At 40.8% G+C, this 502,963-nt stretch overlaps 3 protein-coding genes and 1 long non-coding RNA gene across 15 annotated transcripts; 2 read left to right on the top strand and 2 right to left on the bottom strand.

Annotated features, from left to right (window-relative positions):
- The first annotated feature begins 27,326 nt into the window (after positions 1 to 27,326).
- On the top strand, positions 27,327 to 31,165 carry ZFP36L1 (ZFP36 ring finger protein like 1). The gene is made up of 2 exons (XM_053981412.1): positions 27,327 to 27,800; positions 28,642 to 31,165. The coding sequence occupies exons 1-2, from the start codon at positions 27,744 to 27,746 to the stop codon at positions 29,590 to 29,592; spliced, it is 1,008 nt and encodes a 335-aa protein (XP_053837387.1). The 5' UTR covers positions 27,327 to 27,743; the 3' UTR covers positions 29,593 to 31,165.
- Positions 31,166 to 66,336: 35,171 nt separating this feature from the next.
- Positions 66,337 to 445,759, bottom strand: RAD51B (RAD51 paralog B). 11 transcript variants are annotated; one of them, XR_008437714.1, is made up of 13 exons: positions 445,646 to 445,759; positions 444,681 to 444,774; positions 443,765 to 443,878; positions 442,532 to 442,648; positions 436,970 to 437,106; positions 434,259 to 434,378; positions 432,825 to 433,008; positions 292,575 to 292,671; positions 235,468 to 235,586; positions 208,310 to 208,388; positions 194,161 to 194,311; positions 193,958 to 194,065; positions 83,455 to 83,542 (listed from the first exon to the last, which is right to left on the bottom strand). XR_008437714.1 is itself a non-coding variant. In XM_053981409.1 (11 exons), exons 2-11 carry the CDS (start codon positions 444,762 to 444,764, stop codon positions 66,841 to 66,843), a joined length of 1,146 nt encoding a protein of 381 aa, XP_053837384.1. In that variant the 5' UTR covers positions 444,765 to 444,774; positions 445,646 to 445,759; the 3' UTR covers positions 66,337 to 66,840. The 11 variants fall into 11 exon arrangements, 5 of the variants coding, with proteins under 5 accessions (XP_053837384.1, XP_053837381.1, XP_053837383.1 ...); XR_008437715.1 differs by having other exon boundaries at positions 193,963 to 194,065; XR_008437716.1 differs by lacking the exons at positions 193,958 to 194,065; positions 194,161 to 194,311 and adding an exon at positions 199,109 to 199,197.
- A 96-nt stretch (positions 445,760 to 445,855) lies between these two features.
- Positions 445,856 to 461,327, top strand: LOC128809230 (uncharacterized). The gene is made up of 3 exons (XR_008437658.1): positions 445,856 to 446,100; positions 453,847 to 453,963; positions 461,056 to 461,327. It is a non-coding gene; the product is annotated as an uncharacterized LOC128809230 (long non-coding RNA).
- Positions 461,328 to 461,580: 253 nt separating this feature from the next.
- On the bottom strand, positions 461,581 to 494,803 carry TMEM229B (transmembrane protein 229B). Of its 2 annotated transcripts, XM_053981040.1 has the most exons (3): positions 494,304 to 494,803; positions 483,684 to 483,853; positions 461,581 to 465,199 (listed from the first exon to the last, which is right to left on the bottom strand). In XM_053981040.1, the coding sequence occupies exon 3, from the start codon at positions 465,171 to 465,173 to the stop codon at positions 464,670 to 464,672; it is 504 nt and encodes a 167-aa protein (XP_053837015.1). In that variant the 5' UTR covers positions 465,174 to 465,199; positions 483,684 to 483,853; positions 494,304 to 494,803; the 3' UTR covers positions 461,581 to 464,669. The 2 variants fall into 2 exon arrangements, with proteins under 2 accessions (XP_053837015.1, XP_053837014.1); XM_053981039.1 differs by lacking the exon at positions 461,581 to 465,199 and having other exon boundaries at positions 483,690 to 483,853.
- Positions 494,804 to 502,963: the final 8,160 nt, after the last annotated feature.

The raw sequence follows: 502,963 nt of genomic DNA, 5'->3' as shown, positions 1-502,963 counted from the left end.
TTATGGCACTTTATTGCTAATTACATTTTTGTCAGTTTAACACATGACTTTTCATCCAAGGATATTCCAGTGGTTCCTAAGCATAAACTTTATTCTACTTGGCCGCATCACATCTCTGCTTTATTGATGAGAAGAGGAAAGCAAGTGCTATGCATGCTCACCTGTGGTTGCCAAACAAGGCGGGGGAGGAGGAGGAGGAGGAATATTCCCACCGGGAAGGCCAGGATTCCTCACTGAGCAGGTTTGGCTCCGGCTCGTGCCATCTACTGGCTGTCCTTATGCCATTGCTCCTGGAGCCGCAAAGGGGCTGAGAAGGGTGTGGGTTGTGTTCGAGGACGTTTCTCTTTCAAAACCACGGTGAAGGAGCAACGTGAGTCCGAGTAGGAGGAAGTGCCTGAAGATCTGCTGTACCCACAGCGCTCTGCCCCTGCTCCAGCAAAGGGTCAAGCACCTTGAGTGCGGGGGGTGGAATTTCTCTGCTCTGCCAGCTCCTGCTGCCACACCCCAATCTGAGAGCTAACTTGTACAGTTCCTAAGTGGAATTAGTCTTCTCACAGAGGTTTTGGAAGCATGTCATTTCCCATGTTTCCGTCATTTCCACTCCATAGTCATTCTTTGCTGGCAGACTAAATGCTTTATGCATCCAGTACCTGAGGGCACATTTCCCAGTTTCCAGCCCTGCAATCAGTTCCCCCTTCACCTCCTCTCTCTGCAAACCTGCTGGAGAGTTGTTAGCCTTTCACTCCGGGTGATTTACTAGGACAATAACGTTGATTAGCCAACTTTTGTACCTGGCAGAAGGCTCCATGCATGCCAGCCTAAAGGAGGGGATACAGCAGAAACATCAGGGAGCCATTCAGGCCTTAAAGTCAGCACCAAGAGGAAAGTGCAAGGGTTAACAGGCTGGGGTTAGGAACAAGGCCAGTTATATGCTGTTGTGAAATACCAGCTAATGGCAACTCTGTCTGGGTAGTCTTAAGATGTTCAAAGGATATTCACTACTATTAATTTGCTGGGCCTAAGACCATAAGGAAGGGACTAATGTATGGCAAAACTTGTTTTTCAAGATTAACGACTTAAAATAAGACAGACTTTCACTGGTAATAAATGCTATTTTTGTGTAGTGTGATGGCATTTTCCTGTAACTAGGGATGAATGTGGTCTTTCCCATTTCTCTCTCCTTTTCCACTCTAGAAATCTCTTGTGCTGTGTGGTTCTGGAAGGATTCAGATCCAGAGCAGATGTTTCAGTTCAGACTTAGAATTTCTCTCCATATGTCTGCATGTAGGTGTGATACATCACTGGAGACTCTGAGAACAGGCTCAGCAGGGTCCTACAGACATGCTGGATTTGTTTTACCCAACAGCCAGCTCGCTGGTGTTCTAAGGCAACTGATTTCTCCTCTATCAGAGTCCCGTGGATATCACTTCGTGGTTCATAGAAGTAGGATGCTCCAGGATACTCTCTTAAGGGAAGTAAGCACCCATTGGTATAGCTGAAATTAAAATCTGAAAAGGCTCTCAGTCTAGAGCCTTGAAAAGAAGAGGTACCCTAAACTGTTGTTAAAATTTGAGCCAGATGTTAGTTGGGGGACGGAGTAGCAGTGGTGCAGCATATGCTGGCACAGCAATGGCAAGAAGGAGACTTTAGGGAAACATACACAGTAAAAGAAAGGAAACTGGATGAAGTCTTTGCATTCACATCTACACCTAAAGTAATTAGTCCTCAAACTCGGTGAATGAGACTATGGATGTAAGCCCCATCTGTGACTTCTGGTTTTCCAAGTCAGGAATACCCCAAGACAACATCCACTTCCCTGGAGAAGGAGTTCAGGTCTTCTTCATCATCAGTCTTTCTACTTCAAGGGGACTCAGCTGGCTTTCTTGGATCACCCTTGATAGCTGGAAGCAAAATCAGGGTCTGTGAAGTGAGAATTGACGACACTCAGTATATTTTGAGACCCCTAATCTCACTGCAAACAGCTCAAAACCTGTGAGTGAATTTACTTAACTCTGCTAAGACATCATAAACCTGTGTTCTGCACTTTCCTACCCTTCTACAAGCGTCTCTGCTACCTGAACAACAGCAATCGCAGTGCGTGGAAGAGGAGTGTGCTCAGAGCGGGTTATGCGTGCGCTTACGGTGAAGTTGTGGTGTGACGTAGCACTTCAGGGCTGCCTTGGGCTGGGCTCTAGGGCTGCCTACGCGCTTCTTCACCGTGACGATGCTGTTTAGGTGACAGCGGGGTTTGCCCGGCACGTCAGCGGCGCGATCCCAGCGGGAAGTGCCATCACTGCTTCCCACGGGGCGGATCCCGGCAACCGAACGAGCCCCGCGCAGCCCCGGCCCGCCAGGTGGCGCTGTGGCACCGCCTCACGGAAACCGCGCTTCTAGAAACTCCAAAATCGCCTCAAAATCGCGCTGTGACCCAGAGCTCTGCCTTTGCGGAACCCCCGACACAGACAGGCAGACAGACACACACACACAGAGCTCTGTCCTCGGCCCTCCATGCGGTTTTTAGCACATTCACCTGCCGGGGAGCGGAAGGAAAAGGTGGAGGAGCAGAAAAGGTGGGGGGTGTGTGTGTGTGTCAAAAATCAACCATGGAGGTGAGCCATGTGCAGATCTCCTGGAGAACCTGTTTGTTGGAAGGCACGTCTGTGTGTGCAGATAATCTAGGTCACATCATTTTGACTCCCTGGCACTTCCTCGAGCCCTTGGAAGTCTCTTTGTCATGACAGCCACCGTGAGAAAAGCTCTGAAGGGCTGGGGACCTGTTTCTCCAGCCCAGTAGCGGTTGCAGGGTCGCTCCCCGATCCCCACAACATCTGAGCGACAGAGACTGACAGCTTCACCAAGGGTCCGGGCTGCCCACCTTTGTGAGCTCTGGCAGGGTGAGGGAGGGAGATGGAGAGCTTGAATTAAGATCCAGGTATTAAACTGCAGGCACCCAGGAAACCTACACAGGCTAATCTTGAGAGGAGAGTGGTTACAAAGGCTCAGAAGTAGCGAGAGTCAACAAATGCTTCTCTTCTGCACTAGACTGAGAAACAAAACTGTCTGCTGAGGAAGCTGCCACCCCCACCCCCATCCTCCTCCTTCCCCTTCACGTGTACCCACAAGAGCTGCCCAGAACTGGGGCTGCATCCTTCTGCCATGGCCTGTTTCTAGACAGTGTTAGGTATATGCTGAATATTGCCACTCCTCCAAAGGAGTCTGGTGACAAAGAGGCTTCAGGAAATAACTTCTGGCTTGGTCTGGAGAAAATGTCTTGCTGCCTAGGTGTGACTTCTGAGCAGAATGGTCTTCTGCTATGTTTTACCACCCAGTGCGTACAACAGGGCTGTTACTCCTGTAGGCTGTCCTGCAGGCTGGCTGGGGGCTCTTTCCCTGGGGTCACCCAAGACCTCTGGCCCTTACCAAGTCAATGCCTCTCCACATTCCAGTCCTCTTCCAAAGTCGGGGCTACCCCAACACAAGATCCACTGTCCATGGAGAAGGAATTCAGGTCTTCTTTATCATCAGTCTTTTTACTTCAAGGGGACTCAGCTGGCTTTCTTGGTTCACCCTTGATCCTGGAAGTAGAATCAGCATCTGTGAAGTTTCAAGACCCCGTCCCTCTGCTTGAGAACTTGAGGCCAGAACAGCCAGATTCGAAACTCATGGAGGAGTGAATCAGCTCCCGGACTTTCTGGACCCCTGCTCCAGCAGCATGGCAACAAGGTGGTTAGATGCTTAATCATCTTATGCTCCAGAGAGGAAGGCAGAGCTCTGGTCTTGGATTTCCCTGATCCCAGTTGTCTCTCAGGAATCCAGCATGTGATGCCTTGCCCTTTCTGGTACCCACTGGATTGAAAAGCAGGAAAACCAGAAATGTTAATGATCTTTCTGTTGGCCCAAATTCCCATGGGCATTACTTCCCCAGGATCTGGAAACCCTTGGGCAAACAACATGGGTAATTTTCAACAGTCTCCATTTCATCTGGCTTCACAGACTTTGTTGCTTTATCCTTAGCTGAACATTCTGAGTTCAACTCTCAGGAACAGCACCAGCAGAACTGGCAACACTCTTTCTCTTCCTATAGTACATTGCCAATGCACCTCCATCTTCCACGTATGTGGATGTGCTGTCATCCAGCATGCACACAGCATCACTGGCTGGCTAACAGCCACCTCCATGGCTCCAGGGATGGGGGCACCTGAGTCTCAGACCACGCAGAAGAGCTCCTCTTCACATCCCATCCTCTACTCTGGGTTCGCTTGTTTTCCTTTTTACTCCAAGAAGCAGGTTCAGGTCATTTTCAGCTCCAAGTTCTCCAAGAATAAGTACCACAGTCAAAAGGTAGCGTTTGGGAATATTAACCCAGAGTACACAAACAAACACTTTCCTCCATTTCATTCACTGAGAAAACCCTCCACTGTGGAAAGCTTTTCTGGTCTTCAGTATCTCTGGGACTTTTAGCATCCTCTTAGGGCAAGATTGTCACTGGGGCTTGCCCTACTTCTCCTTTGAGGGACAGGTAAAGAGGGCAGGGGAAGTGTTTGCTTGCAGCAGGGTGGGAAGGAGCTGCCTGCACTTCAAAGCTCCTGAGGCTGTCTGCAGGCAGGAAGGGCTGTTGGTGACGCTAGGGCGTGAGGCAAGCCCACCACAAGGAAATGGCGAGGCCAATGGGATGTGAAAGCTGTGACTGTGTCAAAGGCAGGATGGAAATGTAGGGGTAGCACTATTTTTAGTAGCTTCTGCAGAACTTTGCTAGATCTTCCTGGAGTCAGTGGCTGCTTCCTCTTTCCTTTATGTAAGCAGCACTGGTGAGGTTCAGATCTGTTTTTATTTAGCCACTCACACAACAGTATTGACAGAAATGTCCCTCCAGCTCCTTGGACATAAATCACCCATGGTCAGAGAGTCTTAGGTAAGGAGAAGAGAAAGGAATCATACATCCCTGTCTCCATTTCAGGGCTGTGAGAGGTGGAAACCAATGCTGAGGCCGCAGAACGTGACTCTTTGTCACATCAGCAGGGGATTTTGCAATGTGGAGGGTGCAGGGTGGAGGGCAGGCAGTGTGCAAGCAAAACTGAAGTGCTTTGTGAGGGCCTTTGGTTGAACTTCTCCAGCTACAAGACCAGGGTATCATTGCCCTGCAACCTTCACCTTCCTACTCCACTTCAACCTCCTTGTGTGCTCAAGGTGTGTGGAGGTGGCAGGGTTTAACACACCTCAAATTAGCATGGGGCACTCTGGAGAGCAGTAGGCTGCCATGAGAGTCCTCTGCCTGTTTCCCTTTAACATTTGTCAGTACTAAATGACTCCTATGCCTGCTGTAAGGGAAATGCATAGGGGAGAGGCCATTCCTAAGCCAGATGAGAGAGAAGATGAGGCAGGAAAGTAGAGAAGCAGCCATGGTAAAGAAGCAACAGCTAAGATACAACTTTTCTGAACAGGCTGTAACCACCAAGACATGTTACAGACTGGCTTCAGTTGCCAGGGGCTCAGATGAGTTTGATTTGCAGTGTTCAGTTTCGGAACAGATTGGGAAGGACAGTGTCCAGGCCTAGGCACCCAGAGCTTGCTCCTGGTCACAGAAAATCTGGCTCCTCACCTTATTGTCAGAGAGGAATGAGATCGCTGTAGGGATGGGAGAAAAGCACATTCTGAGCCAAACCAGATACAGTTCTGGGGCATTTCCAGAGCAAACTCTTCCAAAGCCTGGCAGTAGTAAGGCGTATCAATGGAATGAGCAAATGAAAATCGTGCTTACTCTGGCTATAGGGCTTGATGTGCCTACTAGGCAACACAAAGCCTGTCCCATGCTTGAGTCTTCCTGCTAATAATCTTTTAATACCACACATTTAACACCATTCCCAGAAACCTAGAGCTCCTCAGAGTCTCTCAAGTATTTCTGCTTTGTATCTCATATTTCATACTGTCTTTCATCCCCATGGCAGATGCATCAATTATCTATATAGGCTATTCTTAAGCTGGATTGATTAAGGCAGTATATGCAATCCTTGAATGAGAGATGTGGATGGAGAAATGCTCTGCAGTGTGGCAATTTTATTCAGAAATGGGGAATCCTTTATAGGTAGGTAGCGAGGAGAGCAGGTGACGGCCAGTGCACTGCTGTCCCAGGGAATGTGCTGGAAGGTCACTTTGGCCTCTAGATGGCAGCGCTATGGCTTCCCCCCAGCATGCCGAGAGACAGAAACGCCTTCCTTTCAAAACCGGGCATAAACACAGGCCTCACACTTTCTACCCAAAACCTAAGGGCAGTCAAGACTGCATTCTAACAAACTCTTTTGGCTTTTTTCTTTCTGGAAATCAGAGCATTAGCAGCTCCATTAGGCCTCACACAAGCTTTTAACATGCTCTGGCTGATGCACTGGCAGCTCTCCTGGGGGGAGAGCCATAGTCTCCTTAGCACATTGTACTTGACCTCTGGGGATATAGGGCTGTGAACCTAACAAGAATCTAAACTCTACTTTGCCAAAGCTACCTGTACAGTAAATTGCTTTAATAGTTTCAATTAAAAAAAAAAAAAAAATACAGCCAAGCATTTAATGGCTTACAGCTGCTGCAAATCTCTGTGACTCCATTTTAAGGTTTGAATGCTTCTAATATTTTTGAAGCACGGGGACAAAAAGGGAGAGTTAACATAGCTAACGTTGACAGATGTATCTTCATTCTCTCTCTATTTTAGATGAGATAAAACACAGCCTTCTGAAGGAGAAGGGTCATAATTATTTCCGTATTAGAGATGTTCGCAGTGGGAATCATGGGAATCTACAGAGCTGGCTATTAGCAGAAAATATTAATAAATTGTCTTTTATTAACTAAGTAAGTTACTTAGTTAACTTACTTGGAAGTATCCCAATTCTGTATTTCCTGAAAACTCATAATCATCACTTCTTGCATCCTCACAACACTGTGAGACCTACGTACTATATTCTAAGAGGTGAGCGAGACTGTTACCCAGACTTGAAAGGTGTTCAGTACCTAGAGATGGGGACTGGGGTGTAGCTGCCCAACCTGCACTGACATCAAAAGGCAGCAGGAGCAATGCCCTTTAGAAATCCAATTAGACACTATGACAGCATCTTCAAGTGCCTTGATACCTGCAGCACTACTCCTCAGACGATTCATGGGAAGTGTGTGTCAAAACCCTGCAAGAACAAACTGTGTAAACAAGGTAGATGACATCCACAGGGTACAGAAATCTGACATTTTTTAATTGATAGCTTGGGAAGGTGATAATAAGATAGGGAGAGTGTCCTCTTGGTGTGTAATTCTCTCGTGCCGGTGCCTGGTATGAGTGACAGGCCTGGAAGTGGAGCAGGACTAAGGCAGTTCTGTAGGGCCAACAAAGCTGGGGGGGCTCAGGAATGCGTTTCTCATGGTACGGGAAGTTCTTGGATCACGGGCTTGTCAGAGTGGATATACTTTGCTCAGTGCCAAGAAGCATAAAGGAGAATAAATATATAAGAAAAAAGGGAAACAACTTTTAAGATAGTTTTTTTAGTTTGGTTGTTTGGGGCTTTCTTCTGCTTTAATAAAGCAAAAGAAAATTTGCAAGAAATTTATGGTCTGATTTGAATCCTGCTAATGCTCATGGAAATCCCTTTAGTGAATACTGGACCAGGTCCAAGAAAAGCAGGTTATTATTCCCTTAACTTCTATTCATCCATAACGGTTCCTTTCTGCATGCAGTTTCGTTAAATCTTGCCAGTAGATTTAATGTGAGCCTCATCAGCAGTGGACCTGGATAAGACACTGGATCAGCTGCCTCTTAACTCTGAGTCAGACTTTCAAGGACAGTGGTGGTAAGGGAGGATGCCTTGACTACATGGCAGGCAGCTGTGACCTTGGCCGGAGCATCCTGGTAGGATCTCTTATGGTAACACCCAGCTGAGAGGTGTGACCTCTCTGTCTTGCACTGAACTGCTCTGGTGGGTGTGTGATTTTAGCACAGCAAAACCAGAGCAGCTCAATAAAATGGTTTGGTTGTAGTCAAAAAGTGCAAAATTGGACCCCTTTGGAATAGACAGATAATGGATCAGGAAATGGCCATATGTAGCCAGGACTAGAACATGGCCAGGCACCTGGAAACAATCTTTCCCCTAGACTGGGAGACTGGAAATGAGAGGAAGCAGGTTCCAGTCCCAGCTCTGCCAAAGACTGGGTACTCTTTTTAATGTGTCACTGCTACAGAAGAGTTCAATGAGAAAACTCAGCTCTTGTTTCATTGCCCTAGGGATAGAGGAGTGCTTTTGGGGAGTTTTGCACTTGCATCACTCTACACCTGTGCTGTCCTCAACAAACCAGTTTGAGTTTGCAAAGCCAAGAGGTTTGAGCCTGGAGTACTTGTGTTACTGGTAAGGACATAATTTCTACTTGGATTGGGATCTTTTCTGCTGTTTGGAGAGTAAGTCTGTGTATGGTGGTATGAACAGCGACTTTGGGCTTGAAACTAAGACTGAACCCTCAGTTGCCCATATAAATATCTACCAATACTTGGAAATTTACATTGAAGGTTGTACCTACACTACCTCCACTCACATTTAAGGGTTGGAAATATAACTTGGGATAATTTGCTAGCCTTTCTTTCTTTCCCTGTCCTGTTTCTCTGATCTATGACTGGGATTATCATAGGGAATGTAGGCTCAGCCTAGACTGAATACATTTTTGGGGGCGTGGTTTTACATTTTGAGTCACAGGGTAGCTATGACTGCTCCTGGTGAGGTGGAACAGCCCTCACACATCCCACCAGCTGTGATGCTGGGGTGCTTTACAAGGTGTAGACTGGGAGCCTCTCATGCATGAACACAGAGGTTCCTGTTGAGGCACAAGGCAAGGAAGCTGGTGGTGTGCCACCAAAAACAGGGAACAAGAGCTGCACCCTCCATCCTCTGGGTCTATAAACAAAAAAGCCCCACTTCTCAGGTCCCAGGAAGCTGAAAGCTGCTCCAGATCCACCCTTGTGTGAGAAGAAAACACACCCCATGCTTTTGCCAACATGTGGCTGCAGGTTCCTCACCGCAGCCTGAGCCAGCCCTCCCTGATGATGTGTGGTCCTAGGGTGGTGTGACACTGTGCCTCTTGGGAGCAGGGCTGTCCAGGCTGGTGCTGGAGTCGGCTTCCCCAGCTTCCCCTTCTGCTGGGTGCTGCCCCTGTGAAACAGCCTCCAGCCATCTGAAAATTCAGTATGGCCTTGTTAAGTAGTTTTCTTTTTCTAAACATTACAGAGCTCTGTTGTAAGTTTCTCAATGCCTGCCTCAAGCAGCTCATCTGAGCTGTTCCTCCCATGCTAATCTCTGTGATCTGTGGCATGCATACAGCATTGATGAGAACAGGACCTCCCCTCTGCTGCACCATATTTGCCAGAACAGGCATAACTCAAGATAACCAGATTTGAAACAATCAGAGCAGGAAGCAGCAATAACTGGCCTGGAGGAAAGGCAAGGGAGGGAGTTGTCTATATTTAGGGGGCAGTATTTAGGGGGGTGATTTGTGGTATCTGATGTCTTTTCACACTCTAGCCTCACCTACAAAGGCAGGATGTAAAGCTTGCAGGCTCATCCCTCATCTCCCTGGCTTGAGCACTTGAGTTTAGATCTGCACAATGTTTTGTTTAGTTGCAGTGTTTTGTGTGTGGGTATTGACCTATGCACATGCATGACAAAGAACTCCAGAGCTGCAACTGGTTCTGACACCAGTATCATCACTGAGGATGGACAAGGTGGCAGACATTCATGTTATTTTTTCTCTAGAGTACATGGTCCTGAAGGCTGGTGCTGGTGCAGCAGCTGATCCTTCCCAGAATTTGCACCTTGCAGTCTGTACACAGCAAACACAGCTAGTCTCCCAGCCAGGACCTACACACCGTGGGGGTCAGGACAGGCCAAGGCAGGTCTGCAAGCGCCTTCCCTGACGAGCTGACGGCTTAGTCACCAGGGCTCTCCACAAAACTCTGTAAACACCACCCACAGTTCCCTGCAGGAGCCCTTACCATCGGGCTCTGCCGGAGCCCTGTCCTGCTCCCCATGCCAAGGGTCACGAGCTGGACCAGCAGCTGGGTGCCAAATGTGGGCTGCAGCTCAGTGCAGCCGGTCTGCTAGAGGTCATCACACGCCTCCTTAAGCAAACAGGGATCCACGCCAGTTGATAAATCATTTACGAGAAGTCAGAAGCAAAGAACTAGATTAACCAGGTCACTGGGTGTCCTGGGGGAATGACGTGTCAGTGGAGCTGAAACAGCAGATCCCACAGTTGCAATCCGTTGCCTTCTTCTGTCCTGACAGCAATTCATGGAAATCCCTGGAACTAGACACCAGATATGGAAAAACCCATTAGCTCATCCCAGTCAGCTCACTAGTTAAAGCAGTCACTCCCACCATACATTTTCTGGCAAAGTTAAAAATGTCTCAAGAGAGGGGATTTCCACCAGCTTCTTCTCAAGGGGAAACTATTCCACCTATCAGGAAGGCTGCCCTATGGTGATATTTTTGTAAACCAGAAGTAACTCCAGAACCCAAGAGAGAAAAAAACACAAAAAAGGATTCTGCTGCAGGATGTGGGGCAGTGATGTTTTTCTGCCTGAACAGATACGTGCCACATGGAGCACGTCTCCAAATGGAAACTCTGTGGGTACACGTGTTTACACAAAGCCACCGAGGTGTGCTCATGTGTGTGTAAATACACCCGTGTCCTCCCTCCCCTTCCCAAGGGTGGGATGACCTTGTGCCTTCAGCACAGGCAGTGTGTTGTAGTGTGGTATCACACCTAGCTCACCTTTGTGCAGCTCCACTGACATAAAGGTACAGCACGTTGCTCTGAGGAGGGAAGACACACATGAAAGACAGGAGGCAATAGCTGATGGTGGTGCTCCAGCACCCAATTCCTCTATGAACAGGGAGAAGTTGCTTCTCCTCAGCTGAGCCAAGAGAAGAACAGCCCCCCTCCCCCCCACCGCTGGGGGCTCTGAGGCTTGGCGCATTAAGGGTTGAAACCCAACACGAATAGGAAAGATGGTGCAATGCAGAGCTGTCTTGCTGACGTTGACAACAAAGGCCTTGGAGATTTTGGCAGCTAAGCACCTGGGAAGCACTTTGGGACAGTGGGGAAATAAATTAGCTGTGTGATGGCATTTAAAGCCTTATCATTAGTTTCAGAACTAATTCTGCATTTAGATGAATGGGTGTAGCACACATTGGGTGTGCTGAGCTGGAACCTGCAAGAGATAGTGAGGATTGCTCCCTGTTCCCATGTAGAAGTTTTTTGGCCAGCAAAACTGTAACTTGCTGTCTTGGTGGATTAGGTCTGGGAGCAGGGGTCTGTGGCTGGGGTAGGCACGGCAGCTACACCAGCAGCAAACAAGCCCCATGCTGTTCAGGGCTCTGACTACCTGTGCCACTGGGTGTTGACTTATGCCACTTAGAAGAAGGTGGGGTATTACCTGGGTGTTTGCTCTATATTTGTGACTCCTCAGCTAGTCATTTTATTTGTCTCTTACAGTTGGCACAGCTGCCTTCCCTACTGGGGACCCCTGAAATTTAGGCACTGTGTTTTGCACTGTTCTAAGGACTGGAGTTTCCTTTCTCAGCAGTGGTGTTGACACTGTGCACTCCTACTGCAGGACAGCCGATGTGCCGACCATACCTAGCTTTGGCCTGGGCTTTCTTCTCTGCAGGGTTCTTACTTTGTTCTGTTTAGCACAAAACACACTGAAGCGTGAACAGGGGCTATAAAAGAACAACATGAACTGTGGAAATGGATCTAACCAAGGAGGCAGAGGTCACACTCTGGGCCTTGACTTGGTCCCTGCAGTTGCTGTCAGGTAATAGCCAGCTGACCTACTGAGCCCCTTGCCCCTTGCACTGTGGAAGGATAAGAGCAAGTAGAGCCCAGTAATATTTTAACTAAGAGATTAACTTTCTGCCAGTTCAACAACAATGAATCTTCTGTTTCTGTGGATGAACGGTGCTGACTTGAGGCTCTTCCACATGCCAGTCCAAGCTCTCCTGCCACTGGTTGCTCTACCCTCTGAGGAAAACCCACATTTAAGCCTCAGACAGAAAAAGAAACCTTAGCTCCAGAGATAACAGCCCAGAAGGGTGTTGTCCTGACTCTCTACAACTCCTGTCTCTGGCACAGTGTGAGTGGCACTTAGTTCCTAAAGGAGGGCCAGAGGAAGAACTACCCATCTGCCTTCTAGATGCTCAAGACTCACTCATTTCCCTACAAAGTCCCAGTGCACCTCGAACCCACACATGATGGTTGAAACAGATGTAGAGAGGCTTCTAAAGAGTCCTGGCACTCAAATGCATTCCCTTCCCACTCTGAAGTACTTTTGAGACCCTTTATCTCTCACACTTTGAAATCTGTGGACATTTTGCTATTGCTCTCAACAGGTACAGTACCAGCCCCTGAAAGACAGGTCCAAATCCCACAGATATCAAGATGGATCTTTCTGCAAACATCATCATGGCAATGTAAACAGGTTTTGCACGTGACAAGGCAAAAAGCAACACCAGATTCACTGAAATGACTTATTGCAAAGGTTATATTCCAAAGATGAAAATACCAAGTGTTTTATTTTAAAACAGAAGTTAAGATTCATGCAGGGAAAGCTGACCTTCCCTCCAGTAGCATGAAGCTGGGTGCAGCAGCATCTCGTGGGGCCCAAGTCCCAGCCAGCCAGATCAGCCAGTCTCAGAAAGGGGAGCTGACTAATCTGAGTCGTCTGCAATGAGCTGGGCATGAGTGAAATCATGCCCTGTGTAAACAGTGTGAAAAGCAAAGGAAGATGATAAGGAGCTGGGTTTTTTTATTATTGTTGTTCTTGATTCTGTGTGGGAGAGGGTAACAACATAGGAGAGGATTTTAAATAGCAAAGCAAAAGCAAACAGCAGTGGCAACATGTGGCCCTGGATATTGAGCTGTGATGAGACACTGAAGGTTCTGTTTCCCAATGCTTGAAGTGAACCACTTTTAGAAGGCTTAGTTTCCAGTAAGTGTTCAGCACTTAATAACAACTACCCTCACGAAGAACTGGGGCCATAATCTTTGTCTCCTGACCATGTGCTTTGACAGCCGTTTCCACTTGAGAGGCAAACATTTTCCTTCCATCTCCTCACAGAGCAATCTTTCCTCCCTCAGACATTTGCACCAGGACTGTATGGGCAGAAATTAACCCAGGCCCCAAAAGAGAAGGTGGGGAGACCTTGCCCAGCACGCAGATTGCTTGCAGATCCTTGCAGTGTGGTGGAATCAACCAACACCCTGGTACAGGGTGTGTGCCTGTGATGTGGTGGAGGAGCACATGGTCGCTGATTTTCAACTGCCTACCTCTGTTCTGTGCGTGGCCTTGTGTTAGTTTCAGGCCTAATAACATCGTGATATCATAATGATATATCGCGCTCTGATGACAACACCGCATGGAGTAAGCCGCAGCAATCTGATCTCATTCTGCAAACATGGAGATGAGTGTCACTGCTTCACAGGACAAGTGGGTGGCAGGTAGATGGAGCTGGCACTGCCTATATTGTCAGGCCTGGGTGGGAACGTGACCTGCTGGATTAAATTAGGTGGCTGGGAGCTTAACGCCTCAGCTCTAAATCAGCCTCAGCGGTTACGGGTGACTCACCAGACCCATCTGCATTCACTTCTTCCATCTGTGAAATGGTGACAATAATATTTCCTCACCTGATGGGGGAGGGAAGGGAGCATGTGTACAAGAATGAATAAATGTTTACAAAGCACCTTGTGAGCAGTGCACGGGCTCTGGATGTGCTTAGAAGGAACCTGCATTTTTCCCTCTGCTCTGGGTTGCACCATACTGTGAGGTATAAACACTCCCTTCAGAGTCTACAGTTTCAAATGAGAGCAAATGGGATAATTCCTCAGGAGAGAAACAGAGAGTGAGGACTTCATGTGTTACCAGCAATTTCAATAAATTCCATTCAAGGAAAAGCAAAATAACCTTTTAAAAGATAATAATAAAGCAGAAAAACAAATGAGCTGTGACCAGTATTTCTTTTGTGTTGGTACCATGACCTTAGGTTTCACTTCTCAAATGGGAATGAGAACAGAGAAGTGAATCCCCTTGAAATAAAAGTGAAGTTAATAACGGGACGCCTTTATCTCTTACCACATCCTGTGTATGCTGATCACTCTGCTTGTAGCTGGCAAGAGCACTTCTAGATTTTTCTTTACCATGTTAATTCTTTGCTGAGTCAAACCACGTTGTATAAACAACTGGGAAAAAGCCTTCTTGCATCTCCCCTCCAGCACTGTAGTGCCATGTGCCCGTCCTGCTCCCTTCCCGCTCCCTTCCCATGTGTGTGGGTGCCTGTGCCCACAGTACTGCTCCTCTGCCCTGCTGTCGGTACAGACCCACACTCCCCACGGCTGGCAAAACCACTCAGTGAGCTCTCACAGAATGAGCACTCACACAGCCCTGCTCTCCTTGCTCCCTGTCATAGATCACACTGTTTCTGCCACAGTTTCGAGCGCTCACTTGCAGATGTGTGACGGCCACTCGGTGTCTTGCTACGTGTTCACTAGCACTTGTTCTTAAGCACATACCCAATTCCTTAAGCCATCACAAGCACACACAAATATGCACACTCTTCTTAGTCTAATACATGCACAGAACCACTTACTGTTTACTTTTTCTGCTATAAAAGAGAGGATCTGCAGAGAGATCTGGACAGGCTGGATCATTGGCTGAGGCCAGTGGTATGAGGTTCATTAAGGCAAAGTGCTGGGTCCTGCACTTGGGTCACAACAACCCCATGGAGCTGGGGGAAGAGTGGCTGGAAAGCTGCTCAGCAGAACAGGACCTGGGGGTGCTGGTCAACACATGGCTGAACATGAGCCAGCGTGTGCCCAGGCAGCCAAGAAGGCCAATGGCATCCTGGCCTGTATCAGCAGTTGTGTGGCCAGCAGGAGCAGGGCAGTGATTGCGCCCCTGTACTCGGCACTGGTGAGGCCACACCTCGAAACCTGTGTTCTGCTCTGTGGCAGTGCAGCTGGTGAAGCGTCTGGAGAGTAAGTCTGATGACAAGCTGCTAAGGGAGCTGGGGGTGTTTAGCCTGGAGAAAAAGAAGCTCAGGGGAGACCATAATACTCTCTACAACCACCTGAAAGGACACTGAGGCCAGGTGGGGGTTGGTCTCTTCGCCCAGGTGACAAGTGACAGGACAGAGGAAATGGACTCAAGCTGCACCACAGGAGGTTCAGATTGGACATGAGGAAGAATTTCTTCACTGAAAGGGTTGTCAAGTATTGGAATGAACTGCTCAGGGAGGTTGTAGAGTCACCATCCCTGGAAGCATTCAAGAAATTACTGAATCTAGAACCTAATGCTATGGCTCAGTTGACATGGTAGTATTTGGTCAAAGGTTGGACTCAATAATCTTGGAGGCCTTTTCCAACCTTAATGATTCTATGATTCTGTGAAATGTATGCACTTCACAAATGCAAACTGGTCATACAGATACACAACTCAGGTATGGGACAGAGCTCCAGGCCTCTCCATAGCGTCAGCATTGCAACAACCTTCTTCCTGGGATGAGCTTTGGAGCTGAGGGTTCAGGAGATGTGGATTAGTTAGCATATTAATTCACCAGTACACCTAATTTATTGGTCTGGTTGGCTGAACACATCTTTTGGTGCATTACTGGCTTTTGCTGCTGCTGCTGCTTTTCATTCTGCTTATACTGTTGGAGGTGACTGTAGGATCCTCCCTTCATCAGCAGACTTCCTCTTATGAACAGTTTCACCTAAAAAGCCTTTACCATCTACCACCCAACACTTGCTCCTCAATGGGTCTTCAGCATTTTAGTGACACTTTGAAGTTCTGGTTTGCATTTTGGAACAGCTCCATTTGCAACAGACACAGTCACATCCACCACATCTTGAACCTGTAGGATTTTTATCCATTGACAATATTAGAGGTAACAGACTGGTCATCTTTGAGCTGCACATCTCAAAAACATCTGAACTTGGAAGGAGGGGGAGAAGTTTGCCCAGCATCCTGGCATTGTACTGGTAGGCCAACCAACTGCCCACTTCAGTAACAATTAGTGGGCATGATTTCTCAGGTCAGTGTACACAAACTGAAAGGCACTGAGCTTTGGAGTCAGAAGACTTCTTAAAAATTACTTTGATATGCCCAACAGTGCTTACTCTGTAGGCCTGGAGATAGCAAGTGTCCATCTACAGATAAATGAAGCAGCACTGGTTGAACTCTCAGATTTCACACAAGACATCAGGCAACCACTGAATGGGCAGAGTTTCCTGCTGCTATGAGTTACTGCTGGACCTATTATCCAGTTGGACCAGCCACATGCAGGAGACCTAAAGAGAAAAACGGATCTGTTTTCTCCTTGACCCTCTGAGGTGCTCCCAAATTTCTGATTAAGCTCTTGGTACTTGCCAAGTAACACCTCCCCCTGAAGAGCTGTGGGCTGGTATCTTGGCATTTCCCAAGTGGCACTAGAGGGCCCACATCTTTGCCCTTCCAAGAGAACTAATCCCAAATGCTTGACAGACAGGTTCCAAAATACTGTCAGTCACCTAAGGAACATAATTAAGAAAAAATAAAACCAGAAATGTTGAATTCTGTACATTTGCTTTTGAATTTAGTCTCTGACTCACACTTCAGAGTTTTCATGTTTTTCTCTGTGCTGGCTAACATGAACAGCATGCTTTTCTGAAAAATTAGATTATCTTATGACCACATGATGTATGGAACAAAGACTTATAGGAAAAAAAAGAATAGGAAAGTAGGAGGATTAGCCTTCCTCTTTTTTCAGCCCCAGTAGCCAGCAATCAATGTCTCATGTGTCTGCAACACCTTTTATCCCCTTACAGAAAGCAAAGGATTGGTAAGGAGATAAGGAGATAAGGAGGAAGCATCCTGCTGTGGATTTTTAAGGCTGCCTGGGCTGTACAACACCAAGGAAACTGCTGTGGAGCAGAGCATCACGTCATCCCCTCAGTGCTCACTGCCTGCACCTCACGGTAGCCCAGACACCAGGCCCAGTGTCTCTGCTCTTGTCAGATGCATGATTAGCTCTTCTTTGATGACAGTAATTCCATGCTTTGCTTTTGTTTCTCAGCCAAAAGCCCACCTCCCTGTGGATCCATGGCCCCAGCACAGCACTGGCAGATGGGGGCACCCAGAAACCCTGATTGAAATAGTGACAAACATCATCCAGCCAACGATTTTCCCTCCCTGGTCATCCACAGAGCATGTGGCAAATGCTCTCACCTTTCTGGTTCAGCCACCTGTAGAATATGTGGCATTTCTCCCTCTCTGGTTTCTCCATAAAGGTTTCTGTATGCAGGAAAATTTGGGCATTCAGAAGGCATCTGTCCCCTCCCAGCCTGGCTGCCTTGCCACACACTGGGGACAGATGCCTTTGTTCTATGTCACTTCCCTGGTCCCCCACATTTGTTTCAGAATCAACATGGTTCTTTAGTAACTTCAAAAAAACAAACAAGGGCCTGATAGCCAGGGCATACTAGTAAATCATTTACACACAGCCCCCCCTTCCATTTCTTATTGGATGGGTCTTGGTGTCACCACGCCCTGCCAGGGACCATTTAGCCCTGCAGTGTAGTCCCCACTCTGTGACAGCCGGGGACTGATGTGAGCAGGCTTTCAGTGCACAGGCAGGGCTTCACCAGCTGCTGCCCAGGGCTGGAGGCTGCCCACAAGGCAACTGCATCCAGTGGGTGTCGGCAACTGCTCCGGTGGCTTGGCACGCAGAGGCGGCTGACTTCAGGCCGGGTATAAGCTTATCAGCAGATCGCATCCAGCCGGGAACAGTACTGAGAGGCAGTGGCAAAGCACAAACTTCCTTGCAACTATTTTTAAAAGCACCTTTACAACTCCCTTTTCAACTTGCAGAGCACAAATAAACTGAAAGCATCAGCCAGTTGTTGCTAAAGGGAGCTATTGTTTTGTAGCCTTCCTCATCCCTGTTGCAAATGAAATAATATTATACTCCTCAACCTCCCTTCATAGAAGAAGTCCCCCATCTAGCTCTGCATTTTATCCTGATTCTATTCTTCCATGCTGCCTTTGATGGACTTTTGATCTTGACTCAGTGTGGTCCATCTTACAATGTTTCTTTAGGTCCTGCTTCACAGTGGGCAAGTGGGCATGGACTGTGGTGGGTACCCAGGTTACACGATGACATGTTTTTCATGCTGACCCACGGTGCAGGTGTCCTATGTGTGATGCTTGAACAGTTATTGCCTTGTCCACTGCTGACCCTCACAACACAACTTCTAATTCAGAGTAAGAGGCTTGCCCAATTTCTTCTAAAACAGTTTGCTTTGGCATTTGTGTGCACTGAACTTTCTCCGTCATGGTGGTTTGGTTTCCAAGTTTAGTTAGAATCTTCTGGAGTCCCTCCCAGTCCTGCCAAGACTTGCTTGCATTTATAATGCATGGTTCTTTGTTGGCAGCAAATGCTGTTGCCTTTTTATCCTTCTTCCCCCTGCACTGATTTTTGTAATAGTATTCAGAGGGCTGCTTTCATCTCTGCTAGGCATGGTCCCACCACCCCCTTCCACCCAGTAAACTTTTCTTCCCCAGCTGGAACACTGGCCTTTTACTTTTAATGGATTTTCCCCCCATTCTGCCAGTTCTGACTCAATTTTCAGTCCATGATGGAACTTTTCATACCATTGCTACCATGTTTGTTTCATTCTTGGAAAGGCCTTTATCAAAAGACCTTTTGAAAGCATAAATTACTATGGTCCCTACTTATTTCTGATGAACTTCTTCAGAAGCTCGCAGGAGTCAACAGACTAGTGGGTCTAGTGCTCTATCAGTGCTCCTTCCGCTGGGTGCTGGTCCACCAGGGTGACCGGCACGGTCCCCATTTTTCTGAAAGCCTCATATTATGCCCTGTCTGGCCTTTCTTTAAGAGGCAGCTGCTACCTGGGGCAGGGCAGGAGGGAGGAAGGAGACTGGGGTTCTGCCTGTTGTATTGTGGGGAGCAGCAGCAGGACCAGTGATGGACATGAGGGGTGCTGACTCCCAGGCTGTGCCACAATGCCTTGCGTTTTCCTAGGTAAACAAACCCCTTGAGCCCAGGTGTCACACAGAGCAATGTCACTGGTACTGGCAGCTGTGCCAGGTGCTGAGGATGCTACTCTGTGCACTACCATCCATCCCTGTGTGCTGTGCAGGGTCCACACAGGGTTAAGTCCAGCAGGAAACACCTCAGACTGGTGTAGGATTGCCCAGGTCTCCCTGGGGAAAGCAGATTATGGCAGCCAAAATGCCAGTTCACCAAGCCCCAGGGAATGGCATGTGGCAAAGCCATTCAAAAGAGCAGCAGCCCTGGTCCTCCCTCACCTTCCAGCCCAGCTCTTGTCCTTTAACACTGAGTGCTGGCAGCACCTGCTTGCCATGATGGGTGGCAGCATGGTCCCACCACTGCCCAACCCTACCCTCATACCAGGATGAGAACAGCACAGTTTAACTCTCCTGTGGCCAAATGTGCCAGTTAAGCTGAGGTGCCTTTTTCCAGGGAACTGGTGGGCACTGCCAGCCCATCCCATCCTCTGCCTTTTGCTGCTTTCCTCTGCAGTAACGCTGAGTTGATGTGTGCCAGGAGACACATCCAGAAGTGGGCTATGAACCAGGAGGTTCAGAAGTGGAGGGGCTAACATGCCCCCAGGATCAAGGGGTAGGTGCAATTGTCTGAGGTTAAGAGCCATGTCCAGCATATTTGGATCCGGGTCTTGCTCTAACATTAGTTTAGTTTCCCAGTTTACCTGTGAAGTGCTTCAAAGGTCACTGAAAGAGTCTGCGAAGGGCAGCAGGAGCATGAGCAACTGCTGAAGCCTGAGGGAAAGCTCTCATGCTGCCAGGGCAGGCCGCAGTGGGAATTTTATCTTTGACTCCTGATGAGCAGAACTAGGCGAGCACACAAAGCTTTCCCAATCTGAGTTCAAATGTATGAATTTACCATATCTAACGCCTCCCTGAAATCCAAATAGACTCAATTACATTCTCTTTCTGTAATGAATCAGTAATTATATTGAAGAACACTATTATTTGTTTGGCATGACCTATATAAACCCGACTTGGGGAGTGCATAGTTGGTGTGGTGCCAGTACCCTGCGTATTATTGCCTTATAAACACAACCATTGTTTGAATTTCAGATCAAAACAAACCGAGCCACGTCGCTTGTCAGTTATTAGATATCTTTTTCCCAAATGCTCACCCAGGCCATATTACAATAACAATAATTATTATTACATACTTCCTTATTGTATGTTTGTGCAGAGGTAGCACATTTGCCTTTTTCCCACACATTAGTTGCTTCTCCTGACTCTTATGATTCACTCCTGCCTATTTCCCAATGTCCATGAGGTCTTTCTGCATTCCCAGCTGCATTTTGTCAAGACCTGCAGATTGGCACACGGACTCATGGTGCTGTATTGCACCAGGCTGCAAAAGGTTGCAAACTAGCACAGGGGCTTTGCTTCTCTAGGGAATTTACAAACTGAAAAAAGATGTGGACCCTGCCCCCAGGTGCTTTATAAATATTTAACTTGGTCTGATAATGTGATATGGGCTGATAATGTGATTTGGGCAGACTAAAACCCAGCCCTGCTTGGGCAGGGTTGGAAATGGACCTTCTGTGGGAAACAGGGTGGGAGGGGGGCAAGCCAGAGCAGCCAAGTGATGATGCTTTCCACAGCCACTGCCACAGCTGGGAGTAGTACTCACCTTGCCCAGTTTGGGACACCCAAAATGTAGCTGTCAAATCCTCAGCAAGTTACTGATCTGCCTTTACAGTCACAGAAGAGAAGCGGGTGCTTGGCTGTTGTGTGAGTCAGCCCTTCTCAAGATAAACTTCAAGATATGTGAAATGAATCATACACTAGAGGTGCCTATTTGTCTCCATTGACTATGCAGGAAGCCTGTCCAACTAATTAGGTTTAGACACCTAACTTTTAAGCACTTAAAAACACATGAGAGGAATCCCATCGCCATTGACATTCCTCATTACTGGCCTGACAAGGGAGGCAGTGGGAGAGGCTCCCTGGAAATGCCCTACCAGATTTGGAGCTAACCAAACTCCTCTATCCTCTGTGCACGGGAATCTGCAAAGCCTCACCTCCATGTCCTCCCCCTTGGAGCTCCTACGGGCATAGGGTTCTCCAGCCATGCCCAGCTGGCAGAGATGAAAACATGTTCCCTGCTGAAGTCTGTATGAGGCAACGGTCTTGTGGGAAAAGATATAATAATGGAGCTGAAGTCTGTATTATAATGTATTCAGAGCAGGCAGGAGGAACAAAAAGAAAAAAAGAAAAGGAGACTTGACCTTGGCTTCCTGCCTGGTGCTAAAAGTGTGTTTTGATGGAACGGGATAGGCGGGAAAGCAAGGTGCCTCCCTAATGCAAATATCTCATGGAGCTGTAAGATGTGTGGAGTGCAACCCATGTGTTTGGAAATAAAGTTATGACAAGCTCCACTGTGAAAGGACAAAATGGTATTTTTCAGAGGGTTACAGCTGAGCCCCTTGGAGGTAAGTGGCCACCACCACAGCAAGCAGCACCTTCTGACATCAGCACTGCGTGTCACATAAATGTCATGATCCCAGAGGCTCCAAAGTTGTCTTAGACTTTCGCAAAAAAGAAAATAAAAAGATGAAAGTATTTTGTCCCAGCTCTCTTTTTTTGAGAAAAAAAATAATGGAAACATTCCACTGGTTAATGTCTGCTGAATAATCAGCAGCCAGGGCTGCTGTGGCTGGGAACAGGCAGAGGCCAATAGAAACCACTGTGCTGCATTATCATCTTGCTGTGTATCAGCTTGGGACCATGGATGCAGGATTTTAAAAAGCTGATTTTATCCTGGTTTCTGAGATCAATGCCTTTCCATGTCCCCAACCACTTGTTACATGCATTAACCATCTTATTGATACAAAGGCAATTGCTGTTTTGATGTGCAGCAGGTGTCACTTACTTCTTTTTTTCTGGAATCTGCCAACAGCCTCTTTAAAGCTTCTGGCACTTCGCTTAATCTGAACAACAATTTATTGAGGTGAGCTATATTTGACTTCCCTCTGCCCTGGCAGGCACAGAGCAGATTAGGCCAGGTTAAGGGCACTTATTTGAAGCTGTGCCCTTGCTGCACACAATAATCCGCTCCTGAGTTGGGCCCAGCAGGGATGCCAGGGACCTCAGGAGGACTGAGACCTGGAGGAAAGAGGATGCTGGCACCTGGCTGCACAGGCTGTCCCATGGATGTGGACTCTCCAGTGGGAGGGGATGGGGTGCTGCTCCAGGGACCTGCAGCAGGATAGAACACCAGCTTCCCCAACAGCAGCTTCATGGCTCTGCTCCACCACTGATGAGAAATACATCTTGCGCCATGCCTCGCCTTGCTGCAGCCAGGCTGGGCACTTCCTCAGCTCCCATTACCACACTGGCAGGATGGAAATCCCTTCTCTAGCTTCACGCACTTGCGGCATGTTCAGGGAGGAGACCAGACGAGTCTTGCGCCTTGCCCTAGAGGGTTTGTAACTTCACTGAGAACAGGCACACCCCTAAAGAGAGGGAGGTTTCTCTGCAGGAGGTGGTGGGTGCAGCAGCAAGTGGGCAGCAGGAAGATCTGTGATGCTGTGCGAGGGGGCTGTTGGGCTTTCCTGCTTGTCCTTATGTCCAGACAGGATGGGCAGACCTCAGCTGGGGATTGCACTGCCATCGAGCTGGGGTAAAGTAACAGCCCCACACCCAGGTAACAGGCAGCGAGAAAGATGTTCCTCGTCAGGCACCTTCACTTTCCACAACCACGCAGCAGCCAGTCCTCGTGATGGTCTTCTCCTCCAGCCCCTCAAACCTACTGCCACACTCGTGTGTGTCTCAGCCCTGCTCCCACGCTCAGCACAGGCTGCGTGTGTCTGGATGCAGCTGGACAGACCCCAGGATGTGGCTAGGCCAGCCTCCTGAGCAGTCATGACAAACAGCTAAACACTTGCATGGGCTTGCTGTCCTGCTGTGTGGAAATATATTAATTGCATTAGTATTTCCACTGGAAATTATAACTTAGATCCATTAACTTCAGCCAATTTCCTTACCCTGCGTCTGCTTAAAAGGACATCTCTGCTTTTTCCACTGCAGTGTCTTGTCAGTGCCACCGGTGCTAAATTTGTGGCAGGCTAGTCACATCCATGTGACACTTCAAAAGACACCACACATTACCTCCACCTCCTGCCTTCCCCTCACTTCCCCATAGGCAGTCCAACATCTGAGCTACTGAAAAACAGAAAGCCCTTTTTATGAACAACTAAATCAGATCCCAACCCCCATTACTAATTAGTAAAGATGTGCTGTAATTTAGATCACCTTGGATGATCTTCAGGTCATTCACAGGTGTAAAGTCAGGAGGATTAAGGGCTTATAGTATTTGTCTGGTACGGCTGCTACCAATTCCAGCAAAAATAATGGAGCTAGCTTCTTGGGTTTCCTGCCACCACAAAGTACACACATGCACACACTCTCTATTTTATTAATGTTTACATACCCGAGCTGCCAGGAATCTCACTCCCGTTGCTTCCCACCACCTTAACACACTTTCCTGTATCTCTGTGAATTTGTTTTCTCACGGAGCAGCTGGTAATATCCCTTTTGCTTGGGAGCAGGCAGAGACCTGACTTCCTCGGGTGCCAGAAAAGCCTGGCAGAGGGCGCACCTACAAGCTGTGGTTTCCATCTCAAGCCATTTACACCTCCCAGTGGCTACCCAGAGATGTTCCATGGAAGAAGCACAAGGCCAAAATAAAAAGAAGTATTAAAAAGTTACAGACAGGTGGGGAAAGGCCATGCTGACATCCGCCTACTCCCCCTGAAAGGCCACAGAGTCTGAGGAGGTGCCTGGAACAGAGGAAACATCTACACCCGCTTGCAGAGAGCAGCAGAAAGGCACTTCCACACCTACACCTCCAGGTCACAGCCAACAAAAATAGCATCAGACCCAGAAGATATGTATAGAATAGTGACTGCAGAAAGCCTTGGTTCATTTTGCACCCCAAGCAAAAATAAAGTCAGGAGGTTTGTCCTTCCTCTGTTCCCAGCCTCTGTACATCGGAGCAGCGCTGCAGACATGTCTGTTTACCTGAGGATTCCCATGGGAGCAAGGGAGTGAAATGCCCACCTCATCTGAAATGCACAGGGGAAAACGTTGCTTGTGATGAGAGCACTTCCCTTTCCTACCTTGAAACTTTGGGAACTGAGTGGTAGGAGGGGGAATAAACCAAAACACCCCACCCCCACCTTGTTTTCAATAATTCAGACTTTTTTGTACTCAAGTTCTTGCTCAGTAACTCTGACGCAAGCCGATCTACAGGCTTCCGACTGCCAAATGGCTCCAGGTGAGGGGAAGTGCAGGTGTCTTAAGATAGCAACCTTGTTCTTTTGCCACAGGAGCTGCACCATCATCAAATATATTTGTGGCAAAGCTGGCACTTGGATTCAGTTTACATTCAGTGCTCAAAGTAACCTCTTATTACCCTGGTAGGGAGTTAAACTGGGCAAAGAGTGCGGCCACCCCATGAGACTGTTCTCCAGTCTTTAGCAGAGGCCAGCGTGTGAACCCGTGCTCAGCAGCTTGGGGACAAGATAGTGCTGATTTGAACATCCCAGTGCCAAACTGGATCAGACCAAAGGTCTGTTATGGCTTTCCTCTTACCTCCAAGAGCAGTCAATGCTTATGGGGGAAAATGGGGATGAGAGAGTGATACTTTTGCTGTGCATTGTCCAGCAACATGTTGCAGAGGTCTGTCTTGGCCTTTAGTAAACCTCCAGGGACTTTTCCTCCATAAATTTGTCAAATTGCTTTTTTGACCTGGTTTACACTTTTGACCTCTACAGCATCATGTGCCAATGAGCCCACAGTTTTATAAACAGACGCAATTGGAAAAAGTAATCCTTTAAATCTCCTGCCTTTATCATTTCATTTGCTGCCCCCTTCTTCTTTCCCACCTTCTGGCCACTCTGGCCTGTTTCAGCTCTCGTGCAGGAAAGTGGTTCTTAATTCCTCTGCTAAATGTGTGCACAGTCTAATGGAGAATCTTATCTCTCTGTATTTTGTGACAAGTTTAGCATCTGCTTGCATTTGACCCAGAGAAGTAGAGGGCTCCAAACACGGCTCTTGTGCTGAGGACAAGTTTGAGAAGGGCTTGGGAGGTTCTGGACATTTATTCCTGCTTCCCAGGCCCAGCTGTAGTATCCCAACTGGAATGTGCTGGGCCTGGATGGACTGACTCACACAAGAAGGCTAGTGAACATGGCATTGCATTCATTCACTTTTTCAGTAATCTTCTTTAATAATTTACTTTCATTTATTCATTTACCTATCTTTATTCATTTGCATCTATCAAAGTCCTGGCACGGCTCTGGCAGGCAGTGTAAGGCTCCAATTTTTTCATTCCTCTGCTCGGTGTGAATTCATGCCCACACAAATTCCCACTCTGGCCCGGAGGGCTCTGACTTTTAGCCACGAGGTGGGGTGAGCAGCTAAATTCCTGAGCTGAGCATGTGTGCAGGCAATGCAAGGCAGACCACCATGGAGTCGGGGTTTGCCAAGCTAAATCATTGGAATAAATTCCTCTCGGCTTCAGCCTTTGCCACTTGATCCGCGGAAATGTGCAGCCTTAAAGCCCAAGTTTCCAAAACAAATGCACACGGGACAAGCGAATACCACAAAAGCAGCAGGGGCAGAGGGCTCTCCTGGCAGAGGGGCTGCTGGCCCTGGGCTGGCCACAATCCCACTCCAAGATCAACCCCATGCCATGGTTGGACAACAGGAAGAACGGGGCAAAAACCAGGCTGGGAGCGACTCGGTAGTGAAATGGTTATCTCGGCTCGCTTTCTCCGTAACTCTTGGAAAGTCCCCGAAATGACGTTTCTAACTAACAATTAAACTGCGTTTAATTATAGAGAGGCTTAGAGCCCTGGGAACAAGCACCATCTACAGAACGAGTAAACAACTGCAGAAAATAATGGGCTGTTCCCTCCCCTGTCTACTCCTCACTTCTGGCCAGGGCGAGGGGGAAAAAAAAAGAAACTATAAAGAGAAGGAAATTCGAAGAACCTGATTGCTCTCCTTAAGGAAATAATGATAATAATGATCATAAAAAAAAAAAAAATCTGGAATAGCCCTGTGGGCATTTCTCTCGGTTGGTTATTTTAGTTGTTCTTGAAGACCAGAGGAGGTGAAAAAATCAGCCGCCAGCGCAAAGTCCAGATGCCGCGACTCCAAAGCAAACAGAGGAGGAAGTGGATCATTTGTTTGAAGTTTTCGGTGCGATGGCCGCTCGGGTCAGCGCTCTGCAGCCCAAGCCAGGGGTTTCTGTTCTCCCAACCAAGCCGGAGTGCAGGGAAGGAGGAAGAGCCTGCAGTGCAGGGGCGGGGAAGAGGGCCCAGATGCCATTGCTCGGCCTTGGATGAAACACCCACTGAAGTTATAGCTGGGGCAAGCCTCGGCCCAGCCGGGGCTAAGGGGGATAACTGGGCAGAGACTGAGCGCTGGGGCGCCCTGGTATTGACAAGCTTTCAAGAGCTGGGCTCGTTTTTATTTTTATACAGAAACAGCCACCATTGCCCCCCTCGTCTCTGCCATGCCGATATCAGTATGAATCATTGAAGCACACTTTGTTTACTAAAACCTGGAACACGTTACTTGCTTAGAGACAGTTTCTTTAATATTTTTTTTTTCAGTTTTAGAGTGTTGAGTCCCGGGGACTGTGAGAAAAGGCAGGATTTATCAAACACCCTTTTAAAGGGCAGACACGCATCTTAACAACTTAAATTGCTGGGGATGTGAGCTATTTCCCCTTGCGGAGCCTGCCAGGTTTCAGTAAAAATTTGAAAGAACGAGTAAGGCTCCGAGGGAGGGGAGGAGGGCGGCGGGGGGTGCTGGGCACGAAGCCCTCCAGGGCGCAGAGCCGCGGCCGGACGCGGGTCCGGCCACTTGAAGTCCGAGCGCGCAGAGCCCGCTGGGTTTCCGCGGGAAATGTCCGCGAGCCGCGGAGCCGCCGCCCGGCGCGGCCGTTGGGCGCGCGGCCGCCGCTCCCCCCGCGCGGAGCGGAACGGGACGGCCGCGCGCGCGCCGGCGGAGGGGAGCTCGCGCGCGGGCGCGTGCCCAGTTAAACGCACGCGCGCAACGTGGACGCACGCGGACAAGCGCGCGGGCACGCGCGCACGGGGGCGCGCGCGCGGAGACGCGAGCAGAAACGGCCACGCGCGCACAGGCGCGCGGAGTCACTCGGTGCGGCCGCACAACCGCCCCCTCCGGCGCAGCGCAGCGCAGCGCGGGGCAGGGCGGGCCCGGCACGGCCGCCCGCCGGCCGCTTCGCGTTCTTTCCCCCCTCCCCCTTGTCCCTCCCCCTCTCCTTCCTCCCGAAAGTTTTTTTGGGCCTGCCCGCCCGGGTGATTCAGTCGCGGTGTCAATCACCCTGCCCTCCTCCTCCTCCCCTTTCCCGCCGCCGGCTCCTCCTCCCGGGGGTAAGTCACAAACTTTATAAGTTGAGCTTTCCCCGAGCCCCCTGGAAGCGGCGAGCGGGCGCGGCGGCCGGGCGGGCTGGTGGCTGTGTCGGCGGCGGGGGGAGGCTGCGAGCAGGGGCGCTGGAGGCTGTGCCTTACCCACGCCGTGACTCCTCGTGTCCGAGTGCCGCTGCCCCACTCGCTTCCCCCCTCGCTCGCCGAAGATGTCCACAGCCCTGGTGTCGCCCACCATCTTCGACTTGAGCGAAGTTTTATGCAAGGTAAGGGCGCCGGCGGGGGTTCCGCCGCCAACTTCGGGGCTTTTCAGCTTCGTTAGGGCTCGTGTTCGGGCTTTCCCCCTTCCCCTCCCCCCACTTCGTTTTCTGATCGTGAGCAAGTTCAGCGCCGGGACCGGAGGGCGCGGGGCGAGATCCGAGCGCGGCCGCCCCGTTTCGGGACTCCGGGGTCTCTCCCGCCCGCGTTTCCCGCCTCGGCCGCTCCGGAGGAGGAAGGGTGGGGGAGCCGCCCGCGCTCCCGGCGGGCTCGGCCGCGGCGCCGAGCGGGGGGGGGCCGGATCCTTCCCGTGCCCCCGGGGCCGCCGCGCTACAACACGCCCGGGCGCGGCGCGGAGGGCGGCGGCGCTGCCGCGGGGCCGGGCGGGGAAGGAGCGGGCGGACGGGCGGGCTCCTTCCCCGCGGGGCTCGGCCGCCCCTCGCCGGCCGCGCTGCGGGAGCGGTTGGGCGGGCGCCGCGCCGCGCGCTGCCCTTCCCGCGCGCCGCCGTCCCCGCGGGCGCTCCCGGGGAAGCGCTCCCGTCGCGCGGGGTTTTCGGGCGCCCCCCCGCGCCGGGCGCTCGGCTGGCCACGGGACCGCTCCGCGCCGCGGACGGGGAGGGGCGCGGCAGGGGGCCCGCGCGTGGGGCGGCGGAGGGGGGCTGCAGCAGACGTGGCCGCGGGGGAGATGTCGGGGCACGGCTGTCGGGGCAGGGCGGCCGCCGCCGTTCCCCGGGCCGCGACAGTGGCCGGCGGTGGGGTGCCGCGCCGCGCTCTCGGGGCTGCGTGGCGATGTCGGAGGAGGTGGTGGCAGTAGCATTGACGTGACCGGCTCTTGCTTTGTCCCCGCAGAGCAACAAGATGCTGAATTACGGCCCCTCGGGTGTCAGCGGGTGCCTGCTGGACAGGAAGGCGGTGGGCACCCCGGCGGGCGGGGGTTTCCCTAGGAGGCACTCTGTCACCCTGCCCAACTCCAAGTTTCACCAGAACCAGCTCCTCAGCAGCCTGAAAGGGGAGCCGGCTCCCATGCTGGGCCCCCGCGAAAGCCGCTTCCGGGACCGCTCCTTCTCCGAGGGTGGCGAGCGCCTACTGCAGCAAAAGCAGCCCGGGGGACAGGTCAACTCCAGCCGCTACAAAACGGAGCTGTGCCGCCCCTTCGAGGAGAACGGCGCCTGCAAGTATGGTGACAAGTGCCAGTTCGCCCACGGCATCCACGAGCTGCGGAGCCTAACCCGTCACCCCAAGTACAAGACCGAGCTGTGCCGCACTTTCCACACCATCGGCTTCTGTCCCTATGGGCCGCGCTGCCACTTCATCCACAACGCGGAGGAGCGCCGCGCCGTGGCGGGGAGCCGGGAGCCGGCCGTCACCGACAGACCCCGCCTGCAGCACAGCTTCAGCTTCGCCGGCTTCCCCAGCACTGCTGCCAGCGGGCTGCTGGACAGCCCCACCTCCATCACACCGCCGCCCATGCTGAGCGCCGACGACCTGCTGGGCTCCCCCACCTTGCCTGACTGCGCCAGCAACCCTTTCACCTTCTCCAGCCAGGAGCTGGTCAGTCTCTTTGCCCCCAGCATGGGGGTGCAGGTGCCCAGCGGGAGCTCCCCCACCACCTTCTTGTTCAGGCCCATGTCCGAGTCCCCCAACATGTTTGACTCGCCACCCAGTCCTCAGGACTCCCTCTCTGACCAGGAGGGCTATCTGAGCAGCTCCAGCAGCAGCCACAGCGGCTCAGATTCCCCTATCCTGGACACCTCAAGACGTCTTCCCATCTTCAGCAGACTCTCCATCTCCGACGACTAATCTGGGGTTTGCTCTTGCCCCTCCCCACCTCTATTACAATGTTAAGCTGAACTCCCCCCACCTTGTCCCCAGTAGTCCAAGCTGGATGTTAACATGTCCACCTGCCTGCCTGATACCCACTGGCTTAAACCTTAAGTGCCAAAATTACGATGAGAAGCAATAACGTTTACAAAATTAGTGCCTTTTAACACTTTTCACTGTGACTGTATTACCTCTCCAGCTGCAGAGGGCACCAGCAGCTCTGTGCACTTCCAGATGTGCAGGAAATGTCCGAATCCGGCTCCCTCCACTGGCCACGTACTGCATCGCCCTCTCCCAGTCCCTTCCCAACTGGCCAGTTTCTGCTAGGCTGCAGGCACGTGGGCGAGTGTTAACATCCAGTCCTCTTTCTCCCCTCCCCTTAAAAGACGAAATCTTGCCTGGATCTGCTCAGGTCTGTGGGAAGAAAAGCTGAGAACGGACAAAGATTGTAACATGAGTGGGACTTCGACTGGGAGGAAGAAAACAAAAGAAAAGCAAAAAACAGATGGACTATGAGAGACTTGATTTTGGTGCTAAAAGTTCCCCATGTATACATGTGACATCTTAAAACAAATAAAGAAATAGAGGGGTGGGGCTAACAGAAGTCATTCCACACACACAAGTTCGTGTAAACAAAGTTCCAGTAGACATAGCTTTAATGGTTTTGCTCTAGAGTACTTTAGACCTATCTTAGAGCACTCACGCCAAGCTTTTTATTATTTTTTCTGGGTTTTTAATTTTGTATAACTTTTCAGAAATTGGAGAGCAAATTTTGCTTGTCACTGCACAACAATATAAAAAGCTTATTTAACTTATCAAAACGTATTTATTGCCAAAACCTTTGCTTTTTAATTTTGTTCATATTTATCGGGATGATGAATCCATAGAATATATTCTTTTATGTTTAAATTATGATCTTCCATATTAATCTTAAGATTGTGAAGTGTCTTTTTTCCTTTTTTCCCCACAGTTTAATATATTATACTACAATGACATTTTTTGTAACTTTACACTTTTTTTGGTTATTTTATTTTAAAAAATGAAAAATTAATTTAAAAAAATGCAAAAACTGTGTTTGGATTATTTATTTTAGAACTCCCTTCCCCTTTTTTTTGTGTTGGACTGCAAATGGAGTTGTTGTGCATCTTTGCCTTTTCTCTTCTCCTTCTCTTCTCCTTTCCCGGGTCTTGCCTACCTGGGCTTTAGAATGTACATACCTGAGCTCTGTCGCGAGACAACGTGGAAGGAAGACCATTTTCTTCCTCTTATTGTATAGATTCTTCAAGGAGAAAAGCCTTGGGCTCAAAGTGCCTATCTGAAGACATTCCAAATACAGTTTGTCTTTGCATTTCTGTATTCCAAGTTTGGAGTTTTCCTTGCCAAGGTGAATGGGACTGGCACAAAGAGAATAATGAATGTAATTTTTTTTCCCCCTGTTACTGTTCGCTACACTGCTTTTTCTTCCTCTTTGTGTGAGTTTATTTAAAAGAGAATCTCTTTTGTAATGACTGTTTGCAGTTTAAATCAATAAACCCCAAGTTTTTTCAAGAAACTGACAGTGGAGCTGGTTTTACTTACAAAAATTGAGGGGCTGGTTTGAGACAACCCCACAAATGCAGGTGCTTCCCTTCTCTTGACCCTTGAAGTGCCCACAGTGTGCCCAGGCATCCCTCCATCGATCCTCACTGATTCAGCGGGTCAGCCATGCAAGTGCTTGGGAGCAGATCAGTGGCAGCAAATACCTGGTGGGACCTACCCTGGTGGCCTCTAACCTTCTCTGTCTCTTACGGGGTGCTTGAGTCACTCAGTCTGCTCCTGACAAGTTCTTTCTGATAAGCATGGCTTAAACCTGGGATTGGCTTTTGTTGCCTGTGTGTTTTGTGTGTTCCTGCATGGCTCCTTCCCCTTCAAGGAGGGCTTATGTGTGTTTTGAGTGAGGCTAAAGTGGGATGTCAAAGTGTTAAAGAAATAACTCCAAATCTCAGTCCTGGCTTCTTGGTGGTATAGGTCTACTTGCACAGAGGGGCTCTTTGGTGCTTTGGGGGGGAGAGAAACATGAATCCCCAGTGAAGGCTCAAGTGTATGCACACATCACCCTGCTATCGTATTTAAGCCCTTGTACATCTTGAAGTATCAGGAATCCCAGAAACTTTTCAGGTCATTGGTTTTGTTTAGGAACACAGCCTTGCCAGCACTGGTCATGGTGTTAAGTCTTGTGTTTTCACCTTTGAGCTCTTCTATGGAGCAAGCTTTTGCTTCCAAACTGAGGCTGAAATGCTGCTGAACCACCAATCCTTCAGCTGTCTTAACATGTCTCAATGTTTAGATTTCCTAATTCATGTTGGAGAAGTTCCTGCCAAACAAAAGCTGTAGGATACCTCAAGGCTTACACCGGTGAGCCAGCCCTCTCTGCTGTTAGCTCTGTGCACTTGTGTGGTCTGGCACTAAAGGTGAGCTGGGTGGAGGAAAGGTGGAGGAAGAAGAGCGTTGCTGATGGAAGCTGCTTCCTTTGAACACTGCAAAAGCTATGTGGGGAGTTTCTTTGGCTGATACTGATGTAAATTAGTGCACGATGTGGTCTGCATGCTGATCCCTGAGAGAAGAGCCTCAGGCACAGCTTCAGCATTGCTGGCCTTCAGCAGTACCTTTGACTGAAGCCTTGCTCCTGGGCACAAAGGCAACGAGCCCCATGTGAGGATGGGTTCTGCCTGGGAAACTTGTGCCCAGTTCCAGCAAGTGCCCAGGTGTGCCTCCTTTGCTGCTGGGAATCAAGCTGTCAGCCCCTGAAGAGTGAGAGTATCTGATCTGGAGGGGATCCCAAGCCTATTGCAGGGCACACGCATGGAGCTTGAAACCGCTTGCTTTCTTTCTGGACTTTCAGTGCAGCTCTTCAAACAAATAGTCTTTGACCAGTTAATAATTGATGAAGAAAATAGCTGTATCAGTTGCACAATGCTATTGGTATGACAAACAACCAGGAAGCTGTGCTAAAAGAAGGTCTTTGCCCATCGTACTTGGGTACTTCCCTTGCCCTTCAAGTGCACTGATTGCAGGAAGCCAGCACCGTTTTCTTCTGTGAGTTTGTTAATGATATATGCTCGGTCACTCTGTGTTCAGCTTTTCGAAACTAACCTTGAGCTGGTTCATGCAGGGGATAGAGAAGAGCAGAACAGGATGCAAGAGCCTTCAGCAGTGGAAGGATTTACCAGATGTAATACCATTAGGATTCATTGCAGCTTTGGTATGTGGCAGCAGACACCCTAGAGAGTGTCTCTCCTTCCTTGTATTTACCATGGATGAGTTGTCCATGCTCTTTCTCACAGGGTTAGCAAGTTCACCTAGTGGTTGTTTAGGTGAACCTACCATGGCTGGTAAGGCTAGGCAAGGCTCATAAAAGTATAAATAGCCTATTCTGACAGGATAGTTTTGAGACACACATTCCTCTGACTTGAGGACTCCACTCTGGCTTATTGATTTAGTGCATGGGACTTTCAGAGTGGCCATAAAGTAGGGCTGGGCCTGTGCATCAGAGCAGTCGGTCCTGGCGTGCCTGCTGTGGCAGGGCAGAGAAAAGCACCAACAAGAACAAGATGCCTGTAAAGTCCCATGGCAAAGTGTGCTTCTGTACACTGCACAGGTTGTGCTTACAGTTCTTACTGTGGGGCAGGGGGACACCTGTGGTGGCTGGAGCTTCTCTTTGCATACATTTTGTTGTAGTCATGGGTGCTTGCTGTGGGCTCCTTCTAAGAAGGGACTTGGTCCATGCCTCTGGACTACAAGCACTTGCTGGTTTTTGGCTTTGAGTCAGGTGTGTCTAGTGCTATCCACCCTCAATATTCTTGGAAATTAAAGCCATTATGTATGGCTGGCTGTGCCAGTTGCCTCTTGGTATGGAATAATGTGATGACTTTGATCTGCAGAGCTCCAGGTGGCTCAGATTCCCACCCTGGTACCTGCTCCTAATTCCTGCAACAGCTGTATGTGTCCCAGAGACGCTATTTACTATTCACTGCTTTGCTATGGACTAGCTGTGACTTTTGTGCCAAAACACCTTCAGTTCTGCAATTAGGGCCTGTAGAAGCAAAGACCATCTCATTTCCTGAACATCATAGGAGAAAGATGGAAAGTCAAATAGGGGCTCTTTCTTGTTACTGATGATTTTGTTTTTAAAGGCAGTTGGAAACTTAACTGTTTGATTTTGGCCAACCTTTGTTTAGTAACACTTGTACGTAGAAATGGTGTGCCAGATTGCGAGAGATGAAAAATACCATTTAAAAGGAACCCTGAAATTTTCCAAGTTCCTGGTCCTGACAGAGTTTGTCTTATCAGTATAGTCATGAAATTGTGAGGCAGAGAGGGAAAGAATTTGGAGAAGAAATACGCTTGGAGGACTGTTACAAGGTGGCTCAAATTTTCAGTCCATATGGTTCCTATGCAGTAAGTGCAGTGGTCTGTGGATGGGACTTTGGGCTGCTGATGCAAATCACCTCGGGAAGAATGGGCTCTGCCAGGCCTTTGCACAGCAGAAGGGACATGGCAGTGGGGCAGGAAACGATGGGGTCACATTGGAGATCAAGAGCCAGAGATTGAGCCCACACAGCGTGGGGATAGCATGGGTGAGAAAGAAGCCATGCTGCCTAGAGTCTGAAGACTACTCGTGTTCAAGTGCATAAAGGCCAATAATCTGGGTCTATCCATTGGGGCTCAAGAGCATCAAATTGAGGGGAAGGTCTGGATAATGTAGCCTGCTGGACACTATCTGATGACCATGCCCAAGGATATGAATGACTATTAAGATGCAGTAATACAGGCAAAAACCACAGTATGCCCTTTACACTTGCTAATTGCTGCAATTTGTGTGGTCTGTGTTGGGGAAAGCTAGCATGTGCTTGAGTCTGGAGAAAGAGGCTTTGGGAGAAGGTGCTGTGGTCAGTGTGTGAACAAAGAGGCTCCTCACTTCAGTGCTGGGGGTGTTGTGGGGGCTGGAGGCTGAAGACATGTCCAGAGCAGCACTGACACAAAAACACTACCTGGGAGGGAGAGACTTGTGCTTCAGGAAGGCTCCTCATGCCCTACATTCAACAAGCAGACATGAAGGTGTGAGGTCTGGTACCACGCAGTGGGGCTGGTGAGGCAGTTCTGCTGCAGAGGGGTGATGTGCTGAGTGACCAGATGCTCCAGCAACAAGCAAAAGTGTGGTGAGTGAAGTGAAAATAGGCAAAAAATTTAAGAGTGAAGAATGGTGCCTTTCTTACCTGGGCCCCACAGAAGAAGGGGCAGGAGGAGGTCATAGCAGAAGCAGTTTGAGGGGTATGAACCAGCCACAAACAGGAAGAAAGCAGCAAAACCAGTGTTAGGAAGGAGTTAGGTGGGCAGAAGGGGTTGAAGGAGTTGTAGAGGGTCTCTTGGGCTGGGAACACTGGGACAGATGGTGAGACTGGCTTGGTGGGGACACTTCAAGAGTCTGCTGGGAACTCACAGAACAGCTCTTCCCCTCGAGGCTGAGTTCAGTCCAAAATGTTAGAAGATGATTCTGCCTGGTGATGTAAAATGTTCTTTGTTTAGAGACTCTTTGGCCCATTCAGTAACGCCTTTTCCTCACAAAGCCGATGCTTATTCCCTAGAATACTTACAGAAAAAAAAAAAAAAAAAGGTTCCTCTAAGACACCCTAAACCAATACCTGCTGTGACTAAGCCCTGTGGGCAGCTCCGCAGCTGATTTATATCCTCCTCCTCCAAACTGAAGGGGTTAGAGTGGAAACAGACGCGGCGTTAAACATAGCCGAGGGCAGCGAGCGAGCGAGCCCTGCAATGGGGCGGGAGGAAGCGGGGCTGCGGGGCGGCTGCTGCCAGCCGTGACGCCGGTTCGGGTTTCCTCGTAGGCAGAACAGAGCTCCTTTTGGCTAGCGCAGCTTTATGGGCTCGCCTGGGTTTATTATACTGCAAATGTTTTGAATTCCACATGTTAATTTCCAGAGAGGCTTTGTTTCACTTTTGCTGCTTCCCCCCCTCCCCCCGCCCTGGTTTTCATTTCTTTTTTTTTTTCTTTTTTTTTTTTTTTTTATTACCACTGCCCTAACCTCTTCTTTTTGACTGGGTTTTGGTAATAGCTGCCGTTTTCTGAGCAAACAGAGGACTGGAATTCTCGCTGCCTGGGCTCCAGGTGCAAATTAATCTCTTTTCATAGTTTCGTTTTATGTCCGCCCACTATCCCCACCACATTAACTCAGTCAACACATGGAAGTGAAATTTTTCCGTCCAGGATCCTGCGGGTTGTAAGGCTGTTGTGGAGCACGTGACTGCCAGCTCCAGAGTTTTCTTGCACCTCTGGGTGGAAGGAAGTTTTCTCATCCCCCACATATGTGAGCAGTTGCCGGTGGGATGTGAAAGGTTTTAACAAGTGGAGTTGGTGGAAACATTTCAGGGTTCAGCAGCATTTGTGTGTGTATTTAAGGTCCCAGCGCAGCAGCCGGGTGGAGGCACAGTAGGTAGGGCACGTTTGCAGTACCTCCGGTGCTACCAGACCACTGCTCAGCAAGTGAGCCGGTCTGGGGGCTCTCCATGGAGCCCTGCTCTCCCCGCAGGGTTTATCTCCCTCCCAGGGAGGACAGAAAGTGCAAGAATGATGATATTGACAAAGACAGATGGGGTCTGCTTGGCCTATGCAGATGTATTTTGTAATTTCTCCATGATGCCTTTCACATGTGGGCCTGGGAGGACTTTACAGGTATTTTGGGCACTTGGCAAATATATCTGTACCTATTCCACAGGTTTTAAAACCCTGTTAGAGATACAACTGCCAGGTAAAGGGGATTGATACATCTGCACAGTATCGCAGAAAGAACTGCAAAAGTAATTCATGACTCCTGATACTTTTTCTCCTGTCATAGTCTCCAGGCAACAGCAAATATTTCTCCTGAATACTCTGGATGAGCAGATGCCAACGTTGATTCACAGGAAAAGGATGTAGCCACGCAAGCCATAGAAATGTTGTTTGGGATGGTAGCCACGGCCCCTAAGGACACATTAAGCAATATGGAACAAATGCCAATGAAGCTCTTAAAGCTCTTACTGTGTTTGCTATAAAGAGATTTCTTGAGCAGTGTTAGGTGGGAACCTTTGTGATTTGCCTTGATTACAGCTATGTGGAGGGTCTATACTATCTGGAGATGCTGCTAGGGCTTTTGAGCACTAGCAAAGTTCTGGTTCACTGAGAAGTTACAGTCACAAGATATGGGGAGAGCTTTTGTTAAAAAAGCTTTTGTTAAAGGCCCACAGGACAGCATAAAAGATGCACTTCTGCTTGGAAAAAGGATGGCAGTGAAAATGTGCAAAGAGGCTCCCTGTTTATTTTCTCTGCGACTCAGATATTCTGTGCCGTGTTCACAAATAACCCCGTTTCCCCCCATTATTATACTTACAAACTTATAATGAGATTGAAAATCTGAGAACAAACCTAATTCACCCCCTCTTCAGGGTGCCCAGCCGAAAGAGCTAGAAGAGCTGAAGAAAATAATTTTCCTCTTAGGTTCAGGTAATGTGGGCTTTGGATTCATTGACTGAACTTGCTGACCAAGATATTTTCTTTCTTCCAGCAGTTTTTCTGACCAGAAAAACACTTCCAGTGTGGATGAAAACAGAACTGGGGATGTTTTGAAAACATGCAAAAGTTTGTTTCAAAAGCAAGCGGTTGGTAAGAAATTGAGGGCAGACAGCTGGGGGAGGCCAGTGGTCCACGGCCTGGCCCGTGGGGTTATCAGTGTGTCATCCAGATTGGCAGGGACTTTTAGTGAATCATTCAGACCTTCTCTTTTAACTGTGACAGGACTGAACTCCCTATTCTCAAACCACCTCTCAGGCAGAGGGAGTTGACTATTGATAGCCTTGAATGTCTCCAGCACCAAGGTGTGCACAGCATTCCCTTGTCAGGGAGTTTCAAGGCTCAGGCAATTTTAACCTCTCTATATGTAACCTATACTGAACCTGAATGTCTCCTACAGAGGTTTGTGGGCACTAACTTTTTGTCCCTTTGCCTTTGATTAACAAGACTGGAGCCCAACTTCCGGACAAAGTCCCGCAAAATTGCGCACGTGGTTTTACCTTTCAGCTTTCCTGCCAGCTGTTCTCTTCTCCAGCCTCTTCCCAGGGAATGTGATTTTCAAAACATTTTCATGCTTCTCTCTGCATGCCTGCTGGAAATACAGGATGTCCTAGACCCACCCTGGACTTTCATTTCAGTCTGGCTCTGCACTTGGTGATGCTGTCCTGCCTTTGGTTCTTGAGGTGGTAAATTTAACCTTCCCAGCCTAATGTGGGGTGAGGTCAGGAGAAAAGCACATGTCAAACTATACTGGTTCTGCTAGGAATACAATGGGAATCAGAGTTCCACAGCATTGTGCTGCCAACCAGGGCCCTGCCCCATTACTGTGGGGCATCCTGGCTCCCCTCACACAGCCTAGCAGTGGTGGGTGCCTGATTATGCAGAGTTTATCCCCAGTGGGTTGCATGTATGATTAAGTGTGCATACCTAATAGCTAGTAACTAGCTCTGATATTAGCACTATGCTTCACAGCACCCAGGGTCCCTGGGCTGTCACCCCACTGTCAGGCTGGAGCAACCTGGGGCCCCCACCAGTGTGCTCAAAGAGAGCCATACTCCTGCCCTTTGGTTTTCCTCCCTGAAGGAGAGATGTTATTCCCTATCCCCAGGGAACATCAGCTTTGAAACATGCAGTTGATTTGTTTCCATTTACTATTATCTTGGTTTAAGTAAATTACAGCGCTTAACAGTGGTCATAAAATTATCTGGCTTCAAAAAATTCAGCTGTAGAGTTTGTGGCCTCCCTGTGGCCTCCCTGATCAGCTCATTTCCAAAGGGCAAACATGCACTGGGAAAAGATAGTGTCTCCTTGTTCATCACAAATGGTCATCTCCCCATTGTACCAGCAGCCACCTTGCCTAATGCTGGTCACTGCAGAAAAGTACAGCAAGCCTTTCACCATGCGCTGCTTCACCCTTCTGAATAACTCTGCCAAGGTATTTAAATCAACCAAGTCATCCACCATGCCTCACCAGTGGCCACCACATCACCAACATTTTAGAATCAAGTTCTGCCCTGGAGAGGAGGCTCCTTGACAAAGCAGTGATGATCCTCACTGAGGGATTTTGGATCACCTCTGGGTATACTGCAAGTAAAATATTTTCTCTTATCATCTGCCTCATCTGGAAGCTGATTGGCAGGCTGGCTGGTTTAAGGAATCACTCTTGACCTGTGTAAGGATTTCAGCAACAAGAATCTGGTTTCCAATTGTGGTATTGTAAGGAAGGAGGACAGACCAGATGCCTAGTGTATCCAAATAAAAAACCCAAACCAATAAAGTCTTATTTTAGTTGCTGAAACAGAAACTATGAATCTAAATACCCATAAGGAGTAAATGAGCTGGACAACCAGCAATATCAGACAGACATTGTTCTAGCAATGCACTTTATTTCTGTTAGTGAGTTTAGGTAGTGATGTGTGTCTTTCTTCATTTAAAAACTGGTAGATATAGCAAGGTCCAAGATGACAATTTATATAATTAGAATTTCAATAATATATTCAATAATATATTATGCCCCATTTTCTGATACATAGAGATTAACTGTGAAAAGACTGGAGCTGGCAGAAATGTGGATTTCTTCAATTTTTGCACATCTATCTTTGTGCTCCTGCTGGTAGGACTAGGACTGCCATGACTTTTTCCCACAGGTGGCAATAAAAATTGATCGGGGTCCATCCTGTTCCTCTGCTTCATCTAAGTAAAACACAAAAAGTGGACAAGAAACATGAATACTAAAAAAGTAAAATCCAGTCCAGCTCCAGGTAAAGGCAATGTACCAACTCCTTTTCAGTGCTCTCTGACACACGGAATTGGTCCTTGAACTGCTATCATTTGGTCTGCTAGTAAAACAAAACATAATGTTCAATATGAAGTAAACCAGGAAGAGAAGAAGAAACTGCAATTCAACAGTAAGCATCTGAGCAGCATGGAAGCAAGTGCTGGTGGGGGCTAGAGCCTGCAAATACAGCCAAGGGCCCCTAACTCACAGGCTGTGCTAGATTTCAGATGATTCCCAAATGCAGTGGGGAATGAGGGACAGGGAAAAAAAAAACCTGCTCTAGAAACTGACTGTATTTTGTCCAGCACTCAACAGCTGTTTTGGATCCTGCTTTGTAAAAGGTTAAATAAAATTTTAAAAAAAGAAGAAAAGAAAAAAAAAAGAAAAAGAAAAGAGTGAGTGAAATTGAGATTGGGAAAAGAAACAAAGAGTCCCAAATAAACATGTTTTTGATGGAGGAACTGGGTTTTTGCACCCTAGCACTGTTTGTTCTTTCAGATTGTCAGCAATCTGTAGCGTGCTGAGCAGAGGACAGTGTGGTGGAAATACCTATGAAGCAGTGAGAGCATTATCAAGGTACTGTACCAGGAAATACACCGCTTTCTTTCCTACTTCATGCACGATACTGTGATTAAACCCAACAGCACGCCTCACCATAACATGTGCCTTATCAGCCCCACTATCTGATGACAACAGCAGCCTTCGGGAGACCAGACTGACATCATCCAAAACCTCAGTAGTTCAAGACTGAAGAATGTAGCTCCGCTGCAAGCTGTGCTTGACTGTGTTGATCTGTTTGTACTAAACTTGCAGGTACTTTGCTAGAGGAAAAGGAATATAAAAATCAAGGCCAAACAATGTTTCTGAAAGTTCCTGACAGGCTCTCATGCTATTTAGCAAATGAATTCAGCAAGCAAAGGAGGTTTTTGTCCTCAGCAAGTACCACAAGTCTGCTCCACAGCTTTCTGTAGCTTTGAGAGAGGGAAGAAAAAAAGGTCAAACCCGAGACATTGTCACTGCCTTGAGGACGGTATGGAGCCCCACTCCCAAATTCGGTTGTGTGTGGCTGTGAGGTTTAGGTTCGTCCTGTACCACAAACAGGGGCGAGCTGTTGATCCAGGGGGAGTTCTGAATCTCCAGATACTAAACTTCATCATGGCTGGTTCATTGCCAGTCTTCTTGTTTGGTTACTGCTGGTTCACCGAGGCAAAGCATACTGGCCCTGGCCTTCTGGCCTCCTTTCTATAATTTAAAATGAGAATTTCTACAGTCACAAAAATAAGAAACAGAAAATAGAGTAGGCTTTTCTTGTGTAATATTCAGCAAACTTCTCTGGTTTTAATTTGTTCTCCCTGTCCTGGGTTCTTCAAAACACCTTCTCTCATTTACGTCAGCATAGATTTACCACACCCCAGTTATTTCAGACCTGGATAGCAGCATGGAAAAAGATTACCAGTCGTCTGGAGCTGCTTCCTTATGCCTTGGACAAAAGAAGATCATATGGGACCATATTCATTCAAGAACTGCCTTTGTATTTGTACAGAACCTAGCACTAGTGAGCCTACTCCTTCTTCAAGTTCCCTGTGCTACAGAATTGCTCTTAAAGACATCCCCTGCGTTTAATGTTTGGGTTTTGGTTGGTTTGTTTTTAGTTGCAATGCAAGCTTTCAGAGGGAAATCAAGCGAGATTTAAATGGTGAATGCATGCATAGCAACCAAAGTAGGGCCATCCAGCGCACGGATGCTAAGTGTCCCTTTACAGCCCCCATCACAGCCCCCGTGGAGCCCGGCAGCCGGCACCCCGGGCCATGCACGGCTCGGTGGGCCTTACTGCCTGCTGAGACCCCGGGGGAGGGAGGGCCCCTGGGCCCTGGAGGATTTTGAGATGACCCCGCACCTGCCACATGGATTTGGGGAGCTGCTTTGCAAAAGAGACCTTGTCTTCCAGGACATGCTCACTGCGCACTCGCTGCTGCCATAAAGTGCTGCTGGTTTCTTCCCCTCCCATCGCACCTGCCTGCCCCGGCAGCGCAGCATGAGTAACCAGTCAGGTTATGAGCGTCAGCTCCTTCAGCGATGTGCAAAGGACTGAAAACCAGCCAGCAAAAGCAAAATACAGATGATTTTTATTTTATTGTCTCAGTGAAGGCTTGGCTCAAGGAGTGGGCTGCAAAGACGTCTGGTGGAAATAAGACTTGCCTTTTAAGATAGAGCATTAGATAAATCCAGCTGTGTTGTGGGACTGCTGGAAGCCTCCCCGAACAAGTGTGGGGAACTTGTAGTGGTTTTTGAGGCATAGAGCTATTGTCTATTTTGCTGAACATATTTCTTTGTCTTGATGAACTTTAAGGAGCACTGAGAACACAATGTGCCATAGGGGGAAGACTTACAGAAGGACTTGATTAGAAGATGGAATAATTTAAAAATTTCTTCTCCTACAATACTTTCCAAAATATTCCTATTCTGAGGCACACTTGCCTTTTTTCTGCCTGATGTATACACCCCGGGCTCTTACCCGGCTCTGCTACATTGCTCAGTTAGTGCTTTAGTTAATTTACTCTCATCATTGCTAAAAATACTGTAAAAACCCACTTTTAAATAAATGACACAGTGAAAGGTTGTTGAGGTCCGGGGTTTAGTAAGAAATACAGGTGGGATTTTTCAGGTTTACAGACAGCTTCTGGTCCCAGTCCTGAGGAGGAAGCACTTTTGAATGGCTCTTGTGAAATATGCTGATGGTCTGAGCATCCACATCATCAACTCCCCATGACAATTGCCACTGATTGACCACTTGCTGGCTGTCTCCGCTGCAGCCCAGGAATGGATGAGTCATGGAAACAGAATTCCCCTTCACCCTGGCTGCCTCCCAGGCCCTCTGGGGGATTGCATTGACAACAGAGAAGGAAAGTCAGCACTGCTTTTTTTGACACTGTGAATCATTGATCAAACAAAACTCTTCTGCTTCTACGGACTTGATATCAAGGCAATGGTTTTCATTACATACTAAGAGAACAATCTCAAATAGTGCTGGGCACATTATTTTGTGTAGAAAATTGATTCTGTGCTACTTCAGGCCAGAAAAAAATGTATACCTACATGCTAGAAGCTTTATCAGAAGATGCTGAAAACGATTACCATGCTTAAGTGCAGCAGTATTTAAATGCTGGTTTTCATTTTCGAATGATTTTCTGACATAGGGTTTGGTTGCATTTTAATAATCTCTAAATGGAACAACCCTCTTGGGAAAAAAAAAAAAGACAATAAAAGAGAAGGAAATTAACAGATTAAGCCCTGGGTGCTTCCCTGAATAGAGAATTACTATTTAGGTGGGGAAGGAGGTTCTGTTCCATGAGGAAACTAAATTATTTTTATTTGAGTTCTGCCTGGAACATTACTCAATATTCACACAACTCTGCTACTGCAGCTCAGATATAAATACCAATGAACCCATACAGTGAGGTATTCAGAATTTCCCTCGAGGTATTCTCAAATGAGAAAAAAAAAAACACATTAAAAAAGTGTAAAGGGATTTTTGTCTTGACACCAGATGTATGGTGGGAGAAAGAAGTGCAAGTCCTGCCTTAATGCAAGCCCTTTGCCTTGAAAGGAGCTTTTCAGGTGTTGTCAGCCCTGCCCGCACAGCGCACACGGCCTGAGCGCAGCCGTCCCGAGGCAGGGCTGGTGACTGTGTGGGATCTGTGCAGGTGGGTCAGGCCAGCACCTTCCTCCTTCATTCCTTCCCTCCCCCCCTCCCTGTCTTTCCCTGTCCTTCCCTGCCCATGCCATCCATGCACACCAGGAAAAGTCCTGTCCTCCCCTCCTCCCCTCCAAGGTGCTTGCCAGGATGTTTCCTGCAAAATTTCCATGTCTCAGGGAGTAGCAGTGCAATGGGTGACTGTGTGTAATCCCTTCGGTGCTGGAGTTTGTCCTGGCTCTTGTGTGTCAGGATCCAGTGCTGCTGGGATCCAAAGCACCACTGAGATGCTGTCTGTGACTCAACACCAATTGGACGTTTTCAGCTCACGTGCCTGTGATGCATTGACACACTTGGATTAAACAACAGGGTATGGAAATGAGAGCTGTAATAGGAATTGTACCTTGTGATCAAAGTCATAAACAGAGCTTACTAGAGAACCCCCAGTGCAGACAACCCCACCTCATCACTCCTGCTTTTCAAATTGGGGGGTGGGAGTGTCATGGCCCCTGCCACTTTTCCCTTGTGGGAAATGTATCCTTACTTGCCCACTGGAGATAACTTTAGCTGCAGGTGCTGGGAGAAGTGTCAGTGCAGTGGTGCCATGCTTATGCCCATCAGCTGTAATGGGAGGGTCTGGTGACACCTCAGCCATTGCCCCACTTCTTCCTGAACTGGGGTTTTGGGAGCTGTGCCACTCCATGCACCGGGGCACAAAGAGGTCGGGAATGGGATGTCCTGGGTGTTGGTAACCACGCTGCCTCTCACCTCTTGTGATTTTGTGCTGCTGCAGAGGCTACGGCTGCTGGGACTGGGAGGTGGCATGGCACGGCTGTGGGGATGCCCTGGCTTTCATCAGGGTGAGCACTCTGATCTGCCTCAGCAGCCATATACATTCTGCCTTGCTTTTGCTTTCCAAAGCAATCATATCTAGGAGGAAAGTGGAGCTTCTGCTGCAGACATGGACAAGGATGTACTGGTTTAGACCAACAGGCCATCTAATCTGTGAATCTTCATTCAGCCAAGCTGGGTGCTTCTCAAAGAGACCTTAAGCTTCCCTGGAGCTGTGCTATGTTATCCCATGGAGAGTGCTGGGAAAACAGTGACTTAACCTGGAGGAGTTCAAGGAAGGGCAATGAAGAAGTAATGATGCACTGGGAACCCTTCTGGTGGAAAGGGCCACAGTTTTGCAACGCTGCCCTTTGACAGGGTGTTACCCACATTTCCCAGCCTGGCAGATTTAGATTGCTGCACTGGTCCTTCCTGAGGTCACATTTTAAACCCTCTCAGAGACTGCAACCACTGCAGAAGCCCAGTGCATTTGTTCAAGGGGTAATCTCCTTGGGGGCACACGATACCCATGTCCCTCAGGAAATAGTCCTATGGCTCATAGGTTTCTGGGTGCAGTTTTGGGTGTTGGTTGGTTCCCATAAAAAACTGAATGGCCCACAATTGGCTGTAATGAGCGTCTGACTCTCCCTGCTGCACTGTCACAACAACTGGCAGCAGGAATGTATGCTGGAACACCCTTAATGGAAAAGGGAATGTCTCTGCAGGGGCACCAGGACACACTGGGATACTGGAAACCTCTGCCAGGACTGATCTGAATTTGCTGGTTTTCCTGTGCTACTTCTAAAGCCAAATTTTGGAGATATTCAAGTTTTGTGGGAGGAAAAAGTCTGGTCCCCAGGATGAGGGAAACACTGAAAGGGATGTCTGGCTGTGCCACCTTACTGTTGTTCACTTGACTGGTGAGCCCAATATTTTCTTATTGCAGAAATTGAATTGATTTGTTAATTGCTTTTTGGGTTATCCAGAGCCTTAGAAAGGTTTTCCTTTACAAAAAAAAAAAAAAAAAAAAAAAAAAAAAAAAAAAAAAAAAAAAAAAAAAAAAAAAAATCTATACAATTCCTCTACAGCACTGACTAGCTAAGTGAGACAGGGCTAGAGTCAGGCTTTGCTCTACAAAGTAGTGGGGACCAGTCTGAAAAAAGGATCAAATAATACCCAATTCCACAAAGCATTTTGGAATAATGTTGTGGTTTTGATTTGGTTTGTAACTCTTAATATAAGCCAAACTTACAGAGAAACTTTAGAAAGATCTGCCAAGTGTTAAAAGAAAACTTTTTAATACAAAAGGGTACTCAAGTTCAAATTGGATCAAACTCTTGTTTCATTCTAGGAATCATTGTGATTAAGGAAGAAAAAAAAAACAACAAAGAAGAACCCAATGTGATGGTACTTTGCAGAATCCCAGAAGTAACAGAAAATGCATGCTAATATGTTGTGAAAAAAGCTGTTATACTTTCAGATAACTACAAGAAGATCTGAACATAGCTAGTAGCTGGTGGGTAGGTCTGTAACCTTCTGTGAATGGTAACCACATTAACTGCACTTAGAGTAACCGCCAGAGCTCCAGACCAGAGCTGAGGTACCCTTAATGCCCTATCTATACTTTATTTCAAGTGCAAGTGATGCTTGGCTGGGATTTGGTCTTGGTTGCTCCACAACAGAGGTGCAAATCTGTTTGGGCGCATTGCTTTGCATTTAGCAGTTTGGAAGTCACCAAAAGTGATTACAGCCGCCTGGTCTGCATGTGTGTAAGTTGCACACAAGCTGCGTTTTTGATGAGAGTACACATCTTGTTAAGATAGGCTTAAACTGAAAGTGTGCGGAGAAAATGAGCTCAAGAAGGTTCCCAGTCACGTTGCTGCAACTTGGCTGTTTGAATCAGCAGCTTGTGATGCTTAATGTAAATAAATAACAAAATGAAATATCCTTGATTTAAGGATTGAACTGGATACCTAAGATAGGAAGAAATGCCCAAGAGCCTCTGATGTTGCACCATTTTTCAGAAGCAGGAGGGTCATGCCTGCTTGTCATAGACTGATTGGCACAAAACAAGATCAAGCTGTTGGTGTGGGTGGCCTATGTGGAGCATGTGGCACCTGCCATGACCACGTGGCTGCACAGCCCTCACCCAGACCCACAGTATCTCCTGTAAATCAGATATTTGCTCCACTTGTCTCCACACCAGGAGAGATCTCCTTTCCCTGCAGTGCCCTTCTCTGCTTGCAGCTGGGACCCAAAGAGGCTGTGCTGGTGGTGGGATTCAAACCAGACCTTCCCGGTCTCTGTGTGTTCCTGTCCTGCCTCATGCTCCTTCAGAAACTGTTAATCATCCTGAACTACTTACTGGTTTTGTGATCCTAAACAGGGCTTGAACTCAGCTTTCTAGAGGTGAAAGCACAATGTCTTACTGTAACTCATTTTGCCAGCCAATCCTATCCTGAACCCAACAATATTTTAATCTCAAAATCCAACCTCAAAACCCACAGCATTTTCAGTTACTGTATTTCATCACCACACAGCTGAAAACAACTCTTTTTTTTTTTTTTTTTCAACCACCCTTGTTTTTCTAAAGTGAATCACAAACCCCGGAGCTTAACAGACAGAAAAGACCCAGAGACAAATCCTCTCTCACTATCCTCGTGTTTATAAAGAATAATATATTTAGAGTAAGAAATAATTTATCTACAGTCACATGGGTATAACAGAGTTAGAAGATTCAGCCACCCCATGGCTAAGCCAGATAGTTCATTTTAAAGAAGCAAAAAAGTACTGTTGCCTACAAAATATTTGTGGTGGTATACCTATTAGTCAGTAATTTTTTAATTGCCCATGGAAGTCCTTACCTTTTCCCTGGAAGGCAACTTCACACTCTTCTAGATTTGGCCCTGCTAAGTGGTCTGCTGTTCATTTTACTGTCGTTCTTGGCTGTGCCTTCTTGAATCACACCAAGGAATAATTAACAATAGCACAACTCTGGTTCTCAGTGGATTTCCCCACTAGAAAAATGTTAACCATCTGAGTGCTCAGTGCAGCACCCATGAATAGTGTGTAGCCCTTCCAGGGAAATCTGGTCTGTTTTAGTCACTTCAGTTAATTGGTGAGAAAACTGGGACATCTGAATTTATGGTCTCATAGAAAGGCTGCAGGATAGCCAAGGGAGAAAGCCGGATCTTCAGGCTGTCATTCCAAAGCAATAGCCACCTTTCTTCCCATGGTGTTTACACTTAGGGAAAATAAATGGGCATTTCACAACCTGAGGATGTGTTTACAGTTCCCAGCCTCTGCTTACAGATGTGTTGGGATAATGGCTCCTGGTATGTGTGTGGAACTTGTGCTGATGAAGGGGCTGGAAGGAAACCCTCAGTTCTGGAGGCCTGGTCTCATTGACCAGGTTTCACTGACACCCAAGGAAACCTGAAACCATTGAAACCCAAGGAAACCTATTCCAGATTTAAAAACATTTATCCAGCAGCAGAAGCCTGGCCCTCAAGACCAACTGATGCTTAGGTAATACATGAGCATAAGAGCAGATGTGTCAGAACTGTATAAAATTTTGGTCAGAGAAGAGTTGGAAAAAATTCCAGGTGGTCAGCAGTGTCCAAGGTGAGGCCAATACAGGCTGGTCCTTGCATCAGGCATTGCCCAAAGCTGGTATCAGTAGTATCCTGTGCCTGGGGCTACCGTGGTCAGCCCTGAACTTTCCCATTGCCCCTCTCCGGGGGTCTCTCGAGGGCAGGACACATACAGCACAGGACAAGTGTTGCAATCAAGCTCTCAATGGGAGCCGATTACCCTCAGTCATGTCTGGGAGGGAGGGAGGGAGGGAGGGATGAACTTTGTGTCTTGATCAACGTCATGCATCTTTCCATATGGGGGTTTGCAAAATTAGACTTCATAAGCCTTCCCCAGCCCCTTCCCTGAAAGCTACACCCACATTTTTCTCATGGATGACTCATTGTTAAAACAAGATATTTCTTCTGCTAGAGTTTTTCTATGCTATGAATTAGAAAGAGCTGAACATCTGCCCTGACATCAGGCTTCTCAGGTGACGGGGAGAGCACGCCTCAGTATGCCAGTGTACATGACTTTGCACACAAGTGTATACTTTATATATTTTTAAGTTTCTCTTTTGCCCTTTCCACTCCTTTTCCTTTCAGTTTCTTTTATTTGTTGCATTTGGTTTTGATTTTTCTTTTTTTTTTAATTTATGCCTCTTAACCTCTGTTCTACGTGTGTAGATTGCAGAGCCACGAACAATTGCCTTCTTCATTCCATACGACGGTATGGAGAGAAATATAAAATGACCTCATCCATTCCTTCATGGATAAACAGAAAAAGATGATGGAGTTCTTTCATAAGATACAAGAAAAGAGAGTTAAAACATATCAGTTTAAATTAAACAAAGGAAAACAGATGAAATAACAGGAAAAGCATTCTCAATCTGTCAGATTGAAGAATAATTTGTTTCTCAAGGGCAGTGGCTGAACTGGACATGATTTTTTTGGGAGTGATAATTCTTCTCTGTCCCTAGAGTGAGGTGTGTCTTCATCACTTTGATGTGTGCAACTCTGAAATCAGCAACATGGGAAACCACGGGGGCAGAGATGTCAGAAATGGTAAGAGGTTTCCTGAGGTGATAAAAAGGCCACCTGGGAGGTGGTTGTGAAGGAAAATTCCAATGACCATATGCAATATTTTGAAGAAACAAACAAAGAGGCTTGAGGTTAAGATGCGTTCACATGTGAAGATTGCTTGCCTTTAGGTTATCCCCCGCTGGAGGATTCTCTGTAGACGGGAGACTTTCGGACCCTTTACAAAAATTGCACTTTGGAGTTAAAATGAGGGCTATGAAAGTGGGAAAAAAAAACCCCTAACGCACATATTTAGGCACAAGTCCTGCAAGGAAATCCAAAGAGGTTGGGAAAGTGGTAAAGGTCAGGAGACTTGCTCTGAGGACCAAACTCACAGCCCAGCAGCTGTTTGGCCCGGAGGAGCACAGGCACCTGCCTTGCGACATGACGCTGACACGGAGCACGGATCCGTTCACCCCCTGCCGCCGCTGTCCCACGCTGCTGGCTGTCCTGGGGGGCAAGGCTCCGTGGGCACAGGTAGGGTGGACCTTCCACCACATCCCGACCCCAACTGTCCAGCCACCCTGCTCTTGTGCATGGTGGAGAAACAGCCTTAATAAGCTGGCTGGTTGGGAGTGCTTTGGCTGTGGGCTGTGCAGGGCAGGAGCAGCCCTTCTTCACCTCCTGATCAGCTGCAAACAACCGCTGAGGGCAATTAACAACTCGACAGGCTGAACAGGTAGGGCAGGGCGAGCATGGTGGCAGAGCAAGTTCCCCTCACACTCCACTACCCACAGTACCCCAGCTGAAGTCTCTACTTGAATCAGAGTGTGTTAGGTGTGGTATATGAGTTATGCTTGAAAAGTTTAATGAATTCAAGGGTACAGCCTCAACTAGCAGCTAACAGCTATAAATGAGCCTTGGGGCAAGCCAAGCCAACTTTCGCTCAAGTTGACGGAGGTACGGCCTTTTGGCTTCAGTGGGAACAGATGAGGTCCCTCATAGCCAGCCAAGGAGAGATTAATCTAATGATGTAATGGTGCTTGTAACTGCCTGCTCAGCCTTAATTCTGCTCTGACATTGTGAGCATGTATCACAGCACAGTCTGTAATTATGTGATCACATACTACTTGCTCTGTTTGAGGTGCAGGACGGGAGGTAAGGGCAGAAAAGTTCTCTCCAGCCCCTGTGACATTGTCCCATATCCCAGAGCACTGCTCTACAACAGGCTTCCTGCAGGGTCTTGGGCAAGAAAAGGCTGTAGCATGCATGTGCCAGGGACTGAGTTATGGTTTCACCAGCATCATAAGCCTGGCTTTTTCTAAATAGAGGAACTTGGATTTTCATTCTTATCGAGTTCTGAGTGTAGCTTTATGCTATGGGTAGTCAACAGCAGTAGTGGCTTTAGGTCTAAACTGTCTATACAGCCTATCCAGATCCTCACTGCAGAAAGTTTGAAAATCCCTTGGCTGAGGCATGGAGGCACACCTACCTTCTGCCAAGAGTAGACAGCATTGCTGTTGGCATCTGTACCACTTAAAGCCAAAGGTTTTATCTCCCTGATCTGACACCACAAGCTCACTCTGCTTCTGAACATCTTTCCAATCTCACCATCTCCATTTAATAAGTTTCAGAGGCTCTGCTGGCCTGGCTTCCAGCATCCCCATAACTGATAGCTAAAGGGTTGGCTGAAGATCCTTGTGCCCACTGACAAATGAGAGTGAATGGAATGAATGGAGAAAGGATATGGAAGGAAATCCTGGAGCAGTGAAAAATAGAAGACAAGAACTTAGTGAGTGAGCTTAGAAGCAAAAAGACACGTGTGACCTTGGTAATGTCAGGAAGCACAAGGAGAGATGCAGGGGAGAAAGGAGCTGCAAAGAATCTAAAGGGTCATAAGGAAAAAGGACATTCAGAGCAGAAAGAAAGGTCAGGGAATGAGAATAAACAAGGAGAAAAAACAGATGAAAGAAAACAAAACAGAGAAAACAAAGAAAATAGCTCAATCTGGAGGCAAAAACAGGAAGACCATACAATACAGCACTAACAAGCAAGCCTGTGGATGTTTCCCCTACTCTGCTTCATGTCTAGACCCCAGAGGCTCAGCCTTGTGGGACCTTGGCATTGTCCTGCAGGGACTGATCAAGAAGGGACAAAGTGTGATGGCCGCATGGTGCTACAGACAAGCCACTGTCCCTGCTCCTGGTGGGGCTCCCTGGTCTTTCTGGCATTCCCTTCTCACCCCAGCAGCCCTTAATTCAGTGCACTTTCACTGGTGTTCATGTCACGTAGGTACATCAGGCATTGCAACTCGGTCACCTGTTGACTGGGATCTCTCTGTAGGAGACACACACACTGAGGGGCAACATGCTGGCTTGGTGCTGACACCCCCTGAAAGACAAATACTTTGAGATATAAAAGGAACAAATGCAAAAGCCCCGAATTTTGTCTCCTGCAAGGGTGTCTGGGCAACAAAATGTTATAAGAGCATCTTCCTCTTCAGTGAATCTTCTTTATGCCCGAGTTTTACCTAATTCAGGGACGGAGTAATCCCACTGATGTCACTGGGCTGATGCCAGTGTAAAACTGGCGTGTGTGCCTGGTGAAATAGGTCAGAGCTGGGTACTAGGAGGCACAGCTGCTGAGTTCACTGATAAAAAGGAGGTTCTGCAGCTGAGCCACACTCCTCTCCAGGCATGGCTTGGGGCCAGGGGCTGGCTTGGTTTCCTCTAGCACCCCTCTCCATCCAAGCAAGCATTTTCTACAAGTCTTTGGCAGAAAAATACCGGTTTTGTTGAGGTTTCACATTTCCTATGGGTAAAAGCAAGATGAAGAACTATGTTCCTGGTGTTGTAAGGACTGCATAAATTTTTTTTAGTTTGTTGAATGGAATAAAGCAGCTAAGGTAAAAGTTGTGACCACTGATCAGCTGCTTGATTTCACACCCTATTTTTTGTACTGAAGTGCAAGAGATTATTATTATTCTAATCCCATGTGGGTACTTGACTTCTTACAAAAGCTTTCCGTCAGAGATGTGAAATGAAGTGTTGTCCTTGGAGCCATATTAATGCCCAAACTGGGTCTACTCTGCCATTACACGGAGTGTGTAGTCACTGTGCTGCTGGTGTCGAGCATATTGCTTTGGGATTTCTGGGGTCATGTGAGCTGCTAATAAACAACACATGTCTTTCCTATGGATGGATCCCTTTACTTCACACAACAGTACCGGTGCAATCCACCCCACACCCATCACACCTAATCTTTCATTGGAAGCAAATACTGAAAGAGAAAAAAACCCCAACACACGAACCATGAAATAAGGAAGAAAGAAAAGTGACGTCCATCCAAGGAACTTGGCAGAGCCCCGTGTGCCCCATGTGAGGAACTGGGCAGCTGACTTCCAGCATCCCAGGTGATGTAATGTTGGTTTAAGGGCGTACACGCCTCTGTGTGCTAATGAACAGAGCAGGCTGAGGCAAGTAACTGCACAGACAGCTCTGGAAGCCGCTAGCAAGAAATGCACCTTGGTGTGTGTGTGAAGTGGCCACCACACGCTCCCCGTGCCCTTTGATGCCGGGAAAGAATGCTCTGCTTTCCGATCCAAAGGCACTCGGTTTTGCCTGTGGGCTATGCGGAAATTTGAGAAGGTGGAAGCAAGAAGCAACTTGTTCTGTCAGGGAGGAAAAGCAGTCTGCAGCTATTTACACTGCACACTACAGCTTTTAAATGAGCTGGCAGGAGTGCCTGCAATGGTTAAAGCCCAAGGTACTTTCCGCAGGGCTGCTCCTTGCCCTGCTGTGCTGCCCACCGGCAGTTGGCTTTTGCCCCTATCCATTGCAACAGGTTGATACGAGGTGGTTTGGATTCGGTGATTCTTGCCTGAGATCCCGCTGTGGTTTTTTCAGTCTTGCAAGGCACTGTGCTTTTGTTCCAGCGGTCTGTGCGAGGCATGACGAGGGAAGCTGTTTCCTGTTTGTGTGTCTGTGATGGACGTAACAGCCACTTTTACTACACGTGAGGCATCGGGGGTTTTTGTTCCTTCTTTCTCCAACACTTTCTGGGTAACATTTTCCGCATTTGGTCTCAACCCACAATCCTTTTCTCAGAAAACTTAAGAGAGTCACCCCAGCTATATTTCCATGGGTGGGCGTTTGTGTTTATACACACACACACATGTGAGTTAAAAATATCCTGCTTAATTCAGGTACTATTAGAATATTCCATTATCTGGCAATAATCTAGTTGAGCCAAGCAGCAGTTTAAGCAGTGTAAAATGGTCTAAACCTTCTCTTTGTATTCTGTCTGGAAGGAATTTATCACTTTCATCCAGATCTGGCTGGCAGGTTCTGGTGGTCTAAGGGGAACCAACCTAAGGAGTTCCCTGAGGAGAGCCACAACGGGAGGCTGCTGCTCCCAGCCTGGTCCCCCTGCGGAGAGGGGCTCTGGGATGGGTGCCCCTTCAGCTGCAGGGCTGCTGCTGCCTGCAGCTGGGGCAGATGCTGGTCCAGCCCCGAGACAGAGAGAACACTGGCTATCGATTACTGCTCCCTCAGACAAATTTACATATAAAAGCCGAACGTGAGAGATAACTAACAGATAAGCCTGCCATTTTCCAGGTGCTGGAAAACCTGACTGCCTTCTTTTTACAAACACGGCTTTAAGTACTATTCACCTCGGGGTGTGGATGAGTTTATCTTGGTTGGGAATCCAAGGAAATGACTTTTAACCCCTAGCATTGTAATAAGTTGCCCAATGCATCCATATAAACACGATGCACACTTATAGTGTAATGATCCCTGGGGTTTATTAAATACCATAACAAGGCCTTTCGGAAGGCAGCCAGATAGCCTGTTCCTCCCAGCTATATTATTAAGAAAGGCCAAACTCTTGCAGCAAAATGCTTTAAAGGTGTGTTGTTTTTATTTTGTTGTGTTGGGTTTTGTTTTATTTTTAACTGGCCTTGAATTATTTAGCATGGTCTCTAAGGGATTATTGTTTCATGTCCCTTTTCAGCATTTGAGATCCAAAGAATCCCATGAAATAGTCCCTGCAGGAAGCAGCCAGTTAACCCTTCTGTGTTTCCATCGGTGACCTGCAGCTCTGGAGCGCTTCTTCCCTTCTCAAGCAGCAGAACATTGCAGGCAGTAGCAGATTTCAAGTACAGAACTGAGCTGAAAAATGATTATGTACAAATACATATGGCAAGGTCCTGCAAAATTTAAAAATATGAAATCAACAGCAGGCCAGGCAAATTTAATTGAAGTCCACAGAGATTAACTCTAAAAAGCAGTACACTTGAATAAAAAAAAAAAAAACAAACAAGTTTTATGAAGCTACAAAATAGTATATATGACTTACGGTGTGTTAGCAAAGCTAGGGTTGAACCAATATACAGTAAAAAAAAAAAAAGACATCACTTCTGGTTCTCAATAAAGAAAAGATTCTGCAGTTTATTACATGGCTTGTCTGTGTTGGTGCTGCAGGGCTAGAAGAAATAAAAAGTAATAAAATCCGACTTTGTTTCTAATACCAGCAGATCCAAAGCTAAATATGCAAAGGCACAATTCTGTTTTGAAAGACTGTACCATTTTTCCATAGCCTTTTCTCAGAGAAGATAACACACTCAGAATGAGGTGCAGAACTGTTACTGAAAAAAGAGTTCCCTTTTCAGATTATTTGGGGAGATTGCTGTATTGCTAAGCAGAAGTGGGAGAAAGCTAACTAGTCATCTAACCCTTCCCCAGGCCATGAACATGCTGTACCCAGCGTTGTGTCTGCATGGGACATGCTCTACATGGGATGTGGCATGTCCCAGGGGAGCGGTGGGGCCTAGGAACCCATGTGCCTGCTCTGTCCTCCCACAGGCTGTCAGGTGCCATGGCCATGCTGCCTGTTTCAGGCGCTGCATGCCAGGGAACACTATGTGGCTGCCTCCAGCCCCAGGGGCTTGGCAGGCCCTGCTGCGGGACAGGATCCTGAATGATGGACTGGCATTCCTTGTGTTTGATCAGGGAATAAAGCTCCTGGGCTTCAGATTCACCCACCTGGGAGGTTTTGTTGGCTTCTGGGAGGTGCTCTTTACAGGAGAAGCTGACTCAGCAGCCATGGCAAAGCTGGGCATTCATTCCCGATGGCCAGGATCCCCCTTTCCTGCCCGCCTGGCAGGGGCGTGGGGCCCCATCCCAGCCACCCTACTGGAATGCATGTGAGGACATACCTGTTCGGTTTGGATAAACCACCAAGCTGCAAAGATTTTAAAAACTTACCCAGATTGGCTAAGCCTTTGTGGATTAGCAAAACGGGCTGGAGAATTACCAGAAGTTGCTGCCCCGCATCGTGTCTGGTGCTTCCTGCTGGGGTCAGGATCACCAGCTGCCCTGCCCTGCTCACAGGAATATCAGCAGTTTCACTTCCACACCCAGCCCACGGCAAAACACCAGTAAGCAGCAACAAAAAGTAACAGTTCAAAAAAAAGGGAAAAAAAGAGACATAAGTGTTTCATAATTCAGAAAAGATTTACCAGCAGAGGCTACAGGTGACAGAAAATGAACAGGCCCTGGTGGGGATTCAGTGTGAAAGGAACCTGTAGCCTGATATTCCTGGGTATGGTTGGAAATGGTGGAGACGAGGAACATGCCAAGGTTTGGAGGGGACAGGAGGACTGCTCATGTTTCCTTACAAACCCCTGGAGGGTCCAGCCTGACTCCCCATGTGGCAGCCCTGCCTCCGACAGATTTGCAGACCTGCCTGACCTCCGTTGCTGAGTCACAGCCCTGTCTTGCACACTCCTGGGGGTCACAGCTTTGAGCCTACTGCTGCCACCCTCCCAAGTGCCCCGTGGAGCCTGGGGACAGCAATGTGGCACAGTGGACAGCAGTATGGCACACCAGCTGGTGCCTGAGGGATGGGCATAGCCTGGGGCATGCACATCCCACAGGGCCACACTTGGATCTGCCTCTCAAGAGTGACCAACTCTGCATGAGTCCCAGCAATGAGAGGAAGCTGGGTGCTTGAGGCAGGGGCAGCCATGGTTTGACTTCACTCTCATCTGTGTATTTCTGCATCAGGCTTGACTGCTGTCAGCCTTTTCCCATCCATACAAAACCTGTACGTACACAAAGTCTTATTAAGAAAGGATTGGCCTGAATATTGACACATGTTTTGGGGGAGGGAAACCTTCATTTAGCTGAACTCCTTCATCCACCTCTAGTGCCTCCTCTGCCCGAAAGAAAAGGCTGTTCTCATTCACTTCTTTCACTGCAGTTAATTAGTAAGTCCGAGCTGGCCTGTCCTCTGGAGCTGGTAGTGCCTTTAATCTCTCTGTTGCTAGGGCATGCTGACATGCACCACTGGTACCAGTTCCAGCGTGATGTGGGGGATTGTGGAAAGAAAGGGGAAAGGGCTGATCAAACAAAATCTGATTAAAAAAAAAAAAAAGAATAGGAAAAAAAGAGAAAAGAGCTCTTTTTGATGAGGCTGAGAAGTTTACAACGAGGGAAAGCACACTGTGAATGATAAGGCCTAAAGGAGCTCATTAAATTGAGGCAAGCTGAGCAGAGTTATCTTATTTCACTCTCTTTCTCCTGACACCCCCATGATGGGGAATTCTTTTATTGAAGTGGGGGCAGGAAGGATCATTTCCTTGCAAAATGTTTGATAGAAATCAATGTATAATTGTTTTCCTAGAAGTTTTTTTTTTTTTTTTATCAACCCTTTAAACATCTGTAAAGCAAACTGGAGCCTCAACAAAGGGCGCTGCTTGAGAGAAGTGTAGGCTTCAAGTGAAAGAGGTCCCACAGCCCATTATTGTTTCCTTCTCTGAGCTCATCCAGCCTTCTGAGAAATAGCAAGATAGAAGTTAAGTAAGACACATAGACCTCAGGGATATCAGACATCAAGTATGAATGTAAATGTGAAATGTTTGCCTTGGAAGTAGTTTTGCTTACTTCATTTGATCTGCCTTTACAAAACCAGAGCAAGCATGTGATTTGAGAAGATTCATGTATAGAAACAAAGTGCTGCCTAGCTAAACCTCACACAGTTATCTCCTTGGGATCTCTGGGAAGTGCCTTTCCTCTGGCTGTGGCCTGTGCTGGCTGCCCCAGGAGCAAAGAATCCCACCACAGCATGTCTCAGTGAGTGCAGATGAATTGAAGAGCTCCAGAATGCAGGAGGCTGCAGGCTCATAGGGGACCTTCCTAGGTCTGTGCTCAGCAGAGCAAACCAGGGTAGGGCTTAATCTCTTGCTGGCAACACAGTGGAGTGATGGACAGTGCATTCTTTCTTTCCATCTGAAAATTAGTCAGATTGCTAACCAGAGCTCCATTTTGAAAGTCTGAATAAATGATGGACCACAAAACTGAAGTGAGCACCTGCCCCATGCAGCTTTTTACTCACAGAGTAATGAGATGAGCACTCACTTTCTTGTGGGGACAGAAAGGGGTGGTGTGAGTGCAGCTGTGCCAGCCAGAACAGCTCTGGGCACTAGGGTGGGACAGCAGTGGCAAACGGCATGCTGTCTCTGCAAAACTCCACCAGACCTAGCAAAACATTTTATGGATTTTTGATGGCTTTACTTGATCCTTTCTTTCATGAACCCTAAAGGAGGCTTTGGAAAGCCACCTCACAGTTCTTAATTAAAAAGCAATCCATTGTTGTAAATAAATAATTTAGCCTCCCTCACCTAGAGGTCTTTCTCCCTACCTTTGTACTTCCCTCTGGCCAAGAATTCCACTCCTGCTATGCAGGTGATGACATGGACTGCTCACTTGTACTGGAAAGGATAAAGTTAGCTATTTCCAAAGATAAAAGCAGCCTTTAAATGTGCAAATATGTTTTTGTTAATCTCTCCTCCTACTTTCAAGAGTTTCCCCTCCCCTCCAGCCATAGGAGCACATAGAGAGCCTTGCTGCACTGGAAAGTGCTGGATTTTACACATGGCAGTTCAGCCTAAATAAAGCTTTACTGGCTTAATCTCCTTCAGGTATCAGCCCATCCTTCTTCTGCAGACTGTTTTAAGACAATCCTTTTTTTTTTTTTTTTCCTGAGGGATTTCTTCTTAAGAGGGATCAGGTGTTTGGCATCTAGCACATCCCCCACTCTCATTTCCCCATGTTTCAGTCTTTTTATCTCAATTTTTTTCAGCAGAACTGTACCCAAAAGTATGATGAGACATGGTGGAGTGGGATGTCAGTGTTATGCCTTATTTTGCCAGGCTGGCCCATGCTAGCAGACAGGCTCATTTTGCTAATATGGTCTGAATTAGTAAATGCATTCCTCACATAAACACAGGTTTAGCTAATGGGACATACTGGTAAGGAGAAACTTTTTAAGGACCTTTCATTAACCCTGGAGTCATATGTATGTATGGGCACACAAATTTTCATGCTGCTCCTTTATTCACCCCACACATCTCCACTCATTTGGGGTCTAATGCAGAACAGGCAAATGCAAGTGCAGAGAGGCTTTGTTTGCTCATTGGATTTGTAAAATAGAGATGGAAAGATAGGCCGTTGTAGTCTTCTGTCAGTCTCATCCATTACCCTATAGCACTGTCTGGTTTAATTCACTTTGTACTAACTTTGTAGCTGGTGTTAACAGTGGTAACATGTACAGGACAGTGGAAAACTTGTCTGTTGTTTGATTTACTTAATGCCTACCTTTGTCAGCTTGACAACAGTCTTCTCTCCCTTCTTTCCAAGCACGGTGTTTTTTTACTTGTTTCTTGACAAGTAGTCTCCAGCAATTCTTTATAAGAACTGGAATCATTGCTGTCACGCTCTCTTGCATTTTAGATGTGATACATTACGTGCCTCTGTGTATCAGGGTCTTTACACAAGAGTCATACATGATCTTTGGATATTGACATGAAGAAGAAGTAAGACAAGTCAAAACAAGATCCAGTGGCTGAAAGCACAACAAATTCACACCAGTAAGTGCATTAAGGGTGGCTGAGCAGGGAATATTGTGCTAATGGTGCAATTTGTCCAGGCTGAGAAGAAGAGGCAATTTTTCTGTCATGAAAAGTTGTCATAATAAGATTGGATAAGAACTCCATTAGAAGAGGGCAACACAGTCCTTATGGTTCTCTCCTTCTAGTGTTAAGCTGTAACAAACCATAAATATTGTGCAAGTTTCTGTATACTGCAGTTTATCAGTAGGGTGTTCTGTTACTTGATTTATGATCTAGGTTGCTTTGGTTTAACAGCAGTTGGTAGTAGAGAACATGTCCCGCCGTAGGATCTGGGTGGTGCCTGGGGTCTGAGGCATAACTAAAACCCATGTAAGGCTGTCTTCTCCTCTCTGGCAACTGGCTGACACTGCAAAACACACAGGAACCCTAAAAACAAAAGCAGCATAATGGGAAGGAAGGCGACTCACAGTTAGGCAAGGGGCCAGCTTTCTCTGCTTTTTCCTCTGAGTCTCCACTTGTGGAAGTCCCTGTTTGCATGGCCTTGCTATCAACTGATGTTTTAGCTGTTCATTTGTGGTGAATCATAACCGAAGGGAACTGAAGCACTATCTGAAATTTGCTTCCTCTTGGGCAACAGAAGGACCAGCTGAACTCCTTCCCCTTTTGGCTGCTCAGGCTACTCTTTTGTCAGAGCACCATTATAGCAGTGCAACACTGCTTTATTTACAGAATTGGTGGTACTGCTTCAGCTTCCTTGGGCAGGGACCTTTTGAGTGTCTTTACTGGTGGGAAGAATATGTGACAGTGGAAGGTAAGTTAGAGCTTCTGTGCAGGCATGACTTCAGAGCCGTTACATTACCAGTGAATTCTTAGCTTTTCATACGTATGAAAATAAAAACATATTCCCCTCTCCATCAGCCTAGTCTGTTCTGCCTTCAAGCTTGGCAGGCCAGCTGAAAGAAGCCAGCAAAAAAAAAGTACCCAAATGAGAAAAGATTATTTTCTAATGAGCAGCTGAGATGAAACTGAAGAATACTTCTGGCTGTAAACACTTCCAGCATTTGGGACTATGTAAAATTCTGATCTGGATTAAAAAAATACTATTATTTACACTTATCAGTTATGGTAAGGTCAGGAAGTTAAACAATATTTGACTAGCAGAGACTGAATGTTCCCAGGTACAGCTTAACAGTTGGTAAGAGATGGAAACAAAGATCAGGCTTCTGATCTTTCCTAGACCAAGAAAACCAGTAGTGATTCCATTAAAACCATTTGCTCAGTAACTAAAGGCACGTAATTTTGGACCCTGGGCAAGGGAAAAGCTCTAGTTATGTAAAAAGCAGCTTGGAGAGAACAGTAACAAGCATCAGCTATCTAGAGGAGATATAACAACAGATCCACTTTGAGAAATCATCAGCTCTGCTTTGATCTCAGCCTTGAGGAAATGAGCATACAGAAGCTGGGCTAGATATATGGCAACAAAATCACAAAGGTTATGCAGCAAAATGGAAGCCAATTAGCAAGAGACTTTAAATGACAATTAATTTTCCCATCACTACTTCAGCAGCACAAGGAAGACGTAGGTGACCAAAAACATGCTGCCCACTGAGGAAGAAAGGCTCCAGACAGTTCCTGGCTAGAGTGCCAGGGTGCTTCATACCCTTTTTGCATTTGTTATCACTTCAGATAAATACTGCAATCAATATCAATGACAGAGGGCGGTGAGATCACAAAACTATAACGAAGGCTAGATCAAAAGATACTTCAGATAGTGCTGAAGTTGGTTGGGCCAGATGAATTTCATCCTCGGGTAATTGCTACAGCCAGTTAGTTATTTGACCACAAAAGCTCTAAGTGTAACCTCGCCCAGCTCCTGGGATGTTTTATGGAGCCCAGAGATCATACTTGGAAGCCTGGAGAAGTGCAGACGACGTAGTTCCGGTCTTTAAAAGGGAAAAAAGGAGGAGCCAGGGATTACAGATTGTTCAGTTTGACTTCAATTCCCGGAAAAATATTGGAACAAACAATCAAACTTTGGTAAGCACCTAAAACAAAACAAAGCGATGAATAATGGCCAGCATAGATTTGTCAAAAACAAATTGTGTAAAATAGGTCAAATTTCCTTTCATGACAGAAATAAAGAACCCTCATTGATAAGGGACAAGGAATAGTATTCCTATATTTTGATGGTGGTGAGGCTTTTGTCACAGCGAAACATGATACTCCAAAGCAAATTTAATTAAGGGAGTCTGTGATAGATGGAACTGGTCTGGGATGATGGAATGCTGATTGGAAAACTGAAGAAAAGAGTTATTAGCTATACTTTTAAAAGGGAAAGATGGATCAAGAAGAGATGGTGGGAATCTATATTGGTTCAGTCTGATTTAAGGGGATTATGAACAGCTTGGACAATGGAATAGAAAATATTACATTCTTGGCTACCACAAATCTGGAAGGGTACTATGGGTAATCTGAAATATAAGGCAACAATTAAAAATATTTAGACAAATAGCCTTAAAAATAGGATTCATTTCAGTAAGGACAGTTCTCAGTTTCTACGCTTGGGCATTACCAAGAATAATTAATTCTATTTATATAGGGCAATAAATTTTTGAGTAAGTAGCAACACTGCATAAAAAGATCTGAGAGATGTTCGCAATCCAAATCTGAGTTAATTGCTAATGTAAAAAGGAAAAGTGCTTTACTAGGATTTTTGCTTAGAGATGAACTCCACAAATAATCTTTCTGCTCAGTTGTCTGTGAGCAGTTGGGAGTGTAATGTCCAGCTTTGGGTGCTGTGCTCAAGACAAGGTCCAGAGGACAACTGTGGGATAATCAGAGGTCTTGAAAAACACAGCTAGGAGGGAAGAATGAACAAATTGACTTTCTTAAGTCTAGAGAAGACTGGGGCAAGATAGGGTTACTGCTGTCAAATACGTGAAAGGTGGCTGGGAAGAAAAGGGGAATAAAATGTTCACCATATAGATGATGGATAGGACAAGTAATGAGCTTAAACTACAGAAAAGGAGATTGGGGTTGGATATTAGAAGACGGCAAGCAGTAAGGGTAATTATATACAGAAGTATTTGAGGAGGGTGTGGAATCACCATCCTGCTTTTAGGAAGAGGTTAGACAAGCACTTGCCAAGTGTGACATGAGTATAATGATCCTGCCTTGGGACATGAGTCTGGACTAAGTGATTTTCTGAGATTCCTCCCAGCCATATGAATCTCTGAGTCTCTCCTGGCTGCTGGAGGAAGCAAGGCTGATGTTGTGGAGCATTACAAGTGCTCCATGTTTGTGGTTTGCAGCGATCTCATTTGTGAGTGAGAACAAAGAGCAGGAGATATGTGTGCTGCTTTCTGGTTCAGAGAAAAACGGCTGCAGTGACAGGTGAAGTCACCAAAGACTCAGATGTCCTTGGATTGTGAGAATATAGTCCTGTATGTTTGATCTCTTATTTAAATGTCTCTGGTTCCCACATGGTGATGATGTGTGAGACTAACCTTGACTGATCAGTACAAAACAGTGTGTAAAGCTGAAACTTTGTTACTCTGATTGTTCCTAAGAATGCATGCTATTGCAGACTCCTGTAGAGCCAACCAGAGTAGCCTGTCCTTTATATAATTCAGGACTCTTGCTTCCATTTTGGTTGGAACCAGAGGCCAGTTCAGCCTGCAGCCCTGGCAGCAGTGACACAGGCTGGCACTTGGAGTCCTAAAGCTTCCACAGTGTCAGATGCTGGGGAACAGAAATGTGAGAAACTGTTTTTTTATCTGTAGTCCCTGTGGGCCATTAGGGACAGAGCTTGCTAAAGATTATTTTATGCAAGCACTTACAGAAGTTTGTGTTTCTTTAGGAACTCCATGGAAGATAAATGGAAAAGGATACAAGCAGGAAGGACAGAAATATTCTTCTTTTTTTTCCCAGCTTTTACAAACACTAGTATATAAATAGCACCAAAAAAAAAAAAAAAAAAAAAAAAAAAAAAAAAAAAAAAGAAAAAAAGGGCTTATTTTAAAGAGGTGGTCAACCCAAAGTCCCTTGAAAAAAATAGCAGAGAGCAAACACTGAAGTCCTTTAACTCTGTGTCATAATTTAATAATTTATAGCAGGTTTCCAATTGTGAAATCTCTCAGTGATGTGGGACAGATGTTATGGTAAGGAAAATAAAACAGACAACAGGATGGGAAATGCAGAGAAGATGAAATGACACTGTGTTGTAATCCTTATGGGAAATCTCTATATGGCTTTCCAAAATACTGTGCTGGTGAGCAATTAGGAAATAGATGAGCTATATAAACAGAGCCACTAGAGGTCTGTAACTGTTCCCATGCAGTTTCCACAGAAACTGTCAGTCTCAAGGGCAGCTTTGGGAGGGGACTATTCTGCCCACCATCTTCTAAATGATTATTTTAATAATCTGTCCAGACCTATTTGTGTAAGAAATGGACAAAAACGGAGGTTTTCCAGTGCTCGTTCCAGTTCCTATGGCAGTAGATCAAAGGCAATAACAATACAGATTTAATTAATTCAGGAGAAGGAATTCCCACTTGCAGCGGTCTTAACCCAGCAGTGGAGGAAAGCTGTCAATCATAAGGGCAAAGGTGCTGAAACTGGCATGGATTTGTGGTTTGGTTTGGTTTGGTTTTTTTTCCTTCACACTAAGCAGTTCAGGAGGAGAGTAAAACTGTAAATGTCACCTGAGCTTCAGCAAAAGTAGGACTTCACATATAATCAGTTTATGTTTAACATATATATAAACATATAACAATTTATGACTGTGCCTGAACCATCCATTTATAGGACATATGACCAATAACTGGGCCTGTCAAAAGAAACTTCTCTGAGGAAATCGTATTTCCTTGTCCAGGTTAAGTTTGGAGAACATCCCTATCAGCCTCACTCCAAGTGCCCATCTTCACACCAAAGACCAGCAGCATTCTTAAAGGCAGCAAAACCTGAAAACAAAAAGTTGGGGAGGAGCTCGCCTCCACCTTCCAGCTTGGTGTAAATCATAGGAGCAGAAGGGATTAAATTATTAGAAAGAACCAAGAATTACAGATTTAGCCAAAGAGGAGTGAAGGCAAAAATCTTTGCACAGATCTAACATCAAAAAATGAAGAAAGGCCTTTTGGGAGACTGAGCAGGGAGCTGGCCACCAGGGCACTTGGACTTTCTAGAATGCCTTAAAGACCAGAAGGAAAGATGAGAGAGGAAGTTTGTTGATTTTACTTGAGCTAGAAATTACCACAATAGTAATCTGATGCAAATCTACAATGGGAGATTTTAAGGAGGCCAGTAGAGAATGGAAAAGTAGAAGAATGACTACTTTCCCATCAAAAATATATTGTCTGAGTGAGAATAATATACGAGAAAGGAACACACAGGAAGGAAAATATTGTAGAATTCTGCTGATGTTAAATGAATTTATTTCTTAGAATAATATTTTCAAAAATACCTTTTTTCTTAAACAGAGGTTCTAAAATAAAATTTCACTCATAGCTGTGGCAAAGCTCCTCTTGCCTACTCCTTTAAACAACTGCAGAATATCAAAGGTGAAGTCAGTTCAAGAATCTGTTATCCCATTGCCCTGTATGCCCTCACTTTCCTTTCTATATGCAGCTCATCTAACCTGGCCTGAGTTTCTTTCCTAACATGAGGGAAGTGACCCACATGACCCATTGTGTGATTTCTGAAGTACTGAGCAACAGACAGCAGTGAGGCAGCACCAGAGCCCTGCTGCAGCTGATTTTAGACAAAAATCAGTTGAACCCTGTGGCCAGTGTGTAGTTTGGTGCAAGGTGCCAAATACTTCAAGGGTTGAATTTGCATACCTAAAATTGCAATTAGGACATTTTTGCCTTGGGCAAAACAGGGATAGGGGCTCATGCCCAACTAGGGCAATCTAGTGATTTGTCTACCACTCTTTCAAACAGGCATTAATTAGAAAAATCAGATAAATAAAGACTCAGATCCAATGGTTTGGCCTGCTGAAGATACTTTAATACTTTTCGCAGAAGTCCCCTGCACAAAATGATTTAGAAATTGTTTCCTACCTGCGGCCTGTTTCTTCTTTGAACTCCAGCTGACATCATCCCAATGGCACAAAACTTTAGGGGTCTGACATACAAGAGAGGATCTTTACATGACAACATCTTACAGCCAGTCTTGTGGGTTTACCTGGAACACTGCATGTGATTCCCAGCACTACACACAGTAAACATTCTTACTACACAGAGACCCCTGTGTGTCCATTCATTCAGACACACCATCTGTGCCCACACTGGGGCTCTCACCAACCCATATGTGTTTGCTTGTGGTTTCTCATCATGTGTGCTTTCACTGAAAGAGTCAAGTGAGGAAGAATGGGCCTTTCCATTTCTAGGAAGGCACTGAAAAATCATGTTGTATATGAATCTGGAAAAAGGAAGTACTGCCATTTGGAGGAGAATTTAGGTGCTGAGAAGAGAATGACCTCTTCATGCTGGCACTATTTAATTTATCTACTTACTGGATATAGCCCCATTAGACCACTTGCAGCATGGCCAAGGTTAGGCTATATAAGGCCTAATTGCACTCCGTTATGACACTTGGTAGAAAAATCCTTCACACCTTTAGACTTTTTTTTTCAGGCTTATATTATATATATTATATGTCCTTATGTTACCTTGGGACCTCTCAAGGTCTTTTGCAGAGTTCAGTCCCTTTGGTAAAACATTAGAAGAGCTTTCTCATACCCTATGGGATTAGACTCCAGAAGTGGTCAGTCTGGTCTTCCATGAAGCACTCCTTTGTGCTGCAGGGGTTGGCAGAAGACTTGTCAGAGATCATAATAGACTCAGTGGATCACACAGAGCCAGTGTGCATGAGAGGACAGCACAAAAGCTGCCATCAGGTAGGACCCATATGCTGTAACAAAGGGAAATGGGGCAAATCTCAAGCTCAAGGCATTTCCAGAAGGAGGTGAGGCGATGCCTGCTGGTGACATTACTTTTGATACAGGAGATCTTAAAATTACTTATTTTAAAAGTGTCATTTTTGATATTTTATAGCCAGCAGGTTCTTTTGGCACTGAGGAGCCTCATCGTTGCACTTCAGATGTTATTAAAATTTGCCACTAGAGTTCTAGGGAGAGTCCTTGGACTATTTGCTTCATAGCTGGAGTTTGGAGCCAAAATACTTACTGTAACCTGAGATTTAAAGGTTTTGCATGTTATTAAGAAAGCAAGCTGCAGCCTGCCCTCTTCCCCATCCTTTCTTCAGGGTGGCTAAAGTATTGCAAATACAACACATGTGTACTGCATTTTAGCTGACTTCACAAAAACGAATCTACAATAGTGTAATTTTTATGTCAGCAACACATGTGAAAAGAATGTGTGAAGTCCATGAAAGTATGTAAAGACTCATGCTAGTTCTGTGTTTAATGATAGTGAGATATGAGGCTGCCATATCACACTGAGGTGTGTAAAGTTCTGGCTCTCTGAACCAGCCTTTAAGAAGAAGGCTGGAAAGCATTTGCCTCCTCTGTGCCATTTGTGTTGTCAGGAATGTGCTAAAACCAAATCCCTGTATACTGGTAGTGACGACTGGAGTAGGCCCAGTCTCCACATGAGTAAGATGAAGACATTCTGCTTTTTGTGGTCCCTAATAATGTGGAAGTCTGTTATGGATGGCTTGGATTCTTCTCAGGGATATAATTGGGAAGAGCCAGCTGATACCTACATGTGAACTTCCCTGTACATTAAAACATTGGGAATTCTTTCGATTTTCCTTAAATTTGAATTTTCCGGGGGGAAAAAGAATAAAAGGTCCTGATATAATTTTATTTTTAATGAGTAAGTGCAGTGTTTCAAGAAGTATTTTTTCCTGTAAGACTAACTCTCAGGTAGAGAGTTCTTCGGCTTAGAATATCTTTTCTTGAAATCAGTGCTTTTCCTCTGCCCTTACCATCCTCTTTTGCAACCCCAGAAAATGAAGGGCTGGTACATTCCTGAAGACCGCTCCAAAATACACATCCAGCAATTGCCAACTTCTGCCTCAGCTGCATTAATGAACCTCCTTAAATCACCAGTGCAATGCAGTGGGTGCTTATGAGAACGATATTCAGCCACGGTCTGTGCTCCAGATACCAGGTTGGTTGTGAAGCAGGCAAGATTCCAAAGCTGGGATGGCTTTCCTGTTATCACTTTCCATGCCAGCTGTCTCAAGGAGTTGTTATAAGAGGTGCTAACCAGTTGCCTGAGAACAGCATTCTCACCTCCTTCCCCTTACCAAGCTCTGGACATTGCTCCCAGGGAGGAAAATGCTATTAGAGTATTAGGTCATCTCATCTCGGTGCTTCCTGTTTTCTTGACTGTTTCTCCTGTAGCTTGCTGTGCTGATTCTCAGGTCCCAGTGCACTGGGGTTATGGCTGTGTACAAAATAAAGGCGGAGAAATGAGTGGCTGCATCACAAAAACGTATGACTGGACATTTTGTTTTGCAAGGCTGGTGAGACAATATGAATCATACTGTTCCTCCCACACAGAAATCCCCTTCTGCTATAGTTATGCCTTGCATACCTAATAGCTTAGTAACTGGCATAAAGAAACTTCTCTGCAAAGCTGGGGAAAACTGTATCTCCCGAGCCAAATGCCACCCTCCTCATCTTTGGTCTAATACTGACATCTCAGATAATGACACTGTGATAATCATTATGAGAAGTGCCAGTGAAAAATGACTGGATGCAAAAAGCGCAATTACCTCTCCCTTAGGTAGCCAAGAATAACTGGAATGTCCTTTAATATTTTGGTTACTCCACATGCTTACATGTGAACCTTGCTGGGAGAATGACAGCAGCATAACAAAAGCAGAAGAGATTGTGGGATTATTCAAACCCCCCTGCTGCTCCTTATGGGCTTGTTTGATCAGAGGGGCTCAGCACAGCTCCACTGTGGCTCATGCCTGACATTCACATCTATCTTTGCAGGTGAGTGAAGGCTTTCTGAAGCAGCCCAGGTGCTGGGAGGCTCAGAGTCCTCATGTCTCCCCGAGTGGGTTCAAGGCATGCAAAACGAGCACCATTTTGTTTATTGCTTGGTGGAGGCTTTCCAGAGGCCACATGCCATTGGTCACATGTGGAACCCTGCCATGGGTCATCACTTTGGGCAAATGCCTGGCAGGGAACAGGAAGTGGAACTGAGGAGAAGTCAGTGGTATCAGATCGGTGAGCAGCCAGGAGCTGCCAGCCACTTTGTCCATGCACGTGTTGCAGTATGCAACACAAGTTTCAGGTGCTGATTAGCAGTGCAATATGGGATAGAGAAGGAAATTCTGGCAGCATATGGGAGAGATTTAGGCTGTGAGGAGGTGGGAAGACTGTCTCAGGAAGATGTCTAGAATGCAAGCTACTACAATGGGAAACTGCTACCCTTTCTCTTGTGTGTCTGGGAATACAGGGGCTGTGAGTCCTGTAGTTCAAGTTTACAAGTTTAAAATACTGAATTCAATGCATTTTCATAGGGCAAGTCTTGCCCAGCAACTTCCAGGATGGTTTCACTGGGTCCAAAGCACTCATGAAGAACAGGAGGAGTATTTCCATCAGCTCCTTTGGCAGGTAAAGCAGCGAGGTTGGTGTGGCCACAGCCTCAGGTACTGAACATGCTGGTGCCGCATGGGGACGGGTGGGAAGTGTGGCTGGTGGGGATGCTGGACACATCTGTCCAGACTCTGTGAATTTTCTTTCCCTGGCCCCTGGTACTGGCTCTGTTCTGCCATTGCCATGCTGGCTCACTGTCCCTGAACCGCAGGCCCCGCTGCCAGCCCACCCCATCCTGCTCTGAGAGCACTCGCCAAGCGCCCACCTCCCTGGTGCCCACCGCTCCCAGCACGCGCGCCAGCTGCGCCATTTGTTTTGGAGGCCCACAGCAATTCCCTCCGCCCTCACGCCCTCTGTTTACAGTATCACAGCCACTTCCAGCCTGCGATAGCGCAGTGGCCGCCAGGTGACCCTGGCTTAGTGTAAATATTTTGCTTTCACTGGAAGGAAATGTGACATACATTTGGGGTGGAAGTTATCCAGAGGCTGTGGCCTCGGGAGCTGAACTGCTGGGAAGCCCCTGCCACAGTGCTGTCAAGGTACCAGCACTATCAAACACATTAAGACACAGGGACTGTGCACCAGCAAAGGGCCAGATTTGCTTCTCAGTGACACAGCAAGGACATCTGGGGGTCAGTGAGGAGTGAGGGTGCCCATGCTGCCCAGGCACAGCACAGTAAGGAACAGCATGGCTGTCTGCCCTGGCACACCTCCCCCTGGGCAGCTGAGCCCTGGTATGAAAGAAGGTCATGGCAGAGACAGATGAGCAGAGGCACTTCCCAAACATCCATGTGAGTTTGGAGCAAAGACACCATTAAAAAAAAAATCACTACACAATGATTTGTGCTTCTTAAACCATGTGGCCATGTAAGCAGACATGGGTAATGTGGCAGGCCCCAGTCTCCTGCTAATGGGCTTTGTCCTGCACTAAGGACATCTGGTTTAAGGCCTGGATGGGTTTTAAAAGCTGCCTCCAGCTGAGCGGTGTTTGCTGTTGATGACACTTGCGATCGCCTGCCTCAGCCTGACTGACTAGATATGCTTAAAAAGGAATAGTAATACAATGCTTAAAGGCATATTGTACCAATTAGCTAGTGTCACATTTTACATCTGATAAATATTAATTAATGGTATTTCAAAGTACAAAAGGTGCTGGGAATTCATGCATTGACTGGAGAGAAATAGATCTCCCATATATAACCATGAGCTTGCTGAATTTGACTTGGCATAGCTGGTTACCCTGGAGTGGTGTCTGCTTTTTTGGCATCCTTCCCTGTCATACCAAGGTGCCGACTTCCCACAGGACAGCCCAGCAGCCTCCCCAGGGAATCAAAGAGCCAGATTATCCAGAATGGGCAAGCTGTGCCAAGTCAAGGGTTTGTTTTTGGTAAATATCCAGAAATTAAGGCTCTAACTTGTTGAGGTTTTAGGCCTTGCCTAGGCCCCGTCCTTATCAACTGCTGTGAGCTTAATTACCAACCTTTGTTTCTCCAGACAGTCAAATGTGTTATGGAGAAAATGCATGTGTGTTCGATTCACTTGTGAAAAAGGCTTGACAGTGGATAATTTAAAATCAAATTACAGTCTGCTGTTAAAACAAACCCAGAAAGTTCCATTTCACAGGACAATGCTCCTCATGCACTAAAATAAAAGCTGATACAACTGTGTGGTAATGCTCAGCCAGTTCATGAAACAGCAGGGAGGTTAATTGACTTTTTAGGAAGATCCCCAGTGAATATTAAACAGACCCTGACATTCCTAGCACCGCTGCCTGAGATCAGCACTTCACTATGTCCAGAGACATTTAAAGAACTCTTGCAGCAACCACTGACACCATCACACTGAATCCTGCCTGGGAGACCTTAGAAATGAGTCATGGAGGGGAGTTATCCTGTTCCTTAGAACACACTGCCAGTGTGCTTAGCTGAACAGGAAGGAAATGAAATAAAAATTTTCAGAATTGGAAATTTTCATTGCATCATTTCATAATTAGAAATGAACAAATACATATACGCACACATTTATGTATGTATGCATACAACTCCATATACATACAGGCCAAAGAAAGCACTAGGAAGCTGTTGCAACCAAAGCATGTGCCACACAATCCTAAGTAGGACGTTCTGTTCATAATAGAACATAATGTAGCTCATGGAAGCTCAAGGATGAAGCAATAAAAGTTGTGTACTAGCCAGTTCAAGGTTACACAAAAACATTAAGCTCCCACATGTTTAGAAGACACTGAAATGTGATACATGAACAAAAAAAGAAGTAATATCTTTAAATCTTAAAAAAGTATACCTGTTTTACTCTGTAGAGATCTATGGGATCCTCCATTCTGAGGAAGAAAAAAGTTCTTCTTTTTCCCAGCTGGAAGAAGGGATTCATTTTAGGTTGAAGCAATATGCATGTGATATTCCTTATGTGGTAAATTAAGCGTAGGCTGGCAAGTCTATGGGCCGCTCACCATCTCTATTTAACATTCAGAGCTGTGCTGTGGCACTGAGCCTGTGGGACATCATGGGGCCTCCTTAGTGCGGGTCAGGCTGCTCTTAGATCTCTGTATTCAGACTTAGAACTGAAAATCATGCCAAAGCTCTTGCCTCAGGACTTCAGTTGACCTGCTAGCTCTTTGAAATCACCACCAGCAGCAGGTTAGCCACCACCAGCGCCCTGCAAGGCCCTTCTGTGTTTGTGTGAAGCAGGAGAGTTATGGAGAGGGATTTTTGGCTGCCACAGCCTTCGGGTGTGCTGTGCTATGTAGTGCACGTGCTGTGAGCTGCTGCTTCTCCTCAGAGCAGCCACAACGAAGGGGTCCTGGCATCACAAGGCTGAGAGACGGTCCGTGCAAGGCCAGCAAGGTGCCAGTCCATGAACTCACTGCCACTACGGATATGAAATGCTGGGAAAGGGCAAAGGAGCTCCCAGCCATTTCAGGCAGGCTCAGTTCCCTGCCTGGACCATGACAGACCAGTCTCCCATCACAGACTCTGTTTAACAACAGATTAACTGAATTCTTTTGAGCTTTTCTTATGCTGAAAGGACATTGCCCAAAGCAGCTGAAAAGACAGCCCACGTATCCAATACTAGCAGCTCTTTTTGATCCGCTTTTTCTTTGACATTGCCTGGGGCACCCTCCCCCCACAGCCCTGCAATGTAAATTCACTTTTTAATGCTGTTGGGTTGGATTTGTCTTGTCAGGAGTGCAAAGTGCCAGCCACCAAAAGGTCCAGTCAGAAGAATTGTCATCTAAAAGACCAGCTGGCAGAGAATGATTTAACCTGACAAAAAAAAGGTGTTGAGACTAGTTTGATTATTTTGGGGGTGGAGGGTGAGGGCAGGTGGTAGTGTTGGCACAAAGAAAGAGCTCTGGACCCAGTAGAAACAGCTCATTCAGCCAAGCACCGAAATTGGTGCCAGCTCTAGATAAACTCTGCTGCTCCTCTTGCAGTTTTTATCCAGACTTGTCCCAGTCAGCACCAGGAACTGCCAACGGGTGCATCTCATCAATAAAAACAAGCTAGAAGAGACTTGTGATATGTTTCCTGTGTGTTTGCCTTGAATCAGGATGTATCTTGCACCCAGAGCCCCACTTAGCTGTGCCAGTTCCAAGAGCTGGCTTGGTATTTACACCATCCTGTATGGGAGCTGGGGCAGCCATCAGCCTGAGCAGCAGGAGGAAACCTCTCCCTTGTTCACAAGTGCTCACTTCTGGGGTTTTGACCCATTACAGATGGTGTAGTGGGGTGTGTGGGGTATGTGGTGTGCTGCGAATTGCAGCTCTGGATGCAGCTTTATCGGTCACAACCATCACTATGTAAACACCTGTGATGAAGCACATGGTTCACTTTCCAAGCACAAAGCTGTCCCATAGAGAGATGTATATTTCAAGAAGAGGAGAAAAAGAGACATGTGGCATTTGTTTCTGAGCTAGAAAACATGAAAATTATGCTCAACAAGAAAACGTAGCTGACAGGTAGCTGGGAGGGCTCTGTCCTTTCAATCTCTGTGTCTATCAACAGAAGATGTGCTTGAAAATTGCACTCATCATTTTCTTTTGCAGAGTAATAGGCAAATAGGTTTTAGCCTGTCGCCTGCAGGGAAATGGTTTTGTAATGGAAGGAGCACTCTGAACTAAATCAACAAACAAGAGAATGGCTGTGTTTGTTTTTCCATGTACTGGAGGTGAGGGCTCAACCATGCTGGGGTTTCTTTCACATCCTCTCGACACAGGGCAGGGGACAGGCAGAGACACAAGAAGAGCTGCACATCTACGTGGAGGGAGCACTGCAACAACAAAACTTTTGGTCTCTGCCTTCCCCCCACGTGTGCCGTGCCCTTCCTGTCAGTGGAGTGGGAGATGTGGGTCTCTTGGCATGCCTGATGCTCTCCCTCTGGCTGTATTTTCATGAATGTTTTAAGCCAGCACTTGTCACTGACATGGGAGTTGCCTGAGTGCCTCTCTGCCCCTGGCTTCTTGCTTCCTCCCCTCAGCTCTTGTGCAATCTTAGTTAAGTGCATCGGTGAGTGCAGCTGGACCACAACCAACCAAGGACTACAAAAAGGATGCATTTTTTAAAATCCAGTGGTTCCCCACTCCAGTTCACTCTCTTGCACTGGGAGTGAACCTCTTTTGGCAGTGATGATGACTTATTGGGAGAGACATTCATGGCCCTCTGGCCTGGGGCAAGGGATGACCTAGGTGGGGAGGGCCCTGCTGGCCTCAGGGCATTCCTGCCTGCCCGTGTGGGTGGCAGGAGAAAGCAGCAAGTAAACTGAATTAATTAGCCAGAAGCTTCGATACTGGTGGAAGTATCTAGCTCACATACATACATATACGTACAGAAATGCACTTCATTACAGCCAATTTCACACGAGGCAGGTGTTTTTGCTTATTGATTATGAATCCAGAACCACCAGTGTAGTTTTTTTCATCCTACATATGCTTTGTTGGTATGGAGGATGTGTGCCCAGCACAGGCTCAGGCTAAGTATTAAGTTGGGAAAAGAGAATTGCCTAGCCAGACAGAGGCATTTTGCCTCCTTTAAGCTGCATTCCAAAGACAGACAATTATTTGGAAGTATCTTGTGTGCTTAATCAATGCACAGGAAGCATTTGTAAAGGCAAGGGCAGCAGTGAGTGTATGCTTTAATCCTGTCTCAGACACAGCATTCCCCTTATTCATTTATTCCCTGCATTTGAACTGTTAGCTCAAAGGCAGGCCTACAGCTGGAATGAATAGCTTAAGATAGCCTTCTCCATGTCTAGGCCACTGGATGCCCATATGGGCTTATGTTTTTAATGTATATTCCCCATTGTCCCTCTTTTCTCCTAGCAGAAGGAGAGAGGTATTTCTGTGTGCTTCGGTGTGTCTTGTGTGTGCCAGGCCAGGCAGCCCTGTGCCTGTACAAGTGCTTGTGAGCACACGCAGATATAGCTGTGCCCATACAGACCCAGATGTGCCCAGACAGACCCACATTACTGGTCACGTTTACATCTGTCTATATGCATGCCTATTCTGCCCTGCAATCAACATATACAGAAGTCTGTTGAAACAAGCCAATTTTTTTCCTCTCCTGAATTGCCAAATGCTGGAAGCCGCAGGCTAGCTATTGTGGTTACCCTGATTCCCAGGTTTCTCCTGCAGTTGGCAAGTAAGCGGCACTGCGAGTTTCCTAACAACTGGGATGAAGTTTTGTGTAAATCACCTTCTAGGCGTTAGACTTTTCCCAGCAAAAGAGGGGGGTGGGTGTTTGGAGGAGGGAGAATTGCTCTCTTTGATGTGGGGATTAGTTCACATGTCAGCATTATCCCCCTTTTTTTAATATGCTGTGATTTATAGAAGGGCGGCTATGAGAGATAGCCAAGGGGACACCCCACGTGGGACTGACAGACACCACCTCCCAGAAAATACCTACAACTAAAGCAGCTGGCATCAACAGAAAGACTCCAACTGCAAAAAAATGAAAGCATTGTAAAAAAGCCCCGTTTTGCCTAACAAATGCTTTTTAAAAATTAGGATGTGCTTTACTGCTTATTGAGCAGAAACTGGTTTTCCCAGCAGCAGAGGGGGAATCTTTTTGCACATCCACACTAAAGAAATTATAAATGCTCTTTTTTTTTCCTTTAAAAAAAAAAGTTTGTTTTGTATTTTCCCCTTAGAGCACACATCACTAGTGAGAATGAGCATGGTTTCAAAAATGATTATGCTCGCTTGAGACATATTTAGCAATGGGACTGCTCCAGTCAGATTTTCCACATTCTCCTGCATGTATATTTTATCAGTGCTTTAGAAAAACTTCACTTTTTGGTCAAAAGTTATATGGTTGTTCCAATCCAATCTTATGTCTATTAGTGTTGAAGGAAACTTTCCTGATGTTTTTCATGGGAATGGGATAAGGCTCTGACTTATTAGCTAGAAGCCATATTCAGAGTAGCTTTGCTTAGCATATCTGAATTATTTGGGCTTACTGCTTTGTGGAGTGTATGGCTGAGAGGCTGGCAAAGGAGACAGTGATAGATACTGTAAGAGATTTAACTAACTTTTATAGTTTGTATCAGTATTTTCTCAAATTCTGTCTGTTTTGACCCTTTTCAGTTCCTAGTTTTTTATTTTTCCAGCTGTCTTTGAATGAAACTTTGAGACATTCTAGTAAAGCAAACTTTTATTTGGTAATTAAAAACACAGTTTAATTTCCAGACAGATCAGCTCTTTGAGTTGATTCCCTGTGTGTGCTCTTGTGTTGAAGGCAGTGGGGGAGACAAGGCTGCAGCAGCCCAGACTTTATAGTGAGCTGCTGTAAAACTCTATCCTAGACATGCAGTTTTATCATGTTTTTACCACAGAGATACCAGGGTCTTCCTTGGGTGTTTCTTCAAGTCCTCTCCCACCCAGCCACCCAAAGCCCTGCAATCACCCTTGATGCTGCTTTGCTTGTGCTCCTTCCAGCACAGCAGAGGCAGCTCAGCAACTGCCTGGGCACCTCACCTTGAGGGACAGACAAAAGCCAAACCACTTCTTTGCTGCAATGTTTCCAATGGTCTCCTGCAATTCCCCCCGCTATTCTTTTAAGCATAAAGAGGTTATTGTGTCACCCCCAGCAACCCATGGCTGCCACTGACAACCAAAGTGTGACGCACGACGGGACGTGCCCCACACAAGCAGGCTTTGTGCCCGGAGCGGTGCAGTAAAGTGGCCACGTTCAAGTGTGGCCTCGCAGTGTGACTTCTCCCACCCCAGCCGGGGCTGCTCCATGTGCTCTGACCCAAATGCTAATCGAACTACTTAAACCCGCAGTGAAAGCACAGACAAAAGCTCCTCTGGCACCTTCCCAAGCGCAGCGCCCTGGCCCAGGGCTCCTGTGAAGGTATGCTGCAGCACGCTCACAGACCTGCCTGGCTCTGCAGAGCAGCGTGGAGAGAGGGGCACCTTGGCTCTCAGGTGCCTGTGCATGCCCCACCTCGGCTTGCTACTCCTCTTTTGAGCCACTGTGAAGTGACTGCAATCACAATCCTTCTCAGAAACAGAAGTTTCAGTCTCAGTGCACAGAATAACGTGTTATGTTCACAGGCACCCTCTCTTCACGAACAGGCAATAGCAGAGCACTTCATAGTGATGCTTCCTTTCACCCCAGCCCGATGTGGGGTCGGGGATGGTGTGTGGAGAGAGAAGGGTGACTTGGTGGACTGGAAATGATAACTGTTTCCACAGCCTGGGAAACACACTGCATATGTTTCTGGCAAACCAGGGTATTTAAGAGACATGGCACATGCTGCGCTACTTATTCTTCTTCACAAATGGCCCACTGGAGCCAAAAATCAAAACCATTTCCTGCTTATTTGTTCAAATTGTCAAAATATTTGACGGAATGAATGTCAAGCAGTATCCTGAAGACAATACTTCATAGAAGGAAAGACAATTTGGAGATCACTGTGTTCCCCCATTTCACTGCACTTTCCAGAAATGGAAAATCCTCCTTGCTGGTCTCCTGGCTGTTGTGTGGCAGGGTGGACAATGCCAGCTGACTACAGCCACACACATCACTGACTTATCCTTTTTTCTACATACGTTACTATTTGGGTGCTCAGACCTGTCTCCATTGTCACTGGTAGCTTGAATCTCTCCCCAAGAGTTAAATAAGTTTTTCCTTTAAATAAAGAGACAGCACCAGCTGATTAAACCCCAGTACTTATGCATGTATTTTGTTTATGCTTTTGAGTGAGAAAAGTAATTCCTATATTATTCAGGTGTGCTCTCATCTGGGAGAAGCAAGATTTCTCATCTCCTGTTTGGATTGAGTCAGGAATACACAAGTTAAGCAAAGTTTGTTAAATGGCATATATACTAAGAAGTTAAACAAACCTTTTCAGCAGCTATGTTTGAGTGTAACTGAGACTAGAACTCAGATTTTATGCTTTTGATGGCTTACAGTTAAGAATGAAACAATGTAATATAATATAAAAAAATCATCAAACAGCCAGTCAGCCAAGCAGGACAGGCTTAGACTTTTGAATACACTACACTTTTGAAAATTTGTAGTACAGAATTTGAAAAACACTGTTTGGGGTCTTTTTTTGTTTGTTTTAAAAAGTTATGTTGATGCTGATAGAGCTTAAATCAGAACAATATGAACAGACTATAGCTTAAAAATTTACCTGGTCTTTTCATTTAAACCCACAAAAATGTAAGTAGAAGCCGGAGTTCATAACAAGCTTCCCCTTAAAAAAAAACCCAAAACAAAACAACAAAAAAACCCCAAAAAACCCACCAAACAAACAAACAAACAAACAAAAAAAAACCCACAAAACCCAAAAACAACCCAAAACTGAAATCAAATGCTCTGTTTGATTATCCAGCTGTTTGGCTCAAAGGTGCAACTTGCGTGTCTTTCTGTGGTCTGAATGAAACCCAGAGGAACATTAGGCCCTGACTGCTAGATACAGCTCCCATGCTTCCAAAAGCTGAGCATCAATCATACACCAGCATGTGTGAAATCCTACATGAAAACATCAGGTGGAGGAAAAAACTCTTCCTGCAGGAGATACCTGCCCTCCCTCACTTTCACTTAACACTGATAGCAGGAAACTACTGTACCTGCTGATACATCAGAAACAGCCCTTGAATATTTCTGCCTGTCATCCAGATTTATTAAAAGATCACTTCCATTTGAGAGTCTCCAAAAGCATGTGTTTTTTCTGATATGTCATATATGAGGGTGATGCAAAAGTAAATATGTTACCACTGTCACAAGTTGTGTGGTGAACTAAATACCTGCATCATCTGGAACTTGGTAATGGAAGGGCTGTATTTTCTTTTTGACTCCCTAGTAACAGACATATTGTCAATGTCCAGCGAAGGCTAAAATTCTACTGGACCATAGCTGTGTACCTTATATGCGCTATGTGATTTCCATACCAGCTGAAGCAATTAACCATTAGTGCAGCAGTTGGGATAAAGCAAGTGAGGCAACTGCAATGTGCCTTCAGTTAGAAAGCAGCTTCAGGTCTAAATGGCAGCCTTCAGACATTCACCTGGTTCCACTGCTTGTATTTACAGCTTGGGAGAGAGCTCAAAGACTCTGGAAATGCTGCAGCTAAATAGCCACCTTCTTAGCACCCTGCTCAGTGCAAAGCTTCCCTGGCACCTGATTAGGAAAACACTGCAGGGGATTCACAGGAACAGGGGCTGGGGTCAGGAGAAAGCATTAAACCTTCACATGTAACTTTTCATGTGACCAGGCTGGCGGGCCAGTGACTGTGGTCTCCATTGGCAGGCAGTGGCTTGTGGAGACCTGGGAATTATTATATAGGATTGGGAGAGAATTCCAGCAATGCACACAGAGCCCGGGGGGAGGATGAAAGGCAAACGCCATGCAATGAATGAATTCAGAAATATGCATGCAATTTCTGAATGAGTTCTTTCCCTTCGCTGAACCTGCACATCAGTTTCTGCAGCCACCAGTGAAAGCTCATGTCCCACGGTTGAGAAGATCCGTACCAACCCCCTCGGCTCTGCCAGCCCATGCGCTGCTCCCCAGCACCTGCCGCTGCATGGGCGCAGGCCACCTTTGCTGTCAGCAGCGGGAAGAGCACAGTGTTGGTGTGCCACAAACGAGGGTCTTTGCCAAGACACCAGTGAGCCCCTAAATGCAGCTGCCCTCAGGAGGAAAGCGGGGTGTGGCTCTTCTGAATGCGGCAGCTCCCACTGGTGGTGGCTATGCTGTGGGGCCGTGGTGAAACCCATAGCTGAGGGCAAGGGGAGAAAAATTCAGTGTTGCTGCTTCATCAGTCTGAACCAAGCAGTGCCAGAGCAGCCCACTGGCTGCGGGCAGAGCTCAGCTGGTGCCACCTCCATTGTCACCATGGTGGTTGGGGGGCCCAGCTGTCTTGTGGCTGGCCTTCCCAGGTGGCTGCAGTCAGATGGGGTGTGCAGGCATGGGCTTTGAAAGCACACTTAGGAACAGTAACTTGCTGCTTCCCCAGTGTATAATTTTGGAAAGATGGGAGGAGAGCCATCTAGAAACGGTGTCCCTGCAGCTCCTCACTTGGCATAGTAGAACCATCTTTTATTATCCTTTGGGGCTACAGCTGAAAACAAAAAATGCTTTCATTTCACTTTGGCAGCAGCTTTGGTTGTGTGTGCTCTGGCTGCTTCCTTAATTACAGTGGTTGTTGACAACTTCTGATAGAGACCCTCTCTTTGAGCAGTCCCCCCACTCCCCCACTCTTTTTGCACTCTGAACACATAACAAACTGGGACAACGTTCTGTAAAAATAAGCTCACTGTAACTCAGCGATTCCCATGCCACAGTTATGCTCTCTTCTGTCCTCACAGTTTGGGCTGCTGCTGTTTATTTCCTCTTTCTGGCTATAAGACATTTTATTTATTAGTGCTGGATTTCCTGTTGCCTGCAGCTGCCCGTTCTTTACTCTCCCCAGTGCATTTTGCTACGAGAGGCTGTCTGTAGGTTTGTTGTCCCACTGACTGAGATACTCTCATCAAGTTTGGTCGGTGGTTGTATTAAACAACACTTGACAAAGAGGGGGCTTCCACGGCAGCCTGGGCATACAAACCATACCCCCCTCAAATAAACCAAAGGCTGGCATGGTAAGCTCTCAGAGGCAGAGGAGGGGTCCTTCTTTTATGACTTACTGATGCAGAGATTATGCTTTTTCAGATGGCAGGAACACTTCTTGTTTTGCTTGCACACACTGCACCACACAGGGGAAGTCAGCTCTTTGACTGGACACGTCTGCAGGTCTGACTGACAAGGGGTTAGAGATTTGCAATTATTTATATTTCTGACTGTGGGCCTCATCATAGTAGAAACATCATGCAGACTTTACACACGTGAGGTTCACGAATGACTTCCCTGATCTTTTTTGGACATTCAACATCCTTGTAGTAAACAGAAAAATTGCTTAAACCGAAAGTGAGATCATGAAATGGAAAAAAATGTTTTGTTGCTTTGAACACAATTTCCCTGCTGGAAGGAAGAAGGTGGCAAAAGCTCTTCACGCTCTGTGTATTACCAGCAAGGCCAGTTGGAAAAAAGCTCACTCATCAACACTGGGGAAAAGTGCTTCATCTAAATTCTCTGTTGTCCAATAGCTAGCTGGTATTATCTCTAATGGCAGAGAATAAGCTTGAAGCAGCACCTAATGGTAATATTCTCTCTCTTGTGTTTTGTGTGTAAGGTGCTGCCCTAATTTTATCATCTTCTCTTTCTGTTTGGAAGGGATTTTATCTGAAAACTGAATAATGAGAGTTAGGGGTGAAGTGAACCCCAAGGCATGGAGGTGTGTTTTACAGTGGTGCAGCCATGGTCCTATCAGGATGTGATCTTTTCAGCTGTTGTTCATGGTGGGCAGTTGCTGGCAGAGAATCTCTGCAGGTGCAGCACCATTTAGACACTTCTTCCTTTGTGTCAGATGTTCGAGAGCTGCCCGTGACCATTAAATAGGGAACAGTCCTCTGACATCTTCCAGGTAAAATGGAAATGGGAGATCCTGAGCATCTGAATTATGAAAGATCCCAGTGTGTTACCTGCAAGCCAGTTTTTTAACCCCAGTGTCCTGGCCAAATTCCAGCTCTGCTAATTACATCCTGCCTATGTGAAAATTCCCCTGCATTTGTACACTGCTTTCTTCCTCGCTTGTTTTCAGCAGCTGTGTGGAGTTGCCAGGTGCGGCGAAGCGCTTGCCATGTTCCACCTCAGGCCTGGCTGCCTTTCAGCAGGGAATGAAATGAGCACTGTGCACAGCATTTGCACTGAGTCTGGATCCTCTGCAGGGAAGAGTGCTAGAAAAGCAGCCTACCCAAGGACCAGTGCTGGAGCCTTGTCACAAAAGGTAACAGCATAAAGAGGCCAAAGGTTCTAGCACTGGGATACATCGTAAGGTCACAGGAAAGACAGGAGGACTGATTTTCCTCCCAGTGTCTCTCATCTACAAGGGCTGGAACAGCTGGTACATACTGATCTGGTTTTGGTAGCTGACTGACTTCAGGTTTGTTTGCACAGTGCGAGAAGCTCTCAGTCCTGCTTACACTGGTCACTGTCAATATACATCTAGCTTTGCATGTCTGGTTACCTATCCGTGTGAGCGGGGGAAGCTAAGGGGAAAATAATTTAAGAGCTTTTAATCTATAGATTTGTTTCCTTGTCTTCCACTTCATCTCGTGCACATTGCTTTTTGCTTGGCCCTGTTGGGAACAACCTTCTTCAACTAACCATTAATCCCTCTGGTAAAAATCTCACTCATACCATGAAGAAGAACTAGCTGACAGATTATCCCTCTCTTCTGAAGAGGTGAAAGAGATGGCTGCGGCTGTAGTTGCAGGATGCTAATAATAAGAAGCAGTAAGTGCAGGTCACATTCAGAAGGATAATGAAATTACATCTATTCAATACAGGAGTGACTTATTGGCTCATCTGTCCAATTTTCTTGTCAGCCAAGCTTTCTTGTTAATGATGACATTTTTACCACTGTTCTGCCTGAATATTATATGGAAGTACATACAAACATGTTTGAGGTTGCTTCCAACAGAACATCAACTCCACTGGTAGCAATGGAGGCAAAACATGCCCAAGGCAGATAGAGCAGTGACTTGATTTTTTTTCCCCCACCTCACATCCCTCTTTGATCTTTTCAACATCTTAATTCCATGGGACAGCAGTTGTGAGCAAGGGGGAAAACCCAAGGTTGTTTCAAGGTGCGATACCAGCATGTTTTCACTATATCCTAGGAAGGGAAATACAGCAAGACTTGGAAAGGGAGGGAATGTGTGTTGTTTTTGGTGTAAGACAGAAAGCTGGGACTCAAAGACCCAAGTTCTGTTACCATGCTGCCCCTGTGACCTCAGCAAAGCACAACTATTTTAGTCTCATCAGCCCTGTCTTTAAACTGTACTTGCTTCATGGGGATGAGAAGAAGGGGATTAAGCTTTAATTCACTAATGTTTGTAAAACATTTTAAAACTTGATGGATATTTCCCAGGTAGTGCAGAGAGCGCTGAAAAGCTTATCTCCCTCTCCAACTGCAAATGGCTCTGCAATATGACAGAAAAGAGTGAAAACTGCTTGCATTCTGGTGTTTATAATAAGGAAACCCTCTAACTTCCCCTCTCAATCCTTCCATGTTTTTTTTTTTTTTTTTAATAGGGAGAGACAGCAATGAGAAATTTTAGTCTAAACAGAGTGCAGTTGCTCCCTGGAGACTTGAATGCATCTCACTGGAATTTTCCCTGCCTTCAGTCTATTGTACTTGTTAAAGGTCCTGGAACCAGGCATGTGACTGTAAGAGCAAAAAACACTTCTCTGTCTGAGTGCTCTACCAAATATTTACAAGATACTCAGATAAAATGGCTACAAGCAAGTTCAGCGGGTTTGAGAGGCTGGTAGTGCAGCACTGTCAAGAAGAAAATCTAAATCTTAGCTAAAACAAAATTAAAATTACATGTTACAAAGGTCTCCTCAAAGCACAAAACTGGTAACACTGAAGCTGGAAAATTGCTCTTCCCCAGGGTGAAATGTATTACTTTTAGAAGTAGCTTATTGAAATGCAGTAGCTTCCTTGTTGTGATGGAAACTTCCTTGTTAAAGGAGAGCCCAAAGCTGTGTGAGCAGGCGTGCAAGCCGATAGCTGCAGAGATGGTCTCTCCATGCCATCCTATCTGGTGGGTGGGAGTGATGCAACATCAGCTTCCACATCTGTGGCACTGCTAGCCTTAACAGTGTGCAGTACTTTTTAGTAGGGGCCACGTGCTCCCAGGAGCTCTGTCATCACCCCCAGACTAGCCAGCAAACAGCAGATGGCAACCTGCCTGCCTGGCTGCCTGAGGTGGCCTCACTGCAGCTCATTTCCTTGCCGGGTCACCTACAGCCACTTCGGCAGTACTTCAGACCTCTCATATTTCTGTACAGGCTACTCTGCTTCTCAAGAGGGTGCTCAGGGAGGCTTTCCCTGTGGCAGCAGAGGACAGAACCAGCCTCTCAGGCCAATGGTGACTGCAGCAGCAGCTGGCACTAACTGAACCCATGGCTTTCACCCATGGCTTTCCTGTAGGCTTGAGAGTCAGGAACAGATCCTGATCACAGCACAGCTGGTGATGCTTTTAGCAGCCTTGAGCAAGTCATACATTCTCTAAGTCTGTAAGGTGAGTAAACAGTTCTGTGGTTTGCAGTCATGCTGTGAATACTTCAAAAGTGCTTTGAAGACAGAGAAAGCTGAGCAGCTGTAATACACATTGATCTTCCCACCGTTTAGATTGCTACCTGTTCTTGTAACATTCTGAACAGTCAGAGTCAAGCTATTTGTAACTCTTACATCATCTCTGATGATTTCCAAGTGAGTTACAGGAGTAAGTACCTACTGTACTATTGCTTGGTAATCAAGCCACTGACTGGGCTTATCATTCTCTTGAAAAAAAGAAGTGAACATTTCACTGTGTTTTGGGCTGTGGACACTACTGTGCTTGGCCATTGGCTCCTCCAAATTGATGAGGTAGTGAGGTGAATTAGGAAGGCACATGTGGCCTACACTTCTTCAGTACCATGTATGTTGTTCAGAGGCTTTTATTATCAAGTCACTTAAATTAAGCTAAGCAAAAGACAGGTTTTTCAGAATTTCAGAGTTATGTATGGCCCCACATATACAAAGAACAGCACTTGGTTTTAAAGTTAGTCTTTGAAGAGACGAAAGAAGAAGAATGCTCACTCTGCTTCACCAGATTTTTGAAAACCAATGTCATCATTCATTCAAGTCTTTGGGGAGGTTTCATTTGTCCTTTCTATGGATTTGATGCATTTTTTCAAGTCTCACCAATAGCGCTGGGTAAAGCAGCATCATGTAAAGTATCTTTCAAGGCAGTGTTCCTCACTCGTATGGGCTGCAGGGCAGGATTGGTTCCTTCCCAAACTAAATTAGTTTGATCCTTTCGGTCTGAAACACACAATAAAGACAAGACACCTCAATCACAATATTTCTGAATGAGATTGCAAAGTTGCCATTTCCTCCAGCAAACAACCACTTGGACACCCATTTAGTACAAAAAACAAATCAAGGCAATAAGTTCACTATAAACCAATGTTACAGATTTGCTGAAAATGGATTGACATGCATGTAATGATCCTCTTTATTCTGCATCTCTGGTTGTCCTTCTAGTTACCAGTATCCAAACTCTCCTTCTCATTCTGGCTGGCAAACTTTCTAATGTGTTCTAAAGCCAAACTTTAGACTAGTCGAGGCCTCTTTACCATTCTTTGCCAGAGCTCTCCAAAGGCCAGCATGTATTTGCTGAGAATACTGTACTTGCTGGGATACTTTGCACCACCCTAATTTTCCAATAGAACTGATTTTTTTGTAGCCAGTGCCTATGAACAGAGAATGGGATGTGCAAGAAGATGGACATTGTCTAATACAGCTCATGTTTGACAGTTCAAATACATTTTCTAGAGTTTAACAGAGCACAGCTTATAGCAATATATTTTCTAACTAATAGCAAATTGCCTTGGATTCAGAGAGAATATTATGGCTCCACTTTATATGCTTTTTAATACCTAGGCTGAGATCACAGCCTGCTCCCAACCAGTATAAGCTGCTCCTCTTCTAGTCTTAGAGCTCTATCAATGCCAGGCTGTAAAGGACTTTGGCATGAAGCTCTCTATGTAAATAAAGGATATTATATTACTATGATTAGATACTTTATGTAGAAAACAGACTGTTGTTTGTGAGAGGAAATATTTAAAACCAAAATGAAAGCCTTCCTGAACAACCTGCAAGGTGATGAACACAAACTGAAGAAACACACACAGTTACCAGGACCAAAATATCCAAGGTACTAAGCATCAGTCAGATCACGTCATGTCCTCAGGTTTGCTGCTATTAACTGTGTTGCAAGGCATCTCAGGCCTATTCAAATACGTATTTTTTTTCCAGTCTCTGTAGCTGACCCACTGAGACAAACTCCATCATAGCACAGAGAGCCCTCAGGTGCCTGAAGGACTCTGCAAAATAGCCAGCTCATACCTGGGCTGATTCATACTGTGCTGCGCCAAAGCTTTAAAGAAAGTCAATAAACCTGAAAGGAGGAAAGTAAAAGGCAGGATATTTCACAGTAACAAGCCATGATTGACAGAGGTGATGTTGTAGAAGAAACACAAGGCTCTGAAAACACAGGTTGTCAAATTAAGCTGTGTCTCAGTTTTCCTCTTCCTCTTTAGCCCTGTTTGTTAACTATATGAAAAAGCAACTACACTAGAAAAGAGTTGGTCATATAGCTGTCCTGGGGTAACCATACTGACAATGATGATAACGCTCATTTCCCATATTCCTCAAGGGAAATATGCTACACTGACAAAAGCACCTCTAAGACTGTTTAAAACAGCTTTGGTATTTATTGCAAGGCACCTACAGCATTACTCAACTGTACTTCATGTTAATATACAGCTGGCTTGACAACCCAAAAAATGTACAGGAAGTCCTTCTGAGAATTTACTGGGAGAGAATAAGTGAAGTTGTCTACACTCCATCTAGCTTTGGGAGAGGGCTGACAGGAAATGTATCTGAGAACTTATTTCAATAAAAAGATAGGAAAGAGTAAGCAAGCAATTCTTTCCAAAGAAACAGCTCATAGTGAGCCTCTGAGAAGTCTAAATTCTCATCCTATTAAAACAATCAAACAAACAAATAAACAAATCCCCAAGCCCCACTCTCTAAACAAGGGAACAGAAAATACCACCTGTCTTCAAGAAGAATCCAAGCATTTCCACAGTCATGATATACTAGGCTTATGAACATTGTTATTCTTAGTATATATAAAATATATAAAATATAAAATATAAAATATAAAATATAAAATAAATATAGTTTTGTAGTGTCAGATTAGCCAACTACATTTTTGAGCTTTAGACAGCCCAGTAAATGTGCACTTTCAATATGCTGTCTCTTTTTGCTTACTTGTTTGTTTCTGTTAAACCATGATGTTTAAAACAAATCACAGGAATCTTGAAGTCTGTTTAACACCATTGCTTTTTGAGCGGCATCACTCAGGAATTACGGGCCAGATGAGTCTCAGGTTTTTTAAAGTGGATGACCATATTTTTAACTACAAGAATACCATAGCTTTTTTCTAGTTTTCAGTAAGGTCCATTTTCTACCAAACAGGCTTTGTAGAGGAAGATATGTATGATACCACCCATCCATAATCACAAATTATAAAACATAACACAGGGGGTTTTACAAATTGTTTTTCTGGAATAACTGCTGGTTACTAGCAGGTACTGAACAGTCCCCATTGATTTTGTATGAAATAGCAATACCCAGTTGTATCTGCAGGCCTATGTGCTACATAAAACTGCTTAGATTTCTACACAGGCTCTGATTTGATCTTTTGTTATCTTCTCCAAGTGATTCAACTTGGAGAACTGGCCTGATTGTATCATTATAAGCAAGTACATGTAACTCACAGGGCAAGAAGCCATTACAAAGTTATTTGTACGGAATGTATGCAAATCAGCTTCAGTTTGAGGTAGCTTGGGACAAGTCTGGGGGGATTTCCCTGCTTTATGTAATCATTGTTGCTTCTCAGCTTCCTCTATTCACATAACCAGGAGAAATAGGCTTGACACTGCTTGGTAGTTTCTCAAACTCAATTTGAAAGCAAACATAATGTGCTCAGTGACCTACAGCAGTCTTGTGGCTTTCAGTAAATCCACAGATGCTGGTGCAATGACATCTGGAATTAAGGAGGCCTGAAGGAGCAGTAGGAGAATAACATTACAGACTTCATTTGCTGGCACACTTTGACAATAGTCAGCAGCCAGGAGGATCTGTGTGCTATTCCTCAGCTCTAACTCTGGCCTACCCAGAGCCCTGATTTCTCAATTCTCAATCCACACAGAGTGATGCACCTCATATGTGGTGAGCACTGTCACCAGAGCGTGGGGCAGTTACGAGGCTCCTGCACACCAGACTGCAAGCACACAGAAGTGGCTGCCCTCACCTCCACGTGGGGAGGTGAGGAAGAACACTCATCTTACCATCTGCTCAGGTGTCTCCAGTCCCACCAAAAATATTCACTGAAATGACAGGCTGGACAGGTAGAAGCTTTAAGGCAAGTAAGAGAAACCCTCTATCTCTTAGCAGCCCACAGAGAGCTCTGTGCTGTTCAGGCCACACTGCTTCTGACAGCCAGGTGAGCCTGCTCAGGGCTTGGCTGAGTATCGCTCCCTACCCAGTGTATCGTGCCGTACACATTGTGGTGTTATGATTCCAAACTGGAAGATTTATAATTCAGCAACTATTCATATTCTGAGAAACACACTTACTGAAAACCACTAAGCTAAGGGAAATACGACAGGTAAAGTAAGCATGGTGGCACTGAGGAGGAAGGAAATCTCCCTGCAGTGTGCTGATAAGAGTGTGCTTGATATATACAGTGTTCAATCTGCACAATCTGCAACTGGGAAAACACAGGCTAGCTGAAGGAAATTCAGCTTGGGGGCCCTAGGGACTGAATTAGTCTGTTAAAATGCTTTGTTGGTTTTATTTGTCACTACTTAATTAGGATGCTTGACCAACACACTGGAAAGATAGTAACTGTTAAATATTCAACAAGCTGATCTTTCAGTTACAATATTGCAATTCTGAATAAAGTTCATGGAAAGTTTGTCCTTCCTAGGTACTCCAACAAAGCCAAAGGGAACTAGACTGGGACAAAAAAAAATAAAAAAGTAAGGAAAAAGTAGGGCAGTACTGTGGAGACCTGCTTAAAAATCCAAGTCTTGCTATGGGCTCATTGAATGATCTCAGACAAGTTGTTTCCTGCCCTGTGCTTCAATTTTTCCTATCTGTAAAAAGAGTACAACAATGTTGATCTTCCTTGTAAATCACTGAGATGAATGGCTAAAAAAGCAGTACTATATTATTAATTACTTATTATTATTTCTGAGGAAGAAAAAGCAAAGAGAAGAAGTCATCAATCTTTCAAGGTTTTCTCAATCCTCATGAAAAATAAAAAAGCACCACAGAATGTGAATTTCACACAACAGGAACTTTTGGCAAACTACCTTTAAGAAGAAATAGTGGGTACATAATTAAAAGAAAGTTTAAAGTGAGCAGACACTCAGGAAAATGCTCCAGATGGTGAAACAAGTTAGGCTGCAGAGCAGGCTCCCACAGGAAGCAATGAAACCCCCATTGTTTGAGACATGTGAAACTGAATTCCTCAAAGTGCTGGTATGTACAATACAAGGAATCATTCTATACTGTCTCAAAGTATAGCGGCACTGTGATCACCTGAGAGAACTGTGCCTTCCACTTCTTCAATTTTAAGAGAGAAATTACTCTCTCTGACTATGGAGAGCTGTAGACTCATTTATCAATATAGTACCTGAGGAACATCTGCTGGGGAGTAACTACATGTGTTTTTGCAGGAGATGGGTTCATCAACTCTTAACAGATCTTTCACATTCCTAATTCTGATGTCTGAACTTTGTATGTCGAAGAGGGGAAAGAAAGCCCCCCGCATTCTCTGGGAATTACAGTGTATATCCTACTATTTATTTCCTTTATTACAATCTAAAGAGAAACTGGGTGGCTTGATTTTTACAGGCAGTGGTTTGCAGAAGAAATACCATTATTTTAATGGGAACCAAATGAGCAATCATTACATAAATGGTATTATGAGACATGAAACTAATGCTGAAATGTTAAATGCTTGCGTGAAACTCATCAAGATGGGAACTGGCAGCAGCATGCTAGAACATTGGGGTTTCTCCACACTCAAAATACTACTGCAAACATTCTCCAGTGCTGTTAATGCTAGTTCAGCTCCTCTGGAGGTAGCTCTGGAGGGCATCTGACTGCTTCTGTTGTTACTGGCTTAAAATCTTAAGACCATCTCTGAAATCCAAATTCAGAGCTTTGGGCCAGTTTTATTGATAGAACTTGGTTAAGTGGCTGGAGCAGGTAGAGCAAGAAAACTTTTTAAAAGAAGCTGGAATTAGTGTTTTAATACCTTCATTTCCTCTTGGTCTCATACCTGCTGGTACACATAAACATGCTGTGAATTGATTCAGGTGGCAGAAGAGCACTAGTGATTCTGTTTTACTCTATTCACTTGGGCAGGACAGCCATGGAGTGCTCCTGATCCCTTCTCAGCTCCTTGGACAGGAGAGCTGGTGCCAGGAGCAGTGGGATGTGCAACCCAGCATGCCTTGCCTGCTGCCTCCACCGAGGAGGGCTGGCACTGCCTGCACTTCCCTCCGCCCTGTTCTTGGCCAGAGACTCAGCAATTTCCTCAGGAATGAATCATGAACAAAAAACCAAACAACAGCTATTTAAGAAGGTTTCATCTCCCTCCGGAACTGTCCTGAGCAGTATCATATTCCTGACAGTTTATTCTTCAAGAATTTAGTCATCTAAAGTTACAGTGACTCATGTGATGAACCTTCTGCCCATTTCCTGGAAAGAGTCTTGCATGGTCCTCTACACCTCCTGCCATTTTCCTTGAGGGTCTCAGTTCTCACTTCATTTTCATATAATTCAGCTTTCCTTCAATTTTGGTGTGGAGGAAGAAGGCAAAAATATCTGGAGTGTACCCAAATTTATAGTGTAACCAGAAAGCAGTGTGGTGAAAGAAACATCTGGAAAACAAAGATGGACACTGAACCAGAGAATCTCTTGTAGTTGCCTCTTGGGCTGAAATCTGGAAGTAGTTGCCTCTTGGACTGAAATCTGGTTAGAAGAAAAGGAGCTGCTCTATAAAGTGCTGTGTGGTCCAATATGATCATGAATTTACCAGGGCTGTACCCTGTAAAACGAAACTGAGGAAGATTTGAGGGCTCTCTCAGATTGTTCCTTGGGTAGGTGTGACTCACCCTGGGCAAATGCCACTGATGACAAGCACCCTGACACAAAATATTGAATGAATTGTGCTGGATGGAGACCAAAGTAACTGTTTTACATACTTGGGCCAATCTGAAAGAGACTTCTGTGCAGAAGTCCTTTCCTGCTTCCTTTCCCTGATGGAATTTCAAAAGCTGCTCACAAACAGCTTGAAGGATACTTCAGCAAACTCTGATCTAAGTGGGGTTGTGCTATGCCTACAGCAGACAGCTGCCTGGACATCAGTGATACCCAGACCATCCCTTATAACCCATACAGAAGTGATACTGCTGCATGCTTATGTTACAGTTAAAGCAGGGAGTGGGGGTTTAGTGTTCTTCTTAAAATATCCAGAAACCTGTGAGAGTGTGACAGCATCAACTTCACTTCCAAAGCGTGAAACAGCTCAGCAGCAGTGCTGGTGCACACTATAGATCAACTCCTTCTACACCTAAGTTGACAGAGAAAGCATCCTGACTTACAGTAACTTGCAGCAGAGGTAGTTAAGGAATTTGGAGATCTTACAGGATGATGTCTTACAGGATGATTTCAGTGCTCAGTTATACCAGTGTAAGTGGCACATACACTGGGGTATGTGTGTGTATGCATGTGTATGTACATATACACACACTCAGATACACGTCAGTACATATACACTGACACACATCAGAAGTCTGTCCCTCTAAAGGCATAAAGCTGGCCTGACATTCTTCTTTTTTTAAAAAAAGTAAACTTCTACAAGCCCTGATTCCAACAGAAATGTTTCCATGATTTATTTTAAGAAGAGAACATTCCCCTGTAGTGCTCACCACAACCCAAACATTGCAGCACTGTGCAAGAGCATGAGAATCAGAGAGGAAACTTAAGAATCTATTTTCACCACTTCAGAAGAGAAATAAAAACAGTAAGCAAACAGGAAAAGCAGTGAAGGATAAATTTTGTTTTAGTGGTGGCTGCAGTGTTATCTGCAATATAGCTAAGGAGAGTAGACTTGAAGCGTGCAGGCATTTCTAGTGATTTCTGCAAGACATGACTAAGTGTGTGATGGACACTTGTGGGAGACATCTACACTGTAAGAAGGAAATTTCTTTTTCTTTGGTTCACCCTTCCTTCTCTTCCATCTTACCTTTCACATCTGAGAAACTGAACAGTAGATTAGAAGAAATTGCCTCACTGTTTTCAAATACAGAAAATAATTTGAAGCATGGGCAAGCTATGCAGAGAACAAATTCCTCATTAGTGGGAGAGCACTTAGATCTTGAAAGTAATGGGAAGAGTCCTTCCTCTAAATATCTGGAGCCCTCTATTGTACAGAAAGAGGCACCAGCCCTCAGTGCTACTGTTTGTTTCTTTGCTCAAATTTGCAAAAACCAGCAAGCATTAGAAGGAAAAAAAGGGGCATATGTTAAGAGAAAGAACTAATGAGCAAGCACATGGTTTCCTGACATAACTACTGACTGCAAGCACACATGCATGCAGACATGCACACACAGAACACAGTGCCTCAGTCTGAAAGATCTGTGTACTGAAGACAGAGAAAAAAAGTGAGTGAAGCCTGCTCAAAAGGAACCATAAAGACTGATCTTGTGGCAGATTAGTGATTTCACCAGAAAGTTTCTGGAAGCTGTAAACAGGAAATGGTTAAGTGAAATCAGGTGGAGATGCTGATTGCAGGAACAATGCAGGAAATTGCTGAGTGTCTGAATGGATGAAAAAAAACCTGCTCTTTTGCTCGGACCTTGGCAGTCACTGTAGGCCCACTCCACCTTCTCCTGGTCCTCCCTCTCTACCTTTATCTTCCTAAGCTACAGTCTCGAAGTCTGCAAACACCTTTTGCTTGAGTTAACTGCTCTCCTTGAAAATTGGAACCAGTTCAGGAGAGTTGGGAGGTTCTGCTTGGATGGCAAGAAACAAGAAGGACTTACCTAGTTGGACAAGAATGAGTCAGAAGTACCCAGCAGTACCTACTGCCTGCCAGGAGTTTCAGGTGTGAGGAGCCAGAACAGCATCTCTGGCTACTGCCCCAAGTGCCAAATTCCCAAGTGTATTTAGTAGAACAGTCAATCAGAGAAACATTACTCCTATGGCCCCTTCCATTCAAGGGAGCTCCCAAAGCCCTAAGCTGTAGGGATCATTCTCCATCTCCACTGAATCACAGTCCCTTCTGGGAGAGAGCACTGCAGCTGTTTAATAGCTCACAGCAACAGCACACAAGCAGATGGAAAAGAAAGTGAAATGTGCAACAGGCATTTTTTCCACTTTCCTTCTAACCTTTCCTCTCTCCTCCTCGTCCACAGCCATTTGTGCCAATTCCAGACTACTCCAGATGTGTCACCAGTCTGCAGAGGCTTGGCTCAGGAGATAGGGATCTGCTTGCCAATGCGCAGCCTTCCCAGTGCTTTCAGACCCAAGGGTCAAGTTCCTGCTGCCACAGTCTCATCCCTGGCTGTGCTGCCAGATGCACTGCATGATGAAGGGCAGACATGCTGGTAAGGAACAATTCTGCTTTCTTCTAGATGAGTATGGTGTTGATATAAAATTGCTTAACATAGACAAGACACTCTTGCCTTCGAAGTATAGTAAAAGTCACATTAATGCTGTGAGAAAAGTTAAGAAGTACATGGATTAGTTTGAATCATTTTGACCTTGTCTACATCTTAAGTATTGGATGGTAAAGCTCTGTTGGCAAACACTCTCTTAGATATTTCTCCTCCTCTCCTACACATACAATAAAAAAAATCTGTTTAATTTTATATTCTGAGCAAAGAAAGGCAAATGAGCAATTATGGAGTTACAACTGCACAAACAAAAAGATTTTTCTGGCAGAGAAATCTTGCAAGGAAATCCTGCTCTTTTTTGACATTGTTATTTTGGCAAAATTTACCAGGTGTTACTGTGAGTTCAAACTTTTACTGCCTTTTCAGTATTTTTTAAAACAGAGAGTTACTGCTTACAACCTAACACTTTTTAAGTTCAAACTCTTAAATCATAGTCGGGACAGGACCTTTGAGAGTAAGGTTTAAACTTACCCTGAGCAATCTCCCATATCCCACACTTCTGCCCAGGCCATACCTTCCTGGAAATGTCCTGAGAACAGTTGTGATCAGAGACCAGCACTCCATACTGCTGCCCCCGTGGGAGGAAAGAGGAAGGAAAGGTTGGTATGACACCTTCTGCAAGTGCCACCACACCTGTCTAAGATGCCATGGGACATAAGTGGACAGAGAGGATGTGTGCTATCAGCTTCAGGTGGATGGCAGGCCAACTTCAGGTAGTTAAACCTTGGCACTGACTTCCAGGAAAAAACAGTCTGTGATTCATATAAATCTAAGAAACAGAGAGAAAATGGAGTGAGCGGAACAAAAAGAAACAGGTGCCTATTTCCTGCTCCTTTCACAGTTTCAGCTTTTCTGCACCCTTACTCACATATTTTTTGCACTTAAGTTGTTGAGAAAAATAGCAGGAATGAGGTTCCTGGTATAATTACAGTTTGCTGAGAAAATCACAGCCCGCAGCAGTGATTCCTTTAGTGCTAGAGACAGATGTTGCTGAAGTCTAATCACAGGCTTCCCACTAACCAGGCCCTGAGTCTCATCTGTCATCAGCTGAGAGGCTGCTGGCTCTTGCCATGCGTGTGAACCCAAGCTGCTTAGCTCGTTCCTCTCCCCTCATCCAGAGCCAGGCAGTGCCAGAAGGAGGGTATGTTTCCATTCACTCCTTGCCCTCAGTTACAGTGATACCACAACTTCAATGTGCTGCTTATCTCTCCTCCAGGCCTAGTATCAAAGCCTTGCTGGAAAGGGCTCAAGTGGTTGTTTTCAACTTACAGTGTGTAGTGACTGCAGTTCAAAAATACAATTTGAGATAAGTTGAAGGAGAGGCTTAGTAAGAATGGCCTGTAGCTAATTTGTCCTTCCAAAATGTATGGTATTTTCTGCCTCTTAAGAGGACAACGTGATGGGTCACATAACCTCCAGATGTTAACAAGACCCAAAAGGGGATGAGTGCTGATGAGCACAGAAATAGGAGGAAGAGAGCAAAGCAGAACTGGACATATGGAAAAAAGTCAGGAAAGAGCTTACAGGAGGAGATTGAACAAATCTCTCCCTTGTGTTACACACAGATGACATTGCCACTAAATGTTTTGTATTTGACATTCCAAGAGCATCGGGCCACTAAGAGCACCAGGCCATATCTTTGAACTTCTCTGTCCTGGTGAAAGAATCTCGAAAATCAACAGACCCCACCAATTCAGAAGTGCCCCAGTGCAGGCAAAAGTCACCATGGTACTGGATTAACATCTTTAGATTGGATTCTGATCATGGAAAGAAATTGGCTGAAGGAGACTATTTCAAAGGCACATTACTGCAGCATAAAGAACCAGTGAGAACTGGGAAAGTTCTTAAGCTAGTAAGGACTTTCAGCCTCTGTAAAGTTAACAAGTGCCCTGAAGTAACAGGGGAGATGGTAGGTGGGGAGGCATAGATTAAACACCTGTGTTTTGCATAAGGAGCTCTTAAGCAAGGCATAAGGGAACTGAGTTGGTCATCATCTCTGGTCAGAGGCAAAAGCGTATTAAACGAGCTGACTTTCTGAAACAGCCTGTGGCCAACTCAATTTCTTCGTGTTTAGCTTCTTCTGAATCTGCACACAGTAGCTGGGCACACACTATAATAATAATCACCAGATCTCTGCAGTAAAGGTGTGCAGGGCAGCATCTCAGCCACTGACAGATCAAGGGAAACCAAGTGTAGCATGATGTGTCAGAGAGGGGGAAGAAGTGACTCACACGGGAAGAAAAACAAAGCGAAGATGAACACAGAGCATAAGAGAAGTGGCAGACTGTTGGTTGCAAATCAGTTTTCTTGCACTCAGAAGAGTGGGTATTATGGTGAGAGAAGCTGTATTTGACAGTAATGGAGGTTCAAGGAAGTTTGATTATGATTAAATGGCAGTCACATGCCAACACAGAAAAGAGGCTTTAAGACTAAAATCAAAGACCGGAAGTGACTAAGTAGGTCAGAAGCTGTGGGTAGTGAGCTGCACAGATTAAGTGGGACTTGGAACAACTGAGTTAGCTCTGCTAAGTGATAACAACACAATGTCACCAAGTTTAAAAAATCTGACTCTGAGATCACCTTCAAGGCCTTGATAGCAAATCAGAGATTGCTGAGTCCTAGCTGTATCTACATCAGAGTAAATGCTGTATGTGTTTTAACAAGAGATCCATTTTACAGTCACTTTTTGACCCTGCCAAGCTTCCTGTAAATAGAGTGCTGTTTTGTCTGAACAGGATTTCTTCTTGAGGAGCTGGGAAAAATGAACTGACTAATAGAAACCGTGAGACCGAGAAGGGCTGCTACTGCAGGTTGAAAAGACAGATGCAATGGAGAAACTTCTTTCAACTCCTCAATTCAGTAAGTCTTTGATTCGAGAGCTTTGTTCACATCCAGGGCAGCCGGAAGAGAACAGTCACCTTGTATTTTTGTACCTGATGAGAAAACTCCAGATTGTATGTGTGCATTGGGACAGTTCAATGTGTGTCTATTCCAACTTCAAAGAGGCTTTCAGTGCTCTTTGAGATGTAGGGTGTGAGGAAGGGTGAGAACTGCTAATGCTAGCCCCATCCTCATTAAATCTTTGCCCTCTCCGGAGCAAGCATGCAAGTGGAGAGAATAGATGATATGCATGAGCAACTGAGCATCTGTGATCTCATGACCTTTGACTGTTGTATTATGGGAAATGTATTCTCTGGTTGCTATGCTTTTCTAATTCATTTGTATTTTCCTTCAGTGACTCCCTTGTATTTTCTTTGGTGCTCCTGCATAACGGTTTCAAGGAACCACAGATATCTCCAAGTTAAGCATGCATACAATAGCTTTAATTAAATGTTTGTGGGTATCCCACAGTAAAGCAAGGGAAAGAGAAAGCAAACAGCTCTGTACTTACTTGTACCTATCTCTTCTGAGCCCTGGCTTGGGTGGAGGCATCAGCACCACTGCCATTTGAGCCTATTTCTAAGCTATTGTGAAACAAAGGGCATCAGGTCCTGCTGCTCTGCATGCAAGCACTTCAGACATATTACTCTCATAAAAAAGCTACAGGTCACCTGTGAAAGGTACAAGGCTAAGATATTTTAGAGTAGGCTAGAGGAAATAAAAAATAAACTAAGGGAGACCCTTCTTTGCTCCACTTACAAAAACTGAAGACTAAGATTAAAAATATCCTTAACCATTCCTTAAAATACACTAAGATGCTATTTTAGTACATAGCATGAAAGCATAGATTTTGGTCTTCTTTGATATTCTGATATTAATATTTTCTGTTCTCTGTGCCATTGGCACAGTCTCACTCTTGATGCCACCCTCCAGAATCAAATGATGATTATTATTGTTATTATTTTCTATGGGAATCTTTGCTTCTTTTACAAGCAGTTAACTACATTTTTCTTATGTATAGAAGAAAGTTGTAAAGAAATTTGCTTCCATTTCAGGCATTTAAAGTAAATATACATGAGGCAAATGAAATTTGGAAGGGGAACGTTCATCACGCAAAGATGGAGGAATAAGAGAAATAAGAGGTTATTGGTTACAAAGGTTATTGGTTAGTTCTTGGAGTCAAATACAACACAATTTTACAGCAGATAAAGTGTTTAGAGGAAGAATCTTTCTTTCTCTTATATGATATATAATAGTTAGCAGTATCTGCAAAGATAATTAAGAGGCCTAACACTAACAATTATTGCTAATATTTAGTACTAGTATAAAGTTCTTGTCTTGAGTTTTTCAATGACTGATGTCACTACTAGTTCAGAGTTGATGCAAACTAACTTAAAAACACTTTGGCAGAGCTGTACATATTTTATTGCAAATCCATCCATTACTTTTTAGTGGCTCCCAGAGACAACATACATCAGAAAATTCAAGAATAATTGCAAGGCTAAAAAGAAAAAATAAAGGCCAGTTTGATGGAGCATAAAGAACCTGTGCTTCTAACACTGATTTTGGTTATTTCCCCACACTGAGCCCAGAGGCATTGCTAGTTTTTGCAGTCTGACATGCTGGATTTGGGCAGAAGTTGAGCAGAGCAGGGGCTGGGTTAGGTTTGCTGGAGCTAGAGCAGCAGTGACTTTTTAGGAGGGAACAGAAAGCACGGGTTGTTTCCCTCATGTAGCAAGGCACAAACAACAACAGGGTTATCTGAGAAGATTGAGAACTGCTGACATTAGAAACAGGAACTGGCATCTGCAAAGTTGAGTAGGAGTGGAATGAAAGCAGTCTTACAAAGCAAAGGAGGAAATGAGAAGGCCAGGGAAGATCTAAAATTGTGAGCAGCTAACAAATGCTGACAAATACTTCTTTCCTCAAGGGTATGATCCTGAGCACATTCAGGCCAACTTGAAGATTCCTACCAGGATTTTTGAGATACTATTAGTGAAGATTTCTACTCATTGCCCCTCTCTTAAGCTGTAGTCTGTTTCCACTGCATCTTCAGAAAATGCCCCATAGGGATGTTGGTGCAGTAATCTCGGGCAATTGTAAATACATTTAGTCTTCTCTGGTTCTTCAGGTTCCATTTCCCTTTAGAAAGTTGTATCTATGTTAATTCACCAAATATGTTAAGAACTTGAAGTTAAAGATCAAAGTTCAGTGCAATCCCTCTACTCTGTGACCTAAGCAGTGCTGTTTACTGACAAATGCTCCCCCAAATTATTTGTGATAAGGAGAGGGAATTGAAAAAGAAGAAAATAGTGATTGGTGATTTCTTTACAACTTCTTTTTATTAGTTTGTTCTAAAAGTAGTTTGGTTCCCCCAAACACACACAAAAAAAATCCCATTCCTGACATAAAAGCAGTTGCAAATGATTTAGCAGAGCTTTCTGTACACTGTGAATGCAGTGCTCACACTACCTGTCACCCCATCAGCACCCCAAACAGATGGGGAAAGAAGAAGAAGAAAGGTTGCAAAATGAGTATAAATACTCTGCATGGAGCCAGTAAGACAGCAAAGTCACAATGGTGGAAAGGGGAATGTCAAAAGTTAATCCTAGGTGTAACATCTCAGAAGTCAGATGCATGTTTTGAGAGGCGTTTTTCAGTTAATATTTATGTTTTGTTTTCACTCTGTGAACTTTAAGGCAGACCTTAGCCAGTGAAAGCTGAATTCTCTGTAGATGCCTTGCACTACCTGTTGTTGTGTTTCCAAGTTTCTTATTCAATAGAACATTTTTCCCCTTGTTTTCAAATGCTTGCTGGAGTCTTAAGACATTTTAAACCTAACAATAACAAAACACCTGCATTTTATTAAGACTTGAGACTTAAGTTCCACCTCCCTCAATTTTACTGAAATGTTGCCATTAATCAGGTTAACCCTTTCATAGCCAGTTTTGCTGTCAAAATGAAGTTACATGTCTGCTACATATAGCCAAATTCCACACTTTATACTGTATTTGGAGAAAAAGAAAAACAGCCCTGAGACACACCCAGAGAGCTCCATCCTGTGCTGACCGGCAAAGGGTGCAGAACCACAGCTGCAGAGGCTATCCTCTCCATAGAAGCACAACAGCCCTGGAATGGCATGTCTCCTGGTAAAACTTAAAACTAAAATGTTCTTACCAACCATTTTTCTTTCAAGAGATTTTTGAGTTGTGTCACAGAAACTTCATTCAACTAAATGGGAAAACTTACTCTTCTCCATGTCCCTTCCCTTTTCTCATTTCAATGTCTTAAATGAGAAACAGGATAGCACTATACAGTGATTTTTGTGCTTGTATGTCCAATAATGTTATTATTCCTATACTGAATTAGAAAAATGGCAGCACGTGAAGTAATTGCCCAAATTCATGCAGCAGTTTAGCAAAAGGGCTGATAAATTCAATTGTCAATGCACTAAGCAGCTGTGTTGTTACCCAATTAATTTAACTTCCTGATAAGCAGTTATTTCTAAGTCCACACACATCACAGAAGCACTGCACTGCAAAGAGCAACAACTGCTGGCTATTTTACTAAATATGATCAGTTCACTGAAGGCAGGAGAGAGAGTAACTTAATGCAACTAGACAGGGACTGAGGATCTGTACATCATGAGTTCTCATTCCATTTCTGTTGCTATTTATGTATTTATGGGCATGTAACTTTAGTTCTTTATGACTCAGCTTCCCATCTATGCAAGTGAGAGAGTAATTCTTCACAGCCAGCAGGTGAATCAAGAGGTCATAGACTTCTGAGATGATTCTGAGTCAGTCATTCATCTTAGGACTTTAGTGGCACACCTATACAGGGCTAATTGGACTAATATGCATCAGACCTGCATGGAGATCACAGATTCAAAGGTTTGGAGATACTCAAATACCATGGCTATAGAGCCATACAAATTCCTAGGATAACCAGGTAAGTAAAGAGAAAAGTATTAGTTGCTACCCTGTATATTTACCAGTATAATTCATTTAATTGGTGGTTATTATTTACACTGTCTGATGTATTAGACACTGTTCTGATTGATACATCTCTACAATACTGATATAGGAAATATTATCACATACCCTGGCAGTCATAAAGAGAAAAGTACAAAGTTTATGCTGACCTTGTACACAAATAATTTCCATTCATTCATACCTACCAGTATATGATTTCAAATCTGTGTAGGAATCAGTAATCATTGGAAATGGCCTTTATCCTCATGTAGGACATAAGCCTATTGCTATTGAATATAGTGTCATATGATGTGGGGATCCAGTAGACTGGCACATGCAGCAGTGAAAATCATGTGGTATGAGAATAGCAAACAGCCCCTGTACCCTCATGCTAGCTCTGACCACAGACCAGGAGTGTACACTTGTGTTCACATTGAGGAGCACACCTTGCCTTGCCTGCAATTAGGGAAGACAAAGGCTGAACATAAGTTATAAAGATAATCTAGGATGGAATTTTTCACATTTGAGTTATGACTCATAAGATTTTTACTTTTCCATTCAGTGTAAACATGCATAAATAATCATTCTAAATTGCTTTTACATGTAGAGGTAAACAGCCTTTCAAAGTCTCTCTTAAACCAAATTGGTGTAAATCTCACAGTTGTTTGAGTTTACACCCTTTAACTAGCATTAGGAAGCTGTGATTTATATTGCTGTATAAATCACATCTGCTCATAAGCTGTGGTTTAAAAACATTGCACATCTGGAGTATCAAATGTGTGCAAATTAGAGAATTATATGACATTACCAGCCACTTGCATGCAAATGTAAGCAATGCAAGCTTCATTTTTTGTGTAGTATTTGAAGTCGTGTTATTATGTAGTGTAAACTACAATCATCTACTCTCTACTTAGACAGCAATCCAAACAGAGATTTGCAATCCTTTTGCAATCGTTTTTACAGAGCCATATACTCAGGTACCCCATCAAGAATGTACAAACTGTTATGTGCCCTGAAGCATGCTCATGGCCCTTCTTTATAGGTGGCCTGGTCACCATACTCATTACTTTTGAGTAAATTAAGGGCAGGGTTTCATATTTTGTAGTTGTGCTTGTTGATAAAGGAATCAGCAATCTGGGAAAACAGAGGTTTTCCATCTTTACTTCCGTCATGTATCTGTGACTTCTTTTAGAAGTCAGTACCAGATTGACCACAGCCAGCACTTTCTAATCCAGGATCTAGAGGCAGGGGTGGGGAGCTGGTATAATCAATCTCTTTCAACACTGTGAAAGGGGCTGTCCCCTGTGCTGCATTTTTCTTCCTCCGAGTGTCTCAAAAGGCAGCGTCAGCAAGGCTTTCCTCCTTCTATTTCATAGAATTGCTCCTATTTTCACCTCTTTTTATGTAAGTACTTTTAAAATCTAGTAATAGCAATGTTCTGCTTTAAATTACAAGTTGATTTCTTTTCAGTCTTGACTGCGTTTTTCTTTAGACAAATGCTTGTACAGAACTTTCATCAGAGGACCTAACGTTACTTATAAGCACCATTAATGAAGCCCAACAAAACAAATATGCAAAAGCTGTTATCATATTTATGTTTCATAATAAATTATAGATAAATGAATACATGACTCAATTAAGGTTGTACTGTGAATCAATGATAGCAGTTGGAAATGTAGCCCAGGAACTTTGACACCCACACTTCTGCTGAAACTATATGCCCTGAAAACACCAGGAGGGTCTCACACCCATTGTGCCCTACCAACATTTCTCTCCTATCACTGAAGCCTTTTTAGGTTATGAAAATTAAAGAAAAGTAAAAAGAAGGCAAATCATTGTCTGACAGTACGTTGTTTTCCCCTCTGAAACTAAAAGACTTTTTCTTGGTTTATTTTTTTCTTGCAGTAGATATTGGCAGGCTGAAAGCTGAAATAAAATAGGAAAAAATAACAAGCATATTTTGAGTGATTACTCAACTGGGGTCCTTTGTGACAGGAAATGCAGCTGCATGACTAATGGGCCTGACTTTCTCTTGGCTTCCTTCCCCCTTCAAAGATCTTGTTTATTGCCCCAGCCAATTTTTTTTTTTAATTGCTAGAAGCTAGAATTTTCCAGGAAAAAAAAAAATCCTTGCAAGGGGCAAAGGCAGTAAATCTTAAAAAGATCAAGGGCTGCAGAGCTCTCCCTCATCTACTCCTTTTAGCCTTCCAGGCTCTTGAGTCACGTCATATCTTCCCCCATTCTGCTCCAAACATGTGTCTAGCAGATCTTTCTGCTTTGGTGAGGGGAGGGAGTATGCGAATCACATTTATAGCATTTAACCCTGGAATTCATAAAGGAAGGACTAATTCCATTAAGGAAACTAGGGGCCTCCTTAGCCTTTTGCATGTTGTTTTTTTTATTATTATTTTTCCTCGCTCTCTCCTTAGCAGTTGTGTGCCCATACCCCATAATGCCATGGCTGTTAAGTGTGGCTATTGAGACTTGACACAGCACAGTCCCATTAGTAAGGAGCCATGGAGTTTTAAACGTTGTTTGCCTTTGGCCTGCTTTGTAAGTCTGCTTTGTTGAGCTTTCTGGGTAACAGCAGATAGACCAGGACCTGAACCTCCCCTGAACTGGAAGAGGAACTGTGCATCCAAGCTCCATGGCAGGTCCTTAACCTTATAACTCAGTGCAAGAAACCCTGAGCTCCCTCTCAAATACTGAATGGTGTTGGGCATATGGTTGGAGAGAGTATCTATGGGAGCAGGGTCCTGTCACCCTTTGGAGGTGCCCACCCTGAAGAACAGTGGTGCTGAGCCCTGTGTGGGGGAACAGTGGGCTGACTGAGCTGTCTGAGCTGTGAAGTGTTCCCACAGTCTCAATAAAGCAAACATGGCATTTAGTGGCCCGAGGGTGGGCACTGGTGCAGGAGCCTGTGTGCTGGCAGCTGCAGTGCCAGCACCAGCCCTGCCACAGAGGCAACAGGTAAAACTTCAGACTAGTAGTGGTGGGTTTATTCCTGCAAGGAGGTTAAAGCTCAACCACACAGGTAAACAATAGCCTCAAAGAACATGATCTACAAGAAGTGGGAGCCATTCTTTAGCCTTTTGTAAAGACCCTTTCCTTTGGAAAGCTGGGGTATCAAGTCATTGAAGGAGAGTTTAAGGGCTACTCTGCAGTCTGCAATGCTGGCATGGTTTCCTGTGCCTCTACCAGAGCCTGAAAAAGGAGGTGAATATATTCATTACCATAAACTGCACAGAGGAACCATCAGAATATGGGTATGCTAAAAAAAGAGATGGAACCTTTGCTTATGAACAGACCTAAAATAATTGAATACATGTGTACAGAGAGATCATTTTCCACTACCTAGAAGAGGAAAAATCTCTGGGGAAGTAGCTGATGCCAAATATTTTCTTATGCTTCATGTGTCAGCAGGGTCTGGCAGAATCCCTTAAAAAACAGAGCATGCATTTTGTGCAAATTGAGAATCACAGTTCTAGTGATTTAGATTGCTTCACCAAACTAGAGACATTTCTCCAAAAATACAGCAGATGTTTGATGATGTACCAAGTTTTTGGCATTTACACAGATCAGATAATGTTAAGATCAGCAGAAAAAACCTAACAGAATTACACAGTAAAAGTCTTCAGATCTGTCCTGAAAAAAACTTCAACTGCGTTAGACAGAAAAAAAAGTTAATTTCTCACAACAGCTCTAAAATCCTGGCCAAGCTATACAGCAAAGTTACAGAGGAGCTAGACTGGGTGCAGAAGTGGTGGTCACCAGGATTTGTTGGAATGGGAGATGTGTGTGTAACCTGGCTGCATGACCTGAGACCACCGAGGCACCGCTGCAAAAATACTGGCAGTAGACTTTGACTACAAAGTTTGACAATTCCAGAGACCGAAGGATAAAGGGGATGCAGCACTGAGGTATCTTAAAACTACACGGGACAGAGCCATCCCCAAAAAAGAACTAGCCTAATCCTCTTGCAGCTATATGGTCAAAACTGGAGATCACTAATTTCTGTGCCACGAATGCTAACAAAAGCTGAGTGTTAGTACATTCTGATAAAAAAAGAAGGATTTGGCACTTGTCTGTAAATGTAAAAAGTTTCCTGTCCTCTTTTTTTTTTGTCTTTTATGAGAAGACTGTTTCAGAAAACTGACCATAACCCACTTACTGCAATTGCCAAAATGGCCTGGCAAAGCCCTCTCTCCTCATGCATACATGGATTTATTTGCTTCAGTTATAAATTTATGATTTGCAGATTGGGAGGGATTTGGTAGGTTCAAAACTAATCCCTTGAGCATTTTATGAAAAAGCAATGATGCAAAGTCCAAAGCTAGACTTTGTATGTGATGATTTGCTTAAAACTTTTTGCTTGTGATGGTGATAAGACCCAGTGGAAAGTATATGAGCCTGTCACTAAGAATATTCTCAGCCTTGTTGCTGACTTTGGATGAAGCATGACTACTGTTATCCTGACTAGGAAAAATTAAATAACCTCTCTTGATGCTTATTACCTGAGGTAATCTTACTACAAGGTAGTACAACTAAACAGGCAGCACAGTATATCAAGCTTATCACTGCTACACATCCTGCACCTGCTAAGGTAAATAAGATCTGACAATATAGCAGGAATAAGTGTAAAATGTCTTCACTAAAATAAGATTTAGCTTTACCACTCTAGTTCTATTACTCTTAATCAATGAGATAGTAGTGCCAAAAAAATTCATTACTACTCAAAACAATGTGGAATTAGGCTGTGATTTGATTTTAAGTCTATTATATCAACATATCAAGGTGGAACATATGAAGTCAGTCAACCACTGACATTTTGCTTGACAAAAAACCCCAAAACAAAAATGCAAACTATTTCCATTCTTGCAGTCTTTCAATTCCCTGACATCTTCAAGGGTGTCATCAAAATCACGGGGGTCTTGAAGAAGAGTAAAGAAACAGCCAAGGCACCAAAAATTTAAAATAATGTAACTTGCCTCCCTGACAACTGTAGCTATGATATTCCAGTCTCTGAGATGTAGGAACAACTGCCCAGTCCTCAGGATTCACCAAGCACAGTTTATGTGATGTTGGTTGTAACTACTTGCAGTTGCATATCAGCACAACTTGTCTGAATTTGGTCTTGGAAAATTCAGTGACTTTAGGACTTCTGACACTAACAACTGCCCCTTCCAGTCTGAGAATCTGACTGAGGTGCTACAAAGTTCTCATTTTATTATGAACAGCTGGATGAAACCAGATGTGTAATAAAGCCAATCTTTCATAGCCAGTCTAAGCACTGGATGGGCAATGATGCAACTGCATTTCAGCCCAGAGGTGGCTGCATTTGAGCCATAGGGAAGCAATTTATAAACAAATTTCTCAAGCACTTTGAGATGAAAACACTACACAGAATCAATTTCATTCACTCTACTTATGTGACAAACTCATGTTATTCATGTTATTGTTTTCCTGGTTTTGCTACGCCAATCACACTGCAATTCCAAATGTCATCACCCTGTGCCGGAACAGCAGTCTGACATGTTCAAAAAATCTTGCAGAATAAAAAAACTTGTGATGGAAATTGCTCTTGTGTGTGCAGCCTGCTCATACTCAGGAAGTGTTCATGTTCCATTTCTCTTTGTCAAGAGGCATGAGTATGGTTTTGAATTCTGGGTGTACTTTACCCACTAGTAGCCTGTCCTAGGCACTATGCTCTGGAGCATGACAGTTGCCTTGCATTCAGGCTCCTGGCTGCCTTCATTTTCTGCTCTGATGCTCTCCTGACTCTGGAAAATCTTACCTAGTCAGAAGAAACAACCAAACTATATCTCAACAGTTTCAAATTACGAGACAGTTTGGAGATGTTCTCTCCCCTTTTGTTGAATCCCGCAAAAACAACTAAAAGAAGTGTGTTACCTAGGCGATCAAAAGGACTGGGCTGTCTTTGACCTTTGATCTGAAACTAGATGTCAGATGAGGTCTAAATTAGGTATCTGCTAACTACATGATGTAGCTTCACCCAAAATGTAACTGTTGTTACACACCAGCCACATGGCCTCCTGTGCCTTTGTTTCTTCATCTGTAACATGCAGACAGAAACACTCAGTTGTGCAGCAAGGAGTATTTAGAGTTCATTGGCATTCCCGAAGACTGTAGAGATTCTTAGATAAACAGTGCAGTATGAACAGAAACCAGGTGATACTTTGTATCTTTCTCTTGGCGACACCTCAGCGCTGTTGGTATTGTGCTCTCGCATTCCCGAGTTAAGCTTGCTTGAGGGATTTGATTTTACTCCGGCTTAAAATCTTTGTTTCGTTCCTCAGAGAAGATGCTGAAATACATGGTAAAGCACAGAAAACCTCACATGCCCAGAAACTTCACTCTCGAGGCCCCTGCTAACCACCTGACCCTCCCCACCTTTTTTAATATACTCAGCCAAGAACAGTGAGAACAATTTAATTCATGCATGCTTTGCACACCCTACAACCCTTTGCATTTTGAAAGTCAGACAGAGTATTCTCTGACATAGCAAACAATTATGTGCAGATGAGAAGCTTTGCTTTATAGAAAAAAAACTGTTACTATGTACTCATGTGTTTGTAGACTTAGAAGAAAAAGCAGAATTTCCAAGCTCTTGATAGTGAGGTATAGTCCCAAGGCTGGATACACATTTTGCTTCAAGAACTGAGTTCTATGTCTATGTGCCTTCAAGATGCCTTGTAACTATAACATCATCTTTGTTTCCCCATCTCTAAAACTGAGATTATGATATTCTCCCATAATAGAGAGGTTTAGAAATGTTCATTTCTAGAAGTTTTAACAAATGTTGAATATCAGTTGTTTTGATCCTATTCCATTACAAAGAAGCCCTGCAATTCTTCCATCCTCTCCTGTTAAAAAGATTGTCTTCTCTTGGAGCCTTTAAATTATTTAATTGAATTGTACAGGCTAGTTGTATAAGCCAACCTCTTTTATATAACTCCTTTTTGCTGTTACAGAGTGGAGGAAGATGGGCATTTAGACAGCAAGTAACTGTTTTGTGAGTAAAAGGGAGGGACATACTGACAAAAGGTTTCTGTAAATAACTTTCCCCTCTGTGCTTCAGGAGCAGCTCTGACTGTGACAGCTCCTCTTCACAGTGTGTCTTGCATAGAACTACTCACAATCAAAAAGTATCAGCAGGTGTGAAAAGCACACCCACACAAGTGTCAGGTCCTCAAGCATCATTCATGTCGCTGTTGAATTTCCCACTTTGCAGCAATGACTCAGCTCGGTGATGGCAATGTGAGTGGCTCAGGAGAAGAATCACAGTAATATCAGTATTTGTAACAGCAGCTCATTAATGATGGCATTAATGAGAATTTGCAATAAGGCAGCATGTTTCAGGTCTAGCGGTGGTTTTGCATAAGGATCTCTGTGCTGGAGCACCTCCCACACAGGGCACAGAACCTGGGGCTGGAGGTTGGGGGTATTCCTTATGGAGCAGGGACTCACAACGAGGGCAATGTACACCAGGCAGTGTCGAGGAGCTGAGGGCAGCTGGGGAGCCCCACTGGCTGCTGTACAAGAACTGGGGTCTGAGCTTGCCTGAAGGGATGGGCTTGTCCTGCCAGCTCAGTCCTTCATCTGTCCCCTTGAAAGTCACGCTCGGCCCACACATCACAGCCACGCGGAGAGACAGCAGTTCCCTTCAACACACATAGCGAAAGGAACTGGAATTACTGCAGCAGTCTGGGAAAGGGAAAATGTATAATGCCAGGCTGGATAAGACATTTAGACACTGTCGGCTTGATGTGGGCAGAACTCCTGCCAGATGAAGCATTTGCACCTGGAAATCCGTGCGGCAGAAGACTGGCGCTGGAGCGTTTGCGTTGCCCTCAGCGAGGCAGCAGCTCACTCACACGTACTCCGACTCCCAGGAGGCCGGGGCTCAGGGCTCCTCAAGGAGGTCAGTTTTTTATATAGTAAAGCAAACAGTTGAGCTAATCAAGAATTTTTTTTTCTTTTCTTTCTGAGGCTCTTGGCATCCAGCCCTGTTACTTGCAATCCTTAATTTGTACTGTGGCTGCCTTTTCCCTGATGCCTTCTCACTCAGTCCAATTTTCCCACACACTTATTTCCTAACTCTACCTCTATTGAGGTCTTCATTTAGTTTGGATCCAAATTTATCTTAATCCTACACAAAGCTGATGTTACCTCATCATTTATGCCTGCAAATGACTGTCACCAGAAATTCATAAGCCTGAAAAGTTTATGAAAAAAAAAGCCATTTTCTGTGTTGTTACTTATAAAGTAACTTTATTCATATGCATTGATAGAAACGGACTGTGGATCAATTTAGACCTTCTTTTTGATTATACAGCTGCCTGAGTCTTAAAATTGGGGTTTTTTAAGTATTTATGTATGCCTGTTGTAGGGGTGGGCTGAAATTTACACACACTACTCACACACTGGCCATGAAAAAGCCTCTTATCATAGAGCTTCCACTATAAGGGAGCAGATTCTGATAAAACAAAAGTCACATTTTGACAGATTCTCCCTCCCACTTCCATAATACTATGTAAAGAATAAAAGAAAGGCATTTTTTCTGTTTAGCACAGCAACACAGTCCAGAACATGTTGTGTCGTTTGTGTAGAGAAACTGATGAAGGTGACATCATGCAAATAAACATCTCAAGTAAAACCATAGCAAAATCCCAGTAAAAATATACAGCTATCTAGTTCTTGATTGTCAACATGGCAGAGGCTATCTTACTCAACAGCTGATGAGAGATGTAGAAACATGAATAAGTGGCCCACCTGATCACTAAGTTCTATCTCATGAAATCACCTTTAAATGGTCTTTTCTGAAAAGCTGCACAGAACCCAATGTGTTCCTTCAGTCTGCACACACTCTAGGATCTGCAAAAGAGCACCATGTTGTAACAAATGCACAGCCTCCACCACACATGCAGATCCAGCTGATCTCATATCATTTGAGGTAAATACTTCTTCTCCTTCCCTATGGTCATTTTCAAACCCATTTCTACGGAACTCCTCTGCCTCTGAATGGAGCCCAAGTTGGCAGGACAGTACTTTCCAAGTCATGATGCAAGCTGCAAACAGCTAACAAAGCCTGATGCACATTCCCCATATTTTCACTGTAACTGCTCCTCACAGCCACTTCCACACGAGCACAGAAGGGTTTTTGAATGAATTACAGAGAAGAAGAAGCTAAAAGCACTGCAAGACACTGAGCTAGGAAGCAGTGGATGGGCTGTGTGTCCATCTTCTGCAAGGCAGTGGATCACAGGCCAGGGCCAGCAGAGAGGACACAACAGGCATCATTACTCATCGGCATCCCTCACAAAGAAGTCCCCTAGCCTGAGCAGAGCCACAGATTAGAAAGCAGATGCTGCCAAGTTGTGCACTGTGCACAGTCTGTGAGGCAGTTTGCTCAATGCTTCTCATTAATTTCAGAATCCACTACTGAAGAAAACACTTTATAAGGTGGGACATGTTTTAAAAGAACAGTTGGTGCAGATTCAACTTGTATAAAGCTGCATAGCTCTATTAAATACCAAGGGGTGTTGCTGATTTATACCAGCTGAGAAGTTGGCCAATATGCTTTTGAAACCATCAACTCTCCCATTGGTAATTGCCAGTAGAAACACTGGGAAATACAAGAAGAAATGAAAAAAATGGAGCACATTTATGTGAAAAACCTTCGATGCAAAACAAATGTCTGCTCACTGCACAAAAGCTGAAATAATACAGTTGTTATTGGAACTGTGCTACAATAAAACAAGCTGGATGAGTCAACCAGCAGTGCATCTAATCTCCACTGGCTGCCTTTCTGGTCCCCAAGCTCCCCATCTATTTTTATCTCTGCTTTCTTCAATGTGATTTTTGGTTTACAAGCAATAAATCTAAAGCTCTAGGGTCCCCTGTGTGCACTCTTTTCGGCAGGCCACTCAGCATTTAGGATTTTACCCAGACCATTTCAGTTATAAGACCACAGAACATGGAGGCTACAATTCAAAAGATACTGTGACCCAGAATGCACAGCAGAGGCATGAGGCACCACAAAATTTTCTGCACTGAAGGAAGTAGGCACCATGCAGGGCCATCTGAGGAGCTTTGGGATAGACTTGCTTCCAGGCTTGATAAAACACACAGATTGGGGCAGTGCTTTATTTAAGCTCCATGATGCAGTGTAGGGCACATACAGAGCACAAGATGTGCCCAATGCAACAGCTAGGGGAAGAGCTAACACTAAAAAGGCACTGGCAATCAGTGTTTGCTGCCGAGCCTATACAAAGAACATGTCATCCCCTCTTTTTCCACGTGTGAGTGAAATTTTTAGTGAAGCCATTTGCACCTGGTCTACCTTAGGAGCCTATACATTACCCGTTTCAGAGTGTAATGTTTGGAAGCTGAGAAAAGGATAACCCTGCTTTCAGAATCATTGGGCAGGTGATGGGAACTGTGTTTATGAAGTGAGACTACAGGTTTTTGTTGGCTGGGTGTGGTAGCCCTTTGTTGAGAAAAGTGTAGGTGAAATTTTGGAATCACAATACTCCTGCTTCATTTTTCTCTGACAACCACATTATGATCCTTGAAAGAGAGCAATTATTTTTCTAATTTTTCCCTATTCTCTTTAACGGTTTCATTACAAAGACATACAGCTAGTCACCTTGAGCTCATACATAGTGGGAAACATCTGTTAATTGAATATTAAGATAGCCAGAGTATTATAATGGATAGAAACTACTGGGATATGATGGTAGCCCAAAGCCTTCCCTTTCATTCCAAGCGTACGTGCTTCAGGGAGCAAGGGAGAAGAGTATATGAATTTAATTTCAGACGTTCGTGTTTTAGGTGGCCCCAAGGGATGGACCCATTTCCTATATAAGGTTTGGTCTGTTTGCAATTAAGCTCTCTTCTTTGCATATTTCCAGATAGATTAAAAATAGCAATATCAGCTTATTCTTGGACTTCTGGAAATAAACACAGCCATTGCTTCCAGTGCTTTTAAAGCACTGATCAGACTCATAGATCTTGAAGACCAAATTTGTCTGTGAATTTTTTTATGCTGGATAAACTAGCAATTCCAAAGAGAAGAGAAAAAGTAGGAGCACATTTCTAGAATGGAGATCTTTTAAAACAACTTAACTTTTGCAGCCTTAATTTTTAAACAAAGCTTAATGTTGATGAAGAGTTAAGTTGAATACTCTTTTTACAGAAAGCTCAAGACTGGTTCAAACCTCTCCCACCATTCTCACAACCAATGGATCAATTCCAGAGCTGAGAGGCTTGCTCAGCTCTGATTACAGTTTTCCTCTTATTCTTTTTCTGTTGGGATTACCATCATCAATCCATTTAATCCAAAATGTAAAGCTGTTTTTTGTGATGCAGTCATCCATTCTCAAGGACCTTTGCAGAAACAACTCATTTATAATGGTGCCTAAATTGCTATCAGATGGGATTGATTCCCATACATCCCTAACAGCCTGAGGTTGGACACATGATAGTGATCTGCAACTGATAATTTCTTCCCTGCTGTTTAGGTTTCTCATTTGCAGAAATTACCTGGAACAGGGGCCATTTTCCAAAGAAGTGCCTGATCACCATGTTGTGAATTTAAGTTTCCTGGCAGTGTTTTTGTGCTTTTGTTTATCTTTTGCAGACTGATTAGAAGTCAGTGGACCCTGATGGAACCATGGACAATGGGATTAAAATCGCTGATATAGCGGTTTTAACATTAGTTATTCATACTCTTGTCTGCTGACAACAAAACAAGGATTCAACCAAATACAACCAAAATTATTTGTTAGGTTTCCTGAAGTCCAGAAAACACTTAGGACTACATTCAACTCAGTAGTGGAAATAACTCCCACTGTCTTTCTAGGAATTATGTTAATTTCTTCTTGTTTTTAATTTTACTACCAGACTGAATTAAAGACTCCCATCAGCATTGAACTCTTAATCTTGAAAATTCAATCATGCCATACATGCACCTAATAATTATAATCTCTAATTCTGGTTGTGTTTGAGCTTCCTTATTCAAATAATCTGATTACTTCCCTACAATCGAATTTAGTGACTTTTAGTGCTTCTTACATTGGGAACACACAAGGGTAAAAACCAGTGAGAAAGTCTGTGATTCTGCAACAGTATGATCTGACCTAAACTGTGGCTGCATCAACTCTGCCTCTGATAGCTCCTGATTACAGTCCTTCATCTCCTTTCTTGTGCTCCACTGGTGCTCATCCAGCCTTGCAAAAAATTGGTCCAGGGGATGTGAAAACTTACTTCTTTGCAGTGTGAACTTTCATCCACTTTAGCTCCCTGAACTATGCTGTTCCAGGGTCAGATACAAACCATTGCTTGTACTGAGAAGACACTGGAGCATAGCTGGGCAATAGCAGCCCTGGTTTAGGTTAGCTGGAATGGATGTGGAATTGTACTTTAACTACTCTGTGGGCAGTGTTGTTTAAAACATATGGGATGACTTAACAAAAAGCTGCTTGCAGCAGTTCATTAAAGATTTGATTTCCAAAGCAGAACTTCCAGACCAATAGTCAGTACAAGTCATTGTGAAATTCATGGGATATTTTCAGAGCATCAGGTCTTACTGCTGAAAGACTTGACAGTCTGACAGGGTAAATTGCATGGAGATTCTGGCAGATGTTTAGGCCTAGAAACAAGGACTAGGCACCAGTAGATTCAGGAGAGTGTGTGGAATGGGTACCGGCTTGATGGAGCACAAGGACTGGACAAACAAGTATACTGCAACCTGGGACCAGGGTACATGAGAAGCAAAGCTGAGAACTCCAGACTGTAAGAGCAAGACTAACTAAGTCTGAGACAAACTGGTAGAACTACATTGTGGATGCTGCACAGAGCCTGTCCACACAATGCCTGGCTCTTACATGCCTTCTAGGCCCTCATTTTCCAAGTGCTGCATTGCCCCAACAAAAATGAAGAATGATATTGAAACTGGTAATTCAGGAGGGAGAGAAGATTACAGTGCCACAATAGCCACGTGAACAAGAACACATTTACTGTACATACTTTGGAAAAATCCACACAGCCTTAGTAGAGGGAAGGAAACAGACATGGTTAAGCAAGATACTAATGCAGTGGCCGACACGACCAGGCTGCACTTTGTTCCTCTGCTGTGCAGTGGCACAGGAAAGACTGGTGGCCCATTCCATGCCTCCTGTCATAGCAGAAGGGTTCTTCCCTACCACACTTGAGTTCTAGGGCTCTACAAATCTACAAAAAAAGTACTAATCCTTACAGACAGAAGCAGCCCTGAAGAAGTCAACAGGACTATTCACGATGACTGATTATAAGAGGTCATGCTTGCAAAATGAGCCCCTTCTTTTGGTAAAGAGAAGCACAGTAATAAGTCCTGTTGTTCTAGCAACATAAACACTGTTCTTCAGGACCTAATAAAGGTTCTGCTGTGAGACGAGTCACAAACAGACCTTACAAAATAACATGGACTTTTGTAAAAGCAGGACAAAATGTATAACGTTTTTAAAAAATATTTTTCAAAATGAAAGTCCTCTTGATCCACTTTGGTTCCCAGCAACGTTAAGGACATAAGATCTTTCTGGTACCGTGGCCTGTAAAGAGTCAAATCTCTGAGCTTCTAAATGTGCTCCTGCATATTTCCAGGAAATTTGTGGGGGAAAAAAAAAAATTCCAAACAACAGAATAACCTTCTGTCCATCAAGCAAGGTTTCACAACAATTACAGTACCAGGCGCAGAGAACTCTGCCTGTCTGGCCCACAGCCACACCGCGGGCGGTAAACTTTCTAGCTCTCACAAACTAATTAGGCTTAGGTCAGGTATGTGACTGAGAGAACTCCAGGGAGAGTGCAGGGTGAAGCAGGAAGCAGTGCTGATGCTTCAACCAGGGATCATCTTGAGAACAATTTTAAAGCTGTTTCTTCAGAAATATGTTTTGGACACGAAAGGAAAGTGATTTTATTTCTAAGGGTACAGAAAGGGAAAACTTACTGGTACAAAAATGAAAGTGAGGACACTTTTTAGTAAGTAAAGAAGCAATGGATTCATTAGTCAAAAATTTTATGGTGACAGTTTATGGTGTCTAACAGTGGAGTGGGACAGGTGACAAGAAGGCAAAACCACTTTCAGTTGCTATTATCAGCTCTCAAGATGATTTCTTTCTAGTAAGAAACTAGAGCTGCAAGGGAAATAATTTTGAAATTCCTGCAAAGCTTTTTGCACACATAAAGACAGCACAGGAGCGACTCCAATGTCTGCACATGCAATCAGAGGAATGAAAAAGATTCACTGCTGGGTTTTGTATTAAATTCTGCAAATCTTTAGTAATAGAAATAACCTAGGGCTATGCAGGGCTGCTTTGTGCCATTCTACACTGTGAGGAGTGGCTGACATTTAACACCTTTCTCCCAAAGACATAAAATTACTAAGGGTCACAACAGCTACAAGCAATAGCTGCTTGCAGAGCACTGTTCCATCCAAACCCTCTATCTGGCTCCTCAAAAAGGCTGCTGCCAAATTAAAGTAGTGCAATGCCAAAGTACTCTCTTATTTTCTATTTCTTAACATCTTCAAATCACAGCTTTGTGGGAATTCCCTAGGTCAGGTATAGGGCATTATATTTACGGCAGAGTGACTAGGGAAGAGTCTGTGGTCAGTGTTATACAGGTCATCCTTGGTTCTATAGAGGGTCTTTTCAATAATGCAATTTTACCATCAGTAGATGCAAAAAATGTCCATTCCATTCATGAACAACCTTCTATCTGGATAGTGCTCATCAGCTTTCAGGTCCAGTTTTTAGTTGCCTGTGCCTGTTTGCTACATGACTCGAAGCTGTAATGACTGGTGAAAGCAGCAAAAGAAGCAACGTGGCAGAGCTGGATGAGAGATGAATGTGAATTCAGAGGATCAGGTATGTGTTATTCCACCTGTGGATCTTTCAGATATGTCAGTATAAGCATGGAAGATCTCCTACTGTGTTTGCATTGAGCATCAGAAAAAACCTTTTCACTGAGTGAGCAGTACAGTGCTGGAATGGGTTACTCAGAGAAGTTGTGCAATCCCCATCCTTGCATAGTTTCATGACTTGGCTAGACAAAATCACAGCTGACCTGTTAAGTGCTGGCAACAGTTCTGCTTTTATCAGGATGTTGGAATAGAGACCTCCAGAGGTCCCTTCTTAACCTACATTTCTGATGCTATGTCTCTTGGATCCCAGAGCTGAGCTGACAAACCACATTTTGAAAGGACCTTGTAGGATGAGACGTCGTGGCTGGTAACATCTACCAAGCTGGAATGGTTGGAATGGTTTATGTGGAGCAAACACCTACATGTAAAGCCTTCTTTTGAACAGAGACTGAATGGCAGAGATATTGTGAAATACTGCTTATGAGGTGGCAGTAATTACGGAACGGTGATTCTGCTCAATTTCCTTATGCAACCAAGGCTTCAGCCAAGAAAAGGTGTTAGTCTCCTGAAGTGTTCTTGTGCCACTCTTTTCTAGCAGTGGTGAGAGAGCAATTGTGTTAGTGTTTGTTCACTGTTTGCTGCTCAAAGAGGGTAGGTTTATGGCTGAGTTACAGGCTGGTATATACCTCAACATTTTGTTTCCTGCTTTCAAGACAATTATATTAGCTGCTTCCAACACTAAAGAGACCAGAAGAGTCTGTACTCTTCCACTACCCAGGAAGACAGACCCCAGACTGGACTGGCTGCAGGAACATGCTGGAGTCAGGGAAAGGCTGATAATTCAGGGGGAACATTTCTCTATAGGCTGGCACACATAGTAGAAATATGCACAGAACAGACAAAATCCTTTCCACAAAACACCATTTGCACAGTTCTGCCACACTTCATTCATCCATAGCTCTTTGCTGGTTTGTTCTTGGCACAAACATTTCTTCCCTCCAGTTCAGAACCAGCTCACCCACTGCTATGATAGCTGTATCTCTGCCATCCCTTTAATCCCTCTCATAATCTCTGTACATTCCCTGCTTTTAGCACAGAAGTGCATGTACTAGTTGGACATAAGGAGAGCCAGGAGTATGCTGATGCCAGGTGAGAACTTCTCCATCAGCAAACACGAGATGTCTCTGAACAAATTATGTTCTCTAAAAACTGTCAGGGGAACAGCTGAACTCAGAGTGAACAAATGGAGCTTGATCTAAGAACCACAGCATATCACCTGGAGCTACCAATGTGCTAAAGAAATTATTTTCCTTGAAAAAGCCCTAACCAGTTTACGTCAGTGTGACATGTTCTGATGTGGACTTCCAAATGACTACAAATAACATTTCAGAGATTATTTTCTCTTGTATATTAGCTTGAACAAATACTGAGCGGCTGAGAAAGAGTCTGAATCTTAACATGAGACCTTACACAAGCACAGAAAAATACTTAAAGAATGAGATAATTTTGAAAAATGCTGTGATGTTTTTAACAGGGGCTGTTTCTCAGGAACTTTGGCTGATACAACCATAACACTAGGTCTACCAGTGAGTTCTGGGACCTCCATGAAACATGAACCAATTTCATCGCCCTGTAAGCTGACAGGATGCTTGAGAGTATGTAGAGCAGTAGATTTTGGGATCTGGTATACACAATAATTAGATTTATCTTCAATACTTTTGATAGTCATAAACATATTAATCTCAGTTTTCTCCACAGAAAAACTTAATATATTTAGGAGGTCTAAACATTGAAACTATGACAGCAGTTAAATCATAGCCACACAACACAGCAGGATGTATGCTCAAAAGGCCTCTTCATGCCAAGTCAATAGAGAGTAAAAGCTCCTTATACCCTACAAATACAAATAAAGATCTTTATCTACTTCCTAATAATGACATAGGGATAAACTCTGTTCACTCTTGCATATATGTGTAAGAAGCCTTCTTTCCATATAGCTCCCATGCAAGGGCCTAGCTTCAGTTACAGTCTTTTGCATCCCTGTTCTGCTTCCTCTAAAATTGTCCATTCCATATTAATGCCTGCCTGCCAAATCACATTAATTCCATAGCTGTATCCCTGTCATAAGCCATTAGTTCCACAATCTTACTACACATAATACATACATTCCACATTCTTTTCCTTAATATGCAAATCTTTCCAGCCATGGTCTCCTTTGTTTTGGTGCCTCTCAACCCACCAGAATATGCAGGAGGGTTCACAAACTGATCCTCTGGGATATGCTCAAACACAACCAGTATGTTCTTTGTGATTCATATGTAACAACAGGAGGTTTTGAGGTTCCCTCCCAAACCTTCAATTGCTTAAGTATTGCCCAGATTCCTGATGCCTTTCATCTGCACCAGGTGGTTTACAGTGGTAATTATGAATTTCCTTTCAAGGCTGCTAAGAGCTAAATTTGTTTACAGTAAGAAACTTTTCCAATGGCTCAAAGTAGTATTTTGAGTCAACAGTGAGGCTTAGGTGAACAGCCACATTACTGTCCCATCTCCTGCTGTTAGAATCTCATCAGGACCTTACAGGACTCATGGCTGTGCATTGTATTCAATCAGTTAGAAATACTTGTTTCAGGAAGAGTATCTCCTTGTTTTCATGTAAGTTGTCATAACATAAGTCCTAACAAATCTTGCCTTTATTTTGTCCAAATTGATTCCCTTCAAAATCTGCAGCAGGAACCTACCAAACAGTCATCTGAACATTTTAATTGGTCAAAAATATGGCAGAATAGACAAAGTGACATTGTGCCCCAACAAAATTCAGAATGTTTCACTTGCTTCAGCGAATTCTCTTACATGATAAGGCTGTGATACTCAAGACCTATATTCTGTTTCATTGACACAGCTGTAGTCAATAGACACTTGGAGCTGGCAAAGTCCATGATAAAACTGTGAAGTTCTGGACACTATTACCAGTACAATTTAAGCCCTGGGGTGTGAAGCCAGATTTTCCCATTCATTTGGTATAATGCACAACACAATTCTTCCCACAATTTTTCCTATTCTCCCAATTGCAATGGCTGCCACCATCTCTGAGCAGGGAGATGGCTGAGGAACAGCTAAGAACTTGGTCTTACCAGTCAGACTTATCACTATTCTTAATTTGCACTGCAATGGTGACGTGTGCATTACATATGCTTAGACTGCATGGCTGAAAGCTCATGTTATATCAAGCTGTGGATGATTTTACAGCTGGCTCTGTTCCTTGAGCAGTGGGAGCAGCTCTTGTGCATTTCTGAAAGGCAAACTACAGCCAAGTGGCTGGAGTCATAATTCTCCAGCCTGATCTCTCCCATCCCAACTATCGTGACTCCCTTGTGCCTCAACATTCTTTGCTGCTTTGTTTATGCTGCAGAAAACATCTGTGAGGGTATACGGCCAAGGTGAAAGATCTTGGCAAACAGTTATTTTTCATAGCTCAGCTTAAAGGGAAAATATGAAGACTGCCCCTCCTTTTCAGAGAAGAGGAAGGGTGGGGTTGAAAAATGAGATCCGACTGCAGCCGGGCCAAACAGCAGACTTGCTGTCCCACTAGCCCCTTTAAAGGAAAAGGGAATTGTTTTTTCAGTAGAATGAACTGTGCTGCAGAAGAGGAAAGGTTTAACTGAAATAAACTGGATTCACTTTCAGAGTAACCAATTAGATAAATGTATCAGGAAGACCTTCAAAATGTTGGGATGTGTTAGGCTAAGCATAATATTTCCAGAAAATGCATAAATCATTCTGCAGAGGTCATTTAAAACGAGGCTGACACAACAATAAAAATCTGTAGTAGAGAACACCCCCACACTGCTAGGAGATGGACTCAATTACACTGCAGGTCTTTTTCAATGTTTAACTTCTATGACTCTTCATAGAATTGGGGCCCTGTAAAGGGAAGGAGAAAAAACGTTGGCTTATTACCTTTGTTGATTAACAGATCAATTTTCTCTAGCATTAAAGTACTTTATAGGCCTACAAAGTATAAACTGTAGGTAGAGAATTGCAGATTTCCCTGACAAGGTGTAGTTTATTACTGACATTCTGCAGTGGAGCAGAGATGACAGCACATGCCACTTCTATTTATCTGCCTTTCTCAGGCTGGCTTTGGAAGATTGGGAAGGAGAGATGAAAATTCTTCCTGGGAAGTGAAGGACTTGCAGGATGACAGGGAGATTACAGATTTGTTTTAAGGATCTGTAAACAGGCAGGCATCAGTTCATTCCTCCCTGAATTGCAGCCACTTCTAGGTGAAACAGCAAAACTGATTACAAAACCCAGGGACGCTTAGGATAGGAGGTGAGGAATGGTGTGTTATTGCCTAAGAGGGAATTGGAACAAAAAGTCAGGAATCACTCAGAAGCACTGTGCTGCAATGATAAATGAAAAGGTTCGCCTCTGGAACTTAAGTTTCGCTCTGTCCCCTGTCACACTCAGGACATTCCCCTCTCTAGCCATGAAGTCAGTCACTCCTCATATACAAGGAAGCTCAGCTACTGCCAGATACACCCACTGGGACGTAGCAGCTATATAACCTCCAGGATAGAGAAAAACAAAGCTATCTCAGAGCTTGGAGCAGAAAGAAAAGACAGGCTGATCCAGCGGGATCCATCTATGATCTGTCACGAGCAGTTGAACAGCTGATGGGGGCATGCAGCCATGCAAGCAACTGCTGCCTCCTCCACCCACCTCTCCCTCTGTCTGCCCTTCATCCAGATCTACATAGGCTCCAAATTAATTTTACTACCTGGAATGCTATTAACACAATCAAATTATGAAAGAACAGCTCATCTTGAGAGAAGGCAAGAAATCAGCTCCCTTCTCTTGTCTCACAGCTGTCCCCTCCTCCTCACCATGTGCTCCTGGGGCTGTTCCAAGCACTAAATGCACTGGAAAGCGTATCCTTGGGCCAGCTGTGATCTGATCATGGCACGTTGGCTGCGGGTGAATCAGAAACCAACTGATAGGCCCAGGAACAATGCGGCCCCTTGTTAGGCTCCGAGAACAACCATCGCCTTCAGCCTCTCCCAGCCAGTCTTCAGCAGAGCGGGATGCCAGGGCAGCTTCTGTAACATGTCCTGCATGATCCTTTCCCACCAACCCTGAGCTGAACTGCAGCTATTTTCTGGTTTGAATGACATGCTCCTTGAGTTGTGAGAGACTCTGAGTGGGGACTGTTGCAGACTTTTTGGAAGTGGGTGCACAGCAAGTGACAGGCTGATACTAATATTTATGTGCAAGCTGCCACGGGGCAGCCCCGGCAGCAGCACCTGGGACCATGGTTCCTCTGGAATCCCAAGGGCAGGAAACCACCAGGGAAGCTGCTTCTCATCGGCTTCATAGAGCACTCACTGGATTGTACGGATCCCAGGAACCAGATTTTATCTGGCCTCACAATTTTGCCGATGTTTTGTAAGCTTTTTATGTTTATGACATTAAGTAAGCATTATGGAAATGAAGCAATGGCACAGAGCCAGAGCCCTCTGTTTTTCCCAGCCCTTCTCACAGCTAGGCTGTTGCAAGTCTCGGGAGCAGATGCTGCAGGAAGGGGGTTAGTAGTGGGACAGGGCTCAGTCTTCTCCAAGGCAATATTCTGAGAGGAAGCAGAGTGCTGTCTGGAGGAAGAATAAGCCATGGCCTACACAGATTTGAGGCAGTTTACAAAAGATTGCAGAGAAATTTAATCCTGGTGTATTACCAAGTCTCACCTCCAATAGTTCTTTGCATTTGTATTGAATTACTATGCCAAAGCACCAACCAGGATTGCCGGCGGTACAGCCCCATCTTCAGGGTAAATATGCTTTGCCAATCAATTCCCACTGCAATTTTGAGTAGACATGATAATTTCCTTGCTTCCTGCCCTAAACACTTGCCATGTTGTAGCACAGCTGCATTTCACTAGTGCACAAGTGATCCAAATACACTGGTTCTAGCAAATTTCAGTGTAAATGTGGACCCGAAATTGGGATCCTTCCAATTAAAAAATACTGCACTAGTGCAAGACATTACTAATTGTTGATAAATGAAAACTACAGGTTTGTTCTGTGTCTTTTGCTAGTCCAAACTCCTTTATAAGCTAGGAATACTACATACCCTATATGGGAACTACTTACCATTACCAAAACAGTCACTTGCCTGATGGGAAGCTCTTATGAGCATACCAGCATCAGCTCACAAAAGAAATAGAGCAGAAAGTTAATTTTCCTGGAAATTAGTGTTGACTTGGATAGCTGTAATAAGTTTCTAATCACATCCAAACTGATTCTACAGCTGTGGCTCAAATTTGTATATACTTTCCCACTCTACTGACTTTTGCTGTGGAACTTCTGCATTTTGGGCCAAAACACCCCTGAATCTGGTCCTGATATTCCACTGTACCACATCTGCATCAAAAGTGAAATTTGTCTGGCTATATCAGACTTAAATAATTGAAATGCACAGTAAGATGTGTACAGAGATTAAATCTTTTATGAAATATGTAAGTCAGAAAGAACCATATATTGAGCCATCACAACAATGGATATGGGGTACAGCAACTGAGTATAAAGCCAGCAAAAATATAACATGAATAAATTTTACTAAACATTAATCTGTATCCTACAAAGAAAACTACTAGAATTTTCTGGATACATTGAACTCAATAAATTTGTTTTTGAATAGATGTCTGTGAGTGTGACAGAGAGAGAATTAGTCTGGAATGCTATAAGGATGTCAGCCAAGCTCCCAGCATCTGGAAAGCAGAAAGCAGAACTATATTTAGTGCACAATGACTTGCAATAATTTGGGGAGGGAGCAGAGAGGAACAAAAAAGAACAAGAGAAAAGAACAAAACTTAAGATGGCAGTTTTGGACAATTAAATTAATTATAAAGAAAAAAAAAACCAACGAAGCTGGGAGAAGGATAAATGAAACCCTGGGGTATATGTTATAAGAGCTTCTACAAGCAGAAATGTTGTATAGAGTTAGCAGACATATTTATAAACATGCTATAGATAATGCATACTTCAGTATAAATACCACCTCTAAGAATTTCTGGCACAGAACAACTAGGGCACTGACCTCTGCTGTACATTCATTTCCTTTATGTGGCTGAAATGGCCTAAATATATTCCTTAGTTAGGCATGGGAAAGTTTTTCCATATGGTAACTGCATCTGCAAGAGTACTCCGCAGTGTAACTGACTTGGTTATGAATGTGTTACGAACTCTTTGCAAAGCATGTAGAGGTTACTGTGTGCTCCCCTACACCTACTTGTGAACAGAACAAGCATCAAGGCTAACTTTCACTGCTGCAGTACATTCAAAACAAAAACGGTGTAACACTTCCTAAGTTCCTTATTGCTATAATTAAAACAAGGTACTGAACAGTCACGTTCCCCTTCTATCACTTACAGTTTTTGTTTTATCCTTCACTTGACTTAAACATTCCATACACTAACGCTTCAGTGTCAGTCATTTCTTGGCACTTTCTCAGACCTGAGATACCAGGATTCCAGAGCCTCTACCTTCAGCACTTTAAAGGAAATCTCAAATAACAAACATAACCTGCTAAAACTGAGGCACACATCTCAGGCACACTGTTTAAAGGACAACTAAGATGAAAGTAAACAGTATTACTGACAAAACAGTAAAAATATTATTATATTCATAATGTCAAAGTATTTTCTGGTGTTCAAACTAATCTAATTTACAGCCTCTAGGAAGCAATGTGCTGCCAAAAGATGATGTGTGGCCAAGAGAGAGACACCAAAAGTGTTGAGAAGAAGAGAGAGCAGAAAGTGTTACCTGTGCACAGGTAGCAATTCCTTAAGCTTGGCGAAAGACAGCAGAGATCTGGGGCCTGTGAGCTGGGAAGAGAAGCTGGGTCTTGCCTGCAGTGCCAGGCAATGAGCAGAGTATTGCCTTTGAAGCACAGACCAGAGCAACAGACATTTTGAGAAGAAGCAAGGAGTGCTCCTGCTCCTGTGATTTGGTTGCTTTAGCCATCAGTCTGTACTTCACTTGTATTTACAAATAACAGCCAAAAAAAGAAAAAAGGACTTCTTTCTGTAACGGGCAGTTTGGGAGAAAGTAAAAAAACAGCAGCCATTTTCCATCTGGCTTTGAGATCAGTTAACATTTGTAGGCACCTGTATAGCCTCTTATTTGTAAACTTCAAGTTATGCCTCTCTCTCTAAATTAGTGCTCTCATGTGCCTGTGTACAGGTTATAGGCTGCTTTTGAGATGTAGTCTTGCTGGCTCTCCATGTATTAGACAGCTGTATTACTTTTATGTCCTACTGTGCTGTCCTTAAGGATAAAAGGAGAGACCTTGTTCCTCATTGTACTAAATATGTAGTTTCTAGACTAGACTCTGCTAATTAATGTACCAGCATTTGTGATACATGTGCATATGAACTGGAGCTAGACCAAACCTACCCACAGAAACTGCAGAGCTGTAACTGAGGTACCTATTCTGCACTGTCTCACATGCACTTCACCAGTCATACAATATACATGCATAATTTAAAACAATGAACAATTTTTCAATACAGTACAAGGGATGACATCAGCATTGTATCTCTTTTTGGACCCACGGATTCCAGCAACAGAAAGGATGGGCAGTAGGTACCTTTACTACCTTGGAAGCACAGTGGAAACAGGGCAATATAAGAGATTCACAAAAACAAGGAGACAAGGATGCCAAATGAAAGGAAGTAAGGATTGAGATAGTTACAGAGAAACTGTAGCAATGCCCATAGTACCGTCTGCAAGGGCAATGTCAGAAACAGTAATGTAAATGATTGTATCAGTCCTTCAGTTGATTTAGGAACCAGGCAAATAAGGACTCTTAACTGCACAATGCAGACACTGGAGCACAGCTCTGTGATGGGACCTGACTTGTCCTACTAGGTGAGATCACAGTGCCTAAGGAAAAAGACAAGAAAGCACTGCTGCTCTCTCAAATATGGCATGGAGCTTTCTTTTTCTCACACTCCCCTCAAGCAGGCCACTCATACATGCCATGTTTTCAAGGAAAAACATATGTTTGAAATATTATAAATGAAAGCTGCTAAAGAAACTGCTATTACGAATGAGTAGATTTTGATACATGTTTTACATTCTTTGGGGTCTGAGATCCCATTTGAACCAGAACTGCTGTCTGCAAACACCCTGCTGAAGTCAGCAGAAGATGAGGATTTACTGTAATCACTGCAGCACTGGGCAGTGAGCTAGGCTCATTCCTGAACAGTTTCCTAAGAGATGTTAACAGCCTCAGCTGGGTGCTCTTTGTAGTTCTGGCAGAGGTCAGCTCTGTCTCTAAGCACAAATCAGAAAAGTAAATCTAGTCTAAACAATTCTCTGTACTGTTCCAGAAGCAATTAAAGGCACTTTGCTTTGTGTATTTCCCCCAGGTGTGAGCAGACACTTCCCACAGATAGTTTGCACAGCAAAAGCTCAAAAAGCATAAACTCTTTGCAGAGGAAAAGGCAAAAAACCCTCCTGTTTTACATATGTAAGTCTGAACTGGACAAAACAGTGCAGGATTAGCTTATCCAGGCACTGCCTATGACCTGTATTTGGAGAAAAGTAGTGGTAAAACAATTCCAGTTCAACTCTTCTAACTCCATCAGGCTCTTTATTAGCAAGGTTAATACCAATAGATTAGGTATTCACTTCTCAATTTGGTATTATTTAGCTAGGAATGAAAATGTAATGTGGTCTGTCAGCATGTCACCTACATTCATGACAGAGATACTAGCACTCATGAAGCTAAAACCATCACTCATCCATGAGTTTTATAAAATCAGCAATGATGTGAAAAGTGTAGAAACAAGAGAGTACAAAGTTAACTCTCACATATTTTAAAATTACTAATTATAAATATTTAAATTATTATATAACACTTTGCTAAAGTGCATTTGGCTGTTTCTTTGTTCATGATTCTCAAAAAAAAATGGAACAATAAATACAATTACTAGAAAGTATTCATATAATATTCATATAATTTTAGGTATAGTGAGGTATACTCACTATACCTAAAAACTCCCACTGGTTTTGCTAAAAGCCGGGACCAGCAGTCCTAGGAATTCAACACATTGTCTGTTAATCTCCTGTGTATTATCACTGGTGTATTGTTTTTCAAAACAGAAATCTACCCTAGCATCATGATAGAAGGCATGAAATATGAGTAGCTCATGGAGTCAATATTTTTACATTTATTCTCTTATATTCCTTTTTTAAAAATCATAATTGACACATTCATGCATGGTGTACCTCTCCAGCCTTGATGCAGCACAAGTCCCTCCACAGCTTTTATTCATGGCTGTGGCAGTGAATAAAACAGAAACAAACTGATTTAGGGGTAGTTTGATTAGACAAAAAACATCTAAACCCCTAACGTTCCCAGATGTGGCTCACATAACGATAACATGATCACAGCTTACACAGCAAAGTGCACAGGCAGAGGAGCAGGCAGGGCAGCAGTAACTGTAAGGGATGCTGGAAATGTAACCTGAAATCCTGGCCTTAGCCTGTGGCTACAAACTTTATCCCCACTTATCCTGGCATAAGCACCTTCTAACTGCAGAACATTCCCTGAAACCAACTCCCAAAGCATGCATTTATGGTATTGACAGTGACTAGCAGGAAGCAGGAGTGGAGTGCCCTTACTCTGGCATGGCTGACACCGTCTGCAGGCGAGGAAGCAAACCCGCTATTGTTAGAGGATGCCAGTAGCTTGTGCTGGCACCAGATGGGATTTTGCTGCAGCCTTGCAGATTTTTGCTTCTAGTTTCTGAGCAGTGCCAAACACTGCTTGTCCCAGTCTGCCCTTGAATGGGAAACCTTTTCACCAGTGGCTCATCTCCACCCATTGCTAATTTTTACCAGCAACTGCCAGAGGGTTTCCTAATATGCAGAAGATGCAGATGCATAAAAAAAGGACAGTACTTTTATCTTACACAGATAACATATTTTTTTTACTGTTATTTGACGCTGCTGATCACTACCAGCCCCAAAGAGTCCAACTTCATGAAGGGAAAGATAACAACTGGCAGCAGAAAGGAGAAACACCTCTTGTTCTATCAAGAGGTTTGCATGAATCACTTCACCTTCTCAGTAGTTGCTTTGGTTATGAGATTCAGGACCAAAAGCACGGGCAGGAGCTACACCTTTGTTGTGAAATAGCAGGAGCAGAACTGTGAGGAGGAAGTTTGCAGTGTACCTGGGAGCGTTACGGCTGCCTGGAGCTGGCACTCCCAGTGTTTCACTTTTCTGCCCACCAGACATGTCAAAATATCTTGAGAAAACAGGAAACAAAACAATAGGTGGCTGTAATGTGAATTATAAAAGTCTGGCTTCCCTGTTGGAGCCTGACTGCTGCTCTTAAACTGCCCCAGCTGTGCTTTCACCGTCCAGGATGTCAGCACAACTCCTCCAGGGAATCACTGCCTTGTGTTCCCTCCTGGGACATCTACAGCACCCTTTCATAGACTGTACTGTAAGACTGGGGCAGGTTTCTGAGCCAGAAGGTCAGCATTACTGCCTCTATACTCAAAAAAGATAGGTTTGCTATGATACTATACCAGCAACAGCTAAAAAACCCAACAAACCAATCCAAGATGAAAATAATACTGCATATGGAATGCACTGAGTTGTCAGTAGTATAGTGTTTTGTTCCTAGCAGGAACAAGTAGAGCAGACATTAGAACTACTCACTGACACATCCTGAGGGATTCTCTGGTAGAGCAAAAAGTTTTCTAAATATATGATAGACTGTGTGCCACTACGAGCTGATTCAGAGGCAAGGGCCAAATGAGGCTTGGCTGAAACTACATGGATTTTAGGCAGCTCCCCTAAAATTAATGTGTCCCTAAAACGAGTGCAGTTTTTCTTTCACTACCAGGAGCCCTCATCGGTCTAAGTCATTTCAAGCTAATAAAGGACTTCACTTCCTGTGTATTTTGATTTTCTGAGAAGATGAAAAGAGATACCATGCAGCCATCTTAAGCAGTTCTCTTTTGTAACTGCAGTCAGTTCTTCAAATGCTGGTGTGCTGTCCTCTTGCCAACTAAAATAGCACAATCTTTCCTTCCCTCCTCTTGTTTCCAGTGGCAGAAGAGCAAATCATAAACCAGGTCTGCTCCAGACTGTGTCTCAGTAGGTGTCAGTTATCTGAAAAGGCATGCTCTTCCCTTCGTGTCAGTGCAGTGTTTCCCTGGCTTCTACTCATCTTGGTTTTGGAATAGAAGAGTGAAATCACTCCAGTACTTTTCATCAGGTTCATATCTACTTAAAAATAGATACAAAAGGAAAAAGAAAATATATATTCTTTGTTGATTTATCTATGAGTACTGGAGAGCAGTTGTATCACTGATGTTTTGGAGAAGGATCAGACACCTTCTTCATGGTCAAACAGCACCATCCAACATATGGCAGTAGATGAAGGCTGCTTTTGGCCTCCCATATTCACTCTGAATCCTTCTAAATCATCCCTGCCAACACAATACAATCCTTGAAGATCATTAACAAACCTCAGAAGAGCAAATTCTCACTTGTGTAATAGGTTAGGTTGCACCAAACAGGTATGAAGAATTCCCTGGGGAAAGACACCTGCAGAGTCTGTTCCTTGACCTTCAGCTCCGTTGCTCCTACACATGAATGATGTTTGATTCAGCACTGCTTTAGCAGTACATATGCAAAGTATGTCTCAGGAACAAAACATCAGCTCTTCTGAAAAAGATCAGCCTTATAGTTTCATTTTTCAGAAGATGTTTCCTTCCAATTTTGATCAAATTGAAATTACTTCTGGTTAAAACAAGAAAAAATTGAATACATTCCCCAACTCATTCTCTTAATGAAAATACATATCTAGGAGCACAAAACATTTAAACACAGATTGTTGTTGGAAGCATTTTTCTGTAAGGGGCCCACATACATTAAAAACACATAAAAATACTGTATTAATGAGCTGAGGTCCCCTTAGCAGGGTCTGGAGCACACTGTATGTAATTCACATGCCACTGGTAAAACTCTTATTTTTTCTGACCGCAGTATAATTTCAGGTAAATGTAAACAGAATCAATGTAAAACTTACATGTAAATTTCTCTCTGATTTCCCAAACAAACAGAGATGGGACTTCCCAAGGGAATATATACATATGGACTTCCCCACAAGCATGAAAAGATACTTAGAAGTTCTTTAAAGAGAAATAAAAAGGAAGAAGCAGATGAGGAATTTCTAGTCTATGTCAGGTAAAATGTTTGCATGCTATGGAAGGAAAAAGTATGCTATTGATCCCAGTATAGCAGCTTTCCTCACATCCTTCAAGGCTCATCTGCTCAGTGTATCAGGCACTGCTGTTATCCTTGGAGATACAGGGGCTGACTTGCCAACAAAGTGGAGAAAAGCCACTTGAAATCTTTTTCTTCCTCAGTGCAGTACAGTCATAATGTCAAAGAAAACAAATCTTCACACAGTACATCTCCCAAGTATATATTTTACACTGGAAAGAAGCGAAGGATCTTTTCACTTTAAATAGTGCAGTGAAATTTTTCTTTTGCAGGCTCTTTGTTGGGATGTACTTTGTTGGAGCACGGAGGTGCTATTTCATTACATGTATATATTAGAAAAATTTTATTCATTTGCTCTTCTTCCAATCCACAGCCCATTTTCAACCAGTTCATAAAAGATCTACTCTTGGTATTTGGAGAGAATACAAGAGAGAGCCTGTGAGCTGTGCTCACATTATGCAATGATTGACTTAAGTGGGAACTCATGGGACTGAAGGATTTGGCCCAAATATGCAGTTGCTCACAGGAAAGTCCAAGATGTTAGGTGCCAGAAGATTTCGAATGTGGTATGTGTAGTTACTAGAGCATCTGCCACTGTAGCAGGTAAAGTCTGAAAGCAAAGAGGGAGGTTCTAGTTTGGAAGGAAGCAGATGACACTGCATTATCAGTACAGTACTAGACAGATACAGCTGGATTTCATCAGGATTGCATCTTCTTATGAATGGCAACAAGAAGCCGCTTGCAGACAGCCAAATCAGAGAGGGAAGCAAAACCCATATGACATTCAACGTGCCTGAGAGTAAATGGGACCTGTACTCTTGCTGTAGGAAAGCAGAATCCTCACTAAGAGTAAAAAGAGAACTTCTACATGTAGTGATAAGCCCTTGCTCAGCTCAAATCACCTTGTGTCAAGAATTCCTCTTGACCTTCCTGGTTGCTCTGGCTCTGCATTCATTGCTGAACTCCTTACTCTTGAGTTAAGGCCCAAATGTATTTTGTGAGTGAGCACATATATTTAATCTCTCCCAAATGTTCCATCTCAAAGTAATGGTATAATACCTGGCTCATTCTTTCAGCTCCACCAAACAATAACTGCCAGGAAAACAGCTTAATTCAGCCATTCCTAACAAAATACAGTTAAGTATTTAACACACAGCCTTCTTTTTACTTGGGCTGCTGCTTTTTGGTGCAGTTCTTTGTAGATTCCCATGGTCAATGCCAGCTGAATTCCTCTTCTGGAGAGCAACTTACTTCTTGTAGAAACAAATACATTTACATTGGAGAATTTTACCGCTGGAGCATTTCCTAAGTCCTTCCACTTCTGACATTACCTTTTTTCCTGACAGCCTGCACAGGCACCACCTGAAGGCAAGACACTGGTCTTAGCTTTGTCTCTCAAAACTTCGACTTTCTGTGATCTCTTCCAGTGAATGTTAAAGTTGGAAAAGCCAAATAACTCTCTCTTTGTGCTAAAATGGTGGAACTTTCCATACAAGCACACTTAAAATGGACTTAGAAACCAAACGACAGTAAAGGACAGAGTTTGCACCTCCCTGTCAGATGTGCTAAAACACCACTATGGAAACAGTTCAGTGGGCACTATGTACATGCAAGGACTTTGAAGCAGGGGCTGAGGAGAAGCAGTTAGTGACACATAGAGATGTGGAAAGAGGGAGGAAAAGGTCTGAAAAATCCTGGAAAAAAAGAATCTAGTGCACAAAGGAAAAGATTTCTCTAGTGCCAATCCCTCTTGGACTTTTGCTCATTCAGCAGTAGTGAACTGACCAAGACCCAGTGGATGGCTACACGCTGCCCAAGGACTATCTCTGAAGTGTGACAGCAAAGAGGCCATGGCAAGGAAAGGAAGCAGGAATCTCTTGGAAGTATCATAAAAGACTAACTGATTCCCCTTCCTATAGAGAGCTTCCACCAGACTCTGGGAGAACATTTAAAAAGCCCCATGGTATTTTCTTCTTCTTTAAAAGGGACTGGTACACTGTTCATAGTCCCTGCTACAGACTTAAAAGGAAGACACTCACTGTCTGGTCACTCTCTGCACAATGGAACAGGGTCTTTTTTGTGAACTTTCCTGGGGCACTGTATATGACAGGAGATAGTATGCAACATGAGAGCCAACTGTTCTGAATAAGCCAACAGTTACTGAATAAGACTGGAGCATACAACATGTGGATTCAATTTCTGACTCTGGTACAGACTTCTATAAGAGAAGACTTCATCAAGAGACTCCTTCAACGCTTTCATTATATCCCTAATGAGTAAGATGACAATAACACCCTCTCACCATATATTAATACTTTACCATAGAGATATTCCTATTTGTACTCAATCCTGTACCCGGGAAGCAAACATGGCAAAGACAAGAATGTCTGCACCTGCACAGCTTAAGCAGACATCACAAGTTCCCTGAAGAATTCTGATATGCAACCCATTACACAATTATACAATTGCTCTAGTGGCAAATACAGCCTTGCAAGGCTTCTGCAGTGTTGTAAACCTTACTTTCAATGATCTTAGCTTTTGTAGATTTTAATTGATTAAGCAAAAGTGATACAATGTACCTTCAAGTGGCCCTTAATAAATAGGTTTTGCTTTAGAAAAGGTTTCTTACTGAGTCTACCATGTAATATTTGCATGTGAATTAAGAAATTTTAATTAAAACAGGTTTGTTTATTTAAGAACACACTAGAGCCATCCACTGCACAGCTGAGTTTCCAGCACACCAGTACTGGATGCCAAGCTAGAACATCACCTTTCTAACTAAAATATAAGTAAAAGTCTTAGGAAAAAGCATTCTTAACAAGCATGAAGAGATGAGGCCCTGGCTTAACACATCATCTAATGTAAGAGGATGAGATGTGTGCTGCTATGTTAACATCCTTCGAGGGAAGTGCTTTAATTCTAAATCAAGAAGGAACACCACCAACTCTTGAGTCATCAGCATAACTTCCTGCCTTTCGGTGTGTATGTTCATAGGAAATCTTTCATCTAATTTTTTTTCAAAGCCAAATCCCACTTGGCTAGCAAGCTCAGGCTAGATCCAGCCAAAAACAGTATAGGCACAACAAGTTTCAACAAAAATACTTGTTGCAAGAATACTCTTTAATTCATTTGCTCTTCCTTGGCTGAACCTCGACTTCACCCATCCTGATGCACATTTGTGGAGTGCCGTTGCCATGTCAGAGGATCCAAGTTCAATTTCTGCATACCCTAGTGATTTCTTCTGGCTTTGAACACTATCCAGGTGGCTGCACAAGGGGCTACAGAAATTACAGGGAGATGGCAGAGTTGGTGAGAGTACTTGCCTGAGAAGCAAAGAAAGGGGAGATACCCACATTCTATCAGCCCATCCCCGTCCAATCTGCCCACAATATGCTGCTGTACAGAGTTTGCAGTGAAGCTGGGGATTTGGCACTAACATGGTGTGGAATAGTCATCAGATATTTAAAACAGAACTGAGAGAACAAAGAAGGCCTTTGTAATGCAAGGCAGCACTGAAAACCCTGAACCTCTGCCAGCCGCTTGCATGGAGTGTTTGCTAATGTACACAGTGGAGTGCATTCCTCGCATTTGATTACATGACAGTTTTATATACCAGGTATATGCAGAGGGTTTTTCTTAACTCTTTAAGTCCTCCCTCATTTATAAATCCTAAAGGGACTCTCAGTGGTTTCACTTCTGCTGTCTTGTACATGCATGCAACTTCAGTCATGAAAGGCTGAGTATGTGCTGTGGGCAACTGCTTGTCAATGTGTAAGTACACTTATTTCTGTTGCTATAAACAGCAGAAGTTATTAAGCATGAAAGAATTAGAAAACTCATTCTCACCTTACTCATCCTATAGTCCTCTGCATCTCCCTTGATTTAAGCAGTGAATATAAAGAGGCTTGTTTAAAGGACCACTACCCTTGCCTCTCCATATTTTAAAATGGAGGATGCAGAGACTGCTATTAAAGCTGCCCCTTGTTAGGTCAGGGAGAAGGGAGCCAGGAACCCCTGGCTGGCTAACGCTACATCCTACCATATACTGTATTAAACAGTGTCTACCATAAAACGAGGACCTCTATATGTGCTCTTCTTGGTGAAGTTCTTGGAGAGCTACAGCTAAAATGTGTTGCCTGTAACTAGGCAATGTTCCATGCATTGAGGCAAAGAATCTCATTCGTATGAAGTGAGGAATACAGACAGAGAAAAGGACCAAGGCCTAAACTTCAGGGCTTGGATGCTTAGTGCCAAGTGGTTGAGAAGGGCAAAGTATTCTTACTTTTCTGTTCTGCTAATGCACTAAGACAATTTTTAGACATAATTTTAATAATACACAATTGTATTTTCAGAAGATCTGCTGTGGTGTCTTTCATAAACTTTAAGCTGTTGAACAATTAAGTTATAAAGTTAGAAGGTTAACATCTGTTAATTAAAAGAGAGGCACTGAAAAAGATATTTGTGGTTAAACTCTCCAGCACCCATACTGTTGCCTGTATTTTAATGTTAGTAGCTCCTAAACCAACATCTAATTAAGCCCACATTTAACCAGAAATTATTTTTTTCTGCTTAGTCACCCAGGAAAACAATCAAGAAACGAAAGTTAAAGCACCTTGACCAATATTTGGGTGTCAGGTTTATTACTCATGCAATTTCTACTCCCATACTCTAACTACTTAAAAGAGCAGAATTAGCCTTGTAGGTAGAGAGGAAGTGCTTGGTGTCTGGAATCAGATGGTCAGAGAGAAAGGAAGGTAAAAGAAGAAGAAGGTTATTGCAATGGTGGGGAAAGTGTACACAATGGCAGATAAGGCTGAGGCAAGATGAGGGAGAATTAGGCCAGAATAAAGGCAAACTAAGCCACTGACCTAAATCTCCTTAAGTCATTTAAAGGTTCTTACCATAGTGGGAATGATTCCAAAATAGATCCTAAAACAGATAGGTGTAAATAAAGGACTTAGGAGAGCAGTGATGGGAGTACTACATTTTGTACACGGGAGCAGGCAGACTCTTGCTGGAATATTTGTATGTGCTTGAATTTGTAAAGAAAAGGGAGAATAATTTCCCTAATCAAAAATTGCATGATTAGATACCACAAGCACATAGACAGGCAAGATATCCTGTTTCCAAACTATAGGTATTTTCACTAAAGAATGACAGTAAAATTGCCATATTGGCAGAACTAACTTACAAAAGAAAAGCACTTTTTGAAGTTTCCACTTAAACACTGATAAGTCTTTAAAACTATTAGCTGTGAGATCCTTCTTTGGACAGCAGTAGAAAATGCTAGAATTTTAGGGGTAAAAGGGAACTGGAAGCATCACAGAGGGATGCTTTCTTACAGGAAAGTCAATATTTCATAAAGTGTACTGCAGATGATAGATTCAGACAAATAGCTGCATCCTATTTCTGAAACAAGACTGTTTCTGTGTTATTCATAATTACTTTTTCCTACTGTTAGATTGTGCAACTTGGAAATAATGTGACAGTTCTGAAAGAGAAGTATTTTTTAATACTTATTTTTTACTATGAGGAAAGGAGTGGAAAGCACTCAGACAATAGCATTTCTCAGTAATCTTTAGCTGTAATGATCACAAAATGCTGCTGCCTCTCTTGAACACTCAGTTGCATGTGAATGTAAAAGACCAAGACTCATCTCACATTCCTTCTCCTCCCAAAGGGTCATGTAATGTGGTAACACATTTCTGCAATCACAGAGGTCCACATGGCTCAGTTATCTTTCCCTTACCATAAGACATGTATAAATGTGTGAGAGATGGCACCCTTGAATGCCAGGAGAGCATTTATGACACCTAGCTATATACTGCCTTCACTTTACAACAGAGAGCACCATATCCCAGACATCTGAATTCCTCAGCTGAGAAAAAAAAAAAAAGAGCCAAAGAAAAACCCCGCTGCTTAGTCAACCACAGAAAAACAGAGGTGATACTGCCAGAAGAGGTGAAATTTAGCCACACCAGCAATTATCATCCTGTGTTCCAAGAACAGACCTCTGTCACAGTGGCACAGAGCATCAAGATCTCCTGATGTAGGATATGGAAACAACCATGACGGTCAAACAAGCTGGTCTACACAGTGACTTAAGGAATGTGGCCCTGTTCTAGTCAAGGCTAGACATGTGAGTGTACAACACTGAGGACTGGAATCACAATGTGATGTGCACTTTTATAGCCTCAAGCTTTACTTTCAGTAGGTACTGCATTTGGGATGATTTGAAGAGTTTTGATTTCACTTGCTATGCAGCATCTTGGGTAGCCAATCACAAGCCACCTCTCTTGGCAGAAGTGACCTGTTCAGTTTAAGGCCTTCACATTTTTTCAGGGAGATAATTATAAGAAATTTGACATGTAAAAGGGATGAATCTTCAAAACTCCCTCAGGAGAAGAGCTAACAGTGGCCATAAATTTCAGTAGCTTCAAGAAACTACTTTGCAACCCTCTACACTGCTTTTAAAACAATATTAATGTGGAAAACATGGAACTGCACCATTATCTCAAAGGCGAAAGCAGAAATTTGAATGAAAAATCAAGCTAATTATTAAACAGCGTGCTTTATATTGAGTCCAGAAAGAGAGACAGAACAGAGAAAAATGACCCTTGTGTAACATAATGTTACTTTATCAAGTTCATAGAGTATTAATAAGGGAATATAATAATTTCTCAAACATATTCTACAGTTAAAATATTAAACCTCCAGACCCATCCTCTGCATGGCTGCAATTAACATATATGGCCCTCCTATATAACAGCCTTGCTCTAACATCACATGTGGCTTACACAGCACAGAATCCTGCCAAAACATCCCTGGCTATGCATCAATAAAGTCATGAATGCACAACTCGGGAATGGTGTTGGTTATGTTCTACATGAGAAGCAGTAGAGGGAACAAATAACACTGTGGCTTTTTAAGTTCTACAAAATAATGAAAATGGCATCTTTCTTTCCTCCTCTCAGTGGAATAATGGAACAGTAGATAAACTGTGGAAAACCACAGCTAAATATTTAGAACCCACAAGGAAAATGTCCTTTGAAAAAATCAAGCTATTTCACTCACAGACTGGGAAGAAAAGAGAGACAGGTTTGTTATTGTTACTTCTATTTTTAAATACGTATGAGATGCTCAGATACTATTTTGATAGGGGCTACATAAGCACCAAAAGAAAGAAGGATAGGATTTTTTTTTCCATGATGTTCTTATATCTTTATAGTGGTGATCCAAACTTCAGCCTTTAGCAGCACCTTTTCCAATCAAGACATCTGGAAATGTCTCAAAACCATTTCAAAAATCAGTGGAAATACTGCAATATAAAACATGACCTTCAGGCCGTCTGGAGCTATGATGGGTATTTGGAATTTCCAGGGATTTCCTTCAAAATGACGATGTTCAGTATCTGCTCCTTGCCCACCATCACACAGTTGATGTTTTTCATTTAAAGAATGCTCAAAGGCTGACAAGAAAAGTTACTTAGAAGTTTTGAAGCATGTTTGAGTTCATTAGGTAATTATATTTTTTAATCTTCTGTACCTCATTTTTCCCACCTTGAGAAGATTCTACTGTTAAAAGATATTTACTTATCTAAGAGGATTATTAAGAAGCTAATGACTATTTAAAAAATATTTAGAGAAGGCTAAAAAAAGCATGAAAAAATTGTGATTTGAAACAAAAAATAAAAAGGACAATGAGAAACATACAGGGAAGGAATTGAAGGTTATCTCTACATAACAGGGCAGAAACTGGCAACATAGTATACAAATCCTGGATCCTATTCTTCATTATGCTTTGAAGTAAAACCCCTACAGGTGAAGTCTATAGTGAGAATGAGTAGTTTAGTGTCGCTGTTGATTTCATAATGATCAAACCTATTTCTCAGAGTTCCCAGGAGTTAACATGACAATCTAAATCACACACAAAAAAAGGTATTTTAAAAAAACCCTGAGAAAGAAGCAAAGATAATCAAGTCAGACATAAATCCCCTCAGCCTGTGAGGACTAAACAGGTTGTCTTCATGCCTATGACAAGTCTATTAACCAGTGAGCATATACTCAGGTTTGCAGCTGAAAAATCATATAATCTTTCCTAAACATTAATTCGTTTACATTTCACAATCCACCAATAAAATTTAACCAGTACATTCTCCAGAAAAACTTGCATTCCTGACTACCTCTAGTCACACCTTGCTACAAATGCCTCAATGGTGAGGCAAGACACCTTGAATTGAAGTCTTCATCTGTTTTGGATCCCACCTACTGTCTAGAACGTAAGTTAAATTTCTGTAAAACATGAGGAAGAGGAATTAAAAAAAAAACCAAACAAACAAAGGACATTTTTAACGTATTTGCTTCTGCATCTGAAAGCAGCTTTGCTCAGAAATGAAATTTGAGACAGTCCCACCACTTTGCATTTAAGTATCTTTCACTGCAAGGTCTTTTTTACTTGCTTAGCTAACTGAGCTTTTAAACAACACTCGGGATTGTATCACTGATCCTGTTTCATGCCCAGATGTGTTCAGACAGAATGTACAATGAGTTAGCTGATTTTTTGGGGTTTGTATAAAAAACCACAGAGCTATGTTGGGATGAGGCTTCAGGAGCCCTGCCTCCCACCCTGGCACCACTGTGTGCACCACTAGCCAGCCACCATTCAGGGCTCCGGTGCTAGCTTAGCTTGTCTGGCCCAGTAATAATGAAAGGAAGAAAGGATTTTTCACTAGGAATTTGGAGTATTTTCTCATTATAACCAACCAGCATGACCAGAAAAAAGACTCCTGATGCAATCTGTGGGCCTAGTTCTCACTCCCCCGCTGGCAGGGTCTGAAAGACTGCTGGGGCCACAAGCCCACTCCTCCGGGAGAGGGGAGGGAGAATGGGCTAAAACCAGATCCTGCCCGTCAGGTCTTGTATCCTGCCTTCAGCACTGCCCAGAGCTTCACGGTTCAGGGAAAAGCAAACAAACAAACAAAAAATCCCCCCCTGCTTCCCCCTTCCAGCACCCGTGGCCTGTGGTGCAGTAACCAAGGAAGCAGCTCGTCCCAGTACTGGCAGCCAGCCCTTCAAGAGATGAGGACTGGGCAAGGATAAACTCCAGCTAAAATCCCAGCTCCAGTCTTGTTCTTCAGATCAAAACTAGAAAATAGGACAGGATGGGCAGAACTTGGTATCGTAAGTGCCGTCATGGCTGGAAACAAGGACAGCTGAGCATGCTGGCGGGGGGGAAGTAGTGGCCTGGGGGAGGTCACTGCACAGAGGGATAACTGCGCTTCTCCAACGGCACTTCAGCAGTGTGCCCAGGGTGTTGATTTCTGCCCACCACAAAAGCAAGTCATGGGAAGGGGATTTGCTTCTTTCCTCTCTCATAGTCACCCTCGACACTACAGCAGCAGCTGAGGGGCCTTCTCCTGGAGAAGGCACAGCCGGAATAATCCCACAGGTCAAGAGGCAAGGGCACAGGCCAGAGGGCAGGGAAGGTCAGCACTAGGCAGGCACGATGCAGAGCTGCCAAAGCAGGCAGCAGGTCTGTTTCTGGGTCCTCCAAGCCTGGCTGCCAGAAACTTAAGATGCACTTTGGGAGACCCAGGGACAAGGCCCGTGGTAACCTGCAGTAACAGACAGCTGACGGCGTCTGTCCTGGGAGCGGGAGCAGGAGCAGGGGGAGGAAAGGGCTCCGCACTTTGTCCCCGCTGGGGTGACTGTATGTTTTTCTGTTTGCAACAGAGCAACCTCAATGTGCTCAGGGTTTCTTGTGCAATGAGAATGTGTGCCCAGAGAAAGAGAGAGGAGGTGAAAGCTGATGCAGTGCAAGGGAGGTGAGAACACTGTCAAGGTTTTGCTTACTGCTAAGTGTGGGTGCACCTTTTCCAATACAGATGAAAGAAACAACGCAATGCCAGAACACAAATTTGCAGGAGGCCATCGGAAGTCCTCAGCTGTGTGCTCTGCTATGGACTTCCTTGGGTTAACACCTCTTTCACACACAATCACAAGTCAGAGTGAATCTTTTGTTGTTGATGGTGTCACAGCCCTGTACAACAGTAACAAGAGACATCCAGACCCACTGTGTCACTCCAGGTCTCAAATCTTGCTGTTCCTGCAGAGGGATAAAGACCACCATGCTTGTCCACTCAGGCTGAAGGTGCACTTCTGGCACTCCTTGAGGCTTGTTGTAACCCTGAGAAGGTGCTGGGGGAACTAGTGGGGTCCAACTGGTTTGTACTACCCCATACACAAACCAAAGCCTCAGACAGGAATCATCTATATAATGCTTTCAGCTCCAGTCCAACATGTGGAACTTTCTCCTCTCTGTCACCAGATTTTCACTTTCCTTTTCACTGAAACACAAATAACTGGAATTTAATATTCCCTCACGGAATTTTGTGATTACATGAGGTTGTGCAGGATAAGCACGTAGTAGATTCCCCCTCTCCCCTACCACCTATTCCTTCCATTAGGCCCATTCTTTGGCCTTGTCATTACCCTGTCATACAATCTGCTTTTCACAATCTTGGGAGACTTTGGTCATAGTGAGACTCAAGGCCTTCCTAACAGCTTCTACACAAGCCCATCATTGCTAGTAACTGAGCACAAGACAGTGCAGGCAGGCAGCATTTTTACTGAAAGCCATGTGGGATCCGCCCAGAAAGAGAAGCCAGGCAGACAATAACCCAAGCTTCTTGTACCAGATCATGCCAGCAGTCTGTTTCCTGCAAAAGTCAACTCATTCAGAAGAAAACAAAATAAGTTAGTGTACCTAGCCAATTGCAAAGCAGAGTGGGCTGAAATATTCTTCTCTTTCCTTCCCTGACAGGGCAGCCAAAGAAACATTGTTACATTGAGAATTTTTCTGCCTCCTTTTACCCCCCATATGATTTCATTTATCTCACCATGGTTTCTGGCTAGTAGCAGAAACAAGAATTTAATTTAAATATGTTTGAATCTGGAACCAAACTTAGAAAATAGGAATGTTTTGGTTTGTGTGTGTTTTGATTTAACCCATTATTTTGCTGCATTAATCCAATTAGAAATCTGAATGCATCTGACACTCCCAGAAGTTAAAGCTCTGAATCTGTGGCTTCATCTTTAGCAGAAAGAAAAACAGAAACAAAATGAAAATAAGGATATGGGAATGAAAAAGGAAATTGACTTTTCTGAGGGCAACTACTAAATTTCACAAAAATGCTACCTGCAGATTTGGAATATCACCTTTCCACTTGAGATACTACAGGTCCTGGTTATCAGACTGCCAATTTTCAGGGTGCAAAGCTGGGACTTAACAACTTCATTCCAAATACTGCCAAGCACACTGGGATTTTTCCTTATAATTTTTATCATCAAAAGAGAGAGAAATTCTCCTTCTTCCTGAAATTAACTCTTTACCTCTGGTAAAGAAGGCCAAAGAAGCAAGCTGGCTGTTGAGGATTCAGAAGCTGCACAGACTGAAAGGAAAAACCATGAAGCACTATCTTTTCCTCCAAATGGGCACAGGCACTGCTTTTTTTTGGGCATGGGTGACTTAGAATTTGAAGTTATTTGCTGGCACATATTTAATCATCATGCTTTTTACTAACTTCTCTGCATGACGAGGTTTTTTCTTTAATTGAAATGAGGTCACTATGTTTTACCTTTTCCTCCCATGCTGGGACTGTTTGCTGTGTCAATTTGCGTAGCTTAGAAAAATCTATGCACATCCTCTCAGCTGCATCCTGGCACCACAAAGTAAAGCCAGTTTTGGCTTCCTTCACTTGGCAGTAGTGGAAGCTGGGAGCCTTTGGGTGCACAGACTGCACTCCACTGTGCATGCACCTCTCCCAGGTCACAGGGGACATTGGGCAACTTTGGCCTTGAAAGTGTAGTGTAATGATGTGTCCTGCTAGGATCGACCTCTCAGAAGCCATCCCAAACTGGGGAGTAAGAGGGAGCCTGGCTCGTCTCTCCTGTGCAATTTCAGGGAGAGGCTCTGGCCCTCTGCCTCTTATCAGCACTACATGACAAACCTACTGCTCTTGTCATTTCTGTCATTCCTGCCACCTTCCATGAAGGAGTTTTGCATGTGTGCTTAAAGCTGCACTTATTGACTTTCTCTATTTTTCCAGTTCTCCTCATCCTCTGCACAAATAACTCTACTCTTTCAACAGCAGTTCAAGTAAAACTAAGAATTTCAAGAGAGGGTGGACACCATTGATATGCACCCAACCCAAAACATATCTACCAAACTCTAGAGCCATGAGCCAGCTGGCCTGGGCAGGGTGGAGAGGGAAGGAGTCCTATGCCAGTACACTGCCCAAATTTGATTCAGGAGAAAAAAGCTTCTAATGTAATAACACACGCAGGGCACCACTTCCCCGTTCTACACAACCAATGTCCCTGAACAGCTTTGATCAATACGCTGTCTGGAATGTGTAAGGTTCAGTATATACTGACTTCACTCACTTAGCCTCCCAAGTCAGCCCTGGAAGAAAAGGAGCAAACAAATACAGCCATTTGCTCCTTTTGCTAGTTTGGACTTGCAAAAATTTACAGCCTTCCCCAAAGATGGGCTGCTGTCTTGTCCCTGACCTTTGCTGTAAACTCCAGTATTGTTGTTACCTCCATTACAGCCTTCTGAGTCGGTTCTATTGCCCTATGAGCCTGGCACTGGCTACGGACACACCAGACAGCACCCTGTTTACATGAAGGCTCTGTTTACATGGCAGAGACCAAACAACTCATCAACCTCCTTAAAAGCCATAAGAAGATATGGGAAGCAAGCAGAACAATGTTTGTTCTGACCCCTAACCACTCTGGCTCCACAACAGCAACATGGTGAAGACATCTCATAAAAAAGTGGACTTCAGTAAAGTAACTCTTGTTCTTGCCAAACACTAATCTCAGTCCCTTTGGAAGGCTCTCCCTAAGTCATACCCGGACAAGTAGGATGTTCCACAGCTGAGCACTCTCTGTGCCTTGTCCTTGTGCTCTCCAGTCCCTTGCTTTTTGGGAATTAGAGCTTGGAGAGGTCAGAAGCCCCAATCACATCAAATGAAGCTGTGGCAGACAAGCCTAAATTATAAATGTCTTTAAATACTAATTGCGCTCGGGAACCAATTCAGCCTCCAGCACACAGGCTGTGCACCAACATGGCCCCAAAGGGATCACAGGAAAAAACCTCACTAAGGATTGTGAAGCAGCAGTTTTATTTGCATTGACACATTTGTCTCTCCCCTGGACAAAGGATACACACAGTCATGAATCAGTCTATTTGTACACATGTCCACTCTTCTCTTGCTATTTCAGCCACTCTTTGTCCCTGGAAGACACACAGTAGTCCTAACCAAAGCTCCATGTTATTTACATCCAAGAAGGTAGTCTTGCAACCTGCGAGATGACCTTTCATTCATATGGCAAGAGAATCACACCTCCACATCTACAATTTTACTTGATTCTATCACTGGAAAGACTGCAATTCATTAACATATCTCTTCTATGCAGTTTGGTTTTTCTCTTTAACCACATCCCTTTAAAATTAACCTTATTGAGAATTTACTTCTGTAAACTTCCATTTTGTTTATGATTTAGTTTAATCCCCCTATGACATCTTACCTCTGGCTCCTCACTACTACCATAACTAGCCTGCAGATAACAACTCTGACTTGGATGTTGTGTTTATTAGCAGTTTGCTGTTTTCATGCAGCTTTAATTGTGTTTCAAGAGGAACAGATGCTGATTTTTGCTCCTGTTACAACATTTGGCAAATGCATGAAATTCCGCATGTTGGAGGAAACAGGAAGAAAGCTTCAACTGTTTAGAATGTACATGCACAAACAACACAATCAAACTACACGCTCCTCCTGTTTACCTCCTCCACACCTCAATATTTCTGTTCTCTTTCTCTGCCCTTCTGGGAATGTATCTCTTTCACTTCTGCTCATCTCTCTCCCACACCCACAGGCATACACTGATTTGTTATTGCTAGGTCGCTTGCGATTAAAGCTCTGGATACACTAGTTTATTGCAGGGCTGTCCCTGGCTTATAGACTGTTTGCTCTTTTGTTATTATAGTGCTAAAGCCTCATTCTTGCAGTTTGCTGCATTTCACATACAAACACACAACACCACCACAAAGTATTTAGTTTGAAATGGCCAACACAAAAATTGACTCAGGGTTTGCAAACAATTTGAAAGGGAATGAGGGAAAAGGGGGTTACAGATCCTGGAAATGCAGCCTCTCTGCCCCGCCTGACTTCTCTGAGTGTTTGCCATTTTTTCTGTGGTACTGGAATAAAAAACTTCAAGTGCCACAAAAGCTGCATGACTGTTTGCTTTGCTTGGCTGCAGAAACTCAGGCACAGCATATTCATCCAGGAAGTTGCTAGCTAGCTGGGGCCGGGGGAAATCACTGGTCCCTTTTGGCTATACAGACTTTGACAATAGCTTGAACAAGTTGGATTTGGCTTTCTGAGCAACAGGCAACACAAACAACCAAAAACCTCTAAAAATTATTATGGATGTATTTACAGTTATCACATATAAGAGCAAGCCCCTCTTCCTGAAACGTGTTTCAGGCCCCTTCCAGAAAAGGGGGGGAATTTCAAAAGCAAAGCTCATAGTAAACAGAATTTCCGTTTTATTTTGAAAAGTCCTGTGTATACCTACTGCATTCCTCTTCTTCCCCCTCCCACAAAAAAAAAAAAAAAAAAAAAAAAAAAAAAAAAGAAAAAAAAAGAAAAAAAAAAAAAAGAAAAAAAGAAAAGGCAAACTTCTGGGCATAGCTTAAAAGCCGCAAAACCTCCTCCATGTGTGTATTCTCCAGCTCCACTGCAGATACTTGGAGTTACATAAAACTGGGCAGTTAGTGATTCTGGCAGCTGAAAAATTACAAAGTTCAGGGGCTGAGGAGGGTGTGGGCCAAGCCAAAGTTTTCCAGAGAGCTGTACCAGATGGAGCAGAGAAAAAAAGCTTCTCTTTTGGCTCAGGAAAGTGGAGTTTAAAGCTCTGAACCTTAAACAAATTTCAGGGAATTTCTCCATTCCCTGTTCCCTGTGAACGCTGATGTTGGTAGTGTTGGTTATCAAGGACGATTTGGACCTTAAAAAGCAATCAATGCCTTTCTTCACGTGGCAATGAAATGCCTTTACAGTGACACAGCAGAGAATGATGTGCTCCAGTTACCCCCCAGAGCTGTGTGAGCCTTCTCCCTTTTGAACCATGTTTCCATTTCCAACTGGATTGTTGATGCATAAAGATCAAATTGAAGTGCATCATTTAATAAACTGGACTAGCTACCAAATGTGCTCCAAGTCAGCACATATACACTAGAATATGGTTTTGTATGAGAACATCTGTTTATTACTGGGATGATGCTAAATTTAACTGTTATTTTTAAATTATAATAACTCCTCAGATTTGGACTTAAAACTATCCAGGTAGGAAGTATCACACTTCTTATCGAAGTGCTAAATAGTGTGTTAGTTAGCACATTTTGTAAGATGTTGGAATTTTTCAGTGTAAGTAGTCCCAACTGTGTTTTAAAACACCCTGGCTACTCAGGCTTAATTTTCTACCTCTGGACAGGGTTTTAAAATATGCTTTCAACCGTGACCGGCTGTGATCACACAAAGGGCAAAATAGCCTTTAACCATGTGTTAGTCAACAAAGACTGGGATATTGTGTCCAGCTCACTGCATACACTGCAAGAAAGACATTTGCAAGCTGAAGTGAAGTCCAGTGAGGAGACCCTAAAATGGTTAGGGGCTGGCATATAAGAAAGGCTGGGAGAGCTGAAATTCTTCAGCCTAGAGAGGGCTAAGGCAGCAGAGTTTGTATAAGAAAAAAAAAGTATTTGAACTTTATTATTTTAATGAAAATGCTGATTAAGAAGCAAAATTTAGATGATTTTCAGAAGATAAGTTGTCCACTAGGATCTGGAATAACTCACTTCACATTGAATGAAAGACAGTCATTTGATTTTTTATTCTTTTTTCTTATATGAAAACCAGCCCAAATGACCTGGAGAGGAGACACTGTTTATAACACATTACCAAGTACTACAAGAAACTGATTCATATAGTATTAACTATATGAATCATATTGTTTTATATATGATTCATATTGTTTTATATACTATATGAACCAAAATTTGTTTTAAAGACTGATTTTTCTGCTTGGTGTCATCAGTTCTCAGTGAAATAGGCATGGCAAGGTCACTCTTATTACCTATTAACTATGAACACAAAAGACAAACTTCTCTAACTTAGCACGGAATCAGTCAGCTAACTAAATAAAGTAACTACTTATGTGCAATGCGGTCTTGGTCAAGTCACTCTTACTACTGGAGATTATGGTTCTGCAGCAGTTGAAATTAAAATAACAATTGGCTTATGTGGTACAGCTCTGGCTATGCATTCCATTCTTCCCTTACACCCAACACTACATCTTTTACCAAGCTGTTTCCCTGATCTAGGTCAACATAAAGCTCACCTAACAAAAATTAACATGGTCTTTGGTAGTAAACAGGATCATAATAATAGCTAAAGCTATAGGCAAGAAATAATATTTAATATCAATTTCCCATTTAATTTTAGACAGCTGCAATTTTCCTCAGATTTGGCAGCTGCAGGGATTGTGAAGTTTTGGAAGATTCAATAAAGTGATCGCTCTTATATGCAAAATAAAATTTCAACATGCTTTCTCTGTTACTGCGAGTTCACATTCCTTAGGAAGAAGTTGAAGTGAAAATTAATGAAGTTTCAGTGAATGTTTGCTGGAAAATGTTTTCTTTATAATGAAAATATAGGCATGTCATAACAATACTTAGAATGGAATACAGAAAGCATTTCAGCTATTTTTTATAGTCTTAGAGAACATTATGTAATTTGTTACTTAGATGCCAGTAAGCTAAAAAAAGAAGAAAAAAACAAAAGACTAGACATACCAAGTAAGAAGTATTAAAAAGCCCCTTCTCCCCCCCCCCCCCCCTTGTAGGATCCAGGGCTCTGACCCTGCTAAGACCCTCAGTCTGGCAAGTAACTATTGCAAGTTCCAGCTGCACCAAAGCTCTCTCCCTCCATGTTGGAGTCCCTTTGCAGACTACAGTGATCTGCACAAGCCAATTTTTTTCCTCTCTGTCTGGGATCTGGCAATGGCCCCCTGCAACTTAACTGCTCTCCCCACCAGCCTTTTCTCCAGGCTGTGTGTTGACCTGGCAAATGCTTCTAGCTGTAAGGAGATGAAAAGAAGGTAAGGAAAAAACGGGAAAAAAAGTGCAAGCCCTGCAGATGAAAGTCTGAGGCAGTGTTTTCCTTTCCAAAGTGCTGCTACATTCCCATAAGCTTGTGGTTTCCTGCATTCTGTTAGAGGGCTTTTTTTCTTTTTCTTTTTCCTTTTAAAAAAATCCTTCTGGTGATATCTGAAGAGGGAAAATGTCCAGCACTAACAGGAGGCCTTTTGTTCTATTCGTTTCTAAGTGGACTTTAACCCAGTTACTACTGACTGAGTCACTGTAGAAACAAATAAAATAAAAGCTCTCTGTTTTGTCCCTCTGGACAGGTCAGGGGCATGTTAAATTCTGTTCTCCCTTTCCTACTTTTTGGAAGCAGAACCAGACCTGGCATTGCACTGCAATAATAATGAACATAGTTTATGGCTGTTCTTTTTTATATGTCCAGGCAACCCCTACAGAGCTGATATTCCAATAAAGCTAGCATTTCATTAACAAAATAAACACACAAGGGGCATATCTTTGGGTAGTGAGATGAAATTAAATGAGAGAAAGGCTGGCTACCAGGAACTGGTAAGATATGAGTAAGTGTGACACATATAGGTACATATCTGAGCTATTTTGGCACCTTGTCAGATCTCAAATTTTTAGTGACTCACAGCAAATAACTGCTTGTTTCTGAATATGCCTGTTAGATTCACTCACTGTCAGGCTGGGTCTTAGGCTGAATATGAGGGTTAAATTTCAGTTATTTGTTGCAGTTCTGATTGCTATGACAAGTTATATCCTGTCCCCATACATCAATTTTAGGGTAAATCATTATCTATTTAGATTCCAACCACCTAAATTAAAACATCTAAAAGAAAAGCATCCTGGGGCTTACTGATCTCTGGAGGCTCTGGAAAATCTTTTCACAAGAGGATTGCTCCTCCTCTTTTCCCCTTCTCTCATCAGCCCAGCTTTCCCTGAAATCTTTTTAACTCTTTAGTGTCCCCTTATTTATGAGCTCTCAGCTCTGGCAAAACACCTGCCTGTTGTGGCTGGCAAGTGCAGAAGCTGCCTATAAGCTTGCTTTTGCCCCTCTTTTGTGCCCTTGCTATAGCTGGTTATGCCGTTGCTTATCTAAAATCACTGTTTTTTTTCCAACAGCCCTCTTCCTGCTCCAGTTTTTAAGGTAGGGAAGTTTTATACTGGGGAGAAGTCAGTAGGAGGAAGAAGTACTAATAGGAAGTACTTAGTAGCAGTAGAAATATATTTTTCAGATGGACAGTGGGTTGTCATGCAGGGCAAGGACAGAGAGAAACTGCAGCACTTAAGAGAGGGGATTTTGTACAAGAACATGATCATGCAGCGCTGCATGGAGAACCAAATACAGGTAAAACCAAGACTGTTCTGGGCCATGGGTGTGAGTCAGTAGTTTCACATGTGGCTGGTATTGTACTGGGCATGGGAGGACAGGGAACACAGGGCCAGAGGACTGTACTGATGCCAGAGCTGGGGTGCAGATTCAGGACTAAGCTCAGTACCGTGCCAGGCCTCCTGCTGCTCCCTTTTCTCTCTTCTATTTCCCAGTAAAACTGTCATCTTACAGTCACAGCACTCTACCTGGCACAAATGGCATCCCTTCCCATACCTGCTCAGACCTGTGTGGAAATACTGCCCTAGGTGCTGAGGTTTGCTGGAGGTGTACTTTGGTCATGTCTCCCTTCTTCTGGTTTAATTTCTTGTGCCAGTTTTGATGTTCCTCAACTCTGAAACACTCCAGAAATGGTTGGTGAACCTCTTATGCTGTGCCAGAAGAGAACTTCTTTTAGCTTTTCACTCTTATTAAAAGGGTAAAATGCAAAGCAAATGAAAATTGAGTTATGAACTGTTATGCTATTGACTTCTTAACACACTACATTCTGTCTGTATGAACTTTTAATATATATATATACAAGCTACAGCAAGAGCCCAGCAAAGGCTCCGTGATTGTGGTGCTATTGAGTATCATTATTCTTACTTAACTCATCTTTTGATATATTTTGCAACAGCCATAAGAGACCAGAATATGGTGCAGGTTTAGCACAATTTGGGAGTGTAGGTTGCTGCATTTCTCTTTCCTTGTTAGAGTAACAGCAAGGGAAAAACAGACAGACTCTTCCTTTACTTTTTTTATTCCTCCTACACTATCAGTGTTTCACTGGGATGGTCCTCACATCACTTGGGCCGATAGAAAAAATGCAAAAGAGATTCCATCCCAACTAGAGATCTGGATGGGTTTCAGAGCTTATCAAGAGCAAGCAAAGTAGCAAAACATTCTGAAGTTCAGTTCACATAGCAGATTCTTTGGAACAGTTTCCAAACAAATTTATGTTCATTTCTTGGCTGAATACTACTTGAAACACAACTTAGAATGGTGAACATGGGGAGAAATTTGTGATCAGCAGAAGTGAAACATCTGTTTTATCAGAGACAACTGAACTCCAGATGTTGTCAAAATCACATAATTCTAGAAGTGCCAGTCTCTTTGTGGGTTGCTCTGAGAAAGGTCATGTCACTGAACTCTCGGTGACTGAATGGCTTTTGTCCTGGAAAATTCACTCCCAGATGTGCAGTGCATGCTGGAGTTTGATGCAATTTGCTTTGTTAACTTAGGCAGAGGGAAGCAAGATATCACAAGGAGATACCCTACTTTATGAGAGTAAGCTGGTCTCATAGATCCTGCATTGCATGACTTGTGCTTGTTTTCATTCCTATTGAAACCTGTTGGACATGCTCACTGCTATAGGATGTTGCCTCAAGCTGTCAGCAAGATAATCAAATACCTTTACCTTAGCCTGGTTTGTTCACAGGAATGGCACTCTTGAATATAGGTCCAGGACAGAAATCAGAGTAAATGCTGACACTATCTTTATGTTCCTCTGGAGGACATCATGCTGAGAGAACTACTGACCTAGGTTGGTGTTAGAGCATTATTCCATGCAGGCAAATAGCATAGACAGATGGAAAACGTTTGAATCTCTTTTCAGTACAGAGCTCTTTCCCAGTTCTGGGCAGGAACAATGGGGCTCCTCAGTGGTTCTTTTGCCTCTTAAACTTTGAGTCCCTGACACCAATAAAATGCTGACCATCAGTGTTAGAAGCACTGTAATGCTCTCATCACGTGTCATCTGTTTCCCTTCTCTGTGTCACACATAGAGTCTGTAGGCCATGTTTGTGCATGTGACAGAGGGAGGAGAAATAAATGACACACGATCCGGGGGTTACAGTGAGACTGTGCATCTGCTTCAGGACACAACGGCATGGCACAAACGAGTGCAGTGTGTTTGTACGACATGGAGGCACGTGACTATGAATACCACCAGGCAACTCTGTGAAGATACCAGTGGAATTGATTTTCCTTTGTAAGAGCTGTTCTCCCTGGCATACTTTTATTTTTTGGTCACAACTCTACTATTACTTTTGCAACATGATAAGATTCTCAGTGAAATCTCTTTTCTTGACACTATAGATACTCGGAAAGCCTAAGAATTTTCCGATGTAGAGACAAAATGCACAGCAGTGACATGCAGCACATTATATATAAATTGATCAGAAAATGTGTTTAAGCAATAGAATAATATAACTTGCATCCATCTGTCATTCAAGAAGGGATGCACAAAAGAGTCTGTCACTTAATTCAGCAGGGTGATCAGTGGGTCTGCCTGGGAACCTACTTATTTACAAAAGGACACATTATGGCTTTAGAGCTTGTTGGAGTGAAGTAGGCTTAAATGTGAGTGTGCATATGAATTGTTCCATTTTATAACTCGTAAATTCTGCTTTCTGATGTACTCCACCCTCCAGTGACCTTTTGCTCAGAAATTAACCTAATCCTCACAGAAACTGAGCTTCCCTGATTCATCACTATCACAACAGCTGTTTTCTACCTATTTGTCGTAAGCACAAAACTTCAGCTATAACTACTGAAGTGAGTTTATGATGAGCTTTACCAGTTGCTTACAGCAGGTTGCACTGCTTACATTTAGTAGGTAGTATGGTCAGGTATGAGGTCTAAAAAGATTTTGCATCAACAAACAAAATAGAAAGCAATTTGAGCAGAAGACTGAATTTCTGCTAAGACCTTTGACAGTAGATTCTTTGGTTTCCAGCTGATGAGACAGACTTTCAGCTCCTTGCTGGCTTTATTCTCGCGTGATCTGAAGGCTTTTGGATAGTGCATTTTAAACCAATTGGTTGTTTTCTCAGAGTCCACACAGAGGTCGAGGAGAAAGGAGGGTATCTTTCTTGCTAATGTTAGCTGGACAATGGCAGCTTAACTGTAAAGCCCCCTAAAAGAGAATAAGCCTATTGTGTCTCCAGTGTGTTTCCCACATTTCAAAGGCCACTAAGTAGCACCAGCATCTTTGCCTCTGGGTTACTGAGAAGACAAACTCCTGTGCTTATTAAATGATGTCTTTCCCTAATGATTTGAAACAAAAAAGGCACACACATACAAAACCAGAGATGTGCACATTTAAGGCTTCTCCTGCCATAAGGTCAAACACATGAAAAGACACAAAAAAGAGTTTGGCCCCAAGATATCAGAGTAGATCCCCTTGCCCATCTCTCCCACACTGGCCCTTACTCTATTTTCTGCTGCGAGAGCCCCCGATTCCTGCACAATTAAGTGCGGCACCAATGGCATTTCTGCTGCTGCTCCTTCCACTTGGCTTCACTGCTGAGAAAGGAGCTTGTTCGGCAGGGAGGCGGGCACTGCTGCCTCAATAGTCTCTGAAGCATTCATTATCTCCTGCCTAATTACATGGCCGGCATAGTGGTGGTGTTGTGGGAACATTGCATCACATTAATCAGCAAGGGGATGTGCCAAGATGAAAGGGTCCCCTTGTGTCTGCTCTCTGCTGTGGAAAATGGGCAGGAGGGTGGGGGAAGGAGCGGGGTATTTATCAAGTGGCAAGTAGGGAAGGCACAGCGGGCGCACCCCAGCTTGGCCTGGCCAAGCCACCATCTTCCCAGGTCAGTGCTTTTGTAGCAAATACACCTTTTGTGTTCATGCATGTTGATGGATCAATAGCTCCAGAGGCTAAAATCCTCCACCAGAGCACAAGTATGAGCAAGTAAGGCAACACACTATTTAGTTACACCAGGGGTGTAACTGGCAGTGGGAGCTGCTCCTCCATAGCCTGTCCTGCCCTCAGCCCACTCTGATAAGAAATAGGATCACCTGTTTGAATAGGCTCAGATTCAGCTGTAACCTGGCCACAAGGCTTCACAGAAAGTCACTGTCCCTCAAAACACTCTCCAAACGCATTCATCTCCAAAAGTCTCCAAGTCAAATATGAAATAGTAGCTGTGAAGGGGCTCCTGAATTAAAGTCAAGCTGGTTCACAAAAGCAAAAATTTCATTTCCCAAAGTCTGCTGGTGAGAACCCCAGTTCACCCACATAGTATAAAATTTAAATGGACTCTTGAAATCTGAGAAGAGATCTCATTTCCTCCTATCTTTGTCCCAGTTGCAGGACATTTGAAAGGCTTTGTAAGGCTTTGCATAGATGCTCCTCTGTGTGTTGGGGCTGGGGGGGAGGGTTGAGGCATCCACACTGTGGTTGTTTGGCACCCTGCAAAATACTGGGTCAGACTAGAATACAAAATGACAGTCCTTGGCTGAGCTGCTTATTGCTGTGAGATGGAACAGTAGCGCTCTAGAGAGAATGAAGAAAGGTGATGGAAAAATGAAGACATTACAAATGCAGTTCTTTGCATTCGTTAACCTCTCCCATTCACTTTTGATTCGATCAGTTCACATCAACCGTCTTTAAAATCCACCAAGGACAGGCAGCAGCTCATGCTCTACTGTCTTCACATTTGGCTTCCTGCAGGCCTTCTGTCCATCACAGCTTTTCTGCACTTGAACTGCGCTTCAGGTTGAATCCAATTGCTTGGAATGGAAGCGTCTTGCCACCAAAGCCCATTGTTTTTGTAATGCAACTGGCTTATTAATGCAGGCTATTAAAGCCACTTTGGAAGCAGATTTACTGAAACGCAGATAAGTTTATCTGCCACAAAGTAGGTGTGAATGCCAGTTACTCCTGAAGTGAGTTGCCAAGTCCTCCCACTGGTATCCCATGGTGTTTTGGGACAATTGGGGCAGCCTGCTTATCTGTGTGCCACCTGTTGTGCTGGAGTCACCCTGACCCAGTGCCACCTTTCTATTCAAATGCTATTGCCTAGTCAGGTGGTGTTCTTGGGTTTCAGCACACAGGGGGCATCGCTTATGTAATGACAGACAGGCCTATACTAACAGATTTGACTTCATTGCCCCCTGGTGAGAGGAGTATATACAACAGGGGCCTATCAAAATTTTTTTTTTTTTTTTTTTGGGAGAACAAATGGGACCTACCTTGGTTACAAGTGACAATCAAACTGAGGAAGGGAAAACTTCCTGTTATCTTGTCACATATAACATAAACTGAGTTTATGGAGCAGGAGGGAACAATTAATATAGCTCAGCTCCAGGTATCATCTCTATCTTGGGCTTTTAATGATTACAGCATTGGTCTGGTTTCCCTCTGCTTCCTGATCTTTGATCTTTATCCACTGTCATACTTTAAATCCAGCATGGGGACTGCATGATCCAGGAGCTCACTTAGTTCCAATGCCACAATTCCTGTTTCACTCTGGTTTCAGTGCTGGAGATCCACAGTAGCTAAGAGCATCTCAGCACAGTTTTCACATTTGCCAGGTTTGAACAGAATCCTTCCTCTGCCATTTGGACACAACATCCTTTAAACAAATTAAATTAGTGTATATGCACTTTCTAGCTCTTCTCCTCTGTTAAGGCTTTGGTTGACTACCATGCTTTGAACACAAGACTCTTGGTACTTAATCTTTCCCTCAAGTCACCAGGACAGTTTTGCTCTAGCGATCTCCTTCCCAACAGAGACACAGAAATTCCGTAAGACGGAGAACATTCTTCCAGGCCCACACTCAATAAAGACTGATAAAAACCATGGGACTAGAATTCTAGTCTCAAGACAAAGCACAGTTTTACCCCCATGGTATTAAGGCTACTATCAGAACAACAACTAGCTGTCCCTTTCATCTCACATTTGCCTGACAAAAGTGAGATACTAAACTTTGATCACTGCAATATATCCTGGGCTAAAACTGGCCAGTTTACATTGGGGGAAAAAAGCTTGAGAGATAACATAGTGAAAAACTCTGGTCTCTAATCCAACAGACCGATAAAAAGACTTCTGTCTTTATCAGGGGAAAAAAATCCTATGACATGATACAAGGGAGATAATGACAGAGAAATGTGTCAGACTTTATAATTACTGTTAATGAGGTTAATCTAAGGGCAACTAATCCTGTGGGAGAATATGGTGGCTTTGTGATCAAGGCCTTTTCTGAAATACAAGAGTCTTCTGCAGTCCTCAATCTTAATGCCTCTCCCCTTCTGGGACAACCACTGTCTCCCAGCACAGAAATGTCTCTTTTTCTCATGGAGCCCCCCCAACAGTGTGCAGTTGTCATGTCTACCCACAAAGGCAGTGCTTTACTGGCAACTTGCACCCCAAGCAAGCAACAGTTTGCCTCCTGCTTGCATTAGCTCCTGACTGCGCATGCACAAGCTTGTGTGTGCACTGCAGTTTGATTTGAAATGTGCCTTTTGACTTGTGTTTTACAAGCACTGTCAGTTATTCCAGGACTTGAGTCAAACCACTGGGAAGACCAAATGCAGATGCAGCAGATGAAGAGCTCTAGAAGAGGCCTAGAGTAAAAGCCAATTCAGTTTTCATCTCCTCCTCTTTTTCATGTGCCCACTCACTGCCATATTTATGGTGGCTATGCAGGACATTCCTAACAGCAACTTTCGTGTCATAAACACTGCGCAAATCACAGTGTTTCTACCAGTTTTGGGAATGTAACTTTGAAAGCACTCTTTTTTCTAGAGAGAAAGGTGATGGTACAAAACAGCCATGGGAATTGCTTGTTTTGACACAAAACTTCATTGCTTCTGAAGAGGAAAATTAACATCACAAACATTCCCCCTTCCAGCAGAGAGAAGGAAACTGGGGCAAGTATCTGCTCCACACAAAGCTGTCCAGCCCTGAAATGGAAGTCTGTCCAAATGTCTACAGGCTGCTGGGGCACATATATAAAGCCCACAACAAATTCCAACACAGTTAAGTTCTGTTTCACAGTTTCACCCCCAGTCTTCATGCGACAGCTTTCTTTACAATCCCACAGTACCTCTTTCTCACCTGGAAATATCATCTCTGGCTTTTTTTTTTCCTTGTCTTGGTTTCTGGTTTCCAATGGACTGTAAACTGAGAACTCTTTTCTCCCTTGTATCTATGTTCCTGTTAACCCTGCTTTACATATTCTATGACAAAAAGTAAAATCAAACTTCAACTGCATGAAAAAAAGGACTCAAGCAATTTGATGGTAACTGCAGCATTTGCACCTATCTCTCACCGGTGCCAAAGGTGATTGGAATTTTATTAATTCAATATACAGATATGTGAGGTTATTTGATTTAGTATTTGGCTGTACTATGTTTCTAAAATACTGTGCAGCTAAAAATGTAATGATCACATGATATGTTTCTTTAGGGTAAATGAAACAACTTCTAAAGCAATATGGTCATTGTGGGTGTAATTATAATATTTTTAACACTTTGATGCAAGTTCCATTTAAAGGAAGATTTTATCCAACAGTTCTGTGGTGATTTTAAAGTAATTCCCCTCCCTTCACATGCCCACACTAACACCAACAGGGCTTACAAGGAAATCCCAACAGGCAGACTGTTATTCAGTGTATTTCTGCATTTCTAAGGCTCATCGACCTTTCTTTTGTCAGATAAAAGCTTCCCATCTCTTTAAGCCCTTCATTCTTGCAATAGTCCCACAGAAAAGTTGACATCCTTGGCAAGGAGAGTGAAAAGCAGACTGTCCCCCTTCCCAATAGGCCAGGCTGGAGTTGTTTTAGCCTGTTTAAATCTCTCCCCTATTTATATGCTAATGTTCTGGTATCAGCAGAAAGTATAAACAGTGTTGTTTACAGCTCCCTATAGTCTGTGAGCACTAAGCTGCCAGGAGAATACTGTGTACTGGGCAAGGAGATATATTTCTTGAAATTAAAGTGGTCACTTCTAAGAGCATGAGAAACAAAACTGTAAAAATGCAGTGTCAGCCAACAATATAACATATAAAACAGGACTGGCAAAAAGCCATTAGCCAGGGGGTCAGGCATAGGCACTGGGGAGCTAAGAGATTTCATATTTAACAGGAAGAGATCTGGGGAGACCTTCAGCACAGAGACCTCTGAGAAAAGAGAGCATCAAGTTCCTTGGCAAGGCAGCTTACATGCTCCATTTGCTATTATTGCAGATTTTTGTTAGTGGATAGTGTTAGCTCAAAGCTTGGCTCATATGTCTCCTGGATCCTGAAGTGAATTAAGGAAAACAGCATGGTCTAAAGGAGGAAGCACAGGAATTTTTGAGTTTAGATCTTGTCTCTTCAGTTTATGGTGATTCTTCACCAGTAGACCACTAGATTTTAACGGTAACAGCAAAACAGTATAAAACAGTATAACAGTAACAGTAAGGATGTATAAAAAGATGTTTGTGCAATGTCAAGCTCTCTGAACATTAGGGAACAGAGCTTGTGTCTTCTTTACATTAGTCAACAAAATGTTTACAATTGCAATGGCACTCACTCCCTGTTCAAATCCAGGGAAATACCTGCTCTTATTAGCAATGCTTTCTCTTCCATTAAATAAAAATTTTAATGCTTTAAAAAAATCCTTGTTTACCATAATGCCTGCTATATGTAATTCTCACACAAATGCAGTTACTGAAAAATGATGTGGTTGATCTCACAATCCTTACTGTATGATTTTCTACTGGAAGTCAGAAAAAGATGGGGCAATTTAACTCTGATTCTCCTACTGTACATGTTTCACTTCCCACCGGGTGAGATTCAGCACTCTACTTTCAGGAGGAACAATGCAGGGTACTTCAGTGAGAGCTTTTGTGAGCCCAGGCCACATGGGTCAGCTGAGGCACATCCAGTGCATGCACTGACAGTACTGCACTCTGCTCTCTTCAGAGTGGGACTCGGTGGCTGGACAACCAGTCCTGCTTGTCGCTGTAATCCAAAGCCACATCACATCCACCAGTACCACTGACTCTCTTGCTGGGCAGTCTCAGACAAGGTACCAAGACAGGACTGAGTCTTTTTTTAGCCCTCACAGTCCTGCAAAACCAGTGCAGAGGCACCTGGGTAGGACAACATGTAACTGCTTGGCTGTTACTGCATACATATACTGCAAATAACAGGAAGTCTTCTACTCAATAACTTTATATCAGCACCAGTAGATTGCTGAAAGGGTAAATACCAAGAAGAGGACTTGCAATGGCATTGTGCCTTGTCAGAGCAGCACAATCACAGAAGGAGTTTGAGGTGGTGAACAATGAGAGTATGACACTGGAAAAGATGTGCTTTTCTTCCAGTGGGAATTCAGTTGCTAAGTACATCAAGAGGATTTACAGCAACTCTTTGCTGTAATAACTAAACATAGGCCTGCATGAAAATCCCACATTTGGCTGTGGCACACTGGCTAAACTACTCTGTCTCCTTCTAGTTGTGTGTTCCCAAAGAAGGAAACGGTTCATTTCTGCTACTATAGTACATCTGAAATTAAGTAGTAGTCTGCCAAATTTTCCAATGCAGAAAATTTCTCTGTCTTCTGAGTTAAAGTAATCTCCATGTGGTCTTGCACATATTACTTATATCATCTTTTAAAGGAACTTAATCTATCCAGTCTTGAGCTTTAAAGTTTTGCTGTACAATGGTAAAGGGTTAAGACTACCCAGACTGCATCAGGTACCCTGCACACATTACGCCGTGTATTTTGTAGGATTACAAGCGCTTATCAACAGTGCAAATAAACCAGCTCAGTGCTTTTATTCTACTCAAGACTGTCTGAAATGTGTTCATTTCTAATAACTGGCAGCTAAACCACTAAAGCAGGTAGGGATGATGCTTGTTGGAGCCACTCTGTTCTCCAGCAGCAGTTTCTAAATTTCCTTCCATTGCTTATTATTAATTACTGTTCGCTAAGTCGCAGCAGTAAGAGACAAATACAGACAGCTTCAGAGCAAGGGGTTAACTTTTAAGTAAAAAGCATATTGATTAAAACCACAGTATGAACTGTGAGAGACATCTTAAACCCGAAGCCACGAGTTAGGATTGTAGAGTTTGTATTTTTGGCATCTGTGTCTGAAAGATGAGGAAAAGGCACAGAAGTGTTTTTAAGAGTAGCTGGGTGTTTTGGTCAAAGAGAAAGCTGACACATCTAAAACTAGGTAGAGGGAACTGTAGATGTACTTCTTAGAGATGCATCTACAGAAATAATAATAAAGAAGAGGCTAGAATGTAATCTTACATAATTCATTGCTGCTTGGACATGGGCCGGGAGGGAAGAATGGAAAAACAGTCCATAAAGATGCCAATAGTTTCTAAGCAGAAACATCTGTTGAGGTCTTAAAAACGGTCAGGCCTGCAGCAAGCTCAGCAACAGGAAAGTCTGCAGTTGATCATTCCTACCCTCATCAGTCCCATGAGCTCCCACCCCTGGGACTAGATCGGAGCTTGGAAGATAGCTGACACCATGAATCAAACACAGCTCCTTTCTTAAAGGGGAAAAGGGGAGGAACAGAGAACCAGGATGGGCACCTGGGGAAAACAAATTATTATTTGGAATGGAGGTATTCAGGAAGAGTTACAAAAGAGTAAGGGAACATGCAAAGGGAGACCCAGTGGCTTATCCACTCTGTCCCATGGGGTGCTCATACACTGAATTTCCATTGCTCTGTCCAGTCTAATTTTAAATGTCTCAAGCAAAAAGCCTTGCTTCCCTTGGGAGGCTATTGCAAAATCTCACAAATCATCTTTGCCTTTTACATGACCGCCTCTTCCTTTGCAACGGTTCATTCAACTTTGTTTTCTCCTGATATTCAACAGCGCCCCTAGACATACCACTTCCAAACAGAAATTTCTTCTTCGCTGAAAGCATTTGTCCCCCTTTGTTGTCTTCTCTCAAGAAAGAAGTTATCTTAAAAATATCTCTGGAGACTGTATTTTGTTCGTCTCTGCAGGATCTGCATCTGCCAACAGGAAGCGAGCATGGTTCTGCTGGATCTTACAAGGATCAGTCACTGGGGGCCTCAACAACTATATTACAGGAGATGTATACACTGGCAAAAGTTCTTATAAAATAGGGTTTGGAGCATTCTCTTTCCCATCTCTAATCATTTCAGGTGCCAATTTTGACTAATTGTTCAAGTTAAAGCTTCTTACAGAATGTGAACATTTATTGACTAAGAAGACCAAACTTCAATCCATGACAATAAAAGTTTTAACTACTGGTCCTTAGGTGGAGGTTCCATTTTTGCTGCAAATGCAAAACTCCAGCAGCCTGCCATATCCATGGGAGTGGGCAGTAACCTAGCAGTGAATTTCTGAGTTTGCAAAGGATTCTACTTTAGAGTTAGTGGTGGCTCAAATACCATGCAACCTATACTTCGTTTCTCAAAAAAGGTCAGTGTTTGAGTGCTTGGTACTTTGGAAGTATTTACCCTGCACTTTTGAAAATCTAAGCAAAATTCTTTTTCCCCATTAAACTAATTACTAACATTTTCCTAGCAGTAGTTATTCTATATAAATTTAGACTTGATGGATCAACATATGGCTTATCCTGGAACTCTTGCTGTGAAATTTACTCATGCAGTCCTCAACCAGCACCTCCATAACAATAACAGAAGTGAGCAGAGTAGTTGTTTAAGTGTTCAGGTGGTCAAAAACAAACTCTGCAGTTCTCAGTATTCATCAGTTTTCAGATTTTGACCTGCCCTAGACATGCACTCCAAAATGCCACAGTGTAATTTGCTTCCTGGAGCAAAAGTTCCCAAGTCCTCACCACTGAACATCAAAGAAAACTTGCTGCTCAAGGAATCTCTTCCAGCCTACCTGGAACAGCTTTGAATAAGAAACTATGGCACTATCTAAAGCTCCAAGGATCCGTTTACCAGCCAGTAAGATATTCTCCACATTCATATTTCCTTTCTAGCTATGCCCATAAACATTGTATCAGGGGAGGACTTTGTGATAGTGAACTTGTTCACGTTTCTAGTTGTGAAGTCAGCTGGATAACTTAGTGTTAATGGTGGGACAAATAACATTACTAGAAGCAGTGGTATTACACAGTTTTTCATGTCATGCAGCTCAAAATTACTGATCAAAAGGCCTTATCAGTAGCTCAGCTTTCCTTTCAGGTGTGGAGCAAAGTTGTCACACTGCATGTGAGGCAATGGATGACTTCAAAGACTGAGAAATAAAAAGGCTTAGAAAGCGTCTTGAGGCCCGCTATTGCTCCTGCAGATTTCTAACCAGTCTCAACCAGCTGCCTACATCCAATCTGGTCTCATGAAGCCCCAATTCCCTGCAGGTCCTCTGGCAGCACACAAGAAGGGAATGGTCTCCAACAATGCAGGAGTAAAGGGAACTTTTAACTCAATGTTAAGCCTCTTAAAAAATGAGCTGAGGTTCCTCTGAGATTTTATTAAATCTGCCAGCCTGTGAAATACTGCCCGTTGGATCAAAGACACAATGCACCCTTTCTTAGCTTGTGTTGAGCTCTTCATGGATCTCCAAAGAGCAGTAGGGCTGTAATGTCTCGTTAGGCCAGTCATTAAATACAAGGAACTGAAAAATTCACCAGAGACCAAGAGTCAGGATGGGACTCTGCCATCCCTTCAGGAGCACAACATCTGACCCTTTTAATTCATCTTTCCTCCCTTCTCCCCCAGTACACTGGGAACTACTCACAGTTGCTGATGTATAAAACCCTGCCACGACAACTACTAAAAAGGGCAGCTCCATGCTGGCATTGATCCTGCCTTCATCTCACTGCATTCTTTGTCTAAGAGAACAGAGGCAGGATTAGAAGGCGGTTTAGAGTGCAACCAGGCAGTAAGATTAATAACTGCTCTTAGTTTCATTCATGATCAATTGAGTGTATGTGAATCTGCAGAGGACCTTCTCCAAACAATCAGTAGGGATGGTAGTGGCAGTCACAGAACCAGAAATCCAAACCAAATTTCAGTGACATAGCATTTCTTTAGTGAAAAATTATATGTTTTGCTGTCTCTCGATCAGCAAATACTGCTCTGCTTGTGTAGGTCTGCTAGCACTCACCCCCAAATCTATTATGCACGCTGTCTTACTCCCTAGAAAGTCCACTGACTCCAGTGGGCACACAGGCAAGTCTTCTGTGAGGGAAAGTTTGCTATCAGGAGTGCTTTCAGCCACACATTTGAAATGTGTCAGCTATTCTTTAAACAAATCAAAACACCTTGAAGCCTAAAGGATAAAATGTTTGACCTGATTTATCCCAGCTTGATCTCCCACAAGTAATGCAGATAAATCACATGGTCTGGCTCCTTTTTCTTGAAGGGGTTAGCACTTTCTTTATAAATTCTTGCATATGTGAATATAAGATATAGCATGCACATTGGTCAGAGAGGTGACCATCAAATGTGTTCCCTAATGACCAGCATGTTGGTAAGACCTGACTGATCAAAATTCACAGCTGCTAGTGTAAAAGCAAAAATTGCAGTCACGTGTGAATGAAAGGTGATCATCTTTTACATTTATTATGAAATTCTGTTAACATTACTAAGCAAAGTATTTTTGTAGCACTTCAGACAACTTGCTAAGACATGCAGTTTACAGACTGACTCCAGATAATGTGTGCATGCAAGGCTTTGGGACACCACTCTGGTGGGAGCAAAGCCCTGTGGGTTTGATTTCAGAGAATAGAACATCCAATTATTTTTTTTTTTCAGAGATGCTCCTATCTGTACATCACTTTTTAATGTAGAAAATATCAAAGTAGAGAGGACCAAGCTACACAAACTAATGCCTATATCCACAACTGAAATGGAGCTGAAATGGAGCTGGGGGCAGCAGCTATACAACATGGACAGCACTATACAACAGCTTAGGAAAAACATTACAAATAAGTGCCTTTCTAGTGGCCAACAATACTTTGCAGGCAGGTCTGTACAGACCTGGAGTGCCTGGAGGTAGGTTTCAAAAATATGGTAGTGTCGAGGCATTTTGCTTGGCCTGACAAAGGAAAGGAAGGAGGCCACATTGTAGTTTTGCTCTTACTAGACTTCCTAAGACATCCTATATGTCCTGCCGGGCCAAAATTCTTACTTCAAATAATGGGGTGTTACCTGAATAGTCATCCCACAGTATGCACACAGCAGCTGCTGTATTCCCAAGCATGTAGAAATTTGCCATCCTTATTTAATTGAAACAGTGAGAGAATTTAAGGAAGCCAAAATTATTTCCTTTAACTGATAACTGAAAGATTAACTTCTGAAGGGAATGCCTTGAGATTTTTAGAGACCACATATGATTAGGACAGTGGCTTAATATATCAGCTATCCACACTGTATTGACTAAAACAGGGTTGGTGGTAGAAAAAAAGAAGAAAATGAAAAAGAAAGAACATATAGGCTGCTGCCATCTGAAATATGGTAGAAAGAGGTCACTGCAGCAGACCCATAAAATCTGTCTGCCCAAGGAATTTCTTATTGATTAACACTTCATACTGGCATCAGTGAGAAAGAGTCCAGGCAAAACAAAGCTGCTCCAGCATGTTTTAAAACAAACCAAAACAAAACAAATCCCACATTCCCCCCCCGCCCCAACCGTCTTGTTTTCACCAGGCCAAGTACCACTGACTTGTGCAGACCTCAACCAAGATCATTAACTGTCAAACTTGGACTATATGGGACCACCATATGACACTTGTATTCACTCTGCACAGGAATTTTAAATTTTGTTTCCAATTCATGCTAACCTCTTACCTCCCCAGAAGCATTCATGAAAAATAAACACTGGCTTTGAAGGAAGACTTTACATCCAACAGGATGTACTGCAGCAGGGGATGGGTGAAATCTCAAAATGGGCAGTGCAGTGAGGCTCTGCTTCTGCAGGTTCCCCTGCCCAATCTACAGGCCCAGGATAGCTCAGTAACTTTGAAATGTTGCTTTTTCATGACTATATTACTCCACTGGATTATTTAGAATTAGATCTTGTTAAATGATGCCTCTTTGACAGCTTTACCCTAGAACTGAGCATGCAAATATCCTTTTTTGCTCATATGAAAGGACTCTCCCTCAGGAATGAGACCCACAAGCCACAGCAGTAAGGAGAATGTGGAGCAAGCAGTAAACCTCACTCTTCAATGCTGTCATACCAACATTAAACTGACTTAAAAAAACAGTTGGGAGAGACAGATGGTAAGATATCTAAGAATGCTGATACTTCTGAGAAGGGGAGCAAGACATGGGTCATTTGTAAAAATAGCAGAAACCCTGTCTGTAACTTCAGCAACGTTCAATTTCTGTATTTAAAAAGAGTCCTCTGAGGCTGCAGCTTTCACACACATACCCCGGCTTTCACAGGGAGCATGGGAAAATAAGCTCATTGTGTCAGAAGGCCTTGAAAGGGAAAGGAGGCTTACAGCAGGATGGGAGGAGGGGAAGAGCCAGCTTGAAAACGCATGGAGAGAAATTGAAAACAAACATGTACCTACCCCCAACATGCACACGCACACACATGCAAGCCCTAAACTCTGCCTGAACTCTGAAATTGGAGACTGAGCTGCTTTGGAAGCCACTGCTAACTTTTCTTCTATCTTTTTTTTTTTTTTGGTTTTTTTTTTTTTTTTTGTTTGTTTGTTTGCTTCATTTTTGGGTTTGGTTTGGGGAGTGGGGTTTTGTTTTTTACCTTTCTAAGGAGGAAAAGCAAATGAGCAAACTTGTGTGTGTCTCTCTGTGTGTGTGTGTCCTGGGTAGCTCAGGAAGAGCAAGTTGTCAAAAGCCCACTCCAGCATCTATCTTTCTTGCTCCTGGTGAGGATTTTATAAATATTTGGGAGGTTGCATGGGGCAGGGGGGGGGATAGCTGGGGGCAGTGCAGGCTGCAGGAGGGAGGCTAGATAACTTTTGGGCCCACATGGCATAGAAGTTTTGAAAGCCTGCTTTTCATTAGCATTGCCTAGCAACCAACTCATCTGCTGCAAATCTCATCACGCCCCTGCAAAGCATCCACGGCATGCTAATCTTTTCATTTAATAGAAAAGCTGCTGTAATCTTTCTTCCTTTTCCTTTCTAAAAAAGCAGACAATAATAAAAATAATAATAATGATAATGATAAAAAAAGATTCTGTCCCTGCTCCTCCTGCTGCCCTGCACATCCCCACCCCCCAGATCTCTTGTTGATCCAACACTTTGCTGAGTTCCCATGGATGACCTACATGTGTGTGTTCTGGCTGATAAGTCCCAGCTGCAAAGGCAAGCTTGGGTCAGTTTTTGCTTTCTGTGTTGTGTGTGCTGGAAAGGGAGGGCAGTGAGGGGGAGGAATTTTCTGGCTGGGATCTGAGAGAGGAAGGAGGCAGGCACGGCTGCAGCACTCAGAGTCCAAATGGGTCCAAATGGCTTAAATGAAATCTCTGGCTTCGGATACTGTAACTGAAGCCTCCCCAGCAGACAGGGAAGAACTGGTTTGTTCTGGTGTGTGCGTGCACAAATCCAAGTTCTCCCCATATCCGCAGGAGAAGAGCGAGTCTTGCTTTGTTGCTGATGAATTCCATGTCCAGCCAGCTGCAAACAAGCCGTGCTCTGGAATCTCCCTGGGCTTTGCCTGTCCTTTCACTCTGAAAATATCACGCCTAAGGGTAGGGGAAGTGGTTAGGACAAAATAAGACTTGACCCGAGCATCTGCCCAGAACTGAAACCAAACGTCTGTCTCCCTGAATTTTTGGCTTCTCACAAAGCTCAGATAATTTCTCTTGCCACCTGCCCATCTTCAAGCATGTCTGCACTTTATGGTTCCACACAGAAACACTAATCTATCATGAAACAGGTCATGCATGAAGCTTCTGAGCTGGTGAGAAGCAGGAACCTGCAAACCTGCAGACAAGCACATTCTCAAATATCCAGCCCCATTTTTACAGACACATGAGCAAGATGTGTGCCACCTTTCTCTTTGTTCTTTCCTCAGTCTCATTCCCCTCTTTCTAGTCTCTGTATTTCCTCTACCTTATTTGTACTTTTAAGCGCTCCTGAGGAAGTCTTGTCCTCCCCACTCAAAGAACAGTGAACTCCTCCAGAGTGCCGTGGCCTGGGGACATTTCATATTCTGCTTAACAATCTGTCCTCTTTCCTGGACCTCTAACCTGTGAACCTTGAACATAATACACCTCATTTCTACCCACATGTGATTATTGAGAGCAGGCTTTTTTACAGAGATGTTTCCTCTTCTCCTCTACAGCATACTGCTGGAAGCATTCCCACTAGAGAGGTGCTATAAAGATGACTGCAAGATCACAGAGCCCGAAAGCAAGTTAAGTCACTCTGGCCAATAATGTTATCATACCTAAGGAAATGACAATGCGGCCATTGTGCAATGGATCAGGTAGAGATAAGATACTATGAATTTCCTAAGAAATCCATGCTATAACTAGAGCAATATGAGGCCTGGAAAGCAGTAAAACTTATGTAAAGTTGGAAAGGATACAATGATTGTGGAAGATGTTTCAATGTCACACTGCTTTGCATTTTTAAGCAATACATGGTGAACAATAATTTTCAGGCCTACTCTTGCAAAGTCCTAAAGGATAGACAGGCCCAGCAACAAAACTTTTGACAGTGTATCTGAAGGAATGGCTGTAAGGCCAATGATCAGGACAGCAAGAAAGTTCAACCAATCTCAGCTTCAACCTCTGGCAACCATTTCAAAGGGTTTCATGGAGCAGAGTGCCCACAAGCCGATGAAATGAGACCGTTCATGAGCCATTTAATGCACTTGACTGGGAAGAATTGCCAGCTTTTGAAAAATACATCCAACCTCCTCTCTCCTATCTTATAAACAACTCCAGTGCTACCAGCTTCAGCAGTCTGTGCTGCAAGCACTTCCAGAGTCATCAATCAGGTTAAAACCCTTTCCCCTATGCACACACTGGGCTTGAAACCATTATGGGCTGGCTCTGATCCCACAGCCAGCTGGAGACAGAGGTGCTTCAAATGCATTCGACAGGAAAGGAAATAAAACCCCCACCTTTGCTGGCTTTTAATTAAAAAAAATCTCAAGCCTCATTGGTTTTCAGGAAAACATAGAGTTGGCTCATGTTTAAAGTGATAGTATGGAAATAAAATTAGTATTTTAACAAATTCCATTCCCTGTGTTAGTAAGACCTTTAACAAAAAGGCTGTTCACCATAAAAATAAGACTTTTTGGTCACTGGAAGGCAGGTACTTTGGACTCAAAAGAAGACTACTAAAAGAAGCTATGAATTGCCTCCTGTTTGGGATTTATACCTGTCTTTTCACAGATCTGCATTTCATTGAAATAAATTCTAGGCATTCCAGGGATAGTGAGCTCTATTAGGCTGGATAAGAAGTAACAGATAGCAAAGCAATAGCACCAGATGGCAAAAGGAAGCAAGTGAGGAACTGAATGCCACTTACCCACATGGCAGATCATTTGCTGTGAACTACCATCACTGTTGTGATGGAAAAGGATAGATTCTTGTGAGTGGAAAATGAACTAGAAAGGAGACAAGATTCCTTGGTTTGGGTGCAAATGGTGATTATAATAATTTTTCTGTAGTGTCCCAGAGAGTAGAAATTAAATATGTGACAAGTCTCAGACCTCTCTTGTCCTTGGTGAACTTATATACACATTTCAAATACCCCAGCCTAACTAGCATTCTCATTGTCAGAATGAGCTGAGAAGCCAAAAATTGAATGAACATCCTTCAGGTCCCCAGATGATGAGGAGGGACTTAAAGATTAGGTTTTTTTGATCAACCTACAGGTAAGGAAACATAATTTCAAGCTTCTCTTGTTAACACTGAATTCAAGTCTATGGATCTAGGATCCTTACAGATCTCCCTGCTGGAGAAAAAAATTCTTAATCAAACAGCAGCAGCAAGTTATCTGGAAGACTCAGGCCTAAGCAAACAGTAGATAAGCATCAACCTTTTTTTTTTTTTAATTTTAGCAAATTGTAACAGCTTCTTTCTAAGATATATTCTTGTTTTAGAGCAGTCATGTTCTTACAGCATTAATAAAATGACAGCTCCCAATGAACAGTGCATAGAAGACTTACAGTATTGGACAAGGCTGAGACATGCTGGCTTTCATGGTGTTCTGCAGTTCAAAGTGAGGAAACTTTGTCACTTTGGCAGAATAGTAGCTGAGGGAAAGAAAAATGTGTGAAGGCAGTTAAATAAGGTTACACAGGTGCTGCTACTTCAGACTGCGGAAAAAAAATCAATTATAATGCATGTGAAAGAAAATAATCTCTCTAACATTTGAGTCTTCTTACTGCAGGGTTAAAACCACAAGTCTGCTTTAGGAGTGCTGCCCTCCTTCAACTTGCCAAAGATCACATTGACATTCCTTAGTGACTTGTGGTTTGGAGAGACGGCCATAGGCAAAACTGAGGTCTACACACTTCTTAGAACTAGAAACTATTTGAGTATGTTCTGTTATACTTCAAGATGTATTTCAAATCAAGCCAAAGACAATTTTACATGCTAATAGAACTCCATCACATGATAATATATAGTTATAGTCTCTTAAGACAATTTTATCATTTAGGCCACTCCTTACCCCTCACAAATCAAGAGAGAGTTTCCAGTTTTGGGGAGGAAATGAGAAGGACTTAAATGCTGTCAGTATCAAAACAGAGCATTTTCAGAACAGCCAGAGTTTTGAAGCAAGTTCTGTGATTGCTAGAAATAGGTCAAACTCAAATTATACTCACAAGCACTCCAAAAGTTTAAAGAAACGTAGGGAAAGAAAGTAAAAAAGATGTCATCAACTCATTTGTGCTGAAGAAATAGATAAAATTTTACCAAAGAGATCGTTAAAAGTTAAGTTGATATTTAGATAGAATTCTTGCCTTGTAGTTCAGCAAAAGCCCCCCTTGCTCTGGACAGAACAACTGAACTGCTTTCTTCAGAGGATTCATAAATGAGGTGCCCTTAATCTTTTCACAGAATATATATCAGTGTTTGGACTTTTTGCTATACATGGCATTTTGCCCCAATATTTACTGAATTTCATTTGTATTAGACATCAAATCTTAAAGTGAAAATATCAGGTTTTGGATTAGTCTTGTCAAACACTTATTAATTTAAAATGTCAAATTTCATTCCAGTAGAGAAAAATGTTGGTATTTCTAGGGTTTGGGTAGCTTTAGATCTATAAGGTGTATACTAGGTGATCTAAGGTGTATACTATTAACTGCATGCACAAATAGCAAGCACACTCTTCTTTCTAAAGTTAAGAGGGAAATGAAGCAAATATCTTGTCAGCCAATTGCTGTGCAACAGTGAAACACAGCAACATTCAAAAACCTCAGCATATATTTAAGGTCTGGAGAGTTCCTTTGAGTTATACCTTCCTACATGGATCTCCTCTTATGCCACACCAGTTTTAAACCTCATCGTGGCTGTTACTTCCACATTCTGCTTCAGCAGGCTCCCAGCTCATCACTGCCATGATTCTACTGCTCTCTGCTTTCCATTCTGGTTCCTTCAAGATGCCCAGATGTGTACTGTGACACTGGGGACACATCCTAATTTCCTGTGTCCTAATACTGCTTTACAGTGACTCACCAGTTCTTAAAGGTTAGAAATAGGAATTTCAAAAGAAAATGGACTCAACCTTGTGCTGGATCATGCCTAGAATATGACTATTTGGGGTAGATTTTCATGTGAAAATAAAACCCCCTCCCTTTTTTTTTCTCCTAATACCCCATTCATCCATCAATAATATGCAATTCATGGCCAAAAATGGAGGCCATAGAGCTTCCTAGAAAAGAAGAATTGCTTTCAATCACTTGTAAAACAACCAGTTTCTTCATAACTCAACACAAACTTTCAGAAGAAGCTTTATATCAAAACAATTCAGAAACAAGCCCCTTATATTAGCCTTTTTGGTTCAAATGTTATGGTAAATTATAATTAGATGAAAACAGGATTTTATAATGGAAGGTCTAAGACAACTGCAACAATCACGGGGTGACTAGCTCTGCCTGTCCATCAACAATAAGGTGACAGCAATTCCAAATGTCTACATGACCAAACACATTCAAAAATGAGCTTAAACTCCTTAACAGATAACTTAGGACACATTGATGCACCCAGATGCTTCCTGCTCCCCAGATAACAGGAGCAATTCCATGCCTATCTCTGCACTAGTCTTGTACTTAATCCATGTACTTCCTTTGGAGGTCACTGCCTGGGCTTTCATGTGCCTGCAACTTCATTGTAGATGCTTTCTGGTATTGCAAGTATAGTGGTGCATGCTTCTGTGCTCACAAACACAGCCATCCATTAACTCCTTATCACCCTCCCTTGCCAGAAGATTACTCAATAGATACACAGTGAAATAGAAAACATAGCGAAAAGAAACCAGGATTGCATGATCAAAGTTTTTTATTCTGTTTTTCCTGCAAATTAGTGTTGCTCAAAAATAAAAAGCCCAAAGAATGCTGGGATCTAACTACAAAACACATGTGAAGGATGAGCAGCAGCATAAGCTTCCCTGATGCTGCATGGTCACTGAGACAGAGGAAGACTAAGGACAGGAACGATGTATTGCTTCTGACCATTCACTCTGGGACTTCTCTGCTGATATCAGTGACAAAGGTCTCAGGTGGTTTTCCCTAGTTAACCTCACGTTGGACCACTGACCCTTATCAGAAAGACCAAAGAAGAGAAGAAGGAGTATAGGTCTAGGTCCCATCCTGGACGTGTATGCTGCTCTGCAGTCCTGTATGTCAACATGGAGTAAGGATCCCTTATGGAGGGAATCAAGGTGATCAATTGCTGTTGCTGGGAGGGTAAAGAAACAGACTACAGCAAGGAGAATTCTATCCCCTGCTCTTGCTAGAGACTTCTTTTGAAAGGCAAATGCATTCAAACTGTTAGTTTACTGTTAGTGACTGTTAGAGACAAAGTAGGCCCAATCTTACAGAGCAAAATATCTGACAAGAGTCTGGAGACTTACATTGTCCTACTGAAACCAAACTTTTCATGATGTTAAAGAGCCTGTTCAGCAATTAACTTAGGACTCTCTTTTCAGTGCTTTTAAGAATAAATATTAGTACATTTTTATGGAAGGTCCCGGCTGCATGAAGAATTGCATTTGTAAGTCAGCTGTGGCCACTAAATTCAGAAACTGTCCTGGAAACAGCACCAGCCAGTGCTGTCTTATGTAATAGGAAAGCTTAGAGGAACTGATGAATGATTATCTAAAGATGCCATTCCATGGCACCTTCAACCAATCTCAGCTGAGTGGCCTAAAAAAATCCCCCAGATTTTTTAAGCCAGTTCATGCAACTATTCAGGTCAGAAAAGTGCCAGAGCAAGAGAAGGAGAGGGAGCTGGGAGTTGAATGAGTAGGAGCACAGCAGAGTGAGCAGTTTAAACTGCTATGGAACTAAACCATGGAACTCTCATCCAATTTTCAGTCGCTGCTGAATGTAGCACATGAGCTCCTACATCTTCACTTCTGCTAAAGCACTTTTTCAGATATTTATAAAAGACCTTCCCTGATTATCACAGAGGTAACTGGACCCTGCAGAACTTCCACTGAAGGCAGTGGAAAGAAAACAGACTGTTTTCAGTCAACAATGGCAAACCAAGCGAGGAGTGAAACTGAAAAGCAGCTGTGCAAAGATATTCTAGAATTAGAATTACAGACAGTAAAAAAACCCTGAAGAGACATGGCAAGTGAAGCCTCTTTGGATTTTGAACTGAAACCTGCTCTCTGAATATTCTGCACTAACTGGGAAATGGGAACGATTTACAGTAGACAAATCTCCTGATGTCTGACAGCTTGAATGCAGTGGGTAGCAGTGGCACAGTAATGGACAGAAGTTGATGCTCCTTGACTTGTAAATCAAATCAGCTGTGAAGTCTTTAGTAAAGGGTAAAGTGTGAATAAGCTGGTAGAAGAGACCCTTGCTTGTGTGGAAATTAGCTGATGGGGAGATGCTCGCTCTGCGTCCAGCTGTCGTAGTCTGAGAGACTGCTGCCCTCCAGCTGCCTCTCTCTGCCGCCCCGCTCAGGGCTGCTGTCTCCCCAGCAGAGCCACTGGGGTGGCTCACTGGTATGAGCGCTTCCAGGCAGGATTCGTCACATCAATTCAAATGAGTGGTTTGAGCTAATGCACCTTTACCCTACACCCCAAAACACACTGGGGAGCGTACACACAAACCCTGTCCATGGCTGAGCAGTTGCCAGTGGCCAACAGAGGACTGTGGTAAGTAACTGCTCTCAGCAACGCCTTCCAGCTGCGTCCGGAGGAAGGGGGCTGTCCGTGGGTTTTGACTTCTCTCTTGTTTACATAGGGAAATTACACTGCTTTAAGTAAATGCACAGTTTATATCCAATTTACCTAAACTATTGCAAACCCTTGTGTAAGCACTTAGTGAAATGCAGCTTAAACAGAAGAGGAACATGGGTGTGGCACAAGTTTCAGTAAACCTATTAAACTTATTTAAATTAAACCAGTGGGAATTCCATGTATTAAAAAAATCTTTTGCAATTCCATAAGGGTAAATTCTCCTATTATGTCTATATCCATGCAGGAGTAAACATGTAAGCAGTAGGACTAAATCACTTTAGAATTTGGCTCTGCACTAAGGCCACACCAAGTTTTACATTGTAACCAATCCCAAGCACCAAATCACAGCAAACCTTGTATTCCTTTACTATCACTCTCAGGGCCAAAACATTAACCTGAAATGCTGGGAATATGAAGATTTCCATCCTCATTATGCCTGTACCTGTTTTCCTCAGGCTTTGTAAAGAAATGCGAAAGAGCCATGGCCTCCCAGTACATCAAAGACTAGAGGCCTTATAAATCTTAATATCCTGCCTGCTCCAAAGAATGAAGCAGAGCTGAGTTTGATTATGGGGGAGGAGAAAGGAAGTGCTCATAGGCCTGAATGCAACTAGCACATACAGTAGGTCTAATTCTTGTCCTATCAGCCTTGACGCAATGTGTCCTTTTCCTTCAGCTATTTTAGATAAACAGGAAAGGAAAAGAAAAAAAATCAGTGCTGGAAAAAATACATTCAGTTTGGAAAAAAAAACGTTATTGTCAAATGTTCTAATGGCCATTTCAAACAATAGTGAGCACAGTAGGTCATATGAAAAACAGGGCTATTGCTATGATAGTTGATCATACCAGAAACAGAAAAATAGACTTAAAAAAAAAAAAAGTGCTACAATAAGAATAGCTAGTGATTCAGATAATTAAGCATTTCAGCTTATGAGTAACAAAGCCTGAAAAGTGGGAATATTCTTACACCCATTTTTCTGACAGGGAAGGCTCTTTACAGATAGTTAAAATGGTTTGCAAACAATCCCTGAGTGTACCTAGGCTACTGCCTAGCAAAACCATGAACAGCACTACCTTCTTCTAACCATTAAACTGTTCCAAGAAGTATTCTTTCATTAATGCCTTAATACACAAAAACAGGTGAAAACTGGTTACACAGTAGTAATCTGGTTTGGCACTCAATACTACTTCCAGAAGCCAAGTCAGCTTTCTGGTATAACTGCAGGACCATTAATACCTCTGAAAGGGCTCAGTCTAGAACTGAAGACTATGAAACATACTTGCACAATGATTTTTGTACCTCTGGTGCAGAAATCCCTAATGAAAACACACATAAGGTTATGATATCAGAACCTCTCACTTGACAAATTTTGTATTTATAAATTTTGTTTATAAAGACATTGGATCTACTAAGCAAAATCATTACAGATGGACATAGCTTCATGTCAATCAGTGTAAACTCAGTGATGGGAGGAAAAAAATTAATTCAATCAGTTTAATCTGTTATCAGTGGGTTTTTATCACTTGCAGCATGGATATGAGGGAAACTGATGAGACAAATTCATCTGTTTAGTTAATTTAACAGATCTCTTTTACACCATGCACTATGATGCACTGCCACCATTACAGCACATGGGAATACGGAAATATGGAAACTGGTTATCTTCAAACATTTTGCAGATGCTAACTAATTATTCCATGCATTTTCTATAAAGCAGTTCAATATTGCTAACTACTAGCTGGAAGTGATCACCAGTGTAAGCCATTTTCCCTCAACAAATCCAGATCTGAGCAAACATTAGAACCAAGCTCCTGGTTTCCAACACCTTCTACCCATTAGACTGTGCTGGTTACTCACATTCTGAAGGAGTTGGCTGGGAGTAAGAATTGATGACTATTTTAATCTCAGTTACCCATCAAAAACCCTTTTATTCAGTGAATGGGCTGTATGGCATGGGCTTCTATCGCAGTTCTTAGAGAATGTCTGTTCATAACACAAAAAACACCCTTGTTAAAAATGCCCTTAAGGAGTTTCTAGAAGTGTTATGGATGGACTGGCTAATGCTGACAGTACTCTCCTTTGACCCCATTCTAGTTCTTCTGTGGAAGGGACTGTAACACATTATTAAAGCTAAGAGAAGAAAGATGCTCTGAGTGACATTTCTGGAGGATGCAGAGTTGCTGATGCAGGGAATGTCCTGGTCAGGTGGCATGGTCCCAGCTCTCCAGTCATTCAGTTCCTGCACTCCCTGTGATGCTTTACATGACACAGTTGTGCTCTGCCACTACCTGGGGGTGTTTAGTTCGTCCATCTGTTCAAAAGCCAGGAGTTGATCAACACTTTCACCTTCCTCACGCTCTACTATAATACAACTTTGGCTGGAATTCCTGACTCTCCCCATACAGCAGGGCATCATAATTGACTTTTTCTACTTTCTGCCTCCTATTGACATTTTCTCTTGTACTTCTTGATCTGCTTCTTCTTTCTTTTCTTTCTTTCCTTAAACCCAGCTGACTGCCTTTTTAGGCTGTACCCTTTGACTGCAGGAGTAGTGAACTGTATTCCTAAGAAGCAGCCTTAAGCCCTAAAATGCAGGTCAAGTTAGTACCTCTGTGAACCAAGTATTATCTTTTTATAATATTTTAAAAGAACAAAAGAACAAAACACCAGAAAGGTTTGTAACTCCTAACAGAAACCATCTGCTTGAACATAAAACTGAGAATGTATTGGTATTTTCAATTCAGGCTCAGGAGAGCTGGGAAAAAGAGCACTGGTCTGTAGGCTGTTATTGAGACTTATCTTTCTGTTAATGAAACAGTATTTGCAAGATAAGTGTTACCATATTCTTAAAAAAAAAAACAAACAAAAAAATACTTTCAGAAAACCCCAGCACACTCTTTTATGAAACTGAACATTTCCCTGTCACACTCCAGAGAAAAAGGACATGCTGCAACTCCACACAAAATACTGCATGCCATCATAAATCAGAGGAAGAGAAATGAAGCGCTTAATCTGTAGTTGTTCTTTATTATGCATTTTTAACTGAAGTTATTTATTAAAATACTCAACACTGATGTTCTACAAAACAACAACTCAACAAAACTCAAGCCTGTGAATTTAGACCATTATGGGAATTTTTGCTTCTCTCCTCTTGAAAATAACATGACCCATGGCCTATTTTTCAAGCCAGATTTCAATCTTCTCTAGCCAGCTGTCAGGAAACCACAGAAGGTGCTTGAAAGAGCACAAGAAATGGCTGGTTCTAATCTGAAGGGAAAAAAAAAGTTGAGGAACAAGGCAGCTACTTGTGGCAGAATGTTATTTTTTCTTCAGTCTCTGCCTACATATTTTCCCAACATGTGTACTCTGTTACCCCATCACTTCCATCTTTTCCTTGGGTAAATATTTCTGCTTTGGAATAAAAAAAGGCCCAGGGGTGCCACTTGTAAGGACCGCACTCGCCTTGATATGTTGTTTTTGAACTGAACACATACAATGGACACATTTCGAACTTGGACCTTTGCCATCATACATGTTGCTTTTAGTTTAACTTTCTCAGATGATGGGGGGAGGCTGGAGGTAAGGAAGAGGCTGAGAGCGGGGTCATACATTCTATCCTTTACCAGATGTGGGATCTGGTGGGAGCCAAGTGTAATAGCCCACACAAACCCCTCTAAGTACACAACATAATGGAGAGAGAGAGAAATGCAAACTGACCCTCTTCAAGTGCCAATTCTTTGCAAAATCAAATACTAGGCCAGACCTTTGCCATCCAGCTGCTTAGATAAAAAAGAGCAGTGTGACTAATAATTTATTAAAAAAAAAAATCTGTGTACAAGTTCTATCTAAGAGAATCAACTAAAATGACACTTCTCCCCATTATCACCCTGTAAACTGCATGCCCTATTAAATGACTGTGGTTCATGTATGTGATTTAATGTGCCATTTGGAACCAAACAGATGGACTGAACTAGATTAGACATCTCTTCTGGAGTAGAATTAGATACAGAAGTGGGACCTAGGAAATTGTGGATTAAACCGGCTCAAAGACTACCCTACACTCAAATACTAATCCAGTTAAGGACACTGGGCAAGACATACCTTTCACCACCATTGTCATGCATCAAATGACAACAGGCCGGGCAAGGACAAGAGCTGGCAATGGGCTCACCCTGTTACATATGTAAGTCATGCCAGGTTACTTCCAAGTGGCATGTGAATGAAGCCTGAAGCCCTGAAAGCTGCAATGTGTACTAAGCAACTTGGAGATGGGAAGAGCTGCCAGTGGGGATGAGGGTAGTGTTGAAGCAAAGCTAATTTGGGAAAAAAACAAAGTATTGAGTAGTTCCTCGAAGGTGCTAGGAAGGTCAGAAAGAGTACAGAGTACAGAATTCTCTGTACTACACAGTATTGAGTCCAGATCTGCAAAGTATTCCTGAATATGTACTTTACATGCATGTACTCATTTATTTTGATAATATACCCAACCTAATAGGATCACAAACCTGGCAACAGGTCACCTGAAGAATCATGCTTAGTTTGGTACAAATCATCTCTTCCTTGCTGATCTCTCTGATTATCCTAATCTGATTCCTTCTTCATCTTCCAAAAATAATACATCTAGTAAGGTCTTACTTCCTTATCATTACATTGTAACTTCTTTCCCAGAACTTCCCTTTTTAATGAATTCTTTTCTCCTTGATGTCCCTTACATACTACACTAAACCAACACATAATTTCCCTCCCTGCTTACTCACCATGGGGCTATCCTGTCTTCAGCTCTCCAGCTCTGAGGAATAACGAAATGCTCGTACAGATAAATCAGAAACCTTTTGGCTGCACACACGGGTACCTTTCCCTTTCTCCTGGCAAGTCCCATTCAAAGAACCATTTCTCTCTCTGAACCAGCAAGTAATTTGCCAGCATTCAAATGAAAAGACTGGGCAGATGATATTTAATTTTGTATTTACACCTTATGGGTGTGCTTCCATAGCCTTGGTACTAGATATCTGTAACTCTGATAACCACTAAAGATCCTTGAAAACCACGTTGGCACATGGTAATTCTCATGTCACACATCCTCTTTCAAATAGTGCACCTTGTCTAGAGTACAAGCAGTGACAGATAGTCAAGTGAGAAGGTGTTGTAAGAGAAGCGCTATAAATGGGCATACACTGGAGCAATCACTAACATGAGATATGTGTACAGAGATTGAGCTAGTCTCTTGAATAGTTCTGAGATGAGAGGAATTAAAATCATCTTTATAATTGGCTTTTTACAGTGTAGAGTGATTTAGTGGATATATTTTAAATCTAGTTTTTGTGTATCAAAACAGAAGTAAAAATAGAAAACCCAGTCACTGTTCAGTCGTTTGAGAAATCATTGTTTTTCTTGCTGCTCTGTCAAAAAAATACAGCAATGAAAATAGCCTGTAACTAGGAATCTATCAGGGTCTAGAGCATTTTACAACCCAGAACCCTGAAAGTCCAAAATAGCTCCACAATTTACAATATTTTGCAGAAGTTGTGGATTTTTTTATATATATCCAACCTATCTGTGAAAACTCCAAGAGAGTTGAAGTTAAAATTAAAATAAAATTTCTTTAGCTCCTTTACTAACCAACTGAACTAACTGCATAATATAAATTTGTGTCAGGTTTTCATCTGCTAAGATGCAAACAACTGTGGAGCAAAACACAGCAGTACTGTGTAGGAGCCAAGCAGTGTTACACAGTGGCAAAAAACATACGAAAAATCTAATAACATTACAGGAGGAGAATTTAGGTAAAGGTAAAGGAACACATGAGGTAAAGGAGCATTAAATACTCTTTGGCATAGAAGGGCTAATGGGGTTTTCACCTGAAGTGTATGTGCCATCTTGCCAGTGATACAGAAGCCAGCTCTGTGCTGCGACAAATTGCTTTTCTCAGTCTAGTGAAGCAGAAGTCTTCTGTCCCACTGCGTACTCTTGGGAAAAGAAAGGAGTTACTATGGAAAGGTGCAGAAAGCTGCCCAGAGTGTGAGAAATGCAATCAGTATATCTGGCACAGTTGGCATCCTCTGGCACACACTGGACAGCTTATCAGGTGACATGACAGCAGGCCCAAAGCTCTATTTCAGATGCTGCTGCTGCTCAGCCCAGAAGCTGGGTAGCAGTCCTTACCAGGCTAACTCTGCAGTGGAAAACTTAATCTGAAAGGATATGTAAGAAATGAAAAGGTGTAAGAACTGCCAAATCACTAAACCTTGTATGTGATACTAGCAATGGTATGCGCAAGAAAATAGAGCAACACAACAGACAGATAAAAAAAAAGTGTTGTCATGACCTGGTAACTTCAGATAAAATTTTACAGGCTCTGCTGCTGGGTGCCCTGTAAAGAAAGAGGGAGTTCACACATGCAACTCTTTACTAGCTTCTTCCTCACTTTTACAGTTTTGACTCGAGTAATGTCATCCTGTGAAGTGGCAGAACTCCAGAGCCATCTAACGAACCTCTGAAATTCACCGCTGCTTAACAGAGGGCCAGGATTTCAAGACATTAAAGGTAAAATAATTCCCAGTAGGTCTCCTAAGAACATCTTAGTATGTCTTTACTGAGTGCTATTTTCACACTGTTCCCTTCCTCTCTCCTTTGACTGGATAAAGAGCTCAGAGGAGAAAAAAAAAAAATACCTATGAATACCGATGTGCAGGGAGCCCTCGTAAATTCACTTCCCATCAGTCCAACAAATGAGCTCCCCCCTGGGAAGTCATGAGAGGGGGCCTTCTCACAACAGCCTGATTATCAAAAGTCTGTTTTCTCATGAAACACTCTAACCTCAGAGGGACAAGTATTGTAATAATATGAAAGTATCATAATAGCTTGAGCAGTGTAAATTACTTTTGTAACTTGGGACGTGTGGGGCACATTTCCGGCAGGTTGGTTTCCAGTGATGCTGTTTGCCTCTCTGTATCACTGGAGAATTACCCCAAGCATGAAAGATTCATATGCTGTAAAAATTCAATTTCAGAATAGAAATGCAATTCTCCATATATCAGATTTCAGGTGGTCACTGCATCCATCATAATTTTAGCAAGCCAGCTTTATCACTGCCTTGTTCTCCTCAGAAATATAATGCATATTACCTGCTACACTCCTTTCTAGCATTTAAAGAATTTTTTACAAATAAGCTGCTCACTGATTTTGTCCTTCAGGGATTGCCGTAAGTCTACAGTACTTGAGTACTGATGGCATTTCTGTCAGTTTCCAGATTTGCCTTTCACAGTTCTCTGTCTTGGATCTTTTCCATTTTTGCAGTTTTCAGATCCATCCATATTTTGCACCTATCTGGGTGTGAAGGCATCCTACATAATAATCTGAGGAGTTCCCTCCTGCTTTTGCTTTATTTCTCCCTCGAATTTCGAGGCAGCATTTTCGCATGGCTGTACACAAAGATACCCTCACCTTTATTCTTCTCGTAACCCTAAAAAAGAGACTGCTTTTACAGCCATGTTTCATTTCAGTTGTATCCGTAAAACCCCAAACCCTGAGAAACCAGAATGAACTAGTGTAAATCAAACAGTGCTCTTACCACTTAGACCCGCCCTGCAACCCTTTCCAATCAGGGAATCTAAAATTACCATATTTACAGCATCTGCAGCAGAGCCAAGTACAAAACAAGATGAATAGCTGTGACGCACAAGGCAGAGTGTGGAAGTATGCAGCTGGGCCTGCAAACAATATAGGCACTCGGCACTGAAGTCCATCTAATGCTTTTCACAGAGCAGAGTGACTAAAAGGGGAAGGAGGGGGAGGGAGAAGAAGAGAAATTCCAGGAAGATGAGTGAAAACACAGCAGAAATCCCAGGCTGCTTCACTAATGGGTAATTGAAATGACTCACAAAAGATCTAGTAGGGAATTCAATTAATTAGGGACGTGACTGGGCAGAGAGGAGGAGGGAAAGAAAAGAATGCTGGTGATACAAGAAAATCACTCCTCTCCATTCACTTAGGAAAGGGCCTGGAAGAAAACCTCAAGGAAAGAAAAAGGCAAGTTTTTCAAGACAGGGTCTCTACCCCTTCTTATACACAGAAAATTACAAATAAGCACACTGGTATTGCTTGTTCTCCTCCCCCCCAATTCCTAATGAAAAGGAAGAAAAAAGAATAAAATTCAATATATTAAATACATCAAGACAACTGGTAAGAAGAAACCACGAGGATAAAACAGAGGAACGATGCAGAATAGTTTAATTGCAGTGCTGCTAATAGCACCCCCCATTGTCATAATACCACTTCTTATTCCATGTGACAGTGAGGGGAGGGAGATAGGAAGCAGTAGGAAGATGAGTAAATTAAAAATATGTGGGGATGTTTGAAGGAAAAAATATAATGCAGGAAAGGAAGAGTAGTAGGAACAGATGCATGTAAGAGGACTGGAACTGACAAGAGCAGGAGAGAAAAATGGCAAAGGTCATGGGTGAGAGAAGCAGCAGGGGGAAAACCTGAAAAGGAGGAGAAGAGCAGATGCAGGAAGGGTCAGGGAAAGAATGATAAGTTTCACAATCAGTCAGCAGTCAGGACTTGCCGTGATGGGTACTCGAGAACATCCATGTTGATGCAGAGATCATTTATTGACAAATACTGCTTCTGACCAAGCCTCAGAGACTAAATTTACACTAGTGCTAGTTTAGAAATCTTCAAGAATTTGTGTTCTAAACTTTCCAGGCCCACAACTGGTCATTCCTGGTAGTGGAACAACAGGGAGAGATACAATGAGCAGGGGCAAGTGCTCATTCACGGGATGGAAAGTGGGATCTGCAGTCTTTCATAATAAAGTTACCACAGCTTGAAACGTAGCTCTTGTTAATTCTGACTCGGAGCTGTTATTGCCAGGCTGGCTGTTCAATAGCTTTACAAAGGAAACTCAGGGTCATTGTTTACCTTCGTGAATCATGAAGAGAGCTAACAAAAAGTACTTCTTATGCCCTATCGGGTTCAGCGCTGAATGCCCTCTGAAGGCTTAGATATGCTCTCACGCTCAAGGATCAAGATACTATCACTGTGAAAGGTTGGCAAAGTTTGCAATATGCTGCATGTTTGGGCAATTAGCTGAGGATTTCTGTTCCCAGGGCTGTCAATCTGACATCTTAGCAAGAAAACATATAAATCAAACCATATACCTCTGCCAGTGAACTGACCATTAACATCAGCTTCACTATCAAATAACTTTCAGAAAAGCAAAAGATTTTTCACAAGCTTTTTATTTTCTGTGATAGAGCAAAGATACAACACTGTCCAAGAAAACACTTTTTAGGCAGTTAAGACATACTGAACCAGAAGGAAAAATGTACTATTTAGGTAACAAGAACCAGTATGAATGATCATAGTATCTTTATACTACTGTAAATACACTAATGTCTAGACACAGAGATTGCACTACTGCAACTAAATCCAGGCTTTCACAATGTTTTAAGTTACATTCATGCAAAAATGACTATGCAGAAATCGCCAGCTGATTCTGAATTGACCTTCCAACATGACACTAAGGAGTATTATGTTGCTGTAGGAATCATCTTTCAGAAGAGGCATAAAGTGGAAATATTCCAGTGGGCTGGTCTAAAAAAATAACCCCTTGAAATTTTGCAAAGACATTATTCTTGGTGCTCTGGACAAATGTAAACATACTTCAACCAGCTGGGCTGGCATTTTCTATGGAAAAGGACTACAAACTGTGGGCATTCAGTGCCTAGGTGCCTATGCAACAATGTGATTGTCATACAAGAATTACAATACAGTTATGAAATGTCAGTAAAGCCAGGCAGCCCCAAAAGCAAATTCAAGCTAGGCAGCCAGAGCACTACTCAACACAGTACTTTTTCTGCTTCAGAGCTCCATTCTTTCCAATTCTCTAACACGTCTGATGAAACAGAGCACTGTGCTCTGAAGGTCCTCAGTTTCTAACCAGAGCACCTTCAAAATTTATCAGAGCCTTGATTTCATTGCCAATAGAATTTTGTATTTTTACTGAGTCTTCATCAAGTTGAATTTATGAAAACTGCAGGCTTGGTCAACATGTATCTCGAGGTTATCTGGATTCTGTTAAGCCAGGTTGATGCATTTTGTCCAGACCTCCTCTCCTTCTCTTCAAAACACTCAACAGAAAATAAAAAAAAAAATCCCCTCTTTTGTACAGAATTAAAATAAATTCTTTTTGTCTCTCTAATTAAGTACCATCCTGTATTTAGTCATTTGACAGCACCAAAAAATGATTTTTCTGTATTCCACAATGTCATCCCTCCTCTCTGAATCTATTCAAAGCCTCTTGTACATATTTAATCACTCCTAGCCAGGCCTAGCTAATGAAATGCAGGGCCTTGCCCTGACCTGACCTTGCTATTTCTATTTTGGCTCAGCACATCCTCTGCTAGTTGAGTAAAAAAAAAAGTTGTTTCTTTCTCTTGGTCTTAAAGGTCCTGTAACTGGCAGGGGGTATGGTCAAGGACACTGCTGAAAACAGAACAAATGACTGTGAACACTGCTTTGCAAATCAAAAACGGACCACAGCAACCTAAGTGCGAAGCTTTTTCCTTCTTTTTCTTTGGTTGGCAAACACTGGTGGGCACTGTTCATCTACTGGGAATAGCTTATGACTAGATAACTCTGTAAGAAAAATGGACTGCTCAAATTGTTTGCAGTAGTCATAAAGCACTGTAATTTGTTTTGGGCACTTACTCCAACTAAATATGTTGTTCTTCATTTTCCCTATTTTTCCTTCCTATTTAATTCGCCAATATGGCAATTAAAAAATATATTTTCAATTTCTGAGAGTTTGTAAAGAAGTGTGATACTATTTGTGAGTACTTAGGAATCCTGGATGTTAGGTTATCCCTTTGTCACATGATGTTGGTTGCAGGAATTTATCAACATGCTAACAGAAGTCAGAAATGTTTCCAGTATAAAACAGGACAACATTTACCTGGTGATCCATTGTGGACTTTTAAAGTTGCTGTTTGTTTTCAAGTGGTTTGAAAATTTGTTGACCATTAGTTTTGGTGCTCACTTTGACACAGTGAGTTGCTGGATGAACCATAAACCATATTTGAAGTCAGCAAGGGCAAGGGCCATCGTTTTATTCTTTGTGAGTACACACTGCCTTACATTGTGGAGCTTTGGATGCTGAATGGGGGTCACAGATGCTATCACAAAACAACCAGTAACAGCATAAGGACCTTTAGGTACTCGGACTGTCAGAAAAATCAGGCTGAGCGGTTCAATCCACCATTGTTCCTCAATTACCTCTCAACTGAGGCATGTCAGAGAAAATGGTGCTGAATAGGATGAAGATGCCTTAACTAGCTGCCCCAAACTAACACCCTGCATCCCATGGAATACTGGGAGCGTTAAAAGCTGCCAAAGGACCACGGATGTAGACCACATTTCTAACGGCCAAAGTCAATTTAACACATCCCTATTAGTCCTTCTGGATGTGCTGGAACAGACATAAGAAGTATTAGACTGGCACTTACAAACCCAGTCTTTTCTCAGCTCAACTAAAAACAAACAGATTCAAGTTGCAATGATGAATTGAAGCAGTAGGACATTAGACATTGTTTGAAGGAAGAAATGAGAAAATCATGTTTGCAATCACTAATGTCAAACAATACAGTTGTGTCATTTTCCTTCTAATACTGTTTATTGGGCTCTTTTTTAGTCTGGTTTTCTACACACACAACACTTTTGCAGTCACATTCTGTACACCACTAGCTTTTATCCCTATAACTTTTTCAGCCAAGTCTGACAAAGGATAAGGGTTCTCAAACATAAGTGAGATTACAGAAAGTCAGTGAAAAGTGATGAACAAGTAGAGGAGAGAGTGACTGTAAATATCCCTGGCTGGCTTATTAAGTTACCCATTATTAGATTCCATGAAATCCACAAAGAGGACTTCTTAGTACCAACAACAGGAAAGACTTGTAGATACAGTCAACTAACCACAAGGTACAGATCTGTACCAAGCCACATTTTATTAGTTTTTCCTACACTCATATATTTGCCACAGTTTACACGAAAACCCAAAGTTGCCTATTTCAGAGGAAAAAGTGGAAACATACACCTTGGATGGGATTCTGGTATTAGTCTTTTTGATCACTGCAATGCAGCACCTGCAGCTGAGGGTATGCTGTCCTGAAACAAGGAGCTTTACTTCATTGTCCCACATGGTTTGATACTGGAGCCAAATTGCTCTAACTGTGAATGGTTACCAGAAGACATGGCCTCGTCTCTCTTTCCATGTCCTCCATCTCTCTTTCACCCAGCCTTACCTGATTCCCTCGCACTGGTGCTCATCTCAGTCCACAAGAAATCAGTTCAGGCAGCAAAGGTGGCAAAAGGCTAGCGCACAAGTACAAAGTAAACAGATTATTTAGCTCCCATAGATGACTCACTGAGGGGTTTGATGAGTACCAGAAGAGATACAGAAGTTTGCCTTGGTTTGGACATCAGTTGATGACCAGGAGATGAGAGATCAGCATTACTACAACCTGAAGCCTGGCTATAGTCTTAGGTGGGTGGTTACAGTCAAACATCTGTAACTGGTGACCCTCACTCAGAATGGTTCCCTTAGGAAGACTCAGCACACAGTGCCACTCTGAGTGAGAAACAAGCCTTTGTGAAACTGAAGGCAAGGGCAACATTCTTTTTTTCCCTGTTCAAGCAGGATTCTGACCCTCCTTGAGCCCCAGCCCCACTGCAGTTGTACAAAACAGAGCCAAACACTGCTGTGTAGAGTAAGCACATTCACAGTGACTGTGTGTGTCTTTGGTTTCTTTGTGTTACAAGTCTTTTGCAGGCATTTTTTTGTAATTTTATACTACAGACATCAAGGGCATTGACGGCTCCCTTGCTTATGCTGATCCTGATGTTTGGCAGAGCTGGAGAATGCTACCTTGGGGTGCTCCTTCCCTTGGAGATCTGGCGGGATGTTGCAGTTAAGCCACATCCCCACAGCTTAAACCACAGAATGTAAAAACAGCTGTGAAATCCAACTGTCTGAGCTGCCTTGGTGTTTGGCTGGCCTCTGTGGGGCCAAATTTTTTTGACTCAAAGTAAAAATATGATTTAGCATAATTCACGAGACTAGGCAAAAACATTTTTGGGAGGTTTGCTCCAACCTACTTGTAACAAACAAATTTGGGCAACCACCTATACATGCCAGAAAAAATGTTTATCCAGCTTAGCCAAAATTTTTGGGCAACCACCTATACATGCCAGAACAAATGTTTATCCAGCTTAGCCAAAATTGAGCAAAATAGATTTGTTGGCTGCATGGACAAGGCTTTAGGCTTTTTTTAAGGTCCCTTCCTAATTTCAGGTTTCCATTCCCCACCCTCCAGAGTTTCTTAGATGATTCTTTCTCCTCAATGGCTTTTCAGTTTGGGCATTGTCCTTTAATTTTTTCAGCCTTATGGTTCTTTTTTTTCCTTTAGTCTTCTTTTGCATTTGTTTTCTTTCTCTCCTTTCATGGCAACATATTAAAAAACCCTATCGCTAACATTCCTACCTTTTCTTTGCCGAATTATTTTTCCCTGGCCAAAGATATATTCTTTGATATCCCTTGATTAAACTTCCAATGTATTAAATAATTGGGAAATAGCAATCTTAAGAATTGCCTAAGACCACCATTCCAAAAAAGAGAAGAAATTTTTTGTTTATATGTGTACATAATACAGGTCCTTATATATAGATACATATATTTTAATACTCTTGCCAGTTCCTCAGAAATTAGAACAGAGAAGATACATGTAAGGAAAAATGGACTAAAAGAGGACTTTTGAGCAAGATAACTTCAGAAAGAGGGGAAATTAGACAAATTCAATGGCTTATCATGGAAAATTGGAGTCTATGATTTCCAGGCACACCAGTCTTCCTTCTGAAACTACAAACATCATATATTTCCCATGGAGTGGACCTCAAAACTCCTATTATTTTTAGCATTAACTGCTTGAACCATTTATAAGATGGCTCACAGTCCCAAAAATCAACAGGAAAATTCTCAGCATTCCAGTTAGAACTGTCTTAAATTTTATTTGAATTTTTAAAATTGAAAGTCAGACTGAATCTCCTACTGTTCACAGTAAGCACCGCATAGTTTTGTGTGCATTCCCAAGGCTATTCACACTAACCTATAAAGGCCTGAGTATTTTCTGCTGGATATGTTTCCTAAAAATTGCCTCAGTGTCTCCAGAGACTTGCAATCACAGTGGTAACCAGTTATCTTGGGGATGACAAGAAGCAATTCTGCATGGGCAGTTGTTCAAGAGAGCCTCCCCAGTGGATTCTTCGGAGAGTTCTTATCTTCATGTTTCGATAAGAGCCTCCAACCAGTGAGTGAGTGCCTCAGACTTACTTTTTGGAATATATGAGGACTTGAAATTAGTTCATGCTAAACTTTTCAAGGGCTGACTTTATCACTTTTTAATTGAAAGCATCTCACTAAAAAAATAATTGCCATGCTGAGAATGCAAAAGACTTGGGATGGATATGACAGGTCTTTCAAGCAACACTGAGTGTTCAAATGATGCTTAAAAAGTCAAACTACAATGCTGCCCAGAAGAAAGAAACTCTGCTTAGGCAGCCTTTAAGCATACTTCCCAGTCACGTCAGGACTGGCTCCCAAATACAAAGTACATGCACATGCCATGCAAGTAACATGTCAATGTTTATGATTACTCACCACAGGCTTAGAAAACGCAATGAAAAGCCAAATTACAATTAAAAACTTCATTCTCATGATCAATTGATCAACAGTTCAAGGAAGAAGACTTTGTTTTCATTCTGATTTTTAGGAGTCCCACTGGAATCACTGATAGCATCTTCAGCAACTGCAATGGTATTGTGTTGGACATCCATCCATAGTGGCTCTTGGCAGGTTCAGACAAGAAACAGGAAGACTGATATCACTTTGTTGCTGCATATGTTACTGTGACATCCAAGTCCTTGCTGGGTCAGAAATCACATGGTGTATTAAGGGCTTAAGATTAATTATGGAGATTTAAAATCCTGTTTTGACCATAAGCCATGAACGGAAATGGGCTACAGAAAAAAATAAGTTTGATGATTCTGGGCCATGGAGTAATAGAACTTCTTAATCAAGGAAAAAAGAATTAATTAATTTCAGTGGTAGATGTGTTTTTAGCATCCCTGTCAAGTAAGTCACATCATTACCTCGTTTTGGGAATCTGACAAAAAAGGACAAAATTAGGTATTTTATATTCGAGGAGAGTCTTTGCAGGGGTCTGTGTAATTCCATTTGTGTTGATAACTTCTACATTAATAGGCCAGGAATAATCTGGCCCATTAAAGAATGGAATTATATAACTCTCTTAGGTTGGTTAGAGGTCCTTTTTTCCTCTTTCTTATGTAGCCCAGATCTTAATGTAAACTGACTGTCAGTGAGAACTCTGGTGTACATTACCAGTACCTGAAAACTTCAACATATTTTCATCTCTGTATAGCCAATACAAACATTTTTTTCCACTGGGGATAAAAAGTAGTAAATACAAAAGTAATGTCCAAACCAATTCTCAGCCTTCAAAAAAGTACACAACATGCAGATGACCTCCTATACTCAGGTAATATCTTTTTCTAGTTGTAGATGAGGAGAGATTTCATATGTAGTGATGTAATTTTAACATCAAATACATTCCAATTCCCTTATCTAATCTAACAAGCCATTTAACAGTTTATCTATCAGAGCAAGTCTTTGAATCAGTTTTGTGCCATGGGAGTAAAAGATGCCTAATATTTAAATAACCATCTTTTTTCACAAAGGTGAACTTGATCGGTAATAAAGATTGTTTCCAATCAATGATCTTCAAAAGATCTTTTCCATTTCTTTCCAGATGACTATACAAAACATCACAGTACATAAAATACCTTGGTCTAATCCACTGCCACTTATTTTCTTCTTTTTCATTATTTCTTAAGCTTTATGAAGTACTTTTGTAAATGTTTTGGGCCTAAAGAAGGCATGCTCTTGCTTTTATATGGAAACTGTAAGCACTGTCATTCCTCCACTGCCAGAAGACACACATGCACACAGCTGGCACATTCTTCTAATCACAAAAGTAAAGAAAAAAAATCCCAGCTGCAATATTAATAGCAAATACATTCTCGTTCATGTTGGTTACACTCAGGTGAACACTGATAAGTCATGCGTGAGGTTCTCATACATAGCTCTGGCACTGCAACACCAATCCTAATGTGCCTCCAGACTCTCTTGAACATTGCCATACAGCTCAGTCCTGAATGGCTTCTTGCTGACACACTTCTCTCCAGTGGAGATTCATTAGAGTTGGCCATAGTTGGTTTGCTTTTTATAGAAAAATAAATAGATGGGCTTCATCTTCCCTCAGAATCTGGTACTTCAGATAGGGCTGGTAGGCCAAATTCTGCAGCAACGCTTTCTCCAAATGACAATTTTCAGACATCATTCTTGAATGTTTACAGAGTACATTATGAAAAAATCTGTCCTAGTTAAGCTGTGTCCTTCCAAATGCTTAACGAGGGTTCCAACAATGTATATAAAAATCAAATTAAAGGACCATGTTAAAAAACCTGTCTATATCATGCAAATGTGTCCCAGATTCAAGTAGAGAGCTCTATAAGGACCATCTAGGCCGTCTTAGGTCATACATAACCTGCCTAATTTTTGGGTGATCTGTATTGCATTTGTCATCGGGAAATTGCTGTGGAAGGAACCCTGGTGCCATTTTTCAAGAGCAGACAAATGCAATAATGCTGAGGCAAATTCCATGACTTTCCCTTCCAGCAGTTTTAGTACATCAGTTGTTCACTACTTGCTACACTCAGTGTTTATGGAAAGTCAGTGAATACCTTGAGGAAGCAGGTGTCTCACCTACCCACAGCACTCGCCTCCAAGTGTGCAGTACTCCTAGCACAGAATCCAGCACTGGGGACTGGCAGGCCATGGCATTCCCACCAGGGGCCACAGCACACTCGGTCACCGTGTGCCTGGCACAACGCACCCAGAACAAAGCAGCTCAGCAAGAAACTGCTGAGCTTCTGAGAACACTGAGACAATGGTGTGGTACCTTTGCACCGCCACCAAAGCATCAGGTCTTCAGAATACAAAGTAATATGCAATAACACAGCTTAATATAAACAGTAGGGATGGAAAAACATTGCCAGATATATTAATGAAATGCTAACTTTCCTAGCTTGGGAAAATTCATTCATCACTACTAAGGCATTGCTTTGTAGGATGGTTCAACAGCAGAGAAGGATGCCTATAGAATTATTTATAGGTAGTAAGAATTTTATAGCTTCTTTATATTAAAAAAATAATTTTTTAAACATACCAGGTTCAAGTCTAATGTGCAACCCTATGAATGTCTAATCAGTTTTGCTTTCTTCCTCTTCTCACTTTCAAATTCTAGTCTCCAGGACAACCACACAGCAACAGAAGAAATTTCCAGTAGTTCAGGCCATTTTTGCAATTACTTAAGTTGGCTTAAATGACATTATGATAACATTATCACATATAATAATCAGCTGCAGGGAAAAAGCTTTGGCCTAACTGATCAATACTCTTTCAAAAAGAATCATTGAGATTGCTGCTTTTAAATGTCATCACTGTAAAGACCTGTTATAACTTTCTCCTCCCTGGCCTGAGAGGGACTAGATGAGATAAAGGGGCAGGGCACAGCAGAGCTGTGCTGTGAGATCTCATTCTTCCTCTAGGGTAATTAGGCTGCATCATGTCCTGTAACTCAATACCTGTGTTCAGAGCTTACCAGGGAAATGCACAAAGCAAGAAACAGACAGCAGCGGGAGCGCTATGCTATGCAACTCTTACAGTACACATTAAAGACTTTAAAGGAAGCAGCTGCCTTTCCACATGCCACCATGGGCCAAATAAGCTGCCCATCCCAATGTGAGCAACCAAACTCAGGCACTTTACCTCTGTTCCAGGCCCCTGTAACATGAGCAGTCTATGAGGGGATGGGGTACCATGCTGGATGCTGCACTGAAAATGCCTGTCCTCTCCTTCTGGCACAGAGAGCACCACTGTTCCTTTTAAAAAATCCCCTACTCTTAGCAAGGTTTGTTTTTCTAACTGGTTCCCAGAAATCTCTTGGGTGTTCCAAACCCAGAGAAGTAATTACTGCATTACTTTGGCCACAGACACAATATCAACCTTGTTAGACTTGGCCTGTGGAGAGAGCCAAACACCTGCTGCTGCAACATTTATTTGATAAGCTTCATGGTTCGCTAACATAAACCTGATCCTGCTGACCTGCAAGAGGATGAAAAGGAGTCAAGGGGAAAGGGTGGAGCAGGTAGGCAATCTCACGGCCCTCTGGCCCAGCAGCTTACAGTCCTCTCTCCCAGCAAGCTCCCATTTCTCTTTGCTTTCTTGTTTCCTGGTGAGAGCTTCAGAGAATTGGTTTTCCCCTGCAGTTATGCAGGCAGATGTGGATAGGGCTAGGATTCCCATGCCTTATGACGGATTAACTGACAAGTGCGGGATCAATACGGGAATTGTTCTAGCTCTGGCTGCATCTGTAGGCTTCCAAAGCAGACAGAATAGCTGCACACACTCTCACTGGCATGGTGGTGTGTGCACTGAAAGGCTGGCTTAATACCAAAATCCATTAGTTAACAGCAAGGAGAGAGGGGAAGAACGGCTGCAAATCAGTCAAATCAGTAGATAAAAGGTTAGGGAGAAAATCTGATATAGAAATAAAAAATTAATTTTTATTCTTTAAATGACACAGTTTTCTAGTCTAGTATTAAAAAAGAAAAAAAAAAAAAAAAAAGAAGAAAAAAACACATTATGGAGTGTGGGGGGGAAATAAATAAGATTTTATCCCAAACAGAACCATCTCTTCCAGCTGATACTGCCAAGTAATATCTGACCAAAAAAACACATGCCAGGGGACTCTGTAGGAAGAAGAAAATAACCTTCCCGACTATGGTGCTCAATATCAGGAAAGAAACTTATTCTTGTCTGCTTCTCAGTCTCATCGGTTTCTAGGCAGAGGAAATATAAAACAGACAATCTAGAACCAGTAAAGGGCATTTCCATGTATTTGTTAGTTGCCACTTACAGGGAAAGGTTTGACCTCAGGACAGTATGTTTTCTAGTGTACTTTGTTTATCATTCTTTACCTGAATGACACCTCTGTCGGTGTATGTTGATAGTTTATCTTGGAGATACACAGTGTGATTCACCCTCTTGGGAGACAGTGGAAAGCAGATGAATCACTGTGGATTACATCAGAGCCAGACCAAACGTTTATATGAAACTTGGCAAAAATCTGAAGACTAATCCTCTGAACAAACATGAAGTTGTCTACATGACCATCTTCTATCTTATTTCACCTTCTTCCGCTGGCTCAGAACTTCAGGAAATTTATTTCCCGATGGCTAAAAAAACCTGCAAAAATTCAAATACTATGCCACAAGACATTTTCTGGATAGATCCAACTCAAATCAAAGCAAAAACCTCAAAAGAAAACTTCTTTTGTGGAACCCCAAGCACAGTTTCACAGTTACGTGAAATTCAGGTAATGAATGACAAACAAAGTTTCAAAGTTTTGGACTAGCACCAACATTCTACTTTTGTATTCCCCCTTCACAGGGTGAAGGTACAGGACATACAGCATAAAAGTAAAATGCTAACTAGACTCAGAAAACCAGCATGACTGGATTCTCAAAGCTCTACTTAAAACAGTCAACTGTTCTCCAATTTCTGCTTTTATTGACTAGACTGTTTCTCTCTGAACAATATGAGAAAGATGTTTTAGAACTAGTAATTCAGGAAAATAAACAAATAATCTGACACTATTGGAATGCTTTTGTGGAAAGTGCTGCACGAATGAAGACAGAAAGTGTAAGAGAATTTGACCTACCCTAGGAAGTCTATATTGCTTGGAAATCTGAGTGTACCAAAGATCTACAAACTAAGTGCTGCCCAGTATGAAAATCTTGAAAACAATGTACAATACACCCAATTAATGGAAAATGCACCAGACTGAGCCGTCTTAGTTTTCTTAAAAACTGATGATGACCAAAGCAAATGACTTCATTCTTCCTCCACCATTTTGCTTTAGGCTGTATGCCAATGTTCCCAACACTCTAAAAGCAAAATGAAAGAGCTCCAAATGCATTGTTCACCCACCAGGCAGAAGTGATAAGGAAGAACTTGTGGCCTATTCTTCAACAGCTGCTAGAGAAACAAGCAGCAAACCTCCCAAACTAAGAACAGTTTTATTTCTTGGAGCTCTCTAAACAATAAAGCCATCTCATTTCAGAAACTATTAAAAAGCATCCCAGGCAAAGTATGGCAATGACTATAAATATCCTCCAAATGGAATTTCTGTAAAACCCCTGTCATATTACAGGATGCATATGTATATTATTCTGCATTTTATTCTTAAGTCTAGTTTCAGACTGCGAGCACATGTACACCTTGTATAGCAGCTTCTGTCCATAACTTCCTCAGATTACCACAGATGCAGAAGCTCCCCAAAGAATATCTGTTTCATGGTAAAATACTGGTAGACTTTTACACTAGTAGGAATAGTTTTAAGGAAAGTTGAACAGTTTGACAGCAGCCAGGGTGAACGACTCCTGATTATCTGAGACGTGGAACGCAAGTAGCTTGACCTGACACATCAGCAGAGTTCTCTGAAACCACACTAAGTTTGGAGCACAGCAGGGCAAATAAGACACAACAGACACACAGCTCACACAGAGCATCCCCAAGAAAGCTCTTGCTTTCTTGCTCTGTGCTTACAATGAACACTGCGGCCAAACGGAACCAAAATCATACAGCAACTTCTTAAAATAAACCTTCCCAGCAGGCCCTTCTTCCTGTCCTCTAGCAGCCACCAGAGCAGAGGAGTGAAACTTAGTCTGAGTCACGTAAGTGCACGTGTGCTGGTCTGCACAAGAGCTCTGAGCTCTGGGTGCCTCGGCATGTGCGGCTCCCCACGCGCTTGTGCAGCTACCAGACCATGAGAAGAACATGAAAGCAGGATGTCTCACTCTCTCTACATTTTCTTCCTCTATGCAGAGAAATTTATGTAGTTGAAAATGGAAAAAAAATTGAGATTTTTCCTCTCTACAGGTAAAATGTGAGCAAACATTGCAGGCCCTTAACTGTGCACAAGTGACTAGAGCTCTGCCAGGTAATAACACATCACTCCTGCTGTGCCAGATCCCTGGGAACCTCCAGGATCAACACCTTACCAACTACATCATTTTGTATGACAGCAAAGGATCAAATTGGACAGAGTCAGAGTAGAATATCAAGATAAAACTTTTTTCATGGTAATTGAATATTCTGCTCTCAATTTTTTTCTCTCTTTTTCAAAAGTGCATTTCTAGCTTTATGGTTGTGATGACAACTTTTATGTTAGGAACCAAGAGTAAGTAATATAAGTAGCTCAAGTCTGCAGGCACACTAAAATAGGTTTCTCACAATTATGTCATAGCATGATGCCTTGAAATGACTGAACCCCATACTTCTCATAAGTTTTTTGTTTGAACTATCTGGTTCCTTTGGGTTGGAATCAATGACAGAAAAAGACTATGGCTTTTTGTTATGTCTTAGGTTAAAGCTATTGAAACTGGTCACTCTAGCACTGCATTTCCTTTCAAGCTAAATAAAGCTACAGTTAAATACTGCTTTGTTTAGTAATTGCTAAAAACAAAAGACTACAACAAGACACAGGCTGTGCAGGGTCTGGACCTCACAAGACAAAGGGAATCATGGGAACAGATGCCACAAATGTGCAGATTAGGGCAATGAGAAATGCAGCTCTGCTTCTAAATGTGTAGGGGATGAATATTTGTTGACAGAAGCATATCCTCACATTGAAGCTTATTGTAATCCAATGTAACACACACAATTTTTACTATATCAAACTACTGTAATTATTTCTTTGGTAATTTGCTAGCTGTGGAATAGTAAAAGTATAAAACTGTTTATTTTACTTTTTGTTTTTGTTGGTGTGTGTGTGTGTGTAAAGAATACCAAAACCAGGTTTCTTCTTAGAAAATTAATCCAAAGCCATCTGAAATTAAGTTTACTATTACTATCAGAATACTATTAGGTTACTTTGAGTCTTAAAATAAATCTCTGGCCAAGTCCTGGATGGCTAATTACTTCCAGTTATTTCTGAATAAAATTTTAACCACTTCTGTTGAGTCATCCATATTTAACAGGTTGGAGTGAGGGGAGAAAGTGATCTGTCTGAGCATTAGACAAATAACAGACTTACTGACAGAATAAACACAGAAGAACAAAATGAAATGACCAAAAAGGACAGCAAATCAAGCAGCATTTGAGGAAGGCCAAGGGGAAAAGTGAAACAGCTTACAGTATCCAAAAGCCTTCAGGTTACTTTATTTCAGCTACACCACGCCTTAAGTTTTGGAAAGAAGAGATACAAAGAAGATTTCCAGTACATCAGCTCAAACTTGATTTACCCTTAGAAAACCCAGTCTAATTCCTGAAAGCTTTGCAGCAGCTCTGGCCTGTTTTCAGAGCACTGTGGCACACAGGAGGTGGACTGGGTGCTGATGGGAGAGGTACAGCATGGAAAGACCACGTCCTGCTCAACCTAGTGTCCGGATGACCTGTTATAAATGTGAGAAATTATTTGTCAAGCAAAGTAGAAGGGATTGTCTCTGTATTTAAACCTTTGCTGGAACTGACTCATAAAGCAGGAAAGCCATGAAAATGCAAAATTCACTTTGGAAAAACATGCCCAGATAAGGATATATATAAGGCTTCCTGGACAACTATAGAGTAACTGGATCATATGTATACAGAATGAAACACTGTAGGAATTGAGTGTCCTTCACATATTGCTGAACATTTCAGCATCTCTGTAAATTAGAAGATTGAAAACAGGACATGGTGAAATTCTTTTGTCCATTATTACACAAAATCAGCAAGAATTAGCAGTTGAAGCCAGATATCCCCAGATCTCAATCTTAAAACTGTATTTGCTTTGATGTTACTCATTCCTAGGACACACTAATAGAGCAGTGAACAACTGGTGCTGATTGTTGTGGCTTATTAGGCAGTGATAGATTTGGGCCATGCTTTTACTCATTTCCCATAACAAATATTTGCACATGGGACTGAAGCGCTGGGAAGCCATACATGCATAGCTATTGTCTCCAGTTAACCCTTCCTTCCAAGGCCTAGTTCCACTCCCTCCTCCATCTCAGTCCCTTCATTAATCTCCCCATTTGCCTTCTAGTTTTGTTTCGATTACAAGTTATTGTCACTAAACACATGAAAACTGTAACCAAAGACAGTCTGGGCCTAACATAATTAATCAAGTAATTTCCAGCTAATGATTTACTGTTTGCTTCACTTCTCCACCCACTGTCTGGCTTTTTTAGGGCAAAGACGTAACTTCTTGCATGTTGCTAGAGGACTACACACAAAAATGGGACTAAGAATGCAATAAAAAAGATTTAATGTCAAAGGGGATGAATAGAATCAATGAGTATTTTCCCTTTAGCAGAGAACAGTACATTGCTACTTCGGTGGCAAAGGCTTCTATGACCAGAAGAAGCTCAGAACTGGCTTCTGTGAGTGCCATGCCAGTGGAAGCACTTTTGGCTTGACTTGTTTTGGCCCATGTGTCTGCTATTCTGATTTTCAATGAGACAATTCACTGTCTGTTTCTGGGGACAGAATGAATGGAGGAGTTAGATCAATTATCTGAGAGTCTTCAGGATACACTCTGACAGATGATGAAAGGACTCTAATATGTAATTGAAATACCCTGTACCAAAATACTCACATTAAACCTTGGCTGATTACACACAGGTCTGAGCTATCTCGGACCTTCAGAACAGGAACTGAGTTGTTTATCAGTGAAAGCCAAACTTCTAAAAAGCTGGCTGCCCACTACAGAGCCTTTGTGTTGGGTAAATTAGCTTCAGGAAGAGAATCAAAATGAATTAAAACCACATGGAGATCCTCTCCCTTTACCCCCCTTTTCCCCTTTCCTCTCGCTATATGAATCCCCTCACCAGGAGACAGAGGCCAGTTCAGTATAATTTAGTCCAGTGTTTTTGTTTCCTAAAGTCTCAGTCTTGGGCTGAGTCCATTAACAGGCTGCAGCTGATTTTAATCTAGATGAACTCAAGACTTCTCTCTTCTTTGGTTTTAAAAAGATTACAAATTGTGTGTTATATAAATAGAGGGAAAAGGGAAAAAAGAACCAGAATAAGTAAAAAAATCTGCTCTCCATTAGCTGACCTGCTGAACAAGACTGTGATTCAAATAAAGATGAGAAATGAGAGATGTGGGGAGAAAAATACACAACTAAAAGCTCTAGTGATACTGCACCCAGACACAGTGGTAAGAGGAGATGCAGTAATGTCTGATAGCTACCATTACCATTGTAACAGCACAGAAGAGATATTAATGGGACTCCAAAAGCAACAAACCAGATGCCTCAAATACTGTTCTGATAGTTTGCAGCAACCCCTCCCCGTTAAGCATAAAATCACTTTGATTAACAATTATGACCTCTTTTGTATCTCAGGTCTCTCTGCTAGCGAGGGTGGAATAAGCTGGTCTCAGACCAGCTCCTTGTAGGTACTTCAGAGTTTGAAAGAATGCCATGATACTCACATGGACTGATTCAAGTGGGATTTCTAAATAGAGAAGCTGACACTAGAGAGAGCTGTCTCATATCGGTGCTGACATAATTTTGGGTGGGAAGAGGCTGGGCTTTTTTTTTTCTTTATGCCAGCTTGAATTCTCTGTCTGCCTAATGCCACTCTGGAACTCTACACACTGATTTCTATTTTCACACTAATGCCACTCTGAACTCTACACACTGGATGGCTCAAGACTGCATGAATCCATGATTTTTAAAAATAATTGCTATAGGCTACAAATATGACATTCATTTTTATTGATGCTCAATCTCAGTGCTAATGTGTTCAAAGTCTCCATTTAAAAGACTCTCATGAACAGCTCATAGACAACTGCTCCATTTAAAAATTGCCACTGCAGCTGAGCAGCAAAGCCAAATATGAAGGCACAATGAACAGCACCGAAGTAGAATGTAACTACTCACAGTACCCTACAGACAGGTGGCTCCTGGTGGAGAGCAACAGGATGGCTGCCATTTGAAAAAAACAAGTTACAGAATTCTCTGTAACAGACTTCTGTTATTTAACTCCAGCTGAAAAATATAGATAAAAAACCTGCATTCAATCCGTAAGAAAAACAAAACATTTTTATAGCCTATGAGCAAGATGTTAAGTGAGCTGTACTCACAAAAGAAAGGTCGCAAAGAAGCTGGAGTCTCAATGTTATTATGATAACTTAAAAATCTCAAAATAGCATTTGATTCCACAGATTCCATTTCAGAAGTCCAGAAATGTTTTTCTCTGCTTGTTAATGCTCTCATTTTGGGTATTGCACACATCTGTTTAATACAAAGAGAGTTTATACCTGTATAAAGTAAAAATTACAACTTTGCCATAAGAAGGAAACAAAATAGAAGCAGTGAAAGTGCTAGTAAATAAATAATAATAGTAGATATGCAGAGAAACAGATGCCCCGATGACATCAGTAAGAGAAATCACATAGTTCTATCAGATTTACCTGAATACAACCCCTCCTAATAAGCGTCAATTGCAATGATAAACGTGCCTGGATTAAAACCAGTAATTTTTCATTCCTTGCTAATGGGGTAAATGTAACTTGGAAGGACTCTGTATGCAATCACTGGAGGTTTTATTTGTATAACTTTTCTGGAGGTTGACTATGACTATATTTGATTGCATGTGGGTGGCTGTGGGACAGGCAGACAGCTGGGTGAAAAACTATGACAAAGGAAATCTTGTCCCATTTCCTGCCTGTGCTTCATTCACTAATGAGCACTGCTCTGGGTCATTCTCAAGATTTCTTCATCTGTTGTTGTCTCGTCTGCAAAAGGGGCACCCTTGCAGTGGAGCTGTTGTCAGCTTGTCTTGAGAGTTTATTCTGCTCCCTCTCACCCTTGCAGCTGTGTGGGATTTTAAGTGCCTGGCTGTAAACAACTCCATATTTTGTGCTTCTTTTTGGATGACTTGAAGTCCGGTCTAAGGCCAGATGTGTTTGCTGGTGTAATCTGTTTCTCATTTCTTCTGATAAATGCATATCTCAACAGCTAATAATAAAGTGAAATCAGGATTTTTCTGTTGTCTTCTTCAGTTTGATTTCTATTGGAAAGTAAATGTTAACAAAATATAGCTAAGTCCTCGTCTCTCTTTTCTGCCTGGAGTACTTGAAATGTTCACTGAACACATCCCTACAAATAAACAACCAGGCTGGTGAATCTGGTGCCATTAGACTCCTGCTGTAGCAACCAATATCCCTCTTGCTAGCTTGTGGAAACAAAACCATTTTGCTTATTTAAAAAACAGTTTTTCACTAACACTGTGTTATCTATTCTTGTTTCTTTTGTCAGAACCATTCATTTGATTTCTTCCCGGTAACAGAAGAATGGGGAATTTCTTCCCCTTCTTACTCTTTTTAGCAGGATTCTTTTATAAAAGGCACAGGCAGGATTTAGCCTTCTCCTACAGCAAACTGTTCTGTTATCAAGTCTAGTCCATTGGTGAGAAAATTCATTAGAGGAAGAACGTAAGGACTGCTCCTCTCTCCTCATGTCCAGGGTTCAGTAAGTCTCTATCTAAGGAAAAGGAAGAAATCACACCAAATTTCATTGTATCAAAGTGTTGTCTTTCGATTTGTGCTGTAAAATTATTGTATTAGGTATTGTATTAGGTAAAAGGTATTGTATTAGCCTTCCCCTTCCAAACAGGTCTAAAGGTGAGGCAGTGGAAGGGGAATGCTGCAAAAGCTTAGCCTACCCCCTTCCACTAATGACCTGCAAGATGTGTTGTGTTGCAGTACAACACAGAACTCTGCTGCCCATGATTCTCCTCTTCTTTCCAGTTAGATCATGGCCTTATTCACTGCCACCCTTCATATCTATTCTAATGGGACCCTTATCCTTAATTAAAACCACTGCTTAAGTCTGTCAAAGATACTGCTCCAACAAAAAGCAATTCCATCGGGCACGGCTTTGCTAGAAGGCTTCCAATCCTCTTGTAGCTGCTACATGGTTTTTTACATCTTCTGCAAGTTTAAATTATTATAGATAGATAGATATGGATGGTCATAACAACGGTTTATATAAAGAAAGTCCTTTACCCAAGAAGCCTTTCAGATAAATGCTCTAGTTTCATCCCAATGGAGATTTTGCCAGGCCCTCTAGCCCTAAGAGGGAGAGGAAACCCTTTCCACAGTTTTAATTAGGGATGCATCCAACCAGCACCTACTTTTATTGAAGATAATTTTTCCCTGGCAGTACTCAGAAGCTCATCTATTGTCTCCAACCACACTAATGAAAGTTAGTTGCTCACTCAGCCTTGCTAGTTCTGTTGAGACAGAGTCACCAAAAACCTAAGTAAATTTTATTTCTTCCATGCCTCTTCAGATTTATTTTAACACCCAAGTACAAAAACTGTAACTGTATACAGAAGGCACCATGACTGGCCTGACTGAAGACAACTGTTTAAACTGGCAAAGACACAATTTATTTGATTAGAACCACTCATGATGATATGTGAGAAGGAAAGAAGTCCTTTTAGCTTTTAAGAAACAATTTCTAGGGATAGTAATTAGGAAAACAAACACAAAACATTTGTATTTGTAAACTGAGTATACTTGCTGTGGCTTGACTAAAATGTGCTAAATCTAATCTTGGAATTTTTTTCTTCAAAGAACGTCCACACTTCAAGATGCTAGTAACATAAAAAAAACTAAGTACAGGCAGAGTCATTCCCCCATTAGCCCACCTGGATTTTCAGCATTTTACTGAGCTTTTGTATCTATTATGTGAAATAAAAACCAACCTGTTTTCCGAAGGCTACTTTGGTGAGTGGTCTGAATTAATTTTATTTCTTAATTTAAGTTTTCAGGACATTCAGAGTTTTTTTTTTTTCCATTTTCTGTGTTGAACTTACTGGGTTTTCAGAGCCACAATGCCAACAATGTAATATGGTATTTATTTCTTCCTGTATCTAGCATGGTTTTACACACAAACTGATCATACCTCAAATATCTAATTTGAGCCTGGCCCTAATTCTCCTGCCTTTAATGGTATACAGTTGACTTACTATGACTTAAAGAACCTTTCTTACACTTGACCCTCTCAGTAGTTTCACGGGATTCTCCCTATTCTTTTTGCATTCTTACCAAGTGCTTTCACTATGAGAAATCACCAAGCCCTCAGATCACTTGCATTAAACAAAACAAGGCTATTTTATCTAAGTAATGTTCTTTCTCTGTCTACAGTAATGTTGGTAGAACTTTCACAAAACATACTGTTGTGAGAAGAATCAGATTATGGAAACAGACTCTAACAGAAATGTGTGGAAGTGTCATTTTGTATATCATGCACCATGGTAACCTTGAATTAACAGGAAATCAATGCAGGGATGCAGCTTGAATGGGAGACAAAGCTGATATGCATTTGTGGGCTGCTTTTATTGTCTGTCCAGAAATTTCAAGGTATCATATACAAGGAATGAACTCTGTATATCAGAATCAAAATATGCACCTACATTTTTCAAACAACCCAACACAACAGCATTGCCTCTAAAGGGATGCAAATCTGTTTCTCCATTGTCTCTTGGTATGCAGAGGTAGTACATGGACTAGACACACACACAGCAAGCTAATCAGAATTTCATGATTGCAGGGGTGTCTTTAAATTTTAACCTGAGGTTAGTTGATGACACAGTCATTGCCTAAGTCATCTGAAAATCTGAAACAATGGCTGTGAGCATGATAAACTTTTATCACTAATCTGACAGTGTGTCATCCTCATGACCTGAAAGATGGGGAGAGGGACAGCAGGAATTCTGCCACTTCAGCAGACAAATCTACGGGCGGAGCAGGAACAGAAAAGTACAGTAAACCTGACTCAGTCTCTAGCAGATACATTCAGCAACATGACTGAACTTTACAAACAGGACACTGGGTGCCTGTCACATTCAATAAGGAAATGGCATCTCTTATTGCTCCTAGGGTGAGCAACAACACAGAGGAAGAATCAAATGAGAAGCAGCAAAGCAGAAGTACCAGGGTTTAAAACCAGGTTTTAAAAACCTCACGTGACCTATGTAAATACTAGCACTGCCATACCTGATTTGTGGCTGTCATGAAAGGGAAGCCTAGAGAAACAGAGTGTCCGCCCTTAACCTCCTGAACTATCAATTTTCCTCATCTAATACTGCAGAAAGGTTATGTTGTAGTGCCCTGTGCTTCCTCACATTTAAAGTTAGGGTAGCCAAGGGCAACAAAGACTCCTTCCTCTCCAGCCTGATAGCAGAGCTCTTCCTTCCTTTTGTTCACATGAAGAACAAACACTGAGTTGAACAATAACAGTGGATGCTTCATTATGATGCTCTCTTGGGCACCCAGCCCTGGTTAGCATTATCTTACCCCTTGGTTTTGTTTTAAAGGAAACTGTGAATGGTCTTTTCAATTGCTGGTGTTTCAAGATCAACATTACCCCTACTTCCTCTGTTTTCAAGTTTCCTTATTTTACCAACAATATGTGGCACTTTGAAAAAAAAAAAAAAAAAAGACACCAAACGAACTGAGAAAGCTTCCAGTCTGAGGCAAGCAGTAACAGAGGACCAGTTAAACAAGCTTTCCCTGTAAATTAATGCCACACTTGGCTGCAGCCCTCAGTGGGCCAGCTCTCTTACCCCTCCTGCCAGAAGAGGTCCTGAATTTGCAAATTCAGTTTGTGTTTTAAGTTTTCCTGTACCCTTAAGTGACAGGAGTATATGGTGTCCTTCCTGAGCCCAGGCAGCTGGGACCAGCTTGAAGGACACCTTACTCCCTTTGCGCTCAGATGCGACAGTGGAATTGAGTTCATTCTACACCAGAGTAATCAGGGCTTGCTCTGACTTTTATCCATTACTTAGAAACCTTTCCTAGGGCACAACAAGTCTTCCAAATGAAAATCAAACTGTGACTCAGGTGGCTGCCCATCCTTGCTGCTGCTGCCTTGTACTGCTAGCCAAATTGGCCCACTTGGCTATGGGTCAGTTGCGTGACCACTCATTCCCCACATCAGCCTAATACACATTTGGAAGAAAAAGGGGGAGAAAACCTGTTTCTCAAGGAAAAGAAAGTATTCTGGATGAATAAAAGTTACCTCTGCTAAGCTCTAAAAAAGTCCTATCCAGTGTTACTCAGCTGGAAGGATTGCCGTGGCAAGTCAACAGAATTGTAGAGGAAGGCTGGCTGAAAGGCAAAGAAGAAACAACATACCTTTGAGCTCTGGTGTGCTCTGTGTGAGGCCCTGCCTCTGTATCCAACATGAAGGTGGCTAGGATCACATAACAGAACTATCAAAGTTATGCTTTCACCATCCTGATTTAGTGCTTTTGGCTTTTACTACCACATTCAAATACATTGGCTTGATTTTCAAAGGTAATGAGCACCTACAGGTCCCACTGCCTTTGGTGACAGCTGCAGCTCTAAAAATCAGTTTAAGATAGTTTGCATATCGAGAAGAACTGAAGGAATATAAAAGGACTATTGTGTAGATATGAAGAGTTTAAGCACTGCTGATTGGTGGTCTATGAGTCCCTTCCCTTTTCAAATGAATTTCACTTCATGTTTTGTTTGGTTTTCCTGTTGATGCATCCTGCACCCTCCAGTGCTAAGCTGGTGGGATCCCACATACTTTTCCTGGCATGTGGTGTTTAAAATAAGAGACCTCAGCAATCGGATATCCTCAGCATTTCCAGCTATTGAACACAATCATGAGTGCTGTGATCCAATTTCAGAACAGAAGAGGAAAGATATAGAGTAATATTCTCCCTGTGCTGGTATGGGGCAGACAAAAGAAAACTAAGCAAACAGGATGTTCTGCTCCTCTGTGGACTTCAGCAAATGCCACAGCAGACAGGATATGGTCTAGCTCACAGCTAGGACTCACAGCTGCAATATATGTGCCTGGCTGCCCAACACCTTGTTTTGGGTATTCACTCACAGCACAAATATACCATGAAGAAAAGTAAAAGATGTGGTGCGCAGTTCCCACCTGTCACATCTCAAGACTGCAGACCTTCATCAAGCATATGCAGCCTGAAGGAGGAATGTGATATTTATATATGCTACTAAGAAAGAATCTCATCCCATTCCTAAATTCACTCACAACATCTTCACCAGTGCAACCCTTGGTGCTCACAACTTTAGACTTCAGCCTGCTTATTCTAAGTCTATCCACCAAATTGTAAGGCATATCTCAGCTGAGGTCTCCACAACAGCACACAGCACTCAGTTCAGACTATTCAGACGCTAATATTCCCCAGCATTTTCTAGAAACGTCACTCCCCACATCTCAGCTGCTGCTTCTAGGAAGTGAACCTTCACAGAGCTTTGGATTGTATGGGAGAATGCTTCTGTAGTTGAAGAACTAGGAAATTTAAATGAAAATGAGAATCCGTGAACAATACAGCAAAATCTTTTCAACAACATTTTTTGTTGAACTGTTAACTGTAGCATCATTTGCCTTTGCTTCCTCTTCACCCCTGCAGGCTTGTGCTGCCTTGCCTCTGTGCTGAGCCCTAAGGCAGACCCTCTAGGGTTATTCAGGTGACAAACCAAGGGACAGCCTGGGCTGGTACACCACACTCTAGAAAACTGCTGACTAACCTCCTTGCTGTTCTTATCTCTATAATGCTGCTTTAACTCAATTTGGCCCTGAAATTTAATCTCAAAAGTTTTTCAAGGGTCTTCACAGAACTGAATGACAAAGGACCAGGTTTGGTTTCATTACTACACTGAGGAACAGTGCTAAAGTTCAAAGGAGCATTGCAGAAGATACAGTAACAGCCCAACATTATGAATTTTAGGGAACGACTGTAATGAGAAAAAGCATTTGAAGTAAGCCACTGTTTGTTGAGAGGGTTTATCACATTTGCCTGTTTCTAAGGAAGTGCTATATATTCCTATTCCATCTTATCAAGATAGATTTAAGATTATATGAGAAGATAATTTAAATCTGTGACAGAGCAAGTCAACACATCAGATGCAGAGATACATGAGGTTGTTCAGGGTATGTTAATTCTTGAAACATAGAGAAAGTTTCAAAGAAAAACAGCACTGGGGTCAAAGCAGTGGAAGCCCTATTTGTTAAGTGTTATCCCTGTGCTAGTAAGCCTCTCCTCAGGCAAAGTTTTCCAGTTTCGATGAAGTGCTATCCAAGTGTGCTTGCCTACACAGAAATGCACTCTGGAGACTTCCAGAGTTTAGACTGTATGTAACTCTTGGATCTCCTCAGCAGAGGAACAATAAAGTGTCCAGCATTTCTCTTTGGAAAACAGGCTGCACACGTAGGGATTTGACAAGACTTTAGTAATACATAAATTCCTATAGCTAAAGAAAAGTTGCATGTATTACCGAGGGTAAGTAATTTGGGTCACAGTCCTCTATTGCTAACTATATTTTCACAAGATCAAATTACATCAGTGATGGCTTCATCAAACACGTTAGAGGTGAAACCAGTACAGACATAACCTTTGAGGATAGCAAAAGAAACTTAGTTGCGCCTATGTGAGAAAATAAAAAAATCACTGAGACTTAACTGTCTTTTACCTTCATAAGGTGCACACAAAAGCATGAGACTTTACCCTGGCTGAAAAACATGTTTTTGAGCAGACATTTATTTAGCTTCCTACTCATGAATGCGTTCACTTAAGAACATTAGGTCCATTTTAGGTACATTTGACCTTATTTTACAAATCTGTAGTTTGAAAGATGTGACATCTACATTAAATCCAGGCCATTACTAGTAAAGTCTTAGTCTTCCATGATAATGTTCAGTTCCCAGAACAATATATTGTCACAAATCATAGACACTACCTCTAATCAACAGACAATTACACTCCTTATGTTAAAAGGCTTTTGGAAAAAAGGCCATTTGCTTTAGCACTATGTTGAAAACCCAGGGGAGCAGCCCACTTTGATCAGGAATTCATTACAGAGAGCCTGGTAAGGAGAAGATTTCTCTGAAGTGAGATCATTTTGTCCCAGGAAGCCTATGCCAGCCCTGAAAAGAGGGGAACAGACTTACACTCTTCAGCTCATTGTTTTAACAACACTGGATTAAAAGAAATTAGTTTTGATTTGCACTTGTATAAATGAGAACAGATTTGGCACACTGCTTACACTAAAACTTTTCTTTGTATTACGTTTAATAGAACTTCAGACGAATTAAATGCTGGCACTTCAGTTGCAATCTAGCAAAGCATTTAGGAACATGTTTGGCTTTAAGTGCAAGACAGCGGTACTGTATCTTCAGTATCTTTACATGTATCTTTAAAATTAAGCAGGTAATTCAAAACCTTGTGCTAAACTAGATTTATCCAGCATAATATCCTCGCACAAGTTAAGCTCACAGGAACAAGCATGGCCAGAAATGTTATCAATCTACTGCCTATCTACTATGCCACTATGTGAAAGGTCATGTTTGCAGAGAGAAACATGTAATTTTATTGAAATTACAGTTTGTTTGGTTTCTACTGGATCTAAACCCAAGATGCCTCTAGTCTTCCTTCACCATTAAAATGTTTTCCTTCCATTTCTCATCATAAACATTTGTAGTTGGTTTTGCATCTGTGCCCTATTTCTTTGCCCTCCTTCATTTGACAGCTGTGGAGTTTGGCTACTCCAGCAAGGCTTTGGTAGCACTGCTGCAGAGCAGTAGAGCAATTCCCACAAACCCATCTAGTGAGGACACCCTCACCCAAGCAAACACCATTCCTGGGCCAGGTTTAGTAACCCACTCCTCAGAATGCCATGAATTGCCTGAACAAAAGGACATTTTCATTCATGTCTGCTGTATCTGTGTGGGTGATGTTGCTGGCATTGGGATGGTGGCAGTCTTATTTTTTCTTATGCCTTACTCCCAGGATGGACTTAACCTACAAATTGATAGTGCTTCTTTGCTCTCATTATTACAAACCTGTTAGAAATAGCATGAGACTTTCAGTGTCCTGTGGGGAATACAGCAAAAACGGTTCCACCCTACAGAGATCCTAACAATGATCAGTTCATCTTTATCCCTCCAATAGGGCTGGAAATCACCAGTGGCACTGCAAATCTTTTACCATCTCAATAGCAATGCACAACTCTATTCCCATTAATCTGTCTTCCACCCATTCACACATGAAGTACAACCCTGCTACATTTTACAGATTATATCCATGTTGCTCCAGACAAAGGTCACTTTATAGTTAGAGTTCTTCAATTGAATAAAACCTTTTGATGCAGTAAATCATTGTCTTTCACTGTTCAAACCCACACAATACAATACAAATAATGCTGCCCTTTCTTTCAGAATTCCTTTTCTACCTCACTACTTGTTTCTTTACAAAATAAAATGAGGCACTTTTCACTTGCTTTAGCCATAGAAATTAGTTATAGCACTTTGGAGACAGTTTGCCATGCTGCATTACAAACTCAGACCCTATACTATTTTGAGATCAAAATGAGCCTCTTTCATTACCTTAGTGACAAATGAAACATAATGTACCAAGGTTTCCCTAGATTTAGCTGTTACTAGATCTTTTCCCTTACTACTGTGAAACTTAAACACACTCTCTTCCAAGTGCCACATTCTTTTGTTTCTACCTGCCTCAATAGGACATTACATGCAAGGTGAGTACGTTTGTGTTCAGACAGGTTGTGCACTGAAAAAGAGGGCAGCAGAAAGGGTGGATTAATAAACTAACTATCCAGTCCTGTGGCACAGCCCCCAAACTCTTCCCTTTAGCAATACAAGGAATTCTATTCTTTCTTTGAGAAGTAAGGGGAGCCAGTCAGCAGGAGAGACAAAATTTTGAGGTTAAATTTATAGACAGTTATACCTTTCAAAAAGGAAGAGTAAAACATAGCAAGATAAATCATTATGCCAAGTACACTCATGAAAAATGGCAACCATTTAACAGCATCACTGCTTTTTTTAAGCACTGAAGGTCATTAGAAGAACTGAGGCCAAAAGCTGAAGGCAGACAAATTCTAATCTGAAATACAGAACAAGGGTTTTGCAAGGTAGCTAAAACTTGAAAACACTGTGAAGGCAAACCAGGTACCTGAAGGACACGTGTATGATATATGGGAGGTCAGTTTGGATGAACTCATAATTCTATCCATCTTTAAACCCTATGAAACTGAAAATATTATGAAACTGAAAATATATCATTACTCAAAAGCACATCCTAGCTCACTAATAATAATTTGCCTTATGTTTTCAGTGCTTCTGAGTTTTTCCATGAAGAGCAATGTTAATCTCTTAGTTAAAGCATTCAGTCCCAATAGACTCTTCAGCTGGCAAACAGCTACCGTGTCCCCATCTCCTTTTGCAGCACCATCCTCTTGGTAACAGAAGGCATTTGCTTAAGTAAGATGGAATGAGACTTCCACAAACAGCTGAGCGGTTGGTAGGTAACAGCTAGGCTTGTTGCCTACTTGTATTTATACCCCAGAACACTGCTGCTTTTAAAGCTAGACTTGGCTGACCACCCACAGCATACAGGTTCAAATCAGTTTCATTCAGCCTATCTTTTTCGCATACGTGTGCACAAAGCTAAGTGGCATCTTCCAGTTCAGCTGGTCTAACCCAGTAGTGCTACATTCAATTTCAATGAAACTACAATTAGGCAAGAGCAGCTCAAAATTTCTTCTGTTATACCAGAACAGAATTACCAGTTAGCAATTTCCAATCAAAACAGAAATTATAGCCAAGGAGAAAAACATCTTACAACTTTCACTCTTAATCAAGTAGGTCTGAAGCTCTTTTAATTGTATTCTTATTTTTAACGGTATGACTCCACTCGCTGCCACTGGTATATTGAAACAGGGAAGCAACAGCAAGTTCTTAGAACAGCAAACACAAGCTGACAGTAAAACTTCCAATATTTTGCAGTGCTTGATCCAGGTTTCTGCCTTTTTGTCTAAGATCTCTACAAAATAGAGATTGGCTGTCAGACTGGATTCTGCACTCACAATTCAGGTTCATCAAAGAATGTCACTGGCAGAACATAGCATGACACTGCATTGCAATGTAAAGGCAACTGAGGATATTTTTGCGGTTGCAGTCCACTCTCCCTATAGCACAGAGCAATTTGAAGCAATGAAAGGAGGAGGCTGCAGACTTTTCTTTGCTAAATTTCTGACTGTCCAATCTTGCTTTTCAATATCACATTTCATTTCTCTAGTCTGAAAGTAGAAATAAAAGAGTGAGTGTATAAATGGATTCTCTTCATCCCTGAACACTTCAGGTTTATAAAAGCAAAGAAGTTTTTTGCAAGGGACCCTTGGGCAGCCTGGAGATCTCTGACAATAAAAGAGAAGCAGTTCTGCCTTCACTAGGGTCTCCTCCAAAAATTTCTGTGCTTGCACTGAGGCCATGAGATACAAAGATACCAGGGAAACAGAGCAGCAATTTACATTGACAAAGAGGATTTTGATACACTCCTCCAAATGGGGCAGCATTACCATCTTAATAGCCTTTTGCTCTCAGCCCTCTTCCTGAGGACGCTGGAGATTTTTGCAAATGGAGAACAGTTCCGCTTCCCATTTTAACTGCAACAATAGCAGAAGGGCTCCTTAAACTGCATCAAATAGCAGTCTGTGAAATCCCTAACTAGCTGCACTGCCTCTCCTGCCGTTTTATTATCCTCCAGCCACAGAACAAAGAGGGAGGGAGCTCCTCCTCTTTTTTTTTTTTTTAGCCTATTCCACACATCCTAATCCCTCAGAGGTGGCAATGGAAATTGCCTGTGGAACTGTTAAATCACACTTTCACTTTGTCTTTCATTCCCCATTCACCCTCGCTAATCAGGGAGCTTCCAGCCACATTTTCCGATATCAATTTGTTTATGGCCTATTGGTTAATGGTCCCGGGATGGGACCCCCTGAGTAAAATGAAAGAATTCTGGGCACTTCAGCCAGCTGCTGCTTCTCACCAGTTCCCACATCCATCCACTTGTTCCCATCAGCCAGCCTCAATGTGCTCACCTCCTGACACCAAAGGAATTAAACTATAAAGCCTGAATGGGAGAGGTGCCTTTGGGACCAGGCTGGGGGACAGATGCCACTGGTTAGTGCTATGTGGTGTCCCTCAAGCAGTCACCGGCTGGCCTGTGGCTAGTTGCCTGACTGTCATCTTACCTTGCATCCAGCTTCCCTTTGGAAAGAAGCACCAAGTACAACTCTCAGAAAGACTCTAGCCTCTCTTGAACAAGGAAGCCTGGTGCCACTTTCTGCATCTTATCCAAACCAGACATTTCCTGGTGATTTGCTCACTTCCTGTTTCCACAGAAATAATGATCACTGAAATGTGGGATGAGACCATGCAATATTTACTTTTACAAATCAGTGAGATGGTTCATGTGTAAGTGCTTACCAGTCTCTATAAAAGAGTCTGGGGCGCATTATCAGGGGAACCATACCCTTCCTTGCTACCCATCTTGGAGAAAAATATTTAAAATAGAAATATAATGATGTAGCCAGAAAGTAATAAAGGGCTCACACAGAGAAGACATTCTCATTGCCTTTCAAAATGCACAAAGAATGCCTGATATCAGGACATCAATTACTTAAAAAAATCCAAACTGATATTTTGTCTGTTTGTAGAAAAATGGCAAATCATGTTTTAAATGTATACCCCGGAAAAATATAGGTACAGGGAAAAGAGCACTTGCCACACTATTAATCCAGTGATATCCTCCTATCAGAGTGCTGCTCCATCATTATCTGCAACCAGGCCTATTTGTTCTTTAAAGGTATGGTTCAGTCCTGGGAAAGCTATATTCATGGCTCACAGAAAAGAGCTGAAAAAATTAAGATTGTCTCTGAACAAATTCTCTCTGTTTCTGAAATGGGAAAACTTTCTTTCCCAAAGTTTCACTACATTAGTGCCTGAGAACATAGCAGGAAATTGTCTGCCTTTTTAAATAATGGCCAGAAATATCTATGTAACTCAAGATATCCAAATTAGAAAAGTAGCTTATCATCTGCCCTATACTGAAACAAAACACATCAAGACCAACTCTTGCAAGTAACGTCCATTTAAACTAATAAAAATTTTTTCTAGTTCCTGTAGACTTTTAGAATTACTGGTACCAAATAAAGGAGATAAAGTGCCCAAAATACTACCTAAATATGTACTGAGAATAGTATCCAAAAGCTTAGGAAATGCTGTACAGACACCTCCCCCCTCATTACAGTTATGTAGCTGTATCAAAGAGAAGCAAAAATGCACCATAAAACATTTTAATTTTGTTTGTTTTCTGACATTTCTGACATGTTACCTGAAATGTAAGCATATTGAGACACAAGGAAATATAAATATGCCATTAGTTTGGTACAGCCTGTTTGAATGTGAGAAATGTGCAATCAGAAGGACAACTGTTCACATCCCTTAAAATGTCCATAGGGCCTCATGGGATCAGTGATTCTCCATCACTGGAAACTGAGAACCAGCTATACTCACTTGTCTCATTGCCTTGGCTGCATATCACAGAGTCCTCCCTGAACAGAAAGTGACAGGCACTGACTAGTTTTATTCAGTCTGTTAAACTGATGCAGCGATAAGGAGCCAGGCTGCACATCAAAAGACATCAACTCAACAAAATTGATCTATGCATGTTTGACAAAAAGTAAGATGTTTGTTGGGATAAATGGGAAAAGAAGGGAACAGTTGAACTTCCCTCTTTGCTGTGTCTAAAAGTATGTGATTCAGGACACAGCCAGGAGGAATTCTAGTTCCTTGTCAGCATGGTAGTAATATGCAGCTTTTCTGTATACCACTTCATATCCTAGAGAATCTGAGGATAATTTAAGACCATAGGGCATTAGCATTAAAATGATCACAAAAATAGAAAACAGATATTAATTTCCTGCATTTTTAATGATGCCAAGCCATTTGCTAAAGAAGAACCATTTTTTAGAGCAGGTTTTAATGACAGATGGGTATGCTTATCCTGAAGAAACTTATCCCATAGGACCGACCTCATATTACCCAAACCATTCCACTTTACCTTGGAGAAAAACAGGGAGACCTGGTTAATAATTTCAGGGCCCATTTCTAGATCCATGGCAATATGCAAGAACTAATTTATTGTAATCCAAGAAAAAAAAAGTGAATTCAGCCAAATACTCCCCTTGTTAACCAGAATGTTTAAATGTGTGGGGTTTTAATTCTACCAAATTAAAACCCCACACATTTAAACTTTCTGGTTAACAAGGCTTAAACAGCACAATTTTCAACAATAGTTGTTGTTACCTACATTCAGTCTGCTTAAAATACTAATTGAAATGGCAAAATAACCAGTGGTCTTACCCTGAAGAACCAAGCCTGATTTCTCAATGGTGTAGAAAAAAGTGGAGAATGGAGCAACAGGGGATTTAGCAACCAGGAGCTGTAAAGCAAATATATGACGTAAGTATGCATCTTTATATAACATACTGATCAAAGCTCAAATCTGCAAAAACATCTCACCAGATTTAACTTTCAGAAGTAATAAAGCATACTTCAGAAATAACATGTAGTTACTGATCTAGCCCTGTCACTTCTAAGTAGTTAAGATCTTCTCATACACATATATAGATCATGCTGCAATTTTAAAAGGATTTACCGGTCCTAAAAAAACACCAACATGAAAGCAGTACGTTTTGCTTGTCTCACGGGCATCCTGTTAAGCTTAACCATTCCTGCTGGTTCCTGCTGCTTTTGCACTCAAAGACCATTTTGAACAAAACTGCTACTGCCATATACAGGGAATTTTTAATTGCCATTAGCCATTCCACAGATATGCCCCCTTGGCTTCTCCAAGAACTCCACCCACTGTCTTTACCCAGCTCCTAGAAGCAGCATGTCCACTCATGTGTCATCACACTGGGGATGGTAACATGCCATTGCAAGTATCTGGATGTCCTCTTCTGCAAAACAGGTAATGACCACATCAAGCTTTATTCAAGGATCTTGTCCTTGAAATTTCAAAATAGGAACCGGAATTCCCTTGGGGTGGCTGTATAGTGCAATTGAATTTAGCTTGGTGTTAGGGTGGCACCAGAAATAAACCAACCGTCCTCTGGGGAAAATGAGCTGCAGCAGAACTGCAGAGACAGAAATGGGCAGAACAGGGAATGTGGGACCTGCAGGTGGCAAACTCACACAAATGTGCCCAGCTTTATTGCTTGCCTGTTTGATTTTTGCTCATTGCCAAGGACTGTTCCTCCACAGCTTGCCTAAAATAACCCTCATGCTGTCACCTGCACAAAAGTGACATTTTTATGACAAATTTAATACGCTCTGCCCAAAACGTAATCAGCACAAACACTGATCTGACGGTGCCCCCGTGGCCCTGCAGACGTCACTGACAGCAGTGGCTGAAGCAGAGCATGCTGCTGCTCTGCCTCCAGCACAGAGCTGCTGAACAAACCAGAAACATGGTTCTTGCTCACCTCTTCCACAGCTAGAAAAGGCTGGGATCTGGAAACCAGTCCTCCCAGTGGTGGCCGTCTACTCTGGGAGAGCCTTCCTGCCTTCCCGTTCCCCGGGGACATGGTTTGGGTGGGTGGTTTCCCTTCAGCTCCAGATGAGCTTCAGCAGGGATGTGCTTCCAGCAGAGCAGTCTGGCAGAGCCTGAGTTGTGAGGGCTGAGGACACAGAGCCCACCTGCCGGCTTCCTTTCAGTGCACTGACTTCAACCAAGCCCCCTGTGAGGCCTGTCAGGCAACGTGCCGTGGAACCTCACACACCTCAGTGCCTAAATTCTCAAAGCCCTGTCAGATACTGCACCCTTGCAGTATGATAGGCAGCCTTCTGTCAGATACATCCAAATACAGATAAAAATCCCATTGTTTCCAAAGGGCATGCCCTAATTCTGCCAAACATTCGAGCACTTGTAAGGGTTATAGCATATGAGTTCTGGTTGGTGGTGCCTATCAGTCAGTGGGGAAGCAGTGAGCAGGTTTTACAAACTCTAAGAGAGACTACAAGGGAAACAAGGAAATTCACGTTCACCAAAACTGCTCACATTTACCTGCGAAGTCAGACAGTACTGAATAACATATAGACATACAGAACTGGGACATTTATTCCTAAGTGTAAGAATAACAATATCAAGCACCAGAAGTTTGAGCTCTGCAGTGTCTTTGAGTATCCAAAAGATTTGACAGCAAATTCTGCTGCAGCATCAAGGCTCATGTGATTTTCCTGTAGCACTTTGAATGCTAAGGTTGTCTGTAGAGTAGGTATGTAATCTGCAGACAGGATCATGCTTAGATGCTTAGTCTTGCAACTCTTTCTCATCTGATTCTGATGTGGGCCAAATGAAGAATGTCCCCATATCTGGTTCTTCAAACATAAACATTATTACCTACAGCCAGCTAATATTTTTATGGGCTTCGGCTTCAGCATTTAAACCAAACATAATCTCCCTTCTTCTTTGAAAGTGAAAAATAAATGCAGGCACATAAAGACCACAAATACAGTTGGAGAACATCAGACCAGTCCAAATGTCAATGTTTTCCCTTCTGTTTTATGAAGCTGGCAAAGCCACCTCAAGATATGATACTGTGAATACTTTGTGAATACTCCAAGTAGGAAAACTGTAGTAGCTGTAGTACCACTTTCCCCTCTTCCATGTTAATTACCATTCTCTCTGGGATTATCTTCTGGACAAAAGAGGGGCAAGTCACATCCCACATGCCTGATGCACTCTAACAAAACCTGAATTCCCTTGCCTGACATTATCACAGAATCAGCTGAGCTGGAAGAGATGCACAAGGTTTATCTAATCCAACTCCTAGCTCTGCACAGGACCATCCCCAAGAGTCACACCACATACCGGAGGGCATTTTCCTAAACTCTTCTTGAACAGGCTTGATGCTGTGACCACAGTCCTGGGGAGCCTGTTCCAGTGCCCAAACACCCTCTGCATGAAGAGCGTTATTCTGATAGCTAACCTAAACCTCCCCTGACACAACTTCAGGCCATTTCCTCAGGTCCTGTCTCTGGTTACCACAGAGACAGCAGGAGGAAGACTGCCAGGAAGAAAGCAGAGTGAAGAGGAGTTGCCTCCAGGTGCTTCGCACACTCCCTCAGCTCTAAAAATACAAGAGAGATGATGGGGTGGAAAAACGGCGCAAACACTCAGGTAAGAGTCTCCCACAACAGCTGGCTGTTTAATTGGAAAGGCCTGAAGTGAAACAGTTACAATTCTGACATCTAAGGTCTAATTTTGGCATTCCATTCACTACTATGCACATAAATACTGACCTATACAGCATGTGCACTAGGCACAGTTACACATGCACATGGATAGACATTCAAATAACTCTATGTACATTCTGTTACTGCATTTTTATTCAGTTGCAGTATGTGCACAGCTATGTATAGCAATGAAAAACTATAATAAAACATTTCCTTTCAGCAGCACATCACAGGCCCCTCTGAAAGGCAACTGCTGCACAGCTACATCTGAGACTCCAAATCAGCTTCCTTTTCAGTGAAATGGAAACAGCTCAGAATATTCAAAGGTATTGCTTTATTTTGAATGTTTGCCCACTGAGAAAAAGAACCTTTAAAGTACAACTGCACATTTCACAACCAGCTAGAGTACAGAGAATTCATTTTTATAACATCAAACTATAGTATTTAACATAACATTAAAAAAAAGAAGTAAATACGTATTTAGATTTGTTTTCAAGCAAAATGAAGAAACTGTAAAAGTTCATTGCAAACTATCCTCCAGCCAGAACAGTCAACATACAGTAGGTTCTTACATATAGACAAGGAACTTATAAAGCATGTAAGGAAATACATATCAAAAAAAGAAAAAGATATTTTGAAGGCCAGGAAGTGGAAGTATAAATCAAGGATTACCAAAAATCAGGTATTGTTGTCTCTGGAAAGATTATTAACAATAGCAAAAAGTAAATAAAAGTTGGATTTATAATAAAATTACATTGGGATAGTGATTAAATATATTCCTGGATATCAGAGAAAAAAACATTTCCACACGTAGGACAAAACTGAAAAAGAAGAAAAGGCAGGTAATGGGAATTTATCCATATCACATTGATACAGAAATAACAACTGAGTGGAATGAAAACTCCAGGAATTTAGCACATTCAGCAGAAGTAGACAATCACTATCAGGACACCATTCTAAGAAACAGCATGTGAATTTAGGTCTGATAGCTAGTGTTTGTCACTTTTCTATGAACTTGAAGATGATGCAACATAACTGAGAAGCAGCTAACTTAGTCTCCCCTAAAAGAAGAGGAAAAAAAAAATAAACTAGTGAATGGATGCCTGTAACCTGATAGTACCATGCAAGGCTTTAGAAGAAATTCTGAAGTGAGGAATAACACAACTTGGACACAGGACTCAAAGGCATAATAAGCAAATTTGCTGATGATACTAAATTGTGAGGAGCTGTTGACTCCCTCAGAGACAGGGAAGTCCTGCAGAGAAACCTTGAACATTTAGGGGACTGGGCAGTCACCAAGTTTAACAACGGGAAGTGCTGGGTTCTGCACCCAGCATGGGGCAGACCGGGGAACGAGAGTCTGGAGAGCAGCGCTGCGGAAAGGGACCTGGGGCTCCTGGTCGATGGCAAGCTGAACAGAGCCAGCAGTGCCCTGGCAGCCAGGAGGGCCACCTGTGTCCTGGGGTGCATCAGGCACAGCATCACAGCCGGGCAAGGGAGGGGATTGTCCTGCTCTGATCTCCACTGGGGCGGCCTCACCTCGAGTGCTGGGGGCAGTTCTGAGAGCCACAGTGTAAGAAGCATGCAAAGCTATAAGAGAGTGTCCAAAGGAGGGCTACAAAGATTGTGAAGCATCTTGAGGGGAATACGCATGAGGAGCAGCTGAGGTCCCTTGGACTATTCAGTCTGGAGAAAAGGAGACTGAGGGGGGAACCTCATTGCAGTCTACAACTTCCTCATGAGGGGAGGAGGAGGGGCTGGCACCAATCTCTTCCCTCTGGTGACCAGTGACAAGATGGAATGGCTCAAGCTGTATCAGAATAGGTTTAGGTTTAGGTCAGATATTATAACAAAATTCTTCACCCGGAGGGTGGTTGGGCATTGGAAGAGGCTTCCCAGAGAAGTGGTCACAGCACCAGCCTGACAGAGTTCAAGAAGCATTTGGGCAACACTCTCAGGCACATGGTGTGATCCTTGGGCTGTCCTGTGCAGGGCCAGGAGCTGGACTCTGTGATCCTTACAAGTTTCTCCCAACTCAGGATATTCTACGATTCCATGAACTAAAGTCTTGGAAAATCGGGTAAAAGAAAACATGGATGTCATGCCAAACATACATGACATCCTTCTATGATTTTTTTTTAGAAGTCTGATATAAATTTGAACTCATCTCTTAGATCTCTGTAAAGCTTTCAACACTGCTAAATGGGAACTGGTAGTGAAGAAAGCAAGGATAAGCACAGAAGCTGTAAGACAAAAGGAGAAACAGATATTGGAAAGAAGACACTTCCTGGGTGTACCTGAGATATCAGTATCTCACTTAGATTGACCCATAAGGTGATGTAGTCAAGACAGTGACAGACCCAGTTGTACAGTGCACCACCACATACACCTGGGTATGTGGACATAGCAGGGACAAACCAGGGACACCTGTGTGCTTCTGCACAAGACACCAGCAAGGTTTTATCTGGGAGATCGTGTACTGTACAGGTCATTTATGAACCCAAACTGCAAGAGAGGGGCTGTATGCTGGCGAGGAGACTGGAGTGCTCATCTGAGATGGCACTAGAAAAACATTAGCTCAGTGAATCTGGCAAAAAATGAAGGCTGACAGTGTCTGTGTGTGCAAGTGAATGGGGAGAGAGGAAATGAGAGAATGAAGCAGGAAGAAAGAGAAGAACTTCTCAAACTGACAACACTACAGAAGAACAGATTAGCAGCAATGAAGACATTGTGGCTGGAAATTTTAAAGTTCATAACTATCAGTAAAGTGAGACTCTGGAAGAGCCTTCAACTCTAACTGGCAAAGCTAAAAAGTTAATCTTTGGTTTTAGGATTCAGATTAAAATATTTATGAAAGGGATATGAAGCAGTGCCTCGGGAGCACTTCATGACCTGTTAAGTCTCTTCAAGTCCTATGGGCTTCCTGACAGCAACAAAGCCTTGTCAACCCATCTTTTATGCTGATAGAACTGACCGAGTTGGAACAATGCATACTAACAATGTCCTTTGATGGCCAACATGCAACTAAGGATCTTTGTGGTGAATAAACCAAGAAAAAGTTGCTGGTTTTCAAATACAGAATTTGTCATTTAAAGTCTTCTCATCTGTATCTTCTGGTGAGCATCTGCTTCTTTCCATGAGATTCCTAACAGCCACCTGAGGATGTGGAGAATACATGGGAACTTCCAGAATAATTCAGAAATAGGCAGCACAGGCAGACTAGGAATTTATAGAACTCGCATATATTCAAGTATATGTCCTGTTTCAATTCCAAATCAATCCTGGCTTAAAACTGGGGAGAGTATAGGGAGATGTGCTATTTGAACATGGATCTGAATTCAGAATTATTTAATAACAAGCTGAAACACATATCTCTTTCCACAATCTTACTTTATAAAACTTAAGATCATGAACCAAAATTTTCAGTCCAATAAAGAAGATTTCCTTGGTTCCTTTTTCACTTCAGGAAAAGAAAGGAAAATAGAACTCCACTAATGTTCTTGATGTATGTAAAGGAATTTACATACAGTTTTTGCACTGTTTCCTAGATAAGTGAAAGACACACCTTTAGTGATCAGCACTATTTAATCATGGAATCAAAAATGAATCCAGACCCTGCCAATTTTTTTTTCCTATCAACACTTCAGTGCAGTTAAAGTTGCACCAAAAGTAGTACACATTTTGCGACGAGTAAACAGTAATGGCAAGTAACAGGCTAAAGAAATTAACAGGCATTTTGATTACAAAAATGATTTTTTTAAATAGTGAAATTAATAAAAAACAGACATAAAAATTATGAAACAGTACTGAGTCTTTCTAATTCATCCTATGATACTTCCAAAATGCTCTCCATGAGCTTCTGGAATGGAATGTAAAATCCATCTGCAGTTATAATGCTGCTGTCCCTAGAAAGCAATTTCAAGTTTTGCCAAGTCCAACCTCTATAAAATGGTCAAATCTTAGTTTCCTTTCTTTTCTTTCTAGCATCACATTTCTCTGTCAAGAGGTTTTGTAATAAATATTTATTATTTGACAACAATGTAGAATAAATATTAAATGACTGAAAAATAATTTCTGCCATAAGGCATGCTAAGAACACAAAGGTACTATGTAAGAGGAAATATATCACCTTGATCAAAAGTGAATAGAAATTGGATAGATGCCATTAGATTAGATAAGGGAAGATAAATGTGAGACAAGCAGAGCAGTTGAGAGAGAATTGATGATGACAGCAGAAATATTGTACATTAACATTTGTTTTAGTTAGGGAAAGCATTTTTAATAATACATTTTAGTGTTTATAAGCTTTATGGAAGAGATGAATCACAGAATTGATTACAGAAGCCCAGCAGACAATAGTAATTATTGGGACACCACCTTCTGTCAATAGCAAGGAAAGTGATGAATTGGAAAAGGTATTGGATGAACTTTCAGAAGGCTTCTGACAACCAGAAATCAAGCCAATGTTCTGCCAAAAAAAAAAGTAAAGATGATGAAGGGGGCAGAGTCTTATATCAAATTAGTTATCAAAATGCCAGGATGATAAACTACCAAACAGTGAAATAACAAGATGATTTTGACTGAGCTATCAGCTCTCACGTGACTGAAAAACTATGATTCTATAATGGAAAATGAATGATTTAAACAAAACTAATGGACTAAGATATTTCAATGAAATACTTGAGAAAATAATTTGTATTAACATTTAATACATCACTTCCATTTAGACTGGAAAAACAATCACTTTTGTTCCAATTTTTTTTGGAAACTATTACAAGAAATTGGTTTTTAGCAATGACTAAGGAACATAAATAAAACTATTTGAAGCCTCCTTTAAAGTATGTCAGTTTCTTATCAATGAACAGATTCTTCTCTTTTTATTTTATTCTATGTCAAGCTTTTTCTTACACTACCTTTTCTCCTTGACTCTTATTATTCTTGTCTATTGTACTGACAAAATGCATATAATGTGCACTAGGGACTGAATGAAAAGCAAATCCACATTTACAGTCAATAAATATTTTAGAATTCAAGTCTACTGACTGAATACCAGAGACTTGTGAAAGGAGTCTGGCTCTCATTACTCTTGTGGCCCTTACTGAAACAATGCTGGCTTGCTGGGACATTTTGCTAATTCTTGTTGCTGTTCTATTGCAGTGAACAAGCTTTGCTAATAGCTGGTGCATTTCAGGAGAACTCTTCAGTAACACCACGTTCACTTAAAAGAGCATGAGAATTGAGAAGGAAGCCTACACCACTGACAGGGTCACTCAACAGCGAGAATACTATCTCTCAAGGCTTGATTAGACTCATGTACTAATAAAATCAGTGCTAAGCTAAACAAATCTTTCCCATAATTGTGCCAAATTGACTGGGTGGACAATCTGCATGCCAGAATTTCCCCTCTTATTGTAGATCAGAAGGGTTGTTTTTTCAGCTGCAACAGAGCCCAGGAAAAAGCCAGGAAGGAAAACAACGAAGTTGATTTTGCATCAGATATCCCAGCAGACTTCATAACTGTTTTTTCTGCCCTCCCTTCTGCTACTTCTTAGGCCCAGTGTGCCGGAATTTGATATATTCTAGAAATGAAAGCAGCAGTCCTTATTCTGCAGATCGTTTACTTTTGAGCAGGAGCTGCAGCCCAGTTCCCAGGGCCAGCTCTGTTTCTCAGTCCTGCAGCTCACACCGCCTCCAGCCCACCGGAAAGGTACCCAAGCAGAGAAGCAAGAGTTCCCTAAAGGGCACCAATTTAGGCTTCACAGAGTTGTTCCCACACTCCCTCTTTACAAAGCATCCTTTAGGGCAATGGGATCACTTTTTACAACATAAGAGAAAAAATGGTTATGTTTCCTGCCAAGCCTTACCAAACACCAATGCTCATTGGACCTTGGAGCTCTCTGAGGCTTCAGTCCCGCCATGGGTTCTGATTTGACTTGGGAGATAACTGCCCCTTGTTGCAGAAACAGAGTGACCCTAAGGCCTTTCCAGTGTTATGGTGGAAAAAACGTAGTTTAGGTCTCCTGCAATCATTTACTAAGCTCACGAGATATTCCTATAAACAGTAAATTGATCTCTGATGGCAAATGGTTCTTCAGATAACAACATTTTGCACTTATATGGTGCTTAATCTGTAGATTTTAAAAAGGCCTTAGAAGGGTGGGGAAAAAATAACCCCATTATGCACTTGGGTAAATTGAAGCTCATAAATTACAGTCCTAAAGATTTTATAGCTGATATCAGTACCAAAATCTGAATAACATTATTAAATCCTATTGCCTTCAGAAGGAAATCACTGTAGAGTTTGACTTTATCAGGATCTTGTGTTTTCTTACGAAAACAATTATTCCTTGCTTTGCATCTTCCTCCAAATCTCACTGCAAGCAAAGACTCTCTATGCACAAATTTCCCCCTTTCAAGCAGAAAAAAGCTCAGCCACTCCAGTTGTACTGTCTGCACCCATACACTTGTCAGTAAGAAAGGCTACAGGCTGGGCAGGCTGTGCAATTATCGGGAATAAGGAGGTAAACCAGACAGGCTGAGGAAAAAGAGATATGAGAGGAAACTGAGAATTGGGGCTACAAACATGCTCCAGTACTGGGAATAGATGTGGAGTCCCCTACTGCTTTTATAAATAAAAAAAAAAAATTAAAAACCAATCATCATTTGAATTAAAAATATTTCTTAGGAAATCATAATTTAATTTGTGCCATACATAGCACCTGAGAGATGTGGTTCTCTGAAGTCAAGCTGTTTGAAAAAGCCTTCATTAAGGCCAGGTTAAAGGGCCACAACTCAATAAAATTCTTTATAGAGCACTTTAAATGGATTGTATCTCCTCTTTCCCCACAAGAAAATCCCACCTAGAGGAAACCATTCAGGAACAAGTTTCCTTTCTAGTACTTTATGGAAAAGCAACAATGGCAGCTAGAGATTGTTTATGAGAGGCATTCTATAAACCCAAACCAATTAGTACAGAAAAGTAGGCAAGCAGAGTTTGTGTACATCCTAAAAATGTCCATTAGTGCACATCTGGAAAAAACAGCAGAGTGAATGGTCTCAAAAGGCAAGTGACCATCCTGCTGTCATCTCAATCCCTCAAAATGCAGCAGCACATCTGTTTATTGTCTTTCAGTGCAATGCATACAGATTTCATATATTAAAAACATTGCTAAGAGTGCAAAGCCAAAAATTCCCTGTTTATCATCTTGAGAAAAAATGAGGGAGGGAGAAATGTAGATGCACTTAAGGCATTTTTACAGGGAAAACAGCAACCATGGGTGCTGATTTGAGTAAGAAAATTAATGGAGAGAAAGTCTTCAAAAGGTCAAGGGAAAACATGCAATGGATTCAGCACGGGAGAAAGAATTCAAAGAAATCTCTACCCTGAAAATATCAGCATGACGCTTACATTAACATATGTAAATTACTATCAAAGAGAACAAACTTTCTCAGCCAAATTCCAACAGATTACCTTTAATTATAAGAGTCAGTGCTAGTGTGAAGCAGAGCTTTTGAAATATTTAAAGCAAATCTCTAGAAATCATGAAGCTATGTAAGAATAGCCAAATTTCAGATAAATCACTTCTTGTCTTTTTGCTCCATCCTAGCAATAGCTTCTAGGAGATGATTATATCATCTTTTGTGTAAGCCTAGGCAGACCACTTCACCTTCCTCTCTGTACTCCACTCTCAGAAGAGGTTAATTAATAAAACTTAATTCTACACCTCTGTATTTCTTATGTGAAATTATTTAGGCTGCTTACATACTTAAGTTCTAGCTTACATGTTAAGCATATGTTCCTAACTCAACTACCACTAGTTTTGTAATTTATGCTAGATATTCATCTTAAAGAAGTACCAGGAGTCCTGGGACATCATGGACTTGCCCATGGTAACACAAATATGTGATAACTTCAAACAAAAGTGAGGATTACTTGTCCAGTGTGAAGACTAGAAGTCCAAGTGAGATAGAAGCATTTTGTGGTACTTTTTACTTGTCTTTTGTGAATCAGCAGAATCTCAGGCAGACCTGGCTTGGTGATGTTCTGGCTGTACACTTTGTTATCCTAAGAGTACCCAATAGTAGCCAGTGACCATGCTTGCACTTTGTGCAACCACAAATTCTTCCCCAAGCAGAGGTCAATTGAGCTGCTTAGGTGGCAGAGGGGTGGACAGATGGTTGAAAAGCTGACCTAAAGGGACACAATGCAAAGAAGCTGAGATGCTGAGATTCTGCTTTTCAACACCAGACGCAACAGGACATTCAGGAGGCGGTACTAGTGTCTGAGCTCCAAACCCTCAGTGTCTTAATGATGGCACTAGATACTCTCAATGGCTGTGGACAAAACAGGACTTTTTACAACAGAAAGAAAAAAGCTCTCAGAGCAGTTTGTTAGTGCAGCTCTTCCTATAGTAATGAATAACAGTCATAGGCAATGACTCCAATAAAAATAAACCATCATTGCATGCACATGTGGCTGGGCTTACTCCCACAGGAGACATTCAATACTTGCAAAGGAAAGAAATGGAAGGAAAACAAACAAAAGAATGAGATAGAAATGAAAACCAAGAATCTTTTAAGAACAGAGGAGAAACAGAGAGGACAAGTCCAGGAAATAGGACACTGCAAATCTCAAGCTTGCTATATGTGGCTGGCTTCAGGTGTTCCTTATAAAAAGCAATATACATATAGAGCACTTATTCACAATGTCAGGAACTGGGAACCGGGATTCATGAGTTTTCTTACTAACTTTGCCACTGCTTTTTGAGCAACTATGTGAAAACAGTACATGGACATAAGACATCTGTAGCAACTTTACTGTATTAATTTTCTGTTAGGTAGGCACAGCTCCAGAGGTACCCTACTTTCCTGTACCCAGAGGCTACAATCCAGTAACAGTTCTGCTATCTCTTTTCAGTGGGGTCCATTCCTCCCCCTCTCATAAAACCAGAACAAAGACATGTGTTTTGGCTGAGCCTGTCCAGGCAGTTGCTAGCAACAGATGACCAGTCTGCAAATTGTTTCAGCTTTTGTGGTGTGCCAAACATTGGATTTCAAGTGAGAGAGGTCAGCATGAAATATGTAGTGCCATTTAGGCATGGTTTTAGCATCAGGCACTATAATGAGGAGCTCTGAGTATCTTTGGACAGAGTAAACATAACTTCAGTGGAAGAAAATAATCAAAACCTCAAATGAGTATCAAAGATAAACATAGACAACAAAACCAAAACTATCCAAGGTGATCTGTCCTGATGCGCTCCAGAGCAACAACTGTCCTGAATGCAACAGGCCAAATCTAAGGAAAATGCTGCTTTTCCTTAGCTATCCTTTCCCAGACTGCCAGCACATTCCTGAGCCCTTATACTCAGAGAGCCTTTTCTTGCCTGATGTACAGAACTTAACAACAACTTCAGTGGCAGGGAACTGCATTACCCAGGCAAACAGCAAGTTTTAATTGGAAAAGAAAATGAAATCCCACATGTGTATTCAAATGGTGTCTGAACTGCAGCAGCATAGCCAGGGAACTGCACAAAACCAGGCTGCCTCCTGGTTTACTTTGCTGAAGTCAGACTTCTGGTGAAACTTCCCCTGGGTGAAATACAGGGAGGGTATGCAGGGTAGTCAGCTCCCTTCAGCTCATGAAACACCAGATCCTACAAAATTCCTTTCCCCAGAAGCGTTTTCTGCCTCCCTGCTACATGCCTTGTTCCCTAGTTTGTAAAATGGATTTTGTCACCTTTTCTGTTTCTGAGTGTCTCCTAATTTTTCCAGTGGAGAGTCCTCTATAGGCCAGGAAACTTCACAAGAACTTGGCCATGATGATAGCCTATGCTATAATACTTTTGAGGCTCAAAGCCCTGATAATTGTCCAATGTGAAGGCTAATTCAGGAAAAAATGCTTGTAGCTTTTACTAAGCAGGAAAACAGCCAGCCAGCAAGAGTGTCCTGCTTACCACAATAAAACAGTGCCAAGAAAAGGGATCTGAGGATGGTGCTGTGGCTGGATAAAGTAGTTGGGCAACATAAACACAGACTCCTATGGGAATTCTCTTATGTGGCAACTTGTGGTCACTCAGGAGATTTATAGTACACCAGTACTGAGAAGAACAGAAAATAGTTAACGTAGCTTTTCAGCGCCCTGCATACTGTTCCATTTCACTCCAGTTCTGCAAATAAGAAAAAAGCTGAGCTGAAGGATACAATACTTATTTATGACCCATACTGGAACACTGCCAGAGATCCTGTGTCCCAAATTGTGGAGGACTCCTAAGGGAGTACCAGTACAATAGCATCAGAGCAGCTCTTCTGGCTGCTTCCACCCAGCCTGCCAGACATGGCTGGAAGCGATGGGACCAGCGGGGAGCACAGCTCAGAAGCCCAGGAGCTGCATGTTCAGACAGAGATGCCACTGGCTCCTCTGCCCATGCTGCTGCACAGAGCAAATCAGCTCAGTGTAACTCAGTAGTACAACGTGAGGAATGTACATTAAGTGTGTAATTAACACCTGCATTGCCATCATGATTTATCACTCTTATTATTCTTTGAATATCTATAATAATTTTAGCAACACTATTATCTTCCACAGATAAAAAAGTATCCGCTGTAAATTCAACTTCAATGCCTGTTTCTAATGTGTCTCAAATCTTTAATTAAAAAATAGTCATTCCTTCTTTAACTTTCTTTTGGTCTTCTAAATGATGAAAAACACTATCATTATTACTTATAAGTTGAAAGAAAATTAATCCATTATAAAATAGCATCAGAAGTGGGCTCTTCCTATTCTCCACTCATAGGTTTTGAACACCAGTGAAAACAAGTGTCCTTCCTTGAGGTAAAGGCATAATCCTAAAATCCCAGACTTGGGCCAAAAAGCTTGGGATTCAACCAAGTAAATGTCCTAGATCATAGCATAAATATTTTTTAACCGCACTAGTGGCTGCAAAATGCCTTTGACATGAAACAAACAAAACCCCTTTCCTACTCTTTTTGTGTGTTCACTTTGTTCCATTCCTAAAAGCAAAGTCCCTGGAGACAAGCTAACACAACACTGCTAATTTCACATGTGAAACACAGCAATGTGATCTTATGTAAAGCCCCAGCAGAGTGTATTTTAGAGTCCACTGGGCATCACACAACAAGGACAAGAAAAAAACTCATGCTAACAGACCCATGAGCTAATATATACAGATGCATTAGGTGTGCTTTTGGAGTACTGACATGCTCTACTGATATTAAAAAAAAGGTGACAGAGTTAATAAAAAACTTAATTTCAATCTTTCTACAAGAGTCAGATTTTCTCTAGCAAGAACATTATTGGGAGAGAATTTACTAATTAATTGGAAACCACTGGCTTGATAAACATCTTCTGTATTGCTGAATGTACAACTGCTGAATAACAAAATTCTAGAAAAACGTTTCTCTAACAAACATGAACTGTTCTAGAAGGCTTCATTTACATTTCTACAGGACAGTGGATATGCAAGAAGCCCCATCAGTTAAAGGCAAACATTCTTGTTCCAGTGCATGGTACTGATGCACTAAAGACTGGTCAGCCCTTTAAGACCTCAAATATTGCTTTATAGCCCATCCAGTCTGAAATTTTTGATGACAACATGCCACAAACAATGATTAGTAGGTAAATAAATCTTTTTATGTTTGGAGAAGAAACAGAAGCAAACATCATGTGCAATGATCATTCTTTTCACAAAATTACTGGGAGCAGCATTTATAGCTCTTAGTTATTCTCTTGCATGGGGATTATGAATAAGAATTCAGACTTTAGGGATCCTAACTACATGTGAACTTTAGAAAAGTTTAGTTATGTTCAAAGGACAAAAATGTAGCCATTACTAAGAACATGCAAAACTGTAGGGGAAAAAAAATCTCAACCACTTCTTTCCTGCAGTGGCACCCATATGGCAACCTTTCTTTTATATATTTAATACCAATTCAGTATATCTGGTATTATCTTAGTAAAATTAGTAAGAAACTCTTGGATTTTTTTGTGCTTATTTACACTTTCTCTTTTCAGCTTGCTCAGTTATTTCAAATGAGATGATCACTGTAAGATCACAAGCAAGAAGCAAAACAAAAATGCATGAAAAAAGGAGAAAAAAGTAGTTTCCTCTTGTTTTTGATATGAAATGTACCACATCCAGTTATAAATACCAACACAATTTAAGAGAGGATTAGGTGATTTTTTATCTGTAGCTTGAGATGACTGTGGGTACAGAGTTTTTTATTACTGTTAGATAGACAAATAATGACTGATGCTAAAAGAAACAAGCTCAGTGACGTACACTGAAGAACAAACATATCACTTGGACCAGACCCATCAATGTGCTGAAATAAATGTCAGTGCTGGCTCAGACATGATAAGGTTTTACTGGCTCAGACTCCAAACCAAACCTTCTCAACCACTGTCAGCCCTGCACAAGGCCAGCTCAAGTGTTCTGAAGTCCATAACTTCCACTTCAATACCATGCAGTATGTAAACACCCTGAACTGCAGAAGATATCTGCACAGACAAATTAAATCAAATGACAGAAAAAAATTAGACTGATTGTTCACTCAGGATTAGTGTAAGAACTTCTGCCAGAGATTCCAGACTCACTGGTAGGAAATGACTGATAAGAGAGACCATGAACCATCACTGTTACGCAAATGTGAAAGGGCCTTGCAAACCCAAGATAAATCTCATGGGCTCTTTCCAGTGTAGAACTTCAGTAGTGACTCACACACCACACTGCAACCTAAGTTTATCACTTTATTTGATGAGACAGGGGGATTTATTGATAAATTACCTCATTGCTCCAGTATGAATACTCAAGGAAGAAGTAATTCATTAACTAAGCTGTACTTTACAATATTTCTTACTAGTGTTGAAAAAGCTGAAGCTACCCACAGCTAATCACAGTCTGTCAAACACTGAACTTCAACATTGTTTGAGGAACTTATGGCTTTCTGTTAATATGCAGCCAAAGGACATATCTCTCCCTAATCAAAGTACCTGTGAGAGCTGGATGGCTCAGGTAGCTATTTATAATGCCTTTTACCTTTTAGTCCCAAGTATCTTCCAGTGTTTCCACCATATGGGTAGAATACACTACCACCTCCTGCACAAATCCTTTCCATTCCTGATTGAGCAGATGTCCCAAAATCCCATGGTATTTTCCCAACAGTTACAACAATCAGTCCAAGGAAAGGTAATATTTTGAAAATTATCTATTTTATTACCTTCTTGATGCACTATGATGGGTAGATATGATAAAGTTGGCCAGGCAGCTCCCATTAAGTCTGCAACATTGGAGATGTTTTAAAGTGCAGTCCATCTCAGGCAGTGGTATGTCAAAATGGGTTTTATTTCTTGAAGTGGGCCAGTAGCCTGCATTCAGTTCCTAAGCAGTTAAGGTAGTTTTGTTCTTTTTCAGCCTGTTTTTACATCACAGCTAAAGGCACAGGAATTACAGAGATCAAAGATTAAAAAGTCTACATAGAGCAAACTCCTCTAGACTGAACCTACCCAGGGTAGATACACTGATAAAACTGAGCCGAAACCCCCACATTGTTCTCTCTGCAGTAGATTTTCAGAATCACTCCCTGGCTGCCATTCTCCTGTGTTGTCAATCTAGAACAGTTCAATGACTTTAGATTCATAAAACAAGCAAAAATTCAAGTTCAGAGTACAATATCCTAGATATACAAACTCCTGACATGATTCTTCCTTAATATGTTTAGAGAATCATAAAAGTTGTAATGCCTGAAGATGAGAATCATGTCTGATCCCTACCTTTTCACACAAGGTGCCATTAATTTTGCCCACTGAAGTCAATATATCAAAGTTTCTCTGGTTTTAAAGTTTTACCTAAGTTCTACTTTTTTAACCAGTGACAGCTCAAACTTGTTATTATGTCAACAAATATAGTCTATCTAGCACAGACCTTGGCTGGGAAGAAAGTAGATAGAGAGGAAAGCAGAAAGAAGCTTAAATAAACATTTCCAGACCATATACAGTATTCCAGAGATGCCCCCAGTGCCTGTCCACAAGGATACAAACACTTTTCATTTGAGAACACCTTGCCTGATATATTCTAGGATAGCCCACATCCTTTTCATGATTACATTACAATGTTGAATTAGTCTTTCTGTGATAAACTAAACCACTTCAGTATATTAGCTTCACTTGGAACTTGTCTGCTCCTTAAGTAAAACAGAAACTCATTTGTAATGCCCAATATTATTTTGCAAATTATTTATATTAGGAATCTTATATTCCACTATATTTTCATTACTTGAGATTGTCCAGTTCACTCATAATGATTTTCTGATATTTTTCACTATTAAGGATGTCTTTAAGTATAGTATATTCCAAGCAGAAGTTTTCTGAATAATTAACACTTAAAGTTGAGTTAGACATTGCTTCTCTCTGTTTTCAAATTTAAAAAGAAAAAAAAAAGAAATTAAAAAAAAAGGAAAAAGGAGAATCTGGGAGAAGACAGGAGGCAAGGGGATTTGCCATGTCATTGCACGGATAAACAACTTTGGTCATTGCTGCTCTTTAGGTATGATGATATTTCAGTTATTGATGAGAGAATCTGCCCTAGGTTAATTCCTCTCTGTTTTGAGGGAAGAACTCACACAGAAGTCAAATCAAAATCAGGAAAGTGATTCTGTATAAACAGGATGGGAATTTGCATTCATTCCCTCTGTGCAAAGGGACTTAAGCTTACAAACAAAACATTCTTCAGACAATTCAGACAGGAGCCAGAAGTCCCCTCTGGTTCTTTCTCTCTCCCATTTTTATGCTGTTCTACTTAACTGTGAGTACAATGTTTGTAAAGAGTGTTGGATTAATAGCATCACAGACAGAAGTTCTCTTTTCTATTCAGAACAGATTTACTTACTCCTCCCATCCTGACCTTTAAGTGGCTCCCAATAAAGAACAGAAGGTATAGCCCAAATTTCTGAAAATTTCTATCTGATTAACATGAAGGTGCACAATTACCAATTAGACCAAGGCAAAAGGCCATTTCCTCAGTTACAGAACCGAGAAAATATGTAAAAATTAAAACAACACTATCTCTGTGACTAAGTAGGTCTCATCAAGGTAACAATTCTATTTTCTGTGGTGTGTTTGAAAGAGGGGAAAAAAGGTATTGATAATACTAGAAATGTTGCATTAACCACTACTGGAGATAAGAAGCCAGATAAGCATTTTAATAATCTAAACATTTAAGTGCTAGCTAATGTCCTTATTGGCTACTTGCAGTTTACTACAGTTTTGATGTCGGCAAAGAGGAGAGACAGGAATGCAAGGTGACTTCTAGAGCTAAGGTGTAGAAAAATTACCCAAGGTATCAACAGAAACTGGAAACAAGGAATTAGAGAAAAAGTTCTGCCATAAGGCTCCAGTCACAGTCCCAGTTTCATTAACCTTTGTTTATGAAGAAAAGTTTATGGCATGCTGAGGAGAGAGATTCAAGACTGAACTCAGTGACCACACTGAATATCAGTTCAGCAAGTGAGTTAATCTACTGAGCAAGTTGGAGCAGGCAGCAGGAGTATCTTCACTATATAATACCAAGAGATACAAAGACTTGTAAGTGCCTGAAACAAAGGCAATAAATGTTAAGCAAGATCAAACTTATTGGCACTCAGTGGTAGTGCAGAGATTCCAGCTCTGCTCCCAGCTGCAAAAGCTCAGTCAGTTATGATTCACTTTCCTCACTTATGAGCACCTGGCAAGGGCATTGCAGAGATCAGTCTGCAAATGCTTTTCCACAGTAATTTGAAAATATAACATAATAGGAGATGGTTAACTTGTAACTGTGTAGGTTAGCAGCAACTAAGGAGCAGGCTCCTCTGAGAGTGGGCTGGTCTGTCAGTCAAAGACCTACCAGAAAGAACCTACCTCTGCCACCAGCCTCTGCAGGAAGACCTCAGTGTAACTTAATGACTGAGTTTGCCTCTCTGCCTCAGAGATGTCCCTGCTTCTCTGTTTAGGATGCCTTGAACTACAGGTGAGTGAGTTTGAAGCTTGTACAGCTGCTCCTACATTTTGTCTGACAGTAGAATAATCCTCATTAAGAAAACTTGCAGTAGTTATGAAAGAAATAACAGAGACGAGAACAAGATGAAGTATTTCAAGGTTTCTTCTGGTCTTTTCTATTTCACCCAGAGCCTTTTTCATTTCTATTTAGATTCCTAGATAACAAATTGATTAGTGTTTTATAAGCACCTAAGTTAATGAATTCTTGTTAAAGAATGATGGAAACATTTCTCTCTAAAAGTTAACAGGAGAGGGTCATACATCCAGAATCCAGACCCATCAAATGAAGACAGGGCTCTGGTGATAGCTATATTGTATGACCACTCCCCAAAAGTTCATTAAGAAGGAGGCTTGCTGCAAAGACAGACAGGTCAGCCAAGTAAGTCACCTGGTGATGTCTGAGCTCCAAACACTTGTTAATGAACCGTCGCTATTTTTCTGGCATCCTTTCATTTGGCACTTTGCTGGATTAAGTCAGTATCGTGCTATGTTGATAACCATCTGTTTATGCTACAGTTGTGCCTTGTGTCCAGTTTCATACTGTTCTCATGCTATTCAAGACTATATTGCTGCTTAGGCTTGTATATGATCTATGGATAAGCAAAAGACTTCTGTCATAAGGGTTATCAGTTGACAGCACTTTAATCAGAAAAAAAACCCCATAAGCTTATTTATGTATTTTAAAGGATGTGGTTTGTAAACTTGCATGGAAATTTAAAGCCACAACAATATTGTGTCCTGATTCAAAATATTAAATTGATAGTTCAGGCAAGGCAAAAGTCTCCTAAATAAACGGTACATCCTAGAAAAAAAACGTTTCTTTACATGGAAGGGTTTGCAGATTTGAATAGAAGAATTTGAACTGCAGAATTGTGCTTCTGCAGTCTTTTCACAGCTATTTTTTCAAAAGAAACATAATGGAGAACTGTAAAAAAATTAATCTCACCTGAAAAAGTCTACTTTCCTGTAAAATTTCCTATTATTTTTTCCTTGACTCCACACCATCACTTTTATCTTAAAAAGAATTTTAAAAATATCTCCTTGTATTTTTACAGAATTTACTTTCTATATGATAAGCACATTATATAAGAAGATGGCTCAGAACAGATACACACTTTACAGCACTTCCAACAGCCATCTCCCTATGAAGTTATAGCCAAATATCTGTACATTTTGAAAGAACTGCTTTACTAATATGACAAAAAATGTAAGGTAAATAATTGCAAATCTCATAAATGTGAAACATAATCCTCACTCCCCTTTGCTCTCTTCCAGCCCTTCCCCCATCCAACAAGTACCAGGGTTACTGCACCACAGCAATTTTGGAATGCTTATTCAGGGCTTATTCATATGATAGTAAGCAGAGCAAGATGAAACAGCTGGTCTGTAACCAAGGACACAATAGAAGTTATGTCTGGCATTAGTCTGAACGAGATAAGGGGGTTTTGTTCTGTTTTGTTTTACTGAGAATGAGTCACCACACACTTATGCATTTGAAACACTTTACCTGCACACTTTACCACTTTAGCAGGAAAATTCCTGCCCGACAGCTCACTCAGCACAGCTTGAAAGCTTCAGGCCATTTCTCAATCTTAAAACCAGTTGTTCTCCAGATATTCAGCCCCCTGATCTGGAAGACATGGATGGGGAGCAGAATGAAGCCCCTATAAGCCAAGGGGAGATGCCACCTGCTTTGCCACCTAGACACACACAGGTCTGCAGGGCCAGGTGGGATCCACCCAAGGGTCCTGAGGGAGCTGTCGGAAGAGCTCACTGAGCCACTGCCCATCAGTTACCTGCAGCCCTGGTCACCCGGGGAGGTCCCAGGTGACGGGAACCTGGCAAACGTGGCACCATCTACCAGGGCCAGAGGAGGACCTGGGAACTACAGGCCTGTCACCCTGACCTTGGTGCTGGGGAAGCCCATGGAGCAGACTATCCTGAGCACCATCACGCAACACATGCAGGACAGCCAGGGGACCAGGCCCACACAGCATGGGTTTGTGAAAGGCAGGTCCTGCTTGACCAACCTGATCTCCTTCTATGACAAGTGACCCGCTCAGTGGATGAAGGAACGTCTGTGGATGTCACTACCTAGACTTTAGTAGAGCTTTTGACACTGTTTCCCACAGCATTCTCATGGAGAAACCGGCTTCCCTTGGTGCAGGTGTGTGCACTGGTTGTTAGGTGAAACACTGTCTGGGTGGCCAGGCCCAGAGAGTGGTGGTGCAAGGTGCTATGTCCAGCTGGTAACCAGCCCCCAGTAGTGCTCCCCAGGGCTCAATATTAGGGCCAGACCTTCCTCTATTGTCTGGACAAGAGGATAGTGTATTACCAGTCAATTTGCAGGCAACAGCAAGCTGGGCAGGAGTGTTGATCTACTGGAGGGTAGGAATGCTCTGCAGAGGGACCTGGGCAGGCCAGATAGACGGGCCAGTTAGATGGCATTCAGTAAGGTAAAGTGCTGGGTTCTGCACTTGCATCACAACAACCCCAGGCAATGCTACAGGCTGGGGGAAGAGTGTCTGGGGTTATTGGTTGACAACTAGCTGATCCAGGAGTGCAGGTGACCAAGAAGGCCAATGGTAACCTGGCTTGTATCAGGAACTGTGTGGCCAGCAGGACCAGGGCAGCGATCGTCCCCCTGTACTCGGCACTGGTGAGGCTACACCACAAATCCTGTGTCCTGTTCTGGGCTCCTCCATACAAGAAGGATATTGAGGTGCTGGAGGAGGTCCAGAGAAGGGCAACAAGGTTGGTGAAGGGTCTGGAGCACAAGTCTGAATGAGGAGTGTCTGAGGGAGCTGGACTTGTTCAGCCTGGAGAAAAGAAGATTCAGAGCAGACCTCATTGCTCTCTCCAACTCCCTGAAAGGAGGTTGTAGGTGGGTAGAGGTTGGTCTCTTCTCCCACGTAACATGTGACAGAACAGGAGGAAATGGCCTCAAGCTGTGCCAAGGGAGGTTTATATTGGGTATTAGGAAAAATGTCTTCACAGAAAGGGTTGTCAAGTATTGGAACAAGCTGCTCAGAGAAGTGATGGAGTTTCTGTCCCTGGAGGTATTTAAAAGACACGTAGATGTGGCACTTGGGAATATGGTTTAGTGGTGGACTTGGCAGTGCTGGGTTAATGGTTGATCTCAATGACCTTAAAGGTTCCAACCTGTATGATTCTGTGATTCTAAATGCTCTTTCTTGAGAATACAACAGGAAAGCACTGACTTGTTAAAACACTTCTATATGCATTTTTCCTCTGAGAATTTCAAAACATGTTACAGAGATTAACACAATACTACAAGTCTCACAAATCCCTTGAAAATTATAGAATAAACCAGGCCCATAGAAGTTGCCATACCAAATCTGGGCACTGTCTCATTTAATCCAGCATCCTACCTCCAATGGACAAGAATAAAATATTAAATATAGCATGGCAATGTATTTAACCCTACCAAAGACAGCTGAGAACACATGAGAAACAGTAACCTTAAAGCCTGCTGACTGCAGTTCAGGAAAGAAGGATAATTATATACATAGGGGTAACTGAGGAGTCTGATAGTTTCTAGTGTAGCCCTGTTGGTTTTGGCCCAAACTCAAAGACTCTGCATGTTTATGTATGCATTTCAGAAAAATAAATGTCATGGTTAACTACTTAAAAGAGCGCTTAGGGAGAACCAAGTATCAGTATCCATAAAGATAATTCTCTTCATGAAGGTATTTGTGTGAAACAATTAACTTTTCCCATGTTCTCACATGTTCTTATGCCTCTGTGCTGCTGTTGAAACTGTACAGCTCAGTCCCACCTCAGTAGTTAAAAGACTCCTGCTGTTGTCCATGCTTGTGGGTTTTGGTGACATAATGAATTTAAATGCAGACTGGAAATCTCTTTTGGTCCCTCCCCCAGTGGTGCTTCTTCTGTCCTGGAGGAAACAAAAACCAGAACCCTGGCTTCTAGAAGGAAGCAAAAGAGCAAAGTTCATCTGTTTGTTCAGAAAGCTGTTCTTCTCCTAGCAATAAAGCAAACCTAACTGATTTTCAGGCAGGCAGGACATCCCAGAAATTTCATTACTTTGCTGAACTGGCTGCTGTCTTATTAATGTTCACCAGACATAGGAAGGGTGGGGTGGAAAAAGGGATAGTTGGCTGGAAAATATCTACTGGATAAACAAAATAATTTTTTTTACTTAATATATAAAAAAATCCCAACCGTGTAGGAATTCCATGTTCATTTTCCTAAGGTTTTGTTACATACTTGCTCTGCCACCTGCTGCCCTGGCATTCCCCAAGGTTTCAGGAACAGGGCATATGTGGGTTTTCCCAGTAACAAATACTGCATGACTAAGAACAAGCATCTAGCAGCCCAGTGGGCTGTCCAGGAGATGCCATAGCTCTGGACAACAGCTTGCTTGAATCCTCCTGAACAATCACAGCATCACTCTGTGTTTTGAAGGATACCGCCCTTGGTCCCGTGCTTCTCAAGAGGTGCTTTTTCTCTTTATGGGTGGCATTCTGCAGCAAGGATTGGCACACTGGCTCTACTGCCTTGGAAGTCAGATATAATGAGGGAAAGTCTCTCAGACTGTCACCACCGCTCCAGCTCCTCCAGGGAAAGAAAGAGAGAAAGTGGATCCAGAAAGAGAATATTCTGGAGATCAAGTGACTGATTAAAGAATGAATTTTACCTTTTGAAAAAGCAAATTGTATCCACTGTGGAGGGAAAAGGGATGTATATGTCTGGTGGAAGCAAGGTCAGGTGACATGGGAAGAATACAGAAATGCTATTGGCCATTTGGGGGAAAATTTGTGTGGTCAAAGCTCAATTGGAGATAAAGCAGGCCAGAACTGTGGCGGACAATAAAAAGAGTTTTTTCCAAATACATTAATGGCAAAAGGCAGCATAGAAATAACATCATTCCATTACAGGATGAGGATGTGTCAACCTCACAAACAAGGACGTGGACAAGGCAGAGGTGTTTAAATTCTTTGCTTCTGTCTTCAACACGGATGATGGGCCACAGGGACCTCTAGCCCTGAGTTAGAGGACCATGACTGCAGCAGTGATCAATTCCCAGCTGACCCTGAAATTGTGTGGGATCTGCTGCTTCAGCTGAATCCCTACAAATCTATGGGGCCTGATGGGACTCATCTGAGGAGCTGGCTGATGTCATTACAAAGCCTGTCTCAATGAGCAGTGCTGGGAATCCTGAGAGGTCCCACCTGACAGGAAGCTGGCAAACATTATCCTGATTTTCAAGAAGGCCAAGAAGGAAGACCTCAGAAACTACAGGCCTGGCAGTCTCAATTCAGTGCCTGGTAAAATCATGGACAAGATTATTCTGGGAAGTACTGAAAAACACCTGGAAGACAATGCAGTTGTTGATCACAGCCAGCATGGCTCCATAAGGGGAAAGTCCTGCTTGTTGAACCTGATTTCCTTCTACAACAGGGCAGCCCACCTAAAAGATCTAGGAAAGCCAGAAGATGTAATCTTCATGGACTTCTGCAAAGCTATGTGCTGGGTGAGCAACTGGCTCACAGGTCAGGCACACAGAGCTGTAGTGAATGGAGTGACATCAGAGTGGGGACCTGTCACTAGAGGGGTTCTGCAGGGCTCCATCCTCAGCCCTGTGCTCTTCAATATCTTCTTTAATGACTGGGATGCAGGATTCAAAGGGATACTTAGTAAGTTTGCCAATGGCACTAAATTGTGAGGAGCTGTTGACTCGCTCAGAGGCACGGAGGCCCTGCAGAGAGACCTCGACAAATTAGAGAGATCACCAACTATATGAAGTTTCTATGATTCTATGGAAACACAGCTCATTCCTTATACAGTATTGGTTCTGTAAGGTTACAAATGTTGAAGAGCAGGGAAAAGTTGGTTTTGAAACTACTTTTCACCCAATTCTCTGGACCAACTGTGTGCTTTCAGGAATTCCCAGGGGCGAAATTTCACTTTAAAACCAAGACTACAGATAATCAAAAGTTATTGGGTGTTATTATTATTATTATTATTGGTTGGTTGGTTGTTGGGTTTTTTGTAGTTTTTTGGGTTTTTTACAGTATGAGAATTTATAAATGTGATTACTGACTTGATAATTTTTGAATCTTCCTGTTAAGCTTCCTTAAAAAGTGCTGGCTTTCAAAGAACTGACATCTAATACCTCCTGGCAGAACCACTTTATGATGACTGAAATGGCATCTCAAGGACTGAGGCACCTTTATTCACAGTTCATTTCTGAAAATGGTCTAAAGCAATTATAAAGGAGCATATGTGTGTAAAATGATAGTAATTTGATCAACACAGTGCTGCAATAGGTAGGATAACTCCAGATGCCTTCCTCTAACTGGAAACTGCATGTCTGGCTGAAATATTTCTATGAGTTTAAGAAATGAGAATTTTTTTGGAAAAAAGACACAGATATCAGCAACAGGAAAACACCTACAGGACAGCATGGACATATTCCATTTCAGTCATGGACTTCACAGACACATCACTATTTATATCACACTTCTGTTTCAAATTACTTTGGTTTTAATAATATATACTAACATTTACTTTAGGGTTGGTTTTTTCATTGTAGCTTTAGTTCCTTTGCTTAATTAAAACAGAATGAGCACATAGTTTCACTTGTAAGCAAGGTGGTTCACCTGATAAATCCAGGTAGGAAGAGAGGAAAACTCTGTTAAGCATACCGTAATTTCAAAGGCTTGAACACAACTTTTCATATATTTATGATCTATTCCTTCTCAAAAAAAAAAATCAGGAAAAACAACATGTAATATCTGAATGTTCTTTAGGAAAGCTGTCTCCCTTTTTCCACTACCAGAGGAATGTTCTTAATCTGTTTTAGCTGACTTTGTGCATCATGAAGTAGCACAGAGCCCAGTTTTTGCCCTTTACCCTCTGCCAACTCCACTCTCATTTAACTCTGAAGTGATCCAGGAAATTTATGAACAGCTTTGTATTTTGCAGAACTTAGTATTTCTGTACAAAAGGAGAACTCATTACAGACCAGAATAAGAAGTAGTACATAAGAAAATTTCTAAGACCAGCAGCAGTAAGAATATATTTCTATGCATAGCCACTAGAAGTGAGTATAGAAGATGCCTTTTCTACCTACATTTGACACACTTAACTTTCTGCCTCGAAATCCAGAGGACTACTGCTTTGAAGTAGTCAAAGTGCCCACTACTTGAAGAAACAGGAGTGCTATCATTATAATTTTACTTCTAATAAATAATTTTCTAATAAAACTGGATGGCTTCCTCTCCTCTGGCTCTAAAGACTGCAATTTAAAAGTGAGAAACCTTGTGTTGTGACAGTAAACCCAGGAGCACCAATCTGAACGCACATGGGTAGTAATGGTATAGAAGTAAGATAGTACAAATATCACACAGCAATTTTTCTGATAGCTCTCTACTTTAACTGGCAGGAAATCAATAACATTAAGACTGAGGGTCACAGCCTTTGGAAAGAGTTACAGCAATGCAAAAACAGAACAGACAAAGCCAAAAGAGATTATAACCACAGATATCCCAAGGGACAGATGAAATCATGCATTATGATGTTTTCAAAACCAAAACAAGTCATCCCCTCAATCATACCCCAAATGTCTTGTCTCCCAGTTTTCAGTTTTTTAAATTAAGATTGCAGTAAAAGATGCTACTATGTTTCACTTAAAAGCATAAACTCTCTCAGTGAAAAAGGTGACTATTCTCCTGCTTGCAGGCATACTTCTGGGAAATTGGTAGCATACTTACTGCTCAAAGTTAAGCTTGCTGGTGCAGGCAGCAAGCTTCTACTCACAAACAGCAGTCACAGAAAACAGTGCTCCCTGTCCTAACAGTCACAGCTGAAATTGGGCACAAAGAGTGGACAGCAAGACAGCAAAACAATCATGGCAGTGAAAAGACTAGGTTTCTCCTGTCCTAAAATTCCTGTGCAAGAAAGCACTTTAAGGATTACCTTTCATCTCCACAGTGTAGAATGCACTAAAGGCTCAAGAAACTTGTACATCTGTATCAACTGTGACTCAGAAAGGCCCATCCTAACACACGGAGGCACTGGAGTGCTGGTCATCCCTTAAAAACAAAGGACACTGACTGACCCCCACCCGAAATAAGTGATTGGGCTCTCGACTGCCAAGTTGTCAACACATGTAGCATAACCAGAGAGGCTGAAGCTACACCAAGCACTGCTGGTGTAGCTTTATTTAAATTCTCTTTGCTGTTCTCACCTGTCTTGTTGGCAAGTCATGGTATTGTAGTATGAGCCTGGTGTTGACACTGTGACTCCATGTGTTGCCAAGGGCTGCTGTCACATAACCAGAATCCCTCTTCTCACTCACAGAAGATCCTGAATATAAATATGATAAAAACTGCATCAGAACTGTGGCACAGAAAAGAGTTCAGCATTGAAACTTCATCAGACATCTCAGATTATTCCCTAAGCTAGGTAATTACAAATAGCACTTAAGAGTGCACTGTTGCATTAATTTCCTACCTTTCTGACGTTTTTATACAACTGTAGTGTGAGTTCTCCGTCTCACCCTCTGATATCAACAATAAATGCCAAGAATTAAAGAGATGTTGCTGATGTAACTGTACCCCTGTTTAGAGCTGGCAGCCATCATTCCACACCACCAAGAAGCAATTCACGCACCCCTGCTTGTGGGCTCCTCACTACAAAAGGCCCAGATGTTCCAGAAGTAGCTAATATTGGCATAAAACAGCCACAAAATTCACACCCAAACTTCCCTCAAATCATGTATCTGCTATTATGTAACAGAAGGAGTAACATATTGCTTTTGCAATCCTGAGCCAGGCATTTAAATGGTTAAATGTCTGGAACCTGCTGCTATTATGCTATGGAGATATCACTCCTCAGCAATTCCTAATTCTCCATTCCTTCAGACGTAAAACCTGTCCCAAAGTGAACAGAAATGTGTAAGGTTTGTGGCAGGACAAGCTAATTGCTGTAATTTATTTTATTTTATTATACAGGAGAAAGCACACTGTACCACACTGTGTCAGCCTCTATCTGAAGAGGGCAAATCCTCTTCTGTGAAGTCATTAAAATTTATGGCTTTGGTGCAAAGCAGTTAGTAAACCTGGAGCAAATGTACAGCAAAGACTTTTTGCAAGGTGAAAGGGAATGCCTCACTGGAAAGGTTCCCATTTTATAAGGGATCCTCCTGCAAACTGATGCATTAGGCAGATACAGAGGTTCAACAAGAAGTGAAGCAAACAGGAGGAAGCAGTGCCAGCTTTGCAAAGAAGTTCAAGGGCAGTGACAACATGTGCTGCATTCCTTCTTCTTGCTCTAAACACAAAAAGATAGTAAATGTCTCAGAGGAAGGAAAGAGGATATGTTAAGAAAACAGATTTATGTTGAAACATGGCCTTAAAAAAACCTTGGACTTATCTTTTCTGTTATTTCAACCACTACTTAGACATTAATGAACTGGACAAAGGAAATGAATAAATAACACTGTTCAGAGACAGTGATTTTTTTTTTCCAGCATGCATCGCCTTGTGCTTCCAAACCCTGATGTTCTCATGCTTAGAGATGGGAGTATCACACCAACATTGTCCCAGTAAGAAAACAGGCTTGTAAGACTGTGGTCTCTGCTCAGAGGTCCCCAAATTCTCCAACCTGAACCTCTGCAGAGTGGTATGGAGGGCTTACCCACACTGTGGGGTAGATGCTTCTACAGCACCTGCAATGTGCAGTCAGCTGATGGGCAGCAGTTCCAGTGTCTCCAGTGTGCTTAAAGCCATTTCTTACTCCAGTCACTGCTGGCATCATGGTTTCTGTTCAGTACACGGGTGATACAGGGAGTGCAGGGATTAGGGAAAGTAAGAAAATAGAGCTGACATACATATGAGAGAAAGGTGACATCTCACTATATGTATGCAGTAAGGGAGTGGGTGTCCAGAAGCACAGAGATGGGATCCTAGCATGGCGAGGTGAAGGTGAATGTTAGAAGGCTGGAAGAAGATGTCTGAACAACTCCCTGCTTTCTGTATCAGGTCCAGCTCTAGTAAAATGTGTGATTTCGATTCCTGTAAACACTCCCTTCTTCCTCACACAAAAAAAAATAGCATGAAATTAATCTCCAAAGCAGACAAGCCAAGGGCTGTATGAGATACCTGTTCCACTGTCTCCTGTGAAAATGAACTTTTCAGAGCACTGGCAGAGACACGAGCAGACACTGTATCTGTTCTGGACTGCAGACACAGAGGAACTGGCTGCTTCACTCTCACTGAACAGCTGTCACAAGTGAAAATAAAGCTGCTTGTGGTCTGAGTCAAATGCAAAGTAAATGTCTCTCCACAATCAGGGGAAAAACAAAGAAGAACGGGTGATTCTTCAACTGTGGCCTGCAGTGCTGCTTCCAAGCAGAAGAGGCTTGTACTGGGCTCCAATGCCCAGGAAGGAACTGTCACTACAACTGGGCCACAACACTTGGCCCTACTTATACATGAGAGCTAGATTCATTTTGTTTCTGCCTATCAATGCAATCAAAACAAACTTTCTATAAGTAACTTCCCTGTCACTGAGAGAAATGACACATATAGGCAGGATGGGGAAAGTGGTTTTATTTCACCTTCCATTTTTCACTGGAGGGAACAGCAGGATTAAATCTATTCAGCTCAACAGTGCTTCTGGAATTATTCTGTTATGCCCAACCAGAGCACTGCAAATACAGACTGGTCTCGAAGACCTTCATGTCCTCTGCATATAAGGTGGTACATTTTAGACACTAAATCCCCATGTAACCAAGTCTCAGTTGTTGCAAGCATGTTGGAAGGTGATTTTTTCACAAAGACACTTCAGTTCCATTAGTTTCTTACCCTAGGAAAATTTGGATAACTGGACCAGTATCTTGAATCAAACGACACAAACATCCCAAAACAGTCTTTTTTAATGCAAGAAATCTGTGCAGGCAGAATGTGACTACAGTCTTGATTAAAAAAAAGCAATAACCATGTTCCTTGTTGGTATAACTGCACAGAACAATTAGTTCCACCTCGTCCACATTCTCACATACTGATTTTTTTTCTTCCCAGATGGATATATCATTGCCTGGCAGGTTCATCCCCAACACCGGGCCCTTTGCAATCTTTATCAATTGGTAATTTGAAAATATTTTCTCATCAAATGTTAAAAATGGATTGATGAACTAAATGACAGTGAAATAACAAAATAGTGAAGCAACAAGTCCTCAAAGTCTTTCAAATCTTAACATCAAACCATCTTGATAAAAGCCCGGCCTATCAAAAAGAAGGAAAAAATCTCTCTGAAAGTACAAAGAAAATATTTATAAAGAATTAAGCTACTGAGCTCAACAAAAACAGCACACCATGCAATAAGAATGAAAGTACTTTGCCTCTCACTCAGGCTGTGCAGCTTTCTGGTTCACTGGCAGAGCTCAAAGACCACTACTTTTCACCTGCATTGCATTTAGTCTTTATTTTTGGTGCAGATCTCTAACAATGAGACCAGAAGAAGAAAAAATCCCCTTTGACCCCTAATCTATTTTTCCATCATCACCTATTCAGAAAGTACAAGTATAAAAATACACAGTGGTGGAAAAACCCATCACACAATAAAAAACAACCCACAGGACAAACTCATCTGTGAAGTAACTAACCACAGCGCTCTTCAATCTCCCACTGCTGGCTTCTGCCCTTTTCAGCCCTTCTCCACAGCTTTTTCTTAAGTCAAAAGGTGATTTTAATTCTCTTACCCTACACTGGTGACTGTCTCACTCTCTGCACTGCTCAGCTAAGGTATGTCTCAAAGCACACTACTGACTTCACACAGTCTTTTATTATTTAGGACATATGGCAGGAGAAACAGTTGCTGCTGTAAGAAATCAAGCTTGGCCATGAGACTAGCCATGGGAAAATGCTAACTTTTAAAATGCTTATGCTCTCCCTTTTATTATGAGAGGGAATCTGGCAATTATACTTCTAAAACCTCCTAGTTCTAAATCTTTACAAACTACACCCTCCCCCAGATTATTCCGTATTACTTCAAATTTCAAATAAGTAGAAATATTTTATCTGGAAGTTGGAGTTGTTCAGTAATCAATGACATGTAATTTAGTTTTCCTTTTTTTCATAGCACAGCCATCAAAATATACTTACCAAACAAAGCAATTAAGTGTAAACCCCTACTAATCCCCAGTTAAAAAAAAACCCCAAACGTGTTATGTGCTGACTTGAGATTACACTAAACAGGCTGTTCGATTCAGCCGTCATCATCACGAGACCAAAAACTGCCAGTTATAAACTCCAGGTGCAAAGTTCTGATGGAGTCAGCAGTGAATGCAAGAGAAAGGGAATGAGCTCACTTCTCATTTTGGACAACAGAGTTTATTTATCTCATATGCCTCAAACAGGTGAGTTCTCATCCTTTTTTGTTTACCATATTTATGTCTTTATGTGTACACGCTCTGGGTGATTTTTACATGGTTAATCTGATATTAGATCAAGATTGAGGTCCTTTTTGCTGGTTGTTTCCCAGTCATTCATTATTTCCATTGTGACAACTCCTAGAGCTCTCATCTTCAAGATGCAATCCACTAGACAAATAGAGAACAAAAAGATAATTCCTGACCTAAAGATCTTCTTTTCATGAGAATTGCAGATTACAAGTCTCTTAGCTGCTGATGATTATTCCCCACTTACAAAGAATCTTCCCTAAGGGATGAGGGAAAATACACCAAAATAAGTTACAGGCCAGAAAAAATTGTGTATAAATAAGGATTCTGAGTATTCTTCATGAAACATTAGGAGCTTTTCCAAATAAGTAAGGTTAACCTTTATTCTACCCCCAAAAAATCAGCAGGGACCTTTATACAGCTCAAAATTTAGGAAGGGTCCACCAGAGAACTGGAGAGATGCTGGCTTACTTTTAATCCCACACCATCATGCCTACTGTTACCAGTGTGGTTTACACCAGAAGATCTCATTCCCTCATTGAACTCATTGGTGAGCTCATGTCAATTCTTTCCTGGGTAGAGAAAGAGAGACACACATATGTTAGTGAGACTCCTGCCTGATGACCTAAAAAAAGGAATTGACATTAAGAAATGAAAAATTCCAGCTGGTCTGATTTCTTGCCAGCCAATCTACCAGCCATGACCAAACAAATCAGGTCTCAGGAGATCTGTGGAGGTGGAAAGACAGCTGGTGGTTTATAGCACCTGAAACAGGGCCCAAATCAGGGGATTGTGGAGTTGAGAGCCTCAGGAACAGATATTTCTTTTTACTGGTGAAAATGTTCTGCCTCTGTTGCCCGACACCACATCACAAAGTGGTGAGTTTCCAGCTTTCTATCATTGCTGCAGTGCTACTGCAAATCACAGAACAAGTAGTGATTTGGTGGGAGGGAGGGTGAAGAACAAGTAGAAGAAAGCAGTTAAGTCAATTCCTTTCTGTAACCAAGGATAAATTTTTTACCCCTCAGCTAAACCTCCTTCCCCTAACAGCAGTCTTTGAGAAATTCCTTCCTTTTCTAAAATCTAAAATTATACTAATTTACACCAGTCTCTCAGTACCCAGAGTTCTTTCCCACATTGCTCATCATTAAAACTTAAAGCAGCTTCTTATTTTGAACCTCTCCTATGCAGTCACTTCTTCCTGTCTCTCCAAGACTAGACAATAAAATCACAAACCACTGAGATAAGGGAGGGAAAAAAAAAAACCCCAAACAACCCAGATCTGGCATTTTGACTGCCTGTACATATAAAGGATGTATAGGTTGAAAAACAAAGCTTGCCCAATCATGGCATCTGGCAATGCTAGGGCTCTGTGATCCAGAAAATGCTTTTAATTATCACCTCACCAATCATGCTACAAGTTATTGCTGTAATTTTTTTGCTTAAGTTCCCTCAGGGAATTAAACAGATCATGATATTAATCAGAAGGTATGTAGGAGGGAGGGGGCAGAATACTAGAATTACATGTATGTAGGTCCCTTAAGGCTTGAATCAAGAAATGAGATTTAGAATCCCACTGTCAGAGCAACTGAAGCCTTGCACACTGCAAGCCTCAGTCCTCTGACCTACACAGCCGTGGCATTATCATATCTGATTTTCCCAGGATAGTTCATCTCAGCTGCTAAACTTCATCACTCTCTGCTAGAGTTTACCCATCATCTGGATTTGCCACTTCCTAACTTTCCACACTAGAAATGAATAAGCCTGCTGTCACACTCACCCCTCCAACATAACAGCCTGAAGCCTGGAAGCCTAAATGGCTGAATCCCAGAAAGGCAGAACAAAAGCTAATACAGCTCAGGGGAGGAGAGTGAAATACAGCTCTGAAACTGCAGTGAGTTTCAGAATGCAGTTCACAGCATTATGGCTGTGTTAGGATGCTGCGGTCTGAGAGGCAGATTACTCCCACAGCCTACATTTTTTTTTTTTCCATCAAATATGTCTTGGTAAAGAAACAGTGTCACGGCAATTTAGCTCTCATACCCACGAAACTGCCACAGTGCAGGCAAAAGCAGCAGCACGCCAGTCTGAAAGTGAACCTTAAATTCAGAGTCACGGTGCCGAAGGGCGATGGGGGTAGGAGGGAAAGAGAGTCCAGTTTCTGTTGCACAACCAGCAAAGTGGCCAATAAAAGCACCAATTAGCACTGACTTACCCAGGGTGTTTCTGACACAGCTGCCCATCTCCCAAGGAGGGGGCTGATGGCGCGTGCCCACATGGCAGACAGAAAAGGACAGTAGGTGTATGCAAGCTAGCTTTCAGTAGCACTGACCTCTTTCTTGGTAAATAGATTCTGCTAAGAAGCCACAGGGAGCACTGTACTGCTACAGTCAGGTCACTGCCAGCACCTGAGTTTGCTCAATTAACACTAGTGCTGACAGCCTACACTGGAGTGGATTTTCTCAATATACTCAGTGTAAGTCTAAATGAATAACAATTTCTGATCACAGCCTAGTAACATGGCTTTGAACTAGTGAGTAAAGTTATATGTCCTTTTTACTCCCGAGCACAGGAGTATTTTAGCAGTATCTTTTACTTTTAGTAGTATCTTTCCAAATGATTTTCAAATTTTAGTGACAACTTCTTTATACAGAGGGTTGAAACATGCAATAATTAAAACTCCACAGTGGGGTTGATAACCACAAGGAGTATGTTTAAAAAGCAGTGTTAAATAGTACTTCAGGTTGAGATTGCAATTCAAACTGAGCAAACTGCTTTAGTTTGCATGATGACCATCATAATTCCTTTGAAAATTTAGCCTTTGGCATTCTTAACACTGGTCCCATACATTACAGTTGCAAGAATTCCCTCTAGGTGTAAATAAAAACAACAATCTTAGAGCTGTAAAGCTTGGATCAAGAGCCAGAGTTATCAAAACTGAAATTCCAGAAGGAAGCAATCCTCCTTCAGCCTGCAACACGGAAACAGAGGTCAGCCAAACATTTGGGGGCTAGAGATGACTGTTTGCAAATTACAGCTGTTCACATCTGGAGTTCAGATTTGGCCAAATGCTTAAAACTATCAATCACAAAAGCTGAACTGGAAGAATGTTTTGGTTGTATAACTAAGAACATAAAAGTTAGAAAACATTAAATGTAAAAAACCGCTATGTGCACTTTCAACTCTGCCTTTCAAACACAACAATGGATTCAATTATTTCTCACAATGGGTATCATCACAGTTGACTGTGGCCTTTCTTAACTGGTATTTAACCACAAGTCTGCACTTGCCAATATAGGTTTCTCTGGCTGTATCTATTTCTCAGCCCAGAGTGGTTCATGACACAAGATGAAGGATTCAACCTCTTCTCTGACAAAGTATCTTTTGGGCTGGCCCATCAAACCTTACATGTAGACCTAGCAGATGCATCTGAATACTCAGAGCACCTTCAAAACACAGCTTGGAGTAGCTTCTGAACATAAATTAATTGGGCACTTTCACTTTTTTGTAATTGCACAGCCAGTATACCTACATATAGAAAAAGTGTTCCCTCTCACTATAAAGATGCATGACAAAACATTTTAGTACATGCATACACCACAGGGCTCACTGTTCAGAACTGACTCATCTCCAAATGTGAAAATATATATATATATTTATGTACTTAGGCACACACACACAGAGGCAGTATAAAACATGCAGGATGTTAAAATGACTGATGATTACAGGGGCCTGGCTGCACTCTCTAACTGACGCAGACTTTCCAGGAGTTTCCCAGCTAGTCAGTCCCTCTCTTCATGGCACGGTTGCCCATCCTGAAGCAGAGGAGGTATATGCTTTTTTTCTTCAGCTCATTCTCAAAAAGGAATTACTTACTTTATCTGAATTAAGCAAATAAATTCAATTTTGGACAACAACCAAGACTGGAAAATTTCATCCTGATAAGCTTTTCTGACTGATGACAGAGGGTTAGAAGGGAAACAGTTATACACCCTTGACTACAGGAGGTTTCTTCCACTCCTCTATAATGAAAAATATTCCAAGATGTGCCAAATTTTCATGGTAGTCTGCATCAGGCAGCGACAAGACACTGAAGTGCTCTGAGGAGACTAATGCATAAATCCAAAATGATCTTTTGACTGCAGTGACTCTTCTCTCCTGAGATGTATTACATTTTTAAAGTCAGTGAAAAAAAAAATTGCAAAATATCACTTTTAATCCTTGGACTAAAAATGGTTGAATCCTCCAGAGGCCAGTCAGGGCCAGAAACAATTTTTTTTCCCCAGATTTGGGGGGGAGGCGGGGGGAGGGCAAAGGGAAAGGGAGAGAGCAAAGAGTGGTTAGTTTCAAATAGCAACATTGTCCAAAAGGGTGAAAGGGAACAGATGGCCATGGAGAATGCAGCCTCAAAGCCCTAAAGAAAAGGGCTATTTTGACAGATCTCGCTGTTTCCTATTCAAGCATGAACATTCTGGCATGGAGAGTTAAGATGATACAAGGAATAACCTCTGTTCCCAGCAACTGACTGTGGGCAACTGGCCTCTGAAGCTCTCTGAGAAAAACAACATGAGACAGACAGACAAACAGATATGGCAGCAAGCCCAGATCCCAGCCACCAGGAAAGGGAAAAAAAAAAAACCCAAAAACAACAGGGAAAAAAAAAAGAAAAAAAGAAAAAAAAAAGAAAAAACCCAACCCAAACATCAGAAAGGCTAGAAACAGCTGCCTTTTCCTGGCTCCAGTGCAGAGCATTAGAAAGAGTCTGTCCAGCCTTTCTCATCTTCCTTTTCGGTAAAAACTTCTTGAAGGGGTCACCCTCAAGCTGTTGGTCTTTGCCCTAAGGGGAGGTGAAAAAGAGGACAGACCAGAGCTCAGTCTGGCTCAATGAAACCTGCTTCCTTTAATCTCACAGACCTTCCTCCAGCAAACGATGAAGAACTCTAAATATGAAAATGCATAATTAATGCTGGATTTTTGCATGCAAAAAGGCTGAGAAATTTAAAGTTGTGGCTCTCACAGTATCTGTAATTTGATTGCATAGAATACAGAAGAAAACCATTATATATGAGGGCAGAGAAAATTGTACCGGCTGTGGGAAACACTGCTAATGTGTGTCCTGGCTTTACTATTAATCTTATCAAGACAGTGCATCAACAGCTGTTTCATTCACCAACTCTGGATATGCGCTATCACAGAGATTTCACTTTTGAAGGACAGCTTCACACCTACACCCAAAATTTAAAGAGGAACCTGAGCCATTAACTGTAACCAGAAATCACTGTTTCCAAAGTCCATAGAAGAAGGGATGAATCTCTGTCTGTGAATTTCTCTCTGATTTCCTGTATCATTTTTATGCTTAAGGCAGAGCTTGAGGTACTGCCTGTTTCCCAGCCAGAGCTCGCCTACAGGCAGAAGCACTGAGTGATACCTTCCCTTTTCACTGTAGTGGGTACCAGAGCAATGGCAGTTTCACCCTACAGTTGCAGGGAGGGAAAGAGGGGGTATATTGTATAAACATTAACTGTCTTCACAATCCTTCCCTGAGGCAGGGAAGTAGCTATCATCTCAATTTTAATATCCTCCTTTTTAAAAATCATTGAAGGAAAAAGATAATAAAGAACTGTGGGTGCTCACATGCCAGAACTCCAAATGAAGAAATGCAAATGCTACATACTGATCCTATCTGCACCTTTGTTCCCTCATCTGTGAAATAGCATTTGTTTACTTTAGTCAATAAGTACTAAAAGTGTAGAAAAATAGACACCAGGAACAAACCACCTCAACATCCTCAGCAATCCAATTATTATTAAAGCCATAATTTTCTACAATATAAATAAATAATTTGTGTGATTTCATTGGTTTCACAAAGGATAGCCAATGCAGTCATTATTAGTTGCAATTATTAATTAGTAACTAAATAGATAGGATCTGACTAGTGGAAGTAGTCACACAATAAATAAAATACCTATTTTAGGTTAAATCAGATAAATTCTGTTTCTTTTCTTTTTAACCATGAGCTTCCTAAGACTGAGTAACTGCTCCAGGCTACACTTTTTAAGGAAAACTCAAATGTGGATTATTGGCTAAGTATTAAGAAGTATTTAACTTGTGGATTCAACTTCCTTCCCTATGTTTCCTTGAGTAAAGCCAACCTAGTACCCATAGTTTTCATTCTGCTTTACTTTTAATATACGAGTCCTGTTCACTGCAGGACTAACCAATAATGCTAACAAACCAATTCTGTCTTTCACATTGCAGGACAGGTGGTCCCTCAGTATATTCCCACACATTCCAAATATTTTAAGTGTTCCACATCTGTTGTCTAAAACATTTTTAGTTCCCTGCAAGAACAGTAGGAGATGAAAACAAGAAGTTATATATAACATAGCAACTGACCTTGTATGCCACATGAGCTCTCTGTCATTTCAACAAGATTATAAATTTCAAAAAAGAGCTCAATCTTAATTCGTTATACTATACAGCTATCTGGCAGAGAAGATAACTTGAGAATTAATTTATGACAGCTGTAATAGCCCAGACAATAAAACTGAATCTAGAAAACACCTTTTTTCCCCCACCAGAAACTGCTGATCTACAGGGAATTTTTAAAAATTAAGGTGTTAAGGTGATTCACACATTTTATCACCATACAAACCCCTCTATCTGCTTAAAAAAATTCATCAAAGTATCTCACATGTATGTATAAGCAATCTTGGTGGGAATTTTATAGGAGTTTAGTGTTGGCCTACAGCAGGTATGGAAACACTAGATTTTTTTTTTTTTCCCTACAAGAATGAATCTAATCAATGTACTTTAAAATCACATGGCTGCAAGTATTTCTTCTCATTAAACAGAGCCAATGGTCAAGATTTGAGGCAAGGAAATTCAAAGCACTAATTGCATCTTAACCAGCAGGCTACTCATAGAAGGCAGAAACTATCTGCCTGGGCTGTGCTTGGGAGAGGTGGCAAGGGTTGGAATTTCTGCCCTCGCTCAAAGTGCTGCGAGATGGCAGCAGCTACCAGTAGCTGGGAGTCTGGTTTGCATCTTGGGTAGAAGCTGGCACATCTGGCTGAACCAGCACTGCAGCTCCACTGGGCACTGCCTTGTTACAGACTCTAACAGGAGACTGGCCCCTGCTGCATGGCCAGTGTCATTTCCTACAAGGTAATGATATTCCTTCAAGTACTTTGCCAGCACAACCACACCCATCAGTTAGGAAAGCTAATGTCTCATCATACGAGACACTAGCAGCGCAAAGATGATCTCCACAACAATGCAACAGAAACAAGCACAAAGTCTTTTGTTGCTGCTGGTTTTTTTTTGTTTTTGTTTTTGTTTTTTTTTTTTTTTTTTTATTGTTTAAATTAAAAAGAAACCTTCTAGTCTGAGCTACACTGAAATGTTATAGGGGATCCCTGTGTGACAGACCCCCAGACCATGCCTCATGGCAAAGGATGCCACTGTGCGACCACATTCAAATACTAGAACACAGAGTAGATGCATAAGAACTTCCCGTGGAGCCAGGACTGAAACTTAGGAATTTAACCAAATTTGCCCCAGTTAGTTTTGAAAGAGAGACTGCCTTTGTTCAGCCCTAAAGAAACACTGACTGCAAGGCACAGAATCTCAACAGTGCACAGAGGCAAAATGATGCTGGATATGAATGAGGATACAGACAGCTTCACCAAAACCACAACTGGATATATAGTAACTGGAACAGACCCACGAAGAAGAGGATTTTAGGGGTTTTCGTAAAAGCAAAAAGCTCAAATTCACTCATCACAAACTCCACACAGGCTCTGACATGTTCTTACCACAGGAAGAAGCGGAAAGACAAGATAAAAAAAGAGGGACAACCATGCTGAGGATCACCACTGGGTACCACAGCAGAAGCCAGAGAGATGAGAACTCTGGGAGTTCCACTTAACTTTTAAATCTTACCTTTTGAAAAACATTTCTAAGCAGAGATGTTAGCATGCTTAACTCTGCAAAACAAGAGGCTGCCAATGGCTGAAAGACCACTGAGAAATTACAGTAAACTTGCATTCAAAAGCTGCTGTGTTCACGTAAATGAAAGATGGTAACGAAGATTTGCAGGAAGTACTATGTCACACCATCCTAACCTGGAAATAAACAGTCCTACTAGACACATAAAAACAGTACCATATGCCATGTGAGAAGAACAATATCCTGTTTTTTTTACTTTCACCAAGGAATGGCTACTTGGCTGATGACTATGGCAGTAGCACCCTGCAAGGACTGTTCCCTAAGTTGTGACACATTTCTATCCTTTCTATACTATTGTTGCTCTGAACTTCTGAATATTCACCAACAGAATTAGGGGTGACTTGCTAAGCTGCACATCCAGTGATATGAAGCATGTGTCTGTTTTCCAGCATAACCCAATTGCCAGAAAGTAAAGCAATTTCAGTCATTGACCAATTAGGTAATTCCAGGCATTTCCACTTCATACCCTTAATCCATCCTCTCCAAAAAGCAGCACTGTGATTTCACGATATGTCTTGGAATCAATGAAGCCAACTGACTTCTGCTTCTGGAAAGCAACACCATGGGCAAGTTCATTCAGCCTAATGTGACAAAAGAGACATACAATGGGAAGACCATCTATTCCACATGGCAAAACCAAGTAACTGCTGTTTTTCCTTTTGTTCTGGAGCTGCCTAGCCTACCTTAGGCATAAACTCCATTATTTGATTACATTACACTTTGAAACAATTCAAATTTCTTCACACTTAAGCTACGAGTATGTAAAACAAGTAACTTGCTTGCTGTGATGGAATACAATCCCTGGGGAATGCCACGTGTTTCTCAAGCAGATCCTTAACCATGGAGCCCTTGACTTTGAAAAGCAAATGATCAAGAACAGTAATTAAAATGCAAATGAACAAGAACAGTAATTAAAAAATAGAATAATTATGAGATGAACTTTGTTACCAAGTAACAATACGATTAAAGATAATATACTTGTTATACATAAGAAAGGACTAAATATGGACTAAGTAGTGTGTTAGTGAATGTGGTTAAAGAACTTGAACTTCTTGTGAAGCCAACTTTGAATTTTGCCCTTACATAAGCTCCCATAAAAGCTCTGCACTGGTAGAAAGTTTCTGTAACTGACAGAAGGCTACAGGTGGCCAAGGTGAATGGAATGTGAGATTCAGAGCTAACCCACGATAGCACAGAGTCATCTCACAGAGCCTTGCATCCAAACTCAGGCATGAAGTAAAATGTCAGCAACAAGCTGGAGGCCCAAATAATGTGAAAAGACTGATTTCCTCCATAAAACATGATGCCTTAGGTTTTAGCTTTTATAATTTTCAAATTCTGTACTGCTTTATAGTGTGTAGTTCTGAGCTTCATATTAAAGGATGGTAAGCTCTCTTCACAGAGTAGGTAGACAAAACAATTGATTTCCTGTCTTGGGACCAAGGACAACCACCCAAAGGCCCAAGAGCATTAACAATGTGGACTGAAGAGAGAAAAACAAGAAGGATGGGACTTCATAACCTAAAGCTGTAATTGGACAATTAACTCCAATATGCTAATGGACCAGAACTTAAAAAAGTGAGAGACCTCGTGACCAGTTGTCCATTTTGTGACCATTTTGGTTCATCTTGGGTGTAGCCCTGGCTGGGCTCTTGTCCTGCCCAAGGTGTATCCATTGAAGTCTTTTAATAAACACCTACTTTATTCTTCAACTCCATCTAGCCTCTGGTCTAGGTTAGCCTTCACAAGGCATCAACAGGGTTTGGGGAAGTGGAAACTCTATTTATTATCTGCACATTTTCAAGACAGGAGAAAAGGACAAAAGCATGTGTAGAATTGCTCTTTGAGGATGCTGCATGACAAAATACAACTAGTTTGTCATCGAGGCACAGGAGACCTGGAAAGTACATAGTGAACCGTGACACTGGATTTTCTTAGAAGAAAGGAGGCATTTTTTTCTGAAGGGCAGTGCCCACAACCATTTTATAGATGCTGGATGGATGCAAGTTAATGACAGTTTAGGGAGCCTAGTTTGGTATCACTCAGGTATGATATGAGTGTGCTCTACAAATTCATTTGCCATATACATTACATATTCAATAATTCTAAACATAACAAGATTCTTAATTCAATTATCATGCTATAATCATGATAAAAAGAAAACTGTTGAGAAAGTAGTAGTTAGGAAAGTGCCTTGTGGATACTGTAGATCACCACAGCACTCTATAACTTCCTCTGCTGTCAGTGAGGGGGCACATGATGTGAGGCATCTTGCACGTTACTATCTACTTAGACAGGCAAAGCTTTCAGCCAGCAATAAGTAATGTCTAGATATTTGGTACCTACTGGAGACCAGCCATTCTTGAAAGTCTTTTATGTTGGTTCTAACAAATGTGCCTTGGTTCTTCCACCAAAGTAATTACTGGAAGAGGTTTATGATTGCTCAAATTAGGTAGGCAGACTAGACTGTTCTTTCCCTAACCAGAACTTTTCTTTTTTTTCTTTTTAGTAAGGAAAACTAATCCTCAAAACAATTTGTAAAAAATCCTGCGTGAAAATGAATCTCATGAAATTAAATAACTGGTTCTGTAAAAGAGTAATAGGATTTCCATAATTTATTTTGGAACAATATGCAGGTATAAATGTTGCTCTTGCTAGCATCAACTTAGGTAAAATAAAATTTATGGTATGTGGTCAGTTGAAAACTAAGGCCATGTAACTATATCACCATGTAGATCTGAAGTCAGTCAACAATATCAAGCTACTTTGGAAACACAGGATTTGATAAGAGGTTCACCTTTATTGATATCCACCTTTCCAACTTAGTGAAGCAGGCTTTGTTGTTAAAATGACAGCTCATGCACAAAAGTCAGAAAATGGAAGTGCTTTCTTGTACTTGCTCATTTTAAAAATGGGCAGTACTTGGATTCAAAGCCTTGTTCCTAATGGCAGACTTGTATTACAGCTTTCTAATTTCCCCCTCTGGATAGGTACATGCTGCTTCTGCAGGCAGAAGGATTTGCAGGAACACCTTTGGTGGCAAATTTGGGCCTAGTTTTATACCTATAGTTTCCAGACTTTGCTGGTGAACAGAAGCGTATCAATAGCTTGCAGCCATGGCTAGCCTACATCCATGCCCACTGAATCAAATGAACAGTTTTTACACTCCAACGCTGACTATGCTGGCAATATTTCCTAACCAGAGCTAGTGAAAAAAAAAAACCAAACCAAAACAACCCTGATTTTTAAAATCAATCAATCTGCTAAAGAGTAAATGCTTTCTGAAAACCTGTACATGCCAGTAAATCTTCTGATAGACACAGGCCAAGCTGATACTTGCCAAGCAGATTTCCTGCTGAACCTTGCTGCTTTCCAGCCCACTCTCTGGCAGCCTGCCAAACAACAGCTTTGGACCAAGGACCTAGGACTTCCAAGAAAACAGCTTAGACAGTGTAAGAATAGGGGAGAGCATCCACATTCACATCTTCTTCAAAAAATGTCGCAACTCTGAGTAGACACTTAAATACTTGTCTTCCCAATTAAAAGTATTTTCTGAAAACTTGGGAATTATTGCACAACAAGGAATATCATTTACCAGCCACTCCTATTACAAAGAACAACAGTCTTAATCCTTTACTGAAAAGCAGATCAACTGCCTTTCAATTGCCCTTCCCTTTTCCCTCCCTTCACTCCACTACAGAATTTTCATTCTTACCTGGAGTTGTACTGTAATCTAGGTCATCTGGCCAGTCTCCTACTCTACTACTACTACTCTCCTACTCTCCTCCTACTCCAACATCTGGTCATTGTTGGCTGGGACAATGCTCAAACACTGTTCAGACTATAACCAAATGACTTTCAAGAAGGAAGAGGCAATTTGCAAGACCAATTTACATTACCAAAGGTCTGACAGAAATTGGGGAACGGGGTTTATCTCTGATAAATTATCAACCCTTACCTTTGCTTATACACAGACATAATGTACCCCTAGAGTACCTTAGAAAGAACTGGTAATTGCTACTGATCAACTGGTACCTACTTCCATGATACTTAATCCTAAATGTGAACTTATTTTGTACATGATATATGGGGGCAGCTGTGGTGCAAACACATTTGTTGCTATTCAAAGGTTACAGTGGCAGAAACAGCATAAAGCTTGGAAAGAAGTGCCCAAATTCATAGATACTAATAAACTTTACCACTTTTTCTGGTATGTCCCTAGTCAATGTTAATATAATCCTTCTTTTAAAGGCAAGCACTGCCAAAGAAAAACAAACTACTTGGCTAGGCTTGCATGATCAGGTTTTTGCATTTAGCCAAGACATGTTATACCCTATCTCTTGTAAGAAGTGTCACAGGAATTTCAATAAGTTCAAATGGTGAAAATAATAGACTTGTGCTTCATGTGAAATATAGTATTTCAACAGAAAGAGTGCCTCTTTATGTCACTCCAGGTGACTGTCTCAGTGCTAACCTAGCAGAAAATAGGATGCTTACTGAACAACCAACATTATTATTCCGTGCCCAACAAAAGCTTATCATGATCGTTTCAGCCCTGTCCTACTTTATTTACAAGACACAGCAAGATAAGAGCTAGAGGGAGTGCAGTCATTTGTCAGTTAACACTCACAGCTGACTATGGCAAGAACTCATTAATGAAAAATTGAAATTAGTCATTCTCCATTGGCTTCTCTAGCCTTTCTCTTCAGATGCAGTGACTTATTCCAGCAATAACCATTGCAAATCTGGTGAAATTACAGAAGGTACAGAAACAGTTTTCAGAAACAGTTTTTTAATTTAATTGCATTAATATGCTCTCCAAAGGAATTACTGTGAGGTTAAACCTACAATGATACATTTTTTTTTGCTTTGAGTTTATTAGTTTATTAGTCTCTTCAAAGAATGGAGATTGGATTTGAAAGCCATGCTCAGCGGCAGGAGGCTGCTGTCAGGGCAACACACCCCAGCTTTAGTTTTCCCCTTAACAACCAACATAGAGCAGTAGTGCTGAGTTTGGCTAATACAGCTGAGGGGTATCTTGCCAGTTCAAACAGAGATGGAAGAGTAAATAAGGCAGTGTAAAGCAATTTGCCACACCATAAGTGCCTTGCCATATCCAAAGCAAAATGGATGTATTTGGAATATAATATTAAAAACTAAGATATGTATTGGCTGCAAAACAGCCAAATTTTTCTCATTCTAGCCATTATACTGTCTGAGCTTTTTTTCCCTAGAGAAAAACATCCATGGAAAAAAGAAAGAAAACAAAGAGGCAGAGTGTTTGAAGCAGCACTCTCGTGGTCTCAAACCATTGCCTACAACTTCAAACTCATCAACTTCAGGAACAGGCAAGGAAAAATGAACTCAGGTTCACTTACTGCACAGAACTCTGCAGTGAAATATATATGCAGAAACTTACCCAGTCTCTTGTAAAACTGAGTGCTTTCCAAGCCAAACACAGCAACATATCAAACTCAGAACACATCAAACAGTTAGTGATAATATTTATATCAGTGTTCATAATGACTTCAGAATGGAAGAATTCAGCTCCTTTCCATCCTGAATTTGGTGCTGGCTTCAAAACTATATACATAAATTAGGTACATCAGTGGAAAATACCAAGTCTTGTTTGCTCCCATGACACAGCACTGGTATTTCCATCGCTGTCCTTGAATATTAGTAATTATTTTCTAAAAACAATCAGCCAAAAACTATGTTTCTCTGTAAATGTGCTCATGTTTTACTGCTTTAAACATTAAGGTTTTTTTCAAATCAATGTCTTTCACAGCTCCATCTTTCATCTCATCTGTAAGCAGATAAATATTTCAGATTTTAAGTACTATGACTCAAACTTTATTTAAGAAAAAGAATTATGAACATAAAGCAAATCTGACCATATTAGCTATAGCAGTCCACGTATAAAGTTCCTTTACACTCTATAGCACACAAGTCACTGCTTTTAATTGCTGTACTTGAGGCTGTAATTCAATACCTGCTTAGCAGCTCCACAGCTGTACTGTTTAGCAGCTTGGGCTAAGAAGTGAATCAAACTGTATTCAACAACTCATACCTACAAGCCAGAAAAACCCAGAACATATATATGTGCAGAACAATGCAGTGAATTCTGTCCCAAGGGTGACTCATTACATTGAGTATCTAACCTAAAAGTCAGCAAAAACTTTGTTATAGCAAGACATTTATAACAATACAGAGTGATTATTAGACATCGGCTATAACAGTCAGAAGCTTGAGGGGTTTGGGGGTGAGTTGGGTTTGGTTTGTTCTTTGGGGTTTTTCTGAGGGTATTTTTTTGTTATTGGTTTGGGTTTTTTTGGTGGTTTTTTTTTGGTTTTTTTTGTGTTTTTTTTTTGTTTTTTTTTTTTTTTTTTGGTTTTTTTTTTTTTGGTTTTTTTTTTTTTTGTTTTTTTGTTTTTTGTTTTTTGTTTATTAAGTGTGTAACTATAATGCAGGCACTTGCCCTACATTGCTGCTGTTTCTGGATTTCTCTTTTAAACTTACAGATGCAAAACTATCCTGGAAAACCTAAACTTCTTTTGAAACCTCAAAGCTCTTTTGAAAAGTAGTTTCATCCAAATAGAGCCATAAAATCAGAGACTGCTCCAAGTACACTGTAATGAGCCTTCAGATTAACTGAGTTTGCAATGAATTTTAAACACACAAATAAATTCTGTGTACCTTTTGGATTTTCTGGCAACTACATCACACAGTCTTGGCTATTACCCATAAGGGAGTTCTGCCACATTAATGGAATTAACATGCTGCTTTTCTTTTGCTAGTATGAGTTCTTAAATTATTTTAAAGGTTCTTGTATCTCAGTTCTGCCTTCCATGTTAAAGCTGGTGTAGATACACCAGCAGCAGTGGCTCACTGTGGAGGACACACAGGATTTCAGCATTGGCTCAGAGGAATGCATTGCTTGGGATGTGCAATTTCTCCATTTGAGCAACCAGCAAAATAAGTAACACTGAAAGAAATATTTATCAACTCAGCTGCAACTATTTCCATTTCATACTGGACAGTATTGGACTACAGACAGAATGTCAATGACTTGACTATTCATTCTTTTTATATGCCTAATTTAATTGATTATAATCACATCAAGTATACATGTGTAGGACTTGTAAAGTCCCACCTGCTCCAGTACAGTAAAGAAATCTATTGCATGTGTTAACCTTCCCAGCAGAACAGTACATCCCACTCTCTCTGCAAGACAAAGATCTATATTTCTTTCAAAAATTATGATTTAGATTCTTCTTATGTAGCTGATTCCCTGAGGTTAAGAAACTGCAGTCTCAAGGGATCTGAAGCATGACTCTGAATTTTCTGACATTTGTAGTAGTATCTTTCTTTTATTTTGCCCCCCACTCTCCCGCTTCTGCATTTCTCCCACTCCCACCCAGGACAAGTCTACTTTTTATTGGCTTCAGTGAGATTCCACAACAAAGTAACACTTCTCAGCATCTACTTGTGCCCTCTGCTTTGTCCAATTAAACTTCTAATAAATTGTCTTCATGATTATGCAACAGCAGAAGTTCTCTATGACATGGAAAGTAATAATGTGGTGGATGTTCCCCTTAAAAGATTTTACCAGTGATGCATTTTCCAGTACAAAACTGCTTCACACATCTAGGGGGGAAGAGGGGGAGGGTGGGGTGCAAGGGGAGATAAATTGTTTGAGGTCAGCACCAAACCTTGCCTCATCTCCCAAGGGTGATGAATCACGCACCCTGCTCAGAATAAACACGTCCTCATCGAAGGGGACTGTTGGATGGATTAAATGGAAAACACCCTAACGGGAGGATTTTGTTTGTCTGTAGATGTCACTCCAGCGCATAAAGAGAAAAGAGAAATTAAGTTGCTGTCCCAATATATCTTAGGCCATCTCACTAAAAGCAGGTTCATTTTCCACCCTTTGTAATCCAGTTTTGAAAGTATTCAGATTACCATTTAACTTTGCACTGTGAACATCTCATTGCTCTCCAAGGTATAGCTAATAGCCAGTTACTACCTAGGAAAGAGTATTTTGCACAATAACCCTCTTACTTCACTTTTGGATGGCTTAAGGAAGAAGATATGCCAGTGGAAAGGGAAGGGAGGAGAGAGAGTGGAGAGCCAAGACTGAAACAGAGTCAGTGGCAGGAAATGGAGCGGGGTGGGGATGGCTGAGCCTGTGACAGCAGGGAATGGTTAACTGGCGGGAGCTGGGAAAGCATCACGTGAAGGAGACAGGGCAACATAAAGCAACGAGCACACTGCACTCCAAGTCATGGAGAAAGACTTTCTAGTGCTATTAAAACAGTGTATTTTAAATATGTGAAAATTAGATTCAGACTGAATAACAAAATTGCAAAAAATGAACCGAGTACTGATCTACAAGGCATCACAGCTCTTACCTCTCATCTGCTCAAAGTCCAGAGGTCTCTCAGGTGAGACTGCATAACTTCTAGACAGCTCTAAGCAAGTCTAATGGTTTCCTTATGCTAGCAAGTCAACTGAAAAGCACAATAGGTAAAGACTCCACAAGACTCTCTTTCAAGGCTCCTTGAACCTTCACAGAGCAAAGGCATCTTTATGTACTGCACCTGTACTCCACGAACCACATGAATTTTTAAAAGGTTTCTGATAGTTTTTTATTACACTGTGTTGATCATATTCTGTAAAAGTCACTGTGGAGGTCTTCCTTTATCAGCTCTGAATTCTTTAGGAGGATATTTTCATGCTTCAACAGGGCTGTGGAGATGAACTGGAAACATTGTCACTAAATACCTCTTCATATTCTCAGAAATACCTCTTCACACTCACAGGAGATCCTCAAGTGTCAAGACTTTTCCCCACTTCACCTTAAAAGCAAACAATAACCTGTCTTCTCATTCAGAATGCACAAGACTTGCTGGGTCTTTGCATTGAAAAATAGATAGTATAGCCACAGCAATTTGAAATGCCTATTAGCTGAGCTCTGTAAGTCCAGCTAGTAATGAATTGAAAATAATTGAGGTTTCTTGCCCCTTTTTTCCACTTCTCTTTACTTCTGTTAGAGAGGTATGTGCTTCATGTTCACAAGGAGTTTAATTAATTTACAGTTTAATTAATTTCAAAAGTATTGAAATAACTAGATGCTTGCCATGGCAGCATCACTTAATGAAGCTACTGTATTTCCATCATATGAAATAAAGTGCATTTGGTGTTCTTCTGCTCAGGCAAGCAAAAAGGTTAAGTGATATATTCCAAAAGGCAATACCTGTTGCAAGAAGTCATGCAACAGCATTTAAGCAGAAGAAAGGGACATATTTACAGATATCATGGTGAAATTACACAACTTACAATTCTATTACTGTGGCATTTTCCTTGTGACTCCAGGGAAGATGAAAATATGAATATCTTTTTCCAAAGACTGTCCATTTTTTCTCTTACAACGAAGTTTAACCTGTACTTTTCCCTAGAATTCCCAGTATCTCAGAGACCAAACTGTGTATTACTGTGGCGTGGCGTCTCTGCCAGCTGCCAAAGCAATGCATTGGCCACTAAAATCAACTAAACATTGTTCTGAAGGTAATTTAACACTTCCTCTATCTCATGTATTTGAAAGTTCCAAAAAAGTGGTTCATTTTCATCTGGATAGTGATAGACAATGGGTCTGCAAACTGACCCTTCAGCTGTCCAGCTTATAATTGCCAACTAATCTCTAAAAGTCATGTTGCCTTGCCTGGAATCATCTGATTCACTGTTTCTTCGTCTCACATTTTTGGGAAATTGGTCTCAAACTTTGCTCAAAATTGTTCAGAGTCAGACTCAGTGAAAGTATAAAATGTAGTATAAGATACTTGTTCTGTGAAGAAAAGCGTGCAGTAGTGCATAGCTGAAATCTGTCAGTTTTGCATAACTTTTTCTTGGTGTACTTCGATGTCTTTCCCAGGCTGTGCTATGTTAAACATATAACCTGAGTAAGCTCAGGAAAGAGAGGCCAGGTCTCAAGGTTAGGCAGAAGGTTCACACTAGGACCATTACAACATCCAGGAATGCTGGGGGGAAACATGAGACTGAATGATGTCAAGTAGTCAAGAACTGCAACAGCCAAATAGACAAGTGAAAAGATGGACTTTCTTTCCCTTGGCTGAAGTAGCACTGTACATGAAACACAAAAAAACTTAGCAGACCTGGACTACTAAAGTAATTTCCTAAGATAAGCCTGCACTGAATTTGAACAGGGCCTCACAGAGAGCCCTTTGAATCAACTGGAGCAAGAAGCTGTCCAGGCCAAGCAAGGGGACAGAGAGGAGGAAAAACTTCATGACCAGCATGAACCTACCTTCCTAGTCCAAGAACACAAGGTTTAGACAAGGGAGAACCACTGCAGTGTGGCAAGCACATTTCTCTCTCTCTCTCTCAGGATTTTTTATTGAGGTGCACAGAGAGAAATGAAAGAGAAAACAATTTCTATTTCTGCCCCTTGTTTTTCTCTTGTGGAATGTGTTTGGAGAATTGTTTACCCAGAGTGAGCGCTTGGTTGGACCATGGTGGATTGTTTGGGCCTGAGAGCCAATCTGGGCTCTGGAGAACAGGGTCACGAGTTGTGAGTTAGTTAGATATGATAGTTAGAGAAAGTAGCATGTAGTATTTAGTATCCTTTTTTATATAGCATATTAATGTATTATAACATAATTATAATAAAGCAATCATTCAGCTTTCTGAAATGGAGTTAGACATCATCATTCTTCCCATTGGGTTCACCGACATCTACAACACTGCAGCACAACCTTTTTGCTGCACAGAAGGCAGCTAAAAAAATTCCCATTTCATGTAGCAGGAAAGTTCTCCAGACTGAGAAGTGTGATTTTAAAGGATCAGGCAGAAGACATGGTAAAAATGGTATCTCAAACTAGAAGGACCACTGCTCCAAACTCTTGCACCTTAACATTTCATCATATTCGTCATATGTTCCCTTTTCTTTTCTACTCATTATAGCAGGATAATAGAGAAGAAAAAGGTGTCAAATTGCCCCTCTGCTTGCAGATTCTGTGATGAGACAGTCCATTGCTTTGCCAGGGTGGTTGTTGTCACAGAGCTCTCGTGACATGCTCAGTCAGCTGCCATGCCCAAGCACGGCAGTAGGCAGAGCTTGTGTTCAGCACAGGGGAGCTAAAGACAGCTGCCCCCTCCTTTCCTTGCTTTCTGAGTTTGGTCTTTCTGACAACTGATGTTGACCAGATGGGCCCTAGATTTTAAAAGCTATGTGAAAAGAAGAAGGGATGTCTCCTGATGTGCTTGCACTGAACAGAAAACCCACCTCAGGATGTAACGTGCCAAGAGTTGTCCATTCGAAAAACAAAACAAAAAAACCTGGTTGCTTTATATCAGTGGAAGCTGCAGAGTAGTTCACACTGGAACTGTGCACGCACACAAACACACAACAGGCCTCACAGTGCAAACCAAGGGGCTTATTAGAGATGAAAGAAGGCTTCACATCATCCCTTGTAAGGGACCATTGTCTCCCTTTCTGCTACAGTGGTCTGTGAAGCTGTGGGAAACAAATGACCTCCGAGCCACAGCACTGTGTGCAACTGCAAAAGAAAAGGAAGGGGGAGCAGGAGGGGGTTCCATGGGAGGGCCACAATCCTCACTCTCCAGTCTTCCAACAACATCACCACCATGCCATCCCAGTGCACAGCATGGAGCTGTTTCACATGCCTCCACGTAGCTCCTGCTGTAGTCCAGTCAGCAATAAAATGAAATCTCAGCAGACAGAGCAAGACACCCTTCCCCATCAGCACAAGGGGTTTTCCATCTGGCTGCCTGGCTGGTTACTCAAGCTTAATGGTTGAAGGTATGCTTCAGACCTTCTGCTTTTCATTTGTTCTTTTTCATACCATTAATAAGGAATGAAAAAATCCTGCTTCACTTGGAAAAAGGGTAGACAGGAACAAACAAAAGAGAAACAAAACAAGTAAATGGAGCACTGGGAAAAAGGGACAGAAAAGATTTGTGTAGAAGACAAGTATCTATAGCCAGTGCATATCCCATGTCCTTTACTGAGATTTTGGTTATGAGAGATGCTGGGAGATGCAAAGAGTTATACAGTACTCAAGTACATGCACTCCCCATACTGCTCGGAATACAAAACACACTCATTTATTCTTTCTGGTCTCTTCTTTTTTTGCTTGCTCCTCATAACCTTCCTTCCAGTCATTTGATCAATCTTTAGTCTTTTACACCTAAACAGAACACCATCCTCTCTTATATTCAACTCTGTTCTAAAGAACAAGACTATTATTTTTGATCAGGCTAAATTTTACCCAGATGTGAAGTCCAGCAACTTTGGGAAGTCCATTGGTCCAGGAATCTAAATTTCTCCTAACTCAGTTTTCCACTCAGCATCTGATTCAAGCTTTCTGCCTTGATATTTGGATATCAAGGCATTACAGGAGTAATCATTGTTCTGCAGAGCCAAAAGTCAGACCAGGCTGCCAGAGCTAGAGGATGCTCCTGGCTGCACCACAGAGGAAACTATCTCTTGGAGAAAGAGAGAATAGCATGGATATAACTCTGTTCAGAACTATAAACATTCAACTTAGCTTTCACTGAATTTTACTAGTTTTCAAAACCTCTAACCACAACACCAGAAAGTTCATGCAGTAAATCACCTTTGAAATAACCATCTTCTTCACAGGCTGAAGAAGAAAATAGTATTATCACTAACCTTATTTCTGTATTTAAAGATTTAGGAGATGCTCAGACACTTGGGTAGTGCATGGAGAAAACTGCATATGCAAGGGGTTTCTGTTATAGACAACTCTAAAACACATGAGATTTGTAATTAAAAAGTATACAGCTGCTTTATTAACAGCAACACTAACTGTAACATACTTTAAAAAATTGTTAATGTACTTTTCCATTAAAAATTCTCTTTGGCTATTTTGTTTAATACAACTCAAGCTGAAGACAGGCTTTTAAGCCCAGCACTACACTGTCTGACTTGCAAAGGCATTCAGGAAATACCCAGGGCTAAACAAAACTGTTCTTAATTATTTTAAATTCATAAAACCAGCTCTGTATAAGGTTCTGAATCCCTTTTTAGTTAATAGAAATACCCCTACAGCTGGAACCTAGACTACAGCTCTAGCCACCTCTCTTTCCAATGTCAACAAAATTTTCCGCTTCTGTCACAAGATTTTGACAGTTCTTACAACATCAATGAATCAAGTCTTGTGGTCTCTTTAGAAAAGCTGCATTATCCACAGCACACATAAAAGGAGAATCAGCAGAAAGACAACTTTGGGGTAGTTATAACCCACACGTTACACTGCAGAGGGAAAAACAGAGATGGGAGAGAAGAGCTGCCCTTATAGCAGGTCAACAGCTAAACACATTCAAACAAAAAAAACTTGAATTAAAACTAGTAAAATATATCCAGGACAAAGAGTCATGTAGCAAGGAAAGTGAAAAGCTGGAAGAGCCCTCAACAGCCCTAGCTCACAATCCATCAGGGGAGAGCAGAATCCACAAAGCAGCACAGATTTGTACTGACATTTGTTATTCCCCAGAACAGGATTATGCACTGTACAATGTAGTTGTATAAAAAATTCCCACTTTCCAACTTTGCTTAAGTCCTTCAGGAAGTTGATGGTAAAGCCATACAGAAGCCAGGTCTCCAGATGCCTAGTCCTGTAACTTCAGAATACTTCTGAAAAGACTTGTTTGCATTTGAAAGCAATGTCAATATATCATAAATGCATAAGTGTCACTACATACATGGACTGTGTCTGAGAGTTAGGAACCTAACCATAGTACAGAGGTATGAATTAGCACCTGAGAAATGGGAAGTTAAACCTGTGTAATAAAACTGGGCTTTACATACTGCTTTTCATGTTCCCTATTCTTGGCAAACAACAATTAGACAAGTGGTTTTCACTATCCATTCAGAATGAAAGGAAAAAAAAATCAAAGAATCAGAAAGTAGTGAACTAGTAAACAGGATTAAACATAGCCTTTAATAGTCTCAGGGAATTGTCTAATGCTTTCTATTTATCTTGCTGATGGTCATTTCAATAAGCACCTACACAAAACAAAGTTAATTAAAATGATTGCACAATCTATGGAATAATACACGCTAAGCACAGTAGCTACACAATGACATGGGAAAGACAGTCCATAACCTTCAGATTAACTAGTGCCAAAGAACACTAAAACAGATTAAATATAAACATTGAAACCCAGGAGACCACATCCCTGAGTACAGTTATACACGACTTATGTACTCTGCAGGTAGAAAAAACATGATCATAAAAATCAACAAAACCAGTCTAAGGAGAATCGTTTAAGTGAAGTGAGGCCAGTGTAAGGTCCCCAATAACATCTTCCTCTTTCCTCAGCCCGAAGCAAACAAAGTCACTATAAAATGGAAAATAGGCAGCGTTGACTAATTCTGTAAGGTTTTTATTTTTAATTGTATTTTCAAGTTCCCTAAAAACAAATGAAGACACTTCTGTTCTGCTCTAAGACTGATGGATCAGCTTACATCAAAAATAATGAAGGCAGAGTGAAAGTGAGCTAAATACATACACATTATATTCAGCATTTATTAACATGCATCACAATTAATTTCCCAAAGAAAATATTCCCAGATAGCTAGTAGGTTGTTTAAAATTCTGTCCTACAGCAGAAGTACCAATCTGGCTCTCATTTTTGTGTTCCAGGAAACAGCTGTTTGTGTTTACAGTTACCAGCAAACAATTCAGCTTTTTAATCAAACAAGAGCTGCTTGGGTGCCTTTGCCCATGGCTATGGGAATCAAATCACTCTGGAAAACAGATCTTTTACAACATTATGAAGAGGCCCTCAGCGGATGCAGGGGATTTGAGAGGCATGCTTTTTGAGGAAACCAGATTTATAGTTTGCAGAATTCTCCATCCTGGGTCAATATACTGAGCTCAGTAACAAACTTCAAACTCAAAATGGCCCTGCAGTCAGTTTTCTTTATTCTTCTCTCTCCAAATTATGTTCTGTCTCATGTGCCTGCATCCTCTCTAGCTTCTTTTCCCACTGCATATGCAGAAACATAATAAAATATTAGTTCAACTCTACTATAAAACAAGGTTGTGCAATCCAGAGAGGATGATGTTGTTTTTCTAGCAATGGACTACATTTTTCCAGTATGAACATATAGAACCATTTTTCCTGTATGAACACTCATATGATGGCACTTGCTTAGAGGTTGAAGAGAACATGTGAGCTTCTCTCCATATTTCACTTCAGCTTTGTGGCAACCTTTCCCTGCTGTTGGCCTGCTTGGAGCTGTTCCTCACAACTACAATGCAGGTACATATGCAATACATGCAATTGTTAGTTTGTCACAAAACAGGACCAGTTCCTCATTTCTCAAGAAGTGAGTTAAACACCAATACATCAATGGTGTGCCTCGTAAGTCAAAACGAAATGTATGCTGGCCAAGATTTCTGTTTCTTGCACTGCTGTGTACATCAGCCTTTGAAGGAGAAGCAGGTGAGTTTAAATGCTGCAGCTGTAGACTTGGAAAGGCAAAAAAGTGTATCTTAGTGAGAAGCAACTACCAAGCAGTCCCTCCTCCTGATCATTGCCTAGCAGCATACTCACCTGTTGTATTTTGTAACAGAAACCTCTGAACCAGTTCAGCTTCTTTCCTTCACAGAAAGAAACACTTAAGGTACACTGTGCAATCTTTGCCATTCCTGTCCACAAAGCTTCCCTAAGAAATGGCTATGTGATCTACAAAAACAGAATTCTGCCACCAAGTTTTTTCTCTTCTAGAAAAAACCAGCCCTTCAAAGAGCTAATATACTAGAAAAACCCACCAGAAGTGATACACCAGCAGGCACTGGAGGCTTTTAGTTGACTTCAAAGGAGCACAGCCTTTTCTCTTGAAGCCAGGTAACATGAAGCAGTTTAGTTAGTGAAGTCTTCCTCATTCCACCAGGAATTCCAGGGCAAATTTGAAGACTTATGTCTTCAGAAAAATTTTAGATAGTCTCACAGGTGCTTCACTAAACAAAACACTAGTGAAGACCAGAAAGGGAACGTAAACAAACTCAAAGATTCTCTATGATTTTTGCACTAACAGGAATAGTGATTCTCCATCACTTGCAAGTGGTGCTGCAGATATTAAGAACTACTAAAACTTTGTTCTCCCACAAGATTACTTGAAGTAGATCACTGCTAAAAGATTCAGCAAGTGGAAACCTGGTGACATTGTGTATTCATTTTATATGGTATCTGTTTCCTCTGGGATTCCCTAGCCAAGGTACTGCATAATCCTTTTCAATAAAGCAACACTGTTCAGGCAATTCCCAAGACAGCAGCTAAAGGAAAAAATAATAACCCTTAGCAAAAATACACAAACAACTATCTACAATATAAAAGAAAATCCACTTAGATACAAGCTAAACAGGAAACTGAAGTGTCTTGAGTTTAAATGAGGGGAAGTTGCAAATGAGTTCTGGCTCTCTAGAGAATAAAAGCATTTCAACCTGATGGCCACTATCAGCAAAAGATCTTTTTTATTCTATCTCCTCAAAACCTCAAGTCCCTGATCCCTATTGAGTAAGCATGAGGGAAGATTAATTCCCTCTTCATTAACTTATTGGGTCTTTTCGCCTTGAACAGTTCAAAATTGCACACAGCACCCTTATACAACAAGCAGTCCCTGGGTTTCATAATCTTGTTATCCTTCCCAGGCAAATGCAGTTTATTACGTGGAGGAACGCCAAAAGTTAAGTGTGTAAGTTTATACAGACACACCACACTATTTGTATTGGATTGATTAAAAACCCAGCAAATGAAAACAATAAAGAAAAGAATCTAAGAACAGAGCATTCTTTATATATTCGTAATTTTGGTTTCCAAATAGACACACTTTTAGGAGTTGAGTATGTAATTATTTTCAAAACTTAAAAATGAGCAGCAATGAGTAAGACAATTGGATAAAACATTCCAGCTGAACTTTATGTGCAACTTATATTTAATTTTAAATACCTGCCTTCCATGTGTTTTTCAAATTGCTCTTTCAGGAAAACATTACAGTAATACTGATATCTATATTTTGTGTAACCCAACTCATAAAGGTGCAATATACAACTTAAATAATTAAAATAACTTCACTTCTGTTGAAGTGAATGTTGCAATTGTTATTACTGTAGAATGAGGAATGCACAACGCCGCCTGATCAGGTCCCAGTACATTCAGCTCTCAACTTTACTGTCCAAATTGCCTTCACCTTCAAAAAATTGAAGAAATCCAAGCAACAAGAAGTAAATTTAATCACATTTAATGATGAAAGTAAAAGAAATGATCCAAAATAAAACTGATTAATAAAACAACACAGAAACAGTTTCCCCTTCAAATGTCAGTTATCCTTTCAAAATTACAAAGATGCAAATTCAAGAATTTTGTTCAGTGTCATTAACCAACATCTACAAACAAGAAATACAAACATAGCATAGCCGAGATAATCATAAAGATAGCCCTCCTCTGAATGTTATTGAAAGGATATGCTCAAAATCAGAAGGATTAAACCACAGAATTAATATGAAGCACAGGTCTTTGGAGGATTTGCAGATATTTTAATGAATAGTTTCTGCCTCATGACATAAAGGCCTAGATAATACTTGCACTGTGCAAGTGTTTTTTCCCACTGAGCAGCTGAGGAAACTGAGACTCATGATCACACTTCCCAGCTAGTTTTCTCCTTGTTGTGATGGAGACATATGTGACTCCACCCAGTTCTTTATCTCATCAAGTGCTTGTGGCTGACAGCTAGAGATGTAGCTGACTTTATGGTTCCTGGTCTCTTCATACATGTGCTGCCTGTGAAACCTTGCAGCTGCCCCACTGGAGCCATGCTAACTTTGTGAGCAGCTCCCTCTTTCTCCTGTGGACATTCAGGTATTCAGGTGAAGGTTAGGTCAGAGCTCTCCAAGGTGAAAGAGAACCCCACAGCAAACCCAAATGTGTAGTAAAAAAGAGCATTTAGTAAAGAACCAATAGCCATATCTGTCAGTTAGAAATCAGTTCCCCATTATCAGTGGTAATCACTGACTTAGCACTGATTGGAAATTGGTAGATTTCTTTTTCCCCATCATTCTTACAAAAAAAGCTTGTCATGCACATGAAACCCTTCCTGTGTATAATCCTCTCCTTCTTCCATACTTCATCTACAGAATACAGGACCAGATTTTACATGCTCTACTCACAGATAATCTCTCTGATTAGTCAAGAATGAGTCAAGAAACTTCTGACCTCTATTTGGGTAAGTTGAAATTGAAACACCTTAAAACCAATGCAAACTCATCAAACTTCCATAATTATTCAACTACTGATTATTCATAATAAGCTAAAACTGCTGGTCAGAGAGAAGAAGGAGGAGCAGGTAAAGATGAACAATGAATGCACTGATTCTTGGCTCCCAGACATAAAATTCATTAAGCTACGGTCTGAAGTGACAGAAAAATGGTAATTCATAGCTGAAATAAGCCAATGTTATACTGTTACATGATCATTCTCTTGCCCATGCATAGAAGAAAGAAAAACTCAAGCTTAGTGATGTGCCTCCAGCTTTCAGTGCTATCTGTGGCTACTTCTCAAGAACAGTGTACAACTTGTCCTCTGCTTAGGGCTGTTCTTGAAGCTGTAATTATGCAAAATAACTTGATGCTAGGTCTAGAATTACAAAACCCACAACCCCTGTTTTCTCCAAGGCTGTCCAGCAAGAGCTCCTAACCTAGAAACCTAAACCTACATTGGCTATCATCACACTTGAACTTTAAAAACAGCCTCCATAAAGTGAAGTCAGAGGCACATCTGCACATAATTGGTCATCAGCACAGCACTGATATTGGCTACATTATAAAATTGTGCCAGTGCTGGCTCCAGCATGGAACTGCCTGTAGTTCCTTATTCTGGTAATATCAGCATGCAATTTGTTGGACAGATTCTGTAATCCACAGATGAAGGCAGTTGTAGGTTTTGATTTTATCCAGCATTAACAGCCCCTAATAGCCTAGCTCAGCATAGACATAACAAATGGAAATGGCTTTAAATTATCCTTCCCTTGAGATGTAATTTCATAAGAGAACAAACTCTATATGCACAAAGAGATATTTCCAATGTAAACATGTGGTGGAAGCTAAAAGCTTCAGTTAGATTTAGGGCAAAGCACGGGATTAAATTTCAAAGACACCCATTTCTTTCCAGTTCACAATATATATATTATTTTCTGCTGACTTTTCTGCCCTTTGTGCTCAGAAGATCATGTCTATTAAAGAAATCACTTTTTAACTTTTTGAGGCCTTACTGAGCTTTGTCTCATTTTTCCCCTCACACAACAACTCTGGCTGGAATAGGGAATCTAGAGTTGTTATAATGGGTAAATCATAGGCAGAACCAGAATCATTACCAGCATCTGTCTGTGACCATTTTAAATTATCCTTTATGTTTTCAGAAGATGGACTCTAGAATTTTAACTAACTTATTAGGTAGATTGAAGCTCTTAAACAGTGAGGAAAAAAAAAAGAAGATATGTGTAATAACTCCAGTATTGAAGATTGTTACGGTTTTTTTTCTTTCTCAGGATTAATATCATATAAGCCCTGATTTTGTATTTGATAAGATGCCAAGCAGAGTCAGAAAGAAAAGTGCTTTACAGAGAGAAATCCAATGCTAATGCTAGAAAAAACTGTATTTATGAACATAATATTTTTTTCTCTCTGACTTCTTAGTCCTCTGACAAAAATACCTCTGAAGACATTATATGCTAACCATTACTATTTGAAGGTTTGACCTAATCACTCTCATAAAAACACAAAACCAGATTTACATCCAACAGAAACCTTCCAGCCATTTTGCACTGGTATTGACTTATTTCAAAACTGAAGTGTAGATCCCTAAAGGTAAGTCACTTTTGTTGGTTTGTCTTTTCTTTAAAGACACTCTTTTTAAACATTGCTAACATTCAGTGCTGGAACAGCATCCTAAAAGAATGCACCCATAAGGTGTTTTTTGTGTTGGACACACTGAATCTGTTACAAGCACAGAGAACACAGTTTCTTTACATCATCTGAGATCTATGGTTTCAGACAATTGTGTTTAAATAGAAAAATCCATATTTAAATAGTCCCTGCAATAAACAAATTTAAGGATACGAAATTAAACAAAAAGCAGGAGGAAAAAAAAGGCCGAAAATGGCAAATCTGGACAGGACAGAGGGGTGTTTATACAAGCCAGCATTTGTATGCAAGCTTTACGAAGTGTAAAGTGGCAGCAGGGTTATTATTACCAATGTTTACAATCCAAAAGAACAAAAGAGTCCCCTGCATGTACAAGGGACTAATTTTGTTAGTGACAAAGGTTTGTATGGGATGCAGCTTTTTACATCTCTTACCGGAACAGTTTTGTGCTGATGTAATTCTAGGTTTGTCATTAGTCCTGATACTGCACAGTGTAGTAAAAACAGACCTAATCACAGCAGAATGTTCCTTTAGAAGGTTTATTTTGATTGGCCTATCATTTAATATTATTTCTTTTTTAAAGAGAAGGCTTCATACAATAAGGGAAATGATCTGCTCTCCTCGTATTCCTTAGGGCACACAAGTCACTCCTTCAGCAACATTTACCACATATAATTTACCACCAGCAACAACCTTGATCTTTTACTGTGTTGTGTTCTAGGAGGACACTGTTCCTGACATTTAATCTATAAAATCAAATTTCAAAGTTATCATGTTTTTTGAGAACCAGGGCCTAGGAAGTTTTTTTATGATCTCAATAGAAAGTTATATGTTTTTAATGCTAGAATTGAAAATATCACAAGAGGCAAGATGTGAAGTGTATGTTGTATTCAGCTAAGGAATTGATAATGTCTGAAATTTCCTAATTGACAACACTTACATATGCACATTTTTTAACACATATTCTCTCAGAATTATAACTAGTGTCTCCATCTTCAAATTCTATCTTGGACAAATGCATCTGAAACTACAGGTGCTCAGCTTTTGGCTCTAAAGACCATTTTGGGTTTTTTTGTGGTTTGGTTGGGTGTTTTGTTGTTGTTGTTTTAAATCAATGAATGGTTGACCACAGACTGGTCTGCAATTTCCCAAAGTAAAGTATTTCACTATTAGATGGGAAAAGATCTGATAATCATAACAACTCCAAAAAAACCCATAAAAGGAATTCATCCAAATTGCCCCAACAGATCAATTGGAAAAGACTTGTTTTGCAGACTTCTGTGTGGTTATCAATTAATCTATCTACATGTATATACACATGCACAGGCACATAGATATCTATCTCATCTATTATATACTAAACCAGCTTTGTGTTTATTTAGGAGAGGTTGGTGGAATGCGAAAGTCACAGCTGGTTCAGACACTCCTCTCCTGAAGAATATGCATTCTGAAAGGAGACTACACATTAGAATTTGATACTCCTGTCTTTTGAAGAAGCCTAGCTTGAGCAAGTATGGAAATGCGATTTAAAATATTTTTAGATCAGTCAAAGCAGCTAAATAAAAGGGCTTTACAAATGTAAGCTGAGAGTTTCCTTTAATTTTACTGAATAACTTCCCTATTTTTTTCATTCTTCAACAGCCCCAGAACAACAAAAAAGAATCATATTTGGAATAACTAAGCTACTAAGCATTTTCTCTGAAAGTATATTAATACATCATTCTGTGCTGCACAGCTTTATCCTCTGCAACTTTACCTCCTTGACTTCCTGGAAAGATCCCCCAGGACAAAGATGATGATTCACTTCTATATGGAATTGTTTACAGCAGGATCAGGTATAAACAAAGGTGAAATAATAATAATAGAATTGGACAGCACTTGCATTGCAATCTGTAACCCAGTTAAGCTAGTAATTGAACATTTTAAACGATTCTTACAGACTGCATGCACTGGGAAATAATTCAGCAATTTGAGTAACAATTGTGAAGATGAGCATGGAGTGCAGCAACCAAATAGAACAGAAAGAACCATTATCCTTTAAGTTGGAAGTCAAAAGGACTTGGTTTCAAAGTTGAAACCACCACTTCACCATGAGATACTCAGGATAGACAGTTTTTTCTGAGGAAGTGAAGTTACACAAAAGTTCTGACAAATAACAGGAAGCTAATCAAAAAATGAGATGTTAATTCACAGTACGACACAAGCGACAGCCTCTGTTTGCTGACTCTCCTGCTTTCCTGCCAGATGTAGCAAGAACATGCCATTTGCAAGACGGATAACGTCTTTCTGAATGCACAAAAATCACAAAGTGTCATGGTTTGACATGGAAGTTAATTTTTTCAAGAAGTTAAGTCAAACCAATCAGTAGTCAAGTTTAAATATTAGCACCTAGAGTAACCACTGAAGGTATAGACACGCCTCTGAGAACACAGGGGGTTAAACACAAGAACTCCCAAGGGAACTCTCTCTTCAGTTCCAGTCTTCAGAAAGTGCAGACTCTCCCCTGCCCAGCCATGGGCTGGGTTGGGGAGGGGAAGCCATGCAGCCTGAAAGAAGTAAGCCGAAGAAGCTAAAAGACTAAAACCAAGCCAGCTCCTACAGACAGAAGAGTAGAAAGAAGTGAAGATACCTTTATCCCCCCGCCTCAGAAAAAAGAGACAGAGAGCCTGACAGCACCTAGAGATTTACCAGCAAAATAGAAAGAGAAAGGGGGGGAAGATACCCAGTAAAAGAGTTAAAGTTAATTCTAAACAAAGATTTCAGCTATCCAGAAAGTCTAAACTTTTAACCCTATCCTAAAAAATAAAAGCTTTATAAAATATTACTCCTCCTCAATTTATAGTAAAAAAATACAATCCAAGACCTAAGATGTTAAAAGAAGAAATTTTAAGTGAAACGAGATAATAGAGTAGCTTTTAGCTAGACCTTTCTTATTAGGCATAGACTAAATCAAATTCTCCTACAATAAAGACTACATTTTAAAGAGATACAGTAGTAAACCAAAAAAACCTACTTCAACAACCACCAACACAAGAATAACAAGAACAGAGAAAAGCTAAAAAAAGAATAGTAAGACCCCCTGTCTTCAAGAAGAAGATGATCTCTGTTCTAAGACCCTTAACCCCAGAGAAAAATAGGGGGGACTGTAGTCCCAAGATAAGAAGCTGAACTGTTATCTCTTTTAATCCATAACAAAACATCCTTAAAGGAGCCCTATAAACAGTCTGTCCATACACAATAGTAAGAGCACTGTAACATAAAAAAGAAAGTATCACTCTAACAGATTTTCTCCAGGTGGTTGCCATGTGTAACATGGAAACACGGGAAGTAACAACTGTGTTTCCTAGGAAGTCTATAGTACAAAAAAGACTCCTCTCTCCCTTAATAAACTAAGTATTAATTATCTAAAGACTAACGACTTAATCAAAAATCCCAAATAATATTTCACTGTAATTGTTTCAGAAATTAAATAAAAATAAAATATTTTTAAAAGTCTTCATACTAGATTTGGTATGTGTGTCTTATACAGTAGTAGTAGTTTAACAAAGGCTTTTTTTTTCATTTGTTATTAAACTTAAACCTACTCTACTCTGTTCCTAATAACATCTCACAACATTTCTATTAAAAAAGTGTATTTTCATAAAAGCACTAACATTGTGCCAGTGTCAAAGCATAACACAAAGCAAGGTCATTTTTTATCTAAATCCCATTTCCAAACATAGCAGGGCTTGGGAAAAAAAAGTGCTGAGAAAGAAGTACCCAGTTCCTCCTGAGTGGACACAGGAGAACTCCTTCATCTCATCTCATTTGTGATCTTTCAATTCCTCCTACTGAGTAGGCTTGATCTGGAGTATGAAGTATAAGTATGAAGTACTTATTGGGGAAAAAAGAACAACCCATAGAACCATAAGGCTTGATAAGTAAGAAACTTGCCTTCCCAAAATCTTCAGTCACAGAACATTTTAAAGGTTACAATATTGTAGCTGGTATTTAATTTTGATCCAGCAAGTAAAAAAATACTCAAGCAGAAAGTTGGTCTTACATAAGTCAGAATGTATAAACACTTGTGCAGAGACACAAAAAAAATGTGCTTTCTCAGTAAACTGGATGAAGCAGCTTCAAAAATTTCCAGTCCCTTTTAGTACCTTCCACTAGGCATCATCTCATTAATCTAAACCCATGAAATTTGGTCACCCAAAGGAAATACAGATCCAGAGGGTCTCTCCTGTGGTTTATCCTTGCCATCTTTTAATTTATGGGCTTCAGTGCTTCATTGGAAATTTTCACTTCCGTAAATAGTCTTAGCTAAAGTTTTTATGAGCTATGGATTGCCAAGTGAAATCCTGAGTACTTCTTCAGCTAACAAACCAGGATTCAAGGCTCATTCCTGTTGCTTTCAATGGTTCCATGGTAAAAAAATTCCTTGTCCTAACTTGACATCATATGGGAGAACACACAGATTTCTATTAGATACCTCCAAATTGCATCAAATGTCTTCATGCAGAAACCAACCTAATGTTCTACTTTCAAACAACCATAACCAAGTCCTAAATGGAGATTTCAAAGAATAGGCCAATTTGTGAAATGTATCACAACCCATTCATCTACACGTGTAAACCAGAGTTTACCTGTTCTGAGAGAAGTTTGAGCATTTGGGCTGTGTTCTATCACTAGAAGACCTTCACCTAGACCTAATGCTCTCATCCTTAAGCTGGGAACCTACAGTTCTTTCAGTACATACTGCTCAAGTTGCTTCCACTTCTTTACCAGTTTACAGTGTGGTTACTCTGTAGCCCACTGAAACAACTTGGCCTACATAGGCATTTTTATAAACCACCATTCCTGGCATCAACATATCTTCAAACTATCCTCTGCCCATAACATAGTAAAGTAACTAGCTATTACCTTACTATGTTAAATCTATTTTTTTTTTTTCCTCCCCCTGAATATCAACTTCCAGGCTGCCAGCCCAGTTCTGGTGTTTCTAGGCTGCCAGCTGACAATGGTAGGGCACTGGATATTTACACATTGGTAAATATTTCAAGAGTCATGGCTACAACAACTGTTTTCATCATCATTGCTTTTATTCAAGATATTTACAGTGACAACAATTTCTGCAAAGAAAAAAAAAATCTTGAGTCTTCTATAGGGAAACACAGACTATGCATTCTTTGTCCTCCTGCTCCTGTAACTGATCAGGTTCTTGAGACTGATGAGGGATGCTTGGCCATGCTCACTATTCATAAAATATCTCCTGGCATATTTTAACATAGTTCTGTGATATGTAATATGATAGAAAAGAATAAAACCCCACTTTATATAAATGGCTAATCTCATCAGAACCTTTTTCTGCACTGGATCATCACTTCACAGCAATAATCTACATCTGTCTATAGAAAAAACTATACAGAACCAGACAGCAAAGGTAAACTCATTTTTCACTGTGGAAGTCATTGATGACCTTAGTACAATTTAGAAATCCCACTTGGTTAGAGACAGGTATTATTTTGGACATATTTTTAATGCCTATAGACCACAAATGAGCAACTTTTATAATGACAGTGATGGCAATCAACCATTTGAATATTCTCTTTAAAAGAGGGCAGCAGTCACACCTTACCACACATCTTGCAAATCTGACCTGTGGCTTTCATCTGGGCCCTCTGCATCCAGCACACTGGCAAACATACAGAGCTTCCTGAGCCATCCAGCGTCTCAGTGAATGATTGTTTGTTTTGTAAATATTACTGGCCACGGCTCAAAGGAGCTTTTCTATGCTTTTGATCTCCACTACCACTGCAAAGGACTGAGCAGCATGTGGCCAGGAAAAGCTGCATCCATCAAGAGGCTATGAAAACTTCTGCCTGGAGAGGCAGTAAAAAAGGAAGGTAAGCTCTTCCACAACAACTATTTATACAAGAGTTCTACTTTATATATTCAGAAACTGTAATTTGCACCCATCCATCCCTTCTCAGAAACCCAAAAGTTCCATGAGGGCATGTTTCAAAAGAACACATGGTTTGTGCACCTCACCAAGCTCACATGTCATTGCATGCAGAAACTAACACATGCTCACATCCTTATCAGTGAGAAGGAATAAGTTATTCTTTAGGCATAACACCTAGAAAATTGAAAGAAGAGTTTTCCATGAAAATATTCTATAAAAACTTCTAGAAAAACATATAAATATTGTTAGTGAAGTGCAGAGTTATAAGTATACACTTTACTACATGCCTTAGGATGATTTCAGATCTTCATTTCTTCCACAGATGCATTTCTTTACCAGGTTCTGACAAAACTGTTCAGAAACTGAATGATTACACTGCAAAAAAAAAAAGTTACACCTTCATCTATAAAACATCTATAAACCAAACAGACTGCATTCAGCTGGTCTTTCATTTTCCAGTCTGATCTTCCCTTCCCCTTTCATGGCTGCACATATAGTCAGCAGAGTTTCCTGTGAGCATCTACCCTACTCTAAAAATCAAGAAGATGGGTTGAGGACTCCTTCTAAACAGATGTTCCATGTGGTCTTAAATGTATCAAACACTTGCATATCAGCTTCACAGGTGAGCTGCTCCAGAGTTGTCACCCATACTGCTAGGAAGCTGTATCTTTCTAAGGCTAAAGTTTTACCACTTATTCCAGTCACTGCACACATTTGCCCACACAAGCAAGAAGACTGAACTGCCAAATAACAATTCCAAGCATAAGTACCACTGTAGACTCACATTGTCACCAGACTGCTAAAGCCTTTTATGGAAAAGCCTTCTACAACATGGACTGGTTTTTGTGGTCTCCCACAGTATTTCCATATCCTGCCTAAATTCTGAGAATGAAAACTTAACACAAATTCCAGCAGAATTCTACCAATCCTGGGTACAGAAACAAACAGCATTCCTCCTTTCTATTTGGAAATCCTGTTAAAGCATATCAGGATCACACCAAGGGGCTCTTGGCCAGAGCTGATTAGAAAGACAGCTTCTGCTGAGGAAGTTTCAACTACTTTCCCACCCTGGGATAATCTCTGGATCATGGTTTAAGGCTGTTTCTTATGCTTTATGCACAAGCTTGCATTCTTCCCCTGATTTACATTGCCTTTACTTGGCTACAGTAGAACTACACAGAATGATGGCTAATCTTGAAAAAGGAGCTAAAAAACAGACAAGGAGAGAAACTGAATAACCCATTAAATCATGAACATGTCCTATAAAAGTTGTGTGCAAGTATGCTGTGAGTCAAAAAGGGGAAAGCCTTCTGTCCCATTGTCCAGCTTGGAAATTTCCAGGGAAACCATCACATTGATGGAATGGATCTGGCACCATTCCATAGAATTAAATTCACATCTGAAAATTAACCTTCAAAATAGTTACTAGCTGCTGCTGGTATTTAGAAGGAAAGTGTCCCTTCATTCTAGCATCTCAGCGTTCTTGTAAGCACTATTACTTCAAATAATTTGGACATTTTGGGGAGCATGGACACTCATTTTATTAATCAGTTTCAGTCATATGCATTTACAGTTATCTTCAGTACAGATTGAAACTTTCATTTTAGGGCAACAGATTGTATCTTGAAATGAAAACAGTCAAGAGAAGTGTAACACAGGGACCTACTCTGTTCCCCTATGGACCATCAGGTATTTATCTGTAAAGCCCAAAGGCCAAAGGCCAAACTTTAAGAATTCTGTTACATTATCTTTTGTTTCATTTTGCAACATTTGTTGCACAAGCATGAAAGTATAAACATAATGATGCTTCCTTATCAGTGACTTGTCTCCTCCAAGATTTATCCAGTGGCCAGAAGCAGGTTCCCCAGCATCATCACCAACTGACTCCACAGATACTGGATCATCCTATCAGTAAGCCTTCTGGGAGAACAGTCTGGACAGGGAGCAAAAGCCTTTGCTTACACACATATTCATTCTTCACTAACAAGGAAATAACTCAAACTAATACAAGTATCAAGATTGCTTGCTATAAACACACCCATGCATACATATATGTGTGTTTATAAATATATATATGTATATATACACACACCCACACACATGTATCATACACAGGACCTTAAGCCTAGAACCACAGGGAACCTGCTGGAGAAAACTGTAAGAGATGGTCAGAAAATCAGGTCTATCTGTCAACTTATGGCTGCAACTTCTCCAAGTTTTTTGTGCCCAAGTGCTTAAAGTTCAAGAAACTGTGGTCTATTGACTGTAGACTGTAGTTACTATGAATTTCTGACTCAGTCTTTGGCCATAGAGTGAAATACAGGTCTTACTGTTGGGTTATTAGTCTGGCCCAAGTCAAGAAACTGACTTGCTGTAGAAGAAATGTTTCACCTTTAGGTCACTGGTTTGCATCCAGTACAGGTCAGTAGCAGCTGAATGTCATAACCATCAGACAGTTGTTTACAGTCCGATGCAAAATGAATTTGCCAACTTACCAGTTTTACTGCATACTGCAAGATCTACATCATCAATGACCTTCACAACAACTTTAGACATCCAGCAAAGGACTAAATGAGAGCCTGAGCTTCCATGCGGAGTGATGGGATGTGGAGTCTCCAGAACAAAGCTGAAATACACTGGTAAGCCAGTAGAACAGCTTGTGTCACCACTGCTTGTGTTCAACAGTCCAAGGACAAGAGAAAAGAGACTACGGTTTGCAGAGAGCTCAGCTTAGTGCCTTACAGTAATACTAAAATCTATTAAAAAGTACAGTCTGTTTTTAGCAAATATTTTCCTAACTACAGATGTAAGTAGAAGGCACAGCTGTTTCTGTCAATACCCTGAAAGCACCAAAATTCTTTTCATCTAGCCTATATTAGGTACTAGGAAAACGTTAATGTTGACCATGAGGTGTGATTTAAAAGTCTCTTTAAACACACCTTGGTTACATCTGGTTAGTTACAGTAAGTTCATCACTGATGTTACGCCCAGTTACTTTTTCAAGGAATGTCAACATTTGAGGACTGTAACTTACTGGCAGTTTAGTGTTATCCTGGGATTAATATAAGAGAAGTGGGCTGTGAGTTACAAGGGGATGTGTACTGCAAGAGATTTGGCAGGCCAGAGTTCTCATTAAGCCAAAATTAGGGATGTCCTAGGTCCGTATGTATGCCATTAATCACTACCTGGGGCTTACCAACAGAAGTTTTTCCATTAAAAAATTCATTGCTCATTTCAAGAGGAAAAGAATTATCCTATCTGCAGAGTTCAGATTTGGGGGAAAAAACACCCAGAATTTCTTCAAGTTCTCTTAAACACATTCTAAAATCAGAAGGCTTCAGAAGAGAAAATATTTTTCTACTCCTGCCTTCAAGCAGCACTATTCCATCTCAAAATTTATTAAGTATTTACTAACCTGAGTTGACAGAAAAGATAATCTTCAAACCATCAGCACATTTAACAGCATCAAAGTAAGTAGATTTATAACTAGGGAATTAGCTATTAGGAGAATTAAGATCCCTGTCTTTTGAAGGAGTCCCAGTTAATAGATCCAGCACATATTAGAGATTCATCAAAATGTGTAACCTTGCGTATAAATTGATAAATAGGCATAACAAACATAGCACAACAAAGAAGAGCATATATAGAAAATGACAGTAATAAAGGAAAGTACAGAACAGACTAAAATGTAGCATCATAAGCTCCAAGAATATTTCCAGCTGGAAGGGACCTCATCCTACCTCCTGTATCTGGGACAGCTATCTCAGACCAGCTTACTCAGGCCATTACCCATCCAGATTTTGAAAACCACTGATGATACAGACAGTACAACTGCTCTGTGCAGTCTGTAGTGTTCAGAGCGTAAAGGGAAAGAAAGAAATAGGCAGTCCAGAAAATGCAGAAGGAAACACACAAGAACCTCAACATGATACTACGACTGCCACAGAAAGGAAAACAAAGGATAAGGGAAGAAAATACAGTTCTTTTAAAAATAAGAAAACAAGTACAGGAAAACATTTTTAGTACTACAATTTATCCAGAAGCCTAATGTGAAGGGTCTGATTCTTTAATCCTTGATTTTGTAAAATAAAACAACAATCCAAAACTAAAACAAAACAGAAAATCTTTATGCCCTTTAAGCCATCTCAGCATAGACTCCAGAATCTGAGATACCTCAAATGACCAGCTGCTTTCAAACAGGTAGGCTGCAGCAATCCTGCTGAGCTGTGTTTGACACATCTCTGCCAAAACTGTGAGGATAAGCAATGAATGACACTATTTTGTATGGTGAACTTTGTAGTTCCATGAGATACAAAGCTGATCGCGAGCCCTCCAACTAAACACATCTACTATATGGCTCTTTTAATGTTTCCCGTTTCAAGGAACTGGGAAATCACAGGAAAGCATGGCAGGGCCATTTTTAGGGCTGGTGAACTGAGAGATTTAGAGGAACATTTTAAGTTTTGTTTCCTGGCCTATTTGTTCTGTTATCACAATTCTGATCGCAGAACCTTCAAGCACAGGACAGATTTAATGTTGTTGGAAATGGGGAAGAGGAAGAATGCTTGCTATCAACTATGCTTACTACATGGTCAAGCCAGATGAAGACAAAAATGGAAGAACAGAAATATCACCAGTTGGTTTATTAACTGACACACAGGCCTACTATAGCTCAGACACTGAAGGCATAAGGCCCTGGCTGGAAGAGTTTATACTGATCACAATCAGTCTGGGCATCACAGGATTCTATTAGACTAAGGGGTAAAAATATTTTCCGTTCAGACCCTCCTACATTTATTTACTGATGCGACTTCTTATCACCAGGTCTTGCTGTCTTGATTTAATGTTTGAAAGACCTGTGCGTCGTCGACAAGAGTGTGACTGCCTCAATAATCGAATCAATATGGAATTGTGTCCCTGGAGATGGAGAGGAAACTGGAAAGGCAGCAGAGGCAACCAATGAGACAAATAAGAGGCCTTCTTCTGAGGTTAACTATGAGGGAGCATACGACATTTTGATGACCATCATGCTCACTCCACAACAGACAGCACACTGAGAGAACATTAAAATCTATGCCTGTCCTCTTCTTAAGGTTCAGACAATAATACCAAAGGTAGCAAGATTATTTTAGCATTCAAAGTAAATAATCAGGTGATGACAGGAAGCCACATCTGAGCATCTGAACTAAGAAAACCCCACAGAGCTTCAAGTGCCCATGACGCAGTCTTTTCCAATTGAGTGTAAATAGGACATGTCACCTCACCCAACACCCCAGACCACAATGTTTTGAAGGTAGCAAAGGAGGAAACCAAACTGCAAAGAGGAAGCAACAAAAGCAGTTTTAAAAAGCTTGCAGGCTTAAACCAACTCTATCATAACCAGAAACAGCTATTAAATTCTGAAGTAATAACACATATTAGCAATTAAACTGCTGGAATTGGACAGCAATTTCTCAAACATTTTCAATGGCACCATTGAGTATGGGAACAGTTCATGACTATATGCAAGGCAACCACTGGCAAGGTATTGTTTATCAGAGCGAGTTGAATATGACACACCACTACCACAGGTACCTGTGCAAAATGTAAGGCAAACACCACATAATTTCATATGGAACTAAGAAGCAGGGCTGACCAGGAAACAGTTTTATTTTTGTTTTATTCTTCTACTGGTTTAGCAAAAGTAAAACCTTGCAAAACAACATATTTTTAGTTTGAAGGATGCAAGAATGGTGAAAGAGAAAAAAAGGAAACATCCAGACAATAACCCAGATGTTATTTTGTGTAATATGTCTCTAGTTATGATCAAAAACCTCTGCCTTGTCTCCTTTTTGGGTTCAAGATTTTTATTTTACCAGCAAAACACATTTCTACATAACATGCTACTTCTGATAAAACACATTTTTGTTTTCATTCATATCACAGTTGTCACAAAAATTTTCAGCACAATCAAAACAAATACTTTATCATGTTGCGATCTGAAAATCCACTGTTTTACAGATAGAAAGTTGCAATCATTACTTATTTGTTCAAAATGCTTTTGACTCAAAATTACACTATACCAAAATGCACATGACCTTCTACCACCTTAGAAAGAACCACCAAATCCTGGGCTCAAGCTATAATAAAGTCAGCGTTGCCCTATACTGCATGGGCACATATTACATACCAATGAACTTGCTTTCAACTACTATTCAGCCTACAGGACACAAATACCTTGTTAGAACAAGAGAGGAAAACAAAGTATCCCTAAGGAAAACCCACAGCTCATTAAAATAAGTTTTCCAGCTCCTTTGCACTGTCATTATAGCACTAAGGTGATATAACCTCCTCTCACCCATAGGATCTTCTCATCCAGGCACTTCATTTTAAAAGAAGGCAGGTTCATCTTAGGATATATGTACACTGTGTGTGGTAAATGCTAGAAAGATTATGCTGTGCTGACCTCTCTGCCTCTGTGACTCATCTGCTGCTGGAACCCTCTGGATCCCAACAGTTCATTTCACACTAGCTCACATGACCATCACAGCGCTGACTAAGAAGCAGATGCACCCTCAGGAAAAGCATAACTGGGCAGTTTTGGACGGTAAGCCAAGACAAGGACTTGGCACGTTGGTCCCATGCTGTTCAAAGTTACCTCATACTAACCTGGAGGAAAATAATGTCACCAGTCTTTGCTCATTTGCATGATTCTGGTGCACAGTTGAAAGAACAAACTAAAGGCTCCGTGAGGTTTTTGGCATTTTTAGCTGAACTCACTGTGAACTTTTCCTCTTGAGATTCAGATTCGGTCACTGACAGGCACTCTATTAGCTTGAAGGCACTAAAGTTTGTCCTAAACTTCATTCCTACCAAACATTAATGAGAAAAGATTTACAGACTTCTAAAGCTCAAACAAACCCCTGCAGGCCCATCTTCTTAGTCACTCGTCCTTCAGTGGGTAGCAGTTTTCAGTGGGTGGCATAACTCTCAAACATGACAGGCCTTATTTCAAAAGAAAAAAAAAAATCAACATTATCAGTTTGAAGTTAAAACAGAGGGGACAGAAAGGGAAAAGTGAGTTGAGTGGTATTTATGAAAGATCATTCAGCAGCAGATGCTGATGATGCCTGAACCCAGGCATCTGGTATTTAAGGCAATTGTTTACTGCCACTGAGATGTGACTGTAGGCCAAAGGGAGACAAAATGTCATATTTCATAGCATAAACAACAGTAAATGAAAGACATGGCAGCTCAGACTTCAGCACAAATGAGCTTGTCAAATCCCATCCGCTAGGATTTGAACTGTTATCCTGCTGAAATGCCTACTGTTGTTTCTTGTGATCAAGTATTACCTGAGCTGCAGATGCAGGCTGGAAGAAATTTAAGCTATAAAATGAATCTTACTGGAGGAGCTGGTTGAAAATGGGAGTTTTCATGCTTTTAGTTTACTTGAAAAAATATAGGATCTCCTATACAGTATACATTTCCAGAATGTCTTACAGCCAAAAACTTCAAGTGTTTGAAATAGAATTCTGTATTCAGATTGCTTATAATAAATTTTAATTATGCACCATCCTGCATAATTTACAGTTCTTCCTTAGACCCAAATTACAAAATCCAGCCTTCTGTTTCACTAAGCAAAACAAATAAACAATGAAATTTGACACGTCAAAAATCTACTATGTAAAAAAAAAAAAAAAGAAATTTGAAAGATAAGTAAGGGAAGAAAAAAACTGGATGGAATCAGATATTTTAACAACTCTAGAATTTATTTGTGTGCATGACATCAAAATTTTTTCCCCATTCCTTCAAAGCTATAGAAGCATAGCTGTTGAAGCCTGAAATTGTAGTTCTATACCCTTTTGCTTTCAAATTAAACAAATGATCTCAGTTTTTGGAGCAGTTTTTGACTCCAGGGAAACTATGCCATTAAGAGAGTGCCAGAAATGCATCTAATTGATGCATGTCCCAAGAACAGCTCAAAAGAGGGCAGACATACCACATATAGATTTCAAGGAAATTACTGAAAAGCCACAGAGCTTCAACAGAATGTGATATGTGAAACATAGTATATGAAAGACTCTATCAAAAGGGTAAATTCAGTTTGGGAGATATTAATCTGATTACCTAAGAAGTACTATGAATTGGATATGCTCCTTTGTGCACCAAATCAAACCTGGACAGATGGAGGAGACTTTATGCTCCATTTTCTGATGTGTAATTAGTGTTTAAGGGGCGATCAAGTTACAGAGGCAAAGTTTCAAAGTATTTTTTCTTTTTTACAGTACACATACAGTGACCAGCAACAACAGATTTCCTGACCATTTACTTGAGTGGCTTACACAGTCCACAACTTGACTTTGTTATTCTCATTTTCAGTGTCATGCTTTCTCTGCACCCGCCTGACAGAAAATCCATCGAGCAACATCCTTAAACAAAGCACTTCACATAGAGCTCTGAAACTAGACTTGTGCAGACTGAATTCTGGGCTAATTTTATGCAATGCAGGTTTTAATCCAAATTATAGGCAATTTTAATATTTTTCTGCACCATAACCTCCTCTTTTCCTTCTTGCCATCATTGGCAACTTTCAGGATCTGTTGACAAAACTGTAAGTAAAAATAAATCACCTGTTGCAGGCTCTTCCCCTTGTTGCATTTATAGAACAATGCCACTATCAAATTTCCATGCCTGTAAATTAACAAGACACCAGCCTTGGACTATCAGTTATCTATTAAAATGTGACTATTTTCCATTATGGCAATGAATGCTTTCAAAAGAACAAATTTGAACTCTATTTTTGATTTTGTTTATACACTCCACTTAAAATTGCGTCAGAAGAAGGCTTAAAAATCAGATGTCTAATTAGAACATCTGTAACATGTCATTTTATGCCAAAAAGGCTGTTTGCATGGCTTATCAAGCCTTTAGCGTTGCAGGCTACACCAGCCATCACACAAGGCTACCTTCTGTTTATTTCTCCATCAGCATCCTACATCCATAAGACTGTGCTCATATGCACAGGTATATGAATAACAGAATTAGTTTTACAAAATAGAGGGGAAGGCTTAGCCCATCTCCACTAACACTGCCCTATATAGCTTTTTTTTACTTTTAACAAAACATTTAATTATTTCAGCAGAGAGAAACAGACATCAATCCTTTTGTTAAGGCAAGGAGTACTCAGGGAGAACGGTTTTGGAAAGGGTGGCTTGTGGCAGAAGTGGCAGCTGGTACCCATCCAGCAGCCGTGGCCGAGTCGGCCGCGCCACGAGGGCGCCGGGGCTTGCTGCCAGCCAACTGACTGGGAAGTAAGACGGAGAGGCGAGTTCATGAAGAAAGACTGCGGCAGCGTGGGAGGACTATGACCTTTTGATCCCAGAGATGTTCCTGATGCACCAAAGTGACATGTCAGCTCTAATAAGCTGCACTCTCAGACTGGAGGCAGGGGCCTACAAATTACTGCGAGATCTGAAGGCATTTGTTGTGATGATCCTGGCCTGGATGGGGCATATCGGTGCTCCCCCAGCAGGACTATCTGACAGTCTACCCCAACAATTCCCAACCCAGGGGTTGTAACCTCCAGCAGGGTCACAGCCGCACAGAGTGGGGTCGCAAGCCTGACAGAGACGTGATTGTTTGTGTTAGTCTTCAGGGTCGCAAGCTTGGCTGGGGTGAGCTCACCACCAAAAACAGAGGCACAAACCCAAACCATTTAGGAACAGCTGGCCTAACAGAAATTGCACTCAAAACCAACTTCCAGATATTCAGCTAAAACATGCCCAAACTACTGCCTTGCATAGCCGCGTGCCAGCCTGAAACAAGGACTCCCCTGCCAGGTACCAGATTGGCTCAAATTACTCCTAAAGAATCATGGCTGCATACTCAGTAGTAACGTCTGGTTTGCTTTCTTTGCGACAAATTTTCCACTGTTAACAGTGCAGCTATTCATACTTGAGCCATTGTCTTTTCTACCCTTCCTGGTGCTAGTTAGGCATCAGCTCATGCAGGAATATTCTGTAGGTTGCCTGAGGGACTGGAACAACAGCAGGACATTTTAGGAGAGTGGAAATTAGTAAAAACATAACCTTCCTTTAGTTAAGTTCTGGGCAATTTCTCTTTCTACCATTTCTTCACCCATCTTCCTGTACTGCACTGGGACCACTTGGGTTGCTCTCCTCTGAATGCTTCTTTTTTTTATTTTTTAGTGTAACTGATACTATGAGAAGACTAGTAGAGTCCAGACTAGATTAATCTTGTTCATGTGAAGCATGCAAAATCTGCTCATGCTCTCTATTTTAATTAAATTAAGAAATAATGCACCAACCATATACTGTCTTTTATTGTTGTGTTATTGTTGTGTTATGTTTTATTGTTGTGTTATGTAATATTTTAGGAGCAGACTGTCACTGGGAAGAAGTTCATTCACATGACAGAGCACCCAGCTTCAACCTCCAAAAAAGCCTAACAGATTAGAAACTTCCACCATTTAAGACAATAAATTATTATTGCAATAATAAAGCAGGAAATACACACAAATTAAGCAGAAACACCAATGTGCTCTTTTTACGATTAAAGGGAATCATCAATCATAGAAACTGCCTGAGATTAACAAGGAGCCACTTTTTTCAGACATCCTGCAGTAAACCCAGAGGAAACCCAGCTGGAACTGCAACTAGAATATAGGCATGAGACTCTAAAACTATCCTCTGTCCCCTCACCCTCCCTTTTGGTATAGCATTTGCACCTCAGGTCACTCTTAACTGCTTCAAGTTCTGCAGGTGAGCCATATGTTTCATGTAATGCCACAAGCCAAATGTAATTCCCACAGTGATGTTTTCCCACGTATCGAAATCCTTCTAGTCCCTTCCAGCTCCATCAGAAGAAAGATCCAATGATGGTACTATAAAACTCCAGAAGAAAAGGGACTGAATGCTACAAATTGCTGAATATTTTGTCCCCAGCCTCTGTACAGATTTAAGGGTAACTCATAGTGAGTTAAGACAGAATTTAATTGGTCATTGTGCACAGGGGCAAGTGGTGTTAAGCTCTTTCTTACCCTCGAATGCATTTTTTTTACAATGTAATTTGAAAGATAAGGTCCAACAACACTGAGATGCAATGTGTAGGGCCGCAGAAGGAATTCATACCAAGCCAGGCCTCATGTTTCTGATTCAAACCACTGATTTGCAGGATCACAGTAAAAAGTTCTGTATTCACCCACACTGAAATATGAGTTAACCTTACTTTTAAACTTTTTTAGGGCATAAGGAAATGACCAACTGCAAATTCTTACAGTACTTTACACCTATACGCCATCAACTGAAACTCAGTGACTGACCCATGTATGCTGTCAAGCTTAATGCAGTTACAGGAACACAGGAGTAAGCTGATGTGTGCAGCAGGATTCATGGAAACCCATCCTACTTTGCAATGGAAGGTGTAGCACATACTCAGCTGCACTTTTTCTCAGTGGAGGTAAGATACATAACAGCTGAGAGGCAGCAACTTCTAACCACTCCACTATGACTGTAATCACTTCTGTTATTGTGCTTCTCATTATATCAATGAATGATCCCCAACAAATGTACCTGAAGGGTTTTTGGATTACAAATCGTTGATTAATGATTCTAAGTCACATCATGTCTTCAGAAAGAAACCACAACAAAGCAGTAAAACTTTGTACACTCTCATCGTGGCAATTCCGATATGAGGAATGGAGATTCTCTTAAATTGATATATATATGCAGGTCTTTGAATGCTCCTGATGGCAGTTTTCAACCTTTCTGTAGTCTAGATCAAGTGATTATGCATATGTCATTCAAGTTGGAACTTCCATAGACACATACAGTCTCTGTGACACTCTTTACTGAGAGATTTATCTTTTGATTAAAAAGCCGTTAAAATTTGGCTGGATGTTATTATGTCACTACTTCCCACTTGGTGAAATATAGCATCAAAATTAGCACAGGCGAACATGGCAGCTGTTATCGTGAAATCTAACTGCTCCACACCACCACAACCCTGCCTCCTGCAGAAACAATCACGCTATCATTTCCCCTAATGGTTAATATCATTTGTTCCAGGCCCTGTAAGGATGGTGCACTTCCTTGTGCTGTTCTCTATAACCAGAAGGGCTTTTTTCCTTCCACTGAAGCATAAAAGCGCAGACTCCACTAAGAGCACAAAGTTACAAGAAATGCGAATATAGAGCAAACACAAGAATGAAATCCTATTTGAGAAGGCTTATTTTTCCCAAAAACATGTATTAATGAGCTTTATCAACGTTGCTCCTCTTTTTGGTGCCCTTTGTTTACCTATTCTGAAGTGGATGTACTGTCTTCCAGCCGGTTAAGGAACATGAGCTTCTTCTCACCTTTGAGAGTACGTACAGCTAACCATGTTTTTTATGAAAACTGATGAAGTAACTCAAAGACAGAACAGACTGAAGGAATAAAAAGCTCCCCACAGAATAGTTAGCTGGTGAAGAGGATTATAGGGTCTCTGCTGGAGCAGATTCTTAAAATGTAGCTGAGACATGAAGTGCAGCAGCAAAATAAAGAATTAGAAAAACAACTCCAGCTGTTTCATTACTAAGCTTACATGCACTAGAACCAGTGACTTAAGCAAATCTATCAACTCTGACAACAGAGATGCCCAAGGCTCAGACCTGGAGGCAAAATCCTGAGAGCTCACTGAGCTCTCCTGTCCCATCATGGAAGGGTTCCTGATGTTGGCCCTCAAGGCCGATCAAGCCTTCAGGTGAGAATAGTAGTTCATATCAAAGCAAACACAGAGGCAAATCTCACTATGCTTCCCTGTATCATCAAGACTATAGAAAATCTTGCAGCCAAAGCTATACTGTAGCACCTCCCTATCTCCATAAGCCATAAACCAATAAGAGAACTGCATTAGAGAATCACAGAATGGGTAAGGCTGGAAGGGACCACAGTGGGTCATATGGTCCAACCTCCCTGCTCAAGCAGGGTCATACTAGAGCACATTGCACAGGATTGCATCCAGATGCTTCTTAAATATCTCCAGCGAGGGAGATTCCATAATACCTCTGGGCAATTTGCTCCAGTGCATGCTCACTCACACAGTAAAGAAGTTCTTCCTCATGTTCACATGGAACTTTGTGAATCAGTTTTTGCCCATTCTCTCTCGTCCTACTGCTTGACATCACCAAGAAGAGCCTGACTGCATCCTCTTGGTACTCTCCCTTTAGGTATTTATATACATTGATATAGGCCCCTATTTACAGGAACATGCTTTAATTTTTAGGGTTCACACCCACATACTAGTCTCAGTTGGGAAATTTACTCTTCAGTGTGCATAGACATGGACTAATTTACAGAGCATTCAGCTAAAATACTAAAGGCCTAAAACATGCTAAACTCTTACGATATTTTCCAATGCATTTAAATTCCTATCATTCTGGAGGAATGATTCCTATCCATTCCTTCCCATTCCTATCATTCTGAATCATACTTCATGTCACAAGGACATGAAGTATTCTGCATTAGCTTTAGAACTACATGGAGGAAGTGTTTTAGAAACTTATTTAACAGCAACTTGATTCATAAACTTACAGTTCCTGCAAAACAGGTATATTTATGCTTTACAGAATATACTTTTTTATTTTAATTAAGTCGCCTGTGGGTCCAACTCCAAGCATTAAGTATATATATAAATCAATAAATAAACAAATCTAAACCAACCAACAGCCTCTGATCTTTGGAGGCTCTCAGTTCACTTGATAGTTCCTTCAGTGTTTTTACTCCATTAGGCATCGGGACTCAAAAAAGGAGATTTGAAGGGAGAGAAGTAATAAACTACAGAACTGATCTTACTGAGATGAAGAGAAGGTCAAATCATTATTTTCCCCATAGAAATATTGACATATTAAGGAAAATAATAATACTTGAAATATCCAGTTCTGGGCCCCTCAGTTTGGAAGGACGTTGAGATGCTTGAGCACATCCAGAGGAAGGCAATGAGGCTGGTGAGGGGCTTGGAACACAAGCCCTATGAGGAACGACTGAGGGGTGTTTAGCCTGGAGAAAAGGAGACTCAGAGGTGACCTTATCGCTCTACAACCTCCTGAAAAGGTGGTTGTAGTCTGGTGGAGGTTGGTCTCTTTCTCCAGGCAGCAACTGACAGAACCAGAGGTCACAGTCTCAAGCTGCACCAAGGGAAATGTAGGCTGGATATCAGGAAGAAGTTTTTCACAGAAAGAGTGATAAAGCACTGGAATGGTCTGCCCAGGAAGATAGTGGAGTCACCATCCCTGGAAGTGTTTAAAAAAAGACTGGATGTGGCACTCAGTGCCACAGTTTAGTTGAGGTGTTAGGGCTGGGCTGGACTCAATGATCTTGAAGGTCTCTTCCCACCTAGTGATTCTGTGATTAAGGAAAAAAAAAATTGCAGAATAAAGCCCCAAATGTAAAAAAAGCTAAACTGAGGCTGGATAAATAAAACAATTTAACCACAATATGTCAAGAGATCAAGGGCAAAGCAAGGACGAGAAGCTGAAGATTCCAGCTTCAAACCTTCCACTTCTAAATGAAAGTAGGAAAATTCTGTGGGTGGGAGATATTATGGTAGCTTAGTATTCTCCAGTCTTCACAACACAAAAGCCTACTTCTGCTCAACAGCTTAAAAGAACTCAAGATCAGAGCAACAAAGATGAAAAGGTCAGACTAAACTCATTGCTCACACTGTGCACTAAAAATATACAGTGCTATGACAAACCACTTGATGAACACAAATGGCAGAAGACTGAACACTGGCCTCCCCAGAGTGCAAATTTAGAGACAATTTTAAACAAAAAATAATTCTGACTTTTTCAAACAAATATTTGAAAGTACTAGCTGAGACTGAAGAAGCCCAAGACAGCATTCCTTTTTTTTTGCTTGACACTTTGTGCAGGGTGGGAAGAGGATACTGTTTTTGGTCATACCAACACGCCCCTGAATTTTTTTCATGAAAGATGAGTTTGGCTTTGATGTCTGTTAGAGGAAGTTAGAGCTTGCAGCTGGCAAATACATTAATAGCATTGGCACTGGTGGACTAGAAGGGACCTCAAGTAGTTTAGCTTGTCCTACCTCTTTGCAGCACACAAACGAAACACAAATTTCCCTGTCTACCTAGCACTAAAATACACAGGCTTAGAATTAGTTCCTAAAGACTTTTTATATTAGGTAAAATTTAGTCATGTGAACTTCACAAAAATAGCAAAAATAGTACAGTCATAGACACAGATAATGTGTTTAAGAAAACCCACTAACAGTCATACAAAATATTTGTACTGTTCATGAAGCCTAATGCAGCTGGAACTTTATTTTTTAAAGTAAGATATGATTTTAATTGGGTAAGAGCTATTTTTTGTACTTAAATGATAAAGCATTAGTTCTTAGGGTATTCCTGGGTTTGTCTGACCACCCTAGCAATGTAAAATAACTTTAGGCTTCTCCAAGTTTTCTTTGACTGGAAGAACTAAACAGAGGCTATTCCACAAAGCAAGAATGGAAGGGAAAGAGCCACGTCCACCATCATCTGCCAGACTATCCCCTCTGATGACATGGTTTGAGAGATGGCTATGTAAAAATGGTGAAGTTACAAGTAAAAACTCAACTTGGTTCCTAGGGAAGAAGTGACCACATCAGATGTCTGAGGATTTTAGAGCTAGAGAAAAATATTATTAGTTCTAACTCCTTCAGCTGATAATCTGACAAGTACATAAAGGCCAAATGAATGCAAGGAGTCAGACTAAGTAGAGAAACTTCAGTATTTTATTTATCACTTTATTTGTGGCAAACTATGCAATTTTTTTTGTCTATCTGGAAGCAGAAGTATGCACAGATCTGGGAATTTAGCTGGACCATTATTAAATAACTATTTCCTACAAGAAACACCAACAAACAGTTCATGAATTCTTACATTGCTACATAAGTGATGCGATTTTACAGCCAGCACTGCTTTTATAAATCCATTAACATTCTCATAAAAATCTAACGTATCTTTAGAACACAAGTTTTCATACAACTTTACAGAAGACAAACTCTGAGCCTGAAACAGCTTGACAATGTCCTTTCAGCTTGTTCATCAGATTAACTTTCTGTCACACATCAGATGAACAGCTTCCTTGGTTTCTTGCCTAATCTAACACATAACCCAAGCAATTCTCAAGCACAATCAGAAGCAAGAAACAAAGGACACTATAACATTCCACTTCTTTCTAATAGCACATTTAGTTTGAAACTTTCATTTCTGTCTCTATCTAAGAAAGATTACCCTTTTAGCAAACCATTTATAGTGAAGGGACTGATTTCAGATAGGATTAAAACAACATATATTAGACATATACAAACCAAGCAGTCTGAGTTGCTAACAGGACTAATAATGTGTTATGGGTCCTTTCACATCTAGGTCACTGGTTCAAATTCAGCTTTAGTTGGTGATGAGTGACATGGAGCAATGAGGTAAGAACCCAGTCAGGAATCTGGCCTCTTATCCCTGACTCTGCAACATATACTCTTTGTGCACTTGGGCTACTCACCTTACTACTCTTTCCTGTAAATTCTACAACTGTAAAAGAGTAGTAAGTATTATTACTATCATACCAACTCTAGAAGACTAATTAATTTAGGATTCTGAAAATAATTATCAGAAGTTTATTGATACTTTCAGGCTGTTCAAGCACTAACATCCAAATACATTAAGGGGGAACTTTCTCAGGACAGGTCAACACCGTGATGTTAAAAGAACCCACCAAAACACACTGGCTACACCTGTGTCTTTTGATAGGAAGATAAACATGGAAATCAGATGTTGAATGAGCCCAAAATTCCACATTTATTCACAGATAGATAGCAGAGGTTAAAAGTGATGATAAACGAAATCCAGAAGCAGTCATTTTACAAACAAGACTGACCTAGGGAGAAAAGCCTGTAGTGTGGAGATGCACTGTGTTCTTCCATTACAAAACACAGTAAGTAAATGTCATATCAATGTTAGCCAAGAAAGGAGGGAAGGGAGAAAAGGAAAGGAGTTTATCAGCCCTACATCCCTTGATAAAACTTGAATTGCCAAAGGAGCCTGCACTGCTGATGCCTGTACTGTTCTTGATCTGTGGCAAAACAAATGTTTCCATTTTCAACAAATGTGATGCTGACACATTTTGCTACTTCAGATCCTTAATTAAAAACAAGGAATGAGAGCAATAAAGGAATAAAACAGAGAGCACCAATATATTTTAACTCATTCTTAAGCTAAAAGGTGAAAAGCAGTGGTGGTAGTTTAGGCACAACATGATAGATTCATTAAAAACTGTAACTGCTAGAAAAATCATTATGCCATCTCTTGCGTAGCCCTGATTCTAGAATATTCTGGAACTACAGGTCATATACAGCACTGAGATTTTTTTCATATGTGCTGGCAAATTCAGAAACATTTCAACTATTCCATGTGTTTTTCCTAAGTATCTTCAAATACTTTAGCCACAGGACAAAAATATGTTTTACTGAAAACATATTTTGTCATTACTCCCACATCAGAGTCAGCTGTGCCCTTCTTTCCAGAGAAAGCTCATCCACAGCAATTCTAAAGGACAAGCAGAAGCACAAGCACTGTGATCAAGACAATTTAATAAGACAATGCACAACAACTTTGTGCCAAGAAGGAAATTATAAAGGTGAAAAAATATGCCTTTATCTTCCAAATCTAGTTACCGTATTTCAAATCTTTCTGCCAGAGGTAGGGAGCAGTATTTGAGCCACGTACTTCAGAGATACTTTGGCAATGGGTAGAACCAATAAAAGCAACAAGTACAATTCCAAAATTATTTAATGGGTCATGGTTTGCCAGACTCCTATTGACAAAATTATGAAGCAAACACATCAATCAGTGTTAAGGCATTGCACTGAAGTTACTCCCTGACGTTCTGCTTAAATCTACTTCAACCTCTTTCCCTTGTCCACTGAAATGAGTTGCAGAAATAATGTCAGTTTTAACCACTGCTTAGTTAGTTTTGCCATCGAGCTGTACTTGTGTAAAGTCACACAAGCTTGAGACAACTGTGTGTGATTAACCAGAACACAGAGAAGCTGATCAGAACCATCAGAAAGTGAAGCAAGGAGATAAAGAGGGGAAATAACGATGTTATGCAAAGTGGAAAGTCTACATGCAATTATCATGCCTTTGCAAGAAAGATGAGCATTGTTTTGCACCACATTTGGGTCTACGCATGAACACTAAATAACAAAGTTTTCTGCATCTGTCCCTCATGAGAGTACTCTGACTATTCTTTGCAAAATTATCATATTACTTTGTAAACCTTGATTCAGAATTATCTTTTCTTCTTAGCACACAAAGTCGTTACTGTTACTCAAAAAAGTGCTTTTCTCCAATTCTGCACAGAAAACAAAAGCACAAAGACGTGAAGTAATATATGGCATCACAAAAATCCCCATATTACATTCACACAACAGAGAGATGCAGTCTGAGGCACTGTACTTGAAAACCAAACAAATGTAATTCAAGGAACAGGACTGAGGATCTCCTTTCCTTCCTTTGTGAGCAGTTGTTTCTCCTTGGAATCTACAATAACCATTAGATAAGATGAAACTTGCAGGCTAGCCTGTGTATTTCCTCTTGTAGCAGCTTTAGAAAACTGACAAAATAATGCTTTAAATGCATGTGAGTGACAGTACAATGCTGAGAAACTGACATGGCTCAAAAATACATTCTCAGCCTTTAGAAAGTATCTGATCCACATACTTTCTTTTTAATTATAAATGGATTTTCAGAGAAACTGGAAAATAATTTTGTTTCAAGACTCTGTTAGGTTAGACTTGATAATTTGGCTGTCTCAGCCCCCTGTATTTCAACAGAAGACTGCAAGTTACAGCGTGGATTTGTGTCCGTGTAGAGTTTCAGTTCTGATAGAAGGGATTTCTTACCTTCAGACAGGGACAAATCATCAGCTGGAGACACCAGGTCTGCCCGGACCCCAGGGCCACTGCTCAGCGATGTGGTAATCTGATTCGTCAAGATAACCTGCAAACAGACAAGGAGAGGGGGATGGAAAATGAATTTTTATAGCTACTGGAAGGCAGAGAGAAGGCCAGGACTGGAATCCTCCAGGCACAGCATCGAGATGAGTTTCTATTCTGATCTTCAGCAAAGTCAATCCTCAGAACATTTTGAACTACCTGCAGAAACTAAAAGAGTCAGCTGCAAGAAGTGGCGGAAAAGGGATATTGTTAAAAAGATGAAATACTGAACAACAGTACGTTGATACATACAGGCACCTTAAATGAAACTAGTGCTCTGAAGAGCTTCATCTTTTGCTCATATTCCATGAACATTTTGATGCTCCTTACAAAAGCCCACCATTTTTTTCATAGGCAAATAAGAAATCTATTTTCCAAGTAATTTCCACACAATTGACACACTTTCTTCCTTTGGCTGAAACACAGTGCCATGGAGGAAGGTGTGGTAGGGGTACACCCCCATTGATCTGAAGCACAAAAATACTAAATGTTACAGGGCTATCTTTACAAAAGGGGATTTTTTAGTGTTTTAGAGAACCACAAGATTCTGATAAATAAAACTATAGTACCCATAGTGCTCTCCTCTGACAGCATGAGCAATAGTCATGCCTACAAGAGATGAACAATTTCTTGCACCTTTGAAGACATACTGGTTTTTAGGAACAGAGAACATTAAGCAAACAGCGCAAACACCACACAGAGAAGAACATAGCTATAGCCATAGTTATCTTGCAATGCTTTGGATCTCTAAGCAGCTACACTTTTTGCAATAACAGTTGGTCTCCACTTTGCTGACTGACATAGACTTCAAAAATTATTTTTTCTTAAAGAACAAAAACGATTCTTCTACTTGCACCGAGAGCAGACAAACTCCAAACAAACTCTCTTTGAAATTAATGGCCTGTCTTCAGCTGTATTTGACACAGGAGACAGGGAGAAAGGAATTCTATATTTGGTTGAATACAGTTTCACTGGAATTTACTGGAATAAATTAACAGATTACCATTGCTAAAAGGAAGAGGAATTTCTCTGCTGTTCCCTCCCTCTGATCATGGCTTCTTCCTGCTTTCTAGCACTTTCAGCAGTAAGATATGACACACTCTCCCCTTTCTTTTCCCATTGTGAGGCCCCACACAAGCTGTGTCAGACCAATGAGTTGTAACTGCAGTGGTGGTGCTGCAGGGTATTAGGTCTTCTTCAGGCAGCATGACACGAGGTGCCAGCAGTGTGATGGAGTGTGTGACCTTTACAAGACTCCACCTCTCTGCTCATGCCTGCCCACCCAGCTCTGTGCTTGCAAACAGGCATGATGGTGCCTGAGAGCTTTATGGACTGTATCAGCAGCACTAAATTGAGAAGTGTGTAAGTCAAATCTTCACTTACTCAACAGGAGTTCAAGACCTTCAGAACTCCATAGTGCTGCCCCTCATGTTCATCTGCTATTGACTACAAGCTCTGAACAAACTTGAGCTAGCTGTGATCACTCTGCTTAACCACAGGATGCACCTTTTGGGACTGGGCATTTATGATCACTGCAGTGAACATGGACATGGTAGATAACAGCCTTGCGTGGTCACACACCTCGGCTAAGGTACAACTTGCAATACTGCTAACAGCAAACACACGAGAAACACATTGCACCCCTCTGCTGTTTCCCCCAGAGTTGCTGTGTGCACCTATAACCACCCAAAAGCAGACAGCAAAGGGTCTGGTACATACAATTCCTTGCTGCCACTGATGGCTGACTTGTTCATAAGATTACAAGGTAGGATAATTCAATTTATTAACAAAGGGGGAAAAAAAAGTCACTTTTCCCTTTTTTCTTCCTAGGATACTTCTCTTCCATTTTAGTGAGCTAGTTCATCCTTGTGATAGAATGGGCATCAAAACCAGATCAAGGCAAATGAAAGGAGTAGGCAGCCAAGAGTCAGTAGGGATAAGGAAGGATAAGGAAGGATGTCAGACCTTTCCTTCTTGAAACCATTCTCACTTTGTTTCCACTGTGTCACAAAAGCCACGTATCCATAGTATCCAGCACTAGAAAATGTGCTGAAACAGAACACTAACAAACTTAGACTCACATGTACTGGTGAGGTATGAAGTTTTCATTGGCACATTTTGCAATGATCACATTATTAACAAGTATCAAGCTCTCTAAGCGATTCAGTCACCCCAGACTCATGCCAAGATAATCTTTGTGCTGTGCCATCACGTATTTTATTATTTATGCACCAGATTTTAAAGAAATGTTACCATGATTAAGGAATGTTTTCAATAGAAAAAAAATCTTTGTGCTGTGCCATCACGTATTTTATTATTTATGCACCAGATTTTAAAGAAATGTTACCATGATTAAGGAATGTTTTCAATAGAAAAAAAATACCTAAGCACACTATATTTCATATTGCTTTCCTTCAAAGAAAACTAACTTTGAAGGCTTCCAAAAAAAATCAAAAGAAAAATGAATAAGAATAATGATGCAACTGCTTTTTTTTTAAATCTTCCGGATTCCTCCTTAACCAGGAACTCCACAGTACTGTTAGCTATAAGACTGAAAGTCTTCTTCATCTTTTATGCTGAACTCAAACTATGCCTCTGAACTTAGATTTCAATTTCAGATGTATACTTCACTAACTATTTAAAAGTAATATCTTAGATTCCCTGCTATACTGTTTAAAAAAAAAATCAGTTTAAAAAAGCAAAGTCCTACCCTAGTAAATGTTCCTCTCTGACTAGTTCTGAGGATGAAAATTAAGCATATTCTGAGTTCTATGACTTCACTGACAGTTACACATTTGCTTAAATACATATCTAAGTACTATCTTGAATAAGCACACTTCCTCTGAGATGAAGCCATATGCATATACAGAATGCTTATTTTGGAATTAATTGAAAATTATTCCCTACTTTTCCAGCCCTGAAGAACCAACACAGATGCAGTTCTCCCATAAGACAAATTCAGCCACAAGACGAGGCTGTTAGCTAAGCACTACATCTGGCATCAAATTCCCTGTCACACTTCTGCAGCCTCACCTACTACAAAATTCTTTCATCAGGTACAGGTATTCCTATTATTATATTTATATACACACATATAGATGTATTTTCATGTACCTTTGTGCAGCTCCTATAATACAGTTTGAATCTCACTTTGAGAGTGTGCAGAGTAACTCTAAACTCTCACTAACTCAAAAATGCTGTGGGTCAGAAACAAAAGGAAAGAGCTGGTTCTTTGCTACAGTTATGAAACAAAAGGCATCCAGATTCAGCAAACTCCTCTGAATAGAGATATCTTCAAAACTTCAACCATATGCCCTTACTGGAAAGTGCCAAGTTTTATTTTTCCATGAGTAAAACTTTGGTCACGAATACTTTGGCAGTGAAAAGTGCCATTTAAACGAGACCATACCTCTTCAGCAGTCACCAGTCCTTACAGGCATTCAACTTGAAGCCCTGAGTACTGGTATCACATGATTCCAGGGGCACATTTAAAGAATTTATTAATTTTTCCCCAAAGTCTCCGTCATGAATCTGAAAGACATGCTTACTTTACATTCTGCTATCTTTTGAAATGGTTCAGCATATTCAGAGAGTTGCAAATAGGTGTTTGAGGGAATGGTTAAACTTGTGCGTGATATGGAGAGAGCACCCAGGCAGACAAAGGAGATCTGGTGCCAAACAGCTCTGTGATTTCCTGTGAGGAATCACATTTGTGCATGGACAACATCAGCTGAGTCTCACACACTGCTTCATACATGTGTGCACAACATACAATGCTGGTTTTGATGTTAATTATGCTGTTTCCTACAAACCACCAAAAAGAAGGTCTGGGTTGGCCTGATAGGTGCCACACTTGAGAGAAACTACCTGCTAAACAGTGCTTGGAAACAAGCTGGGCTGCGAGTCCAAGCAGACTTACTAGAGAGTGCTTTGCACTGAACTAGCAATGGCACTTCTTCAACTCTTCACTGTAGATCTGCCATTAATTTAACCTGTTTAGCACAGGAGACCTGCCAGGTCCTCAGGCTAAGTAGGTAAGGAAAATTTGCCTCTGTTGGGGTTCCTTTAGACAAATACTGGACATCTTACCAGCCAAGCACAGCTTCCTCTCAAGTGGTTCAAAGCCAGTCATATGCTTATTAACTTCAAGCAGAACACTCAACAGTGAGAATATTGCTACACAGTATTTTGATGCTATCATACTGAAATACACAGTATTTTCATATATATTGTATTTAAAAGACATCCAGTATTTTAAGAGGAGCTCCTATTTCCAATGGAGAAAAATATTTTCACTGCCACTAAGACTCACAAAAAGCCATCATACCTCTCCATACACAAATGTGTCTTGACATGTGCAACAGGTAAGGAAGTTTTGCTATTGCTTTTCTGTTCCTACTTCATAATGAACAAAGGGTGTAGGGATTCTTCAGTCAGCAACTGTGCCTGAATGGAAAACACTCTCCACTGCTAAAAGAGGGGAAGGAAGAGTCAGCTAGACAGCTCAGTAACACTAGAAACTTGCTTCAATGCAGTCTCCCATGGAGTTCAGTGAACCACTGCCTTTAACTTTCAGCCTATTTCTTTGCCATTGGTTAAGAGAGCTATTTAACAAGTGAAAATTTACAGTCCTCAGCCTTCCACTTCTGACAGAATTATGAACTCTTTGGAAATTCACGCAGATTCAGATTTCGAAATCCTTTATGGGAAAAAAATCTACTACTTAAAATACTGCATAAATGACGGACTACACAATTTCCAAATCTTTAATTTACTGCAGCATAGCTACCTCAGATTGTAAAATAACCCCATCTAACTATTAGAAGTGTTATGACAGCAAGAAGAATTAGAAAACCCAGAGATAAACACAAGAAGACAGTGGGAACACTTTCTCAACTTGCTAATTTTAGACATGTTAAAAAACCCCACAGCTTCCTCCTCTGATTACTTGCTCACTTTTTATAGGTGCTAATACCTGGAAAAAAAAATGGACACAAGGATTTCTCAAGGAAAACAGCACTCAGCTTCCAGATAGATCATTGTTACTTCTAAGATTTAACTAGAAGTCAACAACAATGTTAATATGCTATTAAAATCTTTATATGTTGTTGTGAAAACAGAGTCACCTTCCACTGATGTTATTTCAGCAGACGCTAGTTTTTTTGGAATTATATTAGAAAAGTAAAAAAAAACTTAAAACTCACAACACCCCCATTTATTGGGAATAGCAAAGTTCCTGCATATGCAGAAAATCCCTGCAGGTCCTGGGAGAGAGTTGGCCTAAGAACTTCACACAGAAGAATAAACAAACTATTTTTTGTTTGGTTATTTATACAGTACAATTTTTCAAGTACTCCTCCTGCTCATCCTATACCACACTGAAATTACAAAACCAGACTTTGTCATCCATGTAAAATCCAGTTGAGTAAATAAGCTGTTTTCTGTAAACTTGTGGTCTCAGCCTCCTTGTTAGTTTATTGCAAAATTAAAGGGAGCTCAGAGCAGAACTATCAATCAGTAACCAGCAAAGGTAGAAAGTCTTCTGGAATGTACCAAAAGGCAAAAAACCCACACTATTTCATGAAATGGCTGTTTGTTAACAAAGAATGAAGCAGAAATCCCCATTTCGCATGCAACACTATTTAGGAAAATTCTTATTAAAGGCTTCCTATTGAGCTGGGAGAGCAAGCACAAGAACACTTGCAATAATCCCACATTACTCCACCTTATTTGCCCATGAATTTTGTGGCTTTCACTGTGCCCAAGAAATGTCACTAGCAAGCACCAAGTACAAGTGACAAGTCAGTGGGGGTGGGATGATGACTCTCATGCTGGAGGAGAAGGAAAGGAAGTTTTACTGATCCCCAGCCAATCTCCCTTCTGATCCCTGAGAAGGCACCTCTCTCCCTTTCCCTGAAGAACAGAACTTTTAATGAGGTATTCAGGTAATGGCTCAAAACAATAAAGGACAGTGCACCAAGCAATACCACAAAGTTGGATGGAGCTGGTAGCAAGCCTGAAAACAGAAAAAGAGAGCAGTGAAAAAAATGGGGTGAAAAATCATGATTCAAATAGCTGTGAGAACCACAACCTTGAAAACCTGTTAAAGATCCCCAAGACTAGCATCAGTCTGCTCAAGGAAGAATCCTAAATCACCACTATCTGTGACAGTAACAGGGTATTTGTGACCTTCATCTAAGCTACACACTGAAATAGCTTTTTCTTCAACTTCTGTTCCTTTGAGGAGATTTTCTTCAGCATCAGTGGCCATTTGACACAAAAGCCATCAAAGTTGTGCAAGACCTCAGCAGAACTTCGACTTAATATTCACAAGGAATAAAACATGCTTAAAACAGAGCATTTTTGGTGAAATCATGGAGTTACAAACAGAAAAAAGAAAGGTCTGAATGCAATACTGGAGGCTCCTAACCAAAACACAAGTTTTCAAGAGAGAACATCAGGTGCCCACAGCTACAGCAGCACTTGAAACCAGTTACTGCTCCACAGGGCCTCACCTCAGAGGAGACTGGCTTTTAGTGAAAAAAGCCTCTGCATAATCAGACAGCTCTGGGCTCCAGGACCAAATTAAACATATTTACATCACAACTATTATAATGACAGGAGATTAAATATATATACATATTTTCATTCTTAGAAAATGCAAACTATTTTGGCTCACACAAACCAAATACAAAAGAAAAAACCCAACAGTTTATCATCTCAAATCCAAGCAAATCACCACATCCACTCAATGCTTATCCCACTAGGTGTCTTGTATTCCTAAGCTGAGCAGCCACCACCCCAGCAGCTCAGGTTTCTGTGGGGAAGAATGTAAATAATGTCAAATACTCTATAAAGCCCAAACATCACAAGTAAAAACTTCTAATACATGAAATTCCCATATCCAAAGTCAAACACCACTTCTGGTGTTTAATCAAGGCCTAAGATACTCAAAAGTATCTTTACATGTTTTACTAAAATGGTTGTAGCACAAAGCTGCTTCACTGAAGGCATGACCAATACACAAATGCCCACATTAAACAGCTGTTGCTAACCCAAATCAGCTGACAGGGGAAGACCCATTACAGCCATCTTGCCTATAACATGACAAAGAACAGGCTGGCAACAGTGATACACAGGCTGGAGGGAAGCAGGCAGATGTTTTCAGACACAGCATAGCAGCTACCCTGACTGAAGGCAAAGCCAAGAGCTGTTAGAATTCACATCTCAACCAATGTTACCAGAATTTGGCATAATTCCCTGAATAACAGATACATACACATAAACCACTGGAAGCCTATTGAGAACCACTTCCACATCCCATATGCAATGTATACTCCTACAAGTGCTGGCCTTACCTCAGAGGAATTTCAACTGCACCTATTTTCATCAGAATCCAGAGGAAAAAAAAAATAAAAGCAATTAAACAGCACAGAAACAAGAAAGCACAATTCTCAGGAAGGCTCACTAACACCTTTTAAAAGATTAGAGATCTGTTGATCAGGACACATTGTTGGCTAGCTGCAACCTTATTAGAGCTCTTAGGAGAGAGAGAACCTGCAGCTCTTGTTTTGCCAAGGTATCTCTACCCAAACTTCTCCTCTTTCATCCCTCAGTGAGACAATTCATAGTAGCAGAGGTGATTTTATAGTTATTGGATTTCATGGGGTATAAACAGGATTTGAAGAAGCCAAGGTGTCTTTCAGACACTAGCCACTAAACTTATTCTGCTTTGCATAGGAAAAGTACAAAGTTATGCAATTCTATTCCATAAGCCTTTTGAAGAAGTGTCTGTTCACATCTCTGCCAGCTGCTTAAAAAGCATCACAATGAATTAAAACTTCCACCAGAAGACAAAAAAGTAACAAAGCAAAACAAAAGCATGCTGTTCTCAGGCAGCTACAGGCCTTCAAGTTGAAATAGCTACCACCTAGCAACAGCCTGAGGTCTTTAGCCTTTCCTACCCTGTGAATGAGGAATGCAGCCAACACAAACGTAACGTTCAAAATCCCCACCACAGCACCCTTGTGCCGTGCTGCCCAAGAGAAGGGTTTGTGTGCCTGCAAGGCCTTCCCACCCAGCAGCCTGCACAGACCTGTTTGCAGGGATGTGCATTCCCCAAGAGGCATGGCCATACGCCTTCATGTCCTGGCAGGGGCCCAGAGCTCCCTGTTCAGTTTCCAGCAGGTCTTCCTCTCCTCCACCCTCCCCTCCAGCCCCTGCTTATGGATGCCTTTCAGAACTGAGCTTCCTCCTGTGTGTAGCTAGAGATGGGCCACAGTAAGAGACTGCTCTGACTCTGGCTGAGGAAATACAAAATACCTCGCAGGAAATCACTGGAATCCACAGGCAACTTTTACAGCCAAAACCTGCTGCACTCTAAAAGCAGCGAGCATCACTGCTTAAAAGGGAGTTTTCTGATGAATGACTTTATTCTGTTACAAATTGTCTTGTAACAGAATAAATAAAATAAAATTACAAACTCACAGTTCACTCTTCGACTCTTTGCTGTTCTGTGCAACAGTGCTTTTGGTTGGTTGAATTTGTTTTGTTTTGAAGGACAGGGAAGAAACTGGGTTGCCTGGAACACCAGCAAAGTAGTACAGAATTTCAGCTCTGCACTGGCTTCTCTCCAGACTGAGAGAAGAGACATCTCCTACACTTTCATAAGACTGCAAGTAAAAATTTATGCTCACTTTCTTCCCAGTGAAAAGCCTAGTTAAGTTTATTGGCACTAGTTAGTTGTCATTGGCAGATGAAAACAGACTGAAGGCTCTTTCCTGTCACTTCCTGCGTGTTCAGACCTTCTGCCATGCATCTACCCTGCTTTATCCAGCACTTCAAATATACCTAGATCTACACAAATTCTTTGACATTAAATCTCACTAGCTTCTGTTGGAATAAATGCATTGTTACCCCTATTGTAGAGACATGTACAGACACTAAGCAAACTGGCTACCACAAATGTTTACTACCATTCCTAAACCCTGATTTTAAAAACAGAGTTAAAAGTTGGGTCATTCTCTCCCCAAGCACTCTAGAACACGTCAGGACTATCTAGTGCGTACCCAGCAAATTATATATTTACAATTTTTACTATATTTGAAGTTTTTTATATCTGTCTATACTTAGCTTTTTCCTAACAACTCAATAGGAGTATTAAGTAATTGGAGAAGCATCTATTATTCATTACTAAACTAATAAAATACTCCTAACAAAGTCTACTTAGGGCTCATGGCCTATTTCGAGTTGATCATTAATATACTGGCATTTTTGTTTGATTTTGATACTTTGACAAGCCCATCAGAAAGACCATTTATACTACTATATAAATGCAGGTCTAGCTTGATATAGCATATAAAGCACAACTACATGTCATTAATTCCATTAATTCCTCAGATCCTTTCCAATTAGTTCCTTCAAGCCTTCAAGGCAGTGGGTCACAGAAGACTCAGTGGATCTTGGACAAACTGAAACAGCTCAATGGCCTACTGTAATTTACAGCTTTGCTGAACAGTTTTAAAAACCCTTTCCATAGCTCCACCTTATCCCACATCATGACCCTATGCCAACATTCTTAAAAGGAAGACAGTGTTAGTTTAGACTGCTGCTTGGTATCTTGTGGAAGCAGCAGAAAGCACCTCTAGGATGTACTAGAATATTTGTTCCCCTTGTCCATTCATAAACTTTACATGCAGGTAACTACTACCACCACCACATGGCTTACTTTTTTTCTATACACAACATCAGCACCACAGAAACAGAGCAAATCTTTTCTAGCCTGTGGTTATGTTAGAACACAGAATGTTTTAACCACACCTGTTAGAAAAGTTTTCACACAGAGTTATGGCCTTTCACTGAACACATTTCAAGACACAGGATTTTTATACTTGTCTAATAGCTATGCTTAGATAATCATGTAGGCTTTATTTCAGTGTATGTAATGGTCAGTAGGTTTGAAGCACAGAGTAACAGGGAATTTGGATATATAACTCCATCCTCCCATTTGTCCAAGCTATTTGACAGGTCTATAGAGTATTAAGGTAGGAAGTGATATTGCACAGAAGCCTGACAACCAGTAACTTTTACAAAACAAACTAGACACTGACTGTCGCAGCACATACTGCAGTTGAGTCGGCCACACTACACAGAGTATCATCACACAGTTTCAGAAAGCTTCAACCCAAACAGAGTAACATCATACCTCATCAGAAGGCTTCAGGTGTCTGCCCATAGAGAGTAACATCACGTCACTTCAGAAGGCTGCAAGCAGCTGCCTTTCTTGTTCTTTAGGCCAGCCTTTTATACCCCTCATGTTCATGCACTGCCCCTGTGTGCCCTCTGGTCCCTTTGGTGGTTGGTCAGTGCCTGGGCACTCCATGGCTCATTGCTTTCAATGCTGCTCACCTGCTTCTCACAGCTGTAGCCCACTGGGGATGAGGCTCAGGCCACAGCCAATTTCCACAAACTGTGTGCCTACAACTGATGGCAGCATTTAGTGTAACTATGGCTGATTTAGTGAATGCTGTGCTCCTGCTGATTTTAAAGTTCAGTTATCAATCTCTATAGCTGTAATGGCTGTAAAAAAAGTAGAAGTCATACAGAAAACAAAATACCCAGATGCTGAAACAAACAGCCTCTCAAGTTGCAATCAGCTTCCCTTCCTTCTGAGTCAGTGCTCAGAAAGGTATGAAAGAACAGGTGAGAATGAATTAGATGAATTAGATACCTACAAGCTGTAGATATCTATTAACATTTCATTTTAGACATTTTCATACACTGAATTGCATTTACACCTTTAGAGCCTAAGCTACAGTTTAGGCAATAATCTTCCTCTGCCAGAAATATTTGTAGTATTACAAAACCATCAGTAGCCTCGGCCTCCCTTAAAATGCAACAATACAAAACACACCAGTTTGAACACTGGGTAATACTTCTCTTCTGTACCAGTGACTGTTTGCATAATCAACATATTTTAGTCCAATTGGACTGAAAGTCAAAGTTTTACCACCTAGCTTTTTGAGCTCTCTAATATATCAACATACCTCTAAAATGCAGTGCAATATTTTTATGCAAAATAAGATTACTTGGGTATATTTTATCAGTTTCCTAAACCTGCAGACTTAGACAGTTAAGAGTGTTAACTTTGACATTTTTCCTCTTATAATATTCAATACATTTTCTAAACTAAGATATTCTGAAGAAAATAAAAAAAAAATAAATGCAACCTATACAAAAGACACAGTGGTGGACTGTGTTACAAAGTTTTATTACCACTCTTTGAAGACTGCTATAGCATTTTAGCAAGTCTTGTTACACAGTAGTAAGATTATCCTAGGTGCTTCTTCCACAAAAGCATATTAAAATAAACTGGCTACTAGTTATAGAAAAATAGTTCATAAAGAGACAGGAAACAAACATGCCCAAATATGTATGTGTATAATTGTTTTCCAAACATATCAGATCTGGTATCACTCAGAGAAAAGGAGAAGGGACGTAAATCATCCAAGTTTCTTCTTGCCAGTATTTGGGGGGAAAAAATAAAATTGTATGGCCTAAAACATTCTGGAATTTCAGTGGCACTGAAATGCTGAAAACTGAAATTGTTTTCAGTAGTAGTGCTATCAATTCAATAAAGTTATTTTTTCATTGGCTATACCTTGGGTCTAATTAAGATAACTATAGCTTGTTTTACAATAAATTTCTCCTCAAAAAGTTACTTATTGTTTTTCTATTTAAAACAATCCCTATCTGCTGTTACCAAGCCTTAAAATTCCATGCATGAAAGGAACATCATGTAATGGACAGATTATACTCTAGCTGCCTCTTAGACTTATCTCCTCCTCCAGAACATTAGGTACCCACTTCATTGTAGAAAGTAGCCTGACAAGGTAAGTTCTCATTTTGAATTTTATTAATATTACTCAGGTTTTTTCCAGACTATGTAAGATTTATTGCAAGTCTAGTTTTATTGATCCTAAAGGAGTTACACCAAAGTGAAACTATCAGAGATTTGTCTTTGCCCAGCTTCATCCTTTTGTGCATAAATACATTCACAGAGAAACAATCAGTTCAGACTTTTCTCTTCTTATTAACTCTTCACCTTGATTAATATTCAAGCAAGAACAGGAGGGAGCAGAAGTCTAATTGCATGTTTTCTAATCCTGGTTCTAAGGCTAAGTAGCTGCAACTGCTTACAGATACAATAAATTCTTTGTACCCTGTTTTCAAAGCAGGCCTAATGCCTACCCCGTAAGAGTATTGTGGGATTTGGTATTTTGCTTTCCTAATGCTTTGAACTCAGTGCATGAAGTGTGATTAAAATCACAGTGCACCACCACAAACCACCCTGTGTTCCCAGAGTCTTACAATATATAGCTGGGCAACATCTAAATAAAATTTAGCAGTAATAGTTGACCTCTGTAGGTTCTATGCATGGGTTTGTTTGCCTTGTAACAGAACACTTAAACTTCCCTCCAGAAAACCCACCGGCTTTTATTTTCTTCCTTTTGGCATTTTTGGCTGGGACAGGGGCGTTGATATGTTTTTTTTAATCCTTTGCCTTTGCTTGAGTTGGGAATGAAAGCATCACTGGTTTGCACTGCAAGTTTGGGAAGGGTAAATCTGAAGAATTCCTCGTGGCTCAACTTCTGGTATGTTGTAAAACATTCTGTAAAGTATTAGCACTGTATTTAAAACAGACGGAAAGTAACAGATGCCAGATTATTATTTAGATGTTAGCTATGAACTGTGTTCTTGGATAAAAATTTTGGTCTCTCTTGAGCTTACTGAGGGTTTAAAGAGCTGTTTAATAGAGCAGGGAGTACTGAATAGTTCCAGAACAGCAAAGGCAACAAAATAACAGCAATGCAGAATAGCTTCAAATCAGCCCTGTACTAGTTTATTTTCTGAACTGGATAACTCAGATCATTTGTGTGCCAGTAAAAGGCAAATAAATAGTTATTCTTTAAGGTGTTACAAGATCAACAAGTACAGACTTTGGACTACTTTTAAAACACAAGGCTTGATAAGGAGCTGTATATATCAGAATAAGCAGCACAAAGAATATGCTGTTCCTCTCTGCAAAAGCACAGGATAAAACACACACACAGAGAAAAAGATCAGGTCAGTGCTTAAATAAAATACTCCATCTCAGATGTAAAAGCTAACTTTTTAACAGGCTGGAAAAAACATCGCTGATTACCTAGATTTCAGTCCAAACTCCATCTCAACAGTCAAGAAAGAATTGTTGCTGAGGAAACCGCAGCCTGCAACAGCTCACCCAGAGCTGTGTCTGCACGGAAGTTTCCAAGAGAAAGGGGAAGAGGCACAAATAATTAAAGAGAAGGCATGATTTACAGAAAACAAATACAAACTTCCTCCAGGAATGAACACTGCCTGGAATACCAGCAGCAAATATAAATGGGAGGAACAGAATTGGCACATCTAGAACATGGGGGGGGCATAGAGTCTTGAAAATTGCTGCTTTGGAGAGACAGTGCCTACTTCAAGTTTCAGAACACCTCAAAGAAGTGTTAGAGGCCATAAATAGAAAAGCCATTCTCACCAAGCAAGAAGCCATCCACTCAGCAGTACAGACTGAGAACTGTTCTTGCAATGACCATCACAAGAAAGACTCACCATTCATTTTGCCAGTTTCTATCCTGATCACAAATAGCAAGAGCCAGCTCAAGAATAAATGCAGACCCACTGCAAATCAACACATCCAAATGCTTCTCAATTTGATAAAAATGACCACTACCTAAATGGGTCACAGTAGCCCAAATTCCACAGATAGCACTAAACCACAAGTTTTGTGAAACATATTTCTGAAATTCTGTGCACATAGCATCAGATTTAGATGATTACAAGATAATCTAGATACATATAGTTGCCAACTCCACCTTGCCAATGTGCAGCATTATTTTGGGGGGACCAGAAAACCAGGAAGACATTTTATGCAAATGAACAAGGTCATTCCTCATTTTCCCTAAAACTTGTGGTACTTTGAGGATATAAAGGAAGAGTTAATAATGCATTGTATAGGGCTGTATTCTTATTTGCATTCTGGTTTGTATCACAAGCAGATTCTCTCCATTCTTAGAGATTAAATTTTTTTCATAAGCTCCTATAACATTGAAACAACTACTGTAAGAGCTGTTTCATGAAACACCTCAGATAAACATTACTGTAGGATTTATAGTGAAATCTTTAGAACTTGTAACACAAAGTGGAAAAAAGCTAACTAATAGCTCTCTTTGCACTACAAATCTAGTTTCCCAAGAAGTCTAGCCATGACACAGTTCAATTCTGAAGCCTACAACCATAATTTTATAACATACACATGTACACACAGCATATGCATGTTCTTTGCCCCAGATCTGGATCATGTCAGAGGCTTGTCCAGGCATAATCACTCCCTTCCCAATTCCTCTGTCCCAGGTCAAACCAGAACTCAAAAAATTCCCTGCCTTGCAGTGTAACATTGTAGGCTGGAGAAGGGCAATGCTACTCAACTCTGTGCTGGCACAACAATTCCTTCCATCTCCCCTCTCAAACTAGGGACACAGCATTCAAACATAGGCAGAAGAATGCAGCAGAATTATGCTTGCCCAGTAATGGAAGTATTTTGCTAAACCTGCCATTCTGACCCCCTGCACAGCTGCTTTCTTTGCCTGCACCTAAAACTGGCTCCGCAGCAGATGGAAATGTATAAATTGAGGCAGAAACCACCTTCAGATTGAATAAGTACTCAACAGTATGAACACTGTAATATGCCCTATATATTCACACAAGCAGTTAATCAAATCATATATATGAGTATGAACCATAATATGAGCTATATATGAGCTATACAACACAGACATACGTGACAATGCTTCTCAAAACAAAAAGACCAAACACAATAAAAAAGTACCCTTGTATGATATTTTTCAGAAGAGACTCTCAAAACACTAAAAACAGACAGATCCTGAATCTGAAAAAAGAAGACAGGGATGATACCATGCATTTTACAGACCAGAAAATGAAGAAAAGAGTCTGGGAGCATTAGTAAGCATTAAATGGCATCAATATCTAAGAGGTCTTCATAAATGGCAATAAAAAGGCAGCAAATCTGAAGAAATGAAGAACAGCTTCAGGGAACAATACCTACAGGTTTTTACAAAATGCCCACTGATCTACAGTACCTGAATTTTATAAAGTACAAAGCATAGGTTTGCCATTACCTTCTCCCTTCTCTTTTCTAGGAAGAAGATAGGAAACTACACAAGTGTTTGTTAGAAAGTGAAAAAATATGCTAAAGGAAGGTGTTTTAGCAGATAGCTTTAAAATTCAAATCTTCAGAGCAAAAAGTTCAGAACCAGACTGCCCAAAATTGTTCAGACTGTTGTCTAACAGCATCATATTTGGGACAAAGTGGTTATGCAAGAAAGGAGAATAACACATTCATCTACTAAAAAGACCAGGCAGAACATAGTACACTCTTATTTAAATCCTCAAAAAGAACATTTCAAATAGTATTTTCACATGACAGGAAGAATGATAAATCTGACTAAATAATTAAATCTACACTTTTCTGATTTGGTTTATTCACCACTCAAGGATAATGATAGCTTACCTGGAATTCTGGTAGCTGTGTACTCAGAAATAATTCTCTATTTGAGGCCATACGACAATTCTCAGTGTCAAGTAGCTTTAAACAGAAACTTCACACTGGCAAAAAACCAAGCAGCTTTATATGTACACTGTTGCAATTTACATCAGTGTTTCACAAAGATAATGTGGATTTTGATTCACCTTTTTTTTGTTCATTATCATTGCAACTGAATGAACATTGAGAGATAATTCTTATAACCAAATGGGTAATGAAGAGTGTATTAATACCATATAAATATCTTATAGATACATTGAAATTATGGTAGTACAGACCTATCTTAACACTTTCAGTTGACCAAGAAAAACAGTGGACATGGGGCTGAACAGAGAGGAAGCAATACTATCTGAGGCCATCCATGAGCCAACAAATCATCCTTAATAGGCAAAAAGTAAGAATATCTGTTATACAGTATATAAAAGCAAATCTGACATGTCTAGGACATTGAACATGCACTATGAAGTCTAGCACACAGTGTATTTATTTGTAAGTTAGCAGCTAAGACATTCTGCATGTCCCAGCTTTTCTCTTTTCCTTGAACTTAAGAGGTTTCAAGTCAGAAAAAAAAAGACATGTTGGGGAAGACTCAGATAAATCACATCCTTGCAGAAATTTTGCACATCTCCACTCCCAACTGTATTTTACTTGCTTAAGACTGGACACTGGAGATACTGGAACAAGGTGATATGCAAAATAAGAAAGCTTTTCTAATTTTCACAAGTATTGCAGTGTTGTTGGATCAAACCAAGTTTAAGTTAAACACTTCCAAGAAAACCATTGATCAGGAAATTGTAATAAATGCTCCAAGAGCTATAATCCAAAAGGGAGGTATTTGTCTTCCTTTCCTTCTCCTTCTCCCAGCTGAACATCATGGTTTTGCATGCACACAGTCCTGCAACTATCTTTTGGGCCCTTACGAACTTTGTTTCCCATCAACTATTCTTTTTACTTCACCTGTTTTCAGAAATATTATTGAAACAAAGACAAAAGACTTTAGAACACACAAACAGGACTGGAAGAATTCTTTTAATTACAACTGAGAAGTCAGCAAAGCATTTGCAGATCTCTCTAAACCAGACAAAGCCTACCTCCCTTCAGAAACATAAAGACAGTTTTTTCTGTTTTGAATGAGAAAGTTAAGAAGTTCACTAAAAGCAGCAGAAGACTGTAAGAGAAGTGTCTAATAAACTCTTCTAAAATTTTTTTGCCATTCATTTGAGATAGTACAAAATGTTGGGCCCAGAACAAGTTAATAGTGCAGAATATGCACATATTTCTAGAAAACAAAACATCAAAAGGAAGAGAGAAAAGAACCAAAGAACAATCTGAACAAAAATTCCTACTCAAGGTAGCACTTAAGCATGTACTTAATTTAAGGTATATACTTAAAACACTAATTAAAATATGTTTAAATGCTTTCCTGAGTTGATACCAAAGAATTCAATCAGACATTGATGCAAAAATTTGGCAGTATTTGTAGCATTTTATTTAATACTGGAATGCAAAAAAGTTATTTAAAGACAAATTGCTATATGAGGCTGTGTATTCTTGCAAGTGTAAGTTGCAGCCAGCCTGGCTACTACACTCTGGAACTGCAGTCATAAGAATAGTACTCCAAAGGAAAAAAGCATTATAGCAGAACTGGAAGATGGACAGAGATCACAGAAATAAGGTGTTTTCAACACAGTTTTACCAAGTAAATTCTTGAAATATGTACTTTTAAAAATACATATACATTTACCATACCACTTTTAAAAGCTTAATGGAAATGGTGTCAAATTAGAGGAGGTAGCAACAGAACAAGATTTAGGCAAGCTTTTGTGCTTAAAAAAAAAGGCTATGGAACAAAGATCAGTATCTGGCTACAGAGGAGGAAGTAGGTTTCGACTAGATCACAGTAATACTGCCCTGAACAAAGAGCAGAAACTGCACTATATTGCTGAATTGTCCTTAAGACAAACCCAAGCCATGAAAATATAAAGAGGTTACACAGAGTTGTATTTTTCCTCCAGACTTCAGGAGAAGGATAATGAGCATAAAAGTTGAGACTAATAACACCAATACTCCTACAAACAATTAAGACAAGGAAGCCTATTAAGATTATTGGGTTTAATTGCTTCATTTACAAACTTTAATCAATGGTCAGCACTGAGCATTTCAGAGATACATGGCATTACCCGGAAATATCACAAATTATCTCATACCAGTACCCCCAAAACTGAAAACTTCAGATGCTAGCCTAGCAATGATAAATTCAGAAAAGAGAGATGAAGTTAAAAGCATCTCAGCTCAGAAGCTATTTTAAAAACGTGCAGTTTTTACAGAAGGACTACATCTCAGAAAACACAGACGGCCCTAATAATAGATAGAGGGAAAGATTTAAACATGATTTTTGATAAACCACTAGACCTTCGAAAATGAACATTCAGACTAATACAGCTGATTGAGAGGAAAATAAACTATAACAGCCAATACATAAGAATAAAATCTAGAGAGATGTGATGAACTGAAAAAGCAAATCAATGAAGACATAAAATGAAACAAATTCCTGATGTCTAAAGCAAGTAAATAAAGAATATGCTTTATTTATAAGAGAAAAGAGAAAAGGGATAAGGCTCACTTACAGAAGCAATATGATTGTGTTAAAGAAGTTCTCAATAAAAAATACTTATCCTGATTCCACAGCTATTTTCAAGTAACTGAGATGAGACATCTCCAGGAATCCAGGGATCAAAAAAGATACTAAAGTTAAAGAAAAATGTATCAACAGGGTAGCCTGGGGGAAAAAAAAAAGTGGCAAAGCTCACATTTAAGCAGATGAACTCCTTCAAATTCCACTGTAAAACAGCAGCATCACAACACACACAAACACACCCAAGTTCCTCTTCTCACTCCATACAGGCACCATATTTTTGCCCATTTGTACACTTATGCTCCATACCATTACTTTTTTCACAACACAAAATAAAATTCTCTCATAAGCACTGGCATAAAGACCCCACCTGCATCTCCCTTGTTCTCAGGCCTTCCTGGATCTCCACAAACCCACCATTCGATGCACCAAATGTGGGTGCATCATTTGGGCTAAGATACCTGGGAGTCGTTTTCCTTGTCCTTCAGAATATTGATTGGTATAATGTATTGTTACAGGAGAAGATCTTGCATTTCAATACGTAAATGTTCTTTATTACACAGTGCATGTAAGTTTGTGATATCTCTATTTTGAGGTTTTGCCATCTGTGTGTAGGTCATTTTCAGCCATTGAAGATAATATCAAATGCAATCTGAATAGAATTTTTTTTTCATAAAACCATTTTAGACATGTTTTTAAAATAAGAAATCATAGTATTGTCACAGCTACTGCTCCTGGAGGACAGTCCAGGATGACAGTCCTTGGGGACATCTTTATTGGTACCCATTATGGGAAAAACGCCCACAACTCTAATCTCTATGACTTCTAGTATCTTTTCTATGCAGAACAACCACTATATGAGATTGTATTTTCACATATGTTTACATATGTTTTAAATGGAGTAAGATGAGACTGAAATGAGAAGCTACTCTGCCCTCTCCAGTATCTCATTTCCATCCCTGAACTGCTGCCATTCCATGCAGGAAGATGTTTCTGTGGACTTACACTGAGCAGGCCTAAACTGATGCAGCTGCCCAGCCTGGATGGAAGGAAAAAGGGATGGCTCCTTTCAGCTGCCATGCTGTGTTATTGTGTGCACAGAATGTTTGTAGAATTATAGGATAGGAGTCTACCCCAATGCAGAGGTCACGTCAGGGCCAAAAATAAGAGAATAATGTCCCACCACCACTATGATTTCAGACCTTCAAAGGAGAACAAAAATCCTAACTGCCCTTACATTAGGCTGTTTTCCATTCCTAAATGTGGGAAAATACCATTTCATTACATCCTTGTTTCTGGTCCTGGTAGTTCTCAAAAGTTCAGACCAGCCAGCTATGACTGAAGAACTGGCTACAGCCCAATGTATACCTCAAATTATCATCCTGCTTGAGAAAGGTGAAAGAAGCCGTTACCTAACAGGCTGCCTATTTGTCCTATGTATGTTAAATGGTATTGTCTGGAGGTGTTCCGAATTTTGATTGCTGTAACTTTTTCCTAGGGAGATGCAGATGAGAAAGCCAAGGAGCTGCTAAACAGACCACGAGATATTGAATGCAATTCACAGCTGCACCCTCCCCATTCTCCAACCCACAAGATACATCTTTCACACAGTCTTTAGTCTTTGATTGTTGAACAGTGGTGGTCAAGATTTACTAGTAATTTCCCAGGGAGCTTATTTCTTCAAAGATTACAGCAAAACTGCTCATCAGAACAATGCACTTCATGGCAATATGTTTAGATAGATGCTTTTCTTTAAAAGGAAAGAATTATATCGATGTAATATTTACACAGATCCACTTTTGCTGGAAGTAGCATTTGCTACACTTGAGCTGGTGACTAACACACTGCCTATTCTGCAACAGCAAGGCACCATTTACAATCTCTTCAGAAACTTTCTGTTTAATAAGCATTTAATTATTCTATAGAAATAAAAAGCAAACAATCCGATTAAAAACTGAAGAAAACCTTGTAGCACACAATTCCATGTGTTTGGGAATTGCCTGTTACATTCTGTTAAGACAGCTATTTAGAATAGCAATTGGTCACATCTCACATGGAGGCATCTGTTTTTCTCTCTAAGTTCATTGAAAGAAAGTTGAGCATGCCAAGAAATCAACTTCTAGTGAAGTTATTCTGCCACCTGCTGTTGCATTTATGGACATACTAGATATTCAAATCTAAATATTTTCAATTAAAAAAAAACTGGTAAAAAGGGGAGATATTTCCTCACTGGAGAAAAACTGATTATTAATTAAGAATAATTAATATATTTGACTCTTTTCCTCTTTTTGGTTTCTCAAGAATGTGACCCAAAATATGCTTATCACCAAGACAGAGGGCTCAGGGATTAGGAGGAAAGCCTTGAGGTTAAAAAAAAAAAAAAAAAAGAAGAGAGAAAAACATATGGGAGGCAAGAATTATAAAACCTCATAAAACAAAGTATTTTTATGAGTGTCATAAAATTCACACAAGAATAATTGTCTAAAAGCCTTCTACTAGTCTGAAAATGGCAGTCCTAAACACTGCTGGATTACTGTATCAAATCAAAGAACAGGTTAAATGAAATACTGAAATTCACCAGTTTACACTCACTGTCTGACTGAGGGAGAAACTAGAGGAAGTGGTATTGAAAAGGTATTTCCTCTTACACTTTCAGTTCTGTCAGTAATACAGCTGATGGTTTAGCAAACTTGACAAAGTCCTGTACCAAAAAGCAAGTGACAAGAAGGTGGCCATCCCAGCCAGTAGTACCCATCACTTTTGGGATATCAACAAGTGCCATCCCCTCATATCTGACCATGCACAACACCTTTCCACAGAACTAGAGGACTACATCATATGCTGTCCTTATCTTGCCCACTGCTTTGCACTTGCTTAAATACTTGTCCACAGTGCAGGCGGGTAGCAGTAGTATAGGAAGAGTTTGGGGAAAAGATGGAAAAAAAATGGGACACCCAAAATAACTGCAGAGGGAAGTCAGGAAAAGCAGAGTTAATTGCTGAAAGATTATCCATTCACTTGAAAAATGCCTTTGGATTTTTAATGATTGTAATTAATGAAAGATAAAACTCTAGATGTAACCTAAACTGCAGGACCAAAAAAAAAAAAAATCCCTGACCAGAGAAGGAAACTCTGACTCCACAAAACAAATATCCATGCAACACATCCCTACTCTGTCCTACAAAGGGTTCCTCATAGTAACAGGACAAGAGAGTTACCTCTCATCCAAACGGATTGGACTAAACTTGCTTAGCTTATGAGACCAGAGGGGGATCACAAGACAGCAGGGTTAACCACTCTTTGTGTAAAACCTATCTACTTGGTCTATTCTTCATTTTGAACACTACTAAAAGCTTGCTCTGCTGTGGCAGATGCCCACTGCCATTTACAATGAATATTCAGCTGTTCCTTTAGGCTCTTCATCCCTTTGATATCCTGTTGCCTGTTATACATTAGACAGGAGTACAATCCCTGTTTGCAAGCAATACCTGCATGGCAGCCTCACACTCTTTCAAATGAAGCCTCCCAGCAATTTTTGTTTTGGCCCCTGGTCAAGTACAGGAATTAGTTCTCCAGAAACAGCTCTGCATTCCTCTGCTGGTTCTTCTCAGGGAAGTGCTCCAGCAGCCCCTGAACGAAAGAGCATCTCACCTGCTGCGGGGAACCCCACACAGCTGTGCTCATTCCACTGGGGTGGGAAAGGGGGTAAGGGCTTGTTGGACAAGTTAGATGAGCTTGATGCTTGTGAAGGCCAGCCTAGACCAGAGGCTAGATGGAGTTGAAGAATAAAGTAGGTGTTTATTAAAAGGCCTCAATGGATACACCTTGGGCAGGACAAGAGCCCAGCCAGGGCTACACCCAAGATGAACCAAAATGGTCACAAAATGGACAACTGGTCACGAGGTCTCTCACTTTCATAAGTTCTGGTCCATTAGCATATTGGAGTTAATTGTCCAATTACAACTTTAGGTTATGAAGTCCCATCCTTCTTGTTTTTCTCTCTTCATTCCATCGTTGTTTATGCTCTTGGGCCTGAGATTTGGATCATTTGTCCTTGATCCCCAGCTAGAGAAGGAATTGTTTTGTCTACCTACTCTGAGAAGAGGGTAGGTAATGATGCTCAGAACTACACACTAAAGCAGCACAGAACCCAAAAAACATAAAAGCTAAAACCTGACGCATCAAGCTCAGCAGTGGTTTTGTCTCTTGCTCACCAGATTTCAAGTAGATTTGTCTCATTGCTCAGCCCAGTGAGCAGAGTTGCAACATTAATTACCGCTTTTCATTTACAAGTGAAATTCTATTTCTAATTTGCATATCATGGGAAGGAGATGTTAATCAGACCTTGATGCATTTATATAAACACATCCACTTTCACCTCTCCATGTGTAAAATAAATTATACATGCTAAGCATTATTGGCTCTATTTTTTGAAGCAGAATGGAAAAAGAGACTTAGACATAAGCAACAAAAACCTGTAGCAGATCTAGTTCCTAATACAGATCTTGGTCTGTCTTTCCCTTGTAATGAACACTAAATAAACCTACAAAATAGCACATTCATGCATAAAAATCAAGTTTTTTAAAAAAGTGTTTTTACTAGCTCTGGTTTCAGAGTTGTTTTCGGTACTAAAATGGAAGGTCATCCTGTATAAACTCAACTCAGTATTTTTTTCTGCTCCTGAATTTTGTTATCTTTTGTATATATGCAGTTGTTACATTAAGGATTTATGCAGATGTTTTATTTTTTACAGTAAGCTAATTCCCTTGTTTGTGCCACAGATGGAAGCCAACTAGCATTTCTCCCAGCTATTACATTCTAACACGATGAATTCAATTTTTCCTCCCATAAGGTGTTTTCCCATAGGAATTTCCATAAGGAATGTTATTCCTTGCAGTGCCCTGTCCATATAACTCTTGTCCCTTTCAACAAGGTAGGTAATTAAGAACTTTTCCACTGAAGCCAGATTATCTATTGATGAAACAAGATGTACTACCAAGGCCACACCCTATGATTTGATTAATTTGTTCTCCGACCTCTTTTTAATCACACTTGGGACTTCAGTTCTGTAAGGAAACATACCTGGACAGTGCACAAAAAGAGAGGGTAAGCAGATGACATCTCAAATTGTATTGTGGCTGGACTGTGCATCCTCCTTACAGCAACTTAAAATGTTTATTTTCTTGCATTTAATATTGCAGAATAATAAAATTGTCATATTACACATGACAGACTCTTATCAGAGCAAAGGCATTTTTGACACAGCCCTCACCTCACTCAACTGCATGTTAATAAATGACTACCAGAAGAAAGACAAAATCCAATCCAACTGTCCATTACTGAGTTAAATAAAATAATCCATAACACAGCCACAGCAGGAAGAAAATCATGATTCTCCCACCTTCCCTTTGATTTAGCTTCAAACTCCAGAAGAAATGCTTCTCTTTAGATCTTTTACCCATTAGTTCATTAATTCTTTCATATATACACTAAGAGATCCTAATGAAGATGGAAGCAGCATAAGTGCTGTTGTCCAGTGCATTAAAAACTATCCAAAGACCATATAGAATCTACTGAGTAATTTCTCATATATGGAAAAATTGCATTATGCTGTATCAACTACCATAACTGTCAAGAAATTGTTTTTACTGCTGCTGAATTTCATGCATTGCTGTGACTGAGTCATTAAACTACAATACAGTTAATATATTTGAAAGGAAAAGCAAAAGTCCTTCTTTCGAGTATAATCTGAAGATTATTTTAGGGAAGAAAACAGGGATGCTCTTTCAGGATTTATTTGGAACACCTAGGTCTCTATGCAAAGAACACTGGGTACCTCGGTGAGTACAACATGTTGAAACCATGGGTTTGCATCTCAACCATCACGTACCCTTTCCAGCAGTAATCTTTTACTCCAGGACATGGGCCCAGACCTGGCTCAGAGGGAAGAACACCTCTGACCAAAAACTGCCAGCAACAGCCCCCGAGTACAGGTTTGTTACCCACACACCTACCCTTCACAGGACAGCAGTTGCCCATCCAATTACTGCCCAGACTCAACCTTGTTTCATTTGCAAATTGTGACAAAAATTACAGCCTGAGGTGGTGTACCTACATAACCTCTACATTATGCACCTTTCATTAAGGAAAGGGTAAATGCAGTAACTTATTAATAAATACATGTTGCAGGGCCTGAAAATGTGAAAACAAACATTTCATAATACATATAAAAAAAGGCTTTCCAATTAACATCCTGTTTTGAATAGTGGCTGATCCACAGTAGCCCCTGGCAACAGTCTGCCAACATCTCAGCCCATCATGCTTAGATACTTCTGGCAGTGCTTCCATTCCTCTACACATCAACAACAAGCCAGCTTATCCAGCTTACCTGATACATAGTGCAATGCAGCCAGGACCTCAAGCTATTTCCTTGAGTCAAGACACAAAAATGATTAACCAAAATGAAGAGGTTTAAAAGTTGCAAGAGAATTGTCATAAGTAAGTCTCTGCAAAGCAAAGATTGCACCATTTGTAAAGCTAGAGCTTTCCACAGACCAATAATACTGGGGTGCTTTGCTATTTCTCTCTCAACATTGTGGTAAGAACAGTAGACAGATAGACAATGGCTATTTATCTCTGATGTTACCATCAGCCCAAGAGATCTACAGGGCACAGCTCTATGACCTTTTGCAGGCGAACACAATCCTGCTGTGCCTGCGGTCCAAGCTGAATGAAAACATGTTAGTGCAATGCCAAGACCAAGCCAACACACAGCACATCTCATCAGGCTTCAAAGCAAATCCACATCTACCTGCAGCCCTAGATACTGACATGGTATGGAGGAAAATAGCAGGAAAATGCTGTAAATGAGACACATTTACATTTACTGCTATAGAGAGGCGCCTTGCACCAGACTCTACTGCCCAGCTAAAAAGACAATGTAAGCAGTTAGGGAAGGTGCTGGTACTTGACTCCTGTGCCTGCTGGAGCCTCAAGGTAATTAAAGCACATAGCCAGTATCAGAAAAAAAAAGGATGCTAGTCATCATTCTAGTGCTCACCCATTCAAATCACATGGCAGTATTTTAAGTATGAATGCTCTAAGAGAGATGTGGCACTCAAATAATGATAGATTTTACGTTTAGTTTCTGTGTCTTAAACTGCAAAGGTGCTACAGAGCATTGCATTATTTAAAGGGAAGAGAAAGAGACAAAGTCAACAGTTTTGAGGGCTGGCACTCAGCTACTCTTCTGTGAAAACATGTATGAAACAAAGAAGCACACTTAGGCACAAGTAAATAAAACTCAAAAGAATTTGCTTTCCTCAAAAAAACATTCTCTTTGCTACAATAATAAGCTTGCAGTGCTCAGAACTCTTACTTAAAATTCCCCTCATTCTCTCTTTTGCATATTTATCTATTTTTAAATATACATATTAAACTTTAAAACCATTTTATATGTATAAACACATCTATAATTTATACAGGGAATTTCTTCCATTTTTAGACAAAATATATTGCTTCCAAATGCTGCCATTATAATCTTAGACAACAAGAGCTTCATCACAGAGATTATTTACAGTAGGGACAGGGCAAAATGATTTTCCATGCTACCTTATCACAGAGCTGCTAAACTACCTCTGGACAAATTCTTCCTCTGTAAACAGAGGAAACTGAGGAAAAATCCTCAGTTGCTGAATAAATGATGGTGTTTGTAACTTCTGCCAAATATGTGCAACAAATTTTACACACATGAAAGAACAACTAGATGACTGTAATTTCTGGGCACCTATCTCCTGGCAATAACCAGAGGAGTATAGTTTACTATGTTTTGGCTGAGTGAACAGTCACTGATAAGACTCTTAATTTAAACTTGGGAAAATTAAATGTTTTTCTTGCCCACTCTTTGTTTCCTCCTTGCATCCTTCCAATTAAGCTAGAGTTACAGTAGTCCTGTTTACTTAGCAAATCTCCTTACAATTTGAAATGGCCAGGGATCATTACCTTAACAAAATCCAAAATAGTACCTCCTAAAGACATTACAGGAGCACCCTTCACAGCCTCACAAAAGGTGGAGAAACCCAGAATCAAAAGCAGATTGGGAACATCAGTATGTGTTCTGGAGTATGGAACCTACCACCCATAACACTGGACACTATGATCACACCTGAAGGAAGAGATACTCAGTGACTCTATGAGGTCACCTACTAATAGGAAAAAGTCAGTGGTAAACATTTTACTTAAACCAGGCCTTAAATCTTTCTGTTTAACAGCTGACCCTGATGAAAGAGTCTGCTTAGAGACTTCAAGAAAGGCTGAATTTGTAATGTAGGACCTCCTGGCACTTTTCATCACCTCAAATTATGTAGTGATTTCGAGCAGTGCAGAGGACCTAGAAGGATGAATTCTGCCCTGTTTTATTGACTCTGATTTCCCTCACAAGCTCCTGACACAGAATCAACAGTGAGAAAATTCCTTTGTTCCAAAATGACCTTAAATTCAGCAAAGCATAATCCCATCTCCTCTCCTCATTAATGCTTGGATCCAAGTACACACATACATGACTTCTATCCTGTATTTGGGAGAGCAGGGTGATATGAGTCCCTGTAGCCCCCTTCAAATTTTTCTCTACAAACACACACAAGACACATAGGAGAAGTTGCAAGGTGTCCTGCGTATCTTGCAACTTCTGTTGAATTTCATGACACAAACCAAAGCCAGCTTTAGATCCTGTTAGATGATCTTTGCAAAGGCAACACAAGAAGCAGCAGCTAGCCAACAGTCTGATGTCACCTTTTACCAGGGATTCCTTCCCCCAAAGCAAACTAGGGGATTGCTTCCAAGCTTGGCTGGATTCAACACCAATTACAGGTTCATTAACTGCAACAGTGCTCTCAACTAATTAAAGACAACTTCTACTGTAACTATTCCTATCAGGCAAAGATATTTCAAATTTTATCTGCATTTTAAACAGTTCCAGAGGACATCACTCAAGTTCCTTCTGTGTAGAAGTGATGATGAGACTAGCACAGCAACTATAATTATCAAACAGCCTTTTTGTAAGGCAAGTTAGACCAGCGAAAACTCCCACGTGAATGTGCCACACACTCCACCTCCTCCTTTGGGAAACATGTCAGAGCTTTGATTTCAAGTTCATAAGACCCTACATTGTCTCTAGGACACAGACCTCTCCACAGTGTTAGCAACTGTGAAGCTGCCACACAGGTAAGGAAAAGGGACATACTGTTCTTTACAGAGAGCCTCCAGACAAAAATCTCAGGGCATTGTGAGCTTATCACACACACTGCTCTTTCCTTCCATTCTTCCAACAAATTAAAATCCTTCATTTACAAGAGTTAAGACAACCATAATAGTAGAAGAAATGATTATTCGAAATAATTTCAGAATTTCCCTTCTTTTCATCTATTTTTGCCAAGCATCAGGAGATTGGAAAGACATACTCAACTCTCTCCTTAGAAATGTGAACTGCAACAATCAGGGTGACTGAAATGTGTAAGGTTTATAATGCACCAGGCTTGTGTTAACTCTGCTTCTCTATATTTTCTAGATCCAAAGCAAAAATACTAAGGTCTTGCCAGAGAGCATGATTTAAAGAGACAAAGTATGGACTTTAACCAAATGCTAAGAGTGACTGAATTCAAAATGTGAGTCTTCCTGGATCAGCATTATCATCTACTGAATTGATCTTATCCAGCAAGATTTCAGCCCTACCTTAGGCATTCTGTTCACCTTGGGCAGAAGTTGTACTTTAATGAATTTGTATGTATTTTTAGTCAATTCACATTCATATATTATCACTAACAAAGTGACACGTGTAGCAAACTCTCAAAATGCATTACTCAAACCCTCCTTTTTGAATAGATTTTTTATAAAGCAACAGAAATATGTCCCTTCATTGGAGCTCTGAAAAGGTTTTTTGGGTGGATTTTTATTTGCTAGAACTCAGCCTGGGCCAACATTATAATGTAACATTATAATGTAACATTATAAAACAGTGTTCCTTTAGGAAAGAGATGATAAACCAAAACTAACACCATATTTATACAAACTCGGATAAGGACAACAGAATCTCATACCTCAGAATATAAACAATTGCCAGAGTTGTCATGGGAGTATTCGTCTGCTCACCCCTTGACTGCAAGGACAGGGTGAGTAAGGCAAAGAGGAGGTGGTGCCTTATTCTGAGCTAAACAGAATAAATTAGACAGACAGATCTGCTGTATTAAATCTTATGTTCCTTAGCCTTTGCCATCTGGCAAGTGATCCATAGCTCATGTGAAATGAGTGGGTGGTCATGGTCTGGTTTGTACTAGACATTTCTTGGGACCACAGAAAAAGAAAACAAAACACTGCAATTGGCACCAACCACTGCTCTTGTTAGCGGCTTTCAGCAGGCGAAGGACCAAACAAAACTGAAGACTAAACCTCGCCCTCCTACAGAACTGGTCACAATTTCAAAAGTCGATAAAAGCAAGTTTGTATAAGGGAGAGGGAAAGTTTGTGATGCCTCTGGGTCTGTCATTCTGTTACAGGTAAAGAAAGCAGAGATTTCAGCCCTTGGGACAATCAGTGACTTTACCATCCCCATTCTGATAACTCACCCTCCTGTGAATACCAGCTCTGAAGCCTCAAAGGACACATGAAATTTATAGCACTGATTTCTTATTCTTGGTAGATCTGATATTAAAATCTTAAACTGACATTATATATAGTTATTAGCAGAAAAAAATTTTCATCTTAGCATAACAGACTCAACAGAGGGGGTGAGTGAACAACTACATGCAGGACCCAAGCTAGGACACTACTTCAAGCCTTAAATTAGTTCTAATAAGAGGTGTGAAAAGTGAAAGGGTTTTTTTTATAAAACTTTATTAATAGATGAACAACAATGCTTAACAGCAGGTTTGCTGCATTGAGGAATTAAGTTTCAAAGGTTACCCAACTGAAAAAGAGCTAAACACTATAGCATACACATTGTTTCACATTTAATACATGCAGATTTTCAAGCAGAAATACCTTTAAACAAAGCCATAAGGTGAAGGCAGACTTGCTTTTCCCTAACAACTTGGAATGTTTTCATTCTGATCTCAAAGTTAAAAAGGGGTTCACAACTGGATATCAGAGTCATAGAACAGGACACAGTCCTACACAGGACACCCCAACAATCACACCCTGTGCCCAAGAGAATTGTCCAAACACTTCTTGAACTCTGCCAGGCTTGGTGCTGTGACCACTTCCCTGGGGAGCCTGTTCCAGTGCCCTACCACCCTATGGGTGAAGAATCTTTTCCTAAACCTCTCCTGACACAACTTCAGCCCATTCCCTCAGGTCCTGTCACTGGTCACCAGAAAGGAGAGATCAGCACCTGATCAGCACGCTTCCCCTCGTGAGGATGCTGAAGACCACAATGAGGTCTCCCCTCAGTCTCCTGCAGGCTGAACAGACCAAGTGACCTCAGCCACTCCTCACATGGCTCCAGAGCCTTCACCATCCTCATGGCCTTTCTTTGGACACTCTGTAATTGCTTAATGCCTTTTTTATATTGTGGTGCCCAAAACTGCACACAGGTCTCGAGGCGAGGCTGCCCCAGTGCAGAGCAGAGTGGGACAATCCCTCCCTTGCCTGGCTGTGATGCTGTGCCTGATGGCCCCCAGGACACAGGTGGCCCTCCTGGCTGCCAGGGCACTGCTGACTCATTTTGTCACCAAGCAGGACACCCCAGGTACACTTTCATGGTGCCACTCTATATTCCTTTTATTGCAAGGATCACACATTTAGCATAGAGTCATATTGTGAAATGGCACCATTTGATATTTTAAATTCAATATACCAACTTACTGAGCAATTTTGAATCATATTTCAGCTGTATCTGAACAACAAAAGCAAACCTAACTCTTGTTTGCACAAATAGCATCAAAGCAATTACACAAAGGCAAGCTGGATAATACTCTGTTTCCCATTTCAGGGAATGTATACTAAAATAACGTTTATTTACTTAAGAACTTGCTCAGTATCTTATAATTTTGCAATAAAGAATTTAGACAAATAATTTTGTGAGTTCTCCATAGCGTTCCTTTCACAAACCAAAACCACTGGAATACTAAGTATCCAGACAAAAATACTAATCTTACTAAATCTATAAGAGATTAATAAAAGAAAGAAAACTCATCAGAGAATCAGTCTGTTAAGGTCACATGCTTCAAAAGCAGCAGCTTTTCTTTTGAAGCTATTAATTCCAAAGGAGAGGTGAAAAATATATTCCTAATGTCCTGAGAGATAATATATTTGTCTGATTTCAATAAAGAAAAAATAGCATTCACATCTGCACTGGTTTCTTTTTCTGCTTGCAAAAATAGTTTCTAGTTTCTCCAAATGTCACTGGGCAAGATTAGAAGATTTAATGACTGATCAGTCAGCCATGAGCCTAAACATTTTAAAAAGCAACTTATACAGGAATGCTACACACCTCAGTTTGTTATGACACGTACAGCTTTTCTGAGGTCATCAGACTTAGCTGCTATACAATTTTAAACCAGTGGACAAAGCAACAGATACCATAACACTTGGCAGGGTTCTGAAGAACAGGGTAAAAAAAAACCCACCAAAACAACCCAGAAAACCTCACTAAAAACAAAACCTCAGCAAGACCAAGCTGCTGAATCTCTGGCAATACACACATCTAGCAGTGCTCTGTGAAAGAAGGGTAGAGGAAGGTCACTGAACTGTTCTCTGTTGTCTGCCCTGCTCTGTGGAGCTTGTATATACCTTAAAGCATATGTGCATGAATTAAGGATGGGTATTTCTAAATTTTAACAAACCACACATGTTATCTGTGGTTCTTACAAACAGGGTAAGTCCAGGGTAATCATTGTCACCAGATGGAAGAAAAAATTTTAAAAACTATTTCAGTATCTGAAATTGCTCAAGTAGTAGTTAAGGAAACTTCTTTGGATTAAAACACAGAGCATGCCAAGAGCTGTTATACTGATATCTTAATTTCTAAAAGTCTTTCATTCAAAAAAAGAAAATTACAAACTAGTTCCATAGGCTTCCTGTAGGTTGGAGTTCTATTAACATTTTACACGAGTGTAATGTGATGCTGATGTCAAATGGAAGATCAATAGCACTATTCTCTTGAAGGTAAAGAAAACATGAGCACCCTGAGAAGAGAGAGAATGGCACTGATTTTTCCAGTAAAACTGTACAAAGACATTATAGAATTACAACCTAAAATAAGTAGACATTTTGTATTTTTTAACACCTAGATGTTAAAAGATGTTTACTTTTGAGAGTAAACATAAGTTCTATAACGTCACTGAAGTATAGCAACACCTGATGTAAGAAGAAAGCTGCTTTTCAAGAGCACGCATATTTCCCAACTGCATATCACACTCTAAAAGCCGTATCTTTTACAGCAAGGACAATATAAGTAAAGAAAATTCAGCAAGTTTAACAATAATCTGTAAAAAAAAAAAAACTAAAATAAAAACTTTAACCACAGCAACTAGTCAGGGCCTTGGCTTCACCCTTCTTCATAAAAACTGACTTTAAACCATGTAGTACTCTCTAAAACTCTATTCCAAGATCTATTGTCCCACCATACTTTCCTACCAACTGGGAGGAAGAGCAGTTTGGACACTGCTCTTCCAAACAGTGTCCCAGCCTCATTCACTCTCTCCTGGATTATTTGGCAAATTCATAACCTGATACCCAGCAATGCTGGCACTTCAGAATGACTGTAGCACAAAGGGAGCACACCCAGCCCCCGAGTATTCAAAAAAGGATAGTGACAACTTGTCAGGAAAAAGTTCTAAAAGAAAGAAAAAAGTTTTAATGACTGAAGAGATTGATGAAAGATTTAAAGAAGTAATTACAGAACTTCTTTAAGTAACAAAGCCTAGGAGGAAGGACAATAGACAGTAAAAGAATGTAAAAAACCAAAATTATCAATAGAGAAATTATTTATTCTTCTACAATGAACTCTACTTTGGAGATTTATTTTAACATTTATATTTACCTCAAAAAAACTGTCCAAAAGCAACTGAGTGAAGCTTACCAGCTGGCTTTTATGAAAAAAATAAACAACAAAACAACAAATGCCTCATGTTAACAGAGCATCAAGGTGAAGAAAAGCATTGACAAAAAATAAACAGTGGAGAGAGACCAGCAGATATCTGGGGCACTGGACGACAACTATCTACTATGGAAGGACAGAGGATTAAGTTAACCCTGCCAGAATTTGAGTCTAGAGAGTGGTTCTGAGCAACATGAGTGGTTCTAGAGAAACAGGATTTAAAATGTAATGCATATAGTGCTATACTGGGCATGCTGACATACTCTTCTCAACAGCTTCTCAAAGCTAATCATATCACATTATATAAATGCTTGATTGGAATTTTGGAAACCAATAGGGAGAAGAAATACTTAGTAGCAATTGAAATGTTTTCCTTGTCACTTTTTAATCACACTTTCTGTGAGGCACTGAAAAAAAAAATTGATGGTCACTTCTAGATTTTAGATCTTCCTGTTTTGAAGAGGAAAATTTTCTAAGCATTGAGTTTACATAAATGATGACATCTTTTCTACTTAACATATTAAGACTGTAGCTCAACACCAACCCTTAGGTGGGCCTGTTTCCTAGGAAGTGTCTGAATTTTCCTGGTACAGCTACAGAAACTCTTAAAACTAACTGCTATCAGCACTGCCAAATCCAAAGAAATCACTGAAACAACCAGGAAAAATTTGGAAAATATCACCGGTATAGCAATATTTCAGTTCATATCCATAGCTGTCTTGTAACACAATATACAATTTTTAAATAAATGCTTGTGTAATATATAAATGAAGCAAGAAGACTGTGTTAAATCAAACACTGTGTTCAAATCTAACACAAAACCAGAATGAGACAATGTGGTTTGTAGATTGTTCAGGCTGCTGCTAATCCCCTGTGGATCTCATCCAAGTAATCCCGATCCAGCAGCAGGTACTGATCCCTGTGCACAGCCCAGAAGGCAGATGTCTGTTCCAGAAGCTGATCACAAGCATGTTGCCTACATTAGGTGGATTCAAACTTACAATTCCTGCTTCAAAATGGAAATGCTCTCCTAGTCAAAATATGACTTAGAGATGTAGTCCAGACTCTCTATGCCCTTCTGCCCATCTCTGGCCTGTTCTCCTCTTGAACACACACCAGTTTATATATAGATGTTAATTACAAAAATGTCCATTCGCACAGAATACCAGTCTGAGTAGGATCTAGGACTGTTATTTCAAAACAGCACTCTAATGATTACAACCAGACTCTTCACTCTTCCCTCTCAGGTCCACTAATGACTGCAGTAGGTCTTGTTCCCACCACACTGACCCTTTACAGCAGCCCAGTACACCACCAATATAATTTGTGTTATGTTAGTGCCCATAAACACTATTCACAAATCAAGACTGTGCTGCACATCTCACACTGTACAACCCAAAGGAAGATGGACAACACGCCTGTCCTGCTTCAAAAGGCCTTCAGTGAACAGCCATGCAGAGAGCTCCAATGCAATTCTGCCAAGTGCATGCTGTGTGCAAGCAAGTCGTTTCTTGTCACAGTTGGGTCAGAGCGATGGTTTATCTAATCCAGCACCCTGGCCCTGACAGTGGCAACAGGAGAGCATGTGATACTTTAGAAGGTGGCTGAGCTATTCCTCTTAGACTTCTTTACCAGCTACAGTCATGAACCTAGGGATGTTGGAGGGCATCTCTAGCTATTCCCTTTAGAATCTGTTAATGGCATGTTTTCCTGAATATGCCTGACCTCACTTGCACCAACTGATTTCTGGATAGCATTTTCTTTAGGTTTCTTTTTTTTTTTTTCTTTTTCAATAATGAACAGAAAAATCTTATTTTAAAGTTTTTCTGACACTTGCTTCTGGAATCAGTATAAACACACTTTTCAGTCATCAGTAACACAAGTCTTAGATCTGCTACACTTACATCTGCTTTTTCAAGCCACACTCATTACTCATCAGCCTTAGGTACACACATTATGTTAAACAAGAACTACATAAATGCAACCCATCTTAAGTAATCAGCCATCCATTCCTATGTAAAAAAAATTACCACTTCCTTGTAGATAAGGACCAAAATATATGGAAGGTAAAGCTCAAATTCACCTCCACTAAGTAGTTCAGTAAACTGCATGGGCTTGGGATCTGTCTCTTCCCAGGTTTCCTTTAGATTTACAGGGAAAGACATTCAAGGGAACAGTATTTCTTGGAAGAAACAGAGATATCTGGAGCTACTGTGTAGTCATGTGAAGTCTTAAAAAAAAAAAAAAAAAAAAAAAAAAGATGTGCCACACAGACCCAATATAATATCCTGATTCATTCACTCTCTCCCCCTTTGGACTTGACAAACACATCAAAGCCTACAACAAAAAGGTACTTTTTGTTGTTTACACTGTTCAAAGCCTCAACAGCATTGCTCACTTTCTTAGGCTAACCCACAGTAAATAGCAGTTTCATGGACAAGGAAACTGCCACAAAATAAATAATAAAAAACAGCTAGAAGACGATTACTGCTTTGTGACTCCAACCCAGAAGTTTGAAACTTGAGCAGAATTCAATTTATTCACTTTAATGAATTCCTTCTGCCATGCAGCTGATTTCACACAGTTCCTCCTGCTCTCATTATTAAAAAGGAAAAGCATAATTATAAACATCAAGGAGTGGCATTATTGCATTGGTGACACCAGGGTATTTTCCAAAGCTCCAGGTAAAAAAGGACCAGTGAACTTTGTGATCCCTTGGCAGGATGGGTATACAAAACAATGTCATGCACTAGCTTCCTGAAAGGTATTACATACATGTGATGAGTTTTGGGAAGCTGGGGCTCAGAGACACAGCATGACAACAGCAGGAGAAAAGTACCACACATCCACATCACCTTTCATGGGAGCACAGCTCTGTTCCTGCTACAGTGATGAAAACATCATCTCATAATATTTTTTCCTTTATTTTCTAGCCCTTTGAAACCCTACCTACACAGGCACATGTATCATAAATTCACTCAACTCAGTATTAATCCATGCTGTTTCTAACAATAACAATGCTTCACCTTTATTTTTGGTATAGTGTAGACTGCATTGAGACTTGCAGTCTGCCAAAAACAACAAATACCAGTACGTTCTGCCACAAAAACAGTTGTGAACTGTTCTACTACTCATTTTACTTCCTCTCAGGTCAAAACTGATAACACATGTAGTAATCAGTAATATGAACTGATCCTGGCTTACACAAGATGGACAAAAGTAGAAACACTTTTTTTAACATTTATTCTTACATAAACCCCCCAAAAATACAATACTATACTGAGACTTAAAATGTCAGCTATTGTCTTGGAAGCATTTTCCTAGGCCAGCACGACAGAGAACCCCAGTGGTCAACAGTTCGACCTTTAATTCCTTTCCTTCCAGAACACTTAATTCAATGCTATCAAGCAAAAGAAAGTAGCTTTAACTGCAGGACAAACTTCCCAGGAAATTTAGTTCAATTAAATCAATTTTTACATCAAAGTTTCACAACTTGTATCTGTTATTTCTAAGGCTGAACGAAGAGAAATGTAAATGAAGAAAGAACCCTTCTAGCTCCAGAGCTGAACATAACCAGCAGCTCCAAAGGCCTCACTGCAAACGCCACATGTGCGCAGAGAGCTCTGGAGCAGGCCCCTCAGCAAGCTCTCAGCCTGAGGCCTTAAAGCACAAAGATCCAGGTGTTGCAGGTACCACTCTGACTTAATCCCAGTTGCACCCATCTGTACCCACACATCTGACCACTGTCACGCATCTGACCCAAGCCCACTTGAAACCCTTTGTGAGATGAGGTCAGGCTCCCAGTTCCTGTAGATGCGCTCTCAGCCACACTTGCTGCAGGAAGCTCAGGCTGGAGAGGAGCAGGTTATGAATCTGCAGCTAAAAGAAAGTCCCAGCTGTAAGCCCGTGGTGTACGTTTCAAAATGACTGCGTGGCACTGCGCGCGCTCGCGATGACAGACACCGCTGATGGGGCAGTCACGGCTCTGCCCAGCTGATGGCCAGCCTCAGCAGAGGCCGTTCCAGCTGGAATTTACCTTCTGCACACAACACGTGCTGCACGGCTGGAAAACCAGTGATGCTGCGAGTGTGGGAAAGCCCCACGCCATTGCCTAAAAACAACATTATGCAGTCAACAGCGCACAGCATTCATCTGTTGCTCCAGTGTCCTCAGGGTTGCACAGCCAAAGGCTGGAGTTACACAATCAAGATAACTTTTCTATTCCACCCTACTGTCAGATGCTTGCAACTCTTCATGTGGGAAAAAGAAAAAAATCAGTATTTTCTTAGCTACACCCTTGGAAGTCTCACTCTGCACTTAACAAGAGAAACTAAACAAGGAAATGTCAGTCACCATTCTCACTGGCATGAGACTGAGAGCTTCAGTCATACTGTAGGCCACATCCAACAAAACAGACAAAATGAAGGCGAATTAGAATAACTATCATTTACAACTTCACCAGCTGTACACAGAGAAGCCTACAGGAAAAACCAGCCTATTTTTCTACCAATAAAGCACAGTCTTCTCTGCAGTATGTTTTCCAGTATACCAACCTAGTTGTTTTTAGAAGTTCCAAATACATGAACTTTTGCCAGCTCCAAGGAAAATTTACCACATCCTTTCACTAGTACTTGGATCTTCAGCCAGTTACAGTCACACATACTGAACCGAGCCAGTAAGCCTTATGCTACATATGCTTCATCCAATACAACTTATTTCTAGACCTAATGCCATAAATTCATTTGAAAAGTGCAAAGTTAGAAGAAAATATTCTAAGAAAATTATTTCCATATACAAACATCTTTCTAAGGATCTCAATGTCAGTCTTCACTAACTTCAAATAAAAATGGAAATCAGAAGATAGTAAGGTAGCCATATGTCTTGTTTCAGAAAGTAGGAAACCTGCAGATGGACTGATCACTGCTACTATTTAAGACTACACAGAAAACATAGGGCAAAGCCAGGAACAAGGTCAAGCCTGCACAGTACCCATATCCACCGATTACGCTGGGGATTTTCAAACTCAAAGGTGGCAAAGTTTCAAGGGGCCATGACCATCCTTTCTTTATGATTTATCAAGTGGGAAAGGAAGGAAAGGGAAAGGCAACATCATATGGAAAAATCTGAAAGAACCATTCAATTAAGCTGTATCTGGAGGAAGTGGTAAATAGCATGAAAATATTTCCAAAGAAGATCAAGTGAATCATCAACAATTTAAGCAAAACCTTTTCTATAAAAGCATAACATTGGTATTGTTTTTATGCTTGGAAATGCTTCCCAGAACAAAGAGATTTTGTCATGGGTCTTTTTCCCTTCTTAGTGGAAGCTTCTTGAAGAGGAAAAGAGAAAGAAGACATGAAAGTATACACAGAAGTGAAACATCTGCCCTTCTTTTTGTTCTCACCAGTTTAGAAAAATATAAGAAAAAAAGGCATCTTTTTCTTTCAGAAGTCCTAATGTGGAAGACTTTTGAATCAACACAACTTACAGCTGTGAAAAATGAACTGGATTTTAAGGACTTTACCAATAAAAAAACTGTGAATCACTTTTGCAGTCACAGTTGAGACAATATTCTGCTTTTGTCCACACTTAAACAGTCTTAGCACTTTAAAAAAGAAAAGGAAGTTTTACTTCTTTCTTTAAAGGTTTGCTGACTTTGCCCCTCTCTGCAAAGGCTGATGTGTACCTAGGCTGATCCTCCTTCCCACCCAGAAATCACGGATGCAGTGGAAGTCAGAACATCTCTTCAAGCACAAAACTTAATTTCAAAGTTCTGTCTTTACCACAAGTCTCCCAGTTGCAGTAAAGCCACAAGCGTTTTACCAGATCTAGCTACAGTGAAAACAACTCAATGGATATAAATATCATCACACATTTGCAGACACTGGGCAGAACCCACAAATCTTTCTTTCTGGACAGCAGCCAGTGGGAGTTTCAGAGCCTGTAAGGCTTTGCAAAAGGAAACAATTTAGCCTCCTATAACAAATGTGCTGTCCCTAAAGAATAGCGTCATGGAAATCAGAGCACATAGAAACAGGATTTTAAAAAATAATGTGCTACAGTCCTAACCAGCTTTCCAAACAATCCCTTAAATGTAATGTTATACTGGGAAGTTATATAAAATGTAGAGAATTATTCCTCTCTTCACATCATTAAGTAAAGTAGGTGTACTTCTCAGAATCTAAAAGCTACTTCTTGGAAAAGATGGCTTGTCCCCTCTTGAGCCTTGCTGTATCTTAAAATAACTGTTTCTACCAGAAAACCAAAGGGGTAACTGACAAGAGAAGGTTCCTTTGGTTTTTTTTTTTTTCCTTTATGATTACTGCCTAACACACACAATTTACAAATCCATGTGTCAGGCAGCCTTTTTACCACTGTCAGGCTGTAAATTTTACACAGAGTCACATCTCTGACATCATACCAGTAATAAAACAATTTTTCACTTGAAAATTAAACACTAATTCATGAAAGAGAAATAGTCCGAATTTATTGTTTTCTCAAAGGTGTCCTTGTCCCCCTGAACTAACCTACAGAAAAACTTAATTCTGCATATCTGATTTCCAAAATAGTATGTAAACTAATATAATTTTTAGTTGAACTTCTGGCCAAACCAACACTTCCATAAAAAGAAAAGGGGGAGGGGGAAAGAAAAAAAGGAATTTATGTTGTTAGTTGAGTTAATTGGTTCTAATGAAGTTCCTATCCATGTTGCAGTCATATGTATCAGGTTAAATTTTACTTATCTATTTCCCACATTGTCACTGGCTGAAGAGGTTGACTCTGGCACATACATTCACTGAACAAGCTGAACGGGTGTTACAAACAAGAAAGAACAAACTGAAGTAACACCCACCTCATGTATTTCCATACAGAACAGTTAGTAGTGGACAAGCAAAGACAACAAATCCATTTACTGGCTTGTCATGCTTATCCATGACTAACATTTACAGGCACAAGTCTATGAGCTGTCATTCTTCTCCTACAACACTAATGGACCGAGTTTCACAGTCCTGAGGAGTACTTTGCATGCCAAATAGTTACACTACACAGAAGCTTATGGAGAGTACCCATAGTTAGTTTTAATGCTTGAATAGGGCACTACAGTAGGGGCAGAATCAGACTTTAAATAAGCTAAAAATTAATAGAAGAAACAATTAATCTCCTGTGAACATCTGTTTAATTGTGCAGTTTGAAGCAAGGCTGAGACCAGTCCTCTAGATAAAGGTGGACTTTGCTGTTTTCTACTTCAACTTCTATCTCATGGAACAACTTCAAATAACTCAAATAATAAATGAATAGCCTATAAATATTGTTTTAACTTTCCCCTCTGTAACACAACACCTACTTTTGGTTCTGTTCACACTTCCATTCATGCATGAAGTATATGTACAAAGAGGGTTATTGTGTCATTGAGTAAATGAGCTCTGAAATCAAACCAAAACTAAAAATCCCCAATATTACAGTTTCTGTTCCCTGTGCAAAGGCAATGAGTTCTTTCTAGCTAACTCTACACATACATCTTAGTACTGAATTGCAAAATAATAGTTATTTGCAAATCATTACTTCCCCCAGTACGAAAAGTCTACCACTTAAAGGCAAGAAAAACTGAACATATGGACTGCATTAAAGAGATCTGCTATTTGAGAAAGCAAGCAGACAGAATTTCACTTGTTGGCCTGCTCCACCTCTCTGCTCCCAGTGCTCTCTTATTTAACAGACTAAACGTACAGGACAAGGTTCTTAAATGTTAATGACAATGAATACCTTCCAAAAAGCTCAAGACAGACCTTTTATTTATAAACATAAAGCTTTTATCTTTACTATCTCCAACACTGAAGACTGTGTTTGATTTGGTTATGCAAGGCTCAATGAAAACTTACAATCTGTGTTACCGCATTTCAGTGCACATTGCCTTCCCAGAAATACCCACTCAACACTGCAAATATATTATGCTAATGGACTGGGACAGAGGGCATTAGGCACTTCTGCACCAGCACTGCACCAGTCTTTTGCCTGGCTGACACTGTGGTCTCTTTGGGCCCTGCTGAGTGAAAAAGTATGTTTATAGAGTGATAACTTCTATCCTGATGTGTTCCCACTTCTATTGTTCCTTACTGTCCATTTATTGTGGAAGTGGCAGGGCCATGAGAGCCATGGTATGGTTACAGCTCTTGTGGCAATTTGTTTTACAATTTCAGGCTTAGGAATGTCTGTGCTGGTTTCAGTTGGATTAGAGTTTATTTTCTTCACAGTGGCTAGTACAGAACTATGTTTTGGATTTGTGCTGAACAGAGAGTTAATAACACAGAGATGTTTTTGTTACTGCTGAGCAGGGCTTACACAGAGCCAAGACCTTCTGCTTTTGGTACAGCCACACTGGCGGGGAAGCTGGGGGTGCATGGGAGGCTGGGAGATGACACAGCCAGGGCAGGTGACCCCAGCTGACCAAAGGGATATTCCAGACCATGTGACATCATTGTCAGTATATAAAGTTGGGGGAAGGAGGAAGAAGGGGGGACATTTGGAGTGATGGTGTTTGTCTTCCCATTCACCATTACAAGTGATGGGGCCCTGCTCTCCTGGGGATGGCTGAACACCTGCCTGTCCATGGGCAGCACTGAATTCATTCCTTGTTTTGCTTTGCTGGTGTGCACAGCTTTTGCTTTCCCTGTTAAACTGTCTTTGTCTCAGTCCAGGGGTTTTCTGGCTTTTACCCATCTGATTCTCTCCCTAATGCCACTGCGGGGGGGGGGGGGGGGGGGGGCGGGGGAGTGAGCAAGTGGCTAGTCAGCCTTAGCTGTTAGCTGGGGTTAAACCATGACATTGTTTTACACAGAAGTATGTATAAAGAGTATCTCCTCGACATCTGCTAATACAAATAGTATTACTCCCAAATACATTATGTCAAAAAAAAAAAATAAAAATCTTACAGAACAGTGTAAGGAAACAGGAGTTGGTAACAGCATTCAGTAGCTTACTGACATTATCATTTAATGCTCAGATATCACAAGATAAAAAAAGTGTAAGTATAAAGTAGGAGAGCACAATAAGGTAGCTGTTCCACATGACAAGCAACTTGTGGATGCAGCTCCAATGGCAACTGCTACTGTATTTGATCTCCATTATTTTCTAACTTGAAGGCTTCATGTTTATTCTTCTAAACTACAAGCATGATAAAACTATGGTTTTATTGCCATACTTAACACAGAACAGAGCTACTCAGCTAATATATTCATGGTACACTACAATGTACTCTTTCACTAGACCTTAACACTGCTTGTTCGACTGCATCTTAGAGGTCCTGAATATGTTTTGGATTGAGGTCACAGAGTGAGTGACAGTGTAAATAAGGGAGAGTAGAGGACACCCCCATTACAAGAAAACATAAGCTCAGGAAAGATACCTAAAGAAAAAAAAAAAAAAACCTACCTGTTCAAGAAACTGTTACTCCCTTTCAGAGACAACAAAACCTGTAGAAGAAAACAAAAGTGGAAGCCACTAAGGAGGTACTTTTCTTAACCTCTTCTCTGCTGGCAAAACAGAAAGCAAAACTAATAAGACCAAAATATACACTCTTTGCAAATTTGAAACAGCCTAACTAGGATTACTGCCACTCACAAGTACCAGGAGAAACCAGCTCTCCTTTCTGCTTTTAAAAGGAAACAAGTTTCTCTTCATATTCTAATGGGTAACAATAAGGGAAGGTGTTAACAGCTTTTTCACCAGTGAGCTTTGTAATTACACAACTTATGGTTTTGGTTCTAAATGCAAGAAACATCAGTCAGGAATCTGATATATTACTGCCAGAAACTGTGCTGGTTTTCTCAGACAGACTGCATCATGCTCACATTAGTTTGAGTAAGTATGAAAAGCACTGCTCTCAGACATTTCTTGAAGGATCACTTTAATAACTTCATTTAATTCAAATACATTATTTGTGTTTTTTCCCATAACTGCAGCCTAACCCTCTCAACATTACATGCAATATCTGTTTCCTTTTTTTTCATCTGTCTACCATCATAAAAACAGCTTAAGGATTAAAACCACAATCAAGCTCCTTCTACATGCCACAGGAGAAAAGCAACATGGTCACTTGATCAAGATTAGACAGATTACACACAAGAAAGCAGTTAGAGTGGTTAATCTGCTACTACACCTACAGTAACTGGGTGTAGCTGTGCCCTTTCTAACGATGTCAAGGTGATGCTGTACTGATTTAGCCACAACACATGAAAAGACAAACAGTTTCTGGGACTGAAACCTACCTCAGTCTATTTAGACCACGTGAGTTCTCAACAATGATTCAGAGCAGGAGAAGCCTGAGGTCACTCCACAGCCAGACGTGATGACTTAGGACTAAAATATTTTAACTCCCTGTGAGTTGGGTTGCTTTTGTTTTGAAGCAATGCCTCTGGCAAGCAGAAAGCAGCAATTAATTTAGTGTAATAGAAGATAATTTGATTTCTAACCTTAACAGACCTTTTTCTTCAAGAGAAGGTTACTCAGAACAAATGCATTCACAGCTGATTCAATTGGACCTGGAATAGTAATAAAGGTAATACTATCAAAAAAGCTCAACTTCTGGAGGCTTAAGGTATTTTTACTTACTATTTCAATTAAATGACATCATTTGCCATTTACTTATTCACAGATGTCTCTAAAATTGATCTGCATAAAAGCAATTTTGGGTTCTAAGAGACATGCAAGACACTTAACTGCAAGAGATGTGCATTGACCATCCCAACATGTGCTAATCTAAGCTAGATGTAGAAAGCTGATATGGGAGTGGAGAGCAATAGGAAAAGCAATACAATTTGCAATTAATTCAATGTTTCCATTTCATGTATTCTATGAATATCAGGTGAGCACTGCACATTAAGCTATAGAAATAAAATATTAAGCACAGGCATCCAGTGACACATACTGACTCCAGAATCAGATACACACAAAATATTAATAATTCTTACACAGAAAATACTGGATAACAGCAGTACTGAAAGGTTATGAGCAGTTCACAAAATTCCGATGCACAGATTTATCCCATTTTAACACTACTCATTTTTATTAAAATCTGTATTCAGAGATACAAGCAGTTGTATCTATTAAAAAATGAATATTTTCTCAGCATTGCATTTCCCCTGTATTTCTTTTTCTTCTAGTACTGATAGCAAATATTATGTGCACTGCTGAACAGCTGTATTTTGTATTTCAGCAACCATGAGAGTAAAAAAGTAAGTGCTGTCCAAGTGTGCTTTGGTTTCCTCATGATGTAATGGCCTATAGACTAAGTATTAATAATTTTCAGAGTAATATGTTAAGTCAATCTTTACTATTTTAAACAAACACAAATCCATAGAAACAATCATGAAACAAAGCTGAAGCCAATGCACTACATATTTGCGGTCACAAACATCACAGCACAGTTTGGGGCAGAAATTAGAATGCTACAAACACATGAAATTCTGAGAAAATGTAGCAGCAATGTCACTGAGGATAAAACACAATTAACACCCACGCTCATGGGCAAAGTTACTTTTGCCAAGTGCAGAATTTGGAGACAGAATAATTACTGTCTTAAGCACTTAAACAGGAGTTTTTAATTCAAAAAGCAATTCAAAATAATTACTTTTCAGATGTGATAGAAGAGTTTTTAGTGAAAGTCTCTTTTTCCACCCTAACAACTGAAATACTGAATTTCTGTTAGCTGTCTTTAATTTCTGATCTGCTGGAGCAAACTAGGGGTAGGCCACGAAGATAAGAGAGATGGAGCACCTCTCATGAAGACAATCTGAGAGAGGTGGAGTTGTTCAGCCCGGAGAAGACTCCAGGGAGACCTTGTAGCACCTTCCAGTACCTAAAGGGGGACTACAAGAGAGCTGGAAAGAGACTTTTTATGAGAGCATGTAGTGACAGGACAAGGTGGAATAGTTTTAAACTGAGAGAAGGTAGGTTTAGACTGGATATAAGGAAGAAACTCTTTACTCTGAGGGTGGTGAGGCACTGGAACGGGTTGCCCAGAGAAACTGTGGAAGCCCCATCCCTGGAAGTGTTCAAGGCCAGGTTGGATGGGGCTTTAAGCAACCTGGTCTGGTGGAAGGTGTCCCTGCCCATGGCAGGGGTGCTGGAAGAAGATAATCTTTAACGTCTTTTGCAACCCACATCTGCAAAGTTCACTGCTCCTTTCCCTGTGTCCAGTATGCCCGAAGTCTGATGTCAAATGATTGTCCACATCAAATGGGGACATAGAACATGAGAGCTGCACATTACAGATTAAGACGTGGCTGGTTCAACACTTTGCAGTTCCTCTGTATGTCCACATCATCATGCTAAAACATTCTTTAACAGAAAGCTTATGGTAGACCTAAGTAAATCTGGGTGTATAGCATTTTGTCTGCCAGATTATTTTTATATATTATAGGCAGTACGTGGCAAAAATACAGCCACACATATTAGTTTTACGTGTATGTTTTTAATACTTCCAAGTTTTAACATATGCTTCCAGCAATTTAGGACCTTCTCTTTTATCAAAGACCCCCAGAGGCTCAGGCAATGTTTCCACAGATGCTTCCCTGTACAGCACTGACAGCCTGAGCAGCTCACATCAGTACTGCTTCTGCAGCACCACATGTCAAACTGGGACAGTGGTCAGAATTTAAACTAACCCCATCTCTTCTCCTTTCTACACAGCCTTTTAAGATTCATTTATGTTTCTTGACCCAGCTCACAGATGGCCCCTGAGAGAGCTGCACCAACCAAACTGAACCCACAAGGGGAGAAGTGCATCACAGAAGTGGCCTTTTAGATGACACCAGTAAGCACTGGGTGAAGATACCACAAAGATTGCCACAGTCCTTTTGGCATTTATGGATGGGAATGATCACAGTCAGGGCAGTTACATAATGCTTCTGTTTCAGCAGCAAAGCAGGCTTAAAAGATTGCCAGCCTAACTTACCTTCAGCTACTCTTTATTGTCTCATGCCAAGTTTTTTCAGAAGGTTATTTTTAACCTTGATTATTTCAGCACTTCGCTATTTTACTGCATGACACCACAAACCCTTAGGCTGGCATTGAAAGTGCTGTGAAGCACAGCACAAGGAAGGGAGCTAATATCCAGCTTTTTAATTAGCTCCACAACAAATACCAGAACTTCCTGTAGTTATTAATATCCTAGGTTACCACTACAAGACATCCAAATTCTCTGACAGTGTCTGAAAAATGCCAGCAATAATGAAATTAAAATAGTATTATGCAAGATACCAAAAAGATACCATCTGGAAGATTATGCATTTCAAAACAGGATAGGATTTCTGGATTGGAGTTTCAGTAAGTCCACTAAACTCACACAGGATAATGAAATCTCAAAATAGCATTTTTGATAGCAGCATCAACAGGCACATCAGGAATCAATTTCAACTTCCAGGGCTCTCTAAATGCTGGAGATCTTCCCATGATCCCTACTCAAATGTTTCCACTTGCTCATATTAACTTCTCCGCTCACTGAACCCTTCACTAAGACATTTCAGCATGCTAACCCCACAGAAACTTAACCACTTGTTTTGCTACATGTAATTTCTTCTTGTTCTAGTGCATACAATGGCTCAGCAGAAGACCAGATAAGCACTGAAGGTAGTGCAAAGGGGAGAAGTTGAGAAAACTGTCCAGGAATTAATTTTTTTTCCTAGGTACAGTGAGCACAGAAGCTACACAAAGGTATGTCAGAGGAGCAGAGCACTGGGTGAAAGGACTAGTGCATTATCCCCCTTTGCTCCTTGGAACTGCAGCCTAGGTACAACCAAGTTCTCGTGAAACATTTTTTTGGGAAATTTAAGAGAAGAATTTCACTGCACATGCAGCAGTAGATAATGAGAACCTGACTGTAAAGTCAAGTCAATTTGGACTGCTTCAACACAGACCCAAATCCTCCTTCCAATCTAGTCTCCAAGGCAAAATAGGCACCAAAAATACATACATATATATATATATATATATATATATATATATATATATATATTATTCCACTTCAAAATATTTTTAAATCACAAAGATTAAGCCTCACTCCCATATGATTAAGAATCCCTCAATAGCTGTGAATTGTTTCTTTTTATTAGTTGTGAAGCATTGCTTTGTTAAGCAGGCACCAGTGTATTGCAATGCACTGTACACAAAAAAAAAGACAAAGCAAGAGGCCCTAGTTTTAAATCACCTTTTAAAGTTTTAAAGACTCTGGTTTTAATCAGGTTTAAAATAATTGAGAGAATTTGTGCATTCAAGATGATGGCTTTCACCATTTTCTGTCAGAGAGCACAACACTTAAATAGCCAGTCTTGCTGTTCTTGGGGTTACTTGCCCTGACTTGTCAGTATTGGCAAGGGGAGAGATCAGTTACCTTTCTGCAGGGCTCAGCACACATTACACAAAGAGCAGAGCAATTCACCCAGTCCTCCTCACCCTACTGAGGGTAAGAAGGTTACCAGTCTGGAAGACAGAATTAGGGGTTCCTCAAGCAAGTCCTCCTCACCCTACTGAGGGTAAGAAGGTTATCAGTCTGGAAGACAGAATTAGGGGTTCCTCAAGCAGGTTCTTAGCAAGAAACACTACACAAAACTTGCTGATTATGTTTCTAAGGCACTAGCTTTACCAGGGAAAAGAAGAAGGGGTGAAAAAAGAAGGGGAAAAAAAGGAGGAGGAAAAAAAGAAGGGGGGGGAAAGAAGGGGGGGAAAAAAAGAAGGGGGGGAAAAAAGAAGGGGGGGAAAAAAAGAAGGGGGGGAAAAAAAGAAGGGGGGGGAAAAAAAGAAGGGGGGGAAAAAAAAGAAGGGGGGGAAAAGGGGAAAGAAAACCCTCCTCTGCATCCATGCATTATGATTTAATTCTGCATTTGTTCCGATTCATAAAACCTGATAAAATGCCAAAAAGAATTTCCTTAGAAGTGAGCAAACAAGGGACAATAAATGCATGACAAAGAGGTACAAACAAGCCATGGAAGTTAATTTTTGCCAAGGCTAAGTGCCTAATTTCTCTTTCACAATACTGGTCTGGCTGCCTGTGAACATAGCCAGGCGAGCTTAAAGGTTCAAAGACTCCTGAAAAGGAAATGACACAATAGGAAAATAATCCAGGAGGCATCCAGGAGATGGATCTCCCAAGCCCTTTGTCTTAGCCTGAGGCCACCTCTAGGCAAGGGTAGGTGTATTTGTAATTCTGCTCACCCTCCCTCCTTCTCACCCACCTTTCTGAGAGCAGATAGCTACAAATAGGAAGGTTTAATGTACAAAGCCAGCCCAACTTGCAAAGTGCCAGGCATTTTTTAGAAGAGGCTGAGAGAGAAGCAGGCAAGGCAGGAAGAAGAAAAAGTTTCTTATATCTGATTCTGAAATAATGACCTGCAGGAAAAAAAAACCCCAGGAGCATTAACCAATGCACTGCAGGAAGTGACCACCTTTGACATTCCCACTTGGTCTCTACCAAAGGATTAAACTTTGTTCCAAAAGAGAACAAAAGGAATGGATGCTTCAGAGCCATCCTTGAGCTCCAAGAAGATCAGCTCACCTGTGTATAGGGAAGTTACTAAATACATAGCACAGTCTTATAGCTGTCAAGTTTGCAAAACGGGCTGCATCCAGATCAGCAGAGCAGCTGGAGCTGATGAATCTGGCCCTCTAGGAACTCGATTGGTCTTTGATGACACAGAATCCCTCTCTAGGTCAAATGCATCCTACAGATTTAGGCTCACTATCTTCCTAACATTTTCTCAATGACTCTCTTTAGCACTGATTCCCAAACCATGGTCTAGAATTGGGCAGCATTTGGCAAACAGCATCAGGAAACACCATGAAGAACAAATACCAAATTTGTTTCTTTTGGACGGCCTGTAAGAAAGTCTGAGAGCTCACAGAGTTCTTGTGGTAGAAACCACTGCTTCTGCTATTGTTTAATACACATTAAACCAAACTATCACAGGAACTGATCAACTTCCAGACTAACCACAATATCTCTGGTTAGTCTGTACATTAGCTGTAAGGCTGCTTTAAAAGATGCCTGACTACAAGGCAGACTTCTTTCCTTTACATGCTTTATTGCAATGACATTGCCTATACTGACTCCCAAAAACAATGCAGCTGGAGGCATCAGTCCTCACACGCAGACCAATTATTCTCTAACTTACTCTTTTCCCAGCTGATCAGGAATCATGTCTACAGTCTTAGGCACTGTCTGCAACAATGCAGCAAACCTCCAGCAGACTCTTCCAGTGAGAGTAAAGGCAAGGGTGAAATACATAATTGTACATTGTATAAACTAGTGTCTACCTACTGAAAGGTACTGGAGGAAGAAGGCTATAGCTCAAACTAAAAGCCTGTATCCTCCAGCAATAACAAATTATCTAAACAGGGAATGGGAAAGAGACTCTAGTACTTAAGTGACATCCACAACTTTTTCTTGTATTTTTGTAGAAGCTGCTCGGTGTTTGAAATCAAGTGTTTCAGTTTGGCTGTGCTCTTTAGGTTGACTTCAACTGATTAGGCCACACCGGGGCCAAAAGGAGCAACCCCTTACTGCCTCTGCCATTTGCATTACCATGTCCTCCTCTGTGTCAGTAGCTGACCACTGATGGGGATGACAAATAACATTATGAAAAGAGATTTGCAACAAATGGCAGACTGAAAAATCCTCTCCAGTAAAAGACTTCAAATCCAAAAACTAGTAAGATCTCTGCTTCACCTGATGACCAAAGACAGGCACACAAGCCAGAATTGATGCCTCTAATCCAAAATCACACTGCAGAAAAAGCATTCATGATGCATATACTTAACTGGGCAGACTAGACTATCCCAAGACCACTACTGAAAATTTCAAATCCACAAGCAAGGATAAATGGGAGCTGGAAATGTCAATACTAATATCAAATTTCTATTCAAGCTACTACATTGATCTCCTAAAGCATATTTTGGCCCAGTATTGCAAGAGGAAGGTATTTAACAAAGCAGAAATAAACTGAGGCTCACCAACAGAGCAAAGAACCCAGGAATGAAACATGGAGGGGTTTTGCACAAGCAAACTCTGATATGCTGTCACAATTCAGCCAGAAAATTTTTCCTTGTTAGCATCAAATTCCCATGCAAAATACATTGTACTGGCCACTTGTCACTGATACACTGCATATCTTGCTACTGTTTGTCAATTTAAGTGCATTTGAGCAAGTATATCAAACACTGCTCAAGTGGGTGTGACAGCTCAAAACTAATTTCTAAAAATTTTTTGCAATTATTACTATTATAGTTTCTTTTACTGTGTGCTTGTTGAAAAGCCTGGTGTAAAGACTGATTTTAAAAAGCATACAGCACTGACTGATAATAAATTTGGCCCACATCAGTCTAGTTACTGCTTAATGTTTGGATGTTGCAGGAAGTTTGGCATTGGACTAGATGATCTCAAGAAGTCCTTTCCAGCCTAAATAATTCTGTGTGAAAATGAATGCTCTTTAATGTGAATTCCTCTGCTGCTAGGTAGCAATGTTCCATTCAGACCCTAGCAAACAACCTAGGAAAAGGAAACTAAGCTAGAAATATACTTGCTCTGGGTTTTAAAAAGAAGCAAAACCCTTGAGAAATTAAAACCTGCTACCTTGCATCATCTAAATTCCAGATTTCAAATCGCATACAGGAGGCAGGACTGATGCTCAAGAAGACAAACAAATACAGCTGCATACCAAAATCTGACCTGTAAAGCAGTGACAACTTCTGGTTTTCTTGACTGATATTTCTTCATGACCCCTGGCGCCACAGAAACAGGATAACCCAGGCCACTGACCACCTAATCTGTGATCTTGCTTCTAGCAATGACCAGCAGCTGAACTTTCAGTGGTAGGACAGAAAGTTCACAGTAACCTATGGCCTCATATGCAGCTCTGTATGCACAGACATTGAGTTTGGCAGTCTCACGCTCAGTATTTTGCAACCTGCTGGGTGATGAGAGTTGTCACACAGTTACCTTCCTTCCTTTCTTAGGACTCAAAGTCAAAGGAAGAAACAGGCCACTTCCTCCTTTCCCCCTCTCTTGCCCAACTAGCACAACACAATATCCTTATTTAAACTACCCTGCTACAATTAGTCAATGTAAATCAGGCATTTTAAGCAGCAGTTTCCTACAACAATTCCTTATTTAAAAGATTTCACACAGTTTTTACCAAAACTCTTCAGAAGACACTGGTACATATCTTGAGCACTGTCCTCCCTGCTTGAGATTTGAGGCATAATTCCCTCTCACCAGGATCAATCAGTGATATATCTCTATGCGTTTCCAGAACTACCCAATAGTCTTCAGATAAAATCTCACTAAATATTTAAGCCAGATAAGGGAACACTCGTTCATGCATTCTAAACTCAGAAAACATTATTTGGAAAATTTACAGGGTTGGAAGTCCAAAGCAATCTCCTGTCAGTTACTCAGGTTTACGAGGCACTGAAGCAGTGCTTCTGCCTGTAGTCACGTTCACAACTGTCATTAGCAGTACGCTGACTGCTAGTAAGCAAAACAGAAATAGCCCCTGGAACAGGGGAAAATGACACATCTACTCGGAACTATTGTGCAGAGAAGTTAATTCAAGTGACAAAACAAGTATGCATTTCAGTCTTACCTAGTTTGGCACAGGTTTGCAAGAGCAAACCAACATATGACAAAAAATGAGAGTTTTTTATTGAAACTGCCAAAAGGGCGTAAACCTAGGCTTCAGACAGGGCACACTGACCTCTGCCTGACCTAACACAAATTTCAGAGAAGCTTTCTCGTGATAAACACCAAAGACTTTAAAGGAGTATGTGGATGGCACCCCTGTGAGCCAGAAAAACTCAGACCAGGGTGAAGTACTCTATCTGCAGTGTGCTTTACAGCAGCCCCCCAACACCACCCACCCACCCACCCACACTCACGCTCAGGGATGCTGAGGCAAAATAGACACAGCAGCACCAGTGAGAGAGTCAGCTTCTTTCACACTCTGGATTACAGAAGAGTTACCCGCATGGTAATTGTTGACTTCTATTTAGCACTGTACACCGTGGTGTTAGACAAAGACAATATAATGCCTGATTTGAAGAGCAAGTGAGATGATCGGGATATTACATTCTGGGAAGCAGTGGAAATGTTCTGTTTTGCTTTTGCTTTGACATATACATTGAATGATGCAGACAACTACTGAAGCTATCGTTTCTTTAAGCTTTATACTTTTAGTTTAGAATTACATATAGAATTATGTGAGCTACAATATCCCCAAAATTCCTGGTTAAAAATAACAAAGTCATACTTAAAAGACTGATGTATACAAGTATTGTAACTACTAAATCCCTGCATTTAAGTGAAATCCACCATTAAAAAATGCATTTGACATTATTCTCTATATCTTCTGGACCTACCATTTTCTAAAACAATTAGAAAATATTTAGGAAGCAGAAGGCAATTCTACTGCATAAAGGGGAGTAGGAGCAAAAATTCAGGACAAGCAATGTCAGTCCTAGTTCCAAACACATTGTCTGGCTGGAAAGTAACTGAAAACATCAAATCAAAGAGTTCCATGTTTTAATCACTATTCTCCCATGATTTACAGAATCTATTACTTGTTTTTTTTTAGAAAGTGTGACTGGAAAAGATAAGGTCAATACAACTTGCTAGTATCCAGGCAGGAAGACCAGAGCAAGAAAGTAATAACCAGCAGAATTAAAATAGAATTTTTTTGTTTAGTAAGTGTGTCAAACACAAAGTTGGGGGGGGGGAAGTAAGTATTTCTGAAAGAAGTGGTAAAAAATTATGAAAGAACTTGAGAGAATAAAAATGCTAAACATTTATTAGAAAATATTAACAAAGTATGGTCATATATAAACACATGCAAGAAACTGGAACACGGTTTTATTAAGGAAAGAAATAATTAACTTATATATCACTGGGACAGTTCTTCTCATTTAATGTTGAACATTTGATGCTTGGCACTTTTCTTGCTTGTGGATCCTATTTGAATCATAACATTCATAACACAGTTTTTTACCTTAAATGCACAAGTAAAATATGGAAAATACAAATGTCTAAAAACCTACAAAAAGGTGGCAAAATAAAAAACTGAGAATAAAATCGTTTTTTCAATTGTTTTTAAGCAACTACTGTTTTTAAGGCTTCTGCCTCAATTTCTAAATGCTTAAGGCTTGCAATCTTTTGCTGTTTAAAAGTACAGCAAAGATCGGAGATGATTTACAGTAAAGGGTAATGTAAAAGTACTGCCAAGAAAAATCCCACAACCATTAAGTTCATTACTTGGCTTATTTAATACTGGGGAAAGGAAATGGCAGTCGCAGACAGTGCTTTACCATCTGTATCATCTTTCCTAGGAGCAATTTAGTGAACAACTGTAATTTATGGATAGCTATCTCCCCTTTTAGAAGAAAGAAACTGACAGCAACCTTAACACCTAAGCTGAAGAATAAAATGTATCCAGTATCCAGTGGTCAACTTGGTCATAAAAAGTGTACCAGGAGCTATTCTGGTGCTCTCAAAAAACAACATATCGCTGTATGTTAGGCTGCTCAGACTTCTCCCCATTTTACTGCCTGCTTATACAGGAAGGTGAAGCTTTATATAGCAAGGTGGCAATGGTGGGGCTTTCACAGGTGTGGTGTCAGTATTTCTAACAACAGAGGGAAAAAAAAAAAGAAAACATACAAATCATGTAAAGGAATTAATTACCCTTGGACAACAAACATCTAAATTATCGTGGAAGTCACAAGTAACCCCATGAAATCACAGCTTGAAGCCAAGAATGGACTTTTAAAAAACAAACTAAATTGAAAAAATATTTGAACAGTTCTACATTTCTACAAAACTCTACAAGAAAAAAAAATCAGTTCACTAATTTAATTAGATGGAAAATATACCTCGGAAAAAGCCTATGTTTTGCAAATCATGAAAATTACAGTGCTATTTCCCTTGCAACTAACATACCATCACTGATTTCTGATGTGAAAGACCGTAAAACTGTTAGGTGGTGGAAAGAACAGTAAATTCTGGGTATTTTAGGATTTAAACAGAACTATTTCTGGTTTTATTAGGCATATCAAAATCATGGCTAAACCTCAGCAGTAGGCTTGTGCTTTTAGGAAAAACGTTGTTAAATCACTAAAAGTTTATATTTCTTGGCACACAGGCACCATCTTAACAAGTCTCTTTAAAAGCAAGTATCTCAGTGGAGGTAATATTTACTGTTTATTGTACTTCTGGTTGTTAGGGGTTACCAAAAAAGTCCTGGTTTTCCATGACATCAGCTGCATTCCAACAGAAATGCGTGCCCAGGAGTTTTAGTAATGACTGTAGTCTGCAACAGTTGAAACCTTGGCCAAAATCCTCTACACCTGCAGACCAGCTGAGTAAAATGAAAAAAAAACCCACAAAGAATTTAACTGGAATTTTTCTAACTTAGCTCCTAGTAAAGAGAAATTATTATTTTTGTTCCCCAAATCTGTTTTTGAAAGATGTTTGGACCAAATTTTGGGTTTGGACCAAATTTTGGGTATCTGCTAGTTGTTATTGCTTGTACAATTAATTACTTGGCTCAAGGCCTCAACTCAGTCTGTCAGAAGTGTAACATATTCCACACCAAATCTAACAGGTCTAAGGGATTGCAAAATGGGGTGCTCAAATTTTTCAAAATTAGTATGTCTTATCTGCCTTACATATCTCTCATCTGCTTCTTTTTCTAAAATGCTGCTGATAATATGCCATTGCCATTGAAATACCATGAAAAGCCAAGTATTTGTGAAACATACAGATCCTCTAGTCTTGGGTAAAATCCCATGAAGACAGGAAGATCTCAAGAGCAGGCAACACACTGAATGAAAACAAGTACAGAGCTACACTCTGAAGACAAGGCAGAACACCACAGCAGTGGTAGAGATCATCCCCTCTGTGGACAGCATTGAACGTGTAAACGACAACCATTGAGCAAAGTGTGTCTACCAACAGCAAAGTAGTTTTGGACTCTTTCCCGTTCTGTGTATGCTACAGATCTAATAATCAGCTGTCTGACGAGTGGGCAGTCCCCAGTATCTACTCAAGAGAGCCTGCCCCTGCAGCTCACCCAGCTACCAAAACCTTGCTGTGTAAACCCAACACAGGCACACAACTCTGTTATACAACCAGCACTATCCAAGCGGGTTTATTGAACCTGAGGCCCAAAATAAAAAAAACATCATAATGATAGAAGATTGAAGACAACCAAATAGAACTAAGGATTCAGACTCACATTTTCATGATTATCATGTCACATTACTAGGGCAGGCAATTCTGAATGCAAGGAAGAGCCAGTATCAGAATAAAAGGTGTGGGAGTGTTTGCATTATAACATGTACCAGTTCCTGACACTACTTCACACAGAGCTATTTCAAGTTCTTATTAAGCACCACCACAAAAGAGAAAACTGTTTTACAAGGTAATTTAAAAACTCATTATTTTGTTATCAATAGGGAAAGAATTTGAAATCAATTAGCTCAGCTCTGTTCATATTTTAGACTGGTTTCCTTTACTGAATTTTCTTTGCTGATAGAAGCCTACTACAATTAGTAACACACAAAGCACAGTAAGAGAATCTCAAAGGCCCATACTATATTCTCTGTAGAGCTTAATGTTAATTTTGAGGGGGAAAAGGCCCTATTGACAAAATTATTTATAACAGACACTTGTAGGCTAAAGAATTGTGCCAAAAATTGCTATGTACTTAATATAAACCAGTGTTCTCCAATCAGAAATTATTCTCTCATTGACAACACATTCACTTGTTATGTTTCTCTGATTTTGATTTTCAGTCAGCATATGCTTTAAACAAAGACTGTTCTTTCCATCCTGGTTTCCTTAAGTGTTTTTTTGAAGAAGTCCAGTCTTTACTATTGAAAATTGCTATCATCCTAATTTTATATTATTGCATATAGTTGTGTCTGCAAAACCTTAGGTGGAGCTGCACTTATTTCCTGAAGGAAGTACGCTCACTCCAAGCAAAATACTACGAATGTGGAAACTGTAAATGGTTCCAATTTCGCCAGTTAGCACATCAGAAAGAAGAACAATTACATTTAAGAGCTATCATTTTGCCCTTGTACTTAAGGTCTGCCAGATTCACGATAATAGAAAGCAAATTGTACTATAGTAGTTCAGAAAGAATTTCTGACAAATCTTAAGGGGACTGACTTTGTCTTCTCCTTAACTACTTTAACAATTAACGATAAAAGCTGCTTTAACTACATAAACAGGAGGCTTGGAGGTATCAGCAATCCATTGCCTTTTGGACAGTTCCACCCTTGCACTGCCCAAAATGTAACTGATCTCTTCAGGGCAGGTGCCTCCGAGGGAACTAAAAAATCACAAACCACCCCCAACAAAGGTGTGCTCCAGGTTCCCAGACCACTACACACATCTCTGCACCACAGCCATCAGGGATGACAAAGGCTATTTGTGGCCATGAATTGCCAGCAAATTTAGATTTGTGATGCTGAAGGAAAGCACCAATGATTAAACACACAATCTTTTGCAAGACTGTATGTGGGAGACAAATGAAAAACCAGTATCATTGTATACAAAGACTTCCATGAACATCTGGCAGAAACAAAAATTTTGTCACCATTAGTGTTAAATTCCAGGGATATTTGACCTCAGCTTATCTCGAAGTCTTGTGCAGAATTAACTGTGCAGTGGATATTTGATGTTAGACATCCCACAGGCTTATGCAATGATGCTCTGCTCGCTCAAATGGCAGCTTTACTGCCTCCAGCAACTGGCTGCATAGCACATTTTAAAAAAAGACTTTTGCCACAAATCCAAACAAACCAATGACCTAAAATGTCCTGCAAGACCAAGGCAGTTCCCAGGCTGGCCTCTCCCTGCACTCACAGGGCTCAGGTTTGACACACAGGAAAAGGCAGAGAAGAATCAGTTTATATATACATAAAGCAGGGGTGCAGAGTAACACATCAGTCACAAGATGATGCAGATATGGACTACTGGGAGAGAAACTAAGACCTAAGGCTTTTTGAACAAGTCATTGTATAATTAGGATAGGATACAATTTAACAAAACTCAGAGGAACTCCTGAGCATTCATGGATAATATCCTATAGTCAGTCATATATTTAGAAAGTATACTTATACAGTGAACTGTGATGTTAATTCAGTCACTATTTTATATGTCAGGTAAGCAAAACTTTTCTGGCAGAAAAATGACAGATAATATACATGAAGGCCTGTATGTTTATTACTAAGTTTAAAGAAGCCAAGATGAGTTTGCACAGACAATGTTGTCATTATTTTTTAATTAAACAGGGAAAAATTCTGGGTGTAACAATCTAGCAATGTTCAGATCTTACTGCTTGGGACTCTCAGACCCTATCACAGTACACAAAGAAACTACTGTATTAGGCATAAAGTGTATAATTAGTTACTTCCCTATGTTTTTTCACACTTCAGTATGTAAGCTCCATCAGCTCTGCTTCACCTCTGAAATGCAACTGTACCTGAGAAAATAATTATTTAAGGAATCTAATGTAATCATTGTAAAATGAAGGAACTCTTACTCTTCCATTGTTCATCATACTACCAATTCATGTAGATGGATAAAATATGTACATTTATTGAAAGCACAAATCTTTAGGTCTGGAAAACAAACATGACCATGATCATCTGCTGAGAGTCTAGCAGCAATGAGATTCTCATTCATTATTTCCTTCAGAAACGTATCCTCAACACAGTATCTAAAGTATCTAAGACAATATTAATAACTACACTTATACTGTAGTATTTCTTCAATGAGAATTTTGACTAGCTGGTCATCTCCTCTGCTGTATGTTCAGAAACCAACAATTCAGACTGTATCTGCTTTATTTTGCTCACTGTATGTATTTAGAGAGTTACAAATTTGTTTTAAACTAGAACTAGTTTGCATGTACATTGAACCTTCCACCAGATTATTTATTCACCATATATACTGACTAAAGAATTCTATCCTTTGTCTGAAACAGAGGAGAGTGACAGGAAGCTAAAAGAAAAATACTGTCTGAATACCTAAATCCCTGCCTACTGCATTATTCATTACTGGTTTTGGTATCTCAGCTGCCAGAATGCTGAAACCAAAAATACTTAACCTGACAAAATAGCATTTTGTGCAGTACCTTTTAAGCATTATTGTACACACGCATACAGAGCTCCATTCTGTTGCCTAGACAACAAGAAACAACACTTATGTTTAAGCTTCAACAAGGATCAATTGCTGACATCAGATAAATTAAAAGATCTATCATCTAACCAAAAATTTCCACAAGGGCTGTCCATTCTTTTAGAAATAATGATAAATAACCATGCAGGAAAACAAAGAAAAAAATCTTGGGTTCACAGAGACCACTTCAATTAGACCACTGACAGCAGTTTATTCATCACTATGGACAGCAATTTTTCCTCTATGGAGGAGAAGCAAGAGCCATACACTTTACATGCAGTTCTTTGATAAAATTACCTGTACTCACAGTCCACCCTCAGCACAACTCAAACAATCTGGATTACAGAGTAGATCTTAGTATTGGTTACCACTGTCTTGTTGCACTAATTGATAATGAAATAAGACACACATGAACCAAAATGTAGAAGTTGGTTTACCAATATTTGAGTATTTCTGATTTCAGATTTTAACTCTCCTTCAAATGTCCAAGACTGTTCACTTAAAAGGGAATCTTAGATCATCTTTCCCCCTTAGTCTGAGGAAACTCCAATTTGAATCAGATTCCACATCCAATTTAGACAAATTCAACCTTGTAGATGAACTAACACTCAAGAAATGTGACTTCACCTTTTTGATCTTCTCCCTTTTTCTCCCTTCCTCTCCACTCCAGGTTGCACACTAATTGGCTCCAAACCAACAACATTTTTTGGGGATTGGACTAAGTACTTAGAGATTCAGAAGAACTTCCCAGACCACAATAAATCCATGCATTATTTCTTTTGCAGCCGTACAGAATAAATGTCAATTCATTTTGAATTTAATATTTATAGACAACCTTCATCATACATTACTGGTCTCAAGATCAGAAAGAAAATAAGCACACTAATGTGAGAGGGAAAAGTAGAAGGGACCTAAGCCAAACTAAAGCTGAGCTAGTGCCTCTCCATGCAGTTACAACAGAAGCTGTCAAGCCCAGCTGAACAAACAACTAACAGACAGAAATTCTGAATAGCAGCAGCAGCAGCTTATTTTGAAGTATAGCACATTCATTTCAATCCCCATGGAAAAAGTAATCACCAATTGGCTTGAAATAGCACCAAGACTAGTTCAGCAGAACCATTTCCTTCAACAAACACACAGCTTGCTCTCAAGCACAGAAGGATAGAATGGCACACAGTTCATTTGCTTTTGCTCTGCTCCCTCCACCTTCAAATATTTGTGTTTGGGGTAACTTTGACCAGTGGGATATATGTTCCTGTGCCTCAAATTCTGTTGAGCTGAAACTGTGTTCTTATCTTGTTCTACACTTCCCTAAAGAGAAATTAATTATACAGAGGGTAAAAGTAAGAAGAGCAATTTTTGTTTCTGCCATGCCTTTCACATCCAATGATCTGAAAACACACAGTACACCTGGAACTGAACACAGCAGCTCTTCTACAGCTCACAGTAACAGCATACAACAGACTGGGTAAAACATTTATTAATATAGCTGTATGCAACTTCTTACTGCATCCTATAGTTATGGTAATTCAATGTTCAGCCTCTGGCTGTTTTTCCCCATTCATTGCTTTGCTCCTGACTTACTTCTGACCTAGATGTTAGGAAAATCCCATTCTTAAATCCTGCCAGAAGTCATAAATCTCAGAGTTGGAGCCATATAAGCTTTGCAGTGGTTTAGAACAATACTAAACAAAGTAGAAATGGGTTACAAGAATTAAACAAAGTAGAATTAAGGAAAATCAGGTAAGAAAAGAGTGAATTCAGAACAGTCGTAGCAAAACATGAGTTACTGATGTACTGAGCATAATTTTAAAGTGAACATGCAGGGAAGTAGGAAAGGAACAAACCAAATAGTAACTGAATTCCAGATATAAAATTACTGAGAGGAAAGATCACACACTCAGCTACAAGAAGGGCCTAAAAATCACACCAAAACCTGTCATATATTGTGTAGTATAAACAACTCTAACAGTTAACAAGGAAAAACTGTTATCATGTTTTGCTATTAAAAGCCAAAACTACAATATAATACTCTCAAGGGCAAGCTTGTAGAAAAGAGCACATGAAGCCTAGACATAGCCAGCAGGTAATTACTTATTATGTTCATTTTTCCCTGACACTTGAAAGAAAAGATACAAAGAAAACAATTTTTGAAGGTTCCCTGGCAGACAAAATGCTTGCAAATCACTTTCTGAATCGTTGCACTGTTGCAGTCAAACTGGACAACAATAAGGGTCTTTTCAGGAGTTATACATAACTCTGACTATTGGCCTGAACTATATTTTGTGGTAGCATGTCTTACATCTTCCAGAAACACATGATTCTGGTTGGGAATAAACCCCTTTAGGAACAAAAGATTTTATAATATCTCACATGGGAAGAAGCATCTGAAGGCAAACAAGAGCTACACCACATTGAGGAGCAGAGGATTCTCCAGACATCAGATCAGCTCTGCAGTCCTGGACTTCAGATCAAGAATTACAGAGATCAACTCTTTTCTAGCTGTTTGGTTTCCCAGAGTCATTTGGGTCTTTTGGAGATGTCACATCAGCACATCTGTAATGCCAGGGATAAGCCAGGTCAAGATGGTCAAGGATTTCAACACCGAACTTAGTCTGAGCTGTGCTACAAGGTCCAGGAACAGTTTCAGATTTGAGATGAAACAGAGCAGGACAGACATAAAAGCTTCCAACCAGGAGAGAGCAGTTAAATTCAAAAGGGAAGATTCCACAGGAGCACAAAAAGGACAGTGGAAAGAGTAGAGCCTTGAAGGATATCAGTACATAACAAAAGAAGCTAGAACATGCCCCACAAAAAAAAAAAAAAAAAAAAAAAAAAAAAAACCTAACACCTCATGCAGATGGTCCATAACAGTAACATTTAATCCATGTGCCATTTAAATCTATTGAAGGAAATCTATTTTTAAGTTAACACAAAGACTGAATGCTTAAAATTGCTCAAATTGTAACTTCCTTGTATTATAAGCTCTAAAATAATTTCTTTTTACCAGCTAAGAAATGACCACTGTGTTTTCCATTGCATTCCTCCTTCCAAGGGAAACAAATTTTGCAAGCTCATATCACAGTTGGCTATCCTTTCAGCATGGCAAGGAGGAGAAAAATTAAAACAAGATTAAAAGAGGCAAGCCAGTAATAGGCTGCTGTGAGTGCCAAGCAAGGGCTAAACACAGAAGAGCGGAAAATAATTTGGATTCTTTAAATGCAATTTTATTTTAATTTTACACTTCAGCAGAAATAGTCAAAGGAAAAACGCTTGTTACTAAATGATAAAATAACATACAGAGTTTTTATTAACTTGAGAAAGGACACTACACCACACAATCAAAGAACAAAGCAAATACCAATTAAAAAAAAACCCTTTGTATTTCCTTACAGGTTGTCAAATCAGTCTATTAAATGGGTTGGAAGACATTGTGACCCAACAAACAGAGCAGAAATCACTAACGTTAACTCAGCTTGTAGTGCTTGTTCTGAGAAACAAACTGAGGTCACTCCTATCTCTTCTTACAAAATCCCACTAAATCTTTGGTTTGTACCCAAATTCTCCCCAGGGAACATCACAGCTTAACTTCAGCTGCATAAACAATAGTTCTTCTTCCAAATAACCTAAAAACAAACTGTGTCTTTTAAGTATTAGTGATCCATAAAAATACTGTCAGTAATTAAAAATACAACGTGGTTTTCAGTACTCAGGCTAAACTCTAAGCTGGGAATTATTTCTAAGCTATTTGATGATAAAATGAGTTGTCCACAATTGGGAAAATATCTCCTTTATAGGATGGGCCCACTCCAACAGGGTACAGAGCAATGAATGAGCAGAATTAGCTTTCACAGTGGTGCTCTACACTGTTCACAAGTCAGATATAGCTGAGGAAGCATAGGTCAGTGCTGGGTTAGGACAAAGACAAATCCTGTCTTTTGGAAAGAGGAAAGTGGTTTAACCCCTGTCAGTGGCTGTTACACCTCAGTCGCTGATTTAACAGATCAGGTGATGCAAGTGCTTCCCTGTCTGCTTCAGGGCAGCCTCCCATGCAAGCCAGCCCCGATGACTTTCTGATGAATGGCCCAAAGAGTATTTATGCAATCTGTTTGCCAGCTTGGTGATAATAACAAGCAACACTAGGGTAATTTCTTGTACTGGTACAGCTAAACATGCAGCAAGCCTGCCCGTAGCATAAAGATCTCAGAGAAATAAATGGAAGATAAGGGAAGCACAGTGACTAAGGAAAGTTAAAATTTTTCACTGGATGTGATCTGGGTAACAGCAGCTTACTTACAAACCCTTTCAGTAACACTTTCAAAAAGCATAAAAGCAGGAGATCTAGAGTCCTTTCCAATTCAATGCCTCAGAAAAGCAGGCAAATGGAGAGCTCTTCATGGACTATGTCAAGGAGCAGCAGCCAGGGGAATCTGCTGCTCTGAATCACCTCAAAGCACTGATGTACAACTGCCCCAACCATGTAGAAATCCAATCTGCTTCTATGAAGTGTTTTTGGTATTCAGTTCATCAAACTTCAGTATCCATTCTTGTACAGTGTCCTGAGTGCTTTAAAGCAAAAAGATGATGAAAGACCTCTAAGCGAAACCACTCCAGTTTCCCTTCTCAGCACTCCTCAGTAGGACAAAAAGCTGAGATGACATTGTGCAATCTTTTCACCTTGAACAAACCTGAATGCTATATGACAAAACCATCTTTTTCCTCACCTGGGGGGTGGTAGTGTATATCTCCCACAAATGTAATATTACTTCAGATTAAGCTAAGGAAGACTCAGAGCTTAAGATGCTCTTCTTTGGTTGTTTGTCCCATGATTTTTCAAAGCTTCATAACAAATTTAAAAAGCAACTCATTTTATCTCATCTATTACCTAAAGCATTCATAAATAGTTATCTAAGGGCTTCTTTTTTAAACAGCAGCAGAAAAATTGAATATATAAGGTATGAAAAAGACTACAGCAGACAGAGCAGTATCTATGCCTATTTCTGTCTTATGAACCTTTTTTCCCCCTGTTAAACTGGACTCAAGAATCCCTTTTCCTAAATTAATGGCCTGAAAAAATACTCCAGTGTCCATCCATACCCTAGCTTGCTTTCTTGTTTTCTGGCTTCAAAAGTTTGTTAAGCCCATGTCTGCTTTTAAGTCCAGTCATGGATCATCTCATGCTATTAAGCCCTATGTTCATATAAATACTTTCTGTAGAACATGCCAGCTCTGAACACAAGGCTGAAATATTCCTAAACTCTAGTCTCAGTCCTCACAGCACTGTACTGTAATCACTTCAGCCCACCACCAACTTCTCTGACAACTTTGGAAGTTAGGCAGTATCAACTTTAAAATTGCCTAACACTGCCAACACCAAATAATCTCCTTTAGCAACCAGTGTCCACTCACCCACACAGAAGTATGTTTATTATCTTTTAAACTGAATCAGCACTGAAGAATTAATCTATACAGAGATCTGAGACATCATCTTAAGTCTCAAACAACAGCAGCAACATCAGCTATATCCTGGTAAAAACTCCAGTGTGACAAAGCCTTTTACGAGCAAAACCAGCCACTTTAGCTCTATTAGGCAGCTACATGGTACATTTGTTTTTCCCATTTTTAACATTGTCTATCCTGACCACTTAAATGCTATATTTTCATTTGAGGTGAGGGCTCTTTCATTGAAAATGTAAAACTATCTCAATCCCCAGGCTTCTATTTCATGGAACAAATATAAGAACTATCTTGTCATGTGATAAGAAGGACCAATCTTTTAAAGAACTGTTCTCCTGGCTGACATTTTGATTTTTTGAAGGTAGACTCTCACACTCCATTTGTTACATGTGCTGATACCAAAGAACAGTTTTGGAGGCCTTGGTCTATGTTCAGATAAAATTGAAAACTCTATTGGAATTTAGGTGATCTGAAAAGCAGAATGCAGTATCTCACTGCACCCGAGTAAAAGGATTTGACAAGGAACAAGACTGCTTTATTCTGTTATATAAAAATCTATACAAACAAGGAGTCATCAACAATGAGTCATCTACACTGAGTTTACAGTCTAATCAGAAATAAAGCATAATAAATGAGTGTAACAGACTATGCAGCAAGACAAAAACATAGGATAAAGTATGTTGACAAGATTACATGCATATTTCCTTCAGTCGTGCATCAGAGATTTTACTCACAGAGGTGCTGCAGTAGCCAATGAGCTGACAAAAATATTGTCAGCATTTTCATTGACTGACTTGATCATCACATACTTCTCCCAGCAGCAAAATCCTGATAAACTGCATTAAGTCACAAGAAACTCTATCCTCCTCCACAGGAACTGTCCTGTCACATCTCAGCTAAACAAAATTAATGACTTTTCCACCTTTGTCATAATGCAACTGTTTCTATTAAGTTTATCTGTGAAGCTTATCTGCTTGGTATTAGAGCACACAGTTTGGTGGTTTTAAAAATAATTCTGCCTGCTCAACAGACCCTGGTAATTTTCCTCTTGAGGGCAACAGCTGCAGAATGTTCTGCAACGTATTCATTAAAATCCCAACACAACGAGTGTTCTTTCAGGTCAGACAGGCTGCTCCTGCTTTTCAGCTAACCTACCATGAAATATGCATAAGCCCTCAAAAGGAGAAACCGCTGGAGATGACGAAAGGTTCAAACAAACATCCATTGACGATAAACTTCAGTCAGAAGGTTGAAAACTCCAGTATTAGTTTGTCACTAATGGACTGGCATAAAACTGGATTCTGTACTTGAAAGACTGAGCCTAAGTTGCCAGGTTTTTCTGTACAGACTTCATGGAGGTTGCAGATTGATGTTGCTCTGCTGAGCCACACAAGGCCATAAATGGCTGAAGAATTCAACTTTCTTAAGAAGTGGCCAAGGTATTTAATTTGCAACATGTCATTGACTTAAAAGATTTGGGGGTTTGGACCTGAATCACTTTTGAAAACTGTATCTAGGCCATGAGCATCCAATTACCTTATGAAATCTGTAGCTATCCCTTTTGGTATTTTTCCATAGCATGTAGGGAGTCTTCCATCCAAGTGTGCATTCTGCTTCCACCCATCTACCCTGGATCTAACCTTTCAACTACAACCATTTTGTCTCACTTCTGCAACGTCCTTTGCTGAAAGCTTCCAAAAATGGCTACAAAGTTACATAAGAGTCCATTATAATCTGCATTTTTTTATTTGCGGTACATTGGGAGTTGTCTTGGTCTTACTAGCGTTGGAAAAGTAAAATGTAGAACTGATTGAAGTCTTACAGCCTTTTCCCACCACTGAAGTTCAGATGTTTTTATGGAAGTGCAAACTTCATCCTGTTGGTATATGTATACTCAGCACAGAAAGCCATGTGCTCTTCAGTTCCTCAGTTTGATGGGCACAACCCCCTCTTATCAATTTTCTAATCATTAACTCTCCATCCTTTCCCTGAATGATGTTCAAAAGACAGTTTGTAAAGAAGAACAGGCATGGCATTGCTCCCAGACACAAACCACTGCTGCTCTTTTGCAGGACAACAGCTGTTACTAAAACATGTAAATAAATAAATCCCCAAGAGAAATATTTGTCAACACAGAACTAAATCTGTTTTTGTTGAAATAAACTAGATTTCAGAATGATTATGTCTGCAACAGATAATTAGTCTTTTAGGCAGGAAAGGATGAGCATGAGAAAGATTTGTGATTGACTTGTCCAATTCAGAAGATGCGACCACTTCTCTTACTTGACTAGAGATATTGATCAGAGAAATAGTTACAACTTATTTAATATGAAACACATTACAGAAGAATTATAGGACTTACGTGAAGAAAAGACAATTTTGAGTCCTTTAAGAGTCATTGTAACAATTCCATCTACAAAATATGAAAAAATGCAGCAATTCCTAAAAAAGGGAGCTTTGGGTACAGTGGAACCAGTCAGCTTAAATTCTGTGAAAAGTGGTTTTGCTCTATTAATTTTTTTCATTTAAACATTCAAACATGCCACATTTTTCTGTGTTAACAGGCATAAGTTAGGATTGCTTAACAAGGTAATGAAAGGGCTAACTCAAGCTATACCCCTATTTTCCCCCACTCATTACCATCACTGTATATGCATCTTGCAAGCTCCAGCAAAGAAAGACACAGAGGCAGCCATTCAGTTGCCAAGAGCCCCAGTCATATTATTAATGTACGTCCTACTTATGGTCATTATTCATGAACCTCACTCAAAGCTGCTCAAGTATCAATTACATGCTTCCTATCAATGTGGTCCATGTGTTCCCTATCCTCATGCCATTGCTCCTGGCTTTCTTTAAAGTCCTGCATTCACACCATGCAGCAGCACAGCACTTAAAGATGGCACTAGAAGATGACTAGGAGATTTATTATGTCTTTAATTGATTAATTCATCAATATTCTGCAATTCTGAAGATAAATTACAGGATACCAAGAAGAAAAAGAGACACACAATCATTCATCAGCCATTCTTCCAAAGCTGATCCACAGTGCTTTTTCCTTTTCTGAACTGCTTGCCGCCCAAAGGAATGGCATCTTTATTTTTTCTAGAAAACAGATTCTTTTTGCAATGGAGAGGTAGAAGAGAAAATTGAGTAGCAGCAGTTGTTTAGCATCACCTCACAAGTACTTCAACTTGTAACTCTGAAAACAAACGTCTGATACTTTCCTCTCAAATATCCAAACCATAAAGTTTTCATCCAGGTATCAAAGAAACAGCGATTTCAACTGTACCATGTGCATGAATTCAGACTGGAGTAGTGGACAGAGAGGACACAAACACTGGGTGTTCTTTTCAGTTAAAACACAAACAAATGCTGAGAGCCTAAATAAAAATTCAGCAAAACAAATCCGAGAATATTAGAAAACTTTGCATCAAAATAATTACATACTACAGGATATTGCCTTAACATCAGTAGCTCTTGAATCAGTTGGCAGATTTTGAAAAATATCACCACTATGATAATCAAATACTTCTAAATGGAAGGTAAAGTTCAATTTTAGAATGGAAGCCTAGATTGTCAGCATACCTCAGCTTTCATCTGTAAAGCTTCTACATTTTACATTTCTACTGAGCAATCAGTTATAGTTCTAATTTTATTTTGACCCAAGGTTTCTGGCTTTAGCAATTAATGAGCTAGGCTATACATCTCTTTTACAAAAATCACAGCCTATTAAAACTATTTTAATTGTTTTCTATATATCAGATATATGAGAGCTTTTAATAAGTAGTGACAGGGAAGTTACTCGATGTATCCTGAACTTGGTTTACTGCAGGGAACTGACCTCTGATCCATCCTATGCAAAAGTCTGGCAAGAATTAATAGCTGAGCTCTTAGATATTCAGCAGAGCCAAGTGTATATACATATGTTTCTGTGTTCAGTCTACTACTTTCCATCTTTCCACCGATTTGCTGAACCTTCTTTTCCTGTTTTATTTACTTAGGCTCCAAAGACACATGGTAAATATTTCACAGGGCAACCAGATATGGCAACTTCACCAAGCTCAGCAATGATGGAAAAAACTGTAAAGCTGCTGCTGCTTCTCTGTTCTGTTTCCTTTTAATGGAGTGCAGCTGAAATGCAGCTGGAAAACAGCTGTCAGCTTTAATTTCCCAAATCTGCACTAAAATAACAACTACAGCTTGATCATATGATAATTACCTCTGAATTAGTGCCCGGGTTTGAGACATTACACACAACTAGAAATTAGCCAAGAGCCTGAGGATGACAAACACAAGGCTGAAAAGCTTGGGGTTTTGGACATACTCCTCTTCAATATTTGTTAGTTCAGTGCATTCTTCTATTAGGTAAACATCTGAGGAACAACAATAATGCTTTGCTCTTCCTCAGTGTTTTTGACATACTGTCCTCAAAAAAAAACCCTCTACAAATACCAGAACACTTCAATGTGACGTAGGTATGTACATGAAAGTGATCATCTGAAGCTAAAGGGAACCTTAGGCTTCAGATTGAAAGGCAGTGAAATTCAGTTTCTAGTGGCTGGTTGTTTCATCTGTAGAAACTAGCTTTTTTTCAAGTAATTTATGAACAGAAAGCAGCTAACTGCCCTCCATTTTTCTCCACCTAATAAACTGCCTTGATACAAAACATAATAAATATGTTTGAGACACACAAATATAAAGATTTACTTTAAAATACTTTAAGAAATAAAACAGTTTATTCATTTTATGTAGTCTTTCTGCTCAGAGATATGGATTTATCAACTAGACTCAGGAGATCAAAAAATTTATCTAAGTAGACTGTTTCACAGAAGATTAATCTGGTCAATACATATAAGCTGACTATTGCAAAAGTGTACCTGCACTTTCCACAAAAGGAGGAAGAGAGATCTGCAACTCACTCTGACTTAAACATTTCTTCCCGTTCTTTGTAATCTTTTCCTGTAACCATGTCATCTAGCATTACTTGCCACTACTTTGCAACACATAAACATGACTTACTCCAGAAATCAGAGGCAAGAAAAAAAATACACCAAAAAAACCACTGTTTGCTGACCCATTCTGACCATGACACCCACTAAACATCCTCAGCAAGTAATTTTTAGATTTTAAATATAGTGAAGAACAGCAGAAATGAGGTAACAATAACAAGTTCTACACATTAATATAAATCACCACTTCATAAATAATTTACAAAAATAATTTTGAAATAATATATTGAAATAAACCACATTTTTGGCAGATATAAGATCTCAGCAGAATTAATTTCCCATTCATATGCAAAAAAGCAATAGAAGTTTGATGACTTCATGGCAAATGCATTATTGTATTACAAACTACATTTACCTAATTATATAACAGCTATTTAATAGAGTAGGTTTTTTTAAGAGGACACCAGTGTCTCATTTTTCCCAAGATTAAAAACAAATTCAAAGAAAGCATTTTGCACATGGTCCCTGAGCTTGTAAACAAAACTTCTGGGGCAAAGTGCAAGCTCAAGGCCATGAGCTACTATAGTTTTCATGTAGCAGTCAGCCCTTATTCAAATAACCAATACACTGAGGTATCTTTTTTAAACATCAGAATACTTAAAAGATCATTGCACTAATCCTGAATATGCTTCCTTTTGAAACATGTGAGGTTACAAAGAGAGAAAAAAAACCTGGTTAGGAGTTTGAGGGATACATTGTTTACGAAAAGGTTTTTTTAACATAGAAAACCAAATATATTTGGGTTCTGTTCATTTCAATGACACTGCTGTTTTCAATGTAATTATTTGCCATTGTAAAAAGAAATTATTTCAAATACCTACATCTAACTTCAACAGTTTCTCTTTAACATTCATATCCACTGATGTTACTCCACAGTGTCAAAACAGATTTCTTGATTAAGCATCACTCTGGTTCCTGCCCAGCATAATACCAGACTTATTAATGCCAGCCTCCAGCCAGCTCTTCTCCAACAGCTGTGCTGCACTTCATTGTTATGCAACACTGAAAATAATTCCAAGTTTTCTCTGTGAGAATGATTGCAAAGAACTAATTTTCTCTGGTTTTAGAGTCAAGATTTAATGCAAGTATGTCAAGCAATAATCTGAAACCAGTCACTTTTTCACACCAATCTCCCAAGTGAAAACTAAAAAGCAAGTTTAAAAAAGAGAGGTCATTTACAGCAGCAGTTTAAACTGACAATGAAGAACAAAGGCCAGAGGAGAAACTTAAGAGTACAGGACAAAAAGAACTTTTTGCAGAAAGCAACAAACATCTAGAAGCAAACAGTACAATAAAGAGAAAATTATTACCCTAACACCTTGTATACATTTTCCAAGAAATACAAAAGCAAAGCCCATTCATAAACATGCACCTGGACTGCAAGGCTCTGGCAGAAGAAAAACAGGATTTTGTGTGAGGTATCTCTATGCATATATGGCATGAAGTTCTTCAATGAACAGGTTTATGACTTGGAAATCTCATTAACAAGTAACTCCAGCAAAATTTTGAAGTCCACTACAAAAGCAGTGCAAGCAAGAGTAAAACCAAAAAATGCAATAGTAAGAGTCCCTGAATTTGTTTCCTATGCTTAGGCAAAGCACAAACCCAAGTGGCAAAACCATACCCAGTTAAAAGGAGTTTGAGAGAGTGTAAGAGGAATTTAAATGTCTGCCTGAATTGATGAAGAACTCAGCAACTCGGATGACCAGGCAAATTTAAGTGTCTGCTAAACAGAATAACAAAAAAACCCATACCTTTATGCAATTTTTTAATAGCTTAAAAGACTGGAAGATGTCAGAAACTAAGATTATTGACCTGAAGCTCTGCAAGGTGTGTGTTTTCATGCTCATGAGATTCAGCTAGACTACAAGAGCAACGTCTGCTGAATCTTTCCAACCCTGAACACAAGGCAGCAAGGGAGCTGGAAAGGATGGTGTCAGTATGCCAAACCAGCTGCATTCCCTTCAGCACCCCAAGTGCACAACTAAAATTAGCACTCAGGAGAGAAAACACTGATCTCATCCTGAATGTGACCTTCACTTTGCTCTGAGAGGCCCATTTTTAGACCCCAATAAACACTATTGTTCTTTGAGGATTACCTGACAAAAGCAGCAAACAGTCATAATACTACATTTTGCATAAAGCAAGAACTTTTATTCTTACACTTAAAGAAGAAGACATTTTTGTATAAGACACAGTCACTGATAGTTGCACAGGCTGATAGCAGAGTCAGGGCAGCAGAGAAGCCAGAACTTCCCCTGGGGGATGTATGTGCTTCATGAACACTCTGCAGAGTCCACCTGTACATCAGGCCATGTATCTCTGAAAATCAGGAAGTCAGGAGGCACCATCTGATCTGTCTGGGCTCAGTACTGAGACAAATGTATTCTGGTTCAGTTTAGAATCAAGTGTGGGAAAAGTTAAGCCCTACTCTTTTTCCATGCCTGAACTTTAAGTCTTGATCAATACGTGGTAAATGTTTCTTCCTAGAAGGAAAACGTAAGTGAAATATATATGCAATGCTCTAATAATACAGTACAAAACAACACATTCCCAGATACAGCCCTACCAAGTGCCTTTCACATGAGTAATCCCATAATACTTACAAAAGATGAGATTAGTAGGCCTTAATTCATTTGTTTTGGTGTTCTGTCAAAATATTGACTCAATATAAAACCCAACAATATTCATTAAACAGGGAGTTGAAAAGCAAACAGGATCATCAGAGACAGCAAAACAATGCTGCAGGAAGAGCTCTAGTTTACTCATTCTAAATGCAGAACTCACACTTTTTTCAGGGCCTTGTGATATATTGGTATGACACACACATTTTGTGCAACAGCAGGACTCACAAACAGGGACAAAGTTTAAAATTCACATCTCTGAGGGCAGCTCTTCCATGCCTGATGAGCAACACAGAACTCCACTTCTTATCATCATAAAAATGGCAGTTTCCCACATTTACACAGCTGTTTAATTCATAGAGCAGATCTGACACATTTTTGAACACTATTCTGAAGTTTTCTTGACTTCTGTGTTCTAACTAAGTTTTTCTACAGGCATCAAAACAACATGGTTAAAAGTCACAGCAATTTTCTTAACAAACGTACTCCAAGAGCTATTGCTTCCCATTACACACGGCTAAGGGCCAGACATGTAGTTCCATTACAAGCACCCTACAGAAACATATAAAAACACTCTCAAAAATGCATTTGTTTATATGGCAGAGATATGAATGAAAGGATGCTTGTCATAGAAACTACCATAATATTATTAGTTTATTCAACCTGCAAGAATTTTATCAAATCTTAAATCATGTTCCCTTCCTTCTTTCCTCCCCACATGCATCAATGGACTCTTGTGTTATGGTTTGCAAATATTTAAAGTGGTGTGTCAAGCCCTGCTGCAGAAGCCTGATGGTCATGCTATGCTATGAAAAACAGACTGAAAGCAGGGAAAACAGTTCCTAAATCAAATTACAACTCTTGGGGATAAACACATTTCCAAATGATGTAATTGCAACAATATGTCACACTCTACTGAAGACCTCATATAACATTAAAATAAAGAATGAGTGGGTAGGAAATATAAGCAAAGGATGACATAATATTGGTCTGTGCCAGTTTCTGCCTGTTTTCCATCAGGCCAGACGTCAGAGAGTAACTTGGGAGGGGGGGGAAAAAAAAAAACCTCACTAATAATCAAGGGAATTTCTGTTTAAGTCAGGGGCCTGGGCACCAAGACCACATTTGACCTTGTAATATAAATAAAGTAACCTTAATGAAGTGTATACAGAGTCTGGGAAAGACAAGCCCCCCTGCCTATCCCCTCATACTGAGTCCCAAATAAATACACCAATATGACTTAAGACATGCTTGCAGAAAAGTTTATTATTTTCACCTCTGTATATATCCCATGCCAGTAACAACTGCTGCTTCAAATGCTCTTAATTTAGACCCTTTTAGACATAAGAGGAACTTGGATGGTTGATCCTAAACATGCCTGCACCAAATAACTCATAAATGAGCCAACAGAAAACATGTACCTCAAACTCAGTTAAATATTTTGTGCGCACAAGTGAAATGAGTTGTATCTGGTTCAGACCTGAATCCTTGGTATGGCAGTAAATCACATTATCAGCCTATAAAGTGAAGTCACTTGATTCTATCAAAACTGAATAAACTCCATTGTGGCTTTGCTATAATCCCCTTATGAGAACTGTGTGCATCATTATTTACCCAACTGTTATGTGGGTGGAAACAGGAGACATTCACCTCTGGCAAATTTGTGTGCAACTTCTCTCAAGTCAATACAATTGCACCTGCTCAGACCAGCAATGAAGCTTGTCTCTGATGACAACAGAGATATTATCTAGAGGTAAAACAGTTCCTGTTTTGTCTGAAGAATTAAATACTTCCAAACATGGCAAGTCACTTGCAAATGCTGCCCATAAAGGAAAGAGGAAAAAATTTGGAAGTACTAATTCCATAAAATATTGAGTTTCTGGAGCTGGAAATATTGAAGAGATTCACACCCTCCCCTGCACTCCCCCTCTGCTAGCAATCTTACATGACAGCTCTGGAGCCTGACATGCCATGTTCTTGCTCGGACAACCACAGCGGCTTTATTGGGAGCCCAGAAAAGCTCAGGGCTGAAGACTGCCAGAGAAAAAGTAGGCAGCTCTCTGCCTATTTAACAGCATCTTTCCAGGTACTGTGAGGAAGCAGCAGGACAGAAGGAAAATAACTGCTGACTAGAAAAGGAAGAGGAGAAGGGAGGGAAAGCAATGACAACCAGCCAAGCACATTTCCTCTGCCAGACCTCCTTACAGATTCAGCCATTCACACACACCTCTTCCCTCAAACTCCCTTCTTCACCTCTATCACTCTTAGCCTCATTAAAAAACCCTTTTTCTCTAACAAGCCTGAAGTTTCTCCCAAATCTGGCCATTCTCATGTACCAAAAAAAAAAAAAAAAAAAAAAACCAAAAAAAACCAAAACAAAAACTCAAAAAAAACCAAAACAAAAACCCAAACCCAAGAAAACCATAAAAGTCACTTCACTTCATGCCATTACCTACTTAACTACTATGACCATACTTGCTACATATTTCCTCTTCCTTTCACATGTCTGAGTTATTTTCCATAGTACAGACTTTAAAACACCTAGCAGACTTGGGAACACCATGATGTAATTATGTGTTTTAAGGATGACTACAGTCAGGATTATAAAGACACCATAAAACCAAGTTTCCCTTGAGTGAAATTCCTTCCTTCCAACCAGTTTATCAAAGGAATATGGTTCAAAGCTCCCACTGTCTACTAATTAAGATGCCTGATCTACCAGAACTTCCATTCATACAGAAATAGAAGCTGCCCTTTAAATAGGACCTGGCAAGAAATACTGGAATTTCTACACTTTCTGATCTTAAAAATGCCAACTAAAAATTGAGTGAACTCATTCAGCTGACATCACTGGCTTGTATTTCTGAGACTTTTCTCAATTTTAATGGAACACATACCCCAGTTTTAATTAACTGGTTGTCCAGTGAGCGTATGATGGACCAGGTAGTCTGAAAGCCTTGCCCAGCTCATTCTGATTTGACACAGGTTGGGTGAGTGCCAGCAGCATGAAACAGCACCCAGTGAAATCTGCATGTAACATTTTCAGAAATACCTGATAAATTTTTACTATTTTATATGTTCAATTACAATAGCCATGAGCAGGAACCACTTTCCCTATGTAAGCCATGCTGCATCTGCAGAGAAATACAGCCAACCACAACGTGCAATTCCCAATTATTATGGGGGCCACGTACACAAAGATTTTGTTTAATTAGTTGCTGATATTGAAGCACAAATCTTTGGAGACAACCATTCACTGAAACTTTGCCAAGATTGTGTTCATCCTCCTCCTCTACACAACATATAAAACCGATCTTTTCGTTGTGGTGACCAGCAACAGAACCCAAGGGAGTGGTATGAAGCTGAGTCAGGGGAGGTTTAGGTTGGATATTAGAAATAGGCTCTTCACCCAGAGGGTGGGTGGGCACTGGAAAAGGCTCCCCAGGGAAGAGATCACAGCACTAAATGCGACAGAGTCCAAGCAGCGTTTGGGCAATGCTCTCAGGCACGGGGTGTGGCTCTTGGGGTGTCCTGTGCGGGGCCAGGAGCTGGACTCAATGATCCTTGTGGGTCCCTTCCAACTCAGCTTATTCTGTGATTCTGTAATATATCTAATAAATAAAATACCTACAATAAATACAGTGAATACAAATTCACTGCATCCTAAGAAATTAGGCCTAAGCATCAAAAACAAGTCCCTGCAGATTAGTGACTGACTGAGACCAGTCAAGTAACTTCAGCTGGTCCTTAATCCTCAGGAAATTTCCCACAGTCAAGTGAATGCTGCTACAAAATTAACAATAAACTTCGACTGTAAAATTCATATGCTTTGTTGCATTTTCTACACTATATCTAGTTAGCATTCATGAAAAGTAGTGAAATTTACTTATAGCTGTAGTCAACATCAGCCAAGCACTTGTTTTTCAGCAGTCTAAACCAAACACTACCTTTAATTCCATAATATTTTTCATGCCAATGCATCACAAAGCTCTTTGTTCATTTACAAAGCTGTTTGTTTACAAGGAGCTCTGCCCTATACTTTAGGATACAAAGTTTCATATTGCATCTAATTAGGCTGAAAAGAAAATCCTGTACAAAGCACGAAGGTTTTAAACACTTGATTCTATATAAATATTGCCAGTATTTCATTTATTATTATTCCTTTGTTTCCTCTTAAATGGTAAATATGATATTCCACACATGCCATAGAAGTAAACAGAAACATGTCTAAAAATTGTGCTTGTATGACTTAGAGAGGAGTACTTAATGTTACACACTGGCAATGAATCTTTAAAAGCTACAAACTGGTCTCTCTATGTCAATTTCTACAACCTAAATGCAAAGCAGTGATCCCCCCTCATCTCCAAGTTTTACTTAACACCACTTCCTTTTTCATTGTGCTTTAAGCCTCTGGCCCAAGAATTAAACTCAATTAAAGTAACTGAATGACAAATCCAGCTAACAGTTCTAATTTGTTCTAAATTCTAAGAAATCCAGATTTTGAAAAGCAGTTTAATGTCAAGGTATTTTGTCACTCAAGTCAATTGAAGTAGCTAATTCTCCCAGTTTTGTGAGTGAATTAAGTCATTTGGTATCCATCTGGCATGCACATGCATAAAAGATCTGGTAAAATGACCAGTGAAAAGTTTCTGAAACAGAATAAAACTTCTTTTGAATTCTGTGAAATGTAGTTGGAGCCAAACTAACTGCTCTTCCTCTCTATTAATATTCTAAGTGAAATGTCGTAGTGCCTCACTCTACATTAATTTAATCATCTTTTGAAAGAAATGTATATTTTCTCTATGTATATGAAATCTGCAAGCTTAAAACCTGTGTTTCTCACTTGTGACTTAGAGTCCAGGTATGTCCCCTGCAAAGGACGATTCATTTATGTTTCATTCTTTCAGGTGCTTGTTGAGTAAGCAGTCATACTTGGATTAAATGAGTCCTTCTCATTCACTTGGCAGCTAATAATGCAGGAAATCAAAAACTCTTCCAGTTGATTGAGTTCCCTCAATAGGAGAGCTGGCATTGACTCACACAACTCCACTTAAGTGGAACAATAACAGTATCAGGTTGCCTTCTAACAATAGCTCCAGTGTTATTTGGCATTGCTGTCAAATGTCTCAAGATGAAGACAAACATGCAAATTCATGGAGATCTCCCAAGAATGTTTTCCCCTTCAGAAAAAAAAAAAGAAAATTCCACGAATAATAACAACGGGGGGGGGGGGGGGGGGGGAATGTATGTTTAATTTTTGTTACTCCTAAGAAAGAAAGGATTCTTACAAACACTCCTATCTTTAGAATTGCTACCTTTCTACCACCACACGAGTGTTATCAACAGTACCATTTCATAGTTGAGGATACAAAAACTAAAAGGCAATAAACTTCAATGACATTTGAATAATGACTAAACCACAAGGAAGACACAACTTGAGAATCCCAGTTTTCAGACCCTTGCCACTGCATAGACTGTTCTAGGGATCTGGAACAGATAATTACTGCAGGGTGTTCTTGCCTTCTGATGCTCAAGAGGAAGTTGAAGGGAGAAGAAGCACAGTGTCAGCAACATGGGAAGATGATGTCTGGGCATCACAATCACCTTCTGGCTCGAGGCCTAAGGAAGCTGCAGCAGCATCGCACACTGGGGAAACAGGAAAAAACCTAAAACAGGCCTTGGCAACATAAGGGCAACTGAAAACCACCCTCCCCACGAGTCCTTTTTTTCCTCTGAATTCAACTAATTTTGACTGTAAGATCTGGACTTAGATGGAAAACAGATACTGTCTTGTTATGATGAATTCTTCAAAACTACTGAAAGAGGGAAACAAAAGTATTATTTCATTACTCTGTGTTATTTCATTTTACCACACTGATGTGTACAAAGTTCCTCACAACTGCCAGTATTTATATTTGTCTCTTGATATATAAAAGCTTTCTGGAATTTTATTAGATTTTTTCACACCTTAGCAGCTGTTACTCAGCATCGCCCCATTTCCTTCAAGCAATTTAGAGTGATTTATACTAATACACCAACAAAGGAAGTAGGAAACAAGCATGGATAAACAAGGCTGTTAGAAGCATATTCAAAACCTGTTTTTAACTTATGCTGACCCCTATTTCTAAACACAGACACAGCCAAGATCTAGGAATGCTTAGTAAGATCAACAGCAACATGCTTAGCTCAAAAATTAATACATCATAGGACAGACTGCTTATAGCTCATTGCCCTTCCCATACCTATATGCTACACATATGTTGAAGAAAATAGCATCTCCTTTAGCCAAATGACATGCTTCCAACTTGAGAAACATCAGCCAAAAGCGTAGTTTTTGAGACAATACTAGCAGCATGGCCTGTTGTAAAAAAACAGTAACTTAACACATTGGCTCAGATACAACTCAGCCACACAAATGTGGCTTCTAATACATACAGCGTGTTACACACACACACTACTAGTCAGCAGATGTTTCAAACAGTTGCCATTTGAACCAGAAAAACAATCCTGGATGGATGTTTGTTATTTTAAACTCCTACCAGGCACCCCAAGCAACAAAAAAGGAACAATTAGTATTTTTTATATTTATGTAATTTACTAATCTTTCTGTTACTCCAGAAACAGGTAACTTATCAAGAGAGTCCAAAGAAAGAAGAAAAAATAAAGCATAAGGAGCAAACTTCCAGCAATTTACTAACACTGTGTAAAGGTGCTCAAACACTTGTTGCATCAAGAGGCTGTTTGAAGCCTTGGTAATTGCTTTATCTCTTAATCTCCAAGCAAGACGTTTTAAGTCTTCAATGCAAGGAAGGACCTCTGGTAAGAATAGGGAGTGGCACCCACAGGAAGGTGCTGACATTCAAGCCAGCCATTATAAATACAGAAGGCTAAAACAAAACACATGAAAAGACTAAACAGGGGTTCTCCTCCTCCCTCACCCTCCCCCTAACCTAGGGGGAGCAACCTTTTCCAAAAAGGTGCTAATGAGTTATAAAAGATGAACATGATGTGAAGAGCATGTTTTGAGAGACTTCAAAGGTACAAGCAACACTTCCATATAGTGAACACTTGAGGACTTGTCCTCACTTTCAGACTTTCCTGATACAGTGAGAGAAGCAAAGCAGAACTGAAACAAATTAAAATGGAGGTTGGGTTGGAAAGTTTATAGAAGCCAAACCAAGGAATATAACAATAAAAAGGAAAAAATAGCCAGTGGCTTCAAAATTTTTATACCAATAGCAAAAATGATATAAAGTAACTAAAATATTTCAATCTGTAAAGTACAAAGGTCATCACTGAAGAGAAATACAAGGACAAAAGTGACACATCTCTCTCTTCCTTTTTCATATTTTAATAAGGAATAACAAAAAGCCAGATGCCATTAGTTGAATGGTTATTGGTTTTAGTTGCCCCCATAACTTCTAATGCTGCACACAGAGAGCAGTCAAGGCTCAACTCTGAAGAAATTAAGGTATATCAGACACAGGAAAAAATGGTATTAGAGAAAAATTCAAAAGTATCAGCAAGCAAACAGTTTATTGACATAACTGACAGACACAGATGCAGCAACATCAGAACACACTCAAAACATATGAGAAAGAAGAAAGAAAATTGGAAACTTTGGGTATGGAAAAGTCTTTTTCCAGCTGCAGTACTTTGGATCCAAAGGGGTCTGAGACAATAAAACAAATACTCATTTTCTTTCACAGTGAAAATCCAGAGTTCAAATGAAATGCAGAGTTGAAATGGCACTTTGCAGTTCTTTTAAAACCTTCTTTCTTTAGAGAGGGTAGCAAACTTACAAGTAGACAGGTATAATTCCTATTTCACAGCAGGGACGCGCTGTGACTTGTCTATGCTAAGAACTAAGTCTAGGACAAAGGCAGGAATAGATTGCTGACCTGGTGATTCCTACTCTTACACTGTCACCACAAAGCTACACCTACTTTATGTCAATATAGCTATTACCCGTGAAACCCCCACAAAACTGTTCTGAGACAATACCTGAACCTGCCTCTTATCAAAGATTCAAGAAACTGAGACAGAGTTCACAGGGTGTTTGTTTGCGGGACATGTATAGGCAGGAAACGTGAACAGTCCTAAAGAAAAGCTTTAGCAAACTACAGTCCACACTTTCTCCAATAAAAAGCAAGGAAGAATCATGCCTAACTAGGTATCAACAAGATAGCCACTGCAGGAAGAGGTAACATTGCACTGCTGACAGGCACAATTAACACTACAGTGCTCATTGTCGATCATGTTCTGTGGTACTTGAACAAACCTGTTCCTTCTGTGAGCTCTTTAAAAAAAGCTTTTGCTGGAAGTCAGACACAAAGGTTTATTTCATACGCTTATGTTGATAATCACATAAACAAACCTGTTAAGTTTAAATACTCATCCCAAAAGATTATATACCACACCTTGTCATTTGTGTAAATGCTTACTGAGAATCACATAACTGAAGTATGGGAATCCTCCATATTTGGACATACAAGAAAACCAGTATTGTGATAATGAAAATATAGGGTCTCAGCAGCAAGGCTACGACCCAGTAAAATATGGACATAGCACTTGAACTATGAAGGTGGAGGAATATGTTAAAATCCTGTTTAAGATAGTCAACAAAGGCATTTTGCAACCTTAAATTGGAAATATGCAACTTCTTGTCTGTCCACATACAATTAGGTCAGTAAAAGGCAGACTCTCTTGACACTTTTGTATCCTGCCTTTGAATAACAAGGAAAGAAAAAAGAAAAGAGTAAGCCTTGTCAGCATGAGCTCCAGTCCTCTTCTGGCAACTGTGCAAAGGCAAACAGCACTGAGAATACCTGTTATTCAGCTGCACTAAGGAACAGCAAGCCTCTAAGGCTTTCTGCACTTTTTACTTCCAGTTCATGCTTAAGCATAAATGCAATGTACCCAACAGTATACAACAAATTAGTCTAAATACGTGTATTTTTTCTGAAAACATAAGAAGTCTGCGCCTGCAGATGATTAAAGAATTCTGGATTGCCTAAGGAGACAGGCATCATATACTTCTTTGGTACAGTAACAGCACATGTAGCAGAACTCTGCTATTGATGCCAGTCCAGGAAGAACTGGGGCATCAGTGACTCTGCTAGGGCCAGCACCCCTACAGATACATTGTGTTTCTGTTGCAACACAACATCCACAGTATCTCTGGCTGAAACAACTGAATTAATTACATAGAATGAATACTAGTAAATGAGTAATATAAAAGTTATATATATATGTATGTATGTAAATACATAAAGTATATAAATACTTTAAAAGTAAAAGGTTTTTCCTGTTTACTATCACAACTTCCAAAAAGTCCTTCACCACACCAATAGAAAGTTTGTATTCCCAGTGTACAAAGTAATTAATTGTTAGTAGGACTGAAATATTCTCTAGTAATCACTCTTCTCAAGTAGTCCCACCTCTCTGAAGATACTGATTGTTTTACAGACTGACATTCTGAAAGCTAGACCAATTTAATACAGTCAGATGATAAGGAGCAGTAAGAGAAACCCAACTGATGTGAGAGATCAACTGCAGGAAAGAGGTCCCATACTCCCTACTCCTCTTAGCATTCCCCTTTCCAGTCGCACATTCCTGATGCTTCCTTCTACAAGCTACGATTTATGCAATCCCTTCATAAGCCAATTCACCAGCAGAAGCGAATTTATCCAGAACAAGCCTTCTGCAAGTTGCTAACCTCAATCAACTTACCAAGGAATCAGGTGAACATCAGAACAAGCAAGGGAGGAACAAGATGAAGGCCTGCTCCTAGCAGCAACAAAACACTAAGTCTGCTTGGCTGTCCTCAAACCTGATCTTTAATCTCTCATGAATACCAGAGAGCAAAATGGAACTTTCATAATGAGCTAAGTTATCAAGGTATTTTGTTGCCTATAAGGATCCTATTTTATATTGGAACTCAGCTAGAGATTCTTGCAGCTATTTGGTTTAGTCAGTGTTAGAAGAATGCCACATATTTACAATCTGCTATCCTTGCACATGTTAAGCAGTCATTTTTTTCCTACAAATAGCACCAGTGAAGATGGTAGAACTTTTCAGAACATGGTATAATTTTACAGAAAGGTATTAGAGACGCATTACAAAATGTGAATTCAATAATGATCTCTTGCCAATACAACTGCTATTTAGTCTTTTCTACATAAGACAGAACTGTAGAGTCATAATGTCATCATATAGAGAATGCAATAGATTCTCAGTAATCTACTGGCAAAAGTCTATCTATTGAGTGCCATTTTTCTTGCAGTGTCTGTAATTAAATTATTATGAATTTGTCTTCAAGATAAATTAATCATTGTTCATTATGGCTCATGTTGCCTCACCACTCAGTTTGGTTAACAACACATTATTTAAATTAATTCCCTGATTTGCTGCATACTTTCATCAACACTACTTTTCCCATGAGAAATTCATCTGCCTCTCTACATGTACCTTAAGAACAATGTGGTAAGAAGTAATTCTTGCCAAGTAACGTTTACGCTAATGTATGCAAACACATAACTCCCATTCATTAAAAAAAGTTATCAATGATGTAGTAAGATTTGAAAGAGTCTTTTGCATGTTCTTATTTAATATCAGGGGAACTTGAAAAAAAAGTGTACTGTTATTTAGAGAGAGAATTTGTATCATTATTCCCACCATAATGAACTTAGACTATGCAAAAATATTAACCTCACTAACACCATTATCTTTTCTTAGTTTTGTTATATGACAAATGCCATCTGAATTTTTTTTGCGATCCAGGTAACATAAAAACATTAATTCTGTCTTTCTGTAAGGCAGACACTGAACAGAAGTGTACGAATGGTCTCCCCAAAACTTCAAAGAAAGTGGATAGAATTTTACAAGCTAAGAGTCTCTTTCTGAAGTCCACATATTGCTCCTCCCACCTGGGGGTTCAACACAGCATCTTAGCCCTGCTCGCTGTACAAGGTGCCACTAGAGGGTTTTGCAAGTACATGCATCAAAGCAAATTACTAAGGAGTCATGGAAACAACTTTTGGTTTAAGCCTTTAAAAGGTTCATGTCAAACACAAGCAAAGACATTCGAAGTAACGCCTACTGCTTTTGAGTGTCATTACACACTCCAGTGCCACAGTGAGCTTTGCACGGTCAGCAGCATGCTTTTCACACTGGAAGTTCAGAGGTAAGAGCCACAGACACAGTAATTCATTACATATAAAGCACTTGAGCCCTCCATAGTTCATAAAATACATGCATACAGTTCGAAAAGAGTATGCCATTCTTCCATAGAGAGAGCATTATCAGTAACATCAGTATTCCAACAAAAACAGATTTCAGTTCATAAGACAATTCAAAGCAACCCAAAGGGGGTAATCTACAGACAAAATGCCAGTCCATTCTTTCACAAAGATAAAGAAATTATCAAGAAAAATAAATACTAAAATTTCAGGATCAATGGGATCTTCAGTTATTAAAAAAAACCAAAAACATCACCACCATACAAAAACACCCCAAAGAACCAACAAAAAACATTCACGCACATGCAGCGCCTCAAGTAAAGCAATCCTTTGATTTAGGGAACATCAAACTATTGTTTATTTAATCTAGAGGCTGTTCTCAAAGCAGGACTCAAATCAACAATGTCAAAACTTTCACCTGGTTACAGGAATGTACAGCAATTCCCTACACTTTTGCCACAGCCTGCCTTCTTAAATAAGCATTACTTGATTCAGCAAAGGAGCTCAGCTCCTCTTCTGCAGCAACCCTGTGAAATACTGTGCAATGAAGTACAAGCTGCAACAAGATCTGAAAATTCAAGTCCTCAGCTTTTCACAGTCTTCTGCAAATGCATCTTAATTAGATGCAACACCAGTACAGACCAACTGCATGCTGGTGGCAGGAAATATGGAACTAGGACTCAGGTTTCATTTTACGTACCTTTTGATTTACTGTGTGATACTAGGCTACTCACTTCCATTATTTATTTATAAGTTACATCTAATTATCTAGGAAGCCTAATTAGCTCATCTGGAAAGTGATTTGAAATACACAGATGAAAGATAGTGTGTATTTCTCAACTCTTGTCATCTGTGCCAATAAAATACCTATTTCACAATAATTAGTTCTAAATGTATTTTTGATAGCTACTGCCTCATCCCTAGAAATTCCAGCTCTGGAAGTCACAAATAGAAAGACTCAGTGGGATGCAATGCTAACAAAGTGGTAAGTGAAACATCTATAGATAAGGTTAATATTCTAAAGGCCTTTTTGCAATCACTCAGCACGCAATGATACTTTCTTCCCAGTTGGGTTTCCCTCAAATGAAAACCAAGAGATTTATTTTTAAACTTTCATCTGTATCACAGTAAGCATTTCCAGCACAGGTCTGTGTCTGTCTGAAAAAAAAAAAAACAAAAAACCCACCAAAACAAACAAACAAAAAAAAAAAAAACCTAGCCTAGGAAACTAAATCTAATCTTAATATTGATTAAAGTGTTCTAGAAAGCTTTTGTAAATGTGTCCTATTACTTCATGTAGAAGCCCTACATTCACTTTTGGAAAATTTGTGAAACATTAATCGGACCCTCAGAACAGACAAAAAGCTTAACCTTGGGGCCAGGTGAGATGGGCTCAAGTAAAATGGGGACGGATTAGTTAGTCTGAAGCACTTCAGGAGTTGCACCTCCCATGCTCCAGTCCCAAGGAGGGATCCCAACAGCCCACAAACAGGAGAGAGGCTCACTAAACCCTACTACTCTTTCCAACCAAATCTAATGTCCTGTCTCTACAATAGCTGCCATGGGATGTTTCAGCCAAAACACTAAGAAATTATGTGGGAAACAGTTATGGAATAATCAATTCAGCATGTGAATTTCTGGTTAAAAAAATCAAAGAGCACATGTCTTAAAACACATATACCCATCTGTTAAGGTTTTCTACATTTTAATCCTGACTATTTTTAACCAAGAGTTTTTTCCTTCTCTGTATGAACTGGGATTTCCAAACAAGCCCAAATTTCAATGTTCATTTTGACTGTAATCATTCTGTAGCCCAAGGCACTTCATCTTGTGCATGTGTACACACATTAACCTAGTGTTAATTAAAAATCAGTCTTATTCTACCATTCTACATACCACTGGAGTAAAGAAATTTAAATATAAAACTATGTAGGGTCAATTGACTTGGCAGGAATTTTTTTTTTAAAAGCCAAATTATTTTCAAACACATACATCATTTTAAACAGCACAAAACAAACTATTTTAAGTAAGAAAATGGTGCAACTTTTAATACATCATAACTAAGAAAAAATCACATGGTTCACAATTTCCTCTACAGGAGGTCTCATCTCAATACTTCATTCACTCCTTCAGGCAAATGAAAAGAAAAATCTTCCTTCAATTTACTCTAGTCCCTTGTTGCTGCTGGTAAACATATCTGCTGTCATCTTCCTGGAAGATGATCGCCCATAGAATCAGGGAGGTGGCTGCTGCTGCTAACAGGACTCCAAAGTAACAGAGAAATCTGGCTCTATCAGCATGTGAAGGAGGTGAGGCAGGGGAACCTGTGACTGACTTGATTGCACAAGCAACCACACAGTCAAACCAGCTCACCATCTTTGGATCTTTCCTCCCTGTACTTGTCCATACTTCTGTTACTTATGATTCCCACCATGTTACACAGAGATGAAAAAGGAAATTAGATTATTTGTTGTCGTTGGATACACCACAAGTGGAAAATACATAATTTTCTCCTCCCCTGCTAGACTCCATGTTTCTCATTCCCTCATTTCAGCTACATCCCTGTTTTCTCACCAAGTCACAGGGTAGGGAAAATGTGCTGCTATTTAAATTGCTGGGCCTCTTAAAGCATAATAAAGTCAATTTTGGCTCAGAAAATGTATGGCAAGATGAGTACTATTGATCCTTTTCAACAAAACAAAAAAACCTCCTGCAAACAGTTTATCTAAAGAACACTGCACACACACCTGACCACTACAGTATAGCTCTGCTTGATGTATTTCTCACCAGCGACGGGCGATCAGTATTTCTTTGAAACACAGGTATTATGTAGACTTTATTCTCTGAATTTCTCATAAGATGTGGTAGAAATCAATTAAGAAAGAAAATTAAAATTAAATATGACAATCTGATGAAATCATCTGTACAAAAGGGACACAGAGTGGGGACAGGGGTGCTAAAGTGAATTTGAAAACTTTGTTGCACTTCTAGGACCCTACTTGGCATGCCTGCAGACTATCAGCTACCTGCATTCTCTTTCTGTCCTGTCCACAAGATTCAGCTTCTGCCCCCAACTCATCACAACCTCCAAATATCAGCAGCATATCCCAAATTTACTGAAGTGATGTAAATTCAATATACTCCCACTTTTAAACTGACCATAAATAGGAGAAATAGGAGTTGAAAATCTGACACTCAGTAGTGACGATACCTAAATCTTTCAAGTTATGTAATAAAGTTATGAATAAATGGTGTGTAAGTCACTGGGCAGAGGAGACAAGAGGACACTTGGTGCCTCTTATCTTCAAGGAGCCAGGAACACAGTACATAACACAGAGTATATAACTCATTCTTACATCTCACTGGCAATTAGGTACTACCAGCTCTACTGTCACACTAACACAATGCTCAGCTACCCAAGTGGTCAGGGAAATAATGAGGCCATCAGATTACTTCATGTCCCTTATTGCCACACAACCCTACTAGGAGTAGGTGCACCTTTTATTTCTCTTTCATGCTGTAGCATATGCCTGAAGGTTACAAACTAATAGAGACATACAAAAATATCTGGATGCTTTTGTATCTGCTACTTTAACAATATCTACCATCAAAGAGTATTTTCAAGGAAAAACTTCTGTCTTGTCATCCTATCAGGCACTTGAGATCCTAGCCAAAGGGCAAAAATAGAATACAGTGCTTCTATGTGATGTGCATGACATATGAGTAAGGTTTATTCATACAGTACATGAACAATCATGAAACAGGTTGCTGGTGATTCTGCATTATTTCCTTTGTGACTATAGCACCCTCTTGCCTGGGCCAAATACAAGAGAACATATCATTCTTCCCTGCTGCAATACCAAACAAAAGTATTCTGCTTTGCTGCATTTTTAATTACTAGCTAAACTGGGAATAAACTACTTATATTACAATCACCAAATAGATAATGGTTAACTAATTGCACCATACAATTTTGAAAACTTTAAAATACTTTTCAAAAAAGTTTTTCCTCCCTTTCTCATACTACAATTTAACTGGTTTTTAAGCGTATACTTCTCTGCAGCTGAAAAAAAAAAAGGGAAAATATCATTATGTATCTGTTTCTGCATATATATTCAGGCATTTAAAAGGTAATTCCCTGCAGAGCACTTCCTTGACATATAAAATACACTTTAGTTATTATTTCACTAATTTAACATCAGCTACAGTTAAAATATAAACAGCTCACTGCATTCAAAACAGGTGGCATTGTTGTGACAAGTACACTGAGTGGAAGATGACTGATTAGGTTTTCTCATTTTTAAAATTATTTTTCAAACGCTTGTTCCTCTCTTGTGATTTCAAGCTGCCCTGTCTCTGGCAGGGTACCCTATCTCAGCTGGGTATTACTGCCACCAAAACATTTTGGAATATCAGCAGTCCCTTGTCTGTTTCTTCACAAAGGCATTTCTACACTGCAACACAGCATGGCAAAGCCAGATGTTAAAACGAACTCACAGAGCAAATGCAAGCTTGTGACAGCAGCCTTCCTGTGGCTCCCAAACACCCCAGGCAGCAGCTCAGCAGTGACCCAGGAAGGGCTGAAAGAGACACACACAGTCCCACAAACCACACTGCTTGTGCTGCTCAGCTGCCTGAAAATGCATGTAAAGGCTACTGAGGCAAGGTAAGTGGCAGGAATTAATGGAGGGGCTGTATTAAAATAAGCAGCAATGCAGTTTGAGAAATTAGCCTCATAGTACTCTGCAGATTCCAAATATCCTTCAGTATTTATGAAACATTTATATCATACTTATAAAATAAATGCACAAGAACATTTATCAAGACATCGTGTCTAGTCTCCAACTCTCAGAGCTGCAACAAAATACAGCACTTTCCTCTGGCTAATCAAAGGACATTTAAAAATCACTACTCTGGGCAGATAGAGTTGTTAATATATTTAAGAATGCAAAGCCCAAGACCAGTCTCAAATATGTTTGGGATTTTACGTTTCTCAGATTGAAACACGCAAGACTCCTAACTGTTGTTCCCACATGTATCAGTATTCATTCAGGTATTTAGGATTAAACACGAAAGCAGTGCAGAAATTTAAACACCTGCAGAAGTCTAACGAAAAAAAGTGGGGTTTCATTTTTGGCTATTCTCAAGAGCTCACCTTGCAGTGTTCATACTGGACTGAGTTATACTTCTCCCATCTGTAAACAAGGGAATACAATCAATCTATAACAGGGGTACATTTTAATGCCACTTAATTAAGCTTTAGAGTCTTTTGAATTCTTCAGATTCAAAAGATGCTAGATAAGAGAGAAATAGCATTATTGCTGTTTTCATTTCTCTAGCAGATTTTAGTAGCAAAGATTTCTTTCATCTTCTTGGCCTGTATATACTAGAGATGTCTCAGCAAGGACCATATATATAGCTACATGTTGGGCTCTGGAGATGCTAAAATACTTAGCCAGCACAGACATATTTCACTGTATAAGAGCTGTTTTTTTCTTTAAAAAAAAAAAAAAATCAATGCTATCAGCAGATGTGCTAAGCTAGAACAATCTATAACATGCTTAAATTCTCTTCCATACCTTAATTAAAAACCAGAAAGTCCACCTCCATCTTATTCTTACACTCTGACATTCAGGTGACTCAGGCTGCAACTGCTGCCCACATGCAGGAATCAGCATGGGCTGCAAGTGCAGCCTTCATATGTGGTCCTTTCCTCCTCAAGAAGAAGACAGCAGGATACGAAGTTTCTCATTATTTAGCCCATGAACTACCAGCTGGAACACATAAATGTATAAATGCAAGTGTTTGAAGAAAAAAACACACCCTTCAAAATGCCAAAATAACAAGAAAAAGATCACAAGGAAAAAAAAGTTAAATATTTCATAACAATAAGCCTATGGTAAAAAACATGACTGAGTCTTTAACCACTGTGAATAAAAACAAGATGTAATCATGTTCTGTACTCACTAACATCAAAAGGAGTCTTTCTACATTCGATCAATGTTCCTACACTAATTACAAAGGCTCCAGTTATTCCACAGGGCTTTTTCCTAAAGCATAAAAATCAGGTCTTTGAACAGAACTCATAACTGTTTTCCCCAAGGTTCTAGAGCCAGAACATGCTATTACTACACTCAGGCTATTTTTTCTCATTCATTTGCCATAGCTTAAGAGTTTTGAGGACTGTTGAATGCTCTCTCATGGTTACAGACACATACAGTTTTTTGTCACCTTCTTATGCTGGTCATCTAGTTTCACCATATTTGTAGGAACTTTTTTTTTCAAATCCTCTGACAAATCTGGCTGAAACTGGCCAGAAGTTCAAAGGTAATTTTGCATGCCTATTCAGGAGCACAGGCACACACATATATGTGATCCAGTATGTTTGGCTACAGGAATAAACTGTGAAGTTTGGCAAATGTAACTTTTGGAAATAAAAAATTATCAAAAATATTGAAAGCTTTTCCACCCATTACAATGCTTACCTATATTTTTTCACCCTCAGATAGTCAAGATACCATTTTCAATTCTCTTACCATCATTCTGTTCATACAAAAAAAGTACACAGCACCACTAAATGGGATAAATCAATCTGCTGAATAATTCCTACAATCAGGTTTCAGCAAGCTAGTCATGAAATCAAACCCATTTTGTAGATAAACCTGTATCTACAGGTGTCTCTCTTATGTGGTTGGGCTCCTTCATGTCCTATCTCTTTTTCTGCTCAGTTAGCTCAGTATTGATAGGAAGAGAGCATGTCTGTTCCAATTTTCAAAATCTTGTGCTCATCGCTAAGCCAGTGTATTCAAAATGCTTTGATAACATTTGCAAGCCTGAAGAGATTGACTTCACTGCTCAGAGCCCACGTGTGTTTGCAGGTATTAATTTGCAGACTACAGAAAAATCATTCTAGGCTTTTGGTCATGGGAAATGTGCCAAAAGACTACACACTTCCAAAAGCCTAAGTCTCCATCAGCTGCAGAGTGTGAATACACATCCAGAGACCTCTGCCTGCCATTCAGAACAGATCTCAAAGCTCATTCAGGCATACTTCACACTCACAGATACTAAAGCATTGCTGCATATCTCCAACTTGGCTTTTGTCATAGTTTAAAAGAAAATTAAAACAAAATACTAGAGCGGTTAATCCCTGGAAGGCCTTGTGATCACATTCCTTGACATGTTTGATAAATATGGAAATAGTGAAAATGTTCTGACTTGCTAAACTTGCAGTCTCTCTAAAGCATGTCTTGGCCCCAACATGCACAGACTGCTGACTTGGCACACCCAGAGGACTTTTGCTCACCTTCCTCAATAGACCCACACTGATAAGTCTGAGTTTCCCCAAGTGCAGAATGAAGTCATGCTTATTAAAATGTTTACTGAACTTATAAAAGTAGAGCAGTGCTCTCATGAAAATAGGTATGTCAAAGCAAATCTCCAACAGGCCCATGTATGCAACCATAGATGATAAAAAATTAAACTGGAATATGAATGACTCTCATTCTTTAAAAACAGACTAGACCATAATGCCTTTAAGGTTTTATGGAACACTGACCTCTAAAGAATATCACCTGCTTATGCATACTAATGACAGAGATAGAGTAACAAGACTGAATAAAATTTAACTCACAGCTATCATTTTTACCCTAGTGTATAATTCACTAGCCATGGGTTCAAACAACAAAAACATGTCCAAGTAACTTAGATCACTATATGTAATTTAATTTGCATAATAGACATGGATATATTTATCAGATTTAAGAATATTAAAGCATGCATGAGTTCTACAGTACCTTTTACCTTGCCACACCAATTTACTTTTTTATTCTCAGCACAATAGATTGTTTCAGTCACAGGAATAAAAATGCATAATACAAAAGGAATGGGGGAGAAGACTCTAATACCTAAACACTACTGACTACTAATTATTTTGAAAAAAAAAAAAACAATCAGCCATAGATTATTGCAAGTTGTGCTCACTATGCTGTTTTCCAAGGGAGGTGTCAAGATGGTTGATTGTGTCAGCCTAGCTTTCAGCTGTTCTATTTGAAAACCAAAATATTTTTTGACACTTATAAATTAGGTGCTTTTAAAAGGTATACAGCACATTTACAAGCACTTTAAAATGGAAAACTGTTTCCATCAGACAAGGTAATGTTAAAGGATTATGCACAATCAAATCACTTCTCCAACAAATGTCTGAAAAATAAATTTTTAAGAAATTGAATTTGCACAGCTGTGTGTGTTGTCTGATTTACAAAATAAGAAAAAACACTCTGCACATCATCCTAGAACCTAGATATCTGCCAGTCATTATAGCCAAGACTGTGGGAGTAAAAAAATCTGTAATACAATAACTTATATTTACACTTTAAATTATATCCTTAGACAAGTGGCAGTGGGATAAGAAACCAGCCAAACTCTACTTAAGCCATCTTCTCAAGATATGCCAAACACTAACATTCAACCTTGCTCTCCTAGGACTACAACTTCCCTTCTTACTCAGCATATTTGGATTAAATTTTTAACTGTTATAAGAAAAAAAAAACCACATTTTATCTTCAGCATTAATGCAGTTATACCAATTATTAAGTAATGATATTGGCACAAAGTTTTTGTATTGAAGGGATGGTTTGAAAAGTTGAAAACAGCAAGAACTTGCTAGGAGAAGAAAAAACAAGATCATAGCCTGGTCTGGTTTACAGATTATAAAAAAATCAGCACTGCATTTTGCATAATTTTCCATGATTACTGACATTAATTTTAGGGCAGCTTAAGTAATCATTGTAAACAGACAATTTAAACTTTAAGTAGGTTGCACAGATACAACTAAAACCAGGGTAAATAGAAAATTTGCCCTACAGTTAGTGCCAGGTGGTGCATAAATCCAATGCAAGTACAGTGTATGCCATCTTACTGGGCTGAAAAGAGGAGAACTTTGAATTCAAAAATAAGAACCTGGTTATATTAAACTCCTAGAAGTACATTCTAGTTATAAATCAGATGCCAGTGAATCTGATTATACTATTAACTTGAATACTAAGAAAAAGATACGTGAACAAATATTCAGCAATGCACTGGCAGAGCACAGGTAAACGCAAACACAAAAAGCTCCGAGAAGAGAGCAAACATTGAATACCAGCAGAGTTAAGTAAAATAAACATGGAAAGAATAAACACAGAAGGAATAAAGAGGTAAGTTTTAAAAGCAAGGACAAAAAAAACCCCACCAAGGCATACCCAATGTAAATATAGAAAGCATCCACAAATCAAGCAAAGATACAGGACACCATAAAAAAACAACACATTTCACATTTACATTACAGAAAGCAGAATTATACATTATTATATACATATTTAATTTAAAAATGAGAAAGAAGAAACCCTTTTCCTGCATACACTTCACAATCCAGAGTATCAAGTATTTATGAATGGCCTACGTGCAAATAAAAAATAAGCATGTATCTAAGTGAAAAATAGAACTAAAAGAAAACAAAGGAAAATACAGAGCATGGAAGGACACAGATGAGACCAAAAAACCTCTAGATAATTGATTTTGAGACTGAGCTATAGAAATCACCAAAGAAAAGCTTTTGCCATAAGAAAATGAAAAGCTTTAGCCTTCACTTTACACATATAATACTTGTCACAGGCAGGGATACACAAGTGGGCACCAACTGATTCACTGCCTTTTTTTCAGATACAGTTTTGAAAGAGTTTTTTCTTGACGACACAGGTAAGGTGACTGCAACAGGATAGTCCCTTCAAAGCCTACCAAAATTAGGCTAGATCAATTGCAAGAATTGAGTAAATCCAAATACATATAGAAGCACTAAAGCAGTATAAAATCTCTGCTTTACCTTCTCTTAGAAATCTCAACAACCTGAATGCCAATTCTGCAAGTGAAAAACTCTACCACAGAGCATACTCATGAAGACTGATGAAGGGTATGGAGAACAAAAGTTGAAAGACTTGAAGCTTTTACTAACATGCCGATTGTTAACATTCACCCAGAAAACACAAGGTTTTCTCTAAAGGCTTCAAAGGAAAAACCAAAAGCTGTTTTGACACGAAGTTATGCAACTGAGTTACAATCTGAAATGTTTCTTAGAAGAGCAATTAGACTGGCTGTAAGAAACATACATAAGTAAAAAATACAACATTGTAAATGAGGCTCGACATACACAAATGTTTTTTTCTTAATTTTCTATCTAAGTGTAACTTCAAAGCACAAACAGACCATAAACACCATCAAGGACCAGAGCAGAGCCTTGAACACTCTCCCCAAGGAAACAAGTAGCTGTATCAAGAACCAGATCTAGTGAATTCAAAACCCTACAGATTGATGGATGACACAGAGTACAGTTGCACAATTCACATTCCTAAAAATGAGACTGGTTGGTTTAAAAATCGCAACTGTTCAAAAGAAATAATGCTATGTTATAAATAATCAAATTACAATAGCTCCATGAGCACAAGCAGGATAAAGAGCAAGATGAAAAGTAACACTACAAAGAAGTCATGAATGGTATCTGAAATTATTAACTGGTATTAAGACCATAGTTATTTTCAAATAGAAAAACTAAAAGCTGTGAACTTTGGTAAAGACTCTACTACAGAGCAAAATGCTCATGATCATAAGTAATATCACCTCATTCATATTCCAAATTATAAAATGAAGATATTAAGGAATAGACACAGTTTAGCAATTAGCTGTAGAATCTTGAGAAGGTATCTGAAAAAATGCCTAAGAACATAAAGAGACAGCTAGAAGCAAAAAAGCAACATCAATGAAACCAAACATTCCCCCCCCCCAAAAAAGTAAACAAACAAAAAACCAAACCAAAAAATGAAAACTTAAACCCAAGATTAAGTATTGTCATCAAATTAATGATGTTTTTCTAGCTAGCAGAATTCCAAACCTTAGTTTTATTAACAAGTCAGTGACAAACAGAAGGGCCTTCTGTCACAGGATGAAAACACGTTTCAACCTCTTCCAGTTTGTAAACTTAAAATCTTTCAATTCCCTGGCTGCCCAATACAACAAGATCACCAAATTAAAAGATCCACATATCTTGTCCTACCTAACCCTATTACACCCCAAGGATCTAAAATGATAACAAACACAATAATTAGAATGCCATAAACAAAGTAATTAGAACTCCCTTTGGCAGCCTGCTAATTTCAGACTTGGTTAGGACAGACAATATAGAAACAGAACACAGGTGCACAAAGAGGAAAAATATGCAGATTTCCCCTTTGCTGTAATACAGAACATAAAGTTTTTCTTCAATTTGAGCAAAAAACGATCTTCCATTGCTTGGCATAGAAAAAGACTGTGTACAAGTGACCTCCTGATGTGATGAAGCAGACTGGAGAAGAGGAGTAGATTAATTGCTGGGTGTTCTGCAGAAACAGACTGTTAGATCAGCAGGATCAAAATTAACTACTCCAGCAAGTACTTAAGATTGATGGACAAAAGGCAGCACATCCCAGCATCTGCAGTCTTGGGTGGACTTCCCTCTATGCAGCTCACACTTCTGCAGTGCAAGGATGATCAAATAGCTCTAACAACATAGTGGTACACCACACACTCAGAGGTAAAGAAGAATACAGATGGTACACAATTCTGCTTCCTGTGACACTACACTGATTGGTTTTATTGTGAAGTCTATTTATACAGCTGATTATAAATTCCTAGTGTGCTTTGATTAATGCAATAGCAGCTGGACTACTTCCTTTCTCTTAGCACTTAGCTGCATTCTTGATTGGCAAGTGGTATATGAAAGCTTGTGAAACAAGTACAGGAAGATCAAACAAAAGCAATGATTTCCTCTTAGACCACTACATTACATTAAACCTGCCAACACCAGACCAGTTAGTCTCTGACCTGCAGCAGCTGGGAGTATGGGAGTAGCTAGATTCCAGATGGTCCTAGAAAGCTGCTTTTGTATGGTTCTTGTCTTATTTGTACCAACCTAACATGGAAAGAAAAAAAAAAAAAATCAGAGCAAGCTGTTTAGGCAACTCTGTGATAGATGACATTTCCAAATAGAGCACATTTCCATTCATCCAGTATGTGTATGATGCGTACAAGATCTATCAGATCCATCCCCACAGGACTACCATCACTATTGAAAGTCAAATCTTTCACTACACTAAAACATGTATATACAAGCCTGCATGCCACTGGCATCTCAAGACAACAAACGACTACAAAACATGCTATCACATCTCCTATCCTGGATCCTCAGCTTTCCAAAGAAAGAGAAAAGAAGAGAGGATTCAAGTCATTGCTCTGAAGTTTATGTGTGCATGCCATAGTATGTAAGATTTGCAGTGCTAACCAGAAGAGCAAGCACAGGCAGAAGTCAGTATACGCCTGACTCAATATATTTTTATTTCCAAGCTTGGCAGATTGGCAAAGTTCTAGATAAGGCACAGAATTATCTGAGATGTGTACATGTGTCCCCTTTTATACTGCAAAACAATTCAGAGCTAAAAACTTGAGGCATTCTCCCCAAAACAGTGTTTTTAAACCTGAAGCAAACACAGCAGTTAAGCTGCAACTGCATTTGGCCTTGGCTAATTCAGGTACCAATACATGCAGTGAAGGATACATAGGATGAGTTCAGGATAAATCAAAATATGTAGAAAACTCAGTAATAAATTTAAGTTTACAGCTGCATAATTTAAAAGTTTTTCCTAGTTTTACTGCAAAGAGGAACCTAGGCTATTTTAATTTCACTATCATCTGGGTCAAAAAATTCATTTGTAGAAGTGTTCAATATATCAATTTATATTGTAAAAATTTTTTTCTCAGAAGACATGCACTTCAATTCTCCTATTTCAGGAAGCAAAATTCTTGCTTTAAATACACTAAGTCTCAGCTTTGTTACACATGTGACCAGTGAGATGTTCTCAAAATGGATTTTTTTTCTCATTGTACAATTTCTTTTCTATCATACAATTGTTAGCAAAAGCTTCTGTGTTCCAAAACAGAACAAAGTAACAAATCAAATCTAATCATAAAGCTGTTTTGAGAAGTCTCTCCATTTTTCCCTCCCAGCTGAAGGTGAATAATTAAAAGTGGATAATTAAAAATAAAGCTATTGTGGGATGTTCTTTTTTTTACTCTGCATTCTGAGGTAATGAACAACCCATAACCTAACCTGCAAAAGGAAAAAATCTTGCCTAAGAACATGCAAAATTCCAAGTCATTCTTTCTAGAGGCAAGATCAATTGTTCCGTATCTCTTGTTCCCAATTTCCATTCACCTTATGACATCTCCCTCTACCTCCTAAATAAAAGAGAATAACAAGCTTTGGGAAATCATGAGCATTTTAAAAAATCTTTTAAGGATTCAAGCACAAGAGAATCAAATTTGTCTTGACATCAGCTTTCACAAGCACCACAATACAGAACTGAAAAATATAAGACTAATCGGAAAAGATGTTAAGTAGCATATTAATTTCTTCTGCAGTCCTAAATCCAGTTTGTCCTATGTGCTGCAGAAGGCAGAAGCACAGTAATTCAAGCTGCATTTCACTAGCATTTTAATCTAAGTCAAGCTCACCTGCCTTTAACATTACAATGCTTAGTCCATCTTAGATGGCTTAATACAAGTTGGTAACTCTATCTACAAACCTCATCCTAGCAGTAACCATTACTAGAAAATACCATTGCATTACACTTGATGCAATGGGAGGCTGCTAAAAAAGGAGTTCTAGCCAATTTCAGTCACAAGGTTCATTAAATGTATAACATTTTTAGAAAGGGAAAAGCTTACTTTCCTTTTTTTTTTGACAATCAAGCAATATGCCAGAATTACAAGACCACTTTATGCCACAAGGTTTCTGCTTAGGAAAATTCCATCTCCTTGACAATATTGCAGAGGGGGATATCAGCTCCCTTTGCTAACTAGCACTTTCCATTATAATTCACTTTAAGTCTCATAGAACTTTATTGCACTCGGCATATTTTGTTTTAACTTTCTAGCATGAGACTTAAAACAATGCTACAAAAAGACAACTATGAGTGTGGAGGATGGCTCTCAACAAAAACGCATGCATTTTGCTTTCTCCCCATTCTGAAGCCTGTCATCCAAGCCCTCACTTACTGCACACCAATAAAATTCAGTTCTGAACACCAAATTACTCTTTTCTTTAGCAACAACCTACACTGAGCACTTCACAGCCGCTTTGCCTTCACAATACCTCCATCCTGAGAGACAGATTCATCCATTTAGAGATAGGGAATGGAACGACAACAGATTGACATGAAGAGTTTTGACTACCTGCTTCAAATATGGTATGCACCAACATTTATCAAAAGTGCATCCTCTGCTGAATGTAGTTGTAGAAGTGAGCATTTCACTTTTAATCTCACAAACCATGTACCCACAAAATGAGATTTACTATTAATGTTCAGCTATGAAAGGCCTGCTTAGAATGGTTTAGTCATCCCTAAGTATACTTATATATTTTTATATTACCAAAGGCATATCTAATTCTCTAAGGAAGAGTTCAGCTGTCTTGATTAGGTCTTATTCACTTGGGAAATATCAACCTTTGCAACACCAATGATGGAATAATCTGAAAACAGTTTCCTTTGCTGCAAACAGACTTATTTCCCTGAACAGACTGAGGAAGAGATATTGTGAGATCAGATTTTCTCATAATACCAAAAGAGAAAAGATTGCATAGAAAAATTTAATCCTCAATTCTCTAATTCTTGACTTTCAGTCCTACTGCCCTCAATATTGTCTTGATATTTTTAAACACAGTTCTGTATTTGTTTTCGCACGGGTTATAGTAAGATTACTAATATTTATGCATTATTCTGATTCATTTGAGCTCATGGTCTAGATACAAATAGCTAACTTTCAGGTGAAGAGCTCAGTATTTTTTAACCAGCAGACAGAATACCTCTAAGTCAGGAAGCTCTTTTCATGATTTATCCACAGTGCTAATATTTAATTTTTCTCTGTTAAAAATCTGTTATGCAACACACAATTTGAGACAGCTGGATTATTCTCCACTTAAACAAACAAGCAAGCAAAAACAAAATTGGCCTTTTTGCTATCTAAAGTTACTATCTTGGAAAAAAAGGAAAATATGTGTATGTGTGTATATATATCTCTCTACTGAAATATATTAGACAAAAACACAAGTGGAAAAAGAAATAATGTGTTCCTTGCAAAGCACACTTCATGTAATACATACTGAATAACAAAAATTCTATCCTTAACTCAGCAAGAAAGAATATTTATGTAAGAACTATATTTTCTTGACATTTAACTCTAAATTTTATTACCTGGCTCCACCATAGGCTTGTTCCTTATATGTATGGACATAGTTACTTAATTAGTACCACATACTTCAGTAAATTCTTGACAGTATGAAATTTTTTCAGCTTCTGTGTATCTAATCCCAACCCAAGAGTTAGAAACTTCAATCAATATAAATTTTTGTTTCCATTTGTACCACTGTACTTCCACAGAAATTCTTCCTGCAGGCTGATTTATGAGTTCAAAGCAGCAATTACTATAGTTGAATGTACTCCCTTATGAGCATTGCAAGCACACTTCAGGACATTGAAGCAGATTAAAGCTCCTACAGCAAGTCAAGGAAGTATTATGTATTTGTATTTTACCAAAAACCAAATAATAACAGATGATTACAGACACTTATGCAAGAGTGAAAAAGTTGGTCTTGTTTTAAATATTGCATATGACATCACCATTTCATATTGCATTTGGTCTCACTGCGAACCTGAGATCAAAATCTTCTGACACTCCCAACTATTTCATCAATACTGGGTCTGCCACTGACTCAAGTAATCTTTGAATCAGTACTTAATGCTTTCCATGCTTTACTTACCTAGCTGTATATTAATTTTTAAATAAATCAAACAGGTTTTTAAAGGAACATTCATTTGCCATGTGCTTGGAGACTATAAGATAAAACACCTTCAACTTTCAAAATTTAAGTCTTGCTTGGTGAGGACTTGCATGGTATTCCTGTCAAAATGAGTTACAGATATAATCCCTAAACTTCACTAAACTCTGTGAGAACCAAAGTCCTGTAATTTGCATTACCTTTTAATGCTATCTCAGCAGATGTTGCAAACAAACTTTGCTGTGGCCACACAAGGATCTGAAAGCTCACTTGAAAAGAACGTGGTGCACAACAGCTAAGAGAATCTCCAGGTGTCTGCATAGACTGACATGTTTGTTTGCAGAGAATCAAGACTACTCAAAACAATTGCTAACATTTAGCTTTTAGAACCTTCAGTGTCAACACCTTGCAAGAAACTTTGTATTATTCTTGGCAAGAAGCTGTGGAAACTGGTAAGAAAATGTCAAGATACCTTTGTATGTAATGAACTGGAATTTTTCACAGAACAGTTTCTCTTGTAAATTTGTCTGCACCTAGTTTAATCAACAAAATTTGCAGCTGTTAACAGCTTGTGCTTCCATATGCTGCCCATTATAAGTACATTTTTTAAGAGAGAAACCTGTTTAGAGTCCAACTGCTCTAATTGGACTTGGTACCAAAAAAAAAAAGTGTAAATAATAAAGCTAACCATCAAAAGAAGTACAATCAAGAGCAGGCTACAGGAAAACTGCTTTCCTCTGACTTACGAATGTGTAAGAAAGCACAAGGGCAGTAGAGGCTATTTAGCTTTGCTCACATGCACAACATAGACAACAGCTGCAATTTAGACTTCCTGATCTCAGGAGAAATACACTTTCCCTCATTTAGCGCCAACTAATTGTGCCTATTGTGGATAGAGCACAGTTATGATACTTCCAGCAAAACTTGAGATCATTACTGTAATATTACTGGAGTATACTGCATAGTCATAGTGTATATAAAACATCTTCGTAAAGGCTGCTACTTCAGCAAGTTGCTACTGATTATTTTAGAGGCTAAACTTTGTTATTTGAATTTCTCATTGCTTGCAATCTCTACCCTATCTTTCAAAAACAGGAAGGGAAACAAATTTGCCTTTAAGAATTTCTTAACTTCTTAGGAAGGTACATTTGTTTGAGGCCTTGAATCACTTGTCCAATTAGTTCCATCTCGTTTCAGACTAATTAGATAGAGGGTGGGTACATAGGAGTTCTTTGGGTTACTGTTTGCTTTCTACATTGCATTCATTATTAAATTTACTGTCCATTACTTATTTTAAAGCAAAAGTAAGTTGTTCATCAGACATACTCAGATTCCAAATGCCCCACCACTGAGAATTTTGCACACTGGCCATACCTGTCCCTTGGCTGTGCTCTATCTTATTCAAGCTTACTGACAATTTGGTACATTTTTATTTCTGTAAGGACACACAATTTCCTTGGAGCTAAGTCCAAACCTGCATTCAAAGCTTGGCTGTAATCATCAGAACTACTCTAATCTAATCTTCTACAGTTCAGATTTTGTAGTGCCTTATGCCTATTAGGATAAAAGAAGAAGTAAAAGGCTGTAGAGATTAGTTTATCTCCATAATAGCCTTTCCTCATCAGAAACTCAGCAATTTACAAACATAACATATCCCAGCAACTTAAGATCCCAGGAGAAGTAGCCTCATGTTTTGCCCATGCTTGATTGGCATAGTTCATAACAGGAGGGACAAACCTTGATATTAAATACCAAAAGCCTGACCAAATGACCTGCAGTGAAAATGAAGCCTCTGTTGGCTTTGAACAGTCACGTAGCCCAAGACAAAGAAAACTAAATTCTTCTTACGACACAACCAAAACAAATCAAGGAGATAAGAACATTTGTATAAGAAACAACTGGAGATTTTAAAAACAAAGGGGAGAAATAGAACAGGTTTTAGATTGTTAACCAAGCAAATTAGAACACACTGCAGAATGTAATGAATTAGAATTAGAATCTTGAATTAAGGTTAAGATAAGCTAGGGAGTGTGAAGAACTGGCTGCCCTTAGGTCACTTTACGCAAATAAAAGACGATAAGGACCATGAACACTGTCTAGATGAGAAAAGTCTCCATGCTTAAATTGTTGATGGACAGGTTTACTCAGAACCAGGCAATATACATATACAATCAGCTACATAATTCATAATTTACGAAAGAGTCTCAGTGCTGTCACCATCACACTGTATTATCAATGTGCCAAGAAAGGAAGAAGTAGCTAGAGTCTATTTAAAATGCAAGTTCTTCCTTTAAATACAACCAATGTTTTTACAGTATTTTCATCACCAAGTAACTTTGGTGGTTTTTTTTCCAGAAAAGACATCAGCAAAAATCAAGAGGATTGTTTATTCAACATTAGTAGCATAGTTTATCTTTAAATATGTCAAAGAACTGTGAGGAAACTTCAAACAGAATGATCCATCAACTGATCTTGTGCAGATAAAGTTAAAATAGTTTCCATCAGAAAACTACCAGTTTCTCTGATATATCATTTCTCTTCTTCCAATTGTTCTCGAGAAATAAAAATTATAGAGGCTTTTCTGCTAGAAACTAAAAGTTAGTAAACAAACACTCACTCCCTCCCCCTTATTTCAAAATTATCCTGCTATACTGGCACACACACAGCAGTCATATTGATACCACCATGAAAATGTAAAGCTCATCATTCTCACATGAGTATTCAGGTAAGAGTCCTAACCTTCCAGGCTTCTATTCACACCAGTGAGACTTGGGGATGCACAAAACTCCTGACAACACATTGATTTTAGTGCCATGGTGCTGCTGTTCTCAGACCAACCAACTTCAAAAACCTTGAAGATAATCTTGGCTTATTGATTGGCTTACTGATTTCTAGAACAAATTCACTAATAAGTACCCTCTCTCTTATCCAGTGTTGTCCTTACAGAAAAGTTTTGGTTTTCAGCTCCTCCCTTTGGCCCTTCTTCCTCACCCTTACTGCACAAAAACTTCCTGACCAGCACTTGCAGTCATTCAGTTGTATGGAGATTAGGTAAAGATGGAAGCAACAACAAAAAAAGGCATGTGTTTTCCTCATTCTACCTAATTTTTTATTCTGAATCAAGAACAGTTGCTTCATAGTGATGTTACAACTACATTGTTACAGTACTATTGCATTTAACAAATGCTTTGCAGAGATAATTCTTCACTCCAGGTTTGCATATGCTTATTTAACAAAACAATTACTTTTAAAATCCATTCCTTGGAAGAGGAAACAAGCCTATGTATCTGAGAAAGAAAGCCCTTATTTCCCTTTTGGTGTCAGTTTAAGCTAGATGAGGTATCTCTAGAGCACACTAGCAAGATGTTACAAGATTGCTGCTTGATGCACTTCTTCCAAAACCCCAGTGCTAAGGGCTTCCAAACTACCATTTTAAAATCTATGCTAAACAATTTCATTAGAAAAGCGAGGCACTACATGGAGATCAAATAATTAAATTACAGCTGTTTATACATTTGTTTTTTCTGCAGATGAAGGATGAATCTCCCAAAACATCTGTACTACTCCCAACTTAACACAAGTAGACATTCAGAACAGCATCACCAATAAAAGACCTCCCCACAAGATGATCTCCTGAAGTACAGAAGTAACCTTAATCTCTGCTGCACTTTTTTGTAAATATCTTTAGCACACAGTAAGAACAGCAATTGTAGTAACAAATATTTGTCTTTTCCTCTAAAGGACATCACAGATGTGCTGAGCTTACTCAAACCTAAAGAGTCAGCAGTTTTGAAACAATGCTACAAATGCTACAATGGGTACTAGACACACAATGACCACACTCTTAGGTGCTGCAACTGAAAAAAAAGAGACATTAAAGAACACCAGAAAGGACAGATCTTCATGTTAGTTGCAAGTTGGAGTACAGTTGTGTTTGACTTTTTTTTTTTAAGGAGCAACTAGAAGTTTGTCAATACAAAGATGTTAAGAGTTGAGCCAGTGATAGCTTAACAGTAAAACCAGGCCTCTCTGACACCACTGATTTAATTATTTTCTTTATTGTAATTCTCTCAACTTTAAAATAGCTTGAACTTGGGGAAGTCCTGTTTTTTGTCATTTCACAACTCATAACCCGCAGGGCTGTTCCATTTAGAATAAAATGTTAGAAAAGTGATCAACAGTAAATCACTACACTGTGCACTTAAAAGTCTCAAAGTGAAGAGCTGGAAAGCAGAGACAATTCACATAAAAACAGAGGGGAGGGAGATAATTTGCTGCTTATGGCACAGGACTGTAAGTTAATACAGCTGGGTTCCATTCCATACATTAAATGTGAATAACACCATGTGCTTTGCAGAAGTGAAAGGAGGATTTACTCATCAGCATTTATAAAGCATTTTGAGATCCCAAGATAAAATATTTTAGCAAAGCAGAAATTACTGTGCATTATTTTACTTTGCACATTATTTTACAGAGCAAAACAACAGTTTAATAAAAATAGAGTAGCCTACTCTCTAAAAGCCTCTGAAAACTGGCAAGTATTTTCAAATATCCATCTTAAAAGTCAGATTACCAAAAATACCCAACAGGAGCAGCTACAGAAATGTAAAGATACAGGATATATAAATGTGAAGGTCAAGATACATAAATCATGATTTTTAAGCAGAAATCAAACATGTTCAAGTCATGCACTCAGTCTCTTAATTCAATTGCTGACATTAAGTATTGACACTCCTAAATTATGTTTTACAAAAGCAAAACACATACTTTAGGTGGCCCACTAACATAACTCAGATGCCCATAGGAAGTCAACTTTCCTTCAGCTAATCAACAAGTTTTTCTCTCCATGAAAGCAGAAAATAATCCATGGCACAAGGGCCAACCACAAACTAGTCTGTAATTCACCCAAAATATTGTAACAACTTAACACTCAAATAGCAAAATACATCACAACATATGTCACAGTTGAGACAGCCACATTACATGAAGTATCACCATACAACTTCTAAAGGCTTTAAGCATTCACCCATACAAAGTAACACCCACCTCATCAGAAGGCTTCAGGCATCTGCCCTTCTTGTTCTTTAGCCCAACATTTTATACCCCTGATTGTTCACTTATTGCACCTCTGTGCCCTCTGTCCCCTTTGGTGGTTGGTCAGTACCTGGGCACTCCATGGCTCATTGCCTTCAATGCCGCTCACCTGACCCACACAGCTGTAGCCCACTGGGGATGAGGCTCAGCCGCAGCCCCACTCCCAGTTACCACAAACTGCGTGCCTACAGCAAAACACATTTGTCTTTCTACCTATCACATCTGTTTTTTAAATTAATGGTCTAGAAGCCAATCCCTCTCCATTTCACCATTTTGACTTTGGTAGTAGAATCCTGTCCCAATACCCTTCCTCCAAAGTCCCACACAGATAAAATTTAAAGCTTAACTGTACAGTAATACTAATAAAATGTCAAATTACATCAAACACCACATCTCAGCCTGACTAATCTTAGCTCTCATTATTTCCACACACTACTACCAGGTAGGTGAGGTATCCTTCCTAACATCCCAGTACAGTCATTTGGAGCTTCAGTATGTCTACTGTCTCTTCAGTATGCTTACTATTGCTTGGATGCTGACTGAGCAGTGGTGAGTGACTGCCTTTGCATTACTTCTTATTCTTTTTTCTCCTCCCTTCCCTTATTAAACTCTCTTCATCTTAACCCATAAAGTTTTCTTGGTTTTGCTCTTCCAGTTCTCTCCCCCATCCCTTTGAGGGGAAGGAAGCAAGCAATTGGGTGCGTAGCTGCTGGGCTGGGTCAACTCACTGGAGAACATCACTAGGAAAAGGCACAAAAAGACATTTTATTGGTAAATCAGTGTCTGAGGAATATCCCATTTTGACTTCAACTACTTTTATAAAACTAAGAAACAAGTCTTATACAAAGACATCTGCCCTCACCATATTGCTTCCAAGCTTGACTCAAAGCTGGTTCATCCGAATGGAAATACCAGAAGATTACACACCAGGTCCTTGAGAACCTGAAGTTCACAGAACAAAAGTTCTTGTGTGCAGAGAATGTAAACACAGGTATCGTGCAAAGAAAGTCTAAAACCAATCACAGGCTTATAAATAGGGCTCAAAATTAAAGGTTTAGGAGAATCTAGGAAGGAATTCAAATGCCTTGCTGATGGCGGTTTCAAACAGGTATGTATATGCACTCATGTGGAAGAAAATAACAGATAGAAAAAAATAGAAAAGGAAGTTTTAGAAAATGTCTAAAACTGCTGAAGAAAGAATTTTTGAGAAAAATATTGACTGATAGTAACTCTGAAATATTAGCAAAGAAATTATTTGTCTGATTCTGCTGGCACTCAGGCAGGAAAAACTTGGTACATTACTTATAAAAAAGCAGCTGAACGTCGAAAAAATGTGTCTCAGTTTCTCCTCATGTGTTTATCAACCAGCAAGAACCCATGGTTTTGGCTAAAACAATTACATCTTTCTCTATAAAAATCTACTCTCAGACAACACCAGGCAGTGTTACTTATCTGTGACCTAGAAATTGCTCTTCAAATCAATATTATTAATACTATCATCCTTGAACTTCTGCAGAAATTTAGAATCTAGGGAGAAGACATAGGTGCAATTCAGAATAGAAAACAACAAAGTGTGATAGATGAAGACCTGTCCTAAGACAGTGTCCCCTAGCTTTCAGATCCATTACAATGGGCCAGTATCCAAGAGGTGAGATATACACAGATTAATCAGTTTCCTGGGGACTTAACATTGTCCTTCTGAGTCCTTTCTGACTATCTGACAAACAGCAGATGCCATCTTTTCATTACATAAATAACCAAACATTGCATTTAATTAAGAAACCAAAATACTTCCTGAGTACAAAGTAGTATTTTAAAGACCTCCCATAACTCCCCCTTTGTTAAAAATACAAGTTATATATCAAACAAGCACCATTTAATTGACAATAAGGCTGTGAAACAAGCTTACAATGGCCCAGGAAATACAGAGTCATAAAGATGCCATTTCACCCCAAGTCACTATTTTTGGAACCTAATTTTTCTTTCCAGACACAGGAATTAGGTGGTGCCAATGGTTCCATTTCCCTCTTCGTTTGCATTCATTAAAAAACCAAGAAATAAACACATTAAGAGCATGAAAATACACAACTCTAAACTGTCCACAAAAAAACATGAAGTGGCCAAGAAGACAGAGGGGAATAATACACCACACTGCACTGTATTCTTCAAAAGAGGAAGACCAGAACTTAGCTGTAAGGTGGTTTTAACTTAACCAGCTACAGGTATTTCAATACATATTTAATGCTCCCCCTGGCCATGTGATGCATTTGTAACATTAGGTACTATCAGGTAAACTTACTGTTGATTAAAAAGGTTTCTGAGGTGCTGTTTTGAAGTGTAGGAAAGCCATCACAACGTCATTCACAAACAAGCAATTTATTCACAGGAGTGCTGAGACTTGGTTTCAGACCAATATATCCAAATGGTATGCATTACAAGGGAGAAGAAGTAGGTTTCCTAATTAGGTATTAGGAAGAAATTCTTTACTGTGAGGTTGGTAAGGCACTGGAACAGGTTGCCCACATAGGTTGTGGATGCCCCATCTCTGAAGTGATCAAGGCCAGGTTGGATGGGGCTTTGAGCAACCTGATCTGGTGGAAAGTGTTCCTGCTCATGGCAGGGTGGTTGGAACAAGATGACCTTTCAAAGTCATATTTCTATCATTCTGCTCAGCCACCACCCTCTGTACACAGCCAGTCAGACAAGAGAGAGACCACACTCAGGTCTGGATATTTGGCACCACAATCCAATGGGTTCTATGTCTTTTTCTACTCCAAATTATTGTCTATGTCACACAAGCCTCTGTGAGAAGTTCTAAGATAGCCACCCCCTAATTTGAAATTAGACATTAAAATTTTTTTTAAAAATAAACTGAAAGCATTTTCTGGAAGCCCCCAGTATTGCATAACGTAACCTTGGGAGGATGCAAGGAGTTCCAGGCAGCCGTGTTACAGATGTTTGGGATATTGCCAGTGTTTGAACCTCGTGTGTGGGCAGGGGAGGGGGGTACTGGGGAAAGCACCTTAAAAGGAACAGGTACACACAACACAGTAAAATATGGCTGTCTTAATTCACACTCATGCCACTGCAGCCTGGTTCAAAAAGCCTTTGCTGAGTGATTACCAGAGCCTTCTCTTCAGTCACTGTACCTGTGACACGTCAAGACTGGGATGTTAATTATTCAGCCATTTACAAGAAAAACAAAACAGAACATGCCTTCAGCAAAGACATGAAGCTCCAGGTGAGTGACGTCCTGCTTAAGATGAGACTTGCTTCACAGAAATTCCATTTCTGTATTTGAAACACCTGGAGCATATCATTAAAGATATATTCAAGGAGGAAAATGCCTAAAGGGAAGTCTGCTATCAGAACTGGGATCTTTCCCATCCACCTTACCTGTGATGACAGCAGTGAAGAGCATACTCACTTATGCCTGTAGAAAACAACATACAGTAACATTTACTCAGGAAGATAACCATGAGCTACCAGGCAATAAGACCCCAGGCAGCTATCCCATCTACATAAATATATTATCACTGGATTTATTCCTCAAAGCCATAAAGATCAGCAGGGCAAGACACAGTGGATATTGCAGAGGACCCTCCTTAAAGGGAAGTCCTGGCCCTAAATTTTCTCCTGGCTTTTACTGTGAATAGTATTTTATTCCATGATTTTGTTGGCACTAAACATCTGAGAGAAGGCACTCACTCTCTTCTTGGGAAATTAGGAAATGTATTAAGCAGGACCATTTCATGGATTAAGAACTTGCAGACTTCTTCCTTGGCCGTTAAGTTATCCAAAATGTTAGGGGATCCAAGAGTCTTATCATTTCCTGAAACAGCCTTATACTTGTGAGGTAATACTTGAATCCCAATGAACTTGAAACATAGTTTTAGGACAAAGAATATCTTTCAGGCAGGCTGCTAGCATGAAACAAAATAAGCTGTATTGGACTATGTCAGCATATGTCCATATAACCTTTTGCAGGCAGATGACAAGGATGTGCCCTTAACAGAGGCTTCTTCTATCAGCCACCCTAAGCTGATCACAACACAGCACCACATCCGAGCTAACAAATACTCCTAAGTTACTTGAAAGACAAATGCATCAGAATTGTTTCCTAACTGCCTGAAAACCCAAAGCAGTAGAAGTAACAAATGTTACTTTCTTACAGGCCTGCTGTGCTGCATTTTTGCCAAATAACCAAACCATTTTTTTCCCCAAGGAAATGCAATAAATCTATTCAAATATATTTAATATATTTCACTTTTTTTATTTAAGTTTAAATAAGTGAAACCAATAGAGTGTTTTAACTTTGGACTAAGCTAAAAATAACCATATTTTGCTCAACATAGTGGGTTGGTAAAGGAACACATATAAAATGAAAATTTTATCAACCTGTTTGTTAAATTTACCCGTTATTTTTCTTTCATTAGACCCTCACTGATCTCTAGAAGTGAAATTCTTTCAGAGTTGCATCTATAGCCTCTAAACAAAGTACATCACTATCTAAGATATCCTTTTGTTTTAGTACCTTCCAGAACAGGAATCTTCTATCTCAGGGCTAAATTGTAAACGTAAATGCCAAGCATTTTTCGGAAAACATAGGCAGATGTCACATTCTACTTTTTTTGTTAACCTTTCTGACTTACATTTAAATATTCAAGATCAAAATCATTCTTGAAAATAATCTCTCATTTCTGAGATTCTCGGTATTAAAAGAAAATATGACAACCAAGGCTACCCAAGCTCCAAAACCTACCAGATGTATCAACATTTATACTAACCAGGAAGTCTGAAAAGTTTGAATGTCTTTTTATCAAAAGATTGTGTTTTCTTACTTATTTGGCATTGCACTTTTATTAGCACATCCTCTGGCAGAACATGATCAGAATTTTCAAATCAAAAAAACTCCAGAAAATTGTCAGCACACTTAAGCATAACAAATAGCACCATAATGACAAAACACAGTCAGATGATGCTGACATGGTCTGACAAAGGTGTTGGGGTCACTTAAAAACTGACATATATTTTTTGTACTCCCATCTCATAATTTCCAAACCTTTGCTCACCTTTTAGTTTCCATTTCAATGGAAAGTGAATGATTCTTTTTTGGTATGTACAATCTTATGTTTCAGGTTAAAAACCTAATATGGATTTTGAATTAATATAAAATATTTGCACTGACTCATTAGTTGTTCTCAAACATTAAAGAAAAATAAATGTGAAAAGTCATTACTTAAAAGGAGTACTTTTGCATATACTTATTGCATCTCATATAAATGTCTATTGCCATGTTCTGTGATCTTATGCATTTTTGCACTGTGTACAAACTCTGTATCATAATGCCTCACTAGTGAGGTGAGGTGCATCTACCTGAGCAGTTCCAAAATTCAGCTAGACTAGAGATCAATAACTATAATCATCATTTTGACTGCACCCTTTTAAAAAGAGGTGAAGAGGTGACCAAATGCATTTACCTCAGAGAAACAACTTCTGATGGAAAGAGCAACAGAATATATTTTCAATTTGTATTTATTACAATTGCAGTGCAATTTTTGGAAAGTAACACCTGAGAGGCACATATGGGCCACAAAAGCCAGACATTTGTCCATTCAACAGTTCAGGTTTAAGCGTATCAAATAATCCAAGCATGAAACAAAGCATTTATTATTTTTCCTTTCTTGGAACCCTTTCTCTTTGGTAAAGATTTTGACAGCTGTCCTTATTTTTCTCAGAATAGCTGATGTAAGAAAATACCATGAATTTTTATATATATTCTAAACAACTGAAAGGAACCTCGCATTCACTAATGAAATAATAACTTTCTTAGTAGAGAATATTCAAAAGTACTACTACTTATTGCCTAAAGGAGGGGACTAAAGACTACATCACAACCAAAAGCTTCCAGCTATCAAGCACTGGAACAGGCTGCTTAGGGAACCCCTTGAGTCACCATCCCTGAAGGAATTGGAAAGATGTAATTGCTGTGCTTAAGGACTTGGTTTAGGGGCAGATTTGGCAGGGCTGTGTTAATGGTTGGACTCAATGACATGAAGAATCATTTCCAGCCTCAATGATTCTATTATTAGTATAACAGAAATAATTATCTGGCCATATATTTTGTGTGCATGTGTGATTTTCCAAGGAAAAATCCCTGCTTAGTGTGATATGCAGCTGAAAAATATAAAATTACATAACTCTTAAAAGTTAATCAAAACTGTGAGCTGTGAGAACTTTATAAAGGAATGTATTTCCCTGTGTTCATTTCCAAAACAACAGTTAATTAAAGCAGTTGCTCTTTTACATATACTGAGATGTTGAACCCTGCAAAGATAGGAAGTCTGCTAAACCCTTTGTCTATAGAAAATAAAGACATGTCTCCCATATCCTTCTGGTTTTGCCAAACTGGCTACAAGTTTAAATCTGCAGTACTGTAGGGATCACACCAAATGAACTGCTCATTATTTATACCTTTACTGCTCTGAGACTCTGACACTTTCTGCTTTCTAAGCTACAGGCTTAGAGCCCATCCTGCAAACCCACTAGGGGGAAAATTTCAGGACTAAATCATTTCATATGGCAATATCCCTCACTGAGACAAAATACAGCTCCCAGATTTCCTCTGGGGACTTCTTTGTGCTCACGGAAGAAGTTCACATCTGTAAGGGTTTAATACTACATACACTTCATTTACATAAAGGCTTTTTAACAAAGATGCTTTTAAGTGCTTCATCTACCAGACTAACATTTTTCTTTTACCAGGTCACTATCATTTAGTTATCTATAAATCGTGTTGAAGAACTACAAAAAATACAGTTCTAGCATGGATGAAGTTTTATAGCAATGAAAAAGGACAACAGCAACTTCAGAACCATTAATTTGATGTACTATGGGTCAGTAAGGCCAAAAGCCAAAAGTATTTACAATCCTGTACCAGCCATAACAAATAGAAACATATTACATTTCTTACCAAAGAAACTGGAAACATGCTTTTTTACAAATACCCAGTTATAGGTGTTTGTTTAATAAAAATATAACATTCGACATGCCTGTGATCTACCAAAACAACAAAACAAAGCAAGTTTTCCAGAAAATACAAAATTAAGGTAGGCAACTTCTCTGTCAAAACCAAGAGTGTTAAGAAATATCTCCCTCTTGATGGACATGAAGCTGGTAACTTACAGAAAAAAAAGCAGCCAAGTTAGTTCACGTACACCACAATCAGAACACACTAAACCACACTGCAGCAAGCCAAGCAAGATGCAGCTCTTTTTTCAATAGAATACTTGACAAAAGTGTTTCATCTCCCATACACAACATTAAGTTGGTTATAAATTGATTCCTTATGAGACGTTTCTTTAAAGTTTAGGAGTTATCCTTAAGAACTGCAGACAGACTTTCATTTTAGATATTTATTTATTTTTGTATATCATGACTGGTGATATGGCATCATGACCATTTCAATTCCATCCACACTACATACATTCCCCCTCACTCTTTTCAGTGAGAGGCTTATGCCAGTCTTACAGACAAAAGGTAACTGTCCCAAAGGATGCTACAACTGAACTGAGGGCTGGGGGGCAGGATGGAGTAGAGGGAGAGGTTGGAAAAAGTAACAGTAAAAGATTTCTTCTAGTGTTCTTTCATCTTGCAGGATGAAAGAACATAAGCATCTTGGGTCCCATGAACACATTTGCTACCAGAACTTTAATTTTCCTTCTGTGGAAACAAATTCAAGAAAAGAAGCGCTAGATGCAAACAAACAATGCTGAAAGCCTCAAGACAAAAGTAAAAAGGTTTAATATAAGAAAACAATGTGAAAAAACAAAATTTAAGAATTGTGAGTGAAAGCAAGCCAATTAAGGTAAAAGTATACTTAAAGCAAACAAATACAAATCTTATAGTAGTTCCTAACATAATAATACTGAATAATAAGTTACAGAGACATTATAGTTAAGTAGAACTTAGAGAGACATTCAGAACAACAAAATTCCACACAGGAGTAGTTAGTCTTCAAAATTTCACTTAAAAGATAATGACTTGGTATAAGAGATTGACTTACAAGCTTCTTTAACACTGTTGCATTCAAAAAGTGAGATTCTGCCCTATATACCATTCAACAGATGTGTATTTTGCTCCTTCATTATATCTTATATATAAATACTTTACACAAAAGTATAGCTAAGTAAGTGAGCTGCTATTAACATTTGAAAATTAAATACTTTCTCAAATTATATTACTTTCCAGTTATTCTAATGACATTATTCACCGAAATAAAACTACTGGTATTTATTTGGTGTACCATTTCAGTTTATTTTGTAGGAATACACATGTTCAACATAACAGAAAGTAGTCAAGTAATATCTTAGACTACTTTAATGCACAATAAAGAAATAAAGACAGCAAAAAAAAAAAAAAACATATCAGAGGTAGAAAGACTTCCTTCACTTGATGGGAACTTAGAGGGCAGGATTCTGGTAAGAAAGAGAAGTCAGTCTTTCTCTGCCAGATGGACCTGATGCTACATGTTCATTTTTCTCCAGCACTACTTGACAATGACATAACTTTTTACTTCTCTTTATTCCTCTACAGGCTGCAAACAGATTACAAACTGGAGAACTATGCTCAGCTTCTTAATTATAACTGGGATGCCTGCTGGGATCCTTCATCTAACTATGTGAGGTGAGAACTTGAAGCCAAACTCATAGTTTGTAAAGATAGCTCAGATTTTGTCTGTAATTGTCTGCAGTATTTTGCATGCAATAGTCATGAGGAAAACCTTAGCACCACAGTGAGGCAGTGTATTTTGTAGAGATCTGTTTATCCCTAGCCATCAAAGACTAAAGTACAGTTCCTATTAACACTGATATACCTGTTTCATTAACATAGCACACCAATGGTATCTCCAAATAAAAATAAGACAAAACACCCTTCCTTCAATAGAGGTACATACAACTGCTGTTACATATTGCACATCACATCCTACACGCACGGTGTAGACACAATAAATGCCCAAGGGCCAACAGTGCTGCACAGCACCACACAATCATTCTGTTGCTTCAAGTCCTAAACCAGCCCAACAGGTTCTGTGCAGTTGGTAAAGTCTCCATTGCAGGAGAAGTGTGTGTGTGCATCTGGACAGGCCAAACTTGCTTTAAAAGTAAATTCTAGCAAACTAAGCAGTGGTAAACTACTGACACCATTCTTCTGGTCTTCACATCCCACTTCATCAGTTGCCTGGTCTACTTTAATATTTCCACATTACCAAAAAAACTAAAACAAATTCACATTTCTAATTCTCCACTGGGTACCTTATTCTAGTTTTACTTCGGCCCTGACAGGAAAGCACTACCCTTTCGTAAAATATATGCAGAACATACAGAAGGATGAAAGGAAACAGCCACTCATCACCACCAGTGGAGTTTAAAACAAGGAAACTGGCAAAACTCAGCACAATCCCTTAATAACAGAAGGGTTCTCTATGATACTGTTGTTCTAGCTGACAGGCTTTGGGGTTTTTTACAGGAAAGAGAAATCCTTTGAAAAAATTATTCACAGCCATAATTAGAACAGATGGAGAAGTAGTAACACTTGGAACTTACTCACAGTAAGTAATGTTAGACTTGAACCTAAGGTGCTGAGAGGCCAACAATACACTTGTTATTTTCACAGTCTCAAGACTGATGTGCACCTTGTAACCAGACTAACCACAACAGATTTTAGAGTTTAAAAATAGCCTTCCATTACTTGAGCATTTATAAAATATAGCAATGACAGCTGAACATATGCATGTTGCAATAAATATAAAGCCTCAAACAGATAATGACCAAGCAAGTATTGCAATTAAAAGAACAATCACTACAAAATATGCTTTAGGGTCAAGTTATCAGGTGGTGCCATTTTAGCAAAGGAAGATGAATCATTTTCAACAGCCAAATAAATGGTTAAAAGCTCTCATACCATCTACAGCAAAACCTTAATCTTGCCTTTTTGCTTTGTTGCTAAAAGGAAATTACATTGCCCTGTAACTTCAGGGCAGGTCACTATACTTAAACAACAGTACAGCAGTAATTTTACTTCTGAATAACCTATCTTTAAATAAACTAATAGCCACACATTTGTCTTGTATGCACTTTTCCTCCCCCATTCCTACAATCTTCCGATTATTTTTTATTTAATAAAAGAAACAACAATCACCTATGAGGGCCGTCTCTCAAACAGAACAATACTTTTAAGAGATTAAACACTAATGGTAAGCATCCAAACACCCATTTTAAAGACACTTTGTTTCCTTGCACTTACAACCTTTTTGCAACTTACATGGCCAAGAAAGTTATGTTAAAGGAAATCTTGCTGGACAGACCACTGTTTCACTTGAGTATTATTCTCTGTGAAATACATCCTGCTGCTTGAAATTCCCAAAGTCACAACACCCATTAGTCAAACATAGCAAAGTACCACTTAAGCATTCAGGAAACCAGTGATGTTTACTTTGAGGTTCACCTTCAAATGAATAAAGAATCCATATACCATTTATACTGGTTATCTTTGTTATGAAACATTTTCAGGTTTAGCCCACTGGGCACGTTGAAATGATAAATTATGTTTGGCTGTACAAAAAAGCCTCACTCAGATTCAAATGCCTACAGGGAAAATAGCATCTACCTAAAACAGCACAACATTTTAGCCATTCCTTTAGGTTTTGAACCTGGGCTGATTCTGCTATGATATCTGCAAATTCCACATCTTTGACAAGTAAATACACACACGCCCTTTGTTTCCCACTCCTTTATTTATTCTTCTCAAACCTTCCACTCAGCCACTCTGTCTTGAATATGAAAGACTAAGGGCACTTGACAAAATACTAAAAGATCTGCTTTGCAATGAAAAAAGTGGCAGGGTGAGGGGGGAATATGTAATGCTATTTTGTTATTGTTCTTAAATCTCCCATTAGTGTTTGCATTTCAAAATAATATATGATCTAAAAAATTTAAAAAGTATTCCCATTGTCTTTCATTCCTTCACCATTTACCAGCTGACATCCAACTAGATTTACAAGCAAAATGTTATTCCATTAAATGCTACAGAGGAACGACCTGCATCTCTCTGCCACAAGTTTCAAATACTTACACTCTGTGGAACCACAGTTTCAATCTGTGTCAGGCTGCAAATGAAACAAGTAGAGTTTACCATATGAAGATCTTTCAGATGGGGCTTTAAAAACTTTTCTAAGCATTTCTAATGAAATCAGCAGATGTGCCCAAATCATTGGTCGTATTTTTGTGTGCACTATTTGACTCCCATCTCACCTTAGAGATCCAACTGCACTACTGTAACTGGGCAGTATAAGCTGGCCCATACACGTGCAGCTAAGATCAAATGGGTGCAGCAAATCCACTTACTTTTACCACTTAGCTTCAACAAGTTACTAGCATTCATAACCTACTGAAGACAAGCACCTATTCAACTGCATCTTTCATTAGCAGAAAGAATGCTCCTTTAATGGCACTGAGGCACCCTTTGTCAGGCACTGAGGCCTGACAAAGCCAGCACAACAGGAACAAGCATGATCTGCTAGAACACAGACAGTAGTTCTAGCTCAGTGTAGCTACTAGACAGTAGTTGTAGCTCAGTGCAAATACATCCAAGGACACTAAACTCTTATTAAGGGAAAAAACAGGACTCCTTTTCCATTAATAAAAAAAAAAATCACCCAGACAATTAGCTCCCCACCAAAATAACATCACCTTACAAAGTGAAAGTGTATTGCAGGACCTAAGCTAGCACATTTTACTGAATGGTGCAGGATTCATTCCAGAGTACCAGACCAAGCAAAGGCAAAGAAAGGGAATGCAAGTTAACAGCATGGCTATCAGACAGAACCTCAGCTGGGAAAGAGCATAAGGACAAGGCAAAAAAACAATCCTTCCAAAAAAAACACACCAAAACCCACAGCAGCACCACATCTTTTATGCCATGGAAAGGGAAACACAGTAATTCCTGGTTCCTCACATCACTTCTCACAACACTCCTGCAAAAGAGGCTCTCTTTTCCACCCATCCAATCTTAAAATTATACCATTCATATGGGTTTAAAGCTGTTTAAGATTTTTCACATCTTAATTCTGATTATGTCCTCCCCATTCCCCCAAACCCACTGCAGTTACCTACATTACACAAGCTTTGCACTTAATTTGCATGGTGCTAAGAGAAGCTGTGTAAACTAAATTAAGCTGAGCATTGGTTCCAAAACAGAATGTTTTAGAAGTTATTGATCATGACATATGAAATGTCTTCAAATGATTTTAAACCATGTTTTGCTGACACAATTTTCAAAATTCTATGTCACATTATTAAAAAACTCCCATGTCTTTTTTTTTTGAGGTGTTCTTGCCCGTGGAATTCTACACTGCAGCATATTAATGAAACAAGTTAATAGCTTTCCAAGATTAGACAAAAATAGACAAATTACTGGGGAAACAGCTCATTCCTTAAATTAGTTTACATTTTCTTTTGTATTTATAATTTTTCCACAATAGAGGCAACAGAACTTTATATATGCCATGCTAGAGAGAGATCAATCACTTCATCCAAACAATCTAAATTTCCCCTGTATTTGGAAAAAGCATCCATTTTTTGAGTCTACATAATCACTCTGAATTCAATCCAGACTTTGGGTTACATTAAAGCAATTTCTGGTCAAGGCATAGGAAAAGAACAATACAACCATTCCTTAGTCTTGCTTTTTCAAAACCCAGAATGAAATCTGGGTGCAATACTATGAACTTTTACTTAAAGATTACCAGAAAAATATTGTCCTGCAGGTAAAAATGAAAAAAATCAGTAATTAAGATAATGATGTGTAAATTACAATGCAGTGCTTCATCAACCTCCTCAGATCTAAAACAGTGGCAGTGTTTTCTTGCTTTTTCTATTTTCAATGTGACAACAGAATTAATTTAATTTACAAGGTTGCGGGCTTTTTTGTTTCACTTTTAATGCTTAGCATATAGAACTGTACATGTAATAAAGACTTGACAAAAGCCAAGCAGTCAAAAGCAATTTTGCATTTCTATCTTTGTGACATAATTAATTGTTTAACCATTCTTAGTTCTCCCAGAAACGAAAGCCTTTGGTAAAGCTCCTGTATAAGCCCCAATATTCTGCTTGCAAGCCTCTTCTCTCAGTGCTTTCTTCAGGAAAGCTTATGAGACAGTCAAAACCATACTCAGAGAAATTGTAGGTCCCTCAAGTACCTGAGGTCATACCTATGGCCAACTGCAAGATCAAAAGAGAAACAGTGAATAGAAATCTTATAGACGGCAAAGTTTTGTGGTTATATGCCTAAAAAAATTCACACTATTACACTCACCCATCCCTGCAGTAAGCAAAAGCAGAATCAATATATTGGTGAGTATCTGGAACAGCCTTCTGGACAGAGGCTTTTTTTAAAGCTCCCACTGTGATGGAATAGACAATAATACAAAATACTTACTCCTTTATCAAGGCTGAACCTGGTCATATGACTATGATCTTTACTTTTGATTTTAAGTCATAATAGAGTGAATAAAAGCCAAGCATACTTTATCCTCTTCTTCAGTGCTGTGTCCAAAGATCTCTGGCCTAAGGGGATGCATTTCTATGCAGTTTTCTGAGAAAGGCTGGCGCACCTATAAACAGCTTTTATTTGAATGATAAGATATAAGGCGAGGCACAGTAGAAACTTCTTGCACCATGACAAACTGGGAGGACTCCCAGTCTTCATTCTGTCTTAAACTGTATCCCTTTCAGGTCCTGGCCATTCACATATGACCATATACTCAACACTCACACTATCATTTGTATTTCAAATTACCAGAGACACTGAAAAAGCCTGAGCCAAGTAAGATTACTGACTTCCTTTCAAGCCATCCTACAACCTGAAGGACTGAAATTCTTTAAAAGCAACAGCAAGGCATCACTTGTAGTACTATGTAGGGATTATGAGATTCCTTTAGCAAGCAGTCTAAAATAGTCTATGATAAACAGTTATTTCCATATGTAAGATGGGTAAAGATACAATTTTACACTTATCTTGGAGCTTTTCAAATATGATTTTATTTGATTTGGAACCACATTCAAGAATTCCACCTCAGTGTCAGCTGTTGGGAGCCACTATCACATAAGAATAGCTTCAACATGAATGACAAACCCCACTCCAAGCAGTTAGGAGTAATCAGAACTGTTGTAATTAATGCATTTGTTGTATCACAACAGTTTAGTGGCATATCCAATGTGGCCTAGCATTTGTGAAAAATACAATAGGGTGTGCAATCTAAAAAAAGCCAAGACAGTATTCTTGCTAGTTATCACCTACTTCATTGCTGCTCTTCAAAATCTCAGGAAAGATCAGTTTTACAGGGAACTGTCCTAACTACAACAAGAAAATATATCTCTCAAAGGAAGTTCCCACCACCTGAATCAAAGACAAGGAGCATATAAAGGCTGTAATATTTAAGGTGCATACAAATATTTTCAAAATACTGAATATCTGGTTGTCTCCACTTGTTCCTTAAGTTCTGTTTGCTTGCTTAAAGGCTATAAAGACTTGCAGTTTCATTGTTTAAAGGAGAAAAATTTACCTGATATATTTCAACATTCTGTTGGAATCACCTAAGACGTGAACTGGTTTGGCTTTTCATTGTCATTATCAAAGCTAAGATGTATAATATCACAGAGAAAATACAAATTATGAAAGCTAGATTCCACCACATTTGAGAAAAAATCCTACACAACTCCTATCTATTTCATTAATGCAAAATGCAACAGATGCAACTACATAACCAAACTAAAGAAACTCACAAAAAGTATTTTTGTAATGCTGCTAGTAAAATAAACAGCAGCTAGCTAAAATTCAGCAATAAGGCAAAGCACTAAAAGAGGTCTCCTTCCATCCACCTACTACCAATTCCAGTGGCCACAAGACAGCTGCATTGGGGATTCTCAAGGACAGGAACAAAACAGGAAACACAAAACAGGCAAAATGAAAAGCTAGCAGGAATACATATTGTGGTAGGAATTTTAAAAATAGGCAGCTGTATCATTGATCAGGAAAATTATCATGGAAAAATCAGAGGCACAGTCTCCTTCACTTGAAAAAAAAATTAAAAGAAAATAATGATTGGTTGCCAAGTACAGATCACAAGTACAGCATGTATGCATTAGCATTTTTGTGCACTGAACTGTATCAGAAGCTCCAGAAGTTTTCTGCTTGTTTATAAAATATAAAAGAGCACATATCCACTCAGAGACAAGAAAAGCTTAATAGCTGCATAGCTTAGATGGATTCTAAAATATCCCACTTCTAGAAGCAAAGTTCAAATCTTGGTAATGTCAATATAAAGTTTTATTTTTCTAAAGCAGATAGACCAGGTTCTTATACCATTTTCCATATTTGCCCATCAGCTTTTTGGCAGGAATTTTTTTGGATAAGACTTCAAAAACGTAAAGTCTTATTTGGTTTATGTTAATATTAATGTTTTCATTACTTTTCTTCAAGAAATGATGGTTGGCCTGATGCCTCTGACTTAAATTGCCATTCTCTTTCTAAAGCTTGTAGTTTCTTTCCAAAGAGGACCTTCACAACAACCACAGACTATACTAATCAAAACCTTCTAGAAAAATAAAGACTATTCATCAGTAATACAATCAAAGTACACTTCTAGCATGCTTCAACATCCAAGTTGCAGATACAATGTGAAAAATGTACATGCAAATTCTCTTGTGCTTAATCACAAAAACATGATGATAAACTGAGGCATAGAACATATTCACATAGTAAAGGAGAATTCATATGTCAAGGTAGGAGTAAAAAAAAAAAAAAAATATTTTTCAAGTAAGTACTAAAATTGGATAGCTCATCCAGCAAGGCAGAGAAGTGCAGGAAGCTGTTGGCAACAGCAACAAAGACAGCTCTTCCAATAAATCAGAAGTCACATGGAAAGAGTGGGACTAATTCACAGTGAAGGAGATAATCTATGAAGATGCCTGAGGCAGATTTCTAAAACAATTCTCAACTACATCCTAAAATGAACATGAAGTTAGCAAAGATACTTGAGGATAAAGAAAGTGATTGGGAGAGAAGAGGAAAGAATGGAGGAAAAGAGAGGATGGGAGAGATGGAAAGACTCCCAGTAGAAAACAGGAGTGACAGTCAAAACCTTTCCCAACAAAATAAAAAAACAGAAAAGATAAAGCATATTCCACACTGGTCTACAGGCTAAGGAGGAAAGGAATTAAGCAATATATTGTGGCAGGTTGTTGATTCAAATCTTAAAATTTAAATCAAGTTACTAGATCAAAGGAAAACTAATTAAAACAAAAATCAAGTACAGGGTGTGCAATTCCTCTCCTTAATTACTCCAACCGTAAACCTCAGGGCTTCACTAAGCACTTCACATTAGCTCACTTCTTCCACAGCTGAGCTGTTCCAAAGGCAGCAGCAAAGGGATGGAATTAAAATGAAATGCCCCAAAGTTCCAGTATAGTCTTTGTAAGTGGATGTGGGTTTTCTCCAACTGGCAAAGCAAAAAGGCACCTCCTGCTGGGAAGATGCAATCCAAGAGGAAAAAGCTGGCTTCTTGGAAGGAAAAAAACATGACTAGCTGCTAAAAGGATTTTACTTTCTAACCTTAATGGAGCATCCTGCATTAGGGACAGATGCAGCTACATCAGAAGACTCGCCGTAATCATGAAACGAAGATATCATGCTAGTAGACATCTATAATAATTTAGACCCTCAAATAAAGTTCCCTATGCTTTTCTATTTGTTTTTATATTTCTGTCCAGCACACATCCACAAAACCTGTCAGAAAGAGCAGTAGAGAGAGATGCAACCCATTGGCAAATACTCCAGGCAAAATAAACCAAGATGTAAGCTCCTTGCAAAGTCACATTGTTCAAACTCAGTGCCAGGTAACGTCTGCTTAACACACTGGGTTTTTTTCCAAATGTAGTGACAAATCACAAACATTGGTAGAGCATACATAAATGTCTATACCAAGTGTACTCAGGTCCCTGCCCTAAAGCAATCCCACAGAGGCAGGAATAACCAAGACTGTTTTCCCCAGCATGTTTTTAACGTGCATTACAGGAACTTTATCTGCTTATACAGTACCTAAAAATTTTGACTGGGCAGGGCCAGCCTGACTGGCAGCTCAGCTGGTGTTGACTAACCAGGGGGCCTTGGCTAAATGTGCATCCCTGCATTTGAAGGTCTCACCACCCACTGCTCTTAGTGTAGTCTTTAACAGTCCATTACATTGCTGCATCTTTCAGAGGGTGCTGCACAATAGGGAGTGTGTTATACCCACTCACAGCTATGCTCTTTGGCCCAAATGTCTGTGAAGTGATTTTGGGGTTCATTGTCTGATTCAATTCTTTCTGGAGTACCATGCAGTGGCATGGGACACATTATATCTTACTAGCCATCTTGTGGTTGCTTCCACCATTGTCAGCACATAGCACTTGCACAGTGCTGGGAGAATGTGATAAAATCAATCTGCCAGACATCCCCATACTTACATTTCAGCCATTGTAAAACCAGAGAGGCTTTACCCACTTGGCCTACATTCCCAAGCAACCCAGCTCCAGAAGCTACAGGACCAGAGCACCAGGGAGCTGCTGCAAGCCACACACCATCCATGGGCTGCAACCTTGATCACAAGGACCTGGGTCCTAGGAGATCATCACCAGGGAGGGGCAATTCTGCACACCACATGTTCCACGGGACAGGGATTTGGCACTGGGCTGAGAGAGACATGGCATGGTGCAGCTTCTGGAAGCCTTGGAAGCACCACTGGGATCTCTATGTATTCTGAAAACATCAGTTAAATAAAAGATAAAATTACAACTCTGACCTCTAGTAAATAAACATCCATTTTTTGGCTTTCAAACAGTTTTATGAACCCTAAAACCTGGAATTGGCAGAGTGACAAAACAACATAGTAATACAACACAAATGAAGCTCATTTCTAGGTCAAGTCTGACAACATTTTCATTAAAATAAGTATCATAAGAGCACCAGCAGAAAGGCCAAAGAATGAATCATGGACTAAGTCTGACTAAACCTTCTTAACTCAGCAATAAGCCTTAGTGCTGAATCATAGTGACAGGATATTATTGGAGAAGTCCATACTGCCACTCCTATTCTGAAGATTGTCAGTCCATTACCTAATGCTACTACTGAAAATGTTGAGAGTCAACAAATGACCAAACAGTACTAAGAGTACATCATCAAACATAGCATAAGGTAACTACTTTGGAATACCCCAAGTCAAAGGTTTACATTTGGATTAGCAGAACTACTAGCATATTCTTAGCTTTGGTTATCCAACTTAGCCACAGTAAGGAACATGATATTCAAACTGTTCCAATAATAAGACAATATTGTTAGACATCCAATTTGTTAGCAGATTTTTATCTTTCACCTGCTATCAGAGGTCATATCACAAATGTTCTGTGGGAGTAAGCAAGACTAGAAATAAAGAAAGAACTTCTATTAGAGAATAAGCTGTAAACAACAGATTATGAAACCAAACACTGGCAACATGTTTGAAGAGAACCAGACACTATACATTTATGATTCAGATTGATTTTGATTCCTGTCCAGTTTTTTTAATAAAACTTCAAAAAACTCAATGACTTGGAGATGGCCTGCTTGTACTGAAAAAGAATTTGTGCATGGTTTCCTTTTTTTCCTAGGAGTATTTAACTGACAGAAAATCTTTGAAACTGTTCTTTCATTAAATGTGCCTATTGCTACAGCTAACTCTGTAACTGAGTTTGGCTTTCTTTCCTACATCATAAAATTAGTGACTCAAGTGCCATCTACTGTGTCTGCACTCAAGTGAAATGGAACACAGTGCCAAAAATATCATCCAAAAATAACTCATCAATTTTATGCCAAATTTGATATATATCTTCAAGCATTGTCTTCCATGCAGATTAACATACACACTGTGCTCAGAAGACTAGACAGTCACTTTTGTGGTATGAAATTCAAGTTAATATAATGGTCTAAAGCAGATCTTCATATTTTCAATTAAATTAAAAACAGAACAAAGAAAAAACCACAAAGAATTAGCCTAGTTTTCCTCTCATCTTGATTATGCTCTTAAAACTTCCTGTTTTCTTTCACAAGATCGAGGAACTCAGATATGGGGGGGAGGAAAAACACCAGAAAAACAGCATTTGTCCAGACTTCCCAGATACCTGTCACGAAAACACTGCATTTTACTACACAAGGGCTTTGAACAGAAAACACATGGTATCTAAAAATCCCTGGATTATTAAATCTTTTCTTTTAAGTGTACTACTTTATTAGGGGAGAATTCCAACACTTCTCTTGAAAAAAAAGCTTCCTATAGAAGGAAAACACAAGTAAAATATTACAGGAAAAAATGCAGCCTGGAGTTATTCACACAGCATACAGCTTTAACTATCTCATACAATGTCCTCTATTTCATGATGTACAGAACTGTGCATCAAAATTGCTTTGTTTCAGCAAAAGCAATACTCAAAGCAGGTGTCCTTGCAACGCTGCAATAAAGTTTGCTGGTGGATTCCTCTCAGCTTTCAGGTGCATCCTTTTTCATCACATTCTATTAAAAGAGGGCTCATGGAAGCTCACTCCTTTTTTTCCCCCAAGTCCCTCAGCATGCAAAGAAAGCTGGAATTTGGGGCTAGAATTATGCCCATGTGTATTATCAACTGCGGACCATGGGAGCAGCTCTGCTGGGATGTTAGGGCTAGATGGCAGGTTGGGAGGAGTAGCAAATCCTGATCTTATACTTGCTTATTCTGCTGTAATTGCAGACGTGTGGGAAGCAAACAAAATAAGGTCAAGGCTTCAGAGCTATAACCTCCTTCTGCAAACACAGCTCCCTTCATTTGTAGTAGATGGAAGAAACAAATATAAAAAGACTTTCCTCTAATGTTGCTCTTTCCAGAAGAGCTCCCTCTCCAGCTTCACTGGCACATAGAGAAATGATACAAAATCCTTTAAAAACAAAATAGCCACTCTATCACTGTCACCACAGTGAACCACAAACACCCAAGTTTAGGTGTCCAATGGAATCCAACCCCAGAATGGATGAGAGGCTGCATTCAAATGCCATCTGTGTTCCAGCATTCCTTTAAATATCGACTTTTAAGTTTAAACATATACATGGTTATCAAGTAACAGGGAAAATTCATCCAGACTAATAAAATATGAAAGGTTGCCTCCTACTTATTGGTTCCAAAATAAACACGACAATCAGCATGTGTGATTAAACTTTACTTCCAAACTAAACACTGTGTCATGCACACAATTCAGGGTTTAAAATACCACAAATATTCTGAAGGGGTCACAAGGTACATAAATGCAAACATTTTACAGCAGGAAATTTGGCAGAGAGGTACAAAGGGAGTGGTTGGGAGGAGGGGGTTGAAGGCTTGCTCTTCTGCAAGAAAAGAAGTACAATATGGTGCACACCTGGCTCTCCTTCAGCCCTGATTACCACTGTAACTGGAAGCACACACAGCTAGAAGGAGGGCCCTGCACAGATCTCAAAACCAAATTATTCTGATGTACCACAATGTCTGTTTGTCAAAGCACCATGCTATGAATACTCAAGTGTTCAGTCTGAGCTGACAACAGCCCTTTTCCCTATCAGCTGTGTTTTGGATTTCACACTCATTGCCAGAGGGTTCACAGCTGGGAATTACATACAGGTCATGTGAAAAACTCTTTCTTTACAACAGTTCTGTTCTCAAGTCTTACCCTGCAATAGAGAGCAATATCTGAGAACATATTCCAGCTGCCTCATCTTCAACTGGATTCACCTTACAAAGATAAACTATGTGCAAGACAACGGCCAAGGCTACGTCAGTTCCCCTTTGCCCACTCCCCAAGCTGCAGAGCACTTGCCTAAAGTACTGCATATTCTTCCATTTTCCAGTTCCTGCATAGTTCCAACAAGGTGACCTGAGCCTGACGAAAAAATTGTTGCAATTCTAGGTGTGATTTTACTCTGGCAGCATATATCCTCCCTGATCTGTACAACTTCAGTATTTCAGGGAGAATTTTTTCATGATTCAGCCAACATGGCTCAATTTTGATTTCCAAGCCATTACCTTTCTCTTCTCTGAACTTCTGAGCATCACAGTCAGTTTGCAACCACAATGGTTGGAAAGAACAGAGAATGATAGGGTTCACTCTATATTCAGGGAGAAAAGGATACACTCACCTCAGTATCTGAACTTCTCATTTCTGCCAAGCAACAGGCAGAAAGCCAACACAACGTTGTAAAGAGAAGTTCCTCTCCCTCTTGGGTGATGAAAAGGCACCACCTTGTGGATGTTGCTCTGTGTGAAAGGCTTCACCAACTGGCAGAAAAGATTCTGCCAGTATAGCCAATCCCCAATTCTGTCAATGGGATCAAAGATATCTATAATGAAAAAAATCACTGCTGAATAATAAACACCAGAGCGTATTTCAGCTAACAAAACACTCTGCCACACTCAAGTGGGTAATTAAAGCATTGTTGTGTTCAACCTTGAAGTAAATACTGAAGTTCTTCAGCTAAATCAACTATGTAAAATCTTAACAAGGGAAGGAATTTAACTTGCAACATACAAAAATAAGCTTCTCTACCACCCCACCTGTATTTATTATGCTCCAGCAAGTACTTAGTAGACACTTATTGTAAGAATCTAAATTAACAATTTATTTGATTGTAGGAATAGTACCAGTTTTCCATAAGGAATAGACAAACAGCAGTCACAGTCAAAAGCAAATTTAATCAGGCCCTGTGCAAAATAAACACTCAATACTTCAGTCTGAAATAAACCACCCGAAATCACTATAGGACAGTACACTGGACATCCTAGTAGGAATGTCGCACTTATTTCAGTCACTGAGCAAACAAGATTTGCCACAAAGAATTCTTCATCCACAGGCCTGTTCATTAAAGGTTCTTTTTCCTGGGCATATCAAACTTGAGCCAGAGGAGATAACCAGACAACACAGCTAAGAATATAATCCAAACAACTTCTAGCTACCAGAATATATGTTTTCCTATCAGAAGGCCATAAACATCTTCTGAAAAGCAATCGATACCACACAAAACTAAAGACAATGAGCTGGTGCAATACAAAATTAGTATCAGAATACAATTCAGAACACTTATATATTTGGAATTCTAAAAATACAGAAAACAAAAAATGCCTGTGATTCATCTTTTAAAAGGTCGTTGGCTCCTTTCTACATTATCTCTATATTCTACCAACATTGCCACAGCATTTATGCAATTTACATAGAATGAGCAACCAAAAAGTCCACACGAATAAAAAATCTGCTTGCAGTTCTTGAAAATGCTTCTATGATTAGTATTTAATGTAAATGCTAATATTTCAATGTCCAAAAATTTGAAGAAAAAATGGATTGCAATTACTTCTAGAACAGGGAATTATTTCTATCTAAATTTTGGTAACTCAAAAGCCAGCATCTATATTTCAGTATAATTAAATAACCTTGCTGAAATTATTTCTTACAAATCATCTGCCATACCTATATTTTATCAATAGAGAAAACACACTTGAGAAGAATGAGCACATTTAAGTTTAGTCTTAACCCACACAATTGAAAAACACATTTGTTGTCTAATTAGTGCCCTAACTGAAGTGAGAGGAACAAATAAACCACAGCACAACATCCAATAGCACCAAAAATTCCCCTGGTACTGTTCCTGCAAAATGCTTGTGCATCAGCACCACAAATGGAAGGAACCTAAATAGGTCAGGTTTAGCACTGAAGGTCTCAAAAGACTGGAGAACTATTTGCAAAAATAGAAAAAGGGCAGGAGAGAGATGGATTCAAGAAAGCAGAAGCTGATGCAAGGATAACTAAGTATAAAAAAAAAATAAAAAGACAACTTAGCAACACAGCTGTTCCTTTCAAAAGGGTGTAGGAACTATAGCAGAATACAAGTGAACAAGTCAAAAAGAAAGGAGATTGCATGAAAAAGTTATTCAGGAAAAATATTAAATACCTCATAAGAAAAAGTGCATATTTATTTGTATATGATTACATATTCATGCATATACAAAAGTCCACAGCATTATCTGAAAATTATGAGTATTATTTCACTTTCAACCACATAGATAAAATATTAGTGAGTCTAAATCTGGTAAGTGTAGCCTGAATTTTTCAGCCACACACACTCATCCTAACTAGCCAGGACAATATGGTTGTGCTTATTTCAGAAAACTAAAAATCCCAAGAAATTCAACCATGACTAAACAGGCACTGTAAACCAACAGCTGTTGCAAAGCATGTGGGGAACATCTCTTCAGCCTTGCACAGATAAAATGAAGAATGTAAAGAAGGGAGTGGAAAACAGAAGGCTAGCAAGAAAATCACACAAAAGGGATTTAACTTGAATTTAGGCTGCCACTTTCTTCATCATTTCCAAGAAAAACTCACTCTTGATTGAAATTAGATTGAATTTTAAGACTTCTATAACAAGGTGGTAGATTTAAAGGTGTCTTTAGACACCTAAACTAGAGGGGATAAGAGGAAGGATAAACAATAAAAGACATTCATCTGCAAAACAGGAGAGGTACATACTGAAGGAAAGGAAAAAGAAAACCTTTAGGAGAAGGACAGATGTTCTCAGCTGCTATATACAATAGATGAAGCTATGGTGATGACGACAAAAAACTCAAGAGAAGTCTCAATATTAGCTTTCACTTCCAATTGCTTTAAAATTTGTTGCAGGAAGGGGGAGGAAGGTCAGCTTTCTGCTTCCATTTTGGTATCATCAGAAACTTTAAGCTGTTTGCTCTACAAAATAACTTACAAGTATTCGTATTTAACAAAAACTCTGCTATCTTTAGTCTTCTGATAAAACTCCCACATGCCTACACTGAGAGAGTGGATCCAAAAAGGAGTTTATTAATACCAAATGATTGAGTATATCAGTAGTGTGCATTTTACTAGATCACCTACATTCAAAGGGATATAAATGACCATAAGCATTTGGTGTCTTACAGTGTATTAAAAACCTGCAATTTAAGCATAAATGGAATCTCCAGATCAAATGTCACAGCAAAAGTAAGAAAGCTTAATGTCTCTGCTCATCAGTAACTCCACAGAGTCTAAACTAGACAAAGCAATGTCTACAGGCAGAAATACTCTTCTTTACTAGACCAGCTGACAGGCAGGTTTCCCCAAGATCCTCTTCTAGTGAGCTCTCCCTTTTCCTGACTGCATCAATTGAGCTAATTAAAAAAAACCCAAACTTTCACACCTATCTTCGCTTTACCTCATCAGTTACAACACTGAATTGGGAAGGAGATTTATTGAAGCTGAGAAAAAAGCTGGAGCTGTAGAAGTACTCTGAGGTCACAAATTGTGTTAGTACATGGACTATTGAAAAAATTCTAGCATTGATAAAAAAGATTTAAACACTATAACTCCATTTATAGTTTCTGACAGAAGCACATGACAGTAATTAAGTTTGTGTGTATTTTTTAGATTTCAAGAATACAACCTATATGACTTATCACTGATACCACAGCATCATGAACCAGGTATCTTTGTCTGGTACCACAGAAATTTCATTTTCCTTGAGTTTCTCTTCACATTTAGTAAAATTTATGGACCAAATCTAAATTATGTTTTGCTTCCAAAAAAAAAAAAAAAAACCGATTACTTATATCATTCCTTAAACAACAGAATCTTAATTGTTAGTTATTGAGCTGCTAGAAAGAAGGCAGTTGGCTATGCTACGAGAGTCAATGTTGTCTATCCTTCAGATGACCTGGAGTAAAGTGACTGATCATTCCTAATGACCAGAATTTCTTTGGACATGATCAACATTTGAGGAACATCACAGTTACAAAAATCCAAACATATATAAATAATTCCATTAGGTTTAATAGAATCAATTGCAGTGTTTGCATGACATGAATAGGCTTTGGGCCTGGCTACAGGCCAGAGGCTCTAACTCCAGAAGGCTCTACAAGCATACCAAGGCTAGGTTCACATTTTTAAGCAGCATCTACCACCCAGGCTGCCTTGTTGATTCCAAACAAGTCGGTGAAATGTTCAGAGTTCCAGTAGTTTGCTGCACTCCAGTACCAGCAAATTAAATTGTGTGATTGCTATACAGGCTCTCATTTCCTGGCTATTCACAGATCTCCTGTGCTTAGTATCTCCTTATACTTGGAGGGTTCTACGAAAAAAGGGCAGCAGCTAAGTCATTGTACCAATAACCCATGACACAACCACCAGTATGCAGACCCTACCTCTACCATCCATGGACTCAGCTGCAGTGACTCAGAAGAAAGAGTGCAGGCTTCTGCACAGATTGTTTGGCCTTGAGAGGAAAAACACATAACTGTTATTCCTAGTCAATTATTCCTTCAGAAAGAATGATTGCAAAGCCAACTGCAAAACAGCAGTGCTTTAGGGCAAATAGAGCTCAAAGTAAAAATGAGCATTAAAATAACTGAAAAGGAGACATTCTTTCAAAGTAATCCTATTGATGAACACTCCAAAACCAGAAAAGAACCAAGCAAACAAAATACAAAGGCCACTGAAATACAATCCTAATAACAGGCCAGCCTACTACCACTTAATGACTGGTAATAAGTGGCCCTTGGCAGGAAAATAACTTTAAGGCTTTGGGAATAAATGGACACCTAACTTATTGGGTTGTATTTTAACAGCTAGCATCTCAGACTGGCAAGAAATCCAGTCAGAGGTCAATGACTGGACCGAATGCCGAGGGCACAGTCGTATGCACAATGCAATTTTTTCCTTACTACTGTTTTTAAAAACATGACAAATATTTCATTATATCCTGTCAGCAAAAAATGTTATTCTAGGAGACAAAAAGAAAATTATTTTAAATATACACAAGTATTACATTATAATTGAAGAAATTACATATTTATGCTGACAGATGTTACCTGGCACTAAAAAATGAAAAAAGTGTGCATCTATTATGATTTACAAATTGTGGTACTTGGAATTCAACAGCACTGAAATTTTTAAAAAGCACATGCACACAGAGAGGACCACACAAATACTTCTGGAACTTTGCATCTCCAAGTAACTAGTATGAAACTATTTTGCTTTAGCAATAATTTGAATTGTTATTCTCCAGTAACTGGTCAGTATCAAGTACAAAGTACTCTGGCAATCTACAAACATACTACTTTCTACATCAATAACTATCTTTGCTGCAAACAAATTCATCTTCATCCACCTTTTAACAGAAGCTGTCAAAAAGCCCCACACATACTACCCATAGCCCCATTATTTTCAAATCAGACCTCACTACAGGGTCTATCTTCAGATCAGCAGCTAAAATTTGAACAAAATATTCTAAAAATAGAATGACAAGATACAGAACTACAACAACTATGTACAGAACCTCTAATGAGATGAAACAAACCACTATTACTTGAAATAACTGCTGCAACCAACATAGTCCAAACAAAAGAACAAGAAATTACCACACATCAAGTAAGTTCAATCAAGATCACAGACTTTCACCTGAACTTAATTAATTGTCCAAGACTGTAAGTTCAAGTTCTCAGTAAAATTTCCTCTTACTAGCAGACAAAGAACAGGAGCTGGAGATAACTACATTATACTGACTCTTAAAGCAGCAGCTGCAAAAGCTCGGATAATAGTTCAGCCATAGCACACTGACAGATGGATATGAAACTATTAATAATGAAGGAACACAAGCATGTTATGAACTGTACCAGCTATTTTATGGATTGTTATACATATCATTCTGAATTTTAGCACAGGAAGAAATACTGCTGCTTGAGAATCTACTATTCAGCATAATTTCTGACCTCAGCTATAATTCATTATGCATGGATATATTACAACTCCAAATACAGCATATCATGATGCATTTTAAAATCAGAATGCAGAGATTAAAACCAGGACACTGACCTAAGAGTGCACAAAAGCCTTAAGCAGTGTAAGAATAGGCTATATACAACCAGGCATTGGTTCACCTTTAGTCAAAGTACAAAGCATCGTAAGAACAGTTCCAAGTTTAAAGAATGTTTCAAGCTTTTTCATTGCATATTCTGAGTAATAATCCCTCTAGCATTTCTTCTCATGGTATCCTTTTTACTGAAGATGCAGTTTTTCATTCAAAATCTGTGCTGCTGCCAGAAACCACACACTCCTGCCCCTCCTTTTTGCCTACATTAGTGCCTGTTCAGCTGCACAATTGCCCACTACATTTTTTCCCCTGGTTTGCTTTTTCAGCTGGTTTACATCCTTGTCCAGGCTCATAAGCAAGCACAAACCAGTTGCAAATGTGACAGTGAAATGAATTACAAGGCATGCAGGAAAGAATCTCTGCCACTTGTTGACCACCTCTTGATTTTGGATTATTCACACTTTCTGTAAGCAGACAATTAACCGACTACCCATGTGTTACTTGTGATTTACACACGTAATTTCTTCTGCTTGCAGCTTGTACCTGGGGTCTTCTTTCCTAGGGACAACTTCAGAATGGCAGCTGCAGATCAGTGGATTTCCACATTGCTAGTGGTGGCTCTTCAGTGACTCCCTTAAGCCAAAGGAGAAAGGAGACACAACAGTAAGTGCTGCTGCCAACCCCAAACAGGATCTCTACAGTAACTATTTCCTTTCCTGTTGTCAATCTGCTCCTTGAAAATATGACAAGCAGCAGCAAGCTTCACAAAGTATTTCAGCAGCCTCTCTTAGTTTCTAGCAGCTCCATGTTAGGGATATCACTGAAGCAGAATAAAATACATCTGCTCTAACACACAGTACTCTAGTTCCATGCATATGCTGTGTACCCAAGGCCTCCTCAGAAACTTTGTACTCACTGCCCAGGTATAACTGTTTCCATTACAGTTCCAGAAAGAGCTGTGACACAGAGCTCTTCCATGCAACTACAGGAAGTTATACAAGCTCAAAACATGCCAACCTTAGATGACACAAAATTTTAAGCCCTACAGCGAAAGGACACATCACCCTATACTGAACTTCCAGTTACCCAGCTGTAGTTCGCTAGTATTGTTCATAAGCTTTACAGGAAAATAACCTCAGTTTGGTATTTCAAAGACTGGCAATATCTGAAGCCATTTTGCTTAAATGAATGTTCTTGAGAAGTAAAGTATCTAGAGCACTACCAGCCTTAAGCAAGCCCCCTTCCTCCCTATGTGAGATCTTTATCAAGTTACAAAAAGCATCTAAGCAGTAAACACTTCTAAAGCAATTTTTCTCTCAAGATCTAAGTTTCAGTTGCACAAAGGAAAACCAGTTAATGTATTAGAACTAATCTTGCTGATCAGGACATAATGAAAAATGTAATACCATGGACTGCCAAGAATCCAGTCAAGACCTTGGATATTGTTGACGAGAAAAACACTCTTTGTCTAGGTCAAAAGTAGGAGATACAATAAATACAAAAGTAACGTATGGAAAATACTGGAATCTAGAGACAAAAAAAGTTATTTTAATGCTGGGTTGGGCAATACAGCTTATCCAAATTAGAGTATCAAATTTTAGGACGATTGAGTTGGAAAGACATACTGTCAATATTAAAATTCAGATGTAGTCTCAACAAGAAAAATCAGCAGCTCATTCATTCCTGTCTAATCAAAATTTGCAGAAAACTGTTCAGCCCTGTTCAATAAAAATTTTGAAATCTCATTTTGTTTGCTTACTATATTACAGCAGAAATGCTATGTTCTCAAATGAAATATAGCTAAGCATTTTAGAGAGAGGTAACATGACAGTTTTGATGAGATTGCTGAGATCATGTAGACTCTCAAAGGAATCTGTATTTGAAATGGCTCTCCCCCTGTTTTATACTGAATTTCTGCCAAATTAATTAAAAGGCCATTAAAATGATGGGTTTTCTACTTTAAATAGAAAACCGGGGTGAAAAAATCAACACATATAGCTGAAATTTCAGAGGACAATGATATAAAACATACTTTTTCTCAATAAAGATGATGGAGTCTTCTTGTATAAAAGTCAGAATGAAGTTTCTCAGGAGATCTTACGTTATAGCTCATAGATTCCAATTCCAAACAAAACAGAGTTAAGTAAACCAGAGCAATACAAAGAATTCTTCTAATGCACAAGAGCTTCAACAGCAGAAGAAAAAGTGCAGACTGAAAAGCTTGCCCTGCAAATCTAGATACTTCTATTTTCAAGGCAGCACAGGATCATCAACCATCTAGCTGCAATAGTTTAGTCTGGTTGTCTGTTATTACATGTGGAAAGAAGGAAATTTTGCAGACTGCAAAAGGCAGGTTTTGCAGTTAACAGCAGCAAGCAAAATGCATCATGGAGCTTGCAGACCAAACTTGATCAAAAAGCAGCCCCAGAAGCACACCTAGTTCCACATGACTGCAATGTTCTCACAAAGCAGTCCTGTAGACACAAAGAGGGAAGTGGTACCATCATTTCTATTACCCCCACTTTCCAAGAAAGTAAAATTTTACTTTTGATCTCTGGGCACATTTGTATTATAAGAGACATATGCATTGCCCAATCTTAATTTTGTTTTACCCTCATCTCTTTATGCCTCAGGGGGGCAGGTACAATATTACTCAGGAGTAACAATTGCAGAGCTGGTCCTCATTATTCCCAGAAGTCCTGGGGCTGAGTAACCAAAAAGCAAACTAACACTAGAGAATCTGGAAATCAAATAACTAATTTGTGTATACTAAGCTCATACAGGAGCTCAAGATTCAACAAGGAGTTCAAGACCCATCAAGATTTTTCTAACAGCTTGCAATCTGGTCAACTATTCTTTGCATTGCTATCCTGTCTAAAGACAAGAATCCCTTTCAGCTATAAATTATGCAAATGCAGAAATACTGTATTTTTATTTTAGCAGCAGAACATCATATATAGGTATGTTAATAAAACTAGAAAACTATAACGTTTATTGCAAAGTTTATTGTAAAATGACACACAGCAGTTATCAGTGTTTAAAGGTCTCTCATAGAATAAAATGGTACAGTCTGCATGAAGTCTGGTTCCATCCAATGGTTATACAAAAAAATCTGTTAACAGAATGAATGATCATTTTTCTTGCAAAAACAGGTAAGCAGGGAGGAGACTGCAAGTAAACCATGAGATTAGAATTCAAAATCATCTTGGCAAGTCAGGAAAAATAACATTACAAGGAGCAACTAGCTAAGCAACAAAGTCAGCAGATGCAGATCCAAAATTTTAATAATTGGTAAGTAAACAGCATCAGGCTGTTCCAAAGAAAGCAAATTGTGTAATGATGCATAAACATGAGGATGTCCTGCAAGGCATGAGAAGAAATCCTTCTCCGTACCTAAACTTTTTATCTGGAATATTGTCCATTTTTGTGCACCTCACTTTCAAGATTATGTCAATCAGCTGAAGGTTACCCAGAAGTGCAACAACAGTGAGGGTTAGAAAATACAAAAAACTGTTTATTTACTTTGCAAGAAGTCTTTCAGAAATTCAAGTCAAGGCAGATATCAGAGAAAGTGCCTGCCCTACTATATAGCAAATACTGTGCATAATCATATAGCAGATCAAAAATAAACCCAGCAATAAAATCTGATTACTTTCAACTCCCGCTCCTATATGTTAATCCTGGTGTATTCCTTCTACATTATTTCATATGTGCAATTGTGCAGAATGATAGCTTTTGGCAAAGTCACTTGCACTGTAAAATGGAAAAAGCAATGAAAGGAATACTTTAAAAGAAAAACCAAACTGAATTCAAGTATCATATAACTTTAAACTACCTCCTTTGCTATATTTCACCACCACATGAAAACAGGAAACATTGCTCTAGCATTTCTCATTCCTTTTCCTCAGCAGTAATAAATATTTTATGGTATAGATGGTCTAAAAGGAAGAGGGTCAGGCCATAAACTGCATAAACATATATTCTCCAGACACATTTAAAAAAGAACACAAATGGCAGCAGTACTGAAGACGGTTATAATTACATTTTAACCACCCGTTTTAAAATAAAACAAAGCTGAGCGCCTTCCGAGGATAATTTTTAACAGCCACACAAGAAGACAAAGCATCTACCTTCACCACTCTAACAACACTTAACAGTTGAATTTACCCCCTTTTTATCAAAATTGGTTTTTGCTCAAAAACCAATTAGAGTAGAGGAATAATTGAAACAAACAGTTGCCAATAAAAACTGAGTTTAGGAAATTTCAGCAACGGCAAAGAAAGAACGCTGTTTTCTAAGTCCCTTTTAACAATCTTGGTTTCCCAAGTAACAACAACAAAAATTAAAATTCATGCCAATTCACACTTTACAAATAGTACTGTTCATATAAAAATGAAATTTTGACATTAACTTTTTACGCTTTTGTAACTTTAACTTTTTAACTTTGTAAAAAAATAAAGGCTAACATTCTAATACGTAATTACAAATCCAAAGCTATGGACTCAGTTGTGGGCATGAAAGTCCTGCTAAGTATAACATGGTAGGAAATCTTAACATCATACAATGGTTTGGGTTGGAAGGGACCTTAAAAATCACCTAGTTCCAACTCTTCTGCCATGGGCAGGGAACCTTCTGCTACATAAGGTTTCTCATCCTACCTGGCCTTGAAAACTTCCAGGGATGGTACATTGCAACTTCTCCAAGCAACCTGTTCCAGTGCCTTACCACACTCATTTCATGAACTATTTGTTACTTAAACAGATGAAGTGCATTGAACAAGGTTAGGGGCTCCTCTTTACAGCAAAAAAGAGTATGTTTGAAACCACAAGTTCTGATACAGCTCACACAAATGCCATTTTTAATGTTGTTCAGTTCACCATTTAATGAGGATAAGAACAGCAACATGAATTTTGGTATATGGGAAGTGAAACATCTTGAAGAGAACAAAAATTGGTTTTTTTTAGCAGAAAGTTAGTTTTGAAAGTAATCTTCCTGACTTAAGAAACAAATTAATTACTGCTTTCCATAGCTCAGAACAAAGGCAGGTCCACTTAAAGATTCTTTGTTTCATACAGAAGAATAAAGTCAGCGAATTGCACAATATCTACATTATTCTAAATATTTATGCTTCTGTGGATAATGTTCACAGTATGATTCACATAAAACACTGGGATCTTTTCATCCTATTGAGTTGATCAGAGGACTACTCACTTTCTCCAAGAACCTGGTGAATTATCTTAATAAAATTGTGCAGGTTCAAAGGCTCTACTGTGTCTTCTAATCAGTCACATTGTTCTGGCTTTCATGCTGCTACCTAGAGAAATGCACAAACTTCCTGGAAAAATGCATGAAACATACTCATACGAAGGGAGAGGAACAACACAAGTCCCAGCCACAGACTGAAAGGAGAACTACATTATTACTTAAAACCTGAGCAAGCAGATGGCCAGGAGTTCAGTGTGATTATGTAGAAATAGGAAGATGCTTCTATTAGCAGCTGGAAAGGGTATTCAAGTTCACCTATATACATAAACCCAAAATATGCTTAAAACTTGAGTGACATAACACTATACATAAATACCAGCAGTTTAACAGAAAAGGACCCATACTTTGCATGGAATCCTTACCACTAGAAACACTCCAAACCACATCTGGCCTAAATATGGCTAGTTAAATTCTGGAAACTCAGTTCCAAAATGTTTTCTTCTGATAACATTAACTCTTCTTTAAAGAAACACGTGATTCAATGTGGTGTAACTTGTAAGAGATTTCTCTTTCTAGAAAACTTCAAAGTGGAAGCAATTCTCTAAGTTTTGCAAGTAAAGTTTCTTTTATTCTAGTTTTAAACAACCTGTAAAGATAATTCAATTACAGTTTCTGTAAGACTGGTATGAAACAATTTTTAATAGCTAAGAATAAAAACAAAGTTTGCATTTCAGCAGCGTTCCAGTCCCGATATAGCCAAAATAACCTGAAAGTCTGATGTATCCCCATAATTTTGGAAAAGTCATCATACAGTGTTGCTACACAATGCAACAACAAATCAACTATGTATTTTTACCAAACTCTATACATATTTAATTCAAAGGGAACTGGCATCTAAACACCTTTTCTTCAGGAATCTTTTATTTTGGAATTTGTTTTGTGCTCCATAAACTAGTATTTTCAAATATCAGAACAACAATAGCTAATGTACAGAGGAGGTGACAAGCAACCATCTATATGGAAACAGAATAAAAAGAAGCAAGAATGAAGCCAAATGGGAATACTTGATTATAAACAAAAAGAAAACTAACAGCTTGAATATTGCCTCTATGCCAACAGAAGCACTTGAGTTTTGAGACACTTTACTGCAGGAAGATGAGACAATACAAGTAAACACACTTAACAAAAGACAACAGAAAAGGCACTGAAGATGTCAAGTAATTTCCCCATATGAAGTGATTTTGAGACAAAAAAAACTTACTCATCCTAAAAGCAAATATACATTTAGCTAAACATTTGGCTTTCTAAAGTAAATGAAAATGTTGGGTATAAGTTTAAGGAGCATAGTGATTGTGAAGCACTGAAACGAGCATCTATGAGGTCAGTGTGAAAAGAAAATTAACTGTGACAGATCTGTTGTCCTAAATATCAATTGTAGTTTTAGTTTTTAAAAGTAGCATGTCAATTCTAAATGGGGAAAAATATTACCGGTGGAACTTGTGGGCTTCTTGAACTACTGTTAATTTATTTAGCATAGAAAATAAAAGCATTGAAGAATAATTACGTAAGGTTTGTCTTTCATTTGCTCTAAAAAACCACACATGAGAGATTAAAGTCTCTCATGCTAAGTTACTTCATATTTTCAGAAAGAACAAATAAAAAAGGAACAGACCATACTATTATACATTTGCTGGTAATAATAACCAACATATTGAACATAAATAACAAAGGTTCACTTCAGTGATCTAAGAACATAATCCAGACAAAAAGCATAAAGGACAGCAAATGTTGTAATTTGATTAGCCTTAGGGTTTTACAAAGCAAATTTCATCATCAGTCTCAATTTGACATTTAAAAGAATGCTTAAAGCAGTTTGGTTTTGCAACTGCCACTTCTGGAATACTTTTTCACAGAGATGCCCAGCCAGCTTCACTTATTTTCTGAATATTAATGACTAGAAAATCAGAGTCTATGAACAACAAATTTTATAAGGTAAATATTTAAATCTCAACAATAATTCTTGTCATATTGGGTTTTAGTTTTAGCTCTTTACTGAAAAGGAGACATCTCTCAACTAGCACAAACACTGAATTACTTTCACCAAATACCATCTACTAATAATATACAGTTTCTGGCGGATATGGGAGAAAAGAAAGAAAATACCAATGTTTTACTTTCTTTTTCAGAAGGCTAAGGAAGTCAGGAAGCTACAGAGGAAGCATATAGGACTGACTACTGTTGTTTAAATATAAAATCTGGTAGACAGCATCAACACACATTGTTAGAGAAGACATTCCAATCCAAATGCTCTCAACTACAAGGTGCTCTATTAACATATGAAAGTAATAAATTTTTCATATAGATTTGCATATTCAAAAAGAAAGGGGATTTTGTTTCATTGATAATCAAGCTGTCCTTCTCATCTTCCAGGAATTGCTTTTGATCTGACTGGCTAGTTCCAACCAAACCTGGGAGAATAAAAAGTATGTTTTGGTTACAACTCTGTGCAGGAAAAGGAAAATGGGGCACTGCTACATAGTGCCCCATGGAGGCAAAAGCTTCAGAGACTGTTCAGTCATCAGTATGGATGTCAGGTCACCTGTCAATCGGCCATAAGTGATCTAAACCTTTTGCTGTCTCTTAGCTCCAACATCACTGCAAATGCCTAGAATGAACCTGGGCTTACTGCTAAGTTACAAGGAAGAAAATCTCTAAAAAGGCAATCAGGCATCATACTTCACTTTTTGAGAAACAACTTAAGCTTTACTAATGTCCATAAATTAAAAAAAAAAATTCAACTTTGCTTTTCTTTGTACTTTACAAACAAAACCAAAGAAACATGAAAAACCTCAACAAAAAATTAGTTCAAGCAAAAAATGACAATCACAAACCACATTCACTAGCTTCATTCAGTGGCTAAAATGATACCATTCAATTAATATGCTTATTATTTTCTCATCTCAGGACAGGGATTAAGTTTTCATTTACTACAACTGTCTTAAATTTTACACTAAGGATGGCAACTGCTACTTTCCAAGGAGCATCTATATATTGTCCTGGACTCATACAAGCTCCTTGCTGTTAGTAATGACCCTATCCTCACAACATCCTCTCACTGAAGTTCTGCCTCATTTTACAACCTGAAAATAGAGGTGCAGAGAGGCTAATGAACAACCACCATCAGTTTTGGTATAATCAAGACCAACTTTTTTTCCAAATACTTCATAACATATAGAGCTACCTGAGTTTGAAACAGTTCCCCTTGAGTTTGGTAAAAACTATGACCACTAGCCACTTTTGCACATCAAACTCAATAACCTGACACCACAAACACATAATTAGAAACAGAGAGTTTATAATGCCAACAAAAGTAACTTCATTAAAATCCTTTTAACTCTAGCATAACATGGTAGCACAGGGTTTCCACAAACTTAACCCTATTTGAACCCATTTCCCTTTTAGGAAATGGGGGAGGAATGCCCACTTAAACATACTCTTGATAAGCAGCTATTTATGTTTAGTAATGCATTGCAATGATTAATTAGTCCAGTAAGAACACACCCCTTATTTGAAGTCTGACCTTGCTTAATTCAGCTTCCAACCACAGAACTGTGGTACACCTGTGTCAGCCAAAAAGAGCTTTTATCAAATACCTCTTCACTGAGTAGGTGCATATTGACTAATGAAGAAGCCCTTAACATTTCCTTAGCTAAGCTAAACAAAGTAAGCACCTTATGTCTTCTTCACTAAGACTGCTCTCCACCGTTCATTTTCAAGGCTGTTCTCTGGAAGCTGCTTTTTTACCACCCCCTCTGGACTGTGAACATCAAATATACTGTTCCAATCAGATTTATAGCTGAAATCTCCTAATTTACAATTCCCTTGTTCAACTACTCACAGTTTTTCACCAGCCCTTTAGCTACAGCCAAAAGGATTGACTTCAAGTTCAAATCCTATCAGCCTCAGATTGAATCTCCACACAATTCTTTCCTGGCTTTATAAACAGTCACTATAAACTTTACTGAGTGCACTGACTGGGATGCTAGCTTTTGTACATGAACTTTAAAGGCACTTAGGCGGGGTTTAATCTTCTCCATCAGAAGTCTTCAGAAGTCACATGGCAGAAGGAAATCCATTCCTCCAAAGTTACATCAGCCAGTTCCACACTTCCTATTTCTGATGTGATAGTTTCTGTGACCTCAGGAGCATCAGAGTGACCAGTCTTACCCACATTCTTACCTCAGCTTCTCTCTTACACCAGAGTGATGAGTAGGTTACCCATACCAGGAAATACTTGAAAGAGTTGAGTTTCAATTATATCTTTTGAAATGATCCTTTGTGCATTACAAAATAAACACACACACAAACACATATACACAGTTCACATCTTCTAAAGCATTTTTCAATCACGTCTACCCAAGTCTTTGCACTGAGTGTCCATGTCTTCCTTTGCATTTTATGGGCAAGTCTACAGAAAGGGATTTGGTGAGCTGTTACCTTCCCTTCTGCAGGAATTAGCATACATCATCAGCTACAAAAGGAATTCACACTGTTCCAGAGCATAAGCCTTTCTGAGATTCTACTAACTTAAGTAAAAGAAACAGAGGCAGAAAAAAATTTTCACCTACCTAGAGCATGCATTAGGTAGAGTGACAACACAGTACAAAGGAATCATCAGGATAAACAGTATTTTATGGCAAGAAAATGTAGGATTTAAGGAAAAAAAAAAAAAACAAAAAACAAAGCACAGAGACAGCTGGAGACTATTAATATTTTCTTATTTGAAAACCCAAATTAACAAAAAATAAAAATAATTTCTAAGAAATCTTAGAAAACAAACAAACAAAAACCCACAGAAGAACCATTACTATTCTTCTATTTCCCAACTATATTCCAACTGGTACCTGCTTAAAGATTCCTGCTAGAATCATTGTCTGTTTTCTGTCTTCCTGTCATTCTTCTTCCTCTCTATTACTTGATACTGTAAGGCAAAAACTTAAAAAAGGAGGAAGAACTTACTGGTATTGAGAACTCCTCTGCCAAATACTTCAACACTGATGCTCCTCTAGTCAAAAAGTTACTTCTCTCTGCCAGATTGCCCTGGAGTTTTGTATCAAACTCCTTTCTGACAACTGAAGCAACAGAGTCAATTATTATAAGTTTAACCTTCTTCAAAATAATTTCTTCTTCCAAAGACATAATCCTAAAAAAAAAAAAAAAAAAAAGAGTCAATGATAACATTATTTACACAAAAGAACCATCTTATAACACTGAAATTTTTAAAATCAAGATTCCTTTAATAAACTTAAAGTCAGTACTGCTTTTTCCCTCCTTACACACCACCTCCACATATTAAGGAGATTTGGAAAGGAATCTGAGGCTCAGTGGGCCCAAGGCAGGACCTCTCCACAAGAGAGTTTTGGAAGACCTCTAGCTAGCAACAGTATGCTGTACACCCCCTGAATGGCAGACAGCAAATAAAGTGGGCATTGAAACTGTTCTCAATGTGGTCTTCCAGCACTTCAAGGGTATTTATAGGTAAGAGGGAGAGTGACTTTTTACATGGGCAGATAGTGACAGGACATGGGGAAATGGCTTGAAACTAGAAGAAGAGAGATTTAGATTAGTAAAGTATTTCTTCCTGAATTCTCAGTGGGTAGTGAGGCACTGGCACAGATGCCCAGAGAAGCTGTGGATGCCCCATTCCTGAAAATGTTCAATGCCAAGTTGGATGGGGCCCTGAAAAACCTGACCAAGTGGGTACTATCCCTGCCTATGATGGAAGGTTTGGAACTAGATGACCTTTAAGCTCTCTTCCAACTCAAGCCATTTGATTTTTTTTTTAATATGCTACTAGCTGTTCTCTGATAAAGCTGTATTAGAAGAAAAAACTATTCTGACAATAATTCTCCCACTAACATAAAACACACAACATGATGCTAAAATGTAACTTATTTCATTTTCATTGCAACTTATGTTCAAAAATTAATAAAGGTAACAACATGACAATACAACACTGCACTCAGGCTGGTGACTGCTGAACAACTTCTCTCCCCCACTGCTCTAGGAATCCCCATCTTCCTGGAAGTAAACTGCTTTAGAGGAACAAACTTCCATTTCATGGAAAATGTAACTCTTATACTATGGTCTGTCCACAATCCAAGAGAATACCTGTCTTATGAACATTCCCCTTTAAAGGCTTACAAGAATCAGATCATATAAAAATTGTCTCTCACAAATTAAAAAGCATCAAGTGGATTAGTCATATGCTATGAAATGAAAAGAGCAACGTCAATCTTTTTGGAACAGTGTTACTTTGCTGGAGACCATGCTGGTATCCACATGAAAAGGTCTGAAATTAATTATTCTTCATAAAACTTTGATACAAAAAAAAAATACTGTTATAGACAATCCAGTCAGAATTGTCTTGTCTTAAGCTCTGGAAGAGAATACCTCTTCAGAACACTGCAACAGGTCAGCTCTCGGTACAGGTGGATGCTACGAGTCATGCAGACTAGCTTTTCATCTGAGTCAAAATAAGTAGGGAATCTGTTTGCTGCTATCTCAATCAACCTATTAAAAAAAAAAAACCAAAAAACAGAAGGCATAATACTGCAAAAAGAATAATAAAAGATAATAAGGCATCAAGTATTCAGAAAGCAAACACAGCAAAGCTCTGATAAGCAGATACCAACTAAGACTGGAAATCTTTTTAAAAGGAAAAGCATACTGCATGAGTCAGAGTGAAACAGTGGAAGTCAGAACACTTAGGTTCTCTTTCCAGTGATGCTGAGTCAGTGGTACACTAGGGAAAGACATCATGTGCCTGTATGCAAAGAATGGGCATATCTCCTCTAGAAAGTTTACTTACCGAGTAAGTTCTTCAAGTTTCATAACAGAGATTCCACTCAATGACCAAGCATTTTCCTATTCTAATTATTTTATGTAAGTATTAATTTCATTTAAATAAAACTACTCTCCAACTCTAACCATCTTTCTTTTCACCTTTACCTTGCACTGAAATCATGGAGTGGGCTTTGTGTCACCACAGAAATCTAACAAGCTGGTAAGAAACAGAAGATCCATTAGACAGAATTTTTTTTCCACAATAAAGATTTTAATTTTTATTAACAAAAAATACTTAATTGTTTATATTTTAAGCAGACATATCCCACCACCTATAGCTTGAGAAGAGTGGCATCTAGCGGATTATACTTGTGGGTACAACTTACTTGTTATCTCTCTTTAAACTTAGGCACCTTTCATTAAAATACAAAGAGATTTTAGGGAAAACAAATTTAAAATCAGTTTAGAAAGAGAGCTCAGGAGATTTTGAGGCAACATCCTGTTCAATGTAGTGCCAGCTATGAAGTCAGAACAAGTTACTTGAGTCTATTTCAGAAGCCTTCAAGGATGGAGGCAGCACAACCTCTCTGGGCAAAGCTTTTTCACCACAAAGGCAGTTAGGAATTGTAAAGCTCCTCTATATATCAGCCCAGAAATGAAGCTCAATGTATGCCTGCTGTCTCCCAGCACACACCACTGTGCCATCTCCTTCAGGCCTCCTCACTGGCAAGGGAAGGCTACTGCTAGATTGCCCCAATGCCTTCTCTACACTCCACTGAGCAAGTCCTTGGTCTCTCCACAAATGGCAAATGCTCTAGCTCCCAACCACCTCGGGAAAAGGGGATGTACACCTCTCTGTCCCTCATGGTTCAGCTCCTTAGAGGATGCAACACGAAGTATAAGATATAATCAGTCTGCTGAAATTGTGTTTATCATTTGCAACTGAGCAATACTACATATGATTTAACAATAAATATTCTTAACCTTAATAACATTATTATTTTTGCCATGTTCCCTTTCTACAAGCTATTTTCAGCAGTTTCAATTTCATCTGCATCTGCTTTCCTTTTCTTTAGCACTCATTTCTAAGTGACAAGTCTTAACTCATTCTATAGGTCCTACTTTTTTTTTACTGTTTACATTTCAGGTACCTGAAATAAATGGTGTCTAAGGAGGAAGCATGATGATACTTTACAGAGCCATTGCTTGAAGCTTTTTTCTTTGATATACTATACGTCAAACTTCTGTGACACTGACTTGACAAAAAGCAGGGTTAGAAATCCCACCTTCTCACCCATAATAACTTGCAATGAATAATCAATGGAAATACATTTACCTTGATACTCCAGAACCATGCCATGGCTATAGCTACTAAATCATCTGAAATATATAAATTATTTCACTGAACCTCTTTCTGCCCATTTTTCTACACAAACAAGGATGAGACTACTGTACTTACTGTCCTTCCCCAGACCCTTAATAATTTTTGAACTTGCTCATTCCAAACAGGGACAAAGGAAATGAAATATCAAAAACATCAAAGCCTCAAAGTTTAGCAAAGCTGGTAGCTAAATAAAATAAATTAGAGCTACATTCAATGAAAAACTGCAGGATTATTTCAACAGTTAATATTTGAAGAGTGGTGACCAACATGTGTAACTCTGAAGCAATCCAGCACAGCATGTCCATTCAGCACTCGAGCACGCTGAAGTGCATAAGCCATTTGGGTTGCATGGGCCAAGCAGGAGATGTTAGAAGAACCAGAGATGTTACAGGAATAAGGTGTTACAGTACAGTACTGCATAGCTGCTTAAGGATACAGAAAATGCCAGGTTACTGCAGAAGGGAATCAGAAATGCAGGGGGGCACAAGGCCCTGTTCAACAGAAATAGGATAGAAATCTGAAGGAAAACTGGCAATGTCAGTCCCACTGTTCACTGGGGAAAACCTCCATTGCCTTTGCAGCCAAAATGCTCTGCCTTTACATCCTCTAATTAACATTCTGTTAACTCCACAAACTAAACTGCAAAGGAAGACTTCAGGTACAGGACTCGTAAGACCATTTAAAAATTAAAAATCATGCCATCCACCTTGTCATAACAGAACTGGAATCTGCAACCTCATACAAATTAGGAAGGTGAGCAAACCATTTTATTAAATTAATTTCATTGTCTGTGGAATAACTGCATATACCAGAGAAATGTTTAATAATTACCATCAGTATTTAAAAATGCACAATTATTGCTCAGAAAATATTTGAAGGTTCCAAGATAAGAGGTGCTAAGAAGTTGTGTGTATTTTGGAATTTTGCATCTTACCTTTCAGCACTGAATGCAGACTCTGTGTCAACGTATATAACAGCCCCATCTAGTCCTCCCATGCTTACAGGCAGCGTAGCCAGAACACTCAACATAATACAAAATTGAGTTTTGCCACAACCTGGTGGGCTAGTTATCTGGAAGGAAAAAGATTAGCAACATAACATTCATTTCATCATAGTTCTACTTTTATCTAAGTCCCATCAGCCAGTGTTCCCCCAATTCTGCTCTTTCAGTTACCAAAGGAGACAAGAGCCATGAAAAGACAGAACATAGCCCACAAAGATCAATTTGCAGTTAGTCTTGGATCTGTACCTTGCAAGACAAATTCATCCCCTGAAGAATAAAAAAGCTTTTCAGACAGAGCATTATGCTTATACTTTCTTTGACATCACTATTACCTTTCAAATTTGAGGTCCCCTACTCTCCCCCTCACCTCACAAGAGCTTTCCTAGAGATACCTAGCTCTCTTCCATCTGTCCCGGTGCAACCTTCTAAAACAGAGCAGAATTAAAAGATTCACAGTTGACATTCACATGTCATCAATGCTTTTAGAGCTGAAAACTAAGTCCAGAGCTATTGAGCTCACAGACATAAACATCTCCTTATAAACCATCATTACCTTGGTTAAACCATTTCTCTGCTAGAAATCATAAGGATAATTGCTTATATCTTATAAAGGCTGAATGTTCAATATGAATCACATATATACATAAGACAGATTTTATCTGCCCCAGAGACTAAACTCTGCACTATGCACTGTGTGTTTTTTCATTAGTGTTAACTCTCTACTACCGTATTTCAACACCAACACCATTCAATGATCCAGAACAGTTCCCTGATTCTAAGCTTCCACCTGTGCTCACTGAAAGCCCCTATGGTGAAGCAGCACTCAAAGAGAGCACGCTCAGCTTGTATTAAAAGGTTCCAGTATGATTTTCAGAAGAAAAAGGATCCAAAGAACACATTGTTTGATGAGATCAGTTTCTGAGAGTAGTATTTTTTCTACTAGAGATGGCAGTCTGCTGCTCTTTATCCACTGTGGATCTTCCAGAGATTGTGTCAGAATGCTGGGCTCTGTGTTCAGATAATTGCAAGTTCATTACTACTACAGGGGGTCTTTAAATACAATATCAGGTGGTCACTGCTTCTGGGAAGGGAGATGATGAAATCGTAAATACTAGGAGGGCCAAAAATCAGCAAAACCAAAGTCAAAGTGACTTTAGGCAGTGAAAACAGTGATAGGTTCATTCTTATGCTAATAGCAACAAATTAATAATGCAAGGTGTAAAAGCAAGCCTCTCAGGTAAGTTGAACTGTAAAACAAAGCATGATGTCTCGAAACACCTAGTACTGCCAGAACAAAGGTCTAAATACAGAGCTATTGTTTTAAATTTAATAACCAAACTTTACAATAGACAGACACTCAAAATCAAACTGATTTTTGAGATCACATGCACAATAGTTTGGTTTCAAGCACAAATACTTTCACCACAAGATATTACAGTATTGCTATGGTTTTGTTTTAAGCAGTAGCAGCATGACTTGAAGCACAGAAAATTTACAGAGAAACACTGAAGGATCACAGCAGCTACAGTTAACAGTTGGTTAAAATCCCTTTAATCACCTTTGTCTTTAAACAAGGCCTGAAAGTCAAGCTATATCAATCAATCTACTTGAAGCTTTAATGCAAGAGAAGCATTAAATTATTTTTGTTTAAAAGCACACACTGCATTTGGTGAATTACAGATCAGGAATCAGTCATATCTATGCAATTATCTGTTCCCCAGCCAGCGTACTTAGATTACAAACAATCATATCAGCAATATCTGCTACAATTCAATGTGAATCCAAAGCATATATAAAAAGTACAGAGGCAATACACATTCCTTAGACTGTAATTGCCAATGAATCTCACCAGTTGTTTCTTGTTAAAAAGAGGACTTGAAATGAATGAGGGGAGGGCATCAATCCAATTTGTTACATTAAAATGATTGGACAATTATGAGGATACTTCATAAAAACATTTGTAGTTTCAGCCTCGCCTGGGAGGTGCACTGGAAGCAACATCCATTTCAGTGGCTGTCACAGAAGCCAACTCAGCAGAGATACTATAAAAACATCTGAGGATATGAGCATCATATCAGAGAAAATGAGGGAACCTTGCAGTACAAGGATGCAAGCCAATGGAGCAAGAAAGCATTTGTATTCCCAAAAACAACAATACTTCATGTTTAATCTGCATTCCTTTAAAGGGCCTTAAAACAGGCTTTTAAATAATCCACAATGAACAATTTTACAAAGCGACAACATTTTATTGCAGTTACCACTGGTTCAACAAGTGTTTAGAACAACAGAAACCTACTTGAATTTCCTCTAATAAATTTAAATTGAATGTCTGCAAAAAATTTGTTTGGTCTATTTTACTCTAAATTTGCTCTGAAAAAAAAATCACCCAGATAGAAACAAGAAGACCACAATAGTTTTTAAAGCAGAGAAATTATTTTTCAATAAGTTATATACTATTTTCTCTGGCACATCTGTAGGGTTTGAATGAAATTACAAGGAGCTAATTCTTCATCTACCAGAAGATTAAACTCTTCAATATTCAAAAAATGAACTATTTTAATTTTTCCTCATAAAACTTGGCCAAAAGCTCTGACCACAGAATTTCAGCTACAATTTAGTCTCCAATTTAAAACCTAATAGTGGCTTGGAAAAAAAATGGTCTGAGACAGTGTAATGCAAATCAAATCCCTCTGGCACTCAAAAAGCAAGGAGATTTGGCTATAGAAGATACCACCACAAGTCTTAATCCTTCTGATCAGGTACTCAAATTCCAAGTTTCCAGCCACCCTCACTGCTGGGTAAAGTAACAGAAAGACAATAATTTAGCCCTAGCAGTCAGGAAGTAAATGCTGCATCCAGCATACTTTTGAAGAGAACTTCTCTCAGACTTAAAATATCTGTCCAATTAAAAATGCCAAAAGACAATCTAATCTACTTGTCAGTCATGCTCCAGTGAATTGCAAAAAAAAGCAAATTAAAACTGTTAAACCCAAAAATCACTCAAATCAAAAAAAAAAAAAAAAGAAAAAACCTTGAAAGTGTTCACAAGCTGCAGTAGAGCACAAAAGCAGCAGAAGCTCAGCATCAAACCAGCAGCAGCAGTAAACTGATAGCTTTCAACTAAAATTTCATCTAGTAATCATGATGAACACTCAGAGTGCTGCCAACCTTTTAAACTACTTTAGATATCAAGACTGTTGCAAAAGAGCTTTTTAAAATCTCTAGAACCAGGCCTTAAAAGAAAAGATCAGTTTCTGTACAGTTAATGGTTATCTGCCTTTTCATTTGCTGAAAAACCCCTAATAGGTGCCCTAATTGCTTTCCACACTTAGTACCTAAAAGGCAAATAAAAAGCAATACACTATTTTTTCTTGGACACATCTAATCTTTTGAGTTATTCATCACATTTCTGGATCCTACCTAGCTATCCCTATATTATTTCTGACTAAATAGTTATATATCAGTCATCAACCAAGCCCAAGGCACAGGTGGAAGGGCTTGCAGTTCTTGTTTCATGCACTACATGTCTTGTACAGATGCCAACATCTCCCACCCTTGGTGAGATCTCCCACTGTAGAGAACTGCACCAGGCAGGTCCTTTCACTTTTAACCAAAATATCTTAGAATAAAAAAATCACATTCAGAAGATTTTTTCCAGAAGAAAACTTAAAAGTGCAATATTGCTTTTCCTGGTGCTGTGCTTTTCATTTACATTCAGATAAAATCTTTGAATATACTCATTCCCCCTCAACTAACTTTAAATACAATGATACATAGGAACTATGACTACTCTTAAAATACAGTTTATCAATAGTTGCTCATGTTTTCTTATATTTAAATGCTAAATATTCTAAGAAAACACTGGCGGGGATATTAAAATTGAGTATTGTGATAATTAACCAGGCTAAGAAGTATATAAAATATATAGCTCTGGAAAATTAGGCACTTACATTAACTTCCTGTAAAGCATTATTTTATATTATCTCAGGAAAATTGTATTTGACATCCATACTTTGAGATCAATTGCTTGCAGAGCTTACTTTTTAATTAAATTTAAAACAAAACAAAACCAACATAAAACTTAAAGGTCAGCTGAACTCCCCTAAAACTCACTGCTTTTTGCCAGATCTCCCTCTGGAGCAATGCCAAGAACATGGCAATCAGCAAGTCTGAATTCTATTACTGCTCTAGAAACATTCTACATGGTCTTCAGGTGAGAACACATCAGCCAGACTGCACTGATTGCTGAATGAAAGCTCCATTTAGGATTAAGAACAAAGACAAATATTTATGACACTTATCAGCAGCCTCATAAATTAACCACATGGCTCTTATGACCTGCATCCACTTATTCTTTTTAGCAGAAAAAAAGTTCATATTCAAGATTCCAAATATTTGGGCACCACTCCTGAGCCAGTCACAAACTCAAGGACAAATCATCGTATCACTGAAAAGACACATTTCTATCCTATTTCTTGCTTCTGCCTCTGCAGCAGTGGCTCTGCATTTCAACTAAAGAAGCACAATTCAGAAGTTTAATTAATGTAAGCATGTGAACAGCCATTCCCCGACTCCAGTGAGGAATGGTTAATGGACCACACAGAACTCCTGGAAAGCTAGATTGCAGCTGCAAGCAAGCATCATTTCTTTTCAAACATGGACTGTGCTATTTCATCAGGTGACCACATGGACCATAATCCATAAGACAAGCCACTGATTTGCTGATGAAAAAAATATTTTTAGGAACCAAAAGCTCATCTCCTGCTGAAGGCACTACGCTCAACAGCAGCACAGTTACAATCTCAGTATTACATGTATCGTGACTACCATAGACTTCTTACTATATAGGAACAGCTCTTCTTCAAAGAAACAGAATTCAGCAAGCTGTTCCTCCCAGAATTCAAAGACTTGCAGTATTCACCTTAAGTTCTTCTGACCTAAATTTCTTATAGTAAACTGGCAGCAAAGCTATGCCTAGATATGAAGAAAATGTTAATTCTGACAGATCAATTTATGTTCATGGATGCATTCTTAAAACATTTTTATGGTAACCTGCATGGTGCATATTCCATTGTCAAAAAAAAAATACTCAGAATCTTTAAAAACTAATAGCCTCTCATTATATAAGAGTTCCTAGAGCAGAAACGGTTTAGTCTCAGCTCAGTGTTGCTTAAACTCTAGTATGTTTTAAATCACTGTTAGACTTCATAAGTCACTTCTATCAGAGATCAAATTCAATCTAGCTTGATTACAGGATACAAAAAAAAAGTATTTTCTTCATAGTAAGATTTTCGTAACTTCTCATTTTTATTCCTCTACTGTGACAATTTGCCACAGTAGACAAAGAAAAGCACTTGGCAAGGCCTGTTCTCATCCAAACATTTTTGTGTATTTTGTGTTTGAAGCACCTGACACAAGATAGCCCAGCCTATCTGTGACTTTTGGTTTCAAGGCAGAATTCTCAACTAAAGTAAAATATATTAAACAAGCTACCTCTGTGAGTGATCCACAAGGCACTCCACCATGCAGGACTCTATCCAAACTATGAAGCGTGGTGGATAAAAAGGCTGAAGAAGGATTGACAGACTTCTTTAGTTTCATTTCATAAGCCTACAAAAGGAGGGGAAATAGCAAAAGAAAACAAGCAAATCAGAAAAGGCTTTTTTTTTTAATGGAAATAGGAAAATGGTATTTGACTTCAACAACCTGGTATGACTTAATACTCGACAATGAGAGAAGTACTGTTATATTCAGCTATAGTCTGCCTTCAGCTCATCACCCTTCCTTGTATTTATATTCCATTTATAGCTCACAGAGTAAATTTAAGTCTTTTTTTCTCTCCCTTACCACAAAATTAAATAATAAGCCCTTAATCATGATGTGACAAAAGTTGTCTCTGCTCCTATTCAACAAGGTTTGTTTTCAACCTGTGAAATTCTCTGATCAATGTTCATTACCAATTTGCCAGCTTCAAATACATGCAGTAAAATTCATACTAATTCTTCTATTACTAACTTTATTGCAGCATATTAGTGAATTTAAAGTTTCACAGAATTACTCCTATAATTACTATGCCAATTACATATTTGGACATGGACTATTTTTGTAAGGAATAAAAAAGGGCCTGCATTGACTGAGATCAGAACTGTCTGTATCCTCTCTGTCCTAAAAGACATCTTTTCACATTAATTCAAAAGAGAAAAGAAAATGCTGCCACTGCATTGCAGCTAACATGTTTCCTTCTTGCACCCTTCCCAGTTAGGCTACTGTAGCCTAAGGGACACTACAACTCATTACCATGGGTGGAAGTAGACCTTAAGAAATTATTTTCAGAATCACTTCAATTCTTGGCACCACTTCTATATCGAAGCCAAATTTATACTGAAATTATTATTATTTGCCTGTAGTAAACAAAATTTTATTTTCTTAGCTGCAGGATACAAGCTAGAAGCAGTTTTTACATGCTGGATTGGCAGAGAGTATGATTTATTTCCCTACTGCACTCAGAACTGCAAGTCTGAACAATCTCATGGGGCTATAATACCTAGTAGATGTAACTGGACCAACCTAAAGTGCATCAAAGACCTACATTTAAAAATAAAAACATTATGCCATTGTGCAGTAAAACTGAGACACCACAAGCCTCCCAGCTAAAAAGATGAGCAACAATGTTCAGCTTTTTCCCAGATATTGTATCAAAAACAGTATCAACACAAGAACACTTACTGTCTGCATTTTGGGAGCACAAGCTCGGCTGACTTTACAAAGAAGCTTCTGCACCTCATAGTAGTTCTGTCCTGTGACTTTCATTAGCTCCAAGAGGGAAAGACATAAGAAGTCCTGAAAGATTACAGAGCAATTCAGAGAGCACAACCTAGAAATCCAGGCTGGGAACTAAACTGATGCAATCTGTCCAAAATTAATACATATTCCACAGGTTTAGCAACTCCCCCTTCAGATACTTTTACACATTGCTGAGGTCCCCTCTCAGTCGTCTCTTCTTGAGGCTGAACAGGCCCAGCACCCTCAGTCTTTCCTTGTAGAAGAGATGCTTCAATCCCCTCTTCATCTTCAAAGCCCCTCACCAGACCAGCCCCAGGAGCTCCCTGTCTCTCTTGTCCTGAGGAGCCCAGAACTGGACACAGCACTCCAGGTGAGGCTCACCAGGGCTGAGCAGAGGGGCAGGATCCCCTCCCTTGACCTGCTGGCCATGCCCTTCCTAATGCAGCTCAGGATCCCATTGGCCCTCTTGGCCACAAGGACACACTGCTGGCTCAGGGACACTTTGCTGTCCACCAGGACCCCCAGGCCCTTCTCCACAGAGCTGCTTCCCTACCACCACAGGGACAGTAAGTACATAAAAGTTTAAATGTTTTAGTTAGGCATCCATCATTTTAAAGCTCTATTCTTCCAAGGCAGCAGGCCAGATAGAGTCTGAAATGCTCCCTACTTTATAGAAAGTAAAGCTCCCAGTTTAATTAAACTACCAAAAAGTGAACTCTACATGCATTAAAATAACACAGTCATGCACAAAAAAAAAAAAAAAAAAAAAAAAAGGAAAAACCAACCCACAAAAAAACACCAAAAAAATCAAACCCACACCCAAAAAACCCACCCCCCACAAACAAAATAACTCTTTCACCTGACAGGTGGTGATCTGATAGCGGCTCAGCCTTTCACACATTTCCTGAGACAACTGTGCTCTTCTTAGTTTCTTAGCAGCCATGCTTCCCAATCTACAGGGCAGACAAAAAAAAAAACGTTTGAAAGATATTTGAATATGACTGTGTGGACAATTCCACTAACTCCCTGCTAAAGAACACAGGATGTAATGTGTTATAGATTTCCCATGCGAGTCTGTATCACATTAAACTATATTACCAGTCTGAATGCAGTTTTGTTAAATTACATCTCATATTTGACCGTGTATGAGAACACACCAGTAAGACCAGAAGTGTCAGCAATGTCTATAGGGCAGATATTTCTGGGACATAAGAAAGCTAGAAGTTACACAGCGATGAGCTGAACAAGAACGCCTCATGCTATACTGCAGTGGCAAGAAATAATTATCTTTGGATGCCTGAATATGAATTGTAGAGCAATCACAGAAAGCATTCAGCCCTAGAATATACACTGCTGGAATACAACTCACTTTTGGTGAGCACTGACATTGAATTCTATCGCACAAAACGCTGTCCAGCCCAGTACAATCCAAAGCACACACATGCGTATGCTTCACCATGTCGGTTTCACACGTATTATTTAGGCAACATTCCTGGTATTAATTCATGGAGACATTCGGTCAAAACAAAGGCTTTTATAACGTAGTTAAGTGCAAAAATATCGCAAATGTTTACCATAACAGAAAACTGCTACAACTTTGCAGACGCACAGGCCTCCACATCTTTACAAGGTGGAAACTTTATTGCCCCATCTACAAAATTCTCCTTAAACAAGAAGGAATCCCAAAGCTCCAGGCTCCCCCCGCCGCACCAGCCTGGGACACGTGGATGCGCCCGCAGCCGGAGACCCGGCCCGGCTCCCTCTGAACCCCAGCAGCGAAAACCGCGGGCACCACAAAACCCGCTCCCGCCGCAACCCGCTCACCCCGCGGCTGGGGTGCCCCGCCGCAAAGCCGCCCCAGCCCGGGGCTCTCGGCCGGGCCGGGCCGGGCCAGCCCCGCCGCGGGAGCGGAACCGCGCACCCGGCAACTTTTCAAAGGTTCCCCGCGGCTGCCACCAATCATCGCGCGTCGCTGGCGGCCGGCGGCGCGCGAGGCATGCCGGGAGCGGTAGTTCCGGGGAGCGCGCGGCTGTGATGGCGGCTTTGCCCGGGGTAGCGTCCATCTGCAGCGGCTCAGGCAGGACACTGCTCTCCTTTGCGGAGACTGAGGGCCCGTGGGGCTCTTCAGTGTTCCTTCCGCCCGTGAACGTGAGCGCCACCCCGGAGGCAGGAGCCTTGCACGGCGCTCTTGTGCTGTAATGTAGGAATTCCTTCCGTCCTCTGCACAAAAGCGTCTACAAAACACGAAAGTCTCTAGCACGGAGAGTGCCGTGCACGCGGTAAGTCGTTAGTAAAGAATATTGGAATGACGTCCTTGTCTTCATATTTAGGGCTCACGGACACCTGGTCTGCTGCCAGCTGTGAGAGAAATGCCCCATAATGTGAATCACGGAATCAATTAGGTTGGAAAAGAGCTCTGTTGTCATCGAGTCCAACCTATGACCGAACACGACCTTGTCACACCCTGGCTCTGAGTGCCACATCCAGTCTTTCCTTAAACAACTGCAGGGGCAGTGACTCCACCATTCCAATGGCCAGTCGCTCTGTCTGTGAAGAATTTCCTCCTAACATCCAACCTCAACCTCTTCTCTATATCCTCTTGTCCTGCTGGTTACCTGGAGGGGGTGCCACACCCCACCTGGCTATAGCCTCTTTTCAGGTAGTTGTGGAGAGTGATAAGGCCCTAGCCTCCTTTCTGCCAGGCTAAACAACCCCAAGTCCCTCAGCTGCTCCTCACTGAACTCAAGAACCTTCACCAGCTTTGTTGCCCTTCTCTGGACACCCTCCAGTAGTTCCTGAATTGAGGGATTCAGAACTGGACCCAGTACTTGAGATGTGGTTTCACCAATGCCAAATAGTGAAGAATAATTTCCCCAGTCCTGCTGGCCACACTATTCCTGAATTTCTGAATGTAACAGGGAAAAGCAGTCATCAAACATGACTGACATTAATGTCTATGAGGTGAGTTTTCCAACTCACTCTAGGTTATACTAGAAAGTATTGAACTTATTACTATATATAAGTTATCTGCATAATCCTTACAGTACTAAAAAATAACCCAACTGAAGAAAAAAATGGGCCAAACTACCTTGGACATCTGAGAACTGAGAAACTGAGCACTGGGAACTGCATGGCTGGGCTTTTGTCTGTTCTGAAAAACAAATGCCACAGCAAAGCTGCAAACTATAGAACACTTCAGCCACTCTTCCAAATGAGCAGAACTTTGGAAACAGCAGAAGCAGCAAGAAGCTATCATATAATGCCCAACAACTGTAGTGTCGAAAAGGGCCAGGGAATTAATGTTCCTTTCATACCTTGAAGGGAGCTTACATGCTCAGAGAAGTCCAGAGGATTTAAGAAGCTGGGCAGGGAGTAATCAGCCCATACAAAAGCAACTCAGAGCTGTAGTGAAAAGGTAGCTGAACAGGGAGAGATGGCACGGAGGAAGAGCTCCTCCTAGTGTAGTCGGCCTTTAAAAGTTGACTTGAAAAATGTGAGTCACATCTGAGAAGATCTGTCTAAGGAAAGGGAAATATGTCTGTGGCTGCAGTTTAGTTTCAATGTAAAAAGAAGGACATGACCATACTATAACTTGTCATGAACTACAGTTTCCTCAGCACAGGGGTAGCAGAAGCCCTTCCTTCCCAGCAGAGGAAAAGGGAGCATTGCCTTGATGATTGCTTTTTCCTCCCACAAACTCATCAGGGTTTTCCCTTCACCTGCAGACCAACAGGCTTCCTTTTCACTTTCTACACAAACAGAATACCTGTTTTAAACCAGAGAACTCTTTTGGAACATTGGGCAAGGGAAGAAAATCTTACCAGCCAAGTACTTTAGAAAATTTGTGAGCAAAATCAATATAGCCAGGTGCCTCTCCTGCAAGTTCTTTAAATCTCATTTCTCAGAAGTGTCATGACTGTTCTCCGGTCTGCTTCTCAGATATGCAGATATACCTTTAAACCTGCTGTCAAATAACTGTGCATCATCTTCTTCATGTAACTCAAGGGAGAGAATATTCAGAGGATAACCAGCTTAGTCACTGTCAACATTCTCAAGCAGCAACACAGCAGGCAGCAGCACAGCTTCCATATGTTTGACTAGGACAGTAGTCACTAGGGAATCAGGACACTCTGCAAACTGCTGTGCTCTGTGACCTTGGTCAAGCCCCTTGACAACAGAGTGTCTGTTTTCCATCTTGGCTTTGTTTTTCCCCATTTAGTCTGCAAACAGAGGAAGTAGTGCCAGTCCAATAGACTCATGTGTCAGGCATGATACAGCAGAGAACTGTGCTAATCTAAGCCTTTCGCTGCTTCTGGAACTTAAAATAAGAAAGGATAAATAAAGCTAAGAGATTATTACTTTATAAGAGCTGAGTTTCACCGCATTAACATAAGAAGGTCATTTAAACTGGCAACACTGGAGGAAGAGTCACAGAAAGGCAGAAGTATAACAGCAATGACAAACAAGATCTCACAGAATCAAAAGGACCTAACATCAAGCACACCAATTAAAATTAAAAAGGGAATGGTGATTAGCTGTCTAAGGGGCAAGCAGAAAGGGATAGAGTCTGATTTGAAGGACACATGATGAAATACTTATCAGTTCTTACCCAAATAAATACTCAGTAGTTAATAATTCTAGAATTGAAAATATAATGGTAAAATGTTTCCTTTCTAGAACAGATTCCACAGAAAAGTTTCTTCCTCAAGCCCAAGACAGTCTTTTGTGAGCATTTTCAGATAATAGTTTGCATTCTGCAACATTTCAGATGATTCACATAATTGCTAACACAGTGTCAGCTTACTGATTCTGACTACAATCCTCAGGTTTATTACTATTTTCCAACTATCAATTCTTGCCTTAAAATTAGCAGTGTTCCCCTTCTCCTGTGAAAATGTCTCCCCAAAAGAAGCTACTCCAGCAGAATACAGCAATGATTCAGATTCACAAGGGTAATTCAGATATTCAGAGCAATTCCCCACCTTATGCTTGCTGACTAGTGTCTAATTAGTCTAATATATTTTTATTCCTTGGGGTTACCTACTTGATGCCTACCAGATTCTTTAATAGAAAGAAATTACCTGTGAGCTCTGGAGACTGAAACCAGTTATGCTGGTTTGCATGCTTTCCTGGGATTAAGGTCCCAAGAGGTTGCTAATAACAGTACACAAAGGAACCTCCAATGAATTATTCTGTCTGTGTCTGTCTCCCTAAAGGAGATGGAGATTTACTTCCAATCCTTTGAGGTTTCCCCATCACAAAAAAAAAAAAAAAAAAAATCTCATAAGGAGGCCTGCACCCTGGTTGAAAACACTTTCATGCTGTCCACACTAGCACAGTTTTAGCAAAGCTACTTCAACTTGAGATTTTGCCAGATGCATCTGCTCCAGGGAGAGGGTGGGGGAAAGGAAACCACCATTCTATTTTTCTAGAAGCTGCTCAGCAGTGTTGCCATTGGCTATAAAAAATTAAGAACAACAGACCTGTGAAAAAGTAACCCATCTTTTCATTTTGACTTATTCTTCCCACTACACCCCAGTCATCTGAACCGTCTGTGGATCGGATAAATCTTCTCCCCAAGCAATTAACCTTTTTCCTCCTGCTCAGGAAGGATTAAACCAAATTAATAATGAATCCTCCTCAGGTATTAGTGAAGACCTGTCTGACCACACACCTTTACACCAGGAAAAGGAAGATTTTTTTTTTTCTCAGAACAGGCAGAAGGCATGTCTCTGTTTTCTGCCTATTCACACATGCTGCTGTGAATCCAGAATTATCCACAACCTCCAAAACTATTTCAGAAAAAAGTAGACTGGCCACTGCAGGCAGAAGGGCAGCCCCACCTGCATGTTACAGCTTTGAAAAACTCATTTGCATTTGCTTTCTGCCCAAACTAGAACAAACAATTCAGAGACTTCAGGGATTATTCCACTTTTAGCCTGTACTCATCTAAGAAGATTACCCACCAAGATCAGCTTCCTACTTCATTTAGCTTTTTCTGGTTAAAGGGACAGGAGGAGTCATTCAAGTCTTTGGAGCTGTTAAGTTTCTGTTAAGATGAGAAGGCCATGAACTGATGCAGCAGCAGCATAATAGTCTATGTGAAGTTGTTACACAGCAGATCTTTGCCTGTACATGCTAAACCAAATTTACCCTACATAAAACAAACCTGACATGCTCCTGCCTTTCACCTGTGCCTTACCAGCAGTCCTTTTTTACTGCCTTGTCTTGACCTTCTGTTTACTGAAGTTGCCGTGTTTGTCCCAGTAGTGATGTCTGCAATCACCAGGCCTTGCCACTCTTAAAACAGATTTTCCTGCAGCTTTCCCTGAGATGCTGAGATAGACAAAGAAGTGACAAATATCACAGCAGGGGGCCTTTAGGAGCATTGTGACCCTTCACAGCATCCAGCCTCTATTGAGAAGCTGCAATTAGACTAGAAAAATCAAAGTAGTGATTTTTCACAGTGACCAGTAGTGAAAGTGCACTGTGTACCCCTTTTCATCACACTCAGAGTCAGACACCATGAAATTAGCACTGATGGTGCCTGGTTTTAGCAATTAGGGTAGGACATCTCTTGCTTTCAGGAACAGCCCTCGCTCCATCTGTAGAGTTCTTCAGTGGAGAAAAGAGACAACAGGAACCAGTGGACTCAACTGTAAGTGATGAGCTTTTCTGCTCAGACAACACCAGGAGAGAAGAACAGATCTCAGACACTCATCTCTGTGCAGTTGCCAGAAATGGGAGAAAAGGAGTCTTCACTTGTGATGTTACAGATTAACATGACGTTACAGATTGCTCTGATAACCCAGTAGCTGATGTCAACCCAAGTAGCTCTTATTTCAAACAACAGACACAGAAACCAGAAAGCAAACAAAGCCTGGAACATATAATTCCTTTAATTGTTTCAGTCTGGGACCTTTGGCTTTTGCGTGGTTTTCATTTTACTTACATTTAAAGCCATGAATGAGATCCCTATGGCTGGAACTACAAAGGAAACTGCTCCAGACATTCTCATCATTCTCCTCTAGAAGATGTTTTTGAAGTGTTTCCAAAGGTGGCCAAGTGGCCTGGAAGATAGAACACACCACCAAACCTGGGCAGAGAAAGCAGAAGAATGTCTCCACTGCCACAGTATTTGTGCCTTACAGTTTTCTGCTTGCCTGTGAAAGAATGAGACATCTTCATGCCCTGCAATTGGATGTTACTCATGCTCACACACACCTACAAGGAACTCAGCAGTCTCAAACAAGATCAAAACAGAGACCCAGTGTCCTGTGTCTTAGCAGTGCTGGAGAACAGATAGAAGAGTCTTATAGTGGATAATTACAGAAGATTTAACCACAGAGGAAAGAAGAAATCAGGTTAATTCTGTGGTGATTATTTTTTTACCTTTAAGCATGACACTTCTTATCCATTTTACTGGGATGAGCACAGAGCAATAATATATGCAAATATCACCCCAGTACTCCAGCACTGCAAACTCAATTACTATAGAGACTATCCAGGCAAGCATGTTTGTCACTCAGTGTTTGGGTACAGTGCTATAGCTATGATCACATCATCCTCACCCTACACTGTCTGCCCATGACAAATTGATTTTACAGAGCCATAGCTATTTTTTAAATAAATCACTGCAGCAAATTGTATTAAATTAACTATGCAGCACATTAAGCCTATACTTAATTGAAGTAAAATAGGACATCTGTACAGCAAGAAGCTGAATGCATGATTAGCTGTTTTGCTGAGCCTGGGTCCTATTAATTGTCTAATAACTAAATTTTTGTTTCAGTGGTCTTTAGGATAGAGGCTTATAAATCTGTATGAAGCATCAGAGTCCAATCCAGTTTAGCCACTGAAGGAATATTTTCCTGGACCTCAGTTTTCACACCAAAGAGGGAAAGGGTATGAAATGACAACACTTTCAGCCTTGCAAAATAAAATGCACCATAAGGAGAGGTGCCACTGAGCTGACAGAAGATGGAGATATCCTGACTTTCATCAGCTGTGCTGTCATAGCAGCAGTAGGGACAGGTGTATCCTGGGCTGTGTGACTCAACAGCCGTATGGTACCAAAAGTTTGATTCAACTGGCTCTCATTCGGCTCCCACTGGGAGCTGCGTGTTTCCCTGACCTCGCAGTGGGAACTTGCCAAGTCATATACAAAGGCCAAATGAGTTTTTAAAGCCTCTGATTTGAGCTGGCTTCATTTTAGGGCTTCCAGCTTGAAATACTTTCCTCCTCAGGGGTGCACAGCTGACATACTTCTAACTGGAGCCATCTGAAGAGAATCGGGAGAGAAATGTCCCAGACTGGTAAAACTTGAGTCACTCTAAATCTATGGTCACTTTTCAGATATCTAGGCTTGAGTGATAAGATCAGGAATATAGACAAGCCATCACAGCTGGGGAATGGGAAGATGAGCAAGATGACTTGTCTTAACTCTCAGTGTTATGTTTAAAATATGTCTGTATTTAAATCTATCACTCGACTTCCTTCTTACATTGATGAGAATTCATAATGAGGTCAGTGAAGTGAATAAAGTTACAGTAAATCAGGCTAAAAACAGAAGCAAAGGTTTGGGTATTAGAAACACGGATCATAAACACACAGTTTTGATTGTTTCTTTCTCTCTGCCTTTAATCTCACTGGGACAAAAAGAAGCTGGGAGAATGAATGAATGTCAGATGTGAAGAAAACCTTGAGCTTTCAATTTCCAGTTATAAACCAGGACTAGAATAGTAAAAAGCAGCAGAGGTCAGAAATGAGATAGAGTGGAAAAAAAAGCAGCATTCACCCTCTTATTCCAGGGATAATGGTTTCAATATGCTGTGTATGAAAAGAGACATTGGGAGAGAAAATCCAGAAAAAGCAGAATGTTTTACAGGGCAAGAGAGGGATACTTTTAATTGTACTAGACCTATGTGTGGTTCGCTCTGAGGTTTTGTAGCTGTAATTCTGCCATCCTACACCACAGTCTTTTACCTAAACCCCAGAGCGAGCGCCCAGGCCCTGCTTTGCCATCTGAGAAGAGTCAGAAGATGAAGAACAATTCTGGAACCATCCAGAAACCAATACTTCTGTCTCCATCCTGGCATACCCAAGAAGGGCAGATGTTTGGTTTCTGTTAGATTAAGCTTTTGGCTGGAGATTAAGCTTTGCTGTGGGTTAGCTGCTGATCCTTACTGGATAGTTTGCCTTTCTATCTGCCAAAAATGCCTAGAGTAACACACTGGCTTTTTTTGTGCAGTCTGTCAACAATCGAAATAAACACATAATATCAAAACTATGTATTTTAAGTGAAATGGAAAAAAAAAATAGGTTGGTATGGGCAGGAATTCTCACAGTCTTTCCTCCCCACTGCTAATTTCCTCTGCTTACAAGTGCCTCCATTCCTCCTTCTGCCGGTTCAAAACTTGAAGAAAAAAGGAAATTACTGACACCAATTCAGCCACGAAAGTGTGGATATTGAGTGAATCCAAGAAGAGAAAGACTTTCTTCTTATACACCAAGGTGGGAAGACTGATGACTTGGTACAATGAAATTTATAATGTACATTCCACCTCAGAAACACTTCCTGACATTTACTATTTCTAGCACCATTAACCTCTGTGCATGAGGATGGGGGGAACATAGTAGGCAGTTCATGTTTTTAGGCCAGCAGCACTGCAAAGCCAAACTGGTGCCCTATATGGCTCTGCAGGTTTTGGAGGGCACTTGCTAAAACCAGTTCCTTTCTCCTGTGCAGATTTCAGCACTTGAGGTAAATCCTGGTTTCCTTGGTTAATGGCCTTTCCTTACTAAAACATGGAAATTTGAAGCAGCTTTGTCTGAGGCAGAATTTAGTAATAACTGAGGTCCATGTTCCCTTTGGTTCTTATCTAATGTTAATGATTTCACCATTCAGGGAGCATAAAATATTCCCTCTGTGATTTAGTAGCATTTAACACACCTGAAAGCATGAGACACAGAATAACAAAGAAATTAGTCCAGACTAAGGATACTACCTTTTCCTTTTTTTTCAGGAACCAGTTGTAGGAAGGCCATGTGTGTGCTGGTGCATGCTTTTGTCTTGCAAGGGGCTGGGCTGCACAGGCATTCCCTGTTGGGAGTGTCCAGCTCCAGCACCTGCCAGAACCTGGGTAAGTACCACTTGTCTGTGCTGGGCCAGGCTGGTCCCAGAGGCTACTGAGCACTCTGGCTATGAGCTTGCACCCTGGAGTGCCTGTATCTGCAACTGAGTTGTACTGATACTGACAGATACTTCAGGACTGGATTTTAGAGGGGCTGGTGTCAAGGTTTGGATTGCTAAATCTCATGTCACTTCTTATTCTAGTAGGGCTTGCTCAGTCTTAATCGTTCAATATCTAAAGCAAATAAATTAACAGTCATGCAGGATTGGGAGTAGGAGGGAGCTTCTTTGTAAAACCTCATTAAAACATCTCTGTCTCAGTGTGTACAGTGAGAACCCCATGAGAGCTCTCATTGCATCTTTGGACATAATTGTCTCCCTTGCATGGTCTTCTGAGCTGGCCAGCTAATGATTTCCTTGGCCAAGATATCTGCATTTCAAAAACACCATACTGTGACACAATGCCCATTTCTGCCTGCCTTTACAGAAGCAGACAGTTTTCCCACACAGAAATAACCTTTTAACAGTTCAATGAGTAACTGCTGCTCCTCTGCTCAGGCTCAGCCCCAATACTTGGGCTGCACGGTGGAGCAGCAATGGGGATATTTGATCAATGCTATTGTTATAATAAAAACTATCCCTGATAGAGCTGTAGGTAAAATATCTCTTGGGAGCAGCATTTCTTGCTGACTCCATATAGAAGGCTTGGCAGAATGCCCTGTGCTTTTCAGATATTTTTTTCTGGTAACAAAAAAATCCTCCTGCAGGGCTGTAGAACCAGCCCCCTAAAGCCCTTGACCCTGAGTGTATAATCTCCCTGGAGACTCAGTGCACATGAAGAAACATAATCTTCTTGAAGCATCTGCTGTCTGTATTGTGTTAAAATATGACTGGGATGCAACTGTCAAATCTCCAGCTCACTCATTGCAGAATCCTTTACAGGGCAATAAAAAAGGCAATCTCTCTCTATTGCTTTAAGGAGGGGTATTTTATTGTGGCTGCAACCGGAGAGGTTTCTGTATCCAGCAGACATTTCACATGCTTTTGTGTCCTGGGAAGGTAACGGCACACAGCAGATGGGAAACTGGGCTGTTTCGCGAGGCCACGGTCACGGCATCACATGCAAATCCTTTGCCCACTGGGACCTCGTGGCGCATGAGCTGTGCTGGGGAAGCCAGGAAGAGCTTTCCTGCTTGCACAGTGACAATTGGCAAGGAGGCCTTGGAGGACAGTCTTGGCAAATGGATCAGTCTGACAGATCAGCTTTCCCGCTGGGCCCGAAAGGGAAGGAGAGATGTTTCTTTTCATAGAAGACGCAGAGAAAGGGGGTGTCTCCTGTTTTTTAGATTTTTTAATATATTTTTCTGAGCCAGTTGAGGACTTGGTCTCTGCCCTGAAGACATAGGTGTAGGGAGCAGAAAAGAGTGCTTTAAATATAGAACTAGCAAGGAAAGAACAATCAATATGGCTTGCGAATGATACTCAGATCTGTTCTTGTTTCAGTTTTCTGTATTTTTTTTCAACACTGTAAACTCATCCCCTTGACATCTGCCCTGCCCTTGGTCTCAGTCTCGGTCTTCCCTTCCCCCACTTCTCCCTTTAATGCTGGTGTCCTCATTTCCCCTTTTGTACATATGACCCTTTCACTATGCAGGGATTAGTATCTCCCTCATAAATATGTGAAATAGATACACAGCTGATTTAATTTGCTGGGTTTTGAAGGGCTAGTGAGACAGACTGGCATGGGGAGAAGGTCAGCTGAAGAAAACATCTTGGGTGCAGGATGAGTGATGTGAAACACCAGCACGAGTCCAGGAGGGAGACCTCAGGGGGCAGAGAGAAGGTAGTAAAACATAAAGGCTAGGCAAATATGAAAGAGCAGAAGACAAAGTCAAAGATGTCTCTGCTTCTCCCATTTGTTATGTATCTTCGAGGGAGAGATGAAAAAAGGGGGGTACATGAGAAGAAAAATGGGACCAGAAATCCACCCTGACTGCAGTGGTTTGAGTTGTTGGTAACTCATTCAGGAAGACATGCCAGAGGAGCCAAGAATAATGCTAGTCTAGTGAGATGGTGGCAAGCTAGGAGGGAGGCAGAGGTCTGGGACATGGGGAGGAGATGGCAGTAAAAGCTGTGTAACTGGATGGGGGTGCCCAGACTGGGGACACAGCTGATCTGAACAGGGATTCCTGAGGAGGGGGAGAGTGGCCATAAGGAGGTGACAACAAAGAGCTGGAGATAACAATGCTGTGAAGCCCCAGCCAAGAAAAAATTGTCAAGTGGCAAGGATTAAGTCACCAGATACAAAACAGGAAATTGAGATGAACACTCTAGCCCTAACAGGCAATAAGACCTTGCCAGGAGGCAGCTAGTGAGGCAGAGAGGACGGACAGGATGGGCAATAGAAGATAAAGCAGAGAAATAAGGTTTAATGAACCATACATGACAGCAGTCCAGGCCAGGCTTACTGCTGGCTTTGCCAGCAGCCATAAGGTTGCAGGCAGCCTTGCTGGGACAGTGTAACACCACAAGCTTCATGCTGGGTGCATGCCCAGAGGTCAGTGGCCAGGACAACTGCAGCCTGTGCTGTTGTTTGGAGAGGTTTGTGCTACTTTCAGCAGTCATGCAGCACAAAGCCCTTCCATAAGCAAACTGCTGGGGGCCATGCTGCCCTTACTGCAAGATCAAAGGACAGCTGTGCTTTGTCATCACACTTGTCAACCAAAGTATCATTATCATTACCATGCTAATTCCAATCAGGCCCTGCTGAAGAGCCAGTTCACCATCCAGTGACATTAAAAAGCTGTTTTGCTAGAGAATGCCCGCACTTGGCTAAGGTGGACACCAGTGTGTCACCTGAAGAGGAGTCGCACAGAGGAGGCTTCTAGTGTGCCACAAGCCATGCTCCACTCTGGTGTTGCTGGAATGCTCAAATCATCATCATTAGGGATATGCCTTCCTGGATGAAAATCCCCTTTCCTGTATGGAAAGGATCAACAGAGGTACCTCTTGGACATTTTGGTCAAGCTTTTTTATTGGTTGAACAGAGCTGAGATGTTTACTCTTATCCTTGAAAATTTCAAGAAACTTTTTTTTAATGCTTACTCTCTCTGATAATTTAGCACTTACAGATCCGGTTAGGGACATGCTTACATCAATGTGACAACAAAAACACAAGGCCTGGCCTGAACAATTTGCAATGTGACTGAGACTGGAGATAGCAGACACATCCAGTGGCCTAAAGATGGAGCAGCAGAACAGGATGTCTAGGATCAACATTGCAGCCTGGGTCCGAGTACTTTTGATTGATGCCTTAGCTGAGAAACAGGAGTGGACGGGATGGGTTTGGCTCAGCAGGGTACACACTGCTCTCCTGAGCAATTATAGAGTGCATACAGACTGGAAGCCAAACCCTATCAAAGGAACCAGAAGGTCTCCAAGTGATAACTCCCCTTTGATAAAGATGAAGCAGAATAGTATGGTATGTTTGCCTTAATCTTATTTAAACACCATATGTAAAACATGTTTGAAAAACCTAGGCCTAACTTCCCTCTCTGAGCTGACTGCTCATCAATTAGTCTTTCATCCCCTGATACATCTAACTGAGGCCATACCAAAGCACACAGACATGCAGCTTGCAAGGTCAAGAACATCCAACTTAGATCTTAACCTTCTTCATATGTATGTGGGCTTTATTTTGGATATGCTCTGCATTTCATCTGCTCAAGAAAGTGGCAGTGAGTGGGCAGCTAAACAGGGGATGGCTCTTGGTAGAAGTTACAATGCATGTATGCCATGAGCTATGTTTGTGCATCTAAACACACTCACTATATGTATACACATTTATGTGAACGATGAGGTGAAATTAAGTATTAGTCTACATTCACCGAAACTCATAGAGATTGACCAGAGAAGCTTTTCGCCGAATTTAGCCATGAAAACCTATTGTGTACTGTTGTGTGGAAGGTAGAACAAACACAGTGAACGGTAATTTCATACTTCCTGCTGTACTTGTGCCTGAAGGCAAGTGTGTAAAATGTTTTCTGCTTTTCAAAGCACTGACAACTGCAGCTGCTGGGGGCTTCAATGGAAGGTACAGCTCATCAGCAAATATTTAACACAGCATTTTTGTTCAATTGCCAAAGGTGGGGTTCAGACTTGGGGTAGGGGAGCTTGGGTACCTGTCACTACAGCATCGGCTTACAGTGGAGATAAAGCATGGAAAGGACAGGAGACTGCAAAGAAGCTGCTGGAGAAAAAGAAGCAGTAGGAAGAGCTGTGGTATCAGATGAGTGGTCTGACAACAGAAACAAGATCACAGATAAGCTCTGCAGTAACTGCAATGCAAGCTGATAGAGCAGATGGTCACCTCAGTTCAGCCTTTAACATAGCTTGTTGCCCCTAGCAATATTTACCCAAAAGTACTCTACTGATGGAGATGAGATTATGTAGCAGAGGGAATCAGTCCTATTTTATACAAGCTACTGGGCTGCCTATCGGCTCTGACAGTCCCTTCATGTGCTGGTTTTGACTTGGGCAGACAGAGCAATGTCACAATATGCACAACCATTTCTGGGACAGCTTCACATGGTGGAAACCAGGTAGCACTTCCTCAGTTTCCCTACTTTGTCAGAACATTATTAACTCACTCAACAAATCGGGGAACTTGGTTAAGAGGTAAAGTGTTAAATTCCCTTTTCTCTTTCTGAAATGGCCTTTTGTGAACTTTCATCAGCTCTTGATCAGTGCTATTTGGGGTTAATTCTGACCCATTTCAGTAATTCTTCAGAAGCAAGAATTATTTCATTAGTTTGTGAAAAGCACTTCAAAGATCCTTCAGTGAAATGTGAAAATATTTTTATTCTCATTCTCAAAATACTAAGGTAAAGAACCACACTGAAATAGCAATATAGAAATGTTGCAAAGGTGATTAACTGCAGTGGAAAGCAACATTCTTCACTGGAAAGTGTCCCATATTTGAAAGCTCATACAGCTCTAAGCATATGCATATCTCACCTATTTAATAAATATTGTCTCAACTGCACATTTATGTATTTTTAATAAAGAGAAAATTGCTTGAACTTCCTCCTCTTTCTGCATTACAGCATTAAAGCAGGATCACATGCCAAACAGTATAAACAAACAGCATCACCAGATACTTAAGGGTCTTTAGCTCCTAAATTGACTAAAGCATAAATACTAACTGATGTCAAACATTTGGGATGACCATTTAAAAATTGCTATTTTCTGAGACACTAATGAAGGCCATTCATGTCAGAAAATTCAGTGCCTACAATAGGAGGAGTGAGCTACCCAGTCTCCAGAGTAAGGAGTCAAAGAAATGGTGTGTATCTCTTAGAATAAAAACTGCCAATTTGCTTTAGACCTATGAGAAGTGCCAGATACAGAGAATATGAAGAGATTCTTTCAATCTAACTCTTGAAGATTTGGGAGTGTCACCACCAGTCCTTGCTCTGCCGCCATTATCAGCAGTGTTTTTATCACCCCCTCTACTCATCACAGTCCTTGTACGGAAGAAGCCCATCCTGGCTGTAGACTGGAGTTGCACAGCACACCCCATGCAATGCAGAGTGCAGTTGTGTGATGATACTGACCTGCTCCAGAGCTGTAAAAAGTCACCTTCCACATTTGGTCTTCAGGGTCTCAATTAAATAGCTGAAATCTTAAACAAGTAAGAGCACAAATAAGATAAGAAGCAGTGATTAAGCTTATATAGGATCTCTTTCTTCCTCTTAAGCATGGAATTAAGAGTACATTTTATAAGGCAAAATGAATTCCTGAGTAGGCGTTGCTACTATTTCAGATCCTGAAGTGGTATAGCCAAATGGCAGCACACACTGAGGTGTGTCTATTCTGCTTCTCAGCATGATTAACTCAGCAGGATGGAGAACAGCACTATATGGCTTTTAGGACCTACATTGGCTTAATGAGCATTAGCTTGTACATCCCAAGGTGACACATTTTTCCACAAAGTTGTAAGTTGGGAATCGCCTAGAGAGAAAGAGGACTGGAGATTTTGAACACTCCTTCTAGTTCAGAGTAAGTTCAAGCAATCATACATTTTGGGGCAAGCAAACATTTGCGTTTCCACAGGTAGCAAAGATTTCAGTGGGAAAGCAGAAATTTGTATTTGAAGATGTGGTGCCTTTGGACAAGTGCATCCCCAACCCCTGCCTAGGACTCTGTCAAAACAGCACCTTTTCCTTCCACATCTGTGTTAGCTGCCCAGGGGCCAAAAGCAGAGCAGGTGCTGGGGGCACCACCTGCTTCTGTAACTTCCCCTCTTGTTCACAAACCAGTTTGACTAGTGGTCAAACCCTTGACGGAGCAAAAGCTTGCCTTCCTAGAAGATATAAGCTACTCCACATGGTACAAATTCATTATGAGGTATGTGAAAGCCTTGCTTGTGATGAGCCTGAAGTTCAGAGCCTTAGAGCTCTTAAAATCAAAGTTGCCATGCCCAAGCAAAGACAGACCTGTGTTAGCATAAAACCTTGAGTGGTGCCAAGGTCCCTGAGCAGCTGCAGAGCTTGCTCCATTCTCTGGGACAGAAGGTGGAAGGAAGGGAAGCCAGCAGCTGGCTCAGGACACTCCAGGAGGAGTAAAAGAAGACAGGTTCAAAGGGAGGCCATTTGCCAAACAGGGACAATGCTCATCTGTTCTCACCAGCCCTGTGACCCAAAGTGGTCTTTAGGTGCCAAAGCAGCTGGGTAAGGTGACACACATTACTAACAGCTTCTGGTTTGATAAGACGCCATATAAGAAGAAAAATTTCCTTCTGCAACAGGTGATGGACCACAGAGGGATTTGGTAGCTGCCAGTGTGCTGGAAGGAAGGGGAAGAGAGTATTCTCCCCCTCAGGCGGTTCAGCTGCATTTTACAGGCAGAAGTGGAGGAAAAGAGTTTAGGTCTGCAAGCCTCCCCCTTGAATACAGGGCATATTGCATCTATTCAGGGCCTAGGATAAATTAAAATAGAAAAACATTTGGTTTCAGTTCACATCCTGGTTGTGGCTCATGTTTTATTTACATAAAGGGCAGAAGTTCCCATAAGTGAAGAAATCCCCTTTCTTTCTCTGCAGGTTTAAGAAAACCAGTCAGCAGCAGAGCTATGCTAAACTCAGGACTTCAGTCACCTGCTTCCTAATTCTCAAAGCAGCTAAAGCCCTGAAGTCTTTTTTTACCTTTTATAGTCACAGGACTAGTCAAGCAAAATCTTGATTGGATTATTCTGCTTTAATTACAAAATGCACTCAGACCAAAGGCGCAATAGTACCTGGTACGTATGTACACATTTCTCTCAATTATAACACAAAAGACCAAAATGCCATCTGGTCCTGCTGTAGATCAAACATTCCCCTCTGGCAAGATCTTTGGAGTATGAACAGATACCACAGTAATGCTTGAACTGCCTCTTGTGTGACGGACACCACACTCTGTATTTTTTTATCACACACTTTGAGATCCTTTAGGGTGTACTGTACACAAGACAAGTAAGAGAATAGATGCAAACTGGAACACTGGGGAGTCCATATCCCACCACCCCCTGGAAAAGAAAAGCAGAGATCAGGGTCACTTTCTCTTTGCTGCAGTTAGGACAAAGTAGATAAATCACAAGGTTTTTTTTATTGCTGGTGAACTCAAAACAGGCAACTTTAATCTACTGAGGAAGATACACATACAAACAAATGTTAGGCCTTGTGCGTTTTTTTTTCTTCTTAATGTAAATGTCTCTTCAACTTCAGTCCAGCTCCCAAGTTCTCACTGAGATCCTGGCAACGTGCTCTGGGCAGTTCTGCAAGATGTTATAAGAAGCATCACATGTATTAAAAAGGGAGATTTTGCAGAAAAGACAAAGCTTTGACAGCAGCCACGTTGCTCAGAAAGGAGAAGTCTGGCTAATCCTGCTGCATTAAGTATGTGGTATTATACACAATTAAATTATTTAAGAATTTGCCAGGTTCTTTTCTGTTTCTGGTGTGCAAGCTGCAAGTAAAGTGCACTTCTGGGTATAAATTACCACTCTATGAAGATGCAATAGCTGGGTGGTACACATCAGACACCAGTGGAAAGCAGACTACAACGGCTGTTTCAATGACACAGGCAATAAGAACAATGCCCTAGGATACTAGATGCTGCTGGGAAACCCTTCCATATTTTGAGTAGTTAAATATTACATCACTCAGCAAAACACAAACAAAGTGTCGTTTATATGGGACCTTCTTAAGTACAGACAATAACAGACACAACTGCTATTGCACACCAGGTTAGCTCTGCAGACAGCCACTCCTCCACACCACACTGCTAACTCCTTTTAACCTTTCCAAAGAGTTTTATAACAGCTAAGGAGAAAGCACGGATCCTAAGGTTCTTTCTATAAAGCTTAGGGTTTTACATGATGTGGGGGCGGTGTAGGAGGCAGCACAACACCACATTTAAGCTATACTGTGAGAGGACAACCCAGCTTTAGACACTGCATTTGATGATCATGACATGATCAGGGCCAAAATGGTGGGATCCCAACTCTCATCTGCACCTTGCAATTCTTGTTCTGCTCCAGTAGAGCTCATCTACATTATCCCACACACAAAGCTCTTTTTTTTCCTTCCATGTACAGTTTCAGGTGACTGTTTTGCCTGGGTTAATACTCCTGAGACCAACAAGGCTTATCAACTACATACTGTTCCTCTGATTTCATAACACTGGCATCACAGCATCAAAAGAACTATCTGTTCAGTGTTTGATCTCTTTTAATTTAATGAACTGTAAAAAGGGAACTCTAAATACCCACCTAAGTATTCTCAGTGATTTGGGATACATTGCATATCCAGGGCAGATTTGATTAAATCCTTGCCACCACTGTTTTCATGTGTCCATTGCCAGCAATGGATGCCATGTGAAAAGGGGAAGGGAAGGAATAAAATAATTGCTCTCTGTGTAATACAAAAAAGGATTAACACTGCCCTGTAAGAGCAGAACCAAGAAACCATTCTACTCACAGGGCCAGCAGTGCTTTTCCTCTCAGGAATGGCTGCACCAGGGCAAGAGCAGGTTCATAGCTGAGCACCCCCTGCCAGAGACAAGGGACATACACAGAAATGGCCCAACTATTTCCAAAATAAGAGTGGAATCCTACAACAGATTAGCATTTCAAACCAAATTATCCCTGGTACAGCTCTCCTGACTGTGGTGGAAGAACAAGAAAAAATAATCTGGCCTGGTACAGCTCTGCTGACTGTGGTGGAAGAACAAGAAAAAATAATCTGGCCTTTTGGGACAACTCTCGCAAACTTTCCCCATATATCAGTTCAGGAGTGAGACATCTGTCAGCTGGAAGCTCTCTGTTTCTTGCTAACTTCAAAGGCCAAGATTTGACAGAGTGAATTACAAACTTATGGCTGCCACTATCAAACACATTCCCTGCACCACAGCTGTCCTTGTTCTCCATAAGTGTTCCCAATCGGTTACATTTCAAACTGTCCCTGGTGCAGGTAGGTCTACAGTGAAGCCACAGCAGTCCCTCCTGCTCCACCTCTCTGCTGCTGCTCTCACACCCTAACTCAAAGCCTCATTCAGGCAGAGCATGAAGAAGTGCATGCTTTTCAGAGACAGGTGTTTTGGTTTTTGTTGTTTTTGCTGTTGTTTGCCAGTGCTGAAGGAACATGGGAGTCAGTGCCAGAGGACCAAATCCTGGGTTAGCCACATGGAGGTTTTGACCTTCAAATACAATGGACTGCAACCAGACTAAGTCATCAACATCACCAGAAACAGAGGAATCCCTGGAAAGGAAGGCAGAAAAGTCTTGTGGGCTATATAGTCTCTACAAGGTTTGCATGGCTGAGATGGGAGCTGGAATCTGCAGCAAGATCTGCTTTGTGGGGACAAAGGAGATGGGAAGACTTGCACTATTTCTTGTGCCTTTTGCCAAGATTCAGATAGCACAGATTATGGTAAAATTAACTTGGCAAAAAAGGCCTTTTTAGAAAAAAAAAAAAGAATGGAAAAAAAAAAAAAAGAAGGAAAAAAATATTTCTATTGAGTATCAGAAGTATCAGGACTGAGAATTCAAAAAGTACAATATCCATATAAGTTCAGCAAGATGTCCAGCACCAGATTATTTCATGGTGCAACAAAGAACCTGGGGAGAGGCCAATGGGACCTGGTGAGGGGAACACCATCTACCTCCCCAGCAGACTGCCAGTCTTAGGTACTTCTCAACAGCAGATGGATTTTGCTTGTTCCTGCAGCATCTCAGGTCCCACGGGAGGTATTGGTTGCAAGCAAGCACCTGAATATTGCCTAATGGAGTAAGCCAATCACTAACTCAGCTGGCGTGTCCATGCCCATCCACTGATTAGGTGGGGTTTTTTAGGATGCGTTTCCACCGTAGCATTTCTTTTTTCTTCTTTCTCCACTTTAAAGTGTAAGCAAAAGGACTGCTTTCATCAGTAATAAGTTAAAATCAGAAACAACCTAACTAACAAGTAACTGATATTGGTCCTTGGAGCCCAAAGAGTAAAATCCATAGAAAATCTATTGGTTCCATTTTTTCTGGTATATCCCATGCACATCCCCATTAGAAAAATGGGGTTATGAATCTTATACAGCAAGGAGCAGTACCTCAGAGCCAGAGCTGACTGTCAGTGGTAGAGATCTGGGCTCTCTCAGATTGCTAAGTATGGCTCTAAGTCGCTGCTCAATCCGTCTTCACGTGGCCATTGGCCAAGGCAACAGGCGCAGTGGGGGCCCCAGGCTCAGCAGTCTCATCAAATCGTAAGCGCAGGGTGTTTCTGATCACCAGCTGCTCCATGATGAAAGAAGCACAAAACCATGGGATGGCATACTCCAGGGTGATCAGGCCCATGAAGTCAAAATCAAACTGGGAATAGTCCCACGGGCAGGCATTGAACTGGCGTAGGATGAGGCCAGTGGTGAACTCCCAGAGGTATGTCCACAGTGTGTAAATGAAGCAGCGCACTAAAATGTTACACTTGTCTTTGAGATACAGATACATCTTCTCCACAATAAGGATGGAGGTGCCATAGATGAAGAGTGCCCACACACTGGTAACACCGGGGAACTTCCAGTTGAAGTTGACTACAAACTCCCAGGCAGCTGTGAACATCACCTCACAGAAATAGCCATGGATGGCGTAGAGGTACCATCGTGAGAAAGCTGTCAGAGGTTCTGCCGCAGCCATTCTTCTGCACTCACCTCAGCAGCACTCTGAAAGGAAGAGGGAGAGAGAGGGAGAGAAGAGTCAACGAGGATGTCACAAGTCCTTGTCCCCCAGATGGCAACACACAAACTTGTAACAATGGATAAATTTGAGAAAGAAGTTACTCTCGTTTTCACCACAGCAGATTTTAAGGCCTGGAGAAAGGTGGCATCTTACAAGGCTCCATGACTCAGGATGGGCCTGAACAACACATACTGCTCTGCCTGAAAAATGGGATGCCACTGGTATTACACTGGCAGTAAGGAGGGAGTTGATAAGTACAAGGGCTTTGCCAGGAGCAATGTTGCCAAAGAATTTACTCCCACAAGGAGTACACATCACCTATTTACTCTTTTCAAAAAACTTACTTTTCTGATTCTACTGTGGAATAGAATAATTGAACACAGAATTGTAAAACCGAGCCTTTCCAGCTGTTGCCTACAGTCTCTATACCCAAAATGTTTCCTGTAGTCTAAAACTGAGCTTTGATGGGAGCTACAGCAAGGGAACTGGAGAAGAAAATTCAGAGATTTTACACTCACAGACACCATACCTTGCACTCATTATTCAGCTGAACTTTTATTTTGCCTGTTGAAGAACTCATCCATTGTATGGCTAGCATTTATAAAATAATTTTCTTATGGTGCCAGACTTCCTGATACCAAGTAAAAAAGCACAAGAGAGCCACTGAAATCCATTCAGATTTGGCTTCAGGACAGCAAAGCACAAAGGAGGAGAATAAAAAGGAACAGCTGAGCCTAGAGAGGGGTAGTTAGTCATGATCAATAGGAAATGAGAACAAACCCTAATTGTCTATACAGGAAGAAATTGGTGAAGAGTTTTTGAAAAGGCACAATTTGCTTATCACTGAGCTGTTTCATCACAATTAGCTTTTACAATTTCTGTAGAGATTCACAAGTCTGCCATGCTACAGTCAATTACACGGGATGATTATAAGCATAATTTTACTAAAGCCTTGCAGATTTACACCACAGGATGGATTTGACCTCTTTCATCCTTGAAAGCTTACTCTTTCAAGTTGAGTTTCTCTGGACTCTTTACCAAGCACTATTTAACTTGCTCTGCACTTGTCAGTTCCGTGGCACAATGTGCTAGAGAAAGGACCACACTAACTTGATGTACAGTCATTCCATGGCATCTGGAAAGAGGCTGTTCCTGCCCTGCCCTGTAAACACAGTGCCTCTCTGAACAAAGTATTAGCATGCAACTGACATTCTGCTAGGAGGTAAGAGAAACTTCTATAAGGAAAAACAGAACTATAATAACAAACATGAAGAAGATATGCATAGGGGAATATTGAAAGTGAAAAGGACAGAGCTGTATCCATGATCCGTTCACACGTCTCTTAACCAGACACACAAATAACCAAAGCCTCGACAGTTCATATGATTTGGGTGCTTGAACAAAGACCCATTTTCTAATGGCAGAATCCATTTTACATGCTACAGAGAAAGCTCAACAGCACATAGTGAGCTTGTAGGTGAAAGAATAAAGAATCATTAGAGATTGCCACGTCTCCTAAATTCAATCCCAAGACACCCTGCAAGACAGCAGAGGAGGTGGCACATGAGAAATATGCAGGAGCTGTATAACCACACAGTCCATAAGAAGCTGATGCATAAGGGCACTGCAAACCAAGGAGAGTTTGTCAATGTAATGTTACTTGGTTAGTTTGCCAACACAGTTGATAAGCTTAGGACTCTGAATCCTCCTATCATTACTTCATTCTGACATCATTTCAAAAAGAAGTCAAAAATCAGAGGTACAGAAGTCAGGGAAAGCAGTAAGAAAGAGTCGTGATTTAAACCCAGCTAGCAACTAAGTGCCAGAGAGCCACTTGCTCACTGCTCTCCAGTGGGATGGGAAGAAGAATCGGGGAGGGGGGGGTGGGAAAAAGTACAACTCATGAGTTAAGATGAGTTTAATAATTGAAACAAAGTAAAATGTAATAAAAATGTAATTAGCTTCACTGGTAAGAGCATGATACTAATAATGCCAAGGTTATGGGTTTGATCCCTGTGTGGGCCATTCACTTAAGAGTTGGACTTGATGATCCTTGTGGGTCCCTTCCACCTCAGAATATGCTGTGAGGTTTCTGTAATATGTAATGTCATTATCCAGACAAGAAAATTATTGTAAAGATTTTACTAAGTTGCCAAGGGATTGTATGGTTTTCCTCTCTTTTCTAAGCCTAACTTTCACTTGTGATCCTTAGTCCTTGCACTTCTCTCTACAGCTTTACATTAAATGTACTTGAACTGTTAGCTGGGAGTACCCTTCTAATTTTGCAAATCTATTCACAAAGTTGGATCAAATGCACAGAGGGTCCTTCCCTCTTCATTTTCATCCCAAGGATCCCCTCACCAATTACTTCCATTGCCTTATACCTCCCTGCAAAAGCCAAAGACTAATAGCCATGTCTTGTTCTGCCCCACACTATATCCTCATGCAATGATGATTTCTCTTTCCTGGTTCTACACCAGGAAATGAAACCTATTTACTTTCTGTTTCTTTTTTATTGTTTTCAAAATATTTAGTCACTACTAGAAGTCTAATAATGGAATGTAGATCAGGTCTCGGACATCTACAATAATAGAAGTTAACCCATTGCAAAGAGTTTTTTTGAGTCACGTGGCTTTCACCACAACTGCAAAGAGACAAACATCAGTGCACTGGCACTGATATGTCTCAATATTTGCCTTCTCTACTGTCGTGTCTCCAGTGGGCCCAACCTCGATGGAAACTTCCTTCTTACAATATGCTTGCAAGAGTCCTCACAGACTTCCTGCTGACTAGGAGCATCCCAAGACAGGGCAGATGCCAGTGTGTGGTAGCCCAAACAAAACTGGTTCCACTGTCCTAGGCACTAAGCAAATCCACAGATCACAGCTCCTCCTGTAAAATATTTCATCCAAAATAAAACAAAAAGTACATAGTGAGACATAAAGGGAATGGAGGATATATTTAGGGGGGCTATCACAAGCCACAGCACATCACTGCACAAGCTGGGGACTGTACAATTTAATGGTTACAAGTCACTTGAGCATTTACAGAACAATTAAAACTGCTGCTTTTCCTAAGCATTGTATTTCCCAGCAACACCAAATTATCTGGTGTCTGGTAAGCAATACTGCACAAGAGAGAGGTCTCAAGAGGGACATAAAGGAGAAAAGTGTTGTTTTATTGGGCAGCAATTCATGATAAAAGAATCAAGCTGAAGAGCATGAGATTAGTGGGAGAAGCATTCAAACAGAAGACCAAGACTGGATTCAGTAAGAAATGCAGATTTGTGAAAAGCCTTAAGTAGATAATTGAACTTGGTGATGCAAAACTTTTGATGCAGTGACAGTAATACTGACCAAAAGGCTCTGAACATATGGGAGCTATTCAGTCTCCTCAGGAAAACAAATGACATTCATCACTTATAATGGGATGGGCAGCAGCTTCCTGAAAATCAGAAACACAGCTGCCAGCTATGCAATTGTCTCAGCAGAGAGCAAACAATGCATAAAGACTGCTCATGGATGACCATGCTTGCACTGAGGCTGCTCACACTGTGCTGTTTTGGGGAAAATAGGGAGCTTCTACATTCAAAGTTTTGAAAATGCTTTCCATCATCAGCAAGTTATATTTCAAATAGTTAAAACAGAAATAGTTCCTCTAATACAAAGTTATTAGGAAGCCTGAGCTAGGCCAGCACAAAATTTTTCCTTCTTTCTCTAGTAGGACCTTCTTTTCCAGCTTGCTGAGAAAAAAAAAAAAAAAAAAAAAAAGGCAAGTCTGTGGAAACCACACATGGACCTCCAAGGAACACTCAGTCCTTTCCCTGACTGCCCTGCCTGTATGCATAACTCTGCTGGCAACGAAGGGGCCAAGAACCCACTCCACCTACAGGAAACAAGCACAGACCTAAGAGGGTTAAGTATATGAAGGACTGAGTTTCTCTACAGAAATCTGGTTGCAGCAACAAGTTCACTGAGGACACAAACCTGAAAGGAGTGGCCAATAACCCCTAGTGCTGCGCAGCCCTTCAGAAGGATCTCAACAGGTTGGAGAGATGAGCAGAGAAGAACTGCCTGAAATTCAAGACAAATGCAGGGTCCTGCACCTGGGGAAGAGTAACTCCATGCCAGGACAAGAGGCAATGGGCAGAAACTGAGGCACAAAGTTCCACCTGAATATAAGGAAGAATTTCTTTACTCTGTGGGTGGTCAAGCATTGGACAGATTTCCTAGAGAGGTTGTGGAATCTCCCTCACTGGAGACACTCAAGTGTTGCACTACGACACAAGATAACTCACACACTCACACTAAGATCAAAAGAGCAAAAGGAAGGAAGTTTTATTTCTGACCTTACAATATACAGAATTTTAAAAGTGACATTGGATTGGAGGAAGAAATTGCCACCTCTCCAACCACACTGGTCAAACTAACACTCTATAAATTTTTTCTTCCCACAAAGAAGAATGCAAACCAATCATTACTTACATGACCAGTGCGTGAGAACTCTAGTAGAAATATGTAAACATCAGAAGGCATAGAAAGCTTTTAAAAGAACTTAAAAACTTTTAAAAGAACAGGATGACACTTGAAAACTGTCTTGATGCAATGCTGTGCCATGTGCTCTAGGATGATCCTGCTTGAGCAGGGAGGTTGGACCAGATGACGCACTATAGTCCCTCCCAACCTGTCCCATTCTGTGATCAGGGCAGGACCTTGACTTATGGCTGCAAGAAAGCACCAAGATTACACTTTAATATTTTATCATTTCAGCTCTGAAATGGATATCAATAATCCCCTAGGTTGAGGTAAGATACAGATAAAACTGATGCACCACGCCAAGTAAAGAGAAAGGATTTACAGACTGCCCCACTTCAAATGAGACCCCTCTGTGCAAGAGGAGCACTTCCATACTCACATTTGGTTTTGCAGGTGAGGCAGCCTTGGCAGGCAAGAGGGGAGTGATCAGAGGATGGACTGATGGTAGACCAAGAAATAATGGTAGATTTGTCTCACACAAGCACTGCAGGGGAGACCTCAGTGGATGTCGTATTCATGCCTGATTAAGTTCTTGAGTACTGCCTGGCTCATTTTTTTTTTTTTCAAAGCTCTCCTTTGCAGTGGCTTTCTGCCCATTTCCTTGCTACCAAGCCAAACTGTGCTTAAAAAATGTCTCTTACAGATTGTCTTTATTCCCTTTAATCCAGCAGAATTATTTATAGATGCTCTGGATGAGTGTAATGAGAACTCCTCAAAAAACTCTGAATTAACTCTGAAGTGCTAAAGAAAAACACAAACAAAAACCTCCAAGAAACAATTCCTCTAATGAATTCTGAGTCTATGAATTCTGTCAGCTAATTGATCCACTGCAGGTGAACTTGAACTACTACAGCATGTTTCATACTCATAGTGCCCAGTTATTTCTGCAAATTAAAAACTTACGACACAGTATTATTTTACAAATTCCTATTTACTAATATTTAGTTCTATAACATGCATGTTCATATTTCTAAGAAATGCCTTAGGGATCTATAATCCTATGTTATATATAATAATTACTATTAAATTCTAAAAAGTGCAAAGGAGACAAATACACAGGAGGATACTTTAGTCTCTCCAAATGACAGGACCACGAGTAGCGGACCAAGCTGAAGTAAAGGGTACTTTCCTCTCCCTGCCCATGAACTGTACTGCTAATGTCCTCCTTCCTCAGATCCTTATTACCCAAACAGTACTTATGTAAAAATAACTGTTTCTCGTTACTTTTTAATTACTTTCATTGGCACATCATTGTAGCTACTTTTTTCTTTCTTCAGACTGGGAGAATCAGATGTACATCTGCTTTTCTGTTTCAGCAAGGATTACAGTAGATACGAGAACGTGTTGGTGAAAATTGACATGCATTTTTGGACAATTCCTGTTTAAGTGTAATTCTTCTTATTTTGCATTTTCCCTGTGAGTAAACACCTAACAAGCATACCTTTGCAACCATGGACAACATTGAATGAATGTGCTGCAAATCTGGCTTCAGCATTTTCACAGAGGTATCACACACCATTAGAAGTAAAGATTTACAGAACACTAGATGTGCACAGAACACTGTGTACTAAATTTGGCCCCAAGACATTAGTTCATCAGTGTTTAAAGATTTATACAGTTAAGTCTTAGTGGTACTTATGTGCTGAAGTCATAACTCTGAGGAGATATTCATTCTTCAGGTAACTGAGAGCCTCAATTAACTGTGGCTCAGAAAATAGGATTTCAACTGCACTGAAGTGTGGAAGAGCTCCAGCAGATCAATTAATCAAGCCCTGCAATGAAGCTAAAAGCATGCCACAGATGTCTCCAAATACAGACTCTCAGTGCTTTCAGAAAGGATCTGTAGCCTTTGGATTTTGGTCAGTTCTGAGTCATCTGTTTTTGCTGCTTTTTTCCATCAGGATGCACATTGTCTCCCTTTCACACACTGTGGGGTAAGAAAGTAGTCTATTTCTTATCTGCATTTTCCCCTCATTTTTGTCTCTAGCTCCTTTCCCATAGAAAGCACATCATTTCCCTGCCACTCCTTGTTTTCTTGTTCCCTTGCCCAGTTCACTCTGTACCTGCTGGCAGCCTCTGATCCCTGTCTATCTTTCAAATCTGGTCCAAAGAGAATTGGGATACGGTAAAAAAGCATGACGCCAAAAGGAGATTAAATGAATCCAATTACCAGCCTAACCCAAAGGGATGGGAAGTGTAGTTCTTAGCGGTAATGCCTGTGTGTGGGCTGCCCAGAAGGTACCATTTCACAAAGGAAAGGAGAAAGGTAGGGATTTCTTGGGAAGGAGTGTAGAGGGAGGTTGACTTCTCAGAGGACAAAGAGAAAATATGAAGATATTGTTTAAAGAATAGCTTTCTGATTAAGGTGATCTCATGAATTCCTGTAGAAGCGCAGAAAGTGGAGACTTGCCGTGCCCTGCTGCACACATAGCAGGAAATCTTACGTTACGTGAACACACCTTAGCCCACAGTAATCATTCCAACTTGAGAACAGATTAAGGCAATAGCTTTGTACTTACAGAGACCAACAGGAATGCTTCTTTTTACCTGACAGAAGTTAAGACCCTCAAGAGTCATGCAAGTAGCAGACTTGAAAGACACTATGAAAAATTACTGACTCCAAAGCTGACATCTACAAGTATTGAGCCAAATCTCCCAGTATCACCTTCAGGTAAGGTCATGTTCTTCTCCAAACCTGTTGCTGCAAGGCTCTTGTGCCTTACCTGCTGCCCTTCCCTGTTTGGAAAAGCTGCCCTGAGTTCACAACATTTGCTGATACTACAGTTCTCAAAAAAGCAAATGTCCAGCAAGAGCCCAAGTGCCCCTGATGTGGCCCCAGTACAAAGCAGAGACTTGGATGCCAGGACTCTCCTACAGGAGCAGGCAGAGCTTCCTATTAACACTGAGAAGGAGGGAATCAGCATTATGGAAGGTCTGGCCCCCTGGACATGTCAAGGAGATGGCATATCCAGGGGGCACAATCTGCTCTGAAAATCTGTATCAGCCATCTTTCACTTTTGGGTGCTTAGTTAGTGGATTCACCATTATCTTAACCTGGACAGTTGACTTCTTTCTCTGCAGCGAGAGCAGACCTGAGTTCCCAGAACCCAGTTTTCAAAAAGTGACACAGGTTCACATACCATGACTTCAGACCTAGGTGTGAGCACTCAGAGTTCCCTGATGGGCAACTGCCTGACTCATAAGCTCCTGCAAGCTGGGCCCCTTCATATCAAATCGTGCATTCAAGTACAGTGGCAGGGAGCTGGGTTATAAGGATGTCTTGTGAATCCTCAGACTGGACCTGATGCCACCTTGGTTCTTTTCCTACTGTTTCTGAGTTTCTTATTGCCTCTCTCCCAAATCACAGAACAGTGGACTGTTCTCTAGTTTGGACTGGACCATAGATATCCACTTTAAAAAAGGCAAATCAACCTGTTATAGCTACATAAATTTGAATTCTATCTACAGCTGCATAGATATATAAAGATATAGCGATGCCAGCATATATTGTCCTATTTTATTTGCTGATTTGTCCGCTTTCTCCCTCTACTTGAAGGGGATGGATCTTTTTCCTTATAACTGCCTCTTCTGACTGTGTGCACTTTTGTGCTAAGGTGAGCTTTTACAAACAATATAAACACTACTATTGGATTTATCATACCTTCAACCTGCCAATCATTTATCACAGCTTCACAGAGCCCCTCTGAAAATAGATCAATTTAATATTATGTTTATATCCTTCTTCCACATTTCCTTTTGTGACTGCAGTGTGTACAAATGACCATGTCCTACTGAACAGTCCCTCCAATAAAACCAACAGATTAATTGCTCCAATACTGGAAAGAATTTTAAATCTGTATTTATTAGTCAACCTAGGTTTAACACTTTGGGTTCCTTAAGACAGAAAAGTCTGTATATATGTGCACAGGACTGCTTCAGAATATTCTAAATGCCTGAAGACTAGGAATTTACCTTTAATAGTACAGCAAGCCCAGATCATGAAATAAAACAACACCATAGCTTCAGACTGCTTTACAGATGTATCCGTTTATGGTTAAGACCCAACTCACATTCACCCCTTTTTGAGATCCAGTCTACACATTCAGACTTCTGAAAAATTCTAAACCATTTCTTGTGAATAGCAGCTAACATGCATCTGCTTCAGGACTCAAGGAATGTAACTGCATTGTGTTCCTACCACCTACTTCTTAACACCTGAAAAAGGAATTAAGTGTCCACCTTAGAAAAGAAAATTTTGTGAACTGCTAACTCTAATCCTAAACTCAGCAAGGATGTAAAAATACTACTCACCTCTTCACTCAACTCTCAGTCTGCACAGAAGACATTTTTCACCCTCAGCTGCAGAAAGATGGTACAGGTGCAAAAGGTCAAAGCACAATGATAACAGGAGACTTGAATTTGAGTCCATACAGACAGCTACTGCAGTAGAAGACAGAGCAATTTTCTTGCTTGTGTATTTGTATTTATTCTGTTTTACATGCTTCAGAAAAGAAAATGTTCCAAAATACACATAGCTCTTTCCTTGCACATATTAATTTAATTCCCTGTGACTGACAAAACATTCATAATTGAAACACAGGCACTAACTGGCCAAGATCCTTGGCCATCCCAAAAGAGAGACAAGATAACAATGTATTCTTTTACTTGCCTCTGGAAGATGCTCTTTCCAGAATAGATAACTCATGTTGATGCATAATGCAGAAAGTTTATGTTCTCACTATCAGAGCTTCTTTTTCCTTTACAAAAGCACTGATATTTCTCTGGACAATCCAGACGTACCTTTCACTGACCATGAATTCCCTTTACAAAAGTATTTGTGATGGTCATGCAGGTGACTTAGGAACATGTGAAGACACAAGCATGAAGAAGGAGTTGGTGGCCCAGTGTCTCCATCCAGCTGGGGTTGTGATACACAGTCTTTCCCCATTACAGGCTCCACAAGAAAATGTTCATGCCAGGAAGGATTAGCTACTGCAGATCCAGACTATGTTTTCAGTAACTTTGACCTTACTGCTTTAGTCAGATCAGAGACAGAAACATGATACTCACCTTCAAACAGCTTCAAGCCCAAAGATGGCCTGAGTATCTGTAATTTACTGGCCCACTTCCACCTTCCTCTCAATATCAGCTGACTCAGTAAAACCTATCACCTCTCCTTAGAAAAGGGAATATTGAGCTGAACAGACTTCACCTGGTTTCCAGAAGAGGCTTATTTTTGAAGTCTCATGGCAGCCTAGTAGCTGAATGCTCTGAAACACAGGACACCCTCAGCTGAAACACTGAAAGAGCTCTTTACACCAGACAGGAGCATGTAAGAGGAAATGGTAAGATCACAACTTCCCAGCCACGAAGTTCAGTTGGTTCCGTTCAGTTCTTAACACCTCCTATACTTAGTTTCTCTTTTTGCCAAGTACTGAGCTTCCACTAATTTCTGTCAGCTTGTCAGAGGACATTTATTGCACTCTGCACCTGGTTGGAAAGACTCATTTTCTCCATGGGGCCTGGCAAGTACAACCAGAAAACAACTATGGCAGTGTCATTCTCTGCAGCATGGAGGCAAACCTGCCATCCTGGAGTCTCATCCACAGGCAGCAGAGGCTTTTCAATGGATGGATAATTCAACTGGCTTCCTTCCACTGAACTGTAACCTAAGGCTTTACCTAGCTACCATGTAATTGTGCTTTAGTATTTAGACAGGGAAGACAAGAATAAGAGAATCTCAGAATAGTTTGGGTTGGGAGGGACCCCAAAGATCAATCCAGTTCCAGCCAGCCTGCCATGGGCAGGGACACCTTCCTCTGGACCAGGTTGCTCAGGGCCCCATCCAACCTGGCCTTGAACACTTCCAGGGATGGAGCACCCACAAATTCTCTGGGAAACCTGTTCCAGTGTCTCACCAGCCCTCACAGTAAAAATGTTCTTCCTAATATCCAGTCTAAACTTACTCTCTTTCAGTTTAAAGTCATCACTCCTTGGCCTATCACTAAATGCCCTCGTAAGGGCACTCTCTTGCAGCCCTCTTTAGGTACTCGAAGGTGCTGTAAGGTTTCCCTCTCAGAACCTTCTGTTGCCCAGGCTGAACACCCCAGCTGTCTTTGTCTTCACAGGATAGATGCTCCAGCCCTCTAATCAACTTGGTGGTCTTCCCTGGATTCATTCCAACAGGTTGATGTCCTTCTTGTGCTGGGGACCCCAGAGCTGGATGCAGCATTCCAAGCAGAGTCTTATGGGCACAGACCCCTGAGGAACACCATTTTTTCCTTGACATCCACTGGGACCCTGAGCTATTTGACCACTACCCTTGGATGCAACAGGCCATACAATTTCTTATCCACTGAACAAATTCATGTCTTGCCAATTTAGAGAGAAGGATGTTGTGGGGAAACCATATCAAAGGCTTTACAGAAGTCCAGATAAATGACGCTTGCACCCTTCCACTGATGGAGTCACTCCATCACAGAAGGCCACTGGTCAGAACTTGCCCTTGGTGAAGCTGAGCTGGCTGTCTTGAATCACATGAGTGTGTCTTGCCCCATTAATGACTGGCCACAGAGTTCCCAAAAGCCCTGGCAGCGCTTTCCCAGGGTCACACTACTTTCTGCCCAGATCTTCATTTGTGATGCCCTTAATACCCAACTTATATTTTCAGCTTTCATTCTACCATCTCAATAAAAGTTTAAAGATACACCTTAAACAACTGGTTGTTATTTTAGGAGGCACTGTTATTTAGCAGTTGTTATTTAAGCAGTGAGGAACTGATCCCTCCTTTGAGCAGACACTGAGCTCTCACTGACTGAAACGCACTTCTGACAGTGACTTGTTTGTTCACCTCCAGTAATCTGTGTTACACCATTACTTCACCATGATACCATTCTAACTAATTAATTATTTGCATGACATGGTTTTACTAAATTTTGGATTTTGTATAAACATTTCATACACACATGCATACAGAGGTCCAAATCAATGAATGAATTTCAGGCACTTAACAAAGGGACCTTACAAGCTTTGTTTCCCTACAGGTTTCCATTTGTAGTTACTAGAGCCTGTGAAGGCAGCTAGAGACGGGCACATTCTGAAGACAAAAGTGGAGTTTGATCATTCCTGATGCTATCTTTCCTGCATCTTTCCAGTGCCTACTTAGAGGTGCTTAAAGCATATACAACACTTATTTATTCACCTCTGTGAAATACTTTAGGTTACATAGGGTAATTTCAGGTCTTATCAAAAAAGTTTTTTTTCTTTATCTTGCTTTCTTTTTCTGGGCAACAATAGGCACGCCATGCCTCTGGGCAAAATGCCAGTTTAACAAAGATGCCAGTTTGCATCTGTGTGTTGGGAACTGACTTGTATTAAGACTAGAAAATAATTCCTCCGTTTTAAGTAAAATGGTTTGATACTGCTCACACTAGGCACCAAAAATAACTCTCTTCAAAAACGCCAAATCTGAAATTCTCTTTAAACCATCTTTGAAATCTGCTCAACAAACAGAGCATCAGGTGACCTATAGCAAATAGAACCAGAGAGGCACCATATGTTTTCTTGTCCACATTTATGTAAGATGCTTAGGAGTTGTCATTTTCATGCCTGTATTGTGCATCTACTATTGGTAGTCCTGGAGACACACACTCTGGTCAGCTATCTATTCTTTTTTAGATGTACAGAAACCTACAGCATACCAGGACTTCTATGACAATCACTAGATATTAAGTAATACACTCTTGGTAGAATGAGAAGGAATGTAAGTTTTTGTCTCCTGTTAAAACAATCTAAATATCATTCCATAATATAACTAGTCTTGATACATGCAACAACAAACCCATCACATTACACATAGACCAAACAGCACTATCTGCACAAGAGCTCATAGCAATGCCAAGGTGTTCAAAGTGTTAACATTTTCAAGTGTGCTTGTTTTGCATAGGCTTGTACTAACTTAGAAGCCAGATTACACTTCAGCTAAGCAACTTGCTTCACTGTATCTTCACTGTCTCTGAGAGTTCCCACATCTGTAAAGATATGCAAAGTTAACTTAAATATTACATATGCAAAGTGAACTTTAAAATAAATGTGCCTCAGCCAAGGCAGTGCTGCATGTGTGGCACACAGATAAAAGTTTTAGCAGTGTACATCTGTGCCTAAAAAGAAATGGAGGGTGACTTTTGACATCCCATGCTGATAGTAGTTTTTTTGGCATTTCCTATGTCTAAGTCACTCTTCTGAATCACCTGCACTTAGATACTCTGGCAGCACAGTACAAGATGCAAAGTTTTGCACTGCATCCACAACATTGACATATCTTCCTTCCTTCTCCTGCTGAGTTTACAATGACCAGTATATAAAAGAATAAGGAACATCTTCTTATGCATGGAAGAAGCCCCCATTCAGCAGCCTTCTCTCACATTTTCCCTAGTACAGCCACAGCATGTAAAAGGTTCCAAGAGCCTGGCTAAGAGCAGACTGGACAATGAGGATGCTGAAAAAAAGTGAAGCTCCTCTACAGAGCTGCATGAAGGCTCAGCAGTCAAAAAGCAGGGAATGTCAGAGAACTAATCCAACTTTCATCCTGGGAGTACTAAAACTAAAATATCCACTAGAGTACAGTAGCTCTCCCAAAGCAATTCTAAAAGGCATTGAGACTGATAGATAATACAAAGAATAAAAATTTTCAATTCCCCCAAAGTTGCTAGATAGAACTTAAAGACTAACTAGCAAGAAAAGATAAAAGAATGCAAAAGTATGCCCACAGGATAATAAATGTAGCTGGAACCAGTCGATAAACAGAAAAATAGGACTATACTAGGGGTTTTGGCAAGTTATGTAACAAGAAGCAACATGCATGCTGAAAGAAAAGTTCAAGGAATGGTCATATCGGGGCACTCAGTAATTACAACCAGAGATCCCTTTAGATGACCCTCCAGGATCATAAAAGGCCTCCAGTAGGAGGCAGATGAATGCAAATTAGTTGTAGGGAAAGTGATGTTTATGTATTAGTTAGGAAGTACATTGTAATGAGTGTGTATAATCATGATGGAATAAATACCCTGTCGTAAAGTTTCACAACACACATTCGATTAGAGGAGATATCCTCTGAAAGTGTCCAGCACTGTAGTAAAGAATACCTGCTTTCTAATATTTCAAATTGTGTTAGAAAGTTCATTTTCTGTCTGATTTTGGTATCAGTACAACAAGGAAGTGAAGCAAGTAGAAGACAGGACTCAAATTGAGAAGCAAAAGGACCTTCCTAAGTCAGTGCCAAGGTGGCTGCATAAATGGGGTTGTTGAGGAGCTGAGCTGCCTCATGAAGAAATATGCAAACTGATGCAAGTCTTGTAATGAGCTATGCTGGCCCTAAGACAAGCGCAAGGGGCAAATAGTGCAGTGAACTAACACAGGAGTGATGAAACCTCTGCTTATTACTAGGTTTGCCATGATCTGCAATGTGACATGTCACTCCACCTCTCGGTGCCTCTGACTGTCATCTGACTGATTAGGCTAAACTGTTTGGTGTGAGGGCTGCATCTATTTGGGCTGACAGGTAGCACAAATAGTTACCTATACTGACAAAAGTCATCAGGAAAACTGAAATACAAAGAGCAACTGCATCCAGTCACTTGCAGAAGCGCCAAATTAAGGTGCAGCCAAAAAAGCGGCACAACTAGGCAGCTATTAGCACCAGTCTCATTTGCTCAGTCATCTGTGTCACATGGATTCCCAAGTTTACCAAAATATTTCTTTCAGGAAGCCTGAAGGTGCATCTTTAAGCCAGATACAAGCATTTGTATTTAACAGCATAATCAATAAGCTTCTCTGTACAGCACTTTAGAGTGAGTAATTAAAGGCAATATTTCTGCAGTAGAGATTCTCATTAGCAACCTAATTAGCCTTCTGAAAATAATTAACATTCCTTTCTATAAAGGGAACAGATGACCCATTACATCTATTAGACAACCAAAACAAATGCTGAAGGTAAGGAAGATTTGTTCAGGGAGACAGCAAGAAAGCATCCAGCAGCAATAAAGTGAAAAAGAAAAAGATGAGGCACAAATGCCTGTGAACCACAAAGACTGGACAATGCAAGTGTGTGTGCAGCATTAGTATGTGCATAACTGCCTGATGTGTGCATGCAACATCCACACAGAGCATTTTCCTTCCCCTGCCTCTAGGACCTACTGGTAATCTCATCACTGAGATGCTGAAAAATTCCACCTCCAACTTGTTTTGAAAGCCAGAATTAATCAACCATTCACAGTCAGAAACAGCTCTCTCCACATGCAAAAATTCCCCACGGATCATGTATTTTCACTATTAAAACACTCTCAAAATGCCCATTAAAATAAAGCATGATGCAATGTCAGATACAGGGACAAGTAAGTTGATGTCTATGAACAGCATGCAGTTCACCTGTAAAGTTTCACAGGGTGATATTTGACCAGTTAGCATCCCCCAAAAGAGTTATGCATACATTTTCTGACCAGTGCATGTTTGATATCAGTGTGGCTGGAGAATCACAGGCACCAGTGCTGTGGGATGTGTGTATATATACAGATGATAGAAAGCAAAGGACAGAGGTCAATATATCCCTGCCTGGTGCAGCAAGAACTGTGGTATCAATTTAGGTGGATGCTGTTCCAGTGCAGAACAACAGATAAAGGAGAAATGAGCTGAGCTTCTAAACATCCACATATTCAGGTAGCACAGCAAACATAACAATTCATGAAAATGCAGCTTCATTTTCAGCCAGTTCCCTGTTTGATATATACTTACATTTCCCTGGCAGGAAAGCTGAACACTCATAGCTTTCAAGTGTGATTGCAGTGAGGGCAAAGCTCAGCCACACAAAAGCTTCCATAGCTACATCACTATGGAAACCACAAATCCATTGCGAGCTCTGTTTGTCTACTTCTTTCACTGATGAAAAACAAACAAAGGAAAGGTATGCTTCCAGTTTATTGCCTTTTTACTTTGGTCAAGACCATAGGATGACAAACACATTTTACCTTCTTCAGAAGCAACCCTTTCTTCCTTGACAGCTCCCTTTGTGAAACCTACTCAACTTCTCAACCCAGCAGAGCAGTCATTCCCCTCAGCATGCTTCCACCACGTTTTTTTAGTGAGGACTCTTCAAATGCAGTCTGGGGTTTTATCTTAGCCTCCACAGTTCCCCTCAACATCTGGACTAGAACAACTCCAAAGGTGACTCACTCTAGGGCATTTCCAGCTGGCTGACATAACTAGAAGCTGAAAACTGTTCTGAACACAAGCTACAGTGTCTTGTTTTGACAAAAGTAACATTTCCTTCCTTTCCAAGAAGCTTTTTAGGAACATTTGAAGTGCTCTCAAAATGCAGTAGGGCACATTACAAGACAGCTGTAAACGCAAAGGTTGAACTTCTGCATTAAAAGACCATAATTTCTACAGCTGTTGCTAGTTACAGGTAGCTTTTCTTACACTAAAAATCAGAATACATCTCAGCAAAAGCCTAATAGCAAAGAGCAACTCAGAGGGATACAGAAGGGAAATGGGGGAAAATGTTCAAGAATCTGCAATATGGCATGGACAGTTCAGCCTGGGTACATGAAATGGCTGAAGGAATCTTCATACCAACCAGTAGGAAGAAAAAAGCAAAAAAATAGTTAAAACCCCTCTCCATCTAAGCATATGCATTTTATGCTGATAAACAGCCTCTGAACAAACCTTCAGCAACACCTTCTCTCACAGTGGGCACCTCTTACCTGAGCCCACAGCAGTTTATGGAAGAGTTGAAGGAGAATTGAGCCTCTGCACCTCTGTAAATCTTCAATGCCTCTCAAATTCAACTGCCAGCTGACAACCATTACAAAGACAAATGCCTACTAGTAAATGAGTTGAGAAAAACTGTGTGTTACAGATGTTCCCAAACAGCCATTTAAATGCAGTCATCTCCACTAGAGCACTCTGCATGAACAGAGAAATCCTGCCTGTGCTCAAGCAGAGGACACTTTAACAGAGGACACTTTGGCTTCTCAGCAAGACGGAGCTAGGAACAAACTGACATAGCCTAAGTTCTCTTACAAAAACCAAAGTAATGCTACACAAAAGATGCAGCTCTCCCACCTCTCTTTTGCAAAATGGGCCAGAGCAGCCAGGGCTTCCATCTTGCTCCTAACTCATTGTCCTCACCTCACAGACAATTCCAGGCTGGCATTACCAGATGTGTTCCAAATTCATTGATGTTACAAGTATTCCTACCAACCCTTGGGTTCCTTCCTGCCCATGGGATGCTAAGAGGTTGCTTCTATGTCCTCAAGGATGTCACAACAATGCCCAAGCCATTTTAATGAAGGACAAGCTCAAGACAGGTGATGACACTTTGCAGGGTCTTATCCTCACAGCTTTGAAAGCAGATCTGTCTGTATCTCCAACAGATAGCATCCTGAATGGCCTGAGTGGATGGAACCTACAGGAGTCATTGGAGGAATGAATAATTCATAGTCTTGTTCTGCTGCCAATGGAACTATGTTTTTTTGTGCCCATACAGTGCTCAGGTTTTAACAGTAATAGGAGACTTCTGCACTACATTCGATGGTTCTTGAGGACAGGCAAGAAGCAGCATTTGCTCTACTCGCAGCAATAGTATCACACACCAGAGCACTTGCCAGACACGGCTTTCTTCAGAAATACTCATGGCTGCATCACTGACATAACAGCTGGACTCACACAAAGCTCAGTCCATCACCAGCTGCCTTCTCAGGAAGCTGCTGACACTTGCTTTGTTATAACATTGCAGCCACTCAAAAGAGGACACTTGGTGACCAACTGAAGCCCTTTAATCAGCTACACAATGGGCAGCACAATCACAGCTGGAGCTCTAGGCAGGAGTTGATCCTGCTTATCCACACTGTTAATACTGCCACAATTCAGTCTACTGCTTTCCTTCAGCAGCTGATTGGGTCTGTTCCCCAGCCTCAGAGAGGATCAGGGGTCTATCAGCAAGAACACCCAGTGAAGTGGGACAACAGAATAGCCCAACAGAAGATCTCCTGGGCACTACAACTAGAACAGGGTAATGAAACGTCTGAAACAGATGACTCTGCTACATGTATCTGAAGTTTATACATGTGGCATGTACGTATTCAAAGTGAGTTCCCAGCTAGAAATAAAGTACTGCGCACAACCTACCCAGGAAAGCTGATCCACAATGGGCAAAACAATATTGTAGCCTGAACCATGCCACACACTGCAGACACAAAGAGCCTGTCACAAATGCTGCAGGGTCTGGAAATTGTTCTGGTCCCACAACGTTCACCCCACTAACCAGAATCAATATAAACTTTTGCTCTGGGATATAAATCACCCTTCCAAATTGATAGCATTTTACATGCACTCTGTGGAAGTGTGATTGCCACAGCATACAGGAGAGTGGCAAGATGAGGCTAAGAAGATTAGTAGAGTAACACACTGGTGAATCAGGTGCAGAGACTGCACTGCTTGTTAGGGCCAGGAATAGATTCCTCATCATCTGACTCACACCTGTGCTTTCACAGGAGAGAGCAACCCTCTACTCTTTACCTACTGCTCTGGTTTAGCTCAGAGATACTGCTCCACTGTGCTGATTGTTTTAACTGCCTAAGGCTATCAGAGTGTGAGGTTTTAAAGAGAAAATAACAGTGAAAAGTTTGGCTGTATAAATTACAAGCAATCAGAATGATGTGACTCACAGCAGACAGAAATCAAGGGTGATGTGTGCAAATGGCAATCTTACACCTCCAGAAAACAACTTGGTGTTTAAACCGATGGAAATAACTTTGCATTCTACATATCTAAATTTCCAAGGTACCATCTACAATGCAGTCAGCTCTGTAGTCAGACAACTGCTCTGTTTTTCCAGTCTACAAGGGCAGTCCCACCAGTTTTAGCCTCCAGACCTTACCTTTTCCAGGAAGGGATCCTGGAGCTCTCCCACTCTTTGGCCACCTCCTAATTCACAACATCCGCAGGTAGACTAGGCTGCCTCCAGCAAGTCCAAGGGGTTTCAGATGCCAGTTGTTTTCAGCCCAGGAGTGTGTGACCAACAGTTAACACAGCAACCAGACAGCCTTCCTAAACCAAAGAAGTACATTTTAATCTTAATACAGCACAATGCAAGAGAGGTTTTAAACACAGAACCAACTATGTGTATGGATAGCTTAGCTCCAGTACATTGGGCCCTGGAAGACCTGACTTCTTCAGAGCCCCCACAGAGCACCTGTACCTGCCCCTTGCCCAGGGCAGCACCCTGACAGCTGCCTCTCCTTGGGTGAGGCTGAGCCTTTCTTCTCTCCACTGTCCTTCTGGATCTCAGCCACAGCAAACACACAGAGCAACTTCTCTGGAGTCAGTGACCAAAGGTTCACTGCTACCATCTCAGCAAAGGTCTCAGTTAACCCTTGGAGGGTCTGCCAGAAATGGCTTTACTTCTATTTTCCCCATCAATATCTCAATTTTCAAAGTAAGCTTCACTGTTGACACTTTTCCACCCCCATCCTATCTCTCCTAACATTGTCTCCTTATCTCCTCCAATCTCCTCTCATCCTCACTTCTCCAATCATCACACTTTTCTTCTCTCTTCCCCATTCCAGGACAGAGTATGGACTTCATGTAAGCAGGCCCTTCTCAGTGCCACCCACCCAGCAGCCCAAGCTGTTCCTGGGGGCACTGGCACTGTCCTCTCTGCTCCAGTGATCTGACTGCCTTTCACCTCCATGTTGGGCTCAGGCAGCAGGGCTGCATGATCCAAGCAAGTGGAACCCATGAGCTGGGGCTCTCCTTCTCTTCAAATGCTGACATTTGGGATTTTCCTGATTTTCACAGAAGTCATGCCTCGAGGTGACAGCTTCAACACACAAGTATCCAACACCTTATTTACATCAGCCTCACAGATCTCACAACCCAAGGGCTTGTCTATATATAGCATTTTTCTGGATTAATTGCATATGAAGAAGTTAGAGCAAGGACATTTATGTGTCAGACTGTGTAACAAATGAGCTCTTCACATTATCCTAATGAATCTCAGCATTTTTGAGCACCAAAATCCAAGAGGAATTTGAGAAACATTTGAGGAATTTGAGTTTTCCTTAATAAGCAAAACAAAACAAACCTACACTGTTTTTATTTAGATGACACTGAACTACAAAACCACTCCAATTAAAAATGCAGATTAAATAACTAATCCGCCCCCCAAAAATCTTCCCAATGAGATTAATGGAGCAATGAATAGCATAAACCCACTAATTAAATCAATGTAATATGGGTATTATTGAGACACAGCTAGCACCTTCTGCCTATGCACTGAAGCTTGCATCTACATTGGAGTCTCTCTTATCCTGAGAAATAGTTGCTATTTTACTAGCTACATATTTGTACATCAGACTGGGAAAGAAATTGTTTGTTGTCTAGCTTTGGTATAAATTGTTGTCACATCAATGTTCCTAAAAATTATTTGCACGTAATCCATTTTCCTTATATGCATTTTGCCACAGTTGGATATTTGCCACAGATTTCTACTGAACTATTTATCAGACATATGCAAACAAAATTTCAAAAGGCATTTCCTTAGAATCATAAAACCACTGAGAATTCTTTTTGCATGGTCAGATGTACTTGTCTATAATTTGATACATAAAAGACTGAGGAACAAAATCATACAAAATAAGCAACTGCAACACTCCCGACTCCTTAAATGCAGAAACATGAACATTACAAAAGGTTTCAAGCCAACCTAACTTTAGGACAACACAGTCCTGCTCAGTTCATCCCTTTCCCCGGAACCAGTGCTCAGGCCACCCATGGGGCTTCACCTGGAGCCAGACCAAGGAACTCATCAGCCCTCTGAATGCTACCCCATGCTACTACCGTAAAGCCTGCTAGTTTTCAGCTGTATCATCATCTCTCAGATTTGGCTCACAGCACACAGCCCAGCAGGAAGAAGTTCCCTTTTCACAAAATACTGCATCACTTTGAACTCAGACTGCTGGAGAATCCATACCTTTGGTTACAAATGTATCTACACTTGAAAGAAAACACTCATTGAAGCAAATCTTCATTAGTAAAGGCTATGTCATAATACACGTGAGCACAGCAGTAGAGCTGAAGAGAAAGATTGGACCTTAAGGCTCACGTGATTAATACAAAGCTTAAACTGTTCAGAAAAGGGGATTTGTTTTTTGTTTGGTATATAAATGGACTTTCTGTGTCAAAATACTAATGATTCAAAATGTGTAGTGTTTGTAGTAAGGGAAAATCAAACAAAAACCAGTTAGAGTAGTGTGAACATCCACTTGCATATACAAAAATAGTTAAAAACTAAAATCGCAGACTTCCCAAAACAGCACTTCCTGCTCTGACTGTTCCTCTGACACAAATATTCCTGGTGTCAGCAGGTTGGGGACTACACATGAGCATAATCTAGCAATACTGCTCATCAACTGAGAACACAAAGAAAAGCAAACAAAAAAGAAAGTAAATTCCTAACTGCAAGGTGGTTAGTTGAGCGTTCCTTCAACTGTCTCTTTCAGTATTTACATCCCTTCATTATTTCTACAGTTCTCTACAAAGAGAGCTCAGGTCCATGCAACTAACAGGTGGTAAGTTGTGCAACAGAAAAATCAAGTTATAACATTGCTCCATGACTTATCTGGGATTCTCCTGGGAAGAAAGTGCCAAATTTGGAAACAGAAAGTGAGTCTGTGTCTTCTCAGAAACTCCCCCTGTTTTGGCAGGACTTACACAGAGGATGATGCAGATTTCCCTTTTAACTGAAGTCCCACCATGTCTCTTGATGAGGACTTCTGAACCTCTTTCTACACTGGACTGAAATACTGCAGAGGGACACGCAGGACACAGTCCCTCATCTCCTGAAATGCAAATGCCTTTTGCTCCTTTTGGAACAACAAAAAAATAATTGGAAAACCAACTCTGTAAAGCAACAACTTGCACTTACCCAAGGAAACAGTGAATTCAAGGTTATGGGCATTCTTTCCCAGATATATCTAGGTGAGTCCCCTATCTCAACTGAAAACTTCCGTCAAAGCCCTGAGTAGCACATTAGACCTCTGGAGTTTCAGATTTCTTCTAAATTCCATGCCACCACCCAACAGCTGAAGAGGCTTGGCCAGATGCCTGCATCCCCACAAAACTGCAGTCTCTGCAAATGCTTCTGTGGCTATTTATTGCCAAAACCAAAAATTCATTTAAATAACTTCCAAGAGTCTTTAATTTTGCTGTTGTTATCTTGCAATATCTTTGAAAAATAAATTAAACTCAGGTTTCAAACAAACACACAAGTGAATTCCCTCATGCTGTCTTTCATTATTAGACTATCACTTTTTCCTCTGTGTACACTCATCCCTTCTTATGTTCCTTCCATTCTGCTTCTGTTAAGGCAATGAAAATGAACCAGCTGGATTTACATTCATATTTTCATGAATTACCACGGCTTTCAATATTTTTGGGCCAAGGGACCACCATGAGTGTTTTGATACTTCTCACAGCTTGCCTTGCATTCCTGTCATCTACCTTTTAACATAAATCTCTCACCCATTTTCTTAATTTTCACGGTCCCAAGGATGAGCTCTGACCTACTTCTTGTAAGCTGTTGAACCATCAAACACTCACAGACCCATCACAGGAAATGGTTATTTACTCATATATGCTCACATACCATTCATTCTCTTTGAGAGATCATCTAACTTTGTTGTTGTTGATTTCAGGTTTGGTGAATACTTTTCTCTAAAACTGGGGTCAAATCTAACCTCACAATATGGCAGATTAAGCAGGAGATGAGTTAAAAAGGAGCAACTCTTACAAAACTCCACCTACACTTTCTTTATGAAGAAGTACAGCACCCGTGTTATATCATGAAAGCACACTCACTGGCATTTTGGTAATTGAAGGCAGGGTACTGTTGCCTGGCAACTTATCTGATTACCATTTTTTCAAGTATCACATGCACACTTAGATATGTTGCATAATAATGTCTCGCTTTTATGCAGCCTAATCCAATGGGGAAAAAAAAGAGAGGGATGGGGGCAGGAAAGCTACAAAAACTCATGTCTTTCTTTTCTGGAAAAAAATACAAGATAGTAGCTCAAAACCAGGTTGAATCATTAGTATTCCTGAATTTTATTCCTGCTTTTCCTGGCTTGCTGAATGTGCTTATACAAGCATTTTACTTTATCTACTTGTCTGCAAAATGACACTAATAATACCAGCCTCACAGAGACACACTGAAAATTCATTAAGAACTGAGAGATTCTCAAATGAAAGATGCAGTGGAAGTGCTGGTGTTTGCACTTACAGCTTTTGATTACTCCAAACGTTGCTAAGCCATAGCCCTTAAGCGTAGCAAATGTTCATCATTGTCATGACATTGTCCAGTCCTTGTTTCTCAAACCAAGGAAACTATATTTCTCGCATCACAATGGGACACTTTCCCACTTTTATGCCTGATACGTAGCTGGGGAAAGAAAAAAACAGAACAAAAAACCTATTCCCACTGCCCCACACACAAGGCGGCATACCCCAACTTGGAGTAACTATCTAAGAGAAGAACATGGATTCTAGAAGTTGACCTTTTGTACATCCACAATTTATAAGGCAACATAATATAGCATAATTAATTGCCTTCTTTCTATATGCACCTTAGTATTCCACTGCACAGGAAATGGCTTAGCTGCCCAGGGCACTCCTAATAACATGCTAACCTCTGTCAGCTCAAGTGGCTGAGGCTGATGGTTTGGAAAGTATCTCATCTCCATGGTAAAGTATTAAGCAGCAAAGGAAAACCGAAAGCAACAGCAGCCAAGCTCAATATTGCTAAGGAATCATTACATTACCTTCACAGCAGCTTTTCTCTCCCTAGTAAGACATTCAAGTATTTTTATAAACTGTGCCCTACATCCTGAAGCTCCTGTACAAGTCCATTTCCAATTAAAAGTTTAATTGTGAGGTATGCCTTGGAAAGAACTGCTGGATCAAAATAAACCAAATCACATGGTATCTATCACACCACTAGGGGAAACTATACAGAAAACAACAGAAATTACAAAAATAAATAACTCTTCTTCTAGAACTTACTAGAAGCATCCTTACCATAAGCCTCTGCTGACACAAAATACAAAGAAAACACATGGCTCGAAGTGTCCCATGGGTTAAGCAAGTCCAGCTTTGCTAGGTCAGTTAGCAGGAGAGGAAACAGCCAAATACACCATTATCATCAGGAACACTCTGCTGCAAGCAGAGAGGAATGACTGTCTAGAGCTCTGCATAGACACAGCCCCAGCCAAGATTTCTCAGTCCAGATTAGGCTGGTGGAACTAAATGAATTGGATCATGATCTGTGCATGCATTCTGGATGAAAGAAATAAAACCAAAATAGACTCCCCATCCCCAGAAGGCACTTGGCAGTACACACAGCACTATGCTAGAGCTACCCATACTAAAGACTGAGCTCCCCCCTTCAGAAGTACTTCATCATGCTCCCAGTAGCATCATGCAAACAGGACAGAGAGGTGCTGTACTGAAGTTCTTCATATAGGCTACATCCAGTAAATGGCACACCTGAGAGCAAAGATCCAGCAAGGAAGAAGTCAAACAGCAGCTTCACCACGCTATGCTATCAACACTCACCTAGAGACTACTGATGCTTGGATCTTATGCAATGAAAGCAAGACAGCATTTGTGGTAGGGAAGTCATTTAATCCAGCTTTGACAGAAGCATGTGAGGGCGGGGGAGTTTCAAAATAAGGTTGTAGTGAGCTCTAGTGCACTGACACCAACAAAAATCCAGAACAAAAGAAAGGGTAACATAAAACACTTCCCTCTTCTATGCAATGATTAGACACCTCTGACCTAGTAACTGATAAGTATGCTCATTCAGATATACCTACGAACAAATCTCTAAAGCAGTCTAGCTTTTATTTTGCCTCTGAGGACATGTTAACAAGCAGCACGCACCTGCAAAGTCTTTTACACTCATTTTAGCTGGACTGCAAGGTGCGTAAGCTCTGGCTCACAGCAGACATTATTGGGTGTATCATTTACAGCCAGGAATGTAGTGCTCTGACTAACCAGAAAGAGAGTGTTGTTCTGAATTGGCAGAGATGTTGGTATCTGCTCCTGCAGAGCCAAAGCCTTTGCCCAGTCTGGCTTTCTTTCAAGACTTCTTGTAGTTGCCTGCACAGCCACCTTACCGAGGAACCCAGGAACCATCTGGATATTCCTGCCTCACATATCATAACAGAAATGTGGAAAGCAGACCAGTTCATTTTGATGTACATGGCTAACCAGCCCTCTGCTCCCTCACCCAGTCTGTACTAAGCCTGCAGAGCTAAAGCAAGCAGCATGGTCAGGTGAGAAAGCTACCAGAGAATACTGAAACAAATACAGGAAGCAGATCTGAGAAGGGATCATTTACAAACCTGTACCAAGCAAGCCACAAGCAGGTAATACCTTTTATGTTGGAAGACATTAACTAACTAGATGATCAAACTTCTTTCAAAAGAATTAAGGGTATACACCATACTTTACCTTTCACATCAAGCAAATTTTGTTTTGAAACAGAACTCCCATTTGTATTGTTCAATTTCATTTCTTTCACTCCAGAAACAACCCAGGAACACCACTGGACACTGCCTCATCTGCATCTACACAGGAACATGCAGGACAGAAGTGACCACATATAAGTTTGCTCAGGTGCCACTTCCCCATCTGCAGGGCATGGCTCTGGCACTTGAAAGCTTAACAAGATACTGCAACTGCTGTGGAGGTAGGAAGTGCTTCCTACAAAAGGATGGTGAGGAATGGGAATGAAGGCTTTTCCTACCTCCTGCTGGCAAACAATTTAAGTAATTGACCCATTTTCTAGAGAATAATTAGCCCTAAGGAATGAAGCATTGCTGCCCTTTAATTAGCCATGTTGTTACCTCTCCTCTTACCATATAATAGCAGGCTGTCTGAGACTGAAAAAAGAAACAAAACAATGCAACAACTTAACTTCATTTTCTTAAACATGGTATTTGTTGAAGGCGATCTAGAAACAAAGAATCCTAAGGTACAATTTGCAACATAAAATTTTCCATTACTTCTATGATTTCACCATCAGAACAAGGTCTCCTCCACAACACCACTCTTTAAGCCTCCTCAATATATTTTCTCCTTTTTAAAAGCTTCTTCATGATGCTTTCCAATCATCTTCCATGAGAAAAAACTTCTTTCTGTTGTCAGACAGCTTAACAGAAAGGACTCTTTTGCCTAAAACCTAGTCAAATCTCCTGCAGATAATTTTATTAAAATTTCATGCAGTTTCTTGCAACACAGCTCAACAACTTGAATAAGGACAGAAGTTCTTTAGTCTAAGGAGACTGGATGTGCATACCATGAACAAGGAGCACAAGAAAGCACACCACAGCCAGTGAGGCAACTCCAAAACTTGCAAAGGACTCTTCAAACAAGTCTCACAGAGATGATGCTTAGTGACCAATCCCATGCTGCAGAAAAAAGAGAAACCTACAAAGCCTGGCCCCAGACTCTGTGATAAGTACAATTCTGAGGATACGAACAAGACTTGCCGTCAAAGCATGTGATGATAGCAAAAAGTTGGGGGTTCCCCCCCTCCTCCCTCCCCACCCTCCAGAGGAAGGGTGCACAGTCTCCTCTCCTCCCCCTCATTCCCCCTCCACACCTTCTTCCTGGCATGATCAGTCCCCAACTGCAGTTTATTTCTAACGCTTTGAAGGGAGGTAAAACTTAAATTCATCTGACTAATTATGCCATGAGAAGAAACACCCCTCCTGGACACAATGAAGCGCCTGCCAGCAGCCCTGAAACACCGGATCCAAGGACAGTTACTGTCCTAACGAAGTGGACAGGTATTAAAAGCACATTTACAATGCTGGAAAACAACTCCTCTCCCCATTTCTTGACGTGTGGGAGTAAGTAGATCCACAAATTACAAGGCCAAAGGGATCCCTACATCTTCACTCCCTAGAACACCTCCAAGATGCTGAATAAAGTATAGATTGAAAAAAGATATCTTAAAAGACTCCACATACTGTCAAGTTCCATCACCTTATCCAAAAACCTCTTCCTGCCTTACACTCTAATCCAGAAACCTGCATCTCCCTTCAAGGTTAAATTTGCCTTTCACTGTTTGGCACCACATAATATTATGACATTGTCAGCAAAACTGCAGAGTCCCCACTACCAGGTACCATTTCCATATGGATGCAGAGATCTAGGTTACCCTCAACTACACACCTGTGCTATCCATACCTCTTGTTTTAGACCCCTTTACCACGTCTGTAAACTGCCATGGGATCTTGCCATAAGAATTCCAAGGTTTGAACTCTCCAAGGAAGCAGCTTGTTTTCTGCCTCCACCATCAGGCTTCAGTAGAGTGGGCACAGCAATACTGACCAAGGCTACAGGCATGCTGCCAGAGCCTCAGCAAGAAGTTATGCAGTAACAAGCAATACTGCCTCAACTTCTGCTTGTCCCTCCATTTCCTTTCCACCAGACTACACTACATGTTTTTTTCAATATTCCTGTGATCAGAGGATCTCAGAATGTTTCAGTTTGAATCAGCTGCTTCTAGCACTTTTGCTGAGCTTTGTTTAGAAAGCTACTACAGCTACTAGTTAAATCAAATGATTTGGAGTTAAATCTTGTTTCAATCTAACAACGACCTCTGAAATGTCATTTTCCTGCACCTCAGTTTCCTCTTCTACAAACAGAGACAACCATGTTCTTCAGAGGCAGCCTCAACAGAGAAGTATGAAATTCTCAGACATACACACCGAGAGCATATATTCCTCAAGGAGGAACTACCTACTCGCAGATTTAGTGAAAAATCTTAATTTATCCACAGTAGCAAGCTGCTGTCACATAACACAGGAAAACTGACATTTCTCCATGGAACCTTCTCACTGGGACAAGGTGCTGGGATTCAAGAAGGACCTTTAGGATGTGTCATAGGCACAAGAGTACCTTACGGATTTCCTACACAGTTTTCCCCAGTGCTGGTTGAAAGTGCCTACAGGCATTATGGACTCCATGTCAATAAGTCTTTCTTTTCTGTTTCCTAATAACTTATGGTAATTTTTGTTTTCATTACTCCCTATTTACCACCAAACAGTAGCTAGCCCCATCTCTAACCGATGCTGTACATATATTAATGCATTTGTGCCCCTGGAAAACACAGAATGAACCTCTTTGGGCAATCTGTTCTTCTTCCAAATCCCCAGTGCACACAGCTCTGACAGACACAGAGCTGTTACCACCCTGCCTGTGAAAAAAAACAGCTCCTGCAGGGACTGCTTTTTTTTTTCTCAGAAATAAGAGAAAACAGAAAAAAACTGCCAAATAAACAATGCCAGAGAACAATACAAAGTATTTCATGTAACAGAGTTTTTCTGCATCTGCTGTGTAATTATGAGGCTTAACAAGTTTGTACATCCCCAGTAGTTTTGGACCAGCAATGTGAAATGATCTCTTAAGAAGTCCCAGTGTAACGGTCCAGCTTAAGATGAACAGGACAGAGCAGCCTCCCCAGCATCCCTGCTCCTAAGTATCCTAGAAACAATTTGCAAAACCCTAGAGTAAATGAGTGAATGGGGAACAGAAGGAAACAGATTTTCCATTTTGCAAAAATTCAGCTATTGTGAATATTTTTCCATACCAAAAATGGAACAAGAGCAAACATCTTGAGACTAATTTAAATTAAAAAAAAAAAAAAAAAATAGAAAAGAAAAAACTCTCATTTTCAGCTGACTGTAGTATCTGTATCCCTGACCTCTGGCTTTACACACAGGAGTAATTCACAAGGTTGCAGAAAAGTCACTGAACGGACCAGAGCCAGTTCCCACCTCCCAGTTCAGCTCTGCAAACGCTGGGTTCATTCAGAGCTATTTGCCCTTGCTTGGAATTAAGTTTTACAGAAATCAATACAAAAAGATACTTCGCGACATTTCTCTCCTTTTCTTGGGGAAGAAAGAAAAAAAAAAAAAAAAAAAAAGGCACTGTTCAGCGAAAAGCAGCTCCGATTTCAACAACCCTTCCACCCTGCTTTCCCTGAGCCCCGAAAACTTCGCAGCCGGGGTCGGGAGCTCCCGAGCAAAACCCCCTCGACACGCACCGCGCTGCCGCCCCGAGGAGCTGCGGGGGACGGCCTGCGGGGGCTGCGCCGCTCCCCGAGAGGGGGCGACACATCCGTGCCCGGTGGCCCCGCGGGGCCCGCCGCTGGCGGGGAAGCTGCCGCTCGGCCGCCCGCCTTTGTCTCGCTCCGGCCGGCACCCGCCCGTCGGGAGCGGCACGGCCCTCCCGCCGCCAGAAAGCGAAACCAACGGCGCCGGGCGCCATCCCCGCCCTCCGCCCCGGGCAGCGCATCCCCCGCGCCGCGGGGAGGCCGCCGCGGGCCGCGCGCGGCCCCGGCGGGGCGGCCGTGAGGGCAGCGGCCGCGGGCAGCTCCCGGTGCCGCCGCTCGGCTCCCCCGCCCGGCCGCGGCTCGTGTCCTCACCGGTGTCCATGGGTGCCCCGCGGCCGGCGGGAGGTGAAGTGTGCCAGTGACAATCGCCCGTAGTATGGATGCGGTTTCAATCTGCACATGCTCGCTCCCGACAGCCAGCCTGCCCCGCCACCTTCCCTTAACTCTTTCCGCACTACCTCGCACTGCCTCGCACTGCCTCCCCCGCCCCGCGGCGCCGGCCCCGCGTCCTCCCGCCGGCCTGCAGCCGCTTCCCTCGGCCCGCAGGCGGGGGGGCCGGTCCGGCGAGCCCTGCCGGGGCCATGGCGGGGCACAGAGCCTGAACGCGGCGGGGGAGCCCCAAGGGAGGGACCTGCGCCCCCCGGGGAACCGGACCCTGCCGCTGCGGGCCGGTGTGTGCTCAGGTGAGCGTCGGGAGCCCCCTGCCCTGCCCAAACGCCTGGAGTGTTGGCTCCGGCCGGGAACACGATGTGGCACAGTGCGCCTTGGCTGGTGAGCCTGCAGTACGAGTCCTTCATATTTACTCCTCCAAAGAAATCCATGACAAAAACAAATAAACACCCCCCCTCCCCCCCCATCAGCTGAGGGATGTAACCTCCATGCGCCTGTTGTTGGATCTGGACGCTGACAGGACATCCCTGCAGTGCAGGAAATCAAACACAGCTATCAAAGGAAGTATTTGTCTGCAGCTTCAATATTAAAATAGGGAAACATAATCTCTGAAAATTGTGTTTTTCCACCCAGAAGGATCTCTTCAGATTCAGAAAACTGCCCGAGGAAGAATAGTAAAAAAATAAATTTCAAGCATGGGTAGTAAAAATCCTTTCTCTGGCTATATTAACTCTTCGGCAGCACAAAAAACACAGGAAAAAAATGCCTTTCTTTGGCATGAGAAATCAGGAGAGTGCAGTTCTTCTTGCAGCCAGGGCTTGAAAGCAAACAAATGCCCCCTCCGTACCTCTGGCTTCCCTGTGTAAAAATGGAGGTGGGGGTAACGGCAGCTCTCTGTGGTTAGGTGAGCTGGCTAGTGCCTCTGAAGTGCCTTATGGTCTTCAGACAAAAGTGAGCAAGGTTCTTAGTTCTGTCCATTTCCGGAGAGAGACATTAACATATTCTGGGATAAAATGGTAACCCGAAGTGACACAAATGCAGAAATAGCAATTGATCTTGAGCCTAGAGATCTGTCTTTAACCAGCATCCTGATTTTCCTAACGGGTTACTGACTTGGGGCTCTTGTCTGATCTTCCCAGGCCTCTGATGCAGTCCACATTTTCTTTCTCACAGGCACAAGGATTCCTAGTCTTTCCTACTTTCTGTAGTACCAGAAATGATGAGCTAATGCTTTTAGCGAATAAGGATGTTTTTATGACCTCTATTTAATGACTCAGCATTTCTGGTTTCAATAATAAATAGTCCCAATAATGAGGCAACACCGGATCTGTGCAGGCCCCGAAGCAATTATAATGAAGGACTCTCAAGATGTCTGGCAGCAGTGGCTCTGTTAAAGGCAGGTACTCCCTGGAGAGGCTGCTCCTTCAGCCCCGGACCTGTGGGGCCAGCAGCAGACGCTGCACACACCAAAGGCCGTGCATAGATAGCTCTGCGTAACCCGGGAGTGCCCGGGCTGCTGCCCGGCGTGCCCTCTGCGCTCGCACAGGGAGCTCTGTGTACAAACCTCTGTAGCTGTTCCGAGGATGCCACAATGCAGCAAACCAGCCTGTCACCGAGTCACCTGATTGCTCAGTCTCACTGTGAGAGCTGGAGATGCAGAAAGATGGAGCGTTTTAAAGGGGAAATGGAGAATAAGGCACAGCTAGCCCTGCCTCAGCAACCGAGCTGTGCAAGCTAGGGCAGCACTGCTTGTGCTGGTGAGCTCAAGCTGGATAAAAAAACCCCACAATTGCTTTGTACAAATTTCAACAGAGCTGAGAAGGAAAATTATAAAATAGCTAAGACATCTTTGATATTCTAAAGAGCACTTTAAAATACCATATCCAATTAGGCAGTTGGAGAAGACAGCAGCATGAAGCAGTGCTTATGTATTTATTGTGAAATAGCATCCTTTAGAAAGCACCGAGGACCATGCTCGAGATATAGTCAAGAGAGCATGAGAGAGATAATTTCACAGTATGAGACAGTATGAATGTTTCACAGCATGAGAGGAGAGAATGCCTTACAAGGAGCAGAGGAAAGGTCAAAGAGAGAGGAAGAGAGCTGAGAGACACTCACCTACAAGAAGGAGAAATCAACAGCCAAAGATGGATCGGAAAAAATGAGAAGCACGTGTAGGGAGTACATAAATCTGTATTTTCCTGTCTAGTCACATCATGCAGAGAGAGGAAGGAGGAGGTAAGGATAAAGGAGAGGGCTCCCAGAATGAGGAGAAAGGAAGGAGGAAGCAGTGAAGCAGGGTGAGGGGAATGAAGACACTGTACTGTGTTGAGGGGACAGGCAGGAGGGAGAAATGTCAGAGCAAGCACCTGATGGTGGTGCTGTACACCTGAGAGCTTGTTCAGCTCTCCCTAGCTGCATTAGTTGGTTCAGAAGAGCTGTTATTATTCTATTCAGCCTTGTTTCTTTACTTGAGCTAGTAAAGGAGGAGAGGAAAAAAAATGAAGTTGATATTATAATACAGTGAAAGTGGGAGTAGGATGAAGACTGGGGACAAAGGCAAGAATTTCTAAAACTGCGCTTTTGTCAGGCATTCACAAGGGAGCTTGAGCTCCCCAAGGCCTTGTGCTGGGAGCGAGCACCATTCTTTGCAGAGCATCCAGGCTGGGATGCTCTGGGTGCACAGGAAGCTGGGTCCAAGTTGAAAAGAGTTTGTGGTGGCATAAGGGTTCTCTAGTATCTCTGCAGCCACTTGTAAACAGGCACAGGGAATGCTGCTGATCTTCATGTGTGTGTTGCCTTTTTCTGAAATAGCATATATCATGTATAATACCTGATCTAGTTCCTATATGTGTGCCCAAAACCAGTTCAGATGTTTCTGCACCAGCGTGTCTGGTTCTGGAAGGGTTTCTTTATTTGGGTCTAGCATAACATGTGACTGTATGGAAACGTCTTGGAAAGTGGCATAATCGTATTTGTTTGCTGCTATACTCCTGTATCTGGACATGATAAGGAGTACAGTGCAGCAATATCCAAGCTGGTTCCTCACTCATCCATTCTGTGACAGGCAGAACTTAATCCCTCACTTAAATTTTATTTGTGTGCTTTATTTGTGGTACATTGTTACACTGAAAACAAAAAAAAATATTTATGTCTTCAGGAACACTTTAATAATGTGGTCATTACACTGGTATCTGAGTACATCGCAAGTATCACTGCCACTGTAGTAATTCCCACTGAGGTAAGATCTTGTTCTGCAGACTGGGCTTTGAAGTCCAGACATGTTTCAGTTTAAAATAATCCTAAATTTGAGATTCATAGCATCTCTCTTTCCCCAGAGAATTTAGTTTTATATGGGTCCTTATATTTAAATTACAGTTTGATCCAGTGGATGCTCATCCCTTCTATATATCCAGTCCTGGTCTTGAAAAAGAAGCACCTGGAAATTAGTCTTACTGGTTTAGTCCAAGTGGCTTGTCTGATATTGCTTAGGAACTACTGAAGAATGGGATCCATATTTCCAGAGCAGGGTTTAAGGCCAGGCTTATTAAGTCATGCTTGGCCTAATTTCTTGATTCACTTTAAACATGCTAACGAGTTCTGCAGCAGATGAAATGAGAATCTCACCTTATAACACTCCCCATTCTCTACACCACCCAGCCAGTGCTTTGAAGGAAACATCTGTCATGAAAAACTTCATCAAAATTGTTTAAAACCTGTCAAGATGCAGTCAGGGTTTTCCCTCCCTGGGGAAGTTTGGCTTTTTCTGTCCTGTTTTCCTGAGGAGGTCCCACAATTGGAAATTGGAAATTTCATCTCCCTGTGTGTATAGAATCAAGAGTAGATGCTCTGTGTTTATTTAATAACCCCCCATGGATGGACATCCAAAACATGGGCTTCTCTGACAGGAAACTGAGGAACAAAGAGTAACATTTAGACTTGCAAGGATATAAAAAAAGGAACTTTTTTTTTTTTTTTTTTTTGCCTGAAGGGGCCCCAGTCGCTGTGGTGACGAATGTTATTCAAATACCTGAAGTAGGAAATGGATTTTGAAGAATACCACAAGTCGTGTACTGCCTCAGATCAGCTTGCATAGGTCATCATGCAATACCATAGAGATTACTTTCTTTGTCTCTTTTTCCTTATGGTGCAGGTAGAAAAAATACAAGCCATGGATTTGCTGAGTTTTTTGAAGAAAACATGAAGGAAATTTTCAAACCTGGTTCCTCCACGCTGAAGGAGACTCCTTGGAATGATGGCTCCTCTCTTTCTTTTGCTTGTTTTTTTTTTTCTATGGCTTAGACACTAGCCCCATATTCATCACTCCTGAGAAAGTAGTTGCTTCATAAAGGGATAGAGGCAGAAGTTGAGTCCATGAAGATTCTTAACTTATCTCTGCACAAAATTGAAGCCACTTAAACATTTGTTCTTCTAGTGGTGCCTCTGCCAGTCTCTGTAGTATGGTGCAGTCCGTGGGGTCAGCTTCAAAATGTTGAAGGCTAGACAGCAATCCCCCAGGAAGCCAGAACTGTTTTTGAAAACTCTAGGCTTTCTCTGTGTGACTGCTGAAATAATTTCCTTACTCAGAACATTTTTCTTCCTTTAGATAGAGATCATAATAGTAAAGCTTACATTATTATTTAGCTTTTCTTTCCTTGAAAGCATTTTTCTCTAACAGATACCTGCCATGACTTTTGGCTTGGTAAGAGCTTGGTTCTGAAATGAAAGACTGCAAATAGGAAATTTTTACTCCTAAGAGATGTGACCAAAGTGCCATGCAGCAAAGCATTTCCCTGTTTAGGAAAGCTCTCTTCATGAGTGTTCCTATTCAAGGTATCCATGGGAAAAGATGTTAGTAAGACATTATTTCATAGAGACTGTCAAAGCTTGTGAGTTTCCTCTGGGTTGTTCAGGGATCATCTCTTTGGACTGACAGAAAAATTTCTCAGCAGACAGCTAGTGTCCTCCACCACCTTCTGCCACCTTTGCCTTCATGTGGGTTAAGAAGCCAGACAAGTCCTTTGGAACAGAGCAGCCTGAGATCTCTAGAACAAGCAGCAGATAAGATTTACCAGAGGTGTGACTGGTGAAGTTAGCCTGTGTTTGCTTGAATTTTTAATGACAATAAGTAAAAAGAATCCTTCATGGTTTCTATTCTAGATTCAAGGGCAGAAGAAAAGCAAATATTATAAATATGGAAATTACAGAACCAGAAGGGTTCGGCAGCAACCCTGTTTTCTCTTATTTTGCCAGGTTCAGCAAAATGCAAACATAGGTTTGGGGAGAGGCAAACCACTTTACAAACTTGCACATGTCCAGTCCAATTTGATCCAATAATCTGTTTTGGGGAGATGTGTTTCCCATTAAAAATGGCAGGAGATTGGAGGTCTGGAGGCTTGGGTTTTACTCACAGATGTGCTTCAGGCCTTCGCAATGCCCTCAAATTCACCTCTCTGTTGTTCCCCAGCTGTAAAAGAGGAACACATTTCCTTTGCTAGAAGGTTTTGAGACAAGCCAATGGAAAACAGGGTAAGTGAAGAGTTGTTACATTTGAAAAGTTTCTAGAATGGCAAACAACCTGATGCTAGCACTTCATTGACACATCTTGTAACTCTGAACTAGCTAAGGAACGGAGACAGAGAAGAGACATCGCACGTGATTTACCAAAAATGCTCTTGAAAGTCAGTGTCAGAGATGGGATAATTATAATAAATAATTATTTTTCATAAAGTGTCTCTGTTACATATTATACTGCAAAATATAACCGAGACACTAAATATTTTTGGAACAGTAGTTTTTATTTATATGACACGACATGTGCAAAGTGCTCTGATCAACAGTAAAATGACAAGTGTCTGCTCCAAGTCACTTACAATACATTTCTCAAACATCAGTCAAGTAGTGATAATAAACTAGGGATTAGAGGAGAATGGATAAGGTGAAGTGATGGAAAAAACAAGGGTTACAATTTAAAAACAAAGATAAATGAAGATGGTTGAGAGAAATTATATAATAGGAATGAAATTGAAAAAGTGTTCCTCTGAGATTTGAAATTATGTGGAGAGTGGATGTGTCAAAGGAATGTATAAAATGATTCAGAGATAAAAATCATGTTTTGACTCTCTACTTTCATGTTTCAAATATCCACAATGAGCTGCCCAAGAACATTTCACAGGCCAGGAGCTTTTAGAATAACAAAAACTTCTGAAATAAGGCCAGGTTACTTAGTTATCATAGATGCATGTCACAGCCAAGGACATTTCTAGACAGAGGAACAAAGAAAGAGAAAGGAAGTCACCCAGCAAATTGTATTTCCTTGTATTATGCTAATCCACCTGATAAAGGGACATTATACTGGAGTATCTAAAGAGAGAAAATCAGTAATGGACTTTTACAGTCCTCCAGTTTCCATCATCAATTATCTTGGCAACCTAAATTCATCTTGTTATCATTAAATTGTAGCACTTAAAGGTCCAAACAGAGAGGAAGCTGCATGTTTATCTACTGCTTCTTGACATAATTATAATAATAAATAAATATATATTTCTTCTACAATGTAATAGATTACATCACCTAGAATAACCTCTTAGCTATCATAGACCATTAATTTTCATGGATATATTCCAGTATTAAAAGCTACAACTCATTTGCAGTTGGCTGTAGGCCAATAAAAAATGTCTAATTTTGATGAAGACGTAAGAAGATGAAGAATTCACCACATTAGCTTGTTCTATGGTTAATCATTTTCTGTGTCTCATTCTTCACTTGAATTTGTCTGGCTTAATAGCTCCTCCACTCAGTCCTCAGTACAACTTAGTCTGCTCAGAGTCCTTTCCTACTAGTATTTTATGCCTCCAACACTATCAATTCATTAATCAAGACATAAATCAAGTAATCTTTTTTTTCAGTAAGTCAGACAGGCTGAGCACTGAAAGGTTTCTACAATAAGGCATTTTCTTTAGATCCTGAATAATTACCAAGCTCCCCTTGCACCTTCCCCAGCTTTTCAGCAACCTTTGAAAATAAATATCCTGCATATGATTAGTCTAATGAGTGCCACAAAGGGAAAAACAGCAACCTGGTACTGGTACTCACTATTCCCATGTTTATGCATTCGAGGATTGATTTCACTCTTTTTGCCACAGTATCTCACTGGAGTGAAACTGCTCCATACTCTGATGATCCTGATCCTTTTCAGAGTACTGTTTTTTCCAGGGTAGAGTTTCTGATTACACATCTCCTAATCTCCTATCTGGTTCCCACATGCATAATTTTGCATTTCACTGTAGTAAAAGGCTTTTTGCTTGAACATGAAGATGATCCTTCTTGCTCTTCTTTGCTTTCCCTTCATCATTGCCATTCCACCAGGCTTCCCAATACGTGCATATTTTATCAGCAGTGAATTTCTGTTTACTTCTAGGGCAATGATGGAAATACTGAATAGCACTGAATTTAAAACTCATCCTAATACTACCTCCATGGCTTTTGCAAAATACAAGTGACATGGCTTTATTTTTTACTATGTCCAGCAGACAAACTTGGCTGGACTATTTTCCTTGTGTTTCAACCATCCTGTGTCCCATGTATTTCTCAGAGAATTAGAGTGATCTAGTGCTGCTCCTGATCCTGATTCAGTGACAAAACAATTTAAGAAATAAAACCAAGCAGGATTCACAACCCATACATGTATTCACTCTTGTCCAGTCAGGACTTTCTGTTGGTGACCATGTTATGTCTTCATAGAACTGCAGAAGGTAGGGCTAGAAAGAACTTTGAGAGCATTTCTAGTCATCTTCTTGCTCATGGCAGGGGTGCTTAAATTATTCTTGACTTTTTTTTTTTAATTTACTTTTTAATCAAGATTATTGTGATGCTGGAAAATACATCTCTTTATTTTCTTATTCTTTGTCAAAGAATTCTCTATCAGTTAATATTTTTTCCATGAACTGCTGTTAGCCTTACTAGTGCACATCTACTGTGATTATTGACTTTGCCATTTTTTTAAAAAATATTGCCATAGAACAGACACTCCTTTAGTATTCTGCTACTTCCTTAATGTTAGAAGATTTATGAAATATCAGTATCAGCAGGCTAGAGATCAGTTAAATAAGCTCTATTAGTATGCCCATGTAAGCCATCCACACCTGCTGATTTTAAAATATTTACCTCCAGTACATACTTTACATTCCTTCTGGTCACTAACAGAGTGGAAAATTTTTCATCAGCTCATGTGATACAAGTGCATCATCTTTCTTCTTTCCAAATGCAGAACAGAAATATGTCTGGAATATTTGCCTTTTCTGCAGCTTTATCATTTCCTTTTCTGCATCAAGCAGCAGCATGTACCCTTGTTAAGACTTCTATAGCTCTTAATATAGTCTAAACTCATTTTATTTTCTTAAGGCCTGCCAGCCAATGATTTTCCTCTGTTGTCTTTTTAATTTGTCTATTTTTATATTATGCAACTTCCAATTTATATTGAATGCTAAATATTTCCCATTTTATCTATTTGCTTTGTAGGCTTTTTATTTTCTAACTATGCCTTCATTTCATACATTGATCCAGGATGGCATTTTAAGCAA

Source organism: Vidua macroura, chromosome 6 (genome assembly GCF_024509145.1).
Source record: "Vidua macroura isolate BioBank_ID:100142 chromosome 6, ASM2450914v1, whole genome shotgun sequence".
Taxonomy (NCBI): domain Eukaryota; kingdom Metazoa; phylum Chordata; class Aves; order Passeriformes; family Viduidae; genus Vidua; species Vidua macroura.
This window is presented reverse-complemented; position numbering and strand designations above follow the sequence as displayed.

What these genes read in the sequence shown, in the direction of transcription:
- ZFP36L1 (XM_053981412.1), top strand. Translation starts at nt 27,744, where the DNA reads ATGTCCACAGCCCTGGTGTCGCCCACCATCTTCGACTTGAGCGAAGTT. An exon ending in TGAGCGAAGTTTTATGCAAG is followed by an intron (nt 27,801 to 28,641) that starts GTAAGGGCGCCG and finishes TTGTCCCCGCAG; the next exon opens with AGCAACAAGATGCTGAATTA.
- RAD51B (XM_053981406.1), bottom strand. Translation starts at nt 444,764, where the DNA reads ATGGCTGCTAAGAAACTAAGAAGAGCACAGTTGTCTCAGGAAATGTGT. An exon ending in TGTTGCAGTGTTCTGAAGAG is followed by an intron (nt 433,009 to 434,258) that starts GTATTCTCTTCC and finishes TTTTTTTTTTAG; the next exon opens with GATTATGTCTTTGGAAGAAG. An exon ending in TGATTTGTCCCTGTCTGAAG is followed by an intron (nt 235,587 to 292,574) that starts GTAAGAAATCCC and finishes ATTTATATTCAG; the next exon opens with GATCTTCTGTGAGTGAGAAG.
- TMEM229B (XM_053981039.1), bottom strand. Translation starts at nt 494,788, where the DNA reads ATGAAGGACTCGTACTGCAGGCTCACCAGCCAAGGCGCACTGTGCCAC. An exon ending in CGGGGCACCCATGGACACCG is followed by an intron (nt 483,854 to 494,303) that starts GTGAGGACACGA and finishes TCTTTGGTTTAG; the next exon opens with GAAGGCTGTCTGGTTGCTGT.